This window comes from Elgaria multicarinata, chromosome 8, assembly GCF_023053635.1.
Source record: "Elgaria multicarinata webbii isolate HBS135686 ecotype San Diego chromosome 8, rElgMul1.1.pri, whole genome shotgun sequence".
NCBI classification, from domain to species: domain Eukaryota; kingdom Metazoa; phylum Chordata; class Lepidosauria; order Squamata; family Anguidae; genus Elgaria; species Elgaria multicarinata.
The window spans coordinates 75,261,227-75,837,942 of NC_086178.1; the positions used below are offsets into that span (position 1 = coordinate 75,261,227).

At 40.4% G+C, this 576,716-nt stretch overlaps 3 protein-coding genes and 1 pseudogene across 3 annotated transcripts; 2 read left to right on the forward strand and 2 right to left on the reverse strand.

Annotated features, from left to right (window-relative positions):
• Positions 1-11,855: 11,855 nt before the first annotated feature.
• Positions 11,856-439,834, forward strand: DOCK1 (dedicator of cytokinesis 1). The gene is made up of 52 exons (XM_063132809.1): positions 11,856-12,015; positions 52,394-52,477; positions 59,020-59,060; positions 61,062-61,117; positions 63,651-63,747; positions 64,078-64,226; positions 68,437-68,572; positions 69,312-69,469; positions 70,999-71,080; positions 72,642-72,777; positions 74,639-74,711; positions 76,909-77,051; positions 78,621-78,746; positions 80,254-80,378; positions 81,411-81,509; positions 83,415-83,487; positions 86,109-86,212; positions 87,322-87,505; positions 89,216-89,313; positions 92,293-92,382; positions 93,027-93,127; positions 96,552-96,677; positions 100,813-100,921; positions 109,257-109,327; positions 111,826-111,932; positions 121,321-121,448; positions 125,170-125,265; positions 244,149-244,250; positions 259,426-259,520; positions 302,185-302,263; positions 304,298-304,398; positions 312,582-312,640; positions 326,568-326,716; positions 347,866-347,951; positions 348,145-348,301; positions 355,416-355,456; positions 357,447-357,537; positions 362,575-362,694; positions 376,823-376,912; positions 379,376-379,480; positions 382,467-382,608; positions 383,326-383,404; positions 385,578-385,662; positions 386,830-386,916; positions 393,299-393,475; positions 395,798-395,881; positions 404,982-405,119; positions 409,053-409,198; positions 411,967-412,165; positions 427,285-427,435; positions 430,518-430,663; positions 438,483-439,834. The coding sequence occupies exons 1-52, from the start codon at positions 11,970-11,972 to the stop codon at positions 438,576-438,578; spliced, it is 5,643 nt and encodes a 1,880-aa protein (XP_062988879.1). The 5' UTR covers positions 11,856-11,969; the 3' UTR covers positions 438,579-439,834.
• On the reverse strand, positions 145,008-211,425 carry INSYN2A (inhibitory synaptic factor 2A). Its single transcript, XM_063131596.1, has 6 exons — positions 211,385-211,425; positions 192,275-192,356; positions 185,730-186,933; positions 175,444-175,536; positions 161,217-161,288; positions 145,008-145,247 (listed from the first exon to the last, which is right to left on the reverse strand). The coding sequence occupies exons 2-6, from the start codon at positions 192,345-192,347 to the stop codon at positions 145,064-145,066; spliced, it is 1,626 nt and encodes a 541-aa protein (XP_062987666.1). The 5' UTR covers positions 192,348-192,356; positions 211,385-211,425; the 3' UTR covers positions 145,008-145,063.
• Positions 439,835-516,335: 76,501 nt separating the features above from the next.
• On the reverse strand, positions 516,336-520,513 carry LOC134403160 (creatine kinase B-type-like; annotated as a pseudogene).
• Positions 520,514-521,376: 863 nt separating this feature from the next.
• NPS (neuropeptide S) lies at positions 521,377-530,366 on the forward strand. Its single transcript, XM_063133270.1, has 3 exons — positions 521,377-521,465; positions 521,564-521,645; positions 530,193-530,366. The coding sequence occupies exons 1-3, from the start codon at positions 521,377-521,379 to the stop codon at positions 530,364-530,366; spliced, it is 345 nt and encodes a 114-aa protein (XP_062989340.1).
• The last annotated feature ends 46,350 nt before the right edge of the window (positions 530,367-576,716 follow it).

Genomic DNA, 576,716 nt, shown 5'->3' on the forward strand with positions numbered 1-576,716 from the left:
AAAAGCTGCTCTAAGGGATTGGGCAACCCACTGGAACAGCATGGGTGGTAACACTGGGAACTGCAAAGAGAAATAAGAGTAATTGAAAATCACTTCCCCCTTCCCCCAGTGCAAGTCTCCACTCACTGGTTCTCAGAAGAAACAGAAGAAATCCTTCCATAGGATCCAACCCTATGATTTTGCATCCAGCTGTATGATTTGACTCCCCGCTCCCTGCTCAAGCATCAAATACAACCTAAGAATAAACAGAAAAGAAATTATTTCACATAGGAGAGATGCAACAAGAGACTAAAAAATAGTGTATTTTGTATTGTTCTGCTTATTAAAATAAAGTAACTTGATTGTTCTCAAACACCTCACATGTGTTTATTACAAACATTTTTCATCCTGATTGACAGCTCTGTTTTCAACTCATCCCATTACAAATATATTTCTAGTCGTATGGCCACGATTTTCAGATAAAGTAGTGGAGGTGGATTTTATTTATTTTTTAATGATGTTATGTAGTGCTAGAGGGATGACCCTCAATTTTATGTAACACATCCATAAATGTTTGTAATGCCAAACAAATGAATCAGAGATACAAAATGCAGATGATATTGATGGGCTTCTTTTTTGTAGTTTGTATGATTGCATTATTTTATTTTAATCTCGTTCTACTTGTTACTCAGTAGTTGAACAGAATGATATAGATGACACAACTTGTAGAAATGCACTGTGTAAAATCTAATAATATATTTCACAGTTTGAAGGGGGGAAATTTTCCTTGTTTCCCAAGGTTACCTAATCTTTCTTGACTGCTGGAGTTTAAGAAAGCCTTTATTCTTTCAGTTTCAAAGTATTGTCAAACTGCAGATTCTCTCCACCACTCAAGACTTTTTATTCCGTTCCAATGGATGGCAGAAACTTCTCAGTAAGTATTTGTGTACTCAGAGTATATTATTTGCTACCATAGTTTAAATGTGGTCCCTTTTCTGAGCATTCATATGTCAGCCACCTTGGATCCTTTAGATCTTGTGGGCCTTCCTTCTTGGATCCTTTAGATCTTGTGGGCCTTCCGTACCACCTTGGCTTCTCCTTCATCTCCCATTCCTACAGCCTGAGTCTGGATTTCCAGGTCACCAACTAAGCCTTACCCAAACTTCTTGCCCATTCTGAAATCTTCCTTATCTGAGAATAGTTCCAAGGTCTCCATCACTCTATTGTTCCCTCTATTCATCTTTTCAGTTGAACCTTCCCTCCTCCAGGTGTGTCTGCCAAATGAGGTGAGGTGGGTGGCTATTAGAGGGTCTTTTCTCTCCTTAGCTGAAAACCTTTCTATTCCCCAAGCATTTAAAAACAGTTTTTAGTGCTTTTAGTATTTCATTCTGCTAATAGTTTTAATTTGGTTTTTTGTGGTGAGATAATTTTATAATTTCCTGGTGGTTTTATCTTCTTATTCTGGTGTGTCTTTATTTTTTGTTGGGAAATTTGTATGTTATGTTTTAACTACACTTGATCTTTGCCAAAAGACCATATTGTGCACCAGAGAACTTTGGTTATTGGGTGGTTTAAAAGTACACTAAATAAATAAATGTATCAAAGTGTTCTTAGAAATGTGCCATCCTATTGATACAGTAATTGTAGAAAAGATGTGTTAAAGAACACATTCTTTAAGAGCTGTATTAGATTTATGAAATCCGTAAGCACTTTTATGACATATCAACATTGGCAGTAAGACCAATATGGAAATTCTATAGCAATCTAAAAGTCCTTATGAAATGTATATCAGTGGAATGTCCACTGCTCACTGTTTAACTTCAGCAGTACTACCATTTTCTGAGTTTCTAGTTATCCATATATTTTGGGTTTTCTCAGGCTGATTGTTTCCACAAGCATAACCTAAACACTTAAGACCACTAAGAAGAGTGAGTTACAGAAATAAAGGTTGCTGCATTTTAATGTCACTTTTTCTTATAAAGAAAATGTTGTAATAAAAGACAACTGACAGGGAAATAATCTTCTTCTTCTTCTTCTTCTTCTTCTTCTTCTTCTTCTTCTTCTTCTTCTTCTTCTTCTAATTCTAATTCTGATCACAGGTTTTGACACAGAAATATAAATTTTTAAAAAAGTGTTGTGAAGAGTATAATAAGGGGAATCAGTATAATTCAGTAGTTACCAGTGACGGAACATGTAATTAAACACTTTGCTAAGTGCTCATGATGGTCATCCCTAGACTACAGCTTGTTCACAATGCCAGAACAAACCCTCAAATACAGGTAAAGTCTGTATTTAAGTAACAGGCAAAACAATTGTTGTATGGGCATGTAGGTGGGGAGTTGTGTGTTGGGACAGCCAATCAGTTTAGAGAAGCCTGATATTATATTATAAGAAGGGCAAGGCCTCAGAAATGTGAGGATATGTAAGGAATGACAATAAGAAAGCAGGAAAGAGAGGGGGAATATGCACCATATGCTTCAAAAAGCAATCATATGCCGAAAATAATTTCTACAGTTGATTACAAGCTGGTGAAAAATGAGTTGGAAATTACATAGGGCAGCACCTAGGTGTAAGGCCCTACATGTTTATGATTGTTCTGAGGATCTTCTGAGCTTCGCAGGGCGGGGGGAGGCTGAGGCTGCCAGGTAGCAGTTTGTTGTTGTTTATTCGTTCAGTCGTTTCCAACTCTTCGTGACTTCATGGACCAGCCCACGCCAGAGCTTTCTGTCGGCTGTTGCCACCCCCAGCTCCCCCAAGGTCAAGTCTGTCACCTCCAGAATATCATCCATCCATTTTGCCCTTGGTCGGCCCCTCTTCCTTTTGCCTTCCACTTTCCCTAGCATCAGCCTCTTCTCCAGGGTATCCTGTCTTCTCATTATGTGGCCAAAGTACTTCAGTTTTGCCTTTAATACCATTCCCTCAAGTGAGTAGTCTGGCTTTATTTCCTGGAGTATGGACTGGTTTGATCTTCTTGCAGTCCAAGGCACTCTCAGAATTTTCCTCCAACACCACAGTTCAAAAGCATCTATCTCCCTTCGCTCAGCTTTCCTTATGGTCCAGCTCTCGCAGCCATAGGTTACTACGGGGAATACCATTGCTTTAACTATGCGGATCTTTGTTGTCAGTGTGGTGTCTCTGCTCTTAACTATTTTATCAAGATTTGTCATTGCTCTCCTCCCAAGAAGTAAACGTCTTCTGATTTCCTGGCTGCAGTCAGCGTCTGCAGTAATCTTTGCGCCCAGAAATACAAAGTCTGTCACTGCCTCCACGTTTTCTCCCTCTATTTGCCAGTTATCCATCAAGCTGGTTGCCATAATCTGGTTTTTTTGAGGTTTAACTGCAACCCAACTTTTGCACTTTCTTCTTTCACCTTTGTCACAAGGCTCCTCAGCTCCTCCTCGCTTTCAGCCATCAAAGTGGTGTCATCTGCATATCTGAGATTGTTAATGTTTCTTCCTGCGATTTTAACTCCAGCCTTGGATTCGTCAAGCCCAGCACGTCACATGATGTGTTCTGCATACAAGTTAAATAGGTAAGGTGAGAGTATACAACCCTGCCGTACTCCTTTCCCAATCTTAAACCAGTCCGTTGTTCCGTGGTCTGTTCTTACCGTTGCTACTTGTTCGTTATACAGATTCCTCAGGAGGCAGACAAGATGACGGTATCCCCATACCACCAAGAACTTGCCACAGTTTGTTATGATCCACACAGTCAAAGGCTTTAGAATAGTCGATAAAACAGAAAGATGTTTTTCTGGAACTCCCTGGCTTTCTCCATTATCCAGCGGATATTGGCAATTTGGTCTCTAGTTCCTCTGCTTTTTCTAAACCCAGCTTGTACATCTGGCAATTCTCAGTCGATGAATTGCTGGAGTCTACCTTGCAGGATCTTGAGCATTACCTTGCTGGCATGTGAAATAAGTGCCACTGTCCGATAGTTGGAACATTCTTTAGTGTTTCCCTTTTTTGGTATGGGGATATAAGTTGATTTTTTCCAGTCTGATGGCCATTCTTGTGTTTTCCAAATTTGCTGGCCTATGGCATGCATCACCTTGACAGCATCATCTTGCAATATTTTAAACAGTTCAGCTGGGATACCGTCATCTCCTGCTGCCTTGTTATTAGCAATGCTTCTTAAGGCCCATTCGACCTCACTCTTCAGGATGTCTGGCTCTAACTCACTGACCACACCGTCTGAGCTATCCCCGATATTATTATCCTTCCTATATAGATCTTCCGTATATTCTTGCCACCTTTTCTTGATCTCTTCTGTTTCTGTTAGGTCCTTGCCATCTTTGTTTTTGATCATACCCATTTTTGCCTGGAATTTACCTCCGATGTTTCTAATTTTCTGGAAGAGGTCTCTTGTCCTTCCTATTCTATTGTCTTCTTCCACTTCCGCACATTGCTTGTTTAAAAATAATTCCTTATCTCTTCTGGCTAACCTCTGGAATTTTGCATTTAATTGGGCATATCTCCCCCTATCACTGTTGCCTTTTGCTTTCCTTCTTTCTTGGGCTACTTCCAATGTCTCAGCAGACAGCCATCTTGCCTTCTTGGTTTTCTTTTTCTTTGGGACGTTTTTTGTTGCCACCTCTTGGACAATGTTGCAAACTTCTGTCCATAGTTCTTCCGGGACCCTATCTACTAAATCTAGTCCCTTAAATCTATTCTTCACTTCCACTGCATATTCATTAGGAATATTAGTGAGCTCTTATCTAACTGATCTGTGGGTCTTTCCTATTCTCTTTAGTTTGATTCTAAATTGTGCAATAAGAAGTTTGTGATCTGAACTACAGTCAGCTCCAGGTCTTGTTTGTACTGTCTGTATAGATGTCTGCCACCTTTGGCTGCAAAGGATGTAGTCAATCTGATTTCGGTGTTGGCCATCTGGTGAAGTCCATGTATAAAGTAGGTTGTGCTTAAAATTCAAATTCTAAGAGTTGCAGTAGAAAAGCTTTCTATTGTACATTTTACCCTGGTAATTAAGCTTTTTCTTGAGTTACAATATTTTTCAAAAAGTAAAGGAAAACAAGAGGGGAAGGTACAATAGAAAGTTTTCCTTTTCATCTACAAGTTGTCTTTTTAGGAATGAGGTAATTTAAATACGGCAGATAATGAACCATGAAGGCGGAAGATGAAAGACTTCTGATCTTCCAACCCCAAGGCAAAAAATGCCTAGTGATTCAGTACATCACAATAGCCTTTGAATTCAAAGAGACTTGAGTTCATTTACAACAGGAGTGGGAATCTGCAGTCTCAATATGATCTTTCACAAAAAATATTACAGTGGTGAAAAGTATGGGAGAGAGTTGCATAATGCTGTCATACAGGTGTGAATTGGGAAACCACAAACAAAAAAGTAGTAGGAAAGGTATAATGGAAAAGCTGCATTTGGCATGAATTGCATTATCAGACTCCATTACATCTGTTGTCTTGTGGTGAATGTCTGATTATTGAGGAACTGAACCCAAAAACATATGTTGTGAAAATTGAGATGCAAGGAGATTCCAGCCTGACTTCATCAGAAAAAGCAGTTACCCCTACAAATACATAGGTCTCAAAACTTTGATGTGATAAAATTGTTCCAAGCTCTTTCATCAGAACCTTGCCTCAGTGATCCTCATACTTGCCTCAGTGATTATAGCACTACTGATGTCAGGCTGAACTACTATACTATATCATGGTTTTAAAACTTCATGTGGTGCAAAATGCAGCTGCCTAAGTATTAGAGGCAGTTTGCACAAAATGACAGCCCATGGGTTAAATGACCCATGGGCTGTCAGGGACAAACAGGAGAGAGCGGGCATATTGCCTGCAGCATGCCCACCATTTCCACTTTTAATCAACAGCCTACAATTGGCTTGTTTGTCCATTGTTTAAATCATGTTCTCATTACATGCAAATCAGGTCTTAGTGAATGCAATATGGTTGGATCATGTGACACTTATACACCAACAGCTGCACTGGTTGCCTGTGTGTTTCTGTGACTAATTTATAGGGTTGGTTTTAACTTTTAAAGCTTTAAACAGTTTGGGGCCAAGCTACTTGAAAGACCAGCTTGATAGCACTTTGAGTTTAAATTCTGAAGCCCTACTTAAATGCCCTGTGAACAACTAAGTTGTCAAACACAAGGGAGGAGGCTTTTTTTGGCAATAGTTTCGTGCCTACAGAGTTAATTACAAGCTGAAGTTTATCAGGCGCCATTTTGCAATCCTTTAGAAGTTTCCTAAAGACATATTTTTTGAATTGATTTTTTAAAAAGATTATTAGATTTTAATATTTGTATTGGGCCAGTTATATCAGCCTTTTTGTTGGTTCCTATTCATTGTTAATTTGTTTTCTAATTTTGGGTTATTAACATTTTTATCAATTATAAGCTGCCTTGAGAAGGTTTGTACACTTAAGCGTAACCTAAAAGCATTGTTAAGCAAGCAAATAAAAATGTATTTTTCTACCCTTGACAGCCCCGATTTTATTTTTCTTAATTTTCAGTTTGTTTGTTTTTAAAGTGAAGGAAAAAGTGATTGGCAAGTGAGCCACATTTTCCCCTCTGCTTCTCCTGTAGCAGTCATGGAAGAAGCTGAACCAAATTCTCCCTCACACTTCTGTCTCATTCAGAATCTGCCAGAGACGGGGTTGTAACAAACCAATGACAATATCAAGGTCAAGAGAAACTGTATCCAAAGGTGCTATAAAATAATGTTATTTGCTAGAAAAAGTTTCTTCCTCTGGGGTATTTTCCTCCTTCCTTCAGCTCTTGCAAGAAAGTGGAAGTAAGCTTTTCTTCCACATTGCTTGCTCTGTCTCTACCATGTTATAGATTGTGCTTTAATGGAGATTCTGAGTCTAAAAATGTTGAAGACTACTGCATAGTTATATTTGGAAGGCAACAGCAGAAACTGTTGAAAATGCAACATTTTACCAGCTTTTACAAAAAAATCTATAGTTTCAACAACTGCCTCATTCTAAATTGAAGGTGAACATTGTGTAACTTTAATCAAATTTAATTTAGAAAATGGGAGAGTACTGTCATCTCTTAACAAAGTTATTGCAAAAAAGACAGATGTAGTGCTTCTGGCTGGGCTGTTAAATTATGCTCAGTGTATTTATACTATAATAGAATTGCTCCCTAGGTAAAAAAACAAAACAAAAACTATGGAGCAATTCTATAACAATCCTATCCATGGGAGTAAGTTCTGCTGAAACCGGTTGGATTTTCTTCCTGAGTAAATATGCTCAGGATCAGACCCCACCCATGCTAAGACATCTGCTTTTCAGAGGTATTTTAAAGAGACAACCCAAAAGGTGTAATTTGTATTGAAGTCATTTGAATTGGCAGTGGGCCAATTCAGCAATATACCACTGTGGGGCATCTTGGCGCTCCCCTCTAACTTCTCCTTGTCCCCTTCCACTTCACTTGCTGAATGGGCACAGTCATCCAGGCCACGCTGGCTAGAAGGAAAGAATCAACGAGCAGAAGCAGCTACTGCCAGTCTTTTTGGTCACCTCTGCCAGCCATATGCTGAAACAGGCAACCAAACAGCAGAGATGTTGCAAGTAGCTGCTGCCAACATAACTTATCTGGGTGCTGTGGCAACTGGCACTGGGCCAGTCATCCTTGCTGGGCCACCTAAAAAAATATGGAAAGCAAGTGGAGGGAACTGGCCCTTGCTACCTTAACTTGATCGCTTGCCAACTGAAAAGCAGCCACCTCTGATTGCCTTGTGGGAGGTGATGCTGGGCTCATCTCTCCAATTGCTCATCTTTTACCTAATAGATGGCCAAACATTGGAGGGAGGGAGCTGCAAGGAAAAATTGCCACTGCTTCTGTTTTCTCTGGGTGGCGTAGCAGTTGGAAGTGGGTGAGTGGAGATACTCCAGTCCTCACAGCCTCCTCTGCAGATTGTTCAGTGGAACAGATGCTCTCATGCTGGGATCTGTTGCTCCTTAATCCCGAGCCAGATGCCACAGGCAGGCTTCAACAAATATGCTCACGAGTGTGACACGTGAGTGTGACCCTCGAACATAAGAACGAAAGAACACCCATGCTGGATCGGACCAAGAACCAGGATATGAGAGCAACAACTCCCTTCCTCCCATGTTCCCCAGCAACTGGTGTACATAGACATACTACCTCTAATAATGGAGGTAGCCATTGTTAGGCTTCTCCTCCAGGAATTTGTCTAATCCCCTTTTAAAGTCATCCAAATTGATGGCCATCACTACATCTTGTGATAGCAAATTCCACTATGCACTGTGTGAAGTACTTCTTTTTATCTGTCCAGGATCTCTCACCAATCAGCTTTATGGATAAACCTAGGCTCTAATATTATGAAAGAGGGACTTTGAAGCTGAAGAGGGGTGTGGGATTCTCGGATTAGTTGCATAGCGATCCCTCTCATCTTCCAAGCTCCAAAGTGGGGAGGATGGTTGGGGATTGTTTGACAGCTGCATGGCCAAGGTTCCCAAAGAGGCAGTATGCCTATGTACATCAGATACTGGGGGACATGGGCGGGAGGGTGCTGTTACACTTAGAATCATAGAATACTAAAGTTGGAAGGGGCCTATAAGGCCATCGAATCCAACCCCCTGCTCAATGTAGGAATCCACCTTAAAGCATCCCTGACAGATGGTTGGCCAACTGCCTCTTGAATGCCTTAAGTGTGGGAGAGCCTATGACCTCCTTAGGTCATTGGTTCCATTGTCATACTGCTCTAACAGTCAGGAAGTTTTTCCTGATGTCCAGCTGGAATCTAGCTTTCTGTAACTTAAGCCCGTGTCCTGCACTCTGGGATGATCGAGAAGAGATCCTGGCCCTCCTTTGTGTGACAACCTTCCAAGTATTTGAAGAGTGCTATCATGTCTCCCCTCAATCTTATCTTCTCCAGTTCTTTCAGTCTCTCCTCATAGGGCTTTGTTACCAGACCTCTGATCATCTTCATTGCCCTCCTCTGAACATGCTCCAGCTTGTCCGCATCCTTCTTGAAGTGTTTGTGCCCAGAACTGGATGCAATACTCAAGATGAGGCCTAATAGTGGGGAACCAGTATCTCATGCAGTTTGGAAGCTATACTTCTATTAACGCAGCCCAAAATAGCATTTGCTTTTTTTGCAGCCACATCACACTGTTGGCTCATATTCAGCTTGTGATCCACAACAATTCCAAGATTCTTCTTGCTTGTAGCATTGCTGAGCCAAGTATCTCCCATCTTGTAACTGTGCATTGGGTTTCTTTTTCCTAGGTGTAGAACTTGGCATTTATCCCTATTAAATTTCATTCTGTTGTTTTCAGCCCAGCGCTCTAGCTTATCAAGATCACTTTGAAGTTTGTTTCTGTCTTCCAGGGTATTAGCTATCATGCTTACGGGTTTCCCATCAACAGCTGGACCATATGGACCCTTGGTCTGATCCAGCATGACTCTTCTCATGTTCTTAAGTAGTCTCTACCTTCTCTTGCTTACACACTTCTTTGGTGGCCTATTTTGGATAAAGCTCAAAGGAATCTGTAATGTGCTCGGGGACGATTACAATTACAGCAACTATGACCAGGGTTTTTCCTGTCTTGGGAGTCCCGTGTTTTTCTCATCCTCTGCGAAATGGATTGTGACAGTTTTTTAAAATTTTTATTTTATTTTATTTCATTTTTATAGCCGAAGCTCTCTGGGCGGTTCACACAAATTAAAAAACATTCAAAATATAAAACAAACAGTATAAAAATATGATATAAAATACAATATAAAAACACAACCAGGATAAAATCAGCAGCAGTGCAGAAATACAATTTAAAAATACAAATTTAAAACAGCAAAGTTAAAATTAAATTTATAAACTGTTAAAATACTAAGAGAATAAAAAGGTCTTCACCTGGCATCTGAAATATGGGAGGAGGCATTGCTTCAAATAGCCTGGCCCCAAGCCACTTAGGGCTTTAAGTGTTAATACCAGCACTTTGAATCAGGTCCGGACCTGGACTGGCAGCCAATGAAGCTGGAAGAGGACTGGCGTGATATCTTATTGGCCAGTCCCTGTAAGTAAACATGCTGCCCTGTTTTGTACCAGTTGAAGTTTCCGGACCGTTTTTCAAAGGCAGCCCCACATATAACACATTGCAGTAATCCAAACGAGAGGTTATGAGAGCATGGATAACTGTAGCTTGTCTATCGCTGTCCAGATAAGGGCACAGTTGGTATATCAACCTAAGCTGATAAAAGGTGCTCTTTGCCACTGAGTTCACCTGTGCCTCAAGTGACAGTTCTGGATCCAAGAGTTTTCTGCTCTTCACCCAAGGGGCAGCTGCTTTTCCTCCACAATAAAAGTGAGGCCGGGGTAAAACAAGGATTTATGAAATAAAAAAGGTATCCTCATGATTTCATATGATTTTTAAAGAGGACACCCACAAAACCACCATCCAATCACAGCTCACATCTGCCTCCACAGACTGAACCACAAAAATCACAAATCCACCACTCGTGGGCGGCGCCACAGCACAAAAACATGGATCCGAGGGAGGAAGGGATGATTTTTACACGGAAAATACCAAACCACAATCCAATCACAGAGCTTAATTTAATCAATGGGCTGTACCAGAAAAATACAGAATCTGTCACTCATGCAAATTCATGGATCTGAGACAAGGGTCCTCTCAGAGCACACATGCCTCCATGAAAATCATGGAATCACCACTCAGGGGCACAACCACAGCGCAAAAACGTGGATCCAAGACAGGGATCCTCTTGATTTTGTGAATTTTACAGAACAAACCCCCAAACCACAATTAAATCACACTGTCCTCCATGGACTCACAGATCCGCCACTCATGGGTGCCATCATAGTGCAAAAACGTGAATTCGAAGCAGGGATCTGCAGGGATTTTTCTGGTACAGTCCATGGGGGCAGATAAGCTCTGTGATTAGGTTGTGGTTTGGGCTATTTTCTGTGCACAAATCATGAGGATCTCTGAGAAATCCTGCCCTCGAATCCATGGTTTTGTGCCGGGGAGGCACCCATAGTAGCAGATCCACCCCATGAGTAGCAGATCCTGGATTTTTCTGATACAATCATGGAGGCAGATTAGCTCTGTGATTTCATTATGATTTGAGTATTTTGCATGCAAAAATCATGAGGATCCCTGCCTCAAAGACATGTTTTTGCACTGTGGAGGCACCCATAGTAGTGGAGTTGTGGGTTTTGTGGTTCAGTCTGTGGAGGCAGATGTGTTGTGTGATGTGCTAGTAGTTTGGGGTGTTTCCTCTGTATGGATCCCAGGATTTTTTGTATTGGATCCCCGCCCCCCTCCCCAAACCCATCAAAAGACAGAATTCATCTTTGTACACGAATGCAGTTAGAATCCCAGATCAGCTTCTTCGTGGATCCTTGTTTAACTTTCTTCCATCAAAGTGGCCGTGTTAAGCACACCTCTTCCAAAGAGGAGCTTGCCCTGGCGTGTGCCTTAGTGAGCGTGCCTGCTAGTCCTTAATAGCGAGGTTACTGGAACCGGCGCCACTACCGCTCTAATCTTAGTCACGTTCACATCTATCAACTGAACTTAGTGTGATATACTCGCCACTAAACACGTCCAGGCTCGGGGCTGTGTAAAGGGCGAAGAGGCTTGACGTTTCAGGGGTTGCTTTGTCAAGGCAGGCTTTAGCCCGCGGGGCTTGGGATGCATGAGCGTACGGAAGTGAATTTTAGGGCAGGGGCCAGGAGCCCACCCAGGGAAAAGGGCCTGGAAGCCGTACCGGAGCGTACTTGAAGCCCAGCTGCTACTGCTTGGGTTGCCTATCAGGCAGCGACTGGGAGGGCCTCCAAACCCCTGGCTCCGCCTGTACCACATGACTTCTCCTTTGATTGCAAACTTTTTCCTCCTTGTCCCGTTGCAGCTGCTGCTAAGGCTGGAAAATGGCGGCTCACTAGACTCGCCGCCGTGCGCATCCCTGCCTTCCTGAGCCTGCCTTTCCTCGACGGCTGGCAGGCCCGGGCTCCCTGCGCCATGACGCGTTGGGTGCCCACCAAGCGGGAGGAGAAATACGGCGTGGGTGAGCGTTTCTCTCTCTCTCTTTCTCTCCCTCCGGGTTCCTTGGGCTCAGCCCGCTTGTTGCGCTTTTGCCTTGCCGGCGCTCGCTGCAAACTTCCTCCCAAGTTTGTCCCCCAGTTCGCTGGGTGCCGGTCCTCCGCGGCAGAAAGCGCCTCCTGCTTCTCTCTGCCCCGCTCGCTGCCCCCACCCCGGCCTCAGGAAACTGGCTCGCCTTGCTCCCCTGGCCTCGCGTTCATTGTCTCCGCGGGCTGCCCTGGGGAGCCCCGTTCTCTCGGTTTCTTGAGGAAGCCTCGCCTCGCGCTTGTGGTCGAGAGGAGCAGGAGCGAGCAGCCCGGTCCCTCCCAGGAAGGCCCGCGCGGGTGAAGGGTGGGGTGCGGAGGGGCTGTGGTGTCGCTCCAATTCACAGTGGAAGGCGCGTTTCCTCTAGAAGGAGCGGCTTGTGTTTTCCTGCCCCTTGGCTGCCTTCCCGTGCCTTCCTCTCCACCCCGCCTCTTTCTGGAGAGCTGTCCGCCAAGCGAAACTACCCGGGTCCTTTGGTCCCCTAATAGCCAATTCCACTTCTTTCTGCTTTCTCTCGAACCCCGAGCCCCGGATCTTTGTAAAGCCGAGGTCGTTATTCCCTGTGGGAGTCGGGATCCAGTGGAGTCTCAAGCTTTGGGCTTGAATTTCTTTCTTCCCCTCTGAAGCGGATCTAGATCCCTCTGCGTCCCATTGCTTCTAAGTTCCTGTCCCAGCACCCGCAGAATGTTTCGAACACCTTGAAGAAACTTTGCGTCCAATAGGCTGTTTCGACTCTGCTCTCCCAGCAGACATCCCTGTCTACTGCATCCTTGTATACTATCGCTAGTTTGTTTGCCCCAGCCAAATCGCCGCCTGGACCTGTGCCCAGTTTTAGTTCGATTTCCCCAGCTTCCTACAGTGGATTCATTGATTTGGGCCCACACTAGCTTAACAAAACCTTAGCTCGTTTATTGTTTGAGTTTTAATCAGTTCAGTTTTTATAAGTTTGAATAAAGTACTTGTGAAGGAAAAGCACATGCCATTATTTCTCACGTGTGTCACAGCAGTGGCATTCTCTCTTGGGTGAGGAATGGCTCATCTAAGAAGGTGCCTGCTAGCCATGGATTTGCAAGTATATACAATGAAGGTGTTGAGGTGCAGGAGTTCATCAGGATAGTTCCCATAGCCCTGTCCCCTAGGGCTATCTGCAGTTATGCCCCAAGAGATAGGTACCTCCTGCTTTTCTGTTATTTATATTCAGAGGAACTGACACTCTGGTTAAAAACTCTGTCATAAAACACAAGATATCCAAAACAAACATGCCAATAATAAATCTTCACAGTTCAGTTTAAACTGGGAGCAAGCTCCATTGAACTTGGTGCTCCTTAACTTCTGATTGCATAGCTTCAGTATGTAGAAACCCTTGAGCTTTAACAAAGGAACTTCAGCCAGTTGAAATGCAACCTTTAGCTCAGAGAGGAGAAACCTGTGGTCTTCCAGATGTTGTTGAGCTACTACTCTCATCAGCCCCTGACAGCACTGCTAATGCACGATAGGAATTGTAGTCCAACATTATCTGAAAGGACACACTCCTGCTGTAACTTTTACTTAGAAATGCAAACTATCTTGCCAAGAAATGTTAACGTTTAAATTGCTAGTATGAAGTAAGAATGTTGTCAGGATGCCCAAACAACAAATGAAGGAAACAATGAAAGGGAAAAAAGTGTCTAAGATCAGGGCACAGGCGCTTTTGATTTTACTGCCCGTGCAGGGCATCTCAGGATCTTGAAATATGGATGGTTCTAGAACATATTAGGATGGGGGAACCGCCATTTGTGTTGGAGCATTTGCAAAAGCAATGTAACGTGGAAAAAGTGAGGGAGAGAGAAATATACTGTCCAGTGATCTTTCACATGACTATTTTTTAAATGTAGAGTTGGGTCATCAGACCTTGTAACTGCGCTCTTGGAGGCAATAGCCTACTTCAGCAGATGCATAAATGGTACACTGCCATGAACAATTTTCCTTGTTCAGTACTTAACATTTTGGCAGTGCTGTATGTTTTCTGTCTTAACTGTGCTGTTCAAGGTGCGGTCTATTTCCTTATTACACTTTGTTTAGAATATGGGAGAAAAACAAGGAACTTGTGTTCTGAAGATATCCTGGTTTCTAGGAAATCAGCTTAATTTTTTCTAGTACGTTGGAAATCCAATTCACGATCGTTCTTGCCTATATAAATAAGTTTTGTTTAATAACTCCTCAAAGTGTTTAAGTTTCTTAGAAATCTCACACTAAATGTAACAGAGAAGTGAAATTGTGGGTTTTGACAAAACAGCAGTTCCTAGAAAGTGACAAGCATCTTACAATATCTGTAGTTCTCTCTTGAAACTTCACATAGGTGACCTATGCGTACTATGAATAATTTGGAGGTAAAGGCAAATATATGTTAATAAGTTTATGCAAATATACATAAAGGTAAAAAGCCAGTGAGTCAATTTGGCAATTACAGCTAAACGTAGCAGTGTTGGGCAGATGGCTTGTAAGTGGATAAGCTAGTATAAGTGGCTGTTCACTGTGTTTTGACTAGTGGGCAAATTCATCCAGTTTTGGTCCTCTTTAGTTGCCATAATATTATAATTGATCATGGAACCAGTTACCTAGGGAGGTAGTGGGCTCCCTCACACTAGAGGCATTCAAGATGCAGCTGCACAGCCATCTGTCAGGGATGCTTTAATGTGGACTAGCTGATATGCCCGGTGTTGCTCGGGTCTGTGAATAATGTTTACAGCATTTATTTGATAAATAATAATTTTCTCCAACTTATTCATCTTTAGGTTGGTTGTTGTTTTTTAGTTTGGTTGAGTTAGTAAATTGTTTTGTTAGAATAAATGGGACATTGTGTTAATAAGAACTGTATTTTAAATTAGAGCTTCGTGATAAATCACATTTTTTGTTTTACCTGAAATGCCTATACCTCCCATCATGCCTTGGCCAGAGCAGCCGTCTAAACTTCAAAAACAATCAGGACACACAGCACCCTTTCTACCAGCTAAAAAAGATGCAAGCCTAAGAATATGTTTTCAAAATATGCCCAGCATTTCCCAGATATCCGAATAACATATAGTAGGGAAGCGAATCTCAAGCCCCCTCTGTGAGGTAATCATCTTTTTTTTTTAAGTAATTTTTATTCTTTTCAAAATTTAAACATACATCAATACAATAACAGAAAAAACAACATAATACATAAATGTTGAATAACCTTAATAACTTTTCTAATTTAATGTGTTAACATAATCATACTTAACATAAAAGTGCACCCCCCCACCCCAGGATCTATTCCTGTTTCCAAAATCTCATTGTTTCTTCTGGAGGTGGTTTCCCACTCCCCTTAGATAGAGCATATTCTAGGAACTGTTTCCATATTCCCTCAAAATCATTCGTTTTTATTATTCCTGTTCTTATTTTTATATTACATGTTAATTTATCATTAATGGCAATATCCCATATCTCTTTATATCAATCTTCAATATGATAATCTCCTTGAACCTTCCAGTTCCTAGATATGATTAACCTTAGTGCCGTCAGCCAATTCGTTATAAATTCTTTTGTCTCTTTATTACAGTTTAATTCTCCATATAATGATAACAATGCCACTATAGGTGTCTCTTCAATCTCCATTCCTACAATTTCTTTTATCTCATTAAACACCATTTTCCACAATTTTTGAACAAATTCACATTCCCACCACATATGTAAATACGTTCCTTTTTTTTGACACCCTCTCCAACAATTTGCTGAGTTCAGCTTATTTATTTTATTTAATCTCACCGGGGTTAGATACCACCTCCATATAATCTTGAAATCATTTTCTTTTATCCTTACAGACATATTTCTCAACCCTCTTTGTTTCCAGAGGTAATCATCTTAATGTAGCAGCCAGTGCTAGGCCTGAGAGTTAACCTTTAAACAAATTAAATTCATTCCTTTTTTTACTCTTGCCCTCATGACAACCCTGCAAAGTAGAGCAGTCCTAGGCCTGTGAGGTAACAAACAAATTAAATTCCCCGCCTCTAACCCTCAACGCCTGGCCAGAGCCGCCTTGAAGTCATGCTGTTGTATCTAGTTATGATTTTAAAACCACACATGGCAGGTGGGAGAAGGCACCACAAATGGATGCAGCCCATTTGTGTGGGTTATTTCCTTCTATGTGGAATTGGGTTGACTGAGTTTAGGAATCACAATGGCTGCCAAAGGCCAGTAAGTCTAGCCTCCTACCAAAGGCATGCTGGGAGTTCCACCCAAGGCATGCTGGCAATTGTAGGTGTAAACCTAGGTTTTTTTTATTAAATTCTTTAAAAATCCTTAACCCCCTCCCCCACAATTCATGTTTTTAGATTTTTTTTTGATCCATGTTCATGAAGACCTGTCTGGGTGAACAACATTAAGGCAGCACCATATGTGGAAGTGGGTAAACATTTCTGGACATACGTGACACACATACTTTCCTCTTTATAGGTAGAGATTCCTGCATTGAGCAGGAAGTTGGAATTGATGGCCTTATAGTCCCCTTCCAGCTCAACTATTCTATGATTCTATGATCAAATTGCAGGAAGCTTATATGAATTGATTCATAGTTTAGTTGAGTGGTGTGGGAACTACTTCTCACCATAGAATTGCAAAAACAGCTGATTCCATAGTAACTTTTGTGCTTTTACGAAGTTATATAGGTGTGTATTTACCAGTCCTGAACATCTGAAGCCAAATCACAGGCGTAAGTAACAGCTATTTGTGCTGTATCTGTCATTGGTGATTATTGTCACACTGTCTCATGCTCATTTAGTAGCATAGCATTATGGATCGCTTGAGCATTCAAGGAGTGTGCATATGTCATTTTGCACTGATGCAGCAGTAGGTATGTCCCATTTTCAACAGTTATTTTCTTAATCTGGTCCATAAATCACTTGAACTGGGAGTCATAGCAATAGAAGAAGACTAGAGTTGCACACAGTCTGAACTTCTGGCTTAAAATTTCAAGCTGCCGTAAATGTTGGGCATGATTATGTATGGACACAGCAGCACTAGTATCTCTGTGGCTTGTTTGGGCAACTTATATATCCTCAAGAGCCACATTAGGTGCACTGTCACCCTTGTTGGGATGGTATTGTGGTTAAACTTCCCTCCCCACAAAAAGTGCACAAACTCATGTATAGACTGGCTTCACATGACACTACAATCCATCGTTGGTAACATCATTGGTGGGTTGTCATGTTGCCCAAATCTAGACCACTTCCTGCAGGGTGGCTAATTTTTGGCCAACAAACAAAGTTGTTAACCCATGGCTTGTTCTTGGAGTTGTTTTACCCATGACGGATTGGCGTGTCATCCAAACCTAGCATTCTTCCCATTTTTTGCTTACCCGAGCCGCCTCAAGCCTCCCTCGCCAGTGACAGTCCCTTCAACAATGCCCAAGCAAAACTTTGGAGGGGCTATCACTCATTCTTCAATGCTTTTTAAAAACAAAAAACAAAAAAAACACAAATCAAAATGAAACTTCAGGCTCTGATATTTGTGCAAATAGGGCCGCAATATATATATTTTAAAAAATGGGCCCCAGAAATGGGCATAAATGTATTTGTAATTTTAAAATTATTATTTCTTTTGTCTGTTTTTCACAATTGTGTACTTGTGGCTGTCAGATATCAGTAGCCTTGCCTTGGCAATATCCTTGTATGTTTTAGCTGTCAAAGGGAACAAAGTGAAGTATGAAACATACAAGGAAATTGACAAGGTGAGACTGCATATATGCTAGTTGGCACACTGTTTAATAGTGACAGGTCAGGAAAAGGGAACAAGATCACCCACTTAGCATGGTGGTCCTCAAGAAGCAGGACAGAGTTAGAAGAGCAATCTTGTCCTCTTGATCATGATGGGAGCATCAGTTCAGTGTATGGAAGCGGTTTGAACACACGTTCAACGTATTCTAAGTGCAGCAAATGTGTGTTCAAATGATTCCGCGCACATGTAAAATGTTACCCCTGTTTTCACTCTAAATAATTTCCCCAAGAACTATAAATTTTACAGAGATCAAAGATAAAATAATGCCAAAGTCTCGGTAGCATCATTCAAATTGGATATAATTTTTGGGACAACTATGTTTTTGTGAGCTGGAATATTCAGCCATATAAAACTTATTTATTTCTTTATTTACAATATTTATATTCTGCTCCCCATTCGAGAACCTTGGAGTAATGGACAAATTGAATAAAAGAATAAAATGATTTGAAAGCATGTTAAAAGTACGTTTAAAAGAAACTTGAATGATTTGGTGTTCAAATTAGCGAAATTTGGGTTGCTGCCTAACTTTTAAAAAGAACTTGTTTAGCTTGCAGCAGAAAGGTTCTGTGTGTTTATTCTTTAATTTGGAGTGTAATGGAAATGTTGTCCATTGTCCAGTGATCTTGAAAAATTCTAATAGTTCCCCCTCCCCCGAATTGCTGTGAATGATGATCGTGTTCTACAATATGGCATGTCTCTAATGAATTTCAAAGATGTGGGAGTTGAAAATAGATGCATTGTGGCTAAGAGAGGAGAAAAACTAAATTTGATGCTAAGTGAACATAGACACTATCATTTTCCTGCATTTCACTGTTTTGAAAGCTGTCTCTTAAAGGAGGTACAGGATGGCTATTTTGTTTTTTGCCTTGCTGAATTTTCTTCCAAGAATGTTTTAATGTATTTAATTTGTTCATATGTATGGAACATATCTTTTTGTAATAATCAAGATGTTTAATCTTTATGGTTTAGCAATAATGAACTTCTGAAAAGAACATTTTACAATGCTGTGTAATTCTAAATTTGGAGAGTATAATTAAACACTTCAAATTTAAATAGAAACAGAGATGGATGAAGCTATGGTTTACTAAAAATAAGTCAAATGGAGGGTTTCTTTAGAACACGAGTCTATCTGTCAGGTATGCTTTAGGGTGGATTCCTGCATTGAGCAGGGGGTTGGACTCGATGCCCTTATAGGTCCCTTCCAACTCTACTATTCTATGATTCTGTGATTCTATGAGTCATTCACAGTATCTCTAGAAGCCCTACCATGAATGAAAAAGGAGTTGGCAATAACCATAACTAGTTCAAAAGTAATTCCAAGACAGATACTGAAATCTCAGTTTAAATATAATAATAATAAAAAACAAAATCCAGAAATCCCTCCCTTTATTTTAATAACCAGGAATGAGAAAGTTAAGAGATTTGGGTGTATTTTTGCTCAACAGGAGAGTAATAACTTACGGGTTACAGTGTTTGATCCAGACATTAAGTATCATTTCCAGGGTTCTCCTAGCTGATAATCTAGGAGGATGGTACCCTGATGGTACCAATGTTTTCAAGTTAGATAACTTCTTTTACAAGAATTAAGGATAAGGGATGTTAGTTAAAAAAAATCATTTGAATGGAATCTGATAAAAATGAATTTTCTCATGTCTTTTCTCAAATTATTTGGTTATTAAAAAAAAGCCTCATAAAAAAACTCATGTGGTTAACCCATTTTACCCTAAACAACCCATTGGTCCAGGTTCACATATCATGCTCAACAATCTACAAATGAGCCAATTGTAGGTTGTTAATTAAAAATGCACATGTCTGGCATGTTGCAGGCACTGGACCTGCTCTGTCCCGCTTCTTCCTGTCAGCCCATGGGTTGTTTAAAACATGGGCTGTCATTAGCTGTGAACTGGCCCTCTCTCTTTTAGCAGCAAAGGGAGTTGTACACCTGATTCTGTCCAAATCTAACCTTCCTTCTTGGCTTATTCTGAGCTCATACTAAGAGGTTTCAGCCATCAACAGATCTATACTTTGCAATATTGATATTCACCGATCGATATTTTTTCAGTCACTCCTACTAATTTTCTTGTGTGCTAACTCCATAATTTTCTCTATCATGAAGGAAATCATTTTACATTTGGTTTGTGGCTTCCTAGTTCATACCTTCTGTGATGTATGTGCCTACTGAAATCTTGAGAAAATATTGTCCTGTCTTATTCTTTCCTTGTTTGACTTCTACATGTGCACACCTATGCTCACAACAAGCTAAAGCAGGTAACATAGAATAAACATCCCCCCACCCTTTTGATGCTTCCCTTTGGCCTCAACCCATATGTAGCTATTTGTATCTACTGTTCTTGCTTACTGAGATGAAGCAAAGGTGAGAGGACTTTGTAGGCCACAGGTACATAGATGGAACCTAGTTGTCTTTTCTTTCCTGCCCATAGCTGCTAGGCATCTGGTAGCTAGCTGGCTTAACTGTTTGATTTCCTAATGGGGAGAAAGGAAAATGAGTGCCTGCATGTTCATTTTCTAGGAGTATGCTCATCAAGGATCCACTGCTTGTATGATGGGTGAGGGCTGTGACTCTTCTAATATGGTTTTCTTCCATCCAATGAAGAAACAAAAATGTAAACTATAGCGGTATGGCCAGTGCTGATGCAGCAACAGCACTTCTGTGCTTGTCAAGTGGGGCAGGTCTATTCTGCTGCGTTTCTCTTAGGGACAGTTTATGGTGTCAGATTCTGTCATGTGATCATGAATGCAGGTACACAACCACACAGAGAAGAGTTAGTGTGAACTAGTTGGCAGACAGGTTGACCCAGCATCTACTCTTTTCATCACAGCATCACTTCTTCCAGCTATTGTTATGAAAAATGTCTGCTAAATATTATAGGTACCTATTTGTCCCATATGGTAACAGCTCCTGCTGCTGCTATAGGGGAATAAATTCATGCTTCTGTGCTGGTTTGATTCCCTGGATATGCTTGCCACGTCAGAACCATGCTATCCTATGATTTTGCACCAGCTTAACAGGTTGTGCTTATTTTAATTCCACTGAAACCTATGACTTAAAGTAAGCCCGTTTGTAACCTCCCTCTCTTTAATGCATATGCTACTCCTAAGTAGGGGCATCAGTTTGTGGCAGAACTACAGAAAACTTTGAATTTATTCATTGGTTTTGTAATTTCTACTGCAGTCTTGGGAGTTCAGCAAAGAATAGTCTTTCCTTTTGAGCTGTACTCCTGTGCGTGACTGGATTTTCTAATCTCTCATGTTCCAGAGACTTACTGGTTGTGATATACATCTCAATAACTTATTCTTGGTATCTGTGCTGAAAGGTTGTGCTGTCGGTGTGATACTGTAGTGGGGTATAAATGTCCCTGAAAAGCTGTTTTCCCTCTGCTAAACTAATCTTGTGGTGTGGGATTTATAAACCGTCCTGAATATCCATTGCATCTACTGAGGAAAATTACTGCCTTGGAACAAAAGGCATTGTAATTCAGTTTATAAATATTATCACAGAATGCAGTTGTAAGGATGACTCAGCTTCATATCCTGGAGTACTTTATAAAGGAATAAAGATGGACCAGAAATGGTAGTGATAGGGGGAAATGCATTGTTTCTTAACAGGATGAATGTCATCAGTAGAGTATACAAAAAGCCCACTTACATGTTGATATCCTTATTAAGGCCTGTCAGACAATTTGAGGCTATGTCCGCATGCTCTGTTTTGTGAGACACTCTGTGTCACTGCAGAACACATTTTCTTTTAGCCATATATGTGAAGACTACAGAAACTAAAAGGGAGTAATCTAGATAGCCTCTGGGTCTTACCTTCAGCATTGCTCCTTCTTCAAGCTAGGTAATAAGAAGTTTTAAATTGAAGTTCTATACTTTAAAAGTGTAGACATTTGGTTCTCTGACACTTTGATTTTATGGCATACCCAGCTATTTTCTAGAGCTGTTCTGATCCACTTTGGGTTTGCTCATAAACTGGCAGCATTTAGGCTGGCATTGGATAGATAAAACCTTTTCATATTTTATATAGCTAGAAGGCCATATCCAATGGTGGCTTTGGCTTGGTGGAAAGTGCTTCTGCAAGTGATAGAGCCATGGAAGGACCTTGGAGCATCTGAATTTGGCTGATTCCTACTGCAACACCACCACCACACACCTGCTGCTACCTATGTGCACATGGATACTTACCTGCGCAATATGCCGTTCTGTTCCAGAGGATCTCCCAACACTCTGGAGGAGCTTTTCAGGGGGGAATGGGTGCTGAAGAGGGTAATGACAATCAAGCAGAAGCATTTTCTATGAAGACAAAACCACCACTAGCTACAACTTATTTAAATTTGCTCTAAAACACCTACCCCAACCCCTCTAATAGGGAAGAATGCAGGCTTATAAAAGAAAGCTGCTTACAAGAAATCTGGAGGGATTTATTTCCAAAGGTATTTAGTCCATTACAGCAGAAACAATGAAGAGTCTTGGAGCACCATAAAGGCAAATTTATTCTGGCATAAGCTTTCATGTCTGGAATAAATATGCTAGTCTTTAAGGTGCCAAAAGACTCTTTCTTGTGTTTGGAGGGATTTAGAGATGGGCAGCAGGTAATGTTATAAATACCCTTTTGAAGAAAAAAAATCTTCACTGTCTTCTACTGGTGCCACGTTGTTTAGTATTGCTGGTGGATGGTGGGCCAGAAAATCAATACATAATGGCTAAAATACATAGTGGCCAGTTGTAAACTAAGAGTGCATGTAACCATGTGGAATGTCAGTCATGTAGTATCACACAAGGAAGCAGATCCCAACATGTCTGTACCCTCCCCGCACACTTCACTGCATGATTTGTCATGCAGTGAGGTACATGGCCTTCTGTATCTATTCAAATAGTACATGGCCGTCTGTATCTCCTCAGTGAGACTTCTTGAGGTAACTTTGCTAACATGTTGATAGATGTAGCTGGTGACATACTCTTAATAGAATAGTAGTAAGATTTCTATGGATTGTTATATTATTATTATTATTATTATTATTATTATTTATTTATTTATTTATATAGCACCATCAATGTACATGGTGCTGTACAGAGTAAAACAGTAAATAGCAAGGCCCTGCCGCATAGGCTTACAATCTAATAAAATCATAGTAAAACAATAAGGAGGGGAAGAGAATGCCAACAGGCACAGGGTAGGGTAAGCAGGCACAGGGTAGGGTAAAACTAACAGTATAAAGTCCGCACAACATCAAGTTTTAAAAGCTTTAGGAAAAAGAAAAGTTTTTAGTTGAGCTTTAAAAGCTGCGATTGAACTTGTAGTTCTCAAGTGTTCTGGAAGAGCGTTCCAGGCGTAAGGAGCAGCAGACGAAAATGGACGAAGCCAAGCAAGGGAAGTAGAGGCCCTTGGGCAGGTGAGAAACATGGCATCAGAGGAGTTATTGTTTGTTATATATAGAGGACGGGTCTCTGTGCTGTGGAGCTTAAAATCTAAAATTCTCGAGCGACTGAGAATCTTGTGTTCCATAATTGATCAGGTGGGTATTTTAAATATCCAAGCTCTTCTGAACACAGAAAACTATAAACGCAGCAGCAACAACAGCAGCAGCAACACAATCCCAACATAATTAAGAACTTTTATCCTGGTTGTGCTTTTTATATTGTATTTTGTATTTGGGTTTTTAGATTGTTGGATGTTTTATTATGTTCTTAATGGTTTTAATTTTTGTGAGCCGCCCAGAGAGCTTCGGCTATTGGGCAGTATACAAATGTAATAAATAAATAAATAAACTTGGGAGAGAGAAACTGAAAACAAAATCAGCTCTGAGTTGTAAAAGTCACTGCAGAATACTAAGGGATCAGGTTCTCTTTGCCAGGTGACCTCTGATCAATGGCTACTTCTTTTCTTAAACAAACCCTTGTGTAATGAATTCTGATTTTTTGGGGTGGAGACAAATTTCCGCAGTTGAAATTTGGCTCTGTCTTTGGTTATAGTGAGTTCTTCATACCCATACTTTTCAATTGCACAAGCTGTAGATCATTCTGGGCGTTTTTTGTGAACCGCCCAGGGAGCTTCAGCTGTTGGGTGGTATAAAAATGCAATAAATAAATTCTAATTACTGTGTTATACAGACTTTTGCAAGAGTCGTGGAGTGTGAAGGGAGAAGAAGTGTGTTTTGACCAATACAGCACCTTACTTCAAATGGTGGTGATACTTTCCTTCGTTCTCTCTTTTGGACTGAATTCACTACCTCCCATGCTTTAATGGCAATGAAACGATAAATCAGCATCAAAGTGAACTCTAGTGAAGATTAGCAGCCAGGCTGCGGTTAGGCAAGTATCCTAGCTGTAACAAAGGCTAATATTAATACAGACACTTCTTCTTAACTGTAGTTAAGGACAAAGGAAAGTATGAGGGATTGCTTGGTCCCATGGCTGCCTCTTAAGAGAGAATCATCTCTGTATTGCCCCCCCACCACCACCTTGGCTACAGACTCTTTGAGGGTCACTCTCAAAGCACCAACATAAACACTCAAATATATAACAAATAAACATACCCATAATACATCATGAAAATAAATGTTAACAAGAATCCGCAATATCACTAATCGCATCAACCTTCAGGCTAGTAAGACCAATACAATCAAACCAAGTAAGCATTATTTGAGGTTCATATATATCAGGTAATTATTACTGTATGATGAGGTAGGAGTATCTGTCTTTTGGTCTTTCCCTGGCATGTTTGGCTCTGCTACTTTACATATCTGCAGTGTTCAGGTTAGCAAGCACCCTTTGTGTTATGTACCTAGTCAGCTCTGAATTTCTGCTTAAGTTGCATTGGACTAGATGGCCTTGTAGGCCCCTTCCAACTCTGCTATTCTATGATTCTATGATTCTATGCAGTTTGTTTTCTTTTTGTAGCAGGCTGGTGCCTATGGATCCTGCCATTGGGTAGGGATCTTGATGCTGTCACCTTAAGGTCATTCTAGTCTTCTAATTCTATGTTATAAAACTGGTCTGTTTTGAGCAATCAAATGCCCAGCCTTCTTTGCTTAGCCTGGAAGATGAAAAGAAAATGTACTTGGCAGTCTTGCTTCATAAAAAATGAAAATGCCCTTTTAAATGAAGAGGATTGGCTGATTCTTGAGCTGCATGCTTTATTCTCTTAGTGACGGGACTGGGAGATTCCTGTAGTAGTACAGTGATACATTTTGCATAAACCTTAAGGGTGATGGCTTATGATTCACCACTGCCGAGATTGTTAATTATGCATACCCACCTCTTCATTCAGGCCATACACTCTGCATGTTACGTAATGTTCCAAGACTCTTCGAAAGGATTAGATCTGCAGGTTTAAACCAGGATTATGCAGTGTTTTAAATCTAGGTCCATTTACATTAGTCTCTACACTAATGGTTTCTTGATAATTGAATTACTTGTGTATATATACATATGCTTGATTCTTTTAAGGTAGCATTCAGGTTCAACTAAAGAATGTCTGGTCTTCAGCTGATGGACAGCTATCTTGAAGCAAACACTAATATCCTTAGGATTATTGTAGTGTGGTAGGGTCATGGGTTTTGCTGCACTTTTTCCTCCCTAAATTACTTATACTGTGATCATGCGTCCCAGCTTGGTGAGGAAAAGGAATAAAGATACATACCTGGTATCAGATATGACAATATTAAAACACAAGTGGAGGAACATGTCAGCCTTCCAAACACTCTGTCACCGACTGTGGGCATGCTTAAACAAAGGAGCTTCAAAGGAAGACTGCAACACGAAAGAGCTGAATTGCAGTATGTATTTTTTAAAATCACATTACGATCTGGTTTGCATGATCACAGCCCACTGTTGCTGATTTAAGCCGTAATGGTTGCAGCACCAGTGGGTGCCAGGTTGCCAATTGAAGCTCCTGTACCTCGGGGGCTTCTCATGCTGTCTGAACCTGCCAAGGGGGCTTGTTGGGGTGTCTAACAAATGGCCTTACAACCCTACAATAGGCCATGGGTTCAGGTGGTTTGTTAACCCCAACCAGCCACCTTCACAGGATTCTGACAACATGAGAAGGCACTCCCAGCGAGGATAATGATGTAAATTAGGGTGGTACACAACCGCACAAGCGGGGTTGTTTACAAGCCACTATGGCTTTTCAACCACACTTGTGTCGTATGAACTCCCCTGCTTGTGCTAATTAGCTTACCAATGACAGGATGTCCGTGTTAACACCAACAACTGTGTTTTAAATGGGCATTGTTAATTAACATCATCGTCTGTTCTTTCTACATTTTGTTTCCCTTTTACCCCAGTGTTCACAACCTCCCACCTGCCCCCCATCTTACTCTCAACTTAGTATAACGCTTCATGCATCTGTCCATAAAAACTTATGCCATAATCAATTTGTTAGTCTTTAAGATGACACAACACTCTTTTCTTTCATGTCAACTTGTGGCAGGATAAACCCAAGTGGGTGAAGAAGTAGTTTGTTTTGTCCATGCTGAATCTGCAGCCCATCAGTTAGTCTGCATCGTGTGTACTTTTATAAGCCTCTATCATGCTCACTCTTCTACTCTTTTTTTTTAATACAGTAAAATACTTCAAATGCTTTGAGGTAAGTGCTCTAACCCTTTTGCTGCTGCTACACACAAAGTTAAATACAACCATTTTGGACTTTCTGGACATTTTTTCTCCTGACATATACATGACATTTGATAGCACTGTGATCATTGTTCCTGAGTGGTTCTGACAACATATCTTCCTCCAGGTCCTGGACACCACTTACGATTAAGTCAAAAGTTTTCATGCTCTTTAGTCAGGGATTTCATGGCTGCATGCTAACTGTAAAGGACTGTACTTCCAAATGGGATCTTGAAATTTTCTCTTTGCTACAACTTAAATATGCATTTAACCCATAAAACTGAAGGTAGTTGTAATTGTCTATTATTACACTATTTTCTACTATGGCTGCCGCCTGGATTTCTTTCTCTACCTCAAGATTACCCTAAAAGTATTGGTTAAGAGGGCAATAGTATGTTCTCAGTACTGTATTACTTTTTGTGCCCACCATTTCCACCTACAATGATTTTGTGGAGGAATTTAATTCTTTTAACTTACACCCTGCTCTGACCCTTTTATATACTTTATATCCAGAGATGGCTGTATCTCAGTGATTTTCACTCTCCTACCAGGTCTCAGATATGCCTCTGTATTTATGACTTATTTTAGTACCTAGTAGGTGTCCTGTCTTGGAAACTTTTGGCATCACCATGTAAACACATATATAAGCATATAATCATTGCATTCTTCTCTAAATGCTCTTTTTATGTACAGTTTTCACAGTGACTCTTTGGTCTCCAATGCAATTCCTTTGTGAATTCTTGTTCCCAAAGTTTATCTAAGGTTACCACCTTGAGGACATGAAATACTTATACCAACGTAAAGGATCAATGTCTCAAACTGGTTGCTCCCCAACTCTTGATGGCTTTCCACCGGACTTCCCCCCAACCCCAACCCCCCAAATGTAGTCACTGGAAATCTCTGGGAGTGAAATGGCTTAGCAAAATTGCTGTCTTGATGCTGGTGTCAGTGGAGGAAATAGTAGACTTGGAATAACTAAACTGATACTGTGTTTAGTGGTGGAAGTTTTGTTTAACCCCGCCTCTTTGATAAAGGATGATTTTTCTTTTTGCTGGATTTCACATTACAGAACTAAATGTAAATTGAACATCCAAGCAAAAGAAGAACATATATCTATGTAGCACTTATTGCCAACTTTATTGCAGAACTGCATTTTAGTTGAGTTTGCGCTGAATTGATGCTTAGTGGATGCCACCCATGAATTATGAGCACAATTAGTATTCCAATATAGAATGTATCATAATGCATTTTGTAAGTTTTATCACAAGCTGAGTGCAGCTTTTTTAAAATCAAAGGTGGACAATGTTGGGGGATTCCAGGGACCAATTTCAACACCTTGCTGCTGCTGTCATCACATATACACCCAGACTCATACACATACATGTGCACATGAACTTCCTCTCCTCACGTATGCACATACATTCCTGCCCCACCTTTCCTCTCTGCAGCTTGGATCATGATCACTGGGAGAACGGCAGGATCAAAGCCGCTTCCTCCTTCCAGAGGTCATGATCCAAGTCGCAGGCATCCAATCCCAGCACTCCTCTCACGATTGCTGAGAGACAGAAGAGGCTTCTCCTTCACACTCTTTCCTGTGGTTGGGCTGGGAAAGAAGGCGCGTGGGAATAACTCTCCTCACATGCCCCCTTTCCCAGTTTGACCAGGTTCTGCTGGGAAACAGGTGTGTGCTGAAAGCCATCCCTTCACTCCTGCTTCCTAGTAGAATCCCCTCATTCTGCTGGGAAATGAGTACGCAGTGATGACTCTCCTTGTGCACTTGTTTCCCAGCAGAATCGGCTCCCGCCAGTCCACCAACTGCAATTTGGAGCGGTGGTGGGGTGTGTGATTCTGCTTCAGGACAGGTTATTTTGGTAGCATCATTTCCACATGCCCTGTTTTCCAGCAGAATCTGTTCTGCTGAGAAGCAAGTGTGCTTGGTGAATCCTCTTCACACATCCATTTCCCAGCAGATTGGCTGTTTGGCAGTCCAGCAGGCGCCTGATTTTTGCTGCTTCACAGGACACATGGAGGAGACTCTTTACGTGCCCAGTGTAGGTGGGGGTGGCAACACGTTCAGGACGGAATTGCGGGGCTGCATGGGCCGCCTCCAAGGCCACGTGCTGCCTGTGAGCCATGTGTTAGCCACTCCTGGTTTAAATACTTAAAAGCTGGAAATGTTTAAAATTGTAGATCGGCCTGTTTAAAATCAAAGGGTTAGGTAAGAAAAAAAAGGGTGGCATTCTTATTCTCAGGGTGTTTTCTCTGAGAGAAGTTTGGAGGATAGCAACAACCAGGGCGAGAGTTTACTCAACGGTCACACCCCCACACTCCTGATTATGGAATGCTCTTTCCAGTGAGGCCCACAGTGTCATCATTTCAGTGCCAGTAAGACTTTTTTCCATTGCCAGGGTATTTGAATGCATCACTTCAACTGAATGGTTGTCACTGATGTTTTAGCTTTTTATGGATGGTTGTATTTTAATGGATAATTGTTGCAGCTGTTTTAAGTTTGTATGTTTTAATTCTAATCTAAGTCATACTGAGACTTTTTTTTTTGAGAAAGGCATCTAAGAAGTTTAAATAATAATAAACTACAATTCTTTTTGTTTACATTCATTTATTACATTTATATCCTGCATTTTTTACTCCAAGGAACCCAAGGCGGTGTACATAATCCTCCTCTACATTTCATCCTCACAACAACAACCTTGTGAGGTAGGCTGGGCTGAGTGTTTGTGACTGGCATAAAGTCACCCATTGAGCTTTAATAGCTGAGTGGGGATTAGAACCCATATCACTCGACTCTCAGTCCGACACTCTAGCCACTACACTGGCTCTTATTTTAATTGCTTAAGCTCTCAAACATACTGTCATCAAGTGTTCAAGTTTAGTCTCTAACATAGTACTTCCCAAATAGTGTAATCTATACTTGTGTATGCAGATGTAAATCCAACTGAGTTCAATGGGGCTTACTCCCAGGTCAGTAGGTATAGATTTCAGCATAATATAGGAGCATTATAAGTGTTCGGCATGTATGTGCATGCATCCTCATATTGTTAACTCCTGTGGCTTTGGATCTATGCTTTTAAATAGTAACCAAATGTCTCAGATTTTAACTTGGTCTTGACTGTTTTTCTTATTTATTTATTTATTTATTTATTTATTTATTTATTAAACTTATATACCGCTCCCATAGCCAGGGCTCTCTGGGCGGTTTACAGAAATTCTAAAATTGAGGTAAAAACAAGTATACAAAATTTAAAACTCTAAAACACAGAACATACACACATAAAGCATTAAAAACTGATTAAAAACTAAACATGTGGGTAATTAGGATGTGCCGCCATATGCCTGGGCAAAGAGGAAAGTCTTAACCTGGCGCCGAAAGGATAGCAGCGTTGGCTTATTATAAAGTTTCAAAAGGCTTTTTAATTCACTCTGTTTTTCTTACTATGAAGCTTTGAAAAAATAAATAGAAGCCCAATATTTGGAATAGAAGGAATTTTCTTTGACAATTCTGTTCCTGTATTAAGAAGCATCCAACCTTTGTTTTTCTGTGTTATGTTTAAAAGAATTAAAAGTATTAGCAAACATGTGGAGGTATGGGTTGACTACCTGTTTTGCAAGAATTAGAACAGCTGCTTCCAAATGTCCTTTTTCTTTGTTTTGCCTTGGGGCCATTTTTAATGGCCATTCCTTAGAAGTAGGGTGAGTAATAAAAATAAAACAGGTTAAGAGGCAAGTCCTAACTAAAATATAGATCCTCAAGGCAAACAACCTTCTGGCTACTGCAAGGATAACCATGGTAACACCTGAGCCTTAGAAGCATATTCTCGCTGGAATGATGGCACAAATGCAGTAAATAGTCTGTGTCGACTTATCAGGAAGTCCTCAAACACACCAGCTCAAAATAGTATCTACGGATGAGTAGGAGTGAAGAATTTTCACAACTCCTTTTGTTGTTCTGGAATTTGTCTTATACAGAGGCCACCCCATGGAAAGTGGCCTCCCTCTCAACCAAAGTATGCCAAGTTTGTGAACGCTGAGTAGTTTCCATGGCTTGCTTTGGAACTGCTGAAATTTCAATTGCTAACTGCTAGCCTGGCTATAATCCTAGAGCTTACTGTAAGCGGGTAGCAACTTGTAAATGATATTTCTAAAATTGCCAGCAGAAAAACATAGAAAGGTATTAGGTAGCACCAGGCATCAACAATAATTCTGCTTGCCATTGGCAAGTGCCCTTGGCTCCCTGCAAGAACACTTTTAGCTAAACCACCATGAGTAGACCAGTTGGAAGGGGTAAAAACAGTAAGCTTTTGCCCTCCTGCTGTTTCCTTCCCTACGCAAGTGAAGTAAGGCTCTGCCTTTCCCTCTAGCAATCACAGTGGGGTTTAGTGTGGATTGTTCTCACTTGACCCAAGGCTTGTTTCAGTAAGGAAAGGAACAGCCGGCATTTCTTCCGTCATTTCTTACCTTACCCCAACATCTGAACATAGGAGACGAGGTTCAGCCTATCTCCTCTGTGTTTGCCAGATGACTTCAGAGAGAAGTGAAGTCTTTTGTCATTAGTGGAAGTTACAAAAACAAGATGCGCCTGCTTTATCTTACTTCCCCATACCACAATGCATATGAGCAAAATCTTTGCATGTTCTGGGAACACTGTAGTCATTCTAGAGCACTTGGGTAGGAGGGGGAGGAACTGAGGACAGATAGCAGCTTTCCTAATACATTAAATTGATGTCTGTGGACTTCCTGGTGGTATTTTCCAGAGTTAGGATCACTTCAATTTTATAGGCTTGAAAATGGGCACTTGCCTGTTCACCTGACCTGTGGCATGTCTCTCCGCCAGGCAACCAGACATTCTTGCATGAGAATTGGTTCTTTTTCTTTTAGGCTAATGAAGTGCCACAAATGTAGTCATATACAACAAGTAAACAGGCTGGCCAATATTTTTGTGGGCTAGTAATATTTGTACACTGTATAAAGCAGCTGTTCTGCTGATAAGGATATTTGTAACAAATAGTAATTGGACATTTTATGCCCACAGTTTTGGAAGCAGCAACATTTTTCTACTTTCCTTTTGCATTTTAGAAGGTTTTCCTTTTGGTATGTGTGGGAGGAAATGTTCCTTCCATCTTTACCAATTATGAGCATGTGGATAATAACTTCAATTGCTATTGGGACTATGCCTAACAACAACGACTGCCGTAATTTCATCATCTATTTACTTTCAGTTCACACAGGGCTGTCTTGTGTCTCGTGGATATAGTGCACATCCTTGAGATTGTTGTGAAATGTAAACAATACAGCATGCATAATGAGTGCCAAGCACTTGCATTGAATTCTGTTGCTTGTCAATTTCGAATACATCATAATGCCCATAAGCCTTTAACTTTTCGTGCAATTTTGTATGATTTTTATAGAAGTCTTTAACTGTCTTTAGATTTAGAAGCGGTCTAAAATGATGGATTTGCTCTATCATTTCTTGATATGCAGCAGAATCTGGGAAAGCATAACAACATAGTAAAATAGCAATTAATACAGTGGATGGTATACTGTATATTTTAGCATGTACTTTCAGTTGAACTATTTCAAATACTCTTGCTGGAAAATTTATGGACCAGCCAATAACCAATCAGTTTTGCATTTAGTACGGAAGGAGAGATTCTCTACAAGAACTTTGTTCAGTTTATTTTGTAGCGAAAAATAACAAGAACTGAAGACAAGAATATGCACAGTAAAATAGTTGGCATCATCTAGGAAGTAGACACACGTAGCCAAGATGACAAGCATCTGTAAAAGGTCACATAATATGGTAGTACTTTGATTTAATGTCTGTCTATCCAATTATCTATCATTTTTGCTGCAGCTACTTCAAATTTGTTATAAACTTGATTATTTAAAGAACGTTTAAACTAGATAAAAAGTCTAGTTTTGATCATGTTTTGGATAAGGCTGGAATCTGGAGTAAAGGGGATGGGCACCCGCCAAGGCCTATGCTTGGGCAAAGGGGTCTCCCTGGCTCTGCTGCTCCTCTCTTTCACTCTTACCATCTGTTTGCAAGAACAAGTGCCAATATTAACCCCCCCCTTTAAACTACTCATGTAACATGTTGGGGTTTGTATATGCAATTTATAGACCTTTAGAGAGTTTGAAAGAACAGTTAGATGTTCATAAGGATTTCCAGAGTAGCTGAGTCAAAAGGGGAAAAATTGGAAAAGGACTAACAAATTTATTCTGGCATAAGCTTTTGTGAACTATAGCTGTGAATGGGCCATCATCCATGAAAGTTTATGCCAGGGTTTAAAGTGCCACAAGACCCTTTGATGTATGTATATAAGAACAATTATTTATTAAGTAGCTGTAACTGTAAAACAAGCCTCCTTTTGCATGTCACAGACTCTTCTTGGAGGGGGAAGAAGAGCTCATTGTTCTCATTTTAGGGTTTCCTGCACTTTCTTACTAAAGTGAGACAGAGTCGGGGGAAATTCCTGGTAGAATTTTGCGTTTATCCACTACTTCCCTGGCCACTAAAATTGGTGACTGAAAGAAAAGTATGGTCTGTGGCTCTTGATATATCTATAAGACTCTTGTTAACCACTGATGACATCTAAACCACCCCTTGAGAATTGTTGTATTATATTACTATCTTCCCTTAGGCAGCATCTCCTGGTCCAGTTAGCTTGTATTAAAATGCTTTGACAGGATTCTGTACTAGTGAGAGAGTGGTTCAGAATGACATAGTTGTACTTCCCTGTTGAAAAATCCAATGGTATTGCTGCTATAAATGTGTCATGTACAGGATTGAAGAGAGCTGCAGTGATTCCTTGAATTATATTGATGTGTTTCCATTGACGTGACCAGAATATTAATGAATATAGCGGTTGTTAGTTTTTTGTATGCTTGCACAGTCTGTGTTTGAGTTGGCTGTTTACTTAGTTAGCTTTGGTACTTGATTTATGAAGGGGCAGTGGCATCCTGATGATTAAAATTTTGAACAGGTTTGTGTTTGCTGCATAATTTTTGGCATGTGAGGTCAACATTCCATCACTGTTTGGCTTCATAAACCACAAGCAATTACACTGTATATCCTCTTATTTACCAACTGGTAATTAAGGATGTATTTGATTCATATTTTCTTAGCGATTTCCACAACTATTACTTTGGAAGGGAAGATGGCCTGAAGGTTTCAAGGAAAGTCGTCTTCTTTGTAACACTGTATTTTAAGTGTCGTAAATCTGTAAATTTCAGGTGATTGATTGCATGATTTTTTTCTGGAAAGCAGTTCAATCCCATCCCTCTAGTCCCAGTTTGCAATGGCAACAAAATCTCAATTTGTCTTTCGTTATTGCATGAAGGTTGATAACAGCTGTGCTAAGTGTTTTACAATGCTTGATCTCACTCATCCTCAAAATGACCCTGTGAATTCATCGCAGCATTGTGTTTGACAGATGGGGAACCAAGAGGACAATAAGCCCAAGGCCATCCAGTGACTGCATGACTTTAAAGGTTCCTGGCCAAACATTGCATCAGCTGGGTGATACTAGCTTTAGTTACAAAAGTGTGCATATGTTCACATCACGTAGTGGTATAATTCCCCCCCCACACACACACACAAAACAACTTTATTTTATTTATTTATTTATTACATTTATATACCGCCCCACAGCCGAGGCTCATGGGTGGTTCACAAAAGTTAAAACAGTAAACATTAAAAAGTATACAAAATTTAAAAACCATCTGAAACATAAAAACAACAGTATAAAAACAAGAGTATCCATTTTAAACTTTGCAACCAATCCTTTCTGGTTGCCCAGATCAAGCACCCAAATATACACCTAGAGGGACCTGAATTCTTCTTTCCTGAAAAATCACATGCAGGGGGTCTTTAGGACATAAGGTACAATGGAGTAATCACCACCCCATCCCCAATCCTTCCTGCCTGTGTCAAGCAGCTGCCCTTGGCCAGATTGACACCATTACGATCCCATCATGGTAACGCCATATCCCTCTTGCACATATATACTTCATAGGACACACAGTGACATTTGTTGTGGTATTTTGGATAATGTCGAATAAAAAAACAAGAAATAATACTACGATAGCAGTATATGGAATGCGTAATGTGCCCCAACAGTTATCAGCGCAATTCAATACCGCTATAAAGCAGTAGTGTAGATCTAGCCCTGGTCAAGAGAGCAAGCAAGTAGCAGCAGCAGTAATGGCTGGTGATACAGCAGCATTCCAGATAATTCTTAGTTCTAATGCACAGGCATCACTTTGTCCCCTTATGCTATGGTGGGGCTTTTACTTGACTCATTTATTTATTAATTATGGAGAGCCTTATACCACACTCATAATGCCTGTGCATCATACAGGGCAGTTTACAACACTTAAAGTCATATCAAACAACAATCCATAAAATAGTAATATAAAATAAAAACAAAGATAGGCTCTCAGATAAAGCAGAATAGTCAGAAATATTGTATTATTAATATTGTCTCATTAATTCTATTAGTAGAGCACTGGGATATAAGATGGAGTTTTTTAGTTCTTTTAAAATTTTAATAGAATATCGGAATTTGCAAATGAAGAAACTTAATTCCTTCATTTATAGATTTCTGTACTGCCCAATAGCCAAACACTACAGATGATTCACACAAATTAAGACCCTGAAATGCAATATGATAAAACATAATATCAAATCTCTAACATATAAAAACTTAAACAGCTAAAAAAAAGTTAACAATAAAATTCCTATCATACACCATCAAAGACCTAGGAGTAGGGAGTCTTAACCTGGTGCTGAAAAGGTGACAATGTTGGTGCCAGGTATTCTTCACTGGGGAGAGAGTTCCACAGTTGGGGGGCCATCACCGAGGAGGTCTTCTCCCTTGTTGACATCCTCCAAACCTCTCTCAGGGGAGGGCATTGTGGAGCAGTTGGCATATCTAATTTAAATTGTAATTATCTGTGTTCTTACTTCCTTTGTTCCTTGGGCAATAAGAATGGCTCTTTTTAAAGCTGAGCTCTATATACATCTCTATTTCACACTATCTTTAAGGTTCAGCTGAAAGCGGACTATTTTCATCAAAGCCAAATAACATATTCTGGTACTGTATATAAGAAATTAACCTGTTAGTTGCACTTGAGTCTCCTGCTTTACCTTACTTATACATTGCCCCTTCTCTACAAAAATCAAGAGTAATTGATGGTTCCCTATCCAAATAAGGGCTACCTTTCCTACATTTTTTTCTTTTGCTAAAGCTCCTATATCCGAAATGAGGATAGGGCTGTTGCCGAGAATTGGAAAGTTAGAAAATCCATATAACGTTTGTCAGTTTGCCTTTCTGTTACCCGCAAACCCTAGCATTCTTCCTTCTTTGTGACAGGGCAACTATATACGTTGACCTTTATTTCACCTTTCATAATACCCCGAAGAAGGGCTTGCTATTGTGCCAATTTCACAGGGCAAATTCCTTTAAGTAGGGAAACTAGTCTTGAGTACTGTCCAATTTTCAGACTCAAGTCTTCAGTTGGAGCTAGCTAGCCATGCTTTATGAAGTTCACGTTAGAGACCTTTTGACTTGACTCAACTATTGTTTCCCAGAATGGATCTCTAGCTGCATTGTACAAAAGAAAGTGGCTTGGTGTTATATCAGCAAGGGCATGCTTATAAGCCTACAAGTCTTAAAAATAATATTTTGTTTGTTTATTTAATTGACTCTAATGTTATGTTCCACGCATTCTTGTTAATAAATCCTACTTCTTTGGATTAAGTAATCAAATACGTTCTGTTATGGGTAGTTTCTACACCATTATATTTCACCCCACATTGTTGCTTTGGGCTTCTCAGCCAAGTTACTCAACAGGTAAATGTTGAGTGGACAGAGATTGTGAGCTGGCAGAGTAGTGTAATGCTGTTGTCTTTGAACAGCACTCATCAAAGTGTAGGGAGGGGAAGATGTAAAAAAGGTTTTAATAATGGTACCAAGATTTTGGATTAAGCCTATCTGTAGATTTCTAATTTATTTCGCCCACTTTGATAATAATTTAATTTTTTCCAGTTTTTTCATTTAGACGAAGAAGGCCATTACTCAATGCACTTGAATTAATGAATGCACCACTGATGTGTGGCACATTTGCTTTGATGTCCTTCTGCCCATTGTACCTTTTCATGTATTATCAAAAGTTTAAACTCCAAATGCAACTGTAATGCAGGTACCTGCAAATTATGACACCACAGTTATCAAGTCTAAAGCCCAATTAAGCTGGAATGAGAGGAATTTTGTTCCATTGACTTTGAACGGTTGAAGGTTTTGGCCTCAGTGATGCAAATGCTGAATGCATGTTTGTATAAAATGACTTACAGCCCAGTGAAGCCAGAGTACTTAATTTATAAGCTAATTTAATGCTATTAAATCTAAATACTTTAGTTGTAACTCGGTTTTGAATTATGCTACCTGTATCCCCAAAGTATATAGCTACATTTAAAAATTTAGGCTAAGAAGAGTGTCCAATTTCATACTGTCAGAAATCTATAAATTGTACTTCAGACTTTCAGGCTTGTAGGTCAGGTTGGATTTTATTTGCGGCACTATTTGGCCCCTTGAAGCCTGCAAATGTCCCCTGTGATTTTGCTGTACTTTGTGTGGTATAGAGCCCAAACACCTCTCTGGAGACTGTGGCCATAGCTAGACCTAAGGTTTATCCCTGGATCGTCCAGGGATCAAACCTGTTCATTTAGGTGACACACAGGGGATCCAGTGCTCAGGCAGGGGCGAACCCGGGATGATCCCAGGATAAACCTTAGGTCTAGCTGTGGCCTGTGTCAGTGACCCAATTCACACAATTTAAATCACTGGTATGTGCTGGGCACCATTAGCCTAATTACTCACCCAGGCATGGCTTGGTGGGTTATCTGAACCCAGGTGGCATAACCCAACAATAGGCCATGGGTTATTTAAACCACAGTGGTCTGCTTGATTGTGCAAACTGGTTTGTGTGATGTTTCCAAAGGAGATGGACAGCCTTGGTTGAAAGAGACTTTGGGTGAAATGTAATGCAAGTATTAAAAACAACCAAAGAGGGAAGTGCCCCACCCACAATTATAAATAATATTTTCAACCCTGAGGTTTCTCTTCACAGCTCCTTTTTGAGTTTTAACAATTTTATTATTTTCTACAAAAAAGAAAAGAAAAAAGGACAAGCAAAAAAAGAAAACATCACATACTTAACTAACAATAGAATACACTACCTCTAATAAAAACACATATACAAAACATATAAGGGCATATTCCATTTGAGGCAATCTTCATGTCAGACATATAGGCTGTCAATTACTTCACTTTAGCCAGCCCAGTGGTATGTAAAGACCACAGATTATATATAAAAACCACAAACAAATACATCATTCTTTTGCAACTCTTGTATATACTCTATCAGAGGTTTCCAGTCCAGTACAAATGAGGTTGTTGATTTTTCTCTTACTAACGCCGTAAGTTCCTGATCAAACTTCGGCTAATTCAGACAAAGGTGGGGGAGAAAGTTGCAGCTTTCCTGGAGAAGCTGCCATGTATTAGGCGTGCAGTCCCTATATGTATCCAAAGTGCCCTGTTGGTCAATGTAAAATTAGTAATGTAATCCTCAGATCGAATACATTTTCCATGTCTCAGAATTGAGAGCTACTTAAGAAGAGGCCTACTAAATCAGACCAAAGGTCCAACTAGTCCAGAACGGTGTCCTAATAGATGCCACTAGGAAGCTCATAAGCAAGGAATGTAGGCAATAATACTTTTCTCCTGCTGTTCCCAACTGCTTTACTAGAGAAGAAACAAAGTTATCACATTCTTCTGAGTAGATATTGTCTGGAACCTTACTCAGAACCTCACTCACCCTAAGCACACCATTCATAGTGGTATGTGTTCCTCAGGAAAAAAAGTTTGTCCACCTCTGCCTTAGACTATAAGATGTAACAGTGGCATATTGCCATAATGTGTGCTGGACATGTTCCATGGCCATTTTGAATATTCAACCCCCAATTGGGCCCATCAGGGGTTGCTACGTGATGTCTGAACCCAGACACTATTGGTTAATCATGGGTTAAACAACCCACAGTTAACCTTACAACTAATTGTAGATTAATTAATCCATGATTTGCTGTTATTACATGTGAATAGCCCCATAGTGTGGGTTGGAGAGACACGTCTCCTAGCACAGATGTAAATGTTAGAGGGCTACATTTTTTAGGAGCTTCTTTGTCCTTGTACAAATATTGCAATAACATTGAAAAGCATTCATAAGTTCCACACATTAATTACATTGCAACTTCTTAATCATACACATTGTAAACATAATGTAGGAAGTAGCCCCCAGCCTCCGTGATTGCTAAATAGCCACAACATTTTCATCTTTCTTCCGTTAGTTATTTTCTGATTGTTGAATATGTTATATAAAACTAGAGGCAACTGAGAACTAGAAAAAAAAGTGAGGGCTCCTCATGTTCAACGGTGATTTAACATTTATCATTACAACAAACAAACATGCTGATATATGTACTCAAAAGTCAGTGGTGTTTATTTTTTAAGGACACAGAAGCTTGCATTATCAATACTGTAACGTATTTTTTAAGGACACAGAAGCTTGCATTATCAATACTGTAACGTCTGTTTTGCTATCGCCTCTGGCTTCTTTAATAGTCTTGCCTTGAGACTGCGAACTGCAGATGAAGAAGGAATTTAGTGGCTCTTAGCAAATTAAGTGTCTGAAGTATGTCAAGCAGCTGCAGGTGTCGTACGCAGGATATCTATTTTCACACGGTAGTTTCTCCCTCTTCCCGGTATATGCAGAAAATTACTTCTTAAAAAATAAAAAGAGAGATTTGGGCAAGTATTTCCTCCGATTTCTATTGGAAGTCTGTGCCATTTCTCTTCAAGCACATTTTGTGCTTTTTCTATAGGTATGGAGGTTTGGAGAGGGAGAGAAGGTTCCTCTGCTTGACAGTATTCAGACATAACAAAAGGGACAGTATTGCCAAAAGCTAAAGTCTTGCCCCAAAAGAAGAGTGTTGTTTTTATTATGACCCAGTACAGTTTGGAACATTTCTAGAGATATTAATCTGCCCTTCACCAAATTATGGGGTGCATATGAAAAGCTTTGCAAAGAGACCTTCTCCCCCACCCCCTGCTTACGACCATGCCTCTACAGTAGTACTTCTTTCTTCTTCAAATACCAGCTCTACTGGACTAGCAAGGGCTTTGAGGACTTCACAATGCTCTTCTCTAAGTCAGGAAGATCTCTACTGGGAAGCATCTCATGTTGCAACATTCCCTGCACTGTGTGGCAGTATGTTCCCCAACTAAGCAAAAGCGTGTTGTGATGGAAGAGTTGATCTGTCAGCTTGCCTAGTGGCAACCACTTGTTACCCTGATCAAGGAAGTGAATGACTAGTTTTGCTATTGGCAGAAGGGTGGGCAGAAGGTAGACTGGGAGCTAGATGTTGCTAGATGTTTTGCAGTAATTTCTGCCTTCTAATTGTTTAACAATGGCAACAAGAAAATCTCCTCTCCCACCTCCCCACCCCCAAATAGGGAAAAATATTGGCTGTACCCACATGCTCCTATGTTGCATCTGGCTCCAGTTGGCAGACCTTGGTTTTAATAAAAAAATAAAGCTGACCTGACAAACCTGAAGCCTGCCAGGTCTGCACTACTATACAGAACGCACCATGTAGGTTGAGATGGCAGACCAAATATTTGCTCCATTCTGTTTCTGAAACTTCTTCACCAGCAGGCAAACTTGAGAGGTGTTACCCTCTAGATCAGGTGTAGTATCTAGGAAACTAGAGTATTACAAAGAGACCAGAAGATAATGAAATCTACAGCAAAGAGGTTTTCCGCATGTACAATGAGCCATAAGAAAAAATAGGAGCAAGGTGTCTGCAGATATAACGCTTTGAGGTGACTTAGGCTGTTTCTGCATGGAGGGCTCCTACAGCAAACAATCAGAAGGCAATTCTGTCTTTTCTTCGTTAACAGATTTTCTACAGTAAGGAATAAGATAGAAGAAATGGTGGGAAAACATGGGGTGGTTACCAAAGGAAGATGATATAGACTGGATCCCTCATAAAATTTCATGAGGGGAGAACCCTTAGGCCGTTCTCAAGAATTGTTACAGCTGAAATGAATGAAGAAATATGCTAGATTTTTGTCTCCAATTTCTTTACCAGGAATGAACAACTCCAAACTACTGTCATGACCATTTTATCATTTTGATCAATAGTATCATATTTGTTCCTATCAACATGTTACATTGGGAGTTAGAATGAGTATTGTAAATTTTAGCCACTGTGAGTGTTATCCTGCCAATTTCAGTGCTTTCAATATTTAAGGATGTGTTGAATTTTGTTCCATTTAAAACAAATCGGATGAAGGAGCTCGAGTTTGGAAAGGAAGATCGTGGAAGATGCATTCAATGAGTGGTTGACCATCAGTTATGTCTTTGTTGTCAGTTTCCTTTAAAACAGGAATCAAGCGTACAGCGAAAGGAGTCCCTTAAATGGAGGATACATTGCACCGAAAAAGAACTGGTTGCTTTAGAACAAGTATACTCTGAAGTCCTGATTAAGGCGTACAATAGCTCTTCGTTAGAGCTGGTTGCCAAGCCGAGCTCTTGAGAAAGCAGGCCAAGCAAGGCGTGTGACTTCTTACAGATTTTGCATAAATATTTTTACACCTTTTTTTGCATTTGCAACTCCACCCACCCCAAACCCGGTTTTTCGCTCTTTAATGCTGTACGGACAAGATCTTTTGTTCGAATTATACTTACATTTCTAGCAGTTAAATGCTGTCTGGCAAGCAAGCAGTGTAATTTCTTATTCCGCAGCTGGCTGAGAAAATGTTGGTGGCACAAACTGCAGCTGTTAGCAGAAAGTTTCTCTCTGACAATTGGCTTAAATGAAAGGGAGAGCCTGGGGGATTGTTGGAGCAGACTTTTGCTCTGCAGTGGTTGCTACAAGCCTCCAGGTCTTGGGCAACTTCAAGGAGAGATAAAAGTTAGACTTTCCTCCTTTTTCTTTCTCCTCCATAAAACAAGACCCTGGTTGAACTTGTCAGTGTAGAAGAGATGTACATGCATAGGAGGAATTTACTTCTTGACTTTTCAGTGGATCCCATTTTGCTTTGGTATCAAAATTCTGTATACTAGGGAATGTTTTGCTCAGACTAAGTGCTGTTGCTGTGGGACAATACAGTTTTACCGTAATCTTGTAATTTAAGTTAGCACTAGGTTGAATTGAATCTCATTATTTTTCTGTTTGTTATCATACCGATTTGTAATAGTACAATCAGAAAGCAGTGATTTCTAAAAAGCAGTGTTCAGTAGGTAGTAATAAAGAAATTCTTTGAATTCTTCAAGAGCAAGAATATATTATTCAGTGCATTCATCTGACACTATGGATATTCTGTATAGTGAAATATTACATATATGAGTTTTATATTTGTGGTTTTAGTGTGCTAGTTGTGGCTCATACCATATCTAGCTTGACATTGACCTATCCACTTTCACTGATTTTGGGCATCATTGACTATTGTTGAATCCAATTCTAGTGGTCACACAAGTGCAAGCCCATTTAAAGTGTCAATTTGGAACTGAATGGCTGAGATAAGCCTTTAGCAAAGTGTATTGATTTCTTGTTCTGTTCTTGTCACCTGTGTCTTGCACCTGCTGTGTTGTCAACACCACTCAGTGTGGCATTTTTAAGTTCTGTTCTGAAAGAGCTGGGTTGCTTACGATTGCCCTGTGTGTTTCTAAGGCCATCATTCTTTGGATAGTGATGCTACCACTCTTGGATCTGTGGACTGTGGCTTCCTTTTGGAATTTATTTAGGCTTGTAGCAATCGTTTTTGCTATCAATATGAAATAGCGTGGAACAGAATGTGATAACATGCTATATTAGAGAGATGCTGCTGCTGCTTACAGTTTTTGTTCTGGAATGCATGCGTAGAGGCTTAACCTGATTATTGAAACAAAGAGTCCTTTGCTGATTTTGTAAAAGCAATACTATACTATGTGAGACCGCTCCATGCAAAGACTGATGATATCAGTTGAACTTCTGAAGGTTCAGACGGCTGAATCTGATGCTTGCTTTTTGTTTGTTTGTTCATTCTACTTAAAGTATTTATAACTCACATTTCAACTTTTTAAAAAGTTATTGCGATTTGATCCCTATTTGCTTTAAGACATCACATTACATAGGAAAACAATAAGCTTCCAGTGACATCGTTCATTTCATTTATGATATTCCCCCCACCACACACAAATATTTCTATAATCAGGGATATGTTTGTGCTTAGCGTCCATGTATTGGGAGTTGCCAATATTGAATGGGTGCATGCATATGTGTAGAAAGGGTTGTATTCAACTATATCCCCTCCACTAATGTTTTGACCCAGTGGAGGCTTCCATAAGTGGACGGATGGGCGAGGGGAGGCAACTTTTAGTGATTTGCTCTTCCTCTGCAGCTACCTCTACCTTGAAATCTGTTCGAGTAGATTGGGTGATCCTTTGGAACAGCATGGGTGATGGTGCTAGGGCTACAAAAGAAAGGGAGGTTTTTGCATCAAATACTTCTCTCCCTTTCCATTATTATTATTATTATTATTATTATTATTTATTTATATAGCACCATCAATGTACATGGTGCTGTACAGATTACACAGTAAATAGCAAGACCCTGCCGCATAGGCTTACATTCTAATAAAATCATAATAAAACGATAAGGAGGGGAAGAGAATGCAAACAGGCACAGGGTAGGGTAAACAGGCACCGGGTAGGGTGAAGCTAACAGTATAGAGTCAGAACAAACTCAATATTTAAAAGCTATAGGGAAAAGAAAAGTTTTTAGCTGAGTTTTAAAAGCTGTGATTGAGTTTGTAGTTCTCAAGTGTTCTGGAAGAGTGTTCCAGAACCCTAAGGGTCTGGTTCAGCCATTTCATTTGTAAATCTTGTAACTTATCCCTACTAGATAGTTAAAATACGCTGGCCACAAAGAAGGCATGATGAGATGGAGGAGGCATAACTAGGAGTGTTGTGATCAGTACTCCTTTCCCAGAGTGTCTTCAGCACTGAATGACAGCCAGGTAATTGAAAATATTTCCAAAAATGGTGAGAAGTAGATCAAAGATAGAACCTTTGAGCAAGAGCTTGGTTACTGTCTTCCACTGAGGCTTTAGAGTATATCTTCAAATGAACTATTATTAGTAGAATTTTTTGTCACATCATACTAATGCTGCTCAAGTATGGAAAAGCTAACTTTCATTGGGATCTTGGGTACTGCTCAGATCCTTTAGGATACATGTTGTAATTTTGGGGAGAACCTTTCCTCTTGTATCAAAGCAACAAACTGTAAGGACTTAAATTTCTTTTCGGATTGTGAGCTGTAAATTAGATACTTAGCAGAAGTGAAGGGACAAGATATTCAGGCAGTATATCAAGTTAATTATGAATGTGAGAAGCTTCTGAGAAAGCTAGTGTAGCAAATAAAAGCATAATCTACGATCTGAGAGGTCCCAGATTGAAATCTTCATTCACCCATCAACCAACACCTTTTTGGTCCAGGAAACTATCTAGACCTTTCAGCCTCATATCAATACTAGTGAAAAACATGTCTGGCTGCTCTCATGCTTCACATTACAAAATGTATTTGAGCCTTTCTCACTCCTTGTGCCTTAAATGAAAGGTGATAGTTTGCACTAGAGTGCAGAAAAGATACATGTTCTAGTCAATTTACATTATGCACAGATTTAAGTTTTGATGTGTCCTCATGGCAGGGACAGGCAGCTTGTGGCTCTCCAGAAGTTATTGGGCTGCAACTTGCAACATGCATCACCCTCAGGTGTGCTGGCTGGGGTTGATGGGAGTTTGAGTCAAACATCTGGAGGGCTTCAAATTGTGCACCCCTGCCTTACGAATATGTAAAATGTAAAGCAGAATTCAAGCTGTAATTCATATAGGTTTGTGTAAAAAATAACCTCCGCCCCCCAAAAGGTGGCGGTTACAGACCTTGCACCAAGTAGTTTTGCATACCTAGGTTCCAAAAAGACTTTTGACACTGTCTCATATTAGTTATTTATGAATAAATTAAAGAAGTGTGGGTAGGTTTGTCTACTGTAAGACATTTGGCTTGAAAACAATTCCTCATAGAGTTCCCTAGAGTCTTGGTTCTTTTAAAAGCCAACCAACTTGGGTCCATCATGGACTTGCTCAGGCGTGCTATCCTAGGTTGGGTGGGAGGGTCTCAAGAGCAACTTCCTGACATTCCATTTCTGGTACAGAGGCTAATACCCATTTTTAGTGGTTCCTAGATTGAGGCTGTAGGGCAGGTTAAAAAAAATGAAGGAGTATGAGTAAAACAAAATTATTTTCTGGAATTTTGGCTGGTTTTTTTTAAAGCACATTATTTCACACAACAGAGATGTATTCCACATTTGAGCATAAAGCTGTTACCCTTAATGGTTGTATTCTAATTTTCTCCATTCTGATTTGGTTAGGAAGTTAAACTTCTATTAACGTTCCTCCGTCCACCTCCACGAGCACACCACTCCCCAGTCTCAATAGAAAAAGACTTCTGCATGCCTGATGGTGATTATCCCTGGGCAGATGAGCCACCACCAATAGTACTGATGTCTTGTCTGGATTGAGCTTCAATTTAATACAGACAAGACCATTGTTGGTGGGTAGGTAGTTCATCTGTCAGGCTTCTTCTTTTTGGATAGAATTATAATCCTTGGAATTCTGCATGGCATCTATGGCCTGAAGCACTTTCCAGCAGGCTGGTGTGCCAACTGTGGTCTCACCTGGGCAGAGAAGGCCTGGCCATGGTTCCCTTAAGTGCTGGTAGAATTCTGTTTGGATTATTGTAGTTTATTGTGTGTTCAATTGGCCTTGAAAGAGTGCTTAGGAACCTTGTGGTTCAGAAAACATCAATACCTGGGTGCTTCCAGGAGCCCACACTACCCACACTTCTTTCATTGTGTTGTGTCATTCGTGGGAATTTCTGAGTGATCCAGACAACAGGGTCTTCCACTTGTAACCCTTCCATGTTTCCCACCACCTCTTTCGTCTTTTTTCTTTTCACAAAAAAAAAAGTGTTAAGGAGGAAAAACGGAATTGCTGCACAATGTCTTTTGATTGGTAGTGCTAGGAGCCCTTTTTGGGGGGAAGTACATGCTGACTAGTACCAGACATGTGGAACATACCCCACTGGGTTTGAAACAGCTAGGTAGACTTCGGACTCCTTTTTTCTTTCTGAGCATAATTTAAGAAGGTAGTCTTAACCTGTTAGAACCAAATTAAGGTTTCAAACCAAGGTATTTGAAAGGCGTGCATATGAACTGCCTGCATATCAAGATCTTCCTCTGACTCTCTTTTCTGCATTTCCTCGCTGGTGGTGATAACCAGAAAGGGCCTTTTCAGCTGTGGTACCCTGGTTTCCAAATGCTTTGCCCAGGAAGACTTGCCTGGTGCCAAATCTGATGCTGTTTTGGTACTGGGTGAAGACTTTTCTTATTTGGCCAGCTAATTGAGGTCATGTTTGCAATACAGAATACACTGCCGTTTTGGTGTTCTTATTTATGACATTAATTGGTTTTAATGTTTGCTGTGGTGATTCTTTTTTTTAGCCACTTGTATGCTTTGGGGACTGAACAGCAGGGCACAAACTGCAACAGATAAGCGTAACTGTTATTTTAGGATGTTTTTAGGATGTTTTAATAATGTATACTATGTTTTTAATTCAGTTTTATGTATTTTATAGTTATTGTTGTTCACCTCCTCGATCCAAATGGAGAGGCGGGTAAGAAATAATAATAATAATAATAATAATAATAATAATAATAATAATAATAATGGTTTTGGGTTTTTTTAAAAAAAGGGGCAGTCCTATGCATATTTAGACAGCAAAAAGTCTTACATCTCCCAGCATTTCCTAGCAAGCCATAGGATTGCACCCTAAAAATAACTTCGCTGAAGCGTTCTCTGCAAAACACAGCTTTTAGATTATCGTTTCATTTGGTGTAGGATTTAATGTGGGTCTCTTATAAAACATTTACAATGTTCTTTAGATCACGTGTGTGTGGTATTTTTATTATAATCCAGCACAATTGCTGGATTATACACATTTCCCTTCCCAAAGTGAATTAGATTTTCTGCATTGCTGTCTCTTATGGGACTGCTTCAAGTATTATTATTTTTTAAAGCTTTCCTAAGATGCATGCTTCGGGCCATATCTCTCACAAGCTGGCTTTAAAAAAAAGAGACTTTTAATTAAAATCCCATTGCAAAGCACTCTAGATCAATATTCCTAATTCATTCAGAGGTCATCACAGAATGTGACTGACAGCTCCTATCTGATAGCTATTTGGATTCTTGTATTTAAGGAGTTGGTTGTCGGATTGGCGCCGTTGTAATGGGTGTCAACATCAAAACTGCAATGGACCTATTAACATTCTTTTTCTTAGTCTTACTGAATCATAATCAGAAGACAATTATATGCTGTCTAGGAAGGGCCACTAGTGTGCAGTTCAATGCTGGGCAACTTGTTTCTTTGCTATACTTTAGAGTTACTAAATAGGTAGTTGTGCTTTCTCAATGACAACTGTTAAATATTTAGGGCAGTATAACACACGGGCAATTTGGGGGAAAGTAGGTAGTATTAAACCAGTGGGTTCCAGACTGACATTTAGGAGCCACTGTAAATAGAGCTACCATTCTACCTTCCTAAATGTTTTGTCTGCATTAGTCCTTTGTTTTTGTTTTTCAATTGCTAAGAGGCGGGAGAACTAAGCCACAATGTAAGTATAGTAATGAATTTTGTAGACACAGATGACAATTGAACATATTGTTTCATTAAAAAAAATCCCTGTGGTGGAAAAACAGACTATAAATTTAAATATAAGTAAAACAAACAGCCAGCAGAGAATGTGTTTGTTCAACTCCCCTAGTTGCTTGCCTTCTTTAATTAATTTGTCAGATAAACTTGGCACAGTTGTGTAGTGTTGTTTGCCCCATAACACACAATTTCTAAACTGTCTATTTTGATGGTTTTTCCTGTTGGCTGGATTGTCTCCTGTGCGGGTGTTCACTTGCTTCTGTATCTTGAATTGTACACTTAATTTTTTTTGTAATGGTGTTTTAATTGGTTATTTGCTGAGTAATCCTTTTTAAAATGCTGTCTTTTGATATTAACAGATTGTATTTAAAACAAAAATGGGTTCAGTGTCAGCAAAACTGCATTATCCCTGAAGCTTTTTTTGGTAGATTGCTGAAGTTGTATATATAGGAAACTAAATGTGACCCTGTGCATGCCTACTCAGAAGTAAGTTCCATTGAGTTCAATGGCACTCCAGAAGTGTGTAATTAGCATTGGACTCAGTGGGGCTTACTTCTGAGTAGGCATGTATAGGATTCCACACAAACTCATTTTTGTGATGGACCCATTGCAATTTTTAAATTTCCTACTATGCACAATCTTCCATGTCTTCAAACAGCTCTTGGGTCTCCTATTCATCCCCACCCCCATTTGAAGAAAAACAAAATAGGCCCTTCCGCCTTAGTTTGAGCAAAGTGTGTGTAATGAGGAAGTGAGTCAGATAAAAATGCATCTGTAGCAATTTGGTGTCTCTCCTAAACATGTCCCAAGAAGTAAGTAAGTGTGTGTGTGTGTGTGTGTTAAAGGAAGATAGCACTATTTCAAATGTTAATTTAGAACTATACTTCTCATGAAATTCTGTAAGATGATAAGAGAAAGAAATTGAAGAGACAGAATGGAGAAAATGCTGATGTAGCTTAACGGTTATGGAAATGAAAATGAATGCTGTCAAAAAGTACCCATAGGATGGTTTTTATTTTCTGGGTATTTTGGTCTTCCCTTTGTATGTCTTTGGATTATCTTTTCAAAAAGCAGTCTCTTGGGTCTTCTTTATGCTTTAATTTTCCTTTGGATATATGATTTAATGAAGAAAGACAAAACTGTATATATTAGGTAGAATAATGTTTTTATAATCTGTTCTAACTCACTGAACAGGCCAATATGAGCTGTTATCTGAGGTCAATAATAGACTGCGTGTAGACTACCAAACTGAGACTTAATTTAGGCAAGACAGAAGTGGTTCTGGTCAGTAGGACTTCTGATGCTCCAGAAGAATTAGGTTTAGGTCTTTGGAGTGTTCCTGGATGGTCACTCAGGGCATGTCTACACTGGGCAGGGAAGGGGGGAGGATCTTGCAATATGCTGATCGCGAGATCCTCCCCTGCAGTCCACACGCGGCGCATGATGTCCTGGGAGGAAGGAGGACGTTAAGCCCACTATTTTTTTTTTTATTGAAGATGAGCGCCCAAGCGCTCCAAGGATAAGGTTACTTTTTTAAAAAATGATCCTGCTCCCCCTCTCTCATGCCCGGTTTCAGGATGGCTGCCCACATGTCTCACGGTCTCAGGACAATCCCGAGACTGTGGGGGAAAACGGGCTAAAAGCCGTCCTGGTAATCCCGGGGAAATGGCGGGATCATCCCTCCCTGCCCCCCCGGATCCCCTGTGCGTCATGTGGACGTACAGGGATGATCCCAGGGCGATCCCCGAGATAAGCCATCGTCTAGACGTGCTGTCAGTAACTGTGGCCAGGAATGCTTTTGCAAATTAGCTGCGCCTTTGGCTGAAGAAGGGTGCATGGATAAAATATCCCATTTGAGTCTTTCACCTTCAAAAACCCCATTAAAAATGCCCCCTTGCCTTCACATGTACCAAACGTCACAAGCTTCTTCCATTTAATTATTCTATCTGCCAGAAAAGTATCTTCAGTTTTTCTTCTTGTGTGATCCATAGAAGGTGCCAACTGCTCATTTAGAAGGTGCCACAAATGGATGTACCGAACCTATCCGGTCCTTTTTGTTTAAACCACGCAGACCCTCAGCCCTCCGAATCATGGGTAAATCCTGTTATGGTGCAATTCTATACATATCTATTCACAAATCCTATCTAGTTCAGTAGGGATGACTCCCAGGTCAATGGGTATGAGAATGAAAGCCTTAACTGGATAATGGCTGACACCCTTTTCTTGCCCCAAGAAGCAGGCTGGATAAACTCTCAGCTTCCTTCTTGCTAAGCAGCATCCTTCAAAATCTACTTTCCTATGGAAACTCTTAGGTTATTTTTGAACTTCTGGGACTTTCTAGGGCATATGGCTGGCCTTTATCATGAAGTTCTTTAGGCAAGCTAGAAGTATTGATTCTCCTTTTTATGTTGCCTGTCCGATTAATCTCCCCTTGCTCCCTCCCATGGTCTTAATGATTCCCTCCCATGATCTTAATAAAGTTTTCTTAATTTGCTCTGAAACTAGCATAGTAAAGGATTATACGAAATACATATTCCTGAAGGGATGAGGCTTTCAGTGAGAAAGTAGAGCTGAAATGAAACTACTGGGTTTTTTTCTCCCTCTGAGCATTGTAAAAACACACACACCTTCCTTTGATAATCCTGCTTCGAAAAGGCTTATATGAATGCCTTATAAATGCTTTATATGAATGCTTATTCATATAAAGTTCCTTCACTTGCCTTCAGTTGGCAAACCTGATTGGTTACATAGTTTTTGTTGACCGTTCCCTATGCGATTCCTAATTTGGGGAAGGAATCATCTATGTAACTAGTCTAACGGCATGTCTAGACCTAGGGATTGGAGGGGGTGGATCTCGTGATATGGTGTTCGCGAGATCCTCCCCCTCAGTCTATACGCGGTGCACGACATCCCGGGAGGAACAGGACATCGTGCCCACCTTTTTGTTTATCAAAAATGAGTGCACAATCGCTCGATCGCTAAAGGAAGGTTTTTGTTTTTGTTTTTAAAAAAGACCCCCCTCCCCCTCCGAGTTCTGTGCCCCATGCCAGGTTCCTGGCTCCTTGTGTTTACTTGCGAGGAGCCGGGAAGAAACCGGGATGGCTGCTCACATGTCCCGCGGTCTCAGGACAATCCTGAGACCGTGGGAAAACACAACAAAAATAATATATATAAAAGTACAACCAGGGTAAAACCAAGCAGTGATAGAGAGATTTATACAGATTTAAAATACTGATTCGAATTCAATGCGTTTTAATTTTGAAAACCCAATTAAAATACTGATTTAAAATAAAATATTTAAAAGTGCAAGGTTAAAAGACAATGATTAAACTGCTAAAATACTGGAAGAATAAGATGGTCTTTAACTGGCATTGAAAAGAGTATAACATAGGTGCCAGGTGAACCTCTCTAGGGAGCTCATTCCACAGCTGGGGTGCCATAGCAGAGAAGGCCCTCCTGGTAGCCATCTGCCTCTTTTCCTTTGGCAGGGACTCATGGAGAAGGACTCCCTGAGGATGATCTTAGGGTCTGGGCAGGCACATATGGGAGGAGGCCTTCCTTCAGATAACGTAGCCCCAAGCCTTTTAGGACTTCAAATGTTAAAACCAGCACTTTGAATTTGGCCCACACCTGGACTGGCAGCCAATGAAGCTGAAAAAGGACTGGTGTAATGTGGACTCATTGGCCAGTCTCTGTTAACAGTCTGGCTGCCCTGTTTTGTACCAGCTGAAGTTTCCGGACCATTTCCAAAGGCAGCCCCACGTATAACGCATTGGAGTAATCCAGATGAGAGGTTATCAGACAACTGTAGCTAGGCTATCTCTGTCCAGATAAGGGTGCAGTTGTTAAAATATATTATGTTTTCAATATATTATATTATCATATATTATATTATCAGCCTAAGTTGTTAAAATATATTATGTTTTCAAGTAATTTGCCTAAATAGATTTTATCGCTACTTGATGTCTTTACTTAAACATGGCTTATTTCTGACAGTACTGTTTCCATAGTTGAAAGGCCCTGAACATGATTTTTTGCTTGTTTACCTGATTCCATGTATATATATTCTGCACTTACATAAGAACATGTTTTAAAAACTATAATCTTATTGAATGATTTTTGTTTAAACCTCCATTTTACTATGAAGCAAAATACATCAGTAACAATATGAAAGTTTTTAAAAAGGGCAAGGGAGGAGGGACTATGTGGGACAATGTTTGGAAAGAGTAAGGTTGTATAAACTTTACTTGGGAAGAATGCATTCAATAGTATATAAAGAAAATCAAACCCGACTGCTCAATAGGGCTAATACTAAAACATACAAACAAACAAAGAGAGAGAGAGAGAGAATTAATCCCCCAAGTGGTACTGGAAAATGTAAGGAACTAAATTATACAAAACGTTTTGGTCAAAACCTTCAGCTTCAGATGCTGGGACCCCCCAAAACAAAGTATCCTTGAATGAGTGTTACTTAGAGCAGTGGACTTGAACTGGTGCATCACAACCCAAAAGTGGGTCGCAAGATTAGTCCAAATGGGTCATGGCAAAGCTTGTTGCTGCCATGTTGAGTATGGAGAAAATGGTGAAAGTTGCAGGTTGGGAATACGAGGTGGGTCTCGGGTCTGGACATGTTGAAGACCCCTGACTTATAGGAACATGTGTGAGGAGATGCTGTTTCAGATGTTCAGAGCCTAGTCTGTATTACCTTGATTTGTCATTCATAATTTAGTTAGATTCCATGAAACTGCTGACACAAATTTTATTTTCAGGCTCCCATTTACCTGGGAGTTTTTAAGTCCCATTGAGCTCAATAAGGGTTTTCTTCCCACTAGGCATGTATCACAAGCTCAATCCATGTATGCAGTTCAAGTTGGCATGTGCGTAAGAGACTTCCTATACAGTTAGAGCGATTTCAAGCTATGTTTTTTTTTAAAGTTTTGAATAACTTGGTGTTATTCCTTTTGACAGTGCATTTTATGCTAAAAACATGACCTTTCTTCCCCTTTTTTCTTTCCCCCTCTAGCATTCTACAACTATGATGCCAGAGGACCAGATGAGCTGTCTCTACAAATAGGAGATACCGTGCACATACTCGAGACACATGAAGGCAAGTGGAACAAATGTTCCTTTCATAGTCATTATTCTTGCAGTCATTGTTGTGAGCTTTTGGGTTTAACATGTCTGCCTATTTTAGCAGATGAGTTCTATTTTGAGACCTAATGAAATATTGAAGCATTTAAATGGGCACAAAATTAACAGTAGCTGGCATGTGGTAACTGATGAATAACCTTTCTAAGATGCAAATTTCTTGTTCTTTTCTTTTTCTTTTCCCGCCAAAACAAGATTAATGTTTTTGCACCTTTATTTGTATGGATCTTTGGTAGCATCTGTTGAGTGCTTAGAAAGTGATAGATGTACCTAGGATACCCTCACATAATATATTAAAAGGTGTTAAATCTTGAATGCTGAAAATATATAAGATATTTATCTTTGAAATTACTTCTACTTCCATGTAAGATAGTAAATGTATGTGCCTCTTGCTTAGCCCTTTCAACCGACCTTTTATTTGGATTCACTTCCCTGTAAAGTAAAGCAGTATTAATTCTTACATGCTAGGACATACGTTTAATTTTTCACCATCAGATCTGCAGAACTCTTTATTAATATGGAGCTCAGGACACATTCCAAGGTTCTTCCCCTCCGATTTAGTTCCCACAACAATCCTGTGAGGTAGGTTAGGCTGAGAAGGAGTGACTTACCCAAGGCTACCCACAGCTGAGTAGGGATTTGAACCCATGTCTCCCCCATTCCTAGTCAGCCATTCTAGCCAATAGAATAAGAGAGCTTCTAGGTTCCCGCCATAGCTTCTATCCAGCGTTGATTGCCTACCTTTATAAGTGATCTGTTTTCAACCCCTCTTTCATTGCTAGAAATAAGCAATGAAAGCTGTAGCTCCTTAATAGTTGCAGGTTCATACGTTTTATTGATTCCCCCCACCCCCACCCACCCTGACTCAGTCTTTCCAGGCTCGGGGACTTATTTTCTTTCTCATCAATATGTATGTTTGCTTGCCTTTCCTCTAGCTTTTTTTCCTCTGACCTTTTCAGACGCAAATGAAAGATGCAGTTGCTCTGTTTCGACAGATACTTTACAACACTAGAACGGCTGCTTGCGTAAAATGCGCCCAGTAAGGGGTCTCTACTGCATTTGATAGTGGATGGCATACTCCCCTTCTCTCATTTCTTTATGTGATTTATAAAAGAGTCTTTGGTGAAACCATTAACAAATTAATATGTATTGCTCTAGCGTTATTGAATGTTTTTTTTACTTGTAAATTTTTAATTAAAGTATTTATTTTAAAAAGTCAGTCTCAGTTTGCTGCCTTATGACAAGGGCATATATGAATGGACTGGCCACATAAATTGGGTTCTGGACATATAGGCGGGATTCCAGTGTAATGCCAATCTGTGGTTTGGCATTATAATAATAATAATAATAATAATAATAATAATAATAATAATAATTTTATTTCTTACCCACCTCTCCCTTTGGATCGAGGCGGGGAACAACATTAGAACAGGAATCAATACATCTTAAAAAATCATGATTTAACATTGAACTGGATAGGCCTGCCGGAAAAGGCTAGTCTTTAAAGCTAGCCTTTATGTGTGAAAGCGGAGCTGAAGAGAGCCATGCTTCAGGTTTTCATGCTCCTTCTTCCTTCATATGCGAGTGGTTTCTAAAACAGCCCTATCTTGTTACTGGGCTGGTTCCCATGATCACCACAGGCTGGTGTGGCTTGTGGTGCATGCTGACAGCCATTTTGAAAATTCAGCCTCAAGAGGGGGGAAACAACCCTCCAGTAACTCTAAAAAAGGCAAGCTTTTGCTCAGACAAGACAAGTTGCAGCTGAGGCTTGAATAGGCAACTTGGCGTCCATGCGCATGCACACCTTGTATTGGCTTGAATAAGCTACAGTGCACTATGGAGACTGTAGTAAGCTTGTTCTCACGATTGCCAGTGCACTAAGCAAGCCTGCTGCCATCAGACACTGGGCTGGTTCACATGATCGGCAGTCCCACTGATAACAGGCTCTCTGAAGATGCTATGAGCCCTGGGAAGGAAGCATCCATTGGGGACAGTGAGAGCATTCTCATGTCTAATAGCAGCATTGGGAAGAGGAAGATTTTCTTAAGTCTGTGGCATAGGAGAAAAAGTGTTTAACTCCTCTCCACATCTTTTGCTTCTGATCAGGGCCCCCAGCAGCTGCTATTTACAGTTGGGGTGAAATAGGTGCACGTGATGTTTAATCTATTAAAATTCTGCTTAATAGCAATGTATTTCTGGACTCTATAATTTTTGGAAGCTGTGACAATCCTATTATTTAGAACTTCAGAAAACACCAGCTTCTCTGAGGTGCAAGATAAAGTTGCATGCAGTTTGTTCATTTTTTAAAGAGCAAATTTCTTGCTAGATGGATCACAAATAAATTCGATGAAAAATCTTTTACCTCCTTTTTTTGGGGGGGACAACTAGAATAGAAAATTCTCTGTTCTGTTTGCTTTCTGTCTGCAATTCTTTTAAGGATAAAACAGACTAGTGATAACCTACATCGTTCCTCAGGTATATGTTAATAATCTTTCTTAGATGAGGGAAGCCAGCCCTGTACATAGCTTGGAGAAAAGCAGGAGTGTAAAGGGAAGAAATTAGCCATGTAAATACATACTGAAACTGACTATTCTTTTTACCATCTTTGTTGTAAAATTTGTCTATGGCCTCTCCAGAGGATCAGAGGAAAAAAGAACCAATATTTACTGAGACTAACATACAGAACAGTTTACAATGTAGGTTTGCTTGCCAATTTTGCTCTGAATTGGGTACACTTTGTATGAAAGATCTCTCCCAATTTGCCTGGCACAGCACCATCACTCTATGTGAATGACTATTGTGTGTGAGATTTTTTTTTAATTAAACAGTCACACTAAAACAGAATGGGCTTGGTAGCAATAAAAGCACATAATGCTGATCGCTTGCAGATGTGTTGTGGATTGGGGGGCACAATGAATGAGGAATTACCTCTTTGTTTCCCTGGTGCGGCATCCTGCTTTCACAAATGTGAGAAATATTTTGATGGGCTGAAATAATTACACTACAATAGGATTGTCTGTGGGAGAAATTTGTATAGCTGGATGAAAGACAGAGAGGTGCTTCTGGCACCTTCACACTCAGTGCTTTGGAGAAGGGACATAATGTTTTACTGCAGTAGGCAGTTCAAAAAAAAAAAACCTTGGAAAAATGTAGCTATTTACATGCTCATCCAGGCATCAGCGAATATCTTTGTTTACTCGCTTTCTATTTTCCTGTGCTGCTTACCAGACAAACAGGATTATCTGCTCTTTCCATCTACCGGAGAAGGGCTAGCCTTATTAGGCACATCTTATGAAGTGCTGCCTGGTGCAGCTTGCCAGAACTAAATCAGTCTGTTAAGAGCCCCGCGCTCTGATCTGAAGCTTACTAAAAAGATGGAAGGAGGCAGGAAGTGGGCACCCAAAGCATATGTATTTCTGTGAAGTAGGCCCTGTTGGTATCAACATAGAGTAAAATTGGGGAGGTGAGGGTTTTTACCTGGGCCCTGTGGACCAAGAAGAGATGGTCTGGGCTACTAGCCCATTCCCATGACGAAAATAGTTTAGGCTAAATTGTAGATCATGCTGAAGGATGCTTATCAAACTCATTCCTTTGTACTTCTGTAGGGTAGGTGTGGGCAACCTGCAGCCTACTGTCATGCAGCCCTCGGCTTACTTTCAAAACCCCTCTGTATACAATCAATTCAGACCTCTGTCAAGCGTGATCTGTCCTTCCATGGCAGCTTGCTGCATGAGAAAGAAGAGGGAGAGAGAGAAAGAGAGAGAGAGGGAGAGAGAGAGAGAGAGAGAAAATGGCACGACAGAAAGAGAATAGCAGAAAGAAAAAGAGAAAAGTATGACTCACCCACTTTTGGCTCTGGCCCTGCCCACCACTGGGTTCAGCCCCATTCACTGGCAACATGAGGGCTGCAAGAGATTACCCACAAGGAAATGCGACTCTCGATAGAAAAGAGAAGTAGTCCATCCCTGATATTGAGTGGTCATATCTTTTGCTGGAAACAATGAGAAAAAGTGGAAAAGCAAAACAAGGTGCATTCTGAATAGGAATCAGGCTGTGCTAGTGCAGGCTCTGAATATGGCCAAAACTAAGTATGGGTTGTTTAATTTAAAGTTAGCTATTATATGTGAACCTGGTCTATGTCGCTCAATGTAGAATTAATTTAGTAAATTAATTAACACTTCAGAGATTAATGGCTAAATAGATACTTCTCATGCAGAACACCACACTTGGTTTGACTCGTGGCAGCAGCACTAGGAAAGATGTCTGCCTCAGGTCTTGGAGAGCTGATGCCAATCATCAGATACAATATCTGAAGGGTACCAGATATTGGGGACAAACAGCAAAAAGTGCTATCCTTATCATATCTTGCTTGTGTAAGTCCAGAAGCACCTGGCTAATCAGGAGTAAAAACAAGGTTATACAAGATAGACCTTATGGTGTAATCCAGAAAAGCTATGTATGAAGAAGAATGTGTTAGTTTAAATCAAAATCACATTTGCTAAATTGGGTCAAAACTCTTAATATAGCAGCATTAAAAGCAGTTTAGTTTCATTTAATCAAGTATTCTATTTTTTGTTACTTAGCAAACTGAATATTTTTTTGGGAAATTATGTTTGGGTGGTTATACTAGGGACAATCCGGAGGACTGTTGTTTACTTAGACAGCAATCCTATTATCGTTGTTGAAGTCAATTACTTTGTTGAAGTCAGTTGCATTACCCCAGAATTAAGAGTTTTGAAGACTGTTGGCTGTTTGAATCCCAGGTTATATTTTTCAAAATATATATGAGAGACTTTGAAAACTGCAGTGTCTTAGAACAGGGTGAGTGAAAGATAATTCTGAATGTAATTGTTGGTAGATGTGGATGATTTGAAGAGATTTCTAGCTCCCAACAACTAAATGACTTTCCCCGTGCCCAAATTATACTGCTGAAATAAAGAAAGCTTGGGGTAACCTGAAGTGGATTTTTCAACTTCAGAGCCAGTAGTGATTAGAGTGTTCAACTGGGACTTGAGAAATCCAGGTTCTAGTCCCTATTTGGCCCTAATGCTCACTGGGTGACTTTGAGCCAGTCACTGACTCTCAGCCTAACCTACATCACAGGGGTGTTGTGAGGATAAAATGGAGAGAAGGAGCACCGTGTAAGCTGTCACGGGTTCCTTGCAAGAAGAAAAAAAAGCAGGATATAAATGTAATATACCTAGCAGAACACCTTTCTTTATACATGCCCAGGCGACCTTTAAGATCTGCAGAGGAGGCCTTGTTGGTTATTCCCAAATAAATGAAATGTCGCAATGAAGTACCCAGATGGAAGGCCTTCTCTGTAGTGGCACCTACCATCTAGAAAACCCTCCCTTGTGTAGTTCAGGAGGCAGAAAAGCTGGCATCTTTTAAGTGCTTCCTGAAAACATGCTTGTTCACTCAGATTTTCCCTGGGTTGCAAGTAAAGTAATTTTGCTGCTCCATTTTACTGCTCCTTGATTATTATTTTTTTACTGTAGTTGGAAGTTTTTTAATATGGTGTTTTTAATATTTTAATATTGTGAACCACTGAGAGATTTTACCATACTCAGCAGGATATAAATGCTACAAATAAATAAATAAATAAATAAATAAATAATGGTAGTAATAGAAGTAGTAGTAATAATTGTGTGGAAGGCATGTTAATTTCAGTTCTTTTACTCAAAACAAATTCCTGGGCTCAAAATTCTTTGTATGGTGTATGTCTTCTACATCAGTCTCTGGTTGGTGGATCTCAGAGTTCCAGCAGGGGAAAAACAAGAGTGAATCCTTCAAGCCTGAAGTCTGCCCACCGCTGTATTAAACTTTCTTGTGGCATGGCTATTTTCTCATGGCAGATTGTGATCTTGCAACAAGGTACAAAATAAAAGCCTACCTAAATATAAAATCTTAAACCATTTCACTATTTTGAAAGTGAATGTTCCATTTATGTATTGGGGAAATGATGTATTAATTATACTTCTGTGAATAAAGGACATTCCATGTACCAGTATTTTTAGCGGGCAGGTGTTTTTTTTTAGTGTTTTTTTTTTTTAAAGATTTGTAACCACCTTTCAGGATATAATAACCCCCACAAGGCACTGAAATTTCCAAAAATATAATAAAATGCAAAACCATCCCTTTGAAACTCATATATCCCTTAAAAATTAATAATCCAGATTAATTTAAATAGAATATGAAGTGTTAAAAAAACACTCAACCCTGATATTGATCAAGCTGCACATATTTCCAAGGAGAGTAAATTCCACATTTATGAAGCCACCACTGTACAGTCCTTGTCCCTGCTACCCATCTGTCTAGCATCTTTCAAGGATGGGCCAGAGATGGACTTTGGACATTTATCTCAATACCTGGACAGGTCTGTTTAATGTAGCAAAAATGCCATTTGTTAATTGGAATTTATCAGCACCTATGGATTGTGGGTATGTTCTGACTTCCAATTAGTTTACAAAAAACTTATTCAGAAATATTCTCTTCTAGGTTGGTACAGAGGCTACACTTTAAGGAAAAAATCCAAAAAAGTAAGTATTGTGCTTTCACAGTAACAACTTTTTGTGTGCGTTCTAACAGCTTAAGTATTTCAGTATTCCATTCCCTTTTGAACTTTTTATTGATCAGTAAACTTTTATTTCACAAAAGTTTAATGCACCACATTTTTTAAAAAACCAATGGATTACTAATAAAATGAATTTGCTTCTTCAAAAACAAAATGATCTCACTCTTTTCCTACAAAAAACCCTGTTGATTTACCTTTCACATGTACTTATATTTTTAATGAATAGATTTTGTTTTAAACAAGTTCTATTTGTATTAATAAACTGTGTAGGCATTAAAATATTTGCATGTAAAAGTGGGCAACTTAACAGGAAACTTTATTCAACTGAACTCATACCTTGTAGGCCGATGTGGCTATTCATATCTGTATACAGAGTAAAAAAGAAGATGATAGCAGACACACAGAATGTAGCTGTTGTCAGATCATTTGTTAAAATGAACCGTAGAACATGTGATTTCCACTATGCATTTTCAGGTTCTTGCATCGATCCAGCACGCTTCAATCTCCATAATTTACTATTGGTTTATTATGGGGTTTTATTTAAAGCAGTTCATTGTGACCTGTGTTCCATCTCTAAGAAATGGAATTGATGGACTATTTTAGCCATTCCTCTTAATTTCTGAGAAAGGTTTGCTATGTGGCATACGGAAATACTGTTCAAGAAACGCAAGTCAGACCTTTACCCCCTTTGGTGTGTGGAACTATTTTGTGTGGTACTTTGGACCGTGTCAGTTTATTAAAATCAAGCCTATTGGCTGCTTGTTTATATTGACCTGGTTTAGACGTAGCAATAAACAATGGCTCATTTATTTGACATGAGCCTCAGGGTGCTTGCTCCTCAGTTCAATCTCTTCCAGCACTGCTATAAGGAGGAGATTGGAAGCTACCCACAGTTTACAGTTACCCACAGTCTACAGTTAATGTCCAAACCCTAAATTGTGGTTAGTTTTAACTAACTTTAGTTGAAGTCAGTCAACTAACTGTAGTTAAGGCTAACCATACCTTTAGGGTTCAGACATAATGTTTGACTCTGATCTCATCCTTGCTCCAGCATGGAGCGTGCAAGCTTAAGGCTTATGCATGTAACAATAAACCATTGTTTATCAAACTGGGTTTGCAGCGGTTAGTCTCAATGGAAGTGAAGGTTTGCAAACTCTTTCTGGCTGCGTAGGAGGAGAATAACATGCTAGGCTTGCAAAGCTTGTTCTTGTAATAATAAACTATTGTTTATTACTACATCCAGATGAAGCCACTTGCATCTTCTATGGATCAGAGATTTTGTTAGATCATGGTTCACTAAACAGGTTATTTAAGGTGCAGTCCTATGGGATTGCTATCCATTAGAAAGAAGCCTCCAATCTCAGAGACTTCCAAATATTCTATGCCCTACCACGCTGCTGCTAGCTATGTGAGAAGTGTGAGGGAGGCAATTTTCACCTCCTTTGTGTTTCCTTCCTTCTAGGTGGGCCTCTGAGCCCATCTAGAGAAGTTGTGCTTCCAGGGGCAGGGCTGGGGCTGGAGAGGCCACAGGATACAGTGGATCCCTGTCCATTGGAACACCCCTTTTTTGCCCATTACAAGGACATCCAAGGTCGCTTTGCAGCCTTGGAAAGCAGGGTGCTGTCAGTCTTTCCATGGCAGCTGTGAGGGGACGGGTGGAACAAATAGGATCTCAGACTCTTTGTCCCTTTGTAGGTGTGTCTATGGCTTTGGGAAGTGGAATCTGAACAATCCTATGTTCCTGGGATACTCTCCCTGGAACCATAGGATTGCTCTGTAAGTCAGTTCAAAAATTCTTCAATATGATGAGCAGAATATCAGTGAGGTTTTCTTACTGAGGCTTGTCAGAGCTTCCAAAACTTTTGGAAGGTAAGATAATGGTTAAAAATGGCATTTATAGAAAAGAAAGATTAATTTTATGACATGTAGTGAAAACCCTCCAATAAGTTACTTTTTTCTGTTAAAGGGCATATTTCCTGCTTCCTATATACAGCTTAAAGAAGCAATAGTTGAAGGAAAAGGGTAAGTTTTTGGCCATAAAAGAGTTAACAGATGAAAACATTTTCATGACGGCTTTTTTTGCACTTAATAAAGCAAATGTATGACTATGCATGGGAAGTAAAGTCTAAAATTTCATTCCTGCTTTGAAAGATCATGGTGGGCAAAGGGACAAAAGGGTTGAGAAGAGAACATTAATAGACAATCTGACTTCTCGCTTAGGATTGTTGGGAATAATTATGTTAGCAGTAGATTGAGTGAAAGCATGAATATAAATATCCAGTTACCTGGAAGATATTCTGTGTAATCCTATGAACTTTAAATTTAAACATTTATGAGAGTATTAGTTTGAGTTGTTATATTTGCAGGAAAAATCTTCATGATTGCAAAGCGTGTTATTTTATGATGTATTATTTTTCAAGATTCAGCTGCTATATATGCTTGCAGACCTTTCTTCTGCCAGTCTAGTAGGGGTTTTTTTAAAGCAAATTTTCCAACTACACAAATGTCCTGTCAATCACCCCCAGCCCCCGCCCAAGCCACACACATTATTTCTCTTTCATAACTGGATAGATTATCATCAACACTAGTAGCACCTTAAACTTAAAGACAGATTGACAGGGCCATTTGGATACCCAGGAAGGACTACAGACCAAGGGAAGTACACCACTGGTTGTCACCTACAGTCCCCAATTGAAACTACTGCAACGGATTGTCAGTGAACTGTGTGCACCAGTTGCTGGGGAACTTGGGTGGGAGGGTGCTGTTGCACCATGTCCTGCTTTGTTGGTCCCTGGCCGACAGCTGGTTGGCCACTGTGTGAACAGAGTGCTGGACTAGATGGAGTTATGTTCTTAACTCCAACCCATCATCAGCACAGACATCGCTCTCACAAGCCTTGGGAGGCAGACCAGTCCTGGCTCCCAACCTGAAGCAGATGCTAACCAGGACAGAGACACAGACGAGGGACCAGAGCATTCAATAGACCCAAGTGCCAACTCTGCCCCCACATCTATTCAGGCAACACTATCACAGGACCCAACAACATCAGTTACACCATCAAGGGCTCTTTCACCTGCATCCTTATATAATTTGTGGTACATGCCATTCCTGACTTTGTCTTTTGCTAAGTTCTTAAAAAACACTAACACATAACACGTGTCTTATTTTTTCACCACTTTTTTCAACTGCACAGTATCAAATTTCCAACTGCACATTTTTCCCCAACTGCACTTTTTGTGTCCAACTGCACACATTACACACACACCCGGTCTAGTAGGGAATAGTAAGAAAGGACTTAAAGAGAACTGGCATGACAGGTTTCCACTGAAGTAGTTGGCTAAAAGGAACCACCAAGCAAGAGGACCTTGTCCAAGATAGTCACAGAAAGTGGTGTTGAAAGGGAAGAGAGAATTAACATTGTAGACAGAGGTCTGGATTGGTAGTCCCTACCCCCTACCCCAACAGTTCCAGACTTGATCTAAATACTTCAAGGGGATGAATACACGTTGTTTTCTATGGTCATGCATTTTGTAATTACTCCACCATTAAAAATGTATATTGTCTTTGCTTGCTTTAGTTTTTTTTTTTAAGCATTCTCATTGAATTCCAGGGACTTTTAAACCATTTCCCCTGTGATAGAACAAGAACAAAGACAAATAGAGTATCTGATACCCTCCAGCAAAGATCTGTTATGAAGTGCATTTTCCAGATCACAAATCTTTCATATAACCCTATTCTGCCAGATCTTTATTTCTCTGTATTGAAGAACAACTCTATTTACAATTCAGATTATGTTTTATGTATTCGGTTGTCCTTTGTGCACAACTTGCAGTTTTTGGGTGGCTGTTTACTAACACAATGTGATAATGGCAATGTAGTGGTCAATTAACCACGCCTGCGTGTGAAAAGTTAGAACACTGATGCTTGAAAAGAAGTGGTCAAACAAAAAGTCTAAAATGTATAAAACCTTTGCCGGAAACAGGCCTGACTGGAAAATGACTATTCTTGTGTGTCTGATTTATTTTTATGCCCTTTTAAAATATGTAAATTATGAAAGCACTAATCACTTGATTACAGTATAATGGCACCTTCCTGACTGATTGCAAAGCTCCTTCAGTTAGCGCTGTACTTCTGACATACTGTGTAATGTAATAGTTGTACAATACCCAGGTGATGCATTATATAAATGTAGTAATTAGAGGTGCAAACAGAAAAGACTTGCAAAATAGTTTTTCTTTTCTTTCAGACTAGCAACGTCCAGGGCTCAAAAGAATACACTCACAGTCATATGGGATGTGTAGCTGGTTTTCTGCTTATGAGTACCAACTACTTACTCTCTTTTGAGTGTGTGTGTATATACACACACACATTTTAGAAATATTTTATGGAAGGTATGGAAGTTTTTAAGTAAAAAAGAATAGGAAAGGTTGTCTAGAATGGCTTAATTAAATGTTAGCCATTTAATTGGTGCAGTAATAGTTAATAAAATTTGTGTGTTTCTGCTTAATTTTTTTGTCTTTTTCTCTGTATTTCTCTATACCACCCAAATTCTTAGACAACATGAAACTGTTATACCCAGTGAACTACCACTTATTCAGGAAGTTACTACCACACTACGGGAATGGTCCACAATATGGCGGCAGCTCTATATTGTAAGTACAGTGCAAGAGGGTTTGCTTCTTTAAAAAAAATCTGTCAAGGTAAAGATATTAGAAAATCCAATGGTTATTGGGCCAAAATTCAATTGTAGACCCATTTTTTTGCATGTTAAGCCTCCCAGGTTCAATCACTGATGCCTTACATTAAAAGCGAAACTCAGGCAGCTGGGCTGTGAAAGATCTCTGGCCAAGATCTACAAGAATTGCTATTAGTCAACTGTCCATACTAGGCTAGATATATATCAGTGGTTTGACTATGCAAATGGCAGCTTTAATTCAAAGAACAATAAGAGAACTAATTTGTAGACTTTTCCTTTCTTACAGCAAGATAACCGAGAAATGTTCCAAAGCGTAAGGCACATGATATATGATCTTATTGAATGGAGATCGCAAATACTTTCTGGAACTCTACCCCAGGATGAACTCAAGGAACTGAAAAAGAAAGTCACTGCCAAAATTGATTATGGAAACAGGTTTGTGAAGTCTAGTTTGACACACATGGCATTTTCTTTTCTTTTTTGCATGTAGGGTTTATAATTGGGACCTACATCAAAACATTGCAGTATGGAGTATTCCTGGTCATTGTTCCAGCCAGTCGGTATCCTTCAAAATACTCCATTTAATTCCCCCATCGTGGGGTGGGGGGAGTTGCAAAGCTGGGATGAGAGATCGCTTTCTGGAATTACAGGTCCTACGCAATCCGTGCTATCCATAACCAGGTTCTACTGCAAATATGTAGAGCTGGTATTTCCAGAGCTTTTAGAATGGCTTCAGAGGTGGTGGAGGGCAGGAATCCATGGGCTTGACGCTCGCTTGGGCTCATTCCAGCTTGTGCAGGTTGGACTAAACTGTGGTTTGGCCTGAGATGCAAATGCTGCTACTGAGGGAAGTTCTAACTCTGCCCTATTGTCAAATAAATTACACTGGTCTTAATTGGTTTACCCTTGAGAGCTAAATTCTTATAACCTGAGAACTGTGAAGAACTGAACTTTAAGGTGAAGATAGATTTAGCCTTTGAGATACGATTGAAATGGGTTGAACACCTGCTGCTGTTTTTATGCTTTTAAATTTTTGTATATTGGTTTTTAATGTTCATTGTTTTTAACCTTTGTAAACCAACCAGAGAGCTTTGGCTATGAGGCAATATATAAATGTAATAAATAAATAAATTCTCTGAAAACACATGTCTTGGAATAGAGCAAATCTGCGTCCAAACCACTTCCACTATACTTAATCTCTTGACTCAATCTTAACTTTTTAGAAGGGAGTTTCTAGTCCTCTGTATTGTAGCTGTATGTTTCAGTTTCTCATGATCAAAATAAATTGTAAACATTTTCCCTAGCTGTATGTGATATAACTATTTTCCTATGAATAACGTTAACATCAGTTTCTTGTTTGAAATGTATTATTATTGAGGATTCTTTCATTCTCTGCCCATTTTTTAAAAAAGTATGTATGAATGATTTTGGGGAACTGATGTGGTATCTGCCTTCTAACTGCTCAAGTAAAAGAGAGTTCTGCTATTCACACTCTTTGTGTGTGTGTGTGTGTGTGTGTGTATGTGTGTATACATATTTCTAGCAAAACTCTAAAAAAAACCTAATGTGTAAGCAGATCAGTTGAGAATCTTACTGTGTTGAAGTTCTTAATTAGTCATTACCTGTGAATCCAGAGTGAAGGCTGTTGCAGTCTTTGAAACCTGAGATAGATGTGCTGCTGATTTTGGAACTTTTGTTCTAAAGATAATTCATTTGCCGTCAATTAATTGGTTCAAATCCCAGATGCAACAATATAGTGTGAATGGTATCTGGATAAGATGGATCTGGATAGATATCTGAAAAGTTTGAAAACGGAGTAACTACCATTCATTTCAGTTGACTGGTCAACCAAAACAATTTTAACCACTTACAATCCAACTCAGCAAAAGTTTAAAACAGCATAATGCAAAATACAGCATGAAAAAGCAAAAACGCAAAAGCCAACAAGACCTAATCTTCTGCTTGACAAATGAGCATTGGAACAGCCATCAATTCCTCTGTATTTTCCATAATAAATAGTAAAATGTGTTACAATCAGAAAATAAGAACTTAATATTAGCAATATCACCAATTCGCCTGACTGGAATCAATAACACGCCAAGCAATTTCTCTTTGGCATATCGTAAATAGGTAAATAGTTTACTTTGTAGTCCTATTTGTGACTTGCCAAAGAAGATACGCTCTACTGGTAGAGCTCCAGATTTATAGTAGATCAGCAAGGGATTCTGACTCCCAGTGGTTCAATAGCAACAACAAATAGCTTCCTGCTCCTAAATTAGGCTGCTAAAATCAAGAAAGCTTGCACAGAAAGAGGAGATTTGTGTGTAAGCTCCAGTTTTGTTGTTGAAAGCAAATTTCTGAGCTGAGCTCAGAGGCACACATTGTTCTACAATTCTGTACTGCATTCCGGAGTCACACTTTTGCACCTTAAAAGCAAAAGTAACTATATTGGCTGTAAGAAAAACACACACCCCAAATCCATGTTAGGGCAGTACACTTATTAGGCTAATAGAAAGGGCACAAACATGTGCAAGTTTCCTAGATCTCCAGATCTCTTAATCAGGCAAGGTGTTACAAAAAGCAGATAGGAAAAAAAGATGAGGTGGAAAATGAAACTGACTTAATGCTGAACTCCTAAAGGCGAATTTATAGACTTCTTTAAGTCTGACTTTAGCCTCAGTTTTGGAACAGAAACTGCATTGGTTGCCCTGTGGGATGACCTTTGCCAAGAGAGACAGGAGGAGAGCAACTTTGATGGTTCACTTGGACTTCTCGGCAGGTTTTGATACCATTGACCCTGCTAAGCTTCTGGATCGGCTGTCTGAGTTGGGGACACTGTTTTACAGTGGTTGCATTCCTGCTTGGATAGCCATTTCTAAAAGCTGGTGTTGGGGGATTACTGCTCTATACCATGGCAATTAAATCACAGGGTTCTACAAGGCTCAACCCTCCCCCCTTTCTGCTATTTAACATCTACATGAAACTGCCCTGCATGAACTGAGCTTTTTAGAACATATCCTGGAATTCTCTGGCTGGCATTTCTGACAGATCTGCAGAGGTTCCTTGGAGAAGAGGTTCCTTCATGGCAGAAGAAAACATTTTTATAATACAGGATTTTTAATATTTGAAAGGCTGTACTTTCGTAATTCTAGTGTTATTGGGCGAGCAGAAGCTCTGTAACTAAGAGGTGGGCGTTTTGTTTTTTTAGGTCTCTCATTGGAGTACATGGTATGATTGCATTATGGAAAATCAGCTATATATACTGTTGAAATAGTTCTGGCCTTTTCCATCCTTCATCAGTTGAAATGGTTATGAAAAGCCCCACTAACACCATTATGTTATAGAACATCTATAGTCCATGATGTGGGCTGTTCTACCCCATATAATTAACCAGATGTTGTGGATATTATTTGTTGGTTATTATATTTTGCCATCTGGATAAATAAATGGTTATTTCATCTCCAGATGCTAAATGTTCAGAGATTATATGACTTCTACTGTAACTTTATTCATCATTGTTTTGATGGACTAATTAAACTATTGCAACGTTCTCTTTAGAGCTGGGAAGAGAACTGAGTTTGGATCTCTGAGTAATATATGTATCATAAAAGAATGTAAATTTTGTAGCTGTGTATTGTGTTTTCCCTTTAATGAAACAAAAATGACAAGTTTACATCAGATACCTCTAGACATAAACATTTATTTATTGTGCCTTCAGTAAATGCCCTGTGGACTTCACAAATCAGCTTGCTTTTCACCCCCTCCTGCTTTTTGAAATAATGTAAAACAAGCATTTTAGTTTTATTTTCTGTAACAAATGCAGAATACTTATGAAATATATAGTTAGTGTTGAGCTTGGGATTTTAAAATGAGTAGTGCTGACTGGCTATTTCAAATATCCTAGCATTATTGGCAAGGAGGCTTCAAACAAATAGGAGCATTTGATAAAATCACATAGCAATACCTGATGGAAGGGGAGTTACAACGTAATGCTATATTAACTGTGCATCGTCTCTCTGTTTGAATTTCTAGAAGGCAGGATATGAATGGTGCAGGCAGATTGTATATGATCACTTATTCCTTTTCCCTACCTTGTACTGCCAGTACTTCTGAGGCAGCTACCACTTTTTTGGCTGAACACCAGTTGGGCTTTACTCACTGTCATTGGTTTTTTTGGGGGGGTTATGTTATGGAAAAGTGCTTTGAATTCACCCTCTGCTTGTGTAAAGTGTTGTATTCTGCTCTGGGATTAAACTGGAGCGCTTCAGGAACTCTACCCCATATCCCTTTCCTGCCCCCTCTCCCTGCCTTTTTGTTCTACTTTAGTTTGCTTTACTGTTGTTGTTTTTTTGGCTGAATTTGTGGTGTTGCTATAAACAAAAACTCAAAAATATTAATCATAAAAACAGTGGAGCATTCCAGAATGCCATCATATATTGGGTCCGGAGACTGGGTCTAAGGCAGGCAGAAAGGAATGTACCATAATGTTTTGTTGTGTTTGGTTTAAGGAACTTCGGAAAAACCAAATTATATCATGTCTTAAAACTGTGTGGGTTAGAGAACGGGGACCTTGCTTGAAGAATTTCTTTGGCCGAACAGAAGTTATGTTGACAATGGTCTGGTATATGTATTCCTCTTCATACAGAATTCTTGATTTGGATCTAGTGGTAAGGGATGAAGACGGCAATATATTAGATCCAGAACAAACCAGCACCATCAGCCTTTTCAGAGCTCATGAAATAGCTTCCAAACAAGTGGAGGAAAGACTACTGGAAGAAAAAGTGAGATCCAAAATATATATTCTTCCCCTAGTTTATATTATGAAATGTGTAAATGGTGAAATGGTAGCAAGGATTGGCTTGTAATAGTCAGCCTCTGGAGTATTTTCAAGGTTACGTTTTCTGAAGACTTCGTTTGTTTTGGTATTATGTTCTTTTCCAGAATCTGGAAAGAATATGAGTCTCTTTTTAATTAGAACCACAGCATTTAAAATTCTAGTCATAGATGATAGATTCTCTTCCCTGCAGCCACCTCAGGATTTATGTAGAGGTTGAAAATTTACCCCTAGTCTGTTCAATTGGTAAATTTTATCTTCTTTTGCCAACTTGGCAACACTACTTTGCTATCCTGGCTATTTCTCCTTGCCCTTTACATCTGGGAGACATAGTTAAGTTTCCTTGACTATGTATCCAGAAGTGACAGTATGTGCACTTACTCACAGCCTGCCCTACAAGCAAGGACATTGTGGCTGCAAATGACCAAGAAAGGCAGCTCTGCCGGCACCACATCTATATACAACCCTCTTTCTTTGCTTTCTTCTCCCTCTCTCCACTATTTCCCCTGCTGCAGGGAGGATGGATAGATATCAGATTAGTGAGCTATAGAGTGGGAACCCAATCCACAAACATTTGCAAGGAAAGACTTCAAATAAATGTTTGTATTGTTGCATTTAATTAGTTTTGCAGTAATTTCGGTGGAGTATTTGGTACAGTTTTCTTAATTTTTCTCCTTCTGTTTTAGTCTCAAAAGCAGAATCTTGACATTAGTAGACAAGCCAAGTTCGCTGCAACGCCTTCATTTGCTTTATTCGTAAACCTGAAGAATGTTGTTTGTAAAATTGGAGAAGATGCTGAAGTCCTTATGTCTTTGTACGATCCTTTGGAATCCAAGTTTATCAGGTTAGTGCTTTATAGAATGTTATGTTTGCTTTGATAATGTCCTGGTTTGCATGTAACAACCCAGAATTTTGTAAATATCATGAAGGAGGCAGCTGTAGGTGGGAGCAGCCGAACAAACCACAAACCTTCTGTACATGGTTTGGTTAGCTTTATGTGTGAACCAAAAACTCTGGCTTGCCTCTCCCCTGACAAGTCAAGAGAAAGTTTAGTTGCTCCTGCTATGTCGTTTTAGTTAGCACGACAGCATTTAAAGCCCCAGTCATAGATGATAGCTTCCACACACACCCCTCCTGTACACTCAGGATTTGTGTAGAGGCTGAAAGCTTGCTACTGGTCCTTTCACCTGGGGTGGGTACAATTGCCTCACAATAACTCAGATTTTTTTAAAATAAATCTAAATTATTGTTATGTGCAAACTGGGCCAATGTTTAGGTTTAGAGCCAGCCTAACACAGGTCTGGGATATGAACGTTTACATTTAAAACAACAACAACAACATGCGTTGGGAGAAGAGGGGAGAGAAAGAAATAAGTGTTCCTGAGGGCATCTCAGTTTCTTAAATATACAATGGCCTAATCTACACCAAGCAGGATATTGCACTGTGAAAGCGGTATATAAAATGCAGGAACTGCACTACTGCCTTATATTGGTATTGAACTGCACTGACAACTGTTGGGGGCCATTGACACATGCCATTTACCACTTTCATGCCGCAATATCCTGCTTGGTGTGACTCCTGCTTTCATACCGCTTTCATAGTGCAATATTCTGCTTGGTGTAGATTAGGCCAATGTGTAGATTGGTGTAGATTAGGCCAATATGGTATTAAAGGGTTTGGAGCACTTATGATACACACTTAGCAACCCAGTCTCTCCTCTCAGTCTCATATAGTTACTTCAAGCAAATGATAACTCCCCACTTCCCCTTCAAACAAAGTCCCCAGTCTGTGTATTCTTCTTAGTGATAGATTGGAGTTTCCCCTTCTTTTTAAATTATAGTGGCCAACAGCACAGGTCTTTTTTAAGGATACAAAAATATGGAACCTATAAAGTACATTTCACATCAGGAGCATAAATGATGATTATTGAAAATGGACACAGTGCTTTCCTTTTGAAAAAAATGGCACTGTGAGTCGATACGTGAAATCTAGATCTTGAGAAGGCTGTTTAAATTTCTTTTGGCTTCATACATAACATGCTCTTAAACCTTTTGGTGATGCACCAGGAGAAACAACAACCCACCATCAGGATCCTTCTTACTTTCACAGACCACATTTCTTTTGTGACACAAATGGAAGTTAAAAGGAAGCAAAGTATTTGGGAAAGGGGTATTTCTGTTGCAGGTTTGACTTGATGCGTGTATGCAGAAAAATAATATTGCCTAAAAAGAGCATCATTTTACATAATTTGCTGGGGAGGAATTTTGCTGCATTTGTTAAATATAGGTTTTAATATATTGTAATGTAACATCTTGGGTTTTTGTTTGCAAAACTTGATACACCATTGAATTATAATTTTTTTATTTGTATAGTGAGAATTATCTGGTGAGATGGTCAAGTTCTGGTCTGCCGAAAGATATAGATAGATTACATAATCTTCGAGCCGTCTTCACGGTAAATATTCTTTTTATATTTGCAACATTTGAGGTATCCTGTCACTTCTATATTTTGCAAAGCACACATAGCTTATGGCCCAAGAAAGGGCCTTAGCTCAGCGATGGAGCACATGTCTTTCCATGCAGAAGGGCCCAGGTTCAAAGCCTGCTACCTCCAAGGCTAGGAAAGGCCCTTCCCTGAAATGTTTCTGCCAGTCAGTATAGACATTATAGATACTGAGCCGGTGGGTCTGATGGTATAGGGCAGCCTCTATATTCCTGCCTAGGTTCTCTACTCCTCTGCCACATATTACCATCAAGGCATAGTTTTCCTTCCACTATCTGCCATTTAGAACTAGAGCTAGATTGGAGGAAGGCTTAAGCCACAGTCCTATGCATATCTAGACAGTAAGAAGTCCTACAACTCTCCCCAGCCATTTAGCTGTTTATGTTTTTGTATGTTCAGAGTTTTATATTATGTTTTATCATATTGCATTTTAGGTCTTAAGTTTTGTGAACTGTCTAGAGAGGTTTGGCTGTTGAGCAGTATAGAAATTGAATGAATGAATGAATAAAATGAATGAATGAATGAATGAATGAAGTTTCCTAAGGTACAAATCCTATGCCTGTTTAGACAAAAAAAGTCCTACAACTCTCAGCATGCCTCAGCCAGTATGGATGGCTTTGGAATGCTGGGAGTTGTAGGACTTTTTATGTCTAAACCTGCATAGGATTGTGCCCTTAAATGACTAGATGTGTGCCATAGGGTTCGTGCTCCTGCTTTGTCCTCTTTGAGCCCCCAGACTGTGGAATGATCTCCCTGATGAGGCTCGCCTGGCACCAACGCTGCTATCTTTCCGGCGCCAGATTAAGACTTTCCTCTTTGCCCAGGCATATGGCGGCACATCCTAATTACCCACATGTTTAGTTTTTAATCGGTTTTTAATGCTTTATGTGTGTGTGTTCTGTGTTTTAAAGTTTTAAATTTTGTATACTTGTTTTTACCTCAGTTTTAGAATTTCTGTAAACCACCCAGAGAGCCCTGGCTATGGGAGCGGTATATAAGTGTAATAACATAAATAAATAAATAAATAAATAAATATATGGACTTCTACGAGGCTTTTATTTTATTTTTTATTTTGTTTGAAGTATATTTATGCTGCTCCTCAGCCAAAAAGATTCACAGAGTGTCTTACATATAATCAATTAAACAATATACATATTATTTCAGTTCTGGCAAATGTTGTAGGAAATTCTTTTCCCTGATTAGGGTAACGTGATTTCTGCTTCTGAACTTCATTTTCTTATCATACTAACCAGCTTTGAATTCTCTTGATAGTTGTGCAGTATATATTAAAGCTTACAGAATTCTTCATGATTCTGAGATCCATTTTTAAACTTCCCATGTAAATGCATTCCTTGACTATCATTATAAAACTTTTTGTCATGCATATAATGTCTTAAGATTGAAGGGGTGGCATCTCAAAAGGTAAATGGTGAATCTTCCCTTTCATGTACTCTGAAGTAAAAATGTGAATGTATTTTGTAAAGTTAAATGCATGAAAACCTAATATTTCTAGGACCTTGGCAGCAAAGACCTGAAAAGAGAGAAAATCAGTTTTGTCTGTCAGATTGTACGAGTCGGCAGAATGGAGCTTAGAGACAACAACACAAGAAAGCTAACCTCTGGGCTACGGCGACCTTTCGGCGTAGCAGGTAATTCATTCTTTTTAGGTACACTGTCAAAATGTGCTGCAAGTAAGAACAGCTGTTTGGTATTGAAGAATTGCTGACTTGTCATATTGTAGTTATGAAAATAATTGTTCACTCTTTTCGTATTACATTTTTGCCTATATGATATGCAACCTGTTAAGGAATGTGCAAGTGCCCTTCAACGCTTTACATCATAGGTGGGCGGAAGACAGATCTCCAGATGGTTTGGACTTCAACTCCCAGAAGCCCCTGCCAGCTTGGCCAATGTACAGGAATGTTGGGAGTCGAAGTCCAAAGCACCTGTAGCTCTACTTTCTGTTCACCCCTGCTTTGCATATTTGCTGCATAGGAGCACTGCTGAAGTACCAATGTAGCTGTGGCAATGATAATGGCTGCATAACGTGCCACGTGCCAATTTCCAGTCCTCTGTTTGGCCCAACACAAGGTACAGACTGCCATAGCCTACCTATCTTCCTTCTCTCTGCAAATCGATTATGGTCACGGGATATGGTCACTCAGTTTTACCTTCCTATCATTCTCAAGGGAGCTGTCCTTGTTTTTCAAGTGCCAAGGTGGAGAACCGAATGAAATTAATTCTGATTATTCAGGTACAATTTGGAGTACTCGGAGAGTGATGCCTTATGAAGTTAAGTACTTGGCTTGTTGAGAACATGTTGGTAATGAACATAGCTCTGATTTCGGGAACTGGATGGCTGTTTTAGTGTATCAGATCTCTGCAGCATAAATAGACAGGTTGTTTCTCCATAGTCACCTAAACATCGTCTTCCACAACCACCTGAACATCTTCCTTAGGTCCATGTGACAAACACAGTCGCTGTACTAGCATACATGATATATTTCTGTTTCCGGCTTGATAGTGGTGATGTATGTGAGGATAAAGTGACTATCTCTTTCCAAGGACACTTTTTGCACTTATGGTTATGTGCTGTAAAGTATTAAGTCATGGCAAGTTGTCGTGGGTGTGCTCCAACTTATCCTAGCTGGGAGAACTTTACTTAGAACTTTACTTACAAAAGAACATAAGAGCCATGCTGGATCAGACCAAGGGCCCATCTGATTCAGCACTTAGTTCACACAGTGGCCAACCAGCTGTTGACTAGGAACCCACAAGCAGGACATGGAAATTTCTTCTGTGTTATCCTATGTCTGACAGTGGCTATGTCCAACTATGTCTAAGTTGGCTAGTTGAAGTAAACAACTCCTCCTCCTCCTCCTCCTCCTTTTTCTTCTTTTATCCAGGCCTCTCAGCATGTCACCAAGGCAAAATTTAACAAATGTTTTTATTACTGGCTTTTATCATTCTACTGTGCTTCTGTTGATTTCTATGTATTTTAATGTTGAGATTTATTTTATTTGTTGTTTTATTATCATATAAGCTACCATGGAATTTTAAAAACTGAATAAATACAATAAACTGAAAGACTTAGTAGAGAATATTTCAAGTTCTGAGTGAGTTCTTGAAACTGTACATTCTGGAATGTACAGAAATACACCAGAATGGTACAAAACTGAGAACTTGCATTCTTTCTGAGAGCTGCTACTCTCTGTTAGTCTTACAGCATCCACCATGAAAGTGGGAATTTATTCTGCTATAAAGTGGGTTATCAATTGTAACATGTTTCGGTATGTGACGCACAAATGCATACCCATTATTAGCTTCAGAAGATTCTACTTTCAGTGATGTGAATGTAGAAGGGCTATCTTTGAACATAATAATACATTTTGCCATAAAACAGTTCCAAACTGTCTGTCATGAAGTACAAAGATGTCTTTATGCGCCTTTGCCACTCTTTCCCTTTAGATGTTGATCTCTTTAATGACGTTTCTTTCTTTTTGATTTCAGTAATGGATGTAACTGACATAATTAATGGGAAAGTAGACGATGAAGACAAGCAACACTTCATTCCATTTCAGCCGTAAGTACAAAGTAATGTAGAAGAAATGTCAGAGGAGATTTCTAGCATTATTATGGCAGATTATGATTCTTCAGATTAAAATTTAGCTTAGATAATTTTGACAATGGGAAGGCTAGGAAAAGGAAGGAAGAACACCGTGTGTGATAACTTAAAATATCACTCCAAATTAGCAATCAAGTCACTGCTGTTTGGGCAAGAGTTCTATTTTAGTCTACAACCATTTCTTTAATAAAATTAATCCAATAACATTATAGGAACTAAACTACCATGTGACTTTTTGCATTCTTTAATGTTCAACATATGTAGAATGAGTGTGTAGGCAATGCTATCTGCACTGTGCTATGAGTTTAGGGCAAAGTAGATGTATAAGTGACTTGTTCAGATGAATGCGATAGTTGGTACTGTCTCTTGATAGGATCCAGGGAGCTATTTCAAGATCTTAAGCCTTATTTGCAGCTGGTGGATTTTCTTTTAACTTTGAATAAAAGATACTCAGACTCTGCTGTCATCCCTGCCTGTAGAGCTCTCCCCCACCTGGAAGAGTTATCCTGCTGCTAACACCAAATGTAGAGGAACAACCTGTGGGTTATCATGTACAACAACTTGTATCTGAGTTTCCTAGATTTTTGGGTAGAAATGTGAGAGCACTGATCAGCCATAGGCATTGGAGTACATTCTGTTCTCTGTAACTAGTTGTCAAGGGCAATGATTAAATATCTTGGTTACACAGTATAAGAGACAATGTTTCTGTTCAGGGACTGACTGTGAGCTTACTGTTGAACACTTTTTGGCACTTTTTAAATTCTCCATGTAACAAATCATTTGCAAAATCAGGTGCATTTGTATTAATATCTGCAATTTTTTTTAAAAGGAAGCAATAAACATAAGATCAATTTAATAAAGTAAATTTACCTGTGAACTTGGTTGAAAGGGCTGTGTGGGCTGTGGAAGAGCAGATGAAACAATTTTTCAGGTTTTGGATCAATAATTGGTGTGTTTTTGTTAGCAATCAGTATTGGGCAAAAGGCGGGATATAATAATAATAATAATGATGTATGTGTATAAGTTCTTAAAAGCTTGCAGGTTAAAAAAGGAACTAGGTAGTTTATTGACTTTGGAAGATTTTTGCAGTGGAGTGCTTCCCATTAATGCTTTGCCATCATTATAACTGAAACGACGACAAGTGTATATTTTGGTAGGTAAGAATCAACGCTAGAATGCATGTTTACAGATAAAGAAAAATAGATATTAATGGCACACTTGTGGGTTTCTTGCTCCATTAAATCTGACTTATAGTGGTTTGTACAAAGGATGCACAATAAAATGAACCATGGTTCTCTTTTGTTCTTGCTGTTGCTATGGTAAATTAAAATGTTCTTCAGCAAAAGTCTACATCAGGAATGAGTAACGTGCACACTTATGATGAATAGCAGTGTCATTCCCAATGTTGACTTAAGTGCTATGTATATGAGGTAGGTTCCCCCCCCCCCCGTGCTGTGCCTTTGTTGTGTTACCTGACCTCACCCACCCACTCCCATGCTTGCTATTGGCTGCCCTTGAAATAAATACAAACACAACAGCTGTCACGTGGCACTTGGTGCGGTTGCTATGGCGTAGATGCCATTTTTCTAAATGCTGCACTTTTCTTTTTTAAAGCCAATATTTTCTATCTTGTTCAGCCATTATTATTATTATTATTTATTTATATAGCACCATCAGCAGTGAAATCTTTCATGAGTTTCTCCCTCTCCTTCCCCACCCCCACTCTAAGCTTTCGCTCTTCTGCTACCTCTCATTATGCTGTTACACGATTCATGTTACATCCAAACAGGTCTTGCACATTCCATGGGGTAGTATCTTCTACATTTGGGTGTTTTGTTTTTTTATATGTGACCTCTTCGACTTTTCATCTCTATTCCACATGCTTCTAGATATATGACTAGAATCTGGTGTATGCTTGTTTCTGGAATCATAAATTTGCTTTACTTCTCTTTATTAGATCCACAATTTTCCTGACTGATTATCTTCCTATGTTTGTGTTGTTCCTTTTCCTATCCTTTGTCTTGTGTTAACTAATGAACACTCTTTGTTAACTCTATGATACACTCTTTGTTTCCTTGTTACTGTGACTTCTGGCTTTCTGTCCCCCTCCCACCTTTGTCACCTTTTGGTGTTGGTCGTCATGTGCATCTTCCAGGCTAGCGTTGGATAACGCCATTCGACACAAGCAGCTGAATATATCATCCCGTTTTTCACCCAGGGTGGCGGGGGAGAATGATTTCCTTCAGACTGTTATAAACAAAGTGATTGCTGCTAAAGAAGTTAACCACAAGGGCCAGGGTAGGTACTTTGCTTCACTTCACACTATTAGCATTTGCAATGAGGTAATTGCTCCCAATTGGTCCGCTAACCTTAAAATTGCACTGGAAGTTGCCCAAAATTTATTGAGGTTTGTTTGGCATTGGAACATTCCCTTTTTCCATGGCCGCCCGTCCCTCATTGGGAACTTTGGCTATTTTACTAATAGCCTTGATTTGTTGTTGTTGTTATTGTTGTTATAAGCTTTTACCACTTATACACACTTCACTGTCATATGATGCATCCGTCATTTTAGAGATTTACTGTGTGCTCTTTACATAAAAATGTCTGGATGGTTAGCTGTGTTGGTCTGTTACACCAAAAATGAAGTCCTGTAGCACCTTATTGGTTCATCTTTAAAGTGCTACAGTGCTCTTTGTTTGGTATTTAGATCCCTTGTCCTGTTCTTGCCTTGTATGTGGGCAACACGTGACTCCTTTACAAAGAATTTTTAAAACATTTCTTGCTTTAGAACTGATATCAGTTTTACATCTAGGTTGGTTAAAAGGCCTGAAAATGAAAGAACACCCCTAATGATTCTTTGTGTACCACTGCCATGACTTGTCATGCCTTCTGCAAAACAGATATTGGTGTGAAATGGAGAAAAGAAACGGGGTATCAGTTATTCAAGGCATAATATATCTTATTTTTCGCTTTGGTAGCTGTAAGGTAGGCACTCCATAAGGTATAAAGAACATGGTGCCCTAAACTTGAAGTGATCTGACCATTTTTGAAAGACAGTTCCCTGAAATGGAGCACAATTAGGAGCCAATGACATCACTCTCTACCAATTCCATTTGTGCTCATATGCATAATACAGAGCATGACAACATATTAAAGCAAGTTCCGTATCCATTTATCTCATTAATTTATCTTCAATAAATACCTTGCTTGTCTAGGCTTTTGGCAGGTATATAATATGGTAGCATGGCATTTTTTCTCATTCTCTCTATACAACCCTGTGTTGCTGTTGCTACAGAGTTTAGTGCTAGACTCTGTTCAGAAAAGCAAGAGAGATATTCACTGCTCAGAGAGCTCTGCAATCAAAGTACAAACTGGAAGGTGAAGTTTAAGAAAGTAGAAGCAAGGTTAGAGATAGTGATCAAAGTATTGGGTAGCATAGACCTCATTCACAGGCAAGATATAAGAAGTGCCCTAATCTGCAGAGGGAATGTAATTAATAAACCATGTATGTTAGAAAGAGGAAGTCCATCTTGGAAAGAGAAATTCATGGAGGATAAGGCTATCAATGGCTATTAATCATAATGACAATATGCTGTCTCCAGGTTCAGAGGTACCTTGCCTCTGATACCAGATGCTGGAGAGGTGGCTTCTTGTCTTCATGTTGTGCATGTGGGCTCCTCTGGGCATCTGGTTGGCCACTGTGGAAACAGACTGCTAGGTAGTAGGTCTTTGGCTTGATCCAGCAGTTCTGCTTATGTCTTTAGTATTTTTTAGCTATTATTAAACATTAAGAAAATGTCTGGGATTACTTTTTTATTTTTTACTACAGATAGTTTCTGAATTAATAAATTGTACTTAATGCTACAGGTTTATGGGTGACACTGAAGCTTCTTCCAGGAGATATTCATCAGATAAGAAAAGAATTCCCTCACTTAGTTGACAGAACCACAGCTGTGGCTAGGAAAATGGGATTCCCTGAGATTATTATGCCTGGTAAGAGACAATAGTTGATCCGATATATTCACAAAATTGGAGGTGATGTTAATGTTCTTTCCTGTCAGGTGAATGTGTAGTAGTTCAAGGAACGCATAAACTGAATTAAAAGAATATGGAACTAAATCGTATTTTGAGGAGATTTGGCTTATATATCTACTTTCAGGCTTGTATTAATAATGTAGTAGCACTATTGTATAAACACTGTGGACTAACTGTGCACAGATGGTAGGATGTCTAGCTCATTTAGTTTCAAAACCTAGATTCCTGGTGTGTTTTGACTACTTGGGCTTTTAATATATGTTATAAATGAATCTATGAAGCAATAAAGGCAGACTTCAAAGGCGGCTCTGTTGCTTGCATGTCCAAATGGGCTATCAAATGCTTAGATTATCTATTATTGCATGCAGATGTATGAATATTTTGCATACAAAATGCTAACATTTACTCAATGAAGTGCTTGCTTTATTACATTAATGCAGGGGTATAAGGAAAATGCATAGCAAAGCTAACTATTTAAAGAGCATCTACTCATTTTACATTATGCTAAAGGTATTGGAAGAAGCCCTCGTGATGGGGTATCCTGGGAAAGAAAACCAGCTGGTCCCAGCAATTGTATACATTTTGAGTGTGTTTTACAGTGTTAGGCTTCAGAATGAGCACAAGAAAGTGATGGCAGAATCGGCTCCCTCCCAATGAGCCAGAAGAGCCAAAGGGAAGGAAGTAGACAAGAAATAAATAAAGTTAGCGGCAGAGAGAGGTCACAGGAGATGTGAACTATAAATGCACATTGAACCTGTCCAGGAAAAGATGGAAGGTATCCTGGAGATATTTATTTACTCAGCAGGAGCCTGTGAGTAGAAAGGGACGATGATGGAGTTCTGTAGCACGTAGACAGAGCAGGAAATTCATCAAGTCTTTTTTCCCATCCCAAGAATGGAGAAAGAATCAAGGGAAATATTCTGAAGCCTGCCAGGTCTCAAGAATGTTAAGTCTTAACACAAAGTAGATAGCAAGGAATTCTTTCAAGTAATCCTCTCAGACTATGATCAAGAGAGAACTTGTTCAGAAACTAAGTTTGTTTGTTGTTTTGAGATAAAGGGTATATCCATTCTTTTTTGTGAATGTGCTGCATCATTAGTTTTGTTGTTGTTATGCACAGCAGGATTCATTTAGTCACAGAATGGGAAAATAACTGTATATGTGGTGTGGAGCTGATGTGTTGTTATTGAATGTTTTGATCTTGATAGTTTCTGAAACTTACATAAACTTGCATTATTTTGAGTATACGCGGTTCCCTTTTCTTAAAATGGAAGGATGTCATGCTAGAAATTCTAGGATATGTATGCATTCAAAGTTTAATGTTCATTTTTAAAATGACCATGTGTACAGTAAGTAAACAAAAATAATGTCCTTCGTAAATTTGTTTTCTGTTTATGTAGGATATTGATAGACAGTAAAATATTTTATTAATGGGCTTGCTATTCTCTTTCTCCTTTTCTCTCAGGCGATGTCCGTAATGATATCTATGTAACATTAGTTCAAGGAGACTTCGACAAGGGCAGCAAAACCACAGCAAAGAATGTAGAGGTTACAGTATCAGTTTATGACGAAGATGGCAAAAAACTGGAGGTACATTACTGGGAAGGATTTATTTCCTACGTTAGGGTTGGGCATTTGGCTGGTCAGAAAAGGATGTGATCAACTTACTCTTAAAATACTGTCAAATAATGGTTAAATTATTTTTTTAAAGCATTAACTTTGTAGAACATCAGAAAAGATTGTGGCATTTCTAGATTTCTTAGAATTTAATGTATCAGAATTTAATGTATCTGGATTTCTCAGAATTTAATGTGTTTCATGTGTTTTTATTTTAACCAATACCTCCAGTTCTTTCAATATCAGTAGTTTTTCTAGACCTGAATCCAGACCCTCACAATAGGTTTGTATGGATGGAAGGTATTTCCTGATTCCTGCAGCAAGCCAGATGGAATGAGGGATACTTCCAGGCAGTGATCTTTGTCATTGATGATGATGACTTAAATTATGGGAGGTGCCTGGTAGGATAAACTTCACAATGCTGCTAGATCGGAGGGAGCGAAACTTGTGGCCCTACAAAGTTTTTGACCTACAGGTCTAATCAGCCATAGCCAGCATAGTCAATGGTGAAGAATCTTTAGGCCAAGACGCCTGGAGGGCCACTAGTTGCCCACCTCTGCTCCAGGATTAGAGCATCCTTCACTCGTTAACAAATGACACCATAATGAAATGAGAAAGATAAGCGGCCCACAGTGATATTCTTAATTTCATGGAATATTTAACTGCAGTCAAATAACAATAGTCAATTGATAATATTTGATAGGTCACTGCTAACCCTACTTTTCTTATAAATTCTGAGAGTGTCAAAATGCATAGGAAATTACTGTAAAAATTAACCTGAGTCATATATTTTTAAATTCAATTTTTAATGGAAGATATCAATTTCATGTATAACAAAGATATTTTCTCTTTATTATTGAGTAAATTGTTGCCCTCATATTGAAGCTGGCGGTACCTAAATCTGTAATTTCCTTTTGACTTGGAGTTTCCTTTGAATACTAATAGCATTTGTTTATACATGCAGTTGAAAAATTGCTTAACTGTGTTTTTCTTTTCTTTTTTAAGAATATAATTTTTCCTGGTGCTGGAGATGAAGCCCTTTCAGAATATAAATCTGTGATATATTACCAAGTAAAACAACCTCGCTGGTTTGAAACTGTAAAGGTATGCCTAGCATGAATATTCCTTTTTTTAAAAGAAGAAAGCAAGAGGGAGGGAGAACCCAGTTGATAGACTTGGTGTATTCCTGTCAAAGACTGAGCAAGGTATCTGTGCTAGAGAAGCTTCTGAAGGTTGCTAAGGAACAACTTAGATGAAGACATCGATTGAATATATTCTTCTGATCGTGACAGCTTTGACAGAATTATTCCAACCTCTATTTCAAATCTCTGTTGTATTAGAAAGTAAACAGTTTAGTGATTGATTGTAATGTAGGCTATAAATGTATAAACTACACACATGCACTGTGAGATTATTATTATTATTGTATTTATATCCCGCCTTTTGCCCAATGCTTTTATATCCCGCCTTTTGCCCAATTATTGGGATTTATCATGCATTGTTAACAAAACTAGAGCTGCAGCAGCAGTTTAACAGAACAAATGCTAATATTAATGGCACTGGAAACCCAAAGGAGTTTACACATTTAAAATTAGACAAGAGGAAAAGGCAGGGTAAGAAATAGAGGAAGTAATAGGTGTCGTGTGTGAATGTATTCGCATATGCGTTGGGCTGAGCTACAGTTGTAGGGAATTCTGCCAGACATTAAGATTTGGTATAAGAGCCATTGGGAGAGAGCTGCTACAGCATTAGAGCTTTTGCTGCGATAGGTTTTAGACTTAAACAATGGAAGGGAGAATGTGAAGTTGGTTAAGGAAACGGGGGTCCCAGAGTCTTGATGGTAGCAGGTCCTCATGGGAAGCCTTTTTGATGATGAGTTTGCGTTCATTGCAGCGGCAACCAAAGGACGGAGGGAAAGACAGTCTGGGCATAACTGAAAGGCTGAGCACAACCGAAACAGTCAGACAGAGTAAGAATGCAAGCAGTCAGGTTTGGAATAGAAAATATGGAATGTATGGACAGTGCTGGACAGGCAGAATGTAGATAGTCAAAGTGGCAAGATTGTCATAGGAACATAGGAAGTTATCAGGTCAGACTATTTCTCCATCTAGTGTTGTCTACTGAATTTAAAAAACAATATGTACATGAGGTTACTTACAATTACAGATGAAGTAATCTGACGTTTGTGCAGGGGGTGAGTGCTACATTAGGGGGAAATTGGTGATCTAGGTGAGGGATGAGGAACATGTGGCCCTCCAGATATTTTTGGAGTGCAACTCCCATCAGCCCTGGCCAGGCAGAGCAATAGTGAGAGATGATTTGAGTTCTACAACATCTGGAGGGCCCCCATATTCCCCAGTCCTGATCTAGCTGCATGCTGAATTTTTGAAATGACTGGCTCAACATAGACCACTTACTTCCAAATGGACTAAAAAGTCCATCTGGGTTGAAGACCAAGCAGAGAAATCAGCAAGTGCATTGCTCTATAATGTTGGCTTCTCATTTTCCTGCTTTCTGTAAAAGTACTGGCTGTATCTTTTGTAGCTTGGTTCTTTAAAACTCTGAAGAAATAATGCTGTTGACCTGTAAAGATACCATGAAACAAAGTGCTGCTGCTTTCTGTTCTGATTTTTAATATAGCTTCTAATACAGCAATATAAGTATTATTTGAAAAACATGCTTGAAGGATCTCTTGAAAGCCAGTGTGGTGCAGTGGCTAAAGTGTTAGACTAGGAGTCGGGAGATCCGGGTTCTAGTCCCCACTTGGCCATGGAAAACCACTGGGTGACTTTGGGTCAGTCACAGGCTCTCAGCCCAACCTACCTCACAGGGTTGTTGTGAGGATAAAATGGAGAGGAGGAGGATTATGGATGCTGCCTTGCATTCCTTGGAAGAAAAAAGGCGGGATATAAATGCAATAATAAATAAATAAATAGGTGCATCTTGGAAAGGCTAGTAAAGCAAGGCTTTCTTATATGTGTGTGTTTATATCTTGTTCGTTTTGTGAAGGTTGCAATCCCCATTGAAGATGTGAATCGCAGTCACTTAAGGTTTACGTTTCGGCACAGGTCATCACAGGATTGTGAGTAATTCCCTCCCCCACCACCCTCCACAGGCTCTGGTATTTCCTAGTGCCTGAATCTGCTTTAAAGAAAGTCACTGCTTTTAATTTTCTTTCTGATTTGAAGTCCTTTCCCTCTGGCCTCATCTCTTCTGCCTTTTGATATATTCACCTCCCTTTTGCACTTCCACAAGTAAAGTCAGTTGATGGCATTGGCTGTATGCTGCTTAGAGGCTGGTAAGTAGGGATATTTTAACAGGGAAAATAAACTAACTTGCTTGCATTTTGTATGGGCTGCTGTGATATTCATTGGCCATGAAGTTCAATTGTAGGGAAAGCTTGCTTGTGACATTTTTTAGCCAAGTACTGACTCAACTAGGTATTAATGTTTCTGATTACGATGGTTAGCGTTTGATATTCTTGACATCCCTAGTATCCAGCTTGTATGTACTTTATTATTATTACAATTTAGCTTTAGAAAATGCATGGTTAGCAAGATTGCGATAAAGCAGTTGTCTCAACTAACGTGATTGGATCTTCTAAAAACCTGCAGTTTGAATTCTTATTATGCTGTCAGCAGCAGAATCAAAGCTGTAACTTTCACTGGATTTATTTAAGAACTTGCAGTATTTGACACCTACTCCATAATGGTTAATGCTTGCGTAATTAAAAGCTGCTATTTTGATGTAAAAATTAGTCATATGAATGAAAGCAGTACTTACTTTAATAGGATATTTAAGAATTTCGCTAATGAAAACAATGTGCAGCAAATTACTGTCATATTTATGACTGTGAACTACAAATTGGTACAGTAGGAAGCATTCACATTATGTTGCAGAACATCATGGGTGGCAAAATTATTAGGTCTAAGATTATTGTATTCATTATGGATTAAGGCTCAGGACTGCCGCAGTGCTTTCTGATATATTTTGGAGGGGCTGCTGCTGGGTTGATCAGCGCTGCCCTTCAGTTTCTATTTCTCATCTCTGCTTGTCCTGACCTTTTGTTTCTTTGAACTCAAACCAGAGGTTTCTTTATTATTAATAATGACAGAAAATGGAAGTAGCTGATCATAGGCTCACTGGGATCAGCTGTTGATCCAAATGAATTTTCCACTATGCCATAGATTATATTTCAGGCTTTCCATACAGTGTTACAAAGAAAAATGCTTTCCTTTGCTCCTAAATTCACAGATTTACACTTCTGTGCATGTTATTAACTGGAAGAAAGCTAGAATAGTCCTTTCGTACATCAAGAATTGAGGAAGATGGGTTTTAAGGACGAGTAGTGGTAGTACTTAAATTCTCCTTGGTATGAAATGGTGAGATAATCTGGCAATACAACCCTTTTTGTAGCTTAGTTTAACTTTATTTATTTATTTATTAAATTTAGATACTGCCCCATAGCTGAAGCTCTCTGGGCGATTTACAAAAGTTAAAAGCAGTGAACATTAAAAAGTATACAAAATTTTAAACCATCAAAAATATAAAAACAACAGTATAAAACAACTTTGACCTGAAGCCTTACTTTTAAGGAATAAAGGACCAATATCTTTGACAATAGGTATTCAATTATTTCTAGTCATACTATCAGAAATACTACCTGTCAGCATGTTTTGTAAATGAGTGCATTCTTGAATGACCTTTCCCATGAACATATGATATTTCCTGGTGATGAAGAGCACACTCTAGCGCTTACATGTGAAGCCATATAGCTCGATTGCAGGGTAGGGAGCCTCCATTTTGTGGGAGTTTCCCAACCAACCCACCAGCTTCTCATTTCTTAGCTATAACTGCCAAATGCTCAGGGCTAGAGAAATGCAGCCTTTCTACACCACTGAGCAGGGGAAAGGCTGTCCCTTTCTCTGTGCAGAGAGCAGCATAGAGCGATGGTTCTGACCTTCTTTTTGCCCAGAGATAGAGGAAGGCGGCTTTGGGGAGGGGGCTTTGAGAGGGAGGGAGGAATCTGCCCCAGAGTGTGTGTGTCCCAGTTCCCATTTCTTGCGCTAGTGCATAAACTTGTGAGGTTTCCAGTGCCAGTATATTTCATTCCAAGGGATTGGCATCTGAAGGTTGTGCGGAGAGCCCAAAGCATCCCTTGATAGGGCCTACTTTGGGATCCTGGAAGTTGGGAGGGAGAATGGAGGTAGATTCAGCTGACAAGAGGGCCAAAGGAAACTGACTCCCTGGCAATTATGGAGGGGTTTTCATTAGCCACACCATCCACAGCCTTGTATGCAGTAGTGCATCTGGTGTGGCTGTGATATGAGTTTTGCATGCAGACAGCCATTCAGAGCTGTATGTAGGTGCTAATGGGGCACTTTCTTATAGACTTGGGAAAAGGGAATTCTCTGAACTGTGTTCCTTGCATGCAAATAGGTGGATTTTGCCTTCTGTTTTTAAGATTCTGACAGCACAATATGCATGTCTACTCAGAGGAAAGTCCTTAATTCCTAGGTTAATGTGTGTTTATGATTGCAACCTAAATTTCTAATCTCTTCTGCATATGGACAACCTAATAATGCCTAAATCTTTTCATCATGTATGTGTTCTAGAATGTCAGCATCTGCATTCTAGGATGTCTTCACCTGTAATCTATCAATTTAGTTACACTGTGTTTGTGCTTTTTCTTATTTTAAACAGCCAAAGATAAGTCTGAGAAAATATTTGCCCTGGCATTTGTTAAATTGATGCGGTATGATGGAACAACGCTACGGGATGGAGAGCATGATCTTATAGTATACAAGGTATTACTCTAAATGCATGCTGCAGTACTTTGAGAATCCAAATGTTTAAGGGATGGCTGTTTTGTTCAATGTGATGTAGAAGCATAATTTCAACATGTGTTCGAAATACTTTCCCTTCGCCATGTCATTGCTTCACTTAGCCTGGCTACAGTTGACCATGCGTTGGTAACCTTCCAGCTGGATTATTGCAATGTGCTACATATGGGGTTTCCTCTGAAGATGCTCCAGAAACTTCAGTTAATGCAGAACAGAGCAGCGAAGTTGCTTACTGTGACTGACTGGTTGCCAGTCAGTTTCTAGCCTGATTCAAAGTGTTGGTGCTGGCCTTTAAAGCTCTGAATGGCTTATGACCGGTCTAGGAGCGCCTTCTCTCATATGTTCTTGCCCAATAGCTAAGATTGTCTTTGGAGACTCTTCTCTGCGCACCATTCCAATGATGCAATGGGTGGCTAGCAGGGAAAGACCCTTCTCTGTAGTATCCCCTTGCTTGTAGGATGCCTTCCAGGGAGATCCACTTGCTGCTTCATTGTATGCCTTTAGACACCAAGTTAAGACCTCCTCCTTTAAAAAGGTATTTAATCTTTAATACGTTGCTTGATTATCAATTTTTCTGCTGGCTCTTCCATGTTTTCAATGTCTTTAAATATTTTTAAAATCTTCTAATATTGAATTATTTAGATACTTTTATTTTATGTTGTTGTTGTTGTTGTTGTTTGGTTTTAAGATTATAAACCACCCTGAGTGCATTTGCTAGTTGGATGTTATACAAATCTAGTAAATAAATCTCAGAAGAAAGTAGGGTACAGGAAAGAGAGTCCACTTTCAAACAACTGTTTTGGAAAATAGTTGGAGCTTTCATAATAGTTAAACCATATGCATTTGAAACATTTATCTTTTTTATTCCCTCTAGAGTAGGTAAATCAGAATATTAGTGGAATTGCACAGGTATCAAAAAGACATTAATGTTGATATGTGACATGGTTTTGATCTAGTCTTTGAAGGCTCTGGAATTCTGGCATCATTCAGATGTAACTCTATTTATATGTAGAGAGATGTGAGTATAAAAATTGTTTTCAGCGTTTGTGTTTTGTTTGGGAATAATGTTTCAGGCAGAAGCAAAGAAGCTAGAAGATTTTTCAACGTACTTAAGCTTGCCATCTACTAAAATAGAATTGGAGGAAAAAGGCCATTCCACGGCTGGCAAGGGAATGCAAAATCTTGGAAGTTGCACCATCAGTAAAGATTCCTTCCAGATCTCTACTCTAGTTTGTTCAACAAAGCTAACTCAAAATGGTGAGCGCAGTTCAGGTTGAGTCACCCTTTTCTATCTCTAGGTTAGGAAATTTCTTTTGGGCATGGATCAACATGTTTATAGTATCTAGTATTTACATCATGCATTAAACGAAGAGAGATTTTGGTGTGTTTTTTCTTTTTCACTGTACAGCTTCACAAAGATTTGCAAGGCAAGTTGATGCAGTAGTAATGCCTAAATCATTTTCAATATTTAAACCAATATTTTTGTTTGTAATTCCTCATTAATATACTAAAACCTACAATGAGACCGTAGTGATGCTGCTTTGATTGCTAGGCAAAATCAAATTGACTTTAGAGGGTAATTTCTTCATTGTTAATGTTCTGCTATACACATTTTGTCAGTTTTATGCAGTACGTTAGAGATGGTTTTATGGTTCTTTTTAGTATCTTTGGAATTGAGCTTTTATGCTTCCCATATGTTAATTGATCTGGATGTATGTTGTTTGCATTAGATTTGATGCTGCATATGTAGTGAGACTTAAGCACATGTTTTACAGATGTTAATATTCAGCTAATTGTGGTAGGAACTTGGGAGGCACAACAAACTTTGCCATATAAAGGCAAGTTTTTTATATAGAAAAGGTCTTTCTATTTTTCTTTTCCTAATTTTTCTTTTCCTAATTTTAAAAGTCAAATGTTTCAGGGCATCATAGTCTATTAACAGTTATCAGTCATATGCTACTAAATGAGTTGCCACTCTAGAGGCAGTATCCAACTGCGGCATTCCACTAGCACAAGAGGAGAGTCAGACTTAAAGTTATGTTTGCACATGTGCAGTTATGCAGACGGATGTGTAATGTGCTTGTGCAATCCCTTATACAATGGAAAGATTTGGCAGAGCTCTGCTAGTACTATTTAAATTTGCCAAATGGCACTATTGGATATTCTTCAAGGATTTTATTTACAATCTCTGTGCCATATTTAGCCTGGCAAAACAACAAAAAGCAAAGATGAATCAAATCTCTTATAAATACAACTTTTGGATTGAGGCTGACCGGGAACATTATATTCCAAATGTGGGTCATCATCAATCGTTCGACAAATTGCCTTGATTCCTTACATAACTTTTCCGTATAGAACTGTATAAGCCAAGTCACACACTACTGCAGTTGCTGCTTTCCTGTGGCTTGATCCTATACACCAGCCTTCCTCAACCTGGGGCGCTCCAGAGGTGTTGGACTACAACTCCCAGAATGCCCCAGCCAGCTCTGGCTGGGGCATTCTGGGAGGTGCAGTCCAACACCTCTGGAGCGCCCCAGGTTGAGGAAGGCTGCTATACACATAGGTGCTATTTGAATGGCAGAATAATGTCTGGTGGGCAGATTATGAGGAAAGTTCCCATATGCAAACCACCAACCTCTGAGCAGCCTATATGAAAACTTCTCACATTATTTGCCCATTTTACTAGCAAGCTGTAGGTTTATATCATTTCAGAATAGCGGTGGGGAATAACATAATTGAATTGACTTTGCTATTGTGGAAGAAATTGTACCATGTGCTTTTTTGGTATATGTAGATGGCCTCCATATTAAACTCATAATGTTTATGCCCGTTCAAATTTTGATAACAATCCTCTGCATACCTTTTATTTCCAGATAAGCGTAGCCTATGAGTTGTTTCCATCTTTGCTCTGAATTGTAGTTTATCAGCAGTGTAACAATTTACCCCCTTTCTGCTCCTTTCATTTAGTGGACCTTTTGGGGCTCTTGAAGTGGCGATCCAACACAAACCTGCTGCAACAGAATTTGAGGCAACTGATGAAAGTTGATGGGGGTGAAGTAGTTAAGGTGACCAAATCCATTTTCTAGCAAGTCTTTTGCTGATTTATTGATTTGAAAGCAGACAGTGTTCTTGTATTTCTACAATACCGATATTTAACGTAGGATAATACTACTGCAGCGCTAAAAGTTTTAGCATCTTTGACCAGCTTAACACACACAGACTAGCATATGTCTTCCCGGGGCTTTGAGATCCACAAAACACAAAGTCTTTTGATGCATCTAGCCTTCCAGAAATAGCTAAAGCCATCTCCTTTTTAATTAACACTTTGATAGTCTATCCCTTAGATGTAAGTGGTGGGAAGAGACTTCCTGTTGACATGACATTCTTCCTGCTTGGTGAAACTTGTTGGCCAGTTGCACACATCCCGCCCCTTAGCCAAGGATAGAAAAACTGGAATATGATTCTTTATTCCTTTGTCACTCTGGTCCATTACACTGATAGCTGATCTCCCCCTCCTTTGATCACCTGAAGATGCTGTGCATGTTTTTGTGTGCAAGGTTTTTTAATGTATGATAAAGAGGAAAGATCTTGTAAAAGCACTTTGCAGGTTTTTTTCTGAGTCAAAATACGCTGCTTATTATTTGCTGATAAAATAGTAAATATATACTTTTAAAAGGGGATTTTAGATTGATTTTTATATCACTTTAATTTGAAGAACAAATACATTTAAGAGAGTGGTTTGCTCTTGCTGTCTTGATTGTTGAAGTTTATGTCTGGCTTATGCTGATAGTTAAAGTAGCAATTGCGTGATCGATGTATGCACCCACCAACTCAAATAAAACTTAATTGCATGGAGTGATGCACGGAACTATTGCCAAGTAATTTATAACTTGCCATAGTGAAATATCATAAGAGATCAGCATTTTATTGGTTCATTTGGATTAAATGCACTTATGTGAAATTCAGTCCAGCTCCATGCCTACTTTGAAAGGGGCCTTGGATGTTGTTGGGGTTTTTTTGTGCTTAAAATAAAATAAGCATCAAAGAAACAAAACTGTTAGATCGGACATCTTAATTAATTAATGAGATCTGTATTAATCAATGCAAAGGCTTTTAAAGTACTTTGCTCACTTAAAGCTCTCTATTCATGTTGACCCTGTTCGAACGTAATGGCAGTGTTAGGTGGCAATTTGTGAATTTAATTAATTAATTGTGGGTGAGCCACTTCCAGTTTCCAGTAAAAAGCTATGAATGTGACATTCATAGATTGTTTCTGTGATGTCTGAACCTGGGCACTTGGGGTTATTTGTGGGTTAAATGACCCCAAATTAATCCATGGCTTCTTCTTGGGCTATCTCGGGGTTGTTTAACCCACAAACAACTCCAAGTGCCTAGGTCTAGTGTCATGGAAACCAACCACAAATGCAGCATGTGTAGTCCGTTGCTGGAAACCAGGAGCTGCTCACATGTGGTGCACGTCTTCGCAATTTGTAGGTTAATTAACTAATGCACAAATTGCCAGTGAATGCCGGCTTTACCTGCTAACAAGGCCATTGTGCTGAACCTAGAGTTACGCAGAGTTGAATTCTGTGAACTCAGTGATTCTCTGGAGGAATATTGGGGCAGCTGTTTTTGCTGATTTTCCTCCTCCCTACAGCACCTTATGCCCTTACTCTGCCACTCCTTTATTTTCATACTGTTTCCCTGCCCCCACCCCACCCCCATTCTTTAAGTAGCTTAGGCTAGAGTGAGAGTTAGTTGCCCAAGATCATACAGTGAGCTTAATTGCTAAATAAGAAATTGAATTCTGGTGTCTTTAGTCATTCTATCCGTTGCACTACGATTTTCCTCACAGTGTTAGCAGTGGAGGCTGGTGACTCCAAGGCTAGTGGGGCTGAGAATCCATAACATTGCTATCCAAGGTGCTGAACTCTTATTTCAAAACAGGTTCAGCATCTTGAATAGCTCATTTACAGTTCTGGCTGGCTCTGACTGAAAACCAGAATGCATTCACAGCTCCACTGGAATTGGAACCACCAGCCTCCACTGAATGTTAGAGTTCTGTACTACACTGTCACCTATTAACTTGGCAGGAGAAAACTTCTAGGGATGATTTTAGGTTTCAGTTCTCAAGCTGATTATTTTTGTCCACAAGCAGATTATGCCACTGTTTCTTTCAGTTCTGAAGCAGAAGAGTTTTATAAATTGATGCTAGAGAGAGACATTGTAAATGCTGAACCACAGAAAAATCATAATATTCGTGTGTTGGGTCTTGGACATACATTCTAATGATCTCTTGCCATTTTTAAATGGAAAAGTTAGATTTTCCCTATTAGTTAGTGGCTTCTATATGTACTTTTGTGGCTGAGGCTGCAATCCTATACGCACCTACCTGGGAGTAAGTCCCATTGAAGTCAGTTAGACACTTCTCAGTAGATATGCATAGGATTGCAGTGTTAAAGTAATTATGTAGGAAGTACCACAAATAGTTAGACTTGAAAGAACTTAAACACAAGTATTGGGTTAATTATTAATCTGAATATCTTTATGTTCCTTTTACCCTTCCTCAAATTAGGTTATCCATCCATTTCTCTAGTTAGATATTGTTTTAGGTTTCTTTGGCAAGAGGATGTGTGTGCATGTGTTTAATTAATTTTCTGTTAGGAACCAAAGATTTCTTGCAACTATGTATAGCTGAAAACAATCTTATTCTTAAATATAGTGGCATGATATTCAATTCATACGTAAGCATGTGATTGGTTTGTTTTAATTTTTATTGTGAAAAAATATCCTAGTTGAAAAAATGCTACGATAGAATACACAGTATTTTTAGTTGTAGCCATTTGAGATTTCTTTCCAGATACAAGTTTGGCATGAAATTTCATCTTTATATATATATAGAATAAGAAGGGTAAGTTCATTAAAATAAGAAAAGGATCCTAAAACTCTTCCCTGGTTTTTTTTTTAATCTGTTCTCTACTTATATCCCTCTTACATAATTTTCGGTTTCTTGTTCTTATAGTGATTTTGGTATTTCTCTGCAGTTTCTGCAAGACACACTGGATGCACTCTTTAACATCATGATGGAGAATTCAGAGAGTGAGACGTTTGACACGCTGGTGTTTGATGCTTTGGTAATTTATATATTTTGATTTAATTTATATATGTTATTATGCATACATCCCATGGAAAGCTCAGAAGAACTTATCATGGGACTTCAAGTGGTCTTGTGTCAGCTGCTATACAAGGTATAAAGACTGCCCTCTGGACCCTAGGTAGTAATAGGTATAGTCTCCACATCCCTAGTCTATGTCAGTGTGTCAGAATTACTTCAACCAATTTAGCATGTTGCAAGTTATTCAAAGAGGAATTGAATTAAACTGGAGAACTGTAGATGATAAAGCCAATAAACTGAAACAATATGCTGTAAATTCCATAAAGAATGTGAAATGTTCCCCAACTTGAGTTGCAGTACTCCCATTCCTGAAACAAACTCTCACTTAGGTTTATCAGCTGTATAGAGGTCAAGTCCTCAAAGGTTTTTGAAGCGACCACTTCAGCCTCTGAGTTCAACCTCTGAAGCCCTCAGTTTGACTCAACTGACAGTTTAAGTGCCTGTTCAAAATTGCACTCTGCTCTCTTCCCCTGAAATAGAATGTATGAAGATGAAATCCCACTCACAAACAGCACCTTATCGCTTGGAGCTCTTCCAAAAAAAATGTAAATATTTGAAATGCTATATTTTCAAGACAATAGAGTATCTTTTCTAATCCATCAGGTATTTATCATTGGACTAATTGCTGATCGGAAATTCCAGCATTTTAATCCTGTTTTAGAAACCTACATAAAGAAACACTTCAGTGCTACTTTGGCCTATACGTAAGTTATTAATTAAATTTATTTTGTCCCAGAAATAGGCGTTCCGAATATTAGGAATGCTAACAAGTGATCGACACGGCTGGTCATGTCAGCTGGGTGGAGTGATTAGGCTGGTTTGCTGATGAAGTTACATGAACTGAGGTTTTTAGAGGGGATATGCCCATTTATCGGTTTTATTATTATTGTTATTGTTACTCATTTTTTACTTGTCTGAAGGTGGCTTACAATGCTACAAAAACAGGAACATACAGTTACATATACCCCAGCAGCAGCTAATAATTTTAATCACCATTTGCAGGCTGAAATAAATGAGTCTTTACGTTTTTAATAATAAAAAAAGACACCATAGAGGAAGCCATATGCATTTCTCTGGAGGGAGTTCAAAGGTTTGGGTCCACCACCGAGAAACCCCTATTTCTAGCATCCACTTGCATAATGGCTTGTGCTGGTGGTCCTGAAAGTAGGGTCTCCAGTGAGATATTTTTTCAGTTGAAACGTTGAACTATGTATACCGTATTTGTTGATATAACTGTTATGAACTCTGACTCTCTAGATGTTGGTAGATTTAATGTGTTAACGTATTTTGTATAGAGCTTTTGTTAAATGTACTGTTGGTATTGGTCAATGACTGTAATGAAATATATTCATTCATATTGCTCTTGATAATTGACTTGGTCTCTTTTAAGTGCTTCCTATCAGCAGTGTTAAATTCAAGTAGCCTTTACAAGCAGGAGGTTCAGAAAACTGATGGAAGAGAGTAGTTGAGAATATAATTGTGCCAATGATATATATATATATATATATATATATATATATATGAGAGAGAGAGAGAGAGATACACAGTTTTCTTTCCCCATAGGTTTGCCAAAATCTGAGCCATAGTAATTTTCAAAATAACACAGCACTAGCATTTTAGGACTTCTTTTAAATTAATGTATAGATTAGTTTGGGTTTTTAAGGATATTAACTGCTTTGTGACAGGAACGGGCTATTAATTTAAATATACATACATTGTTGTGCAACATTCTGCGGGGTGAAATGGAATTTGTTCCATTTTCACTTAATCTGTGTTTGTTGTAAACAATGCTAACGCTGTTGAGGGGGCTTTGCAGGTGTTTACTCTTTTCAGCTAATGTTACTGCCCTTGAATTAATAACTATGTGAAAGTTTCCACAAACAAAATCTGTCTGTCGATGGCAGTTCGTTAAGGGTGACATTCTAAAGGATTTCCACTCTTTAGATGACAGTCTCAGAGGTCAGAAGTCCCCTGCCCATCCAGTGTCCTGCTGAGGAGAACCATGCAGGACAGGAGGAATGCCAGAGAATTTTGCAGCCTTGTTGTTCTTCTCTGAAAGGATTTCTGCTAGATGGGCCTCTGAGCCCATCTAGCTGCCATGTGCTGCCAGGCCTGAGAGTCTTTGGATCCTCTCCAGCATACTCCCTCCACCCTCTCCAACTTCAAGTGAGGAGCCACCATGAAGCTTTCCACAATGGCTGGGAAAGGCTGTGGAGAGAGTGGAGGGATCAACAATTGGTCCTTTTCCTCTGATGCTGGAGTTCTAACTTGAAAGAGGAGTTCTGTGGCATCCTTTTACACCCCTGACACTGTCTAGAGGCCACAAGATTGGTCTTATTTAATATTTAGTTTGAATAGACAGCATAAACTACATAGAGGAGTGTCTGTATGTAAAACCCATTTAATTTTGTTGTAGTGTTAAAAACATGGATTACTACTTTAACATCTTTAACTAAGGTTCCAGTGGTATCTTATCCATGGAAGAAGACAAATTAAATTTAATAAAGGGACAGAGCTATACTCAGAAATGTGCACAAGGATGCTGGCTCTATTAATTCAAATGAGGCCTGCCAATGGCATTTGGAACCCCTTAATTAAATAAAATACTATATTTACTTTATTGCTAACCATTTAGCATTTATGCAAAGTAGGTGGGATCTGCATTCCTTATATCCTACTGTACCTAGGACCAGAACGGCGTAGGACCTTATAATGATAACCATCCAGAGTTATGCAGATGGTGGTAGCCAATTTTGTCTGATTCCCCCTGAAGCCCCTATGCCGCTGAATATCTGCTCTAGTGGTTGAAGGACCCTCCAGAACAGCATGTGATGTGGTACCAGGGCTGCAGGTGGAAGAAAGAATCATTAGAAGTAGCCACCTCAACTTCGCCTTCCAGCAGGAAAGCTCTTCTGGATCCAGTTCTCTCTGCCAATGGAAGGATCCAACCGAGAGATAAGAACCAAAATTACAGGCTTTTTTGTACCATTACTAAGGCAGCTATACTTTACATAGGAATCACAGTTACTGCCAAATACATTAAATGTGTTCCACACTGCTGCTGAAAACACTGGTATTCACTGCTGCAATCATATTGAAGTCATTACAAATATTACTGCTCTCATAAAGAGCTATTTATTTTTAATTTTATAACAATACATATAAATCTATTAGGAACCATTACTAAGTTTATCTTTTAAGCATTTTATCAATATTAACGTCATCCCTGTTAACACTACATACAGTGGAATTGCTAGCAGATCAATGTTGTAAGTCAGATCTTAATCTTTGTTAATGATTTTTAAATGAATAGATGTAAGGCCTTGCAACACTTCAACATATATTTGCTTAGTTAAGGAACCATAAAGAAATAATGTTGAAAAGGGGTTGGTTTGAGGACAGATCTAAATAAAGATGTAATTCTGAATAATTACAATTGAATAAAGACAATTCTTATTGTCTGTCTTTTTGGTGCCATCATATTCATAAATCCGTAAATGCAATATTTAACAATGGACATACAGGGGAATTTTACAAGTTTAGTACGCAAATATTTATTTCATTATTCAGATATCAGTTTTATGAGAAAAATAACTTTTGGCATGTACAGGAGAGGGAACCTCATTATACAAGCAGATATATGGCCATCATAGAGTTAGAGTAAAGCCTGTGTACCTCTGAGCTTTGTTCATATACTACTTTACTGTTTTGTCAAAGACAAATACAGCCTGTACCGTGTCAATTGTGCCAGACACTGTGCATATATTTGAAGAAACAGATGTGTACGGCCTTGTGTGATTTATGCGGGCAATAACCCAAAGAGCTACTTTAAGTACTTCTAAGGTCTTGGGGATGCTTAGTGGGATTTTTGACACTCCCCCCCCCAATCCCAATCCTTTAAACAGCAGACTTTCCCCTATTCACCTATGACTTACAGCAAACTGTTTTTAAGTGGTCCCTCTATTTCAGAAATGTTTTATGTTTAAAAAATAGGAAAGCCCCCTTGCAGAACGACTTTTGTGTTTCTTTGAACCCTGGCGACGCTATGTTTTCTTGTGGCTATTGTATACCTGCATCTTATTTACATATTTCAGAGCTTTTTGCTTTTTTTTTAACCTTCTTGCACAGAAAACTGACAAAGGTTTTAAGAACCTATGTGGATAATGCTGGTGTCACCGATCAACTCTTCAAAGCTATGAAATCTTTGGAATACATCTTCAAATTTATTGTGCGGTCTAGAATTTTGTTCAACCAGTAGGTATCATATATTTTCCTCCATATTACTGTATTTTTCAATTGCATTCATTCTTATATTAATGACTTTTGAACGGTCGATAAGGTGAGGAATACTATTGTTTGGGGTATACTGAAAATGTTACCATTTTTATTACTCTCCAATTAAATGAATGCTGACTGTTTAAGCACTGCACTGTGTTCAATTTTTTACTGCTTGCTAATAATTAATTTAGTGTGTGGTACTGTTAATTCTGGCAAGGTAATATGCATTGTGCCGGAATAACTATGTGAAGTCTCCAAATTTTAATGATGCAGTAGTATTTCAGTCCTAAACTGGCAGTCTTAGTAATCTGGATGTTTAGGAAATATTGAAACTACCATAGAAACTGCTTAGTCAAGACTATGTTAGAGGATAAGTTCAATTTTTTTATCTTATATATGACTGAATTGTTTCTCTATATGTCTGGTTATTCAGAATGATAATAATTTCCATACCTCTTTCAGTGTGCACAGTTCTTTATAGCTGAAGTTTAGAAGATTGCATCTTATTCAAAGCAATCCAGTATATTACTGGTTATGTAGGGTACAGGTTTGCCTTTGTGCAGTTTACCGGACCACACTTATTTGAAACTGCCTAAAAAACTGTGCTCGGTATAATATTGATCTGATAACCATGGTAGTGGTATGTCAGGGATAGTTAAGGTACTGCTGTGTTGTAGTTTTTTAGATAAAAGCCTGGTTCAGACAACACGCTAAACCATGCTGCTTAACCACAAAATGGTTAATGGAATGCATTCCGTTAACCATTTTGTGGTTAAGCAGCATGGTTCAGCGTGTTGTCTGAATGGGGCCATTCTGTATCCTAATTCTCTGCTGGTGAGTGTGAATGGCATTTAAAGGGATGATTATGATGCTAATTCATAACATTTGTTCAGAAGGCAACTTGTATTGAAACAGGATGTCAGAAATAAAGTGCTCTTTTGTGCTTTGAATCAAAGTTTGAAAAAATGGCCAAAGAAATAATTCCTGTGGATTTTAATTTCAGCCTAAAGAAAAAGGAAGCACATAATTTTCCAATATAAACAAATATTTAATTTAACTTAAACAAATATTTCCCTGTTCTCCAGTGTACTCTATACTACTAATGCTTAATAATGGATTCCAAAAGGATACTTTATCAAAAGATAAAATCTTCAGTGGGGTTTAATGTGACTCAAAAAATCATAATTGAAACAGTATTATCACTGTGTAATTAGTTTAATGTAATTATACCCCATCAGGGTAAGCTCTCAGAAAGTCAGTTTACAGAAAATAATAAATAGGTGCAATAAATTATATAACTATAAAACATGACCCTGAACCTGAGTTGCCCCCCCTTTATGCTTTGAATTTTAAGGTTCTACTCTGCTCCTATAATTATTTTTAATGTGAGATTGGAAGTAGGCCTCCGACTCAAGTTGTGCCCTCCCTCTTCACTTATTTACCAGAATCATGTCCATGAACTGGGGGATCAAACTGGAAGTAAAAGAAATGACCTGACAGAAATTAGAGTTAATGCTATTTAGTTGTGATAGCTGGAAAAAGTTAAAAATTACAGTCAAGCCTTTTATCTAAGCAGTGCTGAAACCTGGAAATAGTGCTCTCACTTACTTGCCCCATCTCCATCCCTGACTGTTTCATTTCTACATCATCCACATTTTTATGACCCTGATGCATTTAAAAGATTTGCAGTTTGGGAACAAGCAGGACTGTACAGATTGAGGGATCCGTTCACAGCACCATGTCCGAAATTGGCTCAATAAATTAAAGAAATTTAAGTAGAAATGTGGACTGGCTACAGATGCAGCAGTTATTATATTTCATAAATGTACAGATGTAGACACAACGGATTAGACTCCAAAATATATAATATGTTAACCTCGTGTGGCGCAGAGCGGTAAAGCAGCAGTTTCTGCAGCTGAAACTCTCCCCACGGTCTGAGTTCGATCCCAGCGGAAGCTGGTTTCAGGCAGCCGGCTCGGGTCGACTCAGCCTTCCATCCTCCCGAGGTCGGTAAAATGAGTACCCAGTTAGCTGGGGGAAAGGGTAATAACGGCCGGGGAAGGCAACGGCAAGCCACCCCGCTATAAGGCCTGCCAAGAAAACGTCAGCGAAAGCTGGCGTCCCTCCAAGAGTCAGTAATGACTCAGTGCTTGCACGAGAGGTTCCTTTCCTTTCCTAACTTAAATTTAATATGCATTCAATGTATGACTAAGAGATGCTTCGGAAAGGGACTTAGGGCAAACAATCAAAGAATCTGCATGGAACAAAATGAGGTCTAGTGGTCCTTTTAAATCTGTCTCTACCAGAAGAAAGGAAAACTCTATTAAGTTAGTGCATAGATGGTCTCTCAGTCCAGTGAAACGGAGTTATGTTAATGGTTCCTTAACACAAAAGTACTATAGAGGTTGTGAAAATATCAGTACCTATTTTCATATATCGTGGCTTTGCTCCACAATCAGACAATTTTGGAAAAAAGTATTTCAAGAGGTGGACAAAATCACAGATCATATATTTGGCAGAGCAAACTAAAATGGAAAGCACAAAGAGCTTTTAATTTTTATGTGGGTGGCAGCAGGGTTTACAACTGCATCTTCTTGGAAAAAGAAACTTAGTTTCGATTTCAAACTATATCTGAAACATATACTGATCGTTTTTATGAAAATTTGCAGGCTTTATTAATCATGCAAATAATAATAATAACATCACTGAGCCTCATTATGTACATACGGGTCATGTTGGAAGATGTATTGGGATGAAAGAACGATTATATTAAGTAAGGTCACTGCACAGAAATTTACTTTTAACTTTGCTGTTTTAAATTTGTATCTTAAAATTGTATTTCTGCACTGCTGCTGATTTTATCCTGGTTGTGTTTTTATATTGTATTTTATATCAGGTTTTTATACTGTTTGTTTTATATTATGAATGGTTTTAATTTGTGTGAACCGCCAAGAGAGCTTTGGCTATTGGGCGGTATAAAACTGCAATTAAAAATGTATTTAATTTTAATGTATCTTATCCCTTAATTGCTTTATTTATTTATTACATTTCTATACCGCCCAATAGCCGAAGCTCTCTGGGCAGTTCACAAAAATTAAAAGCATAATAAAACAACCAACAGGTTAAAAGCACAAATACAAAATACAGTATAAAAAGCACAACCAGGTTAAAAACCACGCAGCAAAATTGATATAAAATTAAAATACAGAGTTAAAACAGTAAATTTAAATTTAAGTTAAAATTAAGTGTTAAAATACTGAGAGAATAAAAAGGTCTTCAGCTGGCGACGAAAGGAGTACAGTGTAGGCACCAGGCGGACCTCTCTGGGGAGCTCATTCCACAACCAGGGTGCCACAGCGGAGAAAGCCCTCCTCCTAGTAGCCACCTGCCTCACTTCCTTTGGCAGGGGCTCACGGAGAAGGGCCCCTGTAGATGATCTTAAGGTCCGGGCAGGTACATATGGGAGGAGGCGTTCCTTCAAATAACCTGGCCCCAAACCATTTAGGGCTTTAAAGGTCAATACCAGCACTTTGAATCGGGCCCGGACCTGGACTGGCAGCCAATGAAGCTGGAAAAGGAGAGGCGTAATGTGATCTCGCCGGCCAGTTCCTGTTAGTAAACGGGCTGCCCTATTTTGTACCAGCTGAAGCTTCCGGACCGTTTTCAAAGGCAGCCCCACGTATAACGCATTGCAGTAATCCAAACGAGAGGTTATCAGAGCATGGATAACTGTAGCTAGGCTATCTCTGTCCAGATAAGGGCGTTGTTGGTATATCAACCTAAGCTGATAAAAGGTGCTCTTTGCCACTGAGTTCACCTGTGCCTCAAGTGACAGTTCTGGATCCAAGAGCACCCCCAAACTACGGACCCGATCCTTTAGGGAGAGTATAAATTGCTTGTAAATTGACAGTGATTGTATGTGTGCAATACACCCAGTGTTTGATTTTTATTATTTGTTTATACAGAAATGAATGTGTATGGAAAATGTAATAAGAAACATTCACCAAAAATGTCTCTGATCCGAAAACTATTCTAACGAAAAAATTTTTTTTGTTTTTTGGAGAAAGAGTCCTTATATATTTTAAGTATATTCATATTACTTGTTTTTCAGACTTTATGAAAACAAAGGAGAAGCTGACTTTAGAGAATCTTTGCTTCAGCTTTTTAAGTCTATTAATGAGATGATGAGTAGTGCCTCTGAACAGACTGTTATAGTAAAGGTATGTTTTGGAAAGAGAAAATAAGACAAACTGATGTGTATTTAATTTTACTGTTGGCTAAAACCTTTTGGTTTAAGTATTTTATTTTCAGTGGTAGGTTTGCTGCCACTTCCATCTTAAGGCCAGTTGAGTGGATTCACATTATGTTTGGAAATGTTGTACTTTGAGTCACATGTGCATTTTATTGACATCTTGGAACTAGTCTTAAAGTATGTTTAGGTGTAAGTCTGTCATGAGTAAAAATGAATGGTTCTAATAATATACTGATAATGTTGACTTTGCCATGGTGGAGATGGGATAATAAAATCCCAGTAAGCCTAACACTTCTACCCTGAGATTTTCATTTTTATGGAGAGAAAATAACCATTGTACATTCTGTCTTTCTTCTTCTTGTGGTTTCCTCCCTCCTTTATTGTGGCCCCTGCATTGTGGTGATCTGGGAGCAAATTGATGATTTGTGAAATTACAGTTCTGTTAATTCAGATCAGCCTAGAAAATAACCTTTTCGTATTCTGTTACAGAGTACTTAGTCATTTAAATAAATGAGAAATTTGTTTCCTATAATCTCTGCCTGTGAACTGTGTCACTTTCATTAAGGAATAATTAACTTTTCAGTGGTTGAGTCTCCTGTGACAATACATGGGATGCCTAGAAAGAGAAAGAAAATATTCCATGGCAAACAATGTTGTCTTCATTTAACAGAAGGGAAAATAGGATTTGAGGACTATTTAAATGAATACTTTAATAACTCTGTCACATGACTAATAATCCATCCAATCGGTCAGATTTCCTATATTTAATGGCTGAATGGAAGCAAATATTAGTACCAAAAGACAATGGTTTTGATCCAAAGCGCCCTTCAATTTGTATACTGATGTCACTGATTTCTAACTCTGGCTGCAGTTTCCCAGGACACAATGCATGAAATTCTGTAGTCTCCTTGGGACCCATAGGAATAGTGTTTTGGGAAGAATTAGGGTCTATAGTGGATAGAGCTCACATTGCATGGTTGTTTGGATACAAGCCATTGCATACAATTACTTCTCTCTTCTCATTCAAAATACAAATGTATTTGGTTGCAGTGCTGTGCACATTTGCCCAGGAGTAAGTTACATTGAACGCAGTGGTACTTATTTCTGAGTAGACATGCATAAACATTCAGTGTAGACTCTGTATATCACTGAACACACGATGCTGACTTACCCCATTGGTCCATGTAGCCCTGTATTATCTGCGATATTGATAGCAGCTTTCCAAGATCTTAGATAGAGTTTTTGTATTCCAGCTACCTGAAATCGTTCTAACAGGATATGCTGAGGATTGAACCAGGATCTCATGCATGCAAAGCATGTGCTCTACCACTGAGCCATGTCTCTTTCAAACTCCCATAACTACTACAAAGTTATGAGTTTGCTGTCTTGATACTCTGATGTAAAGCAAGGAGCAGAGTGCTGGGTGCATTGCCTTTTGGAATAGCCACAAAAATATCAACATAGGACAGTAACCAAAGGTTCCCCTGCACAGGAGGTCCAGGCACACTGGCAGCAGCAACACGTTGGTGCACAATGTAGCACTTCCATGGGCAACCACTTGTTTCCAGAAAGGGCAGGTCGTAGTAGGGGGCGTGCACACTAACGGCAGTGTGCCAGAACCACCTGCACAAGGACACAGCTGGATCCAAGCCATTGTTCCCACAACTTATTTCTCTGAATGTTTTGCTGGTTTAAAGAGTTTTGCTTTTGCTCAGACAATCCATTGCACAAAAGTTATTGGCATTGCTCTAGAGGTCCCTTATGCTAGCACAATGCCATTTACATTAGCACTAGTATCTGATTGGTACTGCCCCATGTCTTTGATTGATTATGTAATTCCACGTAGTTGTTTAACAAGAATGAGGACATACTATCATCAATTAAATTGCAGGCACTAATTGGTAATTATAATACCAAAGCTAGTGCTCTTCTTATTTAGATGAACTCCACAACTCAGTAATTTGTATAGCATATATCAGCCTTCCCTTACCTAGTCACCCCAGTTGTTTTTGATTCCAAGGATTCCTGATCACCAGTCATGCTGGGTTTATGGGAGTTGGAAGTCCAAAACATCTGGAGGACACCAGGTTGGGGAAGACTGGCAGATACATTGCAAAGTACAATACAAAAATTTAACTGCCCTAACTTTTTAGGAATTTCTCAGTATGAAGAAAGTGTTGAGTCTCAACATGTGGTTTTTTTATTTGATTTGAACCAGAATGATAGAATGTTATCCTTGGGAAGCCACCTTTCCTCCCACAAGTGTATTCTCCTGATAAAATGTGCAGATGTGTGAAATAGCTTTAGTTTAGACTCTGTTGTGATCTCTAAGAAAAGCCTGCAACAGGGTGGTTGAAATTGACCATTCCTTGAAAAGGGGGTGGGAAGACCTGCTCCTCTGAATTGTGCTGTTGCTGTATATAGTAAACTAGAGGTTTAGTAACCCATAGACGTCTATGGTATGCAGGTCTATGTGTGACTACACCGCTATTGAAGAAACTAAAGTTTAACCATTTAGCACTAGGTAAGCTGACTTTAATTAGTTTTTCAGTTGCTTTGCTGGAGGATGACCAGTGACCACTATTTCTCGGTTCACTGTTTTTCATTGTATTTGCTGATTGTTTTATATATTGATTTCGGGTGTGGGCTAAGCATGTTCAGCTGAATGGATTTGGAATCTCCCTTCAGACGTTCGGGATGAAGTTCAGGGAGTAGAACAGCCAGAGCCAGTGTGTGTGGAACATTTGGGTCAGGGTTGCCCCCCCCCCTCTTCACATGTTATTTTTGTTTGAAGTAACATCTCAATAGAGCTGTAATAGAATATCTGAAATGATGATGATGAGCTTGCTTACTTTTATTTTTCTACCCAATATTTTGTTAGGCAAAACATTTTCCAGTCTTTATCTAGTACAGCCTTGTAAATAGCTATTTGCCTGTGGTAAGAATCACCTCCATGTAACCAGGCAGTGAAGCGTTATAAAAGTTATCCCAACACCCACCCCTTTTACGCTATGTATGATTAACATAGGCATGTATAGGAAAACAAGTCAGTAAATTTTGTGTGGAACCAGGAATTATTGTAACTTAATTCAGATCACGAACTTCTTATTGCACAATTTAGAATCAAACTAAAGAGAATAGGGAAGACCCACAGATCAGTTAGATATGAGCTCACTAATATTCCTAATGAATATGCAGTGGAAGTGAAGAACAGATTTAAGGGACTAGATTTAGTAGATAGGGTCCCGGAAGAACTATGGACAGAAGTTCGCAACATTGTCCAAGAGGACAATGTTGTCCAAGAGGTGGCAACAAAAAACATCCCAAAGAAAAAGAAAACCAAGAAGGTAAGATGGCTGTCTGCTGAGACACTGGAAGTAGCCCAAGAAAGAAGGAAAGCAAAAGGCAACAGTGATAGGGGGAGATATGCTGAATTAAATGCAAAATTCCAGAGGTTAGCCAGAAGAGATAAGGAATTATTTTTAAACAAGCAATGTGCGGAAGTGGAAGAAGACAATAGAATAGGAAGGACAAGAGACCTCTTCCAGAAAATTAGAAACATCGGAGGTAAATTCCAGGCAAAAATGGGTATGATCAAAAACAAAGATGGCAAGGACCTAACAGAAACAGAAGAGATCAAGAAAAGGTGGCAAGAATATACGGAAGATCTGTATAGGAAGGATAATAATATCGGGGATAGCTCAGACGGTGTGGTTAGTGAGTTAGAGCCAGACATCCTGAAGAGTGAGGTCGAATGGGCCTTAAGAAGCATTGCTAATAACAAGGCAGCAGGAGACGACGGTATCCCAGCTGAACTGTTTAAAATATTGCAAGATGATGCTGTCAAGGTGATGCATGCCATAGGCCAGCAAATTTGGAAAACACAAGAATGGCCATCAGACTGGAAAAAATCAACTTATATCCCCATACCAAAAAAGGGAAACACTAAAGAATGTTCCAACTATCGGACAGTGGCACTTATTTCACATGCCAGCAAGGTAATGCTCAAGATCCTGCATGGTAGACTCCAGCAATTCATGGAGCGAGAATTGCCAGATGTACAAGCTGGGTTTAGAAAAGGCAGAGGAACTAGAGACCAAATTGCCAATATCCGCTGGATAATGGAGAAAGCCAGGGAGTTCCAGAAAAACATCTATTTCTGTTTTATCGACTATTCTAAAGCCTTTGACTGTGTGGATCATAACAAACTGTGGCAAGTTCTTGGTGGTATGGGGGATACCAAGTCATCTTGTCTGCCTCCTGAGGAATCTGTATAACGAACAAGTAGCAACGGTAAGAACAGACCACGGAACAACGGACTGGTTTAAGATTGGGAAAGGTGTACAGCAGGGTTGTATACTCTCACCTTATCTATTTAACTTGTATGTTAATCATGCGATGTGCTGGGCTTGACGAATCCAAGGCTGGAGTTAAAATTGCAGGAAGAAACATTAACAACCTCAGATATGCAGATGACACCACTTTAATGGCTGAAAGCGAGGAGGAGCTGAGGAGCCTTGTGACAAAGGTGAAAGAAGAAAGTGCAAAAGCTGCGTTGCAGTTAAACCTCAAAAAAACCAAGATTATGGCAACTAGCTTGATTGATAACTGGCAAATAGAGGGAGAAAACGTGGAGGCAGTGAGAGACTTTGTATTTCTGGGCGCAAAGATTACTGCAGACGCTGACTGCAGCCAGGAAATCAGAAGACGTTTACTTCTTGGGAGGAGAGCAATGACAAATCTTGATAAAATAGTTAAGAGCAGAGACACCACACTGACAACAAAGGTCCGCATAGTTAAAGCAATGGTATTCCCCGTAGTAACCTATGGCTGCGAGAGCTGGACCATAAGGAAAGCTGAGCGAAGGAAGATAGATGCTTTTGAACTGTGGTGTCGGAGGAAAATTCTGAGAGTGCCGTGGACTGCAAGAAGATCAAACCAGTCCATACTCCAGGAAATAAAGCCAGACTGCTCACTTGAGGGAATGGTATTAAAGGCAAAACTGAAGTACTTTGGCCACATAATGAGAAGACAGGATACCCTGGAGAAGAGGCTGATGCTAGGGAAAGCGGAAGGCAAAAGGAAGAGGGGCCGACCAAGGGCAAGATGGATGGATGATATTCTGGAGGTGACAGACTTGACCTTGGGGGAGCTGGGGGTGGCGACAGCCGACAGAAAGCTCTGGCGTGGGCTGGTCCATGAAGTCACGAAGAGTCGGAAGTGACTGAACGAATAAACAACAACAATTTGCAAAACAAAATCTGTATAATAACTCTGGTGCACCAAGCTAGCTTACAGAAATGCCATGTTACTTCATTTTCATGGCTTGATTTTTAGGTTAGCCTTTTACTTTACTGCAACTGTGATTGACCCCGATGGTTGCAGAATGCTGCTCCTTTCTAGGTATGCCAAAAAGATACTTCTACGATTATATAGCTGCGCAATGAGCATGCCTCTTTCCAGTCCCTGCTTTTTACCCATATTTCATTCCTAGCTTTTGTGCTTCAGTTCCTGGGATCTTTCATTCTACTATGGGCTGGCATCTAAGAAGGGTGAACAAAATCCTGCAATTTCTAGTAAAGCTGAAAAGGGTAGTTTTCAGATAGGGTAGTTTTTAGTATGCTACCGAACAGTGATGGACAAGCTTTTTGTTCTTTATTTGCTGGTTGATTATGGAAATACATTTCGTTTTTAGGCTGATTAAACTCTGTCATTCTTGCTGTGATGGGAACAGGGGCATGAACTTTGGCTCAGTGCTGAACAAATATGTTAGTAATTCTAATTAAAAATGTTAATTTAAGAAGTTAACAAACTGCTTAATTGTTGGTAATTGTTCCTGATGTTGCATTGGTATCAGATGACTGTCGCCTGAAATTAATATCCCTGTACTCATGTATACCAGCATCTGGGAATAGCCAAGTTAGTAATGATGCTACTAATCATGCAGGGTCTCATTTCAGCTACAGCTTGCGAATAGAGTAAAGGTTGCATTCTCTGCTTGGCTTTCATAAGAATTAGTATTGACCTTGCATAATGTTAGTGGGCTTTCTGATTAAACCAATTTAGAGGTATTCTTCTCTTTTCACTTTCTAGTCATATTATGATTTTAATAAGATTTGAGACATTAGCGGCAGGGTTGCCCATATGGCTATCGTTAATTTGTTTTGGGAAAAAAAAGAATGCTAAATTTGCTTTATTTCAGATGCACTGAAATTGTACTTAAATAGGATTAACCCCTATTGTTTTTATTTGAGAACCAAATATACACAAAGTTGTAAGCTACAATATTATAGAAAAATGAAAGAAAATACTTAAACAAGAGGGCTGTATTAATCTAACAATAAAAGGAAATACCAATCAGCTTATCTTATATTCCATCTCACCTCCCAGAATAGTAGCTACTAAAGTAGCTACTTTAGCCATTCCCAGAGATTTATGAATGCATAATGGGGATCTTCTTTTTCTTTGAAATACTGACTCCATCCCCATACCATATTCAAGACTATTCTTGAAACTCCTAAATTTCAAAATTAGCTTGCTATGAAACATGAGAACTGTTGCTGGAGAAATACTAGTTCAAAGTCCACTTGGATATGTGGCATTAGCTTCATTATTCTTTTATAAATTCTCCTCCAGAACTGTTGTTTTTAAATGGATACTGTTGTTTTTATACTTTTTTTTATGTTTTTAAGTTTTGTGTACTTTTAATGTTTACTGTTTTTAACTTTTGTAAACCGCCCAGAGAGCTTCAGCTATGGGGCGGTATATAAATGTAATAAATAAATAAAATGAATAAATTGTGAAAGTAGAAATGACCTACTTTTTTTTTTTTTTTGCTGTGAGCCACTTTCTAAATTGAGGAAAGTCACTTTGTTTTAATTTAGAAATTTATTTATTTATTTATGGTAAATATTTTTAGGCTGCCTTTTAGGGTAAACCCTCACCACCACCACCAAAGTGGCTTACAGAAAATAATGCATGTTTACCCAGAAATATGATCCTCTTTGTTTAAGATAGCTATTTCTTTATACTGGAAAAAGTCATTTAGACAAGATACAGAGGTGATGGGTTTAGGTTGTGCTGAAAAAGACATCAGTTCATCTTGCGGAGTGAGCTCAGTTCTCTGTGTAGAGAAAGAACAGCGATGTAGCTATATTTATGGGTTATGTGAATTTCTCCTTCATTCTTTACTAACTAAAATCATTTTAATAGGCATCATCTTGAGAAATATGTAAATTAATAATTACCTCATGCATTATTCAAGGAAAGCTTATTTTGTATCATTGATAGCTCTTATCTTATATAAAGATATGCTAATGGTTTAATTAAAATAATTATACTGAATAATGTACCCTGAACTTTACCCTAAAGTAGTTCTTATTAATCACCATCCATAGTTATATTTTTAGTCAGAAATACAGTTATAAATTTGATGGCTAATGGATAACAAAACTTAGGGCATGATTAAGTCACTCTAGAGCTGGTACATAGGGCTGCTTCAGCTCTGGTGGTTCATTGTTTCATTACCATGGATTTATTCTCTGCATTCAGACTTGAGCTCCAACTGAGAATGCAAGGAAAATACAACTTAGTGTAGCTTGCATAAGGCCATGGCTGGTCATTCAGGGAAACTGGAAGCACTACCATGATGGCGCCTGCCTGACCTCCAAAGCTAGGGAATTCCATAGGAAGGGGGCCACTACACTGCAGCTCTTCTCCTGGTGGATTTGTAAGGTCCTAGGTTGAATTCCAGAAATCTCCACAAAACATTTCAGGCAGCAGGTGTTAGAATTACCTTTCTCCTCGGATAATTGCTGTCGGGGGGGGAGGAGGGAGAGCACTATATTAGATGGACAATTGGTCACTATTTATGTGTTTGTGTGTCCATTGGAAAGTGTGTTTCTGTTCATGCTTGGATTAATTTCCATATAAAATTCTAGCTTTCTATTTTAAATGGAAGGTAAAGAATCTCATGGATTCTTATGTGAGTTTATATAGCTCATAGAGGCTAAGAGGTGCAAGCTGAGAACTTCCCAGTTTTAATTTTGCCTGTGCCATGAGCTCAATTGGCCATCAGCAAACCATTTCTTCTTAATTTCACCCCTTGCTAGCCTCACTTATAGGGCTGTTGTGTTACTGAAATATTTGTGAAACACTTTGTAGTGTTGAAATGTGCTATAAGAAAGTTATATATTTTTATTAGTGCCATTTCATATTAATATTTATTAAATTAAAATATTGAATTCAGTTTCACACAATTTTCATTTACCATTAAATAATACATTTGTTTTATTTAATTTTAGGGAGCTGCACTTAAATATCTGCCAACTATTGTGAATGATGTGAAACATGTTTTTGATCCAAAAGAACTTAGGTAAGTATTATTGGTTTAAATAAGAGTCTACTTACCTGGGAAGAAGCCTCATTGAAAACCATACTGAACACACTTACTAGAGAGTAAGGCCCTTTCTACACCTAAGGATTATCCCAGGAAAATGGAGGGATCATCTCTGCCTGCTCCCGGGATCCCCTGTGTGTCATTTGCATGCACAGGGATGATCCCGGGACAATCCCTGGAAAAAAGGCAGGTGTAGAAACAGCCAATGTCCCATTGAGCTTAGAGAAACTTACTTCTGAGTAAACATAGTTATGACTGTCTGTAAAAGGTAGTTATTTACTTTTTTTTTTTTTTACTCTTTGGTATATAAAACTACAATTTGTTTTTATGTGTAAAAAGAATATATAAGATTAGCACTTTGTAAGATCTAGCACTTAATCATAGAATCATAGAATAGTAGAGTTGGAAGGGGCCTATAAGGCCATCGAGTCTAACCCCCTGCTCAATGCAAGATTGTTATTTATTTGTTTGATTTATATCCCACATTTCTACCCCAAAGTGGCGTGCAAGGCAGGTTACAGGCACAACCCTCAACTGTGTTAATGCACTCCTGGCCAGCACTAAGACCTGGGTTCCCAGGCCAAGTCCAAGAGTAGACCCAAATGGTGAGCCTGAGGGGGACTGTAACCAGCACAGGTTGAATCTCTATTCCTTGATCTCCCTTTCGGCTGACCAAAAGCACTTCTGTCTTATCTGGATGAAGCTTCAATTTATTTGCCTTTTTCCAGTCCATTACTAACACCAGTCACTGATTTAGTAACAGTAATTCCTCAGATTTAGATGGAAAGGAGAGATAGCAGTTGGGTGTCATCACTGGTGGCACCAAACCCCCCAGCATTCTGGACAGGCTTTCCCAGTGGTTTCATGTATATATTAAATAGCATGGGAGATAAAATGGAATCCTGAGGGCCAACGGCCATGATGTTGAAGAGGAATCCCCCAGCACTGCTTTCTGAGATTGTCCCTTTAAGAAGGACTGGAACCATTGTATTGTTGGATCATAGGAAAAACTCCTCATGCTTCCACACGCTAGGGGGCATTACAGAATGTGTTGTATCAACAACCATTTGTCTTGTTTATCCTCCCCTTGTTGTCCTGTAACTTGAATGGTACCTTTCTCCTACTACCTCCCTTTCCTCTTCACCTCTGCAACAAGCAAGATGTGCTCTCTTGCTGAAGGAAGCAAGTAACTTCATCTCATGTTTTTGCTTACTTATACTCTTTCACCCAGTTTTAGTGGGTGCTAGTAGTTAAACAGTGTTAGATTGCCTTCTTTGATGATGTGTATAAAAGCACTAATAAAGTAAGTTGATTTGAACTTCTTCTAAACTGGCTCTAGCTTGCATTTATTCCCTCTAATATTAAATGCTGTGTTACTATGCTTTCTTTGTATAAACCAACTCTGGAACTGCCCCTTTCCAGCATGTAACTCCTCTGCTGAGGGAACTGCACTGTCTACCTATTCGCTTCCAGACCAGTTTTAAGGTTCTTGTACTTGTGTACAAAGCCCTAAACAACTTGGGACCAGGATACCTGAGAGAGTGCCTTCTCCCCTACCAACCTGTTCAATCACTGAGGTAATCTGAGGGCATGCTCCTGGTGGTTCCACATAGACCCGTCCTCCAACTGGAGTCCACTAGGAGAAGAGCCTTCAGCATGGTAGCCCCCCTCCTATGGAATTCCCTGCCTCGAGGTCAGGCAGGCGCCAACTTTGTTTTCTTTTCAGCGCCTCCTGAAAACGTCATTGTTCCAGGAAGACTTTCCTTAATGACCAGCCACGGTTCACTTTTCATTTTGCTTCTTTTAAAATCTATTTTAAAGTGTTTTATTCTGTTTTTATTTTATTTTATCTGGTACACCACTGCGAAATTATGAATGGGGAATGGTATATAAATATTGTAAATAAATAAATAAATTACAAGGCTGAGTTAACAAAACTTCAACACAGAAAACGATGATGACAACACAGAAAACGATGATGATTAAGCATTTTGAGCTAAACATTATGGCTTTGCGTTTCATGTGAACTATTCCTAACCATAGTAGCTACATAACCACAGTTTAACATGCTCACTAAACACTTGCTTCAAAAGGGTTAGCGGCCTAACCATCGTGTAGCACGTAACTTTGCTTTTCGATTATGTCAATAAATCTGATATTGAAGCAATTTAAGGAACTGTTTTACCAGGAAAAATTAATCACATAAATTCTGAGATTTGTAAGATGATCAGTTTCCAGGCTACGTGATGGATGTGAGAGCAGGAAATATACTTGATGGTTTGAACATTTATGAGCAGTGGATGAATATGCAAGATAACAGATTGCATGAGTTCTTAAACTGCTTTACAAAACCGTCTCTGAATTCTTAAATTCACATTTCAAATACTTTTAATTGAAATGGTTAAGTACTTTTTTGTTGTGGCATATTCCTAAATGTAGTGTTCATTTTCTTTCTTTACTTCTTTTTTTCCTAGCAAACTATTTACAGATTTTATATTGAATGTTCCATTGGGTCGTCTCACGATTCAGAAACTGTACTGTTTGATTGAAATAGTTCACAGTGACCTTTTCACACAGCATGGTAAGGAAAAAACCCACAGAATCTTTAAAGAATCATTAAATTGTCACATTGTTTGTTATCTGCCAATCTTTGTCGAAACCAGCTGTGCCTTAATGCAGTGAGTAGCTGAGCCAAGAAAGATCACTTCGTTGCCAGTACAAACGGGCATATACATGTAGAGAAAATGTAATAAAATAACAGGTCACTTCACAAGTAAAACCCTAGCATAGTTTTGGCTGGCCTCAGGCTCATGCTCCGTCCTGTTCCTTTCCTATCAACTTGCACGCTCCAACATCTCTTTCTGACTTGTGGCAAAACATAATTTGCTGTTGTATATGAACTGGATGCAAGAAATCACACATGAAAACCACAGTTTCCCAATTGGTGGCATGCTCTGGTTCACATAGACTATAGTTTGTCTAAGTCAGACCTAATTGCAAACTGAAAGGAACCCTCGGAGGCTCACTGCACCATGTTTGCTCAGCAGTTCAAGAATAAAATTACGCCTACCTGCTGTGACCTGGATGCCACTGTTATAACAGGACAGCCTGCAGATGTGCCCAGAGCTCTGTTTAGTTCAGTATTAGATGGATTTTGGTTGTTGAGGCATGAAGATGTGAACAAGGTTCTCCGGTAAGGATTTCCTACCACCTGTATACTTGCCCCATGCCCCTCTTCGCTTACAACGTTGAATCGGAAGGAATTGAATGGCTAAATCCAGGAGGTGGCAATTTCCTCCTTTCAAGAGGGAGTTTGAGCTTTCCTTAACCCTCACATGACCCACAGTTCCTGAGCTCAGTCAACAACAAGCTGTGGCTTGAATATTCAAAATGGCTGCTGGCACACACTGCAGCTCACCATGGCTTATTTAAAGATAAGTATTATGAATGCCCTCTGGGAGTCCTGGAAATGGGAATTCACCATAAAAAATAATTTTTAACCTGTTCATGGTGTGGGGTGGGTGTCAGAATGAATCTGAATTTGGATTATTTTGATAAGGAGTGCAGAATCACAAAGTTATTATGACAGTGTTTTCATGCGTTTACATCTTTAGTTCTTAAATTGCTTGTTTTATTCTCTATTATGGTGATGCTGATCTAGACTTATAACAAGTTGCCTTGGCTATACAGTAATGATAATAAGTGTAATATTAGCTAGTTGGGAACAGACATTCTAAGTTTGCAGTCAAGGGCATTATGATTTAATGCGCAGTTTGAATAAAAGCATCTTGGAGCCGATTAAACATTCTCCTGAAATCTTCACTCCAGAACTTCCCTGCATCAGTTAAACATGCAGGCCTTTTGATTAAAATGCAATTCATGTCTGCCATCAGATCTATGAGTAGGTATTCCAAATAATGTGCTGGTTCATTAGTGGATCCCAACTTGAGTTGGTTGTATCTAAGTCGTTTTTTGTGGCCTTTTAAGGTGTGAATTACACACCAGCAAAAAAGAATGTTCTGGAATGAGGAGGTAGAAGAAGAATAGTTTCTGTCTTTTCCCCCCCGATAAAGTTTTTTTAGAATGTTTGTGAGATGTTTGTGGAATGTTTTTGTAGAATGTTTGTGGAAATTGCAAAGAAGCATTGATTAACTTGTAAAAATCTGTGCAGCTCTTCAGCGTCATGTGATGAGTCATGTTGAATAAAATCTTTGAGCTTCTACCATCTCTGGATATCTATGGTCCTTAACTGAGCATGCCAGATCAAAAATCTTCCTGAACATAGAAAGATGCTTTCTTTTGCATGTATATTGCTTAGTAATTATTAAATTTTAGGCTGTTCAGCAGGGTTCTTTTTAGTGTGCAGTTGGACACAAAATGTGCATTTGGGGAAAATGCAGTTGGAAATCTAATAATGTGCAGTTGAAAAAAGCAGTAAAAAAAGTAAGACGTGTTATGTGTATGTGTTTATTAAGCACTTAACAACAGATAAAGTCAGGGATGGCATGTACCACAAATTATATAAGGATGCAGGTGAAAGAGCCCTTGATGTTGTGACTGATGTTGGGTCCTGTGACAGTGTTGCCTGAATAGATGTGGGAGCAGAGTTGGCACTTGGGTCTATTGCATGGTCTGGTCCCTCTGTCTGTGTCTCTGTCCTGTGTACTATTGCTGGTTAGCATCTGCTTCAGGTTGGGAGGTGGTCTGTAGGCCAGGACCGGTCTGCCTCCCAAGGCTTGTGAGAGCGAAGTGTCTGTGCTGATGATGGGTTGGAGTTCACTGATAATCCGTTGCATGGTTTCAATTGGTGGCTATAGGTGACAACCATTGGTGTACTTCTCTTGGCCTGTCATTCTTCCTGGGTATCCGTATGGCCCTGTCAATCTGTCTTTAAGTTTAAGGTGGTAGTAGTGTTGGTGATAATCTGTCCAGTCGTGAAAGAGAAATAATGTGTTTGGCTTGGGTGGGGGCGGTGGGGGGGGTGGAATTTGTGCAGTTGGAAAATTTGCCTTAAAAAACCCCTACTGTGCAGTTGTGCCTGCCAAAGCAAGGCAAGTGCATAGTTTGTGCATTACAGCGGAGCTCTAAAATCTAAGTGCACATATATGAAATAATATAATGAAATAGAAGTATTGTAAAACATAATAAAAACATCCTGAGCAATAGTTCAGTATTATATATACCAAATGACGGAATATAATTAGTCTTACAACAATATCTGACACCAAAATATAGAGTCAACAATGGAAAGCATTTGAAAAGACGTGCAGTTCACATCTGATGTGGTCTCAGTTAAATATGCATGATTCCCTTCTTTGCAGTCTGAACAATCTGAATTCCCCTATTTAGCATATGTCCCTAAAATCAGCCTTTATCATATAAGTAACACAATTTCAAACAATTCTCATAACGCATGGTTGCTCTGAGGTAATCTAAATGAGTTCATTGGGATTTACACCCTAGGAAGTGTGTTTAGGATTGTAGCTACAAATCTAAATGTTAAATATTACGTTTTATGAAGACTTGCTTTGCAATTGGAAAAATGATACAATATTCAGAGGAATATAAGAGTTCTGATGCAGTATCACAGCTTTCAACAACTTTTGGACATCACGTTAAGCCTGGAATCGTGATTTAATAAAGCACAATGTGAATGAACTGCACGCTGTACACAGCTGGTTCACTTCCATTTCACTCCTCCCTTCTTGCAAAGCTGTCTCTCAAGAAGGGACAGCTTTGTTTTCTATCTGAACCTGGGGTTATGGTTAAATACGCCCAAACAAGCCAGGATTGGAAGTAGGAATGAGTGAAGTTTGGTTTTGATAGTAAATCCCCAAAATTCTCCATAGCCGTGAGAAAGGGAGCTTTTGATTTAATTCCAATATGGGAAAAACCCAAAACTGACAGATTCTTCCATGCAGGCCCATGTGTTGAGTGCTTAGCTCTTAAATATCTGGTTCTGATTTCCTGTGTATTCAAGCATGTCAGCGATGAAGTAGAGTTGTCAGTTCTTTTTTCTGACAAGCTCTTAATTATGAATAGCTATATGGCAAGCAAGTACAGCATGGTCCTGGCCATGCTGAAACTAGCTGTCCCTATTGAATTTGCCTGGTACAGATGGGTGAGAATTTCATTTCAGTTTGTTTTTGATGACAATTGACTGAAATTCACAAAGTTCTCCATATTAAAGAGAGAAAGAACTTGTAATTTAAAAATTACACGATTACAAACAGGGATCTCAAAACCTTGTTTGTTTCCCCTCTCAAATAATTCCATGTGATACATTGGGCAGTTGATCTCATCCTCTGTGCAGGATAAGAAAATGCCTTTTGCTTCTAGACGTAATTTTGTGCAGTGAGGTATCACAAGCAAAACCTTTTGCTCCATTGTCAGCTAAAGTCTGAAAACAGTTCTGTTTGGGGAATTAACTTACATGGGAAAAAATAAACATTTTCAGTGGTCAAATTGGGAAATCGGATAAGCAATCTTTTAGTACCCTGATGAACCAATTTGATATTCAAAGAGCATAATCATTTTTCTTTTCCTTTCATTGAAAGAAACTTTGAAACAAAGTCCTGACGGAGTGTGTGTGTGTGTGATATAGAGAGAGAGGATATAGATGTGTGAGAAATACTATTACTCTCTTAGGAAAATGAAAAGGTGAGTGGCTAGGAATTGATTCGTTAATTTTGTGTGTTGGTTTTTATTATTTTGTTTATTACATTTCTATACTGCCAAATAGCTGAGGCTCTCTGGGCCATTCACAACCATAAAATGATAAAACGTAATATAAAACTTCTAAAAGTTTTAAAGTAGCATATAAGTCCAGATTAAAGCTGTGAGTAAAAATTCGAGGGTGCAGCTGCTCTTGACCATTTAAAATGGAAGTGCTTCAGCTATGGCGTGGTATATAAATGTAATAAATAAATAAATAAATAAATAAATAAATAAATAAGAAACCTTTTTCCTGTACTTCAATTGTAAATTGAAGCTATGAAGTTCACCTCATAGCTTCATTTGGCTTTTGTGTACAAAATATCTCTTATAAATGTAGTCACGGAAGTCAATGCTTCAGGTTTCATAACCCAATCTGATGTGCCCACCATGTTGCCACACACTGAGTAGCTGAAGCTTGTTGTAGACCAAGGCTTGGATCTGAAGAACCATGAGCAGAAGGAGAAAATACATTAGTGCTCTTTTGTGAACTGGAAGAGTTAGTAGACAGCATCTCATAGTACAATGCCACAACATATCAGGAAGGTTGTAGTGAATAAGCCCTAAAGGGCAAAATGAACATGGGCAAAGTTTTATATAAGTATTTCACTAGCAGAAGAATCACTCTAAATGTTGTGTGACTTAGCAGAAGAGCATTGGGCCTTTCATGAAAGGAAGAGGCTTTCCTCTAGTGAAGTGGTGGTCTCACAGTAACTACCAGATCCAAAAGTAAGACATATCTAGTGGAAAGGCCCAAGAAGTACTGGATTTTTGTCAGCACACTGGATGCACAAGACTTTTGTGACCTCTTTGTACGATATGTTAGCAGCATAGAAACTGCTGTTTTGTGGTGGGATTTCCTGCTTCCCTGGAATAACAGGAGAAGCCTTGGGCCACTGCTGCAGTTCCCAGACATGCCAAAAATGACCCAGTTTTCAGGAGGGCAATTCTAGCATGGCAAAGATTCACAGAGAGGGGCATATGATTTGGGTTTTTTGTAGAAGTTGCAGTGTAAGCATTCCTATATCTCTTTAGGTTTCAGGTGTGTATAAAACTAAGCAGATTCATAGTGGGGTATGTTTTCAGACAGCTAAAAAGCCATGTGTTAGAAAATTGCTTGTCTGAAAAAAGATGAAATATAAATATTGCAAATTAACCCCCTCAGAATGCTTACATTTTGTTTTAACATGGATGTTAGTATCTGTGTTGCACTGAAACAGTTTTGCTTTAGCTAATGTTACCTGCTGAACATCTGTGTGTGTTTTTTTTAAAAAAAGATTAATACTTTATTCTTGTGCACATTCATCTGACATTAATCATTGTGGTTAGAGCTGGACAGCAGAGAATGAACAGATGTTGAGGTATTGTTGCTTGTGATTATTGTCTCATGGTTATGAGCTATCTTCAGCCTTTGGGTTTCTGAACATAATTCTATCGGCAATAGATATTCCCCTCTTCAAGGTCACTCATTAATCAGTGTTAGAAAGAGCACATGATAATAGTTTGATGCTATTTAATATTTACTCTTCTCCAGTATTCGCTTATCTTCATGTGGATAACCAAAGGAAGAGTCACGGAGAAAAAGCTTTTAAAACACACATTCTTGAGTAAGAACATAGGACAAAATTCCTGCATTTCTGAATTGTTGCCTCAAATTCATCTGAATTTGCAACATTCATCTGCAAGGAATCACATATGCAACAGCTATAAGCTTGTGGTCTGAAAATTGAAAAACTCCGTGTGTGTGTGTGTGTATGTGTGTGTGTGTAAACATTTGTAAAAGCATTTACTATGGTTGAATTACACATTTGGTGAATTGTTCTAAATCTACTGTACTTTTGGATTCCTGAGTGATAATATTTAATTGAGTGGGATAATATGAACATTTGGTTATTCCACTGGGTTGGTTAAAGTGTGTGGTTCTAGTAACTTGGTTCAGGATGTGGGATTCGGTGAGAGGATATATTTTTAAGTTGTGGGAAGGAGAACTGTCCAAAATGCCTTGATTTATTATTATGATCTACAGTTAGGATCCCAATGGAAGAGAGGGTCTCATCCGGGATAGTTGTGGAGCTCCTAGTGGACAATTTTGGAAGTGCTTTTATATCGGGATATTGTATACCAGGTTTGATGGTTGGAAGCTTCCGCTAAGAATATTTCAATTTTGTTGTATCTTTTGCTGCTAGTTTGATTTGGGGTTGTTTGATTATTGTTAGGTTTCTTGATATGAATTACGGAATGGTTTGCTTAATATGGGTATAATGTTGATGTTACCGTAGTAGATATTGTTGACCTACTGGTATGTTTTATGCTTAAACTTTTGGTATGCCTTAAATGAACTACTGTTGAACTGCCAAAGTTATGGGCAGAATCCATAGCTGATTCCCCCTTCCCAGCAGATTCCCTTCTGTCCTGCCAATTCCATTGTGCAAGTGGGACCCACCAGTTATGCAAAGGAAATTTAGCACTTCCTAGAGGGGGCCTTAAAACGAGTGGAAATGTTCATTCGTGGAAGGAGGCAGGTCAGCGGAGCTCCTTTATGGGAGTTCCACAGACTTCTCTTCCTCCAGACGTAAGTGTTTTTGCTTGTTTCAGGTTACCGATTGTACAACTGAATTCATGGGGCATAAGAAAATTGGCAGGGTCATAAGCATCCCTTTGGATTCTGCCCTATGCTTTAATTTTTTATAACTTTTATTATGTATTAAGGTTACTGTGCTGCGTTTGTAATTGTCAACTGTATTAGATTTATCTCTCAACCGCTTTGAGCATGAAGTGTTTGTGGAAGCTGGAGTATATAATAATAATAATAATAATAATAATAATAATTTATTTATTTATTTATTTATTTATTACCCACCTCTCCCTTTGGATCGAGGCAGGGAACAACATTAGTAAAGGAATCAACACATCTTAAAAATTCTTGTTTTTACATTGATCTGGGTAGGCCTGCCGGAAAAGGCTAGTCTTCAAAGCTGCCTTAAAATCACAGAGAGAGAGTTAATATTATGAATCTCTCCGGCAGGCCATTCCATAATCCAGGGGTGACAGAAGAAAAGGTCCTCTGGGAAACTGATGTCAGCCTAGTCCTGGCTGACTGAAGTAAGTTCTCCTCAGAGGACCTGAGTGTGCGGGGTGGACTGTACGGGAGAAGGCGATCCCGCAGGTAACCTGGACACAAACCATTTAGGGCTTTAAAGGTAATGACCAACACTTTGTACTTTGCCCGGAAACTGATTGGCAGCCAGTGGAGTGATTTTAATGTTGGGGTAATATGCTCACCCCTAGATGTACTGGTGAACAACCCGTCTGCCATATTTTGAACTAGTTGAAGTTTCCGAACTAGGTACAATGGTAGCCCTATGTACAGCGCATTGCAGAAGTCAAGCCTTGAGGTTACCAGCGCGTGCACAACCGTCTTTAGGTCTTCTGACTCTAAGAAAGGACGCAGCTGGCGTATCAGCAGAAGCTGATAGTAGGCACTCCTGGCCGTCGCGTTTATCTGGGCTGTCATTTGGAGCAAGATCATTCTTTGACTTGGTTCAGATTTCACTATAACCCACAATGAGTTTTTTTTAACCCATGATGGCTTATTTGGCCAAAATAACCATTCCGATAACACATGGTCTGTAGAGTGGGTTATTGAACCTATCATGGATTATTGTGTTGTGCAGTGGTCACTGTGTGTTATTTTGGTCGCTTGGCAAGAGTGGTCAAAATCGCTACCGCCACTCTTCTCCAACTGACAGATCTCTGTTTCCATGATTTGCCTAGCTATAAATTCAATTCCTTTTATTACAGTCAACAGACCAATAAAACATATACAAATATATAAAAACACATAATATTTAAAATACATGAAATTAAAACAGAGTATGATTACATGAGCCTCCTTAAAGTTCTGTGCTAGAAGCAAAGGAAAATCCTGCCACCATAACTGATCTGGTAAGGATTGCGTGATTAAGAAATTTAGCAACTTGTTCAGTGGTATGCTTATCTTGACCCTGTAAAAGGACCAACATAAGGGTCACGGACGATCGTCCAGGTAATCGTTGCGTGAAAGGATGGATAAGGGCTTTTCTTGCCTCCTGATAGAAGCTGCAGTTGAATAATACATGGGAGATAGATTCCACCTCCTCGTTGTTACAGGGGCAGCATCTATCTGATAGTGGGACTTTCCCAAATCTGCTGATCAGCTGATTACGCATGCAGCTCAACCCTGCTCTAAGCCTTCCCCCGGTGCTGTGCTCTGCAACCTCCCCAAGTGTCAAACACTGTCTCAGTTGCGTGGGCAGGGTTTTCAGTGGGCCTTGTGTGCATCCCTGCTAGGGGACGCTGTGTGTGAAGCTTGGTCCTGATCCTGCAAACTTCCAAGGGTTTATTTGCAATACCCCTTTGTGTGTAATCGCACGGGGTTTTGATGGTTCATTGGTGCCTCCTGACTAGGGGAGGCTGTGGAATTATGTTTTGTCCTGATTCTGCAAACTCCTAGAGTTTTAGATCCACCCCCCCCCTTGATGGGTTGATGCTAGGAGTGCTGAATTTGCCCCCTATGCTTTACCCCACACTTCTCATATTGTAGAGGGTTAAAACAGGCTGCTGCGATGTCAATTGATGAAACAATGCCACTGCTGGGGCAGGAAGACTGCAGCAGGAGAGGGGCGGGGGGGATGACCGAGACTACCACAGGAGCTTAATAAGCTATGCAGAGTAGCTTATTTATCTGATCATGTGGGGAATAGCAGTATTTTGAGTAGCTACCATCATGGCTTAATGTGATGCCCAAACATGGCTTTATGATATGATGTGTGAATCTGCCTCTCTTTGAAATCTATCTAAGATTCTTCTGAAAAGTGGGTTTAAAAGGGTATGACTGTGCTCAAAAACATTTAGATTCGTTCGATGTAGTTTGTGATCAAGTTCAGTAAGTTTTCGAAAAGCAGATACATCTGCCTTTAGTTGAGTCATCTCATTCATATGGAGGTATATACTGTGCTTTTGGATGCTTGTTGTGAAGAAATAGTTTACAGGTCCTAAAAATGAAAACGCAGGTTAATTTACAAACACTTAATATGTTACTTCAATAAAACCACTTGGACAACTTCTAATATTCTCCAACATGGCAGGTTTTGTCTTTTATAACATGGCTTTTAAGAGGTTTGTTTTCAGTTTGAAAATTTGTCATAAGTTCCGTGTTTTTAAGGATAACTGCTTGACTCCTTTCTCTCCCCCCACCCAACCCCTCCAACATGCAGACTGTAGAGAGATCTTGCTGCCAATGATGACGGATCAGCTGAAGTACCATTTGGAAAGGCAGGAAGACTTGGAAGCCTGTTGCCAGTTGCTCAGTAACATCCTGGAAGTTCTTTACAGGAAAGATGTGGTTAGTAAACAGTGTATATATTTGCAAGCACCTTAATTCTCTGCAGTGCCCTGACAGCTTGCCAGAGGAGACAGCTGCAGCCTTTCTCTTTGTTGCACTCCTGAGGATGGTCCATAAGCATCATTGCAGACATAGGAGTCAGGTGTTGTTGCATTATAACCCTGCGGAGCTGCAAGGCAGGTCTTTAGCCCTGCATACATATAGTCATTTGAAGGTGGCTTTTCATTATATTGTACCAGCAAAGAGGTTTCTTTGAACTGTGTGTGTGCGTGTGTGTGTGTGTGCACGCGCATGCGTGTTTTTAAGTATTATCACCTCAGGAAGTCTGTCCACTCTTTGGCTTCGCATTGAAAAAGGGTCATCTTTGGAAAACAAAACTTCTTGGCCACAAGGCATATTTTACATATGGGTAAATCCAGAATGCGAGATGGCTAGCATGAATTATTTATCAGGAATTGAGAATTCACAACAAACCTTCATGTTACCTTCTTAAAACAATTTGTGCTTTCAACCAGCTAAGCAAGAACAATGGAAACAGCAGTTTTCCTTCAGAACTTTCTGACCTGGGGCCGCTTGTCCTTTTGTCATTGAAACAGTGGGATCTGGGGTATAGTTTACAGGGTTTAATAAAAATGTTATACGCAGTTCCACATGTGTGGCTGTTGATGACTGAGTTCATTACTGCATTATATTTTCTTTCTTCCAAATTCTCAATATGCAAAGTTTATCAGCATGGTAAGGATGTTGTGCTTATTTGGCTTGAGGTGCTATATGCATCCACTAGACCTTACGGATCTTTAAGCTAGGAACTTTTCTCTCACATCTACTTCATAGTATTCAAGATGTATGAGGTGCCTGTGATCCTATTTAACCTGATCACCTTCTTGCATTCTTGGCTAAATGGGGCCTTGGTGCGTACATTCCACCAGCAGGACTTAATATTTACAAAAGAGAGTTGGTGCAGGTGCACTTTGGGGCACATGCAATTATCTTGCAGTTTCTTTACCTGCTGAGATGAGCAAAGTTCAAGTTCTTCTGCTTAAGAAAGTGTCAGGAGACCTGCTGAAAAGACAGAGTAAGTAAGAGATGAGTTGGCTGAATTGAGAGAACCCATTTTAAATGTTGATAGAGAGCCACTTTCCAAGGTATCTCTTGGGAATGGAAGAGGTAATTTATTTATTAAAAGTTAAATTATGCCGAACCGGAAACAAAGATAGTTAGGACGTATTCATGATTAAAGCCAAGGAAGCTAACTCCACTCTTCTTAAATAGGGAGAGGAGGAGGATATGTGAAGTGGTAACTCTTCTCTTCTGGTGCCTTTGTTGAAAATGTAATTATCACTTGGTAGCAAGCTGGTAAAATAGGAGGTTCAGGAAGAGGAGATGCATACAGAAGATATATTTATTTAAAATTCCTTTTGCTGCTTTTAGAGCTATGCCCTCACAAAGTGGTTCACAAATAAAGGCACAGTCTGATATATGTCATAAGAGCCACAGTAGCAAGTATACATAATACTTTGTGAATTACTGAAGTAGCAATTGAAAGAAGTTTTAAACTGCTCGGTTAAACACATGCGCAGAAGGGCTAGGTGCAATACGAAGAGAGTTCCACAGTGTTGAAGGTATCTTTGAGAAGGCCCTCTCTCTTGTGCATGCCAACCTAACAAAACTTAATGGTGGACACTTGATAAGGACCCCTGAGGTAGATCTTAATGAATGGGTGAAATTGGTCTTTCAAATAGCCAGGTCCCAAGCCATTCAGGATTTGAAGCTTAAGATCACCAGACAGTTTCCAGAACAACATCAGCATCTATGTGACCAAATTTTGTATGAATTGGAAGTTCCAAAACACCTTCAGAGTCAGACCCCCATGAAGCACACCAGTGCATGGGTAACTGAGGCCCGGTCAGGCCATTCTGCATAGGGCTGCAACTGGCAAACAAACCTGAGCTTGTAAAACAAAAAGTATGTGCAACTCAGGGGTAGCCTAGGCTGTGCACCTTATCTTTCAAGGTGATTGTAACGCCACCCAGGACTGGTTTCACACCACTATGTAGATCTGCCAACTTCCCAGCCCACAGAATCTCCACCTTTCCCGGATTTAGTTTCAGCTTGTCCTCATTCATCTATCTCAGTACTGCATCCAGATGTTTGTTTAAGAATTCTACCACCTCTCAGACACCTCTCAGAAACAAGAGATAGAGAAAGAGAGAGAGAGAGAGAGAGAGAGTTGTGTGTCATCTGCATACTGGTGACAACAAAGCCGAAACCTCCAGATGGCTTTTCCTAGCATCTTCATATAGATATTAAAGAGCACTAGGAATAGAATGGGACCCAGTATTTTAACAGTCTATAAATTCATTTTAACTTTGTGGTTTTAAATTCGTGTTTTAAATTTGTATTTTTGCATTGCTGCTGTTTTTATCTTGGTTGTGCTTTTATATTTTATTTTATATTACGGTTTTATACTGTTGTTTTATACTTTGAATTGTCTTAATTTTGTAAACCGCCCAGAGAGCTTCAGCTATTGGGCGGTATAGAAATGCAATAAATAAATAAATAAATAGAAATCACCCAGCAGTACCTTCAGAAAAGACAATTCTGACTATCTAGAAACATTTTTAAAGGACAGAGGGCTTTCTATGGATTTTTTTTAACTTCAGTCTGAAAATTGTGGGTTTAGTTCACAAAGCCATTAGAGGCGTTATCTGTCTAAACATAGAGTCTGTTGATTCCACGATAAGTTTCAGAGGGTGGGGGAGGTCATGCCAATCTCTCCTGGTCCATTTGCCACAAGCCGCGTGCATAGAATGAACTATGTCAATCCCCCACCCACCCCTCGCCCACATGTACACATGCTGACAGCTTCTCTTTGTGGCATATGAGATGGCTGAGAATTTTATAACTTAATCGCTTTGGTGTGTTTGATCTGACAAGACCTTCCTGAACAAAGTCCCCAAAGTACTTGTGTGAACCAGGAGACTTTTCTCAGTTTAAGTAAGATGAACCATATGCCCTAGAGGTCTGGAAAAGTCTACTATCAGGAGTCATTATTTATACGGAACTTTATTATGGAATGAAATATGTCAAATACCAAACAATGGCATTGAAAGGAAAATCTGAAGTACTTCTAGGATTGGGTGTTCAGACATGCTAGAAATTCAAGATCTCAACCAGAGAAAGTGAAATGAATATAGGCATACAGTTGCGCTACAGTATCCTGCCATGTATGCTTTTCCCTGGTCTTGACACTCAGTTCTTTCCTTTGGTGCCAGTTCCTTGCTCCCAACCCACATCAGTCTGTGATCTTGTTCAGACAATGCACTAAGCATTTTGAGCAAAACATTCTGTCTTTTAGCATGTTGTGAGAACTATTCCTAACCATAGTGGCTACATAAACATGGTTTAAACGTGCTCACTAACCATTTGCTGCAAAAGGGTTAGCAGCCTAACCATGCCTTAGCATGTTGTCGGAACAGGCCCTGTATGTGCCATAGTGCTGGAAAGTTTTACTGAACTTCCTACTCGGAACATTGGTTAAATAATTCAGATTAGTTATTAATTTATGATATCTGAGCACTGGTTCATATTAAGGATGAAGCATAAAGTTTCAGACTGCTTTTGCTATGAGGACAGGCAGATTTAGTAACAAAACTTACTACTGGACTTACTTTGATTGTCTTTAGTAGAGATTTCTGTTGATTTTACCTTTTGTTTTCAGGGGCCAACACAGCGGCATGTCCAGGTTATTATGGAAAAGCTACTGAGGACAGTAAACAGAACAGTCATATCAATGGGACGCGATTCAGAACTCATAGTAAGTGCCTTTGGCAAACATCTAAAAATATTTTTTTGCAATTATCTTTCACAACAGTACATAATCCACTGGAAATCTCTCCTGTTGTATATAATACAAAGTATGTGCAAGAACCTTATTGTAAGGCTAACAATGAGACCAGTTAATTTCAAATAAGGCCAGTTAATTTCACTGGAGCATCTTTCATTCAGTTGTACAGGAAGATAAATTTTAGTTCTGGAAAAGCCTTTGTGTTTATGCTGTAACATTTCCCCCCCACCCCCATAAGTAGCATAGAATTAAAGTAGAACATCATTCCTAAAATATGAACTAATAGACCAAGATATACTGCTGTTCTTTGTAAGAAATAGTGTTGCATTGTACTTGTTTTGATTGCATAAAAGCCTCATGGCTGACCATTTCCTTTAAGATCGGCAGGCAAGCACGGACCGAGCGGTACTGTTACGCACAGTATGCCTGCAGGCGTTCTCTTTCATCAAACATACCCAACCTCAGAATCAGCTTGAAAACAAGGGAAAAGTCGTTCACAAGCATTTCAGAAATCTATCATAAGAAACAAGTTTATTTAAACTAATAATGCCCATGTGATACTCAACAACATAAAAAATGTAAGAGGCTTTATATTGCTTACTTATTTACTAGCCTACTGTACATCTGTGGAAGATATCAGCGCCTACCTCAGCAAAACTGAAATCTGCTCCTTAAGCTCTTTTCAGTGGTCGAATATATTCAGATATGCACTAAATTGCTTAATGATTTTTTTGGTAGATAAGATTTTGATTAGCTGGATTATCCATACCTGTTGTTAATGTTCTCTGTGGTAGATATTGAAGCAATCCGAATGAATGCTAATTAATTGCATTACTGCTTCCAGCTTGATATGGATAAATGATTTATGGAATCATTTACAGAATGATTATTTATAGAATTTTACAGAAATATGCCCTCAACAGACATGAGTTCATTGCAACTGTTGAGAATTATTTTGCAGTTGGAATCATGATCCTAGTGAGAGTTTCAGTCACAACATATTGCATTTTAAGGATTTTACATTTGAGGTTATATGTAAAGAAAGGACAGCGTCATAGAAATTAGCTTGTTAAACAACTGGATGGAAAGTTTGTGTCTATGGATTTTCTGCTGTATTTTTAGATCATGAGAACTAAGGTAGAGTAGAGACACAAGCAGAGATTTTGGGGCTAAGGCCTGGAAATAAGCTTCAAGGGGCTGGTACTGCTCTCCTCAAAGAAGCAGCAAACATCAGAAGGCCCAAATTCTTCTCCGAATTAGATTAATCTAGAAAAGATTTCCCTGTTTACTCCCCACCCACTAGTTGTAAAACAGGTGGTTGGGGCAAATGAAGACACTTGAGGTAAGAATATTGTCAGTAGTGGGTTGCTGTTTGTTTCTCACCACTTGATTTTGGGGCTGTAGCCTCTTTAAATGCCCCTGTTGAAGTTAATGGAAAAAATGATTGATTAATTGATTGATTAATTGGTTTGATGAGATTCATTCATATACTAATTTTAATTGTCTCAGAAATAAGGGTGGATTCCTGCATTGAGCAGGGGGTTGGACTCGATGGCCTTGTAGGCCCCTTCCAACTCTGCTATTCTATGATTCTATGATTCTATGATAAGCCAAGCTATTTCCAGATGATGATGATGATGATTATAGTAATTCCAATCTATTCTGATATGAATTGTGGGTTACATCTACCGCTGAAGACGATGTCTGTTTAGACAGTATCCCAGTTGTGGCCGAAATTTTAATTTTGTAACCCAGACGTTTTGCAGTGCCATGTGGAAATCTGGCAGTTGACTTAGGAATAGATAATACTGAAGAATGTATGTGATGTAGTTTCATTTCTAAAGCTAAATAGATGGATGGGAGATGGCCTGGGCAACATATGTATGCCACACTTAGTTTTGACAGAAGACAAGGATTTAAACATTACAGAGTGAACAATTCAGAGTGAACTTCACAAATTCATTGCCTTATTTTATGTGTGTTTGAATACCCCCTTGTTTTTGAAATTCTCATTCACTTCTTTGGCAGAGGTCTGTAGCTTAGGTTTGCACTATGCCTCCCCCCACAAATTTTCTGTTCTGAGTTCAGAAAAAGCACTGTATCATTAGAACATTCCTTCCTCTTGCTTCAGTATTCTTCCCTGATGCTCTGGATCTATTGTTCTCCATAGAATCTTCCAGTTTACAAGGTTAAAATACAGGAACGATTTGTTTTGGTTAGGTCTGTTATTGTGTTTTCCCCCAATTCTGTTCCTAGCAACATCCTCGTACATTGCCATGTGCCATGGCTCTTACTTCTGTTATTTATTCGCGGTCACTTCAAATATAGAAGTCTTTGTATCCTTAACATAGGGAGATACAACCTATGTTTCTGTACCGTAATTAGTACTCTGACTCGGTTAGCTAAGCTGTTTTAAATGGTACATGTGCTCTTTGGCGCATATGCTATTTGGCCTTCAGGTGGAACCACCAGAGGATAAAGAATCTATAGTTCACTGTTACAATTTTGTATGTTTCTTTTCTGATGGAATTTGTCAGTTTCTATGTATCTTCTATAGTTAATACAGTGCTTTGGGCATGTTAAGACTATCACACATGTTGGATCCTTTTCCATTGTGCTGTTGGCTAAGGGTCATTAATGTGTCTTTGAGAAAGAGCAGGGTACCTCCAGTAAGAGGATTGTGATCCACCTTCTCTTTCAAATGCTCCTTGAAACGCCATCACTGGTAATGTTAGACTCTAGCCCAAACTCTAGCCATATCACCTTTCGTAGAAAGGAAAGAACATGTTGTAGCAATTTCAAACATTTTGGGATGGGGCATATATCCTTAATCCTTTTCCATCAAGGTTTTGAACTGGTTATGGAACTGACGTGGTCCAGGTAGATGATCAGCATCTGGAGGTCAACAGGGGATATCTTCTTTTAGATTCTCTGGCACTGCTCAGTGGCTTTTCACCCTGTCGTTCATAACGTTATAACATTGTAAATGTCTGGTTGGGATAACTAGATTGCTATTCCAGTGATTTAAATACCTTCATGAACTATGGGTTCACTGCATCCAGAATATGGTCCTTGGTGATATAAGTTCAGCATCATATCAGCTGACTTACAGTGTCCGTTAAGGATGTAAGTGGATGAGGTTAGATAAACTTAAGTCAAATCTAGATGAGATGAAGATAATGTCGATGGGCAATCCCAATGGTTTTGAGAGAGGAGTTATGCCTGGTGTAGTGGGTGTGATACAACATTGGAGCAAGTTCAGAGCATGTGATTTCTCCTGGACCCTACTTTGTATTCAGAAAAGCAGTAAACAGCAGTGGCCAAAAGTGCCTTCTATTGGCTGCATTTATTGTGAAGACCCTGACACTTTTGGGGGGGGCATAGAGCTCTTGTCAAGCTTACCCATGCTTTTGTAATCTCAAGGATCGATTAGCATAATATACTTTATGTGGGGTTGACTTTGAAAAGGACTTGGAAACTAATATAAAAATACAGGAAAGCTTGCCTCCTGACAAATATGCAGCCACATTTGCAGTAGCCACACTGGCTGCCTGTGTTCTTCTGAGTCCAATTCAAGAGTAGAACTTAACCTCAAAGCTGCTTGTAGTCTGGGACAAACATATCTTAGAGACCATCCCTACCTATGTGAATGTTCATGCCTGTTAAGATCCTCTGATCAGATTCTCTTCTGTTTATCCTTATGGTACATGAGGTGACATCATCAACATCTGAGAGCAGTTCTTTGACTGAAGTTTTCCTGAATCTCTGGAATGATCTTCCTGAGGAGGTCAGCATGACCCCCCCTTCCCTTACAGTCTTCTACAGGTGCTGCCAAGCCTATTTCAGATGGCTTTTGGAGGCTAATCTGATGAGAGGCTGTCTTCAGTTATTTCTTAGCTGCTAAAATTCTGTTCGTTTGTCATAGTTTTATTTTATACCTATGGTTTTATAGTGTTTTAAATAATTTGTAAATGAACCATCTTAACCCTAGGAAAGGTAACTTATAAGTTCTTATTGAAACCTCTTTACTTGAAAGAGAGGCAGTGGTTCATATTTTTTCTCTGCTTGATTTTTTATTTTTAACATTTATATACTACCTTATTTGCTAAAAAGTAATCAGGACAATGTATCAACAATTTGAAAAAAAAAACACCTTAAGACAATACTTATTGCTTTATTGCTTATTAGCCAGTCAGGCGATGTGCATACAGAAACATAACAAAATACTCCTCATGACAGAGGTAATACCAAAATACAAAGTATTAATAAAATGGCTAACAAGAGCAGGTTAAAACATCTTGTAATCCTGGACAATATTTGCTGACATATTATATTATATTAATAAGTTTAGTATTTTATGGCTGCCAGTGACTTTTGTTTCTCCAGAGAGCCCGTTTGACAAACTTGGCAGTTCTATATGACGTGTAATAGTCTGTACCTGCCAGTAGTGTTAGAATTATGCTTGCAGAGGAGATATAATTGAACCCAACAGTTAGGGGCTCAAGATATTGTTTCCTCAGCTCTGCCTACAATGGGAACTCTGCTAGGAAGTGTACCATGTCCTCTGCCTTAAGAAAAGCCGGCTGGGCAATCCGCTTTTATACTGTGGTGGGACCTATAGCGTGTCTTCACCTCCATCAGCTGGAGTGAATTCAATCTGCACCGAGTCATGCTTATAGTCATCTCAGCTCATAGGAGGTGACAGAAATTAAGTATGGGGGGACCTTCCCTGGGAAGGTAATAATTCTTTTATAGATCATGTTGGAACGACTCCCAGCAGCGACGTCCATTTTAAAAACAGTAAAACTACATGTTAAAAAGCTAAATAATAATAATAATAATAATAATAATAATAATAAGGAAGAGGAGAAGAAAAATACATGTAGTGATGAATACAGCAAAGACAAAATATTACAGTAGATGTGTTAGGGTGAAATTGTAATTTTTGTAGGTGGTTTGTAAATTGCTCCCCCCAGTTGTGGTATTATTTAAAACGTTATGCGTATAATATATACACAGATCTACATTAACTGGGTTTTAAAATAATGACACAATGTTGAAGCTTGGGCTTTTCTTCTGTATTCTGAAGTACAGTAAATTATATTTGAAAGTTAGTCTTCTCTAGACATTTATAACCAAGTACATTGTAATAAATATGCACACTGTGAATATGAACATACCCTTGAAAGCATTACATTTGAACATAGTATAATTATTTAATGAATACTGACAGCACCAAGAATTTTTAAAGGAGCACTTACCATTTAAGTTTCAGTGCATTTCTGAACTCATTCTGGTCAACTGATGATTCACTTTTATGGTGTTAATAAAGTAGTAGCATTGTGCACTGCAAATAAAGTTTAGTATATATCATCTTTCCATGGATCAGTGTCAGGTTAATATTTATGTATTAATATTTATGTTTGAGTGGGTTTTTGTTATTGTGTTCCATTTTTTTTCTTTTTGGGAGAAGGGCCAGCATAATCAAGAGTTTGAATTTAAGACTAAAGTGGTGCATGACACGATGATAGTAACATGACTGCAAAACTGAATATCTTAACTCTCGATAGCTAGAAATACTTTTTTTTTAAAGAAAAGGAATTTAGGTACTCCTACACATATTTGAATCACTTTGTTCATGAAAATTCAAATCTAGAAAAATGAATAGGAATAGGAGAGTCTTTGCATCTCATCTTTTTATCTCAATCTTTCAACCACCCTAGGAAGTTTTGTGACAGTTTTTACATGATTGAAAAGCAACAAGGTTGATGTAGAGTAATTGGGGATTACTTCCCAATAAAGGCTCCAGATTAGCATTTGGTCTTGCAGGTATTTATTTATGTATTTGTTCTTGCATGTATGGAAGTATTAGTGCATCTGTAGAAAGAAAGTGAAACTTCTCAGCTTCTACTTGTTATAATACCAATTAAATCTCAGTGAGTCACATTAAAACTGAAACGATTCTGGAGGGATACATGTTTTGTATAATAGGCATTGCTTTTCTATAGAAGTACAACTTCCATTTTTTGATATCATAAAGTCATTTTTTTATTACCACTTCCACTGTCAGAGGTTCCTTTCCCCATTTTGCCCGATTCCAGTCCAGTGGCAAGTTAAGAAACAGAAAGGATAAAAAAGAAAAGAAAAAAGGATCCATTTGGAAGCAACCAGGAATTTATGCCAGTGTGGTGATGCTGGGTGGTGCCCTTCTTCACATCTGGGCTTTGCTCTTTGTCCTGTGAACATGCTTGATAGCGAAAAGGAATTAATGAGCTATGAAAATACCATTCAAAAGGCAAGGCTGGGTATTTCCGCTGCTTCATTTCACCTTAAGAAATGAAAAGAAAAATAATCTTAAACTTAACATGGCAAGAGCTTTCATAGGCAATGTTCTTATACAGGTGAAGAAACAAATAGATCTAAATGAATCCAGGCAAGCACTTGCAAGCCTGTGCTCAGTTTATATGACACCCCATCTGTGGTGTTTTCGGTGACTTAACCAACATGAAGGAGAAATGAAATGCCACCATGAGATTATTCCTTCATTTTTGTTCATTTCTTAATTTAAGGAATGAAAATGCATTTAAGACCTCAGGGAATCTTTTCTAAAATCAGGCGGAATATTCCACATACATCAAGGCTGTTTCTACACCTGCCTTTTCCCCCAGGATCATCCTTGTGCATCCAAATGACACACAGAGGATCCCAGGAGCAGGCACAGACGATCCCTCCATTTTCCTGGGATAATCCTTAGGTGTAGAAAGGGCCCAAGTCAACCTTAGGAAATTCCAGTTATCACCTAACCATGTCCTGCCCCCAAGCCAACCACAATATGTGATGGTGGGCAAAGGTCAGGACGCCACTTAGCACAACAGGGACCATTATTTGAGGGTAGGATGTGGAAGAGTAAATAGTTCAAAGGCAAACGATTTGTGTGTTTGTTGGCTGCTATGTCAAATGGGTGAAGCTGTCCTGAATTGAGAATTCTCTTGAAAGAGAATGTAGACTTAAATGGCATAGATTCTCCTCCAGTTTAAAGCATGTACCTAGGAATGATTGCAGGATAGAGGTGCTGCATGCAGCATTTATTGGTTCAAGAAGATATACATAATTCAGCGGATTAGTTAAAAAACCATAAATTATTAACTACAGTAAACCCACTTGGCTTTGCAAGGTTTTAAGAATAAAAACCTTGGTCTGCTTGGGCTTGGACCAGACCTAAGAAGTTCAGAGTTACCTGGGCTCCTTCTCCATGCTGACTGCAGTGCAATGGGGAGCTTGCCCTGTGTGCGCCCTGTTGAAATGACCTAGAAATGCAAACACCCATTCAACGTTCATTTCAAGGGAATGTCAAGAAGAAGAAGAAGAAGCTGCCGATGGCCTTAGCCGTGCTAGGCTTTGAATGTTGTATTCTGAGTTCATGGTAATAGTCCTGACATTTCAGTTCAGTTTCACCTTGACTCTTTCTATAGCATGTTATGCTTTCAGGTATTTTAGGGTTTTTTACTATGTGCATGTGTCAGAATATAATATATACACATGTGCCCAGATATACACTTGTATTTGAAAATATCTGTGTTATTTTTTAAAAAATGTGTATTTATGACTGTATGTATCTAATATACTAGTATATACTAGTAAATGAAGATTGTATTATACAAGTGTTGATTGGTGTGACAAAACCGAAATTAGATATGGCAGATTAACAGCCTTGTGTAGAAATGCTCGCGCAAAGTCCCAGTCTGAAGAGGCAGCGAAACTTCTACAGCACATTATCCTTTCCTACACACTGGCCTGGTTTAGACAACACGCTAAGCCATGTAGCATGGTTTGGCGTGTTGTCTGAACCAGGCCACAGTTTGTCTTGCTTTCTGCTTGCAAAAATTTTTTGTGAACCGCCCAGAGAGCTTTGGCTATTGGGCGGTATAAAAATGTAATAAATAAATAAATAAATAAATAAACCCACAGACTGCAACCCAGTGCCTAGAGCCATGGCATCCCAGTGCCTATGCTGCACATGGGACACACTTTTATTCCAGTGTTTCACTGGCAGTTTAAATTATTATCTCTACCGCATTAAGCATCAGGTTGATTGGCAGGTTGTAAAACCTTTTTTGAGTGTTGGAACAATTATTGGTTGCAGTAGATTAAGGATGCACAAGCGTTCTGTGATTGGCTTGAGAAATGACCAGGTTTTATATTTATTTAATTTATTTTTATATAAAACTATTTCTAGGCCGCCTTGAAAACCTGTAGAGAACAAGTACAATAAAAATGCATATTCAATGATAATATAAAATATTGTATTTTATATTATGGTTTTATACTGTTGTTTTATACTTTGAATGGTTTTAATTTTTGTGAACCACCCAGAGAGCTCTGGCTATTGGGCGGTATAGAAATGTAATAAATAAATAAATAAGCAAGCTTGGGTTTTATTGCTTTACTTTGGTTTTATTACTTTACTTTTGAGGACTTTTGTGAGGGCTTACATGTTCACAATAGCCTTATATATCTGTTAAAATCAATGGGGACATGATGTCTCCATCTTTTTCTAAAGGCAGATCTAAATTTGCTGCCTACTTCCACAGTGCTGGGGGTGGGTGGGATGGAGTGCCCTAAAGAGTATTGAGAGAAGAGGATTTTCAGAAGTGAATAATTTTTTGTCCTGCACCACCTGCTTTGGGAGTTGCAGACTCTGCAGCCGAAAATCATAAATACTGACAGCAGCGTACCATTATTTTGGGTTGTAAATGTAGTTAATCCAGTGATACCCTGGGAAACAAGGAAGGATGGGGTGGCAGGGACCAAGGCAGGCTGTACTTCCTTTGATGCTGCTTGCTATCATTTGAGCAGATGTGTTCCCATATTCAAGCACCCTTGCTTCCAATGGTCACACTGTGCCTGCAATAAATCTTGTAATTGTTGTGGGCTGAAGCTTAAAATCTTCTCAGTATGTAATAGGGCAATGCAACAATATGTTATTTATTATTAGCATTTATATACTGCCTACCTGCTGAAAAGCCACCAGGATGCTGTACAACAATTTAAAACACTGAAGAAACTGATTTTGGCCCTCCTTGCATGATCACTGTGGCTTGCCATGGACTTACCGACTTCCACGAAACCCCCCCCCCAGCATCTTGACGGCTGCGCGACGTCCCAGAAGGATGTCACGGCCTCCATTTTTTTTGAAAGAGGAAGAAGGAGCGCAACTGCACTCCTCTGCAAAAAAGGTAAAAACAAAACAAAACCTGAACCCACTCCCCGCCCCTGATGGGCATGGACTGCCCCATGCAGCACCGTGCCCATTTTACAGTCCCTGCTACATGCGGGGACGATGGGAGGACCCAGGAGCAGCAGCCACACAGCCTGCGCTCCATGGAATGGTCCCAGGACCATGGAAAAGTCAGATTTTCTGCAGTTCCCTATATCCTGGGGAAAGTCCTTGGTCATCCTGGGTTGCCCCTGGGATCCCTGTGTGTCATTTGGATGCACAGGGACAATCCAGGGACTACCCTGGGATATAGGGCTGGTGTAGACATGCCCTCAGTCTGTCTCTCTCTGTCTCTCTCTCTGTCTCTCTCTCTCTCACACACACACACACACACATCCCTGCCTTGTATTTTAGGATATTAAAAGGATGCAAGATGCAGAGGAAGACAATTGTACAGACGATGTATTTGGCATATTAGATTCTGTTGGACACCTTCACAGAAACGTGTTTGGCATGTCCCAGGGGTGTTTTCAGATAACTTGTCCTTTACAGGATGATCACAGCTATTGTGCAGTAGAATTATTATACTTGGAACAATGTCTTAATACTCTAAATGAAGGAACTGACAATGGAAGGCAAATTGGTTTATCACAAGCTAACTGCCATGTGAAACCTGATTTTAAACAAGATTTGAAAAATCTCTCTCTTTTTTTAGGTTTGATTAACGTTCTGTGGAAGCTGTGTTTTATTTGTTGTTGGTTGTTGCTTTTAAATTGCTACCTTCCTCCAAAGAGCTTAAGGTTGTTTACATGATTCTACTCCTTTTATCCTCATGAAAACCCTGTGAGGAAGGTGAGGTGGGGAGAGAGACTATCTGAAGTTAACGCAGCAAGCTTCAAAGCTCAGTGCAGATCTGAACAATCTGATACTCTGCCCATTATACCATATTAGATCTATTCATGACCAATCACATTTCTTGGCATCACTGTACTTTTTATTCTAGACTTCATAATTTATGAAAATCTGTCATGCTGCTTCACATGGGGAAAATATAATATTATGGATCTCTATTAGCTGGGATGTAAACTCAGTCTGTTCATTTAATCAGTTTTTAATTGAGGCCTCTGAAGCTATAGCCTCAAGAATGAGCATAAATTCAGAGTCTACAGTCATAAATGTTTTTTTAAAAATTTATTTACAGCCTAAATAATGTTTTCTAAATATTAGATGACTTTGTCTGAGGTTTTTTTTTTTTTAAATGTAATATTTTCTGGGCAGCATCTTTAACTGTTTGCTGAGGCTGCATCACTACAAATATATTGTTTGTGTCACTGTGTTCAGTGTTTCCCCCCTTGCACCATCATGACAATATACTGACATGCAGCTTTTATAAGAACAAGGCTTACAGCACAAGGTTTATTCTGATACCATAATGTGCTTGTGAATGTATTACAACTATTTTGAAGGGCTGCACATTGGCTCTATACTCAAAGTAACATTAATTACCATTATTGAAGTCTCATTTACTGGGCTTATCAGCTGAATGATAGTAATGTTGATCTTAATTGTGCATCATCTTCCAGGGGAATAAAGCATAGGCACTCAGTGAAGGGTCATCTAGTCAGTGACCTTCTCTCCTAGAAAGTCTGTCCTGTAGCTACTGGTGGATATCTACTAACCTGTCTAACCTTTACTTAGAATCTCCATCCAATCACTGTGGGCAGCTTTGTTGCTCAGTTACCATTTCAGTGAACAGTTATTACCAAATACTCAACCTAGTAATGGAAGAGTTGAGAGAGAATTCTAATTTTTATTTCTTTACCTATGGTAAATAATTCTGGTCAGTCATTCTTATCCAGAGGATATCCTTTGGAACAGTCTTTTAATTTGAAACTCATCATCAACTCATCAATGCCTTTATCATCTCTCTTTTTTTTCATATTTGCTTTCCTAGACCCTTTGTTATCATCCCCAGGTCACCCAACTCTCACCTTTTTGTGGCTTGGTGATAGCAAGTAGAGTCCAGGCACAACTTTGGCTAGGAAGTTCATCAGCCGAGCTGTTTCACTAACTTCAGGGCAGGAAAAAACTCAATGAGGCTGCAGGTGAACAGTCCAGCTCCAGGCTTGTTCAGGACAAGCCGGCTGTGTCCGTGTGTCAAAAATCTGCTGGAGGTGAAAAGGAAAGGATCCAGTGCAGCAGGATAGAAATGGGTCTGTTTCTCTCTTGAGGAATTGGTTTGTCAGCGCTTGTTTCCCATAGCAGCCAAAAGTCTGCAGGAGATCTTGACTGCCCTCTCATGTGCACCTCTGCTTCAACAAGCTAGCCAGAACTGCCTTTCATGTCAGCCGTCTTGGTCCGTCTAGCCTGACCCTAACAACCTAGCTTGAACATTTCGGTGGGAATTGGAGCAAGACATTGAGAAGTGGGACTCTACCACTTTGCAAGTGCAAGAAATAATAGTTCCCGGCATACATACCTGTGACTGTGCCTTCTTCAATGGCTCTTACCCATGAAGATGGATTTCCCAAAGAGTCCCATAGAGCTTGAGACTTCAGGCAATCAGAGAGCACCAGTGAGATCCTGCAATGTCACTGAATCTTAGCTAGCACACTTTGGAGAGCTACAATAGACAGTGGAACAGCAGCAGCATCTTGATTAGTTGGCAGCAGCACAGCAGCACCTCTTAAAAGGTAGGATTTCGCACACCAGCACTTTCAACCCTGCCTGTTAAAACAGCTCTTTTTAGTTCTGTGGTTAGTGGAGTAATATCTTGTGCTGGGAGCCTGGCAATGCAGCTGGGAGATGGGACTGCCTTGGTCCTCTGATGCACACAGAGTAGAACTAGTTGCTGTGGTAGCAGGCGAATCCTGCTATCTATTTGGGGTGCCTTGAACCTTCTAGGCTCAGGAAATTACAGAAATAGAGAGGAGACATAATAGAATGCTTGGTTAAGGGGAGCCCATGAAGTATTTATTTCTGATTAAGTGTATTCCCTCATTTGTCAGTCCCCATTCCATGTATCTACCCATTTTTTCCTCCTCTGGCACAATGAGGTCTTGTGATTAGGACCCCAGCATGGTCTTGGCCCTTCAGACTCTCCTAAATAATAAAGGATTTGGTGAGGAACATGTACTTCCTAGGTTTCTTAGTGGAGCTCCAGAGCTTCTGGAGATGTGCCTCTGCCCTAATACCAAAACCAGAGGGAAGTGCTCCTTTCTGTATAGATGTTGGAAGAATTAAAACAGATTTGATGGATGTCCAATCTCCTTGGTTGTCAGTCTGTTTGAAAGATTACTGAATGAATAAAATTTTGTCGTTACAAACATAGGAGAGACGTTAGTGCTAAATTCAATATACATCAATATACAGAGAATTTCCCCTCTTCCTATGCAGAAATCTTTTTTGAGAGAATTTTCACCTTGAGGAGGGGGACAGGTTTTCCACATACCTTTTTAAAGCATAGCTGGTGGTTGAGGGCCTTTCCTATTTTTTAGTTTTTCAAAAACAAAACCCCCACCTCCTTCTGCTTTTGGATGAGCCTATTGGAGACCATGTGACCTCCCCCTCTCCAATAAACATCCAGTAAACACTCCTGGGCTCTTGAAAATTCAGGGGTGTTTTAAAAAATAGAAAGAAGACCCCTCAACAACTGGCTGCATTTTAAAAAGTATGTGGAAAACCTCTCCCCCTCCCCAAAGAGAAAATTCTCCAAGTTTCTCACCTCTCCCAGCCTCTCTGAGTTTTCATCCCCCACCCCCACCATGGAATGGTCAAAATTTTTGGCACAGCACTATAAAATAGTATTGGCAGATTTTCTATGCTCCTGAGATCAAAGAGAAGCCTGGTTTATCAATCCTGTTGAGATTGTTCCAGTTTAGTAGATGTCATTTTGACTCCATGGGTTGGCTCTCACCCTTCCAAAAGTATGAAAATATTGCTGGCCCATCAGTTACTTTCTATTTGCATATCTATGAATGACAATATTGTGGTTTTTGAGAATCTTGGGATGAATTGGCTAATCACTCTGTTCTAAGGACTGTGCTGGGCTGATAGCCGCAAAAAAACTATCATGGTATTATTTAGGCTTTAGTGTGATTAATAGTGCGGCTTGCGAAAGACAAAGACTATATCTTGGTGGCCATGGCTATTCTGTGTATCAGGGAAGAATCTTATGATTTCTGGGTATGATTAGCCATTACCACCAACTTATTTCCTACTTCACCATTATAGTTGACATATGTCATGAACCAGAACTTCAGAAGACCCCAACACCTTATCCTGAGAGGAAGATCAAGTAAACAGTTCAGGAAGAGATTTGGTCACAGAAAGACATCACTAGCCTTCCACCTCCCCCAAAAGATCCTGGAGGTCAGTGCCCCTACATCCAGAAGAGATTGCCTTGCCAGACTCAAGGACTCTTGCGAGGAGGACATTTGCATGCCATAGCCATTTCCACATCGTCAAAGCCTGAGGCTGCTAAAACAGGCCAAGCCCCTTTAAGACACAAAGCCTTAGTCAATCTTGAGGTGGAGCCAACCAGCCTAAAGGCAACCAAAGTGCTTCTTAAGCCTCAGTCCTGTCTGGCTTCCAGCTTCCACTTGGAGCTAGGGATAGAAGTATTGTATAAAATCCATTTTATTGTATTTTACAGATTGTCTGGTGCCTTTCACGCTGTCATCCTTCCAGTGACAGAATCTTTTTTTTTTTTTTTTAGTTTCCAGGTTTGCGCAAATTCATACATGCACAAATTCCCCTAAAATGTGCATTTTCACACTTTAGCTCATGGGGGAACGTGCATTTTGGCTGGGGTTTCTTATTTTTGCATATTTTTTCTATGACAAAATTTGTGCAAAATTCCCGAAGGTTAGGAAAACTGTTCCTTAGCCCATGAACTCCACCCAGCGGGGGGAACGGCGGTCTACTGCAGAATCTGCTGGTCAGATTCATAAAACTCAGAACACGTTTGGCTCTCTTGCAGATTTCAATATCCCTACTTGGAGCTTTCCGTTGTGCTCATCTCTTCCTGCCTTGCTTCCCTGAGAAACCTGACTCACGCTAAAGATCTGATCCATGGCTACTGCAAAGAGCATAGACAGATCCCACAGCCTGAAGCAGTGCATACATGCTCAACAAAAATAATTATTTCTCCAGACAGTCAGAAAGCTCTACTTGACTTCATTACAGCATTGTTTTATGAAATCTTGACCATAGTCATGCTTTTATTATCAAACATGATGCATTTGTGATTGGAATAAGAGATGTCCCGATACATGTGTTTCAAGAACGATTGAACTTTATTCTTTATCTAAGCGGGGGATTGCTGCCCTGGGAACAGGCATACTCTGCCATAGAAAGAGAAGTGCTGTCAGTGCATTGGATCATCGGTGCCTTAAAGTAGGGGTACCATGTGCGGGAACTTCTTTATTGCTCATGTTCCTTTTTGGCAGTTAATCCAGATGAAAATGCGTAACTTCAGTTTATCAAGTGGTGTCCAGCAAAAGGTCAGGGATGACTTCAGGGGACCTGTATCCACCCCAGTTACCTTCTATGAAAAAAGAAAGTTGAGTCTATGGTTCCAAATATCTGTTGAAAGAAAAAGGAATCCAGAAGTATGAGGTGAAAGTGGGCCTTCTAGAAGAATGGCAGCTGCTACTCTTCTTTTCTTTGAGAAAACAGCTGCTCCTGTCTCTACTGTACTCTCTGGCCATCTTAGTCTCTGAAGAAGTCATCTAGACTGAGGACAACTCTGCCTGAACTGTGAGTGTGGAACATAGCAGATTGTTGAAGAGACCAGGGAAGGGACTGCTCATTCAAGTGCAATAAATAATAGTTACTTGCTTAGTTACCTGTAGCTATCTTTTCCTCAAGACTCTTGACTCCTGGAGAACATGGGTCTCCCTCCCCACCCTACATGCATTCTTACAATACTTTCTCTGAAACTTTTTGGTAATGTTATCCATCTCTGGGGATGAATGATGATGTATTCCTTTCTGATTGTGTCAGGTTGACCTGTGGAGGGTGTTCGAAGTTGATGATATATTATGAGTGGAGCAGTTTTTCTTCACCGGAGTAATGAGTGAAGAATAAAATAGCCTTTGGTTGAATAAACTATTACTATGACAGACTTCACCTCAGTAGTCTTTAAAACCTTATAACCTGGGTCAGAATTATCATTTCCTAATTGCAAATGGGGGTGCTAAAGCTGAGAAAATAATGCTTTGGCTAAGGCTGCCTACTGAATTTCATAGTAAAGTTTTTAAACGGTAGTTTCTGGTTCAACTCAGTTACACTAAACTATCTGAATAGCACTGGGTTACACTAGTAATATATATTTATCTAGATGATTTCATACACGCAGCTAATTTTTTTTTTTTTTGCATACTATAATTGCAGTAATGTCATATTTCATGACTCTTGTACCTTTTGGTTTTCCCTCTACTATTATCTATTATAGAATGTTTAAAAATAACTAGTAGAAATGAAATAAACAAGTTGTTTTTAAAACAAAAAACCAACCGACCAAGCAAAAACACCTTATCAGACTGCACTGAGCTAAATAAATATAGGAGTATATGTAAAGCAGCCTGTACCAATTTAAGTAGCCTACACTCAAACTTTATTGATATGGAAATAATGCTGAGATATGTTGGAAACCCACTGCTTTATTGTAGCAGAGCAAAAATGTTGTGCCTTTATGGTACTGTTAGTGCCAATGATAATTATCAATTATATGAACAATATCAACTCAATGTATTACACAGATGCTGTTAGAGGAATGCTATCTTAACAATGAATTTGAACTGAAAAATTTCATGAAAAATTAATCTATTCGATTTTAAACTTTAATACAGCAATGAAATATTGAGGGGAAAGTAGAGACGGAACAATCAGTATTTTGTTGTACAAAAGTGTTTTCAGAAGCAAAAATAATTAAAATTAAAAAAATAAAAGCAAACAATTCATATATTTAGTGTTTTTAACTTTAATTTTTTTTCATTTTATCCTGACTATATAAAGTATCTTACAGTGGTCTTTTTTTTTTTTTAAGAAAACAAGTGATATTTACATGTATTGTTTCCCAATAATTTCAAAACAAAGATCTATGTCACTGTTGCTTTATGGGAATTATGCAAACTTAGAAAATATTGTTCCTGTAGTATGAAAATAGCAGATAATATAAAATTACTGCAGCATTTATTGGTTAGAAATGGAATCAAAGCATGATATGAAAGTGTGTCTATAAGTAAACCAGTGGTTGGGACCACATGATATTGCTAATGAATTTAGCAGCAAATTAAGATGTATGCTGGAATGGAGAATGATGGTACACATACTTTGGGATATCCTACCTGTTTTTTATAAGAGATCTCAATAAAGTGGAACTATTGTCATTTCACAGCTCAATCACATATTTTACTTGGCTACAAATTGTAATCTTCCCTCCATAAAATTCTAAATTGTGCCTGAGTGATCCTAAATGTAATACAATATGATACGTTTTACACACTTGCAAAGAACATTTTATTACAAGTTACATAGTATGGTACGATAACACAATATGTACTTTTGAGCAAGAATATGTATTTTATCTTTTGAAAGAGGAAATGTAAAAAATAAAATTTGCAAGCGTTTTAGGAAAACACTGTTCATTTATAGAACTTTAGTTTCACTTTTCAGCTCCAAAATGGTTTCTGAGCATGCCTGTCTTTTCTTGTTTTGATGCTTGTATCATGGTAACTTGTGGTTTACTTGGCAACAAATAAAACATATTTTTGGAGATTTGTATGGAATGGAAACCCACGAGAATATGGGGCACATACAGATCATATGTTAAGAGTCTCAGAGAGTTGTATGTTTATAACATGTATATGTTGCTTATTTTGGCCTAGCTCCTAAAACAATTACATATGTCATTGGCTATAAACCACTAGACCTTTAACATATGTTCAAGACTATGCACACTTTTTGTTTGTCTTTTCCCACATTTAGCCATCTGTAAATTAACAACCTGTGAGTGAATTTAAGTTCTAGTTTGGTTGTATGTCAGCTGGGATGGGGAAAGAGAAGGGGCAGCAAAATTGGGAAAACTGACATGTGTGCAGCTTTTAGCGTGCACCTTAATAACTTGTGTGACGGTGACCATAGACCCTGGTCTATGGAGTCAATCCACTGTTGTGTGAGAGTGCATGGATATAGCTGGGCTCCTGTGTACTGTTACTACACAGTAGCTCCTTGCGTTGGATTGCAATCTACCTTTGGACTTAGGAAAATATTAAAAGCAGCTTGTGGTGTACAATTGGGTATTGCTGTCAGCAAAAATAAGAAAAGCCACACTACATATGGAGACTTCCCACTTACACTTCTCTAGATATGGTCATGATCTTCACTGAGATCATGCCTAAGTGGCCATAGAAACTGAGCTACGTAAGTGTTTGGTGATGTTTGTAGTATCACAATAAACACCTTAGTTTAATGTACATATGCTTATATTTGAGGATCTGTCTTGGTTTTCATAAAAATAATATATTTAATGCTCTGAGATATTTGGAATTCTAAAATATTTATGGTGAGATCTTTTGTAAACAGATTTTGAACTTCAATTAAAAACATTATAAAATGCCGTATACTTTATTCCCGCCCTCCCCCTCCAACATAAAACAATTGCACTTTCCTTCATGGCACAGAAATGCCTTTCTCATCCTTCAGCTTTCACAAAAAATATTTTAGAATACCATTTGCTTATGTACAATGATTTGTAGCCCTCTTGGATTTTTTACTAGAAAGGTGTGAGTTTTTCATTAAAGCATAAATAGGAAGTTGCGTTTTGAAGTTGACCATAACAATCATGTTTTCATTATCTCATTAACCCAAGCATTTTTTTCAGAAAACAACCAAATTGCTTGCGCTTTTGGGTCAATATAAAATTGATAGTATTTAAATAATGAGTTTGATATTGAAGTAAGCAGAGTACAGCATGTCAGACATTCATATATCTTTTTGGTGGAGATACTACAAACAAAATGATTTATCGCTTCTGCTTCCTAATACTGAAAAAAACCCCACTGTATAATGTTTCGAGATAGTAAATTGTAGGACTATTATCTTCCATGTACCCTATGGAAATTTAAAATATAAAAGATCAGAGAATTCTCACTTAATGCAAATGTTTCCAGAGAAAGCCATTACAGAATATTTTTTTTCCAGAGACATTATTTAAACAACAGAAATAATTCAGGGTATAATCCATCCAGAGTTGAGAGCACACAAATTCCAATACTTCCATTGGGACAGTTAAGTGCTCAACTCCGTCCCTCTGAAGTTGGTGGGAATTAAAAATGCTTAACTGGGTGGGTCATGCCGAAAGTGTATAACTGAGAGCACATTTTAAATATTACTCTTAAATGAATTATTACACTGCATTGTCATTCAATGTTCTGACTTTTTAATACTGAACTTTAAATATGGGGATTCAGATAGTTGGGTATCTTTCTTTAATGCACAACTAAATACAATTGCCAGGCTCTTGTGAATTCTTAAAAAGCACAACACATTATAAAATTTCTGGCACAGTGTGTCAATAGTGTATAGTGTTTTCTCAAGACGGAATTACAAAAGAGTATTAAATTGTGGCAGCTGCCAATGATCTGTTGTTTTAATGTTATCCACCTCTTCTTTCTCCCCCCTCCCAGATATGGTGCCAGAACATATATAGCTGTTGGGTACCAACAGATTAAAAATGATATCTAAGAGAGCTTAGTGCCCCTAGCTTTGACCCTGTCAACTTTCAGTGATTAAAGGCATGTCCTGACTTTGGGTGACTTTTGGCTCCTCACTATTTAAAGTGAGCAGTAGGTCTGGCAATGAAGATGATACTAAATTAAAGGTGCCGGCATTTCACTGAGATGCAATCACTTGGCTTAATGCTACAGCACATAAAGGCAAGTATACACATAATCACATCTTAAAGATTATTCATGGTCTCGGACCATTTGAAAATATTGTGCTTTCCTCAGGATATTTATGTGCTGAAAATGGCACTACCCTACCCCAGCATATCTGGAAAATGAAATGTACAATGAAGGCCTTTGGAAACAAAATGCTTGCTCTTTTCCTTCACACACAGGAAAAAAAACCCTTAATTGAACTGATATACTCGGGTATGAACAAGATGACAGTAAAATGTGTTGTTGTTTTAAAAAAAATGATTGTGGGTTAAGGGTCTTGGGGGAGAGTAGTTTTACTTTCACCTTGGTTAACATGAACTTCTATCCTGATTTTTAAAATTCTTTTACATCCCACACTGGTGAAATTCGAATAAAAAGTTGGCAAGGTGTATTTTTAACGCCTTGCTCCTGAAAGTTAGTTCATAGGTACAAAGGCCTTTTTTGGTACATATGGTGAGAACAGAATACTTCCATAATATGTCAGAGTAACACTTGCTGACAGTCACCTGCTCAAATTACCAAGATCCCTTTTTTAAAAAATCCACAACTTTGTGTGGATGTGTTTTTCGAAGAAGGCCTTAAATTCCATATATTACGGATTTAGTTAAAGAAACCAGAGTTTCCATCTTCCATGCTTTTTTGATTCAGTTTTGGATTTTTGCTTGGGAGTTGAGGAGTAACTCTCCTGGGAATAAGGCAAAGGTGCAACCTGAGTTTCCTCAATAGGATGAAGTTTTCTCAGCACTGGCTGTAGTTTGTCTTCTTGCTGCTTAAAATCTAATTCCACACTAAATAGTGGAAGGAAAAAAGAAAACCATAATCAGTTGCCAAGATAAGGACGTTGGTTAAGTCAACATTGAAAATGAGTGAGACATTCTAAAGAACACCAAATGTCTGCATTCTTTCAACAGAACATGTTGGCAAGTAATATTATAAAATAGTTCAAATGAAGTACGACATGTAGAATATCCTTTAAAATATATCAGATATAGAATGATATGAGTCTCATGGTACTCCACAGGATCATAGAAAGCTACTCTATACCAAGTTGGACCATTAGTCCATTTAGCTTAGTACTGTCTACACTAGATGTCCCCAACTTAGTACCCTCTAAATGGTTTGGACTACAACTCCCATCATCCCACCTATCATGGCCAATAAATGATTATGGGAGTTGTAGTCCAAAACATTTGAAAGGACAATGCATTGCCAAAGGCTAGTCTACCCTTAACTGGTAGTATCTCTTCTGAGTTTCCAAGCCTGACCTTGCGCTGTCAAGGATTGAACCTGAAATCTTTTGCATGTGTTCTACCACTGAGATGTAGCCCTTACCTACTGACTCCTCCCATCCCCACAATATTCACTTGTAAGATGCTTTTGCACTTTATGTTGATTGTAACCTGACACTATTTCCCCGGTTTGGGTTCAAGATTTTACATCCCAATTTTGTAGTACTTGTTCAAACAGGGTAAATCCATGCATCTGCTCATAGTATATCTCTGTGTGGTATGTATGTGGTAGTCACATTTACCCTTGAGATCTTGGAATTATTCCCCTTTCCCTTAAGGAGGTTATCTTGAATGGAAAATTATATTGCTTCTTTAGATTATATCATCCTATTCAGCAGGATGAGAACATTAGGAGAAATGGGATAATGGCACAAAATTCTCACTGGGATAAGAAATGTAAGGCTATACAGTATTTCTGTTAAGATTAAAGATTGTGCACACATTGTCTTTCTGGAATTTGACCCAGGATAAATTAGCTTAACCCAGATTTAGCTGCAAACACCCCCATGATAAAGTATTTTGGGTTTATGTCTTGCCTCGTTCTCAGTTAACTCTTAGCAATTATTTTTATCATTGTGTTAGAGGAAAGCATGATATTTATTGTTAATTGTTTTTAACTGTTTATTTTTTGTTGTAGGACCACTTGAGGTTTTTTTATGAAAGATGTCTAAGAAATTAATAATAATAATAATAGAGTTTTTGTTTTTAGCAACCAAGCGGTGACTAATGTGTGAATAAACGCTTTTCTTACTCTACCAACTTTAGAAACGTAAATGGGATCAGGACTGTTGAGTTCTGATTGTGCTGCTCATTCATTCATTACTTCAAATGATGCACTCTGATTTATATATGTATCTATATATTTAAAAATCATCTTCTAAACTTCACAAACATATTGAAATAATGACCTCTTTGCTTCTGTTTAATCCTTGTGAAGCAAAATCCTTGCTCTATGTCATGTAAGCCAAACTTGACGCTCAACCAATTATAAAGATAAAGCCAGTCAAATTGCTATAGAACATAATGTTACTAAACAGAACTTCGAAACACAAAGATTGCAAGGGAGAAACAAATTCAAATCTATTACTCATTTGAAGGTTTAAAATTGCCACATTAAAGTTAAGCTTATAAAATATGCATCCTAAATTGTAAGCAGTATGCAGAGTGGAAAAAAGCCCTGCTGGCTGCCCTGCAGTTAAGGAGGAAAAAGATTCAGAAGAAATTATAGCTCAGAGATCAACATACATTAGTAAAATACATTTCAGATTTAATTTATAAAAACAAAGAACCATGATTTCAAGCTGTAGCAAAAGGGGAATTAGTAATGGTAATGCACAGCAATCTGGGAAGGGAGATAATCTTTTTTTAAAAAAACAAACAAAACAACAACACCCTAAAACAAATTGTTTTGGAATTATGTTTTTCATGTTAACATGAAGTAGGTTAGTTATGTACCAAGTTTCCTCACCAATGGTATGGATCCGAAAAGGCAAAAATAAGGGCAGAAAGGCAAGATGATGGTAAACCTGGATATGGCTCAAGGCTAAGGGAACATTTACCTGGAAAACATTCATAGAATCATAGAATAGCAGAGTTGGAAGGGGCCTACAAGGCCATTGAGTCCAACCCCCTGCTCAATGCAGGAATCCACCCTAAAGCATCCCCGACAGATGCTTGTCCAGCTGCCTCTTGAAGGCCTCTAGTATGGGAGAGGCCACAACCTCTCCAGGCAACTGATTCCATTGTCGTACTGCTCTAACAGTCAGGAAGTTTTTCCTGATGACCAGCTGGAATCTGGCTTCCTTTAACTTGAGCCCGTTATTTACATAAGGTGATAAATCCTTATAAATCTAATATGATTACTTGCTTTTATGAATGTACTTCCATGTGTGTGTGTGTGGGGGAACAGAACTGGGGGTTGTTTGAGGATAGAAATTGAGATGTATTGAGAAAATACAGAGGTGAGAAAAAGTTCGTGAATCCTAATGATAATTATTGAAATTCCATAATTTTACTGTGAATCAAAACCAGCCCTTTTCTAAATATCCACTAGGTTTTATATTAACCAGTTCTGTGTCTTGTAAAATAAAACAATGTATAAATTAGGCAATGAGTACTTCAGAGTCAGGATATGTGCAAAAGTAAGCGAACCTCTGGTTGCATCAGCACAATTAAAGGGAATAGCTAGAATCAGGTGTTTTAAGTAATTAGGTAGATCTTCAGTAGTGAGTTTGGACGCCCCACTCTATAAAAGGATTTGAAACAGTGGGAATTTGGTCTTCACTATATGGTTGCATGGAAACCTGAAGCAAACTGTTCATGCAAGGAAGCCCTCAAATGTCACCGAGTTGAAGCAGTTGTGTAAGGAGGAATGGGCCCAAATTCCTCAAAAGTGATGTGATAATGACCCACCAGTGACAGAAAACACTTACTTGAAGTCATTGCTGCTCAAGGTGGTGCCACCAGGTTAACATACTTTTTCATACATGGATTTTGAATGTTGAATCAGTTGTGGATAAATAAATGTTGAAAAAGCCTATGTCTTTGTGTCATTTGTTTAATCAGGTTATCTATTGTTTATCTAGGATTATGGGGCTGGATACATTTCTAATAACATTTTAGGTTGGGAATATGTGACAAGCTTAAGAACTTTTTCTCGCCACTGTGAGAGTAATCATGTTAAACAGAAGACATCTTTTAGGGCTTTCTGGAAATATGAAAGATAGTTATTTTGTATTTAACACTGAGTGCTTTTAAAAAAAAAAGATTTCTAAGAGAGAAATCCTATGGCCCCTACATAGAGTCTTGGGGCCATAGAATACTTCGGATTCCTGGATCCGAGGTCAGAGACACTGTTCTGACCTTGTACCCAGAAGTCCGAGCTCGCCTCTGCCTCATAGCCAGCTGCCTCTTGCAAAGGTGACCATGGAGGGAAGGGAAAAGGGACAGTTCTGTGAGTGAGGAGGGTGCTGAAGGAGAAATGAGCCCAACCTCTGTCCCTTCATCTCTGCAAAGCCCCAGCAAAATGCAGAGTGAGGGGAGTGGAAGATTGCCTCCGTGTTACTCCTGTCCTGCATAGGGTTACCATCAGCCTCCCGATAATCCTGATAAGATTGTGTCCTAAACAAAGTTTGCTCACCACATCTAAAAAACGCTATCATAGAGTTGGAAAAAGTGCAGAAAAGGGTAACTAAAATGATTAAGGGGCTGGAGCATCTCCCGTATCAGGGAAGGTTACATCAACTGGGATTGTTTAGCTTGGAAAAAAGGAGGCTAAGGGAAGACATGATAGAGGTGTACAAAATTATGCATGGTATGGAGAATGTAGATAGGGAGACATTTTTCTCCCTCTCTCAAAATACTAGAACCTGGGGTCATCCCATTAAGCTGATTGGTGGGAGATCCAGGACAAATAAAAGGAAGTACTTCCTCACACAGTGCATAGTTAAATTATGGAATTCACTACCACAAGATGTGATGGTCACCAATTTGGATGGCTTTTAAAGGGGTTGGATAAATTCCTGGAGGCAAAGGCTATCAGTGGCTATTAGCCCTGATGGTTGTGCGCATCCATCAGTATTCGAGGCAGTAAGCCTGTGTGCACCAGGGAACATAGGTGGGAGGGTGCTGCTGTACCATGTCCTGCTTGTTCATCCCTAGCCAATGGCTGATTGGCCACTGTGTGAACAGACTGCTGGACTAGATGGACCCTTGGTCTGATCCAGCATGGCACTTCTTATGTTCTTATCTATTTACTTCAGGTTTTCTCCACAGCTCACCACTACCCATTCCATGTACACCTTTTCTTCTTTGCTATGGACATGGGCAATTTGCAAATTCCAGCCACACACTTCCCAGTCCCAACAAACTGCACTCCACTCTCCTATACTTGCCATACTCCCTGCCAGTACTAATTTAAAGGGGATTGGAGGCAGAGGAAACTGATTCAAATTCAAGCAGTATTAACCATGCCCCAGTCAGCCCATGACTCACTAAGGTATCGCTTGATAGTGCCAATGCTGTTCAATAATTTTGTATAGGACAATGCCAATAGCAGGAACTCCAATGGACCAGATTAACCCCCAATGCATTGGGTTTTAGAGCTCACCTCTAGAATAACTCAACTGTTTATTTATTTATTGCATTTATATACCGCCCCACAGCCAAAGCTCTCTGGGCAGTTCACAAAAGTTAAAACAGTAAACATTAAAAAGTATACAAAATTTAAAAACCACCAGAAACATAAAAACGACAGTATCCATTTATAAAACAACAGTTCTGGAGTCTGTTAAAAAACAAACTTAGCATTGTTAAATGCTGTTAAATGCCTGGGGAAAGAGAAAAGTCTTGACCTGGCGCCTGAAAGATCAGTGTTGGCGCCAGGCGAGCCTTATTAGGGAGATCGTTCCACAGTCGGGGGGCCATCACTGAAAAGGCCCTCTCTTTTGTTGCCATCCACTGAACTTCCCTCAGAGTAGGCACTCTGAGGAGGACCTTAGATGTTGAGTGCAGTGTATGGGTAGGTTCATGTCGGGAGAGGCGTCCCATCAGGTATTGCGGTCCCAAGCCATGTAGGGCTTTATAGGTTAAAACCAGCACCTTGAATTGGACTCGGAAACGTATAGGCAGCCAATGCAAGCGGGCCAGAATTGGTGTTATATGCTCAAACCTCCCTGTTCCAACTATCAATCTGGCTGCCGCATTCTGCGCAAGCTGCAGCTTCTGAACCATCTTCAAAGGCTGCCCCATGTAGCAATTCTTGCTTTGTTTTAGACACATGTGGCATGGGAGGGGGGAAGAGCACATGAAGAAGAAGAATTGGTCTGAGGAGACCAACAAATACCAAAGGCTACATGTTCCATGCTCACAAACCAAAGTGGAATTATTTTGCAGGATACAATAAATTTATTTTTTATGTATTCTAGTTCAAATAATTAGTGTCTGAAAGCTTAAACAGTGCTCAAATATGATGAGGTATTTGTGGAGGTGGTGACATTTGAACATAGCAAAGTGCTCTTCCAATATGGAATTGGGGTTAGTATGTGAGTTACTTTCCCAAGCGGTTGCTGGCTCTTTAATTTATCTCTGAGATAAATGGGCATGGAACCTTATTCCATTTTATATATCACTGTTCAAATTGCCATGCACATCACTTTTTTACTGACACACAGTAACAATATTTAATATGCTGAGACATCTTACTTACTTTAATTGAGTAATTAAACATCTGTCTCTAAATGTCACTTTGTTAGCTGCTTTATGCCATTTGCTTTTCTGAAACCTGGCCACTGCCAACACTCAAGAAAGATCCTGCATGGCTGAACTGGTGGAGTAGACCAATGCTACCATTGCTGAGCAACACTATGGTATATTCTAGAAGCTCATCCAGGCAAGTTTCTCCTTCAGAGGAGCAGTGGCTAAATTGGAATAAATGGAAGAATCTTTGACAAGCAGGGTTAAAAAGCTACTCCATACACACCTGAAACAAGTCATGTCTCCAAGGAATACCTCATGAATAACACAACTCTGCCTTCAGACATCCTTCATTTCTGATTCCCATTTACTCTGTTCCCACTAGTCCATGCCTCTGAACTAAGGTACCTCCTCATAAGGTACTCCCTTTGGACCCTTGGAGAGACGATTTCCACAAAAAGAAGAGTTTGAAAATATTACAATACTCTGTATGAGTGAGGGAACTCTATATGAGTTTAGTGGACAAGCAACAAAACCAAACATATTCTGAAAATCAAATGGAAGCTTATTAGTTATATTCTTTGACTGTATACTGTGCATCTTCATAATATCCTTTATTATCTTTTTCATTTTTTAAAGGTTATTCTCTGTAGTCTGCATTAACTCAGTTCAACAGCATTGCTTCAAGAATTACTATGTTTAGCTTTGAGAGTTTTAAATTCTGATCCTCAAATCTCTTGGGCAACTGGATGCCCTACTGAGACATAACTTAGTGGTGATTTTATATCATCTAATTAGCTCCCATCTAGTAAGATGGTCTTAACGTATTAGCTATTTTCATTTGCTGCTCTGGACTGGAAGATTGCATTTCCTAGACTGTAATAATCTGTTTTCAGTTGAGCTCAGAATTAAGCATCAGGAGAACCATAATATCTAGGGTAAAATTAAATTACTGAAAAGTCAAATACATTTTTTTTAAAATCCAAATGATCAGAAAAATAGCTAAATGATAGGTTAGCTTCACTTTTGCTAATATTTTTCAAGAACTTCTGTTCTATAGCCTGGTTTAATCAGTTTTTCACTGAATAAATTAAATCAGCAATATGACTAGATAAGAAATCTTTTCTGAACCTGAAATAACTTTAAAAGAGCTTCTAGACTGTCTCTGACTTTCTGACAAAAGTGAAGTCTATTATGAGTGCTTTAGATGGTTATTTCATTAAGATAATTTGTGAGAAGTTCATAAGATCAACGTACAAAATATTTAACAGAAGACTGTTTTTAATCAGGAGTATAAAAGGCAGTTCTGCTAGAAGATAATCATAGAAGGAATATAATCTTCACAGTTTCTGACAAAGTTACTTTGGACAGGATAGGATTAATACAATTTTTGCATACAAATGCCATTGCCTCTCAATAGTAAGTTATAATAAGGCAGAAATATTTGAGTGCTTGGGTCTATCTTGATAATGCTAATAATGAATAACTTTTTGGCTGTATTAATCTTATTTGGTGGTACGTCTGCCATGTGGTTATAAAAATATGGCTGATTCTGAATGGAAGACATACTTGATCTACTTTGTGATCTTCATACTAATGGGATAGATTTTCTCTGCTTGAACAGAGTGAAACAAAAGAATCAATTTATTACACCCGTTATATTAAAGCTTTAGGGCTTTATCTATTTTTTCTTATCAATACATTGAAAAGTATTGCCACTCCAGTATATGTGAGCATTAAAGCTGCCTAATTTTTTTTCATACTGCTTTTTTTCTTTCTTTTTTTAACTATTCAATTAATTACTAACGGGTTTTGGACTATTTTAAATTACAAACTGGGGTCTTCAATATAGTAATCTATTCTAGCTTGACTACAAATCAGTATATTTAACCTTATCTTCTCATGAGATGTATTTGAGAGAGAAAACGGAACTTTTCTACTAGAAACTATTGGAATACGTCTATATTTAGAAGTGCCTACCTATGTGATCTAGGACAGTATCCAACGGGGCAGCTGCGCTTACATAATTGACGTAGTGCTAGCATGAGCAATCTCTACTGCAATGAAAATATTGTAAACTGGTGCAACAAGTTTTCCAGGGGAACCCTCCCATCATCTTGGAATGCCCTCCCATTGGAAGCCCGACTGGCACCAACACTGATTTCATTTCGACGCCAAGTAAAAACATGGCTTTTTAATAAAGCCTTTAATGGTTAAATTCACCTGGCTTGCACATTGTTTTAACTGTTTTAATTGTTTTTACTGCTTTTAAATTATATATTGTTTTAAACTTGGTTCATGGTTTAATTTGTTTTTAGCTGTGTATATTTATTGTTTTATACTGTATGCTTTTATCTGTATGCTGCCCTGAGATCCTAATGATATAGGGCGGGATACAAATGTTTTAAATACATAAATAATCTTATGCTATTAGCTTTTTTGCTAGTGCTACATCAATTGCATAAGAACAGCAGCTCTGTTGGAGACTGCCTGTCATTCCCATTACATTGTTTTGTGAATATATTTTCATTTTTAATGTAGAATTATTCTTGTATATGATTAGATAGACTTGGATTAGATAGACACTTGGTTCAAATGCCTACTCAGCCAAGACATTCATGTTATTTGTGTGGGACTGTAAGTAACATATAAGCATACAGTGCAATCAAAGAGCCAGTGTAAATTATTGCTGGGATCCAAATTACTGCTTAGGTTAGCACAACTGACTAGCACACCCATACCCTATTGGAAATGCTTCCATGGCCTCAGTTTCAAAAGTAATTCACTGATTGGGTTCAGATGATGTGATAACCCATGATGGCTTAATTAACTCATCATGGGTTATTGTGTTGCCTGGTGGGAGTTTTTTTTTTAACCCACAATGATTTCTCTGGCCAAAATAACCCACGGTTTGCAGAATGGGTTATTTTACCCATCCTAGGTTATTGTCTTACCCAGAGGACCTTCTCTCTTCTACCACTCCCAGACTGTGGAATGGCCTGCCGGGAGAAATCCGCCAACTCTATAGTCTTTCTGCATATAAAAAAGCAATAAAGACTTCCCTCTTCTGGCAGGCCTACCCAGTCAAATTTTAAGATGTCGGGCTGTTATTTTAATAATGTATTAGTTTTATATGTTTTAATCAGTTTGATGTATTTTATAATATTTTTATATTCTATGTTGTTCCCTGCCTCAATCCAGAGAGAGAGGCGGGTAAGAAATTAATAATAATAACAATAATAATAATAATGCCACGCAGTGATCACAGTGGGTTAATTTGGCTGGTTACAGTGCTGTACAGCAAGAGCTGTCAAAACAGCTGCCACTCTGCAGTTTGCTGCCTTACTGATTAGGAACACATTAAACGCACCAAACCAGCAGTGTAGAGAAGGCAGGCTATGAGGTTTAGGCCTGATCCTGCAACCCCCCAAGGTATTGTAGGCATTTTCCTTTTTGGTGCACTTGGGATTTGCACTGCTTTCAGAGTTAGGGCGCTGGGTTTTTATAGTGCAACGAGTGCCTCAGTAGAGGAGGCTGGCTCTGAGGTTTGGTCCCAATCCTGCAAACCCCCAAGGTTTTCTAGGCATCTCCTTTTTGAGGCACTTGAGATTTTTGCTCCTCTGGGGTAAATGTGCAAGGGTGGATCAGGTATCTCCTGGCTAAGAGAGGCTGTGTGTGGAGTTTGGTCCCAATCCCCCAATGTTTTCTAGCCACTTTCCCCTTTTGGGGGTGCTTGGGATTTTTGCTCCTCTGGAGTAAACTATCTGGGACTTGCTGGTGGATCAGGTGCCTCCTGACTCAGAGAGGCTGTATATAAAGTGTTGTCTTGATCCTGCAAACCTCCAGCGCTTCAGAGGTGAAACATTGCCACTGCTTGGGCAGCAGGACTGCAGCAGGACGGGGGGCAGTAGCTTAAGCTACTCACAGTCATTATTTGTCTGATTGTGTGGGAGATAACAGTAGCTTATTTTCAATATAAGCTACATCATGGCTTAATGTAAGAATGTATCAAGCAAGAAAAGCAGTTATGGACGAGAGGAGATCAGGCATACAGAAGATCATTACATGGCTGGGCAGGTATGAAATCGAGGCAGGGGCATTTAGTCTAGCCACAGGGTCCAGTTCCATGTTATCTTGTGGTGCATCCTTTAGGTTTTAGTTACCTCTAATTTTGTGTTCACTTATTCGCATTTTGGGAATTCCCCTTTCCTTATAAACCAGAAAATGTAGAAGCTGGGAAAGCCAGAGTTTGGGGATGACTAGTAGTTTTTGTATTTTTATTTTTATTTATTTTAGAACACTAGACCTCCAAGCCATATTAAAACTACTTTTGTAAAGTCACCCCACTTTTAAAGGGGTGGCATGTGTGGTGAGGAAAGTACTGTCTGAGAAATGCAAGTCCAAATTCCTCACAGATATACTGAACCAGTTGCATGAATCTTTGGAATCTGGTCAGAAAGTAGGAGAAAGGAAGTAGAAAAAAGCATAAGTGTATATGTAAAATAAATAAATTAAACGTTCATTAAATTTGCCAATGTTAGTAGATATTTTGATAAATAATGAAATGAAAAAGCAAAAAACCCAACAACCCCTATTTAAAATGTTTGAAATCTTAATCTTCCATGCCATGATGGTCTTTAATTGGGTTTCAGCTATTGTTCCATGATACATTAATATTCCAAGAATGTCATCTTGAGAAAAAAAATTAATTACATTTAATTATTTCTACATTTTGCTTTCTTGGTTATGCTGTACTTGACATCAGAGGATGCAGTTGGATAGTCAGGAGGGCAATAGATTTATTGCTGTAAGGCTGCTTTTTCTGCTTCACTTAAGAGGAGTTTAAATGGGTCTCATTTATATGAGATTTCTAAGCACATGCTACCTCTACCCTACGATTATGTCCCTGAGTTTATATGCAGCCTTTAAAGCACATTATTGCTGAGTGCCTCTTTCTTAATTGGCTTGGATCAAAACAAAATATGTTTTAATCAGGACAAATTCAGAAAACTGTTTCTTAGCCTGTAAGTAGTGTTGCTAGAGGCTCAATTCCCTTGCCCCCGCTATCTGTCTACTTCCATAATCAGAGCAAACTGCCATCTTGGCCCTGTGGGGAAGAAGAAGGACCGAGGGGAAAGGAGCAGGCAGAAGTAACATCGGGGCCTGCTCCTGTTGGACTCTTCCCCACCCCCACAGGGCAAACTGCCATCTTGGCCCTGTGGGGAAGAAGAAGGACCGAGGGCACAGGAGCAGGCAGAAGTAACATCGGGGCTTGCTCCTGTTGGACTCTTCTCCCACCCCCACAGGGCAAACTGCCATCTTGGCCCTGTGGGGAAGAAGAAGGACCGAGGGGACAGGAGCAGGCAGAAGTAACATCGGGGCCTGCTCCTGTTGGACTTTCTCTCTCCTCCCTCCCTCCCTCCTGGACTCCTTTTCCTTGTGTGTCATGTCCTTATTAGACTGTAAGCCTGAGGGCAGGGACTGTCTTTTTTGCTAAGTGTAAGCCGCTCCGAGAGCCTTTTTTGGCTAAGGAGCGGGGTATAAGTATGATAGATAAATAAATAAATAAATAAATAAATAAATTTCCCTTGCCCCCGCTATCTGTCTACTTCCATAATCAGAGTCTGGCTCTCCTCTCCTCTTTGTACATCTGACATAGTCTCCATTTGCTTCTTCCAGGTTTGGACCTTTTGCTTAGGCCACATGAAAACTGTTCCTTATATGTCAGGAGGTGTAGGGAGAGAAACTGGAGAACAATGCATCCCTTTCTCTGCTCCCTCTTCCCATCTGTGACAGAAAGAAAAGCACTCCCTCTTTCCATCTCTGTCATAAATTATTTTGGTCCTGAAGGAGGGGTGCGTGTGTCATATGACAGTGATGTTTTCCCTAGTAAAAATATGGGTGGGGTGAGTGATTATGCAATCTAAGAATTGGGGACAACGGAATGGAGGGAAAAGGCTGGGGTTATTTCTCAATATGTATTCATCCTGGATTCACTACTTACATATTTCATGCTGTGTGTATGTTTGGGTATAACATTTGGATGAAATGTATTGCACTGCTATAATCAAGAACTATCCTACAGTATGTGTAGCCTAGTCAGCACAAAACTCCCTTGCTCAGTGTGGTCTTGAGTACTGAATAACAATTTCCTGAGTTGAAAAATATTTAAATGGTTGGCCAATTGGTATAATGGGATCCTGAGTTGCTTAATGTTTAAGTGGTGGGAAGTAGTGAATTTGAGCTTATTTTGTGAAGAGTCAATGAAGACTTAGGCCTAATTCACACAAACAGGAGATCAGGTGGCAAATTGAACCTGTATTTCACTATTTCAAACTGCAAGTGGGAAATGGCATGAATGAATGCTAACTCCATATTTTAACAAAACAACCAACTTTTCAAGCACATAGAAAACTAACTCATCCAGTTGATGAGAATGGATGAAAAGTACTCCAGGTTTTTTGGGTTTTTTTAGTTAAAGGGCACTATGTATTTGGCTAACTAGCTACATGAATGGATTAGCAGTAATGGACCAAAAGGTTTAAGGAACAAATGTGTTAGTAGACCAAAATTAAATGACTCCAAAGGGAAGGATGTTTAAGAAAATGACACTGTGCATGTCTACTAAGAAGTAAGTAACATTCAGTTCAATGGGATTTACTCCCAGGTAACTGCATATAGGACTTACTTCCAAGTACACATGCCTAGGATTGTGTTGTAAGACTTATAAAATCAAAATTTAAAATTGTTACATGCATGAAACTATAGGAAAAGGAGTTAGGAATATAAATGGATGAAGTATTTGGCATTAGGACTAAAAAACTGGAATATTTTTCTCTACTTGCATGACTTTGAAAGAGGCATATTGTAAGGAAATTGCTAGATGACACACCCAATGCTGGTTGAAATAACTAGAAACTACATATTGGAACGGCTGCTGTGCAAAAGGGTCAGAGCTACTTTTTGGGGTGGGTATGTTAATGCATTAAGAAATTCTGGACAGACATGATAGGTATAATTGGTCAATACAAGAATACCAATATAGGATCAGAATTTAGTGCAGTACTTACTAGCTCCATCCATTGTATGTATAAAAATGGCCAGTTTGGGTATTGACAAAACTTTTAAGATTTACATGTGAAGAGGAGTGAGGACAAGCTAGCTCCCAGTGTTTTCATTCTCATTGACTCTAATGTCTACAGTAGAGAGCCTCCTCTGTATGTGCAAAAGGTCTCCATACAATTTAGAACACTGATTATTCATGGATAGAGGAAGCCCTCTGCTGCAGACAGTCACATTCTGTGAGTGCAAGTTGATAAGAATGAATGAATTATGTGTGTGGGGGGGGGGGAGAGACAGAACGAGTGTGTTCAAGCCCGTTCCCCCTCTTCATATATAGACTCTTCACATATTTAAAATGACTGAAGAGGTCTATTGGGTCTGGAAGGAACCTACAGCTTTAAGTTAGTGCAGGAAATAGCAACAATAGAGAGAACAAAAAGTTTGATTACAGCTGAGCACACTAGAATAGACTGATTTATTTTAGTGCAAAATGGTAAAAGTTTATACTGTTTTGGAATTATTAATGGTGTTTGGATTTTTAATGGCCATTATAGATGTGAAAATTGATCACAATTCCTATTATCCCTCACCATTGGTCATGCTGGCTAGACCTGATGGGGGTTGTAGGTCAAAACATTTGGAGGGCCACATGTTGCCCACCCCTTCTCTACTGAAAGACATATTGCTTCTTGGATATGTTGTATTAGTTGATATTTTCTTGCTTGTTATGTTAACAAAAATATGAACACAAAGAAAATGAGGCAGGAAGAAGCATTGTAAGTTAATATTCTCTCTGATATGCTGGTTCAGCATTTCCCAACCTGGAATCCACCAAATGTTTCAGACTATGGGCAGTATCCAATAGGGCTCTTCTGTGCACGATCTGCCCCTTCCAGAATTAAGTGTTTCCCACTCCTTTTGGATCTTGTCCTTGGAAGCTTTAGGAGCAGTGTGCAGAGCTGAACCAGTGCTGCTGGCTGCATGCACAAGCTCACTATTGGATACTGCCCATTGTACGAGCTAATACTTATCTGATACTGGGCTGAGTCTACGGACTACTGCCTGTCTATGTGAATAGAGATAGTAACCTAATTTGCACATAACAGCAATAACTGGGGTTTTTTTTAACCCATGAATTATCCAGCCTGTGCGAGTGTACAACCATGTGTTCAAACGCTGTTTATCCCTCAACAATCGGCACTTGGCATTCGGACATCATAGCAACGACCCAGGATAGGGTATTCAAAGCAGAAGCGACAAGTGTGCAAGGAAGAGTGGGCTCGCTTGTTCCCACATAGCTCCAACTAACTATGGGTTGTTTAACTCATATGTGCAAACATGGCATATAGTAAGTTGTCTTTTCCACCCACTGAAGCCAAGCTATGTCTTACAAAACAACTATTTATAATATAAATTGAGCAGACACTTCCTGCTACAAAACATCCTGCAGAAAACATGATTTGCAGTGGAGAATTATTTTTGTTTATAATAACTTTATACCATGCAGTATACTAAAATCCCTAAGTGGTTCATACTAAAAATACAATGTAATAATGTAAAAACAAGATAAAATAATGAATAATTAAAAACATTACAATGCGATGTTCAACCCTTTCTTCCACATTGGGTTCCAAACTTATGTTTTTAAGATTAGCACAGCTCTGGAGCCCTTGCACTGGGTAAAAGTGTCCACAGTTCAGTAAAAGGACAATGTTTCAGAAACATGCCATTTCTGGATTTCAGGGCATTCTTTACAGTGTGCCGATGCAAATACAACTGTATTATTTGATGTGATAGCTTTACATTTCTCTATATATCCAAATTCCTGTGATACTATTTTACTTTAATTTAGTATAAATGCCTTATTTTTATATTATTATAAAGACAAGGCAAGTAACACCTTGGATTATACTTTAACAAAAGTGTAATTGCATATTTAGAAAGCAGGGCATATCTGACTTGCTGCTATTCTAGCTAAACCTCTTCTGCACTTGAAAAATGTTGAACAAAATCCAGCTGAAGCCAATTCTGCCCTTAAGAACTAATGAAGTTAGAGCATCTCGTGTTTTTTTAATGGCATACATTACACAGGAGAACAAATGAGATAGCATTAAGCTTCCTGGAACTAAATCGATAGTGCACCAATTTATGCTTGATGGATTGTGCAAAAAGTCAAATAAGACTTGAAATTAAAAAAAATACAAAAAAAAATATAGTCTTTGTATCTTAAACATCCCACAATCATTCCTGACTACATCCATCCCGTAGATTACCCAGTTAGTTCAATCAATTTGCTTAATTGGTAAGTCCCTTTCCCTCTGCTGACCAAGTTAGTATTCTCTGTGGCACATGGGCAACTCTTTTCCAATCCTTTCTTTCCATGCAGTATACCATCTTTTTTGGTAAAGCTACCAAAATTCTGCATTACGATAATTATTTTTAATTAAAACACATAGAGACACGCACACACTTATTTGCTTATCTTATCATTTATCCCAATAATTCTAGTTATGAGAAGGTGTGTTGAAAACCCATCCCTCACCAGTAGAAACATCACTCAGTTTCCCACCTTTCCAGTTTATGGAGGAAACTTTACACACTGCATATTTAATGGATACATTTTCAAAGAGTCTTGTGATATATGCCTTCTAAAACTATAATAATTGAAGAAGAGAATCCTTTATTTCATCATGAAAATATGTTGTAGAGCTGTGATTGGCTGTGTCTTTCCATAACGTAAATCTGGACCAAAATGAATGTATCCAGTGCAGATCTTACACTTTTATTAGGCACACACTACAGGGCTGTAAACCGCCTAAAAATGTATTGTGCAAAGCATCCTTCGGTTTTCACTGGGTGTTGTTCACATGCTTTCAATTTTATAATCACAACCTTAGGCTCAGAAAATACTTCTTTTAAAAGAAAAAAGCCCAACATTCTCAGGGTGCTGACATCTAGGCCTGCTACAGATTCTGCACTTGCATAGTGTGATTGCAAGATGCACACCAGCATCTAATCTCATTTCTTTTCTTTCTAATATTTGAAATATTTTATAAATGGATTTTATAGTACAATAAACATTAATTTCCTGGTCTTTTGTGCGTTCGTGCTGAAATACCAATTTAAAACAGTGACTTGTGTTCAATCTTGTGCTAAAGAATAAAATCATTTTACCCAATTTTAAAAGTGGGAACATGAGAATGATTAACCTACCTATAGATTATACATGCACTGTTCCTGCATGTGTCACAGTTAGATGTGTCTTGACCAGTCCGATATGAAAGCCTACAAAGATAAGAAAATGTTATGATTAAAAGCATTTGCTTCATCCTTGGTTTGCTTTTATTTTCTAGGGCAAAGCAAAACAAAGAAGTATTTCCCCATTTATTGTTGGTCAGTCTTACACCTGCCCTAAGGACAAAGTGATAATTAAGTATAGTGGGCCACAACTGAAATATGTAAAATGAACACTGGGCCCATATATAATTTACATATTGTACTTAGTAAAATATAAAGGGTGAGACATTCTGTCCTTCCAAATTATGTGCATTCTGTATTCCATCAGGTGAATATTCTAGTCCCCAAGTAACAAGTTGAGTACCATTACCATTGCTACATATTCGAAGTCATTATTCAGTAGCTGGCCTTTATTATAAGGGGAGTCTTTATAATTGCTCTTATAACTTGCTTCATGGACACTTTTCTGCATAGGTACTTCAAGATTTATTTCTGGAACAATAGCATCTAGTATCTGGACATTCAAGGGAAGTGTCTTTCAGTAGCCGCACTTCTCTTTAGGGCCATATATTGTCCACTCCTGATTTAGTAGTAACACTAAGTTCCTGTGTTGCATAAACACTAGAGGTGTGCAATAGCCACAAGATTTGGTTTGGATCCTGATCCAGCAATTCAGAAAACAGCCCAATTTAGCACGGCTGACTCGAAATCTCCTATTTACTATCATTGGAAATCAACTAATGACTCTATAACTTGTTTTCTATTTTACGGAATTGTATGAAACTAGCAGGAATAATAGCCCCTTATGCGAGGATGAAGCCTGCCACATTTGAAACAAATAGGTGTAGGAAGTTTTGTGTTAGGCACCCTTAAACGTTGATTGTCTTTAAAAGGCAACTGCCAATAACATGTTTTTATTTCTTGGCAGAATTGCATTAATTTTGTAGGCATAGTTAACCGTTCTGAAGGGATCGTGGCTGTCAATTTTCAAATGAATAGGTTTTGGGTTTTCTGTGCAAGAACAATGTTTGCAACATTTAGGTTTTCAAAATAGGTTGTGCTCATCTCCCTGTTTTTGCATGCAATCACTATGAAAATGACTTACAGTATAGAACAACCCTAGTTAAGAAACCTGCAAAATTTCAGAAAGTTAAGTGCAGGAGCTAGGGAGTAATGACAAGTGAAAAACAGTTTAAAACTTTTATATTTTTTGCTCAATTAATAACAAAGCCAAAGAAAGTGTAATAGGAAGGGTAAATGGCTGGGTTCACATAACACGCTAACCCACCCAAAAGTGGTGGTTGTTAAACCATGTTTTTTTGTATTGTCTGAATGCAGTACTTTTTCCACAAACTGGTTTATCATGTTGTCCGAATGCAGCACTTTTTCAGCAGGGTAGGTTATTGTGTTGTCTGAACACAGTGCATTTTCCACAGCGCTGTTTATTTTTCTTGAACAAGTTAGGACTAGTACAGCATTTTTCAAGCAAGCATCCAGTGCTACACCTTTCCTGGTCCCACAGTCTCAATCAAATTCTTTTAACGTTCCTGCTCTTAAGAGAGGAAACTAGCAAAGACCATTGAACACTGGGTCTTCAATATATTAATTACCTCAGCATCTTTCCCCCAAAAGCACTGGGACAGGAGAGCTCTAGTAAAAACATTCACTGACTCTGTTCAGACAACACAACCACGGTGGTTAAGTGTTTTGAACTAAACATTATGGCTTAGTGTGTCATGTGGACCATTCTTAACCATGGTGGCTACATAAGCACGGATTAAACACACTCACTAACCATTTGTTGCAAAAGAGTTAGTGGCCTAACCATAGGTTAGCATGTCATCTGAACAGGGTCACTGTGATTAAAAGCTAGATCTACAACTCTCCCTTCCCTTCTCTCCATCCTGGTGCTTTTCTTAAATACAGAGCTTGGGGAGAAATGTAGAAATTTTGGGAGACATAATGTCTGTGTTTTTAAGTCCCTCCAAATTCAAATTGCTAATGAATCTTCAGGAGTGTTCAGATTTAAATGTGGTTTAGTTTGAAGGAGTGCCATTTTGATTTGGACATTTCCCGAATCTGTCGGAATCATTCCAATTCGGTTCAGGATTCAGATGAATCTGAAGCGCAGCCACAATAAACACACCAGCAGGGACCATTACAGTTTATAGCTCTAGTGTTGCTCCAGCACTTACAAGTTTCTGCAGCCTGGAGGGGTTTATATGACCAAAATGTGGAGTCATGAAAATACACCAAACAGAAGTTAACGGACCCACATGGATTTTGAACCACTGAATATACAATGACACACTGACCAACAATCCTGAATTATTACAAGAGGGGTCAGGAGTTAAAAGCATTATGATAGATGCACTATCATCCAAGTCCTTGCCACAACTCAGTACCAAATTTTCCTACTCTATGCATTTCCTGTCCAACCTTCTTGCTTTAGCTGGAGACCATATCAATATCCTCATCAATTCCAGCATAGCTGGAATGTCCATACCACCTTCAATTTAAATGTAACATAGAAAGACATTTCCAGCTGTCTAGGCAAATTATTAAGAGAAAGCTACATTTTTGGAAGCTTTTAATAAAAATGTTGCAATTTATCTAAAACAATTGATAGCAATGGGCATGGGAATCAATAGGCAGAGCTGTTGGTTCCTGAGGGGTAGAGCCAGAGAGGGCAGACCTGGGAAAGACAATTCCCTCCTGGAGGATATAACAGAGCCTCGCATGTGGCCTCAGTCAGTGTTGTCTTTTCCATCTGTCTTTCAATTTTCAGTTATTTATGTTGCTATGGTTAGCCACTGGTTCACGGAGCTGGAAAGGAATTCGACCCACCAGCACAATTGAGCCATGTGTGGCGTTGGTGTTTAAAGTTGTTTATAGTTATGTGTTCTCTGCCCAACTTCTTTGTCATAAGCACTGGAGGAAATAAGACAGCTTGTTTGGGAGCAAGTGGGAGAGATGATGATGATGATGATGATGATGATTTCTATACTGCCCCATAACCAAAGCTCTCTGGGTGATTTACAAAAGATTTAAACATTAAAAACTATACACAAAATTTAAACCATAAAAATATGCAACACACATCTAAAAACAACTTTGAGCTATCAGCACCCTGCTTCCCACCAAGTGAGTCCTCATAAGGGAATTTTGGGTGGGGCTCCAAGTTGACAGCACAGCTCAGAGTTACCAGCTGCAAACTCAGAGGACTGGGTTATTGGTCCATGTCAAGGACCCTACATTATTGGTCCATGTTACGGTGCGCCCAAGACTCTTGTCACTCCCATCATTATCCCATGGGTTAGGGTGGAAAATCAAACCAGCAGCTGGGCTCTCCGATGATGGGGTTCCAGACCTATGCTACACCAGAACTATTTAAGCTGTAGCCATTGAAGTTGTGGCCAATGTTAACCCAATTCCAGACTATATGTAGTTATTGCCCTCTCTATCTTGCATGCCAATAAGTACTGCAGGCATAATCAGTCTAATTTTCATGGCCATTACTACCTAGACATGGTGATCCTGAAAACCTCTGTTTGCTCCCTTCATATGATATAGAAAAAATATATAGAATCAGTTTGCACTACAGAACCGTGCCCACATGAAAACATCCTGACAGAGCTTAATAAAACCCTATTTTCCCATGACGTTGGAGAAACAGGAAGCTTGTGAGCGCTCCCATATCCAACTATGAGTAATTTGCATTGGGGGGAAGCAAGAGAGCTGGATGGAGATATGGGCTGGATGGGAATATGGGAGGCATGTACAAACCTCCCATTCTGCCAGTATCTTGCCCCCAGTGCCCATGCACAGGAGGAGCATGGGAGAGAACAGAACTCCAAATAGTTCATGGTCAGGCCAGATAAATTCTCAGTTTTAACTCTTTTATGTTCTTGCACTGCAGTAATGAATACTACAATCTAAAGCCTATGTTTGCTTAATTTGGGATAAAACCTTGCACTCAGTTTGGACTTATATGTTCAATGCCCTCCTTGGCAGTATACTTATCAAATTGCATGCTGGCCCGCAGCCTTAAGCCTTCACCTATCTTATAGCTCTGCAATGATTAGTTACTCCGGCTGCAATCTGTGCAAACTTAACTTGGGAGAAGGTCTTATTGAACTCAGTCGGACGTACTTCAGAGTAAAAAGTCAGAGGATTCCAGTGCGTGTCACATTTTTGTGCCCTCACAATCACTATGGTCTCATGGGTCTAGTGCCATGGAAGGGGTGAGGATAAAAATATTGCGAGATCTCCTCCTCTGTTTACACACTCAAGCAACGACCTCGGAGGGGGAGGACGTTGCGCCTGCCATTTTGTTTTGTTTTTTGTTAAAGGAGAAGAGCGCACAAACGCTCGTGCACAAAAGGTCAGGTTTTTTATTTTAAACAATCTTTCCTGCTCCCTCCACCCCACCCCCAATGGGCGCAGAGCTCCTGAATAACCACTAGGAGCCAGGACAAACTACAATGCCCGCACACACGTTCCGCAGTCTCAGGATCAGCCCGAGCCCATGGAAAAAGCAGGCTCAAAGGGTAGGGTGAGATCCTGGGGAAAGGGAGGGATTATCTCTCCTGACCCCAGGATCTCCTGTGCGTCATGTGGACGCACAGGGACGATCCCAGGGATTGCCCCAGGATATCGCCCCGTCTAGCTACGGCCTATGATCCAATAGTACAGAAGATCCTGAAAGGAAGGAAATATGCTACTCTGTCTTATCTCTTTCCCTCTTTCTCTTTTTCTAAGTGAGGAGTGGACACTTCAAATGCAGGTCAGGATCCAAACAATTGTGAAGCAGGTACCAGGAGTCAAAGAGGAATTTAGAATTGTTTTTATTAAACCGCACCCCCACATTATTATTTATTATTTATAAATCAGAGTGCCATCACTCTGCATGGTGCTTTACAGAGCACAAGAGAACAGCTCCCTGCTCCGAAGAGTTTACAGTATAACATTCAAACAGAGGAAGGGGGTGAAATGGGAGGCAGGGATAAATAGGAAAGCCGAATGTGGTTGTTTCAGTTGTATGTAATTAGGCAAAGTGCTTTTGAAAGTCAGGAGTTTCAAAAGGAGTGTACAATATGGAACAGGGTCATAGGAAGCTGCCTTATACTGTGTCAGACCACTGGCCGATTGAGTTCAGTATTGTTCACGCTAACTAGCAGCAGCTCTTGAAGATTTCAGACAGGTCTTTCCCAGCTTTACCTGGAGATGCCAGGGACTGAACACTGAATTCCATCCAAGGAATGAGGGTCAGCTATTCAAATTCTGAACATCCACTGGCTTAGAATAAGCCCCCTGCTTCACCCTAGGTAGTACTTTTAATTCTTGCTTCCCAAAATCCCCACCAACCTATCAATTATTACCCTATACATTTTCTTAAATACTCTCCCTATGCTAACATTTTGAAAGATCTGCACATGAGGGAACAACATCAGGAGAGGACTTTCCCCCTCATGTCCTATTTGTTGGCAGCTGTGTGGAAAAGGATACTGGACTAGATCTGCCTACAGTCTGATCCAGCAGAGCTCTTATGTTCTTAAGATTGCAGTAAACTGAACTGAGCAACAAACACAACTGTACTGCTTAGGTCAAGAACAAGAATGAAGTTCTAATTGTGTATGATTTTTTTTTACATTAGGGTGTACATTATCAGCTTTGCATATTTGCTTCCTGAGGATGCTGGCTACACTAATTGTTATCACTTAGGGGAGTGTCCCCTCTTTTATGGCCAAACTAGACATGACGCTAAATATACAATCACTGTGCACCACAATCCATTATTAAATACATTATTTTCCTGAAATTTACTAGTAACTAGCCAATGACTGAACAATGTAATCCCCTTAGAATTGGTCTTAGCCGAGTAGAAACGGTTACCATATACATTCCATTAAACCCCCCTCAGTTCACCCCTGCCCCTTGCCAAATTAATTTAGACATGAATTACTTTGTTTTCAAGGATGAAGTAAATTTATGAGTTTAATGGCATAAGCGTTATGCAAATTCTTTTTGACTGGCTTAGACCCTCACAAGTACATATAAGTTAGAATCCCTAGCTGAATTAGCTCTGAACTGTTCGGTGATTATTCTACTTCATGGACTGTGGCTAATAGCCCTGAGCCTGACTGAGTGCAGGAATAATATCCTAGTTATTATGTAAATGAAAACTCCCTTATCCAATCAGATTCTGGAGAATTTCATAACTGAGTATGTTTAGGGGTCAGTAATTCTAATATCCTTGGGCTGTGGTTTGCTAAGTTTCATTCAGTATGCTAACAGTGAATTTTAAGTACAATTACAACTATCACACCACGTGTTTTATTTGGTTTGTGGTAGACATGCAGAACGCAGCATTTAGATAACAATCTGTTTTTAGTGAGAATAGCGTCTATGCACTTATACTAAGAAAAAAAATACATATTTTGAAGGAATTCTCACCATATTGCTCTTCCTCAAATGGATAACAGGGTATGTAACTTTGAAACATAACACAAAACTGCTCTGCTGTGATGCATATGCAGAACTTCTGAGCATGTCTGTATTTCTGTGCCATTCAGTGGAGGAGTAACTTCTGCCTTTACGTTCCTATCCATATGCAAAACAGACCTTTCCATTGATTAAAGTGAATCCAGTAGTCTGTGCTCTTGCGCTCTCTCTCTCGCTCGCTCTCTCTCTCTCTCTCTCTCTCTCACACACACACACACACACACACACACACACACACAAACACTCTCTCTCTCACACACACACACACAAGAATCCTTCTGCCTGAAAGGGTTCATTGGATTAAGTTGAATGGCTGCTTATAGTGTACTTCTAAAAGGCTGAGTTTGGAATTTAGGTTATGTTCACAGTAGGCACAGTGAATTTGGCTGTTAAAGCTTCTGTTAATTGGTGTTTCAGTATATTTACAGATTTCAGATTTTGTATGTGTCAGTGTTAAAAAAACAAAAACAAACCAAAAAAATAATAATTAAAATAAAATAAAAATCACCACACCACCACCACCCTTCCCAAACAATATAAAGCTGAAAGCAAGTTTCTCAGATGTGAATGCGGTTGGTTTTCTTGTGTGAGGCATATAAAGTATACTACAGTACTGTAAGCAAAATAAAGAACATGCATTTCAAATCCTCATTATTCAACGCAAAGGAAACCAGAGCCAACAGCAGTAATAAACATATAACGCTAAGAAGAGGGACAAGGAAATTTACAGGGGAATGATGCCAAAAATAACCCTTAAATGCTGAGTTTAGTTTTTTCTATATACAAGTTTTGCATACTTGAATATTGCTTTTTGCGAATCGGTCATCACGTCTCCCTTGTGGTACAACAACCACTATAGAGTAAACTGTGGGTGCAATCTATCAAGCATTGCTGATCTGCAACCTCCTTTCACTTCACTGGCTTTGCATAGCCACCGACACTCTTTGGGAGAAAAGTTACATAATCGTAAAGTGTGCCATACAGCTAACACCACAAATTCTTTTTGTAATGAAATAGCTGCCAGTTACTACAATGTGCAAATGTTTTGAGATTCTGGGAACTTACAGCAGTTTTAGATTTCAGCCTACTTGATTCTAGAGTGTTTTCCTTATCAAAAGTGGGCACATATTTAGTGACAATAAAAGATTCCTGAGGCTACATAACAGAGCAATCCTATGCATAGGATAGTTCAGATTCCTGGATCCGAGGTCAGAGACACTGCTCTGACTTCAGCGTTCAAGCTCGCATCCCTTCTCCCTTGCAGCTGGTGTGGAGAAAATTATATTGGCTGCCTCTCCAAGGTCACAAAAGCAACTTCAAATGGAAGGTAAGGGGGAGTTCTCATGAGTGGGGAAGGGAGGGGACTGGGGAGGCCAGCTTATGAGGAAACCTCTGGCCTCCCCAGCTTCCTCCTTCCCCCTCCCTGATGCCTCAGCTAAAATGGGTGAAGATCACCTCCTTTGCTCCTCTCACTCTGCATTGGATGGTCGTAAGCCTCCCAGGGTCGGAGGCTTACAACCCTATGCAATGGTACTACGTTAAGGACATCTTCAGCTATGAGATAGCTTTTCCTGTTGCAGCTGACACCAAGGCTTTTGCAGGACTCCTACACCAGCCCTGCAGGTTTCAGCAGAGCCTAGTAACAGTGTGTAAAATTCAAGGTTGCTTTTTTTTAACCCTATCTTAGCTGTGGCCTTAGGCTGGGAATCTTTTGCTACAGCCAAGAAGGTGTGTATGAAGTGACACCTGCACTCCCCTTCGAAGCTGGAACTGGCTTCTCCTTCAGTGCTATGGCTCCATGCAGAGGTTCAGCTGCCTATCGTGTGGCTAGGACCAGCTGGCCTGAATTCACTGGCAGTTCTTCCTTTCTAGTTCCACGAAGAAAGCTTCATTGGGATGCAGTGATCTGGCCTGTGTGTCATTTAGTTTCTTCATAAATTTGCCTGTGATCACCTGGTGTCGAAAGCATACTGTGTGGCAGCATAGCTCATGTGGTTTAATCTTTTGTAAAGGAGCAAAATCCTGCTGCACCTTCCATACATGTCTGGGAGTTCCTTGGCGCTACCAGATGTAGAAGGGGGACAGGCACGGCTTGCATTTTGTGGGATGGGTTCACTGCTTGATTGCCAGGAGATCGAGGTTCAATCTCTTCCTTTAAGTGATGCAAAGGGAAAAAGTATACCCACTAAAGAAGAAAAATGGGAACTGCACAAAGCCTTAGGTCCAGAGTGGCTGAATTGTAGAATGAGGAAACATTTCCATATGGAAAGTTTTAAGGTTATTTGCTGATGGTCACCAATGCCAATTTCTTTCCAGTGCCTCTTGCACTCTCAGGGCTATTTTTCTATATACATGCATCGACTATTTCTGGCTTTCCAGAATCAAATTGCTCAGCAATTTCATTTGTTGATGACTTTCCTATCAAAGGCCATGGGAGCACTACATTTGTGGCTATTACAGTTGACTGTACACAGGGGTGACCTTCAAAGAAGTACATCACACTGTCATTACAATAACCTCTTTGGTTTAAGGGCTTACCATTCCTCTTCAAGTCTACCTAAGACAGGGGCAGGGAACCTGGTTTTGGCCATGCTGGCTGGGGGTTATGGAAATTCTGGCCCAAAACATTTGGACAGCACCAGGTTGTCTACTCATGGCCTAGAACAAGGGTGGAGGGTCTGGGGACCATTTTTGTCTTCCCACTAGTGCCATCATCATCATCATCATCATCATCATCATAATAATAATAATAATAGTAATAAATGACATAAAATAAATGGTACCCATAGTAGCTACTGAGTACCCAGTAGGTAAATATATTGACCCTTCTGGTGCTCTGTAGGTAATTACAAGCTGCAAACAAACTAATTTTGACCCTTTTATTAATCTGTAGCCATATTTTTTTTTAGAATTAAAAAATGAATTTCAGGGCTGTGTGTTACCTACACCTAACCTAGAAAATACTGGTATGAGCCACCTTTCACAACACTGGACTGATTGAGCAGACAAACCTTTAAAGAGGTGGAATGGATGCTATTCTTTGAACACCCCAGAAAAATCACATTATCAGAATCTATAAAGACAGACATCTTGGTGATAAATTGTCTGATTGTTCATTGAAGTAATACTAGCCACACCTCACTGAAAACTACGGGTCAAAATACAAAAGATCAAACAAATATCAATTAGTATTTGGTCTCATCTTGGCAGGATCTACACTACTGCTTATAACGGTTTATAATGGTTATGACAGCTGTTCAGGCCCAGGACACATTACATATACAGTTTTCATACAGTTTTAAAAGTGTTATATCCTGCTTGGTGTAGATCAACCCCTTGTAGCAGCACTTTTCTAATATAACCACTAAAGGACTATTCAGACATTATTCCCCATCTCCCTAAATTGTTACTAAGAGATAAAGGAAGAACGGGCCCCAGTCTGCTTTCCTCAACTCTTCCCATCGTGGGGGTGGGGTGGGGGGAATGAACAACTGAACCAGGAGACCCTACTTCTCTTACTAGTGTACAGTTCAGGGGCAAGCTGGCAATATGTAGAAATAACCCATTCACGCTTCCTATAGTAGGAATAGTGGGAGTAGGGAGGTAGCCCACTTCCAAACTAAAATCCCATGGGTATCAGATAACATAGTTAAAGGCCTTTAGAAAAAAGCGAAGTTCCAGTGAATGAATATAATCCCTGATAATGTCTACCAAAAGCTGGTGAAGGTAAATAGATCAATATTTTACAATGCTTGCCCAGAATGTACTTTATTCTCCATTAAGTTCTCTGCTGACCCTGTATACATGGTTACCTAAGACTTCAAAATACACACACTCTCTCAATCTCTAGAAAGCCTGCACAACTTTTCTTATTTATCTCCTTAAGCCATAATTAGAGAATTGCTTTGGCAATTTAAAATAAAAGACTGAGCGTTCACTTCATAAGTGTTATTCTCTTTGAGAGTCTCATCATTAAAGCTTCTCTTACTAGTGTATTGTTGAAAACCAACCTGACCCATTTTGTAAAATCTCTTCCCTAACTAATTACGAATGCATTCATCAGAGTAGGTCACGCAGAAATTAACAATGCTGAAGAACAATCATGAAGACTTCTGAAAATCAAATCTATGTAGAACCCATAGGTCAGTGGGGGTGTTGAGTAATGGCTCCCTTATATCAAGTCAATTTTCACACAGCTGTTCTCTAGCTTCTAACCCAGAGATTCTTTTTCCGAGATGCAAGTCAGATTTTTTAAAAAATGATTATCCGTTTGTTACATGCCATCAAATAAAAAGAGAGCCCACATCTACCCAGTGGGTACAATACACAGAGCTGGCCAACCATACAATATTTACTTGATACATTTCTAACCTGTCTTTTCCTAGGCTTTCAGAGCTTCAGTTTAGTCTCACAATAAACTCCCTGACGTTGGTCAGCTGAGAGAGACTGACTTCACCAAGGTCACCCACTGTACTTCATAACTGGACAGATATTAAGAATTGGTTTTCCTACACAAGGCCAACACTGTAGCCAGTGCATGCCACAAATAATGACAAATTTTACACCCAGTACGGGCAAGTAGTACCATCCAAATAGAATTATAGAATGTTAGGGGTAATCCAGACAATGCATTTTTGCCCATTCAGAAATCTCTGCATTCCCTGGTTTCAAACATGTAAAGTTGTCTTAACCCAAGTCAAGATGTTGGAACAATTTTGACTGCTTTTGCTGGTAGTGGATCTCCATGGTCTCAGATTCTTCTCACCCCTACTATTTGAGATGCTTTAACTGGAGATGTCAGGGATTGTGCCTGAGACCTTCTACATGCCAAGCAAGTGCTGAACTGTACACTATGGGTCTCCCTTGGTTGTGCAATCAAATATGATGTGTGAAATGTATAATCATGTATATGATCAGCTGTAATTTCTTTGATTGTAATGGCACTTTTTCCAAGGGTATTTATCTTAGCTTGGCAGACACAATGTTTTTCTGGCTTGTCATCCCCAAATAACAGGCGTATAAAAAAGATTAAGGAATCTGTTTGTTGGCTGTAGTCAAGACATAGGTCAAAAGTGGTTGCTACCTGGTATCAGTGCGCAGTTGAATAGATAAAACTTAGGAGTAATAGGAACAGTGGTCCCTTATCAAAGCTATATTCCAAAAATGTCTGCTTGACCCAAGTTGTTTCAAGACTTTATTATACTCTACTGTTCAGATACTGTGAGTTCATTTTAAAAGTAGCAAGTCTACACACAAAAGGGGCCAACGTCAACTTTGATCCATGTAACCTTTGGCGTGTAAATTTTCCACTGATATGCAGAATTAGGGCTTATATGCTACAGTTATTGTAATTGGTATGACACCATCCTGGAAAAAACTGTATAAACATTTACTTATTACTTAACTCATTTACACTTGTATATCCTGTCTTTCTGATGCAAACACAACCACTCAGGGTTGCAATTACATTTAAAATTACAATTTCATTAAAAACAATATAAAACAACTAAGAAGGTATAATATCCATGTTCTCTAAAGTGAACATACAGAGTTCCTAGTCCGGGCTAAAGGAAAAACATTAATATTTAGTTTAATTAACTAGTTTCAGGATACCCTTAAGTTTGTCTGGTTTTTAGTCATACAGTTTGACATGTTCTGCAATATCAGCCACTGGAAGTATGGAAGAAAGAGATGCTTCCTCTTCTCATTGGGAAGAGATTCAGTGGGATCTTCTTCACTCTCAGGCTTATCTTAATTCCCTATTTGGATTTCTAAAATATGTTACTTATGCTAGACTGGCTAGTGACCCTGTAGGTGCTTTCCTGTAGTAGGTAGTTTGGCTTGTTTTAGCAATGCTTTATTGTAATAACTCTTGAATTGCGTAAGCATCTGTGGCATAAAGCACCTCTTCTCTGCTTGTCACATGTTACTCTGGATTATGGGCTTTCATGTGCAGGAGCAGTATGGCATGACAATGGAATGTGTGCATGTTCATGCTCTCGGTTGCGTACATGCATGTATCTATTTGTGTGATTCACTCCTTACTAAGCTGTGTTCTTTGAAGGCTGAGAAATAAATATTGCATCACTGGGATACAGAACACTGGGTTTTGCTTTGAGAGTGAAAGAAACCACAAATTCTGTGGTTTAAAACCAACTGCTTATTAAGCCTTATGAAACATTCAAGTTAAGATTTATTTCTGCGGAGAGAACAATTTTTCAAAACATGAGGCTAATAAATAAAATCAGGATTGGATGAGAGTGAGAAGCATATTTGATGGGAAAATAGATTTTTGTAAAAGAAAAATGAATTTTCTTTTGAGGGTAACTGGGAAATTAAAAGAGAACTGCTGCTGCTGCTACTACCATGGGCAATATTGTAGAAAATGAGAAATATTAAGACCTCTTCGATAGAAGTTTGTGATGACAGTGAAAAGGGCAGCACAACTGAAAGAACATTCAAGGCAGTGGCCACTGCAGGCAAAAGTGAGTGTAATACTAGCTTCTAGAGAATTATTTTTGTCTCGACAAGGAGGAGATGTCGAAATAGATTTGCAGTATTTACTGTAGAACAGTGAATTGTTGCAGCCTCCAAGCCATTTTAGCACATCTGCATTCAAGGAAGATCTATAAAAAGTGCTTCCCCAGAATTATAGCTGGGCTACTTTGCAGGGAAAGAAATGTAGACGTCAGTATGCTAGAGTAGTATGCTCTGTGTCAGTATGTTGATTTAACCAAACATAAAGGCATGTGAAGGCCAAAGCAAAGATAAATATAATAAAGCCTAGGTTCATTCAGTTATTTGCTGTTGGAGTAGAATACTCAAACATGCTTACATAATTTTTGAAGCTGTCATAAAAATCCCAGTTTCGCTTGCATGAATATGCACTAAAGTGACTTTATTTTTGCTCTTCAAATTCTTAGCCCAATATTCCCTGAATTCCATGGAGTAATATAACCCCTGGAATTGTGGGAGTGGATTTGCAGAAAAATTCTTTGTGTGGTATGAATTCTGGCAGATGAAGTGCCAGGGTCAGCTTATCTGGATTTGTCAGGTTGTTCTTCATAACATGTCTGTCCAGAGCACATGGCAATATCTGCATAGTAGAAATTGGGTCCTCCTATCACTACCAAGAAGGTATTTGGAGGAACAGTGAGGAGTGATTAATCCATATTATGTATGAGCTTATGGGTGCATGTTTAGGACATCCAAGGTTATCTTACACCATGTACAGTGGGATCCTTTAGTGTCTGAATTGTGCTCTCCTGCTTTTGTTAAGTTGCCTAGAGCAGCATTCAATTTTTATGGAAGCATCTAGATCTTTGTACATGGTCTATCATTACATCACTGCATGCTAGGGCATAAAACCCTCTGGTTGAGCCTAACCATGGTGTGGATGGGAGTGGGAGGGCGTGTGCACTGGAAGGAACCATGGTTGAGTTTGGTGACCTAGTGTGCAATTTCCCAGCGGGTTCTGGTAAAGTGGGGCCCTAATTTGTAGTTGGATTTTGTACAGCACTCTCTCTAGTTTTCTAGAATTTCCTAAAAATGATTGCGTTTCTAATTTTTCTTTATTTCATTACTGGATCGATGATAAAGTCATAGATTTTTTTCTTATTGTCCCTTGTACCTAAACTAGGCTAAAATAATTTATAACTGATTTATAACAGTCCATCCGCACTAATAGTAGAAGACTTACTTTAATGGGTCAAGTCTCAACAAATGAGAAGAAGCTTTCATTACATAGTCAAGGTCCGATTTCGACATAAGGTTTTTCCCCATGGAACAATATCTGTGAAAGAATACATGTGAAAAAATTATGTAGGGAATAGGATTCAAAATCCATGTGGATTTTGCAAGGAAAAAAACTGGACAGGAGTGAGCAGCAATCTAATTTTTGCAGACCCACGTAATGTTTTTCACAGATATTTTGTCATACATATTTTTTTCTGCACAGGAGAAACACTATTTTGGACAAAAGTACTAACAGCTGATAGTTCAATTGTAGTGGTTACCAGCTGTTCATATAGGAGGTATAAAGTTTGTGGAGAAAAGTGCATGAAAAGACAGCCTATGCATGCTGTATAACAGTTGAGTTGAAAGAACATCCCACTGAGTTTATCTGCAGGATTACATGTTGGTGGTTTAAACTACCTCCCATCCCCAATGAAGAGGTGTAGCGAAGACTTATCTCTTTGTCCTCAACTTAGTACTGGACCATTGGCAACCAAGATGTAATATGAATTCAGGAAATAGGCCTAAACCTGAAACTAGTTCCTTTTGGGGGTCTAATTACTCCAGTTTTCCATCTAGCCTCTCCAGTTTTCCCTGGGTTAAGTTTAAACTTCGAGGGCCTGTTACTTGTTGAATGATGCAGAGACATACAACCTTGGCTATGCATTTAGAACTAGGATTGTCACTAGCTAGTTTAAATAGTATTTTCACATGCAGGAGGGTATATGCACATGAGCAAATCTTCCCTGTTCTTTTACCATTACTACAAGTTCAACCGCAGCTTTTAAAGCTCAGCTAAAAACTTTTTTTTCCTAAAGCTTTTAAAACTTGATTTTGTTCTGACTTTATACTGTTAGTTTTACCCTACCCAGTGCCTGTTTACCCTACCCTGTGCCTGTTTGCTTTCTCTTCCCCTCCTTATTGTTTTATTATGGTTTTATTAGAATGTAAGCCTATGCAGCAGGGTCTTGCTATTTACTGTTTTACTCTGTACAGCACCATGTACATTGATGGTGCTATATAAATAAATAATAATAATAATAATAATAATAATGGTAAGCCACTTTTTCAGTGGATGTGGTCTGTCCTACATCAGACTGAGCCTTCATTGTGGATATGGTGCTCTTGACGCTGCGGATCTTTTTTTTAGCTTTAGGGTTCTTTTTAAATCACCATCCTTAATGCTAAGGGATAGCTTCTAATTCTTTTTCCTGCAGTTAAATGAACCTTAAACACACACACACACACACACACACACACATGTTCGATACTTTGAAATGGAGAACACATTCAGACAGTTTGTTTTCATATAGCTTATAATTTCTAAGAAGCTTTAATTTATACAAAGCTGAAGCATTTTCATTATCAAAAACCTCTGGTGGTGATAGAAGTAGGGCCTGATTCAGGTGATTACCCTGAATAACCTTTTTGCCCCAAGTAGCTATCATATGTATACGATCTGAGTGCTTTTTCTCATGTAGCCAAAACGTTACCACCCACAAATAATTGGGAGATATTAGCATGCTTGGAGAAACTCCAAATTTTGCAAAAGAACAAAAAATTGTTTTTTGGGGGGAACAACCTAAGGGGGTGTTCCCCCTCCCCCTAATCTAGCTCAATAAGGGATGGGCATTCTCATTGGCACAGAATAGTGTCTGTCTATTGGAGGGGTGGGGATGGAAAACTGAGGGCTAGAGGGAATTAAATGGAGCATCCTTGAAGAAGACTTAATTGATTGACTAGAACACTGAATGGAAGCAGTCCTATTGCAAAATTTTGTTGCAGGTGTCACTTATACATCCTCAATAGCACTGGTACATATTACTATAGTATTATTGCCTGTTTATTTACCCAAAAGTGAATGTGAAGTTTGTGAAGAGCTTCTAAACTTCAAAGGCTTCTTTAAACTTCACTGACTGCCTGATTTAACAAATTAGAAGTCAACCTTAGTTTAGAGTCTTGATGACATACCCAGATATCCTAAGAGTGATCTGCTACAAATTAGTTTAATGTTATCTTCCTAACATTGTTCACATACAAAAAAGTCATGAGAATTTGCTTAATTTTAAGATTAATGCATTTCAAACCAATCATGCAATCTAAACAAACAATTCCTGTTACTAAGTATTGAAATTGACTTCTCATTCCAGTGAAGCATTTTTGCTGTGACTGTGTGTGTTATAAAGGCAATTATTACTTTCTCTGTTCCATTGTTTGGAAATACAGACTACATCTTTGATACAAATCCTGTATATTAACAAAAGGGGTTCCTGCTTTCTTGTGTGTGTGTTTTAATGTTAAAATCCTGTTACTTTCTATTCATAAACAATTTGTGTTCCCTGTGATCAGAAATATTTCCTCAAATTCCAGTTTCAGTAGTCTTTGAAAAGTACATGGGAATTCAAATAGTCTCCAAGTGAAAGAGATGTTTGAATTTATTCTGATTAACAATCTTGTGGGGTCAGAGAAAATCTATTCTGGATGTGTAATCTGTGCCTACCAACTGAAAAAAAAATGCTGTCCCTCTCTTCTGCATTTGTTCTCCAATACATTTTCAGCGTAGTCAGTATAGCAGGCTGTTACTATTTCATCATTCATCAAACAGAGAATGCATAACTGACATTCCCCAAAGTGAACAGACATCTAGATAATCATTTCAGTAACCCTAGCATGCTGATATAGCTGTTATAAGCATAGACAGAATCAGCATCATTCAAAGCCTCCAGTGGATTTTGTGAAACAAAGTTCAATAAGCATTCATCTCCCAGTTTCATTAATGCACTTATGAACTGGATCAGTTATGCGGATTGCTGTGCTTTGGTTGCCTTGTAATCTAAAAGACCCATGAAATTTGTTTAGTTTTGGAAGAAAGAAAGATTGTCCTGTGTGATAGGCATCAAATATGTACCGTTCATATACCAAATTTGAAAAAAAATTGTTGGCAGTCTACTATTCTCAAAAGCCAGAAGCCCCTTTCCACCTTTGTATTAGATGATGATAAAACAGCAATGTATAAAATTTATGCATTTATGACATTTTATAGACCGATGTGTGCTCATTTGGGGCAGAATAATAATTTTGTGCTCAACACTGCAGTCTGCCATACAGCAAATATGCTTAGTGTTGATCTACAAGATTTGCAGTCAGCAAACATTTTTTGTGCTAGCTTTTTGGTACCTCTCTGCCTTCTCCAATAATTGCCATTGCTTCAATTCCCTATGTTTCGATAGCAGGAAAATTTATGTTTTTTGTTTTTTTTTAAAGTGCCCATATTGGTGTATTTTGCCAGCCTTTCATCCTTTGAGATCATATCTCAAGCATAAGGACATGTAAGCATGATGAATGTGAACTCTCACTACACTGATCTCATTGGCTGCTACAGACTGCTAAAGGTGCTGGAGGCTGCCATTAGAAAGCTCTGTGTAACCACAGTATGGTGAAGCCCATATTATATAGATCGGCCCTTCATAACCCCGCTGCTTGTTGCACAGGTACATAATGGGAGCATAGGCTCCCATGGCCCCACAATAGTGGCACAACTTTATAAGAATGGTGTGCATCATAATGGTGCTATCTCACGCTATATTGTGTAAAGGGATAGGCTGAAGGTGTTATCCAGGTTTCTCTGTTGCCTTGACCCAACTGAAACCAATTCCTGAATTTCTAATTTACCAGCAAGGGTTGCTTTTAATATCAAATGTATCTTCTAAAACTTGCTGTTTTGGTTTGTTCTGGCAATAGGCAACTGTAAGAATTCATTTTCTAGATAGAAGTATCCAGATGATAGCACATGTATAGGTATGGACTATCATCTCTGATAATTCCTTAGACCATTTGAGTACAAGAGGTTGTATCTAGCTATGATATCTAAATGGATCCCTAATATTTATTTATTACATTTATATCCCACCTTTTTTCCTTCAAGGAACCCAAGGTGGCATACATAATCCTCCTCTTCCCCATTTTATCCTCATAACAACAATCCTGTGAGGTAGGTTGGTCTGAGAGTCTGTGGCTGGCCCAGAGTCACCCATTGAGCTTCCATGGCCGAGTGGAGACTCCCAGTTCAACACTCTAACCATTACACCACAATGGCTTTCATATGGTGCTGCTGATTTCAAATCCAGCAACTTTGTTCCCAAACTACACGTTATTTTAAATACATAGCTAGCAAGTACATATTTTTCTTTTTTACTGTAAAATAAATTCAGGGGAACCAATCCAGACTGGGACCCTAGTGTAAGGTCCCAGTCTGCACTGTGGCCCTAAACTGAATTTGGCTTTCAATAGGTTAAACTTAATTGCCAAAAAACCCCATTTTATATACATACTAGGCCTGGGGGATGGAAAGGGGGGGGGTTAATCCAGATTAGCACCACATGGGAATTTAAGACTTATCTCCCCTGCCATCCTAGGATCCCAATTTAGATGATGATGATGATGATGATCCCTCCCTCCCTCCCTCCTTGACTCCTTTTCCTTGTGTGTCATGTCTTTATTAGATTGTAAGCCTGAGGGCAGGGTCTGTCTTTTTTGCTAAGTGTAAGCCGCTCCGAGAGCCTTTTTTGGCTGAGGAGCGGGGTATAAGTATGATAAATAAATAAAATAAATAAATAAATGATGATGATGATGATGATGATGATGATGATGATGATGATTTGCACTTTCTTCGGAGTAAAAAAAAGAAAAAAGCTATATCTTTAAAGCAGTGCGTAGTTTGGCCCTTAAAGAAGTCAAGAAGATTCTGGGGGGACAGTGTGGGAGTAAAGGGAAGACACAGAATTGAATGAAAAGTTAGTTTGATGGTTTGGTCAATACTTTAGAGTGCAACATAACGAGGGACCTGAGCTTATATATATTTCCACAAAATAGTTAGTAATATTTTTATTGGTTTAGCCTTTTGCTGTTGTCACTTGTTTCCACATAAATCTCAATTTCACCCCCACCCCCATCTGTATCTTTGTGTCATGTACTGAGTTTAGGCGTTTTTGGTTCATGCCAGCCTTAGGTTAATGGTGCTATTTTTGCCTGGGTATGCTCTCGTTCAGTGTTTGCATTGTTGGCAAGCTGTCTTTCTAGGAAGCTTATCCACCATAACTGAGAAAATAAGCTGTCAAGAAACAAATCTGAAAAGTAGTGCTCACGTTTGCTGATTGCAAGCATACTACTTGTTGGATTCTACCACTCAGTTGTTTAAAATCTTGCTCTTTCCCCTTATATAAAAGAGGTTCTACCTTAGAAACTCTTCTTATGAGGAAAATGTACTCAGAAAACCCTTTCCTCATTACAGCCTATTAACTCAAAATACAAATAATCTCATCCTCCCTCCATCCCTCTCTTTGTGTCTGTGTATATATAGAAGTGTATGTGAAAGAAAAACAACAACACAAAATACAAATAATCTAACCCCCACCCCCACCCCAGAGGGTATGTATGAAGAATATGTAGAATAATTCCTTTGTTAGTCACGAAGAGTCAGAAGCGACTGAACGAATAAACAACAACTTGTATCATCTTTGAAAGACAGTTTAGAGATGGTAGAATCCACCTTAGCCCACATGTCCTTACTGTACCATATATATGACACTCCATTAAATAACTCTTAACTGGAAAATGGTCCTGATGTTCATTAAGGACACAGTTCTATACAGACTCACCTTAGAATAAGGCTAATTGAATTTAGTGGGACTTATGTCTGAGTAGACGTAGTTGTTTTAAATGGATATTGTTGTTTTTTATACTTTTTGTAGTTTAAAATTTTGTATATCCGTTTTTAATGTTCATTGTTTTTAACTTTTGTAAACCGTCCAGAGAGCTTCGGCTATGGGGCGGTATATAAATGAAATAAATAAATAAACATGTATAGGGGTGCACTGTAAATGTCTCAATGTGTTAAAAAGGAGTAATCCCACAAAGTCACTCTAAGATGCATTCTCTACCATTTTAGTCACAATATCCAGGGATCTACATCTTTTGGCTGGTCAAACAGTGATTGTTTGATGTTATGCATCAGCCTCAGCATGACTGCCTGTCTTCCTTCCTAGCTTTAAGTTGGGAAGGTGAAGGGGGTTCATTCCTGTTGTGCTGAGTCTCAGAAACACTCAGAGAGCAGTGACTATGTGCTTCCAAGGCTCAGTAGAGCATTAATAAGACCCCTACCCTTCTCTCAAACCCAGCAGGGACTTCCCCTCCCTTTCTACTGACTTTGAGTCTTGGTGCTTTCTAAGTTCTTCTAAAGTCAACATGTGTGGAGTAAGGCTCTTCCTGTTCTCTACGCTCAAGAGGAGGACAGGAACTCTCCCTGATGCTACACTCTCGCCAAGCTAAAAGAGATGTGAACTAGAGGTGAGCTGCTGAGCACTTTTGTGAACCCTTGACAATAATCACATAATTACTGATTTAATAACTGCAGATCTTTCTGTTTGTCTCTTTCAGTTTGGCTAGTGCTGTTGTTTGTCTATGTTCCTGATCTACCTTGGTGATCTCTATTCTGTGCCCTCTGAGCCCCATCCACACCTGCATCAGCCATCTATTCCATAGGCAATTGTAAAGAAAACATTGCTCAAAGGGCCAAACGATGAAGTTCTGCCTTTTAGTAGAGAGGCTGAATCCAGTTTGAGACCGTAGTATAAGGGGGAAGGGGCTTTAACTCTTTGCCCATTACTTCAGTTCTGTTCTGGATCACACATGCAATTTGTATTGCCCCCCCCCAAATGTCCCATTGAAAACAACTCTGCTCTCATGGAAATAACTGCATTATTAAAGTAGCATGCAGTTTGGCCCATATTCACACATGAACAGCCTTGAACGATCTGTGAACTGGGACACTAATTCAACAGTGGTATCAGACTATAGTAGGGTATCCCCCACCTACTTTTAAAACTTCCCATAGAAAACCTATTTACAACAGGTGTGGCTCTTTCTGAGCTTGCCAAATGAAGGCAGTGAAAATCACAACTCCATTGTGGTTTGATGAGGATCTCTGCTTACTAGAATTCAGCCCACTCAATTCTGACTCAGATTTGAACTCCTAAGAATTAACAACTTTTATAGCAGGACAGGTAAGGAGGGAGAAAGTAGCATTTTGTATGAAGACAAAGTCACCACATGAAAAGGAATGTATGTTTAGAGAACATACATTTATTTTAGGCTGGATTGGCAGTAGCACCTTACATATGTTGTTCCCTATAAGAGAAACAGTGGTAAAAATATCTTTCGCAAATATTGTTAATTTTATGTAATGTTGTGGTAGTCTTTGCATTTCCCCCCTATTTTTTTCATCAATATAAAATGCTAGAGGGAGCCGTAACTTTTTAATTACTTCTCCATTTGGAAAATAGTGTCCTTGTTCTGTTATATTGTTGCATTTACCACCTTGAATTCCTGCATTAATATTTAAGATGAATCAGACCTGTCTTGGCTATTTCCTGAAAAAAAGAGTCTGCTCAAAACTCATTTCTATCCTAGAAAGGAAGTTTTAACCATTTTAACCATTGTACGCCTTAAGCATTATTCACCTTTCAGAGAACATACAATATCGCTCCCCCACCCCCAAGGAAATGTGTACATTTTATTTCTGAATTTCATTTTCATTTTTAAAGCAACTACCCACTATGTCTAGCGGTGACAGCTCTTTTTTGTCTATGTCATGTTAATATCTGCATATCTCTTAGAGAAGGCAGACAACATCAATTATCCATGTTTTAACCTGCAATCCTATACACAATTTCTTCTGAATAGACATGCTTTGGATGGCACTGTTACTTTCAGACTGGATAACTGTAATGTTTTCTACTGAACTAATGCCTTTAAAAAGTGCTTGGAAACTTCTGTAGGTTCAAAATGTTTTGACCAGACTTTTGTGTAGCAACTGACAATCAAAATATATTACTCCAATCTTGTTTCAAATCCATTGATATTTATTTCTGGGATCAAAAGAAGGCGCTAGTTTTAGCCTTGAAATCTCTAAATGGCCTTGGAACTCAAAAGACTGCTTTAAGATCTACCTGTGCCAAGATCTCAGACCGTTGTGACTGAACATGAGAAACAGGGCCTTCTCAGTAATGGTGCCACAGCTCTGGAACACCATCCTGATAGAAGTTCATCAAGTTCCAACGTTGCTGTCTTTTAGATAGAAACGGAAAATACTTCCATTTTGACAGGCTATAAATGCAGTATTTATGCTGTTTTAAAGTGGTTTATAATTTGATTGCTGCCTTTAGAGTAGGTTTTATTTTAAAATGTGTATTTTTAATTGTTATGTGTTTGTAATGATGAGATCAGGTGACAGAAGCAAATGCACAGATAGTTTTAAACTTTCACAGAATACTTCAGGCAGGTAGAATATGATCTATAAGGTAAGCAATATGAAGAGATCAGTGGCAATATAAAACCCTCCACATGTTTTGGCCTATGACTCCCATCAACCCTTGCCAGTATAGCCAATGGTGAGGGATGTTGTAGGTTAAAGCGTGTAGAGGGCCACAAGTTGCCCACTCCTACTTCGAGACTTACACTTTAGTAACTCTCATCATTTACACCATACCCATGTATTATCAATTAAATTTAAGTGATCTTCTGTTGCATCACTGAATAGATGAGTTTCAAAGTAACTTGAAAATATACTGATCATAAGAGTGACCAGATATGAGAGAGAAATGCATTCATTATTTGAAAGCTGAAGTTTGAAATTAAATGAACTGGAGTTCTTAATTTGTTTGTTCAACCAATTAGGCTTCTATTATAAAATATTCCAAACTCCAAAAGCACATTTTGTAATAACGATCTTTAGGCATGATATTTAGAAATTTACACAGCCCAATCCTATATATGTCTACTGAGAAGTAATTCTCAGTGAGTTCAATGGGGCTTGCTCCCAGGTAAGCGAGTACAGAATTGTAGCCTAAGTAGTTTTTAAATTCTATGTTGATTTTAATGATACCAAGGAAAATACTTTTAGATTATTCCAGGCAATACATCTTTGATAATGTCTCTCCTATTGTAGACATGCAGGTACGGATAATTATACTGAGAAATTTAGCATCACCAGTTAAAGGCATAAATTATTGTTTGATTTGTAAAGAATGCTCACATTTAAACCACTATAAACAGTTGAAATTATTATTGCTTTATTGAAAATTATGAAACCTGACCTGAGCCCAGGGGATATGGCAGGATTTAAATAAATGCTGTAAAGCTTTTGGGCTATCTTCTTAAAATCGTAATGAATTTATTCCAGGGAACAAACTGTTTCCATTTTTATGAACGATTGTGTACTTGATGTACCTCCTATTCAGTTGCTTACTTAGAGCAAGCCAAAACCAAAGCAAGTACGTATTGATAATTTTAGAGCAATGTAAGGAGTCAAAGGGAGATGTTTACTGGAGTGGAGGAAATGAGGACTATACAAAGCAGTTAGAAAGTATAGAGGTGTTTGAAACATACAATCATTAATTTGAAATGTGTATATATGCTAGAAAGCAACCGCTGAATTAACTAGCAAATGAAGATAATATATCTTCAAAGGGGTGAAGGAGGAGAATGCATAAGAGATGTCAAAAGCACAAAAGTTGCAATTATCAGATAAAGACTTAATTAGCTGAGCCTGAGTAAATAGCTATGCTTGTACAAGTAGATCTGAGTAACACTTTTATAGAAAATTACAGAACAAAAGCAGGACAACAAGTGTAAATGTTTGAAATAAAATACGTTCTGCATTCCATTTCTTTCCAATGACACTGCTGTATATTTCGGATGGTTTCAGCATTCTGTTGAATGCTTTCTTATTACCTAGCAGAACTAAAAAAATATTTCTTGGGAAACTAAATGGAATTGACATTACTAGCTTTCAAATGACCTTTTGAAACAAAAGCATAGAAATATGATATTTTAATTTAACTATTCTGTGGCAGCAATTAGGTTTTAATCAAAGGCATGCTTATTTTAGGATCACAATAGTACTTAAAAGCAAATTTATTATATGTACATTAGAAACAAATGAAATCGACTGAAGGTCGTTTGCAGCATTAGCATATCATTGTCCAGCTAGACAGTGAATTATGTATTGCAGGTATGTTAAATCAAGTATAATTATTTCATTAACAAATCAAAATTAATATAGCAAGATGATGCAGCTGCAGCTGAATATACTTTTATAGCAGTTATCACAAATTTACTTAGCAGAATTCATGCAAACTACTTAAGCAAATACAAGGATCATACATATTAAGGCAGATTCTAAAAACAGCTTACCCTTCTCTGTGAGCTTCTCCTTTTTCCAGCTCCTGAATAACACCCAACAAGACCTTTATGGTTTCCTGACTTGAGCTGATCAAGTTCTCCATCATCTGTAGCTGTGCTTTCAAGTCTACCACTTCTGTGTGAGGCACAATTTGTTGACATCCTTCACTCACAGCAACTGCTGTCTGACAAGGCTGTTTTCCTTCCATAGGTGAAACATGTATCTGAAGGGTCTGTTCATTACATTCGGTTGATTGGCACTGTGCCTGCGTCGGACAGGCCTGAGCTGCACTTACGGCTTGTGATTGCAGACCATTAAGATGCACTGTTCTTTTTTTGTCCTCCTCGGTTGGACACAGAGACCAGTCATTCCCTGCTGCTGCAGAATTTTGCAGGTCAGTCTGTGAGACGTGTGAACTGGATGCAGGCAAGTAGACAGAAGCTACTTCTGTCTTGAACACTTTCCCATGAGTAGATGGATTAGCCTCCTCGTTCCCCAACGGCCCAGGATGGTATTTTGCTTTGTCATGCAGCTGGTAACCAGGCTCTTCTAAAACAGAAGCTGCTGAGTTTTGAAGAGAAGGAGGTTCTTTAGTACAGCTGTGCAAATCAGTGCTTCTACATGTCTCCGAACAGTTGTCACTAGAAGGCTGCTCTATTAAATTCATGCGTTCATTAGTATGTGAAATAAACTCAGCTGTCACAAATCCCGTGACTTTCTTGCTACACTGAGCAACCTCCCCTGAGATTTTGCCATCTTTATCTTTAACATCTATTAGGAATCCATTGTTTTGACTTGGAAAAGTGTCAACAGAAGCTATGCTTTTGATGATACTTCCCTTTTTCCGGTCCAAAGGGAATGTCTGGTAACACTTTTTAAGTTCAGGTGAAGTCTGAACTCCTGTACTTTTAGTAACATTAGGGATTGATCTCCGGGCAGGCACTGTCATATATTTCCGGTAAGCTGCTCTGTAAGAGATGGGCTTTGCTTCCTTTTTGTCAGTTTGCTGTAAGGTAGAGAGCTGTTTGTCCCTCTGCTCATTCTGAGCCTCACAGATGTCTTTGAATCTCACCTGCAGGGCTTTGTTTCTTTTCTTGATCTGCCGGTTGGGATCCAGTGCGTATTTCATCTCTAAGGCAAGTGATGTTGCTGGATCAACTTCGCTTTCAGAGGCTGTAAGCAAGCATTTGCTGGGTTCCTTACTCCCCATGGTTCCTGTATTCAAAAACAGCGTTTAGGAAGAATTTTATTACGCTATGTCTATATGTGCTTTAAATCTGAAACTTTAAAACAAAAGGAAAAAAGTTTATGCCTCCCCTATCTATTTCGGGGGGGAGCCTTACATGATTTCTTTTGGGGGTTTCTCCACATTATAATATGCAGTATTTATTTTGATTTCCTGCAAAACCAATGTAATCTCATGGGTAATGCTGAATTTGGATCTGGTAATTCCTGTTTAATTGTGTTCTGGATGTGGATGAACAATGTAATCTGGATGATGACAAAACTTAGTATGTGTTTACCTCTTTATATGGCCAAGTACCTTTAATATCTTTAACTTCATTGTCTTAGTAACCCTTTCATTATCCCTTTAAAATTAGTATTGCCCCCCCCCCCATATTGACAGCCAGTGTTGGACTAGGATGTGATTCCCATCCCTCCTCAGCCATAAAGTTTGCTGGATGACCTTGGGTCACTAACTCTTTCAGCTTAACCTACTTGACAAGGTCATTGTGAGGATAAAAGTGGGGGCGGGGACAGTGCATGCTGTTCTGAGCTCCTTGGAAATAGGATTTGATAAGTATGTACTAAAAAACCCTACCCAGATTGCAAATGGACTATACCTGGAATAGTGGTTTGCATAAGACCACCTAGAGAGTTCATGGTAGAGGAATCGTATGAACTGGCTCATGTTGCTATTGCTACTGTAGCGCTTATTGTCTCAAATAACTATCCTATGGGTGTTAATAAGCCACCACAGTCTTTATGCAAAAAGCATTTCCCATGATATTGAAATGGGTTGTGGAGTCCATTTATACTGGAGCCTTGGGCCTTAGCTAGACCTAAGGATTATCCCAGGCAAATGGAGGGGTCATCCCTACCTGCTCCCGGGATCCCCTGTGTGTCATTTACATGAACAGGGATGACCCCGGGACGATGCCGGGATAAACCTTAGGTCTAGCTAAGGCCTTGGTGTGTGCACTACACCTGCTGGATATGGTCAACTGTGTGTTCTCTTTCTGTAATCTGCTTTAAAGCTCTACCACATAAAGCTCTACCACTCTGCAGAGTGGTTGTCATAGAAGAATGTTGAGCTTCTGTAACTAATACTTTCGTGTAGGCACTTTTTAGTGTTCCATCTCTTTAGAGGGTCTTCATTTATGAGATTCAGAATTCAGTTGGCTATACTGAATTTTTGATGATTGCATAATTAACATCTGAAGAGATTATAAACAACACGTAAACACCTTACTATAAACTCTAAATGTTCTAGTATGAACAGATGTGCATGCCTAACTAGTATTTTACAGTGGAAATAAGCTAAGTGAGGTTTGTTTGTGTGATGCATCATATTGACAGGAATAATTTTAGGGGATATGTTGTTATGCTTGAGCAGTCATCTAGATTTTAAAAATCTTTGTTTCCCTGCAAGCAAAGCTAATGGTTCTGAAAGTATGCATCTTGTTAATTGCTTCCATGGCAATGGAGCCATCTAAATCCATTTGGTTTTAAATACCAAAGAATCAGTGTTCTAGAGGATATTTTTTTATCTTGCCCCACCATACCCTTCATATAATAGTCAAATTTAAATAATGAAGTATTAATTATAAATAATAAAATATAAAGTCTTGTATTGCACATTTAATATTCATACTTCATTCAGTTATTAAGAATAGCTAAGATGTTGCAGGTGGCTGTTCTGTTCCGCTCAGGGAATACTCAGAGGGTCACACCTTAGTTTACTATGTTGCCTCACAGCTGTTTTATACACATGGAAAAGTGTATTTGATTGCTGAAGTAAGAAAATAAAGCTGATTTCAGAGAAACTGTGCCAAGCTGTGTGAGGAGTAAACTAGGTTATGTTTTACTTCTTATCCGTTATTTATAGACTTGGTTTGCATGTAATGACATCACAAAGTATGGGTTGACTATGGGTTGTCATTGAATCCTGGGTTGTTGTTATGTGCACTATGGTTTAGCTATGGTTTGTTAAACATGAACAACCTAGAGTTCACAATCCAACAAGCTATGGGTTGTTTAAGCCGTTAAATAGCATAGGAAGGTACAGAAGGAAAATGTTGGATAGAATAAATTACTTGTTTGGACAGGAAAGGGAGAGGAATGATCTTAAGATTATTCCTACCTAAGCAAATGAGTAAGTGCTTGCGAATAGTCTCTGAAAGTTAAGCCAGCAACTTTGGGTCCTTCCGGATGTACGGCTCCTAGAGCTACTTATCAAACGGCATTGTACAGCTATTCCATTTCTCCCCCCTTAATAGATTTTATTTGGGTAAGAAAAAAGATGGAAGAAGTGGGAAAACACACAAGGGTAACAAGTAGAAGACAGTTATGTGTTTGCCTCCATAAAATTCCGTGAATGACAGGGTCGACCGCATAATGAAAGCCTTGTCTGAAAACACCCTTTATTGCCTTCAAGATAAAATATGCATTGAATCTCAATCAACAGGTCAAGAGAACAAATTCAAAAGCTTTAGGATTCACAAACTTCATTTGTTTTGGCCAGTCTGAAAGTACTGAAGTATAATGTTCAAGAGGCCTTCCAAAGACAGATGATCATATTTTCCACCATCTTTAACATGGGTAGTTGTATACATTATCTCTTTGCCTAAGCACAATATAACTGTATTTAATCAAAAATAACAATACCTCTTTCAAGCATTGTAATCTGAGTGTTTTTTTTAATAATGCATGCATTCAGATCTGATAACTCTGTTATGCTGAATAATATTTTTCTGTTATGTAGTGATTGTAATCTAAAGAGCTCAGAGTGGTTTGCCATGGAAAGATCACTATATCCTTCAGAAACTTTAAATATTATTCCTATTTTATACAAGGCAGAGGGACAAGAGCACCGAGAGATTTTAGTGGACATGGTAAACCAAGTCAAATGTCCATTTAAGCTGTGAGAAATGGAAGATTGTCATTATAGTGTTTTGTATTAAAACTACAAGAATATTGCAATATTAGCAATATAAACTTGCAGCGTAGTTAATATTTGTAGTTACTTTTAAGTGTGGCTTTAATAGGCAATAGATCTATAATTTAGAAATTACTGCTATATTTTCTTGATTAGATTAACTTCAATGATTTACCTAGTCAAAAGACTGTTTTTAAATTATCTTTAATTGTATATTGAACTTACATTTTTTTCTGGGATACAAGGTGACTATAGGACTTTAGCCCTATTCAGATAGAAATTTGGGGAATTCATTCTCAGCCTGCTAAAAGCCTTGTGTGAGTTCTACTGCTTTTATTTGTACACAGGATCACTGGGACCCTATAATTTGTTTACCCTGACAGATTTCAGGGTTGTGGAGATCCTGTTTGAAACCAAAACTGTATAGTGCTTGGACTTGTCAGAGGCAGGTAGGGGAAAATCATCCAAGAGAGCCTGAGAATTGCTTCTTTAGGATGCAGGTCCTATTAGATTCATCCTGCGTACTTGGAGGCTTACAAGTACCCAATGCAGAATGGGAGGTGCCTTGCATTTTAGCTAGATGGGGCATTTTCACCCATCTAGTGGAGGCTTCTGGGAGAAGGAGGGATGGAGGCTAGGGAAGGCTGGAGATAGCTCATATACCATCTTCCCCAGTCCCCTCTCCCCCACAGGAATGTCCCCTTTCTCCCCTTAATTTGCAGTCTCATAGAAGCAGCTGTTCTCTCCATGACAGCTGTGAGAGGATGGGGAGTGTAGTTTCCTGGCTCCAAGGTGAGAGTCCTGACTCTCTGACCTTGGAGCCAGGAATCTCAGAGACTGTCTAGTGGAAAGTACTCCAAGTACTTAGAAAGCTCATAACCATAAAGGTAACTAGAAATAACTTTTATTCTATGTGCTCAGCTCCTACTTACTAATAACAACAACAAAAATCTGTACCTGCATATTCTGCATATTTCAGTGTACACCAAAAAAGTCATCTTGGCCAACTTCAGAAGGTCATAGCAAACTTTTACGTTTAATAATAAATTGCTGACATCCATATGCTGTTTTCTGTTAACATGATGCCTTATAAAACAAAGCAAGTAAACTTAACTACCCTTATGGTATAATAATTAATAATATTTGTAGAGAATATTTAGAAAGTTTAAGGAATCAAAAAAATTCCAAAATCATTAGTTTTCTTATTACTAAGCTTTCTGGTTTAAACTCTTGGTATATATTACCAACGACTTTAAATAGTTCCCCCCCTTTTTTTGCTTAAATATATTGTAATGTTGATTTTTTTAAAAGACCTGTTCAAGCATTCATGAGCTGCAACTTAACTTTAGCTAACTTTACCTTAACACAACCCTGTGAGATGAGGTCAGCTAAGAGTTCACCATAGAGAAATATTTAGGATTCCAACAATAACACACAATCCACACAATAGAGATTCAGGCACCAATTTGTCTACTCCTTCCACATATGGCACTTTTTGTTTGAAGCGTTTTACCAAGTGAATAACAGATGTATGTTGTGCTTAGCCATGTGCAATAAAGTCAAGAATAACAACAGTAGTAAAAGCTCATGAAAAACCTTAATTAAGGAATTCATGTATGATGGGGAAATGGTGGTTGTGTCTAAGAAAATGTAAAGGAATCTCTGAAGTTAGGTGCTCTGGCAAATTCAAAGGACCAATGACAGGAAAATGCCATAATATTCATCTTAAGGGTTTGTATTTTTTGTTAAGTGATTACACATGCAACTTTTTAAAAATAATAAAATTCTGGGGCTTTATATATATCTTGTTATCAAAAACAGCTCATGTTTGAAATTGAAATTACAAACTTGATATAAACCAGAGTTCACTAGAGTTTAGCTTAACTTTAGAGGCTTTCAGGGGCTCCAGCCCTGAAATAATGAAGCAATAAGAAATAGTTTTTCCAACTACTGTCAAATATGTGTGGGCTCAGAATGGGGTTACTAAGTACATGAGCTTCTTAAGACAAGCGTTTTTTCTCACGCTCATGACTGTCCACTCACGTATCTTTGCGGGTCATTTTGACAATGCGTGTCTCCCGTTTCTTCTGTTGTTTCCTGTGCTACAAAATAAGACCTGGAAAAACTTTTTTTTCTTGGCTCTGATGATAATTGGCGCCATTTCCTGCTGTGTGCAGGAGAAGCTGTGCTATAAAAACAGCCACTGAATGGGCCACATGGTCGCTACTTGCTTCCTCTTTTTTTGCTCCGTGTGAAGAAAGAGGAAGCTGCTCGTCCCTGTTGTGGGAGAGAGGCAAAGTGACGGTAGGGAAACATGATTTCCCCCATCTGAAAAGGCACCATGAGAATCTGACTAGTTAAGAATAACTGGTATTCAATGGCATACTACCTACTTACCTTCATCACTGAGAGATTGTGAGGCTGGAGATGAAAGATTCCATATCTCATTATCGGCTCCTTTAGCCATCATGCCACTTGCCTAAAATATAAAACACATTGCATTACTAATTGGGTATATGTTCTCTAAGAACAAAAACGTCTGTTTAGATCCATTATACTGAGCTACAATCCACCTCTGGCAACAGCTTACAGAGGAACAGCACTGATCCCGTCACTTCAAGACAGCAAAGAGGACATTACTGTTGTGTCATGCCTTCAAATGCTGCAATGTTTGTATCCATTCAATGATATTTTTCCTTGAATATGTGGACTTAAGAAGAAATGCATTTTTGAAACAGATTTGAAAAAGTTTGTGAAACACAGCTTGATTACTACAGCTGTGTGCCAAAGCTGTTAAATCCACTATTCTTTCAAGTGCTTTACCCAAAAAGGGGGTTATTTGTGACTGCGAGATAATTAACATAAATCTCTAGATCAAGGGAGGACTTTTCAGGAGAGGTCACACCACCACCACCTCCTTTAAGGCAGTGGGGACCACACCTTCGGCAATGATGCGCTCACCACTCCCCTGATCCAACTGGTCAATCTTCCCACAGTTATTTCAAATAAGCCATGATGGACAAGGGTCAAAAGTGAGCATGTAGTGGGTCGCACAGATGCAAGCGTCTTGTCTACCTCCTCAGGCTTCAAAACTTGAAATTGATCCCACAACACACCTCAATACTATATTGAGGGCACAGATACTATATCAATAGTGCCATTCAAGTCAGCATGATGGTGAGCAATTTTATCCTCGAAATGTTTAGCAAACCTGTTACAGTGGGCCTCTGAGGGTCCCAACACTGGATTCACTGGGGTAGACAAAAGCAAGCCGTGATCCACTCAGAAGAGCTCAGCTGGATGGTTATTCAAGGAAGTGATGGAGGTTACAAGGTAAACCATCTTTGCCACCTTCACTTCCACCCAGTAGGTACAATTACGTGCTCTCATGCATGTTCAATCACCCTCATGATGGGTCTTGAACCACTTGTTCTTCAGCTATCTCCTGACCTGTTTCATTGTCCCTGGCCGCCTCAGTAAACCAGGGGGCCATCCAAACTCTACAATGCTTAAGAGGATGCTCAGGAGTGAATGTGTCGATGGCCCATTATGCCTCACCATTCCTCAAGAGCAGAGCCTCAATAGAGTTGCCAGCAATGGCTACTTTGAAAATCTCCCAAAGTATTCAGGAATCACTTGGATGACATAATTATCTAGGGGCAGGCCATATTAATTATTTTTGCACCCCAGCAGGGAGGGACGGACACTGTGAGGTTATCCCAGTATGACTCATGAGGTGGAGTAAGAATTTCCTCACACCTCTGAGCTAGAGGGTTTTTTTTGGGGGGGGGGGGCGGGGAGTTGCATCTGGTTCCACCCTCCTGCCACTGTTTTTGCATTTGGCTCTGGTCAGTGGACCTTCTATTAAAAAGCAAAGTAGATACCACAAGCCTTAAGTCTGCCAACCCTATATTAGATCAGGGATGGGCAGGAGGTAGATTTGGATCTACTGGTAGATCTCTGAGTGGTAGATCTCTGGGTGGTTTGCAACAGACTAACAAGGACTTCTGACTCCCAATTAATTTACTAATGATAACAGCAACAAAATGATTCTCCTGTGCCCTAAATTATACTTCTGCAATGAAGAAAGCTTGGGGTAACCAGGAGTGGATTTATCTGTGGAAGGATTGTGAGGTCTGTTCAGTTCTGGTACTAGAAACAAATTCCTAGGCTCAGATGTCTATTATTCTATCGATATGTCTTTTGCACCAGACTCAGGGTTCTAATAAAAAAGTAAATCCAAAAAGTCTGTGCCCAACCCCAGCATTCAAAGATTGGTTTTTCCCTAAAGTTTCTAAATGTGTTACAAAACGTAACTTGTTTTTTGTGCTGTTTTTCCTAGAATTACTGCTTGGTTCTACAAGCCCTGCTCCTCACCTCCACCCCACCCTCAAAAGAAATAGAGAATAACTTTCTACAATACTGAACAGACAGTCCAAAAATCAATGCAGAGTAAATTGAAAAAAAGGGGGGAGGTTAAAAAACATGTTTGTATACTGCTGTTGTGTCCCACAAGACTCTTACTGAAAACAATACATTACAACTTCATTTTGTGAAGCACCTTTCATAAATGCTATTTTTAAAGCATACTTTAAAAAAAATAGCAGTGGGAAGAAAAATTCAGACTATTAAACAGTCTTCTCACATTCAGTTTGGACCAACATGGATAATTGAGTATGTGAGAGAAAACTACAGGAAAGTTGATTATGACCAAAAGAGGCAACGGCTATCTCAGGGCTCGAGATATGGGTAGTAAAGTAAAAAGGAGTACATGATAAGAATCTTTCATCTATTTGTTATAACATAAATATCAATTTAGTGATATATCCAGCAAAAGAATCCTATCATCCTGTTCAGATGTAATGGCAGCAATTCATGAGATAAATTAACCCTTGAATTGTGGGGAATACACATTGCACACAAGCTGCTTTTGGTTTCCTGGAACAATCCTCGAATGTGGAATTCGTAGTGTTTTTCTGTGATGTCTGAAGCCGAGCAGTTGGGGTTGTTCATCCATTAAGGAACCCCAGACTAACCCAAGAACAAGAGTTAGCTACAAAGGTGGTGTGGACGTAAGAGATTTGGATTCTGGGACCACGGGCTATGTTACTTGGAAGATAAACTGCTGGCAAGGGATGTGTTGCACCTCACAAGGGCTAGGAAAATGTGTTCGGCCACGGCGTGAAGAACTTCATCAGGAGGGCTTTAAAATGAATTCTACGGGGGCAGGAGACGTAAACTTCAAGTGAACAATGGATGAAGGCTCATGCAACGTAACACAGAGAACAGCTCCAATAGCACCTAAAAATAGCATTCACAACATTGTAGGAATGAAGCCAGACTACAAAGCACATGGTCTTCAATGTCTGTATACTAATGCCAAGAGTATGGGAAACAAACAGAATGAACTTGAACTCTTAATACAGCATGAAGGCAAATACGACTTGATAGGTATAACTGAAACTTGGTGGGATGACTCCCATGATTGGAATATAGCAATTGAGGGATATAACTTGTTCAAAAAGAACAGAAAAAAATAGAAAGAGAAGCAGAGTTGCACTATATGTTAAAATACTTATCCCTGCACAGAAATACAGGAGGATGAGCCTGGGAGCTCCATTGAGAGCATCTGGATTAAAATAAAATGGGCAAGGAATAAAAAGAACATGATAGAGTCTACTACCAACCAACTAATCAAGGAGAAGACGAGGATGAAACTTTTGAGAAACAAATTGCCAGTGTTTCAAGGAAGTGGAACTTCAATTACCCCGATATCTGCTGGGTGACAAATACTGCCAAAAGTGGCCCTTCCAAGAAATTCCTGACATGTGTGGGTGTTAACTTTCTCCTACAAAAGCTGATTGCAGCCATAAACATACTCTGGATTTTAGGAAAGCTGATTTGAATAAACTCAGAACTATGATAAGCAAGGTCCCATGGCAAGTGCTCTAAAGAGAAAACAAGTCCAAGATGGGTGGGAGGTTTTTTTTAAAGGAAATTTTAAAGGCACAATTGCAAACAATTCCATCAAGGAAGAAGGCTAGAAGACAACAGAAGAAACCTATGTGGCTCCACAAAAAGCTTAGAGATGACCTGAAAACAAAAAAGGATACATATGGGAAGTGGAAGGAAGGCTAGGCTACAAAAGAAGAGTACAGACAGGTAGCACAGAAATGCTGAAATGGTGTCAGGAAGACGAAAACTCTGAAAATGAGCTGAGACTAGTGAGGGATGCTAAAAGCAATAAAAAGGCTTTCTTCAGATACGTGAGTAGTAAAAGACAGAGGAAAGAATGGTAGTTCAACTGCTTAATGAGGATGGCAAATTGATAAAAGATGTCAAAGAAAAGGCTGAGGTGTTCAATTCCTACTTTGGCTCAGTCTTCTCCCAAAAGCGAGTCTATGACCACCACCACCCCTGGAAAAAGTAAAGTACAAGCTGAAGGGGCCGGATTGCAGTTTGAGATTGATAAACAAATGGTCAAGGAACACCTAATTTCTTTGAAAGAGTTCAAATCTCCAGGGCCCGATGAACTGCATCCTAAAGTCATGAAGAATCTAGCAGAAGAACTCTCAGAACCACTGTCTATTATCTTTGCAAAATCATGGAAGATGGATGAGGTGCCGGATGACTGGAGGAGGGCTAACATTGTCCCTATCTTCAAAAAGGGCAAAAAGGAGGAACCTGGGAACTACAGACCAGTCAGTCTGACATCCTTCCCTGGGAAAATTTTGGAGCAGATTATAAATCAATCAATCTGTAAGCACCTTGAAATCAATGCAGTGATTACTAGAAGCCAGCATGGATTTGTCAAGAACAAATCCTGTTAGACTAATCGGGTAACCTCCCTTATGGACTGTGGGAATGCTGTGGACATAATATATCTTGACTTCAGCAAAGCTTTTGACAAAGTGTCCCATGATATTCTGATTAACAAACTAGCTAAATGTGGGCTAGATGGAGCAACTATTAGGTGGATCCACAGTTGGCTACCGAATCAGTCTCAAAGAGTGTTTATCAACAGCACCTTCTCAAACTGGGGGGAGGTAACAAGCAGGGTACCGCAGAGCTCAGTCCTGGGCCCAGTGCTCTTCAACGTTTTATTATTGATTTGGCTAAGGAGGTGCAGGGAATGCTTATCAAATTTGCAGATGACACAAAATTGGGTGGGATAGCTAATACCCTGGAAGACAGAAACAAACTTCAATGTGATCTTGATAGGCTGGAACACTGGACTGAAAACAAGAGAATGAAATTTAATAGGGATAAATGCCAAGTTCTACATTTAGGAAAAAGAAACCAAATGCACAGTTACAAGATGGGGGGATACTTGGCTTACCAATACTACAAATGAAAAGGATCTTGGAATTGTTGTAGATCACAAGCTGAATATGAGCCAACAGGGTAATGCAGCTGCAAAAAAAGCAAATGCTATTTTGAGCTGCAGTAATAATAATGGGCTCAAGTTACAGGAAGCCTGATTCCGGCTGGACAATAGGAAAAGCAGTATGACAATGGAACCAATGACCTAGGGAGGTCATGGTGTCTCCCACACTAGAGGCCTTCAAGAAGCAGCTGGACAGCCATCTGTCAGGTATGTTTTGTGTGGATTCCTGCATTGAGCAAAGGGTTGGACTCGATGGCCTTGTAGGCCTCTTCCAACTGTACTATTCTGTGATTCTATGAAATGGCCACCGGACGCTGCAGTTACATCCAAAAAGGGCCTATCTTTGCAAATTGAACTTTCAGTCCTGACAAGGGGCTTTCTAACAAGTGGATCCAAAGATTTAACAGAAAAATTTCTCACACCCAGTTGTGTACATTTGCCTTTTGGTCATAAAACTACTTTGGCTGTAATGGGTCAAGAAGCCCAGAGTCTCCTCCATTGTTGCTCTGTTGGGTTTGGTTTGGTTTTAGAAATACCTTAGAAAGCACATTTATTTTTTATCGGGTGACTAGTTAAATTATGCACTGATTTCAACTTTTTATGTTTGTTGGCTATTTTGCTTCTGCAATTTAAGTGAGGAAGTATCATCTGTATGTTTAATCTGCATCCCCCCCCCCCCCCAGTTATACTCCACCTATGGCCAAACACCTTATTCCACCATCCAAGTTGATTTCTCCAAACAGGAAAGCTACTCTCCATCTTTTTCAACCTAGTCCTGTCTCCATGGAAACTAGAAGGCCAGATATTATACATAGAATACTCCTTTTGCCCTTTGTTAGGGATTCAAATAGCCTGTAACTACATCTTCAGCCGATGAGCAGTATCACACAGAGAAGAAAAACAGGTGTGATTTGAAAAACACTTCAAAAACATGTGAATTTTGTTGTTTTGAATTAATTAATTAAAAAGTTTTTCAAAGTGTTAACTTGAACAGCATTCCTAAGAATGAGAGAAAGTCCACGAGGAAGTCCTTGATAGTAGACCGCTCTCACTCTCTCCCCATCACTAATATGATTGCAATTTATAATGGAGGATGAAAATAAAGTGAGCCCTTAGAATTCTGAATTTCATTTTATCAACTTGAGTAAGGTATTTATTCAGATGTGTTGTATTTGGACAGAAAACTCCCCACATGCCTTAATAAAAACTGCCTGACTAAAGTCGCAGGCATCAATATCGCACATCAGTCAATCAGTGCCATTCTAACAGTGGCTTTTTGTGCATGTAATAGTAGTATTATATACAAATCTAAGAATATGAATAAATTCTGAATAGAAAAACCCTTCTATTATAAAGACTGCATTGAGTTTATACATCCAATTTAAGATAGAATTCAGGTTGATTCTTTAGCATGGCACCTGTAGTTGTGTTTCAACATCTAATCTGATATCCTTGATACTTTGAGAAAGCTGCCACCTTTCTGGCTTTTTCCTTCAGCCTTACAGTGCTCCTCATTGCTCGAAGTGACACCATCTAATGCCGCTCTCCTATCCTTCTTTCCTGCCTTTTCCTGCAAAAACACACTAGCTACATTGCTTTTTCTGGTCTCCAAACACCTCCATGGCTGCTTCTGTGGGTCCCCTGTTGGTCCAAGAGCAGGTAGACAGAAGCAGAGTTTAGAAACATTACTTTTTTTGAACAACTCCCTTTTCCAATCTCTGGACAGAAGTAATAGTGGAATCACTCCGAAAGCAGAAGAAGAAGCATTTCTGGTTTTTGCAGGAGGGGACAGGAGATGGCTGGCATGTTTTTGAAAAAAGAAATGGCAGGAAAAGGAAAGAAAGAGGGCAGGCATGTTTTGAAAAAAAGGGGGCAGGAAAAGCACAGAAGAGATCTGGCACATTTTTGCAAAATAGGTGGGGAAAGGAGAGAAAGGGCTGGCATGATTTTTGCAAAAAAAAAAAAAAAGGTACGAACTGTTTTGCATAATGAACACCTCTAGAGGCTCTGCCCACCAAGGCTCTTCCGAGTGGCTGCTAAGGTTACTGGTGGGGTAGAGGAGACAAAGACTGGGTTTGGACGACACAATAGTCAACAGTTTATTAAATAGTCCATGCTAGACTAAATAGTCCAGCATTCGCTATTGTGTCGTCTGTTTGGCAAAAAACACCCCACGGTTGGTTATTTTCTAAAAATAATCAACTTTGCCGTTCCCAGGAATGTGCATGTCCCTTTTCCCCGCCCCCACCACGGAGGGAAAGTGCTGGCAGTTGGGGATGCTAGAAACTCTTGCTGCTGCTTCAGAGTGGCAAGAGCTCCATGCGTCCCCCATCGCCAACTGCCAGCACTTTGCAGCGAACAGAGGAGTGAGTGCATCCTCCTGTGCCCCGTCCTGCGTTCCCTGTTAGTTTCAAGGCGGAAAGAGCTGTCAACGTCAGCTCTTTCCGCACTCAGCCTCGAAACTAATGGGAATAGACGTGTTGTGGATGAATACCATGCCTGGTCTGGGTATGGTATTCATTCACACCACAAGCATCCTGTCCTATTAGTTTTGACACTGAGGCCAGAAAGAGCTGACAGCTCTCTCTGGTCTCGGCATCAAAACACATGGGAAAGGCACGATGCAGAGGAATAACATCCACGGAGGGCTGCACTGCAGGTGCTGCTGCAGCAACAAGGAGAGGGGGCGGGAAGAGAAGCTCCCCTGCCTCCTTGTTGCTGGAGTGGCATCTGGGGCACATGTCCCTCCACAGCTGCCACAGCCTGAACCAGCGGCTGTGGAGGGACATGCACTGCAGGCACTGTTGCAGCAACAACGAAGCGGGGGAGCAGGGAGGAGATCTTTCCCCTGGTTCTGGCCACGGCAACCACAGAGGGACACGTGTCATGCCATGGCCACAAGAACCAGGGGACCAATCTCCTCCCCACCAGTTCAGGCTGTGGCACCTGTGGGGGGTGCTGCTGCAGCAACAAGAAGGAAGGGAAGCCCCTCTCTGCCCCTCTCCACAGAATGGCGGCACCCAGATACAGTAAGGGGGAACCAGTGCTACCATTCAGTGGAGACGGCAGAGGGAGGGAGAGGAATAGCCAACCCTGCCCTTATAGCATACTCAATGGATGATTTATTAACATGTCGTCCAAGTGTAACATGCAATTAGTCATCCGTGGAGTGGCCTATGAGGGCAGGGTTGGCTGATGTGTCATCCGAACGCGCCCAAACGAAGCTGCAGACACACTGATTGTGTTGACCAGGTTGATGAGGGAAGGGGCTCTGTGTGCTTTTTGCTGCCTATGTGTAGAGCTGCTTGCCCTGACTTCTCTCCTTGCTTGCTTCTGCCTCTCCTCCCTCACCCCTCCAGCTAGGAGTTTTCTGATGCATCTAGGACTGCAGGAGCTGGTGAATGCCCCCTTGGACTGAGGCGGAAGGAGAGAGCTCTCAGCAGGGAAGCTTTTGGGATTCCCTTTCCCACATCTTCCTCCAGGCAACCAACCCCCCTCCCCCAATGCCATTTTGCTCCTCATTCCATGACTGAGCAGAAGTCTCTAACCTTGAGAACTGTGTTAGGTTTGGAGAGAGCTCCAAAATAGTTTTATTGGTTAAGGTACATTTCAGGAAGGGAGATGGGGCACCCCACCCCATATTACATCAAGAATGGTGTGAAAGGGAGCGAGAGAGCACTGGGTAATATGATGCAGCATCCAAGCACCACCAACCCAGTGAGACCTTTTTACCACAATCACTCCAAGCACACAGGGTCTCCCCACATCCTGATTGGTTGGCAGTGTGGTATATTTTGGGGAGCCAGCTTCATGGCAACAGCATATCCTCTTGCCCCAGATTCAAAGTGTGGCCGTCTTTAGGCACTGAACAGTTAATGCGGCCTCCATGTGTCAGAAGGCTGGGGACCCATGTAAACGCTTTGAGATGGCAAAACCTGAAAACTTATTCCCTATAGAGATTCATAAAGCATGCAGCTGCAGATGGACATCCTTCTCTCCCCCTCCCTGCCCCCCCTCTCTCTTTCTTTCTCAGCCGAACATGGCGAGGGGAGGAAAAAGGCAGTGTTGTGTTTCCTGCCTTTTGAGTAGCCATGCATAAGATTGCTGTTTTAATGAATTTATTGAATGAAGTAGACAGTTTTGGGAAACTGGGTTGACAAGGAGCTGCTGTCACCCAACCCCTTGCCCCATCAGTTCATTTTTCTGTGTTGATGTTGTTTTCCATATATTTATCTCTTCCAACTAACAGCAGCTATGAGGTAAATGAGGCTCAGAATGAGGACATGAGCAAAACATTCTTAAGAAACCCTGGGTTAAACAAGCCCATATGTTGGACACCATTGCCTAATCACCTACCTGGGCGTGGCCTGTTGTCATCCATGGCTTGTTGGAGGAGGAAAGAACCTTCTAATAACCCAACAAAAGACCATGGGTTATTGGAGGGTTATTTCCCATCCAGTAAGCCATGCCACCCAGATTTGGTTGACACAAGAAGCCATGCTCAGGCAGGTGACTAGGCAAATGGTGCCCGGCATGTGCTGTGACTTAAACAAGCTACTATGGAATGACCTACCAGTTAAAATGCACCTGTTGGCATCTTTGAATGTCTTTAAGCAGACATTAAAGACTTTATTATTCTGTCAGGCCTTTCCTTTTCAGAATCTTATTGCTGAGCATTATATATTGTCTTTATGCTGTATGGTTTTATTGTTTAATCTTTTAAAATTGTTTTAACATTTTTATGCTACCTATGATATTTTATTGATTGTTTTTATCTTGTTGAAATTGTTTTAACTTTGTATCCTGCCTAGGGTATTTTGTAAATAGGTGGGGTATAATTTGAAATAATAATAATAATAATAATAATAATAATAATAATAATAATAATAATGATGATGATGATGTTGTTGTTGTTTCATTTGCCAAGCTTTATCTAACTTGGTTTAACTCAATTTGTGTGTAATTATAATTACAAATAATATTGATAGAGCAAAGGTGCCTGAGAAAAGAATGTCAAAGGTATAAAGTAAATAGCTGTCATCTGTTGAGCTTCAAATCTCTGTGCTGCTTTAATTATTTTAGTTTCCCATGTCAATGTACATACGAAACTTTGTTCTAGTGTGAAATGTTTTGGATGTGTAATCCTTGAGATTATGTTAAATAAGTCTGGATGGTGTTCATAAATCATACTACTGAAGGAATTTGTCTATAACTTTAGGATTCTGGGCAAATGTTAATGATGGGTCTTCAGAATTAAATTTGGAAGAGGTCTTAATTTTATATCCTTCATGAAATAGGTGGTAATCCTGAGTTTTTTTAAAGTGTGCTGTCAGTTGTGCTTTGGGCAAATTGGTAGAGGCTTTTCTTTTTGAAATTAGACAAAATCTATTACAGGTTTCTAGTGCAGTTTTTTCACATCATCAAAATTCATATAGTTTTGATTTGTATAAGTGCTGTCAAAAATATTTAACGCCAGACTCCTTGTTTGATCTCCATTTTGTGTGAGTGTCATTATCTTTTAACTCCGTCCTATCACAAAAATAAATATTTTGTTTTGTTTTAAAAGATTTAGACAGCAATTCTATGCTCACTTTTCTGGGAGTAAGCCCCATTGAACACGATGACACTTAATTTTTTGTAAACATACATAAGATTGCACAGTTAGGCTGCACATATGTATACATACCTAGGTATACATTCTATTCGACACTACAACTTAGTTTGAATTAACATGTGTAGGATCTCCCTCTTCAGAGTAGTAAAATCAATTTTTCAGCCTGCTACAACATTTTTTAAAAAAATATTCTTAACACTTTTGGACTTTTGAATAAGAATGCTGAGATAGCATGCGGTTTCTATGAATACTTACATACTTAGCAACTAAGAAGCCTATATATGAGAACTATTTGTTCTGAATTTTTTGCTACATATTCATAGGCTTTGATTTTGATACACTGTAACAGGTGTAAGGACATTTATTGTGTAATATCTGCTTATTTGGCTGCTCTTTAGATACCATTCAAATGCAGGAAAAACTTCTTTGCGGAATAACATTTAAATGACCCAATCACACATGCGGGGTCCAGTCATGTATGTGTGTGTGTGTGTGTTTCCCATGGAATCAGCACCCACCCTTCCTGACTAGTGATTCTATGGGGAAACCTATGCTACCCGTCCAACTAACTTAAAAAAAAAAAATCTCCCTCTAGTTAGGTCTCTGAGCCCATCTGGAGTAGCTGTGCTGGGGTGAGGTGGGGAGGCCATAGGATTTTGTGTATCCTAGCCTTTCCTCTGCCTTCCCGCTGGAATTCCCCCTTTCCTACCACTACGAGGTCATCTGAGGCCACTTTTGTGACCTTGGAAAGCAGACACTGTGGTTCTCTCCACAGAAATTGCAAAAGGGCAGTGGGAAGGATCACATGTTGGAATCTCCCTCCTGAAGTCATACCAGTTTCTATAGCTTCGGGAAGGGAAATCCAGGAACCATAGGATTGCACCCTAAGTCTATTAGGCACAGGCTGGTTAAGAATCTCTAGATCTGCAATTTAACATCAAAGGGCAAAATCAGGTCTCTAACATTAAATCCTGCAGAATTCATGCTTTCATATAAAGAGAAGGAAATGCTATGTTTCTAGCCCTAAGGCATCACAGAAATACGTCTGAAAATAGTTTCTGTGGTGGGAAAAGAACTTAGAAAACAGAAAGAATCTTGTATGATTTCTAGAGGTCAGAGGATGAAATTGCTCTTAGAACAACTGTTTTGTTATCATATGTGTATCCTGCCCTTTTCTCTAAGGAGCTCAGGGTAGCTTACCTGAGATTCTCATTTAATCAAAACAATGTGAGTTGGGTATATTGAGAGGTAGGAATCAGGCAAAGGCCAGAGAGTGAGCTTCCTGGCTGAGCAGGGATTGGAACCCAAGTCTCCTTAATCTAGATCCAACACTCAAACCACTATACTACCATTTCCTTCTTATACCTCATTTTCTGTCCCTCTGGCTTATGAGCCTGTTCCAGAGCTACTGTCTTCACGCCCTGCTTGTAAGCATTCCAAAGTCACCTGCACAATTTTGCTCACAAACGATTACTACAGCTGTCTGGTGACTTGCACATTTGTCTCTTATCCCAAGTTGCAATGTTCGTGACTGGGGGGGGGGGGGGCGCAGCTATAATGCCTATCTTTATATTTTGGTGATTTATCCTGGAGGTTAATATTAACTATGACTTGAAAGAAGGGCAAGAAGTGGAAAAGTAGAAGGGAGAGGGAGAGGGAGAGGGAGGGAGGGGGGGGCTGATTCACATGTCCAGGGGAACCTCTCATATTGGGATCATGCAGCATGCTCAGTCACACTGCCTGATCACTCCTGCTTGGCTCCTCAGCAAATAGGAGCAGCTAAACAAACCACAGACCCTCTGTCTTCTATTTGTTTTATTGTGAAGTTAAAACCAGAGGTTCTGGCTTGTCTTTGCTCAAACAAGCTAGACTCATAAGCCAACAACACGCCATGGCTTAGGATTGTTTAAGGAGAGATAAACTAGACGCTCCAGTTTGGATGTCAAGATTAACAAACCATGGGCATTGGGTCTGTGGTTTGTTTAGCCACTCCCTCTGCAGGAGAAGGCAAGTGGGAGAGATCAAGCACCAGCATGCTTGCTTGATCATGATAAGCCAGGATTCTCCAGAACCCTGGCTTACCATTAAGCATGAATTGAGCCAATGTGACCCATGTTTCAAAAGCCTTTTGCCCTCTTAAAAATGTAACAGTAGGGCAGCATTCAGAAGGTGCATTTTGTACTCTCCTCACTTTTTCCTGTGTTAAAAAACGTGGCAAAAAACCCCTAAGATGCTCTTATTATTAAGAACCCTAGGAAAACAAATATGTGCTGAAGTACTGAAATGATTGCTTGTAAAACAGCTTTCAGACCCTCCTTAAAATCTACTTCGTCTAAATTTTCCTTGGGCACTCCATTATCCCCAATACTTCATAAGGGCTAGCTCACAGTTCCTTATCTATATTTGCATTGCCTTCAGAGAAAGAAAGAAAGAAAGAAAGAAAGAAAGAAAGAAAGAAAGAAAGAAAGAAAGTTATTAACATATAAACAAAACAAAAAAGCAACTAAAGAGAAAACCATATAAACTTTAAAAGTTCAACCAAAGGGGAAGAACAGAAACAAAGAAATTCAAGACTTTGAATGGTGCTGTTTTTAAAAAAGCAATCTATGGCTTTAACAAATAAAACTAAAGTCTTTATTACAAACTTTAAATAAGGCCCATCTTCTTACTCTTAGTTATGTGTAGCTACTCCCCCCCCCAACATTGTATAAATTAACTGTGCCAATAATTTAGTAAGACTGGGGATATTAAAAGTAAATGGAATTTCCATACTAGGGCTTGTGAAACAATATGTGAAATGATAAACTATGAAATAATGTTTTAGGAGAAAATCCAAGTACTCATTTATCTTGGGAATAGTACAGCACTCCCTTGGGCTGTTTTAACAATGGCTGCTTGAAATGGCTGCGCTTTCCACTTGGAGAGCCAAAGTATAAAAGATGGCAGAGAGAGAGAGATCTGTTTGGGCTGGTATTTCTCTAAAAAGATTTTGCCCTTTGAATGTTTATTATATTCTTAGCCATAGTTAAATTCAATTTAATTATGAATGAATTCTGTTGGCTTGTATTTGAGGCTTAGTTGCTGATAGTGATTCATGAATGAGCTATCTAGAAACGGTAAACACCATGCACTATTTATTCATATTGACAGTGTCTTGACATAATTCTGTTTCATTGAAAGTTTAGAATTGGGCTGAGAAGCTAATTTCTATAGAATTCTATTATGTAGGATTCTATTGTTTGGTGAAAACAGTTGTTTTTGTCATCCATGTTTGCTGGCTCTTACAGTTTCTCCACCACCATACCTTGGGATGACTTCACACATGAATATACAGCACCATGTTTTCAACATCACATAAAAATGTGCCTGTGTGAATTGGCCACCACAGATAGCTTTCATAATGATTCACATCATTTCAAAAACAGTGCATTTAATGGAAGCACTTCATATATGCATCTGCAAGTCATGGAGTTTATGAGTCATCACATAATGCAATGTCAACTCATGCACGTGCATGTGTGAAACAGTCTTTTCAAAAGTACTTCTTTCTGATTCCATAAATGCCTCACTATTATTAGAAAACCATTTGGATGTATTCCAATCCATTTCTGTTGGTGACGTAGTCCAATAAGGGGGTCTTGAGTGCATTTTAGTAAATGAAAATTGAACCAGCTGCACTGATGTTAATGTGCTGACCAATAAAACTGATGGGGAGGAGAGAAAAAGTAAACATTTTTTACTTATACAACTCTGAGATTAATATGCCAGACAATATTATGCAAAAGTATGCACACAATATGAATTTGCTTGGGAAATGTTTGTCTAAAGTCAGACATTTTTCTTTCTTTAGATCAACTGATTAGCTTTTTGCTCCACGTATACAGCATTATTGTTACTCTTTCTGAAAGCTGTAAGTGGTACAGGAAACAGGTTTTCATAGTGTTGATGTGCCACAGAAAAAGCATCTGACCATGTTCTGTATAATTAATGATGAATCTAAGGACTTCAAGATATGTAAATGTGAATATTAGATTACTTGTAACCTTGCATGCTGTCATGTAACTGTGTCTTATTTGTAAATCCATGTCACCTCTCCAGGTTTGCAGAAACGCCCTAAATAATAATAATAATAATAAGGATAATAATGCATTAAGGTCCTTAAGACTGAAATCCAATTACTATTTACCTGGGAGTAAGTCCTATTGAAATCAATGGGACTTACTTGTGAAAAGCCATGATAGTGTTGTGATGAAAAACCCTTAATTCTGAAGTACTTAAGCAAGTGACTACCCTGTTTACAGCAGGGGAAGAGTTAGAGTCCTACTTGGAATTTATTTTATTTTTTAATTTTTAAGCCAGTCCCCCTTCTTCAGTTTCAACAGTATCTCGTCATGTGATATAAAGGGATACATGTCCATAGCCACACCAGACATGTGAAGTAGTTGTATCGTTTTTTGGATACTGGCATACATTATTTACTACTCCCATACCTATTATCCACAGTAGATTTTTACAGTACCCTATTTCTTCGATTCTAAGACGCACTTTTTTCCCATATAAACATCTCTAAAAATGGGGTGCGTCTTAGAATCGCGGGTGTGTCTTAGGTTTTTTTTTTCTGTTGGTGGTACTGAAATTAGTGTGCGTCTTACAATCTATGGCGTCTTACAATCAAAGAAATACGGTAATTCATTAAGCTGTGCTTGTGGTGTTGCAGAAAACTACACATGTAAAATGCATTTTTTGACATGCAGTTATCTTGTGAACCCATTTATGCCAACTAGCCCTTCTTTAGACAAGGAAATTATTGAAATTGCTCTGATTTGCCACAGTTCAATGACTTTGTGAGACTGCCCTTACATTTTGAATACAAGTTTTTGTCAAAAGATTAAGTTTCAGTAACTTCACTATCAGCTTGGATGTAACCAAGGGCAAATGTCTAATGGTGTTATATAGTAATTTGTTCTGTAATAATCTGAAGAAAATCATTTTAAAATAATATTTACTTAATGCACACGAGTATTGTTGAATTTGAATTGCAAAGCAACAGGATAATGATTTCTGGAGATATGGGAAAGAACAGCAAAAAGACTTCAAAATTTGAAGGGGAGAGTGTTCCTTGTGGCCTCAAATTGGGGAAAGGGGGTTGGACAGAAAATAAATGACTTCCTTTCTCTTTCAGACTGAGTGACATACTAATATGGTTACATACCTAGTTTACACTGTTGCAAATCTCTTTGATCCCAGGATCAAAATAGTGATCAGAAGACAAGAAGTGTTCTTGAATAACTGCATTACTAAACACTACTAACTAAGCAACACAAGGACTTGATGTTGAAAATGACTTTAAAATATACTGAACATATTCAGGTATTTGGTGCAGGAATGCAATCTGGTAGTCTGCCAAGCATAGTGCTCATGCAATATGGTGGCAAGGGTTGATACGACATGGACTCTGGCTTCTTTTGCTTTATACTTGCCTCAGATTCTGTATCAACTAGAAGAAAGTGATGAATGCTTGAAAATACATACATGAAACCAAGAGGTCAAACTAACATGCGAAAGACTTAAGAAGCTTTTTTTTTAAGTCCATGAATCTCAAAGTTCAGACTAAGCTATGGATCTTTCAGTCATGGATTCAGAGTCTGAGAAATAAACTTGAGTTATGTTATGATTTTCAAGAAAGTATTATTTACTGGGAAACAGATACTTATATACTAGATAAAATTATAATCCTTATTTATCTACAGTTACTATGACTCATGCTGACTGTGTATGACAGTGGAAGATCATTGAACTCTTCAACAGTATTATAAAGTGTAACAATATCCAAATATTATATTTGGATATTATATTAAATATTACATATCCTTAATTACATTATGTCTTTATTTTTTGAGCTTTTTCTCTTTAAAAACCCATTCATTTCTTCTGTTTGTGCACGATATTGAGACTTACTACATAATGCTGAGGTTTACTACAATGATGATGGTTTCTACTTTCAACATTTTAACCTTATGTGATATATTTCATGTTCTTAAGTCATATATATCCCCCCACCCCACCTCTACCACACTTCTATATAAGGAAAACCAGGAAAAAAGGTTGTCTCCTCTGCTTGCTAATTTACATATCTAACCACCCTGTCATAGCTTTGTTGCTCATGTGCTTTATCTATCATTGGTTGTTTGGGCTTCATAATATCATTGGCTGATTTCAATTTGGCTTTTCCAGATTCTAGTTTTGACATCAGTTAGTTAACTTGCAAAATCAGAGATGTTTCTGCAAGCGTGGTGCCTGTTAGTTTAATGAACAAACTTGTGCACTGAATGTTAAACAGTTTAAATGCTTTTCCCTTGGATCAGTAACTAATGGCTTCTTTATTGATTATCATTATTCTTACTGTTCAACCAGATCTTTGTTAGCATATTTATAACTAAGGGCTACTGTTTTCCTGAAAGGAGAAGCTATTCATTTTGTTCATATTTTTATTTAAATGAAGGGATAACTGTATAGCATTTTAATCAAGGCTCCAATAATATCCAATGTCATACAAGAACACAGTTATAATATAAGTTCAGATCTTATAATATTGATTTATAATCAGTTCAGTAGAACACCATACAGGACACTGTAGCATGCTATGCACTGATTTTCTATGTTTTTAAAAACATTATGCAAGTGTAAGTACTTTAGCAATACTCCCAATATACAACCTATTAGATGTACTAATGTTATATTTACAAAGCAAGTCATTAATCTACTTATATGCAGGAGTATAAAATAAATGCTAAAACAAAACCAAGCATCATTTCAAATGTTGCTTTTCCATCTAAATTCTTTTTAATAGCAAAGCTCATAAAATAACATAATATGCCTCTTCTTTGTTTTCATGCTTATTAAAATACTAAAATGGATAAAATACTGTGACTATGTGCAATATATTGGAATGATCACATCATGTGATATCTATTTGGTAGTTTTTCATCTAGCATCTTGATGTTAACCTTGATATGCACAGAATATAAATACGAAAGGTATGCACTCTGGAATGTGTACACAATCCATCATATGTGGTATATGTATACCAATGCTTTCTGTGTGCTTTTGCTTTGCAATATATCTTAACAGCAGGTGGAAATTTGGAAAATAATTTTAAAAGCTGTCTTCTGCAATTGGGGTAGGAGAGGAATGGATCTTTCCAAACTTCCTAGTTCCGGTTCTTAATGAGTTAAATACTCTCTACTATGCCTGTGTAGGATTTAAGCTGTTTAGACAAACAAGGTCGAATTTAAACCGCTTCACTGCCCAATGTAGCTTTGTAATACAAGAAGAGGGGCTGCTGTTCCTTTGGGACAGACCTCTTGAGCTACATCTACACAAATATAGCATTTTGTTCCAGGGCTTTCCAGAGTGTAAAGAACAGCCAGAAGCTTATCTTTAAACCCTTCAGCTTTCTCCCCCCACCCCTCCACCCCCCCCCCCCCAAAAATCCAGGCTGGCAAGCTGCAATCTTTTTTGACCCGTTATTATTGGAGCTCGCTCTAGCGTTTTATTAAGTAGATAGGCCGAGGTCACAGGAGAGGATTTTTATTCGAGTGCTAACGACGCAAGGCGGAAACCCCCGTCAGCATGAGGCAGCAGGACGCAAGGTCCCAACGAGATGGCCCCTTTGACTTTGGAGCCTGGTGTGCGCTATTGCCCTTTGTCTCGTTCGCCTGATGCGGTTTAAGAAGGCTACCTATTTAAACATGTTGAAAGGAGACACAGAATGTGCTGGGGATGGGGAGCGTTAAATCACAAGCCATTGTTTTCAGCGCAGCATACTTCCCTCCAAAAGCCAACAGTTTCAAAACCTACATAACTGTGTGTGTGTGTGTGTGAGAGAGAGAGAGAGAGAGGGAGGGAAGGAGGGAGAGAGAGAGACGTACTCCACCGCACTGCAAGTTATGGACAAGGATGTCTGCTTGTAGTATAATCCATTATCATGCAGATCAGATTACAATCTCTTCGCTGGGAAAGGGAGGGGTGGTGTGGGGAGGGGGTGTCATTCTTTAGAACCAATAACCTGGAGTACTTAGTTTGAAATCAACCCCCGGTGGAAACAGCAACACTTCCACCTGAGCACTTTAGCAGCTTCCCGTAACTAATAGTGACCCGTGCAAGGTGTCTTTCTGGTATTTTTCTAGAACGTTGACATTCTAGGACATGTGGAGTGTTAATACACCTAGCTACCCCTCCTCCCCCGCACATCTAATGTGAAACTTATAAGATGCAATCGCGATTGCAAGCAGCTACGTACTATTGCATAACACTATTCTTCCCCCCTCCCCTTATTAAAAAAAAGGCTTTTCATATTTGCTCACACTTCTCCCGGTGAAGTTTTAATTAGGCAGCCATGGTAACTCACTATTTTCATGAAGCCTCTTTCCAGCGAGATGCTGAGGGTTGTCAGGCACTCTGATCCCTCTGGAATTTGTGGGCTGATTTGCAGTGCGATGCTTACCTTATTACGCTTCCTTACAAATAAGTAAAGGTCTGTGCAGTTCCTTTACGATGATGCATCTCTCCCGGCTCACTTCTGCAAGCTTGCAGAGCAACGATCCACTCTTGTAAGAGCATCTGCTGCAAGATAACACCCCAAGGATTTATTTTTATTTTATTTTATTTTTTTAAAAAAGATCTTGCTTCCCGGAGACTTGATCACCGCTGACCACCACCACCGCCGCCTGCTCTTCCTCCTCCTCCTCCTCGTTAGATTTCGCAGTGAAACATTAATTCAACCGTGACTGGTTGAGGCAATTGTAGCTGGAGTAGCAGCAGAAGCCGCGCAGTCCTGAAAATGTCCTCATTTACTGCAATTGCCTTCAGTGAGATCTCAGATCCGATTAAAAAATCAAAATAAGAGGGAGGGAGGCGAAAAGGGGGGTGGCGGGGAACCTCTCGGCAGCCCCCGTTTCAACCCTGGCTTGCCAGATCTGTTCACTTTGAAGCATTCTCTGTAGTCCCTCCTGTCTTGCAGGCAGAGGATTCGGGCAAGCTCAATTCCCTCCTACTTTGGGGGATGCACGAGAGAACGGGGCGCGTGTGCTGTTTCGCTGGCGCTTGCTCGCTGTGCGCGCGTGTGCCTCTCGCCGGAGGAGAGACGGGAACTGGCGCGGGTTCTCCGCTAGGGAGAGTTCTCGTGTTCCCGCTGATGCAGGCGGGCTGTGGCCGGGAACTTGTTGAGTTTTAGCAAGCAGCCCTTCAGCGAATAGGCTCTCACAGAAAGAGAGCTGGCGATAGCAGGGAGAGGAGGGGCGGTCCGTGAGCTTCTTGATCACCTTGGAAATTGGAGGGGGGGGGGGGAAGAGAGGAAATGGTCTTATCTAGAAAGGTTCTTGACTGACTGCTTCCTTTGTTTTTATGTGTTATTGCTGTCATTACAATTTAAATACAGTTTCTTGTCAGTGTGTGTGTATGTGTTAATCTCCCTCTCTCACTCGTCTGAATCCGAGAGAGCTACAGCCAATTAGCATTTCTGATTATAGCTTGAATCTGTATGCAAAGCAGCCATTTATTATTTATTTGCATTTAGTTTCTGAAAGTTCTAGAACTAAACCTGCCCGGCTGAGACGCCTTGTCATGCGGAGGATCCTCTCTGAATCCCAGTCGTACATGAAGCGGTGGGTCGCTGTTGCACATTCTCAGCGCCCTTCTTCTTCAGGGTTCAAGGGTTGAGTTTTATCAATATTGGATACAACATAAACATAGGGTGGGTGGGTTAGGATTGTTTTCCCACCAGTTTTATACACCTTGTAGAAAGGTAGTCAAGTGTGGGATTTAAAACAACAGAAGCAGCACAGCAAGACCCGTCAAGTCAGTAAACTGCATAATTTAATGAACAATCCCAGATTACCTTTAATTTTCTAGCAAGACTTATTGCTGCCAGAGGCAACGAGTTCCAAAGCATATTTACTTAGATGTATATCTGGTTGAGTTCAATGTGACTTCTAGCAAGTGAATTTAAGATTGCACCTTTAATATTGTGGCTGTGGATTTGAGCGTGGCATATTGTGCATATTAAATAAATTGGGAAGATTAATGTATGCAAATTCATTCTGCTTGCAGAATTTCTGGTTGCATGAGGTTTGTTGGTGAGTGTATTTTATTTACTAGAAATCTAATTCTGCATTTAAGACATAGAGCAGTCTTCTCAATCTGTGCTTGAACTTTGAAAGCAGTGGGCAATGATCATTGCCTTTGATCATTGATGCTGGGTTGGGTGTGCAGAATACAGAGACTGTGTCCAGGGCTGGTGCCAGACTATTTTGCGCCCTAGGTAGTTGAGCTGCTTTCACCCACCCCAGCGTACCTAGGCACAGGGTGCCATTTCGCCTGCCCAGCCGAAGCGAACCCAGGACACTGGAGTGGGTGGGCGGCTTCGGAACAGCGCACCCAGCCGGAAGCCTCTCTGGGAGAGTGACTTCCGGGCACGCTGTTCCAAAGCCGCTCACCCGCTGCCCCTAACCCAGCGTTCTGGCTTCGCTTCGGCTGGGCGCCCACCCAACCGAAGCGAAGTTAGGACGCTGGAGTGGGTGGGCGGGCTTGGCTTTGCTTCGGCTGGGTGGGCGTCCAGCCAAACCGAAGCCAGGATGCTGGGGCAAGCGGGCGGCTTTGGAACAGTGTACCTGGAAGCCGCTCTCTCAGAGCTGCTGTGGGAGAGCAGCTTCCGGGTGCGGCGTTCAGCGCCCCCTTACCTTGGCGCTCTAGGCGGCTGCCTGAGTGGCCTCTATGGTAGCACCAGCCCTGACTGTGTCAAGCCTGCATCTTCAAGATTATCCTCAGATAACAATCTATTTATCTTTTTGCTGGGTAACACAGGGTAGGGCCATTGCTGTTGATATCTTTAATGCAAAGAGACATATTTTCCCTTTACTCTGCTAGTAAGAGCTGCCCAGACTTTACATTGGGGCATAACCAACCATCAGTTCTCTTATGCCATGGAAGCCATTAAACAGGGCAGCTGAACAAGCTGTTTTTTTTCAGGACAGGTGATTTATAGGTTAGATTTATAGTTTGATCTTTTAATTGACTGTATTGTTGCCCACAGAAAAAGCTGGGTTGTTTTTAATGATCTTGACTCAGGCACAGCTCATGGATTATGCCAGCCTCAATGCAGTCCCTGTGGCAATTGCTCTGGAGAATGCTATGATATGATACAGTGATATTTTCCATGATGGCAGGATACTCCTTCTGTTGCATCCTAATTGTTGATTGTCTATTAAGTACGGGAATAAACTGGCCTAACATTAACTAGCAGGAAGGTAGGAAGGCAGAGGTAGATTTACTTTACCAGGGACTGCATCCTAGAGAGCAGAGCTTTCCAAACTTTTCATGTTGATGACACACTTTTTAGACATGCATCATTTCGTGACACAGTAATTCAATTTTACTAGCAACCCGGAGGTTAAACTAACCCCTTATAAGAGATACGGACACATACATAAATTGTAATACATTTGTGCGACACACCTACACACTGCAGCTGACACACCAATGTGTTGCAACACACAGTTTGGAAAGCTCTGCTATAGAGACACCTAGGAGCAGGTACCATAGCTTGAAGATTTCACATTGTATTGCTTGCCAAACCATGAGAATAAACTGCTATAACTACTACTTGCATGACCACTACTTCAAAATGTTTTCTACCACAGCTCTAGCCATATGGAGAGCTGGTAAATTTGCAGGGTAATACATAGTCACCCTGAGGCTGGAGCCTGCAAATGATAGATTCCCCCAAACAAGTGGAATCACCAAGTGGAATGTTCCTTCCTCCCCCAAGTGGTTAATGATAGTTCCTAATCATAGTTTCAAGCTTTAATATTACAGTTCTCTAACTCTGTAATTTGCTTCCAAAGCACAGTTTCTACAACCATAACTTATTCAACTACACTGATCCTTTTCAGTAATGGTCAGTAGCCTTCATGTCTAGCCAGCTCCATGGCAGCCTTGATAGACTATTCATTTCTCTGGTGCCCCTCCTGTGAACCTCCTTAACTTGGGTTTTATATACCTGTAGTCACCTTGCCTTCTGGGTTCATCAGCAGAGATAACTAACCTCTGATTATGTGGCAGAGTCAAGGACTAAAGGAATGATGTAGCATTAAGTAGCCAGTGGTGTGTGTATATTTGTGCATGTCCTGAGGAATCAAGTAATTCTTCACACACCAATGATGTGAAAGGTGCAAAAGGCATCTCCCAAGCATAATATTTAGCACTGTGAAAAAACATCTAGCTGAAAGATTTATTCTTCCCACTAGTACAGTTTCCTCTTAACTGCCAATAATGACTTGTGTAGCAAGTGAACATAGTAATCATATTTTATGATTATATCATTGTTTTTCTTTTGTTCTTCCTTCTTTCTTTTCTTCATAGATTGTGAGTTGTCTTGTAACTCAAAATATACAGTTAACACTTATCAGGAGCATAATTATAACTAATAACAATGGAGAAGCTGAGCATTCCCCTTTCTGGCATTTTTACTTTTTTCATTATGAACAGGGAAATAATCAGGTGCTAATCAGGCTAATGAAAATCGAGACATATTGAGGGAGAAAATATTCTGTTATTAGAGAATGGCTCCGTTAAGACAACATGTTTCTCAGCTGTGGTTTTGGAACTCCATGTTGGAGTTTTTACACCACCATTGAGAAATGTGTTGTCTGGTGGGAAAACTCCACCCCATGGTAGAGGTTTTTTTTGGAAAACACTCCACACAGAATATCCATGCTGTGCAGAGGAGAGTTCCTGCATAACCAATGCATTCCATGTTGTGTGGAGGGCTCCGTGGAGTTTTCCATTGCATTGAGTTGACTTTTCCCACTGGCTACAGAGTTCTCTGGCAAGAGCGGCAAGAGGAAGAAGTGCGGCTCTAGGAGAGCCACCGGGATTGTTTTTTTCACAGCAATGACTGATGCAGTACCTGTACTATACCTGTAGAAGTCAAATATTAAAATGTATTAAAATTGCCATATTTGTGTCATAATTTGTGATTGGAATTCCTTCTTAATTTTTTAAAGTAATTTAAATTAACAAGCTATCAAAATCAAATAGTAACAGTATAATTTTGATTTTTATCAAAATGATTTGCATTTAGTCTTACTTTAAACATGTAATCCTTTCCATCTTGAGCAATTCTGATAGTGTGAATGTAATTACAGGCATTAAAATATCTAGGTTACTCCAGTGACCGCAATAAACAATTCATACTCCAGTTGCACTTGGGCCATTTTGATTTCATGTTGAGATTCTTGGCTTCTTTAAATTGGGAAAGAGAGAGAATTTTGTTTCAGATATGAACTGTGTTCATTTCTGTAATCATCTGGGACCAGCAACATCATTAGATGTTCTGTTTAAAGCAATTATTTTCGTATTGCTGAATTGCTGATGTTAAATAAGCTGTTGGCTTGCTTTCTGCATAACTGTACTTGCATCGTTTCCAGCTCTACATTTTTACAGTCTGCCTGCAGTTGGAATGAGAGGGGGATAGCACAGGTGCTATCTTGGACCCTTCCCTGAATTGTAGAGATACTACTACATCCTGGTTTCATCAGCCATTAATTATGTGCCTTTCTTTAAGTTATTGGTAGACTGCTTGGTTAGTTGTCAAATTAATTTGTTAAATTTACAATCAAAATGGGAATTTTCACCAATTACTTGGTACTGTCAGCCTCTGCAAAGGCAGTGCAGCTCAAAGAATCTAATTTAAGGATCTGCCACAAGGCAATCATTCGTGTCTTCTCTGGTGCAGTACAGTGGTGGTATGTCATAACTACCATGATACTGATGGTAACTGGGCTGTGGATGATCCAGCAATGTCTTCTCTCAGTGACCAAAATACTGTTAGGAATAAAAGGAACCTGGCTTAAGGAGAAAGATTCAGTGGTGGAATTTTTCTAGCAAGACTCAGGGCCACGCAGTTAATCAGGGATGAATTCCAAAATATTGACTGACAAAAGATGTCTAAACAAATCAGAGGTGGACAACTTGTGTTCCTCCAGGTGTTTTGGCCTGCAGCTCCTATGAACCCTCTCCATTGGCCATGGCTTGCTAAGGCTGATGGGAATTGTAAGCTAAAATAGCTGTTGGCCACAAGTTGCCCACTTAGCAAACTGCAAAATATTGCATTCTTAGATTAAACGGCAAAAATATTGCCATGTATATGTGTGGACTCTCTGTAGAAGCTGGCATTTTTATTTTCTATAAATGTATAGATTCTGCCTATACTCTGAATGTTGTACAACAGTTGACATCCCTTATACAAAACTAATATTTGCAGTTGGCCTGCTATCCTAAACACACTCTAAGGATTAAGCCTAGAAGTATGATTTACTTATGAATAAACTTTCATAAGACTGCATTATAAATATTCATTATTTTTATATTTTGTGAGGCTTCTGACAAAAAATGTGATAACAAATGCAGTTCCATATAACTTAGATCAAGGGTGGGCAACTTGTGGCCCTCCAAATGTTTTGGCCTACATTTGCTTTTGCCATTGTTTGCCATGTTGTACAAACCTAGATAGCATGTCTTATTCAAGAGGGAAACAATTCTACGTTAACCCATGGGCTTGTCAGAAAGGCCTAGCTTTCTCACTGTAGGACAGGATGACAGAGACATATATTCAGTGACTTTGCTTTATTCAAAGGTGAATTACGGTCCTTTCTACACCTAAGGATTATCCCATGAAAATGGGGGGATCGTCCCTGCCTGCTCCCGGGATCCCCTGTGTGTCATTTCCATGCACAGGGCTGATCCCAGGAAAAAAGGCAGGTGTAGAAACGGCCATAGTGACACAGATCATACTTTAGAAGCCATTTAATCTTAGTAGTTATAAATCAGTTGACTCAAGAGGTAATGGCCCAGGTCTTAGATTAAGAAACAGTCCAGAAGCAAGTACATAATCATAGTCCGAGATTAACAACATTAGGGGTTCAAAGCACTCAGAGATCCAGGTTCACGATACAAGATTCAATATCTGGCTATGGTACACAATTCAAGTGGAGTCACTGCTAGAGTCCCAGGAAAAAAGGGAGACGTTCCTCAAAGCGGAATCTCCATGCTCAGGAGCCCCGAGCTGACTTGGGTTCAGGGTGAAGAATAGTTGCAGCCAGACAGAGTCCCTGCTCTTGAGTAAGTTCTTTGACAGGATTGCTACATTATTGGTGTACACGCCAAACTAAGTACAGGGATTTAAGAATAAACCAGGCGAAAGAGGACTAGGTGATAGCAACACTCCCAAATACAGGATTTCCACACACAGAAGCTCCAAGTTGTCTTGGCTTGGAAGATACAATAATTAGTCATGACAAGGCAGAATCCCAGCTTTATGGAGACATTCCATATTTCAGGGTCTTACATTGCTGGGATCCAAGTCAAATTAAGTCCAGGGATTCAGGAATTAACTAGTCAAGGAGTCCCAAGCAGTAGAGAAGTTTTCCACTCAGAGCTTCTACTGAAAAAGGGGTTATGGTAGATCTTGTTTTAGGAAACAGGCCTAGAATCAGACAAGGCTAGAAATGCATGCACACTGGCAGAGATCAGGTCCAGTATGGGAAATCTCTAATTTATTTGTACCAAGGCAAAACAAAAATCTTAAAAGTCAGACCAGAAGGATTTTGGGGCAATCAGGGATGAAAGTTCATGCAAACAGTACTCCATGGTCTATGAGCAGACTGGTATTATATTCCACAAAGTACTTTAACAGTACAATGTTCAACACACAAAGGTCTACAGTGGATGACAAGTCCCGTATTAATTACTTAGTTCTGAAACATGAAACTGACCCATAAGCAATTAATATGTCAAACCAGGGTATTTCAGCTCTGCCCTCTTGGACAGATGCTGAGAGCTGAAACATCCCCCTCAACAGTCCTCGTCCCTGGAAGATCTCTCTGGTAATAACTCAGAAATCAGCCCAAGGCCAAAATGCAAGTGTTTGATTTTTCAGATTTTACGCACACCCCCAGCTTGCCCATATCCAGTTGAGATATGCTGAGTGATGTGCTCCCAGGGTAGCCACTTCCTCACATCTATACCAGGCTTTGCCTTACGTTTATTAAAAGCCTTCTGGAACAGGACAAATCACTACAGGGCTGTTACAGGGTTATTGGAGGGTTGGTTCCCCTTACTACAAGCCATGCTTCCCAACTTCGGATGACATGGCAAACCATTCAGAATAGCTCAGCACATGCCACAACCCACCTGATCAATGTTCCTTTCCCTTACTGGCAACAGAACATTCAGTGCCACCATGACAGGTTAGGCAATCAGCATCAAGCACTTTTCAAGCAAATACAACATAGACAGAATAGAATATTGGGTAACTTTTCTTTCATGGGCAGACTAAGCTTTAGATCATTGGTAGTTTGATCATTCGTAATTCATGACAGGCAATTTCTGCTCAGGGTTTGTTTGCTTTTTAAATTCATTTTAAAGATGCAAACATTATAGTGAAAGCAGAAAAATAATTTGTTCAGTTATTTTTCAGTTCAAATGTCTTAGATTTCAAATATGAAATCTCAAAAAAAAACCTTGTTCTGTATAAAGGCAGAGAGTAGATAAAAGGTTGAAGGGATGCTTACATAATAAAGATTCTCAACAGAAGCAAAATACTGCACAATCCAAATTATTATGCTGTCTGTCTTGTTAGGAAATGAAAATCTAAGGATCTTCAAAACCAAGATATATTGTATCCCAAATCAGGGGTGGGCAGAAGTTACATCTCCAGATGTTTTGGACTTCAATTCCCAGCATTCCTGACCATTCCTGACATCTGAAGAGCTACCTTCTGCCCACTCCTGCCCTACATGACTGCATTTTGGACATTTGAGCAACCATTTAGCTTGTCACCATCACTATTAATGATTTGTACTTTACAGTCCTCTTCTACATTACTGAACGTTTCTGATCGTCTGAATAACAAATGTTTTGAACTCCTCCTATTGGAGCAAATACAAGTTTATAAACTTACCTTGCAGGACCTGTGTTAAAATGACAGGGAGTGTATGGGGTGGATCCAGAATCTGCCTTCCGTGACCAGAAGTGCTTCTGGACCAATGATCAGGGTTCTCCTCTCTGCCTCCATACAGCAATAGCATAGTTCACCCCATTCAGATTGGAAAATAGATATAAGACATTCCTGAAAAGAGCTGTGAGCAAGAGTCTAAGCCTTTGACTATGCTTGCAGCAGAATGAGGCAGAAATTAAGTGGTGAAATCCTGAATCAGTAGAATGGACTGTGTCACCGTGAGGAAGGGAAATTAATATTTTTAATAGTTTTCGATGTGAAAAAAGCACCTCAAAATTCAAACACCTCCTAATAAACAGAAACATAGCACAACAGGGAGGGGGGCTGGGGAATACGCTTTCTCCCTGATGCGATAGTTTTTGTCGTTGATTTTATCCTTCAGCCTGAAGTAGTTCAATCCACTCTATCACCTCAGGAGTCTTTAGCTTCATTTTCATACCTTTGTAGACCAAACCTAAGAGACCTTCCTGCTGATAAATGAGACAGTTGTCATCACAGAACCAGATACAATCCATTGTAGCCTGCAGAGACGTATGCAATATAATTTGAATGCCGTTATACCCAGGTCATCGTGTTATACTTCCTAAGGACATGGAACAGTATCATTGCAATTTTATATTTCAGTATTCATGCTTTGTAATAAACACACAAAAGAAAAAGAAATGCTAAGGTGTTTTAATCTGAGATATTATTAGCAGCTATGCAGAATTTGTTAGGTGATTAACATAATCTATGTCAATGTCATATCTGTTTTGCCCATTTCCTGATAATAAGCAAGAAGAAGACACAATGACAACAAAACTCAAGGACAGAATATACAAAGAGCAAGGAAATGCAAAAATCAAACCATTCCTTGCCCTCAGTGCCCAGCATGCCAGCTTTTAATGTTATGGGGAGACATGATGTGGTAAAATGAATTTATGCCTCTCCTAAACCAAGAAAACATCTGCTTAACAACCACGAGAAATATGGATGTGCAGCTCTTGCAGATGGAAAAGGCTTCTTTTATGTTTGTCCTATAATGGTATATTGATAGATTACAAAGAAGGCCATATTTAAAGATGGTGTAATTAGAGGGACGGCATTAGTGTTTCACAAACTAAGAACACCCCAGGGACCGATATTTCCTTCCTTACGGTTTTCCATATGTTGTTTTGTTAATGTTCAAGTAGTCGAGGTGATTCCTTCAGGAGCTAAAATAATATTAACTTTGCAGGGGGCGGGGAGATTTGTTTCAAGATTTGAAGTAAAACGTTACTAAAATAGTAAAGTTAAAATTTACTAATTTGATGAGCTTTCTCATATTCAGACCATATTTTTCCATATTCTACATTTAGTAGTCTGGTGATCTTTTCTGTATCTTCCACGGAAACAGTGCACTTTACAAAGAATTTTCCAACGTATTTCTGAGTTGACTGTGATTTCGCATAGGCTGAAAGTTGGGTCTGTTTTGTCTAGCTGTTGACTGGTGCAAACTGAAGCACTGTAGAATGTGCTGAGCGTATTACAATGGAAGATGAATGATATTAGACAGACTGCCTTTCAGACATCTTGTCCACCATTACTGATCAACTTGTCAGAGATGAAAGACAGTTTTCTCATATTACTGACATTACCTTTCAAGCCCAGCACTTTTCACTGGAGTTTGTTCATCTGTGAATTATCAAGTGACAAGCCATTGATCAAGATATCAAGTAATGTGTGAATTGGCTCTTGAGCAAATTCTGGAATGCACTGTATTTGGTACAGATAGCAGAATATAAATGCCACATGCATCATGTCTAGAGAGAACTCCCAAGTTTTTGTGAGCCCCAAGCAAGAGACCTGTGGTAGGTGATCTTTTCACTACCACTGCCCTTCCTTGGACCCATCCTACATACAAAGGGGCAGAGAGAGACTGGTGCACATCTAATATTCTCCGGATTGTGCCCCCAATAGCTTGGATTCCGCATAGGAGCATTGCAGCAAGAATGGATAATTAGGAAAACAGGAATCCTTCCTTGTGTGAGTGCATCTTTGGACCCAAGCCAATATTATTTTCAGATTAGCTATTCTACCACCTCTTTTTGTTCTCAGAGTCAAACGAACTAAATTAAATACCTATCCAGCATTCTGTTCCCGCAGCGGCCAACCAGATACCCTTGAAAAGCCCACAAGTGGAATATGAACACAACAATACCTTCCTCATTGTGGAAAAATTGTGGAGAAAAGTTGTTGTGCATAATTTTATACACTTCTGTCATGTGCCCTGTTTCTAAGCTAAAAAGCATCAAACAGTGTAATCCATAGGTGGGCTCCCCATGGGCCCCTTGTGGTGCTCAGGTGATTTCCACGTGGCCCTCCTTTCCCTTGCAACCCAGCAGACCAGGCATCAACTGGGCAGCTGGAAGAAGTCTGTTGTTTCAGAACTGATATCAGCCCTGCTGGGACAGCAATCTTGATTAGGATTGCTGTGGGGTGGGGGGAGAATTCAGCTTCAGCCCCTCACCCCAGGTGTTTCTGATTAAGAAATTGCTCTTTCCTCACTGCTAATAGCAGCGTACCTATGGCCCTCTTGTCCAGTTCGCCCCTGCTGTAAAGAACGTAAACATCACATCCAGTTAACTTCATTTTTGCTCAAATCAGCAGTATATGGCAAAGTTTGTATATAATGACTTGCATTTTATAACAAGATATTGTCTATACAGATACCCCTTTATATTTCTTTTTGTTGAATTGACTAAGAACTGTTACTACTTTCATATGTTTAGGAACAGAAGAGTATAACCTCTATCTTGCTTTCCCATTTGTAGATAGAAAATAATCAATGGTGATAAGTCTTGATTGCCATAAATTGCATTTTTCAAGGGAAATGTAATGTAATATAGGTGTTTGGAATAGGAAATTTAGTTACACAGTGATTCAAGGTAAAAAACAACAACTTTATAATCCTTTCTATTTTTCAGGAAGGTTGCAAGTTTGCTACTTGCTTCAGAAGAAATAAAATATGCAAGTCTATCTAAACAGCTCTGTATTTGGCTGGTTATATATAATAAGACATATCAGCTGTCATTTCCGAACTTTCAATATAACAAGCCTTCTATGCATGTCCATGCTTGAATAATGTGGGATAGATCTGGTGACACAACATGCCACTTATTCTTCACATTAATAGCAATCTTTCTCCAGATTCTTCAAATGAGCTCATTCTTGTTGCACTGACAAGACAGTAAAGATGAATGTGGTTTTTTTCACTCTCTTCCAACAAAATCTGTGGGGGCCAGTGGAAATGAGAAGAGAATTACCCCAAAGCCTGTTGGATACACCCCCAAAATGGCTGCCGTGCAGTGTGTTGGTAGAATGGATAATAGTTCTATAGTTCTTGTTTTCAAGCATCAAGTGCTCCTTAATTTGCTAATATGATCATGTCAGTTTCAATCTCAGTTTACCCTAATCACAGGATAGCTCCTGTATGTGGCATTTTGCATGTACCACATGCTAAACTCCCTGTTTCCCTTTTTTGACTTCCATTGAACCCCTCAATTTTTATTTCCAGCACTGTTTTCTAAGCATAAAGATTGCTGCATAAAACCCCAAACTACTAAAACAACCCACACCATGTTCTTACATTTAAAGCCCAAGAGATGCTTCTTTCCATTTCAGCATTTACAACACTGAGTGCTTTTATTCACAGTTTGTTACTTCGGCTAGAACATCTAATCTGTTTTCAGTTTTGATTATCTTGGTTCAAGAGCATCTTGTTCCCTCCCCACTCCACTTAATATCTACGAAGCTTATTTTTCTTATAGATCACATAATATAAATAGGTGATGATTTCAGTGAAGTTTTGAAAGGTACACTAATGTAAGAAGATACACGATCTTGCCCTTTTAGTGAATTCTCTGGGGTGTGTTTGAAAAAGGACTACTTGACCTATAAATAACACATGTCCAAAAATAAGTTGATGCCCATCTTTAGCACCACCATCCCATGGTAACTACAGAGAATAAAAGTTTTTTTCTTTCCCCTCTACTGTTCTCTGGGAAATTTTTGATGAAGAATATGACAGCATTGTGGATTGGGATCTAAAGTCTTGTTTTGTGAGATGACAAAATGATGGGGTCACTCACACTGATGGAGTCTTCAAAGAGTTCAGAGCAATGTCAGCACCTAGTTTACCCTACCTTGTACTTCCCCCTTTACAAAAGTTTCTGCTACAATGGAGCAAAATGAGGTAAAGACATAGTTATCCCACGGCAAGGAGTAGGTGCAGTGGAATTATTCCCAGTTGGTTCAAGCAAACAAGCCTTGCCACTAGCTTCAAGGCAAAAGCAACATTTTTAAGTTTTATAATTTAAAACGTAATCCCTCAGGAAAATTCCTTCCTCATGCAAAAAGAAAATAATCTTAGGTTGCAATCCTATACATGTTTAGATAGGAAAAAAAGTCCTACAACTTATAGCATTCTCTAGCCAGCCATGCCTGGCTGGAGGGATACTGGGAGTTGCAGGATTTTTTTTTCTGTCTAAACATGCATAGAATTGCTCCCTTAGTTGTTGCTTAATGCTAGTTCACCAAACTCTGTTCCTCTCTCTAGTAGACTGGACACTAAGTATGTTGTATTTCACTATCTCTTAGTCTTCCTTTTTCCCCTCTAGAGGGCATTTACCATGTTTAGCAATAGAAATTAAAACATAAAAGTTATTTCTAACTGTTGCAGCCAGGTAGTAGTGGACAATGAAGTTAAAGGTTTTTGTGTTGATGGGTGAGGGTCAGAGACTGCTGCGTAAGTGGGGAAGAGGAAAGTGCAAGGGGACAGGAGCAGACGGAAGAAACATCACGGCCTGCTCCTGTTGGACTCCCCTCCTTTGGGAGCAGGACAATCCCATCAGCCCTGTTCCCAGTCCACTTTCCCAATCCTCTCTCTCTCTCTCTCTCTCTCTCTCCCTCCCTCCCTCCCTCCCTCCCTCCCTCTTCCCTCCTGGACTCCTTTTCCTTGTGTGTCATGTCTTTATTAGACTGTAAGCCTGAGGGCAGGGACTGTCTTTTTTGCTAAGTGTAAGCTGCTCCGAGAGTCTCTTTTGGCTGAGGAGCGGGTTATAAATATGATAAATAAATAAATAAGTGCTAGTGGAGGGAAATAAGTTGGGGAAGGAGGTTTATATACTAAAGGGTTGTTGTTTTTAAACCCCTTTCTCTGATGCAGGATGGCTAATATCGTGGTCAGTCCTCACTGCAGAAGAGAATTCACAAGACCTCAGAAAGTTATTGCATAGTTAAATATTTCCATACATCCATATTCATTTTGTCAATCCCTATTATACAATTCTAATTTAAGGCACAGTCCTATAGGTGAGTCCAAACAGAAACTCTGTTCCATCCGGAGCTCTACCTTCCGGGATCTTGCCAGCAGGGCAGAAAGCAATGCTAGAGGCATTTAATGCTTCTTTTTCCTTCAAAATGAGAAAACCAGTTTGATGGGCCTCAGAGCTCTGAGGCCCATCTAACTTCTGTCCCATGTGCCAGCTACGTGGATTAGGTTCCCTCAAAAACTCAAAATTTACCATGAAGATTACATGGAAAAACTAAAACAAGATATTCAACTAAAAGTAAATGAACAAAGTACTTGCCATAACGGTATGATTTTTTGTTGGATTTGCTGATCTGTTTTTTTCAAATTCAATTGGTATAAGTCTCCGCATACAGTTTGGTTTTGATTTGAGTATTATGGAAACAAAACCCAATAGGCATTCTTTTTTATGTTTGACAGCAAAGTTTAGGAGAGAAGCCCAGTTGAAAATCATCCACATTCCCCAGGGGGTGGAAAAATAGCTCAAAATGATCTGGAGCTCTTTACTAAATGCAGCTCTTCACAAAGCTCCATTTGAAATTGATAAATGAAAATAGAGCAAGAAGTGTTTTTCATATGTTGTCTAATAAGCTGTTGATTGCATTAAAGCAAGTAATGAAAGTTGATTAAAACCATCCCTGAGTTTGTTCTAGTTGTGGAACTCAGTAGTTAATTACTGGAATGTGATAACAGTGTACTCTAGGAGCTATTGGAGAATGTTTTGCATGCCACGAATGCCGCATTCTTAAAAATGGCTTTATACTTTTAGACAAGCTAAATTATAGGCATAATTTCCCATTTCTACTTTAAAATTTAATCCCTTTGACACATTTCCTTATCTTCCTATAGAGAAACGTTGAAGTAAGAGAAAAGTCACTCTTCAAATGCATTAATGTAATAATATGGGAAGGACATGAAGACATTTAAAACATATTGAAGGATATTGTTCACATACACCTTTGCAGTTATTTATCTGAAGACTCCTATTTGAAAATGTCTTTGTTGAAAATTAAGAGTGCCAAAGTGATTTACTTTAGGAATTTGGGTGGGTGGGGGTGGGGTTAAAACATTTTTGTTTGTTGCTTTTGATCTTAAAAGTGCAGTCCAATAGTATCTTTACTAGGATGTTTCATTTTTTTTAAAAAAAAATGTGCAAAATGGTGAAATAGCACAACCCAAGGCTTGAAAACTCTCTTGTTCAAAAGTCTTCAGCAATGGCTTTTTACTCCACTCAGGGCATTTTTTTGACTGTGGTCTCCTTTGATTGCCCTACTGCTTTCAAAGGAGGTATCATCACAATTGACAGAAAGTGCTAAAAATGAAATAAATAATGTTTTGAAATGTTCTACTGTTAAAGAAATGGTGCATGTTCTAAAATTCTGCCACTTGTGTTCCAAATTCCAGGTTTCCAGTATCTCTTTCATAATGGTGCACTAGTAATACTGTTAGAAAATCCTTCTTAAAAAACAACAACACCCAAACTTGCTAGAATTCAGATCACTAACACTGCTATACCAAATTATACATCATTCACTTTGGTCTGGATTCTCAAGTCCCTTTTTTACATTGTTATGGACTCCTGCATGACCACCCCTTTGTTAGGCAGAATACTAGATAATAGCTCAGAATGATCAGCTACTGGGGCTGATGTTTTGGAGGGGGGGTTGGTGTTGTATGTGCTCATGTATGTGTGAAGAAACAGCAGTTTGCAGTTTAGAAGATACAGTGGGGGAGAGCTGAGTGTCTTATGAGTTGGCTGAAGGTACCTTTGGGATGTAGGGCTAAGAATGGGAGAAGAAGGGATGCTGGAGGACAAGGCTATCAATGGCTACTAGCCCTGATGATTATGTGCTACCTCCAGTATCCAAGGCAGTAAGCCTGTGCGCACCAGTTGCTGGGGAACATGGCTAGAGGGTGCTGTTGCACCATGTCCTGCTTTGTTGGTTGACAGCTGGTTGGCCGCTGTGTGAACAGAGTGCTGGATTAGATGGGCCCTTGGTCTGATCCAGCATCAGGGCACTTCTTATGTTCATATGATTCTCATGCTTGCCAAGGTTCTCCAACTTCACTTTGAAGGGTGGTTTACCTCGTATCTTGTTTTGTTTGTTACCTTTCTTTTCACTTGAATTGGAAAAGTATGTATTTCAAATGGGAAAGTGTACATTTTTCAAAAATGTGCATTTCTCCCCCTCGACTAAAGTTTAAAAATTAGTTTTGGAAAGATGCAAATTTTAAAGTGTGCACATTTTTCAAATGTGGTTGCAAGCTTTTCTCTAAAAACAAATGCAAGCTTTTTACAAAAAAATGCATTCAGGGTTGCAACAGGGCAAACTGAAACTAAATTCTTGTACATCTCTGTGTGGAGCCTCGCTCTGGGAATCTGGTGTGGGGTAGCAGATCTACTATGTTTTGGAAGAGCCAGCTGTTTGCCTTCATTTATTCTTCCTCCCCTTTCTCCCAGGAAACCTGGTGAAGGCCTGTGTGTTCTTTCGGGCAGGCATGAAATGAGAAGCCTAGCCAGGAAGCTCATACCATAAGCTCCAAAACCAGCCTCTTCCCCACCTGTCCAAGAGCTACTCAAAGATTTTTCCCCCTTGGGGAAAGCAAGAGCTTGTGTCTTCATTTTGTAACTATTTTGATATATTTAGGAAAAGCAGTATACTGGTTTCTTTCAGCAGGCCTACCCAGATGAATTTTAAACCAAAGAATTTTAAGAAGTTGTGATTGTTATGTTAATATTGTATTGGTTTTATGAGCTCTTTTAACTAGTTTTATGTATTGTATTTGTTCTCCGCCTCGATCCAAAGGGAGAGGCGGGTGAGAAATTATTATTATTATTATTATTATTATTATTATTATTATTATTATTATCATTATCATTATCATCATCATCATCATCATTGAATATGTAGTGTTATCTATCTATCTATATTCAAATGAGCATCCACTATTACATGTGGGAAAACTTCCATTATGATGGAACATGGTGGAGTGGTATTAAAACAGGCATTCTGGGAAATGTCTCCTTTTAGATTTGTGCTCTAGCATCATATCTGTGGAAAAAACACTCAGCTGTTTTTGTTGGGAGGGGAGTATAGGTGCATTCAGATCTTCCCTCAGTTTCATACCTTCCCCTGATAGATTTAAGCCCAAATTACAATACATCCCCAAATAACAACATAATTTCTTTTTCTGAAAAGGAAACGTGTTGCTCTGCTTTTCTTCTATTTGCTATCTCAACAATGCATGCAATCAATGTATATGCAGAGGCAAGCAAGTAAAGCAACCGAACAAATTACAGCCAAATTTTATATGCTGTTTTCATAGTGTAGGAAGCTCACAGATGTCTCTGTGGAAACGCATGTGAAAGAATTTAAGAATCCTACAAAGCTCTTTGGCTCACAAAGACTTGTCTATTAGTTTAAGTCCCAGATGATGTGTCATCCATACAACTGTGATGCTTTAGCAAGCATTTTGAAACCCAGGACAAGCATCAGTGCAACATAATGCAGCAGGGAAGGTTTTTATTGTGCTGGTTTGTATATGTATGTCCCATTTGGATGATTTCACAGTATCTTTGTAAATGTTATATATTGCGAACTCTTTGCAGTACTGACATTGTGAATCATATTCTTCTACATTATTTTCTGTGGGATTCCTTTAGGATTGATTGTCAGCACTGATTTATATAGTGTCTTTTGTCAACAAGCATTTCTGATAGATGTAGTAATATATTTTTTACTCATAACATTGTAAATTGAAGTCGGGATGTTAATGATTTCTGTTGGGAAGCTTAAGGTAGGGAACACAAGAACTCACCTAGGGCTATGCTAGAAATCTTTCTTTTAGGTTCAGAATGCAGGAGTTCTAGGTTTAACGTTGTTTACACAGATCAATATTTCTGGGCTTCCCTTTATGATTGTGGTGCTGACTTTGTGGTTTTGCTTCTGTTGATGAGATGGCCAGGACACTGATTCAACAAAGTCCTCAAACAATGCTAGAAACATATTGATGCCATTAACTGATGAATTCATATGTGGCTCTTATCACTGTACTCAATTGATCTGTGGTGCTCCACAAAGAGTACACTACTTACATGAGCTCAGATTGGTAGCCACTTGCATAGATGACAGCGGTTAAGCCTCATATTTTATAACATGCACCTTTCCCAATGGGCAGATTTCCGTGAATCCATGTAGTATAAGAGGAGCACTCTCTGTCTAAACATGGGCATATATGTGAGAGTATATATTCACAGTTGCTAACTATTTCATTTTTCCACTACCATTGGATCCTTTGGTAGCCATCCACCTGGCAGAGCTTTTTTAGCTGATGAAGGGTTTGTTGTACTTGAGCCCCAGGACAGGTATACTGGAACCATCAGAGGCCTAGTATAACAAATTTGAGAGGCATTTTGAAGGTGAAATCTCGCATATTTACTGTGGTCTTGATGCTGTTATTGATAAAGTTCTGATAGATGCTTCCAAAGCAATGGGTTGGATCCAGACATAGTCATGCTACAATATGCCCTCTGAACTAAATGGACACACTATTACTAGGAATGTTGCTAAATGGTACGAGTATGTATTTACTAAATTACAACCCATTGATTTTAGTGGTTCTTCTCCAAGCATGATTAAGTCTGGATCCAAACCATTTTCTGGAAAGATTCAAGTCTTCCATTGCCCCCCTACTCTATCTCCTGAAACTGTGGTAACTCCCCCACTGTTTCGCATCTTCCTGCATCTTCTTGAGAAGCTTCTACAGAGATACTGGACCCATCCTTACACTACCCTACAACACTGACTCAAGTTGTGCTAGTGACGAATTCCCAGGCAAAGTGCCTTTTTTAAGAGATGCAAGGTTCACAGAATGCCACAGACTTACAGGTGTGCATGTGGCTGTTGTATATGCTCAGCATACAATATGCTGTTGTATGTCTGCATGTGTGTTTGGTGTGGCTGTTGTATATGCTCAGCATACAATATGCTGTTGTATGTCTGCATGTGTGTTTGGTGTGGCTGTTGTATATGCTCGGCATCAATTTACATTGCATCATAATCCAGGTTTTGCCCTTTCTTTTTCTGGTACAGATAATTTATAGTGAAAGTAGCTCACTTTTTATTCTTCAACCTTTGATTTTGGATCAAAATGATGAGCTGTATCTATTGTTCAAAAATGTTTTGTTTAGCATCTATTAGGAAAATGACAGCAACTAGTTGTCTTCTCTATTATTATAAACAGAATGATTTAAAACAATGTGAATTTTTTTTTAGATATTTCCCATCCCTATCAGTGAAACTGCTATTCTGCTTATTATATTTAGCAGAGAGATTGCTTTAAATTAATGGATGCCATCAGTGAAATGCATTTTTGCTATCGGTTATCATTGCTTTCTTCTTTTGTTTGCATTTTTGCTACAAAATTGTATGTTCATAAATTACCTTGTGCAGTGCTCTGAGTTTATAAATATTGTGTTTTCTAAGAGCCAAATATGTAATCAATTTTAGATATAGTTTGTGGCAATGGAGGATTAGGGACATGTTAATTACAAATTTGTAATTTATTGTAAACCATTTATCTTTGCAAATAGAGAGAAACAACTGAAAAACGTGATTAAAAAGGCATACGGTTCTAAAAGAATTGGGTCCGAAATGAGCAATAAATGTTCTGCAAAACTAACACTATCAGAATATTGAAGGGCTTGTGGCATTGCGTTTTTGTATGTGTATATAGAGCAACCATTCATCAAAGCAAGAAGGTGACTTCACTGTCAAGAGATTGCTTATAAAAATAAAATATCTTCGCAAAACTGTAATATTGTTTTATGTACAAGCAGTTCAGTTTTATGTCTCTGAAATGTTGCTTTAAAAACTACCATGAAAGATGCAACGGTTTTCTTTTCGTCATATCCTTCGTTGTATGTGGATTTTAAGCTCAAATGTTCAAAGGCATGGATGAGGTACACTTAACCCTGTCCAAAGGGATCCAGAGAGGTAGTTCAATGTGATACAAAGACGTGCAAATTCGGACAAGGACTAGAGGAAAAAGATATCTGGTTTTCAAAGTTTCTCCTTAAGAGGTAAAAAGTGATCTAGTCTATGGTGAGCCCAGGGAAGGTGGCGAATAAGGGAACCAGACCTTCAGCCATTGTTAAGAATCTCTTTATTCTCTGTGTGCCTGCACGTAGAGGGCACAAAATCCCAGAATTTCTATGATGCCATCAGACGCTGGTTTCTTAAGCTATAGAATAGGAAATGAAATTGCCTTTCAAGCTGGAGGCATTCCAACAACAACTAGTGCAGGGACCAGCATTAGGTTACTCAAACAAGGTAGTCTTAACCCTTTTTTTGTTTATTTGCAACCCTTAAACATTCACTAATAGGATTAAAATGTAAAACGGAGAACTTTTGTAGGATAACGAAAGGATCCTAATTTATGTCCAACCAAAGTGAAGTTTTGGCATACTTTGTTTTTATTTTTTGCAAGCCGCTCCTGAAGTTATAACCAGAACCAGTTGTCTTGATTGCATAAGTATTCATCCCCTGTGCTGTGAAATCCCTAAATAAGCTGTGGTGCAACCAACTGCCCTCAGAAGTGATATAATTAGCTGAATGGAGTGCACCTGTGTGTGACTCAAGTGTCACATGATCTCAGATAAAATACACCTGTTTCTAGAAGGCCCCAGAGTTTGTTGGAGAGCATATCCAAACAAACCGCTTCAAGAAGCAAGTCCAGGACAAAGTTCTGAAGAAGTACCAATCAGGATTGGTTATAAAAATATATCCCAAACTATGAACATCCCCTGGAGCACCGTTAAATTCATTATTACAAAATGGAAAGAATATGGCACAACAGTGACTCTGCCTAGAGAAGGCCATCTACCAAAACTCAGTGCCTGGGTAAGGAGGGCATTAGTTAGAGAAGCAACCAAGAGGCCAACAGAAAAGGCGCCTGAGAGATCCATGAAATGGGAGAAACCATCCATGGGACAACTTGCCCGGATGCTCTACAAAGATTGACCAAATCCAGACTTTGTTAAGCAGAAGATGTTTTCTCTCTTTCTTCATTATATTCTAGAGCACACTCTAATTCTAGGAGAACGTTTCAGGTTTTCAGCTCTAGGACAGGCACTTTTAGGATAGAGATGGCATTAGTTGTTAACTATTGCATGGTAATGCGTCAGAAAGAGTTTGACAGCAAATATATCAAGCTGGATAAAAGACAAGGCTTATGAAAATGTATATGATCTCTGAAGGTTCTTATTCAGCACAGCTTACACTCTTTAAACGGGGGGTGGGGAAGCTGCTGTCTGGGTCCTGAATCCAGACCTGGAGGGCAGCCAGTAGAACACAATTCTTATTCTTGAGACATTGCAGGATACAAACAGTCAGCTGAGGCTGCATTTGGATGTAGACACTTCGACACAATATTGATATGTTCTATTTTGGAAGTGATAACTGATTCAGCCATTTTTCTCCAGTGCAATTTGTTTTGCCATTGTAGGGAGCTGCTGCTTTAAAACTATTCATCTTGTGGAGAACTGCCAGCTAGGTACCTACCAATGAGTTGTTCTTTTCGGATGCTCCAAGGTGCCACTCTAGACCACCTATTTGGAACAGCAGCAAAATGGGATGGGAATTATGTGAATCACTGAATAAAGACATTTGTCCTAACCTCACAGCGCATTCCTGGGAGGTGGCAATCTTACAGACTCCACCCTACAGACATGGAAGGTTTTCACCTGATATATTACCTTGCTAGTTGCTGGCATAGATTAATGGTCCGTCGAGATATTTTCCCTTTGCAGATTTTCAATAAATGTGGCCCAATTTTCATACCATACACGTGTCTCATCTCTTTATTTCGCCCCTCCTTTCACCCACAACTGGCCTACGTATATAACCCATGACAATCTGAGGAGGACAACAACTCACAGGTGAATAGACAATTGCCATTCTGCATTCAGATTTCAGCTCCATCAGGTATCAAACTCTGCCATACAGTAGACTTAAAAGGTAAATGTTACGTCCTTATCTTTCACAAAGCCAACTTTGCAGTTCCCTAGAGTTCTCTGAAGTTGTTTGAAGTGTCACATTTTAAAGATCTGACATCTGTTTGACAGCAAAAGATACATAGTTTTGTTCGAATGAAATCAACAAAGTTAAAGCTGTAGAAGTGTGAGCTTCAGAGTGCACAATACTGCTATCTCAAGCTACAATTCTTAATTGGTAACAAAATGCAGAAACAAAGTTGAATAAAAGCCTTTTTGTTGACGGCACCAAATATATTTGCTTCTTCAAAATATAACTATCCATTTCTTGAATTAGAAAGTGGGGCATGATGTGTACCTGCTGTTTATAGAAAGGCTTCTGGAAATTTTATAAGAATAGTTCTTCTAGAAACAGGAAAGGCTTGGTGATATATAAAGAAAAAAGATAGAAAGAAAATCTTTTGACGGCATCATATGTGCTATATGTAAAATAGTCACATAGCAGTGACAGAAAGAGGGCATGCCACCTTGTATATATTTCATGTTTGAAGACAGAGTTGACCTGTTCCCTTCCTACCCCACTCCTCACACGTACCTGAGACATTGGCCCTTACTACACCTAAGGATTATCCCCGGCAAATGGAGGGGTCGTCCCTGCCTGCTCCCGGGATCCCCTGTGTGTCATTTGGATGCACAGGGATGATCCGGGGACGATCCTGGAAAAAAGGCAGGTGTAGAAATGGCCCTACTCTCCTACAGGCATACTCCAGGAACCCAAGCAATGTTGCAATAGATCATGGGGTCACAGTATTTATTTTATTTATTAAAATATTTGTATCCTGCCCTATATCATTGGGATCTCAGGGTGGCATATAGATAAAATCAAACAGTATAAAACCATAAATAATGTACAGAGCTAAAAACATATTAAACCATTAACAAGCTAAAACCAGAAGAACATTTAAAAGTAATAAAAACAATTAAATTATATGCAGCTTTAGCCCTCAAAGGGTTTGATAAAAAGCCATGTTTTAACTTGGCACTGAAATGAAGATTGCGTCAGCATCAGTCAGGCCTCCAAGGGGAGGGTATTCCACAACTGGGGTGCCACAGTGGAGAAAGCCCACTCCCATGTCCCACCATAATGTATGTCTTGTGTTGGTGCAATGCAGAGGAGGGCTCCTTCAACAGATCTCAGATAGACAGATATAGGGAGAGGCGCTCCCTCAAGTTTCAAGGTCCCAATCTGTTTAGGGTTTTAAATGTCATTGCAGTTCAATGCAGTAACCCCTTTTACATTATAAAAGAAATTTGGAGTACGTATTTTGGGTCTTGTGGTGCATCACTGGCACCCCTACAAATGCTACTACCAGCCATTTGTAGTCTGAATCCAGGGAAATGTATTAAGGGGTTGTGACAGAGAAGCTTAGTGGCAAATATTTTGAAAATGAGGTGGCTGCAGAGCAAATCTTACTTCCATTCATCAGAATCCATTTTTAATTATGGTTTTCTTTGAATCACGAATCTTACATAAAGGGACTGATTGGATAATCTGGTCCAAGTTTATGATTCTGAGAGTCTTACATTTTTAAGACAGAGAAAGGGCTGCAGTTTCTTGAGGCTCTAGGCATTTTCTAGTGGCAGTATTAATTGTATAAACTAGAAAATGCTTCAAATGCATACTTGGGTCTTGTGGGGGATAGCTGCTTACTGTGAAGCCATCCCACTTTGAGGCCCCTCATCTGCACTGCAGCAGGCTAGGCAATCTCCTTCTCTTGAAATGACAGTGAGTTGTAGCTATCGTTAGTCTTACTTAGAGTGATTGAAGAGTGATGTTTTCTTTAGTCCTGTGTGTTGTTCATTTTGAAAGGTTGCCTCTAGCATTTCAATCCCATGTGGTTGTGTTTTTGTAGGGAGGGTTTATTCTAGTGGCAGCAATTAAAAGGTTTCATAGTTGAGGCAGCACGCCCTAGTGGTGAGGTCTAATTGAGAAACACAGGTGGGATAACCCACATGCTGTTCTATTGCATCTGGTGATGCTGGTGGGATAATCTACAGAGGTGTTTCCCCTCCCCCCACATGTGAGTTTTAGATTAGAAATATGTTAATTGATTGCTACAGCATCGAACCAGAATAAGCTCCCAAACACTGGACTCTAGAACAAAACCCAAACTATCAAGAATGCACATTTAATTCCATATACATGGTGACTCTATTCACATGTTGGGAAACTGAGCATGACTTGGAGCATCCCTAAAAGTCTATCAGTAAAATACACATTAGATCAATCATTTTAATAAGGAATGGAAGAAATCCTTTGCTGGGAATCTTACAGAGAGGATTAAAAAAAGAAAAGAAACAATTCCCGCTCCCCCCCATGGCTTCGTTATTTCTGAAAATTGTACATCTCCATGGGCAGAATCTAACAGTGTGCTTACACACCACGATTTCTCTTAGGCTCACCAATTCTATTGCACACGCAGCTCCCACCACTTGCACAATGTTGATTTAGCACTTCCAGGATAACCCAAAACTCATGGAAACACTCATTTGTGGAAGCAGGCAAGTCGGCAGAGCTCACATAAGGGAGCTCTGAGGACCTGCCTCCTTCCATAAGTGAGCATTTCTGCTTGTCTTGGGACTTCCTTTTGGAAGTGTTAGATCTCCCTTGAATAAGCGGTGGTCCTGCTTGTGCAACGGAATCCACTTGCAGAAGGGAATTGGCAAGGCGGGAAAGAATTGGTGGGAGTGTTAAGCACCTCATTGGATTCTGCCCTAAATCTTTCTATAAATGTCTTCTTATTACATCATTTTGTCCTTAGTTGCATGGGACTAAAGGTTGGGTAACAATATATGAACACCTTGTCTTAATTCTGAAAGAAAATATTTCATAATCCTAAACTGTTCAAATTTTCCATTCGTTTGGGGAAAAGAAAACCCCAAAACAAAATAAGTGGTTGTAGTAAAACAGAAAAAAAGAATTGGGATCAATTTCCCCCTATTTTATGCAGTCCTTCACATCTCTAGGAAGAGAGGCTTGGAGAGCCCTGGATTAAATGAAAACTTGAATGTTGGTGTCTTTGTCTAATATATTTTCATCCAGACTTAGAACCTTAATGATTTAGGTTATGTTTACTTAGCACATCAGCTTTTAAGCAATAGCAAGAAGTGTTTTAATTTTTTTTTTAAAAAAAAAAAGAATAACATTTTTTTATTCTTAATTGGATTCACGCCATAGTGTTTAGCCTCCCCACCCTTAATACAGCATATAACTCCAGGCATAACAAAGAAAAATCTCATTTTCTGAAAAATCAATTTCAATTTTACACTAGGAGTAATTGTAAAGCTGCATTTATATAACTACAATAAAGGTCAACATATGGGTCTTCTGGGTTTCCCATACAGTGATTCACTATTAAAGAAACAATATAAATATGTAAGCCTGTCACAAATTTACATACGTATAAAGTATTAATGTAAATATAATAAACAGGCACGAACTATCAGAGTCATTGATTCATAGTAGTAAGGTACTGTTAATGCATAGTGTATGTAATTCCTCTTATAAGTACTAACATAACCCTGCATCTTGAATGATACAGGAGCTAAATAACTTTTATCCCAACTGAGATAACTGAAATCTCAAGATTACCTAAATTGTATTCCGTGATGTACTGTGCCTTCAACCAGATCTTAATAGAAGCAAGAGTAATTCAGTCTTAATAAGTTCTCTGTGGTGGGAGAAGGATCAATATCTCAGCCCATTTTAAAAAATGTTGACTTCTGTCCATAAAAGATTCTATTACAATCTGGATTATACAGTTTATTTGAAATGGATTTTTTTGGTAGAATGTAATTCAAATATATAAATTACAAAACCGACCTCCCTTCATATTGCTTCCTTTGCAAGAATTGAAAATAGCAGCAATTAAATTAGGTAAGCTTCATAGATCATTGCTGTTCCAAAAAGATTACAGTTTGACTAGCAAACTAACATTCAAACATCAATGACATTCTTATGTTTGAAATTGTATTAACACAAAAACATTTCCAATAGGAGAAACCTGACAGCTTAAAGGCAATTATTTGGAGCTATTGTCAGGTGATTTCATGTATTAAGTGTTTCAAGAGAAATTTAAATTAGGAATAGTTCTGACAGTTTTGGTTATTAGTATGGTTTAAATTGGTCATCTATATATCTACAAATTAGAATAAGCTGCCCTGTACTGTGATGCTTTCCCAGACATCTACTGAAATGTTATTTCTTTTAGCTTCATTCTATCTTAAATAAAAGTTAACGAGCAGGTTTTACTCTAATTAAAGCTAAATAAAATAGAAAAGTAGTAAGTGATGCTAAAATAATTAAATTGCTCTATTAAGAAAATGTTCCGTAGGAAGGAAAAATGAAAAGGACAGAGGCCTTCCTGGATTAGGATTATATTTATTGCACGTGTTTCTTGTAATTAGTATATTACAGTACCAAATATAACATCAATTATACTTCTGTTTTCTTTGCACATAGCTTGCTTTTTAAGTCCTTCCTTATATGCAGCAGGGGTTGTCTGTCTGATTCTTGAAAAAGAAACACAACCACTCAAGTAATTTGCCTTCATAAGACACCTGTAAAGTGGATTCTAGTTCAGCCCCCACCCCCCAATACTCCATCTCATAATGCTCCAGGAAGTCCAACAATCTTCAAGCGCAGGGCACCATAGTAGGGTGGTCACACATACATCATAAAGAGAATGGGATGCTGAAACAGTATATTTCCGTGTTCTTTTGTATGTAATTTTAAAATTTGCTTGCAATATGATAACGACTACTCTCTAATCCAAGCATTATACAGTATCAGTATATATAAGCATGTCCATTTCCACTTGGAAAGAAACCATTTTTAAACATACAATTTTGAGAACTTGCTTATTTATGCCATAATGGCGTATTTTGATCATGCGAATCAGGTCTGAGTGTGCCACCTGGTCCGTCGACTCCGGTGTTCTGGTGAACTATGGCATGAGGGAGGAGAACAGGGAACCACGATAAGGCTGGGGATGGGTTTGAAGGGGTTCTTTATTGTTGCCCCATGTGTACTGCGGGAGTTGGTTTTGCTGAGGAATTGCAATACTCCTCCTCTGAAGAAATCTCCCCTGAGCTTGAGTCGCTGGGACCGTTATAGCTGGACAGCATTGGATACAATCCTGTGTCTGTTCTTCGTGTTAGCCAGAGAACACCACTGAATATCTATTACAATCATTTTGTTTCTGGAACTCCTTGTCTGGGGCAAGAACTGTGTGTATTTAGCTTCCCATCTGCTATGTTTACTGCTCATTGCAGACCTTTTGAGGCCACGGTGCAAAGGGTTATGGCGGAATGATTTGTTTTACTCTTGACTTCTTGTCTGTCATGTTTTCTGTGTACAACATGTCTGGGTGATATGGCAGGCATCACATTTAAATGTGATTTGGCACACTACCAAAAATAAACCGTTATGTCTCTGTGTTAGGAATAGTAGATCATATGTGTTCAGTGCTTATTTGTCTGCATTAGTCTGATAGCAGAAACACACACTCAAAGCAGGAAGGGTTTGCCACTAACATTTCCAGGGGGCAAATAGAAGTCATTACACCTGGAAAAACTTAGTGAGTAGGATCATATGGCAACAACAAGCTGAATTTTCAAGACACACCACCGAATGCCCATTTAAGGCATTTGGTAGTTGGATTCTTACCTTCTCACCCATCTACATGTTTTGCACTGCTCTCTCCTAAAAAGAAAGCCAGGACAGATGAGAGCCAATGTAGTGTAGTGGTCAGAGTGTTGGAGACCTAAGATCAAATTTCCACACAGCCACAAACCTCGCCCTGTTATCTTGGACCCAATACTGTCTCTCTGCTTAACCTCCTGCACAGGGTTGTTACTGTTTCAATGGTGGTGGACTGCATGCCACAGACTCAGATAGACTCTGCCTTCCAAACAAACCAAGGCCCGTGCTAGACCTACCTTAAAATCCGGGTGTGCAGAGGGGCCAGCCTGCGCTAGAAGTAGCACGGTCTTTCGCTCCTATCTACACATCGATGCAATGGGGTAAAGGAAAGCCCCGTCGCATCAGCCATTTTGTTTTGTATCTTAAAGGGGCCATGCGCACAGGAGCGCACCAACAATAAAGGTAGGGTGGTGTTATTTTTTTTAAAAAAAGGGTTCCTCGCTTTCCCCTGCCCGCAATCCCCCCGCCCGTGATCTCTTATTCCCACCCGCCTACCTGCAGTGCCTGCGATCTCCGATCCCCCCAACCACCCGCAATCTCCAATCTGCCCACCCGCGATCTCCGATCCCCCCCACACTCACGCGATCTCCGATTCCCCCCATCCCCCCTGGCTTCGTTTCCCCTCCATCTCGCCACCCTGCCCTGATGGCTGCAGCACTCCTGTGGAGCGCTGCACGCTGCTTTTCCCAACTACTCGGGAGTAAATGCGGTAGCTGGGAAAAGCGGCGGAACAGCCTACAAGCCTGCATTCTCGGGCTCAGCCCCAGACCATGGCAAATACCAGGTCACAAACGGTGCCGGTTATCTCGGGCCAAGGGAGGGTTACCCTTGCCTGAGCCTGGGATCCCCTGTGCATTAATCTGGACGCATAGAGGCTGGCCCGGGGCTCGTACCGGGCTAACCCGTCATCTAGCAAGGCCCCAAGACCCTTTTCCAGAGCTTTCTCAGACTGTGGCGCCTCTCTCTTCAGGCATAAAGCAGAGGGTATGGCCCTCAACTACTTCCTGGGTCCTCCTAGGAAGCACACTATATCCAGGCCAAATCCGGCAGTTCTTTTATATGGTTTCTGTTATGTAACCATGTGTACTCATCAGAGCTCCTTGGAGGGAAAGTGGGATAAAAACGGAGTAAATGAAATAAAGAAAGAAATATATAAATAAGTGTGACCATTATTTCTTGGCATGATCAGGTAAAAAGATCCTTCCTCGTTTGTTTTTGTGGTACTTGCCAGGAGCAGACGAAAACCATTGGTAGAAAATACAGAAGGAATTGCTTGATTTCCTGGGATATGGCAACACTAACCTGTCCTCAATATGCCTTCATTCCTCAACCCGCTGCTGGGGCTTCTACTTCTTTTGGCCTTATAATTGGATCTTCTGCATGTGTGCTCTGCAGAAGCGAATGTAGGAATGCACTCTTAGGCCACAGCTAGACCTAAGGTTTATCCCTGGATCGTCCAGGGGTCAAACCTGTTCATCTAGGTGACACACAGGGGATCCAGTGTTCAGGCAGGGGCGAACCCTGGATGATCCCAGGATAAACCTTAGGTCTAGCTGTGACCACAGTCTCAAATTCTCTTTGTGTTTTCGTTCCTGGCCCCTTTTATATGTGGTGGTTTTTAATTGTTTTAATGTAAAGTAATACATTCATTTTGAGTGCACTTTACATGTTACCTTTATAAGTTTTCCGGGTGGGGGTTTGCCCATTTCATTTCAGGCAGGCAATATAGCAGTTAGCTAAGTGGACTAACCTCTTCATATGTTGAACTCTTACCATGCTAATTAATAAGATGCTTTTTATGTAATCGTCTCTCTCTGCAATGATTCATCTTCTTTATTTGCTTATCAGCATAATCGTAGTAATTCCCATAGAGAAATACCGCGCAATTACAAAGAGAGGATTAGGATCTCTTGATAAAAGCTGAAGGTATTGGGATATAAAGGAGAGGGTTTGTGTTTGCACACATTAATCTTAAATAATTAGCCATTTAAAGAGGAAAGAAGTCACAAATGTACATGAGAGATAAGTCCATTTAAGTATCTTCCTTTGGTATTGATACATCTTGAGAACTCATGTTTAAATCCATACGGTCAAAGCTTCCATTCATATATAAAGTTAGCATAATCTTTTCCCTCAGGCCCTATATTAATCTCTTGGATGCTGCCCCTTCTTCATCATAATTTAAATTGCTAAACAAACAGAATTAGGCTAGCATATGCATATGATCAAAGCTATTAACCAGAAACAGAAATAAATGTAGATAAGTTACTTATTGAGGCCATGGTTTTGTAAAGCAGAACTATACCCATAACATCTTAGGAAAAGTAGTTCCAACAATTTGACTGTCATGAGGTCAAAGCCTACAAGAGTACAGTTTTTGAAGACGCCACAGTTATGTGTAAATGGCTGAACACATTTATCTGACAGAAGAAATAATCATCTCAATATCTGGCATCAGAAGCTTTGGTATTTTTTTTTAAAAAAAATGCTTTTCGCTTCTGGCCTCTAAAGTTTAGCAGTGGGAAACTGGCTATAAGAAGAAACTAATGCCTTTGGGTTTCATTTCATATTTATGGATCAAAACATCATATTGGCTTATTGTATAGATATTTTTCTGTGAACAATATATTTATAAACCTATCATATAAAACAAATGGCATTGCAAAGGTTATTTCTTATTATCAGAATAATTTGATTGCCCTTATTTGAGCCAGAAATCATGAGGAAGCTTAATGTTTTGGTTATTTTCCGATAACATTTTATAATAGGGAACTGAAGTTACATTTGTTTAATTTTATTCTACATGTTATTTTCTAATGGAACAAAATAACTAAGCACATTTTTGCATTTGCTTGAATCCAATGGGGCAGTTGCATAAGCAGAAGGCTTGCGCAAGGGGTGAAGTCTCAGATTTCTTCCATTTCCCAACAACCGAACCTTCCCCCCCTACACACACACCTCTGACCTTCAGGATTCACTTGCAGTGGGGGGAGGGCAGCACAAGGAATTGCAGGAAGGAAGAGATGGTGGGAAAGCCCCATTGTACGAGCTGAACACCACTTGCAGATCAAGGCCCTTTCTACACCTAAGGATTATCCCAGGAAAATGGAGGGATCATCCCTGCCATCCTGGGATCCCCTGTGTGTTATTTGCATGCACAGGGATGATCCCGGGGTGATCCCGGGGGAAAAGGCAGGTGTAGAAACGACCTATGTGTCCTCCCTTTTTTCAAAAGAGATACAAAAAGTGCATGCTGCTTAAAAAGAAAGAAATGTCTCCACCTGCAATTTCAGCAGCTAGAGAGACATGACATGCAGCGTTTTGTCAGCTGCAGATTGATCCATATTCTCATGCTAAAATAATCTTATGGGGGAATCCAATTTTGAAATGGAGAGGTGGCCTTTTTATGTGGAGGAATTGGGTCGATAGTGGAATGTATACTTTCAATAGGATTGAATGAAGAGTTCTTACCATTTTCAGTATTGTGATTTACATATCACTTAATGTTTTGTGCTGGGTGGCAATATATTCAACTACAGCACATGCTGGATGTGGATATATGGGCATCAGTGGCGAGTGGTTCAACACTTCCCATATTGTTGGAAGAATTAATTGGTTCTTTAAAGAAAGCTATGCCTAGAAAGCTAGTTGTGTATAAATGTCTTTTGGACTGTAACAAAGTGAATGTTCAGAATTTTAGAGAGGAGTGGGATAGAGAATAAGAATGTTCTATACAATTTAATTAATAGAAAATTGCCCTAGCTTCCAAATGTACTATTTCTATAGATTTAAAACTGAGGCTGATTCAACAAAAAATGATGTTTTGTGTATATTGTGCACCACATATACATGCTAAGAAGAAACAGGCTAGTTCTGCTAGATGCTGGACATTTAATGCAAACAATGCTTCATTGAGGCATTATGATGTGGGAATGCCCTCTGATGGCATATTTCTGGTTGGAAGTCATTGACTGGGTTCGGACGACATGATAACCAACGGTGGGTTAAATAGTCAATGGTGGGTTATTGTACCGTTGATTATCTTTCGCAACATAGTTGGTTATTCGGCTGAAACAACCAACACAAATAACCGATGCTTTGCAGAGTTGATTATTTGAACAACCATTGGTTATCGTGTTGTGTGTCAGGCGTTGTTGACTATTTCGCTGCACACAGTTATTTTCGGCAACTACAGAGTTCCCTGGCAAGAGTGACCAAAGCGGAGGCTGCCGCTCTAGTTCAGCCAGCAGAACTTGCAATGGTTGATGGACTGGGGTGGGAGGGAAAGGGGGCGAGGGATGTGTTAATAAAACACTCCGTTGACTAATTGTCAACTCAACGCTGGCCTTAATCCACACCATGATTGATTATAATCATGTTGTGTGGGGAGGACCCCCTTGATAATCAACTGTGGAATTGACTATTCACCCACAATTGACTATTATATTGTCCGAGAGCAGCCAGTGTTTGTATATACATTTTGTGCTTGAAAAATCTGTGATGATTGTGGATTAAATTACATTCCTGTGATGTCGGGACTAACAAATGGGCAGCAAAAGTAGACTTTGAAAGCCCTTACACTTGCAAAGAAATGCATACTTCAAACTTGGAAGGATAAACTCACCACTTATCATGCAATGGTCAAAAGGTCTTACTGCTCTTGCTGCATTTAAACGTATATCCTAAACTCATCAATTTTGCTGATTGATTATTTAGATGCTTGTTTAGATATATGGATTGCACGCGCGCACACACACACACACACACACACATATATATATATATATATATATATGAAATAAAGTGCTGTTTTTTTCCCTTTTTATTAATGGAGTTGTGAACTATTACTGTGAATGAATATGATTTTATGTTATGTTCTTTCTTTCCTCTTTTGTTCCTGTTTTTTTTCACCCTTTTCCTTTTTTTTTTGTTACATCTGCAAATAGATAGATCATATGCATGCTGTTTGTTAAAATATGTAAGTATTTTTGTACAGCCTGCAGACATGCCTAAACGTTTTTTGTTTTTGTTTTTGTTTTGTAGTACAACTGTGTATTGTATTACATGTTTACTTATTCAAGTGTTTCTTTTGCTTTTTTTTTTACAGGGAAATTTTGTTGCAAGCATGACTGCTATCTTAAGACAAATGGAAGACTATCATTATGCTCATTTAATCAAGACCTTTGGAAAGATAAGATCTGATGTTGTTGTAAGTTCATCTTGAAACATTTGTTGTTGCTGTTGGTTTTCTTGTTTTTGTTTTAGCTGCTATATGATAAAGAAAGTTGTAATGCTGAAAAAAAATGTTATTATGGGAACCGCACGACTGAGCCAAGGGCAAAGACTGTTTCATTGCCTTTATGTTAAATGAACTCAAAGGATCCTCAAGGAAAGACAGAATTTAAAAATATGGCTTAAGATAGTGAAGTTTTGGGGCAACAATATTATACAGCTGACTTCCATACCTGAGTTTAAGCCGACTCACGAGTTTGGGCATTTACTTCCAGAGAATTGGCTTGGAGGTTTTCTGCTAACATTCTGTTACTTGAATCACTCTACCTTCTTGTTTCTAGATTGCCATACATACTACTCTTCCCAAAGCATTTACCTGGGGCCTTGCTAGACCAGGCCTTAGCGCGCCTTCCAACCCGGTTTCCCTGCTGTGCGTCCAGATGACGCACAGGGGAATCCGGTGGCAGGCCGCAGTGAGGCCTGGTCTAGCGCGCCATAAGCTAAGTTGCTTATGGCGCGCTTTTTCCCCAGCTCTGGCCTCAGGCCGGGGCTGGGGGAAGTGTGGAGACTTCCGCGGCTTTTCGCGGCTCCTCGCTTATTCGCGAGGAGCCGCGAAAAGCCGCGGACCTGGCACAGCGCTCATAGGAGCGCTATGCCCATCGGCGGGGGGGAGAAGAGAGGGGAGGGCGAAGGATGGGAGGGGGGGTGGCACAGGGGGAGGGGGGGTGCGATCGTGCCGCTCGCCGCCCGAGCAAGCAGCTGAGCGGCGCTTGCCCGGGCAATGCTGCCCCATCCCGGGCATTGCCCGGGCAAGCGCCGCTCGGCTGCTTGCTCGGGTGGCGGCGGCGCGATTGCACCAGCCCTCCCCCCGTGCCACCCACCCTCCCATCCTTCGCCCCCCCCCCCCGTTTTAAAAATAAAAATAAAACAGCCACTTACCTTCCCGGAGTCTTCGGGCCACCCGCGGCCCCTTTAAACAACAAAAAAAAATGGCGGATGCGCAGGGCTTGCGTCCTCCCTGCGGCTCCGCCGTCTGGAAGCGTGGGGGAGGCGCGCTAACGTTAGCGCGCCTCGGCCTTGCCTCCCTGCCGGCGTAAGCCGGCAGGTCTAGGAAGGCCCTTAGTTCATTTAATTATTCTTTTATTTATATAGCTGACATTTTAAACAATATCACCACATGAGTTGGGTTTAAAGATATGTTTGATTATTAATACCCGTAATGAGTCAAACTCCTCAAGGTTCTTTCTAATCTTTTCTTCTGAGTGTATAGTACAGCTTAATTAGAGCATAATAGAAGGGAATTTATAGCTAAGTAGATACCTCTCTAATGACCTGGAACTATCATTGCCATATGGCAAATGCATGCTGCAAAGTAAGAACCAAACTTGTTGGCTGAGATCCATTAATTAGCAGATGACCTAAAGTCTGATCAACTGTGTTAGATTACAGGCTCAGTTACCTAGGGGAGTTGAGTTCTGTGGTACAGCATTTTAAAACAGGGTGTGCATGAGAAAGAGAATTGAATCTTCTGGCTATGTTGTAGAGACAGAGGCAAGAAACAACATTTATTGCAGACATGATTCAAATATTCTCTAGTTCTATATATTTACTTGGGAATATATAGCTGAAGAGGAATAATTGTCCATTTTCTTGACATAATCATGCCGTCATCTCAGTTTAGTCATGATGGTTTCTCTGTGTATGTGGTTGGTTTCCCCCCTCCCCGCCCCCAAATGAAAATATATTTATCTAGCGGTGGCTTTCTGTTTTTAGCAATTTTAACTACAACAAATCAGAAAGTATTTTCAGTTTATCTGAAAGCTATTTTAATATTATTTTATAGCCATATTTCACAAGGATCATTGCTGAATAAGACTTAATTCCACAAAGAGAGCGCCTCAAATTCAGCCAGTCAAAGAAAGACATAAATATTTATCAATATAGATAAGCAGTAAAGAATCAAACGAGGCCACACATTTCAGTTCTGGGGTGTAAAAGATTTAGGCATCTTTCACCTTTGTTCTCTCCAGGATATCAGTATTAACTAAGCCTTGAAAATCAATTAACTGCCCTATCTTAGTCTTCTACAATAGCAATTAAAGTATTCCGTCCTTGCAAAGAATTTTATTTATTTTAGAAATTTGAATCTTGGCTTTCCAACAGCCTTCAAGTCAGCTTACACTGAAATAATAGATAAAAACACTATTACAGTTATGTGTTGCCAAAGTCTTGGGATAATAAAGCAGTTTCACTTGGTGCCTAAAAGATAACCAAGTGGGTGCCACTGCCTGGTGGGAAAGCTCACGGGGGATGGGGGTGATACTGCAGAAAAGACTGTGGTAGCCACTCTCCTGACCTCTGAAGGTGAGATACCTGGACTAGGACCACAGCTGGATTCATGGGAGCAGGTTCATGTGAGAGTAGGCAGTCCTTTAGCTATGCTAGCCCAGGTTGTTTTAGAGTGAAAGCCAGCCATTTATGCGGTATCTAGGAACAAACCGGGAGCCAGTGAAGAACTTTTAATACTGGTGTCCAGTTTGTTGGGGACCACGAATTAATGTGGTTGCAATATTCTGAACCAGTTTAAGTTTCTGAAAACCTTTCATAGGCAGTTCCATGTAGTCAGTGATCTACCCTGGATGTTATCCAAGAAGAGATAATTATGGCAGGCACTGAAGCCTGTTATACTTTTGTTCAAGTTTTGCAAATGCATTTGAAATGGCAACCAAAGGCAGCATCAGGGGTAGGCATTGTTGGGCAACTGCTGAGGCTCAGACCACTACAGGGCCCCCACTGCCAATGGCAAGATCCTCCTGGCCTTGCTGCTCCTGCTGCTCCTTGCTGCCACTACTTGCTCACCTGCCCTCTTGAAGTGTGAACAGCCCAGAGACCTTTGGTTATTGGGCAGAATAGAAATGTGTGTGCAAGTAGTGACAAGTGAGGAGATAGAACATCTTCCTTCAATTGCCTTGTACTCTCCCTCTGGGTTTGGTACAAACTGAGCGCAGAGGGAGAGAGCAAGTAGCAGGCAGTGGGGACAGAGCTGAGGAGGAGATGAGCCCACTCAGGGAGGGGTTCTACTAAGGCCCTCTTGCCCAAGCCTCCACCCCACAAACCTGAAGCAAATCATGAATCCTATATAAACCAGGGGAGGGCAGCCATAATTGTGTGTGTGTGGGGGGGGCTAAATGACACCCCCTTGCATTTGTTTTAACTGTTTTATTCTGTTTTTATTTTCATTTTATCTTGTGCACCGCTCCGAAATTTTTCAATGGGGAGCGGTATATAAATATTCTAAATAAATAATAAATAAGAGCATGATTCTCCTGGCACGTCTGCCATCATTGAATTTGCTTTGCTTGCCTCGTGCCTTTTCTCATTGGGGAGTGGGCTCAGGATAGGCAATGGTTTAGGTCCTCCTAAACTAGCTTGCAGCCTTAGGTATAGTGGTGGATGCTGTCCCGCTGCCAGCGTTGAACTGCCAGTCCAGTAGGCTTCTGTGCATGGATTAGTTGTTGAACACCAATTTGTCCTTTGCCACAGGCAGCAAAATGTCTTGGGCCAGTCTTGTGGTTCTGGATTGAGAGAACTGTTCATCTCACCTCATCTGCTACTTCACATTTTACATTTTGAGGTTCCAATTTAAAACATCTCAGTGTACATTTAAAAACAAATACCCAGTTCGCATGTAATATTCATGCATTAATTAATCCATGATTTGCCATGGTGCATTCCACGGCCATTAACTGTGGTTTAAGCAACTCAAAGATAACCTGTAATTAGTAGTTAGGTTAATTATGAATTGTTTAACCCATGATTAACTTATAATGTTCAGGTTTGGACATCTTTTAAAAAATAAATACCTCTTGGAAAAGGATAGATTTACATATGAGTTTACACAAGCTATATGAAAATCTAATATAATGGAAAAATAATTACAAATATCTTTAAGTACAAATGAGTAGTATATGTTCAGGTTTCACAAGCAGTAGGGATGTTAATAGTATGCAGTGAAAAATAGGGCCCAAAATGTATTAAATAAAATAACTCATGCTATGGAAAATAGTATGCAGGTTATTTTCTCATAAAATCACATTTAATTGTATTTGATGCATCATTACAATAAAAAAGTCAAGAAACTGTAAGGGCAGAAACCAGGTAAAGCTAAGCACTTTCAGATCACATTCTTCTTTTTTGTGGTCTCTGTGACTCACACATACAGATTTTACACATGCACAGAACAACATTTGGAACATTCTAGAGCTGAGCATAGTTTTGGTGGGAGCCTTATCTCCCTCACCACTACACATCCTCAGATGTGGTTCCTACCATTTTCACTCTGTTCCTTTTTGTCTGCCATTGTGCAGCAGTATATGGAACATTCTCCTCAGATGTTCTTCCAGGGTGGGCAAGGCAGACAAAACGGCATTTATTACATCGCGTTGGGTTTGAACGACCACCAATGAAGAGACTGGAGGACCCCAGTTGGAGTGTGTACTAGAATGCTGCAATCTCCTTCTCCTTCTTCTTTTTTGAGATTGAACACCACAAGAAATCAGCTCTTGGAGTGGTCATAAAATGCAGTGGGAAGGTATGGAGCAAGAGCCTTCCAGTTTCAAGCAAAGTGATACCAGTACAATGCATTTGGGATTGCAGCAAGCCCAAAAGCAAGGAACCAAAACTGCAAGAGACAATGTCCCAGCACAGATCAGGGAAGGGGGGTGGATGGAAATGTGGAAATAGCTGTCCCTCAAGTCAGTCATGGTGAACCGGTCACCCCAGCAAAGTAGGGGAAGAATAGTGGAAAGTACAAAACATCTTTGGACAAAGAAACCAACTGACTCCTCTGAGGTTGAGAATAAGATGCAACTCACCATCTTTTTGAAGTACTATGAAATGATGGGAATAGAAGCCCATAGATTTCTGGGCAGGTGTGATGGGCTTTATGGCACCTGTGGCCAAACATGTAATGATTTCATTCCCACTGGACTGGGAGAGCCTGCTTGGATTTCACCTTCATAGGCTTTGTCCAAAGAAAATGACTGCCGGAGAGTGAGTGGATTCTTGATGTGCAGGCCAAGCCATAGACTGCTTTGGTTGGTACTGGCATTGAACCCTCAGTTTCGAGTGAAGGAACCGCTTGAGGGACAGACTTCCCAATGGAGGATGAGTGCACCACTGGATGTGCATCTGATGCTAATGAAGAAAATCAATGGCATCAACTCGTGCAAATCAAAACCCCAGCAGTATCAAGGGGATAGTTTTGAGCAGCAGAGTTCTCCACCTTGATATCCAGCCTTGCTCCCACAAGAGGGCTCTCAGACAAGATGAGGAGAATATTCCAAGCTCTGTGGAGGCAGCTAAAGAAAAGGAGTGGAAAAGGAACTGAGTGGGGCTAGCAGGAGCCACACCTGAGCATGGAGAGGAAGGGCTCCTGCCAAAAACTATACAGCGCTCCAGAATGTTGTGAATGCTGCTCTGTGTAGGCACAGAACCCATACATCTGAATACATAGATGACCACTCAAAGAATCACAGTTCCAAGTAAGCAACCTGTGTTTTTTTTTCCAGTGGGAGAGTAGTGTGGAACTCCTGCTTAACTTTCTCGCTGAAATCTGTGGTTATGAGGCAGATTTTTCTTTTGCTTGGCAACCCAGAAAAAGCCTCATGCTGCTGTGTCTGCACATTCTGTAGCGTAATTGGAAACAATAGAGCAACTGCTGCATGATTGAGTTGTTCACATCCTTCAGTGAAACAAGTGAATACACCACTCTGTTGCTTGGCGTGTACATTGGCCAGGAGTGATTTTTAGCAGATCCTGCTGGTTCGCTAACTGCGGCGTTATCTAGAGAAGGCAGATCTCACCTCAGTGACACATCCAGGGTGGATTATTGCAATGAACTCTATGCGAAGCTGCCCTTAAAGATGATCTGGCAATTTTAATGGTGCAGAATGTGGCAGCAGGAAAGCCTGTTGGAGCGAGGCATTCTGATCACATTACATCTGTTCCGGGCCTCTTACATTGGCTGCCTATTTGTTTCCAAGCCCAGCTTAAGTGCTGGTATTAACAAAGTCCCAAATGGTTTGGGACTAAGTTAACTTGATGACCACCTGCCCGAGCCTTAACATTGGCACCTGAACCCCTGCTCTTTGGTCTATGAGCAAGAGCGGCTGGCAAGTACCAGGACAGGGCCTTTCTGTGGTGGCACCACATTTCTGGTATACTCTCCCAAGGAAATATATATGGTCTCCTCCTTGTTGGCCTTCAAGAAGGCTTTAAAGACCTTTTCCTTCCAGCCATCTTTTTGGATGATTTAAGATGCTGTAATTGTTTTATCAGCTGCCACTCTTTTAATATTTTAATTTGTTTTATCTGATTGTTTCATCTTGCAGTGATTTATGTGTTGCTGGGTTTTTCCCTATTTTAATGTTGTTTTTATTATGTAATTTTACTGACTATTGCAAATGCTGTGAGATAATTTATCCTGAAAAGAGGTTTAAAAAACTGTTAACTAAAATAAATACATAGTCTTCCTTCCCCCACCCCCTCTTTGGGGGCCCTTGCTTCATTCCCTTGGTTGGAAAGAGAACGGCATAATTTTCTGGCCATGGAAAAGAAGCAGAGGGCTGCTGCTGCTTCTGTCCATTGTATCAGTCTCTCTGTCTGTGTGTGTCTGTGTGTGTGTGTGAGAGAGAGAGATTGAGGGAGAGAGAGGGAGAGAGAGAGAGAGAGAGAGAGAGGCAGGCCTGTTTGGCTCTGCATGTACATGTGTTTGTGGAATGGAATCTGCCCCAAGCCCAGGGGGAATCGTGGAAAGGGAGGGGATGGTAGCTGGATGTTAACAGCAGAGGAGGGGTGTCCTAGCCCCTTCATAAATCAATCAATAAATCAGAAATATCCCTGGGATAAAACAGGCGCTCACTATTTAAAACAAAAGCTGTCAAGACAATATTTTAAACAATATTTTTCAAAGTGTTTGTATAAGATGTAAACTAGCGCTCATAGTGGTGCACCTGCTAGTCTCACACTGGCTCTGGCCAATGAAACAGGGAAAATATAGTGTTCAATTTACCTATTTATTATCAGAATTCGTATTTTATTTTGTCCTTCAAAAAAGTATTTCCATGGTGCTCCAGCCTTTTTGATTAGAATCATAGAACAGTAGAGTTGGAAGGGGCCTATAAGGCCATTGAGTCCAACCCCCTGATCAATGCAGGAATCCACCTTAAAGCATCCCTGACAGATGGCTGTCCAGCTGCCTCTTGAATGCTTCTAGTGTGGGAGAGCCCACGACCTCCCTAGGTAATTCCATTGTCGTACTGCACTAACAGTCAGGAAGTTTTATTCCTTGACCACATGACTTGACCATTTCAGGCTGCCACTTTCTGCACCTTTTCCAGCCCCACAGAATCCCTTTTGACATGAGACAACCTGGATGGATCACAACATTCTCTCTTTCTTCTGCTATCCCCTCACAGGCAATAACTCTGGGGCTTTCACAGCCCAAAGTAAGTTCTCTTAATTTCAGTGGAACTTACGTCTGATGATTATGCTTACCGTTACTCTTAGTACCTCAAATTAACTGTCACAGTAACATAGACCGCTGTTTTTCAGCTTGGAAATGAAATCTCTGTGTAGACCTTCTTCAGAGAGGGTCAAGCTTATAGTTTCATTTTTGAAAGTTTAATTGCCTATTGTGTCCATTTAAGTATTGCTTTGGAAGTCTGACATACTGACCCTAATACTATTGGGAAATTACTTTCATAGCTGCTTTCTGATACAAAGCAGTTGATCTTTAGCTTCATTTGGCCTCCTCTCCTTTCACTTAGTAAACCTCATTTTAGCCTGAAGACTACAACTGAAGACTACAACAAACAGCCTAGCACAGCCTTCCCCAAACTGGCCCCTGCTGTGGATGATGTGAATTGGTGCTCTCCAGGTGTGTCCAACACACCTGGAGAGCACCAGGTTGGGGAAAGCTTGGCCCAGCACATGGTTGCTTTTTCAGAAGTGGTTTTTCCATATAAGCAGAGCTGATTTCATCCCAGACATGAATGCCTTAGTGACCCTATGTATGCAGACCCATTAAGCTGCTCTATATAGAATCACACTTGTTGGTACATCTAACCCAGTCCAGCCTTGCTATTCAGATAGTTTTCATTGAAACTGCCTAGGATTAAAGGTGGGAATCTTCTTTGTATAAAGTTTGTGCTCTGTTGCTGAAATGTGCCCTCTCCTCGAACTATAAAAGGGTGTGTGCATCATACATTCTTTTAGCTGTGTAGATGCTACCAGTAGTTGTTCAGTTCTCCATTTTCATCATCTTCCCATGAGGGTTAGCCAGATCACATGGTAAATGCAAGGGCCAGTATTGGTCATTCAGGAAAATGGAGCACTAGTCCTGGTGTATCATGCTGTCTATTTGATACATATGGGAAGCCATCAGGAATGTTCCTGCAGCTGCTTGGAGTGCTGACTATATAGTTCAAGTGTCAACCGCATCAGAAGAGAAAAAAGTCAGACCAGGGCACTCTCGTCATCAGCATTTAGGTAACCAACAGCACAGAGAATAGCCAGCCGCTCTCTCAATTCCCCTGGGCCGACTTAAACACCTAAGTGCCCTGAGAGAAGGCAAAAAAGAAAAAGCAAAGCCATCAGCTGTCAAAGAGAATGCCATTGGCCTGAGATAGCTCTGTTCTTTTATTAATTTACCACTTGTGATTTTTGTTTGTTCTCATATTAAACTGAAAACTGCCTTGAATGTCTTGGCAGAAAGGCAGTATATAAATATCATAAATAAATAAATAAATTTACAAGGGGATATGAAAAAGTCCTGTGTTATCCAGAGACAGGTATAGAGTTTGAGGATGCAGGGAAAGTAAATACTTCCCATGGATTTTGTTTTGTTTTTATCTCCCTTCTCATATAGTCTATATATGTTAGAAAATTGCTTGCAGCTGCCATGATCGCCATATCATACTTAATGCAGACCTGTCAGTGAACATATCTACAGTACCATGTGGTCTTCTTTGTTGGATGACTTCAAGCTTTTAAGACCTAAGGATGTGCACAATTGCCTAGCCCAGTCCAGCCAACCATTTGTGCGCTTGAACCTTGCCTCCCTTGGCTTATTAGATCTAGCAGGGAGTGGATTGTCCAGTTGGGTTCAGGAGGTGGTAAGTGCCTTGTTATTTGACAGTTTTGGTCCCAAGTGCCTTAAAGAAGGCTGTGGTGTGACCACTTCTGAAAATTACTACCTTGGTCTTGGATGATTTAATTGGCCATCAGCTGGTAAGCAAGGCGCTGGTGAACAATCAGTCTTGGATGAAACTGATTTTGTTGATCCATTTCAGTTGAACTTTAGGCCTGTTTTGACACTGAAACTGCCCTTGTTTACCGTGGGATGACTTCTGCTTGGAGAGAGTCATGGAGAGATCTAACGCTCTTCTGTCTCTCAATGGCTTTTGATATCATCAACCATGGTATCCTTCTGGAGAGGCTGTCTGAGATGGGGAATAGGTAACTGCTCTTGAATGGTTCAACTCATATTTGGATGGTAGTTTCAAGAATGTGGTACAGGGTGATCTCTGCTTGACTTGGTGACATCTATATTTTGGGGTCCCACATGCTTCTATCTTATCCCCATGTTGTTTTACATTGACGTGAAACCACTGAGTGAAGGAATCTAGCAATTTAGAGTATGGTGACATCAATACGCAGATGACACCCACAACTATTTCTCCTTTTTTGTGAACCCCAGATGAGGTAGTGATGGTGCTAGCCTGTACCTTGACACAGTAATAGACTAAATTCATTGTTATTGTTATTCATTACGGTTGCAGACCAGCAAAATCAACACAAAAACATGCAAAGGACAGATAAAAAGTGACATAAAAACAAAATGCAGCTTGGTGAGTTCCTTCTCTCAGGAGGATTGTAATGTTATTTTTTCTAATTTGCATTGAGGTCATGAGAAACTTAGAGACCCTTTCAGTAATATGGGAGGACTAATAGACTAAATGAGGACCAATTAGCTTAAAATGAAGGTCAGTCCAGACAAGACAAAGGTCCTGTTAGTAGATAGTTTGTCTGTCCTGGTGTTCATCTGTACTGTAGGGATTATGCTCCGTTAAAGGACTACTTTGTGGGTGCTTATTGAACTATCTTTGTCACTAGGGGTGTATTTGGTCCCTGTGGCATTTAAGCAGTTTAGATTTGTATGCCAGCTTTGACTCTGGCCTTAGCTAGACCTAAGGTTTATCCAGGGGTCAACCCGGGGTCATCCCTGCCTGCTCCTGGGATATCCTGTGTGTCATTTACATGAACAGAGATGACCCCAGGATGATCCCAGGATAAACTTTAAGTCTAGCTAAGGCCTCTGTCTCAACATTCATAGACTTGCTTCAGTTAACCATGCCCTAATATTCTCCAGTTTGAACTACTGTAATGCATTGCACATGGAGCTGCCTCTGAAAACAGTCTGGAAACAGTTATTCCAGTATATGACAACAAGATTGCTAACTAAGAGCGTCTTCAAATGGGGTATTTTCTCTCACGATTTACTGCATCTTCCTGTTCTAGATTCTTTTTGGGATTTAAACAGGGTCTTTTTTATTTATTTATTTATTTATTTATAGTTTTTATTTTTTATAAACATCCAAACAATAAAACAATACAATATAAAACAATACCCCATAATACACAATAATATAAAGTAAACAATTTAATAAACATATGTTCTAACTTAATTCCATTTAACATAATCATAATTAACATAAATGTGCTCCCTCCAGCCACGGGATCTTATTCATATTTCCAAAATCTCATTACTTCCTCTGGAGATGTTTTCCTTCTCCCCTTTAATAATACAAATTCTAAAAACTGTTTCCATATTCCTTCAAAATCATTCGTTTTTATCATTCCTCTTCTAACTTTCATGTTACATGTTAATTTATCATTAACAGCAATGTCCCATATTTCTGTATACCAATCTTCTATATGATAATCCCCTTGAACCTTCCAGTTCCTAGATATTATTAGTTTTGCTGCTGTTAACAAATTCGTTATCAATTCTTTTGTCTCTTGATTACAATTCAATTCTCCATAAACTGATAATAATGCCACAATAGGTGTCTCTTCAATCTCCATTCCTAAAATTTCTTTTATCTCTTTAAACACCATTTTCCATAATTTTTGTACAAATTCACATTCCCACCACATATGTAAATACGTTCCTTTCTCTTGACAACCTCTCCAACATATTGCTGAGTTCATCTGATTTATTTTATTTAATTTCACAGGGGTTAGGTACCACCTCCAGACAAGCTTGTAATAATTTTCTTTTATCCTCACAGACATATTTCTCAACACTCATTGTTTCCATATCCCTTTCCAACTCTGGAAAGGGTCTTTATATGCATAATGCTATATGCCGTTTGCAAGGGTGGGTGGAGCCTTGTGGGATGTTAATGGCTGTCCATCCCTCTGGCATAGCCCCTCCCCTCTCTTGGTGTGAAATGAAACGCTTCCTCACAAGTTCAGAAGTCTGCATCTTTGGAGATCCCCACCCCATGGAAGTCAGTTATGTTCCTGTAAAAGCTACAGTAACATTGTTCTCGTTTGTTTATACACTGGGAGAGGGCATTGAGTGGAAAGGGGTTACACTGCTCTCCTGTGTGTGTGCACATGGGGATTGAATAGAAAGGGCTAAATGTTTTCCGAGCAGCACGTTCAGAGCCGCCTCCATCCCATTGCTAAACACTGATTCTTCACAAGTTCAGAAGTCTGCATCTTCAAAAGTCTGCATCTTCATAAGTCCATCTCCCCCAACCCCATGTTCAAATCAGTATTGTCCATGTAAGAGCGTCTTTGCAGCTGTGACTCTGCTTCCCAGCCCTGTGACTTCCCTCCTGTCTGAAAAAACACTAAAAGCAACAGTTATACTTTTCTCATTTGATTAAATGCAAATAGGTTGCATCTGCCCATGTCCATTGCAAACCCCCCTCACCACTGCCCATCTGTTTAGACATTCCAGAAATATGGAACCGAGCAGGAGATGAGGGGCGGAGACCCTCCCCACTGATCCTGACGTCAACTCTGCACAGCATTTAGGAGGGTTAGCCCACCCACCCACCCAAACAGCAGCACCAAGAAAAGCCCCCATTGGTGAAAAAGCCTTAAATGCAGCATGGGAGGGTCACAGGACCGGGGAGGGAGAGTTGGCCCTTCACTTTCCAGCAGCACCCCTTCCTGAACAGGCCTCCTGTGCTGCAATGTGACCATTTTTAAAGGACCCATTGGTGGCTTTCTAAAAGCTTAAGTGTAGCAAGGGAGAGGTGATTTTGGAAGTCACAGAGTTCTGGATGGGAAGGTTAGCTAGCAGCAACCCCCCCCCCAATGCATTGGCTTTTGGAGGGGAAAAGGCAATGCAGCTCTTCAGAGAGCCATCCAGACTAAATTGTCTGGCGTTTTGTCCTTCGTCAGAGCCAGGCAACATGGGAGGGATGTTCCAGGAGGTCTCCTGTGGGGTAGTACACCAGCAACCTGGCCTGGATTTACCTTGAAAGAAAGTAGGTGGGAATGGAGAGAGAACAAATCACTAATGAAAGCAGCACATTATGTTCCCTTAAGTCAGTGGTTCTCAACCTTCCTAATGCCGCGACCCTTTAATACAGTTCCTCATGTTGTGGTGACCCCCAACCATAAAATTATTTTCGTTCTTCTCTACACGATCCATTGTCATGGGATGGTTTGCTAATGAAAATAATACATAACAATAGCTTTAATACAAAAGATGATACATGACATAGTTCAGTCAATACAGTTTCCTAAGACCATCGGAAATATGTGTTTTCCAATGGTCTTAGGCGACCCCAGTGAAAGGGTCATTCGACCCCCAAAGGGGTCCCAACCCACAGGTTGAGAACCGCTGCCTTAAGTGCTCGAGTCTAGTATTCTCCATCCCACAGGTCATTTCAAGAAGCTCAAAGGGCAGGAAGCTGGAGGCTAGACAATGAGCTCCATGAGGCAGGTGTTGGTGTGCCAACTCTTAAAATAAGGAGCAATGTATAAATGCTTTTATATTTCCGAACCATTTTGATCCTGTTCTTCAGACAAAAAGCTTACAGAAGATTAAGAGAAACGAGAAAGTCTCTGCCTGCAGGCTTACAGAACACAAAAGGAAAAGGAAGGGATGAGGAAGAAAGAGGGAAACAAGCAAATTCAAGCACCAATTCTTCAAGTTAATCATTCTTCTAATGATCAGCTGGAATGGAAACAGTTCAGTGTGAAGAAATGCCAAATGTAGCTGGGATCTCAGTAGACTGATGGAATGGCCCTGCTTTCCCATCATCCCCTCTGCTGTAGTTTAATGGAATAGCTGTTGCCAGGTGACAGTTGAAGGAGGAGTCCAGTGTAGCTGATCTCTCAACAGAATTGATGGGATATTTTCTGATTATAATTTGAGACTAAAGGGCCAATGTAAATAGATCTAGCATGTGTAGTTGAATCAGCAAATTAGTACCAATAATCTATTCCTCCAACTTTATGATTAGTAAAGTAGGTAAGCCAGTCTGGAAAGTATATGTAAATTCATCTTCCAAACTTCAGCAAAATATGTGAAAATGCAACAGACGAAGCATGCAGTATGACTAATAAAGTATGAAATGGAATCTACTTTAAAGAAGTGTGCATCTGAAACCATAATATATTCAGAGTTAACTCTACAGGTCCAATTCTGCCCCCGTTCACGTGGGCATAAATCCTACTGAAGTCTCAATTATTAAGTTATGAAGCAAGGTAGCAAGGAAACCAACCATTTTATGCAAAAGGAAAACATGCATCTAAATGAAAGAGAGACTGTATGATAACTCAGTCAGCAAAATATTTGGGCTGATCAGGACAAAAATGTTAAGTTTTACAAAGATATAGGAAAAATTAGTAATAAAGTATGCAGTTTGATCACTTAAAGTAAGGACACGTTTACTCAGCTTGTTAAGTATGTGCCTAGAATCAGAATTTTCCTTTATGTAGTGTGAACAACTCACATGAACTTCAAAATCTTAAGTCTGCAAATCATTGTATTCATGTCAACAAATACAGGTTTTTCACTGGTGACTTATGTGGAGGCATTGCAGTGGTGACTGCACAAATGCCACTCTTTGAATGCCGTGATTTGACTGAAAATCAATGCATACTTCTTTTCTTTTTCTGGATGCTGGTGCTTTTAGCCAGCTTTTAAGGCTGTTATATATGTGACAAAATTTTAGTGGATCAGAAATGAGTATGTTGCAATGTACTTTTGAAACCTGGCCATATTATTATTTTTTTTAAAAAAAGTTGCATTATAACTAAACGGTGGCCCCGTTCAGAAGACACCTTAAACCTCAGCTTTAACTACAGTGGTTAAGCCAGAAAGCCGGGCCATGTTCAGAAGACACCTTAAACCATGGCTTTAACCATGGTGAAAAAGGCAAAAGGCCTTATTCACCGGGGTTAAAGCCATGGTTTAAGGAGTCTTCTGAATGGGGCCATTGGGTTTGATCCGGATTTACTCTGGATCAATTACACTGAAGGAATTGGACTTCCCTGCACCCTCCTTCCCACAGCAACCTCTCCAGTTCCCTGAAAATGTCACATAGAGAGTCAGGTAACCCTGCTGAATGGGGTGAGGTAAAGTGTGGGGAGGAGGGGGATCCCCTAAAACCAGGCAGAGGGATCTTCCACAAGCGCAGCCCTTCCTCTTGGATCCAGCCCATTCTCATTTACACCTTAATTGTCCATACTGTCTATTATTCTCTTCTGACATTAGATAACACTATTCTCTTTTCTGATGCATCCACTATGCATTCACATTTTCAATGGATGTATTTCAGGTGAGGGGGCTGCCCCCTGTTGATTTTGTAATTCATTTCCTTTTAGTTCTCATCTCTATAATAATTAATTAGTTGATTACAATGATTATGCCCAGCAGTGTAATAATCTTTAAGATATAAATTGCTGCACGGCAGTCAGCTCTTGATATAGCATTGGTCGAGCCAGATACACCCTTTTAATCTGATCATTAATCTAGTGAGTTTTGCCCTCACCCAGCTGCTATCATTTTTACAATCTAAAATAGTGGTCTTTTTCATATGTTTCCCTTTTTATTTTAGGACTTCCTGATGGAGACATTTATCATGTTCAAAAATCTCATTGGGAAGAATGTCTATCCCTCTGACTGGGTTATAATGAACATGATGCAGAATAAGTAAGTATAGAAGAAAAGCACTGAACCTTCTCTGAAATAATGCTTTTATTGTTTGTGTGTGTGTGCGTGTATGCTATATGTGCATATGCTGGGAATATTAAGTTGTTCTCCCCTCTCTGATGCAAGTTGTTATTTGAAATATTGATTTTAGATCAAGATGCCTCGTTTTGTATAACATTTAACTATGGAAACGTTGGTCTTCTGAAGTAGCACAAATCAAGGGAGTATTCCAGTTATAAAAATGCTTCTATAAAGGCTCAAAACAACTTCGGTACACTTGGAAGAGGGGTAATATACTGTGTACCCATGGGAGCTGATCTGTAATATAGGTGTTTTGCATTCCCTGTTCAAACCATAAACTCCATTCCTTATAGTGTCATATCACTATGAGACTCTAGGTTGTGCTGGCTTGCCTCATTGGTGTTTATGCATGTGCAAAACAGCTGGTGTTCATGGAGCAGTTTTGGGCCACGAGGAAGCCAACAGAGACTCCAGAGTGCTGCCACTTGATAGTCCAGTGGTGGCAGGCTCATCCTGCCACTAACTTTTTTTAGGCAAACCATCATCATCATCATCCCAGGTATTAATGTAGACAGCCACCATGGGTGTGAGAACTATTCTTTTCCTTGCACTGAGTGTCACATGCCTCCTTGATAGAAGCTGTGAGTGTGTGTGCTCGGTGCAAGGATGTCTTGACCCTCAGGGAACATGTTTGTTCCCTTGAAGCTATGGTTGCTAACCTGGAGTAGCTGACAGAGATAGAGAGATTTGTGGAGGAGAACTTTGAGGCTGTGATATTGGCATCCTATTCCCCGGTGGACTAGAAGGAATCCAGGCTTTGGAGGGTGTGCATATCTTCTTGCACCAGGAATATGTCTGGTGGGGTGGGGTGGGGTGGCCTGAGGGGCTCCTAGTAGTGGGAGATATGATCATTAGTGACGTTGACAGCTGGGCTTGTGTTGGGTCTGTAGACTGCCTCATGAGTTGTCTGCCTGTTGCAAAGGTTGCAGATATCACACATCATCTAGATTGCCTGGTAGATAGTGCTGGGGTGGAGTTAATGGTCATGGTGCACATCAATGCCAATGACATGGGGGAATGTAGACATGAGATCTTGGAAGCTAAACTTAGGTTGCTAGGTAGTAGATTGAAAGCATTTCTCCAAAATGCTGCCTGTTCCACACATGAGGCCAACTAGACAAGCGAAACTCAGGGTATCAATGTGTAGATGAGATGTAGGGAAGAGAATTTTAGATTTGTTAGGCACTCAAGGATGCTTTGGGACAAGCTGGGCCTGTACAAAATAGATGGGCTGTGCATGTACCACAATGGAACCAGACTGCTGGCGCTTAACATCAAAATGTTGGCAGAGCAGTTTTCAAACTGATCCCTGGGAGAAAGCCATCCTTTCTGTTCCCCTTCTACTCCATCTCATTTCCACATTACTACAGATGTTCAAACCACATTGCATGAATAGTGTTTCCCAACATTCAGTAGGTACTTTTATCTACATTTGCTTTTGGAGTTCCTCTCCAAATGTAAGTTGTGTGAACTTGAAATATTGTTCTGATACTAGTCTCATATTCTTAACTCTCTTGGAAAGTAGGTAACATGTTGGTTTCCTGAATGTATGAATGTGAAAAGAGCTGCCTTGAAGTACTCATTACATGCAGTTCTAAGGAGCGCCCTTTTTCATTATGGTGTGTTTAGGACTGTGGCCTCAAATCACTTCTGCAGCAGGAAGTCTCTGTAAAGTCAGCTTTAGACAGGAATGTCTTATTTTTATTTCTGACATAGAGTTCAGTTGCACCTCTGCCAACATATTCGAACTATTACATCTTGGCAGAGAAGATACAAAAGCTTCTCTCAAATTAATTTTATTGTGGACACAGAACTTAATTAAAATGAAGGCAGGCATCTTTGAATTGTATGTTCAGTTTTTTATTTTATTTTATTGACATGCTTCTTTGGAAAATTAGGTTATATAATTGATAAATAGATGTTTGGCTCTTAGCTTTTGCATAATAGTGCACTTTAAAGTAACTATTTCATGTGAAGTGGCCCTCACATCTTATTAAAATAGATGAAGTTTATTTGCATGTAACCATGCATGGGATTGTACTCTTTCGAAATTTAATCTGGAGGTTGTTTTAAAGTCTTCTGCTTTGCCTGTTTTCCTGCCAAGTTACAAATGCAAATAACTAAGAAAGCTTTCACAGCATTTGCATTTGTCATCCTACAACAGTTTATGAAGACCTCAGCATCTCTCCTACCCATTATTTCTTCCTTGTTTTGAGAGACTTTGGGAAGCTTTGTTACATTACTTGGTTATACTTTCAGGAGAGGAATGCAGAGAGAGAGAGAGAGGGGGGGGAGGGGAGGGACAGACTCTGGAGGATTCATAAATTCTACCTGGCACAATTGTGTATGTCACAATTTTCATTCAGAGATTATGTTTTCATGGCTCTTTGGATAGGGGTGTGATTCCCAAGAGTATATCTGTGTCTTTCAGAAGTAATGAAAAGCAGCTTTAAGGCTGGATTGGACAGGAATTCTGTGTCGTGCTCCTGCAGAGAGCTTGCTGATGAAACAACACGTGTTTCTTTCCCCCAAATGCCATTAACAATAAATCTTAGTTGCCACAGTAGTTATCATCCACTTTGCCAGGAATGGAAGCAAACTCCCATTTTTCTCAGAAGGTAGCATCATATGCTTTGTACATATTAGTGTGTGTGTATTGTGTTGCTAATATGAAATTCATGTAGCTCGGAAGCCTCTCTTTAGAAAATAAGCATTTTTCATTGTTAATCCACATTTCAGGAAATTAGCAACATTTCTACTAATTAAAAAAATGCGAGCAGTTTTGGGACAGAAACAAGACAATAGCTGATGAAGGATTTCAACACTATTAATTGATGAACCAGATGGGGGTTGGGAGAATACTCTGAGACTTTGTATGTAGTTTATTAGTCTGGTTGCCAGGCTGCTGGTACTGAGTATAGCAAATACAAACCACCAATTTGTTCAGATGGCAAGTCCCAAAGGGGGGAAAAAACTTTGTTGGATGAGTCCTTAATTAAAATATTTGGGTTCATCATTGGACAACTTACTGAATATGTTGTTACACAGGGTAGAAAGTGTTGTCTATGTCCTTTTTGTGATATTGGTCACTGTAGGAAAAAGCAGTACAGTGAGGTTTAATTTCACTATGTGATGCAGTACTACTTTTAATTTTTAATTTTTTTAGTAGAAATCTGTTAACAGAACCTTTTATTCCTCTCTGAATGTCAGTCACTCATTTTAAAATGAACAACTAATGAACAACTGTTACGGTTTTAAGCCATGGGCGACCATAATTTAAAGTGTGATTTGGCACTGAGTGGATTTTATGATGTGTAAAAGTAAATGGGCTTTAATCGTGTTTTTTTAAATCATTTTTTAATTTTTGGTTGGGAGAATTCCACTGATATATAAGAAGTCTTATATTTAGTGCATAACCCCTGGCATATTGGTGCTAAATGAGTATTTGTGGAATACAAGATAAATTTTGAAATGCATAAAGTCACTGAAACAGGAAGTTCCCATGCTATAAATTCTGAGCATCTTAATCTTTTCAAATTCTCAAAGTAATCCCCTGGAAAGATGACTAAGCATATATTTTTGCACCTGTCTTGTTTATCAATACATACAAGTTCTTTACCTTCCATTATAATGGAGCAAATTATCATGCTGCTTTACCATCCCCAATATTGTCCTAAACAAACTGCAGCTTAGTTTACCATAGAAAACAAATTCTAGAGAAATAGCAGTGTTAGTCTATTGCAGCAAAAAACAGCATGTCAGTTAGACTCTGCTTTCTCTGCACATGACTACCATATACACAATGCTTGCAAAATCTAATTAACATCAGCTGGCTTATGCAATTTATTCATCAAGGATTTACGTTATAAGATGTAATTGATTTCCACTAGATTTTTGTCACTGGCTGATTGCTACCAATATGCTCAAGAAATGTTTATTTGGTGGTGGTTGACCGAATAAAGCAAAACATTTATCATCATGATTAAAAGGAACAGTCTCTGCCAATACACTCTTGGATGAAGTCCTCTACATAATTGTTCAGAACATTTTGTCTTGAGCTATCGTGCAATACCAAGTTTCCTCTTTGCGTTCTCCCACCTTGGAAATGGTCTCTTTTCTTGGTGGTGGTGGTGTGTTGGGATCAAATCAATAATTTTGCAGATCCAAATATTATTACATTATCGCAGCCACTGTTACTGCTCTTTCCTTTCCCTCTGACAACAACAAATTCTTATGCTTGAGTTAAGGCCTTCTAATTAAAATTGTGTTGCAACAGGGTGTAAGACCTCTAAAGAATACTGCTTTCAAAATCAGTACTGAAGCCCTGTAAACATAAAAATTGAGGGTACAACTATTTAATGTTTATATGTTTGTACAAATATATAATTAACATTCAGTTTACAGAACTCTCCAGTTTAAAACTATATATTTAAAAATAAGGTAAAAAGCCTGAACCCATAACTATTTTTTTAAATAAAAAACGCAAGTACATTTTAATAAAGCTACATACTTCAGTGTTGTTTTAAAACACCCCGTCTCACATTCATGCCTCATTCGATCTATACAGCACATGGTTTAAAAGAAGAGATTTTGTGTATTAATTGCTTAGGTAGATAACTTATAGAAGTTCTGAATCTTACAAAGATGCCCAGCATATATGAGTGAGATGTGCTGTGATTTGGACTGCGTGGCTCTCTGCCAAGTTGCTTTTGTCTCTCTGTAGCCCTTTAAGGATCCTCTCTCAGTGCCCTATGTGATGAGGTAATGTCATTGCAAGAGAGATTTAAGGGAATAATAATAAAAAAGAGCCAATCATGCATAACAGATGGAGAACAGAATAGAAGATACTAGTTAGTTGCCAGCTTGCTTTTGTGCTGCTCGGGTAGTGTGCGTGTTCAGTGTCATCCATTACAGTAATATAGTTCGAGAACAGCTTCAACCATGCGTAGAAATATTGTCACAATCGAATGCTGGAAAAAAGCTAAACATTCGTCATCGTTTATAGTACAATACCTTTTTAGATTTGTGTCCCCTAGTGTGTTATTTTTATTGATAAATGAATCAAAGCCAAATTACAGTGGCTTTTGTCATGATTAAATGTTTGTAGACTCGTAAAGGTTTGCCATGCAATGTGAATAACATACAATTTTTTGTGAATGAATAAGAAAGCTTTGGGAGTTAGTATTTTGCCTTTTTTCAACTTAGGTCTAACTTCATCAATTCATGTCCATTTAAAAACAAACTGTTCGTGTTCTCTCTCTCTCTCTCTCTCTCTTTCTTTCTCGCATTAAATTGGGAGTGTTGACCAAGACTGATAGCTGTCAGAGCAATGCAAATCATTCTGGGAAATGTTAATTTTGGAGAAATAATTAGAAATACTTTATAATGGGTACTCAAGAAGGCTGTCATGTAAGTTTAAAAAAAACATATTGGGGAAGTGTATATTCCAAGCTTTTTTTTTTCTTTTTTTTTTACTGAACAGATGTAATAATCATACAGATTACATGGATAAGGTTATGATAGAAAAATGGCTGATTAGGTGCATTAGATTTAGAGCATTAGTACCCAAAATAGAAATTATTTTACATTTTCATAAGAAAAATGCTCATGTAGTTTCTATAAGAATATTTTCTTATCAGAAGAAGTTTAATTGAGCAGCTTACAAGGTCAGTGTTAACCCTGTTAAATGTCCTTCGTGGCTCCTATTAATAAGGTGCACTTAAACCTGGTTACATTACATCATTGTGAACTGGATATCAGCAGAGGCTGATATTGCATCAATATCAGTAACAGGGTTGGTATTGCTGATACATTTTTAATGACATATTCTAATACTAGCATTGCTATTAAAGTGTTAGGAACATACCAAATTCAGTGGGTTGGATCCAGACTTGCACTCAGCAGAATTGTGCCAGGAGAAGAACAGCAATTGTCTCTCATTCTTTTTTTAGCCCCAGGAACGTCTCTGTTCTGGAGGTCAATGAGGAAGGTGGCACTGAAAACTAGAGGGAGAAAGGGGGATTGGGGAAAATTGATACACCACCCCCTTCCTCCAGTGAAGTGTCCATTGGATCCCAGATCCCTCTACAAATGGAAGGAACTCTTCCATTTACAGAGGGAAAACTCAGAATCCAACCCATTTTCAGCTTCTCATATGTCCACTGAAATGTTTTTATAAGCTTCCCACATAATATGGGTATAGAACACGCTTAGAATTTGGCAGTGAAGGTTTGTTGATAAACTTGGGGCCAGAGTATACATGACTACTGAAAATGACAACTCCCTTTTTGAGATGTGCCATCTTCACATAGTGTGTTTCCTTGCACGCACACACACATGCCTAAGCACTAGCCAGCCATATGGAGCACAAGCAGCATGACACTGTTTACATATATTAATTTAGTAATTTATATCCCATTTTAAAAAATTAAATAAACCCAAAGTGGCATGCAATTTTAAAACCAGTAAAGCAGAACATGCCAAATACAAAAATGTAAACTTTACAAAATACAAAAAAGATGACTGCAGCAGCCTAAAAATGCAATTCTTACAACAGTGTCTCTCTCTCTCACACACACACACACACACACAAGACGAACAAAATAATAGCACTACAGTTTGCTATCAGGCAGAATCTCAAATGTTAGGCCTAAACAACAACAAAAAGAACTCCACGAAGCCCAATCTTCACCAGGCACCTAAAAGCATTTGGCTGTCTAACCTCCATGGTAGAAAAACCATTGTTTTAAATCATGCGGAGAGCTTCCATGGATACTGGAGGCCCTCTTCTTCAGAAAGTCCTCCTTCACGAGTTCAGGGCAACAGAAACCTCAAGGAGGGGGATTCAGATAGGTCATTCCCTCTCCTCACGTCTTCAGTATACTCAGAATAAGAATGCCTGAATAGGGCTTATATTTATATGAAAACTGAGAATGAAGTTGTTAGCTCAGAAGAATGGCAGCTAATGCACTGTCATGGTATCACTAGTTGTACAATGAAGCTCATGGGTTGTGGCCCATGTATTCTTACAAGTTGTATAGAGCTTAGAACTATTTGGTATGGTCCCTCTCTGTGTGTATGGAGAGTTCTGCACTTTCCCTCCCATCCTTGGTGCAGGTGCGCCAGAGTACTGTGGGCCATGGAAAGTCTGATTGTGTATCAGATTCCCCGCTGAGGTTTCCCCACCGCTCAGCCATGTTACGTATGTAACATGACATAGGGAGGAAGGGGAAAAATGGATCTTGATAGCGGCTGGTACATACAGATCTGTTTCCCAGGCAGGAGGTAGCAGGGCTCTATGGCCATCTATGAACATCCTTCTGTGCACAGGGAAGTATCACACATAATGTACTAAATATTTGTACATAGAGTGAGTTATTTTTTTATAACTATCTGTTGGAAGTAGCTGTACAATTCCTTGACCTTTTCAAGACTTTTCAAACAGTTTCCCACCCCCCTTACCATTGTATCTGTCATGTTAACATTTTAAATAGAACTCACACATTATGTTTTTCAGATCCTTATTTCTCCTGACACTTTTCTTATGTACCCCCAATAGGGAAAAACCATAGTTTGGCAGAATGCTCCTTTCATTTAAATGGAGTTTCACAGCAAGAGGGAAAAGATCATATTTTTCTAGAGTTTTATCTGTGACAGTCAAGATTGAGGCAGTTTTCTGCTTGACATTAGAATCCCATTGATAATGACATCACACAAGCATTTAGGGAGTTGGTATTCTAGCAGTGCATGAATCGTAATGGATCTGTTTCTTAAGCCATCAATTTCCTAGAACTTTGATTTATCATAGCAAACCTATAAGTGATAACTCTGCATCAATGTAATTGAACTTGCCGGAGGTTCCATTGTAGAGATGAGATTCTAAAACAGATTTAACCAGTGTTCCTTTCCTTATTAATCCTTATAGGCCTTCTTAGTTTCCAAATTAATTACCTTAAATCCATTATAGAATTGGAGTACTGCAAATGTTGTATATGTTAGCTATCATGTTTAATTAGGGTAGTATAAAGGCAATGTTTTTGAATGTCACTTTAAAAAAAAAATCAAAGGCAGAAAATGCACGAGGTACCTATTTGTCTGCTCCTTTAATTTCGCTTCATCACTTACCCATTTTTCTCTGTTATTAATTGTATGTATTCACTAAGGCTGCAGCCTATGCCCTCTTACCTGTGCTTTTGCCCCACTGAACTCAATGGGACTTACTTCTTTGTAGAAATTTATAGGATTGTGTTATTACAATCCTAAAAATTGCTCCCCACTCTCTGCTCCCCACACAGCCATGAAGTTCACTGGGTGACTTTTGGCCAGTCCACTGTCTCTTAACCTAACATTCCTCACAGGGTTGTTGTTGTGAGGATATAATGGAGAAAAAGAGGACTATGCAAGTTACCTCGGGTTCATTGCAAGAAGAAAAAAGGCAGGATATAAATGCAATATTAATATAAATGAATTAATCCTGCAGTTATGAGTTTAGCATTTATTCAGTGTCCTCAATCTTCCTGGTACCCCTACATGTGAATTAGTTCTAGTGAAGCAGGGATAATAGAGCAGGAGGAAAAATGGTTTTCAAGGCACATGTAAAATGTCAGTTTTGACAACTTGAAACGTGCAAGGAAAGTGAGAACCAAACCTTAATTTGAGGCTCAAGAATATATAGAGAGCATAATTGTCAGGGGGACATGTTTTTTAAGTATGCATGCTAATTGCTCATTAAGATTTATTGGCAATGGCTTGACCCTAGACGAAGTTAGTTAAAATCTGTAGCGCTTAACTTCAACTAATTTAGTCTGGATCTAATCCAATGGATTTATTTATTTATTTATGTTGATGTTAATCTATTATTCTAAAGGAGTGGTATTCAAACTCATTTCCTTTAACCATTTGTCATGCTGGCTGGGACTGATGGGAGTTAGATTAACAAAAATCTGCAAGGCCGCAGGTTCTCCCCCACCCCAATACTAGAGTAAACAGTCAATACATTCAGAGAGCTGGCCAAGCCTCATGGGCCATCATTACTTCTCTGAATAAACTAGGAGTGTACCCTAAAACACACCCAACACATTCCTATGGCTGCATATTGCAACAGAGGATGAAATGTAAAGATGAACAAGCTATCTTTCCAGGAGGCTTATCCACTGTTGCTGATCCTAATATCCAGGAACCACGGCTGGCCCTCTCATGAGGTGGGGTGAATCCCCTGCCTGAGGTGGCAGTGTGTGGGGAGTGGCAAATGGCTCACTCCGCCCATTCACCAAGAGCACCCCACACTGCCAGGTACTCCAGAGAGCCTTGTTGGCTGCTCTCCCACTGTGGCATTTGCCACAGCAGGAGAGTGGGGCCGGTGGAACTTTCCAGAGCGGTTGCCCACCCATAGCACCGTTTATTTATTTATTGCATTTCTATACCGCCCAATAGCCGAAGTTCTCTGGGCGGTTTACAAATTTAAGACAATTCAAAACAAAACAATAGTATAAAACCATAATATAAAATACAATATAAAAGCACAACCAAGATAAAAACAGCAGCAATGCAAAAATACAAATTTAAAATACAAATTTAAAACAGAAAAGTTAAAATTAATTTATAGACTGTTAAAATATTGGGAGAATAAAAAGGTCTTCACCTGGCGTCTAAAAGAATATAATGTAGGTCCCAAGCAAACCTCCTTAGGGAGCTCATTCCACAGCCGGGGTGCCACAGCAGAAAAGGCCCTCCTCCAGGTAGCCACCTGCCTTTGTAGTGCTCTCTGCATAAGAGTGGCCAGAAGGACTGTCTGGAGCACCCACTCACCCTCTGGCTCACTGTAGCATCGTGTCAGCTAGAGAAAACAGCTGGCATGGCTTCAAAGAGATGGCCAGGCCCAAATGATATTAATAATTCAATAAGAATTGAATTTAAATGTTAAACAATGAATAGGTTAAAAACTGAAGAGTAAAAATATAGTTGGAATGGGAAACAATTCTCTAGCACTTGCAGCTTTTCTTGAACTTGAAAAAGCAAGGTGAAAGAACTGACTTCTAAATAAAATACAGCCCACACAATCTGATATTTTTCTGCAAAGAATTAACTAGCGAGGTGATCACAGGAATTGAGCTGAAAGTATCTCATTTCATTTGAGTTCTCCTCAAAAGAATGATGGAAGATATAATCCCTTCAAGACTTTTTGAATGTTAAATATATCTTATGAAGCATGAGAACAGTAATGAGATTTATAAAATTAAAGCATTATTTAGTCCATTGAACTTCTCTTGTAAATGCTTTCCTTCTTTATATATAATCTTTTGTGTCTGTATAGCTGGAGGGCTCAGCTATCAGATGATCCAGTTTGGACACATTCTTCAGTACTTTTTATTTAACACTGTTAATCCTTGTTCTGGCAAAATGGTAACAAACAAAATTAGGTACCAGCTCATATTCTTAAATGTATATATAGAATATCTCTGTAAGCAGGGATGAGGGGCTGGAATTCTATAACCTCAGAATAAGCTCCATTGAACTCAGTAGGCTTTGCCTGTATATTAAAGAGGGTTGCACTGTAAGAAATGGCTTATTCTGCCTTGTTAAATGTGTTTTATTCCTGTAAGAGGATGCAGCATTAGCCATGGCCATGTGAGTTTAACCTACTGTACATTCGTGATGGAGAATTGAGGAATCCTGACATTCTTACATGTTGTTTTCCATGTCTCCAATGGAGCTGAATATGAACAGAGTCAGTCTTACAACAGTGGAAGGAAACATGATAGATAGTTGGTAGTAGATCAGGACTCTGAAGATGCTTTCTGCAATAGCAGCCTGAATTCCTCTGAATTAAGTGAGGCTTTGCAAGAGCTTGTTCTTTATTTATTTAAAGCAGGCTATTGAACTGGTGTTAGTCACATTTCAAGTTTGCTGTTTTTCACTCTGTCATAGCAAGTGTCAGGAGCAAGAACGTGTTGATGTGTTTGCTACTTAGAAAAGCCATGGTGTGATCCAAGTAATTAAATAGAGGCAAAAGTGTTAAATTAAAATAGGAGTGCTTCCGAAAGTTTAGCAGAAGTCATTATCATGTTGCAGCTATTTCTGAAAAGCGGATGCAATGCTTTGCTTATTTTTACAATGGCAGTTTGAACTGTAGAAGTACTGGAACTTTACCGTATCTTCAAAAAGATGCTTGAAAAGTTCATAGTTGCTAATTTGGCATTTCGGCACTGGACTTGTAAGGCATGCATATTGCCATTCACATTGTCAAAATATTAAGGTTTTTTTCATGAAATCAGGATTACAACTTCGCGAAGATTGTTCACACAATATTCTCTCCCAATACCATAGACTTAAGCGATAATTGGTTCTTATTTATCAGTGATAGAATTAATATCTGCAACATATTTAGGTCCTGCATAATGGGAGGCCCTAAGCCATGGTTTACTTAGCTTGTTCCTAAATCCAGTGCAGCCTCAGTGGGCTGAATTGTGCTCCATGTTGCCTAAGGGAGCTGATTTTCCATGACCACGTCAGAGTTTTTTTTTTTTTATCATGAATCTCTTGCATATAGCATGGTCCATACCCAATTAAATATCCAAGTACTTCCTTTTACATTTTGCAATGGGTCATGCCTTCAGAGAAAGATAAGGTGGACTTGCTATCATTATTATTATTATTATTAATTGCATTTTTATACCGCCCGACAGCTGAAGCTCCCTGGGCGGTTCACAAAAACTAAAACCATTCAAAGTATAAAACAAACAGTATAAAAACATGATATAAAATACACATTAAAATTGATAAAAAACATACCATACATTATTAAAACATCTTTAAAACATTAAAACATTTTTAAAACATTCTAAAATTTCACTGGATAGGCCTGCCGGAATAGATCAGTCTTTATTGCTTTTTTAAATTCTAAAAGACCGTCAAGTTGACGAATTTCCTCCAGCAGGCAATTCCACAGTCTGGGAGCAGCAGAAGAGAAGGTCCTCTGGGTAACAGTTGTTAATCTAGTTTGTACTAGCTGAAGTAGATTCTTCCCAGAGGACCTGAGTATGTGGGGCTGATTATATTGGAGAAGGTGATCCCACAGGTAGCCTGGACCCAAACCATGTAGAGCTATCATGACCAACCACAAACATTTGTTGCCCTTGTTTCTTTATTTAAATACCCAAACTCTGTAATTTGAAAGCTCAAAACTGCATTAGGTATTAATTAATACCCAATTAAAAATATTTTGACTTTTAAAAATTTTTAGCAAACAATTTAACAATAGAATTAAAAGTATTCTTCGATCTTCCAGAAAAAAAAGAAAATTAAATTCAAATTATCAATAAAAAATAATATTAAGCATTTGCGTATTCCTTTTAAACGTAGGATATCATATAATTTTCTTTGAAATTAAATTAAGTGTTTAAATGAGAGGTATAGCATGATTTTCGATACCCCGGCTTTAAAAAATAAAACTAAATTTATTCCTTTAATACTTATATCTATGAGGCTATTAAGAAAGTGGATGGAAAATTATATCCAAAAGAAAATGAACTGCAAGATTGCCTCCTCTCAGGGGCAAATCAGTGTTAATCTTCCAAAGCTATAGTACTTTGGCAAACATCCATATTGACTGCTTTTTTGCTGATCACAAGGAGTGAAAATGACTAGGAAGTATCAAAGGCAAAGGTGTTAGTGTTTCATATTTGTATGCACCAAGAATATTACCAGAGAACATAAGGAAATGAGTTTTCTGATGATGGTGCTAAAGGAAAAAGGCTTTAACCCTGCTTTATGTCTCAAGGATTTTGTGAATTTTCCAAAAATAGAAAATTCACAAAACTATCACTCAGGCTTCCTTTTCCTGTTGAATCAGAAAGAGTTCCATGATATGAAAGTATCAGAAATTCACACAGACATATATGTGGGTGAATTAATAGCCTATTCAGGTGTCATGCCTGAGTAGGGTACAGCAACAAGTAGAGGAGGCATAGGGCTTCATCTGCTGTCCCAGGCCCAAACCTCTCCATATTGATCAAGGTTCTTGATTGCACAAAGTGATTTTATTCACATTCAAGCAAATGCAAAGAGAAGCCCCCTGAGACCTCTAAGTGCAAATGCTACCATCAACCAGGACTTTGGGGCTGAGGTGGCGTGTTTGGTCTTGTCCCTCTTACATGCATTCTTGTACTCTATACAGGCATAATGCCAGAATAGGGGTAATGTAGGCCCATCATTTCCAAAATGATGCAGACTTATGACAAAGGAAAAAACTTCCCATGTAAACCTCCCCCGTCTTGATCGTTTTTAATGAATCAGATCCCAGAATGCCAATGAGCCATCTCTTACTGACAGTGGTGCTATGGAGTCCCAATCCTAAGTCTTTTGGGTTCTTGGTGTTTGAAAGTAGTCTTTCTCACGGAGACATGGTAGTATGTTATGTGGCCTGTTTACTTTTCTTTCCTCTTTGGAGGATATTTGAGGTATGATATATATTTTTAGAGCTAAAACCATTTGATTCTTCCCTTCTGGTCTCTGTGATTCACATATGGCTTCTGCAATTGCACAGACCATCTTTTGGTATGACCTTGAGCTGTGATTTTGTCAGGAGAGCTGCCCTCCCATCATACTGGCTCCCACAATTCCCTGCTCAATTCTTCTTCAACCGTCTCAGTGGTAGCATCTCGAAGAGCTGCTTACCTCATCTGGGAATTTCAATATCTGTTTCATATTGTTCAGAGTAGCTACACAATAGCCTGTGACTTAGCAGCTAATTCACAAGTATCCCTCAGAACAAGGCTGGCTTGCTCCACTTTGGACAGTGTGTTGCCTTATATATGAGCAATTCATGTGCATGTAGGGTAGCCACGGAGACCGTTCTCTGTTTGAAAGCATCCTCTGTTTGAAGGGCAGTCCATTCCAAGTCTGGTTTAAAAATAAACCATAAGAAAGGAGAACCTTGAAGTTGCCAATCAGCTGTTAAAAACTGGATAACAGACTGGACACTCACACAATTCAACTACCCCACTGTGGTGAAATGTATTTCTATTTAAAATACAGTAATTGTTTCTAAATTCATATATATATATACACACACACACAAACGTAAATTAGCATATGCAGTTTTTATACAAATCTGCAGTGGCAAGTATTGTTCAGAAATCTTAACTATTTTTAATACTATTTTAAACAAAACAAAACAATGAAACAACTACAAGAATGCAAGTGTGGCTACATATTTTAAAGGCCTCAGTTCAAATATTACAACATGCTAAAAGGGGGGAGGACTAAATCACGCATAAATATCAGTAAAGACAGACCAGATATCCAAATACAAGTCCATTCATGAACGACGCCTATATATCACTCAAATGTTGCTAGTGTTGTTAGGTCTTGAATCAATTGCATTATAGATGGTAAGCTTTTGTCTTTCCAGTGCTGTCAGTACTTTAGCAGTCAAGAGGGCACAAAAACCCATTTACGCTGTCCATGTGTTACATTCCAAGAAGCAGGTACATAATTTAAGAGAACATGTACATCAGAAAATATTAAAGAGCTCCAATACAAAGTTTATCCATCTGATGACTTCCTCCCAAAAGGAGACAACTATCAGACATTTCCAAAACATATGAATAAAAGAAGCATTAGCTGTATGACACCTCCAACAATTAGCTGAGTTAGACAAACCTGTGTTAAGAGATGTTGTGGCATTGAGTAAACCCGAAACAAAAGTTTTTGCTGAATTAGATTTAACTGGAGGACCATAGACATATCAGATACTGACCGCCCAGAGAGCTCCAGCTATTGGGTGGTATAGAAATGTAATAAATAAATAAATTGGAAACACTTCTTCATGGTCTCTGTGCATCACACATATGGGTTCTGTGCTTGCATGGAGCCACAATTCGAGAAACTTCTAAAGCTAAGGATCACTGTTTTGGCGGGAACCCTCCCCCACTGTCTCACTGTGCATGTCCCAGTGGGTTCCTGCCTACCACCTCAGTTCTCTTTCGACCACCTTGCTCAACACGTCGCTGAAAGCAGAGTTTTTTTCTTGAGAACGCTGTTCTTCTGCCTTTTCTCCTCCTCCTCCTATTCATCTTTATCTATAAATATACCCCCCCCAAAAAAGTTTTCCTTTTCCCTTTTTTCTTCCTCTGGCAACTCTTGCCTCTCTCGCTGCTGGGTGCAAGACATTAAAAGTGCTATTTAGAAAATGTGTTCGCTGTGGCAGTAAGTTGCCCCCTGCGGACGGACATTCCCTCTGCTTAATTTGCCTCGGGGAACCTCATGTAGTTGAGTCTTGTGCTCACTGCATGAGCTTTTCAAAGCAGACCAGGCGCAACTGCTCAGATCACCTTAAAGCAATTCTTTGGAAAAAGGCCTTGAAGGCCGTTGATCCTAAAAAGCCACTGAGCGCCATGGAGACTTCTTAGTTCACCAAAAAATCCCAATCCTAACCATGGGTTGATCAGATCCTCCAACTCTTACTTGAAGTGTCAAGATGTCGAAACCCTCTTCAGATGCTCTAAAGCACAAGAAAAGGAAGAAAGACTCCTCCAAACAGGGTCCAGAAGCCAAAAAAGTGGGAGAGGAATGGGCATAATGTATTCTGCTGCCCCTTCCATTGTTGAACTCTCCAATTCTGTCAACACAACCTCCCTTGAGACCGAGGCAGTCGACACTGACACCTTCTACAATGAGACTAGACCTACCAAGGCCACTCTTGGTATTGATTCCATGCCTGTCCTCCCCCTCGACATCGAGGCAGGATTGAGTGAATATGGCATCAATGTCAGAGGGAGAGATAAGAGATACTTCACCCAGTCGTCTGTACATGCTATAATGCTACCATTTTGACAATCGCCTCAGCTTATGGACAGGGCTCTCCGGCTGTCCCTGGAATCAATACGTTTCTGAGGTTCTTATGGCTTGACATCCAGGTCCCCTCTCAGGGACAGAGACTCAGCATGGTCTCTCCCTCCTCACCAACAACTGGCAAGTCCAAAAGAATCTGGATTTCTTCCACGAAGGATCTCGCTATCATGATGAGTCTTTCAGCCGTGGTGCGGTATCGGTCATCTCTCACTACCCACCCTTGGCAACACTCTCACACCCACCAGAGGAACTGAGCTTTCCATCCCTGCCACCAGTCCCACCTAGGGGCACCATCGCAACTGAGAATTGCCCCAACTCCCTTCAATATCGAATGACCTTTGCTCAACCAACTTCATTACAGACCGACCTAGGGGATGCGTTCCAAATCCATTGGTCAGGCACATTGTTACATGTTCCCTCTGATCCCATTGATTCCCTGAGTATTGCAGGAGATCGGGACCAACCAATCCAACTGCATCCTCCTCACACCATGGAGGCCAAGGCAACCACAGTTTACTCCCAATGACTAAACCATAGGAGACCCATTTTAATCTTTCAAAAGGGGTGGAGGGAACTATTCATAAGATGGGAAATCACCAGTGTTGGGTGGCTGGGTGAAAGGGGCATTGGATTGAGACTTCCAAAAGGCCAGATTTGGCCACCGCGCCTGAGGTTGTACACCCCTACTTTAAATGTAGGCTCTGAACTTTCCAATCCTGTCAGAACAGTGACATTTCAGGGTTAATAGCCTCTTCTCCTCTAGTGCTTCCATTGAATGGCCCTGTTCAGAAGACACCTTAAACCACAGCTTTAACCATGGTGGATAAAGCAAAAAGCCTTATTCACCACAGTTAAAACCATGGTTTAAGGTGTCTTCTGAACAGGGCCAATACTTGCTCTGGAGTCCTTCCTGCATTCTCTCCAAAAGCAGGAAGGACTCCATATCATCCAGGCATGGTGGAAAGGTAATGGCCTGCCACAGAAATGTTATGTGTCTGTTAATACCAGATTCCTTCTAGCTAGCTAGCTTCTTAATTACCTCCTTTATTTATTCAGTTTATGTTTCAATTCAATCTGAGAGACAGGTAATCATTATGAGAAGAATCAACAAAGCTTAAAGGACCCATCTGATTCAAAGGACAGTCTGGAAATCTCTAAACAATCATTCTCATTCTCTTGAGTAATGAGTTTTCTGCATTGTTTGTTTCTTAATAAATCAAAAATGGAATAGGGATACTTTCCCCTCTCCGCCCCTCCCCCCGGCAATATTCCTTTACTTCTCTTCTTAAGCCATCTGGGAGACTCTAAAGCTAGGCAAAAACTGAAACAGGGAGTTAACTTTGTGATTCTTCAGAGGTATTGACTTTAAGTTAGTGCTTATGCCATTTGAACTGGCCAGCTCATTATAAATCACTCTTCATTTTGACTGAAGCAATTTTTCTGTCAAAAACATCGAAGTGTGTCATTATTGAGTGAATCTGATAGAGAAATTGGCTGATCACAAAGGTTATCGAAAAGGCTTCTATCCAAAGTTTCGGATAGCCAACAGTAGGCGGAATTGTTAATTACTTTTCTTTTTGTGTGTTTGCAGTACTTTCATCAGATATGCTAAATAGTCTGCTCAGTGTGGTAGTGCTGTGTGTGTGTTTTTCTTTTAAAAATCTAATTATTCTGTGATTCCCCCCACCCCTTTACTATAAACCAGCTAACCACAGACACTATCCCGAAATGAAAATCTAAAACCAATATTTTGGAGCATTGGTACTTTAAAAAATCAATAGTAGGCTCGAATTTCACACATTGGGCCCATTCCAGTTAGCATGTTTATTTTATTTATTTATTTATTTATTTATTACATTTCTATACCTCCCAATAGCCGGAGCTCTCTGGGCGGTTCACAAAAATTAAAACCATTCAAAGTATAAAACAACAGTATAAAACCATAATATAAAATACAATATAAAAGCTCAACCAGATAATTTATGTGTATCTTGCACAGGTTTCCCCCCCCCCCGTAATCTTTTATCAGCTTGCTTCATTTAATGTTGTTTCTAAAACTAAGAAGCAGACTAGAAGCAGCTTCTTAATGAAGCGCAGAAGAACTGCAGTTCAAAAAAAGAAAATGGTGGCCTGTAGATGTGGATGCTCCCTAGTTCATCATGGAACTGAGCCATTGTTCTGTTCTTTGTATGTTCCTTTCTTGAAGGAAAGGTTCAGGATAATTGAAACATGAATTCACTCAAGTGGTCTGCATGTCTGTTAAGACATCGGTTTTCACATGAAGAGTTGCTTGGTTAAAAGTGCTTCAACTGTGCAAAATGTGCCTCACACTTTACTAGTTTAGAAAGAGCTTGTGGTTACGTTTCTCGTCTGTAGCAGTCAATTTTAATGTGGGACAAAGTACTCAGAGAGGGGCACTTTCAAACGAACAATTCCCCATTTGAAAACTTAAATAGCACAATCTTGTGGGAGGATCCAACTTGTAAGGCAGCACTCTTAAGTGCAAATGCTGCTATACGTTTGGAACAGTAAAACTGGCAGGATGCTATTGTGCTTGACATCTGTGGAGGGTAAAACCAAACAATTTAGAAACCTGAGTGGTTTGGACAGTGACTGAAACATTACTTGGATATTGCGTGATATAGATTGTCTGGCAAAGAAGCTAAGTGTCAGACTCCACGTCACGTAATGCCAGACTAAGGAGACGTTTGAGGCACTGCAGATCCCAATAAATAGCAATAGGCAGACAGCAAAACTTAGGTTTTGTAACAAAGCCAGGGAAGCCTAGCAAATACTGTAAATTGGCTATATCTGTGTGCACAAAGAAAGCCAAAACCTTTTCTTAGTTCATGAAGGATTGCATTCTTTAGATTATGTAAGACTTTTGGAAATGTGAAACTAATCTGGGCAAGATTACAAAGGAAGAGAAGCAGTAAAACAGAGATTTTAAACAGTCCAAATCAGCCATATTTGCCTTCTGAATCCTTTCTGGTTGTTCATGTTAGTGATAATAGAAGCTAAATTTGTGTGCTTCCTACATATCGTTTTAAGAGTTTTATCCATAAGAGGAAAACATTTCAAATGGTTAAATGAATTTTTCTTATGCATCTGTGTAATATCTAGTTATGTAGACTTTTGGGGAAGGCATAACTGTAACCATAACCACCACCTTTTCATTGCAAACTAGTAACCAGTTTGCCACTTTAACTGTTTAAGATGAGTTCATACAAGCAATATATGTCCTTCTTTCTCTCCTTTGGAATATTTATTTTAAACATTTTTACCCTGCTTTTCAGCTGTAAAGTGGCTTATGTATAAAATAAAACCAGATAGTCCTTGCCTGCAGGTTCACAATCTGAATGACACTTCACAAAGGGAAAATGTATGGGAGGGAAGCGAATAAAATCAAACTCAAGCACCAGTTTTTACAATTAATTAGTAGTCCTTATAATAGCCAGCAGGAATGGAAACAATTCGGGGAGAAGACAACCCAGCTGGCCTCTCAGTAGAGCCAATGAAATTCACCTCTCCCTCTGTTGCAACCTGATGGCTGCTGCCAGGTAACAGCTGAGGGAGGGAGGCAATGGCTTAGGCTGCAGGCTTTTTAAAATAGGATGTTTAAAAATCCTGCCCCTGATCCATTTTGGTCTGTAAAGTCAATGCCAATAAACTGGGCCACGAAACTAAATAGAAGTCACTTAAGTAGTTCTGATACCTGTTGATGTGTTTTGTGCAGCATGCACTGGTGAAAAGTAAACCCTTGCTACCATGTTCTGGATGAGTTGTAGCTTCCAAACACTTTCAAAGGTAGCCCTATGCAGAGACCATTGGAAGAGTCTATTCTGGAAATTACCAGGCCAAATACTTCCTACCCAGAAGAGGACATAGCTGCTGTGATTCCAAGCTCTCCCACCAAGATGTGAGACAATAAAGAGGCCTACCATGCAGTCCATGAAGCTTTATTCAGTAAATAGACACCTCTTCACACTTGAAGGGAGTGTGAATACTAGGAGCTATCCTCTAAGCTTAATTAGCCTAACAAAGCATGGCAGGTGCCTATCAATTAAACGGATGGTTTCCTGCAGTGCTTGAGAGGATTTTACTGAACCCCTCCTTCAGGGAGGGTCTTCAGATTGTAAACTCTGTCATGTGGCTAACCTAGCGGACCATCTCCCACTTCCTCTCAACTTCGCCTGCTTGACCCTGCGATGGACTCTGGGATCTGTCAATTGTGATATTCCCTACCCCTCCAACAAAGATCTCTGAGCCTGGACTTCCTGGGAAGATTCCTCCTTGACTTCTGGAGAGTCTTGGAGAATTTCCTCCTGTGCTTCCTGACTTAGCTGGCCGTCGTCGTCGTCGTCGTCGTCTTCTTCTTCTTCTTCTTCTTCTTCTTCTTCTTCTTCTTCTTCTTCTTCTTCTTCTTCTTCTTCTTCTTCTTCTTCTTCTTCTTCTTCTTCTTCTTCTTCTTCTTCTTCTTCTTCTTCTTGCTCCGAGACCAGTTCAGGGTACACACCAGGGAAACCTGGGCTTATCCTGACAATAGTTGGCCTATCAGCCAAAGCTGGTAAAAATCACCTCTGGCCAATGTCACTGGAGATCCATGGGCACTCCCAAAGGAAATTTGAGCCCCATCCAGAACAGGTTGAACACCTACTCCATGCATATCCAAACCACCAACAATCAACATCTCCACCTTGTCTTGGTTAAAATGAATTTGTCACCCTAATTCAATTCATCATTATTCCAAACAACTGTTTTAGAACCTCAGTGCACAACTGTCCTAGATGAAAAAGAGAAAATAGAGCTGGGTATCACCCAGATCACTCTACAAACTTTTCCAGTGGTAGTGGGTTCAAACCAATGCTAAGTAGCATGGGAGATAAGATCCCATGAGCAAAGGAGTACACAGTGGAGCAAGAGCCTTCCAGTGTCATCTTCCAAGATTTACCGTCTAGAAATGACTGAAATCACCACAAGACAGCACCCGCTATTTCTGTCCCAGGAGGACACAGTAGTCAATACCACCAAAAATCAGCTAAAAGATCCAGCAGAATCAATAGGGTCATGCACTCCTTATCTGTCTCCAAGCATTAGGCAAACCACCAGTCGCAAAACTGAGTCAGAAAATACTCTGGTATGGATTGAGATGACATGCATCACCCAGGAATGCTTGGACCTGAAACACCATGACAAGCTCCAGCATCTGATCAATAAATGGTACATTGGAGACAGTAGACCTGTTCCTTCAAGACTAAGGCCTAATCTACACCAAGCAGGTTATTACACTACGAAAGCGGTATATAAAATGCAGGAACCACACTACTACTTTATAATGGTATGGGCCCATTGACACATACCATATATCACTTTCATACCACTATATCCTGCTTGGTGTGGCTCCTGCCTTTTATATAACACTTTTATAGTGCAATATCCTGCTTGGTGTAGAATAGGCCTAAGACCCTATTTGAAAACAAAAAATAGTGCTGAAACAGCAGCTGATTGGAGCTGCAAAGAGGCATGTATTGGAGCGACTACACTGGCAAGGGAGATGGAGTTTCTCCTTCCATTGCACTGATCCTTTAACACACACACCTCCATTACTGAAAATGGGAGATTTTTGCAGATGACAAAACATTCACCCCAAAATTCCCAGCTATGTCATGTTGGCTCAGCCCTAAGAAGAACTAGTCACTAGCTAATGGGCAAGCAACGCACAAGTTCCCTGTTAATATATGGAGTATTAACATGCATGACAGTGGGCTGCAATTAACACATTTTTCAAAACACTGAGAATTGAGTTCACCAGATGGTGTTCTGCATAGTGATGTGAATGTTGAACAGACTCCTTTGCAGAGATGAGTTAAATGTGAATCAGACAAAATAATGTGTGTAAGATAGAATGTGCAAGGCTAGAGAAGGCCATCTCAACATTTTCATTCTAACAGTTCACCAGCATATGATTTTCTGAGCATTGTGTCAGCCCATAGCATCCCCTCAACTTGGGAACTAGTCTCTTCTCTAATGGCATGTCTAAACAGTTCCCACCCACCCAAGTCTCAGATGTTCTTATTCTATGCAGCTGTTACCTGCAAAGCACTTCTTACCCAGGAACAACTGGTTTTCCCATCTCTTCTGTCTGTACAATAGTTGTGATGAATTGCAAGCTCTAGCACAGCCACAGGAGGGCAAGAGTGATGCCCTCAACCACACTGAATTATCTTCTCTTGGTAACTGCTTCTTCACACTTGCACGAAGCTTCTGCGTGGATACAAGCAAATATGAAAACTGTTCATGAATGAATCAATTCTTATAAATGCACAATAGAAACAGACAGGTAACATAGCTGTACTGTCTCCACCAGGGGAAGGCAACTTCTGCCCCATAAGCCACAAATCTGGCTGGCAGAGGTGTCCAATCTAGGCCACAGAAGGTTGGGCACTATCCATGGGCCTCTCCCTCTTCACTGACCTCTCCCTGACCTGTGTAGGAGGCAGGAGAGAGGGATCCCATTATATCATGCCCCAATTGGGACATGAGCAGAGTGGAAAGGAGGCACCCAGCCTGGCCATGGCTTGCAGGACCAGGGCTTGCAAACCTCCAGGCGAGTCCCTTCCTACTCCCAATTCAGCAAGCTGCTTCCTGCTAACAACCCAATTAGGATGCAAAAGGTGTGGGAAGAAGGCACCTGACTTTCTGCCAAGTCCCCTTCTCTGGAAAGAGGGAAAATGTGTGTTTCCAGATCATGTCAAGGAGGAGCCAGGACTTTTGGGGTGGAGAATCATCCAGCCTCCTGGCTTGGCCCAGGGGGCAGAATCCAAGCCTTGGACCAAAAACTGATTCTCTACCCCTGGTCTAGACTGACTGGCAGCATCTCCAGGGTTTCAGATAGGACTAGGTTTGCCTTTCACTGTCCTGATGGCACTCCACAGGGAGACTTTTTCCTTGCCCAAAAATCCTTTTTATGAGGTTTCAAGTGCAGCAAAGAGTCAAACTTTATATCTAGCCTGATAAAAGGTCTTGTCCACGTCTCCCCAGTTCCTTGATCAAAGATCAATTAGCTTAAATTTCCAGCAGGCTATTAAATGAAAATTGCTCAAGACACTGAAGATGACACCAAAGGCTGCACCTTTATTGGTTCTCCCCAATGTGCATATGGGGGTATGCTAATGCACCTATTTCTTCTGGTGAAAAACTTGAAATAATGCAACTCTATGTAATGCAACTCTCAGGCTTTTTACTGGAAAAAAGTGTTTATGACATGTAGTATTATGCATAATGAAATGCTCACCATATGTTGGAATTGAACATACATGGAACTGTGGCCAGAGCTGGACACATCTTGATTTGATCCTCATATCTTTCCCTTCACTCCTTTATACGCCTCTCTATCCCTTCAGACCTTTACTTCTATTCATTTTTTTCCAGCTGAACTTTGACCTACACCCCCTTTCTCTTTTGATTTTTCAAACTGCAGTCTCCTTGGGAATAATTGAATATTCCCTGTTGAGTACTATGGGACTTCTTTCTGAATAGATATGCTTAAGAATGTGTTGTTAGTTTTGAAGTATTCCATTTACATAGCAATTATTGTATATTTTTCTGTGATTACAAATGCATACAGGGAGACAAACACACAATATGGATGCCTACCAAACTATTACTGAAAGCAGCTATTCTTCCTATTCCCCCCCCTTTCCCCTCCTAATTGACATGTGTTGTCCTGTTTTTTATTCTTGTCAGGACAACTAACAATATGAGATGAAACTGTGTTCATCATTATAGATTTCCATGTGATTTACTGCATACATTTAAAAACAAAATATTAAGAAGGTATTGTTTACATTTTAAGACATAGAGTATTTAGCAGGTCATACTAAAAGTGAAAATGCAGGGCTGTCAGTTAATCTGAAGATCATTCCCATGAGAAAAGTGAAACCTAATGCCTGTGTGCCCTTTAAAATGGATACGTAGTATTTAGCAAAGAAAGAAATGGTGAAAACTCCAACCAAAAGCTACCATTGGCCGGTGCTGGCTAAGCAAAAGAAATGGGTGGTCCTCTGTCTAGTTTTATCAGAGAATATTAAGTGCTGCCTTGTATGTGAGTGAACTATCTTTATCACATGAAGGAGGTGAGAACAGAATTTGTGTTGAGCAACAGAATTTTAAAAAGCAGACTTGCAACTTATTCATAGCACCTAGCCTGTTTTGAAATGAGAGATGTAAAGATCAAACAATACTCTTGATTGAAGAAGAATGTTTAGTGTGTTCATGAGGTCATGGAAGGGTAGATGTACCTCTAAATGGAGGGTGTTCCACAGCAATTGCAGCACTCGACCTCCCACTTGTTATCACAGAAGGTATTGAAAGTAGTTGGAGAATAGCCTCCCCTGCAGATCTTAAGACACGAGCCAGCTGATATTTATTCAGATATTTAGGTCCAATGACATTTAGGTCTTTAAAGGTAAGCCCCAGCACCTTGGGCTCAGAAGCAGATACTGTAGATAGTCAGTGATGCTACTTCAGAATCAGTGTCATGTGTTTCTACCTGGCTGCACCAACTTTAGTTCGACAGACATTTCCTGTACTAGCTGAAGCTTCCGAGTTGTTTTCAAGGGCAATGTGCCACACATTACAGTAGTTTACTCAGAGTTTACTAGGGTATGTGTCATGGTGGCCAGGCTGTCCCTGTCCAGAAATAGTTGTACTTGGAGAACAAGCCGGAGCTGGTAAAAGGTACTCCACGCTGCCAAAACCCACCAAGCACCTACTCTTTCAAGGAGAATGCAATCCTGTCTAGTACAGGTTGCATACCCAATTCCCAGATGTGAGAACCACCTTCTCACAGTGCCCCCTCTTGTTGGGATTCAGATTCAGTTCATTGGCCTTCATTCAGCCCATTGTCAAGTCCAGACACCAGTTCAACACTTGCATGGCCTCACCTTACTCAGTGACAGAGAAGAACATAAATGACACATCACTCCAAACCGTTTGATGAGTTCACTCAGCACCTTCATATAGATGTTTAAAAACATGGGGTGTAAGTTGGAACCTTGTGGGACTTCACAGCTCAAAAGCCATGGAGCCAAACAGAAATTCCCAACACTATCTTCTGAAATATATCCTGCAGGAAGGAGCAGAAACACTGTATCACCATGCCTCCAACACCTAACCTGCAGAGCCAATCCAGCAAGATACCATGGTATCACTGAGGGATCATGGAGAATCAACAGGTTGCACTTTCCCATCTTTCGCATGACGAAGGTCACCAAGGCAGTTTCAATACCAAGCTCAGGCCTAAACCTGGATTGAAACATGTCATCCCAGGACTAAGAAAATACTTAATTTATAGAAGAAAATTAGATCAGAATTTCACTTGAAAATATTAACATTCAATTTCTGCTTAGAATGCCAACAAAGGTCACATTACACATACTGTAGAATATCCTATTCTTTGGAGTTGTCCTTTTCTCTTTCTACACTAACACCTGGGAACTATTTGTAGGAAGAATAACAGAGCTCTGAAGACATTGTATAACAGACCATTGTGCTGGTTTTAAATTGCATCCATTCACAAGCACCACCTAGAGGCTATATTTTACATTATTTTAATGATGATTTAGTAAATACTTTACAGTAAACAAAAATCCAAGTCACTCATCTGAGACCTCTGTTTTGCAATTCACATAGCTGGCAGAAAAGATCCTGTATAAGTGAAGTGATACAGTAATGTATGTGCTAGGATGTTTTCCTTAGTTATAATAGTGTGCATACTTCGATATTTTAGTGGCCTCTATACAGTACATATCCTTCCCTGTTCAGTGTCTGCAAACTATTGAAATAATGCTGCAATGCTGCAGCATTTGAGCCTACAATAACACCTTGCATTTCCTAAATTGAATTGGCTTTTTTCAAATACTTAATCATTTGGGGGAGCATTCTCTGGGCTTGATGCTGTTGTATCTGTAGACTTTAATTTCTCATTAATGACAATAACGATTGCTTTAACATGGTATCTCCTCACCCAATTGTCAGTTAATACAGATATCAAGAACATGAAATAGTGGCATCAGATCATTGAAAATGAATTGGTTTGACCTGTTTGGTGTGTGTGTGTGTGTGTGTGTGTGTGTGTGTGTGTGTGTGTGTATACATTATATGCATGCACACACTCACATTCATATTCACCAGTCTTTTGTAAATGTCATTGCATCTACATGCTTATGGTTGTTAATACCTGTTTTGATTACATTGTACATTTAATAAGCCAAGTAGGCTGCCATGCTATGCGTACTTATCTCAGAATTAACCCCATCTAACACAGAGAGACCTACTTTCTGAGTAAACTTGCTTATAACTGCAGTGCATCTTTATCTTACTTTCCAGAATGATCTGTGGTATCCTTCAGTTCTCCTTGATGACATGAAGAAATCACTTTGGCCGTTGTCAGATTATAAAGCATTGCTTTAGTATTCCTCTTCTCCATTACTTAGGATGACCATACTTTGGAAACCAAAAAGGAGGACAGAATGGCTGTCCCAAAGGGGCATGCCCACCAACATGCTCAGCCCCAAGGGGTGTGTGCCCACCAACATGTCCAGCCCCCAAGGGCGCCCACCCAAACATTGCCTTGGTCACATGTCTGTTTCACAGGACACAATTAAGACAAACCTGTTCTACATAACATCTTAATGTTAAAATCACTGGAATAAAGAACAAATAAAAATTAACTTCACTCATTTCTACTTTTGTAGCTTTTGCTCTAGTTTGAAGCTTTTGCTATACTCTGTGTGATACAGTCTTCCCTTCCCTCAAATATCTTTTCTGACAGCAAATCCTTCACTGGATGACCATAGTCTAACCTTTCCTAACATTTAACACTCTTTCCCCATCACCTTTCTCACATCCATACTCACAGATTTAGCACAGTGCTACTACTGAACAAATGAAGCAGTTGACAAGTACAGAAAAATCTGGTACAACAAACAAGCATTCAGAAAGAGTATAAAATACTATTACCCTGCAAACATTAGCCATGGAACAAAATGGACTAAAGCTAGCACCTGTTAGCTTGTTTCAACTTCAACCAGACATAACAGTCAAAAACAGCAAAGAAACCACACCTACCTCATTGACATAGCAATACCTAATGACAAAAATGTTGCAGAAAAGGAAGAGGACAAGAGAGAAAAATATACACCACTGGCTATGGAAGTTATGGCAACAGGAAAAAGTTACAATTATGCCATTAGTCACATCAGTCACCCAGGGCCGGCGCTGCCATAGAGGCAGCTCAGGCGGCGGCGTAGAGCACCAAGCAAAGGAGGGTGCCAAACGGTGTGCCAGGAAGCAGCTTCTGGGTGCGCTGTTCCGAAGCCGCCACCCCCCCAACCCCAGCGTCCTAGCTTTGAAGCCAGCGCCCGCTCCTGACTTCAAAGCCAGGACCTTGGGGTTGGGGCGTAGGGGGCAGCTTCAGTACGGTGTGCCCGGGTGCACCGTTCTGAAGCTGCCCCCCAACCCCAGCGTCCTGGCTTTATAGCTTCAGTACGGCACGCCTGCCTAGGGCGCAAAATAGTCTGGCGCCGGCCCTGCAGTCACCAGCATCTCATCATTGATTTATTTTTACAGAAAACCTTCAGAAATTAGGCCTACTAAAATACATGCACACCAACATCCAGAAAGCAGACATACTTAAAACATGTTCAATAGTCAGAAAATTTCCGAAAGACAGCATGACTTAGCAAAGCCCATCATGTTCATCTAGAAAAAATAGCACAAGCAAGAAAAGAGAGATAAGTGATGATGATGATGGAAAGTCACAGGAGGGATTGCTGGATAGTTCAAACTAAATGATATTTACATGTTTGTAAAAGTAGATTTGCATAAAATGTTTGAAAGCATGCAGCAAAGTGTATATGGCCTCCTCCATGTGTGAAGGCTTTCTCATTCATTTTGGTGGACATGTAAAGGAATGCGGATTTGTTCATTCAATTGAAATTAATGGTGCTGAAGGAGCTCTCTGTGTGCATTGAAATCTTCATACTCATTAGAGATTGCTAGGGCAGACTGAAAATATTTTACTTTTGTCTTTTCTGACATAAAAGTTATTGGCTTTCCCCCCCTTTTCTATTTTGGCTAATGCATTATACTAGTGAGGAACTAGAATCTCCTATATATTCAGCACATAGATGCCATGTTTGGGTACTGAACTCTGTACACCTTGGAAATGCTAAAGCCAAGGCCATATCAAACACACCTACAAGGCCATCAAGTCCAACCCCCTGATCAATGCAGGAATCCACCCTAAAGCATCCCTGACAGGTGGTTGTCCAGCTGCCTCTTGAATGCCTCTAGTGTGGGAGAGCCCACAACCTCTCTCGGTAACTGGTTCCATTGTTGTACTGCTCTAACAGTCAGGAAGTTTTTCCTGATGTCCAGTTGGAATCTGGCTTCCTTTAACTTGAGCCCGTTATTCCGTGTCCTGCACTCTGGGAGGATCGAGAAGAGATCTTGGCCCTCCTCTGTGTGACAACCTTTTAAGTATTTGAAGAGTGCTATCATGTCTCCCCTCAATCTTCTCTTCTCCAGGCTAAACATGCCCCATTCTTTCAGTCTCTCTTCATAGGGCTTTGTTTCCAGACTCGCCCTCCTCTGAACACACATTGTTCTTACCAATGCTTCGTCTGTTTCAGAATTCTCATTTGTGGAAAGATAAGTGGCACCTGAGGAAAGAAATGTGTTTCTCAAAATGCAATAGGCCCAATAAAAAGTTTTTCCAGATACCTGAGAATATCTTCTCTCCAGTTTTGTTAGTGCCTTCCCCTCTTCTTGTTTCCTGGATTAAGTTAGGAAGGGCTCGTTTATCTCCCTCAACATTGTTTTTCTGGTTCTCCCTGTAAAATACCGACTGGTTGGCAAGCTATAGAAACTCCTGAATTTTGCTTTGTGAACTAACCATCTGCTGCTTGGAAAGAAGGAATAATTGAATAGGAAAACATTAAAAAATATAAGGTGCTCCAAGCTCTTCTTCATTTTGGATCTATATTTTCATCATAAAGTTTTATGGTCTTGGCAGAGATCTACAGAAAACTGAGATGTATTCACTTTTCACAATACCATTCACAGGTCTCTTGTGGCAAAAACTATTTTAAGTGGTTAACTGCAGGATTAATCTTGGTTGTTTACACCTAGTGGCAGAGCTGATTGTTTCTATTTGTCAGGACTTTTCAAATTGCTAGTACACAAAAGTAGTTCTGGCTGAAATCAAGGTGTCTTAAATTCAGCAGAAGATAAATAGAAGACTGTTTCCTTTCCAGCCTGTGATTATAGACGCAGAGTTGTCTGAAAATAAAATAAAAAATCAATATTGCCTGGGTTTAGATAACAGATCCGTGAACATTTAAAACTGGGACTCAAAAAGAGTATGTATATTGTCTACAATGAGCCGTTTTCTGTTAGCTTTTGTTACCATACTATTTCCAACATCCATAGCTTCAGACATTATCTGCACAGGTCTCCAGCTGTTTCCTGAAAACCCGTGATAAAATATGCAATTATGATACACATTTCTAATCCTGTAGTTTTCTGGTCTGAGATTATACTGTGAAAAAGTTGACTTTATAAGACAATCCCATTATTATCTTCTTGCAACTCTAAAAACTATTTTAACTTATTTTTGGGGGTGCATTACAAGCTTTGCAAATCACATTAGATAAATTAATGTGGCTTCCAGGTGGAAGAATGCAACTACTGAGCCCCTGTGATGATTCTTTTTAAAGAGAATATCCTTACACTAATCTGATTCCCACTTATTGTGAGCTGTTATACAAGTATTGCACTTTCCAGAAGTGAATGTGGGACTGCTTCATAGCCTAATCGATAAGACGATTTCTGTCGAAAGAAGACCAATAGAGGATTTATGTTGGTGTTGCACTTTCTGGATTTTAACTGTGTGTATTAAACCATTATGGAAACAGTTTGGAATAAATGCTTCAGTATGCACATTTTATCCTTGTTTATATCTGTCCTTTGGGAACCCAATTTGTATAGCAGAATGAAATAGTTGTAAACCGTAGTGTTTTGAATATAATAATGAGCTGAGTTTAAGAAAGTGAAGCATTTGCCTTGTTAGGCACCATGTGGGTGCAAAGATTTAGAAATCTCTTGGTGTTTTTTGTTTTTTTAAAAATCTTTGCTCCAGGTCTACATTGCAGTTGCTATGGTTTTTGTTGGAAGCTGAGCTGCCCGGACTGTGGGGTGGGGGAGATAGATCTTGGCCGTAACACAACATTATTCCAGTTCAGATGTTTTAGCCTAACCATAGTTTGGCCATCAGGAACATGCTGCAAAGTTGCATGCTGCCACCTCTTCTCCTCTTGCATGCAAATTCCCTCCTCCAATTCCTGTTTTGTGGTAGCTCTCATATGTCATGGTTACCATAAACAAAGGAGTAGTGAGTTGGCACTCAAACCTATGGTTACTACTAACTGCAGTTTGCCCACTGTGCAAAGAACAGAAACTCCTCTGTCAAAGGTGAATGATTTTGCCCAATCGTGCGTTGGTCCTGAATTACAGCCCAAAGGAGTAGATCATTTCTGAGGGATGTTGGGGACAAGCCATCTTAGGATCTTATGTGTCCATCTTATTCATTTATTTTAGAACACTTTTATACTATTTTCTCAAATAAATCAACAAAGTACAATAAAAGCAATCAATTTTGCACTTGGTTCATGGGAATCCTCTATAGATCACTTGGAGAATGCTGCATTCCAAGAAGTTCACTCCTCTGCAAACTGTAGCCTCATAACAGCCTCCAAACACAGCCATGGAAGACTGGTTTCAAATGCAAATGGAAAGACAGGAGGAGTGGTTGCCAGCTCCCTATCTGAAGGAAAAGGTTAGCATGTTGGCACCAAATGGAACTGGTGAACCACCATAATCTAACACTCCAGATTATAGACACCCTAGGCATCATAGCTTTTGATTTCTTTCTATGAATATTTTTAGTGTTAGTAAAGTTGCTTGTTCCATCTTCCTGTCCAACATGTTCTATCTTAGTAAATTACACTGGAAGATTTGAGTGAGATGCGTTTAAAGCTGGGTTGTAATAACGTTGTGCCAGATTAGCAGGAATGAATAGATCTTGAGTAAATAATCCTGTTTTGTGCTAGTTTGTAATGGATTTGTTGATGGGAAACCACTTTTCTATCTGTTTACATCATGGTAATTTGATAACCCACTTGTATTACTTAAACTGCATATTTTGTAACTGTTGTCACAGCAGAGCAATTTGTTACAAGCGCTATGTAGAAACGGCTCCCATAAAAGTGTTTGCTAAATTGCTTTGCTTGCAGCTACAGAAGTTGCTATAAAGAATGATTCCTCATATTGGATTTTCAAAGCCACAGGAGTGGCCACAGAGCAGAAAGAGAGACAACTTTATGATTTAAGATGATGTAATGCCCCAGTTGTGAAACAAAATGGTTTAAGCTTCAATAGGCATGCAGAACATAACACTACGATCTCTTAATACCCCAAACAAGGTGGCTGATTTATCACCTGTTGGGCTTTATTTTAAAGGGAAAAAATACAATAAGACAGAGAAAATGAAAGGAAATTAAAATAAAATTTAGTCAAATTTCTTCACCATTTTATCCAGTTCATGGTTTATAAGCTTTTTGTTGTACTTATGATTGGATTTATTGTCAATAGATATACTACACAATTCAACAGATATATAAAGATGATATAAAATTATCTGTTCCAGGAAGATGGAATTCTGTGATGTGATTGCTGTACGCATTTAGGATCTGCAGAACATAAAAGCATCATTCACTTTGTCACAATAAATGTCAGATTCCATCCATTCCTTTGCCTGATATGAATATTATGTTACAAAAGGAAAAGCTGGTAATGCAAAGGACAGCTCAAACTCTATTGTGCTACTTTAAAGCATAATCATAATAGATTTTTCATTCAGGAATACATTTGTTTGTGCTTTCAGAATGAAAATGTTGAAAAAAATAAGACCAGTTTCTCATATGAGCATTGTAATTTGTTCCTAACCAACACACACACACCAGAAGGCCGCCATGAGCGGGTCAGGCAGCGAGAAAAGTAGGAGCGCTCTAGATTTGAAGAAATACCTAGAAGCCTACCAGTTTCCATCTGCAAACAATGCAAAATCTCCCTTTATCTGAGCAGAGGGAACAGAGAACAAAACGGCCACCACATCTCAAAGATGCCCAGATCAGAGTGTCTCTAAACCACATCTTTAAAACATGATGCCTTAAATTAGGCAAAATCCAGCTTATCCCTAAAATGCAATCTTGGCTGAGCCCAATCAAGTCATGGGCAGTGAGGGAAAGCTCATGCATGTGGCCTCTACAGTAGATACTGAAAAGCAACAAGGCCTCACCCTGAAGAATGGAGTCACATGGCTTCAGAAACATGAAATTCTTGTCACCTCAAAGACCTGAAAAATTTGACCTGAAAAATTGGTCAAAGTATAATTAATTATGTTTTTGAGGCCTTCCAGAGGCAGATGAGGGGGTGGACCTCTGCTCTTTCATTGTAAATTGGCTTGTACAAGTATTAGATCTTGAAAGCAGGGTAGCACCTCTTACTGAGTGAGCACAAGAACTCTAGTTCCCAAGGTAGGGATATTATAATCCGGTTCCTATACTATCACACTAAAGATAAGATTTGGAAAGAAGCTAGATCAAGAGGAAGCCTCATGTTTCCAAACTCCTCAGTACAGGTCTTTCAAACTAGCACTAGACACTCTTGGTGCCAAAAGGTCATGAGATTGGTCACAGAAGTACTGACAGTAGCCAGAATAAGTTACTGGTGGGGGTTTTCCTTCTTTGTCTCATGCTGTTGCACAAAGATGCTACTTGCTGCTTGAGACATAGAGCTTCCCTCAATTTTGAGATTTCAAAACACCCGATGTGGACCAGTGAAGAGGCTTTAAAAAAAGAATAATAGAAAACACATTTTTCAGCCTTGGCTGAGATCTATTTTTATTTGTGTATCTGAGAATAGATTGGGCCCAATTGTTGGTTTGAGAGCTCATATGTTCTTAGGAACTTATGTATTTATTTATTATATTTCCATAGCATCCAGTAGCTGAAGCTCTCTGGAGCTGTGCTGGATCACACCAAAGGCATATCTAGTCCAGTATTCTGTTCGTACAGTGGCCAATCAGATGCGTATAGGAAGGTCACAGTAGGGCACTAATGCAATAGCACCCTCCCACGCATGTTCCCCGTTTTTGCGTATCCGGTACATTGTCGTCAATGGGAATTAACAGAAATGCTCATAGCTCCCTCAGTTTTAAATATAAACATGCAAAAATTGGCACCATGACAGCTATTACAGAGGGCTTTAGGCATGCTGATTTTGGAGCAGATCCCTGCATGCAGTGATTTATAGGGAATTGATAAAGTCTGAACTCAAATGTCCTCTCTCAGGCACCTCTCATGCCTTGATCTGTGTAGTGAGGGAGAGGGAAGTGGATCAGCGGGAAAGTGCTTAGTGCAAAATAAGTAAATATATTAATAAATGCTACAACAGCAGCACACAGCTTACTCAACCTCAGAGAGGACAGGAGGCTTGCAGGAGGCTTGCCGGAGGAAGAGGAGGCACCCCTCCCCCATTGTTAGTTGGGCACATTGGAGCGAGTCAAGTCAAGGCAACAACAGCTTCCCTGTAGGCGGCTAGGCTACACAGCTTGGAGGAGGAGGAGCCACACACACACTGGAAGCCCATCCAGCCAATAGGAGTGTTTAACTGAAATAATAAAGAGCCTGCCTGACTCAGGTGTAGAAGCTTATCACTCATGATGCCAGCCCAGCAGCACATGCTGTGTGTGAAACAGATGAAACTCACGAAGCAAAACAGGTCCCTCTCCCTTTCCTTCTCTCTCTGCAAAGAAACAGTCATCTCACTTTGCAAACAACGCAACAGAAGACTCGTAGATATCTCCCTCTCCCTCTCCCTCTCTCTCCCTCTCTAAATCTCACTTTGCAAACAAACACCCCCTAATCTCACTTTGCACTGTGTGTGCAAAGATAAGAAATCTCTCTCTCTCTCTCTCTCTGACTGAAATGAACACCACACCACTGAGAACCACAATGACCATGGAAGCCAAGAACAAATTGGCTTCTCTCCCCCAAACACTGTGATTGGAGGAGAACAGAACAGGGAGGGAGAGCACTGTGGCAACTCCTAATTGGTTAGCCACAGATGTCAATATCAATTATCAAAACTACCCCACCCCATCACCCATGTTATTCGGAGGTTTTCAGTTAGACACACCACACACACAAAACAGTAGGATAATTTTGGAGATCTTAGAAGCTCCAATTGGGCACGTCTGCGCTCTGATATTAATCAATAGGTTTGGAAGCGGCCATTCTCTGCTCTGGAAGATTGTATGATCCGTGGATGTCCATGGTTACCAGATAATTCTGGGTCAGAGAGCATACCCCTAATAGCCATCATGTCCTAGTACCCATTGTGTCCTCTGTTACTCACAATTCTTCTAAGCTAAAAAGCCTCAGACATTGTTAAAATGGGTGGTACTCGTACCTGATATTTTCTGTTCTTCTTAAGCTGACATGATTGCTTAGATGTGAGAACTCTCAAATGTCTTGAGGTTATCGTAGCAATGTTTTCTATTTATAGGGCTGCTTTAAAATGCAAAGGACAAAATATGTAAATTATTGTTCTACAAAAAGTAGATCAGTTAATGCTGGAAAATGTATGAAATTAGTGCATAATACATTTGGGGAGGGAAAGAGCAAATACAACAAAATACACCTTAAGAATATATGCAAAAAAACAAAGATAATTTTTCTCCTGTGCGCACGACTAGCGCACCATATGCTGTAGATACTCTGATCTTGTCTGACATAACCAGCACATGGATATTGCTAGAAGAAAAAAGGGGCAAGCCTAGGCAAGGTTAATTTACCATACATCATGCTGATGTGTTTATTTTTTGTTAACATTGTGGTTTTCAAATCTTGTTGTCGTAAACCTAAGAAAAGTTTATCTAAGGGCAGAGTTGTAGGTTACATTTTGCAGCGACAGAGTTATTTCTATAAGTGATGTTCATGCTTCCTTACCAGATGGATCTGGAGACTGCGTCCAGGATATTAGGCGAGTGATTTGTCTTTTAATATGCACATTAATTTAATTTCCGTAGATATCCAGGCAAAAGGATCACTTGCAGGGAACATCCCATGTATTTATATAAAAGGCAATATGTTGCTTGAACTAAGACCACTGCCCCCATCCCCAAAACAAAGATAGTTAAAGTGTATCCCTGTTGACGAAAGTGTGAGAGAACGAGAGAGAGAGAGTGAGTTAAGGAAAGAGGAAGGAGAAGCCAAGTAAATTCAGTGCTTTAGGGTCTCATTGGAGAGTCCACAAAAAATACAATTTTGCCATTACTCCACAGCAAAGTTAATTGACAGAAGTGTTGGGAAATACAATCACTGGTAGCATCTTGTGTGGGAACAGGAAGGCAAAGACTCCCCATCTTCTTGGTTTACCCAAGGTATAAGGGCACAAACACACATTGGATTAGAAGAGGTGTGGATCATGTTTTTATTTTTTTAATTCTTGGGAAAGCAACATCTCACACTAATTTTAATCAAAATTAAATTTCCTCTTTATTTTTCTCTTCAGTAGCGCAGACCCTATTATGAAGATGTAGAAGAATGAATTCGGGTAGTGCCTATTTACTTGCTCACAAACATCAATTTTGGAAGGGCAGTTTAATATAGCCCATGCCTTAATTCCCAATGTTACTGTGTGATGATATTGGCAAGCATATAAATTTTGGACTCTGACCAGGTTTTTCTACATGTGTAGGCAGGTATCCCACAAGGCCAAAAGCTGTTTCATCTTTTCCTTCCATTTAGTGCATAGATTTTATGATGTGACCTTTCCTGCAAATGGTTTTTTTTAATATGTATGTATGTATGTATGTATTTTTCCTTCAGTAGAATTGAGGGAGGACTAGGTTGTTGGGCCAGATCACAGTTTGGTTCTGTGCCTCTCTTGGTTTTGACAGCCTTGGAAATCTGGCTTGCCAAATGTGCAGGCATGCTGCTGCCTGAATGTAAGATGTTTTGATGAGACATATTCAATAGCTAATTGCAGGGATGATTGTAAAGGGAAGAGGGAAGGACAAATCATTGTGCAGTGATGCATGTGCTCAGTACTAAACAACACAAATCCCAGGGTTACAATAGGTATATCTTAATGAGTCTTGAAATTCCAGTAAGTTGTGGTGCTTTTATATGCTTGTTCGTTTGTTTGTGATATTTATATACAATTAAATCCCTAAGCTGTTTACATAGAAATATTAAAATCACTTTTAAAATATAGTGTTAAAAACAATGCCAATTACAATAAGAGCAATACAAGGTGTTTGATTGTATTCCACCTTCGCAATCTACAAAACAGAGACTCAAAGCTTCAAGCTATTTGTCTTTATTATGCTAAAGGAACACTTTTCCACAGTGCAGATTCAAGGAAGCTCTCCAACTGTCCCAGGCTCTAAATGACTAAGATCTCTATTAGCAAAGACAATCCCTTTGGTAGTGAAGTTGCCCTCGGTTTGCCAGTGGACACTGACCGTCAAACATTCCTCACAGTGTTGTCCCTCCCTTAGGGCAACTCCATTCCGTGTTGGCTCCTAATAGTGGCTATTCTGGCCTAGCATCTTAGTCGCACAACCTAACTTCACCTTTGACTTGCATCTCTTAAATCATGTCTCTCTTCCTTCATTTCCTGATCTAGCAGTACTGGAAATCTCAAGGGGCTTGGGCTCAACCTTGACACACAGAGCAATAAGATGGAACAGCATGAGTGATGTAATTACAAGCTGGAGAAAGCCTGGGTGAACAAGTGCATTTTCAGAAGGTGTTTGAAAGAGGACACACTTTCTTCCTCCCAAACTGCACATGGGAGGATTTTCCAGAGGGTGTGCACTACTACTGAGAAAGGCCTGCCATTGACGTATTACATGGTGACATTGTGTTAATGACCACCCAGATTTCCTGTGATGATCGTAAAGATGGACCAGTATATAGATATATAGGTGAAGGCAGTGTGCTAGATATCCTGGTCCCACGTTGTTTAGAGCTTTGTATGAAAACAACATGGCTCAGAAACTGATAGGCAGCGAGTACAGTTCTTTTAACAAATATGACGCTTCTGAACTAGATACAAGGGCAGCCCCACATGGAACACATTTCAGTAGTATAATGGTGAGGTTACCAGTGGCTAGGCTATTCCTATCCAGGAATGGGGGTAGCTAGTGTACCAACTGTACCAACATCCATTCAGAGGGGGCAGTTTATCTCCTTGTCCAAAATCAAAGACCATATAGTTTGATTACATGCATTTGAAGGGGCTTCTATTCCATGCCCCGTATTCACATGCACAATGCAATTTAATGATAAAATCATGTGAGATGTCCCATAGTGAGCCCAGCACATCAAGTGCTTATTGTGGCTGCCCATTCTCTCGTTGTTTAATGGGGCTTGTGTAGGGAACCCCAAGGAAATAAATGAACACAGTATGAAATAAATTAATCCAACAATAGCAAGAAACAAGAAAGTTGCTTCTTTGCGTACACATTGAATAAGACCTCTATATTTCAACATCAAATCACAACTACCTTTGTCATGGAGGGGAAAGTGTAGACAAATATTTGTATCATGAATTAGGATTTGGTACTTTCCTCTTCCTACCACTATCCTCCAGGATCACTTTAGTGTCTCCCTCCCCTCACTTCCTAAAAAGATATTATATCTCCCTTTAAAACGTGACAGTGATTATGTGGCTCAAAAAGAAGATTACCTAAAGCTTCGGTAAGGTTTTTCTCTTCCTTGGCATTAGTGATCCATTTACAGCAATGTCAGCAACACAAGTACTCTCAGGCCAACAAAGCAGAACAGATTCTACAGCTGTATTACGTTTTTCTATTACGCTGTTGGAGAAGGGCAAGAAATGTTTTTATACTTCCATTTCTAACCATTTCTCCTCGTGGTTTTTATATATTATGACAGTTTTGCACCTCCAGGCCCTGAATTGTGTTTAAATCTAAGTGCCTAATCTAGAACAACAAAAGCAACGGGGTCAGAGGGTGGAAACCAAACTCTCTTTAGCTATTTCCCCCCCTGAGAAATTGCCTATCAGGTATCATAATTAGCTTTACCTTTTCAGTAACAGAAAAAGGAGGGACCTTTAGAGGAAAATGGCTTGTTGCTGAGGCATGGATAATTTCTGACCTTAAAGGAAATGAATTGTAAACATGATTTTATGACACCTCTGTGATCTGGAACATTGTGTGTTGTTGTTGTTGTTGTTGTTTATTCAGATTATTAGTAATTTATAAATTAGTAAATTAACAAATTACTAATAAGCTGAAAAATGAACAACAACATGATTGGTGGGAAATTCAGGACAGATAAAAAGAAGTACTTCTTCACACAGTGCATAGTTAAACTGTGGAATTAACTACCACAAGATGTAGTGATGGCCTCCAATTTGGATGGCTTTAAATTGGGTTGGATATTCCTGGAGTAGAAGGCTATCAATGGCTACTAGTCCTGATAGCTAGGTGCTCTTTCCAGTATCAGAGGCAGTCAGCCTACGTATATACACCAGTTGCTGAGGAACATGGCTGGGAAGATGCTATTGTACTTCTGTCCTGCTTGTGGGTTCCTGGTCACCAGATGGTTGGCAACTGAGTGAACACAGTGCTGGAATAGATGGACCATTGGTCTGATCCAGTGTGGCTCTTCTTCTTAATAATAATACCGTATTTCTTCGATTCTAAGACACACTTTTTTCCCATATAAACATCTCTAAAAATGGGGTGCTTCTTAGAATCACGGGTGCGATTATTATTCTTAGAATCAAAGCTTTTTTGTTGTTGTTGGTACTGAAATTAGTGTGCGTCTTACAATCGATGGCATCTTACAATTGAAGAAATACGGGTAATAATAATAATAATAATAATAAATTTATTACTTAACTGCTTCTCCCTCTGGATCATGGCGGGGAACAACATTAAATACAATATAATACAAAAAACTGGTTAAAAGAGCATATAAAACCAATACAATATTAAAATAACAATCACAACATCTTAAAATTCTTAGGTTTAAAATTCATCTGGGTAGGCCTGCTGGAAGAGACTAGTCTTTATGGCTGTCTTAAACTCAAAAAGAATATTAAGCCAATGAATCTCCTCCAGCAGGCCATTCCACAGTCTGGGGGTGGCAGAAGAAAATGTCCTCTGGGTCCAGCCTAGTTGACTGGAGTAGACCCTTCCCACAGGACCTGAGTGTGCAGGGAGGATTGTATGGGAGAAGGCAATCCCACAGGTAACCTGGACCCAAATCATGTAGGGCTTTAAAGATAATAACCAACACTTTATATTTCGCCTGGAAACTAATTCTTATGTTCTTTAGGGTGTAATCCTATGCATGTTTAGACAGAAAAAAGTCCTACAACTCCCAGCATTCCCTAACCAACCATGCTAGGAATTCTAGGGGAATGGTGGGAGTTGTAGGACTGTTTTCTGTCTAAATATGCATAAGATTGTGTGTTTTATATCTAAATAATGCTGCTGAACAACATATTGTTAAGTCATACAGCTAGGTATAATAAATTATAGCCTACTGGATCTCCTTCTGCTGCTATTTTGCCTGCCAGTCAATCATAAAGTTGTCAGTCATATTTATAAACTCTACAATTACACGATAATAAAACCATAGTTTTATAAATAATCTTGAATTCTCAAAATCCCTACATTGTGCAGAATTTCTCTACATCTGTAGGAATGTTGTTTTTTGGCATAATCTTGCACAACCTAGCTTTATTTGGTAAAATAAATGATTTAACCATTACTTTACAATGTGTTTTGTAAAGTGGTTTATTAGTTCCTGGTAAAGAGTCGGAAGCGACTGAACGAATAAACAACAAAAACATAACAAATAGTCTATATTCCAGTTTAAAATAATCTTGAAAAATCTCAGATGGCTGGGAAAGATCTGAATACTGACATTTTGAAAGTGTCTGCCTCTGTCATGCGCCCTCTTAGTAATAACACCTTTATCTCTTAATCAATCTGTCTATCAGTCAATCAATCACAGCTTCTTTCTATCTACAGACCATTAGAACGAATGATATAGTTTGGGCCATTACTCATACAGAAGGTGCTCCAGCCCCTGGATAATTTTGGTTGCCCTTTTCCTGACCTTTTCCCACTTCTACAATATCCTTTTTTAGATGAGGCAAGCAGAACTGTGAGCACTATTCTCAATGTGGCTGCACCCTAGGTGTATATAGAGGCATTACAATACTGGCCATTTTATTTTCAATCCCTTTCCTAAGTTCTAAGTAACCATCACACCTTGGCATGTGAGGCAGGGAAGGGTGGGAGCAAGCCATGGCTCTTCCCGGTTCGAGGGTTTTTTGGTCAAGGTGCTTTCTGTGATGGGCACCCTATTATGCTACACCAGTTGCTCTGCAGTTGCCACTCCAGTTTCTCCCCTTAAGCGTCGCCTCCTTCATTCCTCTCCCAGGCACCCTGGTTGCTCTGCTCTCCTCTGCTGCAGCTTACTTGGCAGCAGCAGGAAGTGGCTCTTTCTTTCTTTTTTAATACTGTGAAACAAAGTACCTGCTTCCAAGGGCTCATCTACATCAAGCAGGATATTCCACTATGAAAGCGATATGAAAGCAGCACATAAAAGGCAGGAGTCACACTACTGTTTTATAGTGATATTGAAGTGCACTGACAACTGTTGGGGCCCATGATACATCTACACTATGAAAGCGGTATATGGTATGTCCTGCTTGGTGTAGATGACCCCCCAAGTCTCCAGCTGTGTCCACCACCTTTCTTTCCTATCCCCAGTGTGCTTCTGGAGACCATGTAGAGGCCAGAGCACTCTGGGGAAACGAAGATGCCTGGTGTGGCTGGAACCTCAGTAGAGACACTTTGCTCTACAAAGCACTTGCCTGACCATGCTGAAATAGAAAATAAAAAGAGGATGTTGTGTGGCAGCAGGCAGCAGCTGTGGTATGTACCTGCCCTTCCTGGCTTCTGACGTTGCATCGGTTTCCTGCTGCCACTGCCCCATCGTGAGATACCACTGTCTCCCTTGGCAGTTGCTTGGGGGCACCCCAGGCTGCAGCTGCAGGGCCCTGAAGTTGTGTACCCCAAAGTCAAGCCATAGCAGAGCTACTGAGAGAAAGGCCCATTCTCACTCTAATTCTGGCCAATAGGAGAATGTAGTACATGTGTAATTATGTAGATTTATTTATTTAGAAGGTTTATAAGCTGCTTTTTTATGATAAATCCACACTAGTCAGAATACAAAAAATAAAAATAAAAACATGAGATATAATAAAACAATGCTGTGAACTATCATGAAATCAAAATTAACCATTAAAATCAAAGAGCATCATGTACAGCATGGGAGAATCTTTCAAGGATGTTGTTGTCGTCATCGTCATCGTCATCATCGTCTAAAGCTTCAGCTATTGGGCGGTATAGAAATGTAATAAATAAATAAATAAATAAATAATAAATAAAGCACCTGTAGACTACCACAAATGAAGAATGGCAAGCTTGCAATAAAAGGCTTGTGTAGAAAGAAAACCTGTAATAGAAAACTGTCTGAAGTAGCAGTGCACATCAATGGATGTCCATAATAAGGAAATATCCAGAGTTGAGAGAAACAAATATGCCACTATTTATTGTGGTGTGGGCTTGTCCTTAGCTGACCCTAGTGATCTTTTACTCGAGCTGTCAAAATACCATATGCCCTCCATTTCTAGACACTCTTTTCTTGCTTGATACTGAAATGTGTTAGGAGTAATTTAAGTTTATTATCTGTGTCCTAATGCGGGTTTGTCTTTACACAGATTGCTATTGTGCAAAAAGAGAGAGGTCATTTAGAAAGAGTCTTAAGAGTCTGCCCTTTATTTTGCAATGCTTTCAAAGATAATGACACAAACCACAGTGTCTATACTCCATTGAAAGGACATGTCAGTTTACCAAGGCATTAGCTGACATTCTAATAACACCAATTAAACAATTTGCAGCTGAAACATTTGTCTGAAAAGCAGAGATCCGGGTACTGAAAAATTGTTTTACTTATACCAAGAATATGGAGTTTTCTATATAATACCTACTGGAGTGGTGGCAGTTATGTCTGTACCCAATGTAATCTACGTTTCCCCTCTTTTGAATACATAAATCTAAAAGGTTTTAAAAGCTACACGTTATAAACCATTGTTCACTCACTGTTGATTCTACTTAAGTACATAGTTTAATTCTAAAGCAATAATATTAGTACATGTGGCTTTGTGAAACAATTAATTTTTGCTTATCAGTAAATGGAATTGTTAATTATCCTTTGATGATCTCATGGTATTATTAAAGAGAAGTGAATTTATCCAAAGGATTGCTTCTGTTTCTCTCATTCTACATATGTTAATTTCCTTGATTAATTCTGAGAATATCTGCATATAATTCTGCATACTTAATTGTGAGATTGCATTGCTTTTCAAATAACTGCTTTAGATTCTACTTCCCATGCAGTTTAAAATTTATATCTAATTGGAATGCCAAACTTACAAAGGTGCCAAAGTCTTAAGTGTATAATTATGTAATTTTCTCCTGAACTTTCAGAGTCTTCCTGCGAGCAATTAATCAGTATGCAGATATGCTAAACAAAAAATTTCTTGATCAAGCCAACTTTGAGTTACAGGTAAGAGACATGAATATTGTCTTCAATATTATTTTAAAGAACACTTTTCCCCCAGATCCAATCTGTAACTTTTGTATTTCTATCTTTTTAATTGCTTACTGAACTTGCCAAGCGCACTCCCTGTGATATGAATGAAAGGAAAACTGGCACACTGGCCATTAAACTTTAGTTTAATGGCCCATTTTTTTAAACCATAGGCTAGTCAAGAATATATATCAGAGAGAAACAGAAAATATCCGGTGTCCTAGGTGTATTATGTCACAAACCACATTTCTTGTGAAACATTATTGGCTGGTTTCACACAACACAACCCATACTCAAGGTTGCATATAGATTGAGTATGAGTTGTTGAACCATGGATTATTGTTGAAACATGGGTTGTTGTGTTGTGTTAACCCAGCCATGCTAACAAACCATGATTTGTTAACTATGAACAACCCATGAAAAGAACCCATGGCATGTTGTTGGATTGTAAACTGGGTTGCTCATGGGAGCTACAGCCTAGAAGGCCATGTCATACATTCTTGCCATATGAGATTCATAAACTGGTGAGACATGCCACTGGGCCTCTCCCAATAAAAACAGAGAGCAGACAGATTCTTATGATAGAAAGCTGCCCTTTAGGTATTTCAGAGCTTGGAAACAAACTGGAAGTCAGTGAAGATGACTTGTATGCTCCGAATAACTGCATGCTCAGAATAATTGTGGCCAGTCAAAGGCTTTGTAGCTGTATTCTGAAACAGTTGACGTTTCTCAATACTTTTCAAAGGCAGGTGCAGCTGACAAATCAGCTGGGGAAAATCATTTTTGCCCTCAGCCTTCACCTGAGCATCCAGGATTACTTCCATACTGATTAAACCTTATTCCTGCCCTAGCAGTGCCCTAATCCTGCAAGTTGTGAGCAAGCCCTGCCTTCTCCTTTGATCTCATAAACATAGGAACCTGAGCTTTGGATCCAATCCATTCTTTCCTGCTACTGAGCAAGACTACGAGTTGAATAGTTTTATTATGTGTTGCCAGATCAGAAGTCTCATGAGTCAAAAGCAGTTCTGTCTTGTCTGGATTAAGCTTCCATTTGTTTGCCCACTCTGTGTATCATTGTGGAAAAACTGTGCTTATGCAGTCAAAGGAGGATGCAGGACTGGCTCACTTTTTCCATGATTAGGGCACTGTCTGCAAAACATTGCATGCAAACAAAACATGAGCACCTCGTTCTCTCCATTTTCACATTATGGTGTCTTCCTGTTGGTTATTTGGATTTCTATCTAAACAGAGAGACATTTGTTAAATGTTGTTTTTGTGTATATTTTGCATTTCAAATAATGCCAGATAAAAACCCTTCAGTTTTTTTTAAAGGCACTGAAAATGAGAAGGCAAACAAGGTGAAAGCCAAATTAAAATCAATTTCTGTGGCTCCATCTTCAAATCCTTTAATCTGTACACATTTTTCAGGGTTCAGTAGAAGTACAAAGAGCAGTTCTCCATGTATTTGTGTCCCTCAGCCTACTTTTTGAGAAACTTTATAATTTTCTTTGCCTTTATGTATAAAATATACATTTATTTGTATATAAATTCCAGCAGGAATTCCAGCAGGCCTATCCAGTGGAATTTTAGGATGCTTTTAGTATGTTTTTAGGAATTTTTAACAATGTATATTGTGTTCTGATTAATATTTTATGTATTTTATACTGTTGTTGTTCCCCGCCTCGATCAGGATGGAGAAGTGGGTTAGAAATAATTTTTTATTATTATTATTATTATTATTATTATTATTATTATTATTATTATTATAGTGTATTTCACTTGAATCATCAGGAAGCCTTTGATTTCAATATTTGTGCAGTTGGGCAGGTTTATTTAATGAAAATTGTGCTCAATGTGGCAATATGCATAGGTTCTATCAAGAATGAGCATATGTTGATATCTTCTTACCATTAATATTTATGCATATAAATTATACCTTCAAAAATGTGATGTGTTAAGATATTTCAGTCATGCAATATTGACAATTCTTGGGATTTTTGTGATTTTCAGCTTTGGAACAACTACTTTCACCTTGCTGTTGCTTTTCTTACCCAAGAGTCGCTACAACTGGAAAATTTTTCAAGTACTAAAAGATGCAAAATACTCAACAAGTAAGTTGTATTCCAAGTACAAAATCACGAGGAACATGAGGGTTTATTAACATAATATTACTGTAGTTGCTTAGAAAATTCAAGATGCATTGAGAAGCAATCATGGTATGATGAAAGGTTACTCTTGAAATCGTGAATCAAGTATTTATCATATTCTTTAGATTCAAGTCAAGATGCAAAATTACAGGATAAAGCAAATGTTTATCTTACAGTATATTCATGGAGTCAAGACGTTTTCAGAATTAACATATTGCAAAACTCTGTTTTTAAAACCCCTTTAGCCTTTTGCTTATTTCAATCTCATTTCATGAGTATGCTTTATTGCCTAATTCCTAAAGGTTTTGTAGCTAATTTTCATAATTGCTGTGATTTTCAGTGTGGCATTCCTAAATAATGTTTTGTTGTTTAGCCAGAAACATGTGCCATACCTTGGTTAAAATTACCTGGACGGGGCATTTAAAATGTATTCAAAATTTAATAGCAAGCAAAACTTGTCAAAAGCAGCATACTGTGCCATTTTGAGGAATAAAGGGTTTCATTTCAATTTGTATTACCATAAGTTTTCCTTCTAGGGCATACTTCAGGCTTGTAAGATCTACTTTCTTTTGTACTAAATCCCTGAAGCCCACCAGGGTTCTAGTACAAATGTATAAAAAGGTACAAAATCTAGTACAAATTTTGACCTGGGTTCAAAATGGTAACATGGGGGCTGGAGCCAAATGCAATAAGTTGTTCCAGGGAGACTCCATGAGGCATACTGGGATAACCTGCATATGCAAGTACTGATCTGAGATTATAACAACCTAATTTATAAAGGGGTGAAACTGCTTTGTTGTTGCTATGCCATGATCCTAATTCTCATTACTTACAAAGAAGTTTTAATAATTTTCTGAGGACTTATTCACACTTTGAGCCCTATAAAATACATTGGGTTGGATCCAAATAATGCCCTTCCATTCACAGAAGAAGTCCTTCTGTGAATGCGAGGATGTTTAATTCCATGATGCCTCCCTTCACAGAAGTGGGGAAGGCAGTTGGTGCTAATTCCCCCCTTGGTAGCCCCCTGGTCCATCTTCCATGCTGTTACAGAGGGTCCTCCAAAGCTCCGGAGCCAATTTTAAGGGAGAAGGGGGGAATTAGTTGGAAAATTCTTGCCGCATTTTCAGTCCTTAGGCACCACGAGTGCTCTTTGAACGAGCAGAACTTTCTCACAGGAGGATTGGATCCAGCCAAGTGTTTACCATTACTGAGGAAGACAAAGTGTTAAATCATTTTAAACAAAATGAATACCACTTCAGAATGAAATAAATGTGTTAGTTATCTAAATGGAGTACACAGAAATAGTATGATATATCACTTAGATTGAGATAATGCTAAGATAATGCTCACTCCCACCCACTCACCCCTTGCATTCTGCAGACAAGCACTACTAATATATGATGGTTAACTACAATTACACTTAGTGAACCCATGTGGCACACTCCTGATTCCTTAACCATGGTTAAGCAATAAGCAGAATTACATCTCCATCAGTCCAAAGACAAATATGTGTCTGCAGGAATTGCTCATTGTTGTTCAGGATTAGCACCAAGTATATCAATGGATAGTAGGGTGGCTGGCTGTATAAACATGTTTTTTTTTAAAAAAAATTTTTTTAATTAGTGATACTTCTATACTGCTTAATATAATAAAAATCCCTTAGTGGTTTAAATGATACATTCCCTTTCCCTCACACACAGACACTTATTAAATTAAGATATATTGTATTCCTTGTTTGGAGATACATTAGTGCTATTTTCAGTAGCCAGTAGCCACTATTCCAAAAATTCTAAATTAGCAATTTCCTCAAAATCTGGGAAGTTACATTAAAAAGAGTAGCCAGTATAGCTAGGCTCAGGTAGTAAAACCATTAATTATTTTGGTCCTGTTCCAGTTCAACTGTGACTGAGGTTGTTCCACTTTGTTTCTGGTTCAGGCTTAGTTTCAGTAACCAATGTGATGTACCTGAACCAGTTTAATTCAAGTTCATGTTGAAAAATGTAAATATTCACATTGCAGTGTTGTCTTGCAAAGTGAGATGGAGCAAATTACTGGGTTTCATTTGATGGTGCCCTAGCATTTCTATTATCTTTCTCAAGTTGCTGCACACTCTGTACTATGCAGAACTGCATAGGACTAATCACATCATACAGCCTTGTAACTTACAGAGCAATTATAAGGTAGCGGGAGTTAAGTGGTGGATAATCCACCATTTCCAAAGCCCTTCCTGGTTCATGCTAGCCAGAGTAGCGAGTGTAGTGGCTTTTTTCCGTTTCACTTTCCCCAGTGGATTTTTAAAAAATATTTCCCTCCCATTGATTCTAGTGGGAGGGAAAATACCTATGCCAGCTTAAGGTACAAGGCAGAATCCAGGTCTCTGCTGGAGGAGCAACATAGATTAGATCCAAGGCTGGTCCCATCCTGCTTCTAGAATGTTCAATTTGGCTCTTTCTACCAGCAGCTGGGCTTCTGGGGCAGACAAGCTGCTTCCCCCCGCCCTCACTTATGCTGTTGAGCTAACTTTCTGCAGAGGTTAGTGTTGCTCTGCCTGTTTAGTAAACAACCACATATGTTGACTCATAGGTTAAAGGTAAAAAAGAGGGAAGAATCAAGAACTTCAGTAAAGACAAGCTGAAAATTATAGCATAAGGATGCAATGTACAAAAATACTTGTAATAAGTTTAGGTTCTGTGCTAAAAGTAATATTTCTGTAGAGTGATGGGAGACATCTTTAGACTTTCTTTATTCCGCACATGCACAGATAATTAAGATAAACAGCTTGGATTCTGAGACCCAATTGCTTATTAAAATTAGCTAAATTGTAGAGCTCTGTGATAAGTTTTACCAATTATTATTTTTCACCTAATCAGTTATACTGTACGCAGTGAACTGAGAAAGTAAATTGTTTGGAAACCAATATAGACATGTGGTTGAAGCATAAGAGTATATTTACTTGGGGAAGAAATACTTCTTCCCCACTGGGATGTAAATGATCACTTCATCTAATATCAAAAGCTCTTTTTGAGTTTTAATTAGCCTTTTAAAAATTTGTATTGCATCTTTCCTCTTCATGTTAAATATCAAATATAACAAGATCTTTTAAAGGACAGAATAGTTTAATTCATGTTAGTATAAAGGATAATTCTTAACAATATTAGACTTTCTAATATCTGTTCATGTGAACAAATACAATTTTAAAACATTATATAAAGCAAATGTACAAGTACTCATCTCCCACTGAAAGGAATGGGACTCTACACCTTTCCCACAAAATAGATTGATTATGTTATATTCTGCATTAGCCCAGTGTAAAAATCGATCTTAAACTTACAGGCTATGTTTGCACATAACACTAAACCATAGTATAACATTACATGCATTAGCCTTATGCCTTGTGGGCTCATGTGCCTTTTCCTTTCCTCCTCTGGTGCAGCAGCAAGGAAGAGATAGGAAACATTTGATTCTGTTTTGAATTAACCATATTGTTATGTCTGTACCAGGACAAACTCTGGTTAGTTTTAACTTTATGTTGTTTTAACAAGTAAACTTCAAACTGTGGTTAATGATCCTTATTTGTTTGATTAAAATATAGTTAATAGTAATCACAGTTCTTGGTTCAAACTGCAGTTAGTTGAAAACTGAATCACCAGAGGAATGGGCAAACATGTGATCTTCAAAGTCATTGAGGTTTTCCAAATTCCTGCTCAAAGCTTGGTTGGGAAAACTGGGGGAAATGGCACACTTTCCCACCATAGCCTAAAGTGTAAAATGCAGATAGAGGGGTGGAGTGGGAATGTGCATTTTCAGGAGTGCAAAGACAAATACGGGCTTGGGAAATTGTGGTTTTCCCCCCTGAGAATTGTGTTCCTCCTTGCATTTAGGGTTGCAAATAGGACAAATTTGCATGATTTGCGAACAGGAATCACATTCTCATACATCTGTACTTGATTTATCTCAGCCTTCCCCAACCTGGTGTCCTCCAGAGGTTTCAAGTATACCTGCCATCCGTTGACACACCATCACTAGGGGCATGGGAGGCAGCAGCCTGCTTCAACCTGCCTCCTCCACCTTCTCCAGCCCCCCCCCGACAATGTTATTCTGATTAAAACAAACAAACAAAACACCAAAATAAACACCTCAGCAGCAGCAGCTTCCTTAGTTTCATTCTCTCTGTTGCTTCCATTTCTGGCTAGGGTTAAGTCTGGGCTTGTGCAATAGCTGCACATTTTCAAAACATTTCTCCAGGAAATCTCCCCTTGAAGTACTACACCATAGGACCCCCACACACATATATACACACACACACACACACACACACACACACACACACACACACACATCCACATCCACCTGCCCTTACCAGCATTGCAAGGATGAGGGCAAGGTGCTTTGCTGAGCATGAAGAAGGGCTTTTTCTGGATGTGCAAACCCCCTAGTTAATGGCTGTCCTGGGCATGCAAATAGGCTGCACTTAGGAGGCTGCGGCTTGGACCCATGATCGTTTCTCAGTGCTGGGCCCAGTATTCCAATGGCTGGCAAACCAGATGAAAATGGCAAAAGGCACTCCACAGAGGGAGCTTCTAATGAAAATTATAGATACAGGAGCACCCACAAGCTATGGGCCTGGTCTTTCAGAGGGAATCCAGTTTCTCCAGAACAGGTTGAATTATCATATGGTCCGTGGAATTGCCTACTAGCAGTGCCTCTGTCTTGTCTGCATTGAGCTTCATTTATTTACCCCTCATTCAGTCCAGTACCATGACCACACATATGTCCAGTCTCTCTACTTCCTCACCTGGCTCCAAAGAGAAGAGAAATAGAGTTACATGTCATCTGCATGCTGATGAAAACACAGCCCAAATCCCCAATTAATCTCACTCAGGAGTTTCATGTACATAATGAAAGGCATAGGGGATAAGATGGATGAAGCAAAGATGCCATGGGTTCTTTTTTTAAAGCCTCTTCACTGGTCCACATCGGGTGTTTTGAAATCTCAAAATTGAGGGAAGCTCTATGTCTCAAGCAGCAAGTAGCATCTTTGTGCAACAGCATGAGACAAAGAAGGAAAAAACCCACCAGTAACTTATTCTGGCTACTGTCAGTACTTCTGTGACCAATCTCATGACCTTTTGGCACCAAGAGTGTCTAGTGCTAGTTTGAAAGACCTGTACTGAGGAGTTTGGAAACATGAGGCTTCCTCTTGATCTAGCTTCTTTCCAAATCTTATCTTTAGTGTGATAGTATAGGAACCGGATTATAATATCCCTACCTTGGGAACTAGAGTTCTTGTGCTCACTCAGTAAGAGGTGCTACCCTGCTTTCAAGATCTAATACTTGTACAAGCCAATTTACAATGAAAGAGCAGAGGTCCACCCCCTCATCTGCCTCTGGAAGGCCTCAAAAACATAATTAATTATACTTTGACCAATTTTTCAGGTCAAATTTTTCAGGTCTTTGAGGTGACAAGAATTTCATGTTTCTGAAGCCATGTGACTCCATTCTTCAGGGTGAGGCCTTGTTGCTTTTCAGTATCTACTGTAGAGGCCACATACATGAGCTTTCCCTCACTGCCCATGACTTGATTGGGCTCAGCCAAGATTGCATTTTAGGGATAAGCTGGATTTTGCCTAATTTAAGGCATCATGATTTAAAGATGTGGTTTAGAGACACTCTGATCTGGGCATCTTTGAGATGTGGTGGCCGTTTTGTTCTCTGTTCCCTCTGCTCGGATAAAGGGAGATTTTGCATTGTTTGCAGATGGAAACTGGTAGGCTTCTAGGTATTTCTTCAAATCTAGAGCGCTCCTACCTTTCTCGCTGCCATCTAGTGCCATCTTCTGAAAATGTCTGTCCAGGTAAGAGCAGAACCATTGAAAGCTGCCCCATCCACGCCCAATCCTGACAGCTGTTCCAGAAAGATATCATGGTCAGTGGTAGTGAAAGCAGTTGAGAGGTCAAGGACAATCACTTTTCCTATCTCACTCCCAACAGAAGTAATCCCATAGAACAATAGGATAATGCAATACAGTACAATGAATTGACTACCCTCTGGACATAGCAACCATTCCTTCCTTGCTAGTTGTAATCAGCCATGAAGGGCAAGGATCAGGCAAACATGTGGTCAACCAAACCTTACCAAAGATTCTATCCCCATCTTCTGGCTGCACAAACTGAAGTTTATCCAGCAATGTAGGACCAGACGGCTCTGGACCTCCATGGATTGACATATACAAACTAAAAAATGTAAGTAATCACAGATACAAATGGTATTATTATTTCCCGCCTTTTTCCCAATACTGGGACTCAAGGCAGCTTTACCAAATTAAAAAGTATACAGTTAAAAGTATACATATAAATAGAAATATATAAAATTTAAAATATAATTAAATGAACTGTAATATTAAAATATTTTTAAAAATTAAAAAAGCAAATATCAATAAAAAAAATCAAATACATAAAAAAAAAACACCGCCCAATTTTATTCCCTTACAAACGTCATAGTGTCCCAATGAGAGTTCCACTTCATCACCATTACGGGGAGATTTCAAAAGGCTCTAAACCCCTTCAAAAGTCTCCATGGACTTTGTGGCGAGACCCTGGTGGATACAGTGGTTGCCTCCATGACTGCTATAAAGTAGGCTCAATAATGAGCTGTTAGTAGTTTTTGACTGTATTTGCTTCAAGATTTTCTCCACTTGTGTTCTAGATATCTCCCAACTTTCTCCAGCACTCTTAGTTCAGGCATATACCAAGGAGCTGAACAGGCTCTGCTAACTGAGGCAGGTTGCTTAGGAGCAAAAGTGTCAACTGTCTAGGTCACCTTTGACAAAGCTTCAACAAGAGTGCCAGTTGTATCATCCAGGAAAACTCTGAAAGCCCTTTGGAATCCATCAGCTTCTGGAGGTGAACCATCTTAATAGGTGTCCCCACCCTTGCAGAGGGGAACAGCCCTTGTCATACTAAAGTTCAACAGGAAGTGGACTGAGCACGACAAGGGTCAGAATGTAAAATCCTCTACCTTCAGAACAGTGGTGTAGATATAACACCCAATCACGTTTAACGATCACATGTAAAAATGGTTTAGCATCCTGGTTTGTGGCCAGTCCTAACCATGGTTAGGTAACCAGACATATGGAAGAGGCTCAGGACTCGCATCCTTCTTCACCAAATATGTTTCAGCAGACACACAATGATACCAGAGTACTGTCCATACCATACAGTTCAGAGGAGCATTATGCAAAAGTGAAAAGTTTAAAAGTGAACTTTCCCCCTGAACACTGAGCCTGGAAACTTTCTAAATTTGTTTTAATACGCTCGTTTGAGAACTTTTTGTTGTTTTTCTGCTATTCTTTATTGTTATTTTCATACGCATAGTCTCAATGTTCCTATCATGTTTCCCATGGTGCATACACTTATCTGGTATTTTCTTGGTGCCAAATCAAAAGTTGATGCTCTCTTATTTCTGTCTGTTTTCTGCAACCGTTCTGGTCGTCTTATGTTTTCCTTCATTGTACTATTCTATGATTTATCATGGTAGTTTTGGGTTTGTTTTTCAATCTTTATTACCGCTCAATTTGGTGTGATTTGGATGTCTTTGATACCTACTGAAAATGGCTCTTTTTAGTTCATTTTCTAGGGCAGTCAATGTATGGTAAAAAAATATGCATAAAAAAAAAATATTCCTAAGACTGTGCAGTTTGTTTTCTCCAGCTATTAAAGACTGAGAAATGGATAATACTCTCATTAATCTACACAGCCACCCCCACACTCCCAAAGGACAGTTATGTAATATGCCGATAAGGCAAACTAAAATTCCCACAGGTGAAACATTTACAGAAAAGCAGTACTGAGTGGAGCTCCTTTCTTCCTCCAAGCAAGGGTGAGAAATGCAGATGTTAAACTGGAAACTAGCATGTTCAAGATTTGCTGCTGCTGCTGTTTTGTTTTTTTAAAAAAATCGGTAGTTTTCTGTGTGTTTTGGGGATGTCATTTAATTTTTCCATGCTTTTTTCCCTTTCTGTAACAATGAATGTATTGCCTATCAAATTGATAATTTTTTAACACAGACATAATTCAATTACAATAATGAAAGGGTAGCACATTACCAAGAGGATTTTATTAAGAAATTTGTTTTTTTCCCCTTAGGTATGGAGATATGAGGAGACAAATTGGCTTTGAGATCCGTGACATGTGGTATAATCTGGGTAAGTAAGAACCCTGTTTTCTGATCCTTTAATCGCTGAATATCCTAATAATCCAAATTCACAGCACTTTTTCAGTCTTATCTGCATTAGTCCTGTGTTTACATAAATGGCATACCTGTTTGCCCAAACTTCTGATAATACAAATATTTTGCCAGCATCTAAAGCATTCATGTAAGTAATTTTTATTGCAGCTGCTAATTCCTGCATTACATCTACCATATGGAAGAAATGGCTGGCACCAGCATGGAAAAATCTTCACATGAACTATGTTACGGCTAGTGCATGAAGCCAATTCCCAGTAACTTCCCACGTGGCTGACAATGTAAAAACTGGACCTTATGATTGTCCAGGAAAGAGATCTTGCAGTTATGATGGATAGCTCAGTGAAAATGTCCATCCAGTATGCAGCTAATGTAAAAAAGGAAAATTTCCTGTTGAGCGTAATTAGAAAAGGAATTTAAAATAAAACTGCCAATATTATAAAGCCCTCTCTTACAAAACTGTTTAGTTCTGGTCACTGCACATCAAAAAAGATATTGCAGAACTGGAAAAGGTGCAGAAGGACTTCTTTACACAGGACATAGTTATAAACTATGGTGTTTGCTACCATGAGATATAACAAAGGCCACCAACTTGGATAACTTTAAAAGGGGAATGGGCAAATTCATGGAGGATAAGAATATAAATGGCTATTAGTCGTGATGAGTTTATATTACCTCTCGCATTAGAGACAGTATGACTGGGTTTGCATGTCACAATCAGCCACAACGGTTTATTTTTCTGAATAAGCCATGATGGTTTATCATGTCATCTATTAGCATTTTTCCTGAACTACCGAAGCTCTGGGCAGTTTACAGAAGATTAAGATACAGAAGTTAAAACCATAAAAGCATACAGTAGACAGTATACACAAAGACAACATACCTCTAAAAACAACTTTGAGCTATCAGCCAAATCTAAAAACAGATCCGGGATCTATTAAAACTCATCACATGCTGCTAAATGGATGGGAAAAGAGAAACGTCTTGACCTGGCGCTGAAAAGATTCAATGTTGGTGCCAGGTGGGCATTGTCAGGGAGATAATTCCAAAATTGGGGAGGGGGGGGGCACCACTGAGAAGGCCCTCTTCCTTGTTGCCATCTTCTGAGCCTCCCTCAGAGTAGGCACCCGGAGGAGGACTTTAGATGTTGAGCGTAGTATACAGGTAGGTTCGTGTTGGGAGAGGCATCCCATCAGTTTTTGCGGCCCCGAGCTGCGTAAGGCTTTATACATTAGAATCAGCACCTTGAATCAGGCTTGGAAACATACAGGCAGCCAATGCAACCAAACTGAAATGCCTTAGTAGCTTCCATGCAGTATTAAGCAAGCCCAGTTTGAAAGCGAGCAAAAGAAGCTGCTGTGTATGCCAATAAATGGCTTCCGTTTATTTCGGTGTTGTTATTTTGCTGCTGGCTGGTGGGAGGGGCTAGAACATTGGGGCTTCAGGGTCAAAATGAGAGGTAGAGGAGCGGGGAAAGGGAAGGGAAGGGGAAGGGGGGAAGGGAAAGGAATGAAAGAATAGCAAGCGGTTGGTTTCTGGCCACTTTTCAGTGTGAAAGGAAAGTTGCACTATTTATTTATTTATTTACAATATTTAAATACCGCTCCCCATTCAAAATTTCAAAGCGGTGAACAAGATAAAATAAAATAAAAACAGAATAAAACACTTTAAAATAGGTTTTAAAAGAAGCAAAATGAAAAGTGAACTGTGGCTGGTCATTACGGAAAGGCTTCCTGGAACAATGATGTTTTCAGGAGGCGCTGAAAGGAATACAAAGTTGGTGCCTGCCTGACCTCCAGAGGCAGGGAATTCCGTAGGAGGGGGGCCACCACGCTGAAGGCTCTTCTCCTGGTGGACTTCAATCAGAGGATGGGTCTATGTGGAACAACCAGGAGCAGGCCCTCAGATGACCTCATTGACCGGGCAGGTTGGTAGGGGAGAAGGCGCTCTCTCAGGTATCCTGGTCCCAAGTTGTTTAGGGCTTTGTACACAAGTACAAGAACTTTAAATGTGGTCTGGTAGCGAATAGGCAGCCAGTGCAGTTCCCTCAGCAGAGGAGTTACATGCTGGAAAGGGGCAGCTCCAGACAACAGCGGAGCTGCAGCAGTCTACACTAGCTCCAGCTTCCAGAGCAGCTTCAAGGGCAGCCCCACATAGAGCACATTGCAGTAATCCAGTCTTGAGGTTACTAATGCCTGTGCCACTGTGGCCAAGCTATCGCTGTCCAGGAGAGGCCATAGCTGGCGAACCAGACGAAGCTGGTAAAAGGTTATTCAGTGCAGCATTTGGAGGCTCCCCATGAGGAGACGCCACGTATGACATTTCGCCCCATCCCAGCAAATTGCCAAGGAGTTAGAGATAACACCTCTTTTTCCTTTTTCTTTTTTTGCCATTATTCCATGTAAAAATAAAGCCATGCAGTTAACCAGTGCAGCATGTGAAGGCTCCCCATGAGAAGGCACCATACACAAAATTTCACCCCATTCCAACGAACTGGGAAGGACTTATGGCCCACACCCCTGTTTTGGTGCACTCGGGCAGGGATAAAGGAATGGTTTTGAAAACCAGCTGGGAGGCCGTCAGCACCGATGGGAGGAAGGGTGGGAGCAGGAAGGAATGCCTTGAGATTCCGGGTGCCACTGGTTGCGTGGGGCGGTGGTGGGGGGAGTGGAAAAGTGGCAAAGAACCAGCAATGCGTTGATAATGGCGAGGATCTGTCAGACAGGAGACAGACGAATATGGCCCTAGCGCAAGACTGGCTGATTGGAGAGGTGCAGGTGATGTTGTGAAGGCGTAGGGGACATCGAGATTTGGTTTCCCATGCAAAGGATGCCGGGATACCATCCCAGCCGAGCAGGAGGACTGCAGAGGGAGGAGGGGCAAGGGAGGAGAAAATAAGCTATGCACAGTAGCTTATTTGTCCAGTCGTGTGGGGATAACAGTAGCTTATTTTCAAAATAAGCTGCTCTGTGTAGTTTATAAATCACCATGTCTTAAAGTGGCATGTCAACACACCCTGTTTCTGTATGTCAGTCGTTGGAGAACATGACCAAGAGGGTGCTATTGCACTCGATGTTCTGCTTGTGGGCTTTCTGTGGGCATCTAGTTGGCTGCTGAACTAGATTGCTCTGATCAAGCATGGCTCTTTTTATGTTCACATTCTTAATTCTCTGACAGTTACAGACTCTGAAAAAGATTTTCTTAACCCCAAAACAATCCATACAAATATACCATGTAGATAAATATTGATGTTTGATCCAGGACCTACTCTGCCTGAACACTGTCAAACTACTCGTAACTAGCAAGTTAAGTAGAAAGGGGCTATTCTGGAAGAAACATAAAGTTCAGAGCCAGCCTACAAGCAATTGCATTGGGCTGCAGAAGATTGAGTGCTAAATTTGTTCCCATGCCTGCCACATTTTTTTTGAATGTGTGTGGGAGGAATGTGAATGTGAAATCAGTGGCTTTATTAAGTTGTGCCAGACAGCTGGAAAAGAGGTGCAGTCTAGTGATGATTGCCTATTTTTCCTGTTCCTTAGGGACATTTACGTGCCTACTTACTTTGTTGTGGTATGATGATATCTATCATATAAAGCTCAGGGTTCTTAACATGTTGTGTTTTGAGTTATTACAAGGGTGATGACATGACTTGCTTTGAATTTCATAATTCAGGGTGGATTTCAGCCTGGGTTTCTGCAGTATTTGCCTGATTTTCTAATCCAGCCTTCCCCAACCTGGAGCCCTCCGTGTTGGCTGGGGATGATGAGAGTTGTAGTCCCCCACACCTAGTGGCCACCAGGTTGGAGAAGGCTGCTCTACTGAGTACAACATACTGGCAAAGATGAAAAAACAAACAAACCCAATATTGCTGCATTTGTATTGGGATTTGAGAAGCTCCAAATGTTTTGAGAGTTGCGAAAGAATGTCAGTTGGAATAGAAAATGATTTCATTTTAATGTGCAAATTAAGGCTGCTATCCTGCATGCAGTTAACTCTCACAAAAGCCCATTGATTTGCAGAGGTAATTAATTGCAGGATTGCAGCCTGTGAATTTAAATTACCGTGTTTTTATGTAGGAAAGCCACAGCATACTAATGATGATATGACTTTAGCAGCCTCTGTTCTCCATCAGGGTTAGAATAAACTATAAATTGATAAAAAAAATAGTCACCAGTAAAATACTGTAGGCTTCCAATCACATTGGCTTCCAAAATATTACAGTTACGATCCTCCCAAAATATTAAGGTTACAAACAATCAGGTACGAGTGTTAGTTGAAAGCAGTGGGAATTTGAATTATTCATGTAATTACTGAATTGTAGTTTGCTGGATAAGAGTGAGAATATGTGGTGCACCTATTGTTTAAGATGCCAATACTGGAGCTTGTTTTTAACCATCGGAAGGTTTGTGTTTCTGGCTATGGAATCCAAATATATTAAAGCGTCTGTAATAGAATAAAAATGAAAGTTGGATCTCTATCAAAACGTTGCATCATGGAGTGTCCCCTGTTCTGGTTTCTGCACTGCATTTCATTCCCCTTCCATTTTTCCGTGTCTCTCCCAGAAGTCAATCACTGTTTTGTGTCCACTGACCATGCTCAGTACACATTGGGCTATTTGTTGGCGGTGGTGCTGAGGAACTTTCCCTCTAATTGTTTGTACATCCTCAAACATCAGGATCCCCCAGAATCTGCTGGTGTCTCCCTCTTATGTGTGGTTAGTGCTGTTTTGGATACATGAGGACTGGCATTTGGAGAAATGAGGTTATTAGTATATGTCATGGGACCTGCAGAAAAATGTGGCAGTGTGTAGTGCTGGGTTCAGGGTTCCAGTACCTCCATTCCATTCTCCCTCTTCTCCCACAGTTTTCCTCCCCTGGCCCCTGCAAGAGTTATTCAGCTTTCTGTGCCCACTGAGCGTTCTCCATCCTCGTCATACTGGTTCTCCCCCCCCCCCTTACAGGGTTTTCGTACTTCAGCAAACCTTGGTGTGTCCCCCAAAACCTTCTGAGACCTTGCTTTTATACTCTCCAGCTTTTTAGGCAGAATTTCAGTGATGCTTCCGGAGGCAAGCCGAAAGGAGCAGAAATGGGAGCATAAGGGAGCTCTACTAACCCAACCCTTTCCAGAAATGAGCATTTCCACTCATTTGGGGGCTTGCCTCCAGAAGTGCTAAATTCCCATTCCGCAAGTGGAAGGGATCATGGGATTGGTGGGCCTGGCTGTGTGCAGACCGGAATTGATGGCCAGCTCCGCTAGCTAATGAACAGCACTGGATTCTTCCCTTAGCAATTAAAATATAATACACCATGTGGCTGCGGGAGAGAGTTCTAAATGGACTCTAGATCCAGGCATAAAGAAGAGGTGCCTGTCTCCTGCTTTCCCACCTTGTGATGGCCTCTGTGATGGCAGTTTATTTAGCATTGCTAAGTACTATTTTATCAAAACCAGTACTAAAAGTGTAAATAGGAAGCTAACACAAGCTTACCTATCATACTTAAAATTTTGTGAAAACCTAGTTTCAATAAACCTAAGGCCTCTAATTCAGCTGAATGGTAGATTGACAATCATATTTTCTATTGTTGCTGAATAAAAAAGCAGCAGATAAAACAAACACCAACCCCCATAATCTCTAGAGGAAGAAAGACTCTGCCAGTGCAATTATATTGACACACCATTTTATGTTTGTCTGTGGGGAAGCAGGACAAGCCCAACTGGCCTCTGGTCTTCAAAGGTGCCCTCCATTGCCTGCTGCACTGATCCACTTCCTCAATAATACAGCAGGCAGCAGAGGGAATTGGCCCCCTGGAGTGGGCTTGTGGATTGCTCAAAACATCCCCCAAAGGTGTCAAGATGAGCAGGTCGCTGCTTTCCCTTCTCTGTTGAGAACTGCTGTTCACCCTCCTCCATGTAATAATTTATTCTTAAATTTAGCACTAGATGCCATCTTTCATGCATATAGAGCTTGGGCTCATCTATACCAAGCAGAATATTCCACTACGAAAGCGGCATGAAAGCAGTATATAAAAGGTAGGAGCCACACTACTGCTTTATAGTGGTATTGAAGTGCACTGACAACTGTTGGGGCCCATTGGCACACACCATATACCGCTTTCATAGTGTTATATCCTGCTTGGTGTAGATGTGTCATGGGCCCCAACAATTGTCAGTGCACTTCAGTACCATTATAAAGTAGTAGTGTAGATCCTGCAGTGAATTTCAATACTGCAATAAAGCAGTAGTGTGGCTCCTGCCTTTTATATACCAATTTCATACTGCTTTCATAGTGAAATATCCTGCTTGGTGTAGATGAGCCCCTTGAAGACCAGAATAGGATTTACATAGAACAGCCCTCATTTCACTTTCAGAATCTTCACAGTTCATGCAGAGCATTGCAGCTTGACTTCTGAAATGCTACATTAACCATGCCCCAAATTCACATTTGTTCCAACAGGCTTCCAATAAAAAATCAATTTGCTGGCATTGACCAATGAAGGCTGATATTATTGAAATACTGCAGGGTGTTAGGCAAGGAGATCTGGCTGGGGAATGCTCTGCAAAGTAGGTTGGGCTGAGAGTCTATGACTCAAAGTCACCCAGTGAGCTTCCATGGCTGAGTGGGGACTAGAACCCAGATCTCCCGACTACCAGTCCAACACTGTAGCCACTACACCACACTGACTTCTGATAGCTCCTAAGGCCAGCAGGACTATATCCAATCAATTTCAAAGTCATCATAACCCAAAGCAGGGACTAATGACTGCTAGAGCCATTCCATAACATTTGAACTGGGGAGATCACATGGGATGGGGGAGAGACTATCTACATCAGCCTCACCTTGAGGCCGGGGACACTGGCATAGGAAGCAACTTCATGTGTTCAGCATCGATACAGGTGGCAACTACAGCAGATCGGCAGGACAAGAACAGGTCATGACTCTAAAGTCAGCCAAATGTGCTCTTACTCTAGCAGTGAGTGACATCTATAAAAATGACCCTCTTCAGATGACACGCTAAGCCACGGTGGTTAAGCATTTTGAGCGAAACATTATGGCTTAGCGTGTTGTGTGAGCCTTGACTTAGTGTGTTGTGTGAACTGTTCCTAACCATGGTCGCTACATAACCACGGTTTAAGTACACTCACTAAACATTTGCTGCAAAAGGGTTAGTGACCTAACCATGGTTTAGTGTGTTGTTTAAACAGGCCCCATAAGCATATCTTGCTGTAAAAATTAGTTGAGTTGTCTTATCATGGCCAACTTTGCTTGGGAAATAGAAGTATGGTTACTGACCCTGAGGTTATACCTCAAATTGTTTAGGAAACAACAACAAACCATGGGGTTGATAGAGGAGGAGAATGAGGAGAAACGGTCTGCTTCCATAGAAGGATTAAGAATCTCGTGAGTTCGATATCAGATTTGCTGCATAGCTGATTTGTGGAGCTATGTGTTTATCATCCCAAACTGGGAGTCTGCTGACTCTGCAGATCTTGTAAGCTTTTTTATTCATTTTTTTTCCACAATCCAGTGCGGCAGAATAAAGTAAATTCTGGGGGAAGCAGCCTTCAAATACTGCAGCTGAACTGATAAGCTAAACGGCCTTCAGGCAGCGGGGGGAGGGGGAGGGAGAGATTTGCAGTGTGATTATACACATTTTAATCTTTTCTAATTGTTTTTTTTTCTTTTTTTCTCTCCACACAGTACACAGTTCCTTGTATATTACATTCATAGAAAGCCACCTCTTTCCTCATTGATTTTAAATTACTGCCAATTAGACCCGTGAGGAAGGATTAAGTAGGACACACTGTACGAACGACAAAAAGTGCTGAAGTACTTTTCTGCTGCATTTCCCCCCAATTTCTTCTGATGCTCATAAAAGGTTCTAATTTTGTCATGGATTAGAGCATGCACAAAAAGAACAGGAATTCTCATGGACCTAAACACTTTGTAACATTGAACATAATGCTTTTTCACTCATGTTGTTACTGGTTATTACCAAGCTGTGATATCCCCTTGTATTTCTCATAAAAAGAAAGGGCATCCTTTCCTTTTCACCTGATATAGCATCTGCCCCCCTGTATCGTCTCAACTTCACCTGAGACACCCACAAGCACCTGACAGGACTGTCCACGCCACGAGCACCCAGGACCACTTCAATCCCCCCTGTGGTAATGACGTGTTTGAGGGTTTAAGTCTACTGCTGCTGCTCCTGTCTCGCCTTTATTCTTCAGGCTCCACAGCCCAGCAACCTAGCCCTCAGTTTCCCATTCCGCTGCCACCATTTGCTGTTTTCTCCTCACACTCCTCCACAGACCACACCAGTTGTTTGTCAATATAATTGGAATTTATTAACTCAAGTAAATGCGTGTTCAAGCTTAATGATTTCATCAGTTTAAATGCCTATGGTTACAAGTTTCAAAACATATTGGTTTCAGTCGCTTCTTTATTTACTAGGTTCCACTATATATGCCCTAAATTCATCCACTTCTCTCATATAATCATTCACTTCTCTTTACCCCACTTCTACCTTCACTTCACAGAATTCTAACCTACACACTCTATCTCTCACAAACTCATCTCCCTCTGACACTTCTACAGGCACATCTCATACCCCTCCCACTCACTCACTTAACTATATATAGATACATTTCTCCAGCTCCTCCCACCCTTTCACAGCCAATCTGCACTCCCCCCTCAACCATCCAATCCACACTCAGGCATTCAAACCCCCTCTACAACTTTTAAGTACCTTTGAGGCCTACTTATTTCCTGAGCCTTATACATATAAACAATAACTTGGTACACTTAAGGCAGCTGAACATCACAGCATCTCTTTGAAGTCCCTGTTCACTTTAGTTGAGGATGCACTTCTGTCTTCCCTTGACTAGGGATGTATGGATTGTGCAAAATCCATTCCGTGTGTGCCTTGCAGATTGTCAGGTACCTTTTGTTCTGTCATCCACCCATCAACAGGATTGGTTATTTTTTCCCCAGTTTCTGAATTTGTGCAAATATGAATTCACACAAGCGCAAGGTTGTGCAAATTCGCATGTGCACAAAAGTGCAAATTCCTCCAAAATGCACATTTTCATGCTTTAGGCTATGGGTGGAAGGCACATTTTGGCTTTTTTAAAAAGTGTTTTTCTATTATGAACTTTGTGTAAAATTCCAGAAGGCTAAGAAAATGGACCACAAGTCCACAGACTACGCCTGACAGGGGGAAAGCCAGTCCGTTGTGGAATCTGCAGGTCAGATTCACCAAAACCTATTTGGTTCCCCTGCAGATTTCTCTGACATCCTTATGCTTGATGCAGATTGAAATGAATAAAATCCCCTTGATTGAAATGAATAAAAGGTTGTCTGTTTGTAAAGTAGCCTTGAACCAAGGGCATTCTGTTTAAGGAGCAAACGAGTAATCAAAGGCTTTAAATGTGTTGTTACAGCAACATGGTTCTTTCACAGATTTACTTCAAAACCACTCGTATCTCTTTCTTTTTTTGAAATTCTGTCCCTAAACTTGGAAACTTGTAACAGAACAAGAACTTCCATGGCACTGATGGTCTCCCTGACAAATAATGGTGTGTCACTGTAATTCATTTTCTGATCTATTGGCTCTGACAGTTTTTCAGGCATAGTACAGGAGAACTGGTAATAACAATGAAATAGAAATAAATCTTTATCGTTGTTTCATGTTTTTAAAGGCACTGTCTAGTTTACTACATGGCTTATCACTGAATATGCTGAGATTGCTTAAGAGTATATTCAATAACATAAAGGTGATAATGATTCAACTCTGCCATTACAGTTTCAGAGGTGGATGTCACTTACTTTTTTTATAGGAGCTGTGTGTTGTGAAAGCACAAATAGGCAATGTGGTGTCCATGGGCACCAGCATGCCCCCAGACACCTTCTTTGGTGCCCACTAGAACACCTACTCCTCCCAATTTTTATTTAAATAACATTTAATTCTTTCTTACTGGGAGATGGGATTGCTTCAAAGAGAAGTGGGACCATCTTAATTTCCTATGATGATGATGATGATTTATTTGTATAGCACCATCAATGTACATGCTGCTGTACAGAGTGACCAGCCATGTCCACTCATGGCAGCCATTTTATGTCTGTGCCCAGGACAATAACTCACATTTCCCCAAAAGGTTGCCTACTCCCATGTTATAGGATGCCCACCATTGTGATAACCAGCCTGCGTACATCTCTTGGTTTAGGCAGTGCAAGATTCTACCTTCCCTTGCTGGTTTTGTTAAATGAGTGCAGCCTGACCACATGGAAGAAGAGAGTCTTCTCTTTCTCTCTACCACAGAGATTGAATGAAGGAGGGAGTGGAAATATTCCCCCCCCCCGATATCCCCCCCACCTATGCATTACATGGTCATTACTAAATATTTATTTATTTATTTATTTATTTATTTTATTACATTTATATACCGCCCCCCAGCCAAAGCTCTCTGGGCGGTTTACAACAATTAAAAATAGTAAACATTAAAAGTACACAAAAATTTTAAAAAAACATAAAAACAGTATAAAAACAACAACAGTATCCATTTAAAACAACAATTCTGGGGTCCATTAAAAACAAACTTAACGTTATTAAATGCTGCTTAAAATGCCTGGGAGAAGAGAACGGTCTTGACCTGAAATAGAAATATCTAGAAAACATTTATTTTAATTGTGTAAGCACTTGAGGAAACAATTTTAGGGAAGGATGGCATGGAAAGATTTTAAATAATGAAATAAATGTATTCATTTAACGCCACCTGCTCCCTGCCTGTCTGATCCTGGCTGTGGATGCAGGGCTCCTCCACAGTTTTGGCTTAGCCCAAACAGGCAGGAAACTCAAGATCTGTGGGAGCTTTTGGACACGTCAGGGCTGGGAATGGGCATCAGGGCTAGTGGCAGGCTCAAACAAGCAGAGCCAGCCTGCCTGCTTACCTGCTCCCAGCTACTCATTCCTCTTCCTCCACTGCCAGTATAGTCCGGCTCAAGTCGCTGACTTAAGCAAATGAGCCAACCAGCCACAGCCAGAGTCTCCCTAGAGGTGGCACCACTTCACTGAGGAGGTTCAGGGAGACAATTGTTGGATACAGCTAGTATATAAGCATGTGCTGTAGATGCACAAAATTCTCTTGTCTGGTAATGGAGAGAGGGCAGAAGCAACCTCAGCAGCCAGGATGATTTTGTTCTAGATGGTGGTAAACTCTACTGTCGTCGTCATCGTCATCATCACATTTATATCCTGCCTTTTTTCCTCAAGGGACCCAAGGCAGCATACATAATCCTCCTTTCCATTTTATTCTCACAACAACCACCCTGTGAAATAGGTTGGGCTGAGACTCTGTGACTGATCCAAAGTCACCCAGTGGGTTTCCATGGCCAAGTGGGAACTAGAACCCAGATCTCCTGGCTCCCAGTCCAACACTTTAGCCATTGCACCACACTGGCTCTTGGACCACTTAGGATTGGGTTATGGGAGCCTATATCAGTTCACCATATCAGAGTGAATTCAAATCTCTTCTCAGCTTCAAGTTCACTAGGTATCATGGCCCAGGACTGAGAGCCTAAGGTTTATCCCGGGATCATCCCAGGGTCATCCCTGTTCATGTAAATGACACACAGGATATCCCGGGAGCAGGCAGGGATGACCCCAGGACGATCCCGGGATAAACCTTAGGTCTAGCTAAGGCCTAAGTTGCGGTAAGCCACTGCTGAAGTACCATATCAGAGCTCTAGCTGCAAGGATTGCTGTCCATGGTACTGAACTCATTTTGAGTCCTTAACTAGTATGTGCTGGCTGTGGTGCTGTTTCTATTGCACTTGCCTGTTCCATGCTGTATCTCCATGCCTGAGCTAATGCCCGGGGCAGATGATGGAACCCTTCACTATGTGACCATTTCTCACTTTAGACTACTTCACAGAGTTGTTGTGAGAAAGAATTGAATACACAGCCTAGAAATTCTTTGGGGAAGGGTGGGATATAAATGCACTAAATAAAACAAAAATGAAACAGTGTTCCACCATCATAATGTGACATTACACCAGTACCAAGGTCCATATCATTGTCAAGACCCAGAGAACCAATAGTGTGGCATTTTTACTTGATTTCCATAGTAGTAATTGGTAAGGGACAGGTTCCATTGTTTCTGTAATGCTGTTTTAGCTATAGCAGCTCATACTAATGTTTGAGCGATTGAGTAAACTTAGTATTCATTGTGTGTTGCATGCTTTGAGATATGCTTTCCATTCACATGAAGGCCATATACCAGTTAAGGCTGCGGTCCTATACCCATTTACCAAGGGCAAAGCTACATTGAACTCAGTGGATCTTACTTCTGAGTAGACATATGTAGGATTGCACTGTAATTTTCAATTTACAGATGATGAATAAAAATGTATGGAGCTTTGTTATTTTGACAACACTGCAAAAAATGTTTATAACAGATGGGTCTGAGTACTTCTCAAGCAGTTCTGAGCTGAGTTAAAATTTGTCCAGACATATATAAGAACATCTGACTTATATTCTGTTTTACTCTGTACAGCACCATGTACATTGATGGTGCTATATAAATAAATAAATAATAATAATAATAATAATAATATTCCTGAATTAGCAGCCACATTTATATATCTCTTCAAAACATATTTTGTGATCCTTCACATTTATCTTTTGAAATCCTTGTTTCTGGTTAGAACTTAACTTTACTTATATGTATGGAAAGTAACTCAAGATGAAGTGTCTGTGTATTTGTTATACGGGTGTGTACTTAATATTTTTGAGAACCTATATTTGAAGTATTACCTTCTGTAACCCAAGTTTAGATACAGCTTCATATCTTGAGGTCCTCATAATGACACATAATTAAATTGTGATGCTAAAAGGTACAGATAATATTTTGCTAAAACTAGCATTATTTATCATGTCCCTCTTATCCTTCTCATGTAATTTAAATAGTACATGAGAATATAAATATATTGTATTTGTAAAATTGTTTCACACTTTGATTTTCTGTTGAAAAATTAATTAATGTTATGCCTAGTTTAAAAATTCCATTTCTCTCTCTCTCTCTCTCTCTCTCTCTCTCTCTCTCTCTTTCTCTCAGCACTTTAACTTAGACTGGGACATTAGCTAGTATTATTGATCAGTACTGAAAAGAAAAAAATGTTGCTTTATGATCATAATAGGAAATACATTTTGGTCTCATTGGAAGTTTTTTTTAAAAATTATATTTTAAGATTCACTAAGCATGGGAAGGGGGAAATAAGTTTGGGAGGGGACAGGAAAACATCCTGTAATAGACTTCCCCAAATTTGGGTCCTGAGATCTTGGAATACAACCCCTATCATTTCTAGCCAATATGGCCAATGGTCAGGAATAATGGGAGTTGTAGTCCTGCAATGTTTGGAGACCCAAGGCCCTTTAAGGAAGGAGGGCAACCTGTGTGGGTCAGTTAAGAATATTATAGAACCAACCCACACAAAACAAAAACAAAAAAATCACTGTTCAGTCTTAAAAAGGAGATGTGTTTTTATTGCTTAGTGATGTTAATTTATGAATATGACCTAGGTGATACATTGATCTAGTTCTCTCTGAATTCTGATATGGAGAACACTCACCAGGAGGTGAATGTGATGAGGAATGGGCTTGAAGAGAGAGAGAGAGAAAAGTCTTAGGAGAGCTACTTTTTGTGTTTAAAGATGTTGGCAGGAACCCTACTGCCCTGTGTAAATATATATTTATTATCAGTATATACTCTCTGGCTTGGATGCCTTGCTTCCTAAACTCAGAGGTAGGCTATGATATGTACACTTGCATTGTTTCAAAACAAACTCAAGTGCTGAAATCTGCTGAGCCTTGATTCTATTTTTGTCCCCATAGGCCAACATAAAATCAAGTTCATTCCCGAGATGGTGGGACCCATGTTAGAAATGACATTAATTCCCGAAACGGAACTTAGAAAAGCTACCATCCCAATATTCTTCGATATGATGCAGTGCGAGTTTCATTCTACCAGAAGCTTTCAGATGGTAAGAACAATTTGATTATGAGCTACAAAAATATTTCTTTGCTTCTTGACCAAGGAACTGTGAAAAGCAAGTTTTATGTTACTGGCCTAAAGAAGGCCTGTACAACTTGTAAACCCACAACCTGTGACCCACATATGGTTTTCCTACCTGTACTCATATCCCTATTTTTTTTGCTGCCTGTATGGGGCTGCCCAAGAGGAATTAATAGTCTAGTTTAAAGTAAGATGAAAATCTATGAGAAGGGATAGCAGGGACTTTATAAAGTTGTTCGTCAACAGTTAGCATCCAGACAGCAGATTGAGCAGGATACAGGTAGTATTTATTTCCCCTAATTGTGCAACTATATCAGGGGTGGGCAACCTTCTTGGCCCTGAGACCCAAATGGCATGTTGGGTTCATTGCACACACACGTATGCACTCCAGGCACATGTACATCTCAGCATGCCCAGATGGGAAGGTTTAAAACTCCCCTCCCTAACTGCTGAGATCACGGGATGGGATCAATGGGCTGGGGAAGTTTAAAGGCCTCCCCACATCAATCCTGGCCTGGATCACTGGGATGGGGGACAGTCAAAGCTTCTCCTCTTCCATCTCCCAGTATCTTTGCGCTAGAGTGCTGTTTCTGCATTGGGATTGCTGGGAGGAGAGCAAGTTGAAAGCCTCTCTTCCCTCCCCTGGGGCCCCCGAGCCAGAACACATGTTGGCCACTGCTATTAGCAACAGGGAAATAGCGGTCTGCTGCCTGCCCTGCAGTTGATGGCAGCTGGGCATCGGAGGAAAGTGTCCAGGCCATCCCCAAGGGTTCTGTGGGCTGCACAGGAAGTAGTCAATGGCCACAGGCTGCTCCTATTTTATTTATTATTTTTACTTTATTTAATCAATTTATTATGAACACTCACATACCGCTTGATATCATCAAATCTCTATGCGATTTCCATACGAAAATAATAAAAATCACTATTAAAATACACTGTTAGTAAGTCACTTTGTGTTCTATACCTTTAAATTAGCATATGCAAATTCTTTGCAAATCTGTGTCCTCTTTTCTGCTCTATTTTGGTAATGCATTTCCAATTTGGGGGTGATGCATAAGTGTCCACCTTATTTGCTGGCCAGCATGAACAGAGGGTGCTGTGTGCTGACGAAAGAGAATTGCCCTTCTCTTACATCACTGGAATATAGCAAACAGACCATTCACTTTTAGAGGCAACCCTACCCAGTTTCTTGTTTTATCCCTAATCAGCACGTAGAATCTGCCATATACCTACATCTGCAACATGGGACCTACGTTCATAATTTCCTCCATGCCTAACATGGCAGCAGCAGCAGCAGCTTTGCCACAACCCATCTGGACTGATCTCGTGACCCACCTTTGGGTCGCAACCCACTGGTTGAAAACCACTGGTCTAGTCTGACTGGTGGGGGCTCTTCAGAGTTTCAGACTTGGCTCTTTCCCAGTCCTACCTGGAGATGCCTGGAATTGAACTCAGGACCTGCTGAGTTTGTGCTCCACTGCTGAGCTGCAGCCCTTCCCCAGGGGTATGCTGTGGTGCAGCCCTGGCAATCCCTTAAAAGTATTGCTGCTTTCCATGCAAAGCAAGAAATTAGACAAGAATTGGTAGGCTGCTGTTTAAATGATCTACCAGAAACACAATTATCTAAGCTTATTAGTCATATTAACAAAGTTTAAATTAGCTCCCTTTTTTAACAGCAAATGGAAAGAACTACAATATGTGGGGGAGTAATTTAGACATTTCACACTTTAATTCTAGAACATTAGGACCTATGGCATCATCAATACTCAAACAAGTATTAAATTAATAACATTCTTATTTCAGTTTCTTCTCTTTCCCCCTCCCCACAATTGCCTTCAGAGAAGTGTGTGCTATAAGATACTCTATACAAAACAACCCTCAAAGCTAAACTTCTTCTTTTGTCATTAAGCAGGGGTTTAGATTATTAGTTTCACCACAAGATTTCATTCAACAATTAATAAGACACATTTTCATGCCATTCTCCCATGGTTTCCCATTCTTCAGAATATGTCTAATGTGTGGCTTAACCACGTGAAATGCAGTTTTAATGGATGCATTTCACATGGGTGCATAATCCATGTGAATTATGATGAGGGATGTTGTGTGGAAAACTATAGGGGAAAATAACCTTATGTCAACAATTCTTTGGAAAATTGATTGCATGAACTTAGCCCTAGCACCAATGTGGCTAATTTCTTTGAGAGTAAAGATTTTCTATGAGGGAAGCTCCGTTCCTCTTTCCCCCCAGCTTTTCTTTGACTCTGCTGTCAAGCAGAATTAGTCAGAAGTACCAATATTTGGTTTAGTGTTCTGGGCCCTGCTCCTGCCCACGTGAAGAAAAAAAAAGTCACACAGTACGACCAGGGAGGGGTGGGCAGATCCGAAAGCCTGGCCAAGTTGACAGGAGATAGTGTGAATCTGAGGTGCCACCATTTTCACCCAGCATCTCACCATTTCAGCCCGTTATTTCCCTTAAAAAAATAGTCTTATCCTCTGAAAATAAACATAAAATCTCATCTTCATTTTGTAAGCTAACCCCATACTTTCTTCTTCTAAACCGTCATACTTTGCTCCTGATTTTTATTGCTCCAAACTATCCAATTATATTTCTTTTTATTTATTTATTACATCTCTTCCCCACTTCCCGGCTGCCTTTTCTTCTAAGGAGCTCCAGGTGGTGTACACACATCTCTGTGCACACATAACACCCGTTTTAGTGTCGCAACAACCCTGTGAGGTAGGCTAGGCTGATGATTCGACCAACATTACCCAGAGAGTTTCACAACTCAGTCGGGATTCAAATCTATGTCATGCTGAGTAGTCACACAGGTAGCTTGCACAAAAATATGTAAGAGAATCATGAGGTATATTTTGCTTTCTTTTCCCAAATTATTTCTATCATACAAATATATTTAAAAACATGCAATAGAGACATTTACATTTTACATCTCAGTGCTGAATTCTTTCAGGAAAATATATATATATGAGTCAAATCTATAACCCTCTGCTGGGTAAATATTGGATATGCAAAGCCCTGACTGAAATGATTAACTTTTTCCGTTCCATATATAACTTTGTATTAACTCTGGACTCTTACTGCATCTGTGAAGGTTAAAATCTTTGCAGATTAGCTATTTTAATTAAAAGCAATGGAACATTTAATTAAAAGCAATAGACTGAGACTCGGGAGATCTGGGTTCTAGTCCCCACTTAGCCATGAAGCTCAGTGGGTGACTTTGGGCCAATCACCGACTCTCAGCATAACCTACCTTATTGTGAAGATAAAATGGAGAGGAGAAAGACCAAGTAAACTTCCTTGGATTTCTTGTAAGAGGGGGGAAAGGCAGGATATAAATGTAACAAATAAACAAACAAATAAATCAACATTTTGTGAGATTAGTGCAGATGCAGCATTCTGTACCAAATTAGGATGCATACCATAAAGGAAGTCAAGGATTTTACAAGCCACATAGTTTGCGTCAGTGACCATGCTGATAATCTGGATGTAGTCAGGTGGCTCTTGCTAACAGTTTTGCATCCCAGCAAGGGGTCAGATATAAGCTGTAGGCAGTTATGTCAAGAATTTGAGCTAGGAGCCAAGCCGGAACCAGAGCTAAGGAACAAAGGCAGAAGCCAGAGCCAAAAAGCAAACTGAAACACAGAAAAGCACAAAGATTTTTTTCATAGTTTTTTTCTGTTCGGGGGTGAGTGGGAACGGGACAGGACCCAGAGTCCTGAGATTACTTTACAACCTAGGACAGCCTTCCCAACCAGGTGCCCTCCAATTGTTTTAGATTTCAACTCTTATCTCCCCCAGCTAGCCTGTCTAGAGTTCAGGAATGCTGGGAGTTGTAGTCCAAAACATCTGAAGGGCACCACGTTGGGGAACACTAGCTTAGGAAGCTGTTCCAGATTGCAGTTCTCGTGGCTCTCTACATTGGGGAGCCATGCACAGAACCAAGGGTTCATGATTCTATCCCCAGTGGCTCCTGCCTGCAAGCTATGTAAGAACAGACCTGCTGTATCAGATTCAGCATTCTGTTACCAGCTAGTGCTGGGCTGAATCCTTCCCCTTATTTTCGGGAACTTTCGCTCTTCCTGCAAAAGAGGTGTTGTTGTTTTCTGACTTTTTTGCAGGGAGGCTGGGAATTTGGAGACGTTTCTCTTTGGGGAGAGGGCCAAGGCTTCCACATACCTTTTTAAAGTGTAGCCGGTTGCTAAGGGAGCTTCTTGGTTTTTTTTTTTTTAGTTTTTCCAAAAAACCCCACAATGCACCCTCTGCTTAACTCAGCATTTGGAGGAGCCCAGCAGTTCAAAGTGAATGCTATGGGAGACCATATGACCTCACCCTCTCCAATAAGCACTCAGGAAGAACTCTTGGGCTCCTGCAAGTGTCAGGGGTGTTTTGAAAAACTAAAAAGGAAGAAAGAAGACCCCTCAACAACTCGCTACATTTACAAATGTATGTTGAAGCCCTGTCGGCTCTTCAAAGAGAAAAATTCTCCAAAATGTTCACCTCTCCCAGCCTCTTTCACCTGAGTTTTCATTTCCACCCCCCGCGAATTGCCAGAAATAGAATGGTCGAAATTTTCGTCCCAGCACTATTATCAGCAATGGCTGGCCGGGTACCCCTGGGATGCTCACAAGAAGGACCTGAAGAAAAGAGGATTTCCCTGCTGTTTATTCCTAGCATGTCTCTCTCAACAGGGAATGTCCATATGCAACCTAGCCAATTTATAGCATTTGTCTAATCTGTTGTTTGTTTTTAAACACACGCAAAAGAACTCTAAACTAGATGCAGTCAGCACATGGTGTTATAATGAATTACACAAGATAATAACTGTGTCAGATATGTGAAAAAATACTTCCTTTTTTCTCTCTTAAAATTACCTTTTAGTTGGTAGTATGCTATGAAAACGATTCTCAAAGAACTTGCAACTGAGTAAAAATTATTGTGCAAATCTATCTTTTAACAATATCCAAGATACTGTAGTGTATGCATCATGTGTCATAGAAAGGAAGGTTGGCTTGTACCTAGAAGCCAAAAAAAGAAAAAGAAAGAAGAATTGCACATGGCTGCAAAATAAACAAATGGCTAATGCACATGATTGCTAACACAAAACTACTGATGCAAATAAAGCACCTCTAGCAAGAGTTCTGTTATGAAAAGCAGGTAATTGAGTTGGGATTGTCAGCAAGAAGGAACAGTGAATCTTTTTATTCATTCTTGAGGTTGACATTAAATTATAATATCAACGAGGCAGCGCTGTCTTATCTAGTTGTCAGTGGGTGTTTTTAAGTTTTGTTTTTCCGGAACTTGAAAATTAATAATTGTCACTTGCAGTGCATAGCACTGTTCCTAGAAGCAACATAAAACATTTAGAAGTCCTCATGAACTACTTAACAGTGCAGTTCTATCTCTGCCTACCCAGAAGGAAACCCTATTCGGTTCACCGAGACTTGCTTCCAAGCAAGTGTGTATAGGATCGCAGCCTAAAATACGTCATATGGGGTGGAATGTAAATACTGGGACACAAAGTTAAACTGAAGAACTGTAATTCTACAGTTTTTATTGGAGGTGCAGACCAGCTTAGGTAAAATGATCATGCAAATCCATCTTTTTAATAATACTTAGCATCCAGCTGTCCTTAGTTAATTATCATATCATTAATGGACTTTGATGAATCAGATAGACTAAAAGAGATTATAGATGCTAACATCTTATCTTCCTCTGAAGAGGTGTTAACATGAATTTCTAATAAGGATCTCTGCTCAGCATCTTCCTTCTAGCTTTGCAGCAAGGGATAAGTATAGCTCTACCATGTGGACTGTGACAAATGTTCCCCTCAGTCATAGCAATGATTATTGGTTGACACACAAACAGCCGCATTTGTATTCTTGTGAATCGTTTCTGATTGAGTTCTTTTATTTGCAAAATAAATTGAAAATCACTGGCAAAGAGAAAAATTTCAGCACCGCTAGATTTATAGCTCTTAGAAAAGCAAGATTTTCACACATCCTGTTGAATCAAATCATGGTGCATAATGATTTTTGTAAGCTACACTGTAATAATGTCTAACCATGATGGAGCATGGGAGTTATTGACCTACCACTATTGACAAGAAGTAGAAAAGGAAAAGAAACTGAATGATAATCATCACATACTGATTTATTATTTTGCAGCGAAGTTTCACATATGCTTCTTATATGTTGATATTTAGAACTAGCCTAGTATTTATGCAATGCATTTTTCTTAACATCAAGCTGATGAAAGCTTGGAAATCAAATTCTGGTAGCCTAAAAATAAAAATAGAAAATCTTAAGGACTTGTCCTATTGTGTCAGATAACAATCTAGCTTGTGTTTAGGCATGGGCAAAATGAGTGATGTTTGAGATCGGCTGGATTCTCTAAGCATAGTGTCTTGTGTAGGGTGACCATATTTTGGAAGCCAAAAAGGAGGACAACATGGTCGCCCCCAAGGGGGCATGTCCAGTACCAAGGGGGCGTGCCCACCCGAACATAGCCTTGGTCACATGTCTGATTTTACAGCACACTTTTAAGACAAATCTGTTCTACATAACATCTTAATGTTAAAATCACTGAAATAAAGAACAAGTGAGAAATTCAATGTATCTGAAATTAACTTCACTCACTCCTACTTTTGTAGGTTTTGCTGTACTTTGAAGCTTTTGCTATACTCTGTGTGTTACATTCTCCCCTTCACTCAAATATCTTTTCTGATTATCTTCACTCATTGCAAGCTGCTGTTGTTGTTAACAGGGTTTGCTACTGGCCCCAGATCTGTTTCAAATTTGGTATGGCTAAAGCTCTACCTAAAAGCTATCATGGTGCCAACTTTCAGCTCTTTATCTTTAAAAATGACAGTTTAAAAAATAATAATTTTAAAACCTCATTTTTAAAAAAATTCCTAAAAAATCAATGGATGAATGGATCTGTTTCAAATTTGGTGCGGCTAAAGCACTACCTAAATCCTACCATGGCACAAAGTTTCATCTCTTTATCTTTAAAAATGACGATTTTAAAAATAATAATTTTAAAACCTCAATTTTTAAAAAAATCCTAAAAAATCAATGGATGAACGGACCTGTTTCAAATTTGGTATGACTAAAGCCCTTCCTAAGAGCTACCATTGTGCCAAGTTTCATGGCTTTATCTTAAAAAATGATGGAGTTATAAGCATTTTTGTTAATTCCCATTAGAGCTGCTCTTTGGAAAAAAATCCGGATTTCCCCTCCCCCACCCGGATTTGCCATCAAAACCGCGGACAAATCCAGGCAAATCCGGTCATATGGTCACCCTAGTCTTGTGCCTATTTACCATTCATGTTTGCAATTGCTCTTTGCTCTGCTCAAACGGGAAAATTGTGCAAATCCAGCAGCGATTGAATGTGAAATGTGTGCAACTTTCCTCCATAGACTAATGCAGGGCTGATTCAAACTACAGGGAAATTTGCACAAATTAGGAAATTTATGCAAGTCGTGGTGGAAAACTTGTGCAAATCAAATGCAAGAACAAGTTCAGACATTTACGAATATTTTTGGTGGACAGTGCTGGCATTCATATTTGGTGCTTCGAACAGGGCATGCTCGCATGTTTTGCAAGGAAAAAGGAACTTCTCATAGATCTCTATTTGTGTTAGGTTATGTTTGATAGGTTTAGGGTGCAGTCCTCTGCATGTTTAGACAGAAAAATAACCTGTAATGTCCAGCATTCCCTAGCCAGCATGGAAATCAGCGTGCTGGGAGTTCTGTCTAAACATGCAGAGGATTGTGCTCTTAGCTATGTTGGCATGGAGCAAAAGAGTGGGATGTCTGTGTTTAAATTCTCAGCTTACTTCCCTGGCCTCAAACTTTCACAATGCTAGGCCCGCCTTCCTATCACCTTCTGGAAAGTCAACACAGATCACTGTTTACAACGGAATTCTTTACTCCAGTAGTTGAAGATACAGAAATCAGCTTTCAAGAGTTTTGTGGCAAATTTACAGCGTTTATAATTCCCAATAAATCATATAGCTCTACAGAACCTATTGGCACACTGCTTGATTCAAGAAACAGTATCAAGGCTAGAATGCATTCAGAGTCGTAATCCTAGCAACAAATTACAAGTCAGTCTCATGTTACAAAAGTCATAGTAGACAAGAGTTCACAGATTTACAATACATCCAGGCAAGGAAGTATTCTGACCATTAAAGAGGTTCTTCTCAGCAAAGGCTCTTCAGCGTGTACATTGGTTTAAATACAAGGAAGGGGCTCCTGGAGTCCATCTTCTGATGACTTATCTTGACAGGGAAATCTAGCCCTTAAGCAAGCAGAACATGAAAGAGGGCAACTCTGTCCTCCCTCTTGAGTTGACATCTCAACCTGTTTGACATTCCTGAAACCCCCTCACCTTTGGCTTCTTCCCCCAGCCCAGTTCCCACACTCCTAGGATGTAAATCAGAGATCTGACTTAAAGCCTTTTCTTGCGGATATGGCTGAAAAGGAATCTTGCACTTCTTTGGCATGTAATCAGATGGGAAATCAGGCTAAGCCAAGCTCTCAGGCCTTGAGCTTTCCATGACTGTACTGGATTCTAAATCACCCTGGTCTGATTCTGAATCAGACCCTGAGTCCAAAGTACTAGGCCTAGAGTGGTGCTTGGGCTAGGCCCAACACACAACAGTCTGACTCTCCTCAGTAGCTCACATAGTTGTCACATTCAATGGATGGGCACTTTCTCTGCTTGTCCTTCACATCCTACCTAATAGCTCTTTTAGAACTAACTAATTAAATGTTGCATGCAAAGTTCACAAGTGATTAAGGAAAATCATGATTTTACCCCACCTTCAAGATCATCCAGTTAATTGCATGGATTATAGTTTAAGAGACCATCCTATGCTCCCTGGGACCATAGCATGGTGTGGTGTGGATCCCTCTACCCTGAGTCTGTAGAAATAGCTACGATCTCAGAGGAGGGTATCTGAGGGCTCATCTACACCAAGCAGGATATTCCACTATGAAAGTGGCATGAAAGCGGTATATAAAAGGCAGGAGCCACACTACTGCTTTATAGCAGTATTGAAGTGCACTGACAACTGTTGGGGCCGATGACGCATACCATATACTGCTTTCATAGTGTTATATCCTGCTTGGTGTAGATGTGCCATGGGTCCCAACAGTTGTCAGCACTCCAGCACCCCTATAAAGCAGTAGTGTAGATCCTGCAGTGCACTTCAATACCCCTAGAAAGCAGTAGTGGCTCCTGCCTTTTATATACTGTGTTCACGCTTTCATAGTGAAATATCCTGCTTGGTGTAGATGAGCCCTGAGATGAGATATGGGCCACCATGGAAATCTCTGTGGTGACTCCTCTTCCAAGGTTGCTGTTGAGATGAGGAAGGGGATTGCGATGGTAGGCAGGAAAGGAGAAGCCCTGGGTCTGTTGGATCCATGAGGCTGTCCATACCCTTCCCCACATAATTGAGTTAAGTGAGGTAAATGAGCTACACAGCCCCAAAGGACTGTCTAGCTAAATACACTAAAAATGCCTCCATCATTCCTCCTGCACTCTTTAGTCTGTAGGGTGTAGTCTAAAGGGCAGTAATCCCGTAGGATTGCGCTCTAATTAAATGTGTCATCTTATTTTCACATTTCTGTGCTTTCCCACATCATGTCTTCATTATATGCATAAGCATTTTATTCACTTTGTGGGGTTATTTTTTTCTTACATTTGACCAAAGGGCATGAATTTATATTTCCTTGCTTTGGGCCATTTAAATTGTCCAAACAATATTCCTTAACTTGGCAGTTAGCCGTTTTTTTCCATTGAAAATCCATTGCTGAATAATGCAAAAACTCTTCCTCGGGCAAAGATGTTTATAAGCAGTGAAAACAATCTCAGTGTAAAACAGTATTTCTGAAGACTTGGAATTGGAGAGTATATCCTGGTGCTGTGTCTAGTTGGCACATTTGTTGTACATATTCTTCATTCCTTTGCTCCATGTTTTAATTCCCTCATGGAGAAAAGTGCAATTGTTTGGACCTGGAAAGTGAAATAATTCGCCCCAGAGTATTCACTACTAATGTAATGTTGGCTGTATGAAATGAGGTTCCACAAGTTTCTCAGGAATCTACTGGATGTATGTAATTAGCAATGAGTGATGCAGATTGAACATTTTTATTTCTTTATGGTGGAATCCTATGCATGTTTAGAGAGAGAGAGAAAGAAAATCCCTAGGGCTGGCTAGGGAATTCTGGGACTTGTAGAATGTACAACCCATTGACACATACCATATACTACTTTCATACCACTTTCATAGTGTTTAGGGTGACCATATGAAAAGGAGGACAGGGCGCCTGTATCTTTAACAGTTGGATAAAAAAGGGAATTTCAGCAGGTGTCATTTGTATATATGGAGAACCTGGTGAAATTGCCTCTTCATCAAAGCAGTTAAAGTGCAGGAGCTATACTAGAATGACCAGATTTAAAAGAGGGCAGGGCACCTGCAACTTTAACTGCTGTGATGAAGAGGAAGTTTCACCAGGTTCTCTATATATACAAATGACACCTGCTGAAATTTCATTTTATATCCAACTGTTAAAGATTCAGGAGCCTTGTCCTCCTTTTCATATGGTCACCCTAATAGTGTTATATCCTGTTTGGGTCTCAACAGTTTTCAGTGCACTTCAATACCACTATAAAGCAGTAGCGTGGCTCTTGCCTTTTATATACCACTTTCATAGTGCAATATCCTGCTTGGTGCAGATGAGCCCAGGGAGTGCTGGTATGTTTGGCACTAGAGTGAGCCATTAAAAATCGAGCCCGAACATTAAGACTATTTTGCTTGGCTCATAATGGCTGGTTTGTTCTCTGAACATACCCCCAATTACAACACTATCACTAGCTACCAATAAACATTATTTCATAGCCCATTTATATCTCAGCTAGTTTAAGCTCGCAGGGATCCCTTCCCTTCGATACTGAGCCCAAAAGTTAACAATGGAGAAGAGTTGATGATTTACCTAGAACTGTGGCACTCTGCCATAGGCCCTTCACTCCCCAAACTGCATTTTGGAAGTAGGATGGCCAATTATGCATTGATAAACAAAAAGACAAAAGAGGACACAGGTCTGCATAAAATTTCCTTATGCTAATTTTATGTATAGATGCACAATTACAAATAATTACTATAATTCATATAGAAATACAATACATTTTACCATCATGGGGAAGACTGTGACCAGGTGATCTATGTGCCTACACAATCTGCCGTCCAAGTGCTAAGTGTTGATGGGCAGATTCAAGGCCTATCATGCTCTCCTTTCTTATGGTTCCTTATCTTTGGATTGGACAATCCTTCAAACAGATTAAACCTTCAAATAGGAGGATCGTCCTCTTACAGCCCTTCAAATGCAGGACCCTCCTCTGCAAGCTAAGACACATGGCCATTATATTGGCAAGGGGTCAGTTTTAGTACTCTTGACCTGCATATCAGTTGCAGCTATAGGAAACCTGTTTCCCTAGAATAAATCAGCTCTAGTTGGACGATGGAAGCTTCCATTCTAATCACATACTCCTATTTGTGGCTCAAGAACATAAATATCCAATGCTTACACTGTCAATAGATACCATGTTTACTTCATTTTGTCTCCTAAATAAGACCATCATGACCCTAGCATCCTTAAGCAGAACTTTAAGCAATTTGTGTTTAGTTTTCCATGATTGAGTGGTTTTGATGTCATCAAAATGTCAGAGTTCCTTTATAACAAATAAATTTCTCCTCTACATTCCAGCAATCTCATACGAATAGATAATCAGCCAGCGGATAATTTCTGCAGCAAGTGTCAGAGAAGGCAATTCCATTTTTGTACCTCATTAGAGAATCTGTGAAGATTTGTGACTTTCTTCTTTACTATATTGCTTTAAACTACTGCTTGGCATGCCCTTGCACTACAGGGATGCACCTCTGAGCTTGCATTGCAAAGGGGTGGATGGGATTACGCCTCCTCTTCTCATTTTAATTTCCTTTCTAGAATCGGTACATTTATTACATTAAAGAATTGCATCGTCTCATTGGGGGCACAGAAGGCCAAATAACAATTTATCGTGCAGTTGCATTTAAATCCGTTTTCATGGAAATGTTTTTTAAAAATGTTCTAGTATCTTTCCAGGCTTAACTTGGTAAAGCGGCAAAAGCATACATTTATTACCTGGGTTGTATAGAGGCCCATTACCAGGGCTATGTGGTCATCAGGGCAAGATGGTTTGCTGTACAATCCTTTGGCACCCTGTGTATCTGAAGATTCATGTGGGCAAAATCTGTCTAAAATGTTATAAAGCTGAGGATCCTTAAACTGATCTGTGGGAAAGAGGTGGAACTATAATAATTTGTACTTCTACCTCTCTGTCTCCTGTGGCAACTCTTTCCTAAGCATCCTTTTCTGTTGTCCAATCATTGTCCATTTACTTCAAGTTCCTTAATTCACATGTAAAGCAATTGAAACACGCACATTCCTTTTTTTATATTCTGGGTACACAGTTTGGGGACCTGTGATGAAGAATTTGGAATTCTTTGACTTAGAGCCCAGAGTCAATCCTTCTAACACTAAACTTGGGAAGTCCTGTGCCTACCAGTTGGGAAGAAAAACAAAGTAGTAATTTCTACATACTTAGGAAACTGGCCTGATATGCAGAAATACATTGGTTCATTAATTAAAAGTAAAAGAAAATTGAAAAGGCCCTCCTTCACACCCACGAGCCTAAGAAGGTTGTATGTTCAGCGAGCTTCCAGGATCTACAGAATGATACGGATGCCAGTGGGTGGGAAATGGAGTGTGTGGAGGGAAGATTGACAAGCTGATAATATCCAGGCATTATTTATTTTATTATTAACATTTACATATCTCCTTATTTGCTTAAAAACAACAACGTGGTGTGCAACTATTTAAAACTGTGTTAAACAGTAAAAACCTAATTCACTAAAGAACAACGTAGAACAACTTTAAAACATTAAAACAACGACATAATTTAAAGTGTAAATTTAACACCCTTTTTAAAAGCCAAGAGAGTAGTGGCCAATCATAGCTCCTGAGGGAACACATTCCATACTTTGGGAACAACAAAGGAGAAAGCCCTTTCACACATGGCCAGCAAATGGTAATGGTGTTCTCAAGACAGCCAGTCTTCAGTTATGGAATAGCAGATTAGGCCAGGTGGAAGTGTGTCAAGAGGTTAAAAACGTCCCATTTCCACACAATTGGGTACGTATGTGTGTGGATCTCATTGAAATCATGACTAACTTAAATCCGATTGAGTTGTCTAAGACAACTTAGACAAATCCCATCAAGTTGTCTAAGCAAAACTAACGCAGATCCAATCTATCTCTCCTCTCCCCCTCCCACCCCGCTGTCTAGCAATAAAATTGTACTTCATAGTGCAACAGAGGAAGGTTTCAGGAGTGTGGGAAAGGGAAAAAAGGGTGTTTTTTTCACTCCCCACCTCCTGAAATCTCTCCATTGCTTGGAAAGCACCACCAGTCTGCCTGTGGCCCTGAAAAGGAATATTCTAATACTGCAACATTTTGCTTCAGGTCTCCACTCATATCTATAAACAACCAGTTCCCAGCTTTCTGTCTTTGACCTATTCTGATATGACTAAAAACAAAACAAAAAATAAGCTAGGGTAAGATGAGGAAGATGCAGATAGAAAGGCCACACTGTCTTTGTTGGAGCCTCCATGGGGTGTAGCAAGAATACACACAGGTGCATTGTGACTCTCCAGAGGTCCTTGAAGTATATAGACATCCATCTCTTTTCCTGCCATAGTGACTGGCATCTTGTGGGTATAACTATAAATGCCTTGCAAAGTTAGAAATTGACACTTACATGCCAGTTTGTGGGTTTCAGAAGACTATATACCAGGCGTATCAAGTAGTCGAGAGACAGTGTAATGACTAAAGAGTGAATGAATGTCTGAAATTCCTTAAGAAATTACTCTGCAGCTATCAAGTTGTTCACAAATGAAAAGAGAATAAATTCCCCCAGCTAAGGGAATTTCATTTGTTATGGTTAGGTAGGTCTATGCCTGCATGCTTTACGTTGAGTTAAGTCACTTTTGGTGACTTCCATCTTTGTTCTTATATTTATTATTATTATTATTATTTATTTATATAGCACCATCAATGTACATGGTGCTGTACAGAGTAAAACAGTAAATAGCAAGACCCTGCCGCATAGGCTTACAATCTAATAAAATCATAGTAAAACAATAAGGAGGGGAAGAGAATGCAAACAGGTACAGGGAAGGGTAAGCAGGCACAGGGTAGGGAAAAACTAACAGTAGAAAGTAACAGTAGAAGTCTGCACAACATCAAGTTTTAAAAGCTTTAGGAAAAAGAAAAGTTTTTCTTTCCCTCTTCACTGCACCTTTGGTGGGTTATGGCTGCTGCAAAAGTATTTCAGCTTCAAACATCTAATTCACATCAAGGAATGCACATCCACATTCTTTTCCTAAATGTGGCATCTTAAAAGTATATTCCTCCAAAGTGGATTGCCTGCACTTCCTAAATGTTGAGTTTATATGGGAATTATACTGGAGTTAAATCCTTTTGTAAGTGCTCTCTGCTGTATAGTCGCTTAAATATATATGTTTTATTATCATATATTTATTGTCCCTGAAAGGAGAAGTGCATATGCTTGCCATATAGTTTCATTGCTTGTACTCTCTGTACCGTTGCATTTCTTAATCCTTGATAATGTTGTCATCTTTTTATACCACACTGATGCTATAAAAGGAGTTTTGAAGCCTTTTCAGTGTTGGTTGTATGCCCGGGTAGAGGCTGTTCTGCATTGCCAAACTACTTTTAGTTTAAGTGATTCATGCTTCTAACGTATATACTGTCTTGGTGACAAGTATTCCCCAAACCTGCAATCAGTTTGAATTATTCACATTAAATACTATTTGCATAATTTATTATAGTACCGACACTTGAGGATTTATTAGAATTTGAAGGAGGTTCCCCCCCCCTTCCATCAGTAGGAACAGTAGTAGAAAGGAAAGAGAGGTTGGGATGCAGTAGCATGAATTTTGGAAGCTATCATTGTATGAAGATGGAGCAAACTGGAGGGCACAGAAAGGAGATAAAAGAAACAAAAGAAGCATGGGGAAGGGGGAGATGCTATAGAATATCTAAGCGAGCCAGTGTGGTTTAGTGGTAGGTGTGTTGGACTGGGATTTGGGAGACTGGGTTTTAGCCCCCGCTTGACCATGAAGATCACTGGGTGGCTTTGGATGAGTCACTGACTCTCAAACTAACATACCTCTCAAGTTGGAGAAGGAAAGGAACATGTAAGACACCTTGGGTTCCTTGCAAGGGGAAAAAGATGGGATATAAATGTAATAATAAGTAAAAAAAATCATTCACAGGAACATTTAGAGATTTAGCTCCCTCATAGTATCTGGATATTGGCAGGTTCTGCATTACTATGGCTACTGCCTTTGTCATAAAAAATAGTTCACCAATACTCCTTGTGTCAATAGTGTCATTATATACCATAGTCACTAAACTTTAGTATGCCTATGGTTACAGTACCTTGCTTCGGAAAGTACAATGTTTTAGCTAAATTTAGTTTCATAAATATAGTAGGTTGTAGCATTGGGGGACTGACATCTTCCACGTAGCAATGTAATAGATGCAAACATGTCTAAGTGTCAGTCAGACTTTGAAGGCCTAGGTCCTGATTGAAAGAGGAGCATCTGTTCAGAGATAAAGCAGTACCACATTTGGCTTGGAGAGATAAGATCAGCAACCCTGCCATTCATTTGATGCTGATGGTTGCTCCTTTGTTGGTCATAGGAAATAAAGGCCTTTCCAGACACTGATAAAAAGCAGATTTTCCTCTTTGTTCCAAGTTCACTGAGATCTGTAATATTTCAGCCCTATGGGAGAGTGATTTTAATTTTAATTTTTTTTACTGAAGATGACTTGGGTCATAATCCTAAACATGCATACTAGGAAGTAACACCGGGACTTGCTTCTTGGGGGGGGGGGGGATGCATAGGATTGTGCTGTTAAAGTTGAAATATGCCCAGCTGCTTTTAACTCTGCAACAGCAGTCATGGATCCATGGTGACCACTTATGTATCACAAAATAAAAAGAAAATACATCTCCAGAAAAGAGAGCATCAATTTGTATTATGTTTTATATACTAATTTTGATAGACAGGTAGACAGAAACATAATTAGAAACAGTTACAATGATTTGCATGGAAAGACAATACATCTCACCATAGTGGGGAAGACTGACTAGGTGACCTGTGTGCTTTCTCAGTCTGCCATCCAGGTGCTAAGTGTTGATGGGTGGCTTCAATGTCCTTGCTCTACCTCCTATAGTTCTTTGACTTTAAACCAGACTTACCCTGGACAGCTCATCAAAAAGTGGACGCCTTCAAATATTTATTTTATTTTATTATTTATTTATTACATTTTTATACCGCCCAATAGCCGAAGCTCTCTGGGTGGTTCACAAAAATTAAAACCATCATAAAACAACAAGTTAAAAAACACAAATACAAAATACAATATAAAAAGCACAACCAGGATAAAACCACGCAGCAAAATTGATATAAGGTTAAAATACAGAGTTAAAACAGTATAATTTAAGTTAAAATTAAGTGTTAAAATACTGAGTGAATAAAAAGGTCTTCAGCTGGTGACGAAAGGAGTACAGTGTAGGCGCCAGGCGGACCTCTCTGGGGAGCTCATTCCACAACCGGGGTGCCACAGCGGAGAAAGCCCTCCTCCTAGTAGCCACCTGCCTCACTTCCTTTGGCAGGGGCTCACGGAGAAGGGCCCCTGTAGATGATCTTAAGGTCCGGGTAGGTACATATGGGAGGAGGCGTTCCTTCAAATAACCTGGCCCCAAACCGTTTTGGGCTTTAAATGTCAATACCAGCACTTTGAATCGGGCCCGGACCTGGACTGGCAGCCAATGAAGTTGTAAAAGGACTGGCATAATGTGATCTCGCCGGCCAGTCCCTGTTAGTAAACGGGCTGCCCTGTTTTGTACCAGCTGAAGCTTCCGGACCGTTTTCAAAGGCAGCCCCACGTATAACGCATTGCAGTAATCCAAACGAGAGGTTATCAGAGCATGGATAACTGTAGCTAGGCTATCACTGTCCAGATAAGGGCGCAGTTGGTATATCAGCCTAAGCTGATAAAAGGTGCTCTTTGCCACTGAGTTCACCTGTGCCTCAAGTAATAGTTCTGGATCGAAGAGCACCCCCAAACTACGGACCCGATCCTTTAGGGAGAGTGCAACCCCGTCCAGGACAGGGCAAACATCACCTCGCCGGACAGATGAACCACTCGCTAACAGTACCTCCATCTTGTCTGGATTGAGTCTCAGTTTGTTAGCCCTCATCCAGTCCATTACCGTGCCCAGGCACTGGTTCAGAACAGCCACTGCCTCACCTGGGTTTGATGAAAAGGAAAGGTAGAGCTGGGTATCATCCGCATATTGATGACACCTCAGTCCACATCTCCGGATAACCTCCCCCAGCGGCTTCATGTATATGTTAAATAGCATAGGGGATAAGATAGAGCCCTGTGGAACCCCATGGCTTAGGAGCCACGGCACAGAGCAATAATGCCCCAACACCACCTTCTGGAATCGGCCATCCAAGTAGGAGCGGAACCACTGCAACGCAGTACCTCCAACTCCCAGCTCAGACAACCTATCCAGAAGGATACCATGGTCGATGGTATCGAAGGCCGCTGAGAGGTCCAGGAGAACCAACAGGGTCGTGCTCCCCCTGTCTCTCTCCCGACAGAGGTCATCCCACAGGGCGACCAAGGCAGTTTCCGTTCCAAAATCAGGCCTGAATCCCGATTGAAATGGATCTAGATAATCCGTTTCATTCAAGAGTGCCTGGAGTTGTCCTGCAACCACCCGCTCAAGCACCTTGCCCAGGAAAGGGATATTAGCCACCGGCCTGTAGTTGTTAACATCCTCCGGGTCCAGATTAGGCTTCTTCAGGAGTGGTCTAATTACCGCCTCTTTTAAAGAGGCCGGCACCACTCCCTCTCTCATGGAGGCGTTTACAACCTCCTGGACCCAGCCGGCGATCCCCTCCTTATTTGATGTAATGAGCCACGAGGGGCGAGGGGCAAGCACACAGGTGGTCGACCGGACTTGGCCAAGCACCTTGTCCACATCCTCGGGCCTCAATAACTGAAACTCATCCAATAAAACTGAGCCGGACGGCGCTCTGAACGCCTCTACTAGTGGTGCTGCATTAAGTGTGGTGTCCAATTCATGACGAATCTGAGCGACTTTATCTTCAAAGTGCCGTGCAAACTCGTCACAGCGTGCTACCGAGGGTTCAACTATCTCACGCCCTGGCCCAGAGTGTAACAGGCCACGAACCACTCGGAAAAGCTCCGCCGGACGACACTGAGAAGACACAATGCTGGTGGAAAAGAACTGCCTCTTTGCCACCCTCACCGCCACAGAGTAGGCTCAATAGTGAGCTCTAACCCGTGTTCGATCAGACCCAGCACGAGTTTTCCTCCACCTGCGTTCTAGCCGTCTCCCCTCTTGCTTCATTGCCCTCAGCTCAGGTGTATACCAAGGAGCTGACCGGGCTCTGCTCAGAGGGAGAGGACGCTTGGGCGCGATCATGTCAACCGCCCGAGTCATCTCTGCATTCCACAGAGCGACCTGGGCTTCGACAGGAGCACCGGCCATATCAGCAGGAAAATCCCCCAGAGCCCTCTGGAATCCATCGGAGTCCATTAGCCTCCGGGGGCGGACCATTTTAATAGGCCCCCCACCCTTGCAGAGGGGAAAGGCCGCCGAGAGTCTAAACCTCAGTAGGAAGTGATCTGACCATGACAAGGGGGTAGATGTTAGTTCCCCCACTTCCAGATCACCATCCTCCTGCCCAGTCGAGAAAACCAGATCAAGCGTGTGTCCCTTTGTATGTGTTGGGCCGATGACATGTTGAGACAGCCCCATGGTTGTCATGGCAGCCATGAAGTCCTGAGCCGCTCCGGATACAGCAGCCTCGGCATGGAAGTTGAGATCCCCCAGAACCACCATCCTGGGGGTCCTCAACACCAGGTCCGAGACAACCTCCGTCAGCTCAGGCAGGGAGACTGTTGGGCAGCGGGGTGGACGGTACACCAGCAGAATCCCTAATCTGTCTCGAGTACCCAACACACAGTACAAACACTCCAGACCAGCACTCGACTGAACAGGAAGCCTAGAGAGGAAGCCTATACCACGGCAAACCCCCCTCCCCGGCCCTCGAGTCTGTGCTGGTGCTGCACCGAGTACCCAGGAGGGCAGAGCTGGGTGAGAGCAACCCCCCCCCCCCCAGTTCACCCACCCAGGTCTCAGTGATGCATACCAGGTCAGCCCCCTCATCCACAATCAAATCATGGATGAGGGAGATTTTATTCTGGACTGACCTGGCATTCAGCAGCAGCACCACCAGACCCGAGAGCAAGCTGATATGGCCGCCAGGAACTATCCGGTTGGGGTAGGAACCAGAAGAGGGAATAGCTGTAAGGAATCTATCCCCTCTTCTCCTCATCTGGCCTGTTCCTCCCCTAGCACCATACCTCCCCCTACCCGTGACCACAGTTATGTGGGCATCCCCGTATCCCCACATAACTGAATAGAGGACTGTTCTCTGAGAGCTCTTTGAATGGAGAACTGTCTTCTGTAAAGTAGAACACCTGGTCACTCTATATTGATCCAATGTGTGGATAATATAGACGCTTTTAAAACAATATGTCTTTAATCCCACTTCTACTCAGTGAGATCAGAAGCGGGCTTACACACACACACACACACACACACACACACAGAGTTCTTGTAATATCAAACAAGAACTCACGAGCAAAGAGAGAATTAAATAAACACAAGTTATTTTTATCTTATGTGAACCACCCAAAGCGCTTCGGCTTTGGGGCAGTATACAAATACAATAAATAAAAATAAATAAAGCATTACCCTCTAAATAAGGTGAAGGGGGTCAGGCAGAGAGAAAGGCCGGATCCTAATTTCATCATATAGAGTTGGGACAGAAGTTTAATTTTGTAGGGATCCCATATTCTCCACATGAGATTACTTAGGCACACATAGTTTCAAAGTTAACAGTAGCCAGACATGTTTAAACTTTTTGTGTTCTACTTGGATATATTTTTAAAAATTCACGACATTTGTGCTGTTTTAAATTTTCAGAGCAGGACAGGTGTATAGCTTTCCCATTCCCAGCGTGACCTGCAGTGCTATTCGGTTGCCCCATTAACAGCCCAATTGTATACTTATTTGCCAAATGTGTGTGTTACTGAATTTATAAGGTCAATGTTTAGAAATGAAAGGGAAGCATGTCCAGATATTTTTCATTATGCAACTGTACACTAATAATACCGTGAAAGAAAGCATTGTTGGTAGGCAGATGCTTCAGTTACTTGTCATAGTAACGTCACTAGCCAACTTCGAATGCTTCTGCTAGAATGTTTTTGCATCACTGTGTTCATGTTACACCCCTCGCTTAAACCTCACTAGCTCTTTTCTGCTTCAGCTTACAAATCCCCGCCCAATGAAATGACTTTGAAGCTATCTGTTTGATATGTTTTGAGGTGAGCCAAATTCTCTAGTCCAAATAGATGTTAGTATGCTCATCCAGCTGAATGATGCTATTGGCAATACAGCCTAAGGTGTTATATATCATCAGCAGTGGTGTTTCAAACTGCTTGCATTTGTTACAATTATAATTATTGTAAAGGACATTGTGTGCCCTGCTATGAGTGCTATTTCCCATCCCTTATTTTTCTAATCCACCATCTTATTTACATTTTTAAAGCAATTGTTTAAGCTCCATTTAACAACATGACCAAGTATTTCCTGAATTGAAAGATCTCCATAGGGCAGCAGATCATTATATCAGAGGTATCTCAAACTGTTAAAAGTCAATCAAGCTTAAAATCATTGGTTTAATACCTTGTTGTGAGCTTCAACAGATCTATGAGCCATTGATTTCTACAGTAATAAAATGAAATATTTGCCATGCTGATTATTTACGCTTGTTCTGTTTAATTGTAGTTTGAAAATGAGATCATCACAAAGCTGGATCATGAAGTAGAAGGAGGCAGAGGAGACGAACAGTATAAAGTGTTATTTGACAAAATGTAAGTGTTGGTTAGCAGAAGGATTTGTATTGGAACATAGTCAAGAGACATGCCAATTAGGTTACAATGAACTTTGGAAGCTAAGAATAATTAAAATATGTTAATGATACGGTACAAAATATTTAAAATTACACCTTGGTCAAGTGCCTGCTCCTAAGTGTGATTAACAAGATTTTTGTAATTATGTTTTCAGTCTTCTGGAGCACTGCAGAAAACATAAGTACCTTGCAAAAAATGGTGAAACTTTTGTGAAACTTGTGGTTCGGCTGATGGAGAGACTTTTGGATTACAGAACTATTATGCATGATGAAAACAAGGAAAACCGTATGAGTTGTACGGTCAACGTGCTGGTGAGTGAGAAGAAATGAGATTACTAAATTCAGAAAGGATGCTGAATGTTTAAATTAAAGCCTGTGCTTCTCATTAAGATCCCACAGATTATTATTCTGGTGTGCTTTTAAGAAAGAAAAGGAAAAACAACAGATTTTAAAGAGGAAAGTCATGATATTAATACACCTCTAATTAAAAGGGGAAATGGAAATGTTCCTTATGATGTTTAACTGAAGAGTTTAATTCATCAGTAGTAATGCATTTTTTTCATGAAAACTGGATTTGCATAATTTTATCATCTGTATACCTCCTTTAACATGGTATACACACATTGATAACGTAGACTAGTTTAAATGCATCCACAATGAAGTTTATCAACAACCCTGTGAAATAAAACATTGTGGTCTAATTTCCATTTTGCCAAAAATTAAGTTGCAACTAATATGCTCAAGGCTATACTAAGAGATGACCTGAGATGTTGAACCATCACTGGTTCACACTGGCTCAGTTCAGAAAACACGTTTCTCAACAATGGTTTTAGAACTCCACAATGGAGGTTTTACACCATCGTTGAGAAATGTGTTGTCTGGCAGGAAAACTCCACGCAACGATGGAGGGTTTTTTTGGAAAACACTCCACGCAGAATATCCACGCTGTGCAGAGGGGAGTTCCTGCACAACCGTTATGTTCTGTGTTGTGTGGAGAGCTCTGTGGAGTTTTCCGTTACGTTCAGTTGACTTTTCCCAAGGGCTACAGAGTTCCCTGAACAACGAAGAGCAACGAAAGGAGCAAGTGCTGCTCTAGGAGAGATGCTGGGATTGGTTTTTTTGCAGCAATGGCTGATGGGATTCCATCGGGAGGACTGGGGTCAGAGAGAGGGCAGAGGAACTATCAATCAAACATCGTGATGGATTTTACTCAACTCCATGGTGACGGTGGGCCACACGAGACTGCAGAAGAATCAAAATTAATGGGTAGGGCGATATCCCAGGAAAGGGAGGAATCATCCCCCTCTCCTCCCAGGATGCCCTGTGCATCATGTGGATGCACAGGAATGATCCCTGGACAATCCCTGGATATTACCCCGTCTAGCCACGCCCAAGTTTCCAGTGAGATACATAACACCGACTTGTAGCTTTTCAGTGCTAATATTAACTATGTTGTCATTTTTGAAAATACATCTTTATTATCACAGAAATACCATCTATTTCAGATATTGCCATGATGCTGGGCTATACTCAAGAAATTCTCTGTAAAAGAATTCCTTGTGTATAGCCCGCCATCATGGGCTATACCCAAAGCTTACATATTGTGGTTTTTCAGAGATTGTTACTTGTATCTTGAAAGCCTTACTTAGAGTGTCCACGTGCTTTGGGATACTGATGCCCCTGGCATCATTATGCCACATTTATAGGTACTACTTATTGAAAACTTATTGACATATTTGGGTCAGGTGTCTTTGCTTTGTATCTGCCAGGGCAAAATGTACCTGTGCAGTAGTGCAATTCTCAAATGTGCTTCTTAAATGCCTTTCCCAGTTCCCAGTCTTGGTTCCTTTCCAGTTTCTAGGTATTAGTGTAAGATATTATATATATATTTAATTGGAACAGCAAAACAATACATTCATACTGAAGTCCAACAGCTCAGTAGTCAGTCTGTATCATCAGTATTAGCTGACCAAATTTTTTATCTCTTGTATCTCAAACTTGTACATCTTGTAACCCACCAAGCTGAATGAATCCAGTCAGAATAAGGTTGTACTCTTCTGCACACCTACCTAGAAATAACCACACTGAACTCATTGGGACTTATTTCTAAGTAGAGATGCATAGGATTGCTCTGTCAACTCCTCCTCCTCCTCCTCCTCCTCCTCCTCTTCTACTACTATTTCTTCTTCTCCTCTAAACTAGCAATAGCTGGTAGGATAAATTTGCTTGAAGGATCACAAACTGTACAGATGTGTTGTCACACAACAGTATGAATTACATATACATACACTTAATATGCTACATAGAAACTTGATCTGAGTGATTCAAATGCTGAAAAACAATTGGTTAATCAGAAATTCAGTTCAAAATTATAGCAATTTACATCGCCTTTTGATGCTGAAAGGGTGACACAAGATGAATTTAGGTATTCAGGAAAATTTAATAATCAAAGTTTAGATAACTGGGCATTTATTTAATTATTTATAAATATATGTGTATATTTTTTGTCCAGGGCTCCCAAGACTATTTACAAGGTCATATACTTTGAGCTTTAATAGGCTTTGAGTGTTCACACAGTATTTAACAGATTATATAAAACCATATTTGTATGTATGCCATGACTATGGTCATGTGGTAGAGATAATAAATGAGTGATGTCAGTAAACTGAGCTGTCATTTAAGAGATCATCTGCATCAGATTTTACATTTCTTGTTTGGCTGCAGCAACAGTACTACTATTTTGGGAGAGGAGAGAATTCATGGGAGTTACCATTGATTGTGATCTATTGAGTGACACCTAGATTGCTTTTAAAAGAGGCTCCCAGCTTTCCTGAGTAAAATTGGAGTGACAACATTTTGCCTGTTGGAAACTTGACCAAAAAAACCACTCGGAATGTTTCTATTGCTTTTGAGAAGTTATAAAGGAAATTAGAGCAATTTATCAAACTGGAAAAGTTGAAGAGGTTTATTTTTCTTGCTCTTTTATGTAACGTGTCTGTTTTGTGTTTGTCTCTATTTTCAATTCCCCAAATCCTCACTTTTAAAGTATATTAATCTGTTTACACCCTAGCTTTTCATGACATAATCCATGTAACTACACTACAAATACAAGAAAAAGAAAATCCAGTGATAAAATCTAGCTATGGTGAAAATAGCCTAGTTATTAAAGTCGACAAGAGTCCCGCAGCCCCTTAAAGTGCATGAGCTTTCGTAGACTATGGTCTAGTTCTTCAGATGCATGAACAGGATTGGAAGCTTGGTAGGCTTATAGGAGTGGGATGATTTTATTGCTTTCGGCCAACAGCCATTGCAACCTTCCAGAAGATAAAAGATAAATGTCAGAGATAAAACTCCCGGAGATTCAGCTGCAAGATAGAAAAAGCAAAAACAAACACACACACACACACACAAAAACCTCAGAAACAATGAACAACGTAATAGTCAAACACACCAATGGGTACATCAAATTAAAGCATCACCACTGCAATTAACTGGCAAGTCTAGGATCATTTTTGTTTAGATTCCTGAGGCTGTGAAGTATAAAGAGAAGCTTTATACTTATATATAGGCTTATATACAGTAGAGGCAGGGAGCCGCTTCTGCATCACCAAAACAGAAGAAATGCATCACCTACCAAAAGGACAAAGGAGGAGACCAGTTTGCATAATATTTGCATGCACATATATATTCTTTTATAAATTTATAAATGGTTACTATAATTTAAATAGAAATACAATCCTTTCACCGTAATGGGGAGGACTAACTGTTCAGTCTGCTGTCTAAGTGCTCAGTATTGATGGGCTTTAACACAAGAAACCATTCTCTTAAAGAACCAGGTGGCCCAGCTGACAGTTCAGCCGGCTCAACAACTGCCTGGGCAACTGCCTGTATCTGCACCTCCTAGGCAGCAGTGCCCTGTAGCAGCCCTTTAAAAAGAAGTTAGTTCAACTGAGCAGTTCCAGGCTTCTTGGTTCAATGTGTACTTTATATAGAATTGCATCCTAAGGATTTTCTGGATGACTGGACCAGGGTGGGGCTCCTGGTCAGACTATTGATGGGGTCTACTGCCAATTGGGAAACTCTGTACCTGTTACAGCCCAAACTGCCCCTCTCTGATTTCAGTGGCTTTATTACAGAGATGCACCAGGCCTATGAGGACCCCCAGAAGGCTGAAATTGCTAACCATCAGATCAGGTGCCTTCACCAAGAGAAAGAAAAATGAGTTGCTGATTATCCAAATGAGTTTCGACTGACGTTCCAAGACTTGGAGTGGAATGAAGCAGCCCTGATAGATCATTTTCAAGTAGGGCTGTCTGATGACAAATTTGATGAACTGGCATGAGTGGAAAGGCCTTGATTCACTTATGTTTCGGGATAGATGGGCGATTGGAAAGTTGGTGTATTGCACACCATCAGACCTGCTCCCATGAATCCATGCCACCAAAGTTGATCCTCTAAGAGAAAGACCATTGGAGATAAGCGGATCTCCCTTTTTACTGTGGTACCATCACACATCTTGCAGTCAACTGTTCTACCCATCTTTCCCAGCCTGTAATTCTGAGAGTTGCAGGAGTAACTCAAAGATTGGATTGTATTCCTGAAGTTTGCTCTCTTGAACAGGTTTCCCACCCGCAAGCACCTACTTTTACCACTGACTCTTCAGACTATGGTGCATAGAACTGCCATGATGGATTCTAGCAACTATGTGGACATTGCTTTTGCCACTGCTCAGCAGATCTCAACTCAGCCCACAAACCGTCTGGTGGTAGTAGAGATAATTGATGGCAGGCTTTTGGCCTCAGGACCTTTAACCCATGAAATAGTTCCCCTGACTCTGGAGGTCAAGGGACGTAAAGATGAACTTCACTTTTATCTGGCAGTTGCCCTGCACTTTCCTCTGGTACTTGGCTTATTATCCATGACTTGCAGATATCCGGTCCCATGGTGACCTGACCTTTCCTCCCTATATGGCAGGAGCACTGTTTTCCTGAGAGAGTGAGCTCCACATCTGAGGACATGCTGCTGCCTGACCGTAAGAGTCTTCTTGCTAAATGCTGGGATTATGGAGATGTGTTTGGGAACAAGGAAGCAGACCAGCTGCCTCCCCACCGGTCCTATGATTGTCCTATAGACTTAGTGTCAGGGGGCCAGATTCCATTTTTCCAGATATGCTCCTCATCCAAATCAGAACTCACCACCTCAAGGCAACATCCTCTTCCCTTGATCCCTGAACTTTGGGAACATCTCTGAAATGTGGCAATCTACATCTCGGGGCGGGGGAGGTATAAACTGATCTGAATTTATGCTCAGGATAAGTGGAAGCCAGTATTCTGGACACAGTATGGTCACTATGAATATACTATTATGCCTTTCAGCCTGTGTAATTCTTCTATGATTTTTCAAAAATTTATGAACGATATTTTTCATGACTATCTGCTCCATTTTATCATGTATTTAGATGGCATCCTGGGTTTTTCCCCCCAATGAGAAAAGGAGTCCAAGATGAGTGGGAGTTTTTAAAAAAGGAAATTTTAAAGGCACAATTACAAACAATTCCAACCAGGAGAAAAGATAAAACACAGCAGAAGAGACCAATGCGACTTCACAAAAAACTTCGAGATGACCTGAAAACAAAAAAGGATACATATAGGAAGTGGAAGAAGGCCAGGCCACAAAAGAAGAGTACAGACAAGTAGCACAGAAGTACCTAAATGGTGTCAGGAATGCTAAAGCTGAGAATGAGCTGAGACTAGAGAGGGATGCTAAAAGCAATAAAAAGGGTTTCTTCAGATACGTGAATAGTAAAAGACAGAGGGAAAAAATGGTGGTTCAACTGTTTAATGAGGATGGCAAGCTGAAGCAGAAGTGGAGTATGCTGAGGTGAGGAAAGCCAATGAAGAGGAAACTCCCTGAAAAAGAGTAACAGTTAAGAGCAGAAGAACTAGAAGACATTCTGCACCAGTGGAAGCATTAGAGTTAAGCAATCGCTTACTCTTAGTGGAGTTCACATACAACAACTCCCAGCATTCTTCTACTCGCCAAACACCCTATTTTGCAAATTAAGGATACTATCCACAATACTTCTCTTCAGTCTCTCCGCCTTCTCTAGTTCCAGCCATAGACAAAGTAATTCAGGAACTGCAGTCTTTACACCAGGTCTTACGGGAACTGGATCATGCCAAAGAAGATTCAGACACTTCACAGACAAACAGCGCCAACCTGGCCCAGCATTGGCAGTGGGAGATTGTGTATGGCTATGAACCTGGTGCCTTCCTACATGTTGGCCCATTCACAAGTTGAATGCTTGATCCATTGGCCCATTTCCCATAATGGCCCAGATCAATCCTGTTGTCTATTGCCTTCAGTTACCCTCATCCTTACATGTCCAGCCAGTTTTTCACCACTCTCTTCTGGTTCCCAACTGGTGCTTGAAACACAGAGAGACTACTCAGAAAGATACTGTGAGTAATGATATCAAAGGTCACTGAGAAGTCCAACAGAATCAAGAGTTTCACCTTTCTCCTGGCCCTTTCCCAGCATAGGTTGTCAGCCAGGGTGACTATGGTAGTTTCAGTCTCCAAACCAGGCTGAAAGCCAAGCTGAAATGGATTGTGATAATCAGCATTGTCCAAGAACACCAGCCACTAACTGTGCTCAAGCACCTGGCTCAGAAATACAGATTGGAAACAGACCTATAATTACCAAGGTCAGCAGGAACTACTAGAGATGTTTTCTTGAGCAAGGCCTTTGCTGATGTCTAGTCCAAGTCCAAGGTAGCAGGAACACATCTGCCCTACAAAACAGCTAACTAGGACAATTCAAAGTATCCAGCTTTTTTATTGTGATGGGCAGAAAGGGCTTTTAAAAATGAAATTTTTAAAAAAATCACTGTAATGGCCAGAGTAGATGTGACATTAAATGTGCCTTTGCACGCACATAACCCACTTCTGAAGCTCATATTTGCATTGGTAGGAAATTCCCCATTGGCATGAAAAAAACACTCCTGCATATTAGATACAGAGGCACATTTAACATCACGTCTAGTTTGGGCCTAAAGCATATTGTTAAAGTATTAGATTTCAAGAATGGATGATTTATTACTGAAATTACTTCAAAATTTTAAATTATATTTTACTACATTACCAAGTTTTGTACATTACAAAGCTGAGAAAAGTTAATGGTGTATGACTTGCAAATGCCCTATCCTGGAGATGCTGAATTTTTCAGTGATATATATATATATAGTTGATTTCATAGTTCATATTTAAGAGAAACTCTAACTTGTTCTACCACAAGCAAGCGTCATATTGTAATTTTGGAGCTAATGTTATGCGGCGATGAATTTCTAATATAATATGTGTAATATATGTATGGCTTACTGAGAAATCAAGTTTGCTAAAGCAGGCTTCTGCTTCTTCTGTTCTAGAATTTCTACAAAGAGATTGAAAGAGAAGAAATGTATATAAGGTTAGTAAACATTATCATTATTGGGCATTGTGTTACTTTCAAGCAAGTGTTGTGAGAGATTGCACTAATAAAAACAACACATAGTCTTCAGAGCATGTAGATGATGGTAAGATTGATATATGCATTCCTAAATTCATATGCTTGAAGCACGATTTGCAAGTAGCTGGTCCACCTCTGACTGTTCCCATCACCTTTAAAATAGCCATATTTTCTGTTAAGAGAATAGTTTAACTGATTGGATTAGATTTGTACCCTGCCTTTCTACCAAGGAAAATTACACTCAATGGTTTACAATCATGAATAAAACTTGATTAAAACAATTATAAAACAAATGTATTAAAATACAACTAAAAACTCAGCAATAACAGAATAAAAACATCATCCAACCCAATAAACCTGCATAACTGCCAAAGGCCTGCCTGAATAAAAAGGTCTTTGCTTGCCTGCAGAAGGACAGCAGAGAGGGAGCCAACCTAGCTTCCCTTGGTAGGAAATTCTACAGTATGGGAGCAGTCGCCGAGAAGGCCCTCTCTCGTGTTGCTACCAAACGAGCCTCTGTAGTATTGAAAGAAAGGCCTCTCCTAAAGATCTTAAGAACCAGGTAGGCTGATATGGGAGAAAGTGGTCTTTCAGGCAGCCTGGTCCCAAGCCACTTAGGTCTTTATAGGTCATAAATAGTATTTCGAATTGTGCCCAGAAACAGACCAGCAGATAGCAAAGCTGTTGTAACAAGGGAATCATATACAGGGTGACCATATGAAAAGGAGGACAGGGGTCCTGTATTTTCAACAGTTGCATAGAAAAGGGGATTTCAGCAGGTGTCGTTTGCATATATGGAGAACCTGGTGAAATTCCCTCTTCATCACAACAGTTAAAGCTGTAGGAGCTATACTAGAGTGACCAGATTTAAAAGAGGGCAGGGCACCTGCAGCTTTAACTGCTCTTATGAAGGGGGAATTTCACCAGGTTCTTCATATATACAAATAACACCTGCTGAAATTCCCTTTTCAATACAACTGTTATAGATACAGGAGCCCTGTCCTCCTTTTCATATGGTCACCCTATGTAAAAGGCCCTGATCAACACTCTGGGCACTACACCCTGGACCAGCTGAAGTTTCTGAACCGTTTTTGAAGGTAGCCCCAAGTTGAGTGGGTTATAGTAGTCCCAATGGGCTGTAACTAAGGCATGCATGACCGTAGCCAGATGGCACACCAGCCCCAGCTGCATGAATGCACTCCTGGCTACTGCCATACTCTGCAGGCACTCATCTATCTTGATTTGAATAACAAGTCCGGTCCCTAACCCCCCCACCTGATTAACATTAGGAATTAGTCAATGCTGATTGTCATATCTAGGTATCCCTAGATCGAAGCTGAGGAGGCAAGGCTTAAATATCACACCCACCCATGCATGTGACCAGCACCGCAACGTATGGGGAGTTTAAAGCCTTTTCTCCCCAGCTGCAGTCCTGCTAACAAAAAAACTACATTAGGAAACATGTCGTTAGGCACTAATGTATACTCCTGTGTGTGTCTGCTCAGAAGTAAATTGCAATGAGTTCAGTGAGACTTACTCCCAGGTAACAACATATAGGATTTCAACTGACATTATTCTGTAGTTGTGATAGGAATTTAGCTATGTAGTTCTCATTGTTTCTCTAGGAGTACTTTTCAAAGCAACAAAATTAGTATTAGAAATTGAAAAAATGGGTTAGAGGAAAATTAGACTTATACCAAATTCATCACTTTCTTGTTGCTTCTCAGAAAGAATTACATTTTTGTAAACATCCTGGTTCCAACATTTATAAAATACACCTCTTTGCTGCTGACATCCTTTGCTTCCTGTGTGCTAATAAAAAGAATATGAGCTTTAAAAAACACATACCAATAATATTATTCTGTATGAGCATGGGAATTCAGCTGTTAGCTTCTTCAAGTAAGATTATGTTGTGACATTGTTAAGAATTTATTTTATTTTATTATTGTAGGTATTTGTACAAGCTTTGTGACCTGCACAAAGAATGTGATAACTACACTGAAGCTGCCTACACATTACTTCTCCATGCAAAGCTTCTTAAGGTATAATACTTCAAATGTAAGGTATAATACTTCAAACGTTAAGCATTTCTGTGGCAAACTGCAAAGAGATCTCTTAGAGTAAAATATCCACTTATAAATTATATTGAATGACTCAGAAAAATTGAAAGCTTGGGTCTAGAATGGTGTCAGATTTTACCTAAAATTTGGATGGTCCTAGGTGAAACATCCATGAATTTTGATGACATCAAAAGGATTTTTTATTTTGTGGGACGAATAGAAAACTACCTGCAGATGTTCAACATAAAATGTCTAACAGCAATTTTCCTCTTCCTAGTGGACATCTGAAGATGCTCAGTTTGAGTTTGAGAAGTCACATCTGTCATCATTTGGTGAAGGCAGGTGTGGACATGAGACCCCTAGACAAGGCCCCATTGTAGCATTTAGTGGTTTACAAGTTGGCATGCTTTAGATTCAAGCATGACAACTTGTCAATTAAAAGCTGTAATGGAGCCTTTAGACAGAAAAAAATCCTACAACTCTGAGCATTCCCAGCCAGCATGTTGTAGGACCTTTTTCGGTCTAAACATGGATAGGATTGTACCTTAAACTGCAAACAATCAATCAAACAAACAAAAAACAGAATGGTGTAACTTGCTTTAAATATACATTTATTTATTTATTTCCATAAGGGGCTTTCCTGAACAAATACATGTTGAATTCCTTAATCAAGTGATTGTGATCTCTAACTGTTGCTTTAAGCAGTTTGAACAGCTTGGGCAGAAAATCCGTTTGTTTTCACAGCAAGGTCCCTTTGTGCAAGATTGTCCCATAGTGGGAAATCTGGATTTTTAAAAAATTTCAAGCACCAGTGGTCCACAATCTGAACATTTGTTCACAAGACTTGTGTGCCTGCTTGTGTCGGCTACTAAATGATTTAAAATGTCACCTCACTGTAGGAAGAAAAAAGGCATTATTTCCCGTTTCATGTAACAAATCACTGAATCCTAAGCTGCTAAATTTTGGTGTCAGGGAAAGAAAAAGTCTTATGTAATTTTCAAAAAGAGAGATGGTTTTTCGCTGTACTTGAGTTTTATTCTTGTAATTTGTCACCCAAACACTTCACGGTTATTTTACAGTTCTGTGATTCAAGTTATCCATCAATTGAATGTTTGTACATGTGTACATATAGAGATATATAATGTATTGCCTTAATATGTGTACTTAGAGCTAAGGCAGCCTTATAAATTACTGGAGCATATTTTGTATTTCATATTATAGCATACAATGCCAAATTGGTCAAAATGTCTAACATGTAAGAGTACTAGCAGAAGGCTGAAGTCACCTAATTGGAGGACAGCGTCAAATGCAGTACTTCCAAAACGTTCAAAATTGCTCAGTTTGTTCATTTGAATGTGAATCTCTCTAGACTCATTTGACCAGTGTACTAGTATGTTGTGCTAGCATGCAAGTTACTCAAAAAACCTCCTGAGCAAGGTTCCTAGGGCAACATTTCCCTCTGAATTTTTTTTAAAAAGTGGCTATGAGATCTGTGGCATGACCTCCTGGGACAAGCCTCCTAGGACAACATTTCCCTCTAAAAAAGTAAAAAAAAAAGTGGCTATGAGATCTATCTGTTCGTGGCATTATTCAGAACACAGGGGGTGCTTTCCAGCTAGTGGCTCTCTGCTGACCAAAGGCATCTGTCAGCAGAACAAGAAGGGAGCCATTTTTCTTGGTTCTTCCTCTGTTCTTCATTCTTCCATGCCCCTCCAAACAGGTTCAGATAATTGCCTGACCTCCAGAACAGAAAATCACTCTTCCCTTTCTGCTGATGGATATCTTTTGGTGTAGGGGCTAAGGTGTTGGACTAGAAGTTGGGAGATCCAGGTTCTAGTCCCCACTCGGCCATGGAAACCCACTGGATGACTTTGGGCCAGTCACAGACTCTCAGCCCAACCTACCTCACAGGGTTGTTCTTGTGAGGATAACATGGAGAGGAGGAGGATTATGTATGCCGCCTTGGGTTCCTCGGAGGAAACAAGGTGGGATATAAATGTAATCTTTTGGTTGTGGAGAGGCAGTAGTTGGATGGGGCTACACTCCCTCTGAAAGATCAGGTTCATAGTTTGGGGGTACTCTTAAATCCATCTGTCACTGGAGGCTCAAGTGTTGAACACCTGCAGGTAGGAAAATGTCCTCGTTGGGTGGGAGAAGCCATAGCAATGAGCACGAGTAGTGATGGGGGGGGGATATGACCAAGCTAAACAATCCCAGCTAATGTAACCTTCCCTCATAGGGGAGATGCTCCAGCCCCTTAATCATTTTAGTTCCCCTTTTCTGCACTTTTTCCAGTGCAGAATTACAGCCGTTATGGCAGCCATTTCATGTCTTTTGCGCAGGATGATGCATCATGTTAATCTTCTGGCAGCCATATTGAAAAATGTCCAGTGCTATTCAAAGTTGGCATTGGCTCCACATCTGAGATTGTTTGTAATATTGTCATGTACACTTTCGCCAAGTTTCATGCTTATATTATGAAAGGAACAAACCTGGTGTAAATTGGTACACACCATCTGCACTATATTGAATTACGAATTGAAAGCAACATTTCTAAGTCAATATTTCTAGTTGGTAGTAAAAATGATTTTCTCATTGGGAAAATGTTTTCTGGGATATGTCCTTGTATAGTTAATTTTAAAAGTAGTTCTATGAATCCTGGTACTCTTTGATTATTTCATTGCTCTTGAAAGAAAATGTTTAGAGGGGGTGGAGGGAAGGCACAAAGATATAGCATAGGGCAAACGGAGTGCCTTTTTTAAAATGGAATGACTGGCAGCCAAACTCTGTTAAATGTAAGGAAATATAAATGTAAGGGCAGGAAAGGTGTAAAGCATATTTGTAAGACCTGCACAAAGACATTTTCCAGTTTATATACTCATCTTCCCAGAAATTGATTGGTATGTCTTTTTTTAATATAAAAAAAGAAAATGTCAACGACATTCAGATGACACTTAAAGGATAAAGCTGTCACTGGAGAGCTTTTATTAAAAGTGTGTGGTTTTTTTTAATTGTTAATGAGAGGTATATCACGGAGAGGAAGAAACTGTAAAAAATATGCAGCTTACACCAGCCCCAGTGAGTTCAGTGGGGCTCATTCCTAGATAAGCATGCATGAGTTTATAATCTGACTGTGATCCAATGCACACTGTCTCAGAATTGTGTTCTATGCATTTCCAAATCTTTTGGATCACCGTGCAAGTTAAGCTATCACAAGAGCTGAATTTTGAACTGGCTGGTAGGGTCATACATATTAGAATAGAAAAAGAAAAAAGAAAGAAAAGAAAGAAAGAAAGAAAGAAAAGTCATGTTTTTGTGTTCCAATGTCATTTTGGGTAGTATTCTATCATGCCCATGTGCTCGTGGGAGTGACCGCTTAGACAACGAGGCTTTCACACTTCTAAAATTGACTCAGAGTGAGCAGTAATGTTTGTTTGGGGCAGGTCAATGGAGCTCTTCTGATCTGTCCTGATCAGGAAAAGTTGCTCCCATGAGGACCAGCATAGATGGAACGGCCCCATTGGGTACTGCCTTGAGTTACAAATCTGAATTATAAGCCAGATATGTTCAACACATCATTTCCCCATTTACTCCAAGCAGAGGCACTTAAAAGGCAGATATGATTTTAAAAAATAAAATAAATAAAAATCTGTATATTTCACATAGAAAATGTTTGGTGTATTTCCATCTTGAATCCTTCGCTTTCCATATAAATTGTTACTTTTAATTGAGGTTACGGCACATTGTCACTGTCTTACATAAAAAGATGAGGTATTTCACTGTTATAATGATTTTACTATGGTGGTATAAAATTTCAGAATCAAGATAAGTTTCTTAATTTGCTCCTGTTAATTACTTGAAGGCAGATAACTGGAGAAAGAACAGCTTTCTTCATGTCAAATGTAAGGCTTAATTAAAAAATAAAAACAGCATTTGCCCTAACTTATAAATTAGACAGGTTTCCTGTGTTTGAAATGCTTGGTATAGTTTTATGCCAATGCTGATTCTGAAACGCAGGAAAACAGTTACTCATATTTTTCATGTAGGATAAAGACACATGCGAGAGCAGCACTGTTGACATCTATAGATATACTGGTCTGAATATGTGAATATGTGAACTGTAGTCAGTGGTGTCTTTTCTCTTAACTGAATTGTATATATTATCCACAGTGCTTTGAAAGTCTTTCCAAACTAACAACAATGGCTGTGTCAGCTCATTAGTGAAGTTCTTAAGACACAGGAAAGTTCCATGATAAATGTCTTTTATAATTTCAGATATAACGTTTTGGTTTTCCTCAATATCTCATGCTTATACAATCACAGAGGGGGAACTAAGTCCCACTGCCTTATTTCACCTACTGCACATACTGGTTGCATGCTGGGAGGACTTGCATAATTACCCTTACTGGTGCAGCTTCCCATTTGAAACCAGCAAGGGTGGTTTGTTGCCGTGGTTAGCAAACCACCCCAGAACCCTACAATAGTCCATGGGTTATGGGTGGTGTGCCCAGTTTGGATAATGCACCAATCTGCCCTGGCAAGGGTAATTGTGCAAATCTAGCCAGTACACAACTGCCAAAACATGGTGGGGGTCACCATGACTTATCTCCCCACCTGTGTTGGTGCAAACCCTGGGTCAGTTATGTTTGGCTCTTTTTTTCCCTTCTGTACCTTACATTACTCATATTGGATGTTACTCAGTGCTGCGCTCTTTCGCAGAGTAAAGGGATTACACTGGCCCACGAATCCAAGGTCACTTTTATTTGAAGTTGCTTTTCATTAGGGAGCTGTTATCCAGTCAGTGGTGTTCAACTAAGCATCCTGAATGTCTTAAGTATTAAAAATGTGAATAATACCTCTAAGGCGTGGTGTCAGCATTGGTGTCATATTCCCTCCACCCAAAACAACAACCTGCAATCTCACCCCATCCCATTGGCTTGTTTAAAATTGGGCCAAGTTATAGGTACATTATTCAGGTTTTATTCCCTTCATTTTTTCTACTGTTTCCATTTAATTTAGTGGTCAGAAGAACCATGCGCAGCGCATCTTACTCAGCGGGATGGATACCAAGCAGCCACACAAGGACAACTAAAAGATCAGCTCTATCAAGAAATTATCCATTATTTTGACAAGGGCAAGGTAATAAAGAAGCATGTTCTGTTGCTTTTACTGCAAAGTTGCAAGCTACAAACGTGCCAAATGGCAAAGAAAGGATTTATCAAAACTGCCAGTTTCATGAGCTTTCAAGTTGAAATTTTGGATGTTTTATGTGAAAAAGCTGGAGGCAAGAGCCTAAAGAAAAGGGGTGGGCGGAAGCTAACACGGGTGAACCAGTGGTTAAGTCTTCTGTTCCTGAACAGAAACGTTGTTTATAAAGGCAAGGGAAGAGCTCCTATAGGCACAAGCATATGTCTGTGTAGCTTGTAAGGATGAGGATATAACTAATTTGCACACAGTCTACAGGCCCTCAGATTCCTTTGTCAAGTCCAGGAGTGTGCTTAGGGAAGGAGTGGTAATGGCCCTGTCTCAGCCCTGAAGCTCACTGTGTGACTGTGGGCTAATTAAACTATTTTACAGGGCTGTTGTGTTGATAAAATGGGATAATCGGCCTGAGTGTTGCCCTCAGGTATGCCAGCCACCGTGAGCTCCTTAGGCTATAGGGATGAGTATTCATCTTTCTTGTATCCTGCTTTTCCTGTAAGGCTGCCTTCTTCAACCTTGTGCCCTCCAGATGTTTAGGGCAACCGCTCCCAATGCTCATGGCCATTGGCTATGCTGACTAGGACTGATGGGAGTTGAAGTCCAAAACATCTGTAGGGTGAAAGGTTGTTCTAAGGCTTAGAAGAAAGGCAAGGTACAAATGAGATAAATCATAATTAGGAGCAGTGTCCCATTTGTCATGTGAAGCTTGGCATGAGACAGGCTGAAGAAGATGAAATGGTTTGAAGGATGATTTTTCAGCAATGAAACAAGCTGGATTATTGCAAACGTTTTTGCAGCATCTCTGCTTCTACAGTCTTCAGCTGTTTATGGGGGGGAAACAACTTTTAAATACTGACTTGTGTATTTCTGTTACCACAGTACTAATGAACTATTTATGAACAGCATGCAAAATACCTGTTTAGAAGGTTTCAACCTGTGCAGAGCTCTACAAAATACGGAATTCACAGTTTGCCAAAACACTGTTTTGTCGAACAGTCTGGTTTTGATTTTGGCACCAATTGTGTATATTTTTCCAATCATAAATGGAAAGGGGGGAGCAAATGTCTGCTTGTTTAAGAACTGCTGAATGTTTGCTTTGTCTCCTTTTCTCCTGCATTTTGGAGAGATCAGCAAAATCTGTACTATTCTTAACTGTGTTGTCAGATTCAAGTACAAATTTTAGAGCTCTCCCTTATTGTTAACAGAGAGTCTTGAATTTTCTGGCTGAAAATTCATCTTATCCAACTTGCTAACTCTGGTTTTTTGAAAAATATATATATATGAAAAAGTATGGGAAGACAAACCCTATACCTGTGCAAATTGGCAGTAATTTGGGAACAACCATATTTAATAAGGGCCAGAAAAGAAAAATAAAGGCAGACAGACACCTTTGCTTGGGGAATATCAGGTACTGAAGGTAAGCACTTATAATTTATTAGGAAAATTTATATGCCAGTTCTCAGCCCCAAAAAGCAACCCAAAGCAGCTTAGAATGTAATAATTAGACCATTATAAAGCCCATTTCAATACAATACCAAAAGAGGCTTCTTGGTATGGCTGGCACAACTACATACCAATAAAAGTAACCGCTCGATATTCAAGGGTGGCCAATGCTCCTATTATGTTCTGGCTGTGTTTCCCACAAGCATGATGAACAGAAAGAAAAAGTCCACCAGATGTTAGAGAAAGGTAGAGGGACCATCCTATTTTTCACATACCTTGAGCCCTCTCTTCCTTTCTACAACCTACAGACCTGGGCTGTGTCTCCAGGATTGTTTCCAGAGCCAAAGCAGTCCCCAGCACTGACATAGGCTAGCATTTCTGCCTTATCAATTAGCTTGTTTTCTGGCTGGCTTTATAGCAGCAAACAACCCAATTGATAATTTAGTCAGCAGAGCAGACTAAAACTGGGGAGCAGTAGAGAAGACATCTGAGGGCAGGGCTGCATTTGGCAACCATCCACAGTCATTTAAACCCTTGGAGTGTGTAAGAAAGTTTAGGACTATTTTGAAATTCTGCATGAAATGATACATTATAACGAAAGGTTCGATGTCTTAGGCCTAAGGATTGTCCCGGGGTCATCCCTGTTCATGTAAATGACACACAGGGGATCCCGAGAGCAGGCAGGGACGACCCCGGGATAAACCTTAGGTTTAGCTAAGGCCTTAGTCTAATTTCAGGAATGGTTACGAGTTATTTATTCCCACTTCCTCTGTAGACATGGACATATTATTTTTCTAACATTCTCTTTCCATATAAAATGATACTTCACTTGATTTTGTGTCTACATGTAATTCTGTTGTTGTTTTTCTTCAAGTAGTCATCCCTCCTCTGTGTTCGTCTTTTGTAATTCCATAATCTTTCCCCCATTTTCACTTGACTAAGATCGCAATTCTATACACACTCATGTGGGAGGTTGTCCCACTGTAGGCAAATGTAGCATTGCACTGTAAAAGGCATGATTAATTTTATCCCCGTTTGGAAATGAGTGAGTCCTCTTTTCAGTAAAGCTCTTACTCCAAGGTCATTAATGAATGTGTATTGTGTAGTGACCAAAGCAGTATCGTGTAGTGACAAAAGCAGTAACCTTTTTGTGTGTTAGATGAAGCAGTAACACTTCTGAGCAAAATATGTTTTAGAATTTCTGTATTCTTTCTGGCAGGCAATGCAGTCCCAGGTTGCATTTTGTTTTAATTAAATTCAGAAATTCTATAGCATGCTTCAAGAGCTAGATGTTTGTATACAGTGATATACATACTGAGCAAGACAACTGATAAACCTTAGAGATTCATCAATGAGGAAAATATTTTAGAGTTGAATGGAAGTGAATCACCCAGAGAGCTTTGGCTATGGGGAGGTATAGAAATGTAATTAATTAATTAATAAGTTACTAATGGGTAAAATAATGGATTTTCTAGGGTAATGGAAGAGAAAGCCAATGAAATTTACACCTCATAACTTACTGTAGCTGAAAGAAAAATGTATTTTCATAAATATTTTCATTTTAGTTCACAGGTCTTTGGTGTATGCTAGTTCATATATTTGACCTTAACATGACATTATGAAACAAACAGCTTGACTAAGCACAGAATTAAGGCAAAGCTGAAGGACAAAAGGCAAGGAAAAGGACTACTAAATTAACATAGAGTTGAATTAAGATAGAGTTAAGATTGCTGGTCATAGAGTGCAGGATTTGCTCAGTTTTGCTGTGTGTGTGTGTGTGTGTGTGTGTGTTGAAATAGCCCTGGTGTTGTGTCTTACATATATTGAAATTTTGCCATTGATTCCCACTGCTTTTAATGCAGCCTGTTGTCAGATATTTCTAAGTGACATGTAATACTACCATATTTCTTCGATTGTAAGATGCCATCGATTGTAAGACGCACACTAATTTCAGTACCACCAACAGAAAAAAAACACCTAAGACACCCCCGCGATTCTAAGACACATCCTATTTTTAGAGATGTTTATATGGGGGGGAAGTGCGTCTTGGAATCAAAGAAATAGGGTAAATGCATCAGGTACTGGATCATTCTAGCAGTTGAGAAATTATTTTTCTCTTCACACTCACCTACCCCTTCCACACTCCCAACATCCCTTCCTCCCCACAGCCTTTTGCCATTGCCCACATCATTAAATATTCTTGGGGCCATTGTTATGTCCAGGAAGGCTGGCCAAAACTGTGAAAAATGAATCATAGAGTCATAGAATCATAGAATAGTAGAGTTGGAGGACGCTCCCCAAATATTGGAGTACAATTCCCATCTTCCTTAGCCAGCTTAGCCAAGAGGAGTTTAGTAGAACAGCATAAGTTAAGATGGTTATAAAGAGCCTTTGCCAAGAACTAATCAGGATAATAGGCTTCTTTAGATTAAAGGGAAATTGTGCTTCCTTACCGGGGCTTTGCTACCTGCTTTTCTTACACAATCGTAATGGGAATGCATTACACAGATGGAGAGGGGTGACTGTGGCATTACCCCACAATTGATTATCTTGTATATGTCTAGATTCGTATGTCTGGTAAGTATGGAATGTTAGAACTGAGTGGGTGTGCTTTATGATGTAATAGGTGGGGGGAAAGGAGTATATAAGGAGAGTGTTGGGAGTTTGTAAAGTGTGTGAGTTTGAGTGCGTGTGAGGAGAGTTGTTTAGTTGTAGAGTAGGAAGAGTTTGGATTCTAGGGACTTGGATTGGTGTGAAGAGAGTGAGGTGGTTGGTGTGTGGAGAGTTCAGATCAGGCAGGACTGAAAGTATTATATTTTGATTTAAAGCTTTTAAACAACAATAAACTTATTATTATTTTGTTAGCTACCAAATACCACATGTCAGCTTGGCATTATTTACCTGCCTTACAGTTATTAAACACCCACACCAGAGTATTCCCACAGTATATTTTGAGAGATCCTATATTAAACCTGTTTCCCTCATAGCTAGGGGAAAGGTTTTAATTAACCCTCCCTCAGGTTTTAAAGTGGTGGTGCTTGGCCTGAGAAGGGTTTATGTGATGGGCCTAGTGTAAAGGTCTGTTACGTCACAGCGACCACGTGACCTGTAATTGAAAACTCCCACCCCCCCTCCGTTCTCATAGTATTGAATGGGACAGCCCCCCTATTGGATGCTTTGTAGTGCAACTTCCCCTGTACATGGTAGGAAATCCTGAGTTATTTCAGCAGAATTGGGATATCACAGTGGTTTTTTGTTTTGTTTTTTAAACGGAATTACCAGAGGAAGGTGCAGGAGACATGCAGGAGGTTACTGACATTGTCAAAAGGACCCACTAACTTTTGTGAGTGGCCAGTCACGAGTGTGCTTTATTTCAAAGAAGCACATAGTTGGTGATAGCAGCCCCCTAACACAATTCAAATTGAGAGTGCCAGTTTCAATGCTGTCAGCACACTTTTTTTTCAAAGCAGCATATTAAGCAAACTGTTTTGAAAGGAAAGGTTCATGGATATCAAGCCAAAGAAATTTTTAGTGGCTATATGTATAAAGATCTGATTGGCATGTTAGGTGGTTTTTACAGCTGATAATGAGAAAGGAGATAAGGTCACATCAATAGCTAAAGACCGAGTGCAGAAAAACCATGAGAGAATGGAGAGAACTACAATTTCTAGTTACTAAGGTTGTCACTAAGGTTGTGATCTAGAAAATCCATGTGAAGCATATACATTTCATTTGGTCAGGCAGATCTGAGAATCTTCCATTCAGGCAGTTTCTACACCTGCCTTTTTCCCTGGGATCATCCTTGTGCATGCAAATGACACGCAGGGGATCCCGGGAGCAGGCAGGGACGATCCCTCCATTTTCCTGGGATAATCCTTAGGTGTAGAAAGTGTTAAGTATATGAAAAGAAATACTTGCTTAGTCATTAAAATTGTGTGTGTATGGCTATCTCAGGGTTAAACAGAGAAAGTCTATCTGTGGGCAATTACCTTGAGATAGAGGCTGTTCTGAGAACCTTGCCAAGATTCTAAGTTAGCCTCATCACAGCTGTATGTAATGTAGATAAGAATTGTGTAGATCTGTATATAGTTTCTCACTTGTGTAAAATGGAACTGATCACTGCTTTCAGATCACTGCTCTATGATCACTGCTCTCTGTGTATGCCTCAGTGTGCTGATCTGAACTGATCTGAATTGAACTGCACAGAAGCCTGAAGGAAATAAACCAGCTCTGCTGTGTAAGACCTGCGTGATGTGTGTTTGTTTCTAAGCACAAACAGAGTTCCAGAAAGAGAAAAGTTCTGGCACAATAACCCAACAAAGGTTATGGGCCCAGTCCAGTCCAGGAAGCCTACGCCAGCCTAACCCAGGCAGAAGAACCAGAACTTGATGGGAACGGTGCAGTATCAGAACCAGGAGTCTGCTAAAACAGAAAACTGTTGATGAAGGAAGACATCAAGCTAAAGCCAGTGCTGCAAAGTGAAGAAAAATCTCAGTCGGCTGACTCTGAAGAGGACTCTGAGCAGGAGGACGGTGAGATACAAATTCCTAAAGCAGAGGAAATGGCAGGAGCTAATATGTCTGGTTTGCATCAATTGTTAGAAAAGCTAAATGACTCTAACTATGCATTATGGTCTTACAAAATGCAAATGTATCTGATTCAGGCTGAACTGTGGTATGTAGTCACAGAGGATCCACCAGATAGAGCAGATCCACAGAATGCTAAATGGTTTAAAGACGATGCAAAAGCAATGGCAGTTATTGCATTAGCTGTAGAAGACTCTCAAATTTCCTTCATTCAGTTTTTGAATACATCAAAAGAGTGCTGGAATGCGCTACAAGCTGTATATCAAAGAGAAACAGCGGGCAGTAAAGTAATTCTAACCCGGAAACTGTATGGAATGAAGCTGAAACCAGGGGAGTCTATGTCAAACCATTTGAAAAGCATGAGAGAAATCTTCAATCAACTCAGGGCACGAGGGATGGAGTTTACAACTATACACCAAGTCTATGTGATTTTGTCAAGTCTTGATTCATCGTACGACGCGGTTGTCACCATGATGGAAAGTCAAGAGGAGAAAAATTTAACCCTCGAATATGTAGCTGGAAAACTACTAGAAACCTATAAAAGAAGACAAGCTTCAAAACAACAGAGCCTTAAACATCCTGTGGCTGAATTTCAACAAAGCCATAAATCTTCTGATGTGGTGGCTGCATTAAAGGCAAGGAAATGCTTTAATTGTAGTTCCACAGAACATTTACAGCGGGATTGCAACAACAACAAGAAAAAGCAATTGACAGCAAAGTGGAGAGAAGAAAACAACATGAATGAAGCTGAATCAACAAAGAAGTGTCTTCTAGCAAGAGTCAAAGAGACAATGAATCCTTGGTTTTTAGATTCTGGGGCTTCAATAAGTATGGCAAAAGACAAACTTTCATTTGTAACCTTGGAAACTTCTACTTCAAAGCAAAAGTGTGTTACCCTTGCAAATAGAACAAAAATCCAGATTTGTGGTGTGAGTAATGTATATTTTGATTGTCTAAGAGTTGAACTACAAAGTGTTTTATATGTACCAGAATTAGAAACAAACCTTCTAAGTGTATTTCAGTTAACAGAAATGGGGTATGAGGTTTGTTTTACTGAAGAAAATTGTACTATAAAACAAAGAAACAAGGTGTGTGTGCAGAGAATAATGAAAGAATCTTTGTATGTGATTAATACTTGTACAGAAAATGAAGTTGTAGCCAGCAAAGTCACAACAAAAACAATAGCCAATTGCAAACCACACCAAGAGTGTATCCATTTAACTCATAAAAGGTTTGGTCACGCCAACTATAAAATAATTTCTAAGATTCCAGAATTGTGTGAAGGGGTGAAAATCAAACCATGTTCTAACTATGTAGAATGTAATGTATGCAGTGAAACCAAGTATCATAAGTCAAACATTCCAAAACATAGTGAGAGAACAACAAAAAGAATTTTTGAATTAATTCATGCAGATCTTGCAAGTCCTTTTGAGACAAGTCAAGGAAGAAACAGATTTTTCTTGTCTATTGTTGATGATTACAGTAGATTTGGATTTGTGTATGTGTTAAAACAGAAGAGTGAAACTTTTAGAAAGTTTAAAGCGTTTGTTAAGTGGAATAAAAATAGATTTAAAGAACCTATAGCTAATCTAAGAATGGACCGGGGAGGTGAATTTCTTAGCAACCAATTTAAAAAATTCCTCAGTGATGAGGGTATACAACATAACCTTACTGCTCCATATTCACCATTTCAAAATGGAGTTGCAGAAAAAAAAAACAGAACCTTGCAGAATATGTTAAGAGCTCTATTGAAAGAGTCAGGATTGTCTAATCTGTTCTGAGCAGAAGCTTTGTCCACCTCAAATTATTTGTTAAACAGGCTTTACCACTCTGTACATGAAAAAACTCCATATGAAATGTTTTACAAAAGAAAACCTAGAGTGTCACATATAAGGGTTTTTGAGAGTAAATGTTTTGCTCATATTCAGAAAGAAAACAGACCAAGAAAGCTAGCTCAAAGAGGTTTAGAATGTAAACTGTTAGGATATGATACACAAACAAAAGGCTATCGTTTGTGGTCTCCATATCACAAAAGTATAATTGTGAGCAGAGATGTAGTTTTTCATGAACAAATGCAAGAAACAAAACAGTATGTAAGTTTGCCTATAGAACAGAAAGCTGTAGAAACAGAAGAAATTCCTGAACAATCTCAGCAAGAGAGGGATAAAGAAGAAACTATAGAAGAAGAAACTATGCCTGTAACTATGCCAAGACGATCAGAAAAAGAACGCAAAGCTCCAATTCGTTACTCAGATGAATACCAAAGCAAACAGGTTTCTCATAGAGCTTTACTAATAGCCTATGAACCTACTTCATTTGAAGAAATTCAAGAAATGGAACCTACAGAAGCTCAGGGCTGGCATGAAGCAATGTCAGAAAAAATCAGAGCAATAAAAAAAAATGAAACGTGAGAGCTAGTACCTTTACCTGAAGGTCGTAAAGCCATTACCTGTAAATGGGTATTCAAAATAAAACAAAATGAGAAAAGACAGGTGGAACGTTCAATGGTAAAACACAAAGAGATGTTTTAAAGCTAGGTCTCAGATTATAACACAATTTAAACAACATGCGCAAGAAGAGGACTGTTAAGTATATGAAAAGAAATACTTGCTTAGTCATTAAAATTGTGTGTGTATGGCTATCTCAGGGTTAAACAGAGAAAGTCTATCTGTGGGCAATTACCTTGAGATAGAGGCTGTTCTGAGAACCTTGCCAAGATTCTAAGTTAGCCTCATCACAGCTGTATGTAATGTAGATAAGAATTGTGTAGATCTGTATATAGTTTCTCACTTGTGTAAAATAGAACTGATCACTGCTTTCAGATCACTGCTCTATGATCACTGCTCTCTGTGTATGCCTCAGTGTGCTGATCTGAACTGATCTGAATTGAACTGCACAGAAGCCTGAAGGAAATAAACCAGCTCTGCTGTGTAAGACCTGCGTGATGTGTGTTTGTTTCTAAGCACAAACAGAGTTCCAGAAAGAGAAAAGTTCTAGCACAATAACCCAACAGAAAGGGCCTCAGATTTAGATATTACAAGAAAAGTAAGTTAGGTCTAAACTGACTTCCTGAGAGTATTCGTCATTCTGTATTTCACTCTTGTTGATTAGAAATCTACACAGACTCTCTAATCATCATCTGAAGTACATCTTGTACTTTGCTGGTAATTACAAGTATACTGTAGCAGGATAATTTGTCTATCCATATTAACATCATTATTTCCAACCGTTAGATAAACAATGGTGGGACAAATTGTTACGTGAAAATATATTTCTTTCACTTTGTATTCATACAACCTAAATTTTCCATGTTTCAAGTTGGGTTGCTGGTTCGCTGGAAAATGGAAGGGGAGTTTTAAAGCAACCAATGAAGACAAAGAAGGTAACAGAAAACTGAAACAAAAAAAGTGGGGGAAAGGTGGAGAATTGGCCTATTATAGTCAAAAGAAACTGGAGAACACTGAATAAAATTCTGTTCTGAGAAGGCAGTGTGCATTAATGGTAGAGCATAGCCATAAGCTACATTCAGAAGCAATAAGAGAGATAACCAATTGTTTCTTCCTCCCGTTGGTCATGTGTTACTGGGATTTCCTGCAAAGGCAAATAACTGCTTCAGAGGAAGGATTTTCCTTCAGACTGCAAATGAGAGAGGAAAGGGTTAAATCTCTTTCCCCACCTGCTGTGATCCTGATAGTTATAACCTCATTAGGTGCTATTTTCATTTTTTAAAAGCATGCACATTGAGTGCAATAGCACATTTAACATCGCAGTTAGTTTGGCCATTTGATGCAATACAATTCACCTTTAAACCCCACAAAAAATATGGCAAACAACCTTATCTTCCTCTGTGGAAATATTGGACACCACAAATAGATTTAAGGCTCATCCATGCCTAGGTGAAGTCGGTGCTCAAATGTGCCATGCCACCACATGTAGAATGTCACATGTGCACACATACATTTGTGCACACAATTTGTCCAAGAGGGGTTGAGGGCATATAGGTGTATTTATTTATTTATTCATTACATTTTTATACCGTCTAATAGCGGTTCACAAATGTGTACAAATGCACTTTTTATCTCATCTGAAATGATATATTTGTTGGGCTCCAAAGCCCAAGGTGTATTTGCATGCCCTTCTTATAAAGGCTACATCATTGGGTGTAGGAGGAAGAGGAGGAGGGGGCCATCAATGGCTACTAGTCCAGATGGCTATGTGCTGCCTCCATTATCTGAGGCAGTATGCCTATATACACTAGTTGCTGGGGAACATGGGTGGGAGGGTGCTGTTGCACCATGGTCCAGCTTATGGGTTGACAATTGGTTGGCCACTGTGTGAACAAAGTGCTGGTCTAGATGCACCTTCAGCCTGATCCAGCATGGCACTTCTGTTCTTATGAAGTGTGAGCCAGCTCTTAAAGTGTCTTTCAGAATGCAGTGTTCATCTTTCAGACTCTGTTAGGAGTTTACATTCTTCCAAACCAACATTTCTATTCTGGAACCTAACCTTTTAACCTAGCCTTAAATTGGGTAGAATTTCAATATCCTTGGAACAGTTTCAATATCGCTAAAATATATACTTCATTTTCTCTGTTAAGAACCCCTTTTCAAAGCATACAAAACCAGACCCCTGCATTTCATCCTTAAGAATACTTCTGTTTTAACATGAACCATTAAGTTATAGTTGTCTCCATACAAAAACAGACATTCCTTTTCAGAATCTAACCCTTTCCTATAAAAGGGGCTTGCTGAAATGAAACCTGGTGTACCCCAGATGGATCTTAAGCCTCACCCTTTCAGCAAAAGAAAGGTTTTTTTAAAAAAAAATTCCACTGCAGTATCCCCAGTTTTCTTCAGTTGTGCCTTATCCAGGTGGATTTTTTTCTGTGTGCATTAAAAACATACATCAAACAAGATGCTATATATACTGGCTCTCTTTTCTCACTACAGCTCATTCCTCTAGATGACTTGCCATGTCCTAGGCAAAGCTGGGAAAAGTTCCAAAGCAGGAAATCTGAGAAGCAGCAGATTGGACATTATTGACCTTCAAGAATATTTATAGATTTCAGTTATCAGAAGCTCTTGTGACAATCACACGGCCGTATCTCAAATAAATTTGCTGTGCTGAAGTTTGCCGGAGTTTTCACAGGACTTTAGAGACAAATTATTTTATTTAAAGCTAGGTGGTAAAATCTTTGCAGTGCTGCAGTGGATTTATTTATTATATGTATACCTTGGCTTTGCCACCAAGGGGGAAAAAAGGGAGTTACATACGGTTCCCCGGGGTCTTCCGATCCAGGCAGCTTATAGGGTACACCTGCTGCGTTACATGCCTCCAGACCATTCTCTTGTGTCAGGAGCACTCTGAATATCTAGGAAGAAGACAATCCTCTTTCCTGGTCCCAGGTTTTCTGTATCCAATGATGGATTTCAAAAACAAGCTGTAACAACACATAGTGAAACTTGTAGAAAGGACCCCCCCACAAAAAAATTCCTTACGCCAACAATGTTCTCTTGAGAAAACGCTCTTGTAGGCAAGGTCAAGAAATGAAAACTTGCACCTGGCAGTCATTTTCTTTTAACCGGAAAGCAGAATAAATGGTATTTTCTATTTTGACAGAAAAGGGATCTCTTTAATAGATGCCTAATGGCATTCTGTGCAGCAAAAGGAAACATATTTCTGGCAAACTAATACTTTAAAAAGGCTATTAAGCCTCTTTTAGTATTTCAAATGATATAATAAAGTTATCTTGCAATAATCTTATTCTCTGTTCCATTGGTGCTGCGATTTAAGGAAATGGCGATGTGTGGTGATGTGCTCTCATTGATGGACTTCACCTATCCTTAGTCCAGCCTAGAAACTATAATATAAAGACTTTTTGCTGTTCTGAAGGGCCATATCCCAGGGAAAGGGAGGAATCATCCCTCCCTGCTCCCAAAATCCCCTGTGTGTCATGTGCACAGGGTGCACATCCCTGTGCACAGGGTGCACAGGGATGACCCCAGGACGATCCCTGGTATAAACCCTCGTCTAGCCATGCCCTAAGCCTTAAGAGAGACATTTTGACCTTTTAGAATGAAAAAGGCCAGGAAACCACCAAACTATTGGCAACTATTGGTGGGGTCATCTGGGCCAAATTGAAACCCCAGATGGGCCAGATTTGGGCTGCAGGCCTGACGTTCAACAACCTTGCCTTAAAGATGTACCGGACGTCTTATGGGAAGAAAGGAAGAGAGGTGTATGTTGCTTCCCCTGTCCCGCTGCATGGTGCCAGCATGGCAGAATGAAAGGCCTGTGATTTAATTCTTCCAAGAGCCACTGGGTCTTTCATACTGGTACCAGAAGAGGAAAGGGAAAAACCTCTCTATTTTACTGTCCCCACCAGACACCCAGTATGTTTGCTATTACTTTTGGAGTCAATACATGGTGGAGGAGGAGCAGAAGTCCCTCTTCCACACAGGCTTTAGTGTGAACATCTCCTGAGTGCCCATTTCAGTGGAGACCTGGTTCACACAATTTCTTCCCAACAAGGGGGAGAATCATGCAAACCAAGTACTATTAGGCACTCCTGTGGAGGGCTGACTCAACAATGAAGTTTATTTGCATGGTATAAGGAAAGGGTTTACACTCACTCCTGTGTCATGCTATTGCAGCTGGATGTATGAAACAGTGCTAAGTCCTCCATAGAAACTGGACTGCATGGGGTGGAGAGAATCATTTAAAAATAAACCTTACTGTGTGTGAACTTCATTGGGTGTCATTTAGATCTTTTGTTATATTAAAGACAAGCTTCTGTTTACCTTTTCCATAATAATAATCAATTGTCCTTTTTACCTCTTTTTTTTTTAAAAAAAATGTGTTAGAGAATTGTAACTGTTTTTGGCTGTAATCCTGAACATACTTACTAGAGAATAAGGGCCTGTCTACACCATGCCTATATCCCAAGATCATCCCCAGATCATCCCTGTGCATCCAAATGACACACAGAGGATCCTGGGAGCAAGCAGGGATGATCCCTTTATTTGCCTGGGATAATCCTTAGGTGTAGAAAGGGCCAAGGTCCCACTGAGCACTTCAGGGCTTATTTCTGAGTAAATGTGGATAGGAATGCACTGTTAACCTCCATTCATATGGATGGCATTTTCTTTACTCTTCTCCATGCCATTTTCAGACTATTTTGTTTAATGCAAGGTGACCCAAAGCGCATCTAATATTCAAGATGTGGATGCATCATTGATTTATTTAGGAACATTATAATATTTATAGCCTGTGAAAGCAGGAGGTACAAGGTAATAGCATAACTGAGTGGATCACAGATAGCTCCAGATATTTTGGAAAAAGCAAGCTGTTGTTCCATGTAACTGTATTCATCATACAATATATTTTTCATGATGTATGAAACTGTCTGAGTGGTCATCTATGAGTGCAGTCCTATACACAAAGATACCTGGGAGTAGGTCCCATTGAAATCAGTGGAACTTACTTCTCAATAGGATTGTGTTGCATGTTGAGGAGAATATAGTGTCCCTGGATAAAGTCTCTTATGCACATACAGGTTAAGGCTCACTGGTCATACAACTGATCATACAACTTTTCTCTATTTGTCCTGTGGTACAATGGTCTGACCACAGCTATGCCAAATAAATCTAATTTTCAACTTTTCTTGGCATATCTATTCCCAAGACCTCTTTGACAAGAGAAGAAGGGATGGAATATAGATATCTGAAAAGTATAGTATAGGTTGTCTATTAAAAATGTCATCATCACGATCATAATCTTTTAAGTATTTTACTATAAAAGATCACTAGAGCAACTTAACATTTTTTGGAATTGTCAAGTAGACTACAACAGAATAGACAGTGCAGCAAACAGAAAGTGAATATTCAAACAAAGCTATCACAAAAGACTTGTTTTGTTGTAATGTATATGACCAGTATATTTTCCAACAAATTGTAACATATAGTTTTGGATTATTATTTTTAATTGTCTTACTAAAATGTAAGTGTTTGACTGAGGTTCCGTTGTATTTTTGACAGATGTGGGAAGAAGCCATCGCCTTGGGCAAAGAACTTGCAGAACAATACGAAAATGAAATGTTTGATTATGAACAACTGAGTGAACTACTGGTAGGTCTCTTTTCAGTTCATTGTAAATTAACGTAAACATATATTGTTTTCTGGAATTTAAATTTTTAAGTTTTAATATTTCAATAAAGGGCAAACTATATGGGGCTATTAGAAAGGTTGTTAGCTGCTGATCAATTAACTGGATGGATTTCACAATGGATTAAAAGAGAAATGTGTTTCTGTTTCTGTTGAAAATAATCATTGCCATTATTTTTAACCTCAAGCAAACTATGGCCTAAAACTATGTTAAAGGGAATTGATTTCAAAGTATAACCATTTTTCCCCCCAAGTGATATTGATGTTGCTACTGGTAACTTATACAGTAAATACTACACAGTACAGTATTTCGAAGTTGATTTTTATTTTCTGCCTTTGACTTGCTAATTTCCCCAAAGTACCTAAACAAATTGCTTGCTTTCTATTCCTTCCATCCATTTTTATAGTGGTGAGATACATGGTCATGTAACTACATATTCTAGGACACAATGCTATGCCTGCCCTATTTTGTTGAAGTGGACCAAAGCCACTGGTCTCCCCTACATGCATTACTCCAGCATTTTCACTTATCTTGGAAAACAGGCTTCCTCATGGACTCTTGTAGTACAGAGAATGATTAAACTAGCAGAGACTACTCTGTGTTTGTGTAAATGATATTTTAGACAGGATGACAATTTCTAAACTGCTTTTCCTTTGGTTATAACTTCCTTCTGATGCTGTTTGCATATTGGCACTGTTCTTTTGCTGACAAGTGAACAAATGTTGCTTCTATGGATTGAACTCAGGTTCAGTTCCTCTCTTATCATTTTCTCTGCAACCAGGTAGAATTTGCCCTGCAGCTTAAATGCATATTTTATAATACTTGCAGAGCTATTTACCAACTGAAGAGGTTAATAGGAATCTGAAGACAATTTATATTTGTATTAAAGACTTCCCAAATTTCATTGGTGGTTCACGCCTGTTTCAAGAGCAGCATATGTGACACACAGATAGATGCAAATTGTTGTTGCTGAATGACTAGGTCATAAAAAATCTGCAGCACATGTCCTTGTATACATTCTGCTGGCCTTGTGAATGAGTAATTACAATCTGTCTTCGTTTTGAATTAGAAGGTGGTAGGGAAATACATTGTTGAAAAAATACCTTGTTTGTTATACATTTAGCATATTTCACCTACAGTGTATGTATTTACCATGGAGAACTGAACATATCTGACAAAAATTGAGCTATGTTGGTATCCACCACTTACTTGTGTATGTTATTTATTTATATTAAATTATATTAAAAAGTATAAGTTGCTTTTCCATTCCAGATAAGGGCTTGAAAAATGACAACAGAGGAAGCTTAACTTAATTTGGTTGCAATATCTGAATTGGCAAACCATGGCTTTCAACCAGGCAGCAGAATCAGAAAACATGGTTTGAAGTAGATTTGCAAACCTTGGTTTGTGCTAATTATGATTTGGAATGTTGCCAAATTATAATTACAGCTGTTATTCCACCTTCAGACACTCCTGCACCATAGAAACACAAGTTCTAAGCAGATGGAAAGAAAGGCTGATGAGCAGCTCTGCCCCATGGTTTGTCTTTTTGTAAGTGCAAACCATAGTTTTGATTCTAAGCTATGGTTAATACAAACCATTGTATTAACATGATGTATGAATTGAACCAAAGTGAATTTGCAACGATGCCCTAAAGTTGGCTCAGGAGTTTTAATATTTCCTTCATATGAAATGTCCTGAACACCTTTGGGATGAGTTCACAAGAAGAATTTTTCCAAATATATACATCAGTTGTGCACATCTTTGCCATGTATACATTCTTCTCCCATTGATTAAAGTGTATTTGTGCACATTTTATGTGCATTTTTCAAATGTACACATGGTGTGAACACATTTTTTTGGTCCATGAATCACATTGCAAGCTCAGAAATATATGGACTTTGACTGCAGAATCGCACCCAAGTCTGCTCAGTCTGGAAGGTGTGACCTGGGTAAATCCTGATTTTAAAAAATAACTCAGACTAATTTCTCATACGTCCCTAGTCAAAGTTAATGTTTTCATTTGCCCTAGGTAGTTCTGTTTAATGGTAGGGCCAGCCTTGCTCGTCTTCTTAAATTCTCTGTGCATCACAAATAATAAAGTGCTAGACAAATAATAAATGTGACATTATACTACTGACTGCAGAAAGGAATTTGGAACCTTTAATGACAATTGCTCAGTAAATGGTATAAAGTATAACGAAATTCATTTGGGGTGGGAAATATAATATACGTCAAACCTTTGTTAACATGCATGCAATAGCAGCTTCCAAAACCAGGAAGAAATTCATTAAATACTTCGCATTTTCTCTTCAAAATAACTGGGTGGGGCAGGATTACAAAGAAATGGGAAATACAATTTTAACAAGAAAATACTATCCTGTCCAGTGAAAGATTTCTTTTATTACATTATTTTTCCTATACAGAAAAAGCAAGCACAGTTCTATGAAAGCATCGTGAAAGTAATCAGACCAAAACCAGATTACTTTGCTGTTGGATACTATGGACAAGGATTTCCAACATTTCTACGGGTAAATGTTTTTCTGCTTTTGATCCATAACTGATAGGTGCTATATTTGAAAATGTCAATCTCTTCCTTCTCAAAACACTTTTGAGTGCAATGTTGATGAAATATCCAATATTTTTATTTATTTTTTAAAAAATCCTGCGTGTACTACTTTATATGTACTCTACGCTCTATTATTTTAATTAGAAGACGCTTGCCATATGCTATGTCTGTGCTTATGAATCATATAATTTTCAAATAATTTAAAAGGCTGTACATTAGATCAAAATTACTGAGTGTGCAGATGGAATAATAATTGTAACAAGGAAAAATACAGGTTGTGGTCACTGCTGTTCACACACGTTGAAGCTCCTGGGTTTGATTTGTGACAGGCAAGAATAGTAAACAAACTATAACAATTGAGTGCTTAATTTGTTATCATTCCCTCCTCACCCCAGTGAATTCATTTATCAAATAGCCATAGAGATTATCATGTTGCCCAATGCTTGCTACCAGAAAATCAGCAATGGGATCCCATTGATTGATATTGAACCAAAGGCAATTTTACATAATTAAAATACCCAGATAGCTCTTTAGGCATTTTAGATGTAGCAGGAAATCATGAGGCAGTATCCAAGCAAGCCATTGTACAAGCCGCGGCCAACGCGCAGGGTGGCTCCGTGCTCATGGGGGGAAGCAATTTCACCATTCAAGGGATGGTAGGGGGTTGGGCACGGGGGGGTGGATTACCTTGATTTTCACCCTGCATGTGGGGCTCCTCTTTAAAAAAAAAAAAAAAAAAAAAAAGTGGCCACAATGTCCCTCTTTCCTTCCGGGACATTGCATGGCTGTCAAGATGTGGAGGAAGATCATGGAAGCAGATAAGCCCACGATCCTCCCCCTCCCTCCCTCCCTCCCTCTACACCCTTAAGGTGTAGACATGCCCTCTGTAAACTTCCTTGCAGAACAAAACATAGAGAAAGTTTGAACAAAACTTTAGACAAGTAAGGGCACACTCCGATGCATGTTTAGACATAAAAAAAGTCCTACGACTCCCAGCATGGTAGAACTTTTTTGAACTAAGAATTCCTAGGATTGAACCTTAAATTTATCACAGTTCCCTGCTAGCTTTGCAAAAGCAGGTCTATGAGATCTTGAGTATTTTGTCACATGCACACTAATTTACAATACAGTACACATTCACTTCAGTGTGCAGAGTTATCTGCTAGCAATTTAGAATTGCTAAATACAACTCAATGGAGAATCATTAGGAATCACAAGAGAGGTGGCAAAGCTGTCCTGAATATTTGAATCAAATGGATCTGAGTTAGCTTAGCATACTGCAGCTTCTGTATAATCTGTGCAGTGAAAGGCTAGAATCCAAAATAAGAGAACAATTGTAATCAATGGACAGAACCCTCTTAACACGTGGGTTACAATTGTGTTGTATTCTTAAAAAGGGGGATCTTTAAAAAGAAACGTGACCCCAGAAATTGCTGGCAAGTAAAATGGAAAATATGAAAATTGCCAGTAAGTCTCTTTCCCACCCTGCTGGCACGGCTAGGACAGGACAAGGCTTTTGTGGGAGTGAAGAGGGGAAAGGATGACCCACCTTTTGTGCACCTTTTCAAGGTGAGACATGGGCAGGGCTTCCCTTTAAAAGTAGGCCCCACACGCATCCCAGGCCTCTCAATTTTCGGCTTGGGGAACGCCTTCCTTTGGCGGGAATCTTAGGACTAGATGAGGTTGGTGAGCACTCATTGGGCACCTTTATGGTGATTGGCAGGTTCTGAAGCCTGGTCCACTGGGGACTCAGCGGCTCTCGACCCAGGATATGGCCTGCCTCTGGGGACCTCACTGTCTCACCTACTCGATGTTAAGCGGCCCGAGCGGGGGTGAAACGGTGTGGTTTCCCTCAAGCACACACATTTAGAGTAAGAAAAGAGCTGGGTTTTACCCGACTCCTGGCTTGGCCAAGAGACTTACCCGTGACACAGGCTACTTTCCTGGAGAAAGAGCAATTAGATTCCAGCATTTTCACATGCAGATCCAGGGAAAGGTGAATTTCCCAATCTTAAATAAAGAGGCCCTAGTTTATCCAAGCTCTGGCGTCTGAGTCATTATTTCCATACTTCTTCCTCTATCCGCAAATATCAAAATGCATGTTGTACTTCTTATAGAGTTGCTATTGATACTGTATATTTTGCACAATATTTGGTAAGCAGGAGAATAAATATATCCATTGTAAATGTGCCTTTAATAGAGAATGGAAACAAACATTGTGTTAAGGTATGTTGGCATTTGAAAATGGTACACATTACTAATCCTACATAGTACCTTGCATTTGTTGAGGTGAGCTTATTGTAGGAAAGCTATGTGATGTAATATGCGATTTTATTTTATCTTCAGATGTGGAAAGTTATTCACTTCTATTTAAGGTTTTGTCTTTTAAATTTTGGAAAGATTTTGAGAAACAAACCTTACTTTGATCATACTTATCTTGCATTCGTTAACTTCAGTGCTGCTGCTTGGCTATAAATTAGATCTGGAGATATTGAAAGCATGCACATTTTTTATATGGTAGCATCCAAAATACATACGGTTGGATCCAGTCTGATATGCATTCTGATATAAGCTCATATAACGTCATGTGTTTTATAAGTAAACATTATTTTAGGAATATGTTTTAACTTTTATAATTCATAATTTTAATGACTAATTTTAACTAGTGATTAATTGTATTTTTATGTAAGTTTATATGCAAGACTCCTCATCAGGTAATTGGCTAGCTGTGGACCACACTGTAACTTCTGCCCACCTCTTACAAACACATGAAACTGCTTGCTATTTTAAGAATATGTTTTAATGTTAACAATTTTAACAACTAATTTTAATTGGTGATTATTGCATTGTTATGTAAGTTTATGAAATTTTTGTTCCTTGGTTTTCTGCTGTAATGATCTAAGGACTAGTACAATAAATGTCAATCATTCATTCATATTTGTTTATAGAATAAAGTTTTTATTTACCGAGGAAAAGAATATGAACGTCGGGAAGATTTTGAAGCAAGGTTGTTAACTCAGTTTCCTAATGCTGAAAAAATGAAGACAACATCTCCTCCAGGTGACGACATTAAAAACTCCCCGGGCCAATGTATCCTTTAAAAGTGTTCTACTTTTCCAAGAATCCATAGTGTCACTGCCCTTCTTTGATATCTGTACTGAAAAATGTATAGATAAAATGATAATTCCTAAGGAGGAAAAAAAATCAGTGGGTGATATAGATTTAATGAATTGTCCTCCAGATTAAGGCTGTATGGACTTACATCCAGAAGTTTTCCTTTCTTTCAAGTATGTTAGTGTCCTTTGTTTGTTCATTTGGAAGCAATTGTAAATCTGGGCGACTATGGCCTGGTTCAGACAACACGCTAAACCATACTGCTCAACCACAAAGTAGTTAAGGGTTAATGTATTCCCTTAACCACTTTGTGGTTAAGCAGCATGGTTTAGTGTGTTGTCTGAACCAGGCCAATGTGTAGATCAGTTAAAATCTCTCACAACAGCTGCTCTAGTTTTTTGGTAAGAATCGTAGATGAACGGTTACAGAATCTTGTTCTTAGGTCCTTTATAGTTTTCCCTACATATTGCATTTGACATACCTTTTTTTTGCATTCAATTAAATGAAGCACACTAGTGGAAGTGCATGATACTTATTGGTCTGGTGCAATTTCTGTTAATAACTGTGCACCTAAAAGAATTGGTTTCTTGGAGGTAACTGCAGGTAATGCAAACATGCTGATTTATATTGGTGTGATCCTGAGTTGCCAATATCTCATTTAAGTGCTACGTAATTCTTAACCCTACAATTCAGATATTCAGTGCTTTACTGTAAAGCCAAAACTTGATTTGCCACCAAAATTTCACAAGCCAGTATCAGAGCAAATATTAAGGTACTGATATGTAATTACTATTAACGGTTTCAGTAGGTTGTAGTTGCTTGACTGTATTACCTGATAAATGCCCTGAAGGAATGTACCTGTAGCTTGAGGGATCGTAACAGAAGAAAGAAGAAGTAGGCACAAAGGATTAAACCAGGGGTGTGGAACCTGAGACTCATGGGCCACATCCAACCCTACTGGGGGCCAAATCTGGCCCTTCAGGGTTTTCCAGATAGCTCCAATCCCCTTTCCCCAACCACCAATTGTTTTATGGGTATCTAGCTTTTGTGCACTTTCCCCCCTTTCTAAAAGGTTGAAATGCCTCTCCTAAAGCTTAATTTCTGGCAGTAAAAATTATCAATGGCTACTAATCCTAATGACTGTATGCTACCTCCATTATCAGAGGCAGTATGCCTGTGTATACTATTGTCTGGGGAAGATGAGTGGGTGGGCTTTTGCACTCAGGACTACTTGTGGGTTTCCCATATGTTTGACAATTGTGTGAACAGAATGCTGGTCTAGATGGATCTTTGGTCTGATCCAGGACAGGTGGATGGGGCCAAAGCAAAATGGATGGGGCAAGATACCAGTTCATACCAATTTGGACATTTTCCCACCAAGTGTAAAAACCATAGCTCAGTGCTATGCATGGCTACTCAATAAATAAGCTCAAGAAACAACTTTTTGAAACAAGCTTCTGGTTTCCAGGACCAGTTTAAATAACTTGCTCTTTAAATATCTTTACATTTCAATGGTATTTAAAGAGCAGGGTATTTAAAGTTTAAATGACTTTATAGCATCGCTATCGGAAATAAGAGCTGGGTTTTCTGCACTGTGCAGCTTTCATCAGTGCTAAGCAGGGGCATCTGAGCTCTTATCTCTGATCAGTGATCCACGATAAGAGCAGGGGTTTCCTGCACAGGACTGGAGGTGGAAGGGGTAAGGCATACGGAAGAAACTCATGAGTTGGATAGGGAATTTCTGCAGGCCAGAAGTTACCCAGGCTGCTCTAATCCTAGGATTTTGACAGACCAGGAGATGAACACAGCAGCTCCCATTACCCAAACGATTTTTAAAAGCACAATTTCACTAAGATATTTATTACCTATTTAAAATAACCAGTGTGGTATAGCAGCTAGTATGTCAGACTAGGACAGGGGAGACCGATTTTCAAAATCCCTACTCAGCTATGAAGCTCACTACATGACCTTGGGCCAGTCACTCACACTTAATATAATCTACCTCACAGGATACTTGTGAGGAAAAAGAAATGGGAGAAGAGAACTATGCATGCCACCGTGGTCTCTGTAGAAGGATAGGATAAAAATGTTGATAAAGATAACATAAAGGTGTATAAAATAAAAGCCATTTGTACAAATAGTGTGTATGTGTGAATGTCCCAGAAATGATTACAGTAAATATGTGTAGGCAGATGGGCTTGTAAATAATTCTGTGGCCTTAGAACGTTTCTGGAATTATTTGCAAGTTTATTCTGAGCTTTGATGATTTGTATCCAAGCTCTTCGATAAAAGTTTCTTCTGATAATTTTTTAGGGCATAATCTTATGGGATGCATATTTGGTACTCATAAATCTCTGAACCCGAGTGTATGTGTATCCAATGCAGAGCAGGAAGCATTGCATACCACCTGCTCTGCATTTTAGCAAGACAGGCGATTTTGCCCATGTAGCGGAGGTTTTGGGGAGGGAAGGAGCCTGGGAACAGCTGGAGATATTTGTAGCTCCATGTCCACAATCCCTCCCACCCATGGAAACGGCTCCTTTTCCCCATCCCATGGTCCATTTTACAAATGCAGAGAGGTAAGGTAACCAGCATAGTTCTCTCTGTGCCAGCTACAAGGGGTGTGTGTGTGGTTTCCAGGTTCCCAGCTCAGAGCGCTTTCTACAAACTCGGAGCCAGGAAACCGAACAACCCTGTGTGTCCCCAGATGCTGTTGGGGGACATAGGATTGTTCCCTTATTAAGCTGCTCCCTTAGCAAGACTGATTTCTCCCTTAGTAAGACTGACACATACATAGTGCTCACTTAAAATTACTCCACAGCTATCACCATGTAGATAGCAATTCTTTTGCTATGGCTAGGTTTTCAAAGCCTCCTTGTAAAGTGTATGTATGTTATTATTATAACAAAAGATGTATGCAATTGTGTGTCTCCCTTTTTAAAAAGTTTCTACAGGGTGAATGAGGTTCAGCGATTTGAGTATTCACGACCAGTTCGAAAAGGGGAGAAAACCCCAGACAATGAATTTGCGGTAATTTTTACATGTTATACTGAGTTCCATTATACCTGTTTTGATTTGCCTTAATAATCTTGAAATAAATTTACACAGGTTTTTATGAGTGCCCAAAATTTGATTCCTGGGGGATATGAATAATTTAACACGTTATTCCAGGGGATGTCTCTAAGTTATTAAATACTTTGTCTTTTAATGTGAGAAACACAGAACATGTCAACCTTGAAAATGCTATTTTGGATTACTGAAAGCTGATTGCATTAACATACGGATACTAGCTGTGCAGACTTAACTCCTGTCTGAGGCAGCAATAATGTTTTCACAAAACCATATGGTTGATCTTATGGTCAGTCAAATTTAACCTTTATATCCATGTCTACCAATATATCAACGTCTACCAATATTAGCTTCTCTTTTCATTTGTTTTAGTGGCAAATGCCATGAAATGATTCCTAGGCATTCAAGTTTTGTCTTGCTAAAGGCCAGATGCTATTTGAAAGTGTCACCATTGAGTTTGCCCCCTAGCATGGGCAGATTTTAAGTCACGTTGTTCACAGACAGCAGATGATGTACTTTCTGGGGGCCAAATTACAAGTGACATTAAGTATATTTTTGCATCTAATGTGCAGGGTTTTAAAAATGCAAATTGCATTAAAAATCTCTGGTTGAGGAGGGAAAATGATAATAGGATTGGAGTGGGTATATAGAAGAAACTAAACCCTTTCCTTTTCCCTCTTCTGAAGCTGGTATTGGTGCCAGATGGGGATTTCTCCCCAATTTTTTTAGACAGCAGCCTTGTGTTTAATTGCAGAAGGCCTTGAAGATAACGATTTTCAGAGGATAACAGGAGCTGCAAAAACAGTTTGCAGTGTAGCCTAGGGTTTTGTGTGTGAGTGTGTGTGTGTAGGTAGGAGTTCAAGCACATGCATGCAGCCCCTTCTGCAAAGAACCGTAAAGTTGATCCCACTAAGTTAGATGCAGCAATCCTCCTCTAGTGCATACAGGAAATCTACTAGATTTTTGTATTGCATTTTTAAAAAGAGGTTTTGTATCTGTATACTTGCTTCTTGGCTGTGTGTGTGTGTGTGTGTGTGTGTGTGTTAATGGAGATATAAATTATGGGTTAGGTGAAAGCCTATCAATCTGTTAACATTCTACTTCAAATCTTTTCTCTTAAATTTGCAGAATATGTGGATTGAGAGAACCATTTATGTGACAGGATATAAATTACCCGGGATTTTAAGATGGTTTGAAGTCAAATCAGTTTTTATGGTAAGATCAGTTCAGAAGATGTTTATCGGGGTCACTTAATCACATAGCTGCTATTTTTTTTAAAAAAATAAAATCTGAACGTGTACAGTTTGCTGATGCTTACATTCTGTGTGTGATTGTGATGTTGATGCACTAGCTTAAGTTATTGGCCTTCTCCTACTGGAATGTCTGGCATAGTCCTTTCTCCACTACAATATCCTATATCCAATGTCCACTATAATGTCCAATAATATCGCTATAATGATAAAAGAATCTCCTTGTTATAGCAAATCTTGGGCAGAATCCAACTAAAGTTCTACTTAGAGTAGAGCCATTGAAATGAATGGGACTTAAGTTAATTGTGTCTAATTTAAGTCTTATTCATTTCAATGAGTCTACTCTAAATAGGACCTTAGTTGGATTATACCCCCTAATTACAGACGACTGAGTTAAATAATTGTCAAATCAGTCATAAGTAATTGATTTACGATATGTGAAATCAGTCATAAGTATTTTTTTTACAATGTGTGATTTACATCTCCCTATCTAGAGATGCATGTTCAAATTCATTTTAGGAATTTTGTGGACTAAAAGTCAATCCCTTGTTGCCTGGGTAGTATTTAAACATTAGTATCAATGTGTTACCTTCATGGCAATGAACCATTAATTCACTTAGTTTTAATTTGGAGTCAATCCATTTTTCTCCAGCGACATTACTTAATTGTCTTTCTTAATAAGAAAGTAGGAAGCTAGATACACAGACATTTCCATAACTCCCAAGTGTTTTATTGGTATGTTCTTCAGTACTATCTTATCTGATTAAAACCCTTTCAACTTGCTAGTTAAGAAAGCAGACTCTTTTATGCAGGCAGTTTCAGCATGGGACTGTTCAGTTCTACACATCTCACAGAATTGCTCATAAGTTCTGCAAATAGTACTCCTTGCTTATGCCTTTTGTAAGCAAGGATTATAATGGCTGCACAGCTAAAAGGAATACACAACTTCCATCCAAGTTAATAATGTAGGACGTTATTTGCCCTCCTATGTGCAATACAGTTCAGCTGTTCATAGACAATCTTAACAAATGGAAAGCTTGTAGCAAAATTTAATGTTCCTGATTTCTGTAATTCTAAATTACTTAATTCCTAATACAAATGCTGAAAGTAAAAAAAATAAGTTGAAATAAATTATTTTTACACATGCATTGCAAAGGATAGACTGGCAAAGGCGAAATAATCCTCACCACTCAGTTATTATAAGTAGGTTATTGCGGTTTTTTATTTTTAAATTAAAACTCTGCTAGTTCCAATCTGACACTGGCCATCTGTCTGTGTTTTCTTGTGGGTAGATAAAGAGGAAAAAGTATTAACATACATTTTTATATGACTTCCCACACATTAGGCTGTTCAGATTAATGTTTTGCAGTTGTAAATTTGCAAAGAAGATAGAGGTAAGGATTTAAATAAATATTGATTTGGAAGTTTGTTCTTATAACCAGACAGAATTACATTGCAATCAAAAAATGACGAGAAGAGCAGAAGAAACCTATAATCTTTTATTGTTTGTGTAAATAAACCAAGTATGAGACACTACCAGTTATCCCAGTGGTTTATATCCATCCTCTTTCTTTAGAGTAGGATTTCACCTGAGACACTACTAAACTTGGAGCCAGGTTATTCATAGACAGTACTGTCTGGTCCAGAGATGGGTGATGGGCCCACACTCTCATCAAACGCTTGATTCAGAAATGCGTTGTTTAAAAAGTAAATAGAGAACATAGCTTCAACTGGCTAAAATGCTTGTTTTATTTATAATATCGGTATTAATGGATTAAGCAAGACCATTTAATACACAGAAATTACTTCCGACAATGCCAAATGTATCCCTGTACTCTTATGCTAAACAAAGTATCTGGTCTTGAAAAACAGTAACGTATTCAGAGCATATTGTTGGGTTAGATTCATAATGTTTTATTTACAGGTTTATGATTTATCACAGTTATTCAGTGACCACACAGATGTATACAGTTTTGCCCTGATGCTTTCCAATAGCCTGGAAAAGGTAGCCCTATTTTGGAAGGTATCCATTAGTCATGGCAGGGAGGGCAAAAGGGCTTGACAGAATGAGGTTCCTTCCTGGATAAGGCAAGTGTTTCAGTGAGGGCCAGTGGATTAGAAATGAAACGGGCAGTCAAAAAACAAGCAGGTGGTGTCAAGGAAAGATCACAGGAGAAAGTACTGAGCATCAAAAAAGGACTGGAAGGTGACCTCAAAGTATTTATAGAAAGCTGAGGTAGCAGGAGGTGAGGTGTCATTCTGCAGGTAGCAGAAAGTGAGGTAGCAGAGGGTGAGGTGTAATTCTGTAGAAGGTTTGTAACAAAACACAAGGTATATAAGAACAGGTCATTCAATAGAACTTCTGAGGCAAGGCAGTCATGGAATAGAGGCCAACCCCAAGATAACTGGCTCAAGATTGTTGAGATGTAACAATTTTGTAATCATTTAAGGACACTGGTTCCTTTCTTTCTATATTATTATCATGTTGCAAATAACTTAAGTTCCTGGATTCAACTAGAGTTATATTCTCTAACTTCCTGAGAGATAAGCTCTGTGACCATGATTTGTTGGTGGCCTAGTTGAAAAATGAAACAGCATATTGATCTTACCCCTTCCGAACTGCCATGACTGCTTCTATAAGGTTCGATGAAAATCTTCTAGTCCATTAGCATGAAGAGGTAGCAGGATCATATTGATGGCTATATCCTCACTGAGGCACCCGCTGGCCATGTGTTCAATGTTACATTGAAAAGGGACTACGTTTCTGCACAGCTTCTCCACATAAGCAGCCACCCTGGCCAATCAGGGTTCCTGCTCACATGGAGGAGCCCTATGCACATACATCTATACATGCGTTGCCCCCTTTCAACCTAATGCCAACACATGACTGCTGTGAGGTTTGATCAGCAATGTGTTGGCATCAGGGCTTGTGGCCAGTAAGTTCAATCCTGCTCCCCACTCACACACTCATTGAACTCATTGAGCCTTGGGTCTGAATAGTGCTTCAATGTCTTTGTCTCTTTGTTGTTGATATTGCCGTTGCTAGTATAGGTCTTTCTCAGAACCTTATAAAGAAGCAAGGGGGAAAAACATTAGGGAGGGAGAGAGAAAGACATTTGGAGGAGTTTTTGGAGGGATCCTGAAAAAGTGTGAGTGTGGTTTCTCATATGTTTGCTGGGAGGAGGAAGAGGAGGAGGAGGAAGAAGGGGGACCTGTGTATGCCTTTATGTGTGATGGATACATAGGACTTTGCATGTGTGTATGAATGGATGGAGGATGGCTGTCTGGGAGCATGGTGTATGTAGGTATGAATGAGAGAAAGAGAGTCTATGGATTGTGATCCAGAATGATAGAAAAAACTAAGTGGCCCCATTCAGAAGACACCTTAAACCATGGCTTTAACCATGGTGGTTAAGCCAGAAAGCCAGGCTGTGTTCGGAAGACACCATTAAACCACAGCTTTAACCATGGTGAATAAAGCTAAAGGCCTTATTCACCATGGTTAAAGCCATGGTTTAAGGTGTCTTCTGAACACAGCCTGGCTTTCTGGCTTAATCACCATGGTTAAAGTCATGGTTCAAGGTGTCTTCTGAATGGGCCCAATGGGGTGGGGATGACTTGGCTGGCAGAGGGCAGGGGAGAGAAAAGCAGTTTGCTTACTGTGAAAGAGGTTTCTGTTGGCACTGAAAACAATGGTTCAAAGTATTGTTTTCTGCATTGGGGTTCATACAGTCTTTGGAGCAGGTTACTTGCCCTTTGTGACCAGCCACGCCTCCCATGGCAGCCACTTTTGTGCTGGCGCCTAGCAGAGTTTCTGAAATTGCGAAATGTGCGCACAGGCCAAAAAAGGTTGCCTATCCCTGATTAGATGATTTCATGACAAGCAGGAACAGTTAGTGTGGCTGGACATTGTAATGAATCTAAGAAGATGGAGGAGAGAGTGAGCCAAGCATTTGACGATACTTTGTGGGAGACAGGTCACATCATCAGATTGTAAATGGTGTTTTAAACAAGTAGGGAGGAGAAACTTTGGGCACGGTCTCTGTAGTCTGAATGTGAAATATGTGTAGGGGAAAGATTCCACCTCTACAAGAGAAGAAAAAATATAATTTTCTCATTTATCACATGAACGTTTTAAATACATTGATGCCTAGCATTGTGTCTGAGCTAACAAATCTCTGTCTGGCAAATTCCAAACTGGCAATCTGTCAGGTTTTCTGTGAGCCTATGAGTGGGTTACTATGGTCACTAATTTTACAGTCTTGGATATGTTGGAATTAATGAGACTTGAATTGAGAATGTACATAAATACCATCTATTGTAAATGTTCACCTGAAGAGATAGAGACAGTACACATATTATCACCATAAAGAGGGAATTGTGTATATTGGCCAGGCAGTGTACTTAACCTCCAAGTGATGTGGGAGGATTTCACTTATCGACCCATGAATATACATTTTGTTCCTGCATGGAATATGCATGGCAACAGGCTATGTATGTTTATGCTATCAAGTCGTGCACATTCTCTAACAACATTGGAGACTATGGAAATTGATCAGGCAATATGCAACATATGATCTTTTTATTTATGCTCATATGTCACAATGTCTAGTGAATGTGTTTCAATGGTCAATGTTCATATACGTTGTTTACTCAACTTATATTTCACAACAATATATTCATCTATTTAGCTGATTTCTTTATATATTTATGGAGTTGCAGCATAGCACATTAATCCAATTTATGTAGCTTGTCTCCTTACTCTTCTTTGTTCTGATCATGCTACAGCAGGAGCAGGATTCAATTAAAAGGGCAATGTTAATGTGCAACATTTTTTGCATTCTGAAACTCCACATTACTGACCAAGTTTAAAGGTATCAAGTTCAACACTAAAGAGGAGAGATCTGGTGGGCAAATACAACAGAATTGTTTGTCATGTTACTTTGCATTCTAAAATAATACACATAACATAGTTTTAAAAATGATAATTAAAGCAGGTTAGATGTAATCAAGAGTGCAGGTGTAGGAGTGACAATTAGAAAGATCTGATTATAAGTGCCTTTCAGAAATGTGTTAAGCTACTGATAGCTAGATAGAAGTGTTCTTATGTAAAGTTTATGCAAATGACTGTAATCAAATACAGACTTGCATTTTTAACACATTCTACTTAACCCACTTCCTTTGATATTCTGTCATAGTATTTGTTTAATAAAAATAATCGGTAGCATGGGCTATAATCGAGAGGATTTGTTTCGACTCATACAAGAAATTTTGACCAAGTGCCTGACACCTCACCTCCAAATTTTGAGTTTCAAATACAACCGGCCATGTAACACACTGACTTGGTTCACACATCACAGCAGCAATTCCTGAGTTGTTTAAACCAGGAATTGCGGGGACAAGTGGAACGTGTGGTCCACATACTGATCATTTCGAGTTTTGCTTAACAACCCAGGTATGTCCAGAAACAACCCAGATTGTTCATCAAAAGTAGAAATGCTTGCTGCTTCTCCCTGCAAATTTCTGGGTTAAATAAACCCGGAATTGCTGCTGTGGTGTGCAAACCTGTTCAATCTACCTTAATAGAAAAAGATAATATTAATATCAAACAGCCCTGTGATTTTTCTGGATCTCCACTGTTGTGGTGGAGTGGGTGGGTTACTGTTTCTTTTAATCTGAGTGACTACTTATGTATATGAATGTAATTTTAACGCATGAATCAAGTGTGTGTGTGTGTGTGTGCGCGCGTGCCAATATTGATGTATGCAACAGTAATTCAGTCCTGGCTTTCACATGGATAGACATGGAAAAAGTGGATGGTAGTTTCATAACACTAGAACCCAGGGTTATCCAATGAAACTTAATGGTGGGAGATTCAGATCAGGTGCAAAGAAGTACTTCTTCACACAATGAATAGTTAAACTATGGAATTTGCTACCTCAAGATTCAGTCATGGTCATCAACATGGACAGCTTTAAAAGGGGATTAGACAAATTAGTAGAGGATAAGACTATCAATGTCTGATAATCATGATGGCTGTATATTGCTTCCAGCATCAATGACAATATGAACATGTGTGGGAGGTGCTATTGCACTCATGTCCTACTGTCAACTTCCCATAATCATCTAGTTGGCCTTAGAAGGCTGAACTAGAAAGGTGTTTGGTCTGATCCGGCATGGCTGATCTTATAATTTTACATGCTGAAATGGAATTATGCTAATGTTTTTAAGCTTTGAAATCTACTGTTTTCAGTTGATAGTTGAGTTTAAACCAATACGACTACGTGTGTGTGTGTGTGTGTGTGTGTGTGTGTGTGTTTTAATTATTGTTTGTGCTGTTTTCTCAGGTTGAAATCAGCCCACTTGAAAATGCAATTGAAACCATGCAATTAACAAATGATAAAATCAACAATATGGTTCAGCAACATTTGAATGATCCAAACCTACCTATTAATCCTCTGTCAATGCTGCTAAATGGCATTGTGGACCCTGCGGTTATGGGTGGCTTCGCAAACTATGAAAAGGTACGTTTGGTCATTTTCTCTGATTATTATTTATTTATTTATTTATTTATTTATTTATTTATTTATTTATATAGCACCAACAATGTACTTGGTGCTGTACAAAATATACAAATAAAACAGCGATACCCTGCCTAGAGGCTTACAATCTAAAATCACATTAAAACATATGAAGGGGGGAAAGGGGTTCACAAAGCAGAAATAAGAGAAAAATCGTAATAAGAACAGTAAATCAAGCTAAAAGACCAAAAGCTATTGAAAACAAATGAGTTTTCAAACGCGTTTTAAAATCTACAATGGAACTCGTGGTACGTAGTTGCTCTGGAAGAGCATTCCAAGCAAACGGGGCAGCCAGTGAGAATGGGTGAAACCGGGCAAGAGAGATAGAAACTCTTGGGTGGGAGAGCAACATAACATTTGAAGAACGGAGGGTACGAGGGGGATGGTAAAGTGAAATGGAAGAAGAAGGATAAGGTGCAAGACCATGACACGCTTTGAATGTAGCCATATTGCTATTCCAGAGGGGAGAAACAGGACGCTGATAGCTATTGACAGTGCAACTAATAATATAAGTAATCAATTACAGATGGAATATTTGGATGATGGGAACTATTCTGTATTTTTACCAATGTAAATATGTTTGAAAATGGGGCTCTTGTGACAATCTGTTTAGTCAAGGGGCAGAGTGACAACCCGCCCCACCATCACTGAAACTAGAGACTGTCAGGCAATCCTTTCCTCCCGTTTTTTAATATAAGTGCTATGGATCAGTGGAGCAACCACCTTTGTTTTGTTTTCTTCTTCAAGCTTTCTTGTGGGTGAGAAGGTTTTTCTTGATGCCTTAGAAAAGACTTTTTCTTGAATTGTTTGCTTCTTAGTCCAAGGATAAGATTGAGTGTTGTCAAGAAACCCACTTGTTATACTTTGGAAGAGGAAGCTTCTAATATGTCAGCTCCGATTGTCCCTGACAGGTTATCCTTGAGGGATGTGGTCCCCAGTGGGGGGAAAGTAATCTTCACCCCTGGATTAGATTGTTACTTTAACACATGCAATAGTCCCAACTGTGAAAATTACACAGTTGGAGAAGCTCAAAAAATTAAGCTTTTTCATCATTATCAGAATAAAGAAATGAGACAAACACTTTGGAGTTTTAATAAGCAGCAGCATTATTTAATAGTTCAAGAGTTCTTGTCAAAATACTTACATCATAAAGTACAAAAGGTTTGACTATCTGGACATATTACAAAAATTGTGGTATCTCTGAAACTGCCAAACTACCCACTAAACACTGGGGGGTTTAGTGGGTAGCATCCCATCCAAAACCCTTTTCCGGGGCAATGATTACATTCATGAGGTACATGGATGAAACAAAAAGCATCTGTTGGGTATTAGTTTATATAATTCTAGACTATCCAATCTGACTGATTTCGTTGGGGTGTATGCCATTTTCGACCCCTTTAAAAATCGGGCCTTTAATTACATCATAATTATATGGTAGACATCATCTTTTTGTATCTTCAAATATCCATACTGAGTGCTTTACATGCAGGTAACCCCATATTCAATACCATTGAATATGATCAGACTCAGAACAATTTCCACTGTACTAAGTTAAGTAGGGAACTGGTATCATAGATCCAGAAATCTATTGGTACTTCTAATTTGGGGGCTCACTGTGGAAAGGATTCTGCATAATCACCAGCAGCCACCAGAAGGAGCAATGGAACCCCCTATGAGACTAGTTCATTTCCACACTTTGCCATGGTTCTCACTATGGAACCTTGGCCCATTACTCTTTCTCCCTCACAAGGTTGTTGTCATATTATGAAGAGGAGGAGAACATGTACATTGCCTTGAGGTCCTGGAAGGAAAGGTGATGGTGTCAGACCAAAATTGTGAGGTCTTAGCCGGGCTGCACAAAGACCTCTACTGGGCTGTACAGGTGTAAAACCATGGCTTTCCTGGCACACACCATTCATTATAGAATTCTTTACAGAAATAGCATCTAGCACAATTCTAGCCAATACCTCCTTCTCCCCTCGGTTGACGTTCAATAGTGGCATCCAGTAACCCAAAATGAAACAAACATTTATTAAAGTAAGTTGATATCCTTTTCTCAAAGTGACTATGTGCCCCAATTAATTATGCTACTTTTTTGCACATGAGCCCAGCTAGATCTTATCATTCTCATTCCTAAATTAAAAAGCTCGTATCCTGTTAAAACTGATCAGATAAATATTGTTTCCTCCTTACTTTTGCCTCTTCTACATTGTAAAACACGTTTCATACCCTATAGAATAATTGTTATGCTTTTGTTTTCCTTAGGCCTTTTTTACTGAAAAATATATGTACGACCATCCAGAAGATCATGAAAAAATTGAAAAACTAAAGGATCTAATTGCATGGCAGGTAAATCAGGTTGCCAAATGGCATTCCAAAGCACCCTGCTGTCACTTCTGACAAAATTCAGGCGTCAAAGTATTCACTCTTGTGTTTGTGTTTCCTTAGAACAGGAGTTAAAGTTCATCTTTTTGTGCCTGACATAGTTTGTCACTTTGTACTCCCAAATGTGACCAACACTATTAACTCATGATTTTATCTCATGCCTTCAAGTGCACAATTTTAAGATATGAGAACACTGGAACTTTCAAATAAGGAACTATCATAGTGTGGTCTAGTCCATTGTTGCATTTCCCCCCTTGTCTTGGACTGATTTAACTCTGGGGGATGGGAGGAGAACATAGCGCTATGTGTTAAGTATAGGAACTTAAATGTTCAGCTGGAAAACTGCAACAAGGACTAATCATAATAGAAATGAATATTTAGTCTTTATTGTGAATATTTGTTTCATGGCAAGGTTGTGCTAGATCTAGAATAAAATGGGAAAGAGGGGGTTATTAGAGACTGATAAATGAATAATGGGAATGGGGTAGGGGTGGGGCTGAAAAATGGATCTTGGAAAAAAGGAGTTTATAAGTACAACAAATTGTTTCAATCCATCATTACTATTTAGGAGTGTCCCCTGTCCCATTTTCTGGTTTTCTTTTCCAATTGACGTTCAACATTCCATGGCTACTAAGCATGCTCAGTACTCATTGGGCTCTTTTGGAGGTCTTTTGCCACTGTAGGTATTATCGAAAAGACTTTTCGGACTTCTGCAAATCTTGGGGATCCCCTGAGCATGCTGATACCTGCTCTTGTTTCTCAGTGGTCCCATTTCTGGCTCCAGTCACATCAATTTTGGCTCCAGTCCTGTCGGCCCTGGAGAGCATCTCCAATCTGGTACTATCCAAGGCCAAACATGATTCATGATAAGAGGGAGTGGTGTTTGGCCCCAGAGAGCAGCAGATTGGAGAAAGCTGCTCTAAAGTATTGAGCAAGTTGGAATTGCTGGTGTTGGAGGCCTGCTTTCATTTTCCGGATTCACACACTGTTTTCCTTCATAGACGAGTATAAGAAAGAATAAAGTTGAAACTAAGTGCAATAAATTGGCAAGTGGATCCAGTAAAGAACTGGTAGATTATTATAAGATATATGTTTGAGACATCCTTCTTGCTGGTTATTGCTGGCAGAGATGTAGGAAGGAGAAAGGATGGACTGTATGAGACTTTTGCCAACTACTATGAGGCAACCTCATAGAGGGAAGGTAATGTCTGACCTGGTGCATCCCCAATTACACCTTCTGCTGGCCAGCAGCAATTCACATAAGCTCAGAAGTACTTCCCCCCCACCCCCAGCCATCACGATTTCCCAAACCACTGTTGCGAACTGTAACCAAAGATAGGTTGCAGCAGATGCATAGCAATGAAAGGCATTGTATATATAAAGGTGAGGATTCCATGAAAAGTGTCCCTTATTTACTGTTTATTTTCCCAAATTACAAAGAAAAAAATAGATTAATTAGAAAGAGAAAATCGTGCACTGCCCTCTTTATGAATCTTTGGTGACAGGCAGTGTTGTTGTTTAATAATACTATTATTTCTATTAAATGGCAAATATATTGGGGAGAAAAACTGAAGCTCATTCTGTTGCATAGCTATATGCAAATATTGTGTGTTTAGCCTCAGGATAATTTTATGATGCATTTCACAGATGTGACTGACTGCTTTTTTAAAAACAATGCTGCTACATTTGTGTTGTTTTATATTCAGTTCTGTCCTTATCATAAGAGGAATAATTTAAATTTCCAGGGGCCTATACTTTAGACATTGAAGAAAGGTAAAATATAATATTCAGAAATCCTCTACAGACCATAAAACTATTGCTGAACAAAAACTAGTGTAGTTCTCTGAAATTCTATTGATTTTCTCCCACTGTAAGCTTTTACAACAGATTGGATTTTAGAAGTTTTCAGCCCTACAGAGAAAAATAATTTGTTCCCAGGAGAGTAACTTAATGTCAGCAGTGTGTCATTGCCCCAATAACTATGTTAAAAATGAATTTTAATGGTGCTCATGGACACACTATTAACCCCAAAGAGAATTAGTTTGCTAGCATAATTTATATATTATTGCAAGGCTAGAAATTTAACAATACACATGGATTTATTTTAATACAGATGTGCATCATTTTCACATCTCTTGTGCATTTCCAGGTTTGCTTGCTTAAAGCTAAGAAATATAAACCAGATTAATAGGAACAAATGTTTTTTCTGAAACTACTGCAGCTAGGAAGAAACAGTGATGCCTTTTAACATACTAAACCAGAGTGTCCAGGATTACATTTTTCTGGAAATTATTTCAAATCAAAAAGTGTCATTTTCTTTCAAAGGGGAAATCACTAATGAGAATGGGATTAGCTAGAGCAGATAACAGTGCAGGGAGGGAGAAGAAATTGAAATCTTTTGCCCTATGTGACCAGTTTGAACTCTTCACCGGCTCATTTGACCCACTTTAATGGCCCTTTAGAATATTTTAGAGTCCTCGGTGCTGTTACTCCATAGATAAGATAATTGAATTATGAGGGTGGCATATTGTTTTTGTATATAGTTTTGAATTGTACTTTTAAACAGTGCAGATTAATTTGCTAGATTTGGGGCTGGCTCCATGAAAATACAAATGAAACGCCATGGCCTTTTTCTCCCAAGTTAGGATTACACAGTTCACCACCATCCACATGCTTTCCTGAAACAAGGTCAATGTATTCAACTAAGTAGAGTTGCGGTTGTCACTTCCAACCCCTACTGCATGGAGGCTGTTCCACTTGATGAGGTATTTGTGTGTCGCTGTTCACCATGTGGAAGGAAAGGAAAGGAACCTCTCGTGGGGTTACTGACTCTTGGAGGGACGCCACCTTTCGCTGACGTTTTCTTGGCAGGCCTTATAGCGGGGTGGTTTGCCGTTGCCTTCCCCGGCCGTTATTACCTTTCCCCCAGCTAACTGGGTACTCATTTTACCGACCTCGGGAGGATGGAAGGCTGAGTCGACCTGAGCCGGCTGCCTGAAACCAGCTTCCGCTGGGATCGAACTCAGACCGTGGGGAGAGTTTCAGCTGCAGAAACTGCTGCTTTACCACTCTGTCGATGTGGTGACATGGCGAATAGAAAGGGGTGGAGGCCCAGTTAAATTATAATCAGCACTTCTAGTGTTCAATTGAACTTGCTCAACATAGTTCTCTGGTCAGTTTTCAGAATTTTAAATAAAAACACGAATGCCTAAACATCAGATTGATTAAAACACCCACCACAGTACAAACAAAATAAGTAAACAACACCAGCAACCATAGAACAATACCCACAGACAGAAATTAAATATGGAAGTATCTTAAAAGATCTTAGAACAACTTTAAAATAGCCTTTAAATGCTCTTAAAACACCCTGGAGAATAAAAAAGGTCTGCACAAGATAGGTAGGTACCAGATGAGCCTCTCTGGAAAAGATATTCCACAAGAGGCACACCAGCTCTGTGAAGGTCCTTTCCCTGGCAACAACCCACTGAACGTCACTTAGTGGAGCCACCCTGGAAAAGGCCTCTGAAGATGACTTTTGTGTTTGGTTAGGAAAATATGGAAGGAGGTAAGCTGGTCCCAAACTGGTTGTCACTCTAAAGTCCAATGTAAGGTATATAGGACTTTCATCATAGAGATGCTATCACAGAAAAACACAACTCTGTTCATTCATCAAGAATAATGGCCAATGACAGCTTTCAGTTTCATGCCACATGTTTATTTTGTGTGTAACATTAGTCTTTTTCAATCTTTAAACTGACAGCTCTATGTGAATTGTGTTAACCATGCAGAAAAGAATCCAAATGGTTGAACTAAAAAAACTGAATATGTACATGACCATAATTTAGCATTGAGAATGAGTGTCAGGGCTTGGTCGTGGGCAACAATCTGTGATGATCCAGGACCTGTGGATCAAGCCAACATTCAGGACTGAAAAGTAAGTCAGAATAAAAGGACAAGCCAAGAAACATGACCGAGGAGCAAGCCAAAATCAAAGGACAAAGACACAGGGACAAACACGAAGTTAGGACTGAAGAGCAAGGGACAAACCAGGAGGCAGGATTGGAACTAGAAGACAGGTCTGAAGGAGCAACTGAAGTGTGCTTCACTTAGAAGCTTCTAACTGCAGTTTGGTGGTTGATCATGTGGGGCAGGTGTACATAAATGCCAGAAGTTCTGTCCCTGCAAGTCAAGATGGGGTCCATCATACCCTTATGGGCCAAGTTTGTGAGGGTAGAAGTAGTAATAAGCATGAAACTTTGCTGTGTCATGAACATGCTCTACTGGTACCAAGAATGATCCTGCGGCACATAGCCCTCCCGGTCAATTGGAACATGCACCCCAAATTTCTATTTTTTATTTTTTATTTATTTTTAGAGTTCAGGATGCACTGCGTATGGTATTCCTCATCATCCTGAACCTGTATGGGAGGCAGAGGCTGAGGTCTGTGACCAAGGAAGGGGGTTAGATGGTTGGATTTTAACTGAGACTCATGGGAGAACTGGTGGAGCTTTACAACATTGGGAAGGTCCAGATTATCACTAACTGGATTTAATTTTTAGAGGATAGGAAAAGGTTGCTGGCTTCCATGATCTAGCTGGGCAGAGATTGGACAAGAGGTTTTCTGTGGAGAGCCATACTTTGCTCCAACAGCAGAGTAGGGTGCTTTATGAAGAAGCCAGTCTGTCTAGAATTTGTGGGCTTCTTTGGCATGGTCTGATTGCTAGATCAGCTCAATTTGGACCTTATGCAGATGTGCCAGTTGGTTTTCTGCAATAGGTACTCAGGATAGGAAAGGTATAGCTGCATGTTCTCAGGGGGTAGTACCATAATTTATGTAGAATGGACTCAAGAGCGTGGATGCATGGGCAGTAGGCAAATTTCATGAGCTGCAAGAGCAGGAATAATCATCATGTTGATAACTGAGGAAGCTCAAGAGGTAGTGTTTTCGGATCTGGTTTATCTGCCCATTGGTTTGTGGGTAGCATACTGTGAACAGGCATACCTGTATTTTTCAGAAGCGACAGGAATGTCTTCCAAAAACAAGAGGTGAACTATGATCCAAAACCAGAGATTACATTGCCTGAAAACCTGATTGATAAACATCTGGGCAGTCTAGGAGACAAATGCCAGACCCTGCATTGTGCCATCTTGATCAGCATATCCACCACAACTAAGATCACAGTGTTCTGCTCTTATGAAGACAGTATTGAGCAATTAAATCAAGGAGATGTTACTTCATGCTCTCTAGTGGGTGTTTGGAGTAGGCCCTGCAATTGTGATGGAGTATCTTGGTCCTAGGTGCATATATCACAGGACTGGACATAGCACCTTTCAGATGTATGGCTACCACAAAGTACTAATGGGGAATTTAAGGGGTTTTAGTACATCCATGTACTTGGCAATGGGAGCATCATGGCCTAGATAGAGGACCTGGAACCTGTAGACCCTCAGGGATGTAGAACATATGGTGATGGAACAGGCAGCAATCTTTTACATCAATATAAGTAATCACCTCCTGTTGTCAGATATTGAGCACTGTGTGAATCAGCTGGCAAGATTCTCTGTACCTAAGAATGAAGTCTATATTGATTGGCCCATTGCTGAAGCTTTCAGGCATGGGGGCAGGTGAACCTCTTGACTAGAACAGAGCTAAACTTTTTGAGAGAAAGCATCTGCCTTGCAATTCTTTGTACTTGGGTAGTATGTGATTATATACTGGAAGTGGGAGAAGACTAATAGCTACCATACCTGATGGGATTTCTAGTATTTCATGGTTCAGAAATCACCAGATTTCTTTAAGTACCTGAATGAATGATGAGCCCGTGTCAACATTCCCAAAATGTCATGTTGATGGCCAATAGCTCTTGGGTCCCAATGCCATGATTTCTTTCAGCATGTGAGAGTTGCTAGAAATAAGAGGATGGGGGAGTTTCCAAGGCTGTAGAAGGTTTAGAGAAACACATGGGAGAAGTTGCAGATAACATTGCATTCATAGTTGCTCCAGGACAATATGGACATGATGTCTATGTTTTTCAAAACTCTCAGAGAAAATCAAGGTATTGTCTAGATAAGCCAGCATGAACCTGTCTACAAAGTCACTGAGCACATCATTGACTAACAATCCTAGGCGTGTTTAAACAGGAAAAAGACCTACAACTCCCAGCATTCCCCAGTCAGCACAGGGAATGTTGGGAGTTGAAGGACTTGTTTCTGTCTAAACATGTGTAGCATTGTGCCCTATGTGCTGGAATGTGGCAGAGGCTTTGCGTAGCCCAAACAGCTGAGAGACAGCTGGTGAAATACATAATAAAGGAAGGGCATTCTGATAGGAAGGAAGTTAAATCACATTTGCCTATACCTTAACTAGGGACAGGAGAATATTACTGAGATACGTATTAATTTGTTCTGGCATGCAATTGGATGCTGGGGTCTTTAGCTACCATCACGAATTAGTGCGCTCCTTTCCACTGTAACATAAGCAAAAGAAAAGTCCCTAACCCAGTAACCCATGTAGTTTGTAGTGGCACATTTCTCATGCTTTTTCTCTATGCCCACACCATTATGAAGTGTTCACTTTACTCTCATTTTAGAAGGCTTTTCTCCATTAGTGGATTGTATCACTTCTATCAGGTCCTGCCATTCATTCAACTATATCTAATAAAAACCAAGGATGACCTGGCAGCAAATGTGTAAGCCTCTCATGTGGCTTATTCTTTCCTCAGAGATGGTGGTGATGATGATAATATATATATAAAAAACACCTGTAGTACCCTGTATTTCATTGCCATGTACAAGATAGCTAGAAGTTGCTCTTTGGTTATTAAAGAGATTGTGCTTCATTAGTTCTAATCAAAGCAGCAGGAAAGTGGCAATTTTAATGTTTATTTTTTTGTATTGCCAAGAACAAATCTGTACAGGCTATAAATAACAGCGGCTATAGTAAAAATGTTGTCCTTCTTCAGTCTTTTCCTTCCAAAGTGCCAAGTGAAGCAGCAGCTGTAGGCTGCTAAATGTCAACAATACACATTTTATTCCAGACTTGATCTTGACAAGTTTCCTTGAATTGGTTGAAATGCTCAGTCGTACACTTATCTTCCCTTCTTGTAAATCTGCTCATTTAGATGGATGTTCAGTGATGTTAGAAAAAAATGTTTTTAATCAGTATTATGGTTTAATTATGAATTATTAAGAAGAAGCCTCTTAGCTTGATTGCTGTGAAGAATATCAAACTCTGAAATCATGTAGCTTGTGAAAGGATTTTACACCCCCCCCCCCTTTAAGGTTGAGAGAAAGGGAGGGGGAGGGGGGAGAGAAGAGACTAATAGGGAGGCCTGTAGCTTTGGAAATGAAACATCTCTCTTAAAACATTTTAAAGGTCAGCTACACCTTCACACCATGAACTAATTATGTAATCTTACCTTGGTATGGATATTTTCTGACAGCAGCCTTGCACGTAAGCGATTATTTTCAATTATAAAATAGAATTAATTTTGCCTTCCCTCTTCCCTATCTCTGCCTCTGCTAAAATCTCTGAAAACCAATTTCTGATTAGAAATATGGGTTTAGCATTTAGCAAGTAGGTCTCTACATTTTCTTAACCAAAATGGAAGTGCACTAATTCAATCAGAGTATTTTGTTTTTTTCTGGGTGGCGCAAAGGGTCATAAATTGCATTTGTTAACCCGAAGCAGGCTTTGTTTCTTTACTATTTATTTTCTCGAAATCTGTTGGGGTTGACATTAATAGTGTAGCTTGAGAGTCAGCATTCATCAGCATGCTAATTTAACGCATAGGATGCCTTGGTATTCTTTTGAGCATAATGTAAATGGAATATTTATTCATCCTGATGAATTTAGCTGTGTCTCTCAAAATATGAGGACTCCATTTATTTTAAAAGACTAACAGCTTCATAAGAACATACCCACACTGTAAATACGGATGTTTTGTGGAATAGCTGAGCTGTATCCCACACTGCTGGCAAATCAGATTTCCCCTGCTCCCTGAATACACCTCAGGTCTGTTTCCAGGGCTGGGTGACTTTCCAAAGCAGATTTGGAGGGCATGTGGGAGGCTGGAGGAGGGGACGGTAAACTGTAGCTCAGTGAGTGGAAGTCCACTCATGTAACACTGGGTTTTCTCCAGTATCAGTGACAACTGCACAAGGACTTGCACAATGAGTGGAGAAGGAAGCTTGGAATAAAGACACCAAATAAAGCTTGGAATAAAGCTTGGAATAAAGATACCAAAGATTGGGATAAACTAGGGCCTCTTTATTTAAATAACGGAACTTTACCCTTCCCTGAATCTGTATGTGAAAGTGCAGGAAACTATTAGATCCTTTCTTCAGGCACCTAGCCTGCCATTATGGGCAAGCCACTCTCTCGGCCCCTCTCTGACGTGACACTTTGAAAGTGTGGGGAGACCGACCTGTGTCACCCCCGCCCAATGCTGCACAGCTCTGAATAGGTGAAGCAGGAAGGTCCCCAAAGGCAAACCATATCCTAACATGAGAGTTGCACATCCCCTGAGGAGCAGGACCTCCGGATATGCCAATCACTAAAAGTTGTCAGAGTGCTCACTGTCCCTATTGCAATATCATGCAAATTCCTGCCCGTCCCTATCTAATCCGCCTATCATAATTCCAGTATGGAGTAGGAAAACACCTGTACACAACTGCAAATTTGTGACAGGTAAATTCCTAATCAGCCCCCTCTTCAAAGGGGTCGACTGGCTAATCCCATACTAGTTGAAGGGAAGGAGGGTGGGAGCCGGAAAATGAAAAAGGCTGACCTTCAGTGGGGCTGGCCTTTATAGGCGCTGCCCCATCCATGTGGCACACATGCCGATGCATGGGCCATCTTTCTTCCACTGCCTTCCACCTGCAAAAGCTGCCCCCCGCCCCAGCCGTTCAGGCTGGGTGGGAAGCGGGCTTTTTGCCCAAAGAGTTGTTACAGGCTCCTTTACAGTTGTTGCAGGCAATGTTATTCCAAAAAAAATTATATATACAATTAAGATGAAATTTGCATTTTTCTCCTTAATTAAAATATTATTGCCTGTTTCAGATTCCTTTCCTGACAGAAGGTATACGAATTCATGGAGAGAAAGTAACAGAAGCACTAAGGCCATTTCATGAGAGGTTGGAAGCCTGTTTTAAACAACTGAAAGAAAAAGTTGAAAAACAATATGGTATCAGAACGCTTGTAAGTAGCTCTCTTAAATGTGCCATTTCTGAATAGGTTTGATTTTAGAATGCATGGAAGAGATATATAATAATAATAACCTTTTCTATTTCTAAGTGATTCTGCACATTGAAATGCAAATCCCAGGGTGGGTGGACTTCCCACACTGCATGCAATGTACACTTTTCCTAACATATATCTTATTGAAAATGATAAGATGCTATAGGCAGCATCTGCATTCAGATGTGCATCTAAGTGCAGATGGTCTATCTGCATTACATTACTTTCTATGCAATGCACCATTGAACCCAGATTTGGAGGTGCCCCCAAGCTGTTTATATGAACTGCACTTAGATGGGCATCCCAGTTATCTTGGGTCGGATTCTATGGGGGGAAGAAGTTGGATGAGGACAATGCATGCTTAGGGGTGCACACCGTACTCAAGAGCCTTTCAATTATGTGAGGACACACACACCCCTTTGCAGTTTAAAGGATCATCTGCCAGCTTGCTCTTGCCCAGCACCTTCATGGAGCCAGGGGCAACCAGTCCCAGGCAGCAGTTGTACCCTGTGAGCTGAGCATGTGACTGCTGGCACTGTTTCCTTTTTCCTGCAAGCTCCTGACCTACCACAATAAACCTCTTATCCTTTAAACTGTGATGGTGCCGAGGATACATGCCTAAGAGCGTGTGTCTTTCACAAGCAATTCCTTCCCTACCTTAGAGCTTACACTTGGCATTTATTTTCCATCATACCAGCCTCTGCCAGCTATGAATATGATCAGCAACATATAATTTTCCTAACTACCTTGGGAGGGCCATCCCTCCTCACTAAGGGTTGCTGGAAAGGGAAGTGAAAAATTGTTCTAAGCCAGAAGGAAGGGATGACGCACATGCCCTTGAGGCCAGCTTCTAATTTGCAAACTATGGTTTGCATGGCATCGGCTTTGCATCTGCACCAGGCCTAATTGGATAGTTCCATTACTTTCGGGGTTAACAAACCAAGCTTGCAGCCAAACCGCATGCTACTTTAAAGTGTAGTCTGCTGCTATATCTGTTCCTTTTCCTTAAACAAAGTCAGGCATGAAGGAATGCATCTGGATTGGGACCCTAGCACTGGGGGTAGAGGCACATTAACCATTCTCCCACCACACCACACTGAGTCTAGATCAGGGCATCCTTGCCTGCAATTTCATCGGGGGAAACCCCCAGAGAAGCATTTGGAAACTTTCCCTACCCCCCCCCCCAATGCAAATCGCAGGTGTGGAGGAGCAAATCTGGATTGGAACCATAGCAGGGGGCAAAGGATTTTTAAAAAATCTCTGCACCTTGCTCTAAGATTCTAATCCACATTCACTTTAGAGCTGACATGGGCAACTTCCAGGGGCTGATTTCCACCCCAACCAGGATCTGGGTCCTCCTGCTGCCACACTACCAAATTGTGTTGGGAGGGCACAACTACAATGTTTAGCCCACATACTTCGGCTTTGAGGAAGCCTTTCTGTAGGTGTTAGACATCCATTTCTTTGGAATAGCTGCATATTTGGCGTAGAACAGTAATGATCTCAAAAAAGTGGAAGTACTCGCGTGTAATTTATTTCTCCATTCACAGTTTACCACGAAACGTATATATATATATATATGCACTCCAAAGTTTCTCAGAAAATTTATAACTGTAAATCTTGGCTGGATGAGCTCAGTATGGTTCCCTCTGCTTTATCATAGTGACATACGTTGTGTATTTGGTCTCACATAGATTTGTCAAACTTTATTAACTACACAAATCACTGTAGTTGAGGCTAGAAAAATAATAAGAACCCCCCCCCATACCCCATCATTTTAGAAATGTATGATCTGCATAGTTTTTACAATTTGTGTCCATGCAAACAATCGAAATTTGTTTTAATTAGCATTAACGTCCTCCCAAGCACCTCGTTGTTGGTGGTTTTTGTTTGTTTTTAAAAGGCTTCAGGTGTATACTTTATCACTAAGATTTCTGACATGACAAAAGTTCAAAAAAAGCACATCTGCATTTTGTTATACAATCAAAAACTTGCATCCTTTATAATCTAGAAATTCTACCGGTTACTTACACCATACCTGTTAGGTAATTAATAGTATTGCAGACCCACAGGGGACTTAATTCTTTTCTGTGCACAAATCATAGTGAATAGAACAATGAACAATGTTGAATGCTCTTAAAACCTACATTGCAATTAATGTATGAGTATGCATTCTTGGTTTTTTATTGCTCCTGTGTTGTGAGCCGCTTTGGGCACATTTTGTGGAAAAATGGCACACAAATTAAAAGGGGTGTGTGTGTCTATATACATGCAAATGCCCACACACACATACACACACACACACACATATTTTAGATTCTTGTGGGAAGTATGAAAGTTTGTGACTCCTGACAACAGTCACTAGTACTGATTGGTGGTATGTTGCACTTTGCATCAAAGAATGAGGGCTGGTTCACACATGATGGTGCCTTCCACATGATGGTCTTTGGCATGGACAAAGCACCTACTTGGGCTTATGGCCAGTCTTGCACTTACGATAAAGCATCACCACATGGGAGATATTCTATCACTGAAGTTTCTGCAAGGATGGAAGTTCAAATAGTGCCTTTGCCATTAAGAAAATTTGGCCGACATGGACCTATTGGTTTCCACAAATGGGGCTGCTATGCAAGTATGTTATGGCTAAGGGTCTGCAAGCTGTCCTGTATTCTCCCAAGGTAATGGCATGGGGGCGCTATTGTCAGGTGTGAATCATGCTCTAGAGAAACTTGGCATATTGGAGTTGGTAAGCACAGTCCACTTGTTCAATGTCCCTGGCCACAAACTCCATTCCATTTTTATGGTAGAGGATGGAAGGGTCAAAATCAGAACCATTTGAGGCTATATTTGGCATTTGAGAAGACTAAAACTCAAAGAGCCTTTGAAGAACATTGTGGATCAAACATGAAATTTGAGCTATTACCAGTGTTTGAATAATACAGGACGGGGTGGGTGTGGAGAATAAAATCCACAAGGCTTGCTCCTCTCAATTTTAGCTAAAGCATGGAACCTCATCGTCTTCTAAAAACTGTAGCTAAGGGGGTCATCACAAAAGGAAAAGGGACTAGATCCTACCCCCTGGTAATATATACACAGTGTGGTACATACAACATTTAAAGCTCAGGTGTTACATAAAATGTGGGATTTCTATTTCATATACCTCAAAAACATTTTTGGTAAGGCCATTGGGGGGGCAGATATAATTGCCTCAGGAATTTCTGTTGGCCATCTCTACCTTAGATAACAATATGCTCCCCATAAGAAGAGATGGGGGGGGGAATTCTGCTTCTATGTCACTTGTTTCACAAGCACATATTAAGATCGTACCGGAATTGACTGGTTTGTTTATGCCCAGATGTTATCCTCTCACACTGCTCTGATCTGCAGCTAAGACCTGTCAGAACTGATGGTGTTTTATCACTTCTGTCTGTCTTGTAAAGCACCAGCCTCCTACTATTTGACAGGGCGGAAAATTTACCTGTGATCAAACAGCATGGGATTCCTATTTTTGTTGGATGAGTTCAATTATTTTGTGCATATATCAGTTATTAGTGGCTAAGAAACGTTGAATAAATATTCAGCACTGTAAAATATCCCTGTATATATAAAAACGTTTTAAATGTTTCTATTTTGTCTACATCTTTCTCTGAAACTAAATTTATGTGCCACAGTAGTAATTTTCTTTCTATAACATTTTTCTCCATTTAAATTACATCAAGTACTCTCTCTCTGTGTGTGTGCATATCCACACACACACACACTTTAATGTGTGTATGTGACCTAAATAACAGTGCATCTTTTATGAAATGATGGGCTCCTAAAGCCATGATACGTTGCATTCACATCTTTGCTTGTGATCTACTAACAGAAGAATTATGTTTGCTCTTTTTGTAGCCAACAAGTGTGGATGATAGACGAGGCAGTCGGCCAAGATCTATGGTTAGATCATTCACAATGCCTTCATCTTCGAGGCCACTGTCTATTGCTTCAGTTTCCTCAATCTCATCTGACAGTGCTCCTTCTAGACCTGGCTCTGATGGGTAGGTGCCTTCAAATACATACTATAGCATCTTCTCTGTATTCCTTTGTTGGGTTTGTATGAATGTCAAACCTTGGCTATGAAAGATTGCTATGCATATATAGTTATACTCTTTAGATACCAAAGGTATTTACTTTATACACTCTTTGTGTTTTTCCCCTGTATATTAAAATTTGAAGGTAGATTACAAAGCAATCTTGGGTCAGAAAAATCCCTTCGCCGAAGGACACTTACTTAGCCTCTTTTCTTTACTTCTAATATCAAAATTAAGGTTTTATTAAGGCTAGCTGATGAATTTCAACTCTGGTCTCAGACATATTAGGACAATTGCTCCTGAATCTTGTACATCTTGGTTTGTACTAATTAAAAATGTTAATTTATTTTTATTTATTTTTAAAAAGAATGCTTCAGAATACAGGTCTTTCAAACATAAAGTCAGGGACCGTATTCTTTGCCTGTTGCTTCCCTTCAGAGCTGGGAGAGAGGACAATCTAAAGAGCTGAAATAATCATTTGCCTGGTGAGAGCTCTTTGAACTAAATCAGAAGACCAAGCAATTCTTTCCCAACCTTTCTCTCTGACGAGCCACATATCCCTCCTTCCCTTCTCTGTTCACACAGGAACCAATAATGAATTGCAGCAGGTTGAGGAGAGCAGTTGACTGTGCAGTTTTAATATATGCTTCTTTGTGGGAGGACCAGATCCTGCCTCAATTGATCATATCCCCATGTTACCATTATTACATAATATATTATACATACATACATACATACATTGGTTGTTGTTTATTCGTTCAGTCACTTCCGACTCTTCGTGACTTCATGGACCAGCCCACGCCAGAGCTTTCTGTCGGCTGTCGCCACCCCTAGCTCCCCCAAGGTCAAGTCTGTCCCCTCCAGAATATCATCCATCCATCTTGCCCTTGGTCGGCCCCTCTTCCTTTTGCCTTCCACTTTCCCTAGCATCAGCCTCTTCTCCAGAGTATCCTGTCTTCTCATTATGTGGCCAAAGTACTTCAGTTTTGCCTTTAATACCATTCCCTATAAATATGTTTCACTTTTTTTATTTCCACATGTACACACAGAGTTTGTTAATTTATATTTCTAAGGGCCAAATGACATATTACATTATTCACACTTTTTAAAAAGAGTGTTTAAATTGGCCACTCGTATTTAGAAGGAAAAGCAGCTGCGGGGTCCTCTTCCAGATAGGGGTGGGAGGACATTACAGTTTCATGCTAAAATCCCCTGCCCCCACTGGTATTTGTACCTCAGCAGGTAAATAGCAGGAAAGGAGTGGGTTGATAGGAAAATGGCTTGGGGCCCTGATGTGGATCAGGGAAATATTCAAGATTTGAGACAAAAGCACAACTGCTTTTTTCTTCAAAATAATCCTGGCTGCTTTTAGGGTGTATTTTAAACGTGTAAATAACCTAATGTATTGTTTCACCCTAAATTGTTACTGTGACGAAATGATAATTTGTGTTAGATTCTTTATATGTGGATATTATATTAGATTAGATTCTTTATATATGGTTCAGGTTTGGATTTGCTGTGGCCAATTCTTTTATTTTCAGGAAATGGTAAGTAAGTGGGAGGGGGAGTTAGAATGGTGAGCCCTGTGAATGGTGTCGTCTGATTGGTTGGTTGATTTGAATGGAGAGAGAGGAGGGGGAGTGAGAGGGCAGTTTGACAATTGGGCAGTTAGTTAGAAGAGTCAGTCAGAGTTAGAGGAGTCAGGCTTAAGGAGTTAGTGAGAGTAGGAGTGTGTGAGGTTTAGTAGAGGCTTATTTCAAGATAGTATTAAGAAAAGTGGGGTTATAGGATTTGGAGGTGGTTAGTATTCCCTGGGAGGTTGAGGGAGGGAGATGTATGTGGATAAAGTAGAATAATCTTAAAATGTCATTTAAAATATTTTCCTATATGAATAAACTTTGTTCTTATTTTGTTTCACAACCACATCTGCTCAGTCACTTATGTTATTTCATGTGGACAATACACACTCACACACAAAGGTTGACGATTCCCTCATTCTTTTAGAAGATAAATAATAGGGTGGTGGCAGCGAAGTAGAGGTTTGATAGTAGATGTCACAGAAGCTGGTGACGCCACAGTTACAAACTATGGTTTTATCAAATAAGGCATATGGATGTTTCAGTTCATAATGTGTATTGAGTTGTAAACTTTATTCATAAATAATAATCTTTCCATACACACTTACGTGGGAGTAAGTCTCATTGGACTTCATGGGACATACTTCTGAAGGCTAAATATGCATCTGATCCTTGCTATTTTATTTACTATCGTGTAAGCACACGGGCCCTGATCTGGATCAGGATCACTGTACATGGGTAGAGGAGGTTTAAGCCTTCCCATTAAGACACTTTCCCCTTCCCCTCCCAGTATTCCTCACCACCACCACTACCAGGGCTAAAAAAAAAAATGGTGGTGGGAACTCCATTGGCACCACTGGCCCTACACACTTACAGTAAACTAAAATGGCAAGGATCAGCTGCACAAATAGTGTGTAGTATAGCCCTGAATAGACATGTATAGGATTGTGCTGTTAACCTACTACATGACTTTTCAAAGCTGTTCCATACTGTGCTCTGCTGTAAATGTGAACATGGCAGACAAATGTTTTCAGCTCTTCTACCTCGCCATTGTTTTACCTTTAAGTTCACTTGATGGACAGAGGGATGATGGACTGAAGTTATGCTGACGTTGTACATTGAGGTGTAGTGGTCTTACTAAATATTAATATCCTTCAGGTTTGTGCTTGAGCCTCTTCTGCCCAAAAAAATGCATTCTCGGTCACAAGATAAGTTGGACAAAGATGATCCAGACAGAGACAAGAAGGAGAAGAAGAAAGAAAAGAGGAACAGCAAGCACCAAGAGATATTTGAAAAAGAATTTAAATCTACAGATATTTCCACACAACAGTCTGAAGCAGTGATACTTTCAGAAACGGTAATTATAACTGACCCAGACTTTAGTTTTAGGCAATAGCTCTTACATATCCATCTTGTCAAGTGGCAAAGATGAATTTAGCACATGTCGGGTGCCAATGTTTGATGAAATATGCCCCTCTGCCCCATCCCAATCTCCCGCCGCTCAGTACTGCTATGTTCAAAACACCTGTGCAAGAAGCTGGGCTTGGTGCATTTTTTCAGTATCCTATGGGTCTCTCAGGCCCACCAGAAGAGCAGCTAGTCAAGGTTTGTCCTGCCCTTTGTACCAGCCTAAAGTACAAATAAAGATTTGGAGGTGGTGTCGCCTTGCCAGGGGAGCAATGCTAGCTACAGTCTGCTGCTTCTGCCATTGCAGCTGTCCATAGGATCAGGCTGCTCATGTATCCAAAGCAAGGCTGTTTTGTTACATTATTGTAACATTATTAAATATATTTATTTTCTAAGAATGCAGTTTATCTATCAGTTAGAGTAGGCATCCCACAATCGTTTAAAAACACTAGTCTGGATAAATGTTGTGCATCTCATTTCAAGGGGACCTATTTCACAGTCAACATTATTTCTGTTGAGCAGCAATGTGTCTGTGGCCATTTTGTCTATTTCCATTTCCAAAACATTAAGAATGGCATAACTGGGCAGGAACATGAAACTGGCTATCGTTGATCCAATCCCAGTATTGTACTCATTGGCTTTCACTGATTCCATGGTTCTCTTACGGCTGATTCACTTACATATATTCTCCACTTGATGATTCTCAATTGAATATGTAGTTGAGTTAACACTGCTGCTCTATTCGGACATTCTTCACAAGTTGGAGGGATAATATCTGAAGCCTACTCATGTAGGTTCCCCATGTGATGTCGATCCCTTAAAATTCTAATGTTGTGTGCCACTTCCCAGATGTGTCACCACTTATGAGCATGAGATAAAGGCGTATAAAGGAGCATGCATTCTCCTCAACTTGAAAGGTGGTGTGATAGTAACAGCTTCCTCTTTGAAAACTTTCCTTGGATACCTACAGTCACAACCTCTGGATTGGGAGAGAATAATGAACCAATCATATCTATATATGCAGTTTGAAGGTCCTCAGATGCTTTGAGGGATACTCTGAGACTGTAAAAGAATGCACTCTTTCCCCCTTTCCTTTCTGCAACCTCCAGCCTTTCATCAAGATAAAGAGCCTTGAGGCCCATAAGGTATAATATTTCCTTTCCATAAGAAGAGGAATATCCCACTTAAAGAAAACGAATTCCACATTTCACTATTTTCAATCTATTTGGCAAGCTACACAGTGTCCAGGTTAACTTTAAATGCTTTAGAGTTAAAAGGTGGCAGATTTATTCTGACGTGTAGCAGAAACAAAATGCTCCAAAAAGGTTAATTAATCAAACTGCTTTTATAGGTACTCACTAATGTCTTTAAGAGTTTCAGTAATATAATGCCAAGTAGTTTCTTCCCTGTCCTCTGGCTCATTTCCCTCTGCTTTTAAACATGCTACTGTCTCTCCCATTCTCAAAAAACCCACTCTTGATCGACTTTCTCTGTCTAACTACCGACCTGTCTCTCTGTTGCCCCTTGTCTCAAAGATTCTGGAACGTGTGGTCTACTCTCGCTGTCTTGACTTTCTCTCTAGTAACTCTGCTCTGGATCCCTTTCAATCTGGATTCCGTCCTCTGCATTCCACTGAAACAGCCCTTACCAAGATCACCAATGATCTTCTCACTGCCAAGTCTAAGGGCCATTATTCCGTCCTTATTCTCCTTGATCTAACTGCAGCCTTTGACACGGTTGATCACGATCTTCTCTTAGATTCCCTCCATGACCTTGGACTCTGTGGCTCTGTCTATAACTGGTTTGCCTCCTATCTAGAGGGTCGCTCTTTCAGCGTGTCGGCTAACGGCAGCTCGTCCTCCTCCTTTCCCCTTTCAGTAGGGGTTCCGCAAGGCTCGGTGCTTGGCCCGCTGCTGTTTTCTCTATACATGCTGCCCTTGGGTAAACTTATTCAATCTCATGGCCTCCAATATCACCTGTATGCCGATGACACACAACTATACCTCTCATCTCCGGAACTTTCTCCTGATGTTCACGATCGTATCTCGGCATGTCTTTCAGATATCTCAGCTTGGCTGCTTCATCGTCGCTTGAAGCTTAACATGGCAAAAACTGAACTGCTTGTTTTCCCTCCTAAACCTTCTCCTCACCTCTCATTCTCTCTTACTGTCAACGATGTCACGCTTACTCCGGTCAAGGAAACTCGTAGCCTTGGCTTTATATTTGATTCCTCGCTCTCCTTTATTCCTCATATCGAGGCAGTAGCTAAATCTTGTCGTTTCTTCCTGTATAATATTGCCAGGATTCGACCATTTTTGTCTGTCTCTTCTGCCAAGACTCTCGTTCACGCACTGGTTATCTCTCGGTTGGACTACTGCAACCTCCTCCTCTCTGGCCTCCCCTCGTCTCACATCAGTCCGCTGGTCTCTGTCCACCACTCTGCCGCTAAGATCATCTTCCTGGCCCGCCGCTCTGACCATGTCACTCCGCTTCTGAAATCTCTTCATTGGCTCCCAATTCATTCCAGAATCCAATATAAACTTCTCCTGTTGACCTTCAAAGCTCTTCACGGTCTAGCTCCTGCCTATCTCTCCTCTCTCATCTCACACTATTGCCCCGCTCGTGCTCTTCGCTCCTCTGATGCCATGCTTCTTGCCTGCCCAAGGGTCTCTACTTCCCTTGCTCGGCTTCGTCCATTTTCCTCTGCTGCCCCTCATGCCTGGAATGCTCTTCCAGAACACCTGAGAACTACCAACTCAATCACAGCTTTTAAAACACAGCTAAAAACTTTTCTTTTCCCTATAGCTTTTAAACTTTGAGTTTGTTCTGACTCTATACTGTTAGCTTCACCCTTCCCGGTGCCTGTTTACACTTCCCTGTGCCTGTTTGCATTCTCTTTCCCTTCTTATTGTTTACTACAACTTTACTAGATTGTAAGCCTATGCGGCAGGGTCTTGCTATTTACTGTGTTATCTGTACAGCACCATGTACATCGATGGTGCTATATAAATAAATAATAATAATAATAATAATAATAATAATAGTTTAAGGCTAAAGTGTGACTTGCTTTAAATTGTTTTACTTGGAAGAAGAATGTTTCCTATAACTGATATGCTAAGAGGAAACAGCTGGGCAACATTTCTTGGTATATTATGAGTTCGGGGGTAGGAGCATTGTCATTGTTTTCGGCACACTTGAGACCTGGAACAATATTTTACAGAATATCTCCACCACCTATTTCTTTTAATATTTATGTTTCTTTTAATATTTATGTAAGACATTGTGTACTGCCCTTCATAAGAGTGTTCTTGTTCAGGGCTCCAGCTACCAAAAGCCTCATGATGTTTTTCAGGGTCCTCAGTAGGCAAACGGGGAGGGATAATAGCTTCCTGGGCACCAAGGCCTTTCCCTGCTGAGCTACATATCACAGAGGATTCAGGTTTGGGCCTGGTAGCCAGTCCTGAACCAGAGCATTTGGAGTGGGTGGGTTTATATAGCTCTACAGAGTGGGAAAGAGAGAAAGGGTCCTATTTCTCTTGAAATGTCCCCCTATCTAACTCAGGAAGGGTTTCTTTAACCACATGGTACACCTAATTCTAGTTGCCCTCCTCCAAGACATTTATTAACATCTGTTAGGGACTTGAGTGGGTCATTTTTCTCTTTAAGGCCCTGCCCTTAGTTTTTCTTCTCACTCAGCCATTATTGAACAAGCTTACATTCTGTGTCTCAACTGTTCACCATAAATTAAATTGGTAAGTCACACCAAATGACTAGTTCTTTTAGACCTCGTCCTTGTTTTGCTTACAGGGCAGAAGTGATAATTACCTATACAATCATTAGAGAACTCAAAGGCTTGAGCATAGCTGTGATTGGGTAGCAGTATGTATGAGAGTCCTCTCCCAATCAAAAAGTAGCAGCAAGGACAGGTAATAATAATAATAATAATAATAATAATAATAATAATTTTATTTCTTGCCCGCCTCTCCATTTTGATCGAGGTGGGGAACAACAATAAACAATAAAATACATAATACTTAATTAAAACATAATATACATTGTTAAAAACATCCTAAAAAACATCCTAAAAAAACATTTTAAAAACATCTTAAAATTCCACTGGATAGGCCTGCCAGAAGAGATCAGTCTTTATAGCTTTATAGCTTTCTTGAAGCTATAAAGTGTTCTTTAGTGTTCAGTTTGTACCCAGAAGTTCCTCCTCTAGTCAAATGAGCTGAGTTACTTTTTCTTATCTTGGTACCTTCAAGCTCACAGATCCTTGTTGGACCGTTTGGGTTATTTTTAACTTTCCTTTTTCTTTTCTTTTACTCCTGTGTATCAAATGCAAAATCCAGCTTTCCTGGATGCCCCAAAAGGCCACGCCCCCTTTTCTACCAGCTCTAACCATTTGGTAGTTTCCTGGCTTTTGTGCATTCCCCATCCCACCCCCAATTCTGAAAGGTTGAAATGCTTCTCCTAAAGCTTAGTTACTGGCAATAAGAGCTTTAAGTTAAAATCTGCTGGTGTTTGGGGGGATGGGTTGTCCCCACCCCCTTTGCTTTGCCCCGCCTACCACTGCTATGCAGTCTTCAGGAACTTCTCCCAAAAGGAACTATGGTCCTTGACCTGGGAGATTCCTGATTTAGATAGTCATTCTATCAGTAGAAACTGCTGCCTTATTTTTGGGTCACCTTTAGTTGATAACCACTAGGCTAGCTGAGTTCACTATCAGAGGGAATGTTTATGGGATGAATTAATGCAAGCCCATTTTACTGATTTAAAATCCATCGAACAGAGGGGAAAACATGCATGGTTTGAACTATTGGTGAATTGAAAGTTAGGGCTGGGCATATGCCTTTATTTGCTATAAACAGCTCTCTGAAATATGTTATTTTTCAACAAGTATCAGTTCATTTTCTGCCTAGTATATAGATTCAAGTTCTAGAGGGCCATGTAGTCCCTGGTCAGTTTCTCCATTCACCTTGTCAGGCCTGCCCTCAATGATTAATGTTCATCAGTATTTTTTGTAAAGTATTTAATTGTAGAAATTTCATAGTTCTTAAAACATGAATTAATGAGACATTTCAAGCTATGCACTTGGTAAATTGCAATGGTAATTTAACTGGGTGATCAAGAACAAAGATGTGGTAGATTTTATAAAGAGAAAATTGTTCCTAATTAAAGCGTTCTTGTATGATTTTGATCCGCTCTGCAAATATTGTTTTACTGCTTTAGTATTTACTATTAGTAGCAATGGTTCCTTAGATTCGTTATGTAGATTCTTTCTATGTAGTAGACAAACCACTGTGTTATAACCTCACATTCATTCCAGAGCGTGCTGTTCAGACCAGTGATATGATCAAGTCTTTGTCAAACATCAGAATGAAAGGCTGTATGCTTTATTGATTTAATGCCAAGCAAAATTACTAGCCGCTGATTTTGTTTTCACTAGACTAAAAGAAGGAAAAAAGAACAAGTCATATTTCCATTTTAGATTAGCAGTCTCTTAGGACCTGTATAATTGAAGAAAGTGTTTTCTGAAATATTAATTAACACTAGTGACCCTGAATACTATATAATAAGTTAAAAACCTGCAAGCTGAAATAAAACACACACAACTTCATTGCAATACAATCACAAGCAGAGCTAGTTCCTACACCACTGTGCTTGAAGAGCCAGCATGGTGGAATAGACTAGATTAGAGGCCTAAATTCAAATCCCTACTCAACCATCCCCATTTCTCAGAGGATAACATCCATGTGTGCTACCTTGAGCTTCTTTAAGAAATAATCAGGTACATATTGAAATAACACACACATATATACATCCAACCACGAGGTGGAGTTATGACAACCGTTTTGTAGCAGAGATCTTCGTAGAATCTTGGGGATGTGCTCACCATGAGTCTCGCTGCCATATCAGCATGTGCTCTGTTACTTTTCAACCTTTCTGGCCAGGTGTTGGTGAGACAACAAGGCATGTGGTAAAATAATCTACAAGGACAGGTTCCTCATGGATCTCTGCCATGCAGTGACAGGATCTGCTTATGTTGGCAAAAATAGTTGCATTGTCAAGTGGGCTGTTGTATTGCCGTTATTTATTTATTTATTTATTATCATTTAAAGGTTTTTTCATCCCACCCTTCAGGCGAAACAGCTTCCAGATTGACTTACACACAATCAATAAAACAGAACAGTTCCTGCCCACAGGGTTATAATCTAAAAGACATGACACAAACAGAAAAACAGAAACTCGAGCACCAGTTGTTAAAGTTTAATAGTACTTCTTATAATGACCAGTTGTAATGGAAACAGTTCATGGAGAGGAGGAGTCTAATGAAGCTGGTCTTTCAGCAGAGCTGATGGCCCTGCTTCCCATCTCCTCTGCTGTAGCCGGAAACCTTTTTTACTCTGATGTGTTCAAAGGGTCTATGTTGCAATAGCCTCCTTCCCTAAGAGGAAAACATAACAATAGGTTAAGAAAATATAAGGTACAAAAGAAGTTGTGGCTCTCTGAATAAGCGGAGAATTTGTTTTTGGTAGACAGAGACATATATATCATGGCTACCATCCGCCCCTGCAGGAGTGGCGGACCTATTAAGATGGTCCGCCCTCGAAGACTGATGGATCCTCTTGGATTCCAGAAAGCCTTAGAGGCTGCTATGGCTGGTATTGTCGACGATCCTGTTGAAGCCATGGTCAATAGATGGAATCAAGACCTAACTAGGGCTATCGACACGATTGCCCCCAAACATCCTCTCCGACCTGCTTCCAATCGGGCACCTTGGTACACAGAAGATCTCAGGAAGTTGAAGCAGGAAGATCGACGACTGGAGCGCCGATGGAGGAAAACTCGTCTCATATCCAACTAGGCACGTCATAGAGAACATCTTCGTTCCTATGGGGCGGCAACACGAGCAGCGAAGAAAGCTTTCTTCTCTGACCTCATTGCGTCTGCGAATTCACGTCCAGCAGAACTGTTTAGGGTGGTGAGGGGTCTAACTCAGGCACCTCCTCCCCTGAACCCAGTTTTAGAGCCTTCGGTAGTGCGCTGTGATGCATTTAATGATCATTTCACAGATAAAATTTCTCGGATAAGAGCCAATTTAGATGCCATCGTTATAACAGAAGCTGAAGCTGAAGTGTCCAGCAACTCTGTGAGTAGGATTACACTGGATCAGTTTCAGTTGGTGAGTACTGATGATGTGGGCAAGCTGCTTGGACGAGTAAGGAAGACAACTTGTCCTCTCGATCCCTGTCCTTCTTGGCTGGTCGCCCAGGGAGGAAATGCAGTTAGACTACAACTACAACATATTGTTAATGCATCTCTCAGGGAGGGGAGTTTTCCACCATGTTTAAAGGAAGCAGTGATACGGCCGCTTCTAAAAAAGCCCTCCCTGGACACCCTGGACCTTAATAATTACAGACTGGTATCAAATCTTCCATTTTTGGGCAAGGTGATTGAGAGGGCAGTTGCCTTCCAACTCCAAGCAGTCTTGGATGATACAGATTTTCTAGACCCATTTCAAACTGGCTTAAGGGCAGCATACGGAGTTGAGACAGCTATGGTTGCCTTAGTGGACGATCTCCGCACACAGGGGGAGTGTGTACCTGCTGGTATTTTTGGACCTTTCAGCGGCTTTCAATACCATTGACAGTGGTATCCTTCTGGAACGCCTGAGGGGTTTGGGAATCGGGGGCACTGTGCTCCAGTGGTTCCGGTCCTACCTCTCAGGTAGATTCCAGATAGTGATGCTTGGGGATAGTTGCTCCTCAAAAAAGGAGCTGTTGTATGGCGTACCACAAGGTGCCATCCTATCCCCAATGCTGTTTAACATCTACATGAAACCGCTGGGAGAGATCATCCGGAGGCATAGGGCGGGGTGCTATCAGTATGCTGATGACACCCAAATATATTTCTCTATGCTTTCAATAACAGCGTCAGCTAAAGATAGTGTGTGTCCTCTGAATAAATGCTTGGAGGCAGTAATGGGCTGGATGAGGAAAAACAAACTGAAGCTGAATCCAGACAAAACAGAGGTGCTTGCTGTCAAGGGCTCTGACCTAGGTTTGGAGGTGTGTCAGCCAGTTCTGGATGGGACTACACTCCCCCTGAAAGACTGTGTTCGCAGTTTGGGGGTGCGCCTGGATCCGTCGCTCCAAATGACAGCCCAGATGGATGCGACGGCCAGGAGTGCCTACTATCAGCTTTGGCTGATATGCCAGCTGCGCCCTTTCTTAGAGCCAGAAGAAATAAAGACAGTAGTGCATGCGCTGGTAACCTCAAGGCTTGACTTCTGCAATGCGCTCTACATAGGGCTACCATTGTATCTAGTTCAGAAACTTCAACTAGTTCAAAATATGGCAGCAAGGTTGGTCACCAGTACATCTAGGGGTGAGCATATTACCCCAACATTAAAATCACTCCACTGGCTGCCAATTAGTTTCTGGGCAAAGTACAAAGTGTTGGTCATTACCTTTAAAGCCCTAAATGGTTTGGGTCCAGGTTACCTGCGGGATCGCCTTCTCCCATATAGTACGCCCCACACACTCAGGTCCTCTGGGGTGAACTTACTTCAGTCAGCTAAAACTAGGCTGACATCAGTTTCCCAGAGGACCTTTTCTTCTGTCACCCCCAGATTGTGGAATGGCCTGCCGGAGGAGATTCGTAAAATTAACTCTCTGTGTGATTTTAAGGCAGCTTTAAAGACTAGCCTTTTCCGGCAGGCCTATCCAGATCAATGTTAAATCATGAATTTTTAAGATGTATTGATTCCTGTTCTAATGTTGTTCCCCGCCTCGATCCAAAGGGAGAGGCGGGTAAGAAATAATTTTATTATTATTATTATTATTATTATTATTATTATTATTATTATTATTATTATTGTTATATAGGCCTCTCCACCCAAGCAGAAACTAGCCATAAGTGTGCTATTGGTCAGCTAAAGATATAATGGTATAGATCTATGATAGTGGTTCACCATTTAGCTTTCTTGCAAGTGCAATTAATCACATTTAAAATTCTACCATACAGAACATACTACCATACAGAACATACTACCATACAGAACACTGTATTTCAAATAGAAATACAGTGTATTTCTATTTGAGTAATTAAAAAATGGTGGCTGCATCTTACTGCATATTCTTTACATTTATAAACAATTTATTTATTTATTTATTTATTTATTTATTACATTTCTATACCGCCCAATAGCCGGAGCTCTCTGGGCGGTTCACAAAAAACAACAACAATGGCATACACACCCATAGAAGGTATTAGTTAGGACATGCAGACTTATTTTTGCCTGTGGGTAGTTCATACATGCATGCTCATCACTTGTTGATTTGCATGTGGGAATGAGGCACCACAGCTTTCTCAGACGTTCAAGTGCAAACTCTGAAATGGGCCCATTGTGTGGCCTTAGGCAAGTCACCATTATTCAGCTTCGGTTCCTTATCTTCAGAGTGGTACAATAAACATTGTAAAGAAGCTTGCAAATTAAATGTGCTTTATAAATCATAAATAGCAGTAACAGAGTGAAATAGCAGAAATAGGGCATTATTTATGTGGTTAACCCCAGATAGCATCTAATATAGGGATACACAAGTGGCAGCCAGGGAGTCCAGTTGGCTCTTAGGGCATCCCATCAGGCCCTAAGTATGTTCTCTTATCCCAAGGGCCTCCACAATCACTAATCTCAAGAAACAATTCACTAATCTCAAGAAGTTCTGCAGTGTCTTTGAGCTGTTTCTGGGAAAATAGTATCCTTTCCTCAGCTAGCAGGCCCATCACAATCTTTGAGAGCTGTGTCAAAATGCACAACTGTTACAGGTATAGCTCTCACAATATCACTGTTAAAGGTCAACACAACCTCCCACCTGTGCCTGTGTAATCCTAGCACAAGTATGGGGCCTGCAAGGATTCAAAGAGAAGTTGAAACTAAGGCCTTAGGTTTATCCCAGGATAAGGTTTATCCCGGGATCATCCCAGGGTCATCCCTGTTTCATGTAAATGACACACAGCATATCCCGGGAGCAGGCAGGGACGACCCCAGGATAAACCTTAGGTCTAGCTAAGGCCTGACTAGTATATAAGGGCTGGGTGTTGAGAACTCTCTTGTCAACACAGCAGAAGGCTCAGGTGTGCCAAACACATTACCAAAAGTTGAATTAGCCTGATTTTGAACCAAGCTGAAATTACTTCTTTTAAACTTCAACTGTAGTATATCCCCCAAAGTATAATTGTTTGGTTTCCTGAATCCTAGGCCACAATATTGACTGATATTGTGAACAACCTTGATTAGACATGCTTGGGGGAGCAGAATATGGAGTAGGAGGCATCACAGATAAACTGCACAGGAGTTTGCATTTCAAGAGGTCCAAATAGGAGCATCCACTCCTAAATCACACTTCTAATGCGTCTGAGATAAGGGATCGCTCTGTGTTGTCCAAGGCCTTGAATATCCTTTTCACTATTCTGCCTTCTATGAATGTTTCTGTTGCTAACAGCGATGCTATGTACCCTGTTCTTTGACAAGTATCTCATCCTAAGATATAGCAACATCAAGTTGCTCTCACCCAGCTCTGCCCTCCTGGGTACTCGGTGCAGCACCAGCACAGACTCGAGGGCCGGGGAGTGGGGGTTGCCGTGGTCTATAGGAATACAATCTCCCTCTCTAGGCTTCCTGTTCAGTCGAGTGCTGATCTTGAGTGTCTGTACTGTGTGTTGGGTACTCGAGACAGATTAGGGATTCTGCTGGTGTACCGTCCACCCCGCTGCCCCACAGTCTCCCTGCCTGAGCTGACGGAGGTTGTCTCGGACCTGGTGTTGAGAACCCCCAGGATGGTGGTTCTGGGGGATCTCAACTTCCATGCCGAGGCTGCTGTCTCTGGAGCGGCTTAGGACTTCATGGCTGCCATGACAACCATGGGGCTGTCTCAACATGTCATCGGCACAACACATACAAAGGGACACACGCTTGATCTGGTTTTCTCGACTGGGCAGGAGGATGGTGATCTGGAAGTGGGGGAACTAACATCTACCCCCTTGTCATGGTCAGATCACTTCCTACTGAGGTTTAGACTCTCGGCGGCCTTTCCCCTCTGCAAGGGTGGGGGGCCTATTAAAATGGTCCGCCCCCGGAGGCTAATGGACTCCGATGGATTCCAGAGGGCTCTGGGGGATTTTCCTGCTGATATGGCCAGTGCTCCTGTCGAAGCCCAGGTCGCTCTGTGGAATGCAGAGATGACTCGGGCGGTTGACACGATCGCGCCCAAGTGTCCTCTCCCTCTGAGCAGAGCCCGGTCAGCTCCTTGGTATACACCTGAGCTGAGGGCGATGAAGCAAGAGGGGAGACGGCTAGAACGCAGGTGGAGGAAGACTCGTGCTGGGTCTGATCGAACACGGGTTAGAGCTCACTATCGAGCCTACTCTGTGGCGGTGAGGGTGGCAAAGAGGCAGTTCTTTTCCACCAGCATTGCGTCTTCTCAGTGTCGTCCGGCGGAGCTTTTCCGGGTGGTTCGCGGCCTGTTACACTCTGGGCCAGGGCAAGAGATGGTGGAACCCTCGGTAGCACGCTGTGACAAATTTGCACGGCACTTTGAAGATAAAGTCGCTCAGATTCGTCATGAATTGGACACCACACTTAATGCAGCTCCACTAGTAGAGGTGTTCAGAGCGCCGTCCGGTTCAGTTTTATTGGATGAGTTTCAGTTAGTGAGGCCCGAGGATGTGGACAAGGTGCTTGGCCAAGTCCGGTCGACCACCTGTGTGCTTGACCCTTGCCCCTCATGGCTCATTACATCAAATAAGGAGGGGATCGCCGGCTGGGTCCAGGAGGCTGTAAATGCCTCCTTGAGAGAGGGAGTGGTGCCGGCCTCTTTAAAAGAGGCGGTAATTAGACCACTCCTGAAGAAGCCTAATCTGGACCCGGAGGATGTTAACAACTACAGGCCGGTGGCTAATATCCCTTTCCTGGGCAAGGTGCTTGAGCGGGTGGTTGCAGGACAACTCCAGGCACTCTTGAATGAAACGGATTATCTAGATCCATTTCAATCGGGCTTCAGGCCTGGTTTTGGAACGGAAACTGCCTTGGTCACCCTGTGGGATGACCTCTGTCGGGAGAGAGACAGGGGGAGTGCGACCCTGTTGGTTCTCCTGGACCTCTCAGCGGCCTTCGATACCATCGACCATGGTATCCTTCTGGATAGGTTGTCTGAGCTGGGAGTTGGAGGTACTGCGTTGCAGTGGTTCCGCTCCTACATGGATGGCCGATTCCAAAAGGTGGTGCTGGGGGATTATTGCTCTGTGCCGTGGCACCTAAGCCATGGGGTTCCACAGGGCTCTATCTTATCCCCTATGCTGTTTAACATATACATGAAGCCGCTGGGGGAGGTTATCCGGAGATGTGGACTGAGGTGTCATCAATATGCGGATGATACCCAGCTCTACCTTTCCTTTTCATCAAACCCAGGTGAGGCAGTGGCTGTTCTGAACCAGTGCCTGGGCACGGTAATGGACTGGATGAGGGCTAATAAACTGAAACTCAATCCAGACAAGATGGAGGTACTGTTAGCGTGTGGTTCTTCTGTCCGGCGAGGTGATGTTTGCCCTGTCCTGGACGGGGTTGCACTCTCCCTAAAGGATCGGGTCCGTAGTTTGGGGGTGTTCTTCGATCCAGAACTGTCACTTGAGGCACAGGTGAACTCAGTGGCAAAGAGCACCTTTTATCAGCTCAGGCTGATATACCAGCTGCGCCCTTATCTGGACAGAGATAGCTTAGCTACAGTTATCCATGCTCTGATAACCTCTCGTTTGGATTACTGCAATGCGTTATACGTGGGGCTGCCTTTGAAAACGGTCCGGAAACTTCAACTGGTGCAAAACAGGGCAGCAAGGTTATTAACAGGGACTGGCCGGCGAGATCACATTACGCCAGTCCTTTTACAACTTCATTGGCTGCCAGTCCAGGTCCGGGCCCAATTCAAAGTGCTGGTATTAACATTTAAAGCCCTAAACGGTTTGGGGCCAGGTTATCTGAAGGAACGCCTCCTCCCATATGTACCTACCCGGACCTTAAGATCATCTACAGGGGGCCTTCTCCATGAACCCCTGCCAAAGGAAGTGAGGCAGGTGGCTACTAGGAGGAGGGCTTTCTCCGCTGTGGCACCCCGGTTGTGGAACGAGCTCCCCAGAGAGGTCCGCTTGGCGCCTACACTGTACTGCTTTCGTCGCCAGCTGAAGACCTTTTTATTCACTCAGTATTTTAACACTTAATTTTAACTTAAATTTAAATTTTACTGTTTTAACTCTGTATTTTAATCCTATATCAACTTTGCTGTGTGGTTTTATCCTGGTTGCGCTTTTTATACTGTATTTCGTAATTGTGTTTTAAACTGTTGGGTGTTTTACTGTGGTTTTAATTTTTGTGAACCGCCCAGAGAGCTTCGGCTATTGGGCGGTATAAAAATGTAATAAATAAATAAATAAATAAATAAGTATATATGTATTTTAAACTCAAGTAATACTCCCATGTTTAGGAGCCATTTTATGCTAGGTATTCCTCTCCTGTGCACTTCTTCTGCATTTTCTAATCTGTCACAACTGATCAATATATTATTTTATCTTATTTATGTAGATGATATTTTATAGTCCAGACATTAAAGTGATTTTTTTTCCTGTTGTGGCTTTTCCTGGAAATATTAGATACAAGATTAGATTTCTCCAGGTGGCTTTGAATTTTGTTCTGCACTGGCACCAATTTCTTTTAACCAGACAAAGGAGGCAGAGTAGGAGTCAACAGCTTTATAACTGCTCAAGGGAAAGGAGTAAGCAAAGACATTTTTTTCAGCTTTTATTTTGGTTTTTTTCCTCCAGGGAAGATGATGTTTTTGTTGTTCAGACTCAGTAGGTTGCAAATCAGTCCCTTATATTGGGTAGTTACGATTTTAAATACAATTCATTGTGTTTAGGGATCTGTTGATATCACTGTACCATAAGAGTAAGCAAGCCTGTGGTTGCAATTCACATCCCTACTGCAGTGAACGACAACAATCTCATTGACTTTAATCTCTGTCGATTGCACCTTATTTGTGCACATTTACAAAATGTTGACATGAAAGATATTCCTTAGATTGGAAAAATGTCAAGGTACAACTTGCACCAAGAAATGGATAATTACATGGCAATTTCTTGTATTTTGTCAAAAACAGGCAAACCAGCTTAAGGGGCCTACATACATGAAAGGGAAAATGTGCTGAAATAAGAAAATAATTGATGGCTTCTTCGAGGTCGTAAGAGTCCATTCTTATAGTGCTTCCTGCTCACTTGACTTTCAGTGGCAGAACACAAGATCAAATGCACCAATATTCAGTGATAGGAAAGCAATGATAATCTACTAAGAACATTCATATTGTGTATGGATCAGTACCCCTCACCAGTTACATTTGAGGAGTTTTGTGGTTCACTTGGCACAGGAAATTAGTTCAGTGTCTGTAAGAATACAGAAAACCCATCAAACACAAAAATATTGGTATTTTAAGAACAAACCTTAATATAAATGGTTTATGATGGTAACCTGACTCCATTGCTTCTGTGTGCTTCTATCAAGTATATTTTGTAGTTTAGAGAAAACACAACACTACATACAATATGTTTCTAGTAGAAAAGACCATAATTCTTACTTAAAAATCATACTGGTGTATCTTTTAATTCTTCTTAAGTTTATAACTGGATGTCACTATCATAGAAATAACCATATGTTATTTTAGTATAGAAAACTAAGAAACTCCTCCAAAAATATATTTAACAGAAATGTGTTTAGAAGAGGACAAGCCAAGGATGTCAACTTAAACAATACTGCACTGAAACAAAAAACTTTTTTCTTGTCACTGTGATGTTACATTATACCTTTAGGAATGTATTTATCACAAGGTCAACAGCTTACTAAGAAATCTTTGCTCCTTTCTATCTAGCAGTGGTGCTGCAAGAACTTAGATGTCTTGTACTATGTGGTGTAAATGTGTACATTTACTTTAAGTTGGTCTAATCCTTTTTTTTAACCCAATGTAGATCAGTCCACTGAGACCACAAAGACCAAAGAGCCAAGTTATTAATGTCATAGGAAGTGAAAAACGTTTTTCTGTTTCCCCATCACCACCTTCTCAAAACATCCCTCCACCAATAACTCCAAGGACCAAGCTTTCATTCACTCTACAGCCCAGTAAGTCTCTTTACAAAACTATGTTTCTGACACACTTCATCCAATTGAATTACAGTTGGAACTTGATATCTCTGAAGTGCTTTATGACCAGTTGGCTAATTGGCTTAAACGGAGAGTATGCCTATCAGGAACGCTTTCATCTTTTGATCTTTGCTAAGTAAAAAATTATTGGTGTACAGAATTTAAAAATAACCACAGAGTATCCAGGGCTGTGTACACAAGATAAACTTCAGTATACGCAAGGTACCCTTTGATCAATGGTTTGGAGGATCAAGACTATGGTAGGTGGTTCACATGTCCTCCCTCCCTCTTAAAAGCGGGATGGAAAGGGACAGGATGGGGGGAAGCTGACACATAGTGAAGGAAGGTGAGTGAGGGAAGTTGTCTTCAAGCCATCAATTCAGACAGGGGGTGGGCAGCTGTAATGGATGGAGCAATGAAATTGGGAGTGGGGGAAATTGCCTGGAAGTGATTAGACCTGACCATTGGAAAGAGCAATCTGCCCCTCCCCAAGGAGCTTGCTGGGTAGGGAGGGGTGAGAAGACGAGAGAAAGAATAGAAATAGAGAGCAAAGGGAAGAGCAGGGAGAGGGAGGATGGGGCAGCAGAAAGAAAGTACAAGAGAAGGGGTTGGCAAAAAGAGAGAAAAGGTGTGCCACCACCAGCCACCAGTATGTGGTCCCCAACGGATTAATCCCAATGGAATGTGCCCCTTGACAGAAAAAGTCTCCCCATCCCAGCACAGTATTTAGTGCTGTAAAAGCTCTTATTGCAGACTCTCTGATCAGCATGTGTCTTGCACATTGCAATATGAATTCTGCTTGCTGCTGCCTATCAAAATCCTTGTATCAGGTTCAGTGGGGTTTGACTTAATGGACAGTTAAAAATTACTTCACTCAAACTGTTAAAAGCATGCATTTGAAGCCCAAATTTGCTCACGAGGAGCCTCCTCCTTTGATTCACGGAAAGCTAAAGTGAAAGCTAAAGATCTAAACCATAGCAACGCAGCGCAAGTGGTCCTACTGCAAGCTCAGGTTTGCTGCATGCCCACAAATGACGCAGGTGGGCCAAGCCTCTGAACTGCTTTGGTGACTTGCAAGTTCCCTAAAATGCAAGTTTCTCAAGGGTTAGCAAAGAAGTAAAATGAAGCTTTTGTGAAACTTTTGAAGAACTGAAGGTAAAATAGGACGATGCATCTGTCAGGAAGACTAGAAAATGTTTTCTAAAAATGCCACCATTGGGGAAGTGCGATGCAATGCTATATTTCGGTTGAAGTTTCAGCTGTCTTTATCTTAACACAAAGCTGATAGAAGGTCACATAGCAGCATATGGCAACAGTGTACAAAAGACACTCTCACTATATGAACTGGCTTCTTCAAGCAGATACAGGCAGCGGTCTGGGGATAGGGCACACGTTTTTCCATATGATATGCACAAACATGCTGGTTTGCACCTTGAAGCAGGATGCCAGAATGTGATAACTGTCTTTCCATGCACTGAATTAGAATAAACCAAGACCCTACTCCAAGGGTGGGGAACCTTTTTTTGGTCTGAGAGCTACATTGCCTCAGTGGAAACTTGTCGGAGGCTGCATGCCAACACCAGGCGAGGCTTTTCCCCAGTGCAGTCAGAGGTACAAATATGACTCTTACCTTTGTTCATTATGGTAAATTGCTGTGTCTGCTGGGCGTGGCATCCACCTCTCCTTCCAGCCACCCCTATCCTCCAGTTGGGCCCAGTTTCCTGGTGTGATGGCTAAGGTTGCTTCTCTTTGGTGAGCCTTGATATGTGGCACTGACGATGCCTCCATTCTCAACTGGCTTTCTAAATTCTTGTCCACTAATCTTGCATAAAGACAGCTCTTTTCAAGAGTAAGCTTAAAAAAAGAAGAGTAAGCTTTGAGAAGGGTCTGCTCCACAAGTGTGAGATTGATCTCCCAAGCCTTACAAGTCTTTTGCTTCTCTATGGTGCAGGTTCCTGAAACATTTAGAACAACTGGAGAACCTATGACCCTCCCAATACATCCCTTTTCTTGCTCTGTTGTAGAAAACAAAAATGAGGCGGTTACTAGGCGAAATGGAATCATCTTCTTTATTACATTTCTATCCTGCCATTCCTCTGAGGAGTTCAGGGCTGTGTACATTATTCTTTTACTGGGCCATCTTAACCTCATGTAACCCTGTGAACTTGGCCCAAGGTCACACGCTGAGCTTTATGGCAGAAGTGGGGATTTGAATTGGGAGCTCTTAACATATCGAGTATTCTGTTTATAAGTTCCAAATTTTACCCTTCCCCTGCAGAATGCTGCACTTTACTTTAATTAAAGAAGTTTATAGAGTCACATTAGTAGTTTTAAAACAAAAGTCCTACAACACAACCTATTCCAAAGATACCAAGGCATAAGCTTATTATGTAGTTAATTTAGAAAAATACTGTTTTGCTTCCCCCCTCCCCATGGTTAAGTATTTCTAGCTATTCAAACAATGAATGAATGTAATTATTATAATTTTCTAATGTTTCCATAAATATATGTAGCTAATTATAGATTTCATGTGTGCATTTAATTGCCAAAATTAATGTGGAATAGTAAATTAAGTCTCATTCCATTAGATTATGGCATGTATTTTCGGATAACAAACATTTAACATTGAGGATTTTTGATAATGAGTAAGGGGAATTGGCTAAAAAAAACCTACAACAGACAATTAAGAATGAATTACAAATATTAAGCATACACATAGAAAAGGAACAATGTGACACAACTTCCTTTTTGATTAAGAATGCTTTAGGTGGGATGTAATAGGCAAAGATGATCATGGTAGTCCATACATTTAGAGATGGGGAACCCTGGTTAATCTACTGTTACACAATGACACTCACTTTTTAAATGTTCTTTCAGATATTACTTGATATGACCCTTTTATTTCTCAAACAAGAAATTAAATGCTGGAAGGGATCTGTGTTGTTTTTAATTACTCTTTAAGTGAACCTGTTTATTCATAATATTAGAATTTCAGTGATCGTTGTCAATTTGAAGATTGGTTTAAATGACCTGCTGATGGTAAATACGTGTGCATTTTCAGATCTGGAACTAAACGGCATGAATAGTTTGGAAACAACGGACATTCCTCCTCCATTGCCTCTGAAAGGCAGCATGGCAGATTATGGAAATCTCATGGAGAGCCATGAATCTCTTAGCCCTGCCACTTCCCCACCTGTACCTCAGAGAGTAAGTCTTGCTGCTCAAAGTGACTTTCTTCAGAACAAGTCTGCATAATGTGTATTGCCCTGGTTGACAATTACCATTATGGGAGGTTCGCATAAAGGAGAGGATAGATGGAGGCAGACCATTCTCCAAAGTCCAATGGCCATGGCCACTTTTTCTTCCGCTTGCTTCTGGGTTGCCTTCATTCGTTTAATCTGTTCATTCTATCAGTTTATATACTGCTTGCTATATCAAAAAATAGCTCTAAGCAGTTGTAAACTAGAAAGCCAAATGGTGTTCTTCAGGAACTTGCGTCTCCTCTTGTACTGATACAGAACAGTGTTTTTGTTAGGGCAGGAAAGGATGGGGAGACTCATTCTAAGTGACTTGTATGTGAACACAGATTAATTGGATAGTGAAAGCTATACATAAAGCGAAGCATTGTACGACAGACTAATAGAGGCTATTAAAAAGACAGAGCAGAGTCCCAGCAGCAACTTAGATTTTATGTTTTTCCAATCTTATTCCAAGGGAGGGAATAAAGTATATTTCAAGAAAGTTTAATATATGATTTTTGTTTCACAGGCGTTCACTTGCCAATTTCCTTAAGGCAGGCAATTTTGCCACTCTGCATAATGGATTGCTAAAGTATTCGAGCAAATATGTTGCTGCTGGTGATTAGAAGCTAGTACCTAAATTCTTAGATTTCTGTCATATCATCCCACAAAGTATTTGGGTTGTAACTGCGGCCTATTGTATCAGAATTGTATTTTGGCCATTATTATTATTATTATTATTATTATTATTATTATTATTAATTGCATTTTTATATCGCCCAATAGCCGAAGCTCCCTGGGTGGTTCACAAAAACTAAAATCATTCAAAGTATAAAACACAGTATAAAAACATGAGGTAAAATACACATTAAAAACTGATTAAAACATACCATACATGATTAAAACATCCTGAAAACATTCTAAAATGTCACTGGATAGGCCTGCCAGAATAGATCAGTCTTTATTGCTTTTTTAAATTCTAAAAGCCTGTCAAGTTGACGAATCTCCTCCGGCAGGCCATTCCACAGTCTGGGAGCAGCAGAAGAAAAGGTCCTCTGGGTAACAGTTTGAATCTATTGGGGCGGGGACCATTTTATTATTATGATTTATGATGAGGGTGGCCATAAGACATAACTTGGAGGCTTGCACCCTTCCAATGGAGAGTGGGAGGAAAGGCAGATCAATCTTTGCCTCCACACTCCTCCTGCTCTGCATTTCAGCTAGATGGGCTCCCCCCCCCCCCATCTAGCTGAGGCACTGGGGAGGCCAGAGGATTCTTCGTAAGCCAAACTCCCCAGTCCCCTTCCGTCCACACCCATGGAAACACCCTCATGACCTTCCCTCTGAGATCGCTTTTGTGAGCTTGGAGAGGCAGCGGGTTCTCCCCACTGACTCCGACCTCGGATCCAATCTGAACTCTCTGGGGACCATAGAATTGCTCTCTTACTTACAATTGTTATTATTCTAAGTGTTGTCATTTTGGAACAGTTATTATGATACATGCAGAGGCCCACTCACCTCATCCATAATGTTGCATTGAAATGTTTCTTTGGTGAAAAGCTTTCTTAATAATGTAACTGAACATAAACTAGGATCTTCCCCAAAGTTTTTTTCTGCTCTTTCAGAGGCTTGCACACATCGCTGCATACAAAATCAGCTGCATACTTCGCATTCAAAATCAAGAACAGAAGCTCAAAGAAAATAGACAATGGAGCACTTAAATGTATAACATTGGCTCTAATGCTTACTTAGTACCCATGTAATGGCTTGATTTCCATTAATCCAAAAGTAGATACAAAGCTGGACGATGAATGTAGCTTGAGATCAAGCAATGCATAATAAGAGATTGAATGCAGTCAGGAATAGTGCGTGATCGCTTTCTTCCAGTTCTAATGCTGCATTGAACCAGTGTGTCAGAGAAATCTGGTCACAGCAAACATTAGTGGAGAATGAATAGATGCATCTGAGTACAACACATTGAAAAAGCTTTTCACATGTACCTCTTAACTACCCATGAATACCATTTCATTTCCAGATTCAAGGGAAATACTATTGACAACCCAGTACACTATCTAGAATCCAAGATACTTCATTTCACTGCAGTGCTTCTTTATTTGTTTGCATCTTCGACTGCTTTTCACCTCTCATCGGACAGTGAAACCACTTTGATTTATTACAGATAAAGAGAAAGCAGGATGTGATGATGATTCAGTGTATGATTAAAGAGCCCTTGAATATTCTTAGGAAATTGAGTGATGCCATCTTATTAGATCATGTATACCAACCTTCCCCAATCTGGAGCCTTCTAGATGTGTTGAATTACAATACCCATAATGTTGTACCACCCTGGCCAGTGTGGTGTAGTGATTAGAGTGTTGGATCCCCAAATGACAGGTCTCCAGGAGCCTGATAATTTGGTCAATAGACCTGCAGTAAGAAGACAGATAATTCCTAGCAAGTTGACTTTAAGACTACAGAATGACGAGGGAAATGAATGGTGCGGTGTCGAATCCTGCTCCCTATTTTCAGGAACTCTTTTTCTCCCTGCAAAAGAGGCATTGTTTTTTCTGCCTCTTTCGCTGAGAGGCGAAGAATTTTTCTCCTTGGGGAGGGGGGACAGGATTTCAATATAACTTTTAAAAGTGTAACCAGTTGTTTTTATCATTATTTTTTTATAAAACCACCCCCAGCACTTGCAAGATCCCTATTGGACACCATGTGACCTGGGCTCCTGCAAGTGCCAGCGGTGTTTTTTTAAAATAAATAAATAGAAGAACCCTCAAAACTTCCTACACTTAAAAAGCTATGTAGAAACCTTTTTCCCCTCCCCAAGGAGAATTCTCTCATCTCCCAGCCTATTTAGCCAGAGTTTTTGTTCCCCTCTCCACGTTCTACTAAATGCCGAAAATGGAATAATCGAAATTTTCAGCACAGCACTAGTAATAAATTTCTGTAGATGAGTCCTACAGTGCTGTCCTATATATGCCTATTCAAACATAAGCCTCCCAGGTAAGTTTATATAAGGTTGTAGCCTAACTGTCTGAAGTATAATTAGGTTTATTGTACTACAATGAATTACTTTTATGAGTCTTTATATCAGGCAGCTTTTATATATCAACACTTTGGGAACTCTTCCTCCAATTCAAAGGTGTAATTGAAAGATTTTTTATGATTTAGATTGAATGTTAGTTTTTGCACTTTAAATTATTTGGAAACGTGATGTCACCCCTATGAAGAAATGGCATTGGGCCTGGATCTCAAGGCTATGGACAATCTTTTTAAAAATATACTCAGTATCACCTAGTTTAGGAGTTACATTCTTCCCTTGGTATTGGGGGAGATGGTAAGGTAGGAGGGGTACATATCAAAAATTCACGACTAGAGGTTCTGAGAAGAGCGTACTTTCTGAATAGACCCAGTGGCATATCTTCATAGAGTTTAGTCGACATGTTGTCTGCAGAGGAATATCTGGGAAATGGAATGGAGTACAGAACAAAATAAAACTTTAGCATGAAATGAAGAATGCAAATAAATGAATAGAGAATTTAAATCGAAAGCTTTGCACCTGGTTCTTAAACATTGCCCTGGTCCAAATGTTTACAACATTGGTCCAAATGTTTACAAGATCTATAGCGCCATGAGTTTCCGGTGATAGTATCATATAAGACTTTTAAAAATCTACTGCAGTGTTATACAGTGTAAGCAATATACATTCAAGATATTGTAATTTATAGAATGGGAGAGTCAGCTCTACATTAGGACTGGAAAGGCAATTATAAAGTAAAATTATTATTATTATTATTATTATTATTATTATTATTATTATTTATTTATTTATATAGCACCATCAATGTACATGGTGCTGTACAGATTACACAGTAAATAGCAAGACCCTGCCGCATAGGCTTACAATCTAATAAAGTTGTAGTAAACAATAAGGAGGGAAAGAGAATGCAAACAGGCACAGGGAAGTGTAAACAGGCACTGGGTAGGATGAAGCTAAACAGTATAGGAGCTGCATATCCATGTGTGCCACATGAGGACCTAATAAATGTTATAGCTAGCTATAGGAAGTCAAGTAACTCTGAATATATATTTTTATGTAAAGTGAACTCTCTTAAATACCCATAGTATTTTTCAGTGTAGGACTCAGATTTTATTTTAAGTTTTTATTCTGAGGAGAGAAATCCTTACTGTCTTTATATTTGACATTTTTCCTTGACTATACATTGTGCTGTATTTCTTCAAGTCTATGAAGAGAAGCACAATTGCTTCTTTTAATACAGAATGAAACCAAACAAATGAGAGCAATTTGGTATTTGAAATGGAAGGGACAGATTGCTCGTATGGTGCAGATGTGCCTTTTACATAAGGTTCGCATTTCCCCTGAGGTACACGTGACTGAGAGAAATCTGCCTAGAATTGGGTTTAATTTGAACTGGCAGGCTCTATCATTACTTCAGAGAAAAAGCAATCTCCTAAAATCTGAAATGCACCCTAGATACGACTGAAAGATAAACACAGACATTTAATTAATGTAAAGGTAAAGGGAATATGGGTTTTTATTTCGGCTGCATTGGAAGTGGTAATATTATGGGTGCAAGTGATTTGGTTCTTGAGAGTCTAAATAGTCCTTTTGCTAATTTAATTTTAAAAGAATGGAAAGAAACCAGAGTGTCATCCGTACAGCAACTTGCTTAGAAAATGAAAAAAAAAAAAATACAAGAGTGCTGATAGTAGCAGTCCGACCACTCACCACTTCAGAGTCTAATCCCCAAAGTGTGTCATTTTTCAGTTCCAATTCGAGGGATGTCAACAAGCAAGGTAATAAGTGTACAGCTACTTGTGTTATGTATTACAAATATGCTGAACTCATTTAATGTTGCTATTAGGATACAAGATCTCATTTCAAAGATGTATATTTGTACTCACCTATTTCAAAACAACAATAACCCGGTTTGCACATTACAGCAATTGCTTAGCAGAGCACTGCCTCTTGCGAGGTTGTTGCTTCCACTTTCGCTTAACAATCCAGGGGGGGTATCATGGGCAATTGTTGGGTTAACTCTGGGTTGTTTAACCCTAAACAACCAAGTGTTTCAGGTTTGGCTATCACAATAAGATCACAATTGTTGATTGAAAGTGGAAATGACAAGTGAGAGTGGGGAGAGCTACTGCTCAGCCATGGCAATTTATTTATTTATTTATTTATTTATTACATTTTTATACCGCCCAATAGCCGAAGCTCTCTGGGCGGTTCACAAAAATTAAAACCATCATAAAACAACCAACAAGTTAAAAACACAATTCCTAGGTTAAATAACCCAAGAGTTTCTATTACATGTGACCCGGATCAATATGAATATTATAGAAATAAACAATATCCACATTTAGAGGACTTGTTCAAATATGTTAACATGGTATGACGCATGTGCAGTTTTATGTCAAAATTTTGACCTGACCTCCCTTCGTGAGCCAAACCCTTGTATTTATTTATTTATCCTGCCTTTTCTCAGGGGAGCCCACGATCCTGCTCTTTTCCATTTTATCCTCACAACCCTGTGAGTTAAGTTAAGCTGAAAGTCAGTGACTGGCCCAAAGTTAACCACTGAGCTTCATAGCCGAGTGAAGACTAGAATCTGGGACTCCTGAGTCCCAGTACAACACTATATACACGAGCTTTCCATAATATACCTCCCCACACAGAGAGACATCTTCCTCAGCCCTGTTCATAGATTGAAGTAAACTTCACTTGTGAATTTCTATTATTGTACTGTTTGCCAGAATGTCATCATAAAACAACTGTGACCATTTGAATTGATCTTTCAAATGTCTATGGTGCTTTTTTGATTGGGTCTTTTATGACGCTGTTTAAAAACCTTGAGCAGTAACAAGCACCAGTTCAGATTTGGATTTGGAGTGCAGAGACTAATATGGGAGGACCTACAGAAACTCAGAACTGCAGGAGGTCTTATATGTTCACCCCATGTTGCTTATTTTACATTAGCTTCTAGTCCCAAAATGTGGAATAATCCCTACACTAAAACAATTTCTGTTGGAATAAAAGGTAGCATTGGAGAAAGATTCTATGCTTTTCATTCCCCTTTCTATTTATTATTAATTAATTAATTAATTAACTGCATTTTTATACTTGCCCAATAGCCGAAGCTCCCTGGGAGGTTCACAAAAATTAAAACCATTCAAAGTATAAAACAAACGCTATAAAAACATAATATAAAATAAATATAAAAACACAATCGGGATAAAATCAGCAGCAGTTTAGAAATACAAATCTAAAATAGCAAAGTTAAAATTGAATTTATAGACTGCTAAAATGCTGGGAGATTAAAATTTCTAGTGTTTCACTCAATAAACTGATCGACCTCTAAATGTGTGTCACCATTGTATACATGGAGTATCCCCTGTTCTAATAATTCCCCTCCCAAGTACACATCTGTTCCATAGAATGGAATGAAGGTGTTGATCCCAGTGAATGTTTCTAAACAGTCCCGTAAATTATTGTGTCCTGAGTTGAGACTTGAAAAGACATAATCAAAATTAATAGTGCAACCCAATATATGCTTGCTCAGAAGCAAGCCCCACTGTACTCAATGGGACTCACTCCCAGGTAAGTAAGTATCGGATTGTAGCCTACTGTAATAAAAGTAGGTACAGTAACATATTTTTTTACAGCTATCTCAAATGTTTTGTACCATCTCTATGGCAGCAGTGAGGAAACCTGGCAAATATTCTATGTGTGTACTGTAATCACTGAAGCTGTGTAGCAGGGCTAACATTTTTATAACTGTCTGTTTAGAAGCAGGTCGGCTAGGGAATCTGACAAAACGTATTGAATGGATTTACCTTGTGAAAAGGGGTGAAAAAGAAAACATCAAAAATAGGAGGGGAGTGAAGTGGTAGAGGGGATATTAAGATGTTGGGCAGTAAAACAGAAAGGAAGAGTTTATGTTCACTTGATGGGGTAAGATTGCATGAAAGATGATAACTCTGCTGGATATAACACTGCAGAATCACTTAGTGTTATAGCAGAGAAGTAACACTGGTTGCATTCTTAATGAAGTTGCTGAAAATCACCCTGATAGTTACATGCAGGCAATTCTGCAATAGCCTCGCATTATCCGTACAGTACGGATTTTTGTCATTGGCAAATCTCTATGGGAGTAAACAATTTACTGTATGTATGAACTGAGATCCTGCCTGTCATTAATTTGATTAAGCAAATTTGGGGGCTCCTGTCGTTTCCTAGAACTCAAAACATAAAGTTCTTCAAACAGATAAATATTTTAGCATGAAGTATTATATTTTAATGAATTTATAGTGGCAAATAAATGGCTGCTCATAAGATAATTAATTTGCCCTTTTTGTATGGCAAGACCTTTCTAAAAGAGCAGGATTGGGAGCCCGTTATAAAAGAAGGGATGAGAATGTATTCCGGCATGTCTCTCACTTCGATAGTGCTTAGGGCTAAGATAGTTAATAAAGACCAATAAAGTCAGACGAATGCCTGCTTATATAAGAGAGTGTTTGGAAACAGAGTTAGTTAATAAACCCTGCGAAACTAGTTAATGTTAGTATTAGACTCTAGACTTTAGCAAACAGCCAGCAGCAAACTGCTGTTCATAAGACCCAAGTTGAAGTGGAATTAAATCAGTGCACTTCTTTATCCTGAATGTCACAGCACTGTTATAGGAAATTACATCTGAATCAATCAATGGCTATATCATCGGATGCTCAGTAAGATATTTTGTTCAAAATTTGTCTTCTAGCACCTGCCACCTCCATTGCCAAGCAAAACACCGCCTCCACCTCCACCAAAGACTACTCGGAAGCAAACCTCCGTGGATTCTGGGATTGTCCAATGAACAAGAAAGAATACATCCAAAGACAAAGATGTAAAATGTATTTTTCTTAAAAGACGTACACAGTGTCAGCGTTCACACAATTGCCATGGCTGTCATGGCTTAAGAGTCAAAGTGCCTCTAGGCACCATCCTGAATATTCAAGCCATGGCATGTTTTAGGGTTATGCGAGGGTTGTTTAACCCTCATATAACCCATGGTCTCCAGGTTCGAATGACGTGACAAGCCGTGGCTTGAATCTTCAAACTGGCCAGTTGCTTGTGGCTTAAATAACCCTGTTTGATCGTGCGAACCAGCCCAGTATTTTATATTACCTAAAATCAGCAGTGTGTAACATTTAGTGCAACGGTTCTCATTTTCAGAAAAATATTGATATCTCTAAATAAGGTTACTCGATCTTGGATCCCAACTGTGTTAGCAGAGATGTGTTATTACGTGGTGTGTTGTTATTCCAGCAATTTTTGTTAAAAATGTTCCAGTTGGCTTCTAGAAGTTTAATCTCAATATTACAGTGCAGAAGTTGAACTGAGACTGAGAAGAGAGACCACTCCTTCATCACATTGGGACACACAAAACCTTAGGAAAACAATTGGCCTAATGCCAGCAGTATTGTTTAGTATCATAGCTCTGTAATCTTTGGCATCATTACATTAGGAAAACAAGAGTATTCATGAAGAATATATATATAATTGCTCTGGACTCCCACTGATGTTGGTCTTCCATGCGATGTGTCTCTGTGTTTTTTAAGTTCCATTATCTGAACAAGGACCAACCATTGGCTGAGCCTGCTTTTGCTTGTATTTTAGTGTAGATTATGTTTTAGGCCCTGGGCAAGCATTAATTTATGGGAAATAATGTCATGTATGCAAATACAAACGTCTTGATCATCCTAAAAATATATAGGAAGGGGGAAACTTTTTGGGAACAAAAAAATAAAACTTAACATTTGTTTTGGTTTACAACTGTGTCATTATGTACAGACATTTTGTATATATAGTGGGTTTTACAATGTGTTTAGTTTCACTGAACCTGCTTTTAAAGTAATAATGGTATAATGTATTTTCAAATGCATTACAGCATTTTAAATGTTTGTGACTGCTGGAAATGTATAAATGGCTAACTGTTATTCCCGTAATTGAACTCTGAAAAGGAACAAAACTAGAAAAGAAACTAACTTTTTAAAACTGTCACTGTACTTTTTTATCATCGGCAAACTTTATAATCTTAACAATTGTTTTAATACTTCACGGCCTCCAGAAATAAAGAATTATTTTAAAATATTTCTTTTTTTCTAAGAAAATAAGAGTATGTGTTATTTTAAAACATATTTTAGTTATGGTTATCATCTGTAAAGTACTCTGGGCTCTCATTAACCACACAAATACCAATTTTGTAATTGTAAAGGAATAATAATAATAATAATAATAATAATAATAATAATTATTATTTAATTCTTACCCACCTCAATCCAGAGAGAGGCAGGTAAGAAATTATTATTATTATTATTATTATTATTATTATTATTATTATTATTATTATTATTATTTTATTTATTACATTTTTATACTGCCTAATAGCCGAAGCTGTCTGGGTGGTTCACAAAAATTAAAACCATGAAGAGCATAAAAACAACCAACAATTTAAAAACACAAATACAAAATACAATATAAAAAGCATTAATAATAATAATAATAATAATAATAATAATAATGTCTTCACTACTGTTTCATGACCTAAAAGGAATATTTTCAGGATTAAGGATGGAATAAATGCTGTCTGAGAAGAGACTGAGTTGTAGGGCTGCAGAGAAGAAGCACTATCTTTTTAATAGGCCAGGTCTGCACCATGCAGGATATAACACTTTGAAAGCAGTTTGAAAATGGTATATCGAATGTGTCCTGGGCCCCAACAGTTGCCAATACCATTATAAACCACTATAAAGCAGTAGTGTAGATCCTGCCATATTCTTACTTTTAAGAAATTTTCTTTTAGAGACCTCCTGGTGGGAACAGTACAGTGTCACACAATGAGCTAAAGGGATGGGCTATCTTGAGGGTGTAGTTCCTTTGTCAAAGATGGGAAGAGCATACCAATGCCTGCAACTAGGTTCTGCTTGCTGATATACATTTTGTCCATAGCCTCACAGAGTTGAAGGGAACTGGGCTGTTGCTTTGAGAAACTGGCCCAATGGGGACTGGAAAAACATCAAAGGCATTTGGGAATCTGCAGAGGATTCTAGGCCAAAAGCCTATCTAGTTCAGCATCCTGTTTATTTAGTATTTGTTTATTTGAGGCATTTATATATCACTGAATATAATCTCTCAAACAGTTAACAATATTAAAACACAATATTATAAACATCACATCAAAACAACATTAAAACATAGCATTAAAACACTTCCAGTTACAATAAAAAGGGAGCTATTGGTGTGGCATAATTAATTTACTTACCATGCAGGGAGAGTCTGGGGGAACAAGACTGTTTTCAGGAGGCATTTAAAAGATGCCACATTTTCGGCCTCCTAAGCTACACAAGGAGGGTTTTCCAGATGGTGGGTGCCACTACAGAGAAGGCCCCCATCTGGCTACTTCATGGCGACATTCCATTTGTTTTGGAATGGCCAACAGGACCTCCTCTGCTGATCATAAAGGTCTCCTGGGTATGTATAAGGGAAGGCAGTCCGCTAGGTATCCTGGTCCCAAATTGTTTAGGGGTTTCTATGACAGTAACATAACCTTGTACGTGGCTCAGTAGCTAATAGGCAGCCCACAGTGGCAAACCAAATGCCTTTGGGAAACTCTCAAGCAAGACATGAGGGCAATAGCCATCTTCTGTTGTTCTTCCTCAGCAACCTGTATTCAAAGCCATGCAGCCTCTGATCCAGAAGGTAGCAGATATGCCATCATGATCATTTGTCTAATTTCCCTTTAAAGCCTTATAGGTTAGTGGCCAATCCATCATTACATCCCATGGAAGCAAATGCTGATACTGGAATATTACCTTGATGTCCTGTTTGTAAATTTCCCAGATACACATGGTTGGCTGCTGCTGGAAGCTGAACGCAGTCTTGCTAAAGTCCATCATTCCTTGGTCCAAAAAGACCCCTTGGCAAATTGCGACACTCACTTTGAATATGAGTCAATCACTACAACCTCAAATTCATCTTGATTCCAGGAGTGTTCCTGATACTAGGTAGCGGAAAAGAGATAGGGAGTATTTAGTCCCTCTTCTTTTTGGAAGAGCAACAACATCCTCCGTCGATGGAGCAGTCACAAGCAAATCTACTACTCTTGGTGGAGGGAGAGTTCCTGAGAGTTTCCCAATAAGTGCTGCCCCCAATCCAAACTGCACTGGGAAAGTTGGCCCACCACTACCGTTGAACTGTTCTGGCTAGGTAATTCTTAGATTCGTCGTTTTTACTGAAGGAAGAACTTTTCAGTTCTTTTCCAGTCTTAGATATTCTGCGGGGAAAAGTTAATTCTAGAGAACCTCTTGGTATTCTTCTCTCATTGATTGTACTAATATACAATCCAACCCTATTTGTATAGAATTTGAAAAGCAAAGTATTTTTCACTCCCTACTTGGATTCTACCAGGCTATAAATTATGCCGCATACAGGAGATACACAAAAGAGAGTTCTTGCTACAAAACGTATGAAAAAGACACAGCATACTGAAGGTGTTCTCCCTCTGCACATGTCTTCAACTTTCAGCATTAATACACTGCTTTTTATCTGCAAGGTCCAGTTGCCCTGACATTTCAATTTTCTTTCATACCAATTATAATATATATGATTTGAACTAAATTTTGGACTTACAATTGCCATTGCTCTGGTGATACCAGAGAATGTGGCTTTGGGGATAAATAGCCTTTTCATAAATGGTAGCTACAATAATAGAGTAGCTATTCTACTTGAGATAGCATTGATGGTGGATTTTAACATTTTCCCAGTTTTGCAAAAGGTTTGATGGAAGGAAAACCTCAATAGGCAGACTCAAATAATTATGGTAATTGAGGTTTGCTCATGAAGAAGGGAAATAATTTTTAACTGAAATAACTTTTTTTATTAATTCCTGCATGGAATAGATTTTTCCCCTTTGTACGCATGTCCTACAATGCTCAGCATATGAAACAGGTGGATAATATGGATTTAGACTGACACGGCAGAACAAGCCTTCATAGAGCCATGGTGGTACATGCAATAAGATTGCCATTAAGGGTTGTTGGGTTTTTTTTGGGGGGGGGAATACTTTTAATGAAGCTGAAGGATAATATTTGTCTTCAATACATTGTTTTTAACGTAGATTAAAATAGAGTACAGGCCCAGCATACATTTGGGTTTGTTAGATAGTGCCAACCATTTTCCAAAATGGCTGCTCAGGCGATGGGTTTCAAGTAATTTGTTATAGAAATTGCCAAGTAGAAGTGGGATACCATGGATAGATGCACTAAGCGGAATGGCAGGTGTTGTGACTAGATTCCCAACTTCAAAGCCTTAAACGGCTTCTTCTTAGGGTGCCTTCTCCTATCGGAGGTTAGCTGTCATTACAGCTATTTTTGTTTTTGATGCCGCTGCTCTAAATAATTGTATAGAAGCACAGCTATACCATTCCCTCAAGTTCTTTATCCATGATGTTCATATTCTACCCACTGATCTTTCCCCTTCAATTTTCCCTTGTATAATAAGTTGGATTATGGTGTATTTTTCTCCTTGAATAATAGGACCAAGGTTTTGCAGTTTTCTTCTTTTGATGGTATTTATAAATTCTGTTGGTTTATTCACCCTACGTAGTACCTCCTCATTTGTTATTGGGTCAGTACAAATTAGGACGTACTATGGCTTGAGGCCAGACTATCTGAAGGATCACCTCCTCCCATAGGTACCTGCCCAGACTCTAAGATCATATTCAGGAGTCCTTCTCCATAAGCCCCTGCCAAAGGAAGTGAGGCAGGTGGCTACCAGGAGGAGGGCCTTCTCTGCTGTGGCACCCCAGCTGTGGAAAGCTCCCTAGAGAGGTTTGCCTGACACCTACATTGTATTCTTTCCCACGCCAAGTGAAGTCCTTTTTATTTTCCCAGTGTTTTAGCATTTTAACATCCTAGTTCAAACTCTGCTGTTTGAAATCTGCATTTTAAATCTCTGCATTGCTGCTTGGTTTTATTCTGGTTGTACATTTATCTTGTGGTTTTAAGCTTCCATATTATATTTTATGCTGTACCTTGTGGTTTTAATAGAGCTTTAACTATTGGGCAGTACAGAAATGAAATAAATGAATGACTAAATATATAATAGCCAGAGAACAGGTGCTGCTGCTGCCCAATGTCAGTGAAAGTAGTGGTTGAGATATAGAGCAAAGTCAAAGGGAACTGCAGCATCAAGAGTCACTGCCCAGCCTGAGCCAGAACTGGATTAAGCTTAAGGCTGCATGGTCTGAGAAATAGGACAGAGCAGGAGTTGATACTGTTGCTTCAGCAATGGCTGGCTGGTAACCAAGCCTGCTTTGAACAGCATGGTGAGATGTTCGGCCAATCTCCCCACAAGCTTTTGGGTTCATGATTTGTCTTTAGTAATCCAGCTGCTGGCTAGTCCAAAGAGTTAGCCAGCCTGCTCCTTAACAGACAGATGGGCCACTCTGGAAGATCTCCAACCTCTCTTGGAGGGTTTCCAAAGTCTGGTTGTTATAAGCAAGGAAGGGTCCTGTGAAGCACTGAGAGTAGCTGGAGGGCTTTTGACACACCTATTCTAAGAAAACAAAACAGAACTTCTGCTGTCTTTGTTAGCTATGTTTTTCTCCTTAATGACTGTATTTGGCCTCTCCCCAGCCAACACTTGGTATTATCCTGATTTCAAGGCAATTTATTTCCTTAATGACTATTTTCAGATATGTACTCAGCACTGTAAATACAACTTAATTTAAGCTTTCTATTTCGTCATTTTGGTAAACAATGAGAGATCATAGTAGGAATCATGTAGAGCTCAGTAAAATTGAAAACTAGACCTAGTTCTAACTTTAAAAGACTCGGGCAAAATCATGGGACTGAAAAACAAGCGCCCCAAACCATTCTAAGGCATTTTGACATGCAGTGCTGCATGAAATGAAACCTTGCAAATATAAAACTGTCACCATTTTGCAATGCTCCTGAGCTTTGTAATATTTCTGAGGTATCTGAATGCTTCAAAATTCATTCCTCAGCTAGCACAGTGTACAATGATGATAAAGGCTTGACTTTATGAACACCCCAGTTTGAGCCTGTAAAAACATTAATGAAAAAGTCTGTGCAGAACTGTTTGTGCTCAATTAAGATGGTACTTTTTCTGATCAATATTTTCTGAGTACATTCAACACCCCTTTCCCACTATATCCAAAATCATTATAGAACCACCTGGCTCACCCCATCCCAGGGACAGGCAAGGGCAACCTAGGGTGTTGGGTTGGGGGCCTTGCTTGCACGCACATGCATACACACGTATGCATGCAACCACACATACACATGGGATCACTGGGGGAGAGGGAGATGTTAGTGAGTCGTATTAGGATTGCTGTTTCCCTGATGCTATTAGCAGTGGAGAAACAGCTGTCCGCATTGCGCCTGCATCTGGAAGGGAGGCTACAGCCCAGTTGGAACCACTGTTTACTTGCCACTATTAATGGCAGGGGAACAGCAGTCCTGATTGTGTGGAGAAGAATCAGTCTTGCTTGCCATCTTGCCCAGCACAATTGCGACACCTCGGCATAGGAGAGAGAATTGGAAAGGCACCTTGGGCACTCATGGTGGTTCACACAGGAGGCCTCTGAGGAATGCATGTAACCCATGGGCTGTATCATCCTCAAAGTTTTGCCATAATTAATTACTTGCCTTCTAGGAACAAGAAACACTTGCACTGTATGTTGTTTTACGTGGTTGCAAATCTTGTGTTATGACATATGGCTTTGAAAATAAATTTGATGTCACATTCTTGGCAGTCTGCTGGTGCAATTGGTCTTAGGGTCAGATTGAACACTGAAGTCCTATATATTTATACTCTCAGATCTAGTGTAACATCACATTTTGCAACATTGTGTTGATACAATGACAGGTATGTCCCACCTTGGTCCTGATCCTGATATTGTTCTGCACATTATGGCACAAGTGAGGATCTCCTCCACATATGCATAGCACTAAAAGCGAAAAGAGTGATGATTGGGGGTGGGGGTGGGGCTTGCATCCTCCGCCCCACAAAAGATAGTGCTGTTGGAGATGACTGACTAGTCCTATGTTGGATGGTGTTACTTACAGCCCTAGAAGATGTGTGGTAGATTTCAGGCTTCTAGGACCTCCTTGGTTTACTAGTGATGCAGTCAACGTTTTCTTGTACCACACTCAAAATGAACTTTAGGAGCCAGGAGACCCACCTCAAAATACAAGATGAGTTTTCCATATCCCAAACTTTCTGGCTTTCCCTATCTCCATGCCTTTCTGCCAAACCCCCTTCTCTTCCCTTGCTCTTGGTGGCACAGGAGCACTGGCGGTGACGGGAGAGACAAAATGGGAGACTTTTGCCCTTTCTCTGACCTCCTCCATCCATTGCCCACATGGTAAAAGAATGGCAGAGCGTGAACAACATCAGGGTTGTGGGTGTTGGGGGGGGGGCGTGAATTGCATTTTCCTACCATCGCTTTGGCCTCCTGCTGCTGTACTACAGTAGCGATGAGCAGCTTCCTCTTTCTTTATGCAGGGAAGAAAGAGGGAGCAGCAACGACCACAGGGCCTATTCAGTGGGCATTTTTATCACGCTGCTTTTCCTGCACACTGCAAGAAATGGCAGCAAGTTTCGCTTCAATAAAAAAAACCCAGCTTTACCGGGTCTTATTTTGTTGCAGAAAAATGAGCAGAAGGAGCAGGAGACATGCAGGAGCATGGATGTCATCATCAAAAGGACCCACGAAAAACCATGAGTGGGCAGTAACAAGCGTGCGATAAGACGCTTGTCCGATGATGTGCCATGGCAGGTCACTGTAGTTCTTCCCAGGGTTTTCCAGAAAATTGCAGGAGTGTCTGAGAGTTCTGCAGCTATCATAATACACCTCCCCCCATCGCTTTAAGTCTGGGTGATGGAAGGGGAAGAGGCCTTCCATTTTGCACTTCTTGTAGCGACTGGTGCTCTCATGCTGCCAACTAGAAGGCAAGGAGATCTGTAGCAGTAGGCACAACTTTGGGGTGGGGTGCAATGGGGATGCTCAGGAAACAGGAGGCAGGGGACACCTCTGCAATCTATTGGATTGGCTATGGATTTTTCCCTGTTTTCCTGACTTGGAAATCCTGGAAATATCCAGAGCCAATCCAAAAACAGCCTTAGAGGGCTCACCCACCCCTAGCTAGAGCTTCCAAGGTCCATGAACAGGAGCCAAATGCAAAGAGTGCCATTATCTGCTGCACCCATGAGCTGCACACTGGGATAATCTGTGTATCCAAGCACAAATCTGCATTACTGCAAATCAGACATTTTAACAGCTTGATTTTATTTATGTGGCATTTCCCTATCTTCTGCAAATGATCCAGTGCAATCAACTGATCATGAATGATTCTCTGCCCAGCCTTAGAGTACCATCAAGCCCCAGGAGCTGGGTGCAAGATTGTTTTTGGAGCCTGTTATTTGTCGAGACCCTATCTGGAAGGATCCTGTTCATACCTGGCTTGCATTTGCTGCATGGAGTACTTTGGAACGAAATCAAGCAAGAGCTGGAGAAGGCACTGCTAATGCATGTGGTGTTGAGTGCATGAAGCCAGTGTGGATCTTGCTGAGATTATTTGCTTCCGCTGACGTTTTAGAAGAGTTATTTGTTAATTTTGTCATGTATTTTATTACTAAGCAGTGGTTTGTGCTGTCATTTCTCTACTATTGATATATGTGTCCTGAGGGTAATGCTAGTAAAATGTAAATAGGAGATTCAAAGGTCAAATTTTTATAACTTCATCATCCTTCCAGAGATGAAAGAGGGTTTTTATAAGGCCATTTAACATTTGGTGGCTCTAGAACTTATGCCCTGGCTCACTGGAGGATGTGGGGCCATCTTATGTTGGAAACATTTTAAATGGGCAATAGAGCTGAACTCCTTTTGAACCCTAGATCAAATATAGAGAAAGGCGATCTTCACAATGAACAATAGCAATTCCAGGGGAAGAGCATAGAAGGAGTAAGTTAGCTTATAAGGAAAATCTAAAGAGAAAACCTCCCAGCTCAATTTTTGTGGTGTTAGCTATGAAAGAGGAGAAGACATGAACAATAGAATTCTGGATCAGTAAACTTTTAAAAGTGGAATATGTTGATTATTCTATTGGGAAGTTGGGAAGCTGAAACATTCATTGTGAATTTGCAACATTTCCCTTTAAAAAAAAGTTTTCATTTCTTATTCATGTAGGAATTTTTAGAATAGTGTCAGGAATTCAGTGCTGAGGACACACACACACCCCGCTGCTGCTGCCGTTACCCCTTTTTAAAGAAAATAAATCTCTGTCTTCTTCTTTAAAATAATCTCTCAACCTATGTCTCCATCAAAAGAATTATATACTGAAGAGCAACATCCAGCATTTTAAGTGCAATTAACGTGAGTGGCATTGATCATTACAAAAGGAATGCATGGGTGAGAGGAAATGTGATTGACAATCAAAGTGCTCTGATACAGCTGCAGAATTTGGAGCAATACATATTTTTCCACTTCATGGAGAATAATAAATACATTCGTTCTTTTGATAAAAATGGCTTCAAGCTGATGTCACAATAAACCATGGTTTATCGTTATAGGAATGAGCCTGTGCAAACATTGGGCTGGCATATTCCCCTGCCCCTCTCCTTTCCCAGTGCAGCTTCAAGGAGAGGCATTTCCATTTTAGATTAACCACAGTTTAGCATATCGTTTCAACACTAAATGATGGTTAACCTCAGCTATGGTTTGAAACAAGCTATTTTCATAACCCATAGTTTGAACTTGGTTTGTTTCAAAATAACAACAGTTAAGATTGACAGCAGTTTGTTGAGTTCAGGAGACATGACATGTATGTATGTTCTGTGTTTTTAGAATTTTAAATTTTGTATACTTGTTTTTATCTCATTTTAGAATTTCTGTAAACCGCCCAGAGAGCTCTTGCTATGGGGGCGGTATAAAAATGTAATAAATAAATAAATAAATAGATGATGATGATGATGCAAAACTTCTAAACTCCTCATGGCTACACTAGAAGAAGGCGGGGGGTTGTGAGCCTAAGGCTTGCACAGGCTCATTCCCATCAAGATAAAACCATGGTTTATCATGATGTCTGAACACACCCAATCTGATGATAGAAACAGAAAAAAGTCAAAACATTTCCAATAATAAACCAGGCTAGAATCAAAAAGGTATGTACCCACCATATGCAATTCACTGCTTCAACTTATAGCTGTGTATTTAAAGCACATTTGTGCCACAAAGAAAATCATAACTAACCAAGGACTGGTGTCTGCATTCATGTAGAAATTCATGAAGAAATGTGTTTTAATGTGAGGGGTTTTTCTGTCCATTTTCACCGCACACTGCAAGCTCTGCTGGTCTAGTAGGCAGATCCTGAAATTATCATGAACCCAGAGAGTTTCCAGTAGGAGTGTGCTGCAAAGGGTAGTATCCAATGTCAATCCTACCTAGAGTAGACCTACTTGGTTTCCTGCTGGTTTTATTGCTTTTAATATTTTTAATATTTCATTGCTTTTAATATTTTTAATATTTCATTGCTTTTAATATTTTATTTTATTGTTAGCCGCCTTGTGAGGACTTCTGCCCTGAAGCACAGACAAGAAATGTTTTAAATAAATAAATAACGAAGGAAACTTAAGTTAGTCATGAGTAACAAGCCCTGTTCATTTCAGTGGATCTAGTCTAACTAGGATTAACATTGGATACTGCTTCAGCTTTAAAGTTCTGACTGTGATCAAACCTGGAGTGTTAATTTCCAGCTTCCTCCGTTGTCTGTGGATTCATCCATGCTGATGTGTCACTACATTTCTTGATGTGGCACTATGGAAATCTGTGTTTGGATGTGAAAAACCTGCAAATATGGAAAGTGCCAGTGTTGCATTAGATCTGCCTTGGCTCTCATCACATGACATACAGCTATGTAAATCAACTGAAGACAGCATTCACAGTGTCAGCCAAGAGGAGCATGTTATTCCAGTTACTAGAATTGATTCAGTGTAAAAGTATCCTTTAAATTGACTGGCTACCTCTTTGGTGTAATGAACTTGCAAGTCCACTAGGAAAGTCTAATAGCCACAGCCCATAGCATTTCTACAAATGTAATGCCCTTGCTGTACGGAATTGTGAAAGCTTTCTTAAAGAATGGCATTTTTAAAAGCAGAACTACAATACTTCATATTATCACGTTCTTTATTCCACATTATATATACTAACAATGAACTCAGTTCTCTAAGAGCTACTCCTTATGTAGCAAAAATGGCACCATCTATGCACAAATGGAAAGTATCGGCATGGGACAATGTCAAGGTTTTTGGAAATACAAAAAAGTTGTTTTAAACTGTAGTGGGGAGTGAACCCACCCCCCATAATAGCCCTATGAGGACTGAGCATGCTCAGGGGCCATGGAATGTACCATTGTTGAGGGGGGAACCAGGGCAGGGAATGGAGCAGTTACTGCTGCGATTACTGAGAATGGGAGCTGCAAAAAAGGGGGCAGACTCTACTGCTCTCTTAAAAGAATTGCTGGAGATTTGGGAAAGTGCAGAATGGAAGCAAGGTACCCACAAGTTTCAGCTCAATGCTTAAAACTCTGGGGATGTTAAGGGGGCAATATTGATCCCCAGCCCTGCCCACCTGTAAACTGTCAACAGCTGTAAAAGTTGCCTAGGCCCAGTCCCATCTTGCCAATTACCTTGTATTTCATGTGAATGATGATGATGATGACGATGATCAATTTGAGTCTGTCTCTTCCAGGAGGCCTTGTGTCCTACACTGGTTTAAAGAAAGAAGATAATAACATATGATACTATTGCTTCTCTGAATCAGAATGAGTTCTGCAACCAGCATATGTTACCCACATTAAGTCTATGGCCATTGACACACTAGCAAGAGATGTTATATACATAAAAACTGAATGCATGGATGCTTTGAACACACGATCAGGAACTGTACAGTTTGTATGCAAGTGGGGTTTGTTCATGCCCATACTGAATGTGTGTAGATTGGGAGTAGGGGCTGCTACTTTAATGCTATTCCCGTTCCCTATCCATGGGTGTTCACCCCATGAAGAAGACTATAATGACCACATCATTAATGACCTATTTTTGTCTTTAATCGTCATAATGATGGCTTCCACTGCTCTTTATTAAACTGTGGTCTCAATAAGCCCCTTGTGCATTCTTTTTGTTTTGCCCCAATGGTGCACTTAGCGGTAGTATTTGTCAGGTTAAAAGATGGAAATAGTACAATATATTTTGGTCTCCATCTAAAGTTTCTAAACATTCTGACTGCTAGCGCTAAACTATTTTCCGCTCAGGATTCCTTCATCCAGAAGATGGGTGTTCGGAAAAATAATATGTAATTTATAATTTCATAATATGATTGGGAGTCTTCTTTTAGTTCCCTTTACAGAACCCTGGAATTTTATTTTAAAATTAATTATAGATGTCAAAACAGGCATTACTTTAAATCTGTATCTATTAGCTATCTTGTTTCTTTTTTTAATTCTAGACTAGACATTGGGGAGCTTTCCCAGATCTTAAAAATAATTTCCACACACCCATAAGCTATGGTCCTTCTCTGAATTGGGGGGGGGGGAGGGCTGAACTTACTCTAGACTAAAAATGAGTGTGGGGAGGAAGCAGCTTCTGCTAGATACAGATGGAGGCTGCTCACATAACATACTAACGAACACTGAGTGGTTGAGAGTGGGTTGTTTTGAACCATGGGTTAGTGTGTTGTCTGAATACAGCATGTTTTCCACAGGATGGAAATAAATAAATAAATAATAAATAAATAAATAATAAGGATGGGTAATCATGTTGTCTGAATGCAACCAGTGTGGCTTGTTAACCACTCTGAACAACCCAACAATAAACTATGGGTTCTCAAGGTGGCTTGTACGAGAAAATAAGCCACGTCGCATGGTTAACAAGCCACCCTGTCTGTGTTCAGCCAACATGCTAAGCCACAGTTCAACAAACAACCCACTGTTCAAAACAACCCACAGTCAACCATTGAGTGGGGTTTAGCATGTTGTGTGAACAGTCCCAGTAAGTACTGCCTGTTTTGGTCCTTCCTTTTACCTGGTATTTGGAACTAGAAGAAATAATAGCTTTCTGTTTGACAAGTAGAAGAGGAAAGTTTCCTTTGTAGATCACAAAGAGCAGATTCTCTGGCTTGCTTGTCCATCTGGATATTGAGCTGCAGTTTGTGAAAGGGATTTTACCTCTTCTGCTCCTGCTTTCTATAGGCGGTTATTTAGAAGGAGCTTCAGTGCAAATTGGCTTGCTTTTAGCTCCGGAAAGGTATGTCCCCAGAGCAGTCTGACCTCAAGTTGGCACGTAATTGACAGGAGGGCACTGATCTTTAATGGGAATAAAACAGCATTGCTGGGACTCCTCTGGGATTCTGACAGGGTTATCTAACACATAATTATGTAACTTCAGCAGGAATGTTTTCTTTTTCTGTAGGCCATTGTAGAACCAGAAAGAAACAATTCCACTGCTTAGAACTCCCCACCCCATGCTTCCTCTGGTGCTCTTTGTTTCTGGCTGACAACAGGCATTAGCTGATGGTACAACATAATTGGAAGTGAGCAGTGACCACACACACACACACACACTATCTGTGTGGGAGGGAGTTTCTTTCTCTTTAAAATCGTGTTTGCAATGAGAATGCTACCCTGTGATTCCCCACCCCCTCCAATTGTCCATTGCAGTACAGTGGAATTCATAACAATTCTGCAATTACTACCTTAAACTACTGCAATAGGGCATTCCATCCTGATTCATTAAGGGTTCAAGCTCAAGATCACATAATATCGAAGGGACATGGGAAGTAGGCCATGATCCAAAGACAGCATGGAAGTCACTTGCAAGCTGTTTTTAGAACAGGGTGACCATATGGAAAGGCGGACAGGGCATCTGTATCTTTAACAGTTGTATAGAAAAGGGAATTTCAGCAGGTGCCATTTGTATGCATGCAGTAACTGGTGAAATTCACTCTTCATCACAACAGTCAAGGCTGCAGGAGTCCTGTCCTCTTGACCAGATAGAAAGGAAGGCAGGGAATTTCACCAGATGCTGCAAACATACACATGGCACCTGCTGAAATTCCCTTTTCTATACAACTCTTAAAGTTACAGGAGCCCTGTCCTCCTTTTCATATGGTCACCCTATTTTAGAAGGACTGCTGCTATATCCCTTCTCCTTGGAAGCTTTCTGGCTGTACCCATACACTCTTTGAAATCTGCCGAGAGAACATTGAATATTGGGAGGATTAAAATATAATAAATAAATAGCAGTGGTGCTGGGATTTGAGATGGAAGCTGTTACTTTCTACTGTTAGTTTTACCCTACCCTGTGCCTGCTTACCCTACCCTGTACCTGTTGGCATTCTCTTCCCCTCCTTATTGTTTTACTATGATTTTATTAGATTGTAAGCCTATGCGGCAGGGTCTTGCTATTTACTGTTTTCCTCTGTACAGCACCATGTACATTGATGGTGCTATATAAATTATTATTATTATTATTATTATTATTATTATTATTATTATTATTATTAATAATAATAATAATAATAATACTATTCTCTCCCTGATTTGAAATGCTTTTATTCAGGTTGTTTGGACTTCATGACTTGCAAAGCAGACCCTGTTGTTGCTTTTGCACCATCAGTCAAGTCATGCCCAGGCTGCTGAGAAGTCCTGCAGAGTGTGTGTATGTATGGTGGGGAAGCTGCTGGTGAAAAGGTTGTCCCAGGGTGTGAGGCATTCAGGCCATACAGCCCAAATGTCATGTTTAAGCACTAAGCCCTAGAGGCCTTTGGAGAGGCCTAACACCAGCCCAGCCCACAGGCCCAATTCCTACTTAATTTGGAAAGTCTATATTAAAATATCTGGGATATAAATCAAGTTATCGTGAATTAGTTCCAGAGATTGAAGCAGGGTGTGACCTGCCCATCTCTAATTCGATTTATAGTGCATTCCTGCAGAAGGTTTCTCTGAAGTATGTTCTGCCTTTTGTGTTCTGGAAAGTTGGGACATTAATTTAAGAAATAAAAAATAAAAAGTTCCACTGTGTTCAATGGGGCTTATTTTTTTAATCTATTCATCTCCTTTCTATATCCTTTCCATATCCTGGTTGCTTTTTGTGCCTCCTTAAATTATGGCACAGTATGAAATACTGATATATTTTTTTAAAAAAAATAGGCAAAATACTGACTTATAAATATTTTTAAGAGGTTTGGTTAGTTGGTGTTTATCCTGCCATTCTGCAATTATGTACCAAGAAAAACATCTCTCCCAATTGAAAGAAATAACAGAATATAATTTAGCAGCTATTTGAAAGAGCTCACAAAACCTTTATATACAATTGGAGTGAGAGAACCCTAGGGTGTCTACACCCAGCTTTTTGTCTCAAAACTGTTTTTAAACCTGGACTATTTAAATTGTTTGCAAGGTGAGTTCATTAAAAGATAATGTTTTTTTAATAGCTTGAAATGTGGCTTCAGCCAGTGTCTATGTTGTAAAAGTAATAAATCAATATGTCTGTAGCATTTTCTTTCTGTGATAAGGACAATTGAAGGGGAAGAACTGGATGCCTACCTATAATGTGATAATTTGCCTGTAGTTGAATCCCCTCGTTGTATTGTCCTTTCATTTTAAAAGAAAGCGATAGAGCAGAGGTACGCACTTTCAGGCAAGAACAAAGCTGGCTGAGAACAAAATAAAACACATGCTAGCATTGTGGTTTTGGGGGAAATACGTGTGCGCATCCTGCTTCTTGCAGTAAACTACTTTGACAGCTGTGTTGCAAAAAGAGCAACAGAAAGGTGCTTAACTAACAAACTGTCCCAGAGACCACGCACATGCAGCCATCTTTGAGGACCGCTGCAGTTATTTTCTGGCTAAGGCTAATCTCTAAATTCACTTAACGTATCGGGTTATCTATTTAGGATTATTTTTAAAAATAAATTATGTCTTAGATACTAAGAGCATCATTAGATGCGGGGGGGGGGAGGAATTGCATTTCCCCGCAGGTACTTTGCCTCCTGGTTCTGTCCCACAATAGGAACGAACGGCTTCCTCTTCTTCAGGGAAGAAAGGCGAAGGAAAAGGAAGGAAGCAACGACCACGTGGCCCGTTCAGTGGGTGTTTTTATTGCGCTGCTTCTCCTGCACACAGAAGGAAATGGCGGCAAGTTCTGTTACAGCCCCCAAATCGGATTTTCTGGGTCTCTTTTTTGTGGTGGAAAAACGAGCAGAAGGAGCGGGAGATGTGTGGGAGGTGGACAACATTGTGAAAAGGACCTGCGAAAATCCATGAGTGGCCAGTAATGAGCATGCTACAAAATGCTTGTCTGATAAAAGTTCAAATCAGTTGAGAGGAGGGATGGTGAGTGGGTGGCTATTGCATCAACTGAAGCCAGATCTACACCAAGCAGGGTATAGCATTAGCAAAGGGGAATATGGAGGCAGGATCTACACCACTGCTTTATAGCGGTATTGAACTGCACTGACAACTGTTGGGGCCCATTGACACATACCATATACCACTTCCATAGTGCAATATCCTGCTTGGTGTACATGTGTCATGGGCCCCAACAATTGTCAGTTCACTTTAATGCCACTATAAAAAGCAGTAGCGTAGATCCTCCCCGAGTGTTTAAAATTCTTAATTTGATACACACACACACACACACACACACACACACACACACACACATATATATATATATATATATATATATATATATATATATTATTCAAAATTCTTAACAAGTTTCAATGGCGGCTCTGTTAATGGTTACCATTATGGGATTGCATGCAGAAGTCAGGGGCTCTCGACATGAACATGGGATGCTGCCTTACACTCAGACAGACCCTTAGTCCAGCTAGCCCAGCATTCTAGACAAGGTTTCGGTAAGGATCTTTCCCTAGCCCTACCTGGAGAAGCCGGGGATTGAATCAGGGAACTTCTGCATGCAAAGCAGGTGTTCTACCGCTGCATAGCAGTATAGGTCTTTAACTGTACAAGTGGAAGATTTGAAGAAGGGGGAGATAAAGAAGCCACTGTAGGATATTCTGGATGCTGCTTTTATTCCTAGATGCAATTTCTTCACTGGCTTGCTATTTGGCCAGTAGTAGAGAAGAGGAGTATGAATTTCTGCAAAAATAAATAAATTCCATAAAGCTTTGCAGGGAAATCAACAACTTGCTAGATTCTAAGCAGAGGTGGATGAATGTAAATCCAACTAAGATCAGGAAGAGGGCCACTTATGGTGGCGACATCTCTTGACGCTTTCTCTGAACCTTACCCCTGAAGCAATGCTATGGAGGAAAGATTGAGCGCAAAGGTACTGAAGCTGTTTTAGATACTGCATGAACCCAGCATGTACAATGACATAGCATTGTGTCAAATAGATTCTAATTGCCCCATCTCAAATAGGATATTCCAGAGCTGCAGATCGCACAGAAAAGAACAATTAAAATGATAATAAATGTGGTACGTTTATTATATGAAGTAAAGCTGAAGAAGTTGCAGGCTGATATTATGGTGTGTGTTGTTGTTGTTGTTTACCTATGAGAGTGTAAGCACAGGTGGGCCATTCCAGAAGTGTTTCCCCTATAAATGAAAAACGTATTGCATCAAAGTTGTGATAGGGGACCTATCTTCTCCCTTAACCAAATCTCTGCAAAATTAACTATATCTCCCTTCGTACCATTTTAAAAAACAAGCCTTTAACAGTTGTTGACAAGACCGGTTTGAGTAACAAGAGTGTTATATATGTAGCCATAAAGGAACTCAGATGAACCCAGCAGCAATGGTAAACTCTATTTGTTTTACTAAACTGAGAGTCAAACAGGAAGTAAAACTGCAAGGTAGGGTCATACTTACAGGAGCAGTGCATCACATCAAGAACTCGCAGGATGTTATAGGAGCTCTGTCTCACCTCTTGGACACAAGCTTAATTATAGACCTAGAGCCAAGACACACATTTGAAACAGGCAGTGTAAGTTCTGTCTTAGAATAGAAGATTTAATTCAAACATTACCTTTGTGGTATGGCAGCTACTGGAGACTTCGTTGATGCTCTGATCAATGCTTTGTCAATCTGTAAAGAATTGCCATGTAGGCCAGGGGGAATGTGGATGATGCAATACTTCTGAAGTCAGTATAAACAGCCGTCAGGCCAGGCAACTGTTTTGTCATCCTGTCAGCACATTAGAAATCTTTCTGCAGCAACATAGAACGGGCCTGTTCTGAAGCAGCTTCTATGCTGTAAAAATAATGTCTGAGTTAGGCATAAGGTTAAAGATTTAGATGTTGAAGTATATTGTCTGACTGTGTTTACCTTCAGAAAAAACATTTTTGTATCAGTACAAATGACTTTGTTTGCACTCAGACACAGGTGAATTTAAAGGACAGTACCGTGACAACAGCAAAAGAGAACCACTCAATATTGGACTTATAGTAAATGATTCTGACCCATTGAAAAGTGAGGAAAAAAATCTTCTAATGCCAGCCAGGATTGTGAAATGTAGCAAGCTGAGGTTCAAAGTACATAGAAAAACGTAGGGTGACCATATGAAAAGGAGGACAGGGCTCCTGTATCTTTAACAGTGGCATAGAAAAGGGAATTTCTACACGTATCATTTGTAGAACCTGGTGAAATTCCCTCTTCATCCCAACAGTTAACGTTGCAGGAGCTAGACTAGAGTGACCAGATTTAAAAGAGGTCAGGGCACCTGCAGCTTTAACTGTTGGGATGAAGAGAGAATTTCACCAGGTTCCCCATATATACAAATGACACCTGCTGAAATTCCCTTTTCAACACAACTGTTAAAGATACAGGAGCCCTGTCATCCTTATTTATTTATTTATTTATTTATTTATTACATTTCTATACCGCCCAATAGCCGGAGCTCTCTGGGCAGTTCACAAAAATTAAAAATATTCAAAGTATAAAACAACAGTATAAAACCATAATATAAAATACAATATAAAAAATGGTCACCCTAGGAAAATGAGGAACAAAAACAAATCAACAAATGTATAATTAGAAATCTATATTTTAGCTGTTTTCGGGAATCTTCAGTTTCAGTGTTATGATTTAATTAATAACTAATAATTTTACTTATTTCCTGCTTCAGATCTGTAGTCATTTGGATTGCATGCAGATTTGGCTGTTGCGCGTATATTGTATTCACTTGACTCTCACTGAAACCCTAAGTTGAATTCCATCACTCCTGTAGTTCCACTGAATGTTTCCACAATGCTTTGATTGGTGGATGTCTTTCTTACAGAATGTTGTTGATTCAGCTTTACTTTCCTTGTCGGATTGCATGAGTTGGGTATGGAAGGAAAGAAGGACTTGATTCCAATACAAAGTATATCACATTGTTGGTGTCTTCAGGATGGAGCCTTAATAATGGACACAGGCAGCCAAGTCAGCAAAACTATTTATTCATTTATAGGGGTTTTTCTTGTTGCAACAACAACAACAACAACATTTTTTTAATAATTTGTGCTGCTCATGGTTTGATTGTGGCCCTGTTGGTTTGGAAGGGGAGGAGATGGGAGGTGAACAAAAAAGAAATTGTTTTGCCCATATTAAGGAATCAGTGGGCTGATCAGTGCAGATTTACTGGAAACCTCATTTTTTAGGAACTGGGACAATGGTTGACAGTGAAAGTTTTGGGGCAATCATGAAGATAAATAACATGCTCATTCATTTGCAATTGCCACCACTCCATACCTTTTGAGAACGTTATTGCTTTCAAAGTGATTAGAATGAGATATTTGAGATTGATGATGAAAGGATTCTATGGCTTGGTATATATATATATATATATATATATATATATATATATATATATATTATTTATCATATTTATACCCCGCTCCTCAGCCAAAAAAGGCTCTCGGAGCGGCTTACACTTAGCAAAAAAGACAGTCCCTGCCCTCAGGCTTACAGTCTAATAAAGACATGACACACAAGGAAAAGGAGTTCAGGAGGGAAGAGGTAAAGAGAGAGAGAAATTAAGTGGACTGGGAAAAGGGCTGATGGGATTGTCCTGCTCCCGAAGGAGGGGAGTCCAGCTGGAGCAGGCCCCGATGTTTCCTCGGCCTGCTCCTGTCCCCTCGGTCCTTCCTCTTCCCCACAGGGCCAAGACGGCAGTTTTCCCTGTGGGGGTGGGGGAAGAGTCCAACAGGAGCAGGCCCCGATGTTTCCTTGGCCTGCTCCTGTCCCCTCGGTCCTTCCTCTTACCCACAGGGCCAAGACGGCAGTTTGCCCTGTGGGGGTGGGGAAAGAGTCCAACAGGAGCAGGCCCCGATGTTTCCTCGGCCTGCTCCTGTCCCCTCGGTCTTTCTTCTTCCCCACAGGGCCAAGATGGCAGTTTGCCCTGTGGGAGTGGGGGAAGAGTCCAAGAGGAGCAGGCCCCGATGTTTCCACGGCCTGCTCCTGTCCCCCCGGTCTTTCTTCTTCCCCATAGGGCCAAGATGGCAGTTTGCCCTGTGGGGGCGGGGGAAGAGTCCAAGAGGAGCAGGCCTTGATGTTTCCTTGGCCTGCTCCTGTCCCCTCGGTCTTTCTTCTTCCCCACAGGGCCAAGATGGCAGTTTGCCCTGTGGGGGTGGGGGAAGAGTCCAAGAGGAGCAGGCCTCGATGTTTCCTCAGCCTGCTCCTGTCCCCTCGGTCTTTCTTCTTCCCCACAGGGCCAAGATGGCAGTTTGCCCTGTAGGAGTGGGGAAAGAATCCAAGAGGAGCAGGCCCCGATGTTTCCTCGGCCTGCTCCTGTCCCCTCGGTCGTTCCTCTTCCCCACAGGGCCAAGATGGCAGTTTGCCCTGTGGGAGTGGGGGAAGAGTCCAAGAGGAGCAGGCCCCGATGTTTCCACGGCCTGCTCCTGTCCCCCCGGTCTTTCTTCTTCCCCACAGGGCCAAGATGGCAGTTTGCCCTGTGGGAGTGGGGGAAGAGTCCAAGAGGAGCAGGCCCCGATGTTTCCACGGCCTGCTCCTGTCCCCCCGGTCTTTCTTCTTCCCCATAGGGCCAAGATGGCAGTTTGCCCTGTGGGGGTGGGGGAAGAGTCCAAGAGGAGCAGGCCTCGATGTTTCCTCAGCCTGCTCCTGTCCCCTCGGTCTTTCTTCTTCCCCACAGGGCCAAGATGGCAGTTTGCCCTGTAGGAGTGGGGAAAGAATCCAAGAGGAGCAGGCCCCGATGTTTCCTCGGCCTGCTCCTGTCCCCTCGGTCGTTCCTCTTCCCCACAGGGCCAAGATGGCAGTTTGCCCTGTGGGGGTGGGGAAAGAGTCCAACAGGAGCAGGCCCCGATGTTTCCTCGGCCTGCTCCTGTCCCCTCTGTCTTTCTTCTTCCCCACAGGGCCAAGATGGGGAAGTATAAATGTAATGATCTCAGTCTAGAATAAGTGTTGAGCCAATAAATGCTCTCCATCTTCCCTTTCCCTCCTCCATTCTCTTGTACACTGTAATATAGATCAAATTCTGGTTTCAAAGCCTGGTTAGTATTCAAAAATTAAACCATCATTTTCAGATTAAGATGTAACAAGAAACTGTGATTTAACAATCCCTGCACGTTTTCACATGTGGGACTATAGGGTGTGTGGTCACAAGACTTGCTTATCATCTAATAAACACGACTTCTGAGATTGTTATAATCAATAGCAAATTTAATATGGAAATCTATTAAGAAATCTGAGGCATTTGTTCAAAAATATTAACCTTTATTTTGTTTTAAATTCTTGAAAGACAACTTCTCAGGTCTACGTTTTAACAGAAGTTAAGAAGGGAAACTGAGCAGGTGTCACTTGAGGTGTTAGAGATATTAGCTGTTTCTTCATACACTTTCACTGGTAGATGGTATCTAAATGGCCGAGTGAGACTGTACAGCTGAAATTCGACTGGATGCGGGTGCATCTTCCGTCATATAAGTAATTATTTATAGAATACCTCCATCTAGGAAGGTTTATGCAAATGTTTGATGTGGTGCTGAATTCCCACTGTGAGGCAGTGGGTTTTAATTAGTTTACTGCAAAGTTCCCCACATGACTCAAATGGTGCTTTATAGGAATCACTGCAATGCTCAATTGTTTTTCATCATACCACCCCACTCTGATGAGAAGGGCTATGTATTACAGATTAGTTTCCTGATCCCTTACAGCTAATTTCTTGTCCTGTTGGAGTTCCCTGCTGTTCCAAATGAAGCTCTAACGTAGAGTTCTTGGTAATACTCTATTGCAAATCCTGTCAAAACAAACCCCCCCCCCCCGCGACCGCCCCGCCCCCCGGCCTAATGAGCGGTTCTTCATTCTTCGACTTTCACTAGTAACTAAAGAGCTGAAATGAAGAAATTGTCAAATTGTCAAATCATCACGCTTGGGCCGTGGTGGTAGCAGGATCATGCATGTTCAAAAATGGCTATAAAAAGACTTAGGCTGCAATCCTATGGACGTTTAGACAGAAAAAAGTCCAAATCACTGCCAGGTGGTAGAAAAGCAGTCAACCCTAAGCCAATCTTTCAGAGCTCTCTATTAGAGAGAGAGAGAGAGAGAGAGAGAGAGAGAGAGAGAGAGAGAGAGAGAGAGAAGTTATTGCCTTTTTCCAGCAGGCCAAATGCCAGGCTGGCGACAGCCTTAAAACCTAGAGGGAAATATTCATGTAATAATACTTCAGTAGGAGTACAATGCTAACTTAGTTTAAGAATTCAGAACCCAAAGTGGATCAATTTTGCAATTTCTCTTTTAACTTTAGACTTGTCAGGCCCCATTATTCTCAATACAATCTGACATTTCTAGGTTAAAAAGACATCAATTACCTTTTGAAATTACCTTTTCTCTGCTATAGGATTAGCTGAATTTCTGCTGACATTGTAAGTTCATTGTGCATAGTAGATTTATGGAAGGGCGGTGGGGAGGGGGAAATCCAGCAATGTATAGCCCTATCTAATGAACAGATTCAACCACAGTTATGAGACTTGTGCTTATAGTTAATCTTATTCATTAGTGGAACTAACTGAATGAGTGCAGCAAATGCTTTCTGTTTGGTACAATGGTGGAATTATTCAAGATGTGTTTTGTGCTTTTTATATTGTATTTTGTATTTGTGTTTTTAACTTGTTGGTTGTTTTATGATGGTTTTAATTTTTGTGAACCGCCCAGAGAGCTTCGGCTATTGGGCGGTATAAAAATGTAATAAATAAATAAATAAATAAATTATCAAATATGTAAACAATGTTGAATATGGCTATTGGAACATGTTCTGCATTTTCTGCCCTTAGTTAGGCAATGAACTCAAACCATGGAGACCTCTCACCCACAATTTTAATTCAAAGATGGGTTGACCTTTGTACCTTCTGTTTCAAAACTAAGATTCTATGTTGGGTTAAGAAATCCATTATAGATAATTTTGGGTGAGCTGATAACAATAGATGTTGTTATCTAATTTATAATTAAAAGACACAGATGAGAGCAATCTGCTACCAATATGCTTGATCTGGATCTTTGTGCCTTTTGTGATTCTGTGACAGTCAATGGCCCAAGGGGAAAAAGTAATCAGTTTGCAGCTCACTGAGACATTTACTTGGAGCAACTTGTAATTGAGGCAGCTTTGCCCTCTACTAAATCTTAGAAGTGGCTTTTCTCAGTTACAAATGAATCACAGTCCCTAATGCATAAGGTGAACTTCACCTAAATTTCAGGAGAGGTTGAGGGGGAAGCATAATACAACTTCTGCAGCGTTATTGGATTCAGAGTCATTCCTTTAACATTCAGAGATATTATTTTACTGTACATACACTATAATTCTCTCTTTTAAGCCACAAAGCATGTGTCTTAACACTCCTCTATCATAGACAAATCTCTCACATATCCATATGAAGTCTGAGGAAATATTTGTTATGAATTGCCTCTGATCCTTCAGAGTCGTTCTTGGTGGGCTTGCCTTTCTTCTTACCAGAGGTGGCAAAAGTGGCCAAGCTCCACAATGCTCTTAAAACAGGCCTGGTTATTTGGATCCAGCTGTTTGCTCCTTCCCCATCTTTGTGTCTGTTACCACAGCTGACCACTACGTGTAACTTGCTGTTGCTGTCATTTCTCCTTGAATGTACGTACACGTTTAACAAGGGTTACTGGGGATCAATATAGCAATGCCACCTTTATTAGCTGGCAGCATTGGCAAACCATTGTTATGCAGACATATTAAATAAATATGGCAGTGATGAGCAAAGGCAGGAGCAAACATTGGCAGTAGGCAAGTGTAGCAGGTCGGGGCAGTATTATGTATGAAGTAACGTCAGCTGATGAGAAAGTTCTGCATCTGGTTGTTGATTTGCGATGGCTGTTTGACGCATGGCAGGCATCAGTCACAGCTGCAGTTACTGCATGAAGAACATACTTCAGAGAATTCACACCAAAGCCTTGTCTACACCAGCCGATTATTCCAGAATAATATTGAAGTCGTCCCTACCGGGCCACATGATGCACAGCTCCTCCCGCGGTGATCTCGGGTCCACCCCTCAGTTTTCCCAGGATATACTTGACTGCTTTTGTCAAGTTTTTTTCCACTATCTTGGTACAATTCTGAAGTCCGCGGCTGGTGTGCCCTCCCCCCCTTCGTGAAGCTGTTGCTGTTCGGTGTGAGTTCCTGACTCAGTGAACAGCCAATCTGCTATCAGGGCTGTGTGCAGGCATTTTCGAGGTGTGTGGTAGTGGACGCAGCTGCCATTTTTGCCACATGTTTTGCATGTGTATCGGCATGTTGTCACGGCGAGAGGATGTATTTTTTTTAAAAAAACACAAACATATCTCTGCACAGCATCACACATTTGATGGACTCCTTATCCACCCCCTGTGTAGCTGTGTATTTGCGTCTGTGCGCATCTCTGATGAGTCATAAAAAAACCCATCCCCGTAGCCGTGTCATCTGCCTATCCCCATCCACTTCTCTCGATCCACATGTGGAAGCACCATCACAGGCCACACATCCTCCCTCAACGGCACTCCTGAAAATGCGGAAACCTTCGCTCACATGTGCCCAATGAGTGCCGATCCCAGAAGCGGAAAAACTCACAACCAACCCTCCTCCCTTGTGAAAGGGCTGTAGGTGTAGATTAGGCCCAAGTCCCATATAGCTGACCGGTGCTCAGTTATAAGCAAATGTGAGGCTAGGTATAGGATCCCACCAAAGTAATTTAAATTACAGCAGGATGGCACCATGGGAGGACTTCTGTTCTTCTTAGGTAATTCTGCCAAAAGGAGTGTCTGTCAATGTCCTCACCTCAATCTAGATGATGATTATAAGTTTGCCAACGTACTGTTCTGAATGTTTATGCTTTTTCAAGTCATTATGCTCTCTGGCTGCTTGGCGTCGGATAGATCATTATGAATGAGCTGTACGCCCTGAATCATTTGACCTTGTTATTCCTGCATGGTTCCTGAGTTTATCATCCAAGAGAGACAATTATGTCTCAACACATTCTCACGCCTGGTTCCTTTAGATCCTAGTTGTTGCTGCTGAAGCATTCTCTTTTATTTTTCTTTACTGTTGGAAGCCTGTGTTTAAATGCAGCCCATTAAATATTTCTCATATAGTTTTCCAATATGCTTCAAATATATTTGAAAGTTAAATATATATTACATATCTATTTTGAAAATATTTGATTTGATTTTAATCCTGTAATAATATGCAAATATAAAGTGATGGCAGAAACTAAAGGTTATTTGATGTTGTTATCACAGCTACCTTCTGTTTAATAGTAAAACAATTATTTTCATTGTCAACTATTATAAGGCAAATTTGCCATGTCAAGTCCTGATGTGTTTCCTGATGCATGTAATATCATCTAAATAAGTAATTCAATTAATATGCGTATAGTATTATAGATCACTGATTATACTGCAGAATCTCATTATCCATACCTCAGTTATCCAGATGTCCTATCTGAACTGAGTGTGTGTCACCTGTGTGAGATATGACAATTTAACTGTAGATAAACCTTACTCCCATTTATCTAAACATCCAGTTTGATCAATGTTTTTAACATGCAATAATGTTCCAGTCACCAGATTTAAGACACCATTGCAATGCTACTACTACTACTACTACTAATAATAATAATAATAATTCTGATGCAAAACCAATGCAGTACCTGAACTACTCCTTAATCTAAAGAATTTTCACTTATTGAGTTCTGAAAGGGACTGAGAAAAAACGGATATTTTAAGCAGAAATAGATGTCCGGACCCCAGTGGCTTTTATCCAAAGGCTTTTTAAGAATTTGGATACAAAATTGCAGAACTATTGACTCTTCATATGTAACTTTAATGGGAGAACATCACAGCTGATACCTGATTCAAGCACATAGGATGATGGGGCTCCAAGGGATTGATATACCTTTGTATCTGCTTGCAAAGGTAATATATGCAAACACAGGCATTCAGTGGCCCTGTTCAGACAATATGCTAAACTATGATGGTTAAGTGTTTTGAGCTAAGCATTATGGCTTAGTGTGTCATGTGAACCATGACTTATTGTTTCTTGTGAACCATTTCTAACCATGGTAGCTATATAACCAGGGTTTAATTATGCTCACTAAGCATTTGCAATAAAAGGGTTAGTGGCCTAACCATGGCTTAGTATACTTCAACGTGATCTCTTGTTTCCTCTACTTACAAGATCCCCTTAGTCAGTGGACAGTGTGTTGTTTTGGCCATCTCAAGGCTGTACTTCCTGAGTGATTTTGAGTGAGTCCTATGACTGAGGAATGGCTAGGAGCCATGCCTATGAAGGGTCGATATGGTCCTATGGATGGACCTATGTCAGCCTCTACCTTGTCTCATTCTTCTCCAAATTTCATACCTAGAAGACAGAATGGGCACCATCATACTGAAGTATTAGGGTGGCCATATTCCCTACTTTATAGAAAACAGTCCTCTTATCTGAAGAACTAAAAGAAGACAGTCCTCTGCTTGAAAGTGCCCTTTATTTGAAGGACTATTGGGTCCAAATCTGGTTTAAAGATAAAGTACCATAAGAAGGGAGAGGACATTGCCCCTCATCTGGACAGGTCATCTGGTCACAGTCTTCCCCATCATGGTAACCTTTCTTGTCTTTGTGTTTAAATTATAGCAGTTATTTCTAAATGCACATTTCATGCAAATCAGTGCCCTCTTTTGTGTTCTCTCTCTGTGTGTGTGATCTACCAAGCTACACAAGGCTGAGGCCTGTTTCCTTCCAGCTATGTGCATCGATCTGGTGTGTTCCTCTCTACTCCCACTGCAGCCACAAATAACCATCTGAGATTTTTCTCTACTTTCCTTCCACTGGAGTTTCATTTGATTAGTTTTATACTCTGTCTGTGCTATGCTTCACATTTATTAGTGCCACTTGTTCCATTTATTAATGAGCTCTGAAACCTGTTGAATAGCACTTGATTCATATTTTATGCTTGCAATTCCTCCGATGTGCATCCATGGCAAAGTTTTCATTTAGGGTTTTCCACAGATAAATAACATCTGCTTTATCATATGACCCAGCTCTCCATCAATTTTCTGTGTTCTAGAGCTGTAGTCCAAAAGCTCACATCTTATGTAAGATCCTCTCGGAAGGAACAGTCTATCAATGTCTTTCTGCAAATCAAAATAAATGATTATGTATGCACTGTCATTATCACTGTCTTAAATCCTCTTAAGGAATTCAAGGCCATTAGCTAGTTTCTCCATGCTGATCATGCCCTTCTGGAGTTTTAGTATACATGAACTATTCTCATTTTGCTTTCCTGATAGTGTTTGCATTGTTTTTAATATCACAGCCGAGCAAGCTGTTGAGGCCTGTAAAAATTTCTGGCATAATTTAGCACACAATTTTGAACACAGTTAGTAAATATGCATCTGTAATCTCTCATTTAGATACTGACAAAACACCACCTGCATAGTTTTCTGCAGTATTATTCTGCAGCAGCAGTGGCATCCATTGAGGTTCTGCTGGCTGGTTTGAAAGGAAGAAATACCTTGCCCCAGTCTTGCCAAGAGCAAAAAAAAAAAAAATTAACTCCTTAAGGACTTTATAAAACCATTGCATATCATTCTAGCTGCATGGTACATCCACATGAACTTGTGCAGTAAGTAATAGATCGATCGATAGATAGATAGATAGTATATTTTAAAGTATGGACAACTGATACTGCATCAAAGGCTTCTGTATTATAGGAAGAATCACCACTCATTTGAATTCTTTAATATACACATACTTAGATTGGCTTTTATTATTTAATTGCTAGATTGTTTAGGGTGTTTCCAGGCATTTTGCTATCCAGACACCAACCAGACCCCAAATCAGCTTAGTTTCAGCAGCTTGATTGAATCATGTGCCCGAGGACCGCACTTATGATATATGGTGGTAGCCATTGAGGCATCATTGGAGGAGGTGATGTGGTTTTGCTATAATTTCCTGAGCAAGCAAAGAGCCAGTTCATCAGTTGTTTTGAGGGAGACCACCAAATCTCAATAAAATAAAATAAAATAAAATCTGCAATTATACATGTTGCTATGACAATATCTGGGGCACATGGTGCATTTCATTTTGGAAAACAATTTGCAGGATGCTGAAATCTCTTATCAATTCAAGCAATGCAAAGCTTGGTGTATTGCTTTTAACTCAAAGTTGCCAGAAAAATCATAATATTGGGTCAGAAGACCTGGGGATATTTTAAACACAGAGAACCTGAGTCATCTGGCGTACTACATGGGTGGAAGAGGAACCTTCCATGAGTAGTCCTTCTTAGAACTTCACATCCAGGATGCTGGCAATTGAGACAATACCAATACATGCCATTCCTGTTCTCAATTTGGTGTCATGTCCATGAAGATAAACAAATAGTCTGTGGAGGATACAGTTCTCCACACATCAGTCTCTAGCATTTGACTTCTTTGTGTCATAAATCACCAGCATTAACAAGATAAGCAGACTGGAAACATCAATAAACAGTCTGAGGCCAAAAGCCAAAAGTATCTGTCAGAAACTGGGTCAAACAATACTGGGTTCAGGAATGCGCTAAAGAGTAATCAGAGTCCAGTCCAAGATCAGGTTATGTTCAGGCAAGGTTCAGGAGCTGGTATGCAAGGCAAATGGTATACAAGGAGCTGGTATTGCAGCCAACAGTGCGATATGGCTGCAAGAAAGGCAAATGCTATTTTGGGCTGCATTAATAGAAGTATAGCTTCCAAATCATGCGAGGTACTGGTCTCTCTCTATTCGGCCCGGGTTAGGCTTCATCTAGAGTATTGCGTCCAGTTCTGGGCTCCACAATTCAAGAAGGATGCAGACAAGCTGGAGTGTGTTCAGAGGAGGGCAACCAGGATGATGAGGGGTCTGGAAACAAAGCCCTATGAAGGGAGACTGAAAAAAACTGGGCATGTTTAGCCTGGAGAAGAGAAGATTGAGGGGAGACATGATAGCACTCTTCAAATACTTAAAAGGTTGTCACACAGAGGAGGGCCAGGATCTCTTCTCGATCCTCCCAGAGTGCAGGACACGGAATAACGGGCTCCAGTTAAAGGAAGCCATACTCCAGCTGGACATTAGGAAAAACTTCCTGACTGTTAGAGCAGTACGACAATGGAATCAGTTGTCTGATGAGGTTGTGGGCTCTCCCACACTAGAGGCCTTCAGGAGGCAGCTGGACAGCCATCTGTCAGGGATGCTTTAGGGTGGATTCCTGCATTGAGCAGGGGGTTGGACTCGATGGCCTTGTAGGCCCCTTCCAACTCTGCTATTCTATGAACAAGGGCAAAGGCACAGAAGTACAACAACTGATTCCAGCACTGGTCAGGGGTTCTGGCATGTCTTATATTGGGATGGAAGAGATTAGGAATTGCTGTCAGCTGTGTTGGCCTGCAGCTGGCTTCTGCCTGTTCCTGAGAAGGGCCACTTCCCACACACTCCCAGGCTCAGCTGTTCCTCCTTCCTGCTCTATCCCAAGCTGAGGCACAACACTTTGACTTTTGCTTCTGCTTTATGGACCTTCAGGTTTCCCTAGCATATGAAATCACACACATCCCGCCCCAAGCCCAGCTCTGGTTTCTGTACAGTTCTTTCTGCACTCATGGTCCCAAATGAATGTATAAAGGTAATGAATAATAGGACAGGTTTACTTGTTCTGCACACTTTTTATTATAAAAGCTTAGTTCTGATGCATCTGGAAATGTTGTGGTAATAAAAACAGATTGTAATAAAAGAAAGCATGGGGCTTCGGCCTCGGTCATTTGAGGTGATGTCGTCACAGCCCTTCAATTGTTTGGCAGCAGGCGGCCCGATTTCAAGCCTCTGCTAGAATGAAACAGTGGGGTGTGATGGACAAAGCATTTATAAAGTGTACTTAACCAGAAAAAAATTGACTAAATTTAAGTGCAAGTATGCTACTTTAAGTGCTTTGCAGGTTGCAGTATTCGTAGCGTTTCTCCTCCTTGTATACTGATCGAAATAAAATATGGAAGAATACAGGTCCAGTAAAAGCCAACAGGAAATATAATATGGTTAAAATATATTATTAAGGATTGGAAGTGGAAGAATGTGATAAGAGGCAGCAGGAACCACACAGCAAACACTGTGAGCACAGGTGGAGACTCTTTAGAAGTCCCACTTCAACCAACTGAGCTGCTGAAGAGGCTAGCCTATTTTCAGTTTACTCTTACATTGGAAAAATATCCAGCCTTTTCAGCAATGTAGGCAGCCGGAAGGGAAACCTCAAAGAAAACTCCAGTACTTCTTCTTTCCATATCCATCCCATGTTATTTTTCTGTTATTGTTCTGGCAAGCAGTCTTGGAAAACTTGCATAGGAACTCAATCTGTACTATGTGTAAATTTGGTCCTTTTTAACCTCAGGACCTACATCAAATGGGTCTGAAATACCCCAGTGGGTAACCAGTACTAATCCAAATAGACAAACATTTAATCCCAGCCGATAAGCATCACCACAGACATGATTGTAAATAAGAATCTATTTATTGTAAAAATTGCAAAATTAAACAAATTGGCATGGTGGTTATATAACTCTCTCTGTGGTTACGAGAAAAGAGAGTAAAATGTAAATATCAGATTAAGTACAAGAACTGCAATTGCAAAAGCAGGTATTACAAATTTAGCTAATAAGATAACGGCTTGAGCTTCTAGCATTATTATGACTCCTCCTCATTACTATTTGCGGTTTAAAGCTAAACTAAACTCTTTCAACTATACGAAAACATAGTAGTCAACCTTCTCTATGCTTTCTCTTAGCTTACTATCTGAATCTAAAAGCTATGCTAAAGTTCCTCTAGGCATGTAAAGAGTAAAAATGAAAGTCAGAGAACTTCTAAGTCTTGGAAATAACTCCAAGTTTCAGCTTCAGAAACTAAATCCAAGTCTTAGAGGCTAATGATACTCTAAGTCCCAACTTTCAGGAAAATACTCTGAGTCCCAACTTCTGAAATTGTAAAGAGATTCATAATTACCCAGCTCCATCAAGTTCCAGTCCGAGGTGAAGTTGAAGAGAAATAAAAAAATCTAACTTACAGCTCTGCTACCTGTGCTTGTTCTGGCTCAAAGGTGGGGGTCAATGAGTGATGAGACTACCATCTTCCAATCATAATTGGCATGAATACGTGATTATACCACCCATTCACCAATTAGAAGTTAGGTGTCCCCCCCTTCCCAATATTTCAAACCATGGCTGCCATCTGGGTGTCTTATCTTGATTGGCGTATTAATATCTATCATATCTTCTTTGAACTCGTGTTCCTCTTCGGACATATTAAGTTATATTCCAAGTGTCCTGTTTGCTCAGTATTGTCGCTTCCCATGCCCAACTTTGAGTTAGGACATTTCTTATCAGCAGGTGCTACCACAAGATTTCAAAACAACTTTCCCTCCTAGTGGACACCATCTGAGCATGCTCAGCTCTCTGCCAGCACACTCACACACACTCTCAGCATACTGTGGCCTTGACCGTTCTCTGAGAAGCCGCTTTTTAAAATGTCCACTGTGGTTCCCCCCCTTTCTTCAAAGACAGTCCTGCACGTTTTTAAAGTCTTAGTTATTGGTATAACATTGATTAGCATAGAATCAAACTTCAAGGTCTTCATGTCCATGGCTCAGGAGTCTGGAATATACTTCTGGGGCTATTTCAGATATGAGTCTGGGGTCTTTTTAGGGGTTCTTCTTGTAAATCTCCCCAAAACCCTCACTCAAGCCACCTCATTCCAGATCAGATCGTCCATATTTCACTTGAAGTAACCTTCTTCTTGCAGCATAATTTAACCCTTTTAGCACCAGATTAACACTATGCTCAGAGGTTAACAGGGAATTTTGTTGGGTAGCTATTCTACCAAATGAAGCACATACACACACACATATGTCCCCCTGTATCCACAGATGCTTCTAATCAATTTGTGAAAGTTCCATTCATAGCTGGCCTGCCTGTTTTAAAGTCATGCTTTTTGAGTTTTGGCACGCTCTGTTTATGGTTGCTGTGCTGGATCATATTCATCACAGTGTGGTTTCATGACCCCTGCCTCTCAACTCTTTCTAATTTCCTTGCGCTGTCCTGGTCATTAGCTGGAACAAGATCTTAGCATTAACGGCTTCCAATAATGCCTCTGAAACACAATCATTAATTGCATCTGTCATTTCCACCATCATTATGCTGCACAACTCCAGACTTTCCTCATTAATATTATAAAGGTTGATATGCAGAGTTACAGTATAATCTCAGTTTTATTGTCTTGCCAGTTTTCACTTGTCTCCCCTGTCACAGCATAATAGAGAACATTTGAGACAGCAAAAATGTTCTTCCATATTTAGGGAATGCAGTATGGATCCTACAGAAAAACTGGGTGGTATTTTCTGCCTATAGTTCTTGCCAGTGGCGTAGCCCCGCAGTCCACACACCCCATGACCATCCAGAGGGTGGCAGATAATTTTATGCCTGTTGTTCTGATGATGCTATGATTTAAGTGAGATTAAAATACAAAACTGCATTTTTTTAAAAAATAATCAAGGTTGGCAAACAGTGTTTTTGTTGTTCTAAGTTATCAGGAATGTAGAAGCCATTGTAAAGTATGGAGTGGTGATTTGGGGTGGGGTGGGGTGGGGGCTGGGAGAAGAGAAATGTTAGTTTTGTGCGTTGTAACAGAAGTGATACACATGACCATCTAAACATCCCCCTCCCATAAAATTACCTAATCCTTGCTAATGAATACTTTATAATATTTTAGTATTTCTCATGCTGACTCATTCCAGCAGGTTTATTTAGAGAGTTTCCACAGTGTGAGAACATGGCTTTTATTTTACTGATGTGCATTAGAACAAACTGTTACAATATTTTCAGTGCTGCTGCTGAAAACTCAGGTGAAAGTAAAGTCCTGCTGTTCTCTGTACATCATCCATATATAAAGGCTGCTGACCATGAACTCATGAGATACAGGCATTAGTAACCTGAAGACTGGATTACTGCAATGCGCTCTATGTGGGGCTGCCCTTAAGGCTGCTCCAGAAGCTGGAGCTAGAGCAAAGCGCAGCAGCTCAGCTGTTGTTGGGAGCTCCCCTTTTTCAGCATGTAACTCCTCTGCTGAGGGAACTGCACTGGCTGCCTATTGGCCACTGGGCCAGGTTTAAGGTTGTGATACTAGTGTACAAAACCCTAAACAACTTGGGACCAGGATACCTGCGAGCGCACCTTCTCCCTTACCAACCTGACTGGTCACTGAGGTCATTGGAAGACATGCTCTGGGTAGTTCCACATGGACCTATGGCCCAACAGATATCCACCAGAAGAAGAGACTTTACTGTGGTGGCCCCTTCTCTTTGGAACTTCCTGCCATTGGAGGTCAGGCAAGTGCCAACACTATGTTGCTTCCGGCACCTCCTGAAAACATTTTTTTTTCAAGGAAGCTTTCCTCAACTGACCAGCTACCGTTTTTTAATTATTATTTTATTGGTACTTCCTTTTAAATTGATCAGTTTTAATTTGCTCTTTTAAACTCCACCCCCTGTTTATTCTGAGGTTCTGAGCAGGCAAATAGTCAGAATGAAAAGAATGAAGCAACCCCACCTACACAGACACACTAATTTTCTTTCTCCTATTCACAATCTCAGAAGCTGCTTTTTATTCCCCCCCCCCCAAAAAAAAACCGTTGGAAGAAAGAGAGATGTGATTGTGGCCTGGTTCACACATTACTATAAATAATCCAGGGTTTGTTGTGAGGCAGCCGGTGTGCTGGCGGTGGCTGCAATTGGGAGGGGCTAATAAACCAGCAATATCCCTGGTCAGTGTTGCATACAAACCCAGATCTCTGGCTTGTCTCTCCCCCCACCAGGCAGAAGGCCATTCTTCGGTCATTTAGCCCCTCCAGTGTCCAGCAGGAACAACAGGATGGCAGAGCCAGCATACTCCCTCATTCTCAGTCATACACAAAAAAACAGTTTGTTTGTTTGTTTTAAAGTAATAAATAAACTCCATCCTATGTGACCCAGTGCATCACTGTCCAGTAGCTTGAAACCAGGGGAACAGCAGATCCACACTACTATAAAGATATGTTCCCAATCCAGTAAGCTCTCCTGCATTTGCAGTAGGAGTACATTAGTTTCATCCAAATGGAAAATGTGAGCAGAACTATTGCTCTGCCTTTTGTGTATAGAAACCTCTATGAAACCGTGCTGCTCTGGTAATGAAGGAAACCCATTTCGATGGGCAGTGCCAGTTTGCAGATCCATTTCTGTGTACAGCAATAGGCACAGTAAGGATGCACGAGAGAGAACTGGTCTGTCCTCACAGTGTCACTCGCCACCTCAAAGCGCAGAGTTTTAATACGGACTTTATCTATTGTTATCTCTGGATCAAGGCCATGCATTGTTGAACTGGAAGTCTTTGTGGAAGCTTATAAGAAAATGATTCAGACAACACATTTTGTGCCATATATGAAAAATATCCATCCCCGGTGTGGATTAAAAGAGAAATTTAATTTTAAGGGGAAAGTCTATCCTGTAAAATGACCCATTAGATGAACCTCGGTTATGCAAGCCTCCCCATCACTTGTTTTCCTAAATCCCCCTCTCCCAACCCAGGGCTAAAGAAAGAAAAAATCCTCCACTGGGGCCAATGGAGGCTCCCCCCCTCCCATTTTAGTTGTGTGTCGTCATCGTCCCCCAGATTTCAAACCCGGGCCTTTCTGAGTTTTCTCCCCAAGAGCCTGGAAATGTCAGTCCACCCGGGGGGGGGGTTCCCTCCAACTTCTAGTGAAGGGGTAGGTTGGGGAAACAGCTGTGTCAGGAAGAGGGGGTCACTGCAGACAAAATAATTCTTTCAGAGCTTCTTGTTAAGGCCTGCATATTCCTCAACATGCTCAGGAATGTCATTTCCTTCCAGGATGGACATGTGTCCTCTTTTACAGAGGGCAGCCCTCTATTTAAAGGGCTGCCAGAGGACAGTCCTCTATTTTGAAGGCATCCTCTATTTAAAGGGCTGTCCAGTCCAAGTCTGGATGAAAGTTAAAGACCTATCAGAAGAAAGAGCTGGGCTTTGAAGTCACCCTCCATCCACGGACTGAAGAGGGCACACAGATCACCTGGTCACAAACTTCTCCACCCAGGCCTTAAGGATGAGACCTAGAAGCCCTCATCCCTTTGCAACAAGCCCTCCCCACCACCAGTTCCCCCCACTTTATAGAAGTAAATGTGCTTGCATAGCCTATGCGGCAGGGTCTTGCTATATTATTGTTTTACTCTGTACAGCACCATGTACACTGATGGCGCTATATAAATAAATAAGAATAATAAGAATAAGGGCAGAAACTGATAAGAGATGACTGATGCTCAGTTCAATAGGAGCCAGGCCTGAACTTTAGGAGAAGAGCCTTCAGTGTGGTGGCCCCCTTCCGATGGAATTCCCTGCCTTTGTAGACGAGGCAAGTGCCAACATTGCATTGCTCCTGGCTCCTTCTGAAAAAGTTGTTTTTCTAACTTGTTCTTTTAAAAATGTAATTATAATTTTTTTAATTCTGTTTTTATTCTTTTTTCCTATGTATTCACCTCTCTGAAATCTTTGGATAGGGAGCGGTATATAAATACCGAGGATAAAATAAATAAATAAAATGGTGTGGACTGAGGTCATATTTGGGTCATGATTGCTATACTGAATTTAGAATCCCTCCAGCTCTAAGTTCACTCTCATAATTACAATATATAAAACGTATTCATAACCTCCTTTACTGTTTTCTCCCTCAGGAAGAATACAAGGGTTTCCCAGGAATTGTGGCCTGAGCAATTTAAATACATTTTCGTATATAACCATAGCAGAGTATAGAAGGAAGGAAGATTGAAGAAATGAAAGATGTCTTCTTACATTTGCCTCTAGACCACATGCTCTGAAATACACATTTAGGTTTTAGTGGTTGCTATTAATCACTGTCACAGAAAATATGTATTTCACATTGGGAAGACTCGTTGTAAAGTACTTCACATTACTGGAAAGACTAGTTGTTTATGTCTCACATTTCACTTATAAGGAAACCATGAACTATCCTTTAAAATTAACAAAATGCAAAGGCCTTTTGAGGATGTGTATACATCCCTGTTTTGTGCCCCCTATTTAAAGCAAAGCAAGTGGAAAGAAACCAGATATATTGGGGCTGTTTCAAAGGCATGGCAGCCCACAGTGAGGTTGTAGTGCATGCAGCCACCATTTTAAATATGCTACCCCTGCTCTTGGGTTGTTATGTTGTGTGAACCTGGCAAGCATGGGTTATGGTGAGCATTAAACAAAAATAACTCACAGTGAGTTGCAGCATGTCATCCAAGCCCAGTCATTGTGCAATTAGTAAATGGATATTAACGCAGTCACTTCTTGATTGCTAGTTTGAATTCTGCCCACATGAAATAGAGTAGCTTTGTGGTAATCTCTGTGAGGGCACTCGCTGGCCTTGAGGAGTGGCACCCTTGTCACAACACAGCAGTGTAGACAGCACTAATTAGAAACTCCACGTCTCTCTCTCTGAGTAGAGAAGAACTTGAACATAGTGCCTGACTTGCTCTTCAACCCCACGGAGGCATCTCTTTCAGTCACAAATGAGCCATGCTGAAAGGGTTGCGAGGGGCAACTTCAGAATTCTCTACTGACTAGTATCATGTTTAATTAGAACGTACTGTTTAATCAGGAACAAATTTACCAAGGGAGTTAAAGAATATAACGATGACCTAGCTGGTTCAGACTAATATTCTATCAGAATTCTGTCAGCCTGCAGAGATCTTTCACATGAAGCTAATTCCTGAACAGAAAATGTACACACATACAGTCTAATTCATGAAAGGCCTCCATAGAGAGACGAGTTTTAGACAGAAGAGGGAAGGCAGTTTTATTCTGCATATATTTATTTATTTATTTATTTATTTATTTCATTTTTATACCGCCCAATAGCCAAAGCTCTCTGGGCGGTTCACAAAATTAAAACCACAATTATTATTATTATTTTTTTATAAAATAACAAAAGTTTTGTGTGTGATGTCATACAATGTGACAGTTGCAAAGTGTAGAAAGCCCACATGTAGATAAATCATGGCCATTGCCACCAGAGGAAGAGCCTTCAGCATGGTAGCCCCCCCCCTATGGAATTCCCTGCCTCTGGAGGTCAGGCAGGTGCCAACTTTGTATTCCTTTTAGTGCCTCCTGAAAACGTCATTATTCCAGGAAGCCTTTCCTTAATGACCAGCCACTGTTCACTGTACATTTTGCTTCTTTAAAAATCTATTTATAGTGTTTATTCTGCTTTTATTTTATTTTGAATGGGGAATGGTATATAAATATTGTAAATAAATAAATAAATAAAAGTACACACAAATAATAATTTCAGAAGGATCAAATTGTTGGGTGTCAAAACCCACAATTTATATATGGGCATGCTAGGTTTTGATGTTTGAGTACAAAATGCAGTGAACAAGCGACCCTAAGAGCTGTTTGAAATCACAATTAGGAGCCACAATTGACCCAGCAAATCCAACTGTCCAGTATGTCTAAAATGTTACTTTAATTAATTTGAATATTCAACGTATGGACAAAAAATTGACCATCAACAATTGAAGCCATCAGTATTAATTGCTGAGAATCCTACAATTGCAACGTTTCCAGATATTATTAAAAGTTAGGTCATGACTTGTTGAAACAATGTTTTGCCATTTGCTAGCACTGTTCCACAAATCCCTAATGAACATACCTATTTAGGAAGCCCAAAACGAAGTTAGGAACGTAGCCTTATACATAGGCCAGATTACATCTTGTGTCAAATCATTACGAATGTGGAATAAAAAGCAGGAAATAACGCTATGAAAGCTACGTATGGAATGTGGATTGTGTCCCAGTGCACTTCCATATTGCTATGAAGCAGTAGTGTAGATCTAGCCCTAGATTGGTCTACTAGGCCAATGCTGTCTACACTGACTGGAAGCACTTCTCTGTGGTCTGTGGTAGATATCTTTGCCAGCATTCTCTGGGGATGCAATGACTTTCTGCGTGCAAAGCATCAGTGGAAGCTGGTGGCTCTGATGTCAGTGGGGCAGTGAATCTATTCCAGGCTTCAGTCCGCACCTTGGATAGCTCCTTTATAGTTCTGACTGAAACCTGGAGTGGATTCATTGCCCCACTAGCCTCCAAAGATGCTTTGCCTGTGCTGAGCCACAGCAACTGAGCTCAACAGACTTGTGTAGGTGTGAAGTAGTAGTTTTGGGTTATTTGTGGGATGAAATCCTATGCATGTGTAGAAATAAGTCCTACAATTCCCAATGTTCCCCAGCCAGCATGGCTACTTAGGGGATTCTGGAAGTTGTAGGACTTATTTCTGTCTAAACATATAATGTGTATTTTATATCACGTTTTTATATTGTTTGTTTTATATTTTGAATGGTTTTAGTTTCTGTGAACCGCCTAGGGAGCTTCGACTATTGGGCGGTATAAAAATGCAATAAATAATAATAATAATAATAATAATAATAATAATAATAAGCATAGGATTATGTCTTAAATAAGACTTCTTTCGATAATAAAATGGTTCTTCTTTCCAAAACTTCCTCTCTTATTATAGTGTTACAAGGTAACTTCTGTGAGCTATACTGACTCCATTTTGAAGTGACCCAAAACCCCACCTACAGACTGAGAGCATTCACAGAAGGCCTAGGTCAAGTAACCATTTCCTGATAGACTTCTTCAAATGCATTCCCCAGAGACAAAGGTAGGGGTAAAACTAAGCAGAATATGAATGCTGGATGGCAAGAGTTTTACCTGGTCATACACATGCTAATGTAGCCCTGTTGCTGAACTCCAGGCTGCATCAAGTACAGCCATCATCCCAAATCACCCTCTTTTGTTCCCATAGCAAGTAGATCTTTAGATAAGATCACACACACACAAAAAACCTCAAGTTAGGGGGAAGAAAAAGGCTAGCTCTCTCTCTCCCTTTTGAACCTGAAACACAGAGCATACTACACATTCCAGCTTGCGAGAGCAAACTGCCATGGGTGAGTGCTTCTTCTTCTCGCTGTCTTCTTTTCCTCTTCACCTAAGACCAAGAGTTGCAATGTTCCCCAGTTCTGCTCTACAGGAAAGGGCTTCAGCCCAAGGAAAGGTATATTGCCTTTAAAGATTCCCTCTACTCTTTCCCCTGCTGTCTCTGTGTGTATGCTCTTAAGTCTCAAAAAGTCTATTTTTCAGTCTTGAAACTGCTTCTAAGCTTCTACTTGCTCAGCTAATTTCCCCAAAACTAGCTTGTGCCTTTGTATTTGTTTCAACCTCAGTAAATGTGCCATTGTAGCGTTATCCCCTTCAGTGCTGTAAGTTTCTTGAGTAAGAATCGCCTTACTTAGCCACAGACGCTCTATTGCAAATGTCAAAAGATTCCTTATAAGCAGGTGTAAGTCTCATTAGAAGTCTAATGAGAGCACATCACGTAACAATAGCATTAGGTTGTCATCTGAAATCACTATGTATTTTTTAAAAAAATTCCAAGGCCTACTTAATATACTAAGCACTTCACTGAATCCAGTATTACGATTCCACTTAAATTAAGCCAGGGTAAAAAAGAACCAGAGATAAAATATGAAAAACTCAGAATCAGTGTACCATGGTAAATGCTTTTTTTAAAAAAGAGTCTTACTGACCATTTAAAAGATCACATTTAAATCAGAATACAGTTTGTATGATAAGTAACATAGAATGAAATTTAATATAGCAAAGCCTGCTTAGCATAGTGGCTAATTTGTGCCTTTATAGACTAGGACAAATATGTATTCCAACAGACCCCCACAGATTCTCTTAATTTCCAAGGGTGCTTGGCTCAATTAGCATCCTCTCACATAATTGAGCTGAATTAGTCAGGATGAGACAGCTCTTGTATTTGGCATGTTTTGGTGCCCAGCTCCCCATAATGGAACCTTGCTACACAAACAAAGCTAACTGTACCAGCATTTTGCCATCTAGAACAACTTTCCCCAACCTGGTGCCCTCCAGGTGTTTTAAATTACAACTGCTAGCATTCCTGATCATTGGCCATTCTGGCTGGGCCTAATGGGAGCAGAAGTCCAAAACATATGTTTCTCTTCATTTCCTAGGATGCTTGGCTCAATTAGCAGGCTGACCTAGAACATCAGTATGGAAGACAAAATCATCCCACGTCCACGTTTCCTTGAAAACATGTGCCCCACAATGTGTGGTATTGCACCACTTGTATCTTTTATGCCCTTGGTCCTTTGCTTAATATTAATACCTTTTCAACAACCTTGATCCCCATCGCACAGCATCTTTTTCAACACTCCACTTTTTTCTCTCGATATTCCTTTTTGTCTGCATTCTAATTCAGCATAGGTTTTTAATTGTTTTAGATATAATATGTTGTTGTTGTTGTTGTTGCTGTTGTTGTGTGTGTGGTGTTTCACACCCTGAGTTGTTTTCAAGGGCTGCCACACGTAGAGTGCATTGCAGTAGTCTAATCGGGAAGTTACCAGTGCGTGGAAACTCTCGTCATGTAGTGCTCAGATCTCAATTCTCTGATGAAACTGTGAAGGATTAACAACAGAGGATTAACAGCAGATTACCAATTTTAAATTTCCCTGTCCCTGTATAAAAGCGTCTTTGTATGTGTCTCTCGGCCTCTTCCTCAGGGCCAGCAAGGTTGTACATCCCTGCATTAGGAAGAGGGAGAGATTGATCTAATTTCTTTCCCATGCTTCTTCTAAGGAGCAGTGTGTATGAGGTTATGTTATACAGACATGTGGAATAGGCAGTCTGAGATCACCTCCGTCTGAGAGTTAGTGCTAAATTCAGACTGAGGAGCTAGGCTGGAATTAGCTGCTGTATAGGGCCAGATTGTATTGTACTGGCTGCTTTTGTCACATGAACTCTACTTACTTGCTATCTGTAATCCCACCCTCTGGCCATCTTTAGTGGTAGTGCTACAACGCCACACATTGTAAGCTAGCAGTCCCCCTCTGGAAAACTGGCATGGACCTGCAGAGACTTAGGATGTCCTGCTGCGAGGAAACCCAATGTAATACCTCTGGTGCCAAACTGGATATTCCTCCCATCCCTCTGCATGGCGTTTAAGGAAGGCTAGACTGAAAGTGACTTGTCCAAGTTATTAAAGTGAGCTCCATGGGCTGAGCATGGATTTGAAACCAGCGGTCCGTGATCCAAGTCCAACACTGCATGGGACATAGTTGCTGGAAACCCATTCAAATAAGTATCTGTAACATGAAGAAAAAGAGAGAAATGGGATGGAAACTTGGCCAGATCTACACTAAGCGGGATATAACACTTTGAAAACGTTTTGAAGACTGTATATGGAGTGTGTCCTGGGCCCCAACCGTTGTCACTACTGTTATAAACCATTCCAAAGCAGTAGTGTAGATCCTGCCCTGGAAAACCAAGAGCAAAATGTTACAATTAGATATGACACTTCATTAGCCTAGTGCAATAATATATAACTTTTGTAAACTGCCCAGAGAGCTTCGGCTATGGGGTGGTATATAAGTGTAATAAATAAATAAATAAATAAATAAATAAATAAATAAATAATAATAATAATAATAATGGGATCAGCAGCAGAAATGAATGAACCTTGCACACAGAAATGACTGTCATCACTGGAAGCATATAGATAATATTTACTGATATACACCCTGCATCTGTAAGTATATGTTGTAGTTTACGGTGCGCCAGATAGTTGAAGGGCTTATGCAAATCCTGCAAAATTGTCTAAAAGCACCCCAAACAGGCAAACAAATTACCTATCAACATTACACCTTTAAGCACCTTATTCCTCATATTTCATCTGGGCTAACAGCATGATCCCAATAATTCTGGCGATATTTCTGTTGAGACAGTTTTGCAAGAGGATAAAAGTGACAGAGAGGAGCACTCCTGACTCCTGCCAATCAACTCGGAAGGAATATGCACTCTTTTATCCTGCAGTTAAGCTGCCTACAGGGTGTGAAGTATTCTGCGCTAAGCCTAATAGATTCTTAAGTGACCTGTGCTAGAAGAGAAACCCTTCAAATTAATGACAGAATTATTGCATAGGAAGTCCCAGTTTTATATTCTTATTCGTATCAGTTCCCTTTTTGTAATTATAACGGGTTGTGACAGGTGGAGGATCCAGATGAGAAGAACATTGATAGCAGGAGAAACAGTGCTGGCAGAGGCATCTGTACCTCTGTGGGAAATGCCATGTAAGGCATTACAACCGATGCAGTCCAACACGGTAACTGTTACAGAAGCAAGCCTATGGAATACAAATGCCCTGTACCACGGTCCTCTGTGTGCAGCAGCAGTGCATAGGAGCACAGGAGCACAGGAAGCTACCTTATGCTGAGTCAGACCATTGATCCATGTAGCCCAGTATTGTCAACACTGACTGGCAGTGGCTCTTCAAGGTTTCAGGAGGGATTCCTTTCCTCACCCTAACTGGAGAAGCTGGGGATCGAACCAGGGACCTTCTGCATACAAAGTAGGGACTCTATCACACTGAGCCATGGCCCCTCCCATCTGAATACCAGGTGTTGGGGGTAAATACCAGTAGTGATGCTTTAAAAACAACAACAACAACAACAACAACAATGATTGGCAGGATGGAGCTTTGGTCTGCTCAGGCAAAGCTTTTTTCATGATCTAATTAGCGACGTGTCACCAGATTTGATTTGTCATTGGGATAAGCAAACTGAGCCCCTCACTTCCTGTGGAGATTAGTGTGGCATATTCTGAGCTCAATTGCAAGTGATATCAAATGACTTCACACCCCAGCTGAAATGACTGGGAATGTGAACAATTTTTGGCCCCTTTCCCAACCCACCCAAGATCCCTCACATCCCTTCTCCCCCACTAGTCAACCTCCAAACTCACTTCTCTCCTTCGCACCTGCTTTTCTGGCTGCTGCTTCAACAGTGGCAGATGGGAGAAAGCGATCTCTTCCACTCTTCTGGCACATTCTATGATGGCAACTCAGGCACAAGTTGTTCTGGGAATATGTAATTTTCCCAGGGCTGTTGACATTCACAGAACATCCAATGGACAGTAGTGGACCTGGGAAAATTAAATTTCTTGGAACAACCTGTGCCTTCGTTTCTGCTGTAGCATTGCCCCAAGTACCGGAGGTGGCATCTCACTACTTTCTATCATGACCTGAGTGGCAGCCAGGTGAGTAGGTGGGTGGGAGGAGGGAAGGATTTGATTTCTTCTCTGGCTTGGATTAAAGTTTGAGCAGGAGAAAGAACTCTGGGCCTGTAGTGTTCGCCTCATATTTAAGGTGAGTATTTGAGTTACCATGCTTCATATTCTGAGCCAAGGAAGTACAAACTTTGGCAACACCTAATTTATGTATTTATTTACTTACAATATTTATATACCACTCCCCATTCAAAAATTTCAGAGTGGTGTACAAGATAAAATAAAAAAAGAATAAAAACACATTGAAATAGTTTTTTTTTTTTAAAGAAAGAAAGAAGCAAAATGCAAAGTAAACCGTGGCTGGTCATCAAGGGGAGGCTTCCTAGAATAATATTGTTTTCAGGAGGTGCCAAAAGGAATACAAAGTTGGTGCCTGCCTGATCTCCAGAGGCCTAATAGCATAGCAAGTTGCCTATGAAGGGGAAATTCATCCTGCTGGGCAACCTCTTGACTGCATTGAAACAGTTTACTACAGAACAGGACATCTGTAGGATTTCACCAATTTAACTGGCGCTAGAGCAGGGCCAGCTACAGGTTTTTGTGGGCCCTTGGACAAGACACTCTCAATGGGCCACTTTCTCAGCGAGTCTCACCTTTGCTACCCCAAGCATGTCTGACATGCAGGGAGGCAGGGAGCAACAGGCAATGGCATCTACTGCCTTGCCTCTGCTGAGCTCCAGGTACCCGACTGCCCACCAAATCTGCAACAGGAAAGGTGCCCTGCTTGCCCAAGACTTCTTACCTAAAGACTGGAGATCCCCTTAATGCCAAGGGCTGAAACTGCTCAATGTGCAACACCCCAAAGAGGAGGTTTGACAACCTGAGTTTGAAGGATATGGCTCCAGCAGTTTTAAAACACAATAATTTTAAAACTTTGAACTTTTTAAAAAATCCTAAAAAAAAATGGATGAACAGATCTGATTCAAACTTGGCATGGCTAAATCTCTCCTTAAGAGCTATCATGGTGCCAACTTTCTGCCCTTTATCTTTAAAAATGTCATTTAAAAATAATAATTTTAAAACCTCAAACTTTAAAAAAAATCCTAAAACTCAATGGATGGACAGATCTCTTTCAAATTTGGCATAGCTAAAGTCCTTCTTAAGAACAATCATGGTGCCAAGTTTCATCTCTTTATCTTTTAAAATGACGGAGTTATAAGCATTTTTGTTAAGTCCCATTAGAGCTGCTCTTTGGAAAATCCGGATTTACCCTCCCCCTCCCGGATTTGTCATCAAAACCCTGGACAAATTCGGGCAAATCTGGTCATATGGTCACCCTACTACTGTTCCTCCTTCCCACCACAGTGAGGGGCAGGTGAACAAGCAGGCTGCTGTGGTGAGGAGAAAGACCAACTCCAGGGGGCTCTTGCCAGTAGGCCTCTGCTGCGGTGTGGGCGCTCGGCAGGTGGCCAATTTGCCTACCCTGTCCAAGAGTGGCTGAAGGCCATGCGAGTAATCTTCTGCCATGCCCACCTCCATTACTTTAGCTTCATTGCATGCTCCTCCTGGGCCAACTGCCTGCTTTTGCACCACTGCAACTTTCTGGGGTGGGCTCAATGCCACAAATTGGGACAGAGAGAAGAAGGAGACATATGTCTAGGTTGTAAAGTGCCCAGCTACATACACTGAAAACATCTGAAACCCCTGTGTGGTATTTTGTTTGAAATAAAAAAAGATCTCACTTCTACAGGCTTCTTCATTTGCCAAAAAAAATTTTTTTTTTAGAAAAAATATATATTCACGAGCTGCTGCTCATTCTGAACCCTTTCCTGCTTCTTTGAAAATTCCCTGCTGTATGCTCATTATATGTAGGGCACAAGACACACAGCTGATTTTTGTTCTCAGGTTGAGTATATGCAATTCCCACTGCAGCCAGCTGAAACTGCCAATGAATGCCAAAAGCAGAAACGGACCTGAGTTGCTGAATAAAATTCGATCTACATTATTATTATTATTATTATTATTATTATTATTATTATTATTATTATTATTATTATATTTCCCTTTCATTCCTTGTCATGATAATATGTGAGCCTGATGCTCAACCATTCCATGCCTGCATCTACAATGACCAGGGTCCATTTAGATGTCTCTTGCTGTAGTTCAGAAAATGCTCAGCTGGCCGATCATGCTGCAAAAAGCATTTAACAGAGGACAGAAGCCGTCGTGATCATTGTGCAGAGGAAAATGCAGGCAGGATGAACAGTGCTGTAATGGAGACTGTCCATTTATTTTTCTTTGAACCATAACACTTGATCCATCTAGCGGCATGGATCCCAAAGTGTGAGGCAGGCCTCCCTAGAAGAATCTGGATAGTTTGCTACTCAAAAATCAAAATCCTCCTTGGCCATTTCCTTGTTTTTTGTGTGCCTCTCTTGATGTTGTCAGGGGGTGGGGCAATGTCCCTTCCGACCAGAACTGGCTGCCTGTTAGCTACCGAGCCATGTACAAGATTATGCTATTATCTTACAAAGCCCTAAAGAACTTGGAACCAGGATACCTAGCAGACTGCCTTCCCATATATACACCCAGGCAACATTTATGATCTTCAAAGGAGGCCCTGCTTGTCATCCCAACTTGAAAAGAATGTTGCCATGAAGAACCTTAATGGCAGGACTTCTCTGTAGTGGCACCCACTCTCTGGAATACCCTCCTTCTTGCGATTCAGGAGGTGGAAAATGTAATATCTTTTAAACGCCTCCTGAAAACATCTTTTTAAACAAGCCTTTCCTGGACTGTAATTTATTCTGGTTTTATGTGATTTTAAAGTTTTAAACTGGATTTCATGGTTTTAGTTGTAAAATGCTAAGAGAGCCTAGGCTGTTGGACACTATATGTAATAAATAAATAAACTGGGAGTACCAGGAAGAAGGGAAAGACCTGCTACCTCTTGCTTGCCCATTCTAGGATGGGGCCAATTAAACTAGGGGGAGGAAGCTGTCCTTAAAAAACTTAAAGAATTTAGGGGGGAAATGTGCTGTCACACCCTGCCCAATCACGCTTGTGGCAAGCTTTCCATAGAAGAGCCTTCTCCCCAACCCCATGCTGAACCCATTTAAGGAATGGGTTCCACATTTCATGTTAGTCTTACGTGGGGTATCTAGCAACCCATATGTACCGTATTCTATGTATACAATGGAATAACAACAACAACAACAACAACAACAACAAGAAGAAGACACCATTGAAATAGATGATTTACAGAATGGTTATCCCTAGAAATTTGGTCCATTAATTCTAATAGACTAGAGGGTGGCCTTAAAGAGAGAATATGCTTGGGCCACCATCTTTACTTAGGAGAAACAAGTGGCATGGACTCCATGGAAAGAGAGGTATTAATCCTTGCTGCTGTGTCTCACTGATTACTTGATTAACCATTAGAATTGGTACACACTGCTTTTGCAGAACATACAGATGATTAACAACAATTCAATCTATGGGCAGTCACAAAGCCAGAATTAACCCAGACACCAAGAGCCTTCTACAGGAAGCATTTATTGTGCACTCAAGATTTCTCATTTACAGTAGTTTCTGGGTCCTTTACACAACGTCATCACCCTCCAGGGCCTCTCCAACGTTTTGCAACTATTTTAGTGGGTTTCTTTTTTGCTAATGAGGAAAAACTGATAATATTTGTGAATGCCGGATGAAGCCTAGTGTAATTATGCAATTCCACTATACCACAGTGCCACCTAGTGCTTGTGTAAAGGAACATAAGGAAAGGAAGAGAAAGAAAAAAAATGTGTAAAGGAGCCGACGTTAATTTTGTAAAGAATCTGGACACAGAAACCTCTGTAAAGCAGTGGGTTAAGTCTGTAGTATAAATGTGCCCTGACATCTATATTGGAAATACAATAAAGACATGACAAGATGGTGTTTGGATGATAAGCTGGGAGTACGACTGGCTTAGCTTGTGGGGAAGGTTGTTCCCCAATTTAACTAAAGTACACTTCTAGTGACACTTATTCAGTGAATGTGCATTCAATTTCCAGCCACTCTATCTCAACAGAATTAACTTTGCTTTCAAACAATTCACGCATTTTAATTATATATCTCACCTAAGCTAATGATAATACAGATGGTTTAAGAACTTAAGCTTTTATACTGAAGTCCTGATATCTTCTTTAAGTTTGCTTTGGAGGGGACAATATGAGAACAGAGAAGTGGAAGGAAGTCACTTTCCAATACCTCCCACTCCCGCTGATTCCCATTTTAAATCCCCCCGAGCATCTTTCTCCCCTTTTGTAGGATTTAAAATGCATGTTTGCCCTTGCAAGCATGAATTTTGAGTCCCACCCAGGAGTGCTGCTTTGGAGCGGTGATTTAGAGTGCAAAAACAGCTGTCAAGAAAGAGTTAAGTACCCACATTCTCTGCCCTTGATCACCTCTCTGAAGCAGATTTTTTAAAATTATTTTTTAAAAAGGCATCGCTGTGTTAATTCACACATTTGTGCATAACATGTGGTTAGCCTCCTAGATTTAGCTTTGACACGTTAGCAATCTAGCTGCTGTGATTTGTAAATAAGGATGCAATGTAATAGGTTTAATCAAGAAGGCCACAAAGAGACAAATTTGAGCTTACTGCAGTGAAATCACTCCAGAGGGATTCCTCCTTTAGGTGCAATATAGAGGCAAGGTGATAATCGTGTACCTAGGACAAATATATACAATATGTCAGTTGTGATACTGCAAACAAAAGAGGGAAGTTTCCCAGGCAACAGAAATGTCTTCATATTTTCAGGGAAATGCTGCTTCCTGGCATGGGAATGAATGTCTTACCCTTGTTGTTGGTGGTTGAGGAGGTCTTATCACAGCCCACACACTTTTCTCTGTAGAAGTCTAGAGGAAATCATGGTTTTTTGTGATGTAGTGCAAAACTAAGTGAGCTGGAAAGAGCAAGAATGTAGAAGATAACACATTTCTACTCCCTGTTCAGATGCGATGTGTAGCTGAAAGCCAGTGAACTTGTTTTTGAGAAATCTGTGGTGGCTTAGTGTGACATTCTGAACAGGCCAAATGACTGGGTTTACACAACAAGCTAACCCTCCCCCCCCCAAAAAAAGATTCAGTGTGGGGTGTTGTTGAACTGTGGGTTGTTTCTTGAACCATTGTCAGAACTTAGGACATTTTCCACAGGGTGGTTTATGTAGTGTGGCTTAATTTTCTTGAAAAAGCTGCCTTGAGAACCCATGGTTTGTTGTTCGGTTGTTCAGGGTGGTTAATAAGCCATACTGCATGGTTAACCAGCCACCCTGTGGAAAATGTCCTAGGTTCAGACAACACACTAACCCATGGTTCAACAAACAACCCATGGTTTAACAACTGACACTCAACCAGTAAGTGTGGGTTAGTGAGTGGTGTGAACAGCCCCAATAAGTAGCACCTGTATAAACTCTGTGTTCAAAATTTTTAGTGAGGTTGCCGTTCTGTGGCAGGAAATCCTATGAAATGCAACAAGAATTATTCCAACATGCATAGTATAGGACTGCACATTCCCATTTAATTTCACATGTGAAAACCTTCCTCCACAGTAGTGGTCCTTATATTGGGCACTAATAACCACACACTATCACTTGTGAAGTGTCACATGAGAGTTAATTTGGTGCAAATATATGGGCCAGCATATAAAAGGCCATGCTGAGCCCATCTCCTTGCGTCAAAATAACATCTGTGCCACACCGTAAGGTGTAGTGTATATATTTCTCCTTTGGATTCCCTTTGTGCTGTATTGAATATATAATGTGTGGAGCAGCCTTTTGTCTTTTCAGCATGAGTATGATTGATGAAGTATATAATGTTAGAATCAGACATTTGTCACTCTAATCATAGCCCCTAGAAATACGGCCATTAAATTCAAATAATATAAATGACACATTATCTTGTTTTTTTTAATAGATGGCCTTCAAGAATGACAAGTACTTGAGTCATCATCATTACTTCAATGAAACATGCAGCATGTAGCCCTTGCACGGGCAGGTGTTGCTTTTTTGCCTTTGCAGGCAGCTGAAATCCAGTTCTGAGTTGTGAGAAGATCACACGGAGAGCACTGTAGAGAACACCTGGGTTCTCCTCCTGTCATTTCGTAGCCTTTCCTGCTTGAGAGTTCTTAGAGTACAAAAGATTAACATTCATTCGGCTTGAATCAGTTCATAATGTTCAGATAGTTTTGCTCACGTAGCAGCCGCTAAGAGAAGAGGGAGTCGAGATGGGGAATGTAATATGTTAGATTTGCCGTTAGGATGTCTTCAGCGTTGACAAAAGAGTGTTACACTCCTTTTGACGTTTCATAATGGCTTTATTAATCAATCAATACAAATAAATCCCTAAAGTGAATATGCAGATGTGCACTGGCATAGCATGATTGTGCAGCAATGAAAAATTGAAATAATTCCTCTGTTGCCCAGGTGAAAGCAACAAAAGTGTAGCAGGTGCAGTCAGAATGTATAGAGATAAAAACATCAGAACATAAGAAGAGCCGTGCTGGATCAGACCAAGGGTCCATCTAGTCCAGCACTCTGTTCACACAGTGGCCAACCAGCTGTCGACCAGGGATGAACAAGCAGGACATGGTGCAACAGCACCCTCCCACCCATGTTCCCCAGCAACTGGTGTACATAGGCTTACTGCCTCTGCTTGCGGAGGGAGCATAGAGGTGTCAGGGCTAGTAGCCATTGGTAGCCTTCCCCTCCAGGAATTTGTCTAACCTCCTTTTAAAGCCATCCAAATTCGTGGCCATCACTACATCTTGTGGTAGCGAATTCCATAGTTTAATTATGTGCTGTTGAATCTCCCATCAATTTATTTATTTATTTAAAACATTTATATCCCACCCTATATCATTAAGATCTCAGAGCGGCATACAGATAAAAACATACAGTATAAAACAATAAATATATACAGTTAAAAACAAATTAAACCAATCAGCTTCATGGGATGACCCTGGGTTCTAGTATTTTGAGAAAGGGTTGTATAGATAGCTGTCTGGCCTTTCCCGACCTGGTGCCCCCATCATTTCTAGCCAGCATGGCCTGGGATTGATGGAAGTTGTAGTCCAACATAGCTGGAGGGCACCAGGTTGGGGAACGCTGGTTTAGTGCTATGGCTTCTCAGGGTTAATAGAAACAGATATATAGACATGTGTACATTATTCAAGCATTTGGGGCTATTGAGAATGCATTTCCCAGATCAGCCTTTGCCCAAGGTGGTGCCTTTCAGATGTGTTGGATCACAATTCCCACTATGCTGGTTGGGGGATTGTGGGAGTTGTAGTCCAACAGAATGGAGGACACCAGGTATGGGAAGGTTGCCCTAGATGGTGACATGTTTACTTGCACCCTGGCTGATGTATGACCAGCATCAGTCTAAAGGGGGTCTGGATGGACAACCATAGGACTCCTTCCATGGGGATGGGAGTCCTGCCCAGACAAGGTTCCCCTCTCCAAGGAGGAAGTCCTTTGTGTGTTCATAGGGGTACTGTTCACACTGGCTGGCACCCGTATTGGTGTCTAAGGGGCAGGGCTAGCCCATGTGTTTCTGAAAGCCCCTCCATGTCTCTGGTACCCATGAGGACAGAATGCCTGAATACATTTATGGACAAGCGGTAACTCCAGGCAGGCAGCAGGATGCAATGTTCAGGGTTTAATAAGTGCCCCTTTCAGGAGGAGATGAGAAATACTGTACTTTTGGACAGCTTTAGCTACTGTGCTAGCTGCACCTTTTTCTCAAGAGATCTGGCCACTGGCCACATGCTTTGATCATGTCTAGCTTAAGCTAATGCAATGCACTCAACATCGGGATGCCTCTGAAAAATGCTCAGGAATTTCAAGTGATTCTGTCAAATGCTGTGCCCATAGTACTTTGGGGTCAAGCTTTTCAGAAGATGTTACTCTAATATTACCTGACCTTTAGTGGCTCCCAGTTTATTTTAAGTTGAGTCCAAAGTTCTGGCCATCACATCTAAAGCCTTAAATGGTGTGGGACCAGGGTCCTGGATCAAATCAGGATCCTTGATCACTTGGAGAGCTTCCACACATACTGGAGGCCCTCCTGTTCGGACCACAGTCCTCCACATGCACAGGGTGATGGAAATGAGTGAGGACGGAGAGTCCTCTTATCACATGCTCAGTGAAATTGGGAAGAAGGATGCCTGAACAGGGCATCTCTCTTGTAGAATTGCCATTCTGCCTTGAGTTAAAGGGGTGGAGTCACTAGAGTTGTAGTAGAGTCAGGGCTTGCAGCTTCAAACTGCCAAGACGTTTTGATCAGCAGGCATGATGATGTCATCTGCCACCCCCATTAGACTTCATTGGGCTCCTTCACATGGAGCATATGTAGTGCGATTGAGATTGGTTATTCAATAAAGTTTGTGGGTCCTTTTCATAACATCGTCATCCTCCTGTGCCTCTCCCACCTTTTTGTAGCTTTATTCTGCCATGATTTAACTTCTTGAAAATGCAGTAACACCGCCATCAAAGGGCTGGTGTAATTCCCGGATAGCACAATATGGCTGCAATGTTGCAGCGCCATCTGCTGGCTGTACAAATAGAACATATGGAACTTCCCCACAAAGGAAACAGCCCCCAAAAGGGTTGAGGGTGAGGAAAGGGGGCAGGTGTATTGTGCCCATTGTTGCTCCACAAAGACTCCACAAGACAAAAGCCCTGTAAGGGTGCTTTAATGCAGAACATGGCTGCAATCTTCCCAGTAGTGGGGGACGGAGGTGGTGATGGATCTTTCCAGCAACAGCATATCCTAAGTGTTTTGGGAGTGGCTTGATCTGGAATGCAATTAAGAATCATTAGCTTTACAAAAGATCTTCTCCTAGTGGAGATGAGAACTGCTAGAACAAGTTTGTTGACATGGATCAACACAGCTGCCTGCATTTTTGGACTCTCCTTGGGGGCGTGGCTATGCGGAATGCAACGATGAGTGCCTGCACTTCAGAATTCACCACTACAATGCTTCGTATGCCAAAAACTGCAATACAGATTGGTTTTAAAAGAAACATTTCTATTATCCATGGTATAGTCCCCTCCTTGATATAATTTGAGGTTCAAATGTAGTTTTGCACATAATTTAGTTCTTCTGTGCCTCTCCGCATAGCAGGATGAGATGTTTTCATCCTTATTTCATCGGTCTTGAATTTGTGAAATCATGTCTTGTGTGTCTGGTATCTCCAATATTAAATATAAGATTTACAGCTGATTTCATCCTAGAGGTTGGTAGAAAAAACGAGTGTAGCTTGGAATGGATAATTAAGCACAAATGAATGATTTGTCAAACACCTTTATCTTTGTTGACAAAGTGCTTCTGAGCAGATTACAAAGTTCTTATCTGTATTTGTTTCTGAAACGATTATGACATTTTGTATCGGCCCTGTCCCATTTATATTATCTTGCATAAATAAGCGACATAATGATGTTTCCTTTTCCTGACTAACAGCCTGATCTGAAGATTTGCTGCACCAGCGTAGAAGTGCTTGCTTCAAACGTGGCATATCAATCGTTACACTGGTACAACACCCCAAAATGTAACATTAGGCTGAAATTGCAGTGATGATACATTTTGGTGTCAGAGGAGGATATGCTAGCAGAAATGATTAGAATTGGAGTATTAGTGATTTACAGGGCTGCTAAAATGCATTATGATTTGAATAATGTTATAATCACTGCCTCTAACTCAGATGGTGAATTTTCATAGAATTATAGAATCATAGAATAGCAGAGTTGGAAGGGACCTACAAGGCCATCGAGTCCAACCCCCTGCTCAATGCAGGAATCCACCCTAAAGCATCCCTGACAGATGGTTGTCCAGCTGACTCTTGAATGCCTCTAGTGTGGGAGAGCCCACCACCTCCCTAGGTAAAAGATTCCATTGTCATACTGCTCTAACAGTCAGGAAGTTTTTCCTGATGTCCAGCTGGAATCTGGCTTCCTTTAACTTCAGCCCAATATTCTGTGTCCTGCACTCTGGGAGGATCGAGAAGAGATCCTGTCCCTCCTCTGAGTGACAACCTTTTAAGTATTTGAAGAGTGCTATCATGTCTCCCCTTAATCTTCTCTTCTCCAGGCTAAACATGCCCAGTTCTTTCAGTCTCTCTTCATAGGGCTTTGTTTCCAGACCCCTGATTATCCTGGTTGCCCTCCTCTGAACACGCTCCAGCTTGTCTGCATCCTTCTTGAATTGTGGAGCCCAGAACTGGACGCAATACTCTAGATGAGGCCTAACCAGGGCCGAATAGAGAGGAACCAGTACCTCATGTGATTTGGAAGCTATACTTCTATTAATACAGCCCAAAATAGCATTTGCCTTTCTTGCAGCCATATCACACTGTTGGTTCATATTCAGCTTGTGATCTACAACAATTCCAATATCATTCTCGTTTGTAGTATTGCTGAGCCAAGTATCCCCCATCTTGTAACTGTGCATTTGGTTTCTATTTCCTAGATGTAGAACTTGGCATTTATCCCTATTAAATTTCATTCTGTTGTTTTCACAGGATTTGATTCAAAACAAGGATGCATAGGCAGACACTAGAGGAGTTATCAGCATTTGGGGGACACGCACCAATGTTTGCAGAAATACAATTTATATATAAAAAAGCGGAACCCCATCCCCTGTAACCATAGAAACCAGTAACCATACACTGCTGAGTGTCAGTTGAAAAATATAAATATAAAACGTGTGTGTGATGACCACCTCTGCACTGGGTTTACTCTGGATCACTGCTGTTGCCACCACATGTGATAACCACTACTTCAGACTGTTCTCTTATTCTTTCTGGAACTCAAAGGAGCCAGCTCAGATGCCTTCGTCAAGGTTTTGGGATGCTAAAGCCATCCCTGTAGTGCGCCTTCTTCTGCTTAGGCCCCACAGCTATACAGATCCACATCCTCGCCCCAAACTTCTCCCTTCCGCTGCCACCATAGATTGACCTTCCTAAGGTGTAAATGACTACACCAGGTGTAAATGAATGTAATTTATTAACAAGATGTTAATGCAAGTTCAAAAGCTTAATGGTTTCTCTCAGTTCAGAAGCGTAATGGTTTCAAAGTACAATGTGTAACTGTATCAGATGGTACTTTCACTTCAACGTTTCAAATGTAACTTTATAAGTACTCCTACCTACTCTACCCCTTATAGACTACACTATTCTCTCTCCCACACTCTACTCCAACAAAACACGCAGACCCTGCCTATCTCTATTCCAAGCCTCTCTCTCATCATTCCCTCTCCTCCATATACCTGTCAGCAGCAGCATATATATCACACAGTCCTCCGACTCCGCTCCTTCTCTCACAGCCAATCCAGATGCTCCACACAAACATCCAATCAGCACTCTCCTTCCATTCAGCCCTCACTCCCCCCTCTATAGCTTCATACTCACCATTCTGGTACAAACACACAGTGAGTACCTTCTTTAAACTTTTCCAACCTCAATAAACTTCTATATTACACTTAACAACATAGCCTTGTGCAGTAGAACATCACAGTGTGCGTGTGTGTTTGGGGTGGGAAGGGAGTGGAGTGCCACACTTGAGCACCTTACACTGTAGGGTATCCCAGAGAAGCGCATGGCTAGTTGGCTGACATCACTTGTGTTTGGAGGTGATGACATACTGCAACCTTTTGTTGCAGATCCCACTTGTAAAAATACTAATTGATGTGATCACCCCTTTTAAGCTCTTCCACTTTTCATATGTATTTTCTTTTGCAAACCTTGACCATTTAAACACTTATGCAAGAAAAAGCAAACAAACTACCAAACCTCAGAAGGTTCACATCAACTTCAGCTTGCTTTTGTATTTGAATATATGCCATATTTTCTTGGGGGCTGCCTAAACACTCTGAAAGTCCCGTGTTGAGTGCGTGGTGGTGCTGCATTGGTTATACGAAGCAGCAGCCACCTCACAGACATCACGGGGCTTTCCTGCAAAGCTGCAAGTTAAAAAAGTCAGGGACTTAACCCGATTTTTTCGCTGGCGCGAAGTGAATACAGTGTATCTGCCATCTAATCTTACTCCAGTGTTGCAGTGGAGGCATTCCCGGGCAGATGGTGACTCCTGATTGTTCACCATCTGCCCGAGCAGAGGGCAGGCCAAATGGAAACCCCACGCTTTGTCTATACTCTGATTAGTTGCCACCTCCCCACAGCGCAGAAAGTGCAGAAGTGCAGGGTTATTTAAACCTGGCAGCAACCTGGCACTGTCTAGGCAGCCCCTAGTCAAATGCTATTTTATTTAGTAGCTGCTCTCCAGGTAACTTTCCCTTTTGAAAATTCTACTTATTTTAGCCAGCTGCTCTCAAATAGAAGTCTCTCAGAATAATGTGTGTGTGTTCACTGTGAACTGACTTCAAATAAAAGCTAAAATGTATTTCATCTGTTGTGACTAATCTCTGTAATAAAACTGCAGTTAAAACTGCGACAGAAATCCTGATTCTCAAATAATTCTGTCAGAGTAGAATGAATGAATTTGCTCTGGCAAAATGCTGCAAGCATGGACCCTTAACCCTTTTTTAAAAAAAAAAACTTGTTTCATGGCTCTCCACTTTCCCAAGTAGTAGGAAGTTTCAGTGGAAAACATTTTTTTCAGGTCAGTTCCTTGTAAGGAGAGAGTACAGGGAAAGAGGAAAAAATGAGAAGGACTGGAGCAGGCAACGGGAACATTAGGGCCTGCTCCAGTTGGCGTCCCCCACCCCCCAAAACCTTAAGTGACATAATGTAAGTGACATTTGGGGAGGAACATCAGGTACTGGCTTCTGCCAAGTGGAGCTGGTTGTGTTGGGCCGAATCTACACAAGCGCTCATCACGTTGTTTATTACCACTGTAAACGGTATATTTTCTGGCAGTTTTAAATGCCATGGGGCACACTCAGGGATTAGAGAGTAACTTACCTTTCTCTTTCCCATTAGTAATTCATTAAACCAGGACATACTGTATCTTGTGTCGCTTTAGCTAGGAGTTTCTTTATGTTGGTTGTTACAGCAATCTGCCCACTTCCTGTTCTCCTGCTTTCTCCCTCCCTCCCCCGCATTTTCTATGATCCCTGCCAATGAGAAACGCAGGAAGCTGTTGTTTTCAGCGCTGAAATCTAATGAACACGCCCCCAGGTCAACAATTGGCTAAACAACGAGCTTTTAAATTTAAAGAGACACGTAGCGATAACAACGATAGGGGGCACATATGACCTCCTGCAACACCATCAGAAAAGAAAATTTAATACGTTAGAAAGAAGGAGAAAACAACGATACAATGTTACAAGATGAGCGTCATGTTTCGCAGTCAGTTATCGGAACCCATCATTAACGGTATTTTTCATAAGTGTAGATCCCACCTTGGTTAGTTTTGTTTTTTGAGCATGTGGCTGTATGTTGCAGGTTATAAATATTGTAAACCACTTTGAAGACTCTAGTGAAAAAGTGGGATATAAATCTTCCAAATGAATAAATAACATGTAACGTCTATTTATTTACTAATATGGAAGTGGAGCATGAAGGAACTGCCAAGCATCTTATTCATTTTATTTTTTTATTTATTGCATTTTTATACCGCCCAATAGCCGAAGCTATCTGGGCAGTTTACAAAAATTAAAACCACAAAAACCATTCAAAATATAAAACAACCAGTATAAAAGCATAACATAAAATACAATATAAAAACACAACCAGGATAAAATCAAGCAGCAATGCAGAAATCAATACAAATTTTAAACAGCGAAGTTAAAATTAAGTTACTAGACTGTTAAAATGCTGAGAAAATAAAAAGGTCTTCAGCTGGTATCTAAAGGAGTATGGTGTAGGTGCCAGGCGGACCTCTTTAGGGAGCTTATTCCACAGCCGGGGTGCCACAGCAGAGAAGGCCAAACAGTTATAGCCAGCCAGCAACCAAACTCAAAGTCTTTTGCTGGAAACATTCCAAACTGGCAAATCTTCCTCTCCAGCTCCTACCTGACCAGGCTATATTATAGCTAAGAATCCCCAGCCACATAAACCCATAAACAAACAAACATCTGTAGCAGTGGTTGTCTTGCTTGGCTGGCACCATCCAGAAGCAATATAGGCCTGCATTATCTTGTTTGTCCTATCTCTTTGAGGTTATGTATTGAATTTGGATGAACTTCTGAGGAGTGTTTTTTGCCTATGGCCCTTCATGCTGCACTGGAGGGAGAGGTTACTTTTGGGAGAGGATGCTGTGGGACGACAGCTTCCCAAAGTCCTAGTGAAAGCCATCCAATGATTCTTTCTAATTCACTGAATTATTACAACGTGTGGGGAAACTCTTCAAGGATATTCACTAAATATCCCTAAACTTTATATTAACATTAAGAAGAATTTTAAAAGATCTATTAATCAAGAATAAGAACAAACTAAATAACAGTTAGTTGGTAAGAGAACAAAGGGGGAACTCTTACGAAGTGAACTGGGCTAGTATGGGAAAATAGCATTATTTGCTGAAATGAAACAGCATTATTTGCTGAAATGACGTCCGCATACAGGATAACATTCTGTCACCTTCGCCAACTGTAAAGGAGAAATGGAAAAATCTTCCATCCCTTGGTATGTGATATCCTTGGCTGACGCTTTTGATTGGAGGAGGCTCAGCAGCTTATATTCAGACAAAAGGTATGTCAGGCTGGGCAGTGAATTGTACGACAGCAACATTAGCTTTATTCTACACAAGGACCTTTATGCTAGCAATGATAGTCATCAAATAATGATCTGGTGCTGACATTTCCACTAGTAGTAAAGCTCCTGGCTGTCACTCATCAATTTAACAAAGGGTAACATCTGATAAGTGATGACTGGAAATGTGTAGGTTTTGTGCTACCTGCTCCCCTTCCTTACTCTCTGCTTTTTCGTCTTTCTGTCTCAAGCTTGAATCCTGCATGGCGGGGCCGATGAAGGGTTGGTTTTTGATCTTTTCAGCAGAAATATATTTAAATGTCTTTCCCTGTGGAAACGTTCCTTGGTGTTTAAGTGGCCACTTAAAACTGCTCAGTAGCTTTCTGCACCCTTCCTGCGTTGTGCACCCTTCCATCTTTATGGAAAGGAGCAAATTGAGATACAGGACTTTGTGCTGATGTGGGGTGGGAGGGTCTCTTCTAAAGCACAATGCTGGCTATAAGAATACCTGCTGTGGAAGTGAGAGGCTGAAAGGATTCATGCAAATTTAAACAGTGACCGCCTGCTGGCTACATCTTACTCAGACTCAGGAAGGATTTGTTCATCTCTCTTCCTTTAAAATTAGGGTTTCTGTTGAACTCTTCCATTTTGCCATAAAGGAGACAAATAGAAACAGTCACTCAGTGATTTTGTTCGCATGATCACCACATGGTTCATTAGTCATGGTGGGTTGCAGTGTCCTTGGGCACCAGGTTGCTGATCCAAGCACACACAACCCAGCTTCTTGTGACATGTGAACTCAGTGAGAGTGGGTTGTTGGGGCGGTTGACAAGCCACCTAAAACTCATGGGCTTTTAGGGTTGCGGGTGTCTTGTCAATCACCTCCAGAACTCACCCATGTGCTTAACAAGGAGCTATGGTGTGCTCCCGCCGTGCCCCAAGTATTCAAAATGGTGGCCACCACTGTAATGGCATTTGTATTTGTGTTTTTAGACTGTTGGTTGTTTTATTATGGTTTTAATTTTTGTGAACCGCCCAGAGAGCTTTGGCTATTGGGTGATATAAAAATGTAATAAATAAATAAATAAATAAATAAATCATGAGGAACCCTATGGGGAAATTCAGCCATGGTAGCTTCTCTATACGTGCAGACCGCCCCATGGTCTCAGCAGTACCCGAGTCCTTGCAGGGAGCCGCATGTCGCACTTTACAAAGAACTGTCCCCTATCTGAAGGCATCCTCTGTTTGAAGGCTGCCCAGTCGGAATCTGTTTTAAAGAAAAAGTTAAGGGAGAGTAGGGGCATCAAGTTGCTCATCAACAGTTAGCCCAATGGAAAAAAGAAAACAAGTCTCAGGATGTAGGAAAATAAAGTTTTATTCTTATAACTTGCCCAATGCATTTATAAGAAATTAATATACACGAACATTTAAAAATACCCTAATATTAAACTACCTAAACATGCTAAGACTATTTTACTTAGAAATTGTGAATAAACTGAAAAGATCTCTGAAAAGATGTCTCAACGAATAAATCCTATGACTGGTGACATAATTTGTAAGCAGCAGGTTTTCTATAAATCATTTCAGCTGTACCCATAACTGTACTGGTCAGATTCAAAGCCATTGAGACATCTTTTTAGAGATTATGCTTGCAAAAAGTGCACACAGTAGGAAGAATGTGTACAAAAAAAGAGCACATATTAGAAAAAATGCCCATGAAAATGAATATAATTTTTCCTTCACTTTTGAAGGGGGCAGGGCTGAATCTGAAAACTGAAACAAAAACAGACCAGGAGGGAATCTACACGTCGATTCGAAGGCGCACTCCAGACGCAGGCAAGCGCCCCGAAGCTCCACGTATAGACCCTGCCTTTGAGAGGCGGGAAATGACGCCTTTTCTATTCTCCTCAGTTCTCAACGGGGAGATTCCCAGCTGCTGTTGATCAGTTCGGGATTCTCCCGGTCGCTGCTGCTGCCGCTCTCCCCCCCCCTCTCTCTCTCTCACACACACACACATACACTGTTCAACCAGCCTTCTTCCGCCGCGCTCTCCGACCAGGGTGGCTCTTTCCCCAGCAGCAGGAGGCTGGCGGGGAGGTGGGCAGAGGCGGCGGCAGCAGCAAGGACCCGGCCGGTTCCCCAGCCGCCTCTTCCTCTGCCTCTTCCTCCGTCTCTTTTTTCTCCTTCTACGCCATCGTTTTGAGGGCGGACTGGAGGCGCACGCAGGCGCCTTCAGTACGACGTGTAGATTCCCTCCAGAATGAATTCATGGTCGGAAAAATGAGAAACTAAAATTGACAGATTCGCCCATTCCTGAGATAACACCAGTTTCCTGGGCCGTAGCTAGACCTAAGGTTTATCCCAGGATCATCCCAGGTTCGTCCCTGCCTGAGCGCTGGATGCCCTGTGTGGCACTTAGATGAACGGGTTTGACCCCAGGACAATCCTGGGATAAACCTTAGGTCTAGCTATGGCCATGGTTACAATCTTCCTTGCTATGTTGTGATGTGTTGTATTTGTTTTAAAATTATAATACTTATTTCTGAATTTGCATCTCTACATATCAATTAGCACATGCCAAATCTATGTGAAACTTTGTGTTTTTTGTCTTTTTTTTGAAGATGCATATTTTTTTCTTTTCTTTTTCGCAATGCTTTCCTTTTTGACTGCCTTGTTTTGTCCATAGGGTAGGTAGAGGGAGAAAGGGGTAGGTAATACTGTGTGGTGTCACGACTCCCCATTCATTTAAATGGGACTTGTGCTGGAGAATTTCGTGCTGGAGGGAGACTTTCCTCTTTCATTTTCAGTATGAATCTGACTGGAGCCAAAGAGTTCTTCTGCATTTGTTTCTTGGAACAGATGGGAACAGGATGTAATCTAGCATGTAGCAAAGGCTGCGTTCATAATAAGCTTTTCTTTGAACATATTTACCCTGTTGCTATTTGAGCCTCTCCCCACACAGTTTGTATAGAGGCTTTTTATTGCTTTCTTTGTAGTTCAATCCAGTTTAGCTGAAGTGCTTGGATTTAAGTTGATTTAACACCAGCGCCTTCAGTAGGAATAGAACTGGCTTCAGCTCAGATATTTTGGTTTAACTAGGTTGTGGATTCAGCTATTGAAGTGGGATCTCATTTTCCTTCCTTCTGCCAGTATGACAGCAGCTTCCCTGACATTGCTTGAAACATCGATTTTCATGGTTGTGCTATGCTATATTTTCTTTTCATTGAATAGGGACTCATCTTTGCTGTCCCATTCAAAACTGTTTGCCATCTTTTTTCCACAGATGACCACTGGGATGCCGATTCTCAGCTGAGCCAAAATTAAGTTTCAGCATTGACAGATGTCTTCAGCTGGAGTGGAGATCTCCTTCGACGATGACTGTTTTCTTAGCAATGCATTTGGGAGACATCAGGAAGCCTCATTTATATTGACACACATGCCAAGACAGAGCAAATATGCTAATCATTAGCCGTTCTCAAATTTCATTGTGTGAATTTTGCCTGTTGAGGTGTTGTCACCAATATGAAATCTTATCTAATAATGTATACCTTCACTTTGGTAGTCATTGCAAGCCAAAACCCAAAACCTCACCCCAAACCCATGATTCACAAAAGCTTCCACAGTGTTCAGATCAGGGAGTAGTATTACTTTTGATATCTGTTGGAATTTTGACATTATTTATAATATTTTAAGAATGGAATGCTTGGTTGCGGTTTAGATATTTTTAGAGAATAGATTCTTGTTGCCATGTGCCAGATTATATAAATATGGGTTTGGTTGCTTCTGCAGAAATCCCTGTGGGAATCTATTCTTTTTTGCAAAAGGAACTGAAACTGAGAGAGATGTGTCAATGGATGTTTATGTTCGTCAGGTAGGTGGATTGGGCCCCAAACCCAGCACAATTGACATAATTGGCAGTTTCTGCCCAGAGACAGACCAAGACAGACTTGACACATATTGTCAGAGTTATGCAAAGGAACTTACACGTTCTCTTCCCACACAGTTCCTGTATATTTTAACTGTAATGGGGTGGGGAAGTTGAGGGAAAAGGAATATAATTACGTATTAGGAATTATTTTTTATAAATAGAGAACTATCACTATCACACAATGAACAATACTTTTGCACCTGCCTAAGACAGGATCCACAAAATGTAACTATACAGGTAATTTCTATTTCTGTTATTCTTAAAGTAGACACTTTGGTTAAAATGATCATGCTGTGACAAAGAGTCACTTGCGTGGTTATAACATTGGAGCAAGAATTCCTGTTTTTATGCTAATTATTGACAATGCAATGTGTAATCAAAAACAATACCATTGTTTTGCTTCTTCCTATGCAAGAGGATATATTCCTACCCTAAGGCTGCAATCCTGTACATAGTTACCTGGGGGGGGGGGCAAACCCTATTCAACTCAATCGAGCTTACTTCTGAGTATATATACATAGAATTGTTCTTTAAGGGCACAATCCTATCCAGATAGTTGTCATCCTCTGAAGTTTGAGTCTGCAGACTATGCTATGCAGGGCGGCTGGGGCTTGGAGGGGAACCTCTCCTCTGTGCCCTGTCTGCCTTGCATTTTTGCTTAGATGGGAAATTTTGCTGCCTAGGTGTGGCTCCGGGTTGGAGGAGGAGGAGGAAGGAAGGGGTCTGGAGATCCAATATGAAGTAGCATAAAGCAGCTTCCATGGTCTTCTCCCCGCCTCACTCCCTATTCTCCCTGTCCTTGCTCCATCTCCAGCATGGAGATGTAGCCAGCATGACAAAAAACAGCCAGCTATGCGGAGGGGAAGGGGTGGGGCTAGCAGTTTCTGGGATCCGAGGTGGGAGCCCTGGTTCTGACCTTGGTTCCTAGAAACCAAAAAACCTATGGCTCTCTAGTCAGTGTCTAGAGGTCTCGGGATTGCTCCCTAAGTCGGTTCAAACAGACAAAGGATGAATTTTCAAAGGGGAAAGGCTGAGCACCAAAGTTAAATGCTTAGAGAGCATTAATAGATAGAATTATGTGTGGAGGCAGCACATAAAGCTGAAATGATTTCAAAAGCTAAAAAGTCCATTACCCTGCCATTTGGGATCCAGATTGCAACCCTAAAATTATATCTAATCTGTTACTTTAACAAATCTGCAGCTGCAAAAGAGAATGTAACTACAGCTTCTTCTGCCTAGAGATTTCTATGGTTATTTGAAGTGGTGGTGGTGGTGGTGGAAACTAGTTGGCAAAATCAGCACTCGAGTTAAGCTGAAAATAGAAATTATCAACACTGTACTGCTCAAAAAGGAAGGTTATATTACCTGGGCTTGGAAACCGTGCGTAGATACAAGCAGGGGGAAACTAATCTTTTAAGAGGAAAGGCTCAGAAACATCCCAGTAATGAAATTAAGGAGAGGTAATAAACTATTGAAAGTTCAGTGTTATTTCATAATCTATATATGCAGTATCAGAGGCAGTAAGCCTGCATATAATAGTTTCTGGGGAACATGGGTGGGAGGGAGCTGTTCCACTGTGTCCTGCTTGTGGGTCCCTGGTCAACAGCCGGTTGGCCACTGTGTGATCAGACTGCCGAACTAGATGGACCCTTGGTCCCATCCAGCAGGGCTCTTCTTACATGTTTATGTTCCACTCAAGCAGAAAACATTCCAAGTTATTTGGACATGTAGCTCTTGAAAGCAGAGCGACGTATACAGAATACGTGGCTGTGTTCTGATCGACTTGCTGTATATTGTACATTTTGGTAATGAAATGGGGTTTCATCAGCAGAGCGTTTGCCATTCTTTTCCCTCTTGCCACAGAATGCACATACAGCCATGTAAACAAGGGGATGCACAGCTCCTGAAAATGAGGGCATCGATTCACAAAAGGTTAATTGATTTGCTGTGTTCCCTCCATTACGTCCTCTGCTCTCCACTACTAATAGTGAGCGTTCAGCAAGCTCTTCACTAGAATGAACCTTCTCCTGTTTCTCAAATTGTCTTTCTCTGTTAGCTCTGTATCTTGCTGTGATTTCCATTATCACCGAATCACAATCAGATTTGCGACCTGCCAGAGATTGTTTACTTTCCATTTTGCACTTTCCTTGAGTCCAAACCCAAGCAATCCTACCTCTTCTGGGTGTGTTTTATTAGCACATTCCAGAAAGCAAGGAAACAAGCTGGTATTTACACCAACATAGCACAGCAAAATACAATGTAATGTTTATATTGAGGTGCCCAGCAAATCCAATCCAGAGAGAAGGAACGTTGCTCGCTCCTTGCTTTGACCCACTAACCACAAAATCCTTGTGGTTTGTCGATTTCTTGGGCAATAATTTAATGCACAGCCCAGCTAGTGACAGGTAAGGCATAACATTTTGATGGGGGATTTTTGTTGCTGTTGAACACTTAACAATAACACCTTATGTTAAAAAATAAAGGAAAGAAAAAAGTTGTCTTCACAAAGGAACTCAACATGTAGCTTAAGAAACAGGTTTCAGCTCTGTAGCTCTATGATTGGAAACATCAACTGAGTCGTGAGAGTATTACAAAGCTGTTGAGAATGAACTTTTAATACAGTCTATGGATAAAATCTACCAGGAACGTGTCCTGTTCAAAACCCCTTGAGAGTGAATAACTGCTGCCCAGGAGCGCTACACCATGGCCAAAAGTCTTGACTGGTTATGTCTAAGAGAGCCAGTGCGGTGTAGTGGCTGGAGTGTTGGACTGCGAGTTGGGAGATCCAGGTTCTAGTCCTCACTCATCCATGAAAGCTCAGTCACAGACCCTCAGCCCAACCTACCTCACAGGGTTGTTGTGAGGATAAAATGGAAAGGAGGAGGATTATGTACACCGCCTTGGGCTTCTTGGAGGAAAAAAAAGGCAGGATATAACTGTAATAAATAATAAATAGTGCCAGTGTTCTCATTTCTTGCCATTTCAGGCATCAATAGTGTCACCTGCAGCTGGAGGCAGTTGAGCAGTGCTAGTGGTATTTGAGTTTGTGGAATGTCACTATTGGTTACTGTCTCTGGAGGGCACCTGGTTGTGGAAGGCTGTGCTAAATACTTGGGCACTGAAGGATAATCCATAAAGCATATGATCAATAGGGTCTAGGATTTTTTAAATTCTCCCTACCTTTTAGCCTCCACACGCCTTTCTTGGTGCTCTCCAAGGTATTCTACCTCTCCCAGTTGCTGTTTTTTAAAAAAACCTATTTTCTTACTGGTATCTAGGATCACTTCTAAGCAAAGTGAGGGCTTCCAGCTGCTGGCATCTTCATTTGTGTCTCTGGGCTCCATGATGGGAGCCCAAGACATTCTTAGGAAATGATGTCAGTGGGCTGCTGAGGGCTGATGCTTTCTTCTGCAGTGTGCCCAGCCGCCAAGAAAAAGAAGGGGAAAAGAAAACGACAATGAAAACTGTGGGTCTAATGGAGTTGTTTAGATTAGAGTGTTATGGCCTAGACCCACCTCTGCCTTGTACACAGTCATTTGGGCAGGTTACTTGAACTTTGTAACTAACTGCGCCTCCCATGGCAGACATTTTGTGATGGTGCCCAGAACAGTTTCCCAAATTCCTAAATGTGGCCTTGGCCCCAAAAAGGCCTACCCCTATTGCAGTGACATAGAGCATATGGTTTCCTCAATCAGTACCAGCCAATGCCACTCTTTTCTTTAAAAGGGAATTAGATAAATTCCTGGAGGAGAAAGCTATCAAGGACTACTAGACTTGATGGTTATATGTTGCTTCCAGTATCAGAGGCAATGTGCCTATATACACCAGAATATGAAACACAAGCCAAAGATCACCTAAATCCTTTCAATTGTCAGGCTCAGAAGAGAGAGAGCAGACTAGAATCATGTTGATACGTTACTTCAACATCTCTCCCCCAAAGGACGGTGATTGGAGGGCCCTGGTAAACTCATTCTCTGTGAATAAAAGCTACACCTCCCCCTCCCCCTGACATTTTCTTTAAATGGAAAATTTGGGGAGAAACATTGCAATTTCTGGAGATGCACAATCTGTGCCTCTCGTGAAGCTTCAGGAAGATCCAGATTCCCTTTGCCTCAGATTTCTCTCGAATCTTTCCAAAGCAGGCAGCTTTGGCTTGGAATTCAGAATTCATCTGAACATGATGTATACCCCTCATCTCACAATTCCCATGGGAGGTTTTTTAAAACACTATCTAATTTTGATACACACCTAATGGTTGGTAGTAGAAGGGGCTATACTGGCACTTGAATATAAGACATGAAGGATAAATTAAGACAGCAAAGATCAGAACTACAGGCAGGAGATCTGACACTTTCAATTTTGGGCATCTCAGTAGAAGGATAAATGACAGCTTCAGGTCAAATTTCTAAACTTTTTTGCTGGCGGAGAAGTCCTATGATCAGGAATACACCTATACATGAGCTGTAGTTAAGTCAGATCTGGAAAAAAATCACTGTTAGTATCTCAATATTTTATCATGACCTACATTTGCTAGACGATAAAGCACTGCAATTATTGTTATTATTATTAATAATATTTGAGGGTGATTCAATTTCTTATTGTTAAGTTTCAATAAGCTGAAACTTGAGGACCAGCCATGACAATATTTGTCCTGATGACCCAAAGCACTAACACAATTTTGTAGCAAATACATAGGTTCTGTTTTGCATGGAATATATTGCTATACCCAAATTAGGTATTAACCTCAGGAGACACCTTGAGTTGAACTCCAACTGGTTGGAATAATATTACACAGCAGGATTTTGACTGGGTGCACAGTCCTTCACTTTCAAGTTCAGAATCCTAACAAAAGTCATCATCCAACCAATGTTATGCAGTTCTAAGTCCTATTTTTTCCTAAGGAAAAGGGGTTTACAAACATACCCATTATTCTGTTATAAGTACAATAATAATGAAGTTTAAAACCTAGGAGTGAGTTAAGTGCCTAAAATGAAGTGTTAATTGTTCTTTAAAAATGGTTCTGTCACCAGTATTTTGCTTGGGATCAGTGGATTTCTTCATCCTTTCCCAACAGGGAATTAAAAGATTCAGGGTCCAGGCTCACAGGACACAAATCTACATAAAATGTGCAGATATTGATTTATATCTATAATTGCAAATATAGAAATAATTACCAGGATGTATTTAAACTTCACAGCCAGCCAATTAATTTATCATCAAAATAATTTAAATTAATTTATTATCAAAATCATTCAAATTAATTTTCAGTTAACTTGCCCCCACTATAGATCATCCCAAATCAATGGAATCCCTCCCCCTTGAGCTTAGTTGCCATGCAGGGAGGGGTGTGGGTGTGTTGCTACTTGTGGAAGGGGAGATCTTACCCTTCCTGGCCCCGCTGCAATCACCCTAGAAAATCTGTCCTTGCATGGCAATTAAACTGAGAAAAAAAACCCTTCCATTGGCATCGATGGATGCTCAAGGCCCTGGAAAATACATTCAGGAACAGGTCCTCTTGGGTCCAACCCTAGCAATGTTCCTGTTTCCCAACAAACAGGCTCTCTCAGGCTTAAGGGCTTGCAAATCTCACCCTCTTTCTGCACTTCCTATGCACTGCCCCATTGGCTTCTGCATTGGTTGGTTTTGGTGATGACAATACACTGACAATACAATCAACATGACATCCCCACCCTTATGAAGGCCTCTTTCAGATCTATGAATGCTGGAGCAACATGTGCTACCATCTCATACCAATAATTCTAGTGATGTGACAGATCTGGACCATTCTGGTTTCACCCACATGGTGGTTGTTTTTGCCGTGTGTACCTTTTTGAAGAGGACTGCAGACTCTAAAACTGAGCCCAGAGATTCCAAAGAACCTCCAAGGTTATGCCCTATTTAATGGACTAATTACAAATAAGTACAGCGGTACTCCTCCCATCACTAAGAGCTTCTCTAAACAAGCGATTTATAGCATGCTCATGGACGTTGGTGGCTTCATTACATGATGTCAGCATCCAGGGCCCCTCCTGTGCTATCCCCTGGAAATTGTGAATTTAAAAAACTCAAATATAATATGGGACTATCTGGGAAATTGCACCATCTCCCAGAGTGTAATCTCAGTATTGTGCTATAATTATGCCACCAGATGGCAGTGTCTCATTAAAGTGAATTGAGCATATGGTGCAAGCAGACAGAGGAAGTATTCAATTTCAAATCACATAGGCACCCATGTAATGGTGCTGATCACATCCAAGAAAGAAAGTGGATGCAGAAAGCTGTGGTAAGCCAGTGAGGTTTTTTTTAAACAAAAAAAAATGTAGAGAAGCCCCATGTCATCTACAGAAAGTTCAATAAAAAATGAAGTTGCCAATAAACCAAATAACAAAAATATAATTCTCTATCAACATTCATATTGTGCGTAGCTCCACAATATCCTTTCCTGATATGTGATAACTGGACAGAAATGTTTCTTGTTTTTGAGATAGCATGGAGGCAATGGAGGGTTTCACAATATGTAGTTTAGGTCACTCACTGTTAATGCTCTTCTCTGCTCTTTAACTGGCGGTTAGTTTCAGAAGGCTACCGAGGTCTTAATTTTGTGACCAGCAATTATAAACAGATATCTTTAGGAGACAATTAGCTTAAACCACTTTAGCGGAACTTCTTTGTGCGTTTAATATCGGAGGGTTAGAAACTTCTTCTCGGAGATAACGTTTCAAGCACCATCTGTTTATTTGTCCATGAATAAGGTCTAATAAAAGCAATAAAGCTTAAATGGCTGCACGGTATGAAAAAAAGAGGCAATGACACATCTTTTAAAAGATGAGAGTAAATTGCTTTAGAGTAAAGCTAAGAGATAAAAGAATCATTGACACACACACAAAAGATTTTTCTTTTAGTGTTAATGTTAGAACAAGAAAACACTAATGCCATAATACCAGATTGTCCTTGAGACTTCACTGCTAATACATTTAAAACAAAAGAAAGTACCCAACACCTCCCCCTCCACTAATAGTTCTAGGGTTTTGTCCTTGAATGTCTTGAATCATTACATTTTAATACCTGTATGCACACACACACATCATAGCCACAGACATTTTAGACTCCTATGTTTGATATCTTTGCGTTGTGTGATAGAAAAGTAGCAGGATTTGGTAGGATTTCACAGTACCTAACACTACCAATCAAAAGGCATTATGCCGTTATTCCATCTTTTCTTCCTTAATGGATTTTTTTTGGGGGGGGTAAGAAAAAAGACAGGAGGAGCAGTAGCGAAACACGGGAGGGTTACAAATGGAAGATGACAATGGTGACACCTGTCTCCCTCTTGAAATTGCAGGGCAATTCGGTAGTGCGCCAGTTTGGGCACATTGTATTAAGTCATTCAGAGTGACGGAAGGCAGAAGTGAATAAAGAATGTTATGGGAGACCCTAGGCATGTGTCACCTGAAGGGCGATTTCAGACATTCCACATAAGCAAACCTGGGTTTGCTGCAGAGTGTATAGTCAGCAAGGGATCATAGCTGCCTGGCAGGAGTATGTACATGATACTCCTGCCAGGCAGCTATGATGATACACATTTGTCATATCCACACATTCCAGGACCCACCTCTACTTTATAGGGATTTATTTATTTATTGCATCTCTATACCGCCCAATAGCCAAAGCTCTCTGGGTGGTTCACAAAAATTAAAACCATTCAAAGTATAAAATAACAACATAAAACCATGATATAAAATACAATATAAAAGCACAACCAGGATAAAATCGGCAGCAGTGCAGAAATACAAATTTAAAATACAAATTTAAAAGAATAACGTTAAAATTAATTTACAGACTGTTAAAATGCTGAGAGAATATAAAGGTCTTCACCAGTCCAAAAGAATATATTGAAGATGCCAGGCAAACCTCCTTAGGGAGCTCATTCCACAGTCAGGGTGCCACAGCAGAGAAGGCCCTCCTCCTGGCAGCCACCTGCCTTACTTCCTTTGGCAGGGGCTTATGGAGAAGGACCCCTAAGGATGACCTTAGGGTCTGGGCAGGTACATATGGGAGGAGGCATTCCTTCAGATAGCCTGGCCCCAAACCGTTTAGGGCTTTGTATGTTAGTACCAGCACTTTGAATCGGGCTCGGACCTGGATTGGCAGCCAATGAAGTTGTAAAAGGACTGGTGTGATGTGATCTCGCTGGCCAGTCCCTGTTAGTAAACAGGCTGCCCTGTTTTGCACCAGCTGAAGTTTCCAGACCATTTTCAAAGGCAGCCCCACGTATAACGCATTGTAGTAATCCAAACGAGAGGTTATCAGAGCATGAATAACTGTAGCTAGGCTATCTCTGTCCAGATAAGGGTGCAGTTGGTATATCAGCCTAAGCTGATAAAAGGTGCTCTTTGCCACTGAGTTCACCTCCGCCTCAAGTGACAGCTCTGGATCCAAGGGCACCCCCAAACTACAAACCCGATCCTTCATTGGTATCCCACATAGACTGCCACTGTGATGCCTGGCTTTGGCTTACTTGTGTTACAACAACAAGAGCAAGTAATGTGTGACCTGGCCCTTGGTTTCATGGCATTGTGTCCAATGCAGCACTTGCACAAGGGTTCTTGGGCTTGGGGAGTTCCTCACATCTCCCCAATACAGCTCTATGCAGCCCAAAAAAGTTACTCTGGGGGTTGGTGGATGCAGAGGAAAGGCCTGGGATGTGCCCAGAGTTTGCAGTGGGAGCAAAGACCCAGGAGAAAGTGGATGAAGGCAGTTTGTGTAAGAAGATGCTTTCTGGGGGCACAGTGGGTTGGAGTTGTAAGGAATCCCCCTCAAATGAACATCCTTGCACCCAAACTGCATGGGATAAACACCATTGTTGGAGAGCATACCAGTTGGCTTATTACCATCAACTTGGGACCAGAATACCCAAGAGAGCGCCTTCTCCCCTATCAACCTGCCTGGTCACTAAGGTCATCTGAGGGCATGCTCCTGGTGGTTCCACATAGACCTATCCTTCGATTGGAGTCTACCAGGGGAAGAGCCTTCAGCATGGTAGCACCCCTTCAATGGAATTCCCTGCCTCTGGAGGTCAGGCAGACACCAATTTTGTGTTCCTTTCAGCGTCTCCTGAAAACATTGTTGTTCCAGAAAGCCTTCCCTTGATGACCAGCCATGGTTCACTTTGCATTTTGCTTTTTAAAATATCTGTTTTAATGTGTTTTTATTCTGTTTTATTTTATTTTATCTTGCACACTGCTCCAAAATTGGTATATAAATATTCTAACTAACTAACTAACTAACTAACTAACTAACTCAACAGTTAGAAATGGAGGCTTGCGGGAAAGGCTGTCTTCCAGCTGCATTAGACCGCAGCAAGATGCTTATGGTCAGGACTTGACTTTTTGCACACCACTTCAAATGTTCAAAAAGCAATATTGGCTGTGGTGTGCCAAAAGCCAGATTCTGTATGTGGCACTGTAGCACCCTCCACCAACTGTTTTGGACCTGAAACCCACGTTTAACATTATCATTTACAACATGAGCTGTATTGTTAATTTCCGCTGCTTTAATACCATGTATGGGTCCCCTCCTGAACCACCTGTTGAAGACTAAGGTGGTAGCGGATGCACACAAAGAGCAAAGGGATTCCTTGAAACCTAACATGATGAAGGGTGGCACATAAATATTTATATGTGGCTGGGAGCCAGCACAAACGAGTAGGGGTGTGCACGGACCCCCCGCTCCGCTTCACTTGCAGATCCGCCATTTTTCGGAGCGGGTCGCTCCGCCCCGCCCCCGCTCCGCCCACTTCCGCTCCGCTCCGCCCGGAGCTCCGGATCGGATCCGGAGCTCCGTTTTTGCCCCCCCATAGGCTTGCATTGAAAGCTAAAAAAGTAAACAACTTTTTTTCCGTTGAAGTTAGAAACCTCACGTTTGGCACCATGACACCTCATGGGCGTATACACACACACGCCAAGTTTCAAGGCAATCCCATCATCCCCTGATTTTTGGCGAATTTTTGAAAATCGGGCACCCCATTCACACCCCTTGGGATAGCTCCGTCAATTTGCATGTTACAAACCTCAAACTCGGCACCAGGGCAGCTTATCCATGTGTCCACATGCACGCCAAGTTGCAAGCAAATCCCATCATCCCCTGATTTTTGGCGCGGCTCTACCCTCTAACGCACCTCCCATAACCCTAATTCACACCCCTTTAGATAGCTCCGTCAATTTGCACGTTAGAAACCTCAAACTCAGCACCATGATAGCTTATCCACGTGTCCACATGCACGCCAAGTTTCAAGGCAATCCCATCATCCCCTGATTTTTGGGGAATTTATGAAAATCGGGCACCCCATTCACACCCCTTGGGATAGCTCCGTCAATTTGCATGTTAGAAACCTCAAACTCGGCACCAGGAGAGCTTATCCATGTGTCCACATGCACGCCAAGTTGCAAGCAAATCCCATCATCCCCTGATTTTTGGCATGGCTTAACTCACCCCAAATTGTCCCATTCTACAACTACGTCAATTTGCACGTTAGAAACCTCAAACTCAGCACCATGATAGCTTATCCACGTGTCCACATGCACGCCAAGTTTCAAGGCAATCCCATCATCCCCTGATTTTTGGGGAATTTATGAAAATCGGGCACCCCATTCACACCCCTTGGGATAGCTCCGTCAATTTGCATGTTAGAAACCTCAAACTCGGCACCAGGAGAGCTTATCCATGTGTCCACATGCACGCCAAGTTGCAAGCAAATCCCATCATCCCCTGATTTTTGGCGCGGCTTAAACTTTTTAACTCACCCCAAATCAAGTCCCATTCTACAACTACGTCAATTTGCACGTTAGAAACCTATCCTTTGGTCCCATGACAGCTTACCCATGTGTCCCCATGGACACCAAGTTTCAAGGCAATCCCATCATCCCCTGATGTTAGGGGAACTTTTGAAATTTGAACACTCCAGTATGTCAGGGATTTAAAGTTGCAATTGCAGACAGCTCAATGGGGCCAGTTCCAAGGCAATCCCAACATGCCACGAGATAACCCTAAATCTTCTGGCACATTTGAAAAAGGGATTATTGAATTTGATAAAGTCTAAGTGAGCGCAGGAAGGACTTCTCCCCTTAGTCAAAGCAAGACACATACACCATCGCTGCAAGGCGGGAAGGGGAGAATTATTATTATTATTATTATTTATTTATATAGCACCATCAATGGAAAGCAGGCAGGCAGCATGCATTGTAGTGCCGCAAGGATGGCTTGAGCACTAACGCATAGCAAACCAACCCATAAGTGGGCGCAAAGTGAGGCAAAGATGGCTGGTTGTTTCTTTCTAAGCCAGCAGTTACGCCTTGAGGGGCACAGAGGAGGACGATTGGGAGCAAACCAGGCACCAGGCGGGCAGAGAGGCAGGCAGAGTAGGCGAGGAGTCAGTCCTGGCAGATGCCCCACCACAGCAGCACCCCGGGGGAGGCGGGCAGGCAGGCAGGCAGGCTGCGGGCATTTCTGGGGGCACAAGGAAGTGATGGCTGGTTTCTAAGCCAGCATTGCAGTTAGTCACGCATTGCAAACGCAAACCATCCCAGCGAGTCGGTCACCGAGGAGGACAGGCTAGCAGAGGGGCAGGCAGAGTGACATGTCATAGATCTAGTATTGGGGAGGAGTCAGTCCCGGCAGATGCCCCAACACAGTAGCACCCTGGGTGGGCATTGGAAAACGCCATCTTGTGGGTCAATACTTCCCCCACCCCATGTCCTGCAGGGTTGCCTGCCTAACCCTTGTGGGGATGGGAGATGGAGAGCTTAGAGTGGCAGTGCCAGCAGCAGCCTTCGGCTTTCCCCTGGAACCAGTCGCCTTGCCCGCCTCTTTCCCCAGCAAGATCGCCTGGTGCTGCCTATGAAGATGCATCTTCATGCTGCTGGTTCCATAATGCCCTGTCGATGAACCCCTGCTTAGGCTGAGTTTGCAGTGGCGACAGACAGCAAAGCGGGGATCCGCTCCCAACTCAAAGTGGTCCCACACGATGCTTGTCTTTCGTTTCTGTGGTGACACCACCAATTGCCCGCCTGAGCTCTCTGGTGTTGCCACAGAAACAGGGGTGTGGGATGAGACTGGGGAGAGAGCCTCGGCCTGCTGCTGCTCCTCCTCAGCCCCCACATCCTGGAGGCCCACCGCCTCCTCCTCCTCCCCCCCCTCCACTGTGCTGAGGACCTCGTCTAGGTCCATCAGCGGGCTCGTGGGCTGAAAGGAGAATGAAGGAGTTGGGGATACTCCTCCTCCTCTAATGGCACTGCTGCCACGTGCCTCTTGCAAACGGGCACTTTTCCCATTCCCACCCTCAAAAAGAGAACGCCGGGCACAAGTTGCAGAAGAGAGTGGCTCTGCCTGCTGCTTGTCCTGCTTCTGTTTTGGAGCAGTCAGCCAAGGAGTTGCCCGTTTGAGTTTCACAGGAGGAGAGGAAGCCCTGCTGGCAGACTGAGCCTTGCTGCTTTCAGCACGCCTGCTTTCTCTTTTCATGATGACTAACAAAATATTAATACTACTAATACTATGTATAAGGTACTACTAAGAATATGTATAAGAAGAATATAATATGTTTAAATGTAGGGAAATGGGACAAGAACAATAAAATATACTACTACTAATATGTATGAGAATATACTACTAAGAATATCTACAAGAATATAATAATATGTTTTAGAATATTACTAATAAATGTAGGGAAATGGGACAAGAAATGGGACAACCACTACTATAAGAAGAACAAAATATGAATACTACTACTAATATGTATGAGAATGTATACTAATAGACTACTAAGACTATGTCAAAGAATATAATAATAATATGTTTAAGAATAGGGAAATGGTGTGCGTATGCTTTCCCCAAAATGCTCAATCTGTGGCTGCCTGTTGAACTTGACAAAAGCAGCCCACTCCGTCGAAGTTACACAGAGAAGAAAAAGAGAATCCAATTTTTTTGGTATATTTGGTATATAGAAGATAGAAGGAAACACAATCAGGATTTAAGAGAGGGGAGGGGGAAAAAGAACCAACCACTACTATAAGAAGAACAAAATATGAATACTAATATAATATGTATGAGAATATATACTAATGGACTATGTGAAAGAATATAATAAAATATGTTTAAGAATATAAATGTAGGGAAATGGGACAAAAAGTGTGTGTATGCTTTCAAAAGAAAGCTTTCACAAAAGCAGAACAGTCAGGCTTTAATACAGGGAAGGGGGGGGCAACCAACCCAACCACACACTCCAAAATTCAAAAATAAAGTTTATATTAAATCAAAGTAAGGGGAAAACACAGGGCAAACTAAGCTACAAGTCAGAAAGAAGCAAACAAACACACACACGCGCCAAACTAAACCTATATTAAATTAATCTATCTCCAAAGCAGGAGCACTAGCTAAGTAAGTGTTCCCTCCACGAACGCCAACCCACAAAGAGACACAAAACAGAAAGTTCTCAGGGTGGGTCTGCCTTAGTCCCCCCTCCAACGCTGGGATTGGAGGAGGATGCTTTCTGAGGAGATGAATTCTCATCAGGATTGGGAGTTGAATGTGCCTGTCATCGCTTCCAAAAAAATAATAATAATAAAAAAAAAAAACCCAAACCCCGATTTTTAAAAAAATATTGCACGTGAACCACAGCACGCAGAAAGTTGAGAGTGGTCTCAAAATGACCCCCATCCACGACTCTCTGTGCACAAGAATTTTCAGAACGATAGCTTAAACCCCCCCCCAGTTATCCCCGATTCTTTCCCTCAATGCAATCCTATGGGCGAAAAGCCGAAACGCCGTTTGAGCCCTGCGGTTGACCCGATTTTTAAAAAAATATTGCACGTGAACCACAGCACGCAGAAAGTTGAGAGTGGTCTCAAAATGACCCCCATCCACGACTCTCTGTGCACAAGAATTTTCAGAACGATAGCTTAAACCCCCCCCCAGTTATCCCCGATTCTTTCCCTCAATGCAATCCTATGGGCGAAAAGCCGAAACGCAGTTTGAGCCCCGCGGTTGACCCGATTTTTAAAAAAATATTGCACGTGAACCACAGCACGCAGAGAGGTGAGAGTGGTCTCAAAATGACCCCCATCCACGACTCTCTGTGCACAAGAATTTCCAGAACGATAGCTTCAAAAACAACGTAGTTATGCGCGATTATTTGCCGCAATGCAATCCTATGGCGAAATGTTTTCAAGATGGCGACCGGAGCGCTCCGACTGAACTCGGAGCTCCGAAAAATGGTCGCTTCTCTTCGCCTTGCTTCTAGGGGGTCCGCGGTCCGCTCCTACTCCGCCTCTGGGTAAGGCGGAGCAGGCCAATCCGCTACTGCTTCTACGCTCCTAATCGGAGCGGAGCACATCCCTACAAACGAGGCCATGTAATGTGTGAAATGGCCATGTGTGTTGCAGTTGAACAAGATGGTAAATAGAATAAGGCGGTAAAGACAGAATAAGGTGTGGAGAGAAGGGAAGGAAAGCAGGTCATGTGTTCATCTCCTTGTTCAGACCAAAGGTATGGAGTGAGGAAGGTGCATAGCAAGCAGGAGCCAATTGGTTAAGTGTTTGCGCTTGACCTATCAAGAACGGTTTCTGCATAGCAGCAGTGCCAGGAGGTTTTTGACAGCTGGCCAGCTTAGAGCTGTGTCAGGAGGATTGTGGCGTCTGTTTCATAAATCTACCGGTCGTTGCTCAGGACTTTTGGAGGACATGGATCACAAGATGTAAATGATTCATTGATGCTTTACAAAAGAGGGAGTTTCGTCACAGAGAAGCGCATGCCGTGAGCCTGTGACATTTTCCTGCTGCTCGATCCCTCCATTCCTTGCCGGCTGAAGCAGCTTCCTTGCTTTCACTGATAGGATAGCAACCGTAATTTGCATGAAAATGGAGCTCAGTATATGCAAGTACAATTAAAATCGAGAATAAAATTGATTAAAGACGCCTCAAACCTATACAACTTTGCACTGTACCAGAACCAACCAGTTAATCCGCTTATCTCTCAGGGCTGAACTTAGTGTACCTGTCGAGGCTTGCTGTTCCATTCAAATGACAGGATTTTCTCTCTGAATAAGGCTTAATTTGCTGAATATCTAAATAGTCAAATATTCGCCTGACAGCTTGCATGACTGAAGGTGCTTCTCAGTGTCTGTAAGAACCAAGGTACCCAAAAAGGATATATTTAATAGCAGTCTTCTTTTTTTTTTAGTTTCAGGTGTTATGCAGCCTGATCCTAAACAAGCTTCCCAGAAGTTTCAATCTGTGTGGGCCTCGTACAGAAGCGGGTAAAAACTTCCTTCCTATTTCCACCTTTCTGCATGGATAAGATGGAGTTCCTCATTGATCCACAGAAGGAAGGTGTCCTGTATGTTTAACAGTTGTATAGAAAAGGGAATTTCAGCAAGTGTACTTTGTATGCATGCAGCATCTGGTGAAATCCCCTCTTCATCATAACAGTTACAGCTGCAGGAGCCCTGCCCTCTTGAACAGATACAAAAGAGGGCAGAACTCCTGCAGTTTTAACTATTGTGATGAAGAGGGAATTTCACCAGATGCTGCATGCACACAAATGACACTGTCTGAAATTCACTTTTTAATACAACTGTTAAAGATACAGGAGCCCTGTCCTCTTTTTTATATGGTCAGCCTAGTCATTATGCCAGATAACCTGACCAACAGGCCAACCTTGTGTCCTCCCAGGAGAGGAGAAACTGACTAGTCAAACAGGAAGTGATCATCAATGAGCTGCTGTTGCTCGTCATCTGACATGTTCTTCAGGGAATAGTACCTTCCATTGAGGTCCCCTTCCAGGCTAGCTACAAGTTCCACAGAAAGCTTTTCAATAGCATGTCTCTCTCCTGTGCTCCAATAAGGTGGAAAGCAGAAACTATGAATGCTCCTAACAATTTGGACATGTGCACTTAGTTGGGGTCCAGCTCATCACTGCCCTGCAAGTTATCAGAATTCAAGTCCATCTTGTGCTGGTCAGTAGGATTGTAGCCTCCATGTCGATCCTCAATATCATCAAAGAGTTCCTTAAACACATCATATGACTCCTCATAACCAGCTACTCATTTTATGGTTATAATATTAAATGGGTATCCAGGATTATCAACCCAGTCTGAAAGACATCATCTCAGGTGAAGCCACTTGGTGTTACTCTGGGCTAATCTACACCTGCAGGCATTTTGGCATGGAAGAGGGATGCTCCTGAACGTTCCTTGCTTCCACGATTGCCACTCACGGGGCACACATGACTGATGCTCACTACAATTACAAGAGTGCTGCCATTACGCCGCTTGTGCATGTGGATCGGCAGAAGTGGGCGGTGCTGGGCAGATGATGTGGCTATGGGGCAGAGGGTTTTTTAATGACTCGTGAGGCCTGCGCATGAGCACAGACACGGTAACACATGGGGGAGATAGGAACTCCGTTGAATATCCGCTCCTGCACAGCGATATGATTGTATTTTGAAAAATCCCACGAACACTCAGCTGTAAAACATGCCGATACCCATCCCAAACATGTGGCAAGGGCGGACAGGTCCACTCCTGCACACCTCCGATACCCATGCATATGCCCCTCACAGATGAGTGGCTGTTCACTGAGCCCAGAACTCATGGCAAACAGCAACGACCTCACAAAGGAGGGGGGCACACCGCAAAGCTTCTTCAGAATGGAAGCGAGAGAGCCAGAAAAACTGCGATGAAAACAGTCAGGTGTATTCCGGGAAAACTGAGAGGTGGAGCTGAGATCACTGCAGGAGCAAGTGAACATCATGTGGCCCGTTAGTGATGACTGTGATACAATCCTGCAATAAATGGCTGGTATAGACTCCCCTTCTGTCTCTCCATTTCTGGTACAAAGCCAAGGTGGAACTTTGGCCAAGTGATTGTTGTGGGTGCTCAGGTCTGGATATTCCTCATTGGGAGGCAGTTTCTGGTTATTAAAGGGGAACATTTTGATCTTGCACAGGGTTCAGAGAAGGCAAACACAAAAGGCAAATGCACTTTGCTTCTTACAACCTTGCTGCTCTCCCAGAAAGACCTGCCTGGAGTCGCTTCCCAGATGTAAGTCTCACTAGGTTGTGTGGGTGACGACTTAGTTCCAGGTAAGAGTGCATAAGATTGCAACCTTAACTTTTAATGTAGAATCACTTTAAGCTGAGAGAAAGAAGTCAGGTTCATGGTTCAGGAACTGAAGTTCAAAATACCTGATAATGCCTAAGGATAAGAGAGAACACATTTCTGATATTACATTGCAGTTACTCATACAATAGTCAAAACAGTACTGACCATTTCTTTCTTTCTAGTTATCACCTCTAGTGAATACACTATATCCCTTTTTAGATTGTTAATATTTCTAGAATATGGGAAAATCTTTGTAATGGATGAAAGTGGCCACATAGATATGTCAAGAATGTTTCCTTTTGTGGGGTGGGGTGGGGGAGAGAAATCTGAATTTATATTCTGTCACTCAAGCTAGTACCAAACTGCACCTGCCATTTTGGATTAATTTCAAAAAAAAATTCCAAACGGTCTTTTGAATTTTTAATCTCATTTGTTTTAATAGACTGCAGCTTTACCCATATTGTATGATTCAAGGTGGAGCAGGTGGTTTAAACAAAGCAAACAGCTGAGGTCCTGTTGGATGTCTGTTTGTGCCCAAGGATTTTCCCTGGAGAGAGAGATTAGAAGGCCTTTGGCCTCATATACTTCCCCATTTCCTTCTTCTCTTAACAGCAGTGAGAGGTGTTCACCCAAACTGAAAAATAACCACAGAATCTCCTAATTTTGGCATTCACCTCAGACTGAAAGGAAGGGGGCAGAATGTGACCATGTCAATTGGCATAAGTCTGAGGCCTACTTTCTTTCCAGGAAAAAAATCAGGTGGGAAAAACAGGTCCTGAGTCTTTTTAAAGGCTTAGCAGAAACCACTAAGATTGAACCCCCTAAGCAACATGGGATCAAATAAACAATTTGCTCTGGTAAAAGCAACAGTTCAAAGCATTGTCTACTAGGCCAACATTACAGTTTGGGTTGATAGGTACAAGACAAACAGCTGATCAATAAGCCAAATGATCATGCTGCCAGACACTTTGCACACATAACAATACATTTATTCCAAAATCCATATTAGGGAGAGCAATACCTTTATTATACCAACTAAAGATCAGAAAATAGTCTGCAAGCTTTCATGTTCTCCTGACCTAATCAGGCAAGATGGTAAGCAAAGCAAAAAGGGGCACACACGGGGCGGGGGGAGAGGAAAAAATGGCTGATGTTGAAGCCATGGATTCTGATTTAGTTGAAGTCTTACACTGTAATGTGGAAGAGGCTGTAGGCTCTGTCATACCGCCCCTGTCTTGTCCTTGCCTACACGTATTTAACTGTGTACTGGGAGGAATCTGATCCAGAGCCTTTCTACAGAAGGCTTTTATTGTGCATTCTTGATTGCTCACTCACTGTAGTTTGTCGGTCTTTTACATGAAGTTGTCATCCTCTCCCATGCTTTGCAACCATTGTAGTGGATTTTTTTCCTAACGAGAAAAGTCTGGTATTATTTAGAAATAGTCACATGTAATTGCACAATTTCGCTATACCACAGAAGCATTTAGTGGTTGTATAATGGAACATAAAGCAAGGCAGGGAAAGAAAACCCCTGGAAAAAAGCATGTGCAAAAGAGCCAAGCTTAATTCTGCAAAGAATATGGAAGCAGAAGCCTCAATGTGGGATAAAAGCTTCATGTAGAAATGCCAGCCAGCCTTGTCAGTCCTCTCTCCTATTTATTATATTTATTAATTAAAATATCTATAGGGCACCTGTCAGTCAAAAGGTCTCAAGGCAGTGTACAAAAACAAATATTAAAACCACTTAAACATATTTTTTAAAAAACCTGAGCACTAAAACCATCCAGAAGAATAAAACTAGCTGTCAGTGCTTAAAAAATCCTGAGTGGACTGGAACGTTTTCACCTGCGGGGAGCTAAACAATGAAGGGGTAATCTAGCCTCCTTAAGGAAGGACGTCTATAATTGGAGAGTCTCATAATCAGGCTCTGTCCTGCATTCCCACCAGGCTAATGTTTTTTGTACTGGGACATGTAGCAGGTCCTCAGATGAAGGCTGTAAGCTACAGGTAGGTTCATATAGGAGAGGAAGTCTTACAAATGTCTGGGCTCCAAGCCATTTAGGGCCTTCTAGGTGAGAACCAGCACCTTGAACTGGGCCTGGAAGCAGATTGGAAGCCTGTGCAATAGACGCAGGACCAGTGTATGGTGTTTAAAGTGTACACTACAAAGCAATCTGGTTGCAGCATTTTCCAGCAGCTGCAGTTTCCTTACATTCTTCAAAGAAAGCCCCGTGTAGAGCGTGTTGGGATAATCTAAATGGAAAGTGATTAAGTCATGCATCACTGTGGCCAGATCTGTCTTCTCCAGGAAGGGGCGTAGTAGCACACCAACTGAAGTTAGACAAAAGCACTCCTGGCCATGGCCATCACCTGAGCATCCAGGAGCAAGGTTGGTTCCAGGATGGAGCACTCCCAATCTCTGTAGTTGATCCTTCAGAGGGAGCGAAACTCTATATAGAACAGGTTGTTCTCAAAGTCCAGTCAGTTATTGCATCTAGGTATTGGTTCAGGTTTTCCACAGCTGCCTTGGATACAGTTGAAAAAAGAGAGAACTAGAACTAGATATCTTCAGTGTAGTGTTGAGATGAGACCCAACCTGAAATAACCTCTCCCAGTAGCTTCATGTAAATGGTAAAGGGAAAAAATTGACCTGATTTAGTCCCATTCATAATTGCGTTTTGGGGAATTAGAAGTATTATTGTATATTCTTTTTGGTGTCTAATAAACAAGTATCTTATAAAACAACAACAACAAAAATATTCATCAGTGAAATAAAACCCTTTAAAATACCTGTGTTTCCACCGTCTGATAAAGTAGCCAGGGATTTTCTTTTCTCTTTATCCCAAATGGTATATATAGCAAGCAGAGGTAATTTAACATAGTGTGTGTGTGTGTGTGTGTGTATTCGACTTTTGACAATTTATGCCACAAAGATACAGATGTGAATTATTTTTAAAGGCCTCTTAATGGCAATGTTGTCAGTTTAGTCACCTGGTACTTCGTAGCGCTGCACTGAAGATGTGTCCTTGCCATTTTCCCACTTAGCAAGAATAAAGGCCAACCCGTGACCAATTAGTCATACCTAAATGCGATTCGGTGACATTTTTGTTCCTGAACTCTTGGTATAAAATAGTCGTTTAGGAAATGACTAGTGAGAAAGATAAGGAATGTGGTTATACTGAATTTCTACTTACAGCTGAAAGTTTCATAAAACAAAAGAAAAAAATGATCAGGTAAATATAATAGACTTTTATCTTTGGAAAATCAGCATTGTATGTGAAATGCATTTTTTGCCTTCTGAAAATTATATTAATAGACGTTTTTCTTGCAGTCTCTTCAGACTAAATGTTCTATTACTTCTCTGGGTGTCAGCAATGCAAATGTGGAGGTGTCACCCTATTGTCCCTTCTACGGTAAGTACTAAACTTTACTTAGCTAAAGGCATACAGTGTGATTAATTTGTAAAACATTGTATTAAAAAAAAGCATTATCAAACGTTTTTAACACAAATCTATCAAACGATCTTTATGTAAGTTTAACTATAGCTTTACACATGAGTTGCTCGATTAAGCATCCTTGTGCGTCGACTAAAATGATAACAACCTTCTGCTTATTGATTTCCATGAATCTAGATTTTAGTCACTTTATGAGAAGTGGGCGGTTCCAGTGATTGAAGCATGAAACTGAAAATTAAGATGCTAAATGCTATAAACTTGATTTAGTATGATTATTTTCATTTCATCATTCTGTTTCAATATAATCCTACTTAAATTTACTCAGCAATAAGCCCTTTGAGTTCAACAGAACTTACTCTCAGATAAGTCTGCATAGGATTGCTGCCTAGGGCTCAATGGAACCTATTTCTGAACTCAATTTTATTTATTTATTTACTACAATTCCCTACCATCCAGTAGCTGAAGCTCTCTGGGCAGTTCACAAAAATTTGGGACCTACATTTGAGTAGACATCATAGGGCTGCATTGCAAAAGCCCTTTATTTATTTAAAACCTGAGAAAACATATTCTATGAATGACACTTGCAAGCGGAGAAGGAAGCCTTGGAAATAAAACACGGACACCAGAACTTGGGATAAACTAGGGCCTCTTCATTTAAACAAGGAAATTCACCCCTCCATGGATCTGTGCAAAAGCCCTTTATTTACTTAAAACCTGAGAAAATGTATTCTATGACTAACACTTCTTATAATGTCAGGTATACCGTTACAGATCTGAAAATAGTAGAATGGCTTTTGTTGCTGATGTTAAATGAATAAGGTGCAACCTATGCATGGAAAATATTATTTCTCAGAGTTTAGGATCCAGAGATGGAAACTGAGTAAATAATATTCAAATGATTGTTGTGTATTATTGCCTATTATTGGTGTCAATGCACCTTAAACTGCTATTGGCTGGAAAGCTAACAGTAAAACCTCAGCTTTGAACAATGACTGGATTCACACGCTCACAGAGAGAAAAATAAGCCATGGTAGAGGGGAAAATAAGCCACTCACGGGCTGCTGTAGGGCTCTGGGGTGTTGTACGATTCACTCTGGCTCCGGTCACATGACATGGCAAGTAGCACCAATGAGGTTTATACATATCCCCTGACATGTGCAGAGGGGGAAATAAGCTACCATGAACAGACCTAATATTTATTTATTTATTGCATTTTTATACTGTGCAATAGCTGAAGCTCTCTGGGCGGTTTACAAAAACAAAAAACAAACTTATGGCACAATCCTATGCATGTTTAGACAGAAATAAGTCCTACAATTCCCAGCACTCCCTAGCCAGTCAGTTCTGTCCAAAGATGTAATTCAATGAGGCAAGCCCCATTGACTTGGTTTGCACAATTGCAGTGGGGTTAACAAGCCATGGTAACTGTTAACCTTGTCATGTGTGCCAGTTGCGTGCCAGCCAGATTTTCCTAATTCCCTTCACTGGCACAGCTTGCTGTGTTGTCTGAACGGATGCAGCTTGGGTTGTTTGATGGGGCAACACCCCTCAAATAAACTATGGGCTGTTTTGGGGTTATTTGAGGGCTGAGCTCCCCCACCCACCCACCCACCCCAACAAGCCATGCCATCTGGGTTTGGATAACATGGCAAGCTGCATTGGTGAGGATAATTAGGGAAATCCACCTGGCACACCACTATGGCTTATTTTCCCCACTGCAATTCTGCAAATCTAGTCCATTGGGCTTTACTCCCACATAGGTGTGCCTAGGATTTTAGCCTGAACTAATTATGAATTCAATATATGCAGACAGCCAATCTTTTTTCGCTTTTGGCTTTAATAAAAATAAATTGATCTCCTCTGCATCTGGGACATTTTTATCTCTGAAAACTAGATCACAGCATGACATTCCTATGACAAACTAAAGATTGTATTTCAGCAATTTCTGAGAACATACTTTAAAAATCCTTAGGATGCTTCCTCATGCTTTTGGTACTCTAAAAGATGTTCCATAAGATTTGAAAATTTTAAATAAAAACTCTGAAAACAAAAATAATAATCTAAAAGGTTTCAAGAAATTAACCTGCAATTTTCATTGTAATTATGCATCAATTATTGGAAACGGTGTTGTACACAGTGCTTTCCAATTTAGATTTTATATTGACAACTCTATAATGTAAGTATCAGTAAGAAACTTAATGGAGACTGAGTAAGAATTTGAATCTGGGTCTCCTATGCTCAGCTGAATGGATGGATACGATACAATTCTTTCCCCTGATGGAAGGACCCCTTCTGATCCCTCCTCTGGAGAAAGCACCTTCTATTGAGAACCTTTGGATACAACCCATTGACCTGGTTCGCATGACATGCTGGCTCATCGGGGATTGTTTAACCCAAGATGAGCCATAGCATATGCTTGTGTCATGCGAACTGGGCCACCAAGGGTTATTTGAGGTTTCAACAATTCTCACACAGCCCCATATCAAACCAAAGATTTGAGGCCACATTCACATGACATGACAACACCCACCCACCCCCGATCACCCTAATCATGGGTTGCATCTTCAAAATGTTGCCTGCGATGTAACACAGCTTATCAGAGGTTAAACAACCCTTGATGAGTCCTGTGTGTCAGGTGAACCAGGTCACTTTATTCATCAACCTATGACCTTTCCCTCTGCGCTGATTCCCTGATGGAAATCACACACCTCCTCTTGCCCTTGTAGTGGAAAACATAAAGGCACTTGCATTGTGCCTGAATCAAGGAATTAGCATGATGGCAGTGCCAGGGGTAGGTAAACTGTCCTAACCCTGCACTTTTGTCCTGATTAAATTATTCCATCCATCAGCATCTGCTCTTAGAAAAAGACATCGGGAGATCCAATTTGAGTCTCCTGCACAATGTATAGTTAGGCCCTGCCATAAATGGGTCTTACTTCTAAGACCCTCTTTAAATTAAGTGAAAATTGCATTTCTTATCCGAGGCCCAATCTACACTAAGCAGGATATAACACTTTTAAAAAGGTATGAAAATGGTATATGTAATGTGTCCTGGGCCTGAACAGTTGTCATAACCATATAAACCATTATAAGCAGTAGTGTAGATCCTGCCAGGGCTTTGTGCTTCCCGGTTCTTTGGTGCGATTGTTATGGGCTGCATTACATGGGAAGAGAGGGGTGACCAAGTGCTTTGAATTGAGTATTTTCCCTCCCTTCACTTCTATTGAAACAGCACCATCTAGTGCTGTAAGATCCCACTTTTTTCTGGTTATTAATTGACAACGTCATGTAATGAACCCCAAAACCTCTGTGAAAGGCCAATCATGAGCATGCAATAAATTGCTCATTTAGAGGAGCCTCAGTCAATATGTTGATGCCTTCTATCCACACAGAACTGCTTTTAATGAGATGCACATAAGCATACCCACCCCATACTGTGCTGCAAGTAGTCATGTGTAAAAGCATTTTAAAAAGCATGAGTAGAAGTGGGTTGGAGCATATGTTTCAATGAAGAAGAAGGCAATGATGCTTCCAGATCCAAAAATGAAATGTTGTATTGAAACAGTTTCCCATGTATACACTTACTGTACCAGGCAGGGGAATAGCACCTCATCCAGCAGTGGGATAACACATGTGCATCCTATTTATTAGCCCCATAGGTTCCTCTTGTGCCCAATCTTCATAGAACAGGTACAGTTTATCTGCACACACACAATCTGCTGGAACATCCAGATGCTCCTGAGTTTCTTTGGACCAGAGTCAAATATATACTGGAATGAATTAATTGTCTGTGAACCAGAAGAAATTAAGACCAAAAAGCAGATAAACTGCCCAGGATTATCATCAATGCTTTGTAATGCCCAATTAGACCACATTTTTATTACAACAATTAAGTTCTCTGTTTCTGCATTTCTGACAGTAAGAATATATGGTACAGTTCTTTATTCTTTATTCTCTGAGGCATGTATATTATTGTCACAAAACAGTCATTTTGCACAGGGTCATATGTACTCTGATGACAGCTTCCTCCTCTAGATATTATTGCACTGTTACAGACCTCCTAAAAGATGTTTCTCCTCTCAAGTTAGGGCACTCTCTTGAGATAGGAGAGGGGAAGGGGTTGGCGTAGCTCAGCGGTAAAGCACTTACTTTGTGTACAAAAGTTCACAGGTTCAATTCCTGGCAAAAGTGGGGAAGACTCCTGTCTGAGGGCCAAACTGTATATGATGTTAAATGTGCATTAATGTGCATGTTTTTAAAAATGCAAATAACATCTACAACCAGTGGGGGAGGGGGCAGATTGATAATTATCAGAATTGTGGCAGGCAATGTTCAAAGAGAATACTATTTATTTATTTTTTATTATTGCATTTATAGCCCACCTGTTTTCCTCCAATGAACTCAAGGTGGCATTCATAATCCTTCTTCTCTTCATTTTATCGTCACAACAACCCTGTTAGGTAGGTTGGGCTGAGAGTCTGTGTCTGGCTCAAAGTCACCCAGTGGGTCTCCATGGCTGAGTGGAGACTAGAACCCGGATCTCCTGACTCCCAGTCCAACACTTTAACCACTGTGCCACCCTGGCTCTCTTTAAGGGCCAGTGTATGACCCTGCAGACTGGGAATTGTCTTTCTAGCATGCCCTGGACCTAGACCTCTTCAGACTATTAATATATAAGGTTCTCTTGATGCATTAGTAGTATTGCACTTGAATATTACTCCAATCTAGAGCATTTACCATAGAAAGAAAAATCAAAACAAGCTACTTAGAAATGAAAACTATGGGTAAAAATACCTCTAAATTATCTAATCTGGGTCTGCATTGATGGAGGTTTCACAAAGCCAGCCGTAAAACCTAATTATTAGGATGGACTGCATACTCACAACTGTGTGAGACTTGTGACTGATAGCATCTTCCCAGACTGGTGATCTCTCACATTGAAGCACATGCAGGAGAAGCATCTCATTTTCCAAAGGGCAAAATTTACCTTTCGGTCTCTTGACCAATCAGGGCCCAGGGGTTGAGTTTAATAATGTCACTTGTAGATTTTGGACCAACCAATGAGGAAGTTAACTTTGAAGTGGTCTCTTCCAAAGAGTGGGCTGGTTACTAAGGTTATAAGGGGCAGGAAAGGAATATATGTCCCTTTAATATTGCCAGGGTATTTATGAGATGGGTGCAATTCATTCAACATTTGAAAAGACAAGGGGTTTGAGGGACACACTTGCCATTCCTGAAAAGTGACTGATCACCTTCCTGTTACACCAATTTTGAGGCCGTGTTTCAATTGATAGACAGCATGAGAGCCAAAAGAGGTTTCACCAGCACAGTTATGCCATCATAGTTTAATTAATAAAATATATTGGCTGTATAAGCGGAACCCACTAGTACACCACTTACAGTGACTTTCAATTAACCTTTATCTTATGATCGTCTTCTGTTTGTGTGCAAGAATTATCCTCCCCACCCAAGACTAATGATTAGTGCTCCACTATTTTTATTAGCTGTGTGCATTTCTTTCCAGGTTTCATTGCGAAAATATGAGATGTTAAGTACATTCATCATCTCCTTCTTTCCATATATTCACTGTCTATTTGTCTTCAAAACACATTCCTAAAAGGTTCTATTATAAATTATTTATAAACCCTGTATGGTTATTACACCTCTAGAAAGCCAGATTTATTTGCATGAACCATGTTGCAGCTGTTAAGAATCACTGGAAAGAAAGTGAGTTGCAGGGCACGCAGGTGATTTTGACAGCATAGCTTGAGATTTTAGCTCATGAAGAGGAAGCATGTTCAGAGGAGGGCAACCAGGATGATCAAGGGTCTGAAAACAAAGCCCTATGAGGAGACACTGAAAGAACTGGGTGTGTTTAGCCTGGAGAAAAGAAGTCTGAGGGAGGACATGATAGCACTCTTCAAATACTTGAAAGGTTGTCACACAGAGGACGGCCAGGATCTCTTCTTGATCATCTTAGAGTGCAGGACACGGAATAATGGACTCAGGTTACAGGAAGCCAGATTCCTGTAATCTTACTGTTAAACTTCCTGACTGTTAGAGCAGTATGACAATGGAACCAATTACCCAGGGAGGTAGTGGGTTCTCTCACACCAGAGGCCTTCAAGATGCAGCTGGACAGCCATTTGTCAGGTATGCTTTAAGGTGGATTTCTGCATTGAGCAAGGGGTTGGACTCGATGGTCTTAGAGACCCCTTTAACTCTACTATTCTGTGATTCTATGAATCTTGGAGAGTGTTGTTCTCATTGGGGGGGGGAGGGGACTTAGGTTTTAACCCATGAGCCTAGAACTACCAACTCAATCCACTGCTAAAACACAACCAGATGTGTCCTCATCTCTAAGTATGTACAGTTGAAATGCTCTGGTTGCTTTCAGGACTGATGTATCGAGGCCCAGTAAGGCTGAGCATCTGCTAAGCTTCCACTGGCTCGGGAGGGCCCATGGATTCAGAAGGGTATATCCTTGCTCACCTTTAAGAACTTCTGCTCACCACTGCTACCACTCACACAAGAAAGTAGCCATTTCAGCTCTTCAGAGAGCTGGCCGGACCCAAATACCTGGCTCTGATGGGGTCCTTACTCAGAGCCAGGCATTGTAGAGACTGGAGCAGTGCCCAGGAGATTGCTGTACTGCAAGTGATAACCCAGGACACCTCTCCTCAGGAGCAGACACCTCTGGAGCAGCTGCCTGACCTCTGTTGAGCCAGATCAAACAGAGGATGAATGGCTGCTGTGGAGGGAGCAGGGCACAAGCAATCTCCTAGGACACCGCTCCAGTCAATGCCTGGCTCTGAAGAAGGACCTCATCAGAAACAGGCATTGAGAGAGCAGTCTGCAGGTATAGAAGAGAGCAGTCTGCAGGTATAGCAAGAAGTGGAGGGGTGGGGATGGCTATGGTGGCAAGTGGAGGGGTGGGGGATGGGAGAAAGCAGGGAGGAGGAGGATGGGAAGCCTTTGGCAGCACCATGTCCGAGGTCCCCTGGACTCTGAATGTGCCCACTGTTCAACTGAGTGGTGGAGGTGACACATGCTTCTCAGTTTCAATGAAGATGTCAGGGCTGGTGTGTTGACACCACTCAACATTCTGGGGTGATTGCCGGGGCTCCGGGGCTTTCATAGGGCTCACCAGTGAGTGAGGTTTCTTTGGCCTGGCACCCCAAGTAGCACTGGGCAGCTATGTCTAGTCACCATTTTAACTTCTCACAGTGACCCCAATATAGTGCTGTTCTGGGTTCACTGTGGAAAATGTAAATGGTGGCTATACCCACCTTGCTTGGAGCATGCTTCCGCTGTCTACCAGGTAAGGCCACTAGGGCTTACTGACAAGGGAGGGGTCCCGACAGAGGCCCAGAGTCCTCTGAAACCTGGAGCCAGCCCTGGAAGATGCAACTGATACAAGGAAGAGAGCAGGCCAAGCAGCAGTTCTTAGGCGGACTATGCACTCAGGCAATGGCTGGTTATCCTTTAGCTTTGTCTAGGTCTCAGTAAAGATACCAGTTTGCATAACATTTACATATGTAGGAGAGAGAGAGAGAGAGAGAGAGAGAGAGAGAGAGAGAGAGAGAGAGAGAGAGAGATGCTATAATTCCAACAGAAATACAAACTTCCTTCCACAGTAGGGAAAATTGATTGAATGACCTGTGTGTCTGCTCGGTCTGCCATCCAGGTGTGATGTGTTGATGGGCAACTTCAAGGCCACCACTGCTTTCCCTCCTCATGGTTCTTTGACTTTAAACCAGATTTGGCCTGGCCACCTCTTCAAATAGAGGAAACTGTCAAATAGAGGCCTGTCCTCTGACAACTTTTCAAATTTAGGACTATCCTCTCTTAAGGAGGACACCAGGCTGCCCTAGCATGGTAAGCCAGACCCAGGCAACACACCCTGATCCTTTGCCAGTGTGCCATAGCAGATTTGAGGTTTTGTTTTTAACATGGGAGGCCCAATTTCCAGTCCAAATGACATAGGCAGGGCAAGTTGCTATTTATCAGAGTCCCAAGGGTGAGCCTTCCTGGGCCCTTAAGACAGGATGGGAAAGGATAAAATCCCAAGTCTCCCTGAAAAGCACCACTAGTGAATCCTAAAGCTTTGGTTGTAGAACAGTTTTCCTTTCACCAAGAATGAAATTATTGTTAGATGATTAGTCACAAAATATTCCCAGCGACTGTCTCAAAGGAAAGCCAGAACAATGGGGCCTTCTTACCGTTGCTGTGAAAATGGCTTGCTTCAGAGCACAATCTCTGCAACAGCATCAATCCTGCCAGGCAAGCCATGCTTTCATATCCGTGGGCCTTCCCCGACATTCTATATCCCTAATCTAGAGCTAATACAAAATTCGTCCATGTCTTTTTAAGCCTAAATGGGTTTGTGTGTGTAGCTACGTGTGTGCACCTGTCAAAAATGTATAAATCCATATCATGGCTTGTTCTTATCTAAGTTTTTTTTTAAATCTTCAGAGCAATAATCCTTTTTATTTGAATTGCCAGCTGTCTAGGAAATCTGATTACTGTCTCCTGCTGCTGAATAGTTGCTTACCCCAGGTGGATGGGTCCGAAGAATTGGCATTGTTAAAGCCTTTTCTGGAGAAGCCTCATATGAAAAGATCCTTCCGGAATGGGGTTGGATCAGGAACTAAAAAAACTTCCTTTCGAAGAGCCTGAAGAAATATCCACAAATCAGAAAATATAAAGTTTTAACTGGATGTGCTTAAAATTGTTTGTGGTGCATTTCAGATGATGAATGAAACCAATAGAGACAAATTTATCAGTGTGTTCATAATGTAAACAGATGTTTATTTGAAACGGTGCAAGTCAAGTGAAGCAAATGTGATTGTTCAGAGCAGGCGTTTCTTTCAAATTTATAATATACATTTTTGCATTGATATGAAAAGTGTATTCAGTTTAATTCCACCTGTTATGGATTTTGTGTCTTAACACAAAATCCATAACAGGTTTGAACATGTTCATTTGGAGCCAGTTGTGAAGAAACCGTCTTAATAATCTGCATGTGTTTATCGCTAGTGTACAGAAGCACTTTTTTGTTTCATTTTGCTGACATGATTCTCATTTACATGATAACACTTTGGTACAATCTCATTCACAGAAAGCACTGGACATTTGGATAAATGGGAAATACGTAGGTATAGATGGAACAGAAAGTGTGAATTCAGAAAGCAGGAGTTAGTAAACTAGGCTTTCCATTATAGAGGTTCTACAAGAAAATATTTTGAAGTACATTTTTAACAATTCAGTTGGAGTCACAGTGACATCAGCGAAACTACATCAAGGCATGTGGCATTTTATAGATCATATTCTCATCTACAGAAATGTATATTGAGATGAGCCAAATGTTTTATCGAACGAGTTTTATTTTATTTTATTTCAAAACTGCGGCTGTGCTGTGGTAGAAATGTGTCTATTCCCCTCTTTAGGTCTTCCTTTTTATTTCTTTGCTGTACAAAAATAGACTTGGTTAGCTGTGCAGTCTCAAAACATTGTAGATTTTGTCAACAAGAAAAGGTCATCTGCTGAGATACATTATTTGTGTGACTTTTACCTTGTGGCTATTTCCTTAGAGAAGTGATGTAACAGACTCTGCGTACTGGCATAAAGATGTTATGAAGGCATTTGATCAGACGTATTTTGAATGCAAAGCAAAAACATTAATCATTGTAGGGAGTAGTTTCAAAAGTTTCATTTAAGCATCACAAAGAAGGAAATTTTGCTAGTAAAAGCAGATGTGGAAGTGGTATAATAACATTAATTTGTTTGAAGTGCAATAAATGGAACAGTGTAATCGATCAATGTTACCATATGAATAAAAATTCTGTTTGTGCTCAGTTGTGGACTGTTTTGTGGCAGAAATCACTAACAAGAGTGACTGATAAACCTGGAGCCAGAATGGCAGAATCTTTGGAATATTTTGGGGTCAAAACAGACATAGGGCATGTCTACACCTGCCTTTTTCCCTGGGATCATCCCTGTGCATCCAAATGACACACAGGGGATCCCGGGAGCAGGCAGGGACGATCCCTCCATTTTCCTGGGATAACTCTTTGGTGTAGAAAGGGCCATAGTCACTGATTATTATAGCTAAGAACTTTTGCATGCATTAAGAGTTCCCATGTGGGCGATCTTTCAATATAAGGGTAACAAAGGACTTGTCTACATGAGGCTTTTCACACACACACACACACACACCATTTTATGGAGGCTTCAGCTTCCAGATTCTTTGTGGGTTTAAGATCAGCTCCTTTACACTTTTTTTTCTGGGATGTGTGTGTGCTCTGCCTTTCTGCTACATTTAGCAGGTCTCTGGGTCAGACCTTGAGGGTTGCATTCTTTTCAGCCACTCCTCTAATAATCATACTGATTGCAGCATTCCTCAATATTGAATGACCTTGCCCTATATTTGCAACCTGCATCAATTCCTTGGTCCAATTAGCCTCTACTTCAATAGTATTTTAAATTGTAGCTACACTGCTTTCAGTGTGTGTGTGAATTGGACCTAAATATAAAAAAGAATGTATGAAAGGAATAAATCCACTGAGACAACATAGGAAATGAGAAGAAGGAACATTTTACTGCTTGCAGATTATTGGCAAAAAAAAAAAAAGGCAATTAGATAACTAGATGTAAAAACACATTATTTACTTACAAGATTGAAACTTAGTTATTGTAATGGCATACAGCGAGTTTGATGATTACCAAGCATATATTTAAAAAGAGTTTATTTCTGTTTAGATTTGCTAATTTGCTTTTTTTTGCATATATATGGGTAATTTAGCATCACAAACCACTGTAAGCATAATAGGAAATAGTCTCTTGCCAGTTTTAGATCTAAATATCATTTTGATTGCAGGAAAGATCAAGACAGATGTGAATAGGGTATATTAGTTATTATTAGCATAATAAAATACAAATAAAAATCACAGAGCAGAAAGAAACTGGCACATTTATTAGGAGGCTGCCTTTCAAAGGAAATAATCATAACTTACTATATATTATTTCCAGGATTTAAAAGTTTCATCGTAAGAACAAATTTCTAAAATCAAAATGTTTTTTTATGTCATGGGGAAATTATAGTTTTAGGTGATGGATACATTGTTAGAATCTTAGTGCTAAGGACATTTACTGGAAGCATGTCCCATTTATTCCCCAGAGATTGTTTTTGAGTTTAGTCGCATGCAGCCTGATCCTATGGAGGTGTTCCTAGGAATGCGTCCTACTGAATTTAGTGCAGCTTACTCAAAGGCAAGTGTACTTGAAAATGCTGGCATAGAATCCCTGCATAAGGGATGTACACTACTGCAGAAAGCAAAGGGAAGATGCTGGGTTTTTTGTTTTGTTTTTATTGCTTCCCCATGAAAAATACTTCCTGCGAGAAGAAAATTAGCACATTAGGGACAAAGGGTCTGGGATATCTTTTAGGGACATATTTACAGGAGTATAGACATGCCTCCCTCCTTCATGTAAGGGGGCTGTACACATGCCCCCCCCACGTGTTGAATTAAGGGGTTGTGTGGCTGCACAGACTAGCCTTGCCCATGGTGCTCTGGGAGCGGGACACTTAAACCTTCTCCATTCCCCCATCACTCCCAAGGGGGGTTAGCAAAAGGTCTCTATTGGAATCAATGGAAGCTTTTTCCCTTTTTAACCTCCCCCCAATTTGGGGGGGAGGATCTCAGGGGAAAAACAGGTGCAGGGGAAAGAATTAACCCTTCCCTCCTGGAGCATCATGGTCGCAATCAGAATCATGACTGTGTGCATTTACATGAGAGTAAAAAGTAAGACAAGCCTCAGCTACATGCTACATTATTAGGGAATCAAAAGAAGAGAATGAGGAGAGGAGAATATTTGGTTTCTTTCTTTGTTGAATACCTTTTTGGCTCTATGATAGAACCATCCAGCAGAACTCACACTTACACATTTCAAAAGTTCTCAGTTAAAGTTCAGGTCATTTCAAAGAGTCAAGATGACTTTAATCACATGGTGTCTATTGTCCCACCTTGGCAACAAGCTCCTACTTCCAGGGCTCTGGGTAGTACTAGAGCTTGGCAGGTCATGAATAGCTACCTACACTACAACTCTACTAGACAACAAAGTGAATTAACATTTAATCTGAGAATTCAAGAAAAACAAAGACTGTGAACATTTCTACACCAGGCAAAAATCCTTCAACTTTGTGCTTCCGGATTCCTTGCAGGATTAGATCAGGTCTTTTCCATGTAGTTTTTCCCCTTCTTTTTCCCCGCTCAGCAATGTCTATATGTTTCATTATAAAGCCACTAGATGATGATGTTGTGTTATTTGTGATAATCCACCATGATGTCAGTACACTATAGAGGTAGTGGATCCTCGTAGGAGGAGCAAAAACGCTGTACTTTTGTCATCACAAAAAAAGCACAATAAAGTTTGCCATAAAGCTTGCAAAGAGCGGGAGGTGCTCTGGAGGATGACAACGTCTTGTATAGGACCCACAAACTTCTGTGAGTGACCACTCACAAGCACATGATAAATGCCTTGTGTAGAAATGGCCTAAGTGCGCAGTATGTGTTAGAGAGAGACACGATCCAGATACAGGAAATTAATGGATGCATGCACCAGTTAGCTCAAGCTACTTTGATGAATTTCAGAAGGGAGGTTGGATGCCATAAAATGGTAGTAGCTTTGTCAAGCAAGCTCAGGATCACCATGGTGGGATATAAATTTGAGTATGTGGTCAGCCAGTATTTTTAGAGTTAAGAATATTGGGCTAGATCTACACTACTGCTTTATAGCGGTATGGAACTGCACTGATACATTCCATATACCACTTCCATAGTGTTATATTCTGCTTTTTATTCCACTTTCATAACGATTTGACACAAGGTGTAGATCTGGCCTTTATGATCATTAAAATGTCTTTTGGGGACCAAAAAGAAATACCCTGTTGTCTGTATACTAAACAGTGATTCCATCACAGACATTGGACTGCGAGCTTCTCCTTTACCGAATCTCCCTTCATGAACAGCTCTCCATTGTGATGACAAGAGATGTGCTTTCCTAGGCTTTTGCTATTGTTCAGTGATGCCTCAAAAGTGTATTCTGTGAACTGGCACTTCATGTTTCACAGTTTTAAATTCATTTTCATGTTCAGGAATATGACAATATTCGTGTTCTGCTAGACACCATGGCGTGTCAATAAGGATGTTAAGTCAATCACATAATTAGGCATTGGCAGGGAATTGACTACACAAACCCAAAGTTGGAAGAGAAGAGAATATTTGATTTCTTTCTTGGTTGGATACATTTTCTTCTTCTTCCCTTCCTCCTCTTTCACATATCTTTCTTTTATTGAAAAGCATACTATTTCTAACCTCTCACACGTGACATAGATTGGATTACTCCATTTTATTCTGCATTAATTAATCCAAAGTAACTTCCACTCATTGGTTCCGTGTTCTGAATTGCTTTAAAAATCTGCACTTCACAAAAATATGTCCTGAAAGAATGGAACAATTCACCCTAACCCCACTCATGTTGGATAGTTATAGGGTGTCACATGCCGAACCTGGGAGACATGGTTTGTTGGATGGGGAAACAACCCTCAAATAACCCAATAACTGTCCTTGTGGGTTGCTTTCCCCTCCAACAAGCCATGCTGCTCGGGTTTGGATGATTAGGCAAATGGTGCTTGCTGCAGCTTAAACAAGCATCATGGCTTGTTTAAGCCATGGTGATTGTGCAAATTGGGCCAATAAATGCATTAGCATCACGTTCCATCCATTAGAAATAGGGTCCTCCACTCAAACTCCGCACACAGAAGCTATTTTTGCAGCACAATCTAATAGTTTAGATACTTTTTTGTCTTCCCTTTCATTCTAGGAAAATGTCTCCCTTTTGTAACTGAACATTTAAGAAAGAATCCAAAACATAAGACTATGCTCAGTATCTCAGGGGTGCAGTCAGGTTCTGGCAGCAGAAGCCCAGCTTTATCCACCTTCCTCCCTTCCTTCCCACTGTCTTCCTTCTCCATCTCTGTTTTTATTTTTTCCTTTACTTCATTTCTTAGTGCTTATTGAGTAGTAGAAGGGCTTAATCTAAGCTCGTTCCTGCATTAGGACCAGTTTTTAAGCAAAGGCAATACCTTTACTTGACAATCTGGGGGAGTCTGCACCAGCCATTTATTGCAGGATTGTATCGCCGCAGTGATCACTAATGGGGCACATCACGTTCACCTGCTCCCGCGGTGATCTCTTTCCACCTCCACTGTTGTTTTTATACTGTTTATGTTTTTGATGGTTTTAAATTTTGTATACTTTTTAATGTTCACTGTTTTTAACTTTTGTAAACTGCCCAGAGAGCTTCGGCTATGGGGTGGTATATAAATATAATAAATCAAATCAAATCAAATGTCTCAGTTTTCCTGGAATATTCCTGACTGCTTTTGTCACGGTTTTTCCAGCTGTCTCATGTCCATTCTGAAGAATGTTTGCAGTATGCCCCTCCTTAAGTTAGTCATAACTAACCTGCCCCATTGATTTCAATGGGTCTACAATTGAAATGGGGATAACGATCCAACTTTCTGTCCTTGAACAGCTACATGAGTTAAATCCAACCCCCCTTTTTTACTGTATTTTGATTTTTCCTCTTTTCCACTTTTTTAAAAACAGCATTTCCATTTTCACATCAAGATGCTGAGTGATGCGCTATTGTCAGATCATCATGAAATGTATTATTCAAAGCCAAGAAGAGAGATGCATGGGAAGCTAAGGCTCACTGCAGGTTGAGGACGGTGCAGCTTCACTTAAGAATAGATGGTTCCCTTCTCTTTACTTACAATGTATTGTAGCAGTTTAGACATTTTGGCATTCCAGCCCTGCAAATCACTCCTTATGATCAGTAATTACAGTGTTATTTATACACTTTACTTGGGAAATGAACTACATTTATCTTCACTAAGATGTCAGAATGAAAGCAAGTGTATAACACAGTACAGGTTGCTATCTCTATTCCTCAGAGAGCAGTCTTCAAATACTGTATTGCTTTCCAGAGCACAGTACCGATCAATGGACAATGGTCTTATGGGATTAAACTCCACAAGGGCGGAGGAAATAGGAAAGGTTTCTCTCTCTCCTCCCCCCACCCCCCAACCTTACTTTAGCATGTTCCCTGTGATTTCCTTCTTACCTTTTTCATCCTTGCCTTTTTGGCTTGAACCTGCTTCTGCATTCAAAGATACAGAAAATCTGCAGCATTCACAGTCTTTTATGATTGGGAGAGATGCATCATTTGACATGATTAGATACTGCTGAGGAACTATTAATTTCACTGATCTACCAACCCAGGCAGTGAATTAACTTTAGTATGTAGAGAGATGTTTAAGCCACATCACTCGCACTGGTGAATTATAGTTTCCCCACTTTTGCTGCAGCACTATTAATCTGTCCTATTGACATCCGGGAGAATATTTTAAAGGCACAGTTCAGTCAGGCCAAGTAAGGCAGTTTCTGATCCAGTCCTGCTCTACCTTTTACGTGTCCTCACTTGTTTCCTTGGAACGTTTTGACTCTGCAGATGCTTCTTGGCATGTATGTTGGAACTCTACAATTTCTTCGGGTTGTTTATCTGTTTCATACTGAGTTTCCTTTCTTTCAGAGCACAAAAGACTGGTGTAAAAGAGCAACAGTATCTCATTGTGAGTCCCAGATCCCCTGAAGCCAAGGTGGCTTCAAAGGACAAGGACCCATTCCTAGGGTCACTGTTATGCTGTATGCCTGCCAACCTAGACACAATTAAGATGCTTAAGTCCCATTGATTGCTCTGTTTGTGCAATGCCTTGCACAGTGTGGGAGCCTAGTTTAGGTTAGTGCTAGCATTTATGAAGATGTTCAAATTCAGAAAACAACAGAGGACGGAAGAAGGCTTCCATTATGACAGGAGCTGTTTCAGTTGTGTTTATATTCAGGGCTTCTCCAGATAGAGGTATACCTTACAATGAATTGGATCCAGATTTAGGCACGTACAACTGGACTGGTGGAACTGGATTTCCTGACTACCTTCCCCACAGTCAGCAACCTCTCCAGGCTCAGCATCTCCTGACCCTATACAGAGGTGTGAGGCAGAGGCCTTAGCTAGACCTACCTTATAGTCCACAACGGAGGAGGGAAGATCTCGTGTTGTGATTAACGCGAGATCCCTCCTTCGTTCACATGTGAGGTGCGACAACCTTAGGAAGAGGCGTCACGCCCGCCATTTTTTATTTTTAAAGAAACAGGAGTGCATGAATGGTCGTGCGCAAAGGTATGTCCTTTTTTAAAAAATAATTTTATTTCCTCGCTCCCCCCACCCTACCCTCAATGGGCACAGTGCTCCTGAGGAGTGCTGCAACCCGTGCACGGCTCCAGGCTCCGTGTGAGTAGTCACGTGGAGCCGGGCCAAGCTGCGGCAATGGGCCATACGTTCCACAGTCTCAGGCTCAGCCCGGGACAGCGGAAAAAGTGGGCCCAAAGGGGAGGGCAAGATCCCGGGGCAAGGGAGGGATCATCCCTCCCTGATCCTGGGATCCCCTGTGCACCATGTGGATGCACAGGGACGATCCCAGGGTTCGTCTTGGGATTTCGCCCGGTCTAGCCAAGGCCAGAGAGGGCTTCCTTGAAAATCCGGCAGAGGCACCTTCTGTCAATGGAAGGCAGACTCTGGATCTAACCCAAAATATTTCCCCTGTATTTTACTTTCTCAATTTTCAGGAGCAAAAGCATAGCTCTTTATATTTTGGTGCATTTTTTTTCTGAGCAAGGCTGAAGTCACTACAGCTTAATATTCCACAATTATTATTTTTTGTCATAAAGATGAATGCCATCCTAAAAAAAAAAAAAAAACCAAATCCCTCAAACCCCTTGAATGCTAAAAGCACTTCAGCATCTTAATAGATGCACCTTTGGAATGTTGGAATTGGGTTATAGATGTTTTATGTCTTTTATGGCTCTGAGACAGAGTCTGTGACTCAGGAACACGTTTTTCCCTGCACATATTAAAGGCAATTTTCCATTTTGAACTTCACTTTCTCTCCCTCTTCCTTGATTCAAAAACATTTTTGAAGTTAAAGTTCTGGAAAATTCATCACACAACTAAGATAGCCAGTCACCTTTAGAGACACTGTTAGTTTAATACTCTGCAGTGGAATGGAAGATCCTCATTGAATTAACTCACCACATCACATGTTGGAATAATCAAGTAATCCTTTATGGGGGGGGTGTTGAGAGGGGGGATTGTCCAGGTGACATTTGTGGAATATATAAGTGCATAATATCTTTTAAATAAAATTACATGGATTTGTTTGGAATTTACATCCCACCTGTCTTGGCCCCTGAGTTATTTTGCATCTACATAAAGACAAAATACATTTTGAAAAGCTGTCAAAAATAAGTTTGAGCTTTAAAATACTGTATAGTAATAGCAAACATATTTTCAAAGTGTGGATCCATATCATAGAATAGTAGAGTTGAAAGGGCCATCGAGTCCAACCCCCTGCAGACTTTACATGGGCCTGCCCGTGAGATTGGTTCAGAAGCTTCTCCTAGTGCAGAATATGGCAGCTCACTGGAGCTTCTTATCACACACATATTACTCCTGTGCTGAAAGCTCTGCACCAGCTGCCAATTAGCCACGATGCCATGTTCAAGGTCTTGTGGGTGTCTAGGGCTTGTTCTGCTCCTAAGAACCAGCTTCCAACCAGGGACTCACAAGCAGGACACAGATACAACAGCACCCTACCGTCCATGTTCCCCAGGAACTGGTGTATATAGGCTTATTGTCACAGATACTGGAACAAGAAGTCCGACGATCGCCTTCTCCCCCCATTCCCTGGAAGTAAGAATACAACAATAATCAATAAAACACGTAACAATGTGCTGTCCTTTCATGATACTCCAAATTAGGTTACCTGGGTCCTGATTTCATCTTCTGAGCTGTTGTTCAGGAAACATAGCACCAGTTCGAAATTTCTGTAGCTATTCTTGCTCCTGGTTCTGAAGGGGTGGTTTGGAGTGTGATTTTTCTCCAGGGGGACTTGAGATATCTCTGGGAAACTGGTGACAGAAAAAGTGATAATAAACAGCTCTGTACGAAATTAACCCTAAAGCTACAAGCCCTGGAGATTTAGTCTATGGGCCCACTGCAGAGCAGGATCAAGGTGATAATGACACAGCTGCAGCCTGAATGGAAAACCTTGTGGATGCTGCAGCTCTTGCAGCCCTCTGAACAAACGGCATTTGATGGGAAGCCAGTGCGAAAGGGGAATTACAGTAATCAGGCTTCGTGGTATGATAATTGCATGTGCTGCTGTTTCAAGGTCATTGACGGATGAAACTCTCTTGAATCCAGTGGATAGATTTCAGCAACAAGAGCGAGGTCAGTGGGATGCCAGAATTATTAACCTGTTTCTGACCTCCAAGTAAGTATGCTTCAGTAAGCAGGACTTGAAAGAAAGAAACAAAAGAATTGTTTCATAATTACAGTGCCTGCCCAGTAACTAGCTTTTCCTTGGGCTGAGACTGAGACAGGTCCAGCACAACAAGTTGGCAGTATTCTCTCCAGATTGTTCGAAGCAGCAGAAATTGAACACGCTGAGTCCATCAAGCGAGTGATACGGGGCCTTGAATACATAATGATCATGTTCAGAAACTGTTGCCAAACATTCTCCGGGAAATGCACTGACTTTCCATTTCCCTGAGTATTTATTTTCTTCAGGGTGGCTAATAATCTGCAAGTTCTGACTGAGATCAAGAATAAATTGCAGTGGGAGTTATACCAAAGTGAAAGACTAAAGCTTCCAATTTACATATACAAATCAGACAAAGAATGGGAATAGAGGTGTAATAGGGAATAGGGTGCAATGAAGGAGTAAGTAACTAGGAACAGTGGTGCCGAGGTCCAGGGGCTTTCCAAATGACCAACCAGAGAGTGGTAGATGATGAAGAAACCAGCAACCAAGCCTGATAACAACATCTTGGTCAGCATTAACATGCCACATGCCCGGGCCCAACAGGGTTGACTGCTTACTGAAGCATCGTTTTTTATTTTTATTTTTTTAAAAAACATTTTATGGTCAGAGGGCATTTAGCCAGGCATCTACATGCCACCCCACTGCCCAAATAGATGCTCATTTCCTCCTCTTCCTCCTTCTAAAATGCTGTTTGTTCTCAAATAAATTTGCTTAGCATCGGAGCAGCAACAGCCATCACCATTTTATTCCTGTAGTGATGGCAATGCCATAATGTAAGTCACTTTAAAAGGCAAAACTGTACATGCTCAGAGTATGTTTTTTATTAATCAGGATTAGCAAACAGACTTCTTTTTGTGTTTACTTCCTCTGATATATCAGGAATATAGAAACAGTTGTAAAGCATGGAATGGTGGTTGGAGTAGTGGGGGTGGAGTGATGTCAGTTGTGTACTTCACAATAAAGTAATACATATGGCTATCTAACGGGACCCCCTGTAAGACTATTAAGTCTAGGATCTAAAATTAACTAGCTGCACCACTGACTGGGAAGCCAGATACAAAGGTGGATTTTTAAGAACATGGAAAGCCCCCTTCTAGATCTAGCCTAATAACCATCTAGTCCATCTTTGTTTTCAGTGGTGACCAGCCAGATCCTACTGGGGAAGCTGCAAACAGGGTGTGAAGGCAACAGCCCTCTGTTGGTCCCCAATGTCTGGTATATGATGTCCATGGAGGGGAGAGACCATAGTTCAGTGGTGGGCAAATACTCCACATGCAGAAGGTCCCAGCTTCAATTTCCAGCATTTTCAGTTAAAAAAATCTGGGTGCAGGTGATGGGAAAGACTTCGGCCTGGGATCTGGAGAGCTGCAGCAACTCAGAGTGAACAATGCTGGGCTAGAGGGGCAAATACTCTGTGACCTCAACATGGACATTATGTGTAGTCCGTTTCTCTGGTGAAATTCAGCTGATAGCTTTGAGCTTCATGAACATATCTAAGGTAGGGGTGGGGAACCTCAGGCCCAGGGGCTAAATCTGGTCCACTGAGGTGTCCCAGATGGCCCCACCCCTTTTGTCTTTGGCCCCACCCACCACTGGAATGCAGCCTCCAAGATCTTCTCCAGAACTGAATTTGGTTGTCTGGCTGAAAGAGGTTCCCAACCCCTGCAGCAGAATCTAATTCTTTTTCTTTTTAAAAGCAGCAAAGCTGGTGACCATCACCACTAGCAGTGGTGTATCTTGTGGTGCATCTTTAGTATACCTCTATGAAGCAAATCAGAAAACAGACAAATCATGATTGGAGAAGAGGGCACTAAACTATCAAATGGCTTTGAAGAAAGTTCAGAGATATATCCCTGAGGTGGAAGATAGCAGTTCTCGCATCACAAGACAAAGATATTCTTCCTCAACCAACTATAGGTGGATTCATTTTGCCCAAACCAGATGTTAGGCGTCACTAGCTAACATAGTTAATGGTTATCCTGACCTTGCAACTGAAAGAGATGGGCCAAAATATCTTGCCCTTATGTAGATTTAATGGATTTTTTTTAAAAAAGGTTTTAAAGGTGAATGCTTTGAGTACCAAACAGAAGAGACGATATTCTCAGGTGCCTGTTGTTGTTGTTGTTGTTGTTGTTGTTGTTGTTGTTATTATTATTATTACCAACACATTTACATCCTCAGAAGTTGCTTATCTTTCTCCAAATATGTTGCAGAAAACCTTTCCAATTCTTCCTCTGTTTTAAAATGCATTTTAAAACAGAAGTTAAGTAGGACTGACTGAAGACATTTTGCTGACTGAAGAAAAGCAAGTCCCCCTCCCCAGCTCAAGTGCATTATAATATATGTGCATTTTAAAACAGATGATACATTTTCTGTGACATATTTGGAGAATGATATGCAACCCCTGAGGAAAGAAAGTGCTTTCCGAAACACGTTGGGTGTAATAAAAAGTGTTTTTCCCCCCAGGCATGTGAGAATATCTTCTGTTTTGGCACACATAAGTGTGTTCCCCTCTTACTGTTTCCTTGAACTGTTTGAGTAGTAATCATGTCTATGTAATATCAGTGTCTGCATAAAAGAGGTTCTTATTGCTGTTGGGTTTATGCATTGGTGTAGTAGTTAATTCATTTCACCTGCTTAAGAGAAAGAGAAGGAAATAAGTCCTATACCTCAAGGGCAGTAATCAAAGTATCTACAAGGTACTAAAAGGGAAGGAGGGGATATAAAAAGAAAGATTGGAATATGTGTTTAAAAAGAACTACATATAAAAGTGGTTTCCCAAAATGGCTTCCCAAAATGGCTTCCAAATTCACAGGTTCTTTGTGTTCTCTGATATTTATTGAAAATAAGCAGGATGGACCCAAGACATTTTGCTGCCTGAGGCAAATCTCTCCCTTCCCCCAAGGTCAAGGTGCATAGCAGTATATAGTGTGTAAAGGGTTGGAAGGAGGTTGTTTGTAGATGCCATTCCTCCTATGACTCAAAGCCAAATTACATGTTACTTTAATTACGTAGCTTGTAGCAGAAACTTAACTTTTTCCTTTCTTTTGTGTACGCATGTGCAACCCTGATTTGGATCAGGTCCACCATGCACCAGAAGGGAAGAATTAAACCTTGCTCTCCACCATTCCCCCCTCCAAAATCCCCCCACCCCAACATGGGAAGTTAAAAAGAGAGAGAACGCCTCCAATGGTGCCAACGGAGACTTTCTGTAGTTTTGAGTTCAATAGGTGGGACTTATGCTTTCTGTTTCTAGTTCTGTGTGTGTAAGCCTCAGGGTCAGTCCTGTTTGCTATCTGTTTAATAAAGCCACTGTTCAACTGTTCTACGGCTCTCTTCTGAGATGCATTGTCAAGAGGGAGGTGTGAAATCCCATGAAAAGATGTGCAAGGGCCCCTATAAAACACATTACAGTACGAACTACCAAGGCCAGCTAAGTTATTTTGGCAACTGAAGCAGAAAAGCCAACAAGTACTTCTTCTCCTCCCTGGCAGTAAAAGTACAATAATAATAAATTAAATAACTCACAATGTCCTTTCATGATGCTCCAAAAATCAGCTGCCTGAGGTAGCCCATGGCCGCTTCACTCTGCATAATAGTAGGGTGATAGCAAGATCTAGAATAAAATATGCAGTCCTTGCTGACAAAAGAAATTACATCCTATAGACTGAGTGTTTTGCTGAACCCCAGAGGAGCCCATGTGGACACATGAAATGAACTAATGCCTTCCTAGCAATTCTTGGTCTATGGTGAGTTTTTTGTGCTGCTCAACCAAGGTAGGTATATCAAAGCAACGGGATGTTGATGCAGAATCCTTGTCTAAGCAGAGGAGCCTGCTACTAGATGGAGATGATACAGATGGTATGATTATGACATATGGGTGGGAGTGTTTGCTGCTTTATAGCATCAGCAGGAGGAGCTCAGATAAAGAGGTCAAAATAGTTTCTAGTGCTCTTTCCTCTGCAACCTGCTAGGGGATATGTGTGATGTTGTTGTGGGGGTGGGGGTGGAGGAATGGGTAAATATTACATTAGGAGACAGTATTATTTATGTATTTTAGACTGGCTCTTTTAATAATTTGTGATGAATGCTGAGAACTGTCAGTCTTCCTTATTCAATGCCATAAATAAAGCAAATCCCTTTCTCTCTTCCCCATGCCTCTCTCCCTTGTTTTGATATTGTTCAGCTTGTTATTTGAGCTATGTAGGTGATGGGAATATGCCATTGTGAATGCGTGGGAATGAGAAGCATGTGTTTCAGCACTTTTCTTCTTCTTCTTTTTAAATAACAAATTTCCCCCCTCAAAATTCAGCACACCATAGTGGATGGAAAACAGTATTAAATCTGTCATGCTTTTAAGATCTTGCTTTTAACATCTCTGTTCAAAATCTAAACTAGCTTACACAGGCAGAGCAAGGATCTTTCCAACCAAGCAGTATCTTGTCAGTACAAACAACAAAAAGCGATGACACCCTGGCTTAGAGGAAATAACCTGTTTTCTTCTGTTTCTTTCCTGGCATTATATAATTCCTTAAAATAATAGCAGTGATAGAAATGAGCATATGTTTTTGCTTCTGGTAAGAATTGGCATAGAATTTCTGTGAGCCAAGATCAAGCAATTGTGAGACTTTCACTTTAAAATGTTCAGAAGTGGTTATGAGAAAAATGAAGGCATTTTTAAAAAAAGTTTTCTAAAGAAAACACTGCCACCAGCTGGTTAATAAATGGCGTCAAATGAAACTTCACACAGAAACCAGCAGAACCAAAGTTTTATTTTTATGATAGCTACTTACTTGTGGGAACTATTGTTCTTTAGGGGATATGAATTTACCTCATGAATACATGGCACACTGCAATGAACATTTGTATTTGTCATGTTATCAACCAAAATATGCTGAGGAAAAAGTGATTACAACAGTTTCCCAATCACTTCGGACTTTGAACTTTGTGTGAAAGTAAACAATCAAATGTGTAAGACTACATAAAGCTAATGATTCCTTTCCCTTCATGTCATGTCTCTGGAATAGGAAAGCAGCCTCCGAAGGTGTAAATAATTAACTAGGAATGTGAATCAGGAATGTAGGATTGAAACTGCACTTTTCTATGTTAAATCCATTTTTAAAAAATGCCTTGTGATGAAACCCCTGACACCTAACACCACCTACCTGGAAGTGTACATCCTCTGCTCTTGTAGGAAGAAGAAAACAAATTTCTAGTAGCTTCCAAAGCAGACAAATGTTTGGCTAGCCCTGGAGATATTTGCCTGGGCCTAGGTTGGGTTTCATATGGCATTAACTACATCAGACTAAGGCCTTAGCTAGACCTATCTGATAGTCCGCGATGGAGGAGGGAAGATCTCACGTTGTGATTAATGCGAGATCCCTCTTCCGTTTACACGTGAGGTGCGACGAACTCAGGAAGAGAGGCATTGCTCCTGCCATTAAAAAAAAAAAATTAAAGGAGAAGCAGCGCATGAATGCTTGTGCGCGGAAGGTAAGTGGTTTTTTTAATTTAATGTAGTTTCCCCGCTCCCCCTACCCTAACCCCAATGGGTGCAGCTCCCGGCTCCGCGTGATCGTCGCGTGGAGCCGGGCCAAACTGCAGCAATGGGCCACATGTTTTGCAGTCTTGGGCTGAGCCTGAGACCATGGAAAAACCAGGCCCAAGGGGAGGGCTCTATCCCAGGGCAAGGGAGGGATGATCCCTCCCTGATCCCGGGATCCCCTGTGAGTCATGTGGATGCACAGGGACAATCCTGGGGTTCACCCCGTGATAAAGCCTGGTCTAGCTAAGGCCTCAGGGATGAACAGTTTCTGCTCACTATAATTTCCAGAAGGATCCATGATAGATTTGTTAGGCACTTCAGCAGCTACCGGTACCACTTTTATGAAGCATTCCTCGGTTTGGTGCCAGCTTACTTTCTGGTGAGAAGCTCTAGGATGGCCTTCTCCAACTCATCAATCTTTCTGTTTCTAGATAAAGGTTGGAGCCACTTCAGCTCTCCATTGATGGAAGTTTCTGCTCATGGGAGGTGCCTCTGCCTGATTTTTGGGACCACAACTCACACCATTCATCAGGATCCCCTGACCCTCGGTGTTGCATTATCACGGGCCTGACTTCCATGTGCAGGGGGAGGCGGGAAAGTCCACTTCCACAAGCCCAGCTGCACATACCTAAATCTGAATCCAACCTGAGGTTTTTATGGTGCAATCACCCTGCCACTTGGGTGGAATTTTGTGTGTGTGTGTGTGTGTGTGTGTGTGTGTGTGTGTTTCCAGATGACATCTTCTATTGTTTTAATATTACTTCTTCCATCTTTTTTCTTTCCACCAAAAATTGTTAAAGAGCAAAACACAGAACAGTGGCATCATTTTTATTTTATTTTTTGGTGCCGTCTATCTAGAAGTCCATCTAAGGGGATCTTAGCAACGATGGGGGAAACTAATAGGTTGACAGATGTTGGGAGCATTTGTGTTCAAGCCTATCCAGCATTTGTTCTTCTTGGTTTAGATTATAGGCCTGGACTTCAAAGTTCATAAAATATCTTTGGCTAATTCCATCTCCATCTACTGGAATTCCTTCACCAAAGAACACCAGAGTGAGTCAGACCAAAACAAATAATAGGAAGGAACTTCCTTATTCAATGAATGTTTTTGTGAGTGCAGATTCCTTCTCACATCATGGAAATATGACTTGGCTATTTATGGTCTTTTGTATGAAAGATTTCAGACAAAAATGGCACAGGGCCTAATCCTTTGCATTTTTACTCACAGGCAAGACCTACTGAATTCAGTGGAGGGTTACTTTCAAGAAAGTGAACAGAGTTCTGCAGTCTTAAGAACATAAGAAGAGCCATGCTGGATCAGGACAAGGATCCATCTAGTCTAACATTCTGTTCACACAGTGGCCAACCAGCTGTCAACAGGAGACCCACACACAGGACATGAGTGCAACAGCACTTTCCCGCCATGTTTGGGAACTGGTGGACATAGGCATACTGCCTCTGCTCCTGGAGGAAGCACATAGCAATCAGCACTTGTAGCCTTCTCCTCCAGGAATTTGTCTAACCCTCTTTTAAAAAGTCTTTATCATATGCATGTATTTTCTAGGGGTGTGCACGGACCCCCCGCTCTGCTTCACTTCCAGATCTGCGATTTGCGGATCGGGCCGCTCCGCCCTGCCCCCGCTCCGCCTATGTCCACTCCGCTCCGCTCGGAGCTCCGGATCCGGATCGGAGCTCCGTTTCCCCCCCCCCATAGGCTTGCATTAAGCTAAAAAAGTATACAACTTTTTTTCTGTTAAAGTTAGAAACCTCAAGTTTGGCACCATGACACCTCATGGAGGTATACACATGCACGCCAAGACTCAAGGCAATCCCATCATCCCCTGATTTTTGGGGAATTTATGAAAACCGGGCACCCCATTCACACCCCTTTCCATACCTCTGTCAATTTGCACGTTAAAAATCTCAAACTCGCCACCATGAAAGCTTATCCAGGCATACATATGCATGCCAAGACTCAAGGCAGTCCCATCATCCCCTGATTTTTGGGGAATTTATGAAAACCGGGCACCCCATTCACACCCTTTTCCATAGCTCCGTCAATTTGCACTTTAGAAACCTCAAACTCGCCACCATGATAGCTTGTCCAGGGATACATACGCACGCCAAGACTCAAGGCAGTCCCAGCGGCAGAGCCCGGTAAGGGACCAAGGGAGAGGGGGGCCTTACCTGCCTCCGTCCGTGGTCCGTCGCCGTCTTCAATTGAGCCCGCGGTTCCACCAGGAAGTCTGGGCCGCAAGCGGCCCAGGCTTCCTGGTGGAACCGCGGGCTCAATTGAAGATGCCGATGGACCGCGGACGGAGGCAGGTAAGGGAGAGGAAGGCGGGGAGGGGGGTTACCGGGCCCTGCCGCCGTCGCCGCATGGGCGACAGCAACAGCGGCAGGGCCCGGTAAACCCCACTTATATTTCCGGCGGAGCTCCGGATCGAGGCGAAGGATCCGCCTTCACCTCGATCCTCTTCACCATGCTCCGCCGGCCCCCCAATCCTCTTCGCCTCCGCCTTAAGGGCAGGCGAAGCCCCCCCGCTCCGCTCCTGCTTCTCCGGTCCAATTAGAAGCGGAGCACATCCCTAGTATTTTCTGTTGAGGTGACTTAGGAGACAGGAAGCCTGGAGAAAAACTTGTAGATCTTAAGATGACTGCTCTAAAGTGAGGAAATTTACAACATGGACAGAAATCTTAATAAAAGCATGATATGCAGTGTTTCATCTTTTTTTTTTTAATCCATCAAATTAGTTTTGAAATTGAACCACACTTGGTAACAGTGTCTGCTAACATTCCTGATTCCAGTCCAGAGACCATATCTAGATGGTCATCCATACAATTCATATCCGATACTTTGGGTGCAATCATGTGCATGTTTAGACATGGCTGGGGCATGCTGGGACTTGTAGGCCTTTTTTTCTGTCTAACATACACATGAATGCACCTTTAGTATTGGTAATTAAGTAAATTGACACAGAGCAATGTGACAAGAACTTAGCTGCTTCATACTTTAACAAAACAAAACCTCAGAGACCAGCATTATCCAGCTTGTATCAGTTGCCCAAGAGTGCTTAAAGAGCTCAGATGTAATATTGTTGACAAAAATATAGAATGGGTTCCTAAAATGAACCTCCCTTCTGGAGGATGAGAAAGTACCCAATGTAACACTCAGGAGGGGAAAATCAGAGTTCTCAATTGCATGAAAAGTCCCATGGATAGAGGAGGCTTTCTTTTTCATACAGGGCTTTGCTAGACCTGCCGGCTTATGCCGGCAGGGAGGTGGGGCTGAGGCGCGCTAACGTTAGCGTGCCTCCCCCAGGCTTCCACACACACAACGCGCAGGGACGTCGAGTCCCTGCAGCATCCGCCATTTTTTTTTTATTTGTTAAAGGGGCCGGGTGCGGCCCTAAGACGGCGGACTGGTAAGTCCGTTTTTTGGGGGTTATTTTTACGGGGGGGGGGAAGGATGGCAGGGTAGGTGGCACGGGGGCAGGGTGGGTGCGATCGCGCTGCGCGCCGCCCGAGCAAGCAGGCGAGCGGTGCTTGCCTGGGCAATGCCGCCCCATGCCAGGCATTGCCTGGGCAAGCGCCGCTCGCCTGCTTGCTTGGGCGGCGCGCGGCGCGATCGCACCCGCCCTGCCCCCGTGACGCCCACCCTGCCATCCTTCGCCGTGGCTTCTCTTCCCTCCCCCCGGGCCGATGGGCACGTCCACGGCTTTTCACGGCTACTCGTGAGTAAGCGAGTAGCCGCAAAAAGCCGTGGAAGTCCCTAGACGTTCCCCAGCTCCGGCCTGAGGCCGGAGCTGGGGAAAAGGCACGCCATAAGCGAATTCGCTTATGGCACGTTGGAGGAGGCCTCAGCGCGGCCTGCCTCCGGATTCCCCTGTGCGTCATCTGGACGCACAGCAGGGAAACCGGGTCGGAAGGCGCGCTAAGGCCTCGTCTAGCAAGGCCCACAGTCACTGCCCATGTTTATAGGGCAACAGATGTGATAAGGGAGAGGAGTGCTCCTCTCCTCACACATTCTTTCACCATGCTAAGATGAATGACTTAAGATGGTTTGGGTCTGGCAATTATGAGCAAAAGTAGAATATGCTTCAAGTGATGGGGGAAAATCTAAATTTAAGTTTTTGTCATAATTGCTGCCCTCCAAACCCAGTTCATCATGAGCTCTCAAGCCCTCTTTTTTTTTCTGGAAGAACAAAAAAGCCATGCCAGTTTTATTAGCTAAGAAATTCTGGTGATAGACAAACTTCCAGGGACAGCCAACAGTGATGCAAACTGGCACAACACCATTTACTTTAGTTGCGTTGAAGTTTTATTTCCTCGCAGGTACCTTTAATCTTTCATATTACTTAAATGGCCACTCAGCGCTGGCTCCAGCTTTTAGTTTATCTTTCTGCCTATAATATTTTCAGTATAGTCTGCTGAGCATCCTAGGACACAATCCTATGTATGTTTAGACAGAAAAAGGTCTTACAGCTCTTGGGGTTGTAGGACTGGGAATTGAGGTTTTTTTCTTGTGTAAACATGCACAGGATTGCACCCTTACTAAGAAAGAAAAGAAAAGAATCGCCCTCCCCTGCCCTGCACACACAAAAAGCCCAATTTTAAATGTTAGAGGAATACAGTTTCTTTCATACTGAACTCTGGGGGAAAGATATATAAAGTGATACATTTCCCTTATATAATAGACACAAATTGTATAATCGACATTTACTTGCTTCACAGGAGTTGGACTGGAAGCACACACAGAACTAATGTCAACCCCGGCATTCTGAGCAGCTCTAACTGAAATGCAAGAAATCACCCTTGGCAAGGCATCCCTGAGGAAAGATTATATCAGGCAGGTGTGAAACCCGGTCACTGATAAATTCAGATGAACTTTCCTACCCCTGCTGTCTTTTCTAGTCAGCCTGGTATGCGACGGGATCTTCCACAATGCTACACACACGGGGGGGGGGGGGGACCGAAGGAGAGAAGCAAAAACAAAGCCGATAGGTGCTTTCTATTTAACAGCCTTTCCCAAGTGCCGAAGACGTCTGTCAAGTCGTTCTCGTCACTTTTGTTTTCAGAGGCCTTAACAAGGACATCGGAAGTGACGGAGTTGGTGATAGTCCTGGACTTCTGGCAAGACCCCCTTATTGGCCCCCTCCTCCAGAGAGTCTTCCTTCTCACCACCATTCTCAGCACCTGCTCCTCATCCTTTATCTTTTCATTGCTCCCACTTGTTTGCTTGACAGGCAGAGAACCAATGAGCAAGTAGGCCATGGGATCTCCTGGTCTTTCTTCTCATCACCACCATTGTCTGGCCAGAACAAGAGACAAGTGAACAAGCAGGTTGCAATGGGGAGGAGGAGGAGGAGGAGGAGGAGGAGGAAGGACAGGGAGCTTTTATCAGTGTGCCCCTGCTGGGATGTGGACCCTTAGCAAGTGTCCAACCATGCCTACCCTTAATGCCAGCCCAGGTTTGTGGACTTATCACACAGGCAAGCACTGCTATAAATGCCCCAAAACTCCAACAGCAACCCGTAACCATAAGAAAGTTTTTGTAGGAATTAATGAAATATGAATTACGCCGTGCTGCTTTTCAAAATGAAAGTGCAGGGGTCAGTGGAAAGTGGGAACATGGAGCTCTTTCTCTTTTTTCATTTGCATTTGTTAAAGAACACCATGCTGAAGTCCTAAGAGGCCCACTTCACATGTCCCTCCCCTGAGAAAGGAATCTCTTGTCTACATATGTAGTGGAACTCTAAGAACTGGGCTACACATGCAGCAGAATGAAGGAGAAGAATGTTAAAATGGTTGAGTGGACTGTTCCACTTCTGGCTGCTGAAAGAGGAGTACAACACCTGGATGTTTTTGCCTTTAAATCACTGCATATTGAAACTACCGTTTTTCTTCGATTGTAAGACGCCATTGATTGTAAGACGCACGCTAATTTCAGTACCACCAACAGGAAAAAAAAACCCAAGACACACCCGCGATTCTAAGACGCACCCCATTTTTAGAGATGTTTATATGGGAGGGGGGGAAGTGTGTCTTAGAATCGAAGAAATAAGGTAGCACACAAGGGAGAAAGGTTGTAGATCAGTTTTTCCTCTATGTTGCTATCTACTTGTATGGAGTTATCTACTTGCTACTTACTTGTGGGGAGTTTTTCACTTAGGAGATCATTAAAAACAAGTGTTATTCTTCACCTGCAGCCTTTAGCAGAGGGTCTAGTTAGTTTCATCCTCCTATTTACTGGTACGGGATCCAGGGAAGTGACTACAGTTAGAGTTTAGGAGAATTGAGTGAACAAGCTTTATTTCCACAGACAGGCTCCTCTCTCCATTAATTTATATCTTTATTAAGCTATGAGTGCTGGATCAGGCTTTGTGGCTCAATAGCGCTACAGGGAAAGTTGTTCCTATTGCTCTATAGAAATCATTTGTAGAGTGCCAGAGTTGCAATTAATTGCTCATGTTCTTCCTGAGATCCTAACAATTCTCTAATATCCCCCTGCTTCATTAAGGAAAAGCAAAACACTGTTTTCCCCCCAAATCACTTTGCCCAGAACAGAGGCTTTTTGGACCCCGATGTTTCATAAAATGACATTGGACACTGGAGCTTACAACAAGAGAAAATTAAAACCATTTTTTAATCTATTGACCTTCCCAACTCTTCACATGTTCCTGTTCTTATATATTGCAGTAGGGTTTTGCTGTTTGGCATTGGCATTAAAATCTATACTTACAACTCTGAGGTTTAATTGCTGCTCCAGGCTGAAGCTTTGGGTATGCAATTATTCAAGCGGTTTGTTTAAGAGTAGTTCATTCCTGATTTAATCACCTATCTAAACCTTGTGTCAAATCATTATGAATGTGGAATAAAAAGCAGAGTATAACACTATGAGCATCAGCAGACAAGTGTTTTATCACATGCTCGTTACCCCCCACTCACTTTTTTTGTGGGTCCCTTCGACAATGCTGTATACCTCCTGGTATACAGACCTCCTTCAGGTCTTCTTTCTGCAACAAAAAAGACCCCAGTAAATCCAATTTTTTGCGGAGGGAAGCGAAACATGCTGCCAAGCAGCGAAATAAAAATGCCCACTGCTTCGGCCACATGGTCATTGTTTACTTCCTCTTTCTTCCCCATGGGACAGAAGTATCATGGGACAGAAGCGGGAGGAAGTGATGGTAAGGAAACACGATTTCCCCCCGTTTGTTGATGCTTTATGAAAGCGGTGTATGGAATGTGGATTGTGCCCCAATGGTTATCAGTGCACTTCAATACCACTTTAAAGCAATAGTGTAGACCTAGCCTCAGGTGATCCATGATCAGATCTCCTGGCAACCTTTTTCTTTAATTTAAAGCAGTCACCAAAGGCAGGTAGGTTCCTAATTTGATTGAGGAAAAGGTGCTGCAGAAAGGGCATGTTCAAGTTTTTTCTCAAATGAAAGGGATAAACAATTTCTCCAATATGAATCTATCCTTGACGAAGCCCATATAAGCCCCATAAGGTGTGGTAGATGTAACTGTCTTCCTGTCCCACTGAAATGGAGCTAACAGCAGCTTGTGGGCAGTGTTATTTGATCAGGAAAATACAAACAGAAATGGTTAAACCCTAATCCTCTCCCATTGTCCCATAGCTGCTTTTAAGCCTTAAAAAATACACTGACCTAGCTTGCAAGTAAGAAGAATTTCCCTGCAAGGTTTCTTGTCATGGCGGCGGCCACCATTTTGAATATTTGAGCTGCTGCGGGGTGTGTGCCATAGCTTGCTATTACATACATGTTGAGCGTGGGTTCCTAGGGTGGTTAAAAACTGCCTGCAACCCTAAAATGAGCCCATGGCTTCTGGGTAGCTTGTCAACCACCCCAACAACCTACCCCTTCCAGGTTCATACATGACAAGTTATGGTGTGCTGCTGCAGCAGCTCAAATATTCAACATGGCAGCAGCCACTGCAACAAGACACCCCACGGGGAAATTCACCTGTGGTGACTTCTTCTTACATGCAAACTGGACCATTGACCTACTTTGAATGACATAACAGCCCACTGTAGGTTAATTCACTCTCAAGGCACAGCCAGCTCACATGCTGTCCACCATTATGAATTTGCAAACCCAGCCCAGGGATTGCTGTGGATTGTCGTGTGAGCTGAACCTGGGTGGTAGGGGCAACTATCAAATAACCCCTCCCATCTGGGTTTAGAGGACATGGCAACCCATGGCAACCCCCTTCTGGGACTTGCATATTCAGAATGGCAGACGGCACCACGCCGCAGCTCCTTGCAGGTAAATTAGCCCATGATGGGCTGTCATGTCATTCGAACTGGCCCATAGGGAGAACCAACTGCAGATCTCCAGTATCACAAGTTTCTGTTTGAAACTTGTAAAGGTTTTATATTATGTTTTCTCATGTTGCATTTTAGGGTTTTAATTTTTAGGACCTGCCCAGAGAGCTTTGGCTATTGGAAGGTACAAAAATGTAATAACAAATAAATGAGTCTAATATCACCCATTGTAGTCCAGAAATCCTAACAGTGCTTCCCAGCAGAATCTTGGTGGCTGAAATGTTAATCATGCTTTCTTAATCAGTGGAACTGATTTTCAAACAGATGTATTTAGGATCGGATCAGAAACATTCAGGATAAAGAAATCAGCGGTCATCCCTTAGCTACTTCAGATCTACCACAGGTTTAAGGGATGCTTCTTGCATTACAATTTAAAGGGTTGAGATGGCAATTCCAAGTGAGAAGACATGCAAAGGTTTTGTCAGAATGAGCAATGTGTACATAGTGCTCAAAGCTAGACCTGTGAACTGCTGTTCCCTTTCCGAAGTGTTGATATTTCCAAGTGTGACTGGCAGGGGGGAATGCATGCATTATCCATTCCAACATGATTTTGAAGTGTTTGATGCCCTTCTCTTGTCTTTTGAAACACTGGTTGAGCAGTAAAGTGGCGAAAAAGTGGCAAATGTGCACTTTAGCAGATATATTATTGTACATCCAGCTCAACTTAAATCTTTGAGTGCATTGCAATTCAAAGCCAGCTGAATGTCTTCTTGTGCTCCGTATATAGCTGTGGATGCTTTTTTTATAGCATTAAGGTGCTGCCCCCTGTTGGTGGAAGCTTGTTAGATTTCTAGGCAGCCTTGAGCTGGTACAGTTTGTTTGTGGGTTAGAGTTGTTAGTACTCCTGCATGTCGGTTGGGCCATCACAAGTGTTTAGTTACATATCATTTTCTTCAAAGATGATGATGATGATGATGAAGATGATTTTTCTTACCCGCCTTTCCTTTTATGATGCTATTGTCATGATCAATATCCTTGTTAAGACAATATCCGCAGTAGAGCATCATTCTGATAAAGCTGAGTCTTCCTGGATTCCAATATTAACAAAAGGGTAATATTGGGTCACAACAATGCAACAATAGAAAGAAATACATTACAAGAAACTTGAGGTTATAAGATTCATGACTTCTAAGGCTGATTACGCCTTCTAAGTAAGGTAGCCATATTTTTGCTTCTCTGGCAAATTGCAAGGAGTAACCTTTGTTGGATTCATACAAACTATTTCAGGGGGAAAGGGGGAAATAAATAGATGAGACAAGTATCTATGGTGAAAAATTTGGGCCACATTTATTGATTATCTGCAAAGGGAGGGTGGTCCCTATTCTACGCCAGCAACTATGCTAGGTATACAATTGGGCGAAAACATTCTATGTCTGATGAGCAGTGTCATCCAATCACCACTCCCAGGCCATACCCCTTTTGGGGAGGATAGACCTTCTCTCGTCAATCCCTACCCTCACCCCCCGGGACACCCAGCACTGGGTGGAGTGAGTTGAGTTGGCCTCACAGGTAAGTCCTATCTACCCACTGGGCCGCACAGCCCTTAGTGGAAGGCCTCAGGCATCACCTGTCACCTGAACGGTGCCACAGAATGCTCACCATCCCTTTTTCTAAGCGTGCCCGCCAATACAGCCACGGGAGGGGACAATCCTAATGCTTAGTCTCTTGTCACTGCAAGTGATTGCACCAGGTTATACTAGAAGAAGCTGGCAATATGGTTATTCCAGGAACCAACAGTCTGATCCCACAAACATGTACTTAGAAGCAAGTTCCAATAATTTCAATGGGACTTACTCCCAAATTAGTGCACATAGGAAATCAGCACTTCCAGATGTTTTGTCCTTACAACTTTCATGATCCCTCACCATTGGTTATACTGGCTAAGTCTGATGGGAGTTGTAGGCCAAAACATCTGGAGGGCCACAAGTAGCCTACCCCTGTACTGGAGAAATACTTCACAGATTCTACTAGACACATGAAAAGAGAAGTGCAGCTCATACTTCCTTTCTTCTCACAATGTATGATAGTTCTTTCCCCCTTTCTCATTCTCTCTCTCTCTCTCTCTCTCTCTCTTATTCTACACACTAATGCTTTCCAGGATGGCTGCTACTAACCATAATATATCTGGCAGATTTCTGCTAAGGAGGGCTGTAAACAGAGATTCTTTTATGAGCTGAAGTAAATAAGCCTACATTTCTCATTCCCCCTTTGATAAGTGAATTAATGGAATAAAAGATGAACCAGTCTCTTTAAAAATATTTACATACATCATCACAGTATTGTGAAGCCTTTGCAAAGGTTAGCAATGGAAAAAATATAGTTAAACAAGCTGGCATGTTTATGGCTTTATTAGTAGATTTGCAAAGGATTGAAATGAAATTCAGTCATGATAAAACCGGATAACAGGAGACTACACACACACACACACACACACACACAGAGAGAGAGAGAGAGAGAGAGAGAGAGAGAGAGAGAGAGAACACACACATTCAACTTACTGAAATATTTGTAGATATATTTTTTTTATGTATAAGCCAAGTAATTGCTTGGAAATTAACAAACAATATCAGCAAGAACATTTCAGTTAGTTAAAGGCAGCAGTAGTGTTCAGCCACTACCACAGTACAAAGCCCACTGCAAACAAGATACCAGCATTAATTTTACAATATGTATCTGGCAATTCCAAAATAAATACTCTGACAGCCGATTGATTTTCACCGGATTGCATAAGCTAGGCATTTTCTTTTTCTTTTCTTTTTCAGGGGTGGGGGGAGAGAAAAACCTTGACTATTGACTCAGTCACAAACTTGCTACAGCATAAACAAAACAGGGTTTTAAATAAACTGTGTGCCAAATTACTAGAATCTACCTAGTTGCTGCTTTGCAGGTTCGGCATGTTTTTGTCATGAATAAATATAAATGGAAACAGTATTCCTACAGTAAGAGTTAGTTCTACGTATTTTGACCAGTGCTTATTTTGGTATGCTTTTTGTTGATGTTGCCTGGGAAGTCAAAAGAGATGAGAAGAGGAGACCAAAAAGTGGAATTGCAAGAACATTTATGCATAATTTAGGTCCAATTTAATGCTTACCTGTCTATGTATCCTACATAGCCAGCTCCATGTTTTAAAAGGGCTAATCTACAGGGCCAGCATCAAGGATAGGTATGATTGGGCACCTGTCAAGGGTGTCCACTCAGCACAGGCACATCGACTGGAATTGTTCCTCTTCTTCACCACTGCCCCCTGCTTGTTCTCCTGCCTCTCCCTCTGGCCCAGGCAACAGTGGTGGTGATGAGGAGGAGCAGTAGATACCACCGCCTGCTTGCTCATTGGTTGTCTGCCTGTCAAGCAAGCAAATGGTACCAGTGATGAGAAAGAGGATGAGGAGTAATAGCAGCTAATGAGAACCAGAAGTGAGATGGTAGACTCATTGAGGGAGAGGACCCACTGAAGGTGTCTTGTCCAAGAGCCCTCAGAAACCTGGAGCCAGAACTGCAAACCTCATGTACTGGCCAATCCATTTTCAGCTTTTGAATTCCAGCAGAACATCTGATGAGCCTTCTAGTGCATAGACCGGGTGCATGTGGTAAGGACCTTTAAAACATGACAGCGGTCACCCACAACACATACACAGGTAAGCAGTTTTCACATAGAAGCATCACATTTAATGTTGGCTTACAAGGGATGATTTCTTTAATTTAGAAGTTAGTTGAGAGATCCTAGTGCTCAAACCCCTTAAGGCAGGATGAGCCTGCAATATGGGACTAATTCTGGACAGTTTATACATTCAAAATTAAGTGTTAAAGCGTTTACTGGACTGTACCACATCAGGCTGCAGATGCTCTGCTATGATTAGGGCTAGTTTGGGGGAAATTGACATTCTTGAATGTATAAAAACTAGCTTGTCAGAAGGTCATGCTGAAACATTGATCTTGAAGTGCTCGTTTTCTGTGTGTAGGGAGTTCTTTTTCATGGGGAATATTTTTAAAATATGGTACCCCACCTGAAGCAGGAATAGATCAGAAAAAACATTAATTCTATGGAATATGTCAACTGGTCTTAAGTGGTGACTAAGGGTGCACTGCTGGGGAATGCTGGGAGTTGTATGATTGCTTTCTGTCTATAAATGCATAGGATTGTGCCCTTATCCAGCTTTATTCTCTGTCTAGAGTGCTACTAAAGTCAACTATCTGCACAAAGAAAGAGACAGGGCCAGTTAAGAAATGGAGGTTGATGTGTGAGGTTGCTGATTGAAGGTAGCATCTATGGGCTAACAGAACAAGGAATGCCAGGAGCCCTATTCAGGCATTCTGAACCTGAATAGGGCAAACACATGAGGAGAAGGAGTCTTCCTTTGTTGCTTCTCTTGTCCCATACAAGAGAAGTTCTTGTATCCCTGAAAGATCTTCATACAAGCAAGAATCCTGATTTTTTTTTTTGATGTTATTAAAAAAAACAACTTATCACAATATGGACATTTTTTCATAATCAGGATGGAAGGAAGTTGAGGATTAAAAACAATCCAGAGAGGGGAGAAAGCCAAACCTGGTCCCTTCCTACTCATGATAAATGGTAGCATTTTAGATTCGTTCCACCTGCCCTGTTCCTGGATTGCATGCAAAATGCACACATTGTGTAAAATTGTTCATGCTGTATTTAATAATACAAAAATTAATAACCTCTGCTATTCAGACAATTTTTATAGGAACTAGGGTGGATTTATTCGGCTGCTGAGATCAGCACAGCATTAGCTCCTTTAAAAAAAAAAAAAAAAAAAATTTCTATGGGAGGACACAATGTGCCAAATTAGCATTACTCATTCGGAAGTAATGGTTAGGCCTGCATTTACATTAAAAAAAGGCCAAGTCCTAACAAGGAACTGCAGCACAAATGTATTCAGATATATTTATGACTGCAATAAATGAGAGGTTTGCTCTCAGAAGGAGGTGGGGGAGAATTAACAGATAGAGCCACACAGCCATTATAGAAAAAATGTGCTGAAGTCACTTCATGTGGAAAAAAGAGACTTTTTCAAGAGATTCTGGAGTCATCTTTAGTGCTCGATCAGGACTCAATTAGTGTCATCACATCTAGTTTGCCCTCCTTGCTCTTGGCAGGTTTTCCAAAGCAAAACAAATCATAACATGGTGAGACATCTATGCAAAATGTTGACACACACAAAAAGCCAAGTAAACCAAACTGTTGAAAGGAATTATTTGGGGTATAAAAATATAGCCTGAAATCCTGGATATGGTCAGATGGCTTAAATCTCATTGATTTAAGCAGTCTGATTGCACACAGGACTGCAGCTGAAAGGCGGTGGAGCTGTGAGGCCTGGACCTTGAGACTGATATGCAGGGGATGAGGGTGTCATGACCGTAGAAGCAAACTCCATGTTGGATGCAGTCCTATGCAGAAAAACACCCTACAGCTTCCCACGTACCCCCAGCCAGCATGGCCAACTGTCAGGGATGATGGGAGTTGAACTTGGGGGAGGTTGGGGAGAGAATTTGTTTGGCCACTGTTGGCTAGAGAATCCTGGACTAGGTGGGCTTAATCAACCAGCCCTGTGAGGTAGGTTAGGTTGAGAAATAACAGCCATCCCAAGGTAACTCGATAAGCAATAATAGTGGAGCAGCTCTTACGATGGTAATAGAAAACTTTAAGTAGATGACACCTGCGCAGAGTGTTACGTTCTTATTGCGATGCAAGTGGGTGCTTCCTGCAGAATATACACATGCAGTAGAATTAGTGAGTAAGAGTGCAAACCTATGCCTGTTTAGACAGAAAAAGAACTCCAACAACTCCCTGTATGCTGGGAATTGTAAGATTTCCTCCCCCCACCCCCGTCTAAACATACATAGGATTGCACCCTTTATTGTTCATGGTCATGATGGTGTTATGATTTAAGTGAGACTAAAATGCATAATTGCACGTGCTCAGAGTATTAATTAGTTTTTAATCAGATTTGGTGAACAGTTTTGTCATAGTTGTTCTAATGTATCTGGAATGCAGAAACAGTCTTAAAGCATGGAATAGTGGTTGGATAAAAAAGAAAAGTTAGTGCTTCACAACTGAAGTAACATACACAGCCATCTAAAGGCCTTCCCCATGACAGCATTAATTCCAGGCTCTAAAATTACTTAGTTGCACCATAACCACCTCTCTCTCTCTCTCTCTCTCTCTCTCTCTCTCTCTCTCTCTCACACACACACACACACACACACACACACACACACACACACACAAACAAATTCTGTAGTTTCTCCTTCAATTTCCCACTCCTCAATAGGCAGAATGGCAGTAACAAATATTTGCAGCTACTACCAATTGGAATTAGATGGCATTCGAATTGCTGCTGTGTGTTTGTTGGTGACTAATATGGGGGCACTGAGATTGTGGATTGATGGATGGGTGGAGACAGAATTGACAAGGATGCTATGGGAGAGGTTGTTGTCCTTGCCATGATAATTTCTAAATGACATTTTGTGTCCTTGACTTTGCTGCTGGGAGAGTGTAGGATTGCAATAGTGCTATGCTTGTGGAAGCAAGCACTGGTACACATAGAATTGGATGGCATTTGCAGGCCTTGTAGTCCTTTATAAGGGGACTATACTTGCCAAACCTGAGACAAAAAGGTGCAGGAAGATTTGTAAATTTATAAATTCTCTTCTTTTTCTTCCTTCCTTCCTTTTTTCTTTTTCTTTTGGAAAGGGAACAGCTGATAACTTTTATTATTTCTTAGCAGAATTGGATGACAATTTGCAGGGATAGTTGTCCCTTCAGAAGAGATCAAGCTTTCTAAATTTCAGTTGAATAGGTGCAGGGAGCTTTGTGCAAGAGCAACCTTTATAATTTGGGGGTTTTCAAAACAGGATGGGCTTCTCTCCCTACATTTTTCTCAGAGGAAATTGTTATAAAAATGAAATACAGCAGAGAAGTCACCCTATTTAAAAAAAATTGCACAATTTCAAAAGGATAGGTGCAACATATTTTGTGGAAGGGAAATAATCAATAGGGGGTAATAAGTGATGTACTTACTACCTTTATCCCATTCCATGATTTGCTTGTTTGGGGTGGGTTTTCTGTGGGGGGGGGGCACAGGTTGTCTAAAAAGGGCTTTTGTCATAGAGGTGTTCCAAAACAAAACACCTGCAAATTTTCAGAAAGATAGTTGCAGGGACTAGGGAGTCATGATGAATGAAATACAGTTTAAATCTTATTTGCTTTCTGTTCAGTTGGCACCAACATCACCAACAGCGCAAAAGGACAGGGATGGATGAAGGATGTGGAGAATACAGTGGCAGAGGCAGAAGGACTTGAACATCCAGAAATTTCCAGGCAAGCATCCAGTACTACAACCTTCCAGATCCCACAGTTTCCATTAAACCTGTTCCTGGATGAGAACTAAGAAGCACTTTCAACACTAGATTAGTCCAATGATAAATTACCTCATTATCTCTCCCCAAAAGCACTGAGATTGGAGATCCCTGGTAAAATCATTCATTCTGATTAGAAGCTAGAACTGCCATTCACAAAACTTACACCCCTTCAATTTCCTCCTCCTGCCTCCCCACCCTGGAGAACCTGTGGAGAAACGTAACAAATTTTGGAGACATATTGCCTGTGTCTCTGTGATCCCCTAAATCCTGAATCTTTAGGAGCATTCAGACTCAGATTTGTCCTGCTTCAGAGGATCCCTGATTTGGTTCAGACATCCTCCTGAATATGTCCAAATCAGCCCAGTTAAGTTTGGCATGTGGCCAAATCCAAAGCAAACCCCTAGTTGCAACTACTGTAATGGGCCCATAGGCCTGTTAATGTCATTCAGTTAATGCCATTCTGAGATTCAGACAGACAAAGGAGCTTGATAATTGCAGTGTGCATCTGTGCTATAATAGCAGCTTTTAGATTTTATTCAGATACAATATAAACTGTCTAGTTTCATTTTTTCTGGCTTGTGGCTATGGACTTCTAGTTCCCAGTTTTACTTGGCAGCTACTAAGGCCTTTATTGAAAGCAGCAGTAACAGCAGCAGTAGTCAGAGAAAGAGGAGGAGCAGGGAGAGTGCCTTAGCTGTCATTACTGTCCTCCCAGAACCTCATAGTGTCATTGGCCAGGATCCTGAACTTTTGGACATTAGCAGTAGTCCCTCCTATGAAGAGACAGACCTAATCTCTGGGCCATCCTGATTATATGCACAAGCACCAGATTCTGTATGTAGCCCTACACATTTATTTCTGGTTACAGAAATGGGCTACTGACCCCACCCCCCAATGATCAAGAAAGAGCACCCACAGACTGGGTTTACACAGTCCCAAACCCTATCAACTAGAAGGAGCCAATCAACAGGCACTCTCTCTTTAAATGGCACAGCCATAACTCTCTGAAGGCAGGTCTTCAGTTTTTATCATCCTGACCAGATTACAAAACTCTGGCAGTTGCAACAAACCACTGTAGAGGCAATTTGCTTTCAAACTGCAGGGCTGCTGTCTCGGGTGCTGAAACTCTGCCCCACAACCCATGGTGCTGTCCAGGGTCCTGACATTGCTCCAACAGGAAATCCTGTGCCTGCTTCCCACCATCTTGTTTGAGCCGTTGCCTCCTTGAGACAATGGGGATTACTATGCAGCAGGACACCTTGCTGTTACCAGCTCTAGGATGAAGGCAGCCAAAATGGCATGCGAGCAGATCTGTAAACCATCCAGAGAGCCCTGGCTATGGGAGCAGTATATAAGTGTAATAAATAAATAAATAAATAAATAAATCTGCCTGCATGAGGAAGTCCTGGCCCCATCCCCATGATGTTTTCAATCATTGCTGCTGAACATTAACCTGGCAGCAAATTCCACTGGAAGAGTATGTCCTCCATGACTGTCATGGAGCTAGTGCTGCTCAACCTTGCTCTACTCTTGTCCTGATCTCCTATACAGAAATGTAAATGAGGGAGATTCGATGGATCTTCATCATGCTCACCCTGGACAAGACAGGCCCAGTTTTTGTCTTGCTTACATGAATGGGTATTCTATATCCTCACAATATCCAACATGTTTGCAATAGTTCAACCCTTTGATGGTTAATGATCTTCCTTCTGACCAGTGAGACAGGCGTGTGTGAGAACTAGTCTTTAAAGACCTGTGATGCTATGTGGTGATGAGCAAAATGCTGGAACAAAAATGTTCAAAATTGGCACCAGTGGGAATGTCTTCAAGATAAGGGTGGGTGGGTGTAATCTAAGTATCCTTGGGAGGGAAGATGAAGCCACCCTTTCCTGTCTGCTTCATTCCTGGTAAGGAGGATTGCTGCTTCCTGAACCTGTAGTTACATCAAATAAAAATGAAGGTGTAGCTACGTGCTACGCCAGCCATCCCCAATCTGGTGCCTTCCAGATATGTTGGACAGCACCCCATGCTGGACTGAAATTATGAAAAATTGCAGTCCAAATACATTTGGAGGGCATCAGGTTGGGAAAAGCGGCATTATGCATTAGGCATAATGGGTAGTTTGGCCTAATACGCTCATTCCAACAAGTTCAAATATTAAATAAAAGTTGAAAAATGATTCATATGTGAAGAGAAATCTATAAGTATGTGAGTTTTTCCGGAGTTTTCCTGTAAAGGGACTTCTGCAGCAGGGAATCGGGGAGCCACACATCTGGGGAGCCACACATTCCCATCCCTGCCCTAGAGAGTGTAAACCAGCCTTCCCCAACCTGGTGCTTTCTGGATAAGTTGGACTACAACTCCTACCATCTTAAACCAGCCAGACTGTCTCCAGATGCTGGGAGTTGTATTACAACACATCTGGCCAGCATCTCCTGTTGGATGGGGAGAAACTGAGTATTGTAGTTCAACAAATGGTTGAACTACAATACTCCTGGTGGTTCCACATAAACCTATCGTCTGATTAGGGTCCACCAGGGGAAGAGCCTTCAGTGTGGTAGCTCCCCTTCTATGGAATTCCCTGCCTCTGGAGGTCAGGCAGGCACCAACTTTGTATTCCTTCCAGCTCCTCCTGAAAATGCTGCTGTTCCAGGAAGCTTTCTCTTAATGACCAGCTGAGGTTTATTTTGCATTTTGTTTCTTTTAAAAATGTACTTTAATGTGTTTGTTCTGTTTTTATTTTGTCCACTGCTCCGAAATTTTGAATGGGGAGCAGTATATAAATACTGTAAATAAATAAATAAACAAACAAACAAATATGGAGGGCACCTGGTTGGACAAGGATGATGGACTCAGTTTTCTAAGGCAACATCCCATTTCCAAAGGCTTTCTTCCCAAAATAGTAGAGCTGCTTAGCATAAAAATCGTGCACGTTGTGATACAAGTTTGAAATTTGGTATGGTGGCATTTATGACCATGTAGATTACAATTAGATATAGGGGTACCTCAGGAAATCATTCTAATGGCTGCCATCTTGGAAAATGGTGGCCAAAATCCAGTTTTCGCACAATAACTCTATTATTTGCAATCTCACAGAAAAGATGTCTCAGTAAAATTAAAGAGCATAAAATTTGCTACAAAAAAGCCATTAACAATCTTTTCATAGGAGCAACCCTCTTCGTGATATAAAGGTTTTATTCCTACCCATTTGTCTGAGAAGTCAACAAGATGCACTATTTCACCCTCATTCTAATCTTGCACTTTGTGTTGCAAGCCTGAAACTTTCAGAGGTCACATTTTACTCCTTTTCCCAACAAGAATATGTACCGAGGTATCAATTGGGGCAGTTCAGAAGGGAAATACCAAATTTCACATTTGTATCACAATGTGCACTATTTGGCCAGAAATTGTCATTAAGCCGCTCTACTAAAAGACTTGGAGCTGTTTCTCGCTATATGAGAAGCAGTGAAACATAGGTGCGAGAGGCCTCCTTTTCTTATACTCTTGGGTAATATGCAGAGGAACAGCCTATGTGGTGAGCTGTATAAAGTCCACATATTCCACAACAGGGGAATGTATATAATTTCTCCACATTACTCAGCAGCACAGAAAAAGAGGAAACACGACACACTTGTGAATCCATTCTCTGCCAAAGCTATCCTCAGGCATTGCTGTTGCCTTCCTGTTGCTTTTACAATTCTCTGTTCTTTTCTCTCATACTCTTTGAGAGCGATCGCTTTCAGTCAATACCTTAGAAATAGAAGGGGGGGATAAGTGTGTCAATTACTTCTCTAAGGCTTTCTCTTAGCATCATTATCCCAACAAAGGAAGAAAATGCATTAGAGTGGCCAATAAAGTGGTGCGACTCCTTGTGCTTTACACATTGTTTTGTGTACGAAGACTTAGTCCCCATCCCCCACACACACAAAAAGTATAAAGATTCAAAGCCTTTTTCTTCTAAGAGAGAAAAAAAACAATAATAGGGAGAAGGATCAACAGCAACAGAAAACTAACTTGCATAAAGCTGCACTGAAAAGATATTATGTATCTATACCCCCAAAATGATCGAAGCTGTTCCAAACATAGAGGACACATTCCCAAACAGGAATAGGGGAACTTAAGCCTATTTCAATGGGCTTAAGCATGCTTAACTTGGTGTTGGACTGTAGTCAGAGATGCTTATCCAGCCAAAAGGTAAGGCCCGTGTTTTTATTAGATGCTTGTAGTCAACACCTAGCCTTAATTGTCACTATAGCTTGAGACAAGCTTCCATTAAAAGCTGTTCTGGGTACAGGGGAGAATCCTAGACGCTTCTGGCTCATTGCAGCCAGGGCGAGAGGTGGTGGTGGCGGTGGCTTGGGGGGGGGGGGCTTTCACCATTGCAACCCTTTAAAAAATCATTGATAACAGTGGGTGGTAGAAATTGATGACACTAGCTCCTGGGCTGGCATAGTTTCTGCACTGGGGTGTTAAGGGATGGGAGAACTTTGGATCTTGTGCTTCCAAGGCCTCACTCAACTTGCCCTGAGTGCAACCCTTTTTTCCTCTACCACCATCAGAGCACCAATAGCAGAGGAACAATGGCAGCAGAGGTTTCTGGTGCCACAATGAGGAGGCCTTGAGCAGAGGGAAGTCCACAATTTTCTAAGGCTCTGGGACACCCTCCCAGGGCCCACAGAATGGTTCTTTACAATGCAATCCTATGTGTGTCTACTCAAATGTAACTGAGTTCAGTTGGACTTATTCCCAGGAAAGTGAGTACAGGATTTCAGCCTTAGTTGACTTAGTTGACTGTAATATTCTCAATTATTATTATTATTATTATTATTATTATTATTATTATTTATTTATATAGCACCATCAATGTACATGGTGCTGTACAGAGTAAAACAGTAAATAGCAAGACTCTGCCGCATAGGCTTACAATCTAATAAAATCATAGTAAAACAATAAGGAGGGGAAGAGAATGCCAACAGGTACAGGGAAGGGTAAGCAGGCACAGGGTAGGGACAAACTAACAGTAGAAAGTAACAGTAGAAGTCTGCACAACATCAAGTTTTAAAAGCTTTAGGAAAAAGAAAAGTTTTTAGTTGAGCTTTAAAAGCTGTGGTTGAACTTGTAGTTCTCAAATGTTCTGGAAGAGCGTTCCAGGCGTAAGGGGCAGCAGACGAAAATGGACGAAGCCGAGCAAGGGAAGTAGAGGCCCTTGGGCAGGCGAGAAACATGGCATCAGAGGAGCGAAGAGCACGAGCGGGGCAATAGTGTGAGATGAGAGAGGAGAGATAGGAAGGAGCTAGACCGTGAAAAGCTTTGAAGGTTAACAGGAGAAGTTTATATTGGATTCTGAAGTGAATTGGAAGCCAATGAAGAGATTTCAGAAGCGGAGTAACATGGTCGGAGCGGCGTGCTAAGAAGATGATCTTTGCGGCAGAGTGGTGAACAGAAACCAACGGGCTGATGTGAGAAGAAGGAAGGCCAGAGAGAAGAAGGTTGCAGTAGTCCAACCGTGAAATAACCAGTGCATGAACAAGCGTCTTGGCAGAAGAGACAGACAAAAATGATCGAATCCTGGCAATATTATACAGGAAAAATCGACAAGATTTAGCTACTGCCTCAATATGAGGAATAAAGGAGAGCGAGGAGTCGAAGATAAAGCCAAGGCTACGAGCTTCCTTGACCGGAGTAAGCGTAACATCATTGACAGTAAGAGAGAATGAGAGATGAGGAGAAGGTTTAGGAGGAAAAACAAGCAATTCAGTCTTTGCCATGTTAAGCTTCAAGCGACGATGAAGCAGCCAAGCTGAGATATCTGAAAGACATGCCGAGATACGATCGTGAACATCAGGAGAAAGTTCCGGAGATGACAGATATAGTTGTGTATCATCGGCGTACAGATGATATTGGAGACCATGAGATTGAATAAGCTTGCCCAAGGGCAACATGTATAAGGAAAACAACAACGGGCCAAGCACCGAGCCTTGCGGAACCCCTACTGAAAGGGGAAAGGAGGAAGACGAGCTGCCATTAGTCAACACGCTGAAAGAGCGACCCGCTAGATAGGAGGCAAACCAGTTATAGACAGAGCCACAAAATCCAAGGTCATGAAGGGAATCTAAGAGAAGATCATGATCAACCGTGTCAAAGGCTGCAGTTAGATCAAGGAGAATAAGAACGGAATAATGGCCTTTAGACTTGGCAGTAAGGAGATCATTGGTGATCTTAGTAAGGGCTGTTTCGGTGGAATGCAGAGGACGGAATCCAGATTGAAATGGATCCAAAGCAGAGTTACTAGAAAGAAAGTCAAGACAGCGAGAGTAGACCGCACGCTCCAGGATCTTTGAAACAAATGGCAACAAAGAGACAGGTCGGTAGTTAGACAGAGATAGCCTATCAAGAGTAGGTTTCTTGAGAATGGGAGAGACTGTAGCATGTTTAAAAGCAGAAGGAAATGAACCAGATGACAGAGAAAGATTAATAATATGTAGCAAGGAAGGGAGGATAGCAGGAATAAGATTATTAAAGACGCGAGAAGGAATCGGATCACGAGAACAAGTGGAAGGCTTCGAAGAGCGCAGTATTGTAGACAATTCATCCGCAGAGACCGAAGAAAACGCAGAGAAATTTGCAGGAGGAGCTGACAGATGAGGAACAGGAACTGGAAGAGGAGCAGAGCTGGCCAGATCAGAGCGGATAGTTTGGATTTTAGCATTGAAAAAAGAGGCAAAGTTGTTAGCAGACAGAGAGGCGGGGAGAGATGGCGGATTAGGCTTCAGAAGAGAATTGAAGGACGCAAAGAGCCGCTGAGGATGCCTAGCATTTGACTGGATCAGCGTTGAGTAGTACTGCTGTTTGGCCAGTGAGATGGCAGAAGAGAAAGAGGAAAGTACAAATTTGTAATGGACAAAGTCTGCCCGGTCCCTGGTCTTACGCCAAAGGCGTTCAGCTGCCCGGGAACAAGAGCGAAGGTAGCGGAGGGAAGAGGTGAGCCACGGTTGGGGTTGAGAAGGGCGAACTATCCGAGTTGTAGATGGAGCAAGATTATCAAGAGTTGAAGATAAGGAGGAATTAAAGAAGGAGACAGCTGAGTCCAAGGAGACAGCCGAACAGACAGAAGGAAGGGAGGAGGCTAGGGACTGGGAAAAAGCCTCGTAATTGATAGATTGCAAGTCACGACAAGAGCGAGAAGCGGGACGTGAAGGAGGAGGATTATGAGTAATACTGAAAGAAACTAGGTGATGATCTGACAGCGGAAAGTGAGCAGTAGAAAAGTCCAACACAGAGCAATTCCGAGTGAGAACAAGATCCAGACAGTGTCCAAGGGAATGTGTGGGTGCATCAGACCAAAGCTTAAGATCATAAGAGGAAGATAATGAGCGAAATCGTAGAGCTGCAGCATCTTGAGGGTCATCCACATGAATGTTGAAATCACCCAGGATAAGAGTAGGACAGTTGTCAGAGAGGAAAAAGGACACAATATTACATTGTGTCTTTCCTGACCCAACCCAGGGCATGGTATCCTCAGAAAAGGGCCCAACCTTCTAGAGGGAGGGGATCCTGGGGGACAAATGAGCCCCTCAATTCTGCCAATGACCAGGAAGATCACAGTATCCATGAAGGGAACTCATCACATCCAGAGGATGCCCTGGAAGGATCTCTGAGCCAGGTTCCTCACTCAACTGTATCAGAAGAATCACTTTCCAAATCAGAGACTGAACTGCCTCCTAGCCCTAGAAAATGTAGACACCAGGAATTGCAGACCAGTAAAGGAGTGCATGTAGATGTGTGCATAGCAGGTCTTCTCCACCCCGATTTTCAGAGGGGGTCCGTCTCTGTGCATTGCCAGATTACTCATCAGAAAACTGCTCCAATGATAGCTCAAGTTGAACTTTAGGCATGCTAAGTTTGAAACAGATCCCTTCATCCCTTGATTTTTTAGGAATTTTGTGAAGTTTGACAGCTCAGCTGTCAAAAGTTTAGCAGTCAGCTGTTCCATTAGCCTATGGCAATTAACCAAAATGCTTACAGCTCTGTCATTTTTAAAGATAAAGAGATCAAACCTGGCAGGATGATAGTTCTTAATTAGGGCTTTACACATGTCAAGTTTGAAGCAGTTAACTTGATCCTGTGATTTTAAGATTTTTTTCCAATGTTTCCCCTCAATCCTCCCCCACCCCCGATTCTGCATTAATTCACCCCTGCCCATTTATGGAGGGAGGTTTTATCCTTTACTTTGCTGATGAAGAAAGGGTCAATCCAGATAACTTAAAGGAACATTTCTAATTATATAGTTGTTTGGTTGATTGGATTGATTGATTGATTGATTGATTGATTAAAAATATTTCTATTTTGCTTCTCCCAAAGCTGCTTAAACCAATAGTAAACCAATAAACCAGCAACCAATGGCTGGTATTGTGTTTATTGACTGTTACAAACAAACATCAATAAACACAGTAATGCAATTTGGGGGAAAGGGAGGATGGGCACAAAACAGGCAAACAGAGAAGCAGCTACAGTACTGTCAATAGTAAACAAAAAACAAAAAACTCTTTGGATGGCCAAAGTCCTCAGCTTTGCATGAAATAACATCAGGGAGGGAACCAAATGGATTTCCCAGGGCATAGAATTCCACAGCAGAAGTATGCTAAGAGAAAGAACCCTACTCTGCATTCCCACCAACACCAGATGCTGGCTGGGTGCATAAATGCAGCCTCCTCTCTATCATGCGATAGAGAGGTGTCTGTGAGGTAACCTCATCCCAAGCCACTGAAGGCTTTAAAGGTAATAAACATTTTGAATGACAGCCAGTGAAGATGATGTAATGAAGGAATTTACCTTTACCATTTTCAAGTGATATATTGGCCTTCTGACCTTATTCCTTCACTAGCTTTTGATTCCCTCCCCGCAAGTGGAACAGAATATGGCTTTATTATTATTTTGGTGATAATAGAATCCGCAGAACATAGACTTCAGTGACCTGCTGTTCTTGCACATTTTTTTCAGCATATAAATTGAGTCATGATTAAGTCCCATTGAAGTCAGTGGAAATGGCCAATGCTTTCAGTGCTACTTAGGGCACATCTAGACCTATGGACCAGAGGAGGAGGATCTTGCGATATGGTGATCACGAGATCCTCCCCCTCAGTCTACACACGGCTTATGATGTCCTGGGAGGAAGAGGATGTTGCGCCCACCATTTCGATTTTTTTTTAAAAAAAGATGAGCGCTCTAGCGCTCTAGTGAAAGATGTTTTTTTTAGAAAAACCAACCCTCCCGCTCCCCCATCTCCAGTTCCCAGCTCCTCGCAGTTACTCACAAGGAGCTGGGACAAAACCGGGCTGGCGGCCCACACCTCCCATGGTCTCGGGATCATCCCAATACCGTGGGAAAAGTCAGGATAGAAGTGGTGCCCGTTATGCCGGGGAAAGGGAGGAATCATCTCTCCCTGACCCCAGGATCCCCTGTGTGTCATGTGGATGCTTTGGGATGATCCTGGGGCGATCCTGGGATATCGCCCCATCTAGCCAAGCCCTTAGTTACACAGACTGGGCTGATATTTAACCACCCAAACATGGATTGGGTAGCCATTGAATAAATAGGTGAAGAGTATGTGATAGGTAAAGAGGAAATGCATCCTCTCTTTTGACTATCCTTTATGTCACTTTGTCCATTGTCATGGGGGTAAATATGGCCCTAGACTAACTTTTTTTTAAACAACAACAACAACACCTATTTTCCTTTCCTCCGATCTAGTCAGATGCTTCTCTCTAATTTCATCACTTCTCAGACAACTTTTTAAACTCATGTAGTCTATGCTGTTCTTCTGAGAACATTCTGAAATATTTGTTCTGAGGACTCAGGTGTCATTTTGAGAGGAAGATCATTTTCTGGTTGGGTTTAGAGACTGAATGAATTCAAAAGGATAAACTACCTTGGGCAAGGCCAGGGACCCTTGACTTTCCCAGGATAAACAATGACATAAGCAATTGAGGGGTCTATGGGCACTTTCAGAAGAGGCTTTTTATCATGCCTTCGCCCTGTCTCCTTCATGGAATTTTACAAGTGATCCAGATGACATGGGCCTAATCTACACCAAGCAGAATATTGCACTATGAAAGCAGTAAATAAAAGGCAGGCACCACACTACTGCTTTATGGTAGTTTTGAAGTGCACTGACAACTGTTGGGGCCCATGACTATTTTATTCTAAGAGGAGTGATTCCACGTGCAGGGGACTGTAGGCATGTCTTAGCAAGCATCGTACTGCAGCATAGCTGCCTTGCTTTTCATCCACCTGTGGCTACTGAACCCTGCAAGGCTTTACCAGCCAGGGCTCGCATCCTGTGAAGCCCTGTGGCTGGTTATATGGAAAGCTGCTGCCAGATGGTGACGAAGCTGCTGCCAGATCCTGACAAAAATAAAGTCCACATTATTTACAATGAGGGGTTAAACTGAAGAGGAGGGGAGAGGGGGGAGCCATAAATTCCAGCTAGCTAAAAACGGAATGTTGTAGATTTCACCTACATGTCTGCCTTCATTGTCACTTACTCATCACTGCTCTGCCACTTTCCACAATAGAAAGCTGTTCCAATGGTATTTTTAAACGTGCTGAATTTGAATGTGAAAACATCACAAGATGTGTGCAGATAAATACAGAAGCAGAGGGGTAGGGGTGTGTGTGTGTGTGTGTGTGTGTGTAAGGAAGGAAGGGAAAAAGAAAGAAGTGCCCACTCAGTGAACAATGATGACCTTATCTTATTGGCCTTGTGCACATATTTGGCAGCCCCCAAATACCCTTTTGCTGGCTTAGTATAGGTGTTGTTGTTTTTAATCACAAAAGAGGTTTTTTTTTAAAGACTCAGTTCTAAACCATGGTGGTCTGTTGTCCATTGAACTGCAGAACACACCATGGAGGGAAAATTGCTCAGTATTCATTCAATGGTTCTTTATTTATACTCTCCATGAGTTTTCTCTCCCTTTTTATGTTACATTTGACTCAAATAAAGCATGTTATGAAGAACAAAGCTAGGATGTTTTCCTACCTAGAAGAAAAATAATTGCAGTAGTGCTTAAAACTTTTGTTCTACATGCCTGGGACTGTCCGTTAGCTGCCTGCTGACAAGAAAATCTTCCCAGTTCATCATTTTCTGAGTGAATTTTAACAATCCGTGAATTATACTTCTAAAGAACCGGGAGGGTGTGGTGTTTTATTTTGTTTTGCTTTAAAGTTAGACCATTACTCCAAAGCTGTTGCTCCATGCACAACTCGCAAAAGGATTCATTCTGTATATATTTATTTACTTCTGATAATGGAAAAATATGCATGGGGTGAGTGGTGGTGGAAAGCTCTCAGTGGTATGTGCTTGCTCCTCTTTTGGCTGTGCTGTGAGAGGTTCTTGACTTAAATCCTATTAGTTCAAAGGATCTCAGGCCGTCTCACAGTGAATCTCCTAAAATCAAGGCAGGGGGAAAAAATACCTATCAGGAATCCCCAAGTGAATCAAAGACAAAATATAATAAAAAAGCTCAGCAGTTGGTGTTAAGAATTGTCCCTAAAGCAGATTTTAAAAGGTCAGAGATTATGGCTACATAAGCTTTCTGCAGACTCTCTAGGACCCCTCCAGGAAAATATCCAAACAAGCAACAAAACCGACCTGTTTGTTTTGAGCTCAGCAAGTGGATGAATGAGAACAATGAGATGGGAGTTAAGGAGTCAGGAGGAGTCCTCCTCTTTGCCTTATTTATGTGGTTGTTATTGTAATATTATTTACAATTTTATACTGTCCCATAGCTGAAGCTCTGTGGGCGGTTTATAACAGATTAAAACATTTAAAATGTTACACAATTTTTTAAAAAAACATGAAAAACACCCAACAGACAGTAATACACAGAGACAACATACATCTAAAAACAACTTTGAGCAATCAGCCAAAATTTAAAAAAAAAGAGAGAGAGAGAGATCTGAGATCAATTAAAACTCTTCACATACTTCCTGGGAAAAGAGAATAGTCTGCTGAAAAGATAGCAATGTTGGCACCAGGCGGGCATCATTGGGGAGATCATTCCATAACGGGGGGGGGGGGGTTACTATCGAGAAGGCAATCCTCCTTGTTGATATCTTCGAAGCCTCATTTGGAAAAGGCACCCAGAGGGGGACTTTAGATGTTGAACATAGTGAAAGAGTAGGTCCATGTCAGGAGAGGTGCTCCATCAGGTATTGTGGTCTTGAGCTATGTAAGTCTTGTTAACTATAAACAGCACCTTGAATCGGGTTTGGAAACATACAGGCCGTCAATGCAAGATATACACACGCTGGAAAATACTAGTTAAGGAATCACCACCTACACATGTTGTTGTCTTTTAGAATCAAGGAAGGAATTAACCTTTACAGAAGATTATATGTCTTGGTTCACAGTAACCATATCTAGGTCAGGTTCTTCTGTGTCATTGAGAGTATCTTGACACAGAAAAATGATAATCCAAAATAAAAAGTGGTATTTAAGTTCATTCTGTTTCCACCACTCCTGTGATGATCACGATCTGCTATGACTTCTATCTCAAATTGCCACCAGTTACATAGATATTACCATATAAGCAACTCAAGGGCAGCAGCTAGCTGGAAAGGTAAAAGACCAGGATGAATGAATTGCTTATATCTCATATGGCAGCAGTCAGAATGGAGAGATGGTGTCAGCTGATGTCGTCTGATAAGGAATTTACAAAGGAAATTTGAGGGCAGTAATTAGACAGCTTGACACTGTTATTGAAACGCTGCTTTATAACAACAAACTGCATATACAATGAGTACTGGGGATTTTAAAAGTGTTGCTTTGCATGCACAGTTGGCCATTTTAAAAGTTTAATAACATTAGCTATTTAGTTATTTAAATACCATATGCGCCTAGCTCACATGGCTTTTAGGAACCTGAACTATTTTACTTTGCATTCATTTTGATGAGCAATATGAAATGAAACTTTCTGAACCCCCTTTCATTCCATCCAGTCATACCTTCCCTATGTTAATGTATTTGATTGCTCCAGTAGGCCTGGTTCCTACTTTATTCTCTGTGCAGCCCAGCTGGGTGATTTATAATACCACTGGTCATGAGCTGCCCGGAGGCTGCCCCCGGAGCGTTGTTGCTGCTCAAGTGAACAAATGGAGGTTGGGATAAGATGCAGACCCTGAGCCTCATCCCATCGAGAGCCCCCACACTCTGAAGGCATGTGAGGTGAGTAACATGTGATGTGTGGGCGTGCGCATGTGCTCCTTTGCACGTGAGAACGAGATGGAGACCTAACTGCTAACTCTCATTACCACACGAAAACAGCTGAAACTAGTGAAGTTTTTATTGAACAACATCTATGATGGAGGGAGTTTTAGATGCAAGACATATGAAAAGAGTTGCCAACCTTCATATTCTGCCACCTGTGTCTTTGGAAGCTGCACGACAGACCACAGGGTAGCAGATGCAACTTTCCTCATCACTGTATGCTTTTGCTAGGTATACCCAGGAGCCCTACTAGAACAAGAAAGTGGTGGCCTCACATAGAAAGAGCTGGATTCCTACTGGTTACTGCTGGTGGTGGCTGGGTTATAGACCTTGTTCATGGGCTGCTTGGAAGTGGTTGTGGGGCCACCCTTGTTTCCATATCTGTGAAGTGGGCTTCTTGGCTGCCTGTGGAGAACCATGATCAGCAGCTATAGCACCTAGTATCTGTGCCTAGATCAGCCTTCCCTGGTGTGTTCTCCTCCAGATGTTCGGGGCTTCAACTCTCACCAGCCCCAACCAACATGGCCAATGGTGAGGGCTGGTAAGAGTTGTTCTGCAAAACACCTGGATGATACTAGGTTGGGGAAGGCTGACCTAGAAGTTCAGTGGAGTCAAGTGATGACTGAGTGCCACCACATAGGTTCTCTACCGCTTTCTGTATTTTCCCATTGGTGATGACCCAATGCCAACATTCAGACAATACTCATCCATTCCATGTAGGTAGTTGCAGTGGGACTCTGGCTGCAGTTGTGTTCTGCTCCATGTGACAGGGAAATCCTGTAAAGGAAATTGGCTCATGGGTATTTGGCCATCTGCAGCAATTTTTTTGGGGAAATCTCTGGTGTTCACCAACAAAAATGTCTGTGCTTCCCAATGCTTTCTTCAGTATATGGGGAAAATAATTAGCATTTGCTGTTCCATGGCCAGCATGGTCTCCCTTTTCTGTATAAAGCATAATTACTCCATGCTCTTTGTGTGGAAGTTATCTCTTAAGGGAGAGAGAAATTGTTAAGCAAGAACACAGTTCCCCCTCCCTCATAGTGTGGGGTTGGTGGGAGACATGCAGAAGACACACACTGAGGAATGGATCCTCCTCCCTTGCTTATTAATGGGATATCAGTGAAGTTTGGGAGTTCCTGTATGGTATTTGTCTCTGGAGATCTGAGGTCATATAAGTATAAGGGTTCTGAGATGACAAGTGTTAGGAAAATGACCTTCCAGTATTGGTTATCAGGTCAAGGTATTTGTTATTCATGCAAAGTAGCCTTTCACTAGTGTTCTCCCCACCAAAGTTCCCACTTGCGTGCTATAAATTCTCTAGCCATCAAGCCATAGCCACATATCCTGTTTTCTGAGATATGTCTTCTCTGTTCTCAGGATTATATATCATTATGGTGCAGTGATCAGGGCTGCAGAGTTCGTAGCAATGATATTTTCCAGTATGGCAGTAGAGGCACTGCAGGAAGTGATGTCAGGGGATGGTGGGAGTTGGTTTCCCATTGCGTTTGACAGGAGTGTTTTCACTTACACCATCACTTTTGCCTGTACAACATTACATTACCCCGTTGCCTGGAACAGGACTGAGGTCTAAATGAGCACGGAATTCCACTTGGGGCTCTTGAGCAAATTCTCCCATGCATATGTATCTTGGCCTCCACCAGCCCAAGTACACTTGGGATTTATCCTGTCCTTGTCCAGCGGGCTTAAGCCAAAGAGAGGACTGCAGCTTTAAACCATAACTGTGTGAGGAGGTGTACTCAGACCTTTGAGAGGAACAAGGAATTGGGTGAACCTAATCTGGACATCTTGCTTACTGACTACTGAAAACCTTGTCTAGACATTCTCTGAGTAAAAGCTTCTGTCCTGCATTTTTAAAGTGGTGTTTTTTGTTTTTTGGTATCTATTTCCATTCAGGAATGTGTCCTTTATTTGTTGTCACACACTAGCTGTCCTCTCATGGCATGCTAGTAGCCCTGACACAG

Excerpts from the sequence above, each read along its gene's own strand:
- DOCK1 (XM_063132809.1), top strand. The coding sequence starts at position 11,970 with ATGACGCGTTGGGTGCCCACCAAGCGGGAGGAGAAATACGGCGTGG. Across the intron at positions 86,213-87,321 it reads ATGATCTTATAGTATACAAG|GCAGAAGCAAAGAAGCTAGA; the intron begins GTATTACTCTAA and ends ATAATGTTTCAG. Across the intron at positions 385,663-386,829 it reads CCCCAGACAATGAATTTGCG|AATATGTGGATTGAGAGAAC; the intron begins GTAATTTTTACA and ends TTAAATTTGCAG.
- INSYN2A (XM_063131596.1), bottom strand. The coding sequence starts at position 192,347 with ATGATGGCTAAAGGAGCCGATAATGAGATATGGAATCTTTCATCTCCA. Across the intron at positions 186,934-192,274 it reads ACAATCTCTCAGTGATGAAG|GAACCATGGGGAGTAAGGAA; the intron begins GTAAGTAGGTAG and ends TTTTGAATACAG. Across the intron at positions 175,537-185,729 it reads GGAGAAGCTCACAGAGAAGG|ATATTGTTCCATGGGGAAAA; the intron begins GTAAGCTGTTTT and ends ATTCTTTCACAG.
- NPS (XM_063133270.1), top strand. The coding sequence starts at position 521,377 with ATGACTAGTGAGAAAGATAAGGAATGTGGTTATACTGAATTTCTACTT. Across the intron at positions 521,466-521,563 it reads CAAAAGAAAAAAATGATCAG|TCTCTTCAGACTAAATGTTC; the intron begins GTAAATATAATA and ends TTTTTCTTGCAG. Across the intron at positions 521,646-530,192 it reads ACCCTATTGTCCCTTCTACG|CTGTCTAGGAAATCTGATTA; the intron begins GTAAGTACTAAA and ends TTGAATTGCCAG.